The 553567-nt window shown below is 42.2% G+C and overlaps 2 protein-coding genes, 3 long non-coding RNA genes, 1 other non-coding gene and 2 pseudogenes across 10 annotated transcripts; 5 read left to right on the top strand and 3 right to left on the bottom strand.

Annotated features, from left to right (window-relative positions):
• Positions 1 to 70285: 70285 nt before the first annotated feature.
• LOC131273450 (uncharacterized) lies at positions 70286 to 163460 on the top strand. Of its 2 annotated transcripts, none has more exons than XR_009180671.1 (5): positions 70286 to 70523; positions 73502 to 73661; positions 91205 to 91288; positions 113701 to 113756; positions 163401 to 163460. It is a non-coding gene; the product is annotated as an uncharacterized lncRNA (long non-coding RNA). The 2 variants fall into 2 exon arrangements; XR_009180670.1 differs by lacking the exon at positions 163401 to 163460 and adding an exon at positions 135802 to 136197.
• LOC131273449 (ras-related protein Rab-18-like) lies at positions 130242 to 131172 on the bottom strand (annotated as a pseudogene).
• Positions 163461 to 259931: 96471 nt separating the features above from the next.
• On the top strand, positions 259932 to 299527 carry ESD (esterase D). The gene is given in 8 exon segments (XM_071208123.1): positions 259932 to 259998; positions 261025 to 261092; positions 266490 to 266690; positions 289755 to 289874; positions 292141 to 292191; positions 292193 to 292240; positions 293691 to 293858; positions 299379 to 299527. Coding segments are annotated over 8 exon segments (792 nt in total). The 3' UTR covers positions 299448 to 299527.
• Positions 299528 to 319327: 19800 nt separating this feature from the next.
• On the bottom strand, positions 319328 to 531475 carry LRCH1 (leucine rich repeats and calponin homology domain containing 1). 4 transcript variants are annotated; one of them, XM_058276670.2, is made up of 20 exons: positions 531002 to 531475; positions 420828 to 420972; positions 399526 to 399652; positions 389304 to 389409; positions 384752 to 384888; positions 383625 to 383752; positions 382339 to 382402; positions 378252 to 378357; positions 376076 to 376203; positions 374009 to 374076; positions 372242 to 372328; positions 365670 to 365759; positions 365530 to 365566; positions 359476 to 359529; positions 358525 to 358597; positions 355319 to 355423; positions 345942 to 346051; positions 342499 to 342636; positions 339095 to 339172; positions 319328 to 321623 (listed from the first exon to the last, which is right to left on the bottom strand). In XM_058276670.2, the coding sequence occupies exons 1-20, from the start codon at positions 531312 to 531314 to the stop codon at positions 321513 to 321515; spliced, it is 2205 nt and encodes a 734-aa protein (XP_058132653.1). In that variant the 5' UTR covers positions 531315 to 531475; the 3' UTR covers positions 319328 to 321512. The 4 variants fall into 4 exon arrangements, with proteins under 4 accessions (XP_058132653.1, XP_071064380.1, XP_058132654.1 ...); XM_071208279.1 differs by lacking the exon at positions 531002 to 531475 and adding an exon at positions 481597 to 481632; XM_058276671.2 differs by lacking the exon at positions 355319 to 355423 and having other exon boundaries at positions 531002 to 531399.
• Positions 412511 to 412645, top strand: LOC111759674 (small nucleolar RNA SNORA31; annotated as a pseudogene).
• On the bottom strand, positions 492124 to 492230 carry LOC111759673 (U6 spliceosomal RNA). The gene has a single exon (XR_002793581.2). It is a non-coding gene; the product is annotated as a U6 spliceosomal RNA (small nuclear RNA).
• A 4499-nt stretch (positions 531476 to 535974) lies between the features above and the next one.
• On the top strand, positions 535975 to 536505 carry LOC131273448 (uncharacterized). Its single transcript, XR_011645839.1, has 2 exons — positions 535975 to 536054; positions 536320 to 536505. It is a non-coding gene; the product is annotated as an uncharacterized lncRNA (long non-coding RNA).
• An 8092-nt stretch (positions 536506 to 544597) lies between these two features.
• LOC139436501 (uncharacterized) lies at positions 544598 to 550978 on the top strand. The gene is made up of 3 exons (XR_011645762.1): positions 544598 to 544874; positions 549725 to 549855; positions 550754 to 550978. It is a non-coding gene; the product is annotated as an uncharacterized lncRNA (long non-coding RNA).
• The last annotated feature ends 2589 nt before the right edge of the window (positions 550979 to 553567 follow it).

Genomic DNA, 553567 nt, shown 5'->3' with positions numbered 1-553567 from the left:
ATCCAGATGTGACAGCTTGAATTTGGTGAATCCCCCCCAAAATTTATATTTTTTAATTCACAGGGTGGTGAGACCTTTTGATTGCCTTTGACTTGGTTCTCACCCTGAATAGGTCACTTGATCAGTTCATTTTGATGGGACTCCATCAGTGAGGCATGACCCAGGTTTGGTTTCCCCCCTCTTCCTGGGCCTTACATAAATGGAGACACAGGGAGGAGACATAGAGAAACAAAGTCACCATTTTGTCGCTGCCATGGGAGAGAGGCCTCGAGGATCACTAGCAGCTGAAGCTGAAGCCTGAAGCCCCCAAGAGGCTGGGCTCATGGAGCAGCTCAAGGCTGAAGAGATGAGCCACATGCCTGGTACCCGCAGCCAAGCTCTGGGAAACGGTGAGCCTTGAGCGAAGGCAGGGACCAGGCAGAGATCTGCTGCTGTCTTGTCACTCCACATGGCAGGGCACCAGGGTCACCAGGAGCTGAATTTGGTGAGAAAGCATCTCTGATGGTGCCTTGATTTGGCTATTTCACAACCACAGAACTGTAGGATTTTGCCCTAATAAATGGGTTGTAAAAGCCAACCCCTTTCTGGTACTTTGCATTGGGAGCTCTCTGTCAAACCAAAACACCACATTATTCTGTTTCATTTCTGTTTGAGTTACCTTTTCTCCTTTTTAAATGGAAACATGATCTTATGGAGTAGATTCAATACTGAAGGCTTAAGTTTTAAAAATTAGATTCAAGTCATTTTTCCTTAAGAATTCAATGTTGAATGTATTTAGGCTTTCTGCTTTGTCAAGTGTTGATGAGAGTGTTAACTCTGTGTGTTTCTGTGTGTGTGTGTATGTACGTGTGTGTGCACAAGTGTGTACTTGCAGACTGAATACATTTTGCCAGCTGAGATAGCCATCCTTTATAAACCACAGGAAGGCGACTTTCCTGGAGCTCAGAAGGGAGTCATCTCTTTTCCACCTCCCTACCTGAAAAAGCCAGTGAATTATCTAAATAATCCAGAAAACCAGGTCCTTTTTGAAAGATGGGCATTTGAGCATAGTCTGGGAGATCATATATTTGTCTTGAACTAAAAAATACATGCGGTGAAATACATAAAACTTTTTGGCACTTCCTGAGAACTAAGATTTCCAAAAAAAAAGCCAGTGTTGTGATTTTTATGGAGCTGTATTTTTGCTTTGATTTATGGTTGATCAAACAGAAGAAAGAATGGTGGAAAGCAGTCCTTTTGTCTCTTGGCTCCAACAAGGGCATTACTTGAGACTGTTCTATGTACAAGTCTAAGAATAAAATGGTACTCTGGATAGACGCTCATGGAATCCGCTTTAGGTTTGCATTAAATTGGTAGTTTGGTAATGAAAGGAATGATTGTCTTGTGATTGTAACTCTTCTCTATCTGTTCTTTAGAAATTATCTTTCGGAACAACCGTGTTCTGCAAAGGCTTAAACTTTCCTCCATGATGAAAGGAGATAAGGTATGTAGGACATCATGAAGGTGATAAATGACAGTGAAGGGGGGACAGGAACCGTGGGGTCCAGCACAGGCAGGCAAGGATGACAGAGCAGGGGGGAGGGGGCCCTTCCTGGAAGGTCCATGTCTCCAAGGGTCAGAGGTGGGTCAGAGACGCAGGGGCACCTGGAGGGGAGGGCTGCGGGGGGCGGGGAAGGGTGAGCCTGCGGGAAGGTAAGGGTGCTGGGAGAGCAGCTGCCCTGGAGTGCAAGGTGCCTGAGGGAGGAGCCTCTGCTCTGCAGTGGGAGGAGCCCTGGCTGCCATCAGGTGCCTGGGAGCACCTGGCCTGGTCCCCAAGGCCTCTGCTCCCTGGGGTGGTCGCCGTCCTGGGCCACCCCAGCCCCTGGCAGCGCCGCAGCCATTTCCTAGCTGCAGAGGATGCCGTCCTGGGCTCCTGGCCCTGCACAGAGGCTGGTCCTCGTGGCCCGGGTGGTCGTGCAGCCCCGAAGAGCCGCTCGGCTCCTCCAGGAGGGCCCCTGCTCGGCCTCACCCAGCAGCGCCCCCTCGGGGCCTGGAGAGCTCAGTGCGCGTCTTTGGCTCTGCTACACCCTCTGGTGGCACCAGGCGGAGGCCCCCTCATGCCCTTCACCTTCTCCAAGGGAAGCTGGCAGAGTCCCCTGGGCTCCCAGGGCCCCCCAGCTTCTGGGCCCCGTGGGCGAGGAGGAAGGCGCCTTGGGAGCAGGAGGCTCCAGGCTCCAGGCCTGGGCCTGTGAGGAGCTGGAGAGCACCATGGAGTGTTGGGGTGAGCCCTGAGAGGACACACTGGCCCTCCTACAAAGTGAAACTGGTTCCACAAATCTGGTGTCCAGGAAATGGAGGTGTTTTCCTCGGGTGGAGGCAACTCCACAGATGAAAGCAACCAACTACATGTAATTGACTGGAAATGAGTTGTAGTAAGTCCTGCGGCCAGGATACAGCATCTGCGGCCTTCTTTTTTTTTTTTTTTTTAATTATTTATTTATTTTTAAAAATTACATTCAAAACAAATATGAGGTCCCATTTAACCCCACCACCCCCACCCCCCACTCCCCCCACAGCAACACTTGCTCCTATTATCGTGACACATCCATTGCAACTGGTAATAACATCTCTGAGCATCACTGCACCCCATAGTCAATGATCCACATCATAGCCCACACTCTCCCACATTCCATCCAGTGCACCCTGGGGGGGATCTACAATGTCCCGTAATTGTCCGTGAAACACCACCCAAGACAACTCAACGTCCCGAAACCAGCTCCACCTCTCATCTCTTCCTCCCATTCCCCAAACCCAGCAGCCACCATGGCTTCCCTTCCCACACCCATTCCACATTTTCTCTGTGGACATTGGATTAGTTGTGTCCATTGCACATCTATGACAAGTGGGGGCTTAGATTCCATATGGATACTGGATGCACTCCTCCTGCTTTCAGATGTAGACACTCTAGGCTCCATGGTGTGGTGGTTGACCTTCTTCAACTCCATGTTAGCTGAGTGGGGTAAGTCCAATAAATCAAAGTGTAGGAGCTGAAGTCTGTTGAGGCTCTGGGCCTGGGTGTCATATTATCAGTCCAGAGATTCAAATCCCCTATATATATCTTAAACCCCAACACCAACTACAATTCCTATAAAGTAGCATGGAAGTCTTGTGAAAAGAGGTCCCCTCTGAGTCCAATTCCATCACGCAGAAACACAGGCTCCAAAGAAGGGCCATCTGCCATGGCAGTGAACCCCATCTGCCATGACCATAGAACCCGTGGGTCTCTTTATCCCTCAAAAGAACCAATACCTGGGGTTGTATCTTCTTTGTCTGTCTCTCAGACTCTGCTCAGTTGTACACAAGGGCATTCCTTCTGACAACCTCCAGACTCTTTTTTAGAGACTCACAGCCTTATAATCTCATTTCTCCTTTCCATTTCCCCCTTACATTAGGTCAATTAGCATTTTGAAGTCATGTTATTATATGTAGACAGGGATATTCTGCTGATCCGTATTGAACCTTTAATTCAAGGTCATTTTCTGGTTGTATCTTCAGCTGGTATGTAGTAGTGGTGCCTCGGTGCCAGGGAGGCTCATCCCCGGGTGTCATGTCCCTCGCTGGGGGAATGCACTGCATCTACATGATGAATTTGGCTGTGAGAGTGGCCACATTTGAGTAACATGAAGGCTGTCAGGAGGAAACTCCCAGGCACAGTGCTACTCTAGGCCTTGTTCTTATTGCAGGTGTACAGGCTCAAAAGCATAGCCATTAGTATTAGGAGCCCACTGTTGGGCCCACCTTCCTTCCTGGTTCTTGCCATTGCACCTGGGGGACTGCCGCTGTTCCTCCAGGGTCCACGACAGTGACCCCCTGGCCAGGGGCCCGGTACCCCCCCAGCTGTTGTTTTTAATTGTTTCCACTATGAGTATATCTAGACATTACTATATACCCTGGGCATATGCCCTGTATAACTCCCTGTCAACCCTATATATCCTGTCAATAACATCCTATATCAGTATTCCTCCGCTGCCATTGTTGAACCACTCTGTGATCCAAAACTTCCTGTAAAATGAATCCCAACAAATTGTCAGCTTCACAAGAGCCTTAGATCACCAAAATTCATATATACAATATACAGTACTTCCCCAGATCCACCATAAAACCTTTTCCCTTCTCTGCGGCTTTCTTAACAGAGAAAATATGACACCAATTTATTGCAAACTGGCCAAAAGTTAAGGTACCCAAACTATGATTTTCTTTGAGGCTACAATTCTGTGGCAGCTCTCAGTACTTTTCCAGAACATGCTGACCCTGGTTTCCATATCACACACAAGGATCCAGGGCACGACATTTAACAGCTGGCTTTCTACTTTCAGCTAGCATCCTAAACCCAGGAAAGTGTGGATTTACACATACCACTGTAGTAATGCAAAGCTCATTAGAGCTTATTAGCAAGTTTCTTTTATGAATAAACATCAAAGTCAGAATTTGATGGCTGCTATAGAATATTCAGGAATATATCCTAATACTTTAAATTAGTTACAAATGCCCAAGAAGTCAGAGAAATAAGACCAAAGAACTTGTTAAAGGAGACTTTCTTAGTTTGTGATCCTTTCAGGGTGGAAATGTCAATTGGTGGTGCAGACATTACATAGTTAAAAAGGCCTAGCTCTCCTCAGTGAGTTTTAAAGTTTTCTGGGACATCCTGCTATGCAAATAAAGTTGCTTTATTCATGCTGGGAATCCAGGATGACTCCCTTGAGGAAGCAACATATGATTTACTTTATCATTATCACAAGTGTGATTGAAGAATTCAGATTAAATAAATGCTTAGGGAAACATCTAAATTAAAGCTATTAAACCTTGAATAATGAACATGATAACCTAAATTTATATTCTTTTCTTTTCTTGGTCCTCCACTTGCTCAATTCATTTGAAACTCTTGGCTTCATTTATTTTAATACTTGCATCCACAATTCCTATATGAACCTGTGTATAGAACAAAAGGCTTCATAAACTCATTTCAGACATTACATCTGACAATAAAAGCCTCCCAATTATAATACATTTGAAAATTATGTGTTAAAATGCATTAAAGTTATTTTGTATGCCTTCTTTTTCTACTTCCTTCAATAAACAAAGCAGGGCATTTCTATTGCCTATCTTTCCAGATAGACTGTGAGCCTCCCACTGACAGAGGCCAGATCTCCAGAACCTTGCAGTGTGTGAGACCTATACTAAGTGCTAAATAAATATTGAACAGGTCCAATTTTGAATAATCTGTTGTAATGAGGTGGAAGCAGTTGGTGACTGACTCTTGTTTTTTTTTTGGTAAGCAACATTTTAAGCATTATTAGTGGTTAAAAGTGGGAGTCTTTGAAATGACAAAGCCTGGTTTTGAATCCCAGTTTCTTCATGTAATACCTGTGCATCCTTTGGAAATCACTACATTTCTTTAAATTCCATTTTCCTTGTCTATAGAATAAACTGAGATTACATATGTCTAACATATAGGGACCATTCTATAATGGTGGCTAATATTATTACAAGAGACTATTCCAATGTTTTGTTTGTTTTTTAATCTGTTTAATTCACCTCTATCTGTGAAGTTTAATGTAAATAATTATAGTGGTATACAATACTGCTAAGCATGAAGAAGATAGATAATTGGCCCTTCCCACAAATACCCCAAGTCAGAAAGTAAAGAAGTTTTAACTAGTAACCTATTTATTTGTTGAAACTAAACTTTATAAATTACTACTAATCATTGATAATTAATTGGATAATTATGGCCTTATCAGTTCAGAAACTATATTTCCTTCTTTTTCAGTCAGTTTTTTAAATAAACGAAATAGTCTTTATGAATGTTTTTTTGTGGATTTTTAAATTGAAATACTAAGTTCCTGGTGTATCTTTTACATAGATTGAGATATTCGGTGTATGAGGTTTACTTGAATTGGTGTGTGTGAACCCATTACATTTGGGGATTGAACGAATAGGAGATCTAGTCTGTACTTCTAATGTTTCAGCTTCTGTAAATAAATTTAGTCATTTTAAATACTTCTCAGTTATTCTCTTTTCCTATATAGTGAAAGATATAGTTGTTAGGCCTCAGAGCAGGGCCTCTATGGATGAGCAGAGATGGCATGAAGAGAACTTTCACATGAGAGCTAGGCAAACCTACTTTTATTATGTCTGCAGAGGTAAGGAGCCAAGGCCAGTCCAAAGTGACTCAGACCCAACTCCCCATGCTGCAGTTTCTCTCTTGCTTAAATGCCTAAGTTACTACTTAACATTTGCTTTGATTATGCATTAGTTTTTCTGCTTATGGATGAACACACATTGCTGGTTATATAATTGCATGATTAGTATGTTCAGGAAATCATGCTTCCACATACATTGGGTGATCAAGAAAGGGGCAGATAACCCCACCCCATAATCCCACCCCTGGGTGGGAAATTTACTATGCGAATGAGCAAGTTGAAGTGAGGACAGCCAGGGGCTTCTTCTGTGCAGGCCCAGCCAACTGGTAAAAGCTGGTTTTCCTACTTCATTGCTTCAGCAGGATATTCTTGACCACCAAAAGTGGAATTTGGTAGAAAGAGAGGGTTACATCTCATTACCTTCTGATTTACATATAATTCTTTCCTTTGTATCCTGGCTGTTAGGAAATAAAAAGCATAACCTTGCAGAAAATTATCTAACAAGCCACTCCTGCACCCTGCTTCTCTAAATCAGCCCATGAGAACATGGCCTTGCAGGAGATTATCAAATGAACCACTCTGACCTGCCCCCCCCCCACTTCTGTGATCTAACAAACCACTCCTGCCCCCACTTCTGTAAATCAGCCCACAAAAGCATGAGCTTGCACCTACCTTCTGCTTCTGTAAACCCACTTGCAAAATTCCACCTAGCGACACATTAGTCAGTGAGCAAGAGCCATGCTAGTCCCACATGAAATCTTATATAAACCTATGAAAGCTGAAAGACAGGGCTCAGAATTTGGAGAGTGACTCTCCTCTGGGCCTGTGTGTTATAAGTCTGTTCCTCTGCTCATCTGAGGACCACTTAGATTTTCTGCCACTCAGAACTCCCGGCTTTGCTGCAACATTTGGTTCCCTGACTGGGAAACCCAACCACACTGGCCCTTTGAGCCTCTGGTTTGGGACTGGCAGGCATGGCTGGTGGAGATCTCCACATGAAGGAGGCAGCCCCACCTGTCCCCTTGATGGGGCCTCCTTCAGGGAAAGGATCCCTGTGGGCCATGTCCTCTGACCCAGCCTGACTCAGTGGAGGGGTGGGTTGAACAGCATGAGAAGATGCTGGAAAGGTAAGGCCCCAGGGCTCTGAGTCCCAGTCAGGCCCATCTCCAGACAGAAGTGGAGACTGATCACCTCCCAAAATCTCGAGATTCAAGATTCCAGGATAGGGCAGTTCCTTGGACGGGACTGTGGAACCTCTGAGTGATTGAGTGAATGACTGGGGACTGCAGAGGCCTCTGCTGATCCAGTCTGTGGCCCCATGGCCTGTGCTACGGAGCCCAAGTGGGTCCCAACCTACACTCAGCGGCTATGTAATCTGGCATAGTGGATAATCCAGATTCTACATGATGCCTTAGCTAAGGCGACGCGAAGTTCTCCTGAGAAGCACAGACAAGCGGGTATCTGAGTGGCCTTGTGAGGGGCCCCCCTCCTTTGTTTGACCTGCGACACCAGCTCAGGGATGGGATCATCATAATCCAAACTCACCATCTTAGATGGTATGTTAAAAAATTTCAAATAGGGCTTTCCCAGGAATTATGGTATGTCCCCCAGAACTCTCCGGACTCTGTGCAAAGTCAAGTGACCTAAGTTTAGTGTTAATTAGCCCTCAGGGAACCCTAGAGGTGGCCAAGTTTCATGCAGTTTGGCAGACAGTCACTGAAGCCCTGGCCACCCCGCTCAGTTCCCCTACTTCAATTCCTGGTTAGAAATTGCCCAAACCCTGCCCTCTGAGGTTTGATTCTGTGCTGGAAGGGTCAGAGCAGGGTCCTAGTAACACAAACAACCAGACTTTGAAAACCTGTTATTCTACAAAAATCTCCAGAAGGAAACCCACTCTTCCTGCTGTATAGTACAGCCATTCCAGAATATTTCCCTGCCCTGGAGCCTCCACAGGCAGATCTCCCAGAGAGGACTCCACCTTCAGGCCCCATGGCCCGTCAGCCCTGAGGGGGCTCCTGAGGTCCCTTTAGTGAGGAGACTTCAGTCAGTGCAGCCTGCGCTTCAGAAGCCCCTCCATGAAACACAGGGTCCACCCAGATCAGTGTAGATGGGACTGAACAACCCAGGAGGCCAATCCTGTTCCATCAGCCCTTCACACCTGCAGATCTCTTAAACTGGAAGCACCCACCCCTTCACATTTGGGAAAGCCTCAGGCTCTTATCCACCTCCTGGAGTCCGTTTTCCACACCCACCGCCCCACTTGGGGTGATTGCCTCCAACTCCTCCTAACCTGTTCAATATGGAGCAGAGATGCCAGATCCTCATGGAAGCCAGAAACTGGTTGTGAGAACAGGCCCCCACAACTGTCTTGAAACCAAAGGAATGGGCCCCAGAAGCAGCACCCCAAAGCTCAACCAGCCTGAAACTTTAACACAAATCAGGAACAGGCTGCCCTTCAGTGGTATCAAAAAGCCCTCCTCAGAGGGGTATGAGAAAGAGTGAGGCAGCCCACAAACACAGCCTACAAGGCCTCCATCACTCAACAGGCTGAAGAACCTCTGAGGGATTTTTATGAGCAACTCTGCAAAGCCTTCCAGATCTACACTCCCTTCAACCCAGAAGCCCCGGAAAGCCGGAGAATGGTCAGTGCAGCTCTCGTCACCCAGGAGGCATCAGACATCAAATGGAAACTTTGAAAGCTAAATGGGTTCACAGAAATAAACATCTCCCAGCTCCTCAATGTCTCAAATGGTATTCGTCAGTCGGGACAAAATTGCTGAAAGGGAAACAAAAAAGTGAATAAAACAGTAGGTCTCCCTGTTAACTGCAGCCTTAAAAAATCCAGACCCAACCCATCACAAAAGGCCACCCTGAAAAGGGAGGAATACTTCACCCTGAAACACTCCGCTGCTGCCAGTACCTCTTAATGGGACACTTATGGCCTGGGGCCACCTGATTTTCTTGTCTGAACTTAAAAAAATCCTTTTTTTCTGCCTGTGGGTGGCTCCCCAGAACCAATCCCTATTTGCTTTTGAATGGGAGAATCCCAAAACTCAACAAAAATGTTCAGTTAACTTGGACTCAACTCCCCCACCCCTTTTCCTGAATCCTGCCACTTTCCTGCAGACCAAAAGAAAAACTCCTGAGCAGGACTGTGCAGAAGTAACAAAAAAAGTGTATGCCAGCTGCCCCGACCTCCAGGACAGGTCACTTTCTTGCCCAGATCAAGCCCTATTCACAGACAGCAGCAGTTTTCTCAGAGATGGAAATAGGCTCGGATTTGCCAGCAACAAGTTTGGTATCTAAAGTGCATCATCTCAAAAAAGCACCAGAGGGAAACTGGCTACTCCCAGGTGGCCAAGTCTCCATCCTAAAGGGGACCGCCCACACCCTTGTTCAACAATACCGCCAGCTCACCCACCTGGGAAAAGCTGCTTTAAGAGCCCTGCTCAGAAAATATTACTACAGTGCCGGATGGCCTCGCCCTGCACCACCGTTAGTGGCCAATGCCAAACCTGCCTAAGAACAACCCCTCCCGAGGTCCCCAGGCCCCGTGGGCATCCAGCACACAGGAACTGCCCCTTTTAAAAACTTAGCAATGGACTTCACAGAAATAAAACCAAGTCGAGGGTATAGGTACTCATTAGTAATAATGTGTACCTTCTCGGGCTGGGTCAAGGCCTTTCCCACCACACTAAAAAAGCAAGAAAGTAGCTAAAGCTTTGCTCTGAAAAATAGTTTCATGGCCCAGAATACCCTTATCCATAAGCAGCAACAATGGCCTGGCTTTCATAGCAGCCATCACCCAAGAGCTAGCAAAATGTTACAAATTAAGTGAAAACTCCATACAGCATATAAGCCCCAGAGCTCAGGGAAAGTAAAACCCTAACTCTCAAAACCACCCTAGCCAAGTTTAGTTAAAAAAAAAAAAAGTCCTTCCCTGAGTAAATCTGCTCCCATTAGCACTCCTTAGAGTCAGAGGCTTCCCCAGGTCCTGGGGTTATTCACCTTTTGAAATTGTTTAAAGGACCACATCCAATTACTCAAACCTTGAAGGGAAATCTCAGACTCCTAGGAAAAACCGGCCAGGATTCCAGCAGTTAGGAAAAACCCTAGCCCAAATATACAAACCACCCTGTCTCAGGATCCAATCCCATTAAGCCACCCAGTACACCCACACTTTTTTGGAAATCTAGTTTGGTTTAAAAAAAAAAAACTAGAAAAAGGAGACTTTTCAGCCCACATGTTGCTTCTTAAAAAGAGATGGCACTTCAAGAGATGGAGGTTGTTTATTTCTGGTGGCATGGGGCTGAAAATTAATCATAAAAACATTTATATACACATTGGATATTCCGGATTTTGTGTGTGTGTGGGTTTTGTGTGGGTTTTGAAAAAATTATTCATTAAGTATTTATTGAGAATAACCTTGTCAGGCATTATTCTTTTGATTTTTTTTTGTTAAGCACTGATTGTTGTATTACATTTCAAAGATTTAGATTTTATACAATCTTAACATTCAAACATGAAGTGGAACACTGAGGTCCTGCTTTGCCTTTATCTTGGTTTCTTCTCAAGGATTTCTGATCGCTAGTTTGAAAGCATTTCCAATAGGCATGTATAACATGAATGCATTTCTACCCTTTAAAATGGCTTTGTGAATTTTATATCACTTTCTCAGATTTCTGGTTTTATAGCTCTTTGTAAAAAATCTCACTGGTTAATATTCAGATTCTAAATATTAGAAGATTTCAAAAATAAAAATGCTTCACAAACTATTTATGAATTCTTATATTTGAAGTGAAAGCAGAGTTGATCCTATTAAAACCAAATTCCCTTATGCATATTCCATAATGTAGTACTCTCAACAACTTAACTTGCTTCTGTAAATAAAATTCTAGAATAAATTTAGCATGTGATACCTATGAAAATGATGGCTTTCTCAGAAATTTCTGTTAGGTAGCAAATAAGTTAGATTTAGATATAGGAAATGGAAAATTATATTTTGGCATGTGGTAGGAAAATACTGTGTAGTTTGAAATTTTATCATAAACTTTTTATCATCTAATCCTAAAGAGATACTAACTTTTGAAACTAAAGATGACCCAAAGTGGTAAAATTTATTACAAATAAATGCTTAATAAATTTGCTTATGTCTTTCCACGTCATACCCTTTAGATTAAATGAAGATATTAGCAAGAGAAGTGTTGTAAACCTTTATTCCATGGAATCAGCAGAAGCCTTGGAATTACAAGATTCTGCACTGAAGTATGTTTACCTTTTAATGACAAAAACAGACTCCTCCTTTTTACATTGAAGCATTTGCGCTTTAAATTCCCCTGCTATCTTTTTTCCTCCCTTGTTCCTACAGTGGTCAGATTCAGCTGGAGACGTCGCCAGGGTGTGAGGTAAGGGTGCTCTCAGACTAGCCAGGGCCTGCCACAGAATTCTGGCTGCCACGTTCCCTGAAGATTCATGGGTGGTGGTGGTGGGTCATATGGAATGGCCTGTCCTTCTGGTGTCATTTTTATGTAAGGCTAAAACTTCTCTGAAAATAAAGTTTATTATTACTTAAAAAAAAGAAAAGAAAAGAATATATCAAAGAGAAACTACTGGCACTATCTGGGAACAGGGGAAGGGGGGTTTGGGTGGAGTTACATGAAGTAAAATTTGAGTGGCTGTGGAGAAGGCAGTTTTGACAGGAAGGTAGGGATGAACCTAGAGGGGCTTAAAAAGATGAACTTACCCTGGTCATAGGGAGGGAGGTTTGAGTGAGGAACACTCTTTAAGTCCCTTCTTGTCGAATGGGCTTAGAGTGGCCAATGTCGAGGCGGGATTGTACACAAGCCAAATTATATACCCTGAGGTGTCAGTCCGTGTGCAGTCTCACACTGGTAAGTCTCTGTGCTAAAGAAATAGGAGAAAAGGGGGCAATAAAGGTCAGAGCCTTGTCCCCTGAGAGTATGGGTTAGTTGTTGAGCAGAGTGACTTGCAATTGCTTTGGGTATCAGTCATTCCCAGCTCAAGGGTTTACCATGGGCCAGTTAATTGCCCTCATTTTCTGTTAATTGGGGTGAGAATAATAGCTGTTATAAAAATGGAACGAGATGATGCAGGAAGGGTCTTACCACACAGGACACACCATAAATGGTAGCTGTTATTGTTCTCCTGGTCTGTTATTGCTACGGGGGTGGTCTTAGACAGAATCTAGGCACCCTGCCTTTTGGTGGAGACGTTGCTGCATCACCCCATCATGGAACAGCAGAAAGCCTTTCGTGTGCAGGCTGCCCTGGGCCCACGTCATCAGCTCTCCATTCCAGACACTGCTGCTGCTGATTCTGCACGGGCACGTTTTATTTTTTAAGGACTTTATTTGGAAATCATTCTAAACTTATAAAAGATTGCCCCCCCCAAAAAAAAGCCATTTCAAGGAACATTCATATATTCCTTTTTTCTATTTTTGTTAAAGAGACTTAGATATGCAACTGTCGCATAAAAATGTATAGGATTCCCATATGCCCCGCTCCCCACCATCCATTTATTCTTTTACCCACATTTGCCTATTATTAACACGCACTGCATTTGTACTGCCATTTACTCCATCTCTACTTCCCCTTTCCCTCTCTTTTCTTCCCCTCCCTCCAATGCCCACAACACATACACACAGAGTTCTTTTTCTAAACCATTAAAGGGTATGCTTCTTACACCACAGCCCTTTACTCCTCACCATTTCAGTGTGGGTTTTTTACTAACAGGCATTTTATCTTAGAGAGCTACCTTTCAATATTAACTTCATACATCTACATTGATAAAATACTTTCATCTAATCTTCCTTCCATGAGGAAGGAAGGTCCTTCATAGCCTTGCCCCCTCCAGTGCTGGATCTAGTCTAGGGATTGGTGTTGCATTTATTGGGGGTGTAGCTACAGCCTCCTTTGATCTGGAACATACTACAAACTTTAACTTTTGTGACCTTGAAGTTTTGAAGGACACAGCCCCTGCTCTCCCCCACCCCCTTTCCAATAGAATGCTCCTCCTTTTATGTTCATCTGAGGTTTCCTGATGATTCATAATTAGATTGGGGTTCTGCACTCTTGGTTGGAAAATTGCCCCAGCCTGCCCCACCTGGAGGCCTGCCACACCCATCTACCCCTCCCTGGTGGTAGTAATTCCTTCACCTGGCCAAGGTGTGGCCCGATTTCCCCACTGGGTAATTACTGCTTTTTTAATCCTCCCTTGCAACTCATAAGTCTATGGGGGGATGTTTCTAGACCAAGGTTGTGTCCTGCTGCAGACACGCTTTTGACCTCACTAGACAGATGCCCACTGATGAGCATGGCATCAGGAGTCCCAGCAGGGCCCAGAGCCTCTAGGGGAAACAGTGTGTCCGCTCCATCTCAGTGTACAATTGGAGGATCATCCAGGATCTCCAGTGTCTTCCGCTGAAATGCAGGTTTTCCTGATCGTGAAACCTGCCACATATTGAGGCCTTACTGCAACCGGACAGGGTGTGAGGTGTTTGACATGTGTCATTGTTATTCCTTTCATTCCGCACATACTTACTGAGTACCTACCAAGGGACCCAAAGAACTAGCAGTGAACTAAGCCACGGTCTTGCCCTCAGGAGTTCTGGATCCAGATAAGGTATTAGGGAAAGGTGGGCATTATGAGGCACAATCTACAGGTGCAGGACCTGGAGCTGCCAGGAAGGCACGTACTGGCCCGGATGACTTAGGTGGTAAATGGCTGGGCCCTGCTTTTCCACTCTATCATATTGCCTCTGCATGATGTGGACTAGTGGTGATGTACTAAGCCTTGTCATATTTAGAAACCTAGTGGGACCCAAATAGACCAATCCTTTTCTGAACAACTAGTCTGAGCAGGGGTAGAGAGCATGTGTGTCCATGATGATGCATTTTGCCTCCCACCAGGAATGCAGATGGGGAATGTAAGGAACAGGGGTGGGTATATCCTGGACTAGGTACTGACTGACCCCAGGTCAAGTTTTGCCTTGGTCTAGTCTTCATCCCATCATTTAATCCAAGAAGCTCTATACTTGAGTGCTTTTTGTTGATGCCATGGAGCACTAGTCAGTTCCAATAGTTAGTAAGAACTTCTACTAAGGTTGGACATCTCAGTGGTTAGGAAAGAATATTTCAGTGTCACATTCTCTTAATATTTGTCCAAGATTGTCTTAATGTTGAACTTCCTCTCATTTTCCCATCAGCAAAGGTGAGCTGTTTCTCTGCAGTCAGTTCTAGATTTTCCCAGGGGATTTTTATTCTCTTTATTGATCTCCACTTTATTTTTCCTGTTCTTTGCTTTTCTCCCATTGTTTGACACAAGTACAGACACTTAGGGCTTCCCTTCTGAGCAGCGTCATGCACAGTGGCTGGCACAGAGCCAGTAGTCCCTGAGGGCTTACAGAAGGGAGAGAAAGAGAGGGGATCCGATGATAAGAAATGGACTTTGGGAAGGAGAATTTCAGTGTCCTGCCCATTCAGTGGAGAGAGCACTGGGTTTTCACTGATTGCTGAAGGTACTCCATCATTTAGGCACAATTTATATTCTATTCTTGTAATGCAGTTCCTTATGCTTATCTAAATTGAAACGCATCTGGAATGTTTCCACTTGCCCATAAAGCTTCATGGGATTTTCCCAAAGTTTGACTATTTGCCATCACTTTATTATGTGGAGAATCCTAGTGTCATCCCAAAGAAGGATATTTCAGTTCCAAGTAATGTATCAATCCTTAAGTCAGTTCGGTAACCACCCACCTCCCCCCTTTGTTTAAGCACCTGCTTGAAATGTCCTTGAACTTTCCCTCTCATAGAGTCTCAAAAAGAGATATACCTGTGTACCTGACTTCAGGAGATTGGGGGAAACACAAACCCTCTGGGAAAATACCTTGAGTCCATCTCTTAAGTATGTTTTGTGTTACGTTAATTAATTCAAGGTGTTTTTTCCCATCCTTTTTGGTTGGATGAGGAGTCCTCCTAGTAGAGTAAGAAATTCTTACTCCTTGTCTTCCTTCTAGGGCAAGACACCATCTTTGACTAGATGCGTGTTCACGATTTTAAAAAGGGAGGTTGGATTAGCTGGCTCTGGTGGGAAAAAGAAGTCACAAAGAGCAGGAAAAAGAAAAGGAAGTTGTGCCTTGGTAAGGCTGGAAATAACGATTATGCAGAACTTAAATATGTTTCTCATTTATGATCTGGTTATTTTCACATTGTCTCTTTCATCCCATTTGGGAAGAAAGCAAACCTTCCAGGATACTCTTAAGTCAACTAACCAGTATCTCTTGGTAACCTGGAGTGGCTTTAGCCTTGTTTTGGTGTAGAGGACTGGAATATGAAGGCAATAAAGTTGTCATCCTGAGTCTCTCTTAGGCACTTAGGTGGCTGAGGATGGGAAAAGGAGTTTACGGAGAGAGGAGTAAACTAGGCTGGTGGGGTGGGGTGGGCTTGGATTGGTAACCAGAGGCTGTGTTGAGCATGTGTGTAGGAAGCTGCACCATGTGTAATGGTGTGGGGCCCAGTTAGATACGGGGAGGCCAAGAGCATGAGGCCGTTTGCCATTGGCAGTGTTTTCTCTGACTTTATACTCACGTTTGATGACTTTCCACGCAAGTTTGGGTAGCCTTGGCATCCATTCAGGGAGAACTGCAAATGACCTTTCTGTATATAAATAATAGAGAATGAGCTGAAGGGTTAGGGGGAATGACAGGAAATAGGAGGGGAAGGCGTTGCTTATCGTGAGAACCAACCCAGAAGTCAAGTTCCTTGTTGGGAGTTCTAACAAAGCCACTTAACTGAATAGGGAAATTAAGGACATTTCCCCCCCTAAAAATATGTTCTGGTTTTGACATAAACCCAAAGCTAGAACATTATATATATATAAAATATTTATTTTATTTATTTCTCTCTCCTTTCCCACCCCCCACCCCCGTTTTCTGCTCTCTGTGTCCATTTGCTGTGTGTTCTTCTGCATGTACTTGCATTATTAGACAGCACTGAGAAACTGCATCTCTTTTTTGTTGTGTCATTTTGCTGCATCAGCTCTCCATGTGTGTGGCACCACTCCTGGGTGGGCTGCACTTTTTTCATGTGGAGTGGCTCTCCTTGTGTGGTGCACACCTTGCATGTGGGGCACCCCTACACAGAGTCGCCCCTGTGTGGCACAGCACTTCTTGTGTGTGGCAGCACTGCACATGGGCCAGCTCATCACACAGGTCAGGGGGCCCTGGGGATTGAACCCTGGACTCTCCATATGGTAGGTGGATGCTCTATCAGTTGACCCATGTCCACTTCCCTATTTTTAAGATTTTTAAGAATAGCATTCCTCAACAGTGAATTCAAGATAAGAATAGAGATTGGCATGAACTTGGTGGCATGTATGAAGATGTTTATATTAGCAATTACCAGCATTTTCATTAGGGTGGCTCTACGGGGTTCTTGATTATCATAAAAAAAAAAAAAAAAAAAAAAAAGGAGGTAGAGCATAGCAGTGTAGCTCAGTGGCTGAGTGCCTGCTTTTCATGTACGAGGTACCAGGTTCAGTCCCTGATATCTCCTAAAACATAAAATTAAGAAAAGAAGACAGAACATCATGAAATAAGCTAGCATTGTGCCCTGCAGGGCCCCTCATCTCTGTGCATCTCTCTCCCCTGGTTTTTCTGGTATGCTACGGGCTCAGGTGCCCCTTGAATAAGAATGGCTCCAGGCCCCAATCTCTACCCCCCAAAATTCAAATATGTATATCCAAAGGACTGCTGACCTTTTTCATCTCCAGGCCTCATACATTTCTCATTCTCTACATGGCTAAAGAGAAGCTATCAAATTCCTTAGTTAAAAAACAAACAAACAGGTGTTGTGGTCATATATGTACAGCATAACGTTTCCCATTTAGCCCCTTTCACGCATACAGTTCATTGGCCTTAATCCCACTCACACTGTGGTACTCTCAACCCCATCACCACCATCCATTCCCAAAATGTTTTCCTCAACCACCCAGAAACTCTGTACTCATCCCCACCCCACCCCGACCTTGTAGTCTACCTCCTGCCTCTATGAATTTGTGCATTCTAGTTATTTCCTATGACCGAGATCCTGCCATGTTTGCCCTTTTGTGCCTGGCTTCTTCTATTCAAAAAGGTTCATCCATGCCATCGCGTGAGTCAGGACTCCATTCCTTCCACAGCTGCGTAGTCTTCCATTGTGTGTAACACATTTTGTTTGTACACTCCTTCTCTTGAAGGACACTTGGGTTGCTTCCACCTTGTGGCTAGTATGAATATTGCTATGCATAGCTGCTGCAGGCCCCACTTTCAGGTCCTTGGGGTATATACCTAGGCCATATGTTAATTCTGTGCTTCTCAAAACAAACTTTCTACAGTGACTGCACCATTTTACATTCCCACCAAAAACGTTCGAGGATGTGTTTCTCAACATCCTCTCCAACACCTGTAACTTCCCATTGTTTAAAATAGTAACCATTCAGGTGGGTGTGACTTGGTATCGCATCTTGGTTTTGATTTGCATTTCCCTAATGGCCAGTCATGTTGAGCATCTTTTCATGTGCTTTTTTGCCATTTGTATATATTCTTTGGAGAAACATCCATTCACGTCCTGGGCCCATTTTTTCATGGAGTTGTCTTTTAGTTGTCAGCATCCTTCTGGAATTGCTCCCAAGTGTCTTCTGTGTGGGCCTCAGAGGTACCAGCACCCACTGAGTCACTCCTCTTGGAAACCAGAATGTCACCCATGGTCAATTCCAAGTTCTGCACATTTTAATTGAGCTTTTTTTTTTTCCTTGAAAACTTTCTTTCAACCATGATTGCCAAGGCAAATTGATGTTGAACTGACAGCATGTGATTTGCCCAGGTGATTTTGGGTTCAGGCAAAAGTTTTTATTAACAGCTCCCCGTGTGACTCTGTATTTGGGAACTGCTGGCTTGGACCCTTTCTAGAAGACTGTAATTAAAATGGGGTGGGGGCTGCATGTGGAAGAAGCCAATGGCAGCATGGCTGGTAACCACGCAGGTAAACAGACAAGCTGATGTCGACAGGTACTTTGTGCTGGGAGGTCCCTCACCTTAGTTTGTGTTCCAGTTCATATGTACTCTTCTAGGAATACAACTTTCATGGTTTAGGAAATGTGTGTATGCCTGACTTAACACACTCACTAGTTAATGTAGTGTAGGAAGGAAGAAAGATGCATTCTCACCACAGCAATTTTACAGTCCAGGGGAATATACCATGCTTTCTTTTTCTTCTTCTGTAAGGTGCAAAACGATGTCACATTGCAGAGTAACGGCAGTCAGTCAGTATTCTCCAAATGAGTTGAGTTTCCTGAAGGTTAATGGAACTGGAGGCCTTTCATAAAGCCTGAATTGGAGCATCTTTTACAGCAGGCGTTCTTAACCAGGGGTCTGTGAGATTGAAGTGAAATTCAAAAATACATTATTCTTGTGGGGACATGCTGGAGTGGGCAGGAAATATTTATTAAATAATACACAATACAGTGTGAACTTTTTAAGGGGTCCATGGTTTTCACCTGATTGGCAGAGCGGTCTGGAACAAAAACGGTTAAGAACCCCTGAGTTACAGAAAGAGATCATCTAAGACTGTGATTAATGAGTTAACTGAGTGTTGCAGATTCTCTGGGAACTCCACCTCACTTTCATTAGCTATCTTAGCCTTACTTCGCCCTAATTGTAATTAAATATTGTTCATGAGATATAAATATATTTGAAAAACCAAATAGGGGAACTTCTTTATAGACTGTCTGTGTCCGAAACTGAATGAAACCAGCTCAAATCAAACCACCTTTGGAATATCTTGTTATCCATAAACGATTCAGTGTGCTTTTCCTGTAGACATCTATTCAGTGAGTGTTGCTTCCTTGTTTCATTGCATTATGAGATTGTTCATCTGATATGCTCCATTTTGGATGTGCTGGGGAAGAAAAGGATTCCCAGTTTTCCATGACTAAAATATTTCTATAAAGAACAAATAAAAAATTGAGTGAATTCCCCCCAAACAATAGTCTTTTGATTGTACCATTTTAAAAAATTGCTGTATGAAGATGCATCTATTATTGTATATTTTAACCAGGCCCTCATGTCACAGCAGCAAATGCAAAAAGCCAGTGGCTTTATAATCGTCCTGGAACATAGAGATGCCTGCTGAGTTCTCTTCTGTTTTTTATTTTTTATTTATTTATTTTTTATTGACTTTGTAATAATATTACATTAAAAATATATATATATATATATGAGGTCCCATTCAACCCCATCACCCTCCCCACCTCTCCCCCCCCCCCCCCCAGCAACACTCATTCCCATCATCATGACACATCCATTGCATTTGGTAAGTACATCTTTGGGCACCTCTGCACCTCATGGTCAATGGTCCACATCATGGCCCATACTCTCCCCCATTCCATCCAGTGGGCCCTGTGAGGATTTACAATGTCCGGTGATTGCCCCTGAAGCACCATCCAGGGCAGCTCCATGTTCCAAAAACGCCTCCACCTCTCATCTCTTCCTGTCTTTCCCCATACCCATCAGCTACCCTGTCCACTTTTCCCAATCCAATGCCACCTTTTCTATGTGGACATTGGATTGGTTGTGTCCATTGCACCTCTATGTCAAGAGGAGGCTCAGATTCCACATGGATGCTGGATGCAATCCTCCCACTTTCAGTTGTACTCACTCTAGGCTCCATGGTGTGGTGGTTGTCCTTTGCCTTTCCTTCTAACACCACAGGTGAGAGAGGACTCACCTGAAGTGTCTCCTACCACTGAGAGCATCCCTCCCTTTGCCTGAAGCCTCCATCAGATAAACAGAACGCTCAGACAGTTTCATTAGCCTTTGAAAATGATCCATTGTCAGTGTGAATGTCCTTATTGATCCTGCAAGTATAATAAATCCTGACCTCAAAATCGGACCACCACCTGGGAAGCCCAAGCCTCAGAGCTTTGCTTCCAAGGAATCAGCTGATAAATCCATATTTTCAGTCACAGATGGCTTGCCTCCTTCCAAATCAGAGTAAAAGTAAAGTGGTGATGGGTGTGTGTAGAGTGGAGAAGAAATTATCTTTGGAGGTTTTTGATACCCAGGGATTATCTGTCAGTGATTCCATTGTCCCAAGGGTGCCTGGTGCTCTGCTGAGTCCATGATTAAGGGTGCCCCTAGGGGAGGAGCTCCTTCTCTCACAGCCTGCACTTGCTTCCTGAGGCTGGCAGGTTCTATGTATTTACTCTTCTAATAGGATGGTCATTTCAAGATTTCCCTGCATGGCCAGGAATCATAAAAAAAAAAAAATGCCTTTCTTGAAAGCATTCTGCTTCTATTACCTCCTTTCTTTTCAGTTGCTGTTAGTATATCACAGAAGTAAATTATAACAATGTGCAAAATATTGATTTTTTTTAAAAAGGGCTACAGCTAGAAATGTTCTTCTGATTTCCTTATTTATTTAAAGGTCTGGTGCTATATACCTTCTCTCAGGTCCTTCTTTGTTTTCATATATTTGATTCTTTGGGGTTTGGCACCCACTCACTACAGATGCTTTTAAGAAAATGATAGATGACTCAGACACTTCTAAGCAAAAACTAGCTCAGATGTTCTTAGGTTTATCCAGTAAAGCATTTTGGCAACAGCATAAGTTCTACATACGCATATTTTGGGAAAAAGGTGGGGAGGACACCCATAGAAAAAAGAACACAGATGATTCTTTTACACAGAGGAGCCTTTCATTTCTGAGCAGGCTGGCCAGGTGTAATGGTTTCCCAGCATTTCAGATGGACCGGGAGGCAAAGCCCTTTGACAAGTTGCTTGGGCTTGGCAAGGGTTAGTGGTGCTTTAGGGAGAGCAGAATGGTATGAGAAATAAGGCTCAAACGCTGGCCCCTCGCTGGCGCCTCGTGTGGAGCTCTGAGCATATGCCGCCTCTGAGCCGTGGGCACTGGGCTTCCCGTCCTCCCAGGCTCAGACCTGTGCCGGGGAAAATGGAGGCCAGTCGGGGCACGGCTCAGGTCTGCCTGCACGGAAAGCACCCGAGGACCCCCAGGGAAAAACGGCTTCCTCCTAAGCTTTGCAGTCAGTTCTACACAATCTTAAAATATTTTTATGTTAAGCAAATCAAATAAATTTTTTAGGAGGTACCAGGGATGAACTCAGGACCTCGTACATGGGAAGCAGGTGCTCAACCACTGGGCTCCATCTGCTCCCCAATGAGAGTTAGTTATCTTGTTTGTTTTCTTTTTAGGAGGACTGGGGGTCAAACCTGGAACCTCGTACATGGGAAGCTACAGCCGCTCCCCAGACAGTATTCCTTTGAAAGTGCAGCTTTGCACTTTAGCAATCAAGTTTTTAGTGACTTTTTAAATTCATTTTTTGGGCATCCAAGCTTACCTTGTCGAAGTTAGAGCTTACCCTCCACTTGTAATGTTAAATCATTTCAAGTTCTTTGTGGTGGTAAAAAAAAATTTTTTTAATGAATTATTTATCTTTTAGTAGCAGGAAACAAAAGTAATGCCCTCTCCAAGGTTTCTACCTTTTTATAATTTTGACTAGTCAATGAGGAAATCAGTTTTGAAAGTTCTCTTGCTTTGGTTGCTGTAAATAATAGTAATTGATCTTCAGGAACATTCAGCATATTTGAACTTTATAAAACAAGCATTACATATTAGGAATTTATTTCCATTTCATTTATTTGTTTAAAAATATTACAGTATGCAATTATCACATTTTCTAGGAAATAATGTATCTAGTAATCTTAACTGAAGGTCAGATGGTTAAAAAAGATAGAAACCCTTTTGACTGAGTAGATCTAGGAAAAAGCCAAGGAATTTTTATTTTAAAATTAAGTATGTGAATTTATGTGATTTGTGTGTTATGTATAAAAGAAAGCAGACTGCTCAAATCAGCAAGTTGGAATAAGAACTTAGATTCTTAAAGTCAGCTGATAGTTTTCTTCAAATTCTTTTGACTTCTGATTTTTTTTCCCTTAAAGAAAGATAATTGCATGTACCCAAATGTCATTCCTAGAACCATGTCCATTTATTTTACTGGTCCTGCCTTACGATTAAATGAAAAAAATATATAGCTATTTCCTAAACACATGAAATTGCATATTGCTATATGGCTATTTAATGAAAAAAAAGAGGAAAGTGCTTCATTTCATTAATGGCCCACTAGAGTGCTAGAAATTGACTGACCTCTATTGATTAATTGGGCTTGTTGTTAGACTATTACTAGGGTCCAAAATTAACCAAAATATATATTGACCAATATTCAAAGACATTATTGAGAAGTGTGTCAGAGATTGAGAAAAGATTTGGCTAGGTTCAATTATCAATAAAGCATGCCAGTAGAATTACAGGTGTCTTTAAAAAGAAATTTTACATTGCCTTGGGGGAAAAAAAATCACACCTGGTCAATACTGATCCTGTCATCGATGGTTGAGTTTCTAGAGAATAGATATATCCACACCTCTATTAAGCTTTTCCTGTGCAACCAGATTTTTTTGCGATTGTTTGCTAAGAGCATTAATTATTTGGAAGGCCTTTGCAAAAAATTACCTGATATGTCTTTTTCTTTTTTTCTGCATGACCTATGTCCTGCTGACATGTTTCATTAGAACTTTAAGTCTTTGGGCTTTCTGTTGAGATGAACGATATTAACAGCATGCAGAGTAAATGAGTGATAAGTACTAATGCTCAGTTTTTATCATTCTTTTTATTCCTTGCACCATCTCCTTCTGTATTGTACATTTGAAATGAACCCCATATCAATGAAATCTGCTTCACTTCCATACAACCCTTACACCATTTCGAAATGCTGCTGCCCCTTTGCTTTGTCCTGGTCCCTGTGCAACTCAATGTGGACTGGCTCTCCTGCTCTCCTGCAGACCCAGCCCTCACTCTTCCTCCTATCTCCTCCAACAAACTTACGCAGGCACAAACATGGGACAGTTCTAGCGACAGTGTTCCATCTGCAGGGGACAGTGACAATGGTAGGTGGCTATCTATGTATCTTTCAGTTTGCTCATTAGTAATCCAATGACTGTACTCAAATGTTCCTTTCCATGAAGCCAAAGATAGAGCATATGCAAGTGCATGCCTGATGTTGATATAGTGAGGGAGGTAGAGAAGTCAGAAAAATATGTGCCCATTGTTCTCATCATCTTGAACATTTTGAACGTTGGGGAGGACTTTAAAATATTTTTTCTCTACCTTTTCTGCTAGGGTTTTTGGTGTTTGTTTGCAAAACTTTGGGATGTGTGCATTTGAATTATCTCTGCTTGTTCCTGCATCTGAACCAAGTGCTTTTAGAGTTTGATCTTTTATGATCTATGCTTACCATATGAGATTTTTAAAGTAACTACAAGGTACCTCCACTGACCCCCGAGGTCACACTGAAAATAGTATTATAGAAATTTCTAAAATGAAGAGAATCACTTGCCTTCTCTGCTCCCTTATTTGCATGTTTTGACTGCTGATAACTCCATGAGTGTAAGTGCATCTTGAATAATATTGAACAATATAATTTGGCCTGAGGATCAAATGTATGAATAAAAATTGAGGACACTCAGCCAAGCTTGGTGGTATATCTTTTACTTTTGTGACCATAAATATCTTACCTTGCCTAAGAGAATGAAATAAAATAGTTATTTGGATCTACATAGAACGTATAACTGGATCTCCATTCTAGTTTAAAACTGGTTCTGATTTTAAACATTTTACTTTAAAATACAAAATGATAGTAGCGATGTTAAGTGGTTCTAAGGGTACGATTTATAGATAAGAGAAGTGAGATGTGAAGTATAACCACAATGCAAATGCAATAGGGAGATAGATTTTCTGGTAATGTTTATTTTTTTAAAAATCTAAGTGTGTCATGTCATGTGTTACACATGGGAAATATGTAGTTTTAAAAACTTGCAGTGATTTCTGGTCAAAATTGCTGATCCAGTTTCCTTACATAGAGGATAAGGTATACCCTGGAAGAGTCAGTTACAAATGAAATTTTAAAGTTTTGTATGCTTTTAAAATTTTTAATTGAAAATAAGTATGACAAAAAAACATAATGAAACAAAAACTCTTATATCTACCTATTTTAAATTCTGAAAGTTGAAGAGGGCTAAATGGAAACTTTCTGGATAAATGGCTTCTTTACTTAAAATTAAAAGAATGGGGGAAGAATTTTTTGTTTTTCAGAAAACATGGCTATTTATGAGTCTGATATGTGTTAAAGGAAATCAAGCCTGGAATGAAAGATTTATGCATGATTTGGTATTTCCTTAGGAATGATATCTGAAACTGAAGGACTTTAAAAAAAAAAAAACAACACTGGGAAAGAATAAGGCATCCGATACAGAACTAGAACACCAAATATTGTAGATGAACCAGATAAAACCTCCGTCTCTGCATAGCCTGGGCCACACTGAGCTATGCAGAGATGGAGAGGCAAGCCCAGGCTCGGGATTCTGGTGTCATCTCCTCTGCCACAGCTACATTCTTTTCATAGAATGAAAATTCTCAGTATTTACTGAGGATACTTATGTGCAAGGTATGAAGCTAGACTGCCTTCTTTTTAGTAAAATCCTAAGATATCCATAAAAAATGGTTATTGCCAAAATCCTTATAAAAATAAAGGAACCAAGGGAAATGGATGTGGCTCAAACAGTTGGGCTCCCATTAACCATATAGGAGGTCCAGGGTTCAATGCCCAGGGCCTCCTGGTGAAGGCGAGCTGGCCCACTTGGAGTGCCAGCCACCAAGGGAAATGCCCACCCTGCAGGAGTGACAGCTACCCCAGAGAGCTGGTACAGCAAGATGACGCAAGAAGAGACAGAGGAGACGAGAAGAAGATGTAGCAGAACAGGGAGCTGAGGTGGCACAAGAGAGTAATCACCCCTCTCCCACTCCGGAAGGTCTCAGGATCTGTTCTCAGAGCCACCTAATGAGAACACAAGCAGACACAAGAACACACAGCAAATGGACACAGGGAGGAGACAGTGTGTGTGGGGGGGTGTAGAAATAAATAAATCTTAAAAAAAAAAAAGAATAAAAGAACCTTGCAGTACTTATTTGATATGAGTGAAAGTTCCAGGAAGTCACATATTGCTTTTATGCTCTACCACAGTAATATAAAGGGATTGTTTTCAATACTGCTTGGCAGGGCCAGTCATGTCAGATGTTCAATGGTTGTCATTTTTCCTTATTTGCAATTTGACTATAATGCACCTCAGGCAACAGATGATTTTCTCTTCAGAAATGTACCTTACCAATATTCTCTAGGGGTTAAATTATGACTTGTGATTTAAATATATTTCCAGTACTTTTCTTTTTAATTAAAGGAGCTATACTCTGTATCCAGAACTGTGTGGGCTGATGTTCCAGAGGAACACAACCTCCTTTCTGTGCTGTTCTTAATGTTCCTTTTAGGTAGGGGATCCTATTTAGTGGCCTCTTGGCATTTCAAAGCTGATTACCACTTTGTTTTGTTTCCTCATGTTTGCTCCATTGTCCAAAGTCCATAGCTATCTCTTGACCTTTGTAAATGACTGGCATCATATTACCAACTCAGCCTAATAAGCTGGACTCGCTGTTATAGACCAGTGATATCAGCCAGACTCAGACTCTGAATAAAGTTCCAATTGAGAGCTTTATTAGCCATGCAGCAACTGTGTCACCCTACAAGAGAAGAGAGCAGCCCCGGGTTGCGGGGGAAGTTTACTTATATAGGCCTTTAGGTTCAGGGCAGGGGGCAATAGCTCAGCAAGCAAGTACACACAGAAGCAGATGTTTGCAGTTAATTAAGTGCTGGGGATTCTATCAGAAGAGACAAGCAGTTGGAGAGTTCTTGTTATTTACAAGGGTCTGGGTCAGGTTGGTCTTTTGGCAGGGGCTGATGAGATTTTCTACAGGAGGAGGCTCTGAGATAAGGTTTAAATTTGAGCAAGCTTGTTACAGAAGCGAGATGTATGTGGTTAGGGGGCTGTGGAATTTTCCTCTCAGGTGGGGGTGGTCACAGGCTCCTACTTCTCCACATTCCCTACTTCTCTTTTGGGAAGATTCAAACCCTTGAATTTGAGTACTCTCCATTGTCCTGCATAGGTAAGTTTTGGTATGTGGTGTTCAGGGTTAAGAGCTTAACGGTTTGCACTTGCTCTCAGATAAATCAAACTAAATGATTATGAGTGGGCCTCAGGTTAAGGGATCTGAAAGGGCAGTGATAAGGGTTGTAAGCCACAGGGACTGATTAAATAAACTTTCATACTAATTTTCAGTGGCTGACTGAGGCTTTTCTCATTTTTCTAATCATTTCTGGACTAAGTTTAAGCTTTCTTTAATGATGCTGGAGTGGTTAGCATAAAAGCAACAAGTTTCTCTTAAAGCTAAACAGAGGCCTCCTTGTTTGAGAAAGGAGCTGGTTCTGAAGGACTACCTTGGCTAAGGAATCAAGTAGCTCTTCCAAATGTGAAATTTGAAGTTCAAGGTTCTTGAGGTCCTGGGTAACTAGGGCTGACAATCTGCTGACATCAGAGTGACTTTTTACGAGAGCTGCTGCTTTTACCCTGGTCAACCCAGCAGTGCCCAGCCCAATTAGAAGGGGAACTAGGATTGAGGCCCTGTTGTACCAGTGGTGCTCAAGACTGAATGTTTCGAGATACTCTCCCCCAGTTTCTCCAGAGAAGGGCCACCATGCCTCAGTTTTTAACATTTCCCCCTTTTTGTTTTAGTCGAGGTGACTGTTTAGGTTGCCCTCCTTTTGAGAGTCTTACACATCATTGACTACCAACCAAGCTCTTCAACTTGGGAAAGTTACTGAAGTGCTTTTGCTAGCACCAGATTATTTGCATGTCCCATGGCTGTTACACTTTGCAATTTTCTTTGAAAGCACTATCTGGCACAGGTGAAAATCATGAGCATCAGAACAAATATGATGAGCTCTATTCCTAAAGCTGACAGGAAATGCTGACAGGATTTCTACTAATTGACTGGGTTAAATTTTGTAATCTGTGAAATCATATCTGAGAAAATATCCTTACTATTGGCTACATGAATTTGATTTTGAGACATTTCTAATATTTTTCTTTGTAATTCAATTATTTTCAGAGAGATATTACTTTTATGACCTAGCAAATGATTTTTAATATTTTTCCATTCTATATTGGATGAATTATAGGCAAGAGGAGTAATACAAAAGTTGTTTTCATTCCAATCACATTTCAATCCCCTTAACAAGTTTAAATTATACAATTGATCTCCAATATGCCAGACAGCTGATTCTAAATCATTAACCCAATTATCTAACTGCTCATCAATGTGCTCTTGGCTATGCCACAAAACACTAGCATTTTTATGCCAATCATGCATGTATTGTTGTTTATATTTTCATGTAAAGCTACCATAGCAGTAGCAGCAGCTGTAATGATTCCAATCAGTCCCAAAATGCTTATAATAAGCAGTCCAATAAAGTGTTTAGTCCATTTCAAGAATTCTTGTACCATATGTAGCAATAACTGACTTTCAGGAGATGATTGCCAAATCCACATCATTCTCACAGGTATCTGGGTGCCTTTTTATCTTCTGGCCATCACTATTGTTTTTCTATCCTGCAACACACTTTCTGGTAGACATGTATACAAGACACATTTTCATAAAGCAATGAGTCATTCTTAATAGTTACCTTACCAGTTATGAAAACAAATGGATCTCTAACACAGGCTTTAAGATGATATGTTTGATTAAGGGTCAAATACTGTTTTGTCTTATTTATATTTCCCAACCATTTGTAAGTAGGGGCAATTCTAAGAAATATTTTCCACAAATTCTTTTGTAGGATATGACTATGAGTAACATTAGCCCAAGGGGCCAGTATCCATTTTTCTTTGTAATGTTTACAAAACTTGTCACAATAGCATAAACAGAGGGCACACAGGCCCAAAGTCCATAGGCAGACACAAGCTGCAAGTTCACAGTTCCAGGATTTGTAAAGTTAATGTGATGCATGACAGCAATTGCCACAGGTCTCAGTGAAGTATTTTAACCTTGGGCCATATTTCCATTTTTCCCCTTTTTTGTTTTTGTAAAGTAAGGAATACAGCTTGGGGAGATTTTTGTTGTATTGCTCCCCAGAGGATTTGAATTGTGCATTTGGGGGCTCATTCTTCTCAAGAGCAGAAGGGATCTGATGTGACAGTCATTGGAGTAAGGTTGAAGGAAGTTATGGGGGATGTCTATGAGCTGTTGGCAAGTAACGGGCAGCCAGAACTGCTGGGCTAGGCACCACAGGGTTTGGTACTCATGATGTTTGCCTTTTCAGTGGAGCCACCTTGCCTTTTCTCAGGTTCTAGTGGTAGGGCCCTGGATCTTCACAAAGGCATCTGCGTTAACAGTCCTAAAAGGGATGTTAGTGGGGTGGGCAGGGACATGACAGACAGTTACCTGTTACTACTAGCAGGTATCTCAGATGTTTTTTCATAGATCTGAGGATGATTTATAACCATCCATTATTTCTGTCTTGCTTTCAGTATTTGCAATCTACCCCTGGATAGGGATGGCAGTCTTCAGAGTGACCAGACACTACTGGGTTAAATCTTTCACTTTTAGCAGGACCTCCTATGCTGCACACAATTGCTTTTTTATATTGTACTTTGGGCCTCCTTCCAGAATTGTGATTAAGACACAAGGGGTACTTGTGTAGATTTGTCTTTGCCACAAACTCCACCCAAAGCCAATATTGGTGCTTGCCACATCCAATTCATAGGCTAAGTTAACGTCCACAATTTACTTTCCTTTTATTATTATTTAAAGCAGCTTGCTGGTGGTTTTCCTACTTCTGTGAAGGACTTTTCTCAATTAATACAAACAATGGTTTTAATATTTGAGCTAAATGAGGGATGAAAGATTTTTAATATTTTAGCAATATTACAAATTCTATTAACATGAGAAAATATTGTACTTTATTAATTACAGCAGAAATTATAGTTTTATCTTACCCAACTAAACATTTAAAAATTTGGTAGAGCAGCAGGGACTTTGCAGCTTGTTCCAAATGTTTGCCTAGTTTAGGCTTTTAAGATACTATTGTCTCTGATGTTTCTTTTATTTCTGAAAAAAAGGATTCCTGGTTAATGTCATCAGTAGGGTTTCAGCTACTGATTTTTTCTACGCAGCCAGATTATTATCCCCATACCAGGAGAGATGGTTGGGCTATGCACATAGCCCTGAAAAGCACTGCAAAAGACCATTGTTGGGTTTTCCTCAGATAGAGGAATGCAGCTGGCTTGACCTGTCTAAGAAGACACTAAAGAAAGTCTTAGCAAGTTTTAAAACAAAGTGTTAGCAACACAGCTGGACATTAACTTCTTACAACAAACTAGCAGTGTTTGGGATTGCTGCATACTACAGTGTTGTTATTTTAATCTATGATAAGAGGTTGCTTCTGTGACATATATCTTTTTATAATAATTAAAACCATAATTAACCACATTGTACTTCTGTTTAATATTATGCTGAGATATTGGTAAATTTATACACTCTTAAGTATTCATAGGAACCTTTTACTCATACAACTTTAATTAACAGAAGTTAAAGAAAAAAAAACTGTTAATTTTATAACACTTTTAAACACCTTCCATTTGACTTATAACATATTAAATGAACTTAACTATTACTTTAATTTTTCTTTCAACGTAAAAGAATAGGTCTCTTGTAATTAGTTTGGAATAAAAGGCTACTTTTCAGGATTTGATTTTGAGAAAGCAGGTTTGAATATTATGTTCTTTTAAAAGAGATAAGACTTTTCCTTCTTGGAACACTGAGGAAATGATGTGGTTAAAGCACAAGAAGCTATTTTGATAAAACAGACTTTCTTTATACTGATTATTCAGGATAAAAACTTTTACCAAAACAGATTAATGACTTGAGAGACTTTGAGAAAGAACAAAATTTTAACTTTGCATTAGTATACTACTTGATACTAAACCTTTTAAAATTTTATAGATAGACCCATCAAATTTTATTTAACTTTAATCATAAAAATTTCTTTTCCATGAACCTTCTACACTTTCAGTATTCACCTAGGTTTTGTTGCACACTCTACTCTTTCCCAATAGTCAATCATTTTATCTTAGGACAAAATCATCTCCTGTTTCCTTAATAATAAAAACACATTCCATATAGCCCACATAGTAAGTTATCAGGCAAACTTCTTACAACATATAATACCATCAACACTAAACTAGCTTGTTAAAATAATGAACTTTACTTCAAATACTTAGTAGCATGCAATATCAGAAACAGTCTCCTAGAAGCAAGTTGTCAGGGGAGGCTGTCTGCTGCCAAGTTTTCCTGTTATAAAATAACCTTTTATTATTGTTGTTATTATTAATTCAGGTTTGTTTAATAATGACTTTTTGGAATTAGCCATTTAAACACTTTAATTTAAACAATGCTTCATTAAACTTCTTGTAATTATTTATAACCATATAGACTATAATTATATTATTTTAAGACAAATTTTACCTTCACAGAACACATTTACCTACTTAAACTTACCACAATACTTTCAACAACTTGCCACATGCATTTACGTTCCAAGAATTTATGAAAATTAGCCATCCTATTTTAGGACAAAACATGCTTTTTTGAAAAAAACTTATTGAATTTGAGTATGCATTCTCACAAACTTTTAACCTTCTTTAATCATTTATGTTTTACATCTTTCATTTTATCCTGTGAAGAGAAATAAACTATTCATTTCAATCTAGGCAGGAACAACTTTTTATGAAAAGATTTATAGTAATTTTGTTAAGCAAGACTTACAATTTTTATCATTGTAGAGATCTTATTAACATTTAAACTTATGTATTAATATAAGCGCTTATTTAATTTTTGGCCATTTGAATAGAGCTCTTTTAGAAATTTACTTATTAATTTATATCACCATCTGGAGGTATCATAATATACACGGACATTGAACAAACAGACAAACACAAAACAATTACTATACATTAATAGAAACATACAGTTTACAATTGAGTCATAATTCTTACTTTTTTGGTGTAGCTGCTTTTAAGTCTTTTGTTATATCACATCTTAGATTTTACTTTTAAAAATTTCTTCTGGAATCCATGTTGTCTGTAACATGCAAGTTTGTGCTTGGAAACATTTTTATTAGTTATCAGCAGTCAGTTAAGATAACTTGAGCAGCATAAATGTAGTTAAGCTCTTATTTAGCAGTTTAGACAGACTGTTAACACATTTTTGGATTACTACTCTGTAAGACTATACTGAGCACCTCAAGCTTTTGTTCTTGTTCCAATTTACTTTCTTTCATTTCAAATTTACTTATGGGCTTAGGAAATATAGTAATTTCATCTTTCTCTCCTTCTTCAGACTGTAAAGGATTTAAAGCTGCCGCTACCTGGTGGCATAAGGCCCATACTGATAATGGAATGAATTCCCTTTTTTCATATGCTCTTCGTAAAGTTTTCATTACACGTCTCCACTGTTTCAAATTTAAAACATTACACCCCTGAGGCTGAAACCAACCACAATACTTTTGTATTAAAGCAAACAATTCTATTAACTCACAACTTTCTACAGGCACCCCACTAGCTTTCAATAAAGTTTTTAACACTTGTAAATATGCTTCCACATGTCCCATTTGATTACCCATTACCCTGATGACTTCGCAGAAATGTTACTTACTTAATCTTGAAGACTCGAGTCACTCTGCTTTGGACATCTCACTTGACCCTCAACGAGATCTTTTCCATGGTTCCCGATACTGATTTGGAAGACTCTCTGACTTCTACAGGCCCCATGTTGGGCACCAGATGTTGGAGATTTGGACCCAAAGGATATTGGGAATGAAAGAAAGAAAGAGAGAGTGAAACAAAGAGAGAAAGAAAGAGAGAGCTGGGATCAGGGGGTCTGCGAGTAATGACTCCTCAGACAACTTTATTTTCTACATGTGGCATTATATATACTCCAGCTATCGAGGTAACAAGCAGTGTAAGTACACATTAACAAGACTCATGAATTAAAGAACTTATCTCAAAGTACAAAGATTTAGTATTCCTTTCAAACTATAAAGTGTGTTTGCTCATATTTCTCCCTGCCCTGGACAGCTCTATGCTGTTGACTCGAAAGGCTTAATTGCCGCATTCCTATTTTAAAAGCATAGCCATGGAAAGAGCACATCTCCCTTTGCAAGACCACCATGCCTCAGTTTCCAACACTGATGAATGGGTATCTAAAGTGTGGTATATTTATACAATGAAATATTATTCAGCCATGAAATGGAATAAAGTACTGATCCATGCTACATCATGGATGAACCTTCAAATCATTATGCTATGTGAAAGAAATAAGGTATAAGAGACCACAAATTGTAGGATTCTATTTACAAGAAATGTCCTGAATAGTTCTAGGCAAATCCATAGAGACAGATAATGGTTACCAGGGGCTGGAGAGGGGGTAATTGGGAGAGACTTTGATGGACTATGGGATTTCCTTTTGGGATGTTGAAAATGTTCTGGAATTAGATAGTGAAGATGGTTGTACAACATGGTGACTATACTAAAAATGATTAAATTCTACATGTAAGGAGTGAATAGTTTGGTATGTGAATTATATCTTAATAACAAAAATTATATATTTTCTCTAATTTATCCCAACACCTCTGTCATATACTTGCTTTTTTCTTGGTTATTAAAAAGTATTTAATCAAATTAATGCTTGCGTGTTGTGTTGTGGTAGGAGGATATTTCAGAATAACTTGCTTTGTTAAACAGCTGGAAATGGAAACATAATAGATATCATTTATTAAATTAGATCTGTCTTATGATTACTTTTACACATAACCTCTGTCAAACACTTATTTTTTCTTCTAGGTTATTTCAAAATTATTTTAATCAGATTAACACATGTATTAATAAGTTAAACAGTAGTATGTCATAGAAGGAAAAACAGCTGCCTCCTATCTGCCAACTTCTTCTATTTCAAATCCTGCTTCCCAGAGGACACCACTTTAAACTCTTAGCTGTTTCTTATTTTTGCTTCCATATTTCAAAACAACATGCTTTTTTATCACTATTTCTTGGATTTATTTTATTCATTACATATTCATCTCTTAGTATGGAAGATGAGGATTTGCCTTTCACAACTACCTCTATTTTCTTCCCCCTCCTCTAAATATAGACATATCATAATTTCTGGATATGCAATGTTCAGTTTCTACATTATTCTATGTAAATATTTTGCTAACTGTTCAATCAAGGAATGTATTCTAACTGTTTCCTTTCTTATACATCTTGTTATTTTTTTCTGTAGTCAATAATTACCTCATTATTTTCATTACTTGATTTTCTAATGTGCCTATAATCTTTCAAGTTTACTTATGACATTGACAAAATCATTAATCATTTGTGTGTTTTCCCTTTAGACTTCTCTTCTAGAATCCTACATCTTCCTATTCTTTTGTGGACTGGTGGTATTTCAGACCTTCTGTATAGCTGTCATCCAGGGACTTTCTTTTGTTGCTCTCCCCTTTTGAAACCCTATTTCCTATACTTGTATTTTGCTTTTTCTTTTGATTTCCCCTCAAGTATACTGGTGCAAAAATCTTCCAGTAGCTTCCTGAGAAAGAGTGCATGGGAGGTAAATCTTTTGAGATTTCCTTGTCTGAAAATATTTTTGATCCTCTCTCACAATTGATAAATACTCTGTTATGGTAGAGAATCCTAGATTGGTTATAATTTTCTATTAGGATTTTGAAGGCATATTTCACTGTTTTTAGCTTCCAGTGATTGAGAAATCCAGTGCCATTCTGATTTCCTCATTCTTCTTATATGTGTCATTTTTTTCTCTTGACACTTGAAGATTTTTCTTTTCATCCCTGATATTTTGAAATTTGCAATTGAAGTATTGTTATAGACCAGTGATATTGACCAGACTCAGACTTTGAATAAAGTTCCAGTTGATGGCTTTATTAGCTGCGTGGTGACTGTCTCATCCTACGCAGAGGAGAGAGCAGCCCCAAGTCTCAGGGAAGGGGTGGCTTTATAGCCTTTTAGGAAGGGGTGCGTTTGCGAGCAAGCAAGCAGGCACAGAAGCGGAACACTGCAGTTAGCTGAAGATAGCGTATCTATTTTTTTTCTTTTTTTAAAAGCCCCTTCTTGTGAGCATCCCCATGTTATTTATTGACCCTTTCCTTGGGGACAGTCCTAAGTTATTTATTGGCACTCTCCTTGGTGGCAGCCCTAAGTTATTTATTGGCACTCTCCTTGGAGACAGCCCTAAGTTACTTATTTATCTGAAGGCACTTGAAATTCCTGTTTCCTAATGTAGTTCTATTCCTATTTTCCCAATGTGGCCTTACCCTTACAGTATCTTACTATGTATCTTTCCATTCATTGTTCATGGCCCTTGGTGGGCCCTTTCAATTCAGACTCAGGCCTTCAGTTCTGAGCAACATTATTGGCTATATTTTTAAAATATTTTGTCCTCCATTTCTTCTTTCTTTTTGGCAGATTGGATTCTTGGACCCCAAACCTCTAATTGTCTAAACATTTCTCTCCTTTTTACTCATTTTATTGAAAAGACACTTTCTTTTTTTTTCCTTGTTTCTATTTTCTCGGTGCTTTCTTCATCTTTATTTTCCAATCATTCTTTTGGAGTTTTCAGTTTTGGAAAATAATTTTTCCCCATTTTTTTAAATTAAGGTGAGTTTGCACAAAGTAAAATCCACCCTTTTAAATATACAGCTCTGTGAGTTTTGGCAAATGTCATCAGTCATGTAACCACCACTACAATCAAAATATAAAGCAGTTCCATCACCCTCTTTTGTAGCTAACTTCCATATTCTGTCAACCACTCATGTTTTCTGTATTTCCTTTGCAAGACTGTTACATAAATGAAATCATGCAGTAATATAATCTTGTGAGTATGACCTCTTTTACTTAGCATAATGCATTTAAAATTCATCCACATTGTTGCATGTTTAATAGCTCAATCATTTGTCTTGCCAAATGGCATTCCATTATATAAATGTTTCATGGTATATTCATATACCCATTGCACAGATTAGGGAATTGGGTTGCTTCCGATTTTAGGCAATTATGAACAAAGATGTTACACATATTTCTGTATAGGTTTTTGTGTGAACATAGGTTTCATTTTATTTGGATAAAATACTTAGAAGTGGGCTTGCCCAGTCATATGATAAGTATATCTGTACTTTATAAGAAATTTTATTTTCTAAACTAACTTTATCAGTTTGCATCGCTGCCAGCAGTGTTTCATATTTCCAGTTGCCTTACATCCTTACCAGTGCTTGGTATTGTTGGGCTGTTAGTTTGTTTGTTTGATTGTTTGCCATTCTCATAGGTGTATAATGGTATCTAATTTGCATTTCCATATTGAGCATCTTTTCATGTGCTTATTTGCCACCTGTATCTCTTCTTCAGTAAAGTGTCTTTTCAAATTTTTGTGATTTTTTTCTTTTTATTATTTACTGAGTTTTTTTTTAGTTTCCAAAACAATTAAAATACATGCTTTATTTACCACTATGTACTTATTATTAATTTTAAAGATATTTAGGCTACATATATGTTCCATGAAAAAATATAGAGGATTCCCATACGCCCTGCTCCCCAAACCTAACATTTTCCCACATTAACAACATCCTTCGTTAGTGTCTACATTCACTGCAATTGATGAACACTTTTTGGAGCATTGCCACTAAGTGTGGATTAATGTTTTCATTGTAGTTTACATTCTCTCCCACTCAATTCTGTAGGTTATGGTAAGATATATAATGACCTTTATCTGTCATTGCAGTGTCACTCAGGACAATTCTCAAGTCCCCAAAATGCCCCCATATGACATCTGTTTTTCCTTCTCTCTGCCCTCAGAACCTCCAGTGGCCACTGCCTCCACATCAATGATATAATTTCTTCCATTGTTCGAATCACAATAAGTCTATAGTAGAACACCAGTTAGTCTACTTTAGTCCGTAGTTCATCCCCCAATCCTGAAGATTCTGGAATGGTGATGCCTCTACCTCTAATTGAGAGGAGACTATGATCCCTTAGGGCTGATGGATAGAACTCTCTTGCTTTCATCTGTAGACTCTCTTGGTTCCTTGGTGTGGTGGTTGTCCATCACCACCTCCTTTTTAGTTGTCCTGGGTGAGACCAATGAACTGGAGAGTAGGTGTTCCAACTCCGTTAAAATTCAGGGCAGAGCTGGCACAGGGACAACCCAAAGATTTAATTGTCTTAGATGTACACCCATCAACTCTAGTACTAATTATAGGTTCAAATAGAAGGGCAGAAGAGCCATGTGTAGGGAAACCACAACTGAGTGAAACTCTGTCACACAGGGGAGCATAGCACTGCCTATAGTATCTAGATGTCTCCAGAGTCCCTGGGAGCCCTGCTCTTTGGGGTAGTATTTTCCTTGGCAGTCAATGAGATCCTGCTGAGACGTGAATAATTGTAACCTCTGGAATGACCTCCCAACTCACTTTGAAGTCTCTTAGCCATATAAGCCATATATTGAGTTTTGAAAGTTCTTTATATATTCCAGGTGCCAATTGTTGAAAATATTTTCTCTGAGTCTGTGACTTATCTTTTCATTCTCTTAACATTGTCTTTTAAAGAGTTTAATAGTTCTAAGAATTATTAATTTTAATGGTTCAGTTCATTTAATTTTTCATGGATCATGCTTTTGGTGTTATATATCTAGGAAATTTTTGCCCAATCCAAAGTTACAGATTTGTTCCATTGCTGTGAGCCTTCTTCCCTTCATGCACCACGTTGGGCACCAGTTGCTGCAATCAGCTCAGTGACATGTTGGCTTGAAGGGAGGGCAAGACAGAACTAAAGAAATAAAGGACAGAGAGAAAGACACGAGAGGCGATAAAGATGGGACCAGGACACTCACAGCTTCTGGAACTGAGAGCCTCGACCCTAGTTTCTGCATCATCTTTATTAGTAACTCCAAAGCACCTGTTCTTCATCAGTATGGCAAAGTTCATCAGTATGGGGACAAATGCAACAAATAGGGAACAGGTAAGGCAGCTTCCCACAATAGTCATGTTTTCTTCTAGAATTGTTATACTTTAAAAATTTACATATAGGTCTACAATCCATTTGATTTCATTTTGTTTTGGTACAAGTTATGAGTCAGGGTTCATTTATTTTACAGATTGATCTCTACTTAACCCAGCACCATTAATTGATTTTGATTTCCTTTCTCTATTGGATTGCTTTTGCACCTTTGTGCAAAATAAATTTTTTTGTTTAAATATGAAACCCACACAATATATTTATATATTTATTTATTTTTGAAAATTGTCTCTTCCTTTGATCTATTCTTTTTCCAGTAGCAAGTCTGAAAACCAGATAGTATGAAAAAAACTGTCTTACTTTTTCAAAATTGTTTCATATATGCATTTTAGAATCAGTTTGTCAATTTCTATAGGATAGCCTATGATTTTGTTAGGAATTGCATTGAATTTGTAAAAAGGTTTAAGGAGAATTGATATCTCAACAATACAGTCTTCCAATCCATGAACATGATATGTCTCTTCATTTATTTAGATCTTGGATTACTTTCATTAATGTTTTGAAATTTTCAGCATGCAGATCTTGGAACTATTTGGTCCACTTTATACCTAAGTATTTCATGGTTTTTTGGGAGCTATTATAAACAATCCATTAAAATTTCAATTTCCAATTTTTTCATTGTTAGTATATCGAAGTATGATTGATTCTTGTTGGGTTTGGGGTAAGTCACCAAGAACTTACCAATAGTGAATACCAGGAGCCATGCTCTCTAATTCAAAGTTACCTCACTCACAGAACTCTCCGCACAGAGCACTTGTGTTAAAGTGCTCTGTCTTGCTGACTGGTCATTTATTCCCTTTATGCTCTTTTTACCAAAGAGATTGAGAGAGGTTAATACTGACTGGGAAGGGAATCACTGGTATCAACCCTGGATCCTGAGTTTGCTACCTTGTAAGAGGAAGGTGTCCATTATGATGATAATATCATCGCTAGGTGGGAAAGGAACCTTGTAGCCTGCATAAAAGAAGCCCATGGGGAAAAATCTGTTTAATTCAGGAAAGAGGACTAAAACCAAAATACATTGTAAAGTTTCTAGTTCATGCTGCAAAAACAGAAGCTTCTCAAAGTATGATGGCCATAGGCCAGTCACATTTCTGTGCCTGGCTTATCTGGTACTTCATATCATTGTCCAAATGCAGACCTCAGGTTCATCTGGAGTTCTTGCCCATGAAACACATTGCTTAGTTTAACGCTGATGAGGACAACAGAATGCCTTACCAGTAGGGATGGATTTTCCCATTCTTATAGGGGCATGACTAATTTATCTGAAATCTGGGATTTAGATATATCATACCTGTGCCTCACAGTATTATCTTACTTATCCTCAATAGTTGAAGAGTCCCAGCGTTTACATTCACCTATAAGGTGAAGCTACGAGCTTTTCTGCTTCCTTGCAGCTCTTGCAAAGCAAGAATAATTCCTAAGATGGTACCAAAGATGAAAGTTCTCCTTTCAGTGAATCTTTTATATTGGATGTGGATGGTGCTGAATTGATGATTAGATGAAAAAAGGGCTGTCCCCATTGTATTCTATTATTTTCAAAACAAGAATTAAGACCTTGAACTTAATTGGTGCTGCAACTTAACTTGCCCTTTATCCAACACAGGGCATATACCATGTACTGCTACTTTTCTCTGAGAACTCCCTAACTTTAAAGGTTTTCTTAATAATTTTTTGGCTTATGGACTTTGCGCTTGAAAGGAATAAGAAGTGAGAGCCTCCTTACAAATCTAGGAAGATATGAAAAAGCCTACAACCTATAACTTTTAAAATTTTATATAAATGTATATATTGCCCATTTAAATAATAAAGAGCACATAAAACTCAAATCAATGATGATGAAGATAGAGCTAAAATGACTAACAAGTCAAATGTGATGGTGTTAATATAAATCTATACCTGTCTTAAGGGTCATAGAACTAAACATATAAATATATTAAATGAGTGTATGCAAAAATTGCTAAAGTCTGAACAAAGTTTGTAGTGTAGTTAAATGCATTGGATAATATGAATTTCTTGGTTTTGATAATGTACTATAGTTATGTAAGTTGTTACCTTGGGAGAAGTGAGGGTGAGGAGTGCACAAAAGCATTTTTGCAACATCTTGTAAGTCTATAATTATTTCAAAATTAAAAAATTTTAAAAGTAAGAAAAAATTTCCAAGAAACCAATGAAGTTTTCCATGCCTTTTTAGTAATAAAATTAAGTCAGTTTAATATGGCATAACTATATATTGTCAAATGAATCTAAATATATGTTTTTCAATATTGCTAATGATAATAGCATCAAGCAGTGAGGAATCAGCCATTCCCACATGGGCCAATTTTTAAATGTGTATATAGGTACAGTGTTTCTGTAGTGCAAGTTTTCTATACACAGGAGAAGATTTAAAATGTATGTTCTTACAGTTTGAAAAATCCATTTATAAGACTTTATATTATGAGACTAAAAAATGTTTTAAAATGGGGAGCAGATATAGCTCAAGTGGTTGAGCACCTGCTTCCCATGTATGAAGTTCTTTGTTCAATCCCTGGTACCTACTAAAAATAAAATGTGTTTTAAAATATATAGGCTAGGTTCCATTTTTTCTTTTAATTTTTCTTTGAATAACTTATCTATGACCTATATTGCTCTCTCTAAACCACATTCACACTCATAATTCAGTGCTATTAATTACACTTACAATGTTCTGTATGTCTGTCAGGTCCAGCTTATTTATCATATTGTTCAAATTCTCTGTTTCCTTGTTGATCTTCTGATTGTGTTATCTATTGGTGTGAGTGGCGTGTTGAAGTCTCCAATGATTATTGTAGAGACGTCTGTTTCTCCTTTCAGTTTTACCAGAGTTTGCCTAATGTATCTTGGGGCACCCTGGTTAAAGGAACAGATATTTATGACTGTTACTCCTTCCTGGTGGAGTGTTCCTTTTATTGCTATAGAATGGCTTTCTGTATCTCTTATCACTTTTTTGCATTTAAAGCCTGTGTTGTCTGACACCAGTATAGCTACTACTCCTCTCTTTTGGTTACTGTTTGTGTGAAATATCTTTTTCCAACATGTCACGTGCAGTCTGTTTGCATCCTCAGGTCTAAGGTGAGTCTCCTGTAGACAGCATATGAATGGCTCATGTTTTCTTATCCATTTCATCAGCCTGTGCCTTTTGATTGGGAAGTTTAATCCATTAACATTCAGTGTTATTATTGTAAAGGCATTACTTACTTCATCCATTTTATCCTTTGGCTTTCATATGTCATATCTTATTTTTGTCTATCTTTTAAACTTTTTGGTTACCCTTTCTGATAATCTTCACTTCTACTCTCTCCTCCAATCCTCTCTGTCTTCTCTTTATTGGTTGCAGAACTCCCTTTAGTGTTTCCTGCAGGGCTGGATTCTTGTTTATGAACTTTCTTAGTTTCTGTTAATCTGTGAATATTTTAAGCTCACCATCATATATGAAAAACTGTTTTGCTGGATAAAGAATTCTTGGCTGGCAGTTTTTCTCTTTTAGTACCTTCATTATATCATATCACTGCCTTCTTTCCTCCATGGTCTCTGAAGAGAAATTCACACTAAGTCTTATTGGACAGCCTTTGTATGTGATGTTTTGCTTTTCCCTTGCTGCTTTCAGAATTTTTTCTTTATCTTTGGCATTTGGTATTCTGCATATTATGTTCTTGGGGTAGGTCTATTTGGGTCTATGCTAATTGGAGTATGCTATGCCTCCTGGGCATGTATATTCATGTCTTACATGAGACTTAGGAAATTTTCAGCTATTATTTCCTCAAATAATCTTTCTGCCCTTTTTCCATTCTTGTCTCCTTCTAGAACTCCCCTAACACGTATGTTGACTTCACGTTACCATTCAATTCTCTGAGCCCCTGATCAATTTTTTCACATTGTTTTCTCTCTTTGTCCTTCTCTCTCTTGATTTTCAATTGTTCATTCCTCTACATTGCTGACTCTTCTTCCATGATTTCAAGCCTGCTGTTTTGTGTGCCTCTGCTGTATTATTAATCTCACTTATTGTGTCTCATTCCCATAAGCTCTGTTGTTTTTCTGTCTAAGATTTCAAATTTTTCTTTGTGCTCACTCAGTTTCTTCTTGTTTTAATAAAATAAACTTTATTTGTAAAGAGCCTTTCCCTCTGGGCTTTCTCTCTCAGGCTCAGCTGCTCTGCTTCTTCCTTCTTTCACCTGGAGGCTGGTGTAGAGCTTGTCTCTCAGGGTTTCCTGTATCAGTTTCATCTCTCTTCCCAAGGTCAGCAGTAATGTATTAGGTAAAATGGTTCCTCTCTCCCTGGGGCTGTAGCTGTTTGAGCCTTCTCCTTTCTGTCACATGGCAGGACATGTGTGTGTCTTCTTGTGTGTCTGTCTGTGTCAGTGCCCGTTTATATCAGACCCATCAAGGAGGCAGAGACTCAACCTGAGTCACACCTTACTGATGTGGCCAAATCAAAAAGCCCTCAAATGAATCTTAACAGGTAATCTAATCAAAGGCCTCTTGACTGAATTTAATATAATAAAGAGGCATCACACCCTGAGGAATAGATTAGTTTACAAACATAATCTTTCCTTTTTGGGATTCATAAATAATCTTAAACTGCCACAGTAACTCTTAGTTACTATTAGGCTGAGTTTTAAATTTACAAGAGTAAGGTTCATAGTTACATGCATTAATATTGAGAGCTTGACATATTGGTCAGTTTTATTTTATTAGGCACTGCCTATGTGCTTGAGAGATTCTTGCCCCTCTATTTGAGAATAGAGCAGGACCGCCCAGGATTGGAGTTTAATATTTTGTTGTTTGTTGTGTGTGTTTCCACCCACTGAGAAAATACCCTAGGACAAGATGAACACATTCATGTACCATAGAAGCATACTCCAGGTGCATCTTTTCCCACACATCCCCCGCCCAGACACCCTGCAATTGTGACCCTCCCCTGCCATATTTGCCAAAAGAACATTCCCACAATTGTATTTTAAACCCCAGTCTTCCACCTCTCCAGAGTTCACCTGTTCCTTCTTCCAGCCCTCCGGTTTCATGGATAGTCCAACCAACCCTCCCCACCCTGCTAACCCTCATACGCTGGCCCCATCAACCCTACTCTTCTGTGCACCACCATTACCCCCATTCACTGCCAAACCACCCCCTTCCACCTTATCGTGGAATCTGTCCAGGTTGAGCATCAGCTCATCACTCTCTACTCCCTTTCTGTCTCCTGGTAACCTATCTTCCAGACTCTTATTTCTGTGAGTCTTTTCAAAATCCTTAGGTCATATCAGTGAGGCCATGCAATATTTGTGCTTTAATGACTGACTGACTTCACTCAACATAAGAACTTTGAGATTAATTCATGGAATTGAGTGTGCCAAAATATCATTCCTTCTAAAACCTGAGTAACATTCCGTTGTATGTATATTCCACATTTTGCTTACCCATTCTTCTATTTATTGAGGTCTTTGATTTCCTTTAACAATGTTGTGTAGATTTCTATGTACAAGTCCTTTGCATCCTAAGTTAAGTTTATTCCTAGATATTTGAATCTTTTAATTGCTATTGTAAAGGAAATTTTTCTTGATTTCCTTCTCAGATTGCTCATTTTTTTTGCATGTGGATCTTATGTCCTTCCATTTTACTGAATTTGTTTATCAAAAGCTGTAGAAGCTTTGTTGTAGTTTTTCAGGGCTTTCTACATATAGGACCATGTCATGTGCATGTTATCTACAAATAGTGAAAGTTTTACTTCCTCCTTTACGATTTGGATTCCTTTTATTCTTTTTCATGCCTAAGTTTTTGAATGATGCTTCTAAGACAATGTTAAATAAGAGCAGTGACAATGGGCATCCTTGTCTTGTTCCAGATCTTAGGGGGAAAGCCTTTAGCATTTCACCATTGAGTATGATATCAGCTTTGGGTTTTTCATCTATACCTTTTATCATGTTGAGGAAGTTTCCTTCTATTCCTGTCTTTCAAAGTGTTTTTATCAAGAAAGAATGCTGTATCTTGTCAAATAATTTTTTCTGCACCAGTGGAGATGATCATATGATTTTTTTCTTTTGATCTGTTAATGTGGTATATTACACAGATTGATTTTCTTATGTTGAACCATCGCTGCATACCTTGATCATGGCGTATAATTCATTTGATGTGTTGTTGCACACAAGTAGGAGTATTTCATTGAGGATTTTAGCATCTAGTTGATTAGAGAGATTGGTCTGTAGTTTTCTTTTCTTGTGGCATCTTTATGTGACTTTGGTATTAGGGATGTTGGCATCATGGAATGAGTCAGGTAATGTTCCTCCATGTGGCAGTTTGAGATTATTTATGAATCCTTAAAAAGAAAGATTATGTTTGTAAACTGGCCTGCTGCTCTTGGTGTGATAGTCTTTGTATTTAATTCAAAGGTTTTAAGTTTATGTAATAAAATCAATTTAGGGCCTTTGATTTGACTCAAGGTTGAGAGTTCCCTTCCCCTTGGTGGGCTGATATAAATAGACACTACTCAAGAAGACACACAGATAAAGGGAGAGCTCCATAGACATGACAGAGGAGAGAACTTTGATCCTGCAGCCCTGGGAAGAGGATGAGCCAATCACTTGATAGTTTGCACTTGAGCAGCTGAGAAAGCCCAGAAAGAAACAAGCCCTATGCCAGCCTGTAGCTAAAAGAGAGAAAGGTTGAACCCTCACAAGATAGCAACCATCTTGCTTCAACAAGACTTTGACTTGCTTCAACTGACTTTGGTGAGAAAGTAGTCTTGAGTTGGACTCTTTTGGGCCTTGTAGCTGTAGACTTTTACCCCAAATAAATACCCTTTATAAAAGCCAACAGATTTCTAATACCTTGCATCAGCATCCCTTTGGCTGACTAATACACTTCACTTCTATTTTTTGGAAGAGTTTATGCAGGATTGGTGTTAGTTCTTTCTGGGATGATTGGTAGAATTCACCTATGAAGGCATCTTGTCCTGGGCTCTTCTTGGTTGGGAGGTTTTTAATGACTAATTTGATCTCACTAGTTCTGATTGTTGAGTTCATCACTTTCTTTTTTGTTAATGTAGGTTGCTTGCGCATTTCTGGAAATTTGTCCATTTCATCTAAGTTATCCATCTTGTTGGCATACAGTTTTTCAAAGTATACTCTCATGATATTCTTTATTTCTGTGGGATCCGTGGTGATATCTCCTCTCTTGTTTTTTTATTTTATTAATATGTATCTTTCTTTTTTTCTTTGTTAGTCTAGCTAAGGGTTACTCAATTTTATTAATCTCAATTGAATGGCTTTTCGTTAATTCTAGTGGGTTTTTTTATTCTCAATTTCATTTAGTTCTGCTCTAATTTTTTTTTTAAAGATTTCTTTCCTTCTTTCTCTCTCCTTCCCCCCCCTCCCAACCCCAGTTGTCTGTTCTCTGTGTCTGTTTGCTGCGTAGTCTTCTTTGTCTGCTTCTGTTGTTGTCAGCAGCATGGGAATCTGTGCCTCTTTTTGTTGCATCATCTTGTTGTGTCAGCTCTCCGTGAGTGCAGCGCCATTCCTGGGCAGGCTGCACTTTCTTTCACACTGGGTGGCTCTCCTTACGGGGTGCACTCCATGCATGTGGGGCTCCCCTACATGGGGGACACCCCTGCGTGGCAGGGCACTCCTTGTGTGCATCAACACTGCGCATGGGCCAGCTCCACACGGGTCAAGGAGGCCCGGGGTTTGAATCTCGGACCTCCCATGTGGTAGACGGATGCCCTAACCACTGGGCCAAGTCCGCCACCTGCTCTAATCTTTATTTCCTTCTTTATGCTTACTTTGGAACTAGTTTGTTGTTCTTTTTCTAGTTCCTCTATGTGTGCACTTATGTCTTTGATTTTAGCACTTTCTTCCTTTTTAAAATAGGTACTTATGGCTATTGGTTTCCTTCTCAGCACTGCTACAGATGCATCCCTTAAGTTTTGATATATGTTCTCATTTTCATTCATTTCAAGGTAGTTACTGATTTCTTGTGCAAATTCCTCCTTGACTCATGGGTTATTTTAGAGTGTGTTTTTAGCTTAAATATATTTGTGCCTATTCTGGTTCTCTGCTGCTTATTAATTTCCAGCTTCATTCCATTGTGGTCAGAGAATTACTTAGTAAAATTTTAGTCTTTCCAAGTTCAGTGAGACTTGTTTTGTGACCTAGCATGTGGTTTATCCTGGAGAATGATCCATGTGCAATCGAGAAGAATGTATATCCCACTGTATTTGGGTGTAATGTTCTGTATATATCTGTTTGGTCTAGTTCCTGTAACATATTATTCAAGTTCTCTGTTTTTTTATTAGCCATCTGTTGAGATGTTCTGTCTAATGATGTTAATGGTGCATTAACGTACCACACTGTGTTTAGAGGCATCTGTTTCCCCTCTTAGTTTTTCCATTGTTTGACTCATGTATTTTGGGGAACCCTGGTTACGTGCATAAATATTCATGATTGTTCTTTCTTCTTGATAGATTTCCCCTTTTATTAATATAAAGTACCCTTCTTTGTCTCTTACAGTACTTCTGCATATAAGGTTTATTTTGTGTGATATTAGTATAGCTACTCTTGTCCTTTTTTGGTTATTGTTCACATGTAAAATCATTTGCCAACCTTCCACTTGCAATCTCCTGGCCTCACAGGGTCTAAGGTGAGTTTCTTTTAGTCAGCATATAGATAGGTAGTATTTCTTTATCCATTCTGTCAATCTTTTTTTTTTTTAATAAAGCAAAGATTTATTTTGCTATAAAACAACATTTCTGGGATGGTGCACCATCTAAGAATCCTCAGGATTGGGTAATGACTGATGGACTAGAGTAGACCTACTGGTACTCTACTAGAGACTTATTGTGATTCCAACAATGGAAGAACTTTTATCATTGATGTGGAGGCAGTGGCCACGGGCAATCTGAGCAGAGGGAGAGAGTAATAGGTGTAATATGAGGGCAATCCTGGGACATGGGAACTGCCCTGGATGATGCTGCAATGACAGACACAGGCCATTATATATCTTGTCATAACATATACTATTGTGTGGGAGAGGAATTAAAACTATTATCTATGAGTAGTGCTCCAAAATGTGTCCACTGAGTGCAGTGAGTGTGCCACAATGATGGAGGAGGTTGCTGGTGTGAGGAATGGGGTGGGAAGGGTGGGAGGCACACAGGAACCTCTTGTATTCTTTATTTTTCTTTTGTTTTTTTGTCTTTATTTTTTAATATTACATTAAAAATATGAGGTCCCCATATACCCTCCAACCCCCCATAACAACAACTTCCTCAATCATCATGAGACACCCACCGCACTTGGCAAACACATCTCTGAGCACCACTGCACCTCATGGTCAATGGTCCACATCATAGCCCACACTCTCCCACAGTCCACCCAGTGGGCCATGGGAGGACACACAATGTCTGGGAACTGTCCCCGCAGCAACACCCAGGACAACTCCAACCCCTGAAAATGCCCCCACACTCACATCTCCTCCTCCCACTCTCCACCCCCAGAAGCCACCATGGCCACTTTCTCCACACCAATGCCACATTCTCTTCGATTACTAATCACAATAGTTCATGAATAGAATATCAGCAAGATCACTCCAATCCATACTCCATTCCTCCATCCTGTGGGCCTCAGAATGAATGTGTCCACTCCACATCTATATCAAGAGGGGGCTTAGATTCCACATGGATGCTGGATGCAATTCTCCTGCTTTCAGTTGTAGGCCCTCTTGCAATCTGTATCTTCTGATTAGAGAGTTTAATCCATTAATGTTCAATGTTATTACTGTCAAGGCAGTACTTACATCAGCCATTTTTTCTTCAGGTTTATATATGTCATATTTTGTTTTTATTTCTCTTTTTATCCTTTTAGTTATTCTTACTAATAATCTTCCTTTTTACACTCTCCTCCACCTCTCTCTATCCTGTTTTTCCGTTTCAACCTGCAGAACTCTCTCTAGTATTTCTTAAAGGGGAGGACTCATGTTAACAAACTCTCTCAATTTCTGTTAATCTATAAATATTTTGAAATCTCCCCCACTTTTGAATGCCAGCTTTGCTGGATACAGAATTCTTGGTTGGCAGTTTTTCCTCTTAGCACCTTAACTATATCATACCACTGCTTTCTCATCTCTGTGGTTTCAGATGAGAAATCAACACTTAATCTTACCGAGCTTCCCTTAAATGTGATGGATCTCTTTTCTCTTGCTGCTTTCAGAATTCTCCCTTTGTCTTGAATGTTTGACAATTTGATAAGTATGTATCTTGGGGCAGACCTGTTAGAACATGTACTCTTTGGAGTGGGCTGCATTTCCTGGACATGTACATTGATGTCCTTCCTAAGAGGAAATTTTCAGCCATTATTTCGTCTAACACTCCTCCTGTCCCCTTTCTCTTCCTTCTCCCTCTGGGATGCCTATAATGCATATGTTTATGCATTTCATATTGTCATTCAATTCCTAAAATCTTACTATTTAAAAAAATCTATCTGTGTAATTTCAGGTGTTCTAGTAGGTTGGTGCAAAAGTAATTGCAGTTTTGCATTGTTGGAATTTCCCATTTGATATTGGCGTGCATTCCTAAATAAATGTGGTTATGTTATACCTCATTTTAATGTGCATTTCTTGCTTTATTTTTTTGCTAATGACTTATTACTTGTTATTTGTTTTATATTTATTTTAGACTATGAATGTGATGTTAGACAAAAAACAAATCTAAGCAATTATCTTATTTGAGTCAAAATGGGTTGTAAAACAGCAGATATAACTCACAACATCAACAAGGCATTCGGCCCAGGAACTGCTAACAAATGCACAGTGCAGTGGTGGTTCAAGAAGTTTTGCAAAGGAGACAAGAGCCTTGAAAATGAGGAGTGTAGTGGCCAGCCATCGGAAGTTGACAACAACCAATTGAGAGCAATCATTGAAGCCAATCCTCTTACAAGTACAGAAGAAGTTGCTGAAGAACTCAGTGTTGATGATTCTATGGTCATTTGACATTTGAAGAAATTGGAAAGGTGAAAAAGCTCAATAAGTGGGTTCCTCATGAGCTGACTGAAAATTTTAAAAATCGCCATTTTGAAGTGTTCTCTTCTCTGTTGTCTTCTCTTATTCTATACAACAACAGCAAACCATTTCTTGATTGGATTGTGACATGTGACAAAAAGTGGATTTTGTACAACTGGCGATGACCAGCTCAGTGGTTGGACTGAGAAGAAGCTCCAAAGCACTTCCCAAAGCCAGACTTCCACCACAAAAAGGTCATGGTCACTGGTGGTCTGCTGATGGTCTGATCTACTACAGCTTTCTGAATCCCAGCAAAACCATTACATCTGAGAAGTGTTGCTCAGCAAATTGATGGATTACACCAAAACTACAATGCCTGTAGCTGGCACTGGCCAAGAGAAAGGGCCCAATTATTCTCTATGACAAATGCCTGACCACATGTTGCACAAGCAACACTTCAAAAGTTGAATGAATTGGGCTACAAAGTTTTGCCTAATCTGACATATTCACCTGACCTCTTGCCGACCTACTATACCACTTTTCAAGCATCTTGACAACTTTTTGCAGGGAAAATGCTTCCATAACCAGTAGGATGCAGAAAATGCTTTCTAAGAGTTCTTCAAATCACAAAGCATGGATTTTTATGCTATAGGAATAAACAAACTCATTTCTCATTGGCAAAGATATGTTGATTATAATGGTTCCTATTTTAATTAATGAAGATGTGTTTGAGCCTAGTTATAATGATTTAAAATTCATGGCCTGAAACTGCAATTCCTCTTGCACCAGACTTCTTCAGCATCACTAATTCTTTCTTCTGCCTCTTCAAATCTGCTGGTTTGTGCTTCCTGGATACTTTTATTTTCTTGCATAGTGCCTTTTATCACTATCAGATCTGTTCTCTTTATGTATGGTTACAATTTCTTCAGTATGTATCCCCAGTGTCTTTTTTTTTTTAAGATTTATTTTTTATTTATTTCTCTCCCCCCCCTCCAGTTGTCTGTACTCTGTGTCCATTCGCTGTGTGTTCTTCCGCGTCCACTTCTATTCTTGTCAGCGATCCGGGAATCTGTGTTTCTTTTTGTTGTGTCATCTTGCTGCATCAGCTCTGTGTCTGTGTGGTGCCACTCCTGGGCAGGCTGGACTTTCTTTCACACTGGGCGGCTCTCCTTACGGGGTCTACTCCTTGAACGTGAGGCTCCCCTATGCGGGGGACACCCCTGCGTGTCATGGCACACCTTGCACACATCAGCACTGTGCGTGGGCCAGCTCCACATGGGTCAAGGAGGTCCTGGGTTTGAACTGTGGACCTCCCATATGGTAGGCAGATGCTCTATCCATTGAGCCAAGTCCACTTCCCCCCAGTGTCTTCTTAATATTCTTTATCTCTTCCTTCACTTCATTAAGTTAATTCATATTTGTTTGGACATCATTGATTAGTTGTCCTGTGTTCTGCATCTTCTGCTTTTTAGTTCATTCATTAGTCTGGGCCATGTCTTCTTTTTTAGTCTGGCTTGCAATTTTTTTGCTGGTGTCTAGACATCTGTTTATCCTGATGGTCTTATTCAGTTGGTTAGTTTCTCTTTCTACTCTAGGGTTATTTTATTTGGTTTTGTGCTGTGGGACCTCTTTGACAATTAAGTCTACTTATTCCATATCCTTGTAGTTGTATTTCCCCAAAGAAATATTAAGACCATAAAAAAGGAAAGAAAGAAGAAGAGAAAAAGAATCTTAAAAAGGATAGAAAAGGAACCATAAAAGAGCCAGGGAAAAAGTAATGAGTGACAAATCATAAGAAATAAAAAGGAATAAGAATAAAAGAGATGGAAGAAAAAAAAAGAAATGGGAAAAATAAAGACCAGGAAGATGAGAAGAGAAGAAAGAAAATGAAGACCAATTAAGAGAAAGTAGGATGAAAGAGAAGCAAAGGAAGAGGGGAAAAGGAAAGAAAGAAAAGCAATAAAGAAAATAAGGAGAAAAAAGAAAAAACAAAACAAAGGGAAAAAACAAAAACAAGAAACACGTCTTCCTTTCAGGCCACTAGAAATCATTTCGGTCTGCCAGTGCTCACCAATCAATTGCACTGTAGCCTGTCCTCTGCAAGTCCCCATATGTAGAGAAACAATTAGGAAAGAAGAAAAACAAAATAAAAAACCCCTGCAGTCTGAGTTCCCTGTCTTGACACAAACTTCCTCTCCCCCAGGGTGCCTGACAATCTACTGGATCGCTCTCTGGCTCCCTTCTCTTCTGGGCTTTTTGGGCAACTGACAGCCCAATATCTTCCTCTCCTCACTCTCCTTTTCCTCAGGTTGATTTGCGCATCTGAAGCTCACCTGATTCCTCTTCCAGCTACCCCCTCATCCAGACCTTTGGGTGCCTTTCATCTCACCCCCGCACTCACCCAGTTCCTCTTTCTCCCAGGGCGTGTAGGTGTGAGGGCCTGCCTGGTCAGCTACCCCTCCCCTCTTCCTGGAGCCCATTCAGAGTTGGCTGGCATCTTTCCTTTTTCTGGAACCAGCTGAGATCCAGTCTGCCTGCCCTATCTCCCCTCCCCCAACTCCTCTCTCCCCCTGAGCTGGCTGGATGCCAGTCCCCACACCTGTTTGCCCTGCAGCTCCCCCACCTCGATAACCTGCTGGGCACTGGTATGTACTCTTGGTCACCTGGTGGCTTTCCTCACTCTCAGGGCCCCCTGAGCACTGAGCTTCCAGCCAAATCCCTCCCTCAGCCTCCCTCTCCCTCTGAGATGGCTGGGTGCTGGCTTCCTGCTCTGTCTTCCATGTCTTCCCTCTCTCCTGGCCAGCTAGGTCTTCCCTTGCTGGCTGCCCTCTCCATTGCCCCTGTGGTCCTTTGGCCCACCTTCTGCCAGGTAATCCTGCCTGTTTTCCTGCAGTTTCTGGAGGAATGCAGCTGCTGTTCCCTTCTCTGCCATCTTGGATCTCCCCACTCGGTGTCTTCTTCTTTCTTTCTTTTTTTTTTTTAAGATTTATTTATTTATTTCTCTGCCCTTCCCCTCCCACCCCAGTTGTCTGCTCTCTGTGTCTATTTGCTGCATGTTCTTCCTTGTCTGCTTCTGTTGTTGTCAGCGGCATGGGAATCTGTGTTTCTTTTGTGTCATCTTGCTGCATCAGCTCTCCGTGTGTGTGCGGTGCCATTCCTGGGCAGGCTGCACTTTCTTTTGCACTGGGTGGCTCTCGCTATGGGGTGCTCTCCTTGCCCGTGGGGCTCCCCTGTGTGGGGGACACCCCTGTGTGGCATGGCACTCCTTGCACATATCAGCACTGCACGTGGGCCAGCTCCACACGGGTCAAGGAGGCCCAGGGTTTGAACCGCAGACCTCCCATGTGGTAGATGGACACCCTAACCACTGGGCCAAGTCCACTTCCCTCAGTGTCTTAATGTTTTTTATTTCTGTAGCCATGCTGTCCTTCCACTCAGTGATTTGATTTCAGGGGTTGTGTGAATCTCATTTATTAGCTGTTTTATATCCTGCATCTCATCTGGAGCTTTGATTTGTCCTTTTCCTGAGTCATAACTTCCTTTTACTTTGTATGGCTAGTAATTTTTTCTAGATGTCTAGGCATCCAATTCTTTTTAATATATATATATATATATTTATTTATTAAATTGTCTTTTTTAAAAGATACATAAATCACAAAAAATGTTACATTAAAAATATAAGAGGGTCCCACATACCTCCCTACTCCTCACACATCAACAGCCTTCCTCATCATTGTGGCACATTCATTGCTACATTTTGGAGCACTGCTGAACTGCGTGGATTATAGTTTACATTGTAGTTTACACTCTCCCCAGTCCATCCAGTGGATTATGGCAGGATACATAATGTCCAGCATCTGTCCCTGCAATATCATTTAGGACAACTCCAAGTCCCGAAAATAGGCATCTGATTCTGATGCTGCATTTATTCTGAAGTTAAGTTTCTCTCTTTTACCTAGGAATTTACTACAAAGTAGCTGTGTGCTGCCACTGTTCTTTAACTCTTGGTTCAACTTGTTCTAGATATTTAGGATCACCTCTGTTTAACTGCTCAAACTAGGGTTTGAGGACCCAGTAATGGGGTGCAGGCCAGTTTCCAAGGGCTGTGGAGACAGTGGCAGTACAGGTACCTGCCAGCCTCTTTTATTTATTATTTTTCTTTTTTTCATGCATTTTTGTGGTCTGGTCAGCAGGTGGCACTCTTTGCCAAATCACTCGACTCCAGGTGTTAGTGGGGAGTGCATTCAGAGTAATTCCTCAGATGGGTGGTCAGTGCAGAAGCAATGTCCTCAGAGCTGGCCAAGTCTCACAAACAAACTTTCTCAGAGGCTATTCTTCACCCCTGGTTCCCTCTGCCTCCTCAGCAACCAATCCAAGGCAGTAAGAAGGATATTTGAGAAGGCAAAGTATCTTTAGCTCCCTGCCAGCTCTCGGAGCAAACAGTGTCTCAACCCCACCCAGCCTGGAAGAATGGGACCTCGCCAATGCAGCAGACCAAGATCGCTGGCCAAAATCTGAATTTGCTGTCGATTGTGTCCCTGCCTCTCTCCTTTCTTGAGAAGAAGACCCCTGCAACCCCCTCAGTCCATAGCCAGTGCATTCCACTGCTGCAGTCTGCAGACTACAATTTGCTTCATAGGTGGGAGGTTGTGCACCTCCTACAGCTTTTGCAGCTCTAATCATGGGATTTTTCAGCCAGCTGAGACTCTTTCCTTTGCCCTTCTCTCTTCTGGGTGGTGTCTTGCCTTCTCATGGTGTACTGAGCCCCATGGCAGCCCTCCATACAGTCACCGTCTGTCCTCTGTTTTTTTCTCCCAGGCGAAGTGATCCCTCCATCTCTTTAACTTCCACCTTCCAGAAGAACATTCTTATGCAATTAACCACAATCTTCATCTGCCAGCGAAATCACTGTTATATAGTCCCTAGATTATCCTCTAGCTTCCTTTCAATTGGCATTTATGTCCATAGACTACCCCTTTCAGACACAATCTCATTTATAAATCAGCAATGTTTGTTATACTCCCTATAATGTGTTACCATCAACTCTATTCATTTCCACACTTTTATAATAAACCTTATAAAAATTTCTACATACATTATGCTTCAACTCCCATTCTCAACCTACTTTCTATATCCAAGTAACCTATACTCTAGAGTTTACATCCATGAGTTTACTCATCATATTTAGTTCATGTTAGTGAGACCATACAATATTTGTTCTTGTGTCTGGCTTATCTCACTCAACATAATATCCTCAGGTTCATCCATGTTGTCATATGCTTCCCAATTTCATTTCTTCTTACAGCTGGAAAGTATTCCATTGTATGTATATACCACATTTTGTTTATCCATTCACTGGTTAGTGGACATTTGGGTTGTTTCCATATTTAGCAGTTGTGAATAATGTTGCTATGAACCTTACTGTGCAAATGTCAGTTAGCATCCTTACTTTCAGTTCTTCTGAATATATTCCTAGTAACGGTGTTCCTGGGTCATACAGCAGTTCTATATTCAGCTTCTTGAGGTATCACCAGACGGCATCATTCTACATTGCCACTGACAGTGAAGGAGTATTCCCATTTCTCCATATCCTCTCCATCACTTGTAGTTTTCTGTTTTTTAAAAATGGTCATTTTATAGATCATGAAATTATATCTCATTGTAGTCTTGATTTGCATTTCCCTAATAACTAGTGATGCTGAACATTTTTTCCTATTTTTTGGCCATTTGTATTTCTTCTTTGGAGAAATGTCTGTTCAAGTATTTTGCCCATTTATTATTTGCATTGCTTGTCTTCTTATCATTGAGTTGTATGATCTCTTTATATAACATGGATATCAAACCCTTATATGTGGTTTCCAAATATTTTCTCCCATTGAGTAGGCTGCATTTTTACTTTCCTGACAAAATCTTTTGAAGAACAAGTGTGTTTAATTTTGAGGAGGTCCCATGTATCTACATTTTCTATTGTTGTTTGTGCTTTGGATGTAAGGTTTAAGAAACTACCACCTATCACAAGATTTTGAAGATGTTTTTTTATATTTTCTTCTAAGAGTTTTATGGTTATATTTTTTACCTTTGGGTCCTTGATCCATATTGGTTTAATTTTTGTATAAGATGTGGGATGGGGTCCGTCTTTCTTTTGGATATGGATATCCCATTCTTGCAGTATCATTTCTTGAATAGATTGTTCTGGCCTAGGTGGGTGGGCCTGACAGCCTTACCAAAAATCATTTGGCTGTAGATGTGAGGGTCTAATTCTTAGTTGTCAATTCAGTTCCCTTGGTCAATCTCTATCTTTATGTCAGTATGTGCTGTTTTTACCACTGTAGCTAGTAATATGATTTAAAGTCTGAAAGTGAGAGACTTCAAACTTTGTTCTCCTTTTTAATACATATTTGAATAATCAGGGCCCCTTACCCTTCAATAAACTTGATAATTGGCTTTACATTTCTCCAAAAAGGCTGTTGCAATTTTTATGGGAATTTCATTGAATCTGTAAATCATTAAGACATGATATTTAGTCTTCTAGTCCATGAACATGGAATGTCTTTCCATTTATTTAGGTCTTCTTTGGTTTCCTTTAGCAGTTGTTTTGTAGTTTTCTGAATACAGGTTCTTTACATACTTAAGTTCATTCCTAAATATTTGACATGAGGAGAGTTGATATATTCCTGGGGCATGACAGTTGAGGTTTATTGCTGGCCTTGCCAGCTGAATGCAAACTGTTTCTGGTGGTCCTTATTAACAGAAATTGAGAACAAAGCATTTGTGAGATCAGTAGATATATCCCAGGAACCAGAGGGATGTGTGCTGATTTGCTCAAGCAATGATACAGTATTTGCAACAGCAGCTGCAATTGGAGTCACCACCTGGTTAAGTTTACAGTAATTCACTGTCATCCTCCAAGAGTCTTCTGTTTTCTGCACAGGCAAAATAGAGTTGAACAAGGATGTGGCGGGAATCACTACTCCTGTATCCTTCAAGTCCTTGATGGTTGTACTGATCTCTACAATCCCTCTAGAAATCTGGTATTGCTTTTTTTTTTAAGATCTATCTATTTATCTATTTATTTATTTCCCCATGTGCCCCCTGTCCCCCCCCCCCCCATTGTCTGGTTTCTGTGTCCATTCGCTGTGTGTTCTTCTTTGTCTGCTTGCATTCTTGTCAGGGCACCAGGAATCTGTGTCTCTTTTTTGTTGCATCATCTTGCTGTGTCAGCTCTCTGTGTGTGCAGTGCCACTCCTGGCCAGGCTGCACTTTTTTTGCACAGGGCGGCTCTCCTTGAGAGGTGCAATCCTTGTGCATTGGGCTCCCCTACAGGGGGACACTCCTGCATGGCATGGCACTCCTTGTGCGCATCAGCACTGCGTATGGGCCAGCTCCACATGGGTCAAGGAGGCCCTGGGTTTGATCCCTGGGCATCCCATGTGGTAGACGGATGCTCTATCAGTTGAGCCAAATCCGCTTCCCTGGTATTGCTTTTGATTTACGATTTTTGCTAGGTAGAGGCAGTTCTAGTGTCTTCTCCTTGGACTTTCCTACAATAATTGCCCTCACTCCACACATCAAGGAACAACATTGGGATTCTGCCCGTTGCTGAGTATTTCTATTCTAATTATGCATTCTAGCACTGGGGAAATAATTACAGGATGGGTCCGGGGACCCACAGGATCCAGTGGAACCACTGTGAGACAGACCTGAGCTAAAACTCCTTTGATCACCTGACCACCATGAGCCCCTACTCTGACTGGTGGACCACAGTGGAGTTTTGGGTCTACTGGAAGTAATGTCACTTTTGAGCCAGTGTCTAATAATCCCCTAACATCTGCTTGTTTCCTTTTCTCCAGTGAATTGATACCCTGGTAAAAGGCTGTGGCTCTCTTTGGGGAAGCCTGGGAGGAAGATTAACAGTATAAAATTTTGGCAGTGTTTAACAAAACTATTCCCCAAGGGGACCTGGCCTATCCCTCATTCAAGGGGTGCTAGATCCTTAAACTGTCTCATTTCTAGGAATTGACTCTATGTTTCTTTAATTCAAGATAGGCTTTTGTTCAGTAGGCCTAGAGCCCTTCTGCTTATATAGATCAAGTAGGAATTTAGTAGACTGCCCATCTATTTTAGTTCTAGGAACCTCATGATCTATTAGTCAAAACCATAGATCTATGCAACTCAGACTTTTGATTGCTGCTTTGAGTCAGCTTTTCATTGTGGTAGCAACACCCACCTTGTCTTTGGTGATTTAGTGCTGCCACTTGGCTTCTGCTGGTCCAGGATCTGATCATCCCCATAGTTTTTAAGCATCCTAGTTCTATGGCAGCAGTTACCTTGGTAATATCTGTCCTACAGAGGAGCAACCACAGAGATCTTCAGGGAAGATGTAGTTAGACTAACAAATTTATTCCTAACAGTCCTGGTGAAAGGTGTGTCCTCTGGACATTCCTGGGGTAAGAGGGCAGGTCTTAGTAAATCCATTGTAACAGTCAAATCTCTCTAAGCCTTTAGATCTCCTCATCTACAGTATACCAGGGCAATTCTGGCATCCTGACCTCAGGCAGTGTCAGCGATTTTTCCATCTGTGTTGTAGCCAGCCACCTGAACAACCTGTTGGAACCCTTTCTAACCCTTTGAGCAAAAACACTGAATCCAAAACCTCTGCTTAGTGGGCCCACATCAATACATTCCACCTGATCCAACTTTATATTCCTTCCACCATCATCCTGTACTCTTAATATCCATTCTCACACATACTCCCCCAATGTCTGCCTATATAAATTGGAAAACTCATTCAGTTCTTTTGGAGTATAGTGTACTTCCTCACTTTGTACTTCACCTCTCAGGGCTTGTTTTGAAGGTCTGGAAGAAAAGAGGGGTGGTGGGTGTGTTGTAGTGAAGCATTAGAAGTGTCTTGCAAGCCAGTTGCCTTAGGGCATTCCATTACAGTTTCATCTGGTGAGATATGACTAATCTCTTCAGGTAGGGATTGATGGCAGACTCCTTGGGGCAGGCTGGAGGTTGGGTGGTTGTGTCCTTTGGCATGGTGGAGATTGAATGTTCCTCTCCTTAGGGTGGGAAGGAGGTTGCAACTCCTCGGGGAAGGCTGGAGGTTGGGTGATTGTCTCCCCAGGGTAGGGAGGAGGTCAGGTGGCTGTATCTTCAGGGCTGACAATTACAGGTATAGCTGGTAAAGTCTCAGCAGAATTTAAGGTTTCAATGTCCCCGCTGCCATCATCATCAATCCATGTCTCTATCCCAGTCCTCAAGATTCTACTCCTTTCCATCAATACCTTCACTTTAATAGCAGACACCCTGTAAGGTTTAGATTTCTTTTCCATTTTAACTCTGCTACTCCCACAATGAGACTCAGTCTGGTTTTCAGAGATCTCAAGTCTGCAACTTCACAAAACAAGATTTTCTTTCAGGGCACATATAGAAATTTTCACATCATTCATGTGCCATTTAAGTTGCAAATTTGAAGCTGTCAGCTCATCCTTTTCTTTTGTAGCTGTATCTAGTGACTTTAGGAATAACCAACCAAGATCATTGTGAGGCAGGTTAATATAGGGAAAGGGAAGACTTGGGCCACAGCTGAAGACCTGGTGGACAACACGGCTGGCAGACGATATGGCTGGCAGGCCACATAGCTGTGAGACCCTGCCCAGAAACCTCCCGATGGATCCTGTAAGACCCTGGCTGTGAGAATCCCATTTGGAATGAGAATCTTATTCAGGGTCAAGGGAAAGCCCTGGGTACCCTCAAAAGGCCTCAGCATTGGTTCCCTGAGGTGAAGCAATCATTTAGAATAGCAAACAGCTGGCCCCTTCCATCAACATTATGGAGGGGGAGGAAGAAAGACTTTTAAAAAGCCTGACCTAGGGCTTCATGCCCACAGTCCATGCCTCAGGCTGTGTACGTTTCTCATTTTCTTGTTTCTTAATAAACTCTTTACTTCCTTGCCTACCCTATGGTGTATCCTTAAATTCTTTTATGCAACATAAGCCAGGAACCCAGAAGCCCAGAACCCAGAGCCTTCCACTAACAATTGTACCTTTAACTTCACAAACCTCTGTTAAGGTGGTAAAACCACTCTCATCCAGAGCCTTGCCTCTTACAAGCATGGAAGTAGTCATATCAAGTGGTGATATGTATTTCTATTGCCAACTGATACCACAGACTGTCAGCGGCCTCTTGATTATTGGAAACAGAGTCATTAAGTCCCTTGAATCTAATCAAAGTAGAGAGCCAGTTGCAAAAATCTCATTGGGATCAGAAATCCCATTTTTAAGAATCTGTTTATCATCATCCTTTTGTTAGAAGAACCACTCCCAGTACAAAGCTGTATTAGAGATCTCCAGGGAAATAGAACTGACAGTGGATATCTATAAATAGTATGAGATTTTATAAAATTGTCTCACTGGACTGTGGAGATGCACAAGTTCAAATTCCATAGGGCAGATTGCAAAGCAGAGACTTTGATGAAGGTCCTGGATGAGTTCCCCAGGAGGTGCTGGCTGTCTAGAGCAGAAATGGGAATTCTCTCCCTGAATGCTGAAATTACTTCTCCTTTTAAGGCCTTCAAGTCTTTGGATGATATGTCATAAATTGATGACAGTCTCCTCAGTTGATTGTAGATGTAATCAGCCATATATGCAATCAACTCACTGATGGTTAATGTCCATGAAATGCACCTTCTTTTACAATGATCTTCATACTTGCTTGACCAAACAACTGGGGACCGTTACCTGGCCAAGGTGACTCATTAGCCTAACCATCACAGTGGTGTTTACTTCTTTTAATGTGTTTTTAGAATTGGTTGTCAAACATTCTGTTGAGGATTTCTGCATCTATATTCATTAGAGAAATTGGTCTGTGGCGGCGGACTTGGCCCAGTGGTTAGGGTGTCCGTCTACCACATGGGAGGTCCGCGGTTCAAACCCCGGGCCTCCTTGACCCATGTGGAGCTGGCCCATGTGCAGTGCTGATGCACGCAAGGAGTGCTGTGCCATGCAGGGGTGTCCCCCATGGAGGGGAACCCCCCAAACAAGGAGTGCACCCTGTAAGGAGAGCCGCCCAGTGCGAAAGAAAGTGCAGCCTGCCCAGGAATGGTGTCACACACATGGAGAGCTGACACAACAAGATGACACAACAAAAAGATACACACAGATTTCCGTGCCGCTGAAGACAACAGAAGCAGACAAAGAAGACGCAGCAAATAGACACAGAACAGACAACCAGGGTGGGAGGGGAGAGAAATAAATAAATAAATCTTTAAAAAAAAGAAATTGGTCTGTAATTTTCTTTTTTTGTGGTATCTTTATCAGGCTTTGGTAATAGGGTCATATCGACTCCACAGAATGAGTTTGGTAGTGTTCATTCCTGTCAGTTTTTTTTGGAAGAGCTTGAGCAAAATTGTTGTTCAGTCTTCTTTGCATGATTGGTAGTATTTACCCATGAAGCCATCTGGTCCTGGAATTTTCATTTTTGGAGGTTTTTGGCAACTGTTTCAATCTCATCATTTGTGCTTGGTTTGTTAAGGTGTTCTGTTTCTTCCAGGATCAGTGTCTGAGCTTTGTGTGTTTCTAGGAATCTGTCCATCTTCTCTACATTGTCTAGTTTGTTTACATACTGTTGACATCATCCTCTTATGGTCTTTTTTATTTCTGTGGCATCAGTGGTAATGTCCCCCCTCTCATTTGTGATTATATTTGTGTATTCTCTGTTGTTGTTGTTGTTTTTTTGTCACTCTAGCTAAGGGTTTGTCGATTTTATTGATCTTCTCAAAGAACCAGCTTTTGGTTTTGTTGATTCTCTCTACTGTTTTGTTTTGGTTTTTTTTGTTCTTGATTTAATTTATTTCTATTCTGATCTTTACTATTTCTTTCCTTCAGCTAGGTTTGGGATGTGTTTGCTGTTCTTTTTCACTTCCTCCAGGTGTGCAGTCAGATCTTCAATTTTATTTCTTTTTTCTTTTTTAATATAAGCATTGAGGGCTCTAAATTTCCCTCTCATCACAGCCTTTGTAGTGTCTCATAGGTTTTTTCTTTTAAAGACTTATTTTTCATTTTTCTCCCCTTCTCCCCCCTTGTCTATTTGCTGTGTGTTCTTCTGTGACCACTTCTATCCTTATCAGCAGCACCAGGAATCTGTGTTTCCTTTTGTTGCATCATCTTGTTGTATCAGCTCTCCGTGTATGCGGTGCCATTCTTGGGCAGACTGCACTTTCTTTCACGCTGGGCAGCTCTCCTTATGGGGTGCACTCCTTGCACATGGGGCTCCTCTCTGCAGGGGACACCCCTGTGTGGCATGGCACTCCTGCACCCTGCATCAGCACTGCACATGGGCCAGCACCACATGGGTCAAGGAGGCCCCGGGTTTGAACTATGGAACTCCCATGTGGTAGGCAGATGCTCTATCCATTGGGCCAAGTCCACTTTCCCCCATAGGTTTTGATATGTTATGTTCTCATTTTCACTCTTCTTAAGATATTTGCTGAATTCTCTTGCAATATCTTCTTTGGCCCACTGATTATTTAAACATTTGTTGTTGAATCTCCATGTATTTATGAATTTTCTCTTTTTTCTTCCATTATTGGTTTTCAGCTTCATTCCATTATGATCAGAGAAAGTATTTTATATAATTTCAGTCTTTTTAAATTTATTGAAACTTATTCTTGCAACCCAACCTATGGTCTATCTTGGGGAAGGATCCATGAGCACTTGGAAAGTTTTGGCGTGCAATACTCTATAGGTGTCCATTTGGCCTAGTTCATTTATCATATTTTTCATGTTTCTTTTTCTTTATTTATCCTTTGTCCATATGTTCTATCCAATACTGAGAGTGGTGTATTGAAGTCTCCATCTGTTATTGTAGAGACATTTATTTCTTCTAAGTTTTGCCAGTGTGTGCCTCATGGATCTTTGGGCACTAAGGTTAGGTGCATAAATATTTAGTATAGTTATTTCTTCTTGGTGAATTGCCCCTTTTAGTAATATATAATGACCTTCTTCACCCTTTACAACAATTTTGCATTTGAAATCTATTTTTTTTCTGACAGTAGTATTGTTACCTAACTCTTTTTTGATTACCATTGGCTTGGAATACCTTTTTCCAACCTTTTACTTTTAACCTGCTTGTGTCCTTATATCTGAGGTTTGGGTCTCTTGTGGACAACATATAAATAGCTCATATTTTTTAATTCATTCTATCATTCTATGTCTTTTTTTAAAAGATTGATTTTTATTTATTTCTCCCTACACCCTTGTTGTTTTTCACTTGCTGTGTCTGTTTGTCTTCTTGTTTCTTTAGGAGGCACTGGGAACTGAATCTGGGACCTCTGACATGGGAGGGAGGTGCCTAATTACTTGAGCCACCTCCACTCCCTTCTTTTTTTTTTTTAATATACCTTTTTTTATTTTTTAAAGGAAACTTAGATTACATAAATGTTACACAAAAAATATAGAGGATCCCCATATGCCTCATTCCCTCACTTTCCCATGTTTTCTCAAATCAACATTATTTGCCTCAATTGATGAACACATCTTGGAGCATTGCCACTAAGCAATGAATAAAGTTTACATTGCAGTTTACACTTTCTTCCACACAATGGCCTGTATCTGTCATTGTAGTGTCATTCAGGATAATTCCAGAGTCTCAAAAATGTCCCAAAACTACATCTATTTCCCCCTCTCCTTCCCCTCAGAACCTCCAGTGGCCACTGCCTCCACATCCAAGATAAAACTTCTTCCATTGCTAGGATCACAACAAGTCTACAGTAGAACAACTGTAAGTTTATTTTTTTTTGTTAAAGATTTATTTATTTAATTATTTCTCTCCCCTCTCCCGCCCCCGGTTGTCTGTTCTCTGTGTCTATTTGCTGTGTCTTCTTTGTCCGCTTCTGTTGTTGTCAGTGGCACAGGAATCTGTGTTCCTTTCTGTTGCATCATCTTGTTATTTCAGCTCTCCATGTGTGTGGCACCATTCCTGGACAGGCTGCACTTTCTTTCGCACCAGGCAACTCTCCTTTCAGTGCGCTCTCCTTGCACATGGGGCTCCCCTAGGTGGGGGACACCTCAGGGTGGCAGGGCACTCCTTGTGCGCATCAGCATTGTGCATGGGTCAGCTCCACATGGGTCAAGGTGGCCTGGAGTTTGAACCGCAGACCTCCCATGTGGTAGATGGATGCCCTAACCACTGGGCCAAGTCCACCGCCTAAGTTTACTTTAGAACATTGTTCACTCCCCAGTCTTGAGGATTCTGTGATGGTGATTCTGAGTCCACTGCTAACTGAGAGTGGGTTTAGGTCCCACAGGGCAGACAGCTGGGACTTTCTTGGTGCAGTTGCAGATTCTCTCTGTTTCTTGACTTGGTGGTTGTCAGTCATCATCTCCTTGTTAGTTGTCCCAGGTGAGTCCAAAAAACTGAAGAGTAGGTTTTGCAAACTGGCATATGGACAACCTAAAGATTTAAGTCTCTTGGACATACAACTATCAACTCTAATACTAACTAAAGGTTCAAATAGAGGGGCAGCAGAGTCATGTAGGGAAAACACAACCAAGTCCAACTCTATCATGCTGGGGAGCATAAATTCCAAAATAGGGCCCAGTGACAGGATGGCAAACTCCTGAGCTGCCTGCCCTACCTATAGTGTCTGGATGTCTTTGAAGTCTCTCAGCCATATAAACTCATTTGTCTTTCCCCTTTCCCCTTTTGGTCAATGTATTTTTCCAGTTGCATTGCTGGTTGGTTCTTGGTAGTAATCCCTCAGTGCCAAGGAAGCTCATTCCTGGGAGTCATGTTGCACAGTGGAGGAAGGTAATGCATTAACATGCTGAGTTTTGACTTAGAGAGAGGCCACATTTGAGTGATGTGGAGTCTCTCACAAGGGAATGCTTAGGCACCCTATAATAACTTTCAATTTCAAAAGTAAAGGTTCATAAGTACAGTCATCAATATCAGGGGCCCATCAGTGGTCCACCTTCCACAGTTGTCACTGCCTCTGTACTTAGGGCATTCTTGCTGTCTCATTAGAGAATGTGGCAGAGCTCTCCATGATGAGAATTTGATATTTCTTTGGTTATTGTGTGGATCTCCACCCATGGTGACAATGCCCCGTGAACATTGGAACATGTTCATGTGCCTTATTTTTAGGTCCCAGGTGAACCTCCTCCCATGGATACCCCAAGTGTGACACCCCACACCAATGATTTTCCCCTGCCACAGTTGTAACCCTTCTGTGATCCAAAACTTCTTCAAAATTGAAGCCAAAAAAATAACCAAATATGATTAATAAGAAAATGTTATACTAAAGATGGTTTTAGAAATAACAAAGTATGAAAATTTTTTAATAAAAGTTTGAAATAATATAAAAAAACAAATTTAAAAAAATTTTTAACATTGTTTTCATTAATATAAGATTTGTTGTCTTGTTTGCACAGTGACTATTGCTTCCATTTATTCAGCCAAAGTCTTGTTTTTTTCATTTTGTCTTCAAAGAACTTTTAGGTTATAGAAAAGTTACATGCAGAATATACTGAATGTCCTCTTATTTTCCCCTTTCCCCTTTCCCCAACTAATAACATTTTTCTTGTGGCTGGTACATTTGTTACAATTGATGTACAAAAATTGAAACATTGCTACTAACCATGGTCAATGATTTACATTGTGGTTTACATTTTGGACCGTACACTTTTATATATTTTGATGAAGTTTAACATGGTTTCTCTCCATCCTTTCTGGATCTTATACAACAATTCCATCACCCCCAAAATGTCCCATGTTCCATCTCTTCTATTCCTCCCTCCCTCTACCCTTAGGACCCATGGTAACCACCTAGATTAACTCTTTGAAGGATCAGAATCATAGTTACCTGCAGCAACATTGAGGACTTAACATACTGGCCTGTCCCCCCCTTCTAGCACTACCTATGCTCTCAAGAGACTCCCACCTATATGAGATCATTTCAGAAGTTCCCAGGGAGTATAACATCTTCCCACTCATTATGTGAGTCTCCATCGCCTGATACAACACTCTATGAGAAGGTGAACACTGCACAATCGCTAGAAGCGTGCCCTAGATACAACCTGTCCCATGTGCTCCCCACATCCAACACTTTAAACCTGTAACCCTCCGCTGCCATCTTTGACAAGAGAACATTCCCAGCATTGTAATTCCAGTCACATACCCACAAATCCCCATAGTTCATCTGTTCCCTCTCCCAACTCTCACCCCAGTTCCATGGACAGTCTAACCTACCCTCCCCCCACTACCCCCCTCACAGACCAGCATTGCCTAGCCCAGTAGCATCACTGCACCACTGTCATGCTCATCTACTGCACAACTAGTCTTCCACCTTATGGTAGGTTTTGCCCATATGGGCATTGACTCCCAACCTTCTTCCTTTCTGTCTCCTGTAAACCTGTCTTCCAAAATTTCATTCTCTGAGCCTGCTCAGTTTGCTTACTTCATATCAATGAGGTCATGTAATATTTGTCCTTCAGTGCCTGGCTTGGGTCATTCAACATAAAGTCTTCAAAAATCAATGATGTTCTCCGAGTCTACTCAATTTGCAAAATTCATATCAGAGAGGTCATGTAATATTTGTCCTTCAATGCCTGGATGGGTTGGATGGTCCATGGACCTGAGGGGAGGGTTGGGGGAGAGGGCGGGTGAACACTGGTGTTTGGTGGGTACGTGGTTGAAACTATAATGTTGAGAAAGCTCTTTTGGAAATATGACAAGGAAGGGTTACTGGTTCAGGGTGTTGGATGGGGGGAGCATTTGGGAAAGAGCACACCTGGGGCAGTCTTCTAGAGAATGTGCAAGTGATCATTTTGTCATAGTGTGTTATATCAATGGGAGGAGACCCATCCACATGTAAAAAGTTATTAATATGGGAATGGGGAAAATGGGGAGGATGTTGGACATATCAGAGTACCCCAGAGAGTGACGTAAAACTTCTTCAAAAACAAAATTAAAAATATATCTATATACTGGGAGAGAAATGGAAGAAAATGCCAATCGACACAGGACAAAAAATATTACAGTGATGAAAGGCAAAATGTCAAAAAAAATTTTTTTAAATATTTTTCATTATTTTTTTAATATCCCAAAATGTAAACTTTGTTTTAATTTTAGCTTTTCTAAATTATTATGTATTTTATTTCTGATGTTTAAACTTATCATTATTATTTCATTTTCCTATTAATTGTATGGTGATATTCTTGGCTTCATTTTTGAAGAAGTTTTGGATCACGGAAGGGTTGCAACTATGGCAGGGGAGGATCATTGGTGCAGGATGTCAGTGATGGGGGATACATGGGAGGAAGTTCATGTGGGCATATATAAGATATATAAATGTGTTCAAATGTTCATGGGGTATTGCCACTGTGAATAGAAATTCACACAACAACCTAAAGAATATTGAATTCCCATCCTGGGGAGCTCTGCCACATTCTCTAAGTGATCAGCATTAATCTCCTAAGTATAGGGGCAATGACTAGTGAAGAAGGATGGTCTATTGTTGGACCCTTGATATTGACTGCTATGCTTATCAACCTTGGCTCTTGAAATTGCAACATAGCCCAGTGTTGTAGGGTGCCTAAGAGTTGCCTCCTGAGATCCTCCATGTTGCTCAAATATGGTCTCTTTCTAAACCAAACTCAGCATTACCTTCCTCCCAGCATGGACATGACTCCCGGGGATGAGAGTCCCTGGCACCAAGGGATTACTACCAAGCACCAGCTGGTGATGCAACTAGAAAAAGACCTTGAATAAAAGGGGGAAATGGTAAAGACAAATGAGTTTATGTGGCTAAGAGACTTCAAAATGAGTTGGGAGGTCATCATAGGGGTCCCATGCACATCTCAGCAGGATCTCAGAGAGAGCCAAAGTAGATACAATCCCAGGTAGGGGTACTCCTGAGGTCTACAGAGACACCCAGGCCCTATGGTCATGGCAGATGACTCTAGAGTTTGGTGCCTTGCCAATGGGCCCTACGTTGGAATTTGTGCTCCTGAGTGTGATGGAATTGGACTAAGATGTGGCTTCTTTGCACATGCCTCTTCTGTCCCTTTTACTGAACATATGTTTGGTGCTGGGGTTGGTGTGTGCCCATTCTGTCAACCTGTGTCTTTCGACTGGAGAGTTTAATCCATTTAACTTTCAGTGTCATTATTGTAGAAGCAGTACTTACTTTAGCCATTTTGTCCCTTGGTTTTTATATGTCTTATCTTTTCTTGTTTATCTATTATTGCAACCACTTTTTCTGTATAGTGATCTTTTAATTTAAAAAGTTATTTTTTAATGAAGCTTTAGACTAAATGTTATATTGAAAATATAGGGGATTGCCATATATCCCACTTCCTCCCTCTCTCACACTTTTCCCCATTAACAACAAATTTTGTTAGTAGGATTCAGTTTAAAACATCCCCCTCCCCTTTTTTTCTGCAAGTCTCTTCTGCCTCCAGTTTCTTCCCCTGTTCCTGGGAGCTAGTTGGAGTCAATCTAGAAAATGGACCACTCCAGAAGTCCATTCAGCTTTAGGTGGTCCAGCCAACAGAAACTGGATTTTGTGAGTTGTTCTACCTCGGTCTCTCTTTTTGTACCCCCACCCCCCCTACAACTTTCTGTATGCAGCACAAATTAGCAGCTTGTATTCTGTCTGGGTCTCTCTGAACTGGGGTCCCTGTGCCTGGACATGTGCAGGGTTCTATTTTGCTGTCATGAGTGGCTCTGTATTCTGTGTCTGTGGCAGAGGGACCTGGCTGCTGCCTCTGTGAGACTTCCAAGGTATGTGGGACCCAGTGAGGGGGAGGGGAACAGACTGGCAGGTCTGGGATGGAAATTTCCTACCTGCATTTGTATTTTTCTTTTTATTCTATTCATTCTCTACCATCCTCCAAAGTTCTAAGCAAGTGGGATTTGTCCTTTATCAGATGATTCTGAGGATGACTTTTCCAGGGGCCGTCTTATGTCACCATGTTCCCTTTCACTTCTTGATGGTCTTTCTCTGGAGTCTTCTTTACCTACCAATAGCATGGCATTTCTATTGCAATAGGAAGGAGAAAAGTCATTAACTTCAGTATTTCTCTGTCAGTTATGTGTACTGAACATGATTTACTGGTTTGCCTCTTTTCTTTTCTAGGTCAGGAGTTATATTCTATTATATATTTCTTTTAGGAGTATCTGTAACAGTGCAGTAGAAACCCATGGGGCATGAAGCATGAATTGCTAATGGCAGGGTTGATTCTGAGTGAGAAAACTTGGAATTCTTTCTCATGTATAGGACTGACCTGTGTAGGAAAACAGACATGGGGAAGAGTTAAACTTCCAAGCTTACTTAATAATCTGGGTTTTCTCATTCACTTACCAAGCACCATCAACCAATCAGTCATGCTTTCCAAGAGCATTCTGCCTGTGACCAGTGTACACTGATAGCAAGACGAGTTGGACAGATTCTTTCTGGGTTCTTAGTTTGTTTAGCTCAGTTTCATCTTTGTTCAGCCATGTCAACAGATATCTCTTTGGAGTCCAGGAATGACATGTTTTTATATGGGCATGTCTTTTAAAAATTGCTCATATGTGGAAAACCTTTTGTATTCAGTTACTGTTTGTCTAAGAACCCTGTCTCTTTTTTATATCTTAGGTGTGAATTCTGTATATATATCCTCACATTCTGTATACTATATCCATTTTCTGGAGCACCTACTAGCTTTCATACAGACTGTTCTTAAGCTTTGTGGTTTCTGAACAAGTTTTATTTCATACAAGTATACTAATGTCAACTAATTACTATTCCAACTCTACCTGCCATTTTTGGTTACAGAGATAGTTTATGTAATCCATTTGATCATTTAACTTTACCTGCACTTTTCACTACTGAAGAATGATTTTTCATTAAAAAGAATTGGAAAAGTTTGGGAAAGCCAGTCAAAAGCAAAAATACTTTTATTATGACAGCAAACAAAAAGAAAAGAGCTTATTCTCAGTATTTTTTCTAGGAAGACTGGAGGAAATGTCCTCATGACACCAATTTTCCCTGTTGCATGAATTTTTGTGTTTTACTCTAAGACTGCATGAATATTATAAGGCCAAAATGCACTATTATATTTCAAATGCACTTTAGCTTGAATATCTGTTTCTTGATCATTTTTACTTGTCAGGTTTTTATTTTTTTGACAAAAGTCTAATGTACAATCAACTTTCAGGGAAAATTAATTAAATCAGGGTAAGTTTTAAAAGACATTTATTATGCTTTCAAGAATGACTCACTGTTATTAGCAGACATGGTCCCAACACATATTTATTAACATGGAAACACCTACAAAGAAGAGTGATTGATTAGATTGTGTCCTCTTCTCTCCCACCGCTCCTGTCACAGTTTCCAGAAATGTTGATGTTAACCTTTGACTCTGTTTGTCAATGTTACCTGCTCTTTCTTTTTATTTGATCTCAGTGGATTCTTTCCAACCAGTTACTTCTCTGTGTAGATTATTAAGGTTCAATTTTTTTCAGGAGAATTTTTTTTAATTATTTATTTATTTTTTTAAAATTACATTATGAAAAATATGATGTCCCATTCAACCCCACCGCCCCCGCCCCCCACTCCCCCCACAGCAACACTCTCTCCCATCATCATGACACATCCATTGCACCTGGTAAGTTCATCTCTGAGCATCACTGCACCCCATAGTCAATGGTCCACATCATAGCCCAAACTCTCTCACGTTCCATCCAATGGGCCCTGGGGGGATCTATAATGTCCCGTAATTGTCCGTGAAGCACTATCCAGGACAACTCCACATCCCGAAAACGCCTCCACATCTCATCTCTTCCTCCCGTTCCCCACATCCAGCAGCCACCATGGCTACCGTTCCCACACCCATTCCACATTTTCTCTGTGGACATTGGATTGGTTGTGTCCATTGCACACTTATGTCAAGTGAGGGCTTAGATTCAGGAGAATTTTAATACACTTTTCCTTTCTTTCCAATTTCTCAACTGGTTTATCTTGAGCATTAGGAAAAATATGTAAATGTACTTGAGAAATACCAGAAAGAATTTGCTCATAAAAACACTAGTTGCCATGGGGATGCTCACTGAACAGGCTCAAATGGCCCATTCAAATTCAGGGCCTGTATAGTCTCCCTGTCAAGGGTGAGCACCGGCATCTTTTGATGCACCTGTCATGGCTTTAGTGCTGTATATTCTCCTCAGCAAACACATTAGCTCACCCCTTAAGAAGCCCTGCTGCTTCCTAAGAGAATTCTACCCTAGAAGGACTTCCACCTTGCCCCTTAAGGTCCTCTTCACCATATACTTTTCTTCAAGTATGTGAAGCTACTGTTAACATTGGGCAACTTCTTCCCTCCCCTCTTTCAACACAACGTGCCCTCCATCTCTTCCTTTTCAGGAACACCCAGTTAAATAATCTTCCCAGGGAGAGCCTGGATAGGGCTGTAGAACAGGGCTGTAGAACAATGTAGAACATTGGTCTTGGGCCAAGGAACAAAAAAGCCATGCACAAGGCCTCTCTTTGGGAACTAAATATTGCTTCTTTGGGTGTTTTATATGAGAGCTGGGGTAGGATGAAGAGACTAGAGTAGAGCTAGGATAAGCCATACTATGTCCAACTTGTCCTTTCTCTAGGCCTGAAGAAAAACAGTATAGCAGGTGGCTCCTCTTGCTACTCTCCTTTCATGGTACCTCCACTGCCACATTTGCCTTCTTCTTTAATAGCTCCAACCCTTTTGATACTTTCTTTGTGAGTAGCTGCTATACTTGGCCCTTCAGTAGCTTAGACCTCAGTGACATGGATGAGTCCCCATTTGGGACTTTGGCTGCCTTCACTTCAGTAGGCTGTCAGAGGCTCAGGGCAAATCCCTGTTTCACTGAAACTTTTGTAGAACATGCCTGACTCACCCATAGTACGTGATTTGCAGGTGTCCCTGGAAAAGATCTACCATTGCTCCTCTAAACATGTGATTGATGAACAGTGAACACTGAGGACAAGATCCTGCCTATTGTCATAAAATCTGATTAGAGGGAGATACCAAGATCACTTTCCTCAAAGAATTTGCCTCACCAGACAACTTTCCTGCAGATGTTGCCTTCATGATTACAGAAAAGCTCATGCATACTTCCTCTGAGCTGTCCCACTGTTCTATGGTGCTCAGATTGACCTCAGAGAGGTAAGGAGTGGGTCAGGTTGTGTGTTGGTGGATCGTGAATAGGAATAATGGGATGTTTCCATTCCTTCCCACCAGCTGGGTCATTCCTTTTCTTCTTATCCCATACATTCTACCCCCAACCTTTTCCTCATTTGTTGTCTACCTTTTCCCCCAGGTACTAGGTGGCTGCCCCATAAACAATGAAGAATCTCCATGTTGTGGGCTTCCCATCTCCAAGTGCCCATCAGGGGGGGACCTTATTGTTGAGTTCAAATTTCATTTCCCAGACAGATTAACACCACATACACACAATAGATCCTTAAGCAGCTTCTACCCTATTTTCCCCTGACCACTGGAGGGTCTACCATAACCATTACTCCCCCACCCCCAATATGTACAAATAATATGCTGCACTGAACATTTTCTATTTTCTAAAATGTAAAATGGCACTCTCTTCAGGAAAGTATTCTGTCTTTCCTCATTCAGGACTGGGCTGTTTTGGAGTGAGGGTGGGGGAAATATGACCCAGACTGAAGGTCAATTTATATGTCCTGGGCTACAAATACTTGAAGATATGTAGAGATCTGTGGGAGGAGGGGCACCCAGCTTGCCTCAGTGGCAAACAGTGCGACAAGAGGTGATATCGCCTCTGCCCACTGGGCCTAGACAAGGTGACCACGCCTGACTAGGCCTTTGCTGCTAACAGCTAGCCAGCCTCCCCCTTCCCCACCCTCCCCCTTCCTATCTCCCGCCTAGCCCAGCTCTCACTTCCCCTCCCCCCTCCCTTAAACCTAATCTCTTAGTACGCTGTTTGCCCAGCAACAGCTTCAGCCTATCAAGAGTTAGCACATACTCTACTGGCCAATCACTAGCCCAATGCCAGAACATTGCCTTATATGGAAACAGCATTTGCCCTAGCCAATCAGAACCCGCCACACCACTCCCCAATCCTATAAATCTGCATCCCCTTCCACAATAGACCAGACTTGTGCCATCAGCCTGTCTCCACGACTCCTTCCTGGGTCGTGCGCCCTCCACACCTTCGGAGCCCCCGAGGGAAGCCTCAGCGGCCGTAGGAGGCTTTCTTCCCCACGCCAGGGACCCCTCTCGTCCCACAACAGGACCCCACTCGTCCCTTAACAGGGACCCCGCTCGTCCCACAATGGGACCCCACTCGTCCCTTAAAAGGGACCCCGCTCATCCCACAACGGGACCCCACTCGTCCCGCAACAGGGACCCCGCTCGTCCCATAACAGGGACCCCGTTTCATCCCTCAGAGATCCCTCATTCAAGCCTGGAATTGCATGTCCCTTCCCTCTCTCAGACTTGCTAAATCCTTCTCTCTGCTCTCCTTTTCCCCTGCCCTCCTCCTATTGGAGGCAAGAGACAGAAAGGAAAGATATTTCTTTACCGCCCCATTCCACTCTTGGTTCAGAGTATCAGGTTACTACACTCATATGCCCACAGATATGCCACTCATAGAGCAGCTTCTGCCCACTCTTGGGTTTGGCACTCATGAAAGGGTCATTGAGTATGAGACCATGTTTATTCAGGCTGGGAGGCAAACATGGTCCTGAGCAGCCTCTCCATGGCTCCTCTGCTCATATGTACCCAGAGCTGGAATTTCTGTAGTCCCTCCTGCTCTAAAGTATGATAGAGTAGAGGAAGGGAAGATGGTAGACTTCTATATTAAAGCCTACACTGAAAAGTGGAGAGCAGAATCCATTTCTTCAGCCTTTATCTGAGAGAAAAGAAGTGTCTTGGGGCAGGTGGGACCTATTCGCCACCAAGGGATTCAGGATCACAGGTTTCTCCTCTCAGCTCTGAAATCAGGGCCTGGCCACCACCAAATTCTAGTTTTTTCCCTTTGGGCTTTGTGAAGCTACTTTTGTTGTGGCCTTCCTAGAAGCTGAGTAGGGATTTCTGGTCCTGTTATGCCTGCATAGTAGTGGGAGAAGGGGAGCTCCTAGAGAGGAGGCCTTGTTGGCTTTTCTCACATTGACAAAGCACTCCTAAAATATGCACACACACACATCTACACACACACAAACATTGGTAATATTGTTAATTCAAAACCAAATTAAAAAATAGGCATCTGCATAGGTATAAATGAAGGAACTAGGAGAATGGCAGTGGGTAAGTGCCACAGTCAACTGCTTCATACATCTGGTCACCTTTTAGAAATTCAAAAAGGCATTTAAAAGAGCCAAAGCTAGCAAGCTTCTTTTTCCAAATCCAAACTTCTGAGATATCCTAAATTTATTCCCTAAACCTGTTACAGATGTAAGGCAACATGCTCCTATTGAAAAAAAAAAAAAACCACAAATATATTTTCAAAGAAAAAGTATCCTTGGTTATGAGAGACCTTGGGGCTTGTGGGGAGGATACTTCAGGCATGGTTGTTGATACTCACTTTTACAATTCTCATGGATGTCTGTCCATGTCGTTGACCTGCCTGTCCCTACGTGAACACCTCTGTCAGTGCAGCTTTGATGGCTTCATGACCTGGCACTCAGTACTTTTCCTTTGCATGAGGTAGGAGGGAGACCTGTAATTGTAGAAATACCCATTCATGGGCCCTTCCAGAGCTAACTTTCACCCTGTGAATGAAGTACATGCCCAGGTCTCAGTGTGTTCTCTAGGCTGGGCCTATATCTCTTCAGTGCACCTGAGCTTCAGTGTTCCTACTTCCCATAAAGACAGTTTCCATTTCTACCTGGCCTGGATTCTGCACAGAGCTTGACACTACTTTGCCTTTTTATAGGGAAACTCCAAGCCCATTGACCTTTTTCTTTTGGGGTTAAGTATCTGGAAAAAGCCCCTCATCATTTTACCTAAACTACCCTTTGGAGAATCCTCTCCATTCTGTGTCAGGAAAGGCATATTCTTGCTTACATGGGTGACTAGTAGTCCCTTTGCATGGTGGCTCCTCCCTCTGGCTTGGAAAGTCTCTAATTCTGCATCCATTTCTCGATGCTTTCCTCCTTTTTGTCTCCTAGAGTCCCCTCTCATCATGTGAAGCCAAATTCTTGTCCTAGATTTGCTATAGGGCTAGAAGGTTCAGGATCCAGGGTTCCTGCTTGCCCAGGCTGCTCCTCCTAGCCTCCACAGGGATGCACAGCACCCGAGAAGCTGCCGTCTACTCACTGAGAACACTTGGTGAGTGAATTGTGAGAAGTTAGAATCTAAATCTAAGTCTGTGGTCTTATTTTTCTGGGCCAACTCCAACTCCAACTTGAGGACATTTGGCTTTGGGATATTCTTTTGGTACAGCCCCCAAGCTAAAAATAATGTTTTTTACATTTTTAAAATAGATTTTTCAAAAAGGAATAATATGTGACATAGACTGTAGCCTGAAAAGCCTAAACTATTTACTATATTCTGTGAAGGCACAAAGACCAACTCTGAGGTGTTACTTCCAATTTGAACTTTAACTCACCAGCAAGCTTTACTTTAAAGCATGACTATTGTGAATCATGGTCAACTGGTGTTATTGGTAGTGGGGAACACTTCTTGGTCACTGGGACCCCTAGACTATTCAGATTCTGGTTTGCTTTTGAAAATTTCACAGCTGACTCTCAGGACATCTTCCAAATGTGGCTTTAGAGCTGAGGATTCCTTGACTTGACAGTCTAGATTCTGGCCCTCTAAGGAATTCCTAGATTGATTTGCAACTTCCTTTTCCCAAAGTGTATACCGAGCCCTTTCTTTGGTGACCTCTCCTCTGTAAGTGGCACTATTACTATTATGTGAATGGAATTTCTTGGGGGCACAACTCCTGCTCAATTCACTGGACTCATTGCTGCTGTTGTTGAACTTGTATTTTGCTCTGAGCTTCCTCTGTTTATCATCTGTGAAGTCCCCCTTTGCCAGATTTGGCCCATGATGCTGGGTGTGAGGAGCTGAAATGTTTGTCTACTATCCTGGGTCACAGGGGTCTCTGCAATCCCATGACTAATCCAAGAAGTCATAGGTCCCCTGGTCATCCTCTTCCATGGGTGAGAGGGCAGGGTGAGGATTATCCAGAGTGGGGACTGAATTGCTTGTCGTAATTTCCTTTAAGGAGCTTGAAGAGAGAAAGGCAGGCTGGAGAAGGGGTCCAGATTTGGCCTCTCTCAGCTTAAACAGATGTAGGAATTCAGTGACCTGGAGAGATAGGACCCACCTCCTCCTTTTGTTTTACTCCAACCTGAGTAATGTGGGCTTCTAGCCCCTGTTGAGGGTCTGGATCAAAGAAGGAGAGTTCCTAAGATGCATGTTTTTTCTGATCCCCTGTGGGTGCCACATTTCTCATTTACAAGAGGTAATAAAGAGTTAGTAGTGAGCGAGAGAGAACAACCATGTGACAGAGGCAGAGACTGAGCTATGTCACAAGTCAGGAATGCCATGGATTGCAGGGAAGCCACCGCCACCCAGACTTCAGAGCAAGCATGGCCCTGCTGACACATTGATTCAGACTTCTAGATTTTAGAACTGTGAGACAATAAATTTCTGTTGTTTTAAGCTACCCATTTTTGGGTACTTTATTATGACAACCCCAGGAAACTAAGATAGAAGGCATAGAAGCCAAGGGAGGCAATGGGGGAGCAGTATTTCCAGTCTTCCCAAATAGCTGGTCAACTTATGCCGTTGCTCAGTCACTCTCCTTTGAGCAGAAATCTTGGTACCACTGTAACCCAAAGCTTGTCCAGGTAGCAGCTGTGGGAGACAGGAGGTATAAGCTTCAGTCAGGAGCAGAATGGAACCAGAGCACCTGGCAGGTTGGCTGTCACCACATCCTGAATTGGCAATGTGCTTTTTGTCTCTCATCCTCAGGCTTTTTTCACATTCTCTTTCCTTTTGGTTCTCTCTTCCATGTTCCCCCAAACTGCATTAGGACTTAGAAATTGCATAGGCCATGCCTAGAATAATAAAGAAAAGAAAAGGAGATTAATTCACCTTTTCTGAAGAAAGAGCAGTTTCGATGCCATCTCAGTTCTTTTCTGACAAGTTCTCTATCCTGGGCAACCAGGTGACTTGGTTACAAGTGATCATGATAGCAGAAAAGGGTTCACATAGGTGGCTGAGTATAAAGTCTTTTCTTGGAAGATTTAGAAGGTTAGACTTTGAAAGACATAAGCATAGATAGAACAAATGGTCAATGACAATTGTGAGGTGAAAGCATATATAGTGCTTTATAATTTACAAAGTGCTTTCCCACACATTATCCCATGTGAACCTCCCAATGGTCCTGTGGCTAAATTGGCCAGTAGAGTAGTGATCTTTTGGAGGAATCTGAGCCTTAGGGAAATTAAGCAACCTGTTCAAACTCAAGACGGTTCTGTCCCCAAAACAAGCCAATCTTTGTTCCTCTACATCTTGCTTTGCCACCTAGTGGGCAAGACCCATGGCTCAGTACCATCCCATTTTCATCTTAATGGATGTGTAGAGCAAAGTATTGGAAGTGTCCCAAGTTCTGATTTCCTTCCTTCCGTGGGTCTCTTTGATGAGGGCTCTGTCTTCTGAGAGGGACTGGCTCTGGCGACTAATACCCTCAGAGATTGTGGATATGGGACTCCATGGGCAGGTGAGGTAAGGTTAATCCTTGGAGTAACTAGAGGTTTTGGTTGTTCCCCCTTTTGGCTCTCTTCTTGAGGTTCTTCACTGATACTGAAAGAAAGAATAAAGGTGGAAACTTAGCTCTCACTCTCACTATGCAAACTGCAGATAGTCATCATTCATCGGTAATGAGTCTTTCTATATTTGAATTAATGGAGTTCTGGGTTCTTTTCCTTTTATTCATATTTCAAATCAACAAAAATATTTTCTATTTTTCAGCTTTGAAAAACTCAAAGGCCTTTCTGTCATCTTTAACTGAATTTTTAGTCAATAGTCCTTTGCTGAGAAGGGCACAGACTTGCAGCCCTATAGGTGCCTGTCTGTGTACATTATTGGATGGGATTCTGCTTACTGAGGGCAGATCTCCAGCTCTAGCATCTGAACAGAGGCTTTCTGAGGGCCAGCATTGCTCTCCAGATCAGACTTAACACAAAGGAAAAGCTTGGCCCAAAGTCACCTGAGATGAGAAAGTGATCCGTGTGAGGGACTTTGACTATTGGATTCCCATGCTTGAGAATTTATCCCGGAGGGCTTTACCCCACTGGGGCAGATGGTCTGTGAGCTTCAGATAGAAACCCTACCCTGCCCAAACTGTTCCCCTTGAAACATGATCTTCTCTTCTTTCAGGAGACTCTGTCTCTGGTCTCTCTCTGTGTCTACACAATTGATTTCTTTTTTTTTTTAACATGAGATAACCAGGAAACTTTATTTTTTAAAAATATTTTTAATTGTATTTTTCTAAGATACATAGATTAAAAAAATGTTACATTAAAAAATATAATAGGTTCCCATATACCCCACACCCATCCCACCCCACTCCTCCCACATCAACAACCTCTTTCATCATTCTGGCACATTCATTGCATTTAGTGAATACATTTTGGAGCACTGCTGCATCACATGGATAATAGTGTACATTGTAGTTTACACTCTCCCCCAGTCCATTCAGTGGGTTATTGGCAGGATATATAATGTCCAGTATCTGTCCCTGCAATATCATTTAGGGTAACTCCATGTCCAGAAAATGCCCCCACATCACATCTCTTCTTCCCTCTCCCTGCCCTCAGCAACTACCGTGGCCACTTTCTCCACATCAATGCTACAGTTGTTTCCATTACTAGTCACAATAGTTCTATAGTAGAATACCAGTAAGTGCGCTCTAATCCATATTCTGTTCCTCCATTCTGTGGAAACTGAGATGGTGATGTTCACTCCATCTCTATATCAAGAGGGGGCTTAGATCCCACAATTGATTTTGAAAAGTGGGGAGAGGGAGAGGATCAAAAGAGAATCCATGTGTGCTGGGAGCTGGGCTCAGCCTGATTGATGTCTTTTACAAGTGTTGGTAAGGTTGTTTTCTCTGGAAGACAATAACTGAAGGAGAAGTCCCACCTCCCACAGGAAGTAGAATATTGAATCAGCTGCCCATGAGGGTGAGCTTAAGCTAAACACTGTTGCCTCCTTTGAAGTGCATTGCTACCTCAGGCAATTAGGCACTAAGAATGTGTTCTCTAGACTACAGTCTACGTCCCAAAGCTGTAGAACAATCACAAAAGGTTGTTTAGGGTGGATGTGGGGGCCCAAAGAGGAAGGTGATCCCCTAGTCCTTCCCGCTCTATCCTAGTCAGTCCCTCCACTCTTCTCAGGGCCTTCCAACTTCCCAACTCCATTCTATATCACATTTATCATATCATACATATAAGCAAAGTCTATTTATCCAAGCTATAAGCATAATATTAATTTTTTCCCCCTTTACCTCTTAGAAATCTGTGTGTGGTTCCACTGATTCATAGCCTTTGAAAGGTCTGGAATTCTCCAAGGAATTTTTGCTAATGCCAGGAATTTACATGATTAATCTGGCATTTTTCTCTTAGCATAATCCTTTTAAGGCTCATTCATATTCTTGCATGTATCAGTTGCCTGTTCCCTTTTATTTATAGTGGAACTACATTGTATTAATTACTTTAATATATTAAATATTCATTTACCAGTTGATGGACATTTGGGTTGTTTCCAGCTATTTGCAGTTATAAATAAAGCTACTATAAACATTCACTTAACAGGATTTTGTGTGTACATAGATATTTTAGTTTTCTATTGCTGTGGTTAGAAATGACCACAAATGTATTAGCTTAACACAAATTTATTATTTTATAGTTCTGTAGATCAGAAGTCTAAAGTGGGTGTTGCTGGACTAAAATCAAGGTGTTGGCAGGGTTGGTTGCCTTTCTGGAGGTTCTCAAGGAGATTATGCTTCCTTACCTTTTCCTGCTTTTTGAGGCTGCATGTGTTTCTTTGTTTGTGGCCCTGTCCAATCTTCAAAGCCTTCAGTCAAATCATAATGACCCCTACTACTGTTGTCACATTTTCTCTGACTCTGATTCTCTATTTACAGACCCCTGTGCTTACACTGAGCAAACCCAGATTGTACAGGATAATCTCCTTATTTTAAGATCAGCTAATTAGCAACATTAATTCTGTCTGCAACCTTAATTTCCTTTTGCCATCTGCCATATTCATAGGTTCTGGGGATTAGGATATAGAAATCTTTGGGGACCATTATTCTGTGCACAGCAATGGGTTTTCATTTGATTTACATAAGTTCCTAAGGGTGAGATTTCTGTACATGTGGTAAATGTATGTTTAAAATAATAATTGTTTTTCAGAGTGGCTGTACCATTTTTGCATTTCTGACAACAGAGAGTTCCTGTTGCTTTGTATTCTTGCCAGCGCTTGATATTGTCAATATTTTTACTTTTACTATTCTAATATATGTGGAGTGGAATCTCAATGTGGTTTTGAATTATATTTCCATAATAACAATGGTGTCGAGCATGTTTTGATGTGCATATCCACTAAACAAATCTCTTTTTTGTTGAAATACATGTTCAAATATTTTTGCCTATTTAAATATTTTTTCTTATTATTGAAATGTGAGTTATTTATATGTTCTTGATATCAGTGTTTTATCAGCTAAGAGTCTTGAAAATATTTTCTTCCAGTTTTTGTCTTGTGTTTTAATATTCTCAATTTGGTCTTTCAAAGAATAGAGGTTTTTCATTTTGATGAAGTCCACTTTTTCAAAAAATTTTAAAATGGTTTGTACTTTTTAATATCCTAGGTAAAAAGTTTTTACCTACCAGAGGGTCACAACTATTTTCTCCTATATTTGCTTTTAGGTTTTATTGTTTGAGAGTTATTTTTTTAATTTGGGGTAGGTATAGATTAAGTAATTTTTTTTCTTATGGATGTCCAATTTTCTACAGTCATTTTTTTTTTGAAGAGAAAAAATGTTGAATATCTATATATTGTATGTGTGGTCTGCATCAAAACTCTATTTTGTTTCATTGTTCATATGTCCTTTTGCCAACATGATACCCTGTTAATTACTGAAGGTTTATGGCAGAAGTTGGCAAATTGTGGTCCACTAGTCAAATTTAGCTTACTGCCTGTTTTTTTTTTTTTTGTATTGTCCATGAGCTAAGAGTGATTTTTACATTTTTTAAATTGTTGAAAAAAGTCAAAAGAAGAATAATATTTTGTGACACATGAGAATTATATGAAATTCATGTTTCAGTACACAAAGTTTTATTGGGCTACAGCCATGTGCATTTTTTATATGTATTGTATATATTATCTATGGCTGCTTTTATGCTGCAACAGATTTGATTTGTTGTGAGACAGACTGCTCTCATAGCTTTGCAGTGCTGCTCACCACTCTAAAATCTCAGTGTTGTAGTAACTTAACAGTGTTTTAAGTGCAATGCATGTCACCATGTCATGATAGTCTTTATTTTTTTTGAATAGTGCATACCCATCATACCAAGCCAAAAAAATAAGATAAAAGTAGATTTTAAATATCATGCTTTTAAGGCACAGTAGAGCATAGATCATTTTGTTTTTGAATTAGAGGGCACAGCATTGTGTTTATTATGTAATAACACCATAGCTGTGCTAAAAGATTACAGAATACATTGACATTAACAGATTATGTACTCATCAAATATTCCCAAATCACAGGAAAGTGATGGTCAGATAAATTAGAACATTTAAATGGAATATTTCAGCACAGCAGAATTTCTCCACAAAAATATAAAATAAAAATTAGGTTGCAACTGAATTTTCAAGTGGTTCATTTTAGTGAACAAAGAAAGCCATTTACTGATTGTAAGTTCATTAAATCATGGTGTTTGATTGCAGTAACAAAAAGAAGAGTTTCCAGGAAAAAATTAACTTTAAGACTTTTAGTCTTTGGTGAAAACAGTTGCTTTAAGAATTAAGGATATTGCGAGCAACAGCAATAGTTAATTGAAAAGCAAGGCAAATTATTTCAAATTCCTTGAGTCTTGATGAGTTAGTGGACACTACCAGTATCGTTCAGTTGTTTATTTGAGGAATTGATTGATTCCAAGTTTGAAGTGGCAGAAAAGTTCGATTCTATGAACAGATGAGAATATTTTCAAAGATTTTGAAAGTACAAATTCAGTACAAACTGAAGTGAAATCTGCTAAAATGTGTTATTAATACAGACAAATGTTGCAAAATATGTGGAGACCAGAAAAAGGCTTATTTGGAAAAATGTACATAGCGTGTGAAAATGGAAGGTGTTAAAACCCATGATTATTCATTATATCATTCTTCAGCAGGAACTTTATAGAAAATATTTGAATCTGCCATGTATAATTGAACCAGTGATATCAATACTGGTTCAATGAAGTTCACTTGTGTTGACTTAACCATCATTCATTCTGTGATTTTTTGTCAGAAACGAAAGCTGATTATACTGACTTGCAGAATAATCACACAATAATTCAATTTAGCACTGCTAAAGTTTTTGTGTAATTTTTTGAACTGAGGGCTAAAACTACCAGCTCAAACAGCACCTCTATGTGAAACTTATACTGTGATAATATTATTTTGATAACTAATGTTTTCTTTTAACCACAAGTAATGTCAAGCTGCTTTGTACATTTACTGTGCTGCCAAAAGTTAAAACAAAAGTGAGATCTCCATTCTCACACACATTTGTAGTAGATGTATTTCCCAAGTTCAAATTAAATTTCCAGCAGCATTTGGAGCTAAGTCTCCATTGCTGATGTGTCCTCGTTTTATTATCCAGCAGTCATCTCGTATGTTTCTCTCAAGGGCCTTTTATTTATTTTATTTTTTAAAAGATACTTAGATTACATAAATGTTACATAAAAAATATAGGGGATTCCCACATACCCTACTCTCCACACTCCCACACTTTCCCATATTAGCAACATTTATATGGTACATTCATTGCAATCCATGAACACATTTTGTAGCATTACCACTAAGCATGGATTACAGTTTACATTGAAGTTTACACTCTCTCCCACCCAATTCTGTAGGTTATGGCAAGATATCTGTCATTGCAGTGTCATTCAGGACAATTCCCAAGTCCCTAAAATTCCCCCATATTACACCTGTATTTCTCCCTCTTCCTGCCTTCAGAACCTCAGTGGCCACTGCCTCCACATCAGTAATATAAATTTCTTCCATTGCCAGAACCACAATGTGCCTATAGGAGAATACCAGTAAGTCTACTTTAGTTCCTATTTTGTTCCCCAATCCTGAGGATTCTGGGATGGTGTTGTCCATTCCATCTCTAATTGAGAGGGGCCTTTGATCCCAGGCAGCTGATGGATGGGACTCACTTGTTAGTGGTTGTAGACCCTCTCAGTTCCTTGGTGTGGTGGTTGTCCATCATCACCAACTTGCTAGTTGTCCTGCATGAGACCAGTGAACTGGACAGTAGGACATGGACAGCCCAAAGATTTAAGTCTCTTGGATGTATACCTACCAACTCTAATTGTAGGTTCAAATAGGACAGAAGAGCTATGTATAGGGAAACTGTAACTGAGTCCAACTCTGTCACACAGGGGAGCATAAATTCCAAAGTAGGGCCCACTGGCAAGGCACCAAACTACAAAGCTATCTACCCTGACTATAGTGTCTGGATGTCTCCAGAGTCCTCAGGAGCCCTGCTATTTGGAGTAGTATCTACTTTGGCAGTAAATGAGATCCTGCTGAGACATGCATAGGCATAACCTCTGGAATGACCTCCTAACTCACTTTGAAGTCTCGTAGCCAAAAAAACCTCATTTGTCTTTACCATTTCCCCCTTTTAGTCAAAGTCTTTTTTCCAGTTGTATTGCTAGTTGGTGCTTGGTAGTAATCCCTCAGTGCCAGGGAGGCTCATCCCAGGGAGGCATGTCCCATGCTGGAGGGGAAAGGTAATGTATTTATATGCTGAATTTGGCTTAGAGAGAGTCCACATTTGAGCAACAAGGAGGCTCTCAGGAGGTAACTTTTAAGTACCCTATAATACTAGGTTAAGTTTCAGTTTCAGGAATAAAGATTCATAAGCACAGTCATCAATATCAAGGGCCTATCAATGGACCATTCTCCTTCACTAGTCATTGCCCCTGTGCTCAGGGGATTCTTGCTGTTCCATTATAGAATGTGGCAGAACTCCCCAGGATGGGAATTCATTATTCTTTCAGTTATTGTGTGAATCTCTAGCTACTGACAATGCCCTATGAACATTTGAACACATTTATATGCCTTATATATATGCCCAGATGAGCTTCTTCCCATGTATCCCCCATTACTGACATCCTGCACCCTGACCCCCTTCTGCCACAGTTGTAACCCTTCTGTGATCCAAAACCTCTTCAAAAATGAAGCAATAAATAGCCAAATGCAATTAATAAGCAAATGAAACAATAATAGTTTTAAAAATAAGAAATAAAATACAAAAAAAATTGAAAAAGATAAAAATTTTAAAAATTGGGGATAATAAAAAATAATGAAAACATATTTAAAAAGTTTTTTTTTTGACATTTTGCCTTTCAGCACTGTAAGGTGTTGTCATGTATGCATTGTGACATTTTCTTCTGTTTATTCCCCTAGTGGCTTACTTTTTTTCATTTTTTCTTCAAAGAAGTTTTAGGTTATAGAAAAATCAAGCGTTGAGTACAGAGGACTCCCATATACCTAATATTCTTCCCCTTTTCCCCCTTCGTCTATTAATAACTTTGTATGTGTGGATGGTACATTTGTTACAACTGACATACAAATATTGAAACATAGCTACTAACCATGGTCAATGGTTTACATTAGGTTTACATTTTGGGCCATATGCTGTTATAAATTTTGATGAAATTTAACATGGCTTATACATCAGAGCAAGATCATGTAGAACAAACACTTCCATTGCCCCCCAAATGCCAGTTCCATCTATTCCACTCTTCTCTCCCCCTCCATTAAGGACTCATGGCAACCACCAGGCTTCCCTTCTTGAAGGACAAGATGCACTGTTTCTTGCAAAACACTGAGGGCTTGACATTACTGATCTGTCCTCTATTAGGCACCGCCCATGCTCTGGAGAGACTCCTGTTCCTCTATTTGAAGATGTAGCAGGCCTCCCCAGGATGGGAGTCTACCACCTTCTCACTCATTATATGGGTTTCCACCCACTGATATAATGCATATGACAAGATGAGCACTCACACACTCCCAAAGGGACTTTTAAATATGAATAATTGTAGTAACAAGAAAATGTGTGTTTAGCTCCTTTACCTGTGATATTTTAATGATGAGAGTCCCACAAGGAGAGGTAGGAGCTGGCTCTGAGGTCCTGTGTATGCATAGGTCCAAGTCTGCAAGCTTCCTTTCTACACACACCATGTTCTGGCCACCTACAGCCACCTAAGTTGTTACTGGTTAAATGCCATTTGGAGTGCTGGGGTCCAATCTCTAATCTTTAAGTGTAAGGACAGGTCTTGGCATAAGGGAGGTAGCTGGGAGCCACTTCCTTGCAGTATCAGCTGATTGATTTGTTCATTTTTCTCTGGAGATTGGTAGGTGAATTAATCAACTAATGCAATGAACTTCATTCAGCTGGAATGAGAGACTTCAAGCTTCATGGTGTAGTCTTAAAATCCTCCTTTTTTGACTTCCTTTACAGGGATGCAACAATGGGGTGGTGGCAAAACAGCCCTAGGTTGGAATTTAGGGAGGCTTCAGTTGAATCCCAGTGCTGCTATGGCTATATTCTATTGTTATTTCAGTAAAGTCTGTACTTCAATGTGAACTTCAGTTCCTTCTTACAATAAACAGATTGGATTTCACAATGCCAAGGGGAGGGCTTTCCCAGCAGTGGCATTTCTGAGTGTCCCTCTTCATAGTTGGCCCATGAATGAGTTGGAAGAATGGGAGAGAAAGGCACAGATATCACAAACTCATTGCTCCTGGGCTACACCTGGTCCATGGATTGTTTTGTTTAGCATCAGCAGCTTTATGTATTTCTTTTTTATTTTGAATATCTTTAGATGGTAAATGAGTGTTCCACTTTGACCCACTCTCATTCCCAATTTTCCTAGGTCTTTGGTCATTTGTCAGTATGATGCCATGCTAACACCTGTGGGCAGTTGAGTTTACAGTCTGTGCTGGTTGAATAATTTTCTATGGAGAGTCTCCTTAGCTCTACTTTTTAAAAAAGATTTATTTATTTTTATTTTATTTCTCTCCCCTTCCCTGTCCTGCACCCCCCAGTTGTCTGTTTTCTGTGTCCATTAACTGTGTGTTCTTCTGTGTCCATTTGTATTTTTGTCAGCAGCACACTGGGATTCTGTGTCTCTTTTTGTTGTGTCATCTTGCTGTGTCAGCTCTCTGTGTGTGCATCGCCACTCCTGGGCAGGCTGCAATTTTTTTTGCACTGGGCGGCTCTCCTTATAGGGTGCACTCCTTGTGTGTGGAGGACAGCCCTGCGTGGCAGGGCACCCATTGTGCACAACAGCACTGCACGTGGGCCAGCTTATCACACAGGTCAGGTGGCCCTGGGTTTGAACCCTGGACCTCCCATGTGGTAGGTGGATGCTCTATTGAGCCAAATCTGCTGCCCCTTAGCTCTACTTTTTAAAACAACTTTATTGAGATTTAATTGATGCACAAATTATAAACTATTAAAAATTGAGCTGCTATGAAAATTCACTTCCCAGTCTTTTATGGAATATGATTTTTGTTCCCTTAAGTAAATAACTAGGAGTGGAATGGCTGTATCATGTATATGTTTACCTCTTTAAGAAATTACCAAACTGCTAATTGTTTCATTGTTTTATATGCCAGTTCCAGTTTCTCTCCATCCTCACCAACACTTGTTACGGTCATTATTGGTGAAGATATTCTAAGAGTTTTATAGTGGTTTCTCTTGGTTCTAATTTGCATTTTTCTAAAGGTGAATGATGATGAGCATTTTTTCATTTGCTCCTTTGCCAATTGTAAATCTACACTGAAGTATCTGTTCAAATCTTTTGCCCATTTAAAAATATTGAGTTGTTTTCTTATCATTGAATTTTATTTTTTCTTGTTATTGAGAGTTCTTTATGTAATTATTAAATTATATAGATTTCTTTATATAATTATCAAATATCTGTATTCCAAAGATTTTTCTCCCCTGTCTGTGGCTTGTCTTTTCATTTCTTTACCAGTGTCTTTTGAGAAGTGTTTTATATTGATGAGGTCCAATTTATCAATTTATTCTTTTATAGATTGTGCTGTTGGGGTTGTACCTAAGAAATAAAAAAAAATTATGGAAGACTTATGCATAAATCTGACATAACCACTATCAAACTGTAGCTGAGAGAGTGCTCAGAGTTTAAATACACTGACCATTCTTCTTCATGCCCTTTGATCTCTCTGATCTGTAACTAAGGCCACAATGACTTTATCTTAGAAGTTAGAGTTTTTGATTTTGGATTTAATTCTATGATTCATTTTGAGTTCATTTTTGATGTAGATGACTTATGGATTGAAATTAATTTTCTTGTATATGGATATCCAATTGATTCAGCACCATTTATTGCAAAGACTATACTGAATTACTGAATTGCCTTTATACCTTTATACCTTTATACCTTTATCGAAACATCTATTGTCCATATATGCATGGATCTATTTTTTATTATTATTAGAGAAGTTATAAGCCTACAAAATAATCATGCATAATGTGCAGGATTTCCAATTTATCGCCCTTCCGCCTACACCTTAACGGTGTTATGGAACATGTTACAGATTATGAAAGAACATGATCAGACTGTTACTACTATGAACCACAGTGTACACCTGGTATATTTTTTCCATACACCCCCTATTATTAACACTATCTATTGGTATTGTTTATTTGTTATAGTTTGTGAGAGAACACTCTCATGTTTGTACTGTCAACCACAGTCCATCTTCCACCACATGGTTCACTGTGTTATACAGTTCATGTCTTGTATATTCTATCCAAGTTGAACACTCAGTGGCTCTCACTTTCATCACAGAGTTTTGCATCATTGCCTCAGTAAACCTTTGAATGTTTTCCTTAGTCCACAGAAAAAATCCCATATCCCCCATTATTGACCCATAGTGTTGATAGAGTACCTTCTTTGACATTGATGGAAGAATATTACAATATTGCTGTTAACTATAGTCCGTAAGTTGCATTAATTGTATTTTTCCCATGCAATGACTTGTACATTCTATCCAAAGTGTATGCTCAGTGGCTCTCACTTTCATCACAGAGTTGTGCAGTCATTGCCCCAGTAAACCTTTGAACATTTTCCTTAGTTCAAAAGAAAAAAAATCTGATACTCCTTCTTATTGATCCGTAGTGTTATAGTACCTTCTTTGACACTGATGCAAGAATATTACAGTATTGCTAACTACATTCCATAAGTTACATTCATTGTATTTTTCCCATGCTTCACTACATTTTTCACCACCTTGTAACAGTGGAGTCCATTTATTCTAGTTCATAGAAGAACATTCTTGTATTTGCATTATTAACCACAATCCTCATCCACCTCTGGGTTTACTAGGTTGTTCAGTCCCTAGATTTCTAAAAAACAAAGCCTACTGGGATATTGATTGGGATTGCAGTGAATGTACTTACATCATAAAATTATTGAGTCTTCCAACCCATGAACAAAATATTGGGCCATAAAACAAATCTCAATAAATTTAAATGGTATCAAGTCATATAAAGTATGTTTTCTCCCTACCATGGAATTAAATTGGAAATATATTTTCTTAAAGATTTATTTTTTATTTATTTCTCTCCCCTCCCCACCCCACCCTAGTTGTCCGTTCTCTGTGTCCATTTGCTGCGTGTTCTTCTTATTGTCCACTTCTGTTCTTGTCAGCGGCACGGGAATCTGTTTCTTTTTTTGTTGTTGCTTCATCTTGTTGTGTCAGCTCTCCATGTATGTGGTACCATTCCTGGGCAGACTGCACTTTCATTGGTGCTGGGTGGCTCTCCTTATGGGGCGCACTCCTTGCATGTAGGATTCCCCTACGTGGGGGGCACCCCTGCGTGGCATGGCACTCCTTGCACACATCAGCACTGGGCATGGGCCAGCTCCACACAGGTCAAGGAGGCTCAGAGTTTGAACCGCGGACCTCCCGTGTGGTGGGCAGACACCCTAGCCATTGGGCCAAGTCTGCTTCCCTAAATTGGAAATTAATAATATATATCTCTGGAAAATCCCCAAATATTTGGAAAGAAAATAAAACACTTCTATATAATCCATTGATCACAGATGAAATCAAATTCACAATTAGGAAGTATTTTGATTTGAATGAAATAAAAACAGAACATATCAGAATTTGCGGGATAAAATTTACCAAAAACACCATTTACAATAGTGTCAAAAAATTATGAACTACTTAGGGATAAATCTGACACAAGCACTGTCAAACTGTAGCTGAAAGAATGGATGAGTTTAAATACACTGACGATTCTCTTTCCTGCCCTCTAATCTATTATTGTGGCCTCCCGTTGGCTGAACCCAAATAGAGACCAAAGGTCAAGGAAGCTTTGATATAATCAATAAAGGTTATTCCCCACAGACACAAAGCAGGTGGAGAAGGGTGGGACATAGGTCCAGAGTGGCTAGTGGAGACTTCAGAACAATGATGAAGTTCTAAATTGCAAGCCCCAAATGTTCTATCAACACATCTCTGCAGATAACTTATATGCACATTGGCCACAAGTAAACAAGTACCTAATATATATATATATATATATATATATATATATATATATATATATATATAAAGATGGACATTTAGAGCCACCATTGGGAGGGTGTATGGCATATTGATAGCACCAATTTATATTATATGAGAAGAAACTTTGGCCTTTTAACCAATAGAGCTCAAATGAAGGCAAAATTGTGAATTTTTGTAAGTGGTTATTTCTTAGTTGTCACACATCCCATAGTATGTGTTATACAGAAACTTTCTTAACTCAAACTATCCTGTATCTGTCACTCATTTTTTATTTTAAGATTTTATTTTTATTTATTTCTCTCTCCCCCCTCCCCCCCCACAGTTGTGTGCTCTCTATGTCCATTTGCTGTGTATTCTGTGTCCGCTTGAATTCTTGTCAGTGGCACTGGGAATCTGTGTCTCTTTTTGTTGCATCATCTTGTTGCGTCAGCTCTCCATGTGTGTGGTGCCACTCCTGGGCAGGCTGGACTTCCTTTTGCATGGGGCAACTCTCCTTACGGGGCACACACCTTGCGTGTGGGGCTCCCCAATGTGGGGGACACCCCTGCATGGCAGGGCACTCCTTGCGTGCATCAGCACTGCACATGGGCCAGCTTACCACATGGGTCAGGAGGCCCGGGGTTTGAACCCTGGACCTCCCATGTGGTAGGTGGATGCTCTATCCTTTGAGCCAAGTCCACTTCCCTCATTTGACTTTATTACTTTCTTAACTCAGATACTACCCTGTATCTGTCACTCATTTGACTTTATTACTTAATACTCTGCCTGCCCCCAAAACACTATTTAGTAATATCTTGTTACCTCTTAGAAAAACAGCCACCATCTAAAAGCTCTCCTCTGTGTGCTTAGGTCTGACCTTAGGGTAACTAGCCTGACACAAATCAATGATCAGGTTTTATTCAGTTTTGTATCTCACAAAGTACTTTACAGAAATACTAAATATGAGTTTAATCTTTTTATTCCATGTTTTCAACTGTGACAGTTTTTTTACTCAGCATCAGAATATGTACCAACACATAGTAGCAAACAGATCTTTATTTCTTCCTTTTTGTGGTAATTTTTATATTGTAATTTGCCTACAGAAATTTAGTATGCTTCATCTACACTTTAAACACTTTCTTTCCATGTTTATTTTCATTTGTTTGGCATTAGTTTACATTTTTCTGGTTTACTCTACCAGGAGTATGAGTGTATTTTTAATTTACAATGAATACGTGATTGCTTCTTCCTAAACTTAGGAAAAGATACCTTGAGTAAATGGAATAATTTTATTCCTCCTGACAAATGACTATGGACTTTGACTATTTTAATCATATTTAACATTGGCCAGAAAACATTCAACCCTCTGGTCAGTCTCTCCAACTCATAGTGGAAGCCAAAAACTGGATGTAACCTTCTTCAGAATCAGGGTATGTAGGAAGCGTCCCTTCCCTTAGACGCAAACGAGAAAAGGATCTGGGGGACAGCGATTCTGGCCCTGGGGTCTTTGGACGTGCTCCGTCCCCTCCGCCGCCCGGCGTTGAGAATGGCGCGCTCCGGACCGCGCGCCTGCTGTTCCCCGCGTGCCAGCATCTCGGCGCCGCCAGGTGCTGTGTTGCTCGCCTTGCCCTGGGCGCGGAGTTCGTTTTCGGTCCGGACCGCTGTCCAGCGCCAGGTAAAGAGGGGGGGTGGGCGTGTCCGCGAGGGTGCCGGCTCGTCCTTTGCCGTCTAGCTGGGCTAACCCGGCTCTCATCCTCACCACGGGGTGAGGGCGAGACGTTGGAGGGCTCAGAGGGACAGCGACACCTGGGGTGGACGGGGAGGGCACAGGAAGGTTGGCCCGGTGCCCAGCGTGTGGGAGCAACTGGGCGACAGTGACGGCCAAGTAGCAGAAATCTTCTGTTAGCCAGGGATCGGCGAAGATTTCAGCTTTAACCGGCTTTGTTTTAGGAAATTAAAAATAAATAAAGAAGAATGAAAAGTAAAGGAAAAAAGCCATCATCCCGAAAGACAGGCGGAGAGCAAACTCCTACCAGGATCACGAGTAAAATTTGCCCCGGTTTAAGGAAAGTTTGATTCTAGTCACAAGTTCCTAGCCCTGCAGCGCTTGGCCGCCCCTCCCCGCCAGCCCCTCCGCCCCTCCAGCCGCTCGGCCCCAGCCCCTTCCTGGCGCGGCGTCGGGTGGGGCAGCCCCGCAGGCAGGTAGGGGAGAGGGGACCCCAGGAGTAGCTTCCGCTTTCACCCTGCCGGGCTCTCCCGGCCACAGCTCTGGAACCAGGCTGCGGCCTCGGAGTTGTGGGATTCGCGTTCTCATTGGTACTCCTGGGAGCTGTGACATTTACAGGTGACTGTGCCCTCAGCCCCAATCTCAGAATTAGCATTTATGCCCAAATTGCTCTAATTATCTTTTTCTTTTGTAAAACAGTATTTTTTTAAAATCCGTTTTCATTTCTCTGTCCTTGCCAAGAGTTTAGGGGCTTGTGGCACATTTCTGTCGGCCTCAGTGTAGATAGACGTGATGCTATTATCACTACCTTGGCGATGTACTTTGCCATGTCTTTTTATTCTCCAGTGACTTCCGGTTTTCTCGCAAGACATAAATCCCTACATTTCTGGGAAATGTAGAGGGGCACCTCTCTTCCCTCTCACTCCTTTGATTTATTCTACAGAATATTTCAGAATGGAAATATCATAACTCACTATGATGATGTAAAATTGGCTTGAAGTATGTTTTGTTTCACATTTTGGGTTCTTGTAGAAAATGAGAAACCGTTCCAAGTGCCCTGTACTTGAGCCAAACTTAAATTTTGTTGAACAAAGACCACAGTTCAACAAATAGAACAAAGAACAGTTCTATTTCTTGAACTAAAATATGAAGGGTGAACATAGAATGCATGTTATTGCACTTTATTGTAGATTTCATAAATTTGCTATTGTCAGACATGCTGTTTCATACCTAATAAGTTCTATGTATGACTTTCTAATTTAGGGGATATCATCTGTATTTAAAACACAATCATATGTACTTTTCCTTTTCTTAGATTAATTGTAGAATAAATTCGACTGCAAAACAACACTATGCAGAGATTAAGGAGGAACTTTTTGATGTGTTGCAGAAGCAATAAGTAAGTGATATGACTTAAAGTTGGTTAATGGAATAGGGATTATATGTATACTTTCTTTCATAATAAATATAAGCTGTATGCAAATGAGATTTTTAAAATGTACTAGGCAAACTTACACTTTAAAGAACTTGTTCTATGCCTGTAATTTCTTTTAAAAAATGCTTCTGTTTAGGCAGTGTGATAACTTGCATGTGCAGGTAGCTATAAACTTCTCCCCAGGGACAGCTGATAGCCTAACGGAGGGTTCAGTCCAGGGGCCAAGAGGTAGCGCTCTACTCAGGAAGCCATTCTCCAGAGGGGCCACTACAGGCCTTCTGTTTTCCACCCAAAACGTTGTTAATTCCCACGGTGGAGGTCAGAAATAGATTTTTATTTATTTTTTTAATTTCTCTCCCCTTCCCCCCCCCACCAGTTGTCTGCTCTCTATGTCCCTTCGCTGCATATTCTTCTGTGTCCACTTCTATCGTCAGTGGCACTGGGAATCTGTGTCTCTTTTTGTTGTGTCATCTTGTTGCATCAGCTATCTGTGTGTGGGACGCCACTCCTGGGCAGGCTGGACTTTCTTTCACACTGGGCGGCTGTCCTTATGGCGCACACTCCTTGTGCATGGGGCTCCCCTACACGGGGGACACCCCTGCGTGGGATGGCACTCCTTGCGTGCATCAGCACTGCACATGGGCCAGCTCCACACAGGTCAGGAGGCCCAGGGTTTGAACCGTGGACCTCCCTATGGTAGGAGGACGCTCTATCAGTTGAGCCAAGTCCGCTTCCCATAAATAGATTTTTATCAGTTAGATTAGTGGATGTTAGAATTGCATTACGATTCAAGATATGTGAATTGGCAGAAATATTTAAAAGACAGGCCCGTGCTTGCATTAACAGTGTGTAAGAATCTGAGGGAGGCCTGTAGCATATGAGCTTAGGGTATAACATACCTTTAGGGACGACACCACGTAGAACTTGAAAGGCTCCTTTCCTGGACCCTCAGCCCAGTCGAGGGATTTTGGTCACCCAAACTCCAACAAGCTGAGAGAATAGCATAATATTAATGTTATCTGTGTTTAGAGTTTTAAGCTATTGATTAAAGCCCAAAATTGGCTTGTGGAGGAGGGCTTCTGTTTAAAGAGATAAAGAAATACCATTTAATAATAGCATTTCCAAAAATGTGTTCTGCACACATTTACTCTGTGTGAAAGAAGTTCTGTGGTGAAATAAGTTTAGGAACCTCTGCATACTCTGGTTCTCTCTTGGAGGTTCAAAGTGCTTATCAGTGTACAAGTTCCATAGCAAAGAAATGTGTGTAACAAAAAATTTCTCAAACTTATTTAAACATTAGAAAGTCAGGTAAGTGTAGTGACTATAAGCATAGACTCAGTCAGACTGGACTCAAATCTCAGCTCTGTCTCTTCCAGACTCCTGCTGATGGGCAAGCTTTACTCACTCTTTCTGTGGCTCATTTCTCTCTTCTAGAAAATATACCTCATAGGATTAGTTGAGAATTAATGAATTAGTATATGTCACTCACTTAGACTAGCATCTGGCATATAAGTGCTATTATTATTGTTAACTCCTATTAATATCTCCTAAAACTAGTGTACAATTATATATGTTTGGGAAACGCTGGCTTAATGACACATTAAATATGACCCAAGGATACCATAAAAACGGGTCTGTTAATTTAAGATATGTCTGTAAAAACCATTTCCTGTGAAATTTATCTATTCATCACTGCAAACTTGAAGTTAACTAGGCATGTGTAATGTCTAAAAGTTCATTTGAAGAAAAATTTTCAGTGCTAAAAAATGTTTAAAAACCTTCTATATGGCAATGATGAAAAAGGGAAACTCCAAGTCTTTTTACTGTCACCAGGAAAACCTAGTAGGATGCCCCAAACTTACTTTTAGATCTTTCTGACAAGTGAGAGGGATGACCCAGTTGACAGAAAGTGAGTGATAAGATTAAAATATCTATTCATTCTAAAATTTCTACATTTATTCACTTAGTGTCATGACTTCATGACTATACAGCTGTTCTTAAGAATAATTTAAATGGAAAACTCTAAAATATTACAAAATCTTTCATAGGAGATAACAATTTCATGCTATTTTTTAGGAAAGATGAGAGATTGTAATACCACTACCAGATCACGTCAGTTCTCTATTTGCTATAAGACAGCTAATTCATGGTTTGTATCTCTATTGTGGTTGAGAGATGGTAGAGAGGAATAGATGCAGGGTGACTGAGTAAGAAACATGCAGCCTCCCAAAATTATAGCCTCTGGCACTGTGAGTCAGATGTCTGTGCCCGACTTTACTTGTTCATGTTTTCCAGGCTGATTAACTTGTGCTAAGCACTTCAGGAACCTGATACATTAGAGCTCAGTTTATTTATTCTAATCTGAAATATAATTGGAAGGTTGCAGAATGCTGATGATGGTTGCTTAGCACATCTCTTCCCAGAATAGGTATCTTCTTAGAAAACCAAATTAAGATTTGTTGATGAGGTTAGTCCGAAGGGTAGCTGCTCATGGGCAATACATGCCCCTTCTTCCTGTTCGACCTCATCCCAAGTGGTCCAGTATACCTCTGCCAGCCTGGCTGAAGCTCACAGTATATTGGCCAAAATGAAATCTTTGGGAGTTCTCTTCTTACTCTGTGTATCCTCTACCCCCTTTCATGGCGTTGTTACCTGCCCATCATTATTAGTTAGATCACAGGTGATCTAATGTTATATTTAGTCTCTTGCTGAGATCTGGGAGCCCCTCTGGTCCTTTGGGAAGATTTGAACAGACAATGATTCCATCTGTTACATTTTATAGACCATATATCATCAGTTACTTGTGCAGATGACTATTCTTATTCATTTTGTGTTGATTCTCCCAGTCTCAATTTCAGAGTATGGTATCTTCTGACCTGCCAACTGAGGGTGACCTCACAATAAGGATTTTTCTTTCCTACTGATGATCTTGGCATTTTTGCAAATGGACAGCATAGTTTTATATTACTTACCAAGAAAAATATTTCCAAGTAAAGCATTAGCCAGTCTTTTACAACCAGATATTCTCAGTTTACAGATTTAGAAATCAGATGTTACAAGAAGGCAAAGTTCTAAATACCTACCTACCTAAAAGTTTTGCCTCCTCCAGTATCAATAAAAGAAGTATAAAACTAGTCTGGAGGAAAAAATTTGCAGGGACAGATGGTTTTCTAATTGAAGATTTGCTATAAAATAGTTTTTCTTATTTCTACTAATTTCTGGGTGATTTTTTAGTCCCATCTCTAATCTAGCACCCTAAATATAATCTTACTCTGTTTCATGGAAGTACTTCTAAAAGGTTAGTAAACTAATTTTTAAATAAAATAGTATTTTAAATATAACTTTGGCACAGTTATATTAAAAGGAAATATGTAGTCTATTTTTTCAGAAAATTAATTACTTCATTAATCTAATAAAATATGTTGAGCAACTGCTACGTGCTAATGATAGAGAATTAAATAACAGGGACTAGGTCCGCGTTCTCTTAAAGTCTGTGTTCAGGCAGAGGAGATGTGGGGACAGAAAAGAAGCAAATTAGTAAATGAGAAGATAGCACTTAGTGAAAAGTTATGACAAAAATTAGACATGGTGGTCTAATAAGGAGTGAGCAAGGCCTACATGTTGAAGGTGAGAAAAGGTCTCTGAAGCAATGAAATTTTAAATGACATCTGATTAACAAGAGGCAAATGGCTATTAACTTTTTCTTTTATGTATTGGTAAATTTCTCGTTCATTAGGAGTCAGGCACATTTATACTACAGCTATCACTTCAGTGATATTCTTTTTTTAATACTGGAAATTTATTTTTTTGTTTTAGAACATTTCTTCACCATTTTCTTTATTTTACTTCTTAGGAGTCTGCACTTGCCTTTTCTTTTTTGTATGGTCTGTTTCTATTCTTTTCACTATTTCTGGGAGAGTTTTAAATTAAAAAATTTTATATAAAAGATAGATTTCATAACTTTACATAAAAAATATAGAGGATTCCCATATGCCCTGCTCCCCGCTCTTCCCCCATTTTCCCACATTAACAGCATTCTTCATTAGTGAGGTACATTCATTGCCATTGATGAACACATTTTGGAGCATTTCCACTAAGCATGGATTACAGTTTACATTGTAGTTTACACTCTCTCCCACCCAATTATGTAGGTTATGGAAAGATAAATAATGGCCTGTATTGTCATTGCAATGTCATTCAGGACAATTCCCAAGTCCCCAAAATGCCCCCGTATGGAGCGTTTTTCACTCTGATTTTCCAACTCTATTCACATGTATACAAACTGCTCTTTGTCCCATGAATTGATTCTTTATTTCAACAATTTTACTTTTACAATTAAGATTTCCTCTTAGATTTTAAAAAAGTGACTTTTTATTCAAACTTCTTTAATTAACTTCTTCCCTTATCCTTAAGTGTATTTCTCATTCTTATTTTAAAATCTTGGCCAGTGCCATCCAATAGTTCTGCTTCAGATGGTATACGTTGTTCAGTTCACTGTATTGCTTTTTCATTAATTGTACTCCGCTGGTCTCTGTTTTGGCCTGTGAATGATCTTGCAACTTTGGTAACTGGTACTGAGCAAAGGACTGAGGTTAGCTTAGAACAATTTCAGTATATGGCTGTTGTGTCAGCATAGTTGTCAATAATGCCCCTTTTCACTTTTAACATATCCTGGTTCAGGTGATGAATTATATAGTCTCCCTCCTTGAAGGATAGGACATAACCTTTGTCTTTTTCCATAAATTAAAGTGAGGGCATGAGTTGAGTTCCTGGAAGAGAGTGTGAGGAATCACAAAACACTGTGACCAGGCAACTCCCCTGGTCAGGAAAGGTAATATTTAAACTCCTGGGCAGAGCAGAATTGGAGGAGGTAGTCTCTCTGGGTCATAACCTGGGGCTTTGGAAATGGAGGGAATGGAGGAGTGAAGGCTCAAGTATGGCTCCTCAGCCCGATGCTGTTTCCATCAGCTACCCTAATTTTACTCCAGCAACACGTGGGTAGTGCTGCTGATTACTACTAGGAAGACAATGACAATGATGATCTAGCAATGCAAGAGTAATGCAAGAACAGAGCTTACTAGCCTTTCTCCCAATGAGCTTCTCAAGGCCCCCCAGAAAACTGAGGGTTAATGCGTGCAGAATTGGTAAAAATGATGTGTATTGATCTTTGGAAATGAATAGAAAAGATGAAAGCACAACATAATGTTTGTAACTAACACTGCTCCTGTATGACAGTGGTTGACAGGGAAAATCTAAGGTCATTAACCCTCAGGTTTCCATTCTTTAACCTCATTATATTTTCTGGTGAACCATATTCAAGTTATTAACTCTGTGAGGTTATACAATATATTTAATTAATAGTGCAATCATACTGTGTTTGTCCTTTTGTGTCTGGCTTGCTTTACTCAACAAAATGTCCTACAGGTTCATCCATGTTGCCATATGCTTTACAACTTCATTTCTTTTTCACAGCTGCATAATATTCCATTGTCTGTATACACAGTTCATTGACACAAGTTCTTTCCAACTTTTGACAATTGTGAATAGTGCCACTATGAACATCACTGTGCAGATGTCTGTTCATGTCGCTGCTCTCCGTTCTTCCAGCTAAATACCCAGTAGTGGTCTTGTCAGGTCACATGGCAAATCTTTATTCAACTTTAGGAACTGCCAGTTGTCCTCCACAGTGGCTATAGCAGTTTACATTTCCACCAATAGTGAATAAATGCCCCCAGGTGTCTTATTTTTTTCATACTGTCTTCAAAGAAGATTTAGGGTATAGAAAAGTGACATGAAGAATAGAGGGGATTCCCATATACCCAACCTCCTCCCCCTTTTCCTCTTTCCCTTATTAATAACATTTTACAGGTGGACGGTACATTTGTTCCAATTGATATACAAATATTGACACATCCTAACCATCGTTAATGATTTACATTATGGTTTACATTTTGGACCATACTCTTTTATAAATTTTGATGAAATTTTACATGACCTGTATCCATCTTTGCAAAATCATGTAGAACAATTCCATTGCCCCCAAAATGCCCCATGTTACATGTATTCTGTTTTTCCCACCCTCTCCCCTCAGGACCCATGGCAACCACCCAGCTTCACTCCTTGAAGAACAGGATTCATATTTACAAGCAACAACACTGAGGGCTTGACATACTGGTCTGTCCTCTCTATTAGGCACTGCCTATGCTCTCGAGAGTCTCCTGCCCCTCTATTTGAGAACATAGCAGGACTCCACAGAATGGGAGTCTAGCATCTTCCCACTCATTATGTGGGTCTCCACCCACTTATATACCACACTATGACAAGATAAATACACATTCCATAGAAACCTGCCCCAGATGCACCCTCTCCTGCATGCCCCACCCCACATTCAACACCCTCAACTAGTAACCCTCCCCTGCCATATTAGCAAAAAAAAAAAAGAATTCCCAATGTAGTTTCAACCACATACTCACAAATCCCTGGAGTTCAACCGCTCCCTCCCCTCACCCTATCCCCAGTGCCATGGACAGTCCAGCCAGCCCTTCCCACCCTCTCTGCCTCACAAACCAGTACTGCCCAACCCAGTAAAATCACTGCATCACTGTCATGCCCACCCACTGCACAACTGCACCTTCTACTTTATCATAGATTTTGCCCATATGGGCATTGACTCGCAACTTTCTTTTCCCTCTCTGTCTCCTGTAAATATATCTTCCAGACTCTAGCCCTGTGAGTTTGTTCAATTTGCTTAATTCATATCAGTGAGGTCATGTAATATTTGTTCTTCAATGCCTGGCTTGCTTCACTCAGTCTAAGGTCTTTAAGAAGCATCCATGTTATCCTGTGTGTTGACACTGCATTTCTTCTTACAGCTGAGTAATGTGCTTTTGCAGCTTTTGGCAATAGTGAGTAATGCCACTATGAACATTGGTGTTCATATATCTGTTCATGTCCCTGCTTTCAGTTCTTGTGGATATATACCCAGCAGTTGGATTTCTGGGTCATATGGCAGTTCTATAGTTAGCTTCCTGAGGCAATGCCAAGCTGTCCTCCGCAGTAGCTGCACCATTCTACATTCCCACCTGCAGTGGATTAGTGTTCCCATTGCTCCACATCTTCTCCAACACTTTCAGTCCTCTGTTTAATAGCCGCCAGGCTAATGGGTACAGTATCTCATTGTACTTTTGATTTGCCTTTCTTTAATAGCTAGTGATGTTGAACATCTTTTCATGTGCTTTTTAGCCATATGTATTTCTTCTTTGGAGAAGTGTCTATTCAAATTACTTGCCCATTTTTAAAATGGGTTGTCTTTTTATTTTCGAGGTGTAGGATTTCATTATATATGCTAGATATTAGGCCCCTATGGTTACCAAATGTTTTCTTCCATTGAGTAGGCTGCCAATTCACTCTCTTGACAAATTCCTTTGAGGTGCAAAAGTTTTAAATTTTGAGGCGGTCCCATTTATCTACTTTTTCTTTCATTGCTCATGCTTTGGTGTAAAGTTCATGATACCATTTCCTAATACAAGATCTTATGGATGCTTCCCTACATTATCTTCCAAAATCTTTATGGTCTTGCCTCTTATATTTAGGTCTTTGATCCAAGTCGAGTTAATTTTTATATAAGGTATGAGGTGGTTTCCTTTCTCATTCTTTTGGATATGGATATCCAGTTCCATAAGCAGCACTGGTTGAAGAGGCCATTCTCTCGCAGTTGAGTGGGCTTGGTGGCCTTGTTGAATGTCAGTTCACTGTATATATGAGGATCATTATCAGATTTCTCAATTATTTTCTGTTGGTCAGTATGTCTATCCTTGTGTGAATACTATACAATTTTTACCACTGTAGCTGTGTAGTATGTTTTATTTTTTTATAATATTTTTTGTCTTTTTTTTTAAAGATAGACCACACAAAATGTTACATGAAAAAATATAAGAGGTTCCCATTTTTCACACTCTTCACCCTCTCACCCCCACTCCTCCTACATCAACAACCTCTTTCATCAGTGTGGCACATTCATTGCATTTGATGAATACATTTTGGAGCACTACTCCACTGCATGGATTATAGTTGCCATTGTAATTTACTACAATGTAATTTACTCTCCCTGAGTCCATTCATTGGGTTATAGCAGGACATATAATGTCTTGCATCTGTCCCTGCAGTATCATTCAGGACAACTCCAAGTCCTGAAATTTCCCCTATACCACACCTCTTCTTCCTTCTCCCTGCCCTCAGCATCAGTGGCCATTGTCTGTACAATGATACAATTTATTCCATTGCTAGAATCACAATAATTCTATAGTAGAATACCAGCAAGTCCACTCTAATTCATATTTTGTTCCTCCATCCCAAGGACCCTGGGATGGTGATGTCCACTCCACCTCTAAATCGAGAGGGAGTTTAGATCCCACATGGCTGATGGATATGGTTCTCCTGCTTGCAGTTGTAGACTCTCTCAGTTCCCTGGTGTGGTGGTTGACAATGCTAATTTCCCTGTTAGCTGACCTGGGTAAGTCCAATGTACTGGAGCATAGGTGTTGCAACTCTGCTGAGGCACAGTGCCCAACTGGCACATGGAAAGTCCAGAGACTCAAGTCTCCTGAACATACACTAACCCCAGTGCCAACCACAGGATCATAAAAATGTCAGAAGAAGCATATGTAGAGAGGTCACATCTGAGTCCCAACTCTATCACACTCAGGAGCAGAAATTCCAAAGTAGGGCCCACTGGCCAGTCACTGAACTTCAAAGCCATCTGCCATGACTATGGAACCTGTGTGTTTCTGGAGCCCTCAGGAGCACCAGTACCTGGGGTTGTATCTACTTTGCCTGTCTCTGGGATCCTGCTGAGATGTGCATAAATGCAACCCCTCTGGTGACCTCCAAACTCATTTTGAAGTCTCTTGGCCATATAAATTCATTTGTCTTTACCATTTCCCCCTTTTATTCAAGGTCTTTTCCTAGTTGCATCACCAGCTGGTGATTGGTAGTAATCCCTTGGCTCCAGATCCCCGGGAGTCATGTCCCACACTGGGGGGAGGTAACACATTTACATGCTGAGTTTGGCTTAGAGAGTGGCCACATTTGAGCAACATGGAGGCTCTCAGGAGGTAACTTTTAGGCACCCTGCAGCTTTAGGCCTAGTTGAAATTTGAAGCACATAGGCTCATAGGCATAATCATTAGTATCAAGGGCCCATCATTGAACCATTCTTCTTCACTGGTCTTTTCCCTTATACTTGGGGGATTGCTGCTGTTCCATTGTGGAATGTGAAAGAGCTCTTACAGGTAGGAACTCAGCACTTCCTCAGTTGTGTGTAACTCTACCTACTATGACAATACCCAACGAATATTTGAACCTTTTTATATACCCTGTATACATGCCATGGAGAACTCCCTCTCAACTATGTGTCCCCCATCAATGACACCCCACACTAGTGCTCCTCCCCTGCTGTAGTTGAACCCCTTGGTGATCCAAAACTTCTTAAAAAATGAAGCCTAATATATTGCTATATTCAATTAGTAGGAAAATGACATAGTAATGATAGGTTTAAAGATTAGATACAGAATACATACTAATTTAGAAAAGGTAAAATAAAGTAAAAAATAAATTGGGGTATTAAAAATTAAAAAATATCATAAAACTTTGTTTTTGATGTTTTGCTTTTCATTGCTGTAGTAAGTTTTGCCTTGTATGACAGTTGCAAGGCAATGTCTTCCATTCCTTCCTAGGTGTCCAGATCCTTTTTTTTTTTTTTAATTTTTAATTTTGACTTCAAAAAAGTTTTAGATCACAGTAAAGTTACATATACATTAGAGGGGACTATCATATACCCAACATCAAACCCTTTTCCCCCTTCCCCAGCAATGATCTTTTTACATGTTCATGTTATGTTTGCTACAGCTGATGTATAGATATTGAAGCATAGCTACTAAACATGGTTCCATTTTTGTTTACATTATGGTTTATATTTTAAACTGTACACTTTTCTAAATTTTTAGTTACATTATGGTTTACATTATGGTTTACATTTTGGACTATACATTTTTATAAATTTTTGGTGAAATTTAATATGGCCTTTATCCATTATTGCATGATCTTGTGGAACACTTCCATTGCCCCCTAGCTACCCCCTCTTCTATCTATTCTATTCCTCCTTCCCCTTCCCCTCAGGGCCCACACTGACAACCAAACTTCACTGACTGAAGGACTAGATTCATTGATACTTGCAACAGTGCTGAGGTCCTGACACACTAGACTGTCCTCCCCAATTGGGAGCCACCAATGCTCTTGAGAGACACCCTTTCCTCTGTTTGAGAACATCAGGCCTCCCCAGGATTGGGGTACAACCCCTTCCTGCTCATTGTATGGGTCTCCACCCAATGATATAATTCACTATGACAAGATGAGCACTCACACACTCCCTAGAAGCCTGCCCCAGGTGCACTCTGTGCCAGGTGTCCCCCATCAAACACCTTAAACAAGTAACCCTTCCTTATTATATTTTCTAAAGAGTTTTCTCAATATTACAGTTTCAACCACCTACTTGACAATCTCCTATTTTCACTTGCTCCCCCAAAGTCTTCCCCCTAAATGCATGGACCATCTGACCCATCCTCCCAACCCTAGCCCCTCTCAAGCCTGCAAAGCCACACCCAATAGTATCCCAATGCCCCCTTCTTATCCCTTCCCTGCATCACTACACTTCCACTTTATCATAGACTTCGCTCATGTAGGCGTCAGCTCACAACCTTCCTCTCTGCACCCCAATTTCCTGTAAGCCTGTCATCCAGTCTCTAGCTCTCTGAAACAACTTGATTTGCTTAATTCATATCAGAGAGGTCATGTAGTATTTGTCCTTCAATGCCTGACCTGCTTCACTCAACATAAGGTCCTCAAGATTCATCCATGTTATGCCATGTTTTAGTACTGTATTCCTTCTCATTGCTGAGTAGTATTCCATTGTATGTATATACCACATTTTGTTTATCCATTCTTCTGTTGATGGGCATTTGGGTTGATTCCAACTTTTGGCAATAGTGAATAATGCCGCTATGAACAATGGTGTACATATATCAGTTCGTGTCTTTGTTTTCAGTTCTTCTGGGTATATACCCAGTAGTGGAATTGCTGGGTCATATGGCAAATCTATAGCTAGTTTTTTGAGAAACCACCAAACTGTCCACGAGAATGATTGGATTCCCATTCCTCCACATCCACTTATAGTCTTCGGTTTTGTTTTGTTTTGTTTTAGTGTTTTTGTTTGTTTGTTTGTTTATTTCTCTCCCCTTCCCACCCCCCCCCCCAAGTTGCCTGCTCTTTATGTCCATTTGCTGCTTGTTCTTCTGTGACAGCTTCTATCCTTATCAGCGGCACTGGGAATCTGTTTTTCTTTTTGTTGCGTCATCTTGTTGTGTCAGCTCTCTGTGTGTGCAGTGCCATTCTTGGTCAGGCTGCACTTTCTTTCATGCTGGACAGCTCTCCTTATGGGGCACACTCCTTGTGCATGGGGCTCCCCCATGCGGCGGACACCCCTGCATGGCATGGCACTCCTTGCGCACATCAGCACTGCGCATGAGCCAGCTCCGCAGGGGTCAAGGAGACCCGGGGTTTGAACTGCGAACCTCCCATGTGGTAGACAGACACCCTATCCATTGGGCCAAGTCCGTTTCCCAGTCTTCTGTTTTTTTAATAACCACCAGTCTAATAGGTGTAAAGATGGCATCTCATTGCAGTTTTGATTTGCATTTCCCTAATAGCTAGTGATGTTGAGCATCTTTTCATGTGTTTTTTAGCCATTTGTCTTTCTTCTTTGGAGAGGCATCTGTTCAAATCTCTTCCCCATTTTTTAAATTGGTTGTTTGTCTTTTTATTTTTGAGATATAGCATTTCTTTATATATGCTGGGTATTAGTCTCCTATCAGATATATGGTTACCAGATATTTTCTCCCAGTGGGTAGGCTGACTTTTCACTTTCTTGATAAACTCCTCTGAGGTGCAAAAGGCTTTAATTTTGAGGTGGTCCCATTTATCTATTTTTTCTTTTGCTGCTCACGTTTTGGGTATGAAGTTCATGAAACCCATTTCCTATTACAAGGTTCTGTAGTTCTTGGCTCTTATATTTAGGTCTTTGGTCCATCTTGAGTTGATTTTTGTATAAGGTGTGAAATGGTAATCCTCTCATTCTTTTCCATATAGATATTCAATTCTGCAAGCACCATTTGTTGAAGAGGCCATTCTCTTCCAGTTGAGTAGACTTGGTGGCCTTGTTGAGTATCAGATGACTGTATATGCAAGGATCTATATCAGAACTCTCGGTTTGGTTCCATTGGTCGGTATGTTTATCCTTGTGCCAATACCATGCTGTTTTGACCACTGTAGCTTTGTAGTATGTTTTAAAGTCAGGTAGTGTGACTCCTCCGATTTCATTTTTCTTTTTCAATGTCTTTGACCATTTTGGGCCCCTTGCCCTTCCAAATAAATTTCATAGTTAGCTTTTCCAAACCACTAAAAAGTGCTGCAGCAATTTTATTGGGATTGCATTGAATTTGCAAATCAGTTTGGGTAGGATAGACATTTTAATGATGTTTTGTCTTCCTCTCCATGAACAGGGAATATTCTTCCCTTTATTTAGGTCTCCTTTGATTTCCTTTAACAGTGCTGTGTTTTCTATGAGCAAGTCATGTAAATCTTTAGTTAAATTTATTCCTAGGTATTTGATTCTTTTGGTTGCTCTTGTAATTGGGATTTTAAAAAATTTCCTCTGCACATTGCTCATTATTGATGTACAGAAACATTATTGATTTTTGCACATTTATCCTCTAACCTGCCACTTTACTGAACTCATCCTTTCATAAGCTCTAGAAGCTTTGTTGTAGATTTCTCAGGGCTTTTGAGGTCATGACATGGTAAAATAGTGAAAGGTTATTCCTTCCTTTCCAATTTGGATGACTTTTATTTTCTTTTTTCTTGACTAAGTACTCAAACTATTTCTAACACATTGTTAAATAAGAGCAGTGACAGTGGACATCCTTCTGTTGTTCTGGATCTTAGAAGGAAAGCTTGTAGGATTTCACCATTGAATATGATGTTAGCTGTGTGTTTTTCATATATACCCTTAATTTTGTTGAGGAAGTTTCCTTCTATTGACTTTTCAAGTGTTTTTATCAGGAAACAGTGTTGTATTTTGTCGAATGCTTTTTGTGCAGGTTTTGAGATGATCATGCGATATTTTTTTCCTATCTGTTTATGTGGTGTATTAGATGGATTACTTTTTTTATGTGGAACTATCCTTGCATACCAGGGATGAAAAGCACTGGGTCATGGTGTATAGTTCATTTGATGTGTTGTTGAAAACAATTAAAAAGCATTGTGTTGAGGATTTTAGCATCTAGGTTCATTAAAGGGGTTGGCCTATTGTTTTCCTTTCTTGTGGCATCTTTGGCTTTGGAATTAGGGAGTTGTTGGCATCATAGAATAAGTTAGGCGATGTTCCCTCCACTTCTAATCTTTGGAAGAGTTTAAGCAGGATTGGTGTTTGTTCTTTCTGGAATGTGTGGTAGAATTCAGTTCGGAAGCCATCTAGTCCTGGATTCTTTGTTGGGAGGTTTTTGATGACTAACTCTATTTTGCTACTTGTCATTGGTCTGTTGAGTTCATCGATGTGGGCTGTTTGTTTCTTTCTAGGAATTTGTCCATTTCCTTTAAATTATCCATCTCATTGGCATACAGTTTTTCAGAGTATCCTCTTATGATACTCTTTGTTTCTCTGGGGTCTGTGGTGATATCCCTTTCCTTGTTTCTTATTTTATGTATTTGCATCTTCTCTCTTTTTTCTTTGTTAGTCTAGCTGAGGATTTGTCACCTTTATTAATCTTTTAATTTTTTTAAAACTTTTTTTAGTGCTTTCTTATTTTCAATTTCATTTAGCTCATGTAATCTTTATTTCCTTCTTTCTCCTTGCTTTGGGGTCAGTTTGTTCATTTTCTAATTCCTCCAGGTGTGCAGTTAGGTCTTTGATTTTAGCACTTCATTCTTTTTTAAAATGTAGACATCTATGGCTATAAATTTCACTCTCAGCACTGCTTTTCCTGCATCCCATAGGTTTTGATATGTTGTGTTGTCATTTTCATTCGTTTCAAGTTGTTACTGATTTGTTGTGTGATTTCCTCCTTGATCCACTGATTGTCTAAGAGTGTGTTTTTGACTACCATATTGTTGTGCCTAATCTAATTCTCTGCTCCTTACAGAGGTTGTCTGCCCCTTACTTCATTCCATTGTTGTATGAGAAATTATTTTGTATGATTTTAACCTTTCTGCATTTATTGAGAGTTGTTCTGTGGCTTAGCCTGTGGTCTGTCCTGGAGCATGATCCATGTGCATGCAAGTAGAATGTATATCCCTCTGTATTTGCATACAATATTCTCTATATGTCCATTAGCTCCCTATCCTCTAATGTATTATTCAAGGTCCCTGTTTCTTTTTTGATCCTCTCTTGAGATGTTCTGACTAATGGTGATCATGTTGTATTAAAGTCCCCCAATATAATTGTAGAGGCATCTATTTCACTATTTAGTTTTTCCAATGTTTGCCTCATGTATTTTGTGCCACCCTGGTTAGATGCATAAATGTTTATGATCTTTCTTCTTGATAGATTATCCCTTTTATTAGTATATATTGTCCTTCTTTGTCTCTATAGTTTTGCATTTAAAGTCTGTTTTGTCTGATATTAGTATAGCTAGTCCTGCCCTTTTCTAATTACTGTTTGAATATAAAATTCATTTCCAACCATTTACTTTCAATCTCCTTGCATCTCGTAGACAGCATATAGATGGGTCATATTTCCTAATCCATTCTGCCAGTCCGTGTCTCTTGATTGGAGAGTTTAATCCTTTAATATTCAGTGTTCTTAGTGTCAAGGAATTAGTTACATTAGCCATATTTTCTTCAGGTTTATGTGTGCCATATGTTGTTTTTATTTCTCTTTTTGGTTATTCTTATACTCCTCTCAATCTCTTTCTCTCTGTTTTCCTTCAACCTGCAGAAGCCCCTTTAGTATTTCTTGATGGGCAGGTTTCTTATTGAGAAACTCTCTTAATTTCTGTTCATCTGTGAATATTTTGATCACTCCCTCATTTTTGAATGTCAGCTTTGCTGGATGGAGAATTCTTGGCTGGAAGCTTTTTTTTTTGGTACCTAACTATGTCATCCTACTGCTTTCCTGCCTCCATGGTTTCAGATGATAAATCAGCACTTAATCTTATCAAGCTTCCCTTGTATGTGATGGATCTCTTTTCTCTTGCCACTTTCAGTATATTCTCTTTTTTTTTGAGCATTGGACAATTTGACAGGTATGTGTTTGGGTTAGGCCTGTAAGGATTTATACTGTTTGGGGTATACTGTGCTTCCTGGACATGTAGTCCATGTCCCTTAATAGAGTTGGGAACTTTCCCACCATTATTTCTTCTTTTTTATTTTTAAAGATTTTATTTTCATTTATTTCTCTCTCCTCTCCCCAGTCCAGTTTTCTGTTCTCTGTGTCTATTTGCTGCGTTTTCTTCTTTGGTCTGCTTCTGTTATTGTCAGCGGCACAGGAATCTGTGTTTCTTCTTGTTGTGTCATCTTGCTGTGTCAGCTCTCCTTGTGTGTGGTGCCATTCTTGGGCAGGCTGTGCTTTTTTCACACTGGGTGGCTCTCCTTATGGGGCACACTCCTTGCACGTGGGGCTCCCCTACACAGGGACACCCCTGCATCAGGGCACTCCTGTGTGTCAGGGCACTCCTTGCGTGCATCAGCACTGCACGTGGGCCAGCTCCACATGGGTCAAGGGGGCCTGGGGTTTGATCCGCGGACCTCCCATGTGGTAGACGGATGCCCTAACCACTGGGCCAAGTCTGCTTCCCCATTATTTCTTCTAATACTCCTTCTGCCCCATTTCCCTTCTCTTCTCCCTCTGGGATGCCTATAATGTGTATGTTTGAGCATTTTGTATTGTCATTCAAATCTCTAAGTCCCTGCTGGATTTTTTCCATCTTTTTATCTATCTGTTATATTGTCTGTCAGATATCAGCTGTACTGTCTTCCACATTGCTCTTTCCTCTGCCTGTTTAAATCTGCTATTATGTGCTTCCAGTGAATTTTTGATTTCTTGCATTATGCCATTCATCATCTTCATATCCATTATCTTCTTATGTATGTTTAGAATTTCTTCAGCATGTTCTCCCAGTATCTTCTTAATATCCTTTATCTCTTCCTTCATATCATTAAGCTGATTCATGATATGTTTGGACATCCTTGAATAGTTGGTCTACATCCTACATCTCCTCCTGCTTTTCAGTTTTTTTGTTAGACTGAGCCATGTCTTCCTCAGTATAGCTTGTAATTTTTTTGTTGGTGTCTGGGCATCTGTTTGTCTTAATGGGCTTATTTGGTTGGTTACCTCTCTTTCTACTCTAGGGTTTTATTTTGTTTCTTTGTGTGTGGAAAGGTTAGATTTTTTACTTGATTCCTCTTATTCTACGTCTTTGCATTTATTTGTGTTCCCTTGAAAAATATTAAGACCAGAATAAAGGAAAGAAATAAGAGAAAAAGAATAAGAGTAATAATAATACAAAAAAGATAGAAGAGGAAATGTGCAAGAGCTAGGAAACTTAGTAACATGGGTAAAAAAATTATTAAAAAATGCAAAGGAATAAGATTAAAGAGGTGGAATAGATAAAAATAAAACCAACAAAATAGAGAGAAAAAAATAGAATGAATTGAAAAGATGGACAGATAAAAAGGGAAGAAAAAAACAAAGAGACAAAAAAAAAAAAAAAACAGGGAAACAGACTTGGCCCATTGGTTAGGGTGTCTGTCTACCACATGGGAGGTCCGCAGTTCAAACCCCGGGCCTCCTTGACCCCTGTGGAGCTGACCCATGCACAGTGCTGATGCACGCAAGGAGTGCCCTGACATGCAGGGGTGTCCCCCGCGTAGGGGAGCCCCACGAACAAGGGGTGCGCCCATAAGGAGAGCCGGCCAGCGCAAAAGAAAGTACAGCCTGCCCAGGAATGGTGCCACCCACACTTCCCATATCACTGATGACAACAGAAGCAGACAAAAGAAACAAGACGCAGCAAAGAGACACAGAGAACAGACAACCAGGGAAGGGGGGTGGGAATTAAATAAATAAATAAATCTTAAAAAAAAAACAAAAAAAAAAACAAAACTGAAGACCAAACAAGAAGTGGTAGAATGGAAGAAAAGGAACAAAAGTCAGAAGATATAAAAATGAAGGAAAGAATAGAGAGAAAGTAGGGTGAAAAAATAAGTAAAAAACAAAAAAGGAAACAAAAGGAAAAGAACAATCAAGAAACAAAACAGAAACCAAGAACCCAGGAAAAACAGCCGTCCCTCTTGGGCCCCTAGGGACCTATCATTTAATCACCCTGCAGTCTGCCCTCCACATGTTATGTACCCAGTTTTAGTGAATAAAATAAAGAAAAAAGAAAAAAAATCCATAAAACCATAAAACAAAACAGTAGAAACTCAATATATAAATTCCCTACTGTAACATGCAAGCTGCATGCCTTACCTCTCCCTGGATCCCTTCCCTTAGGAGGTACTGGAACTGAAACTAACAACCTTCTACATGCAAGGTAGGAATTCCCTCAGTGAGCTCCATCAGTTCTTTAGACTAAAGAGGCTTTTGAAAGCTTATCTGACTCTTTTCTGCCCCCGTTTCCCTCAAGCAAGTTGGATTTCTAACAGTTTTGAGGGGCAAGTCTGGTTAGATGCCTGTTGCCATCCCCTCCCTGACCAGCTTCCTCTCTCCCAGGGTGGCTGGGTATGACAGCCTGCCTAAGCAGATTCCCCCTTCCCCATCCCCCAGGCCACCTCAGTGCTAGCTGGTGTCCTCCCTGAGATTCAGACTGGGCGTAGGTGGCCAAATCGACAGAAAGGAGACCACTCTTGACCCTTCACCATACCCCTCTTCTTCCCAGAGAATGCTCTCCTCCATTAGCTGGCTGGTGAGAACTAGGGGTTCCATGGAGGCTATTTTCCTTGTGGGTAGGGTTTACCTGCCTGCCATTTCCAGCCACAGGGTCAAGCAACTCACGATTTTCCCTTGGGCCCTTTGTCTCTTTGTTCAGCTCCCTCTTGAACAATGCCCTGCAGCCTCCTGCTCTGTGGATTCCTGAAACATCTCAATTAGGTAGGACTTTGCCCCCTTTGCTGTTTTTTTGCGAATGAGTGAACAGTGCTTACCTACATTGAAGCCATTTTCCCAAAACTCCCTCTTGTATTTCTTGTAGCATCAGTTTAGGTTGTTTATGTATTTCCAGGAATTTGTCCATTCCATCTAGGTTGTCTAATTTGTTGGCATACAGTTTCTCATAATATCTTCTAATGGTTCTTTTTATTTCTGTGGGAACATCATAACTTCCCCCTTTCATTACTGATTGTATTTATTTGCATCTTCTCTCTTTTTACTTTGTTATTCTAGCTAGACGTTTGTCAATTTTATTGATCATCTGAAAGCACCAGCTTTTGGTTTTATTTTCTCTATTGTTTTTTGTCCTCACTTTCATTTATTTCTGCTCTAATCTTTATTATTTCTTTCTTTCTGCTTGTTGTGGGAATGGTTTGCTGTTCTTTTTCTGGTTTCTCCCATTGTTCAGTTAGGTCTTTGATTTTAGCTCTTTCTTCTTTTTAAATATATGCATTTAGGGCTATAAATTTCCCACTCAACACTGCCTTCGCTGTATTCCCTAAGTTTTGATAAGTTATGTTCTTGTTTTCATTTGTCTCAATATATTTGCTAATTTCACATACAATTTTTCTTTGTCCCACTAATTGTTTAGGAGTATATTGCTCAGCCTCCACACATTTGTGAATTTTCCCTTTTTCTGTCTGTTATTGATTTCCTGTTTCATTCTATTATGATCTGAGAAGGTGCTTTGTATAGTTTCAATCTTTTTTATGTTTATTGAGACCTGCCTTGTGTCCTAACATGTGGTCTATCCTGGAGAAAGATCCATGAGCACTTGAGAAGAATGTATAACCTGCTGATTTGGGTTGCAATGTTAGGTCTATTTCATTTATCACATTGTTCAAGTTCTGTTTCCTTGTTGATCTTCTGCCTAGTTGCTCTATCTAATGACGTGAATGGTGTGGCAAATTCTCCCATTATTACTGTACAGATGTCTGTTACTCCCTTCAATTTTGCCAGAGTTTGCCTCAGGTATTTTGGGGCACCCTGGTTAGGTGCATAGACATTTGTGACTGTTATTTCTTCCTGGTGCTTTGTCCCTTTTATTAATATATAATAGCATTCATGATTTTTGCATTTAATGTCTGTTTTGTCCTATGTTAGTATAGTTACCCCTGCTCTTTTCTGGTTACTAGTCATGTGGAGAATCTTTCTTCACCCTTTCACTTTCAGCCAGTTTATATCCCTGGGTCTAAGGTGAGTCTCTTGTAAGAAGCATTTGGATGGCTCATGTTTTTTCATCCGTTCTGTCAGCCTATATCTTTTGATTGGGGTGTTTAATACATTTTCATTCAGTGATACTACTGTAAATGCATTATTTACTTCCGAAAATTTATTCTTTGTTTTTCATATGTCATGTCTTTTTACTCTTTTGGTTATCCTTTCTGCTATTCTTGCCTTCTACACTCTCCTCCAAACCTCCCTTTCCTGTCTTTTTTGTTTAGGCTCTAAGGCTCCCTTTAATATTTCCCACAAAGGCAGATTCTTTTTTTATGAACTCTCTTAGTTTCTGTTTTGTTGTGAATATTTTAAACATACCTTCGTATTGAAGGACAGATTTGCTGGATAAAGAATTCTCAGCTGGCAATTTTGGAAATTTGTATGAATCTCATTGATAAGTTGTCTCAAAATCTGTATTTTATCTACGGCATTGATATATTCCTTTGGTTGGAGCATTTCCATTTTCTTGATATAGACGGTAATTTTTTCCTGATGTCTAGGCAGCTGATTATGATGATGAGTTTTCTCAAATACTCAATTCCTCTCTCTTTCATACAGATTTAGTAGTGGGAGGCTGTGTGTTACTGCTGTTCTTTGATTCTTGGTTTCAACCTGTTGTGGGTCTTTAGGATTGTCCCTGTTGCTAAATCTGGGCCCTGGACCCAGTAATGTACACACGGTTTTGCTGTCAAGATTCCTTTCCTTTTCCCCTCTCTCTTTTCTGGAGGTATCTAGCCATCTCCTGTGTCCTAAACCCTAGGAAAAATTTTTTTCCCAGGTCATTTTTGCCTGTCCTCTATATATTTTTCTGGGAGAAGAGAAATGCCCATGTCTTTCTAGTCTACCAATCTTCCTGGAAGTCTCTGAAATGGGAATTTTTTTTTAACAAGTCAGTTTTATTGATACATATTTATAAACACAATTCATTCAAAGTGCACAATCAATGATATTTGGTATAATCACATAGTTTTGCATTCACCATTTCAATCATTATTAGAGCATTTTCATTATTTCAATAATAATAATAATAAGCAAAAACAAATAAGAAAATTCCTCACCTCTCAATCTCTCTATACTTCCCCCACTGTACATAGCTGCTGCTTGGCTAGTCTATCCAAAATGTATAATCAATGGCTTTTAGTATAATCACGATGTTGTATGTTCCCATCATCTCAAAACTTTTAGAATGATCTCATTACTCCAAAAAGAAAGACTCCACACCCCTTAGCATTCCTTCCTCAGACCTACATAACCACTCATCTCCTTACATCTTTATAAATTGTGTAAATGGAATCATACAATCTATAGTTATGCTGTGTTTGGTCTCCTTCACTTAGTATAATGGTTTTTGTGTGTGTGATATTGACATTTTTTACTATTAGCTTACATTTGTTCAGCTACAAAGAAAAATGGTCTTATATATGCAGTTCTACCCATATTCATATTTCACATAATATATTTGTATTTCACATAATATATTTAGTTCATGATAGGGCAGTCATACAGTATCTGTCCTTTTGTGCCTAGCTTGCTTCATTCACCATAATGTCCTCCAGGTTCATCCATGTTCTTGTATGTTTCATGACTTCATTTTTTATTGCTGCATAATATTCCATCATGTATATTCTCCACAATTTGTTTATCCATTCATCACTTGATGGACATCTGGGTTGTCTCCAACTTTTGGCTATTGTCAATAACTATGAATACTGAATATTGATGTGCAGATGTCTGTTTGTGTCACAGCTCTCAGTTCTTCTGGGTATATACCTAGCAGTGGTATTGCCAGGTCCCATGACAAGTCTATATTCAACTTCCTTAGGAACTGCCAAACAGTCTTCCACAGTGGCTATACCATTCTGCATTCCCACTAATAGTGAATAAACATTCCTATCTCTCTACATCCTCTCCAACATTTACAATTTTCTGACTTTATAATAGCAGCCAGTCTAATAGGTGTGATATGGTATCTCATTATCGTTTTGATTTGCATTTCCCTAATTGCAAGTAAAGTTGAACACTTTTTTATGTATATCTTTGCCATTTGTATTTCTTCTTTGGACAGTTGTCTTTTCAAGTCTTTTGCCCATTTTTAAATTGGGTAGCTTAGCTTTTTATTGCTCAGTTGTATGATCTCCATGTGTACCATGGATATTAAATCCTTATCAGATATGTGATTGCCAAATATTTTCTCCTAAGACATGGGGAATTTTAAACATGATTTATTAAGGTTGACTCATGTAAGGTGATTTTTGCATGTTTCTCATTTTAAAGATAAGGAAATTAAGATTAAAGAGGTGAAGTAAATTACCCAGATCAATTTTTTACATGGAGGGCAATCTTGATTTTTAAAATAATATACTCATATCTTTTTAAAAAATGAATTCATAAAAATGGGAAAAAAGATATGATGATGTGCTCTACTCTTAGTTCAGAAAATCTTGTAAACATAATTAGGTCATCCCTGACCTGTCTGTACTTGTTTCTCTCCTCCCAGTGGCCCCCTAAGGACTAGTCCTTGCCAGTGAAATTCTTATGGCTTGAGGATTTTCTTCTTTTTTCTGTATCCCTTCATCACCTATTAATTCTCATTTACCAATTTTTTTCAAACTGAAGGGAAGGAGGTTTAATCTATAAGGTTGCGTCTCCCCCGCTTCCTTCTCTGTCCTTCCAGTTTACATATACATGCACATGCCCACACACGAGCATGCGCACAAACCCACATCCCCAGATGCTGCCCAGGGGTCCTACTGCTGTGTCCCAAAGCTGTTTCTTAAGTTCGTGTCATGTCTCCTAAGGATTTTACTTCTCTTGTTCTAGGGTCAGTAAGAAAAATGAGACTGGTAGCCTTCCAAAATGTCTGACTTTATTCTTTGTGTATTTTTTTACTCTTTGGTAGAGTTATAGATGCTTCAACAGCCTCTTCAGTGCCTCAGTCAAGATTGACAACACGGGGTAAGTTGATGACTACTAAGTGTAGGGAAAGGTATGGTAAGTATCCATGCCAATCAATACCTTGTTTACGTGGCAGCCTGAATATAACTTTCTTTTTGCATCTAGATAGAAAAACTAAGAAAAACTCATAGGAAAAACTTCTGGTCTCTTTGTGACTGGTAGTTACTAGCCACCAAAATCCTTAGAAAGCTCTCAGAATGCCTGTGTTTCAGACTCTAGCAGAGTGGAACAAGGAAGAGAATGCTAATGGGTAGCAAGGAGGGTAGTAGCAATAGAACAGGAAACAGAGGAACTATTGGTCAAAAGGAGAGGAGCTAGTAGAGCCTGGGGCTGTCCTTCCCTGTCCAGGGCTCTGCCACCACCTGAGGCTCTGGTACGCCGATCCCTGCACCAGCCCTCGTATTTGATGGAGGCCCTGCCTCAGGAGTGCAGTCGTTTGAACCCTGCTTGAGGACCAGGAAAAGCGTCCATGCCACATGAAGAGAAAGGAGGTGACAGGGGCCTTGAGAAGCAGGCAGTTAGAAGGGGCAAGAAGGATGTGTACATTCAAACTGAAGTTGAATCTTCAGAAGGAAATGTAACCTCACAGTGGTGTTACATGTGACAAATAGATTCAGTAGTAAAGAACTGTACTGAATCTTGGTTCATTTGGCCTTTTTGCCAGACCTGTGACCTTCCTTACAACCATAAAAATCCTTGTTTCTAGAGAAAAAAATAAAATATCAGGGTCCAAATAACTTAGTTACAAATACCATTTTAGATTTCAACCAGTTTAGAAGAGTAGACCACTTTTACCTAATCTCAACATTGAGGTCAGTTGGTGTCTGTCTAATCATGAACATTTAGACATCTTTAGCACTGATCTGAATGAATTGACATCAGCAATTTGTGATGGATTATTTCTAAAATCTTCTATATATTCTGTATATAACTTTCTGTATCTTTTGATGAAGAAAGATAGTTAACGAAGGGTTTCCAAAACCTTAGAAAACTATCAGAAAGCCTGAAACTCTCCTGGAGTGGAACAAAAAAGAGAGAAAATTGTTTGGAATCAATTTGGGTAATAAAGTAGACAGGGAGCATAGGCACCCTTGGCAAAAAGAAAGGAAGTGAGAGTGGATGTAACTCAACCAATTGAGCACCTGCCTCCCACATGGGAGGTCCCAGGTTTGGTTCCCAGCGCCTCGTAAAGAAAACAAACAATGAGCAGAAAACAAGCAAAAGCAATGAGCAGACAGTGAACAAAAACAACAAACAGGTAATGAGCAAAACGACGAGCAAACAAGAAGGGGGAAGCCGATATGGCTCAGTGGTTGAGTGCTGGCCTCCTGCATACAAGGTCCCGTGTTCAACCCCCCAGTCCCGGTACCTTAAAAAAAGAAATAACAACAACACAAAACAAACAAATAAAAAATGAAAAAAAAAGGAGATAATAGATCCTGGATCTGAACTTTACCCCCCACACGCTGCATCTGAGGCTAATGCCCCAAAACCTTGACCCAGCCTTATTTGGATGTAGTCCCTAACTCAGGCATGCAGTTCTTTGAATAACATCTGAGGCAGTAATGACATCTACATTCATGAAGAGTAAGGAGGAGGCAGAGGTGTTTGTGTAACAGGAGATTAAAGGAACGAGAAAGATGGGTATCTACAACTGAAGCTAAACTTTGAAGTAAATTTATCTGCAAATGCTGTTACACTTAGGGGAGAGGTTAAGTAAAAAGGAACTGTAATTAAATCTTGATATTTTTGATAGAACTAAGTTTTCTTTACAAGCATATAGAACCTATTTCTAGGGAAAAATTGAATGACAGGTTCCAAATAATATATTTTGACATAATTTTTTAGTTCAACCACTATTTCAGTTGAAGAGTGATTGTAGCTAATAACAAAAAAAAGCTGTTTGAAATTATGTGGCATTTTAATACATTTCAATATATTTTTAACCCCCTATGGTGGATTGAATTGTGTAGCTAAGTTTGGACATGTTCGTGGTCTTGAGCCACATTCTGGTAGGAGTAGACCCTTTGTAATTAAGATGTTATTTCATTTGTAGTTCTGGGGCTTGTATTTAGGTCTTTGATCTAATTTGAGTTAATTGTTGTATATGATGAGAGATGGGGGTCCTCCGTTCTTTTGCTTATGGATATCCAGTTCTCCCAGCACCATTTGTTGAGATAATTGTTTCCCAATTTTGTGAACTTGGCGGTCTTGTAAAAATCAATTGGCTAGCGAAGTGGCTGTGGCTTAATCAATTGGGGTCCCGTCTGCCATATGGGAGGCCCTGAGTTCACATCCTGGGGCCTCCTTGCGAAGGCCTGCAAGCTCTGTGGAGCACCACCCTGCCCACCAGCACCATAGAGAGTCAACTCAACAAGGTGATGCAACAAAAGAGGGAGACTAGCAAGAACACAGAGGAGCACACAGTGAAAGGACACAGAGAGGAGACAGCAAGCAGGCCATAAGGGGGGAGGGGAAATTAAAAAAAATACACAGAAGAATGCACAGCAAATAGACACAGAGAGCAGACAGCATGCAAAAAGCCATGGCAGGGAAGGGGGGAGCATTAAAAATTCAATTGGTCATAGATATGGGGTTCCATTTCTGAACTCTCAATTCAATTTCATTGGTCAGTATATCTCATCTTGTGCCTTTTCTGTGCTATTTTGACCACTGCAGCTTTGTAATAAATTTTAAAGTCAGGCGGTGTGAGTCCTCCAACTTTGTTTCCTTTCAAGAAGGTTTTGTCTATTTGAGGCCCTTTTCACTTCCATAGAAATTTGATGATGGGATTTCAGTTTCTCAAAGAATGCTGTTGGAATTTCGATTAGGATTTCATTAAATCTGTAAATGGCTTTAGGTAGAATTAACCTTATCAAATTTGTCTTCCAATCTGTGGACATGGAATGTTTCCAATCTGTGGCCTTGGGAATGTCCTCCCACTTATTTAAGTTTTATTTGATTTGTTTTTAGCAAAGTTTTGTAGTTTTCCATGTATAGCCTTTACATTCTTGGTTAAATGCATTCTTAGATATTTGATTCTTTTAGATGCTATTGTATGTAAATAGAATCTTTCATTGATTCCCTCTTAAGATTATTTATTACTAGTGTATAGAAGCACTGATGGTATTTGCATGTTGATTTGTTCCTCACCCCTTTGTTGGATTCATTTATTATCTCTAGGAGCTTTATTGTGGATTTTTCAGGATTTTCTGTGGGGAAAGTTTTACTTCTTCCTTTCGAACTTGGATGCCGTTTATTTCTTTTTCTTTCCTAATTGCTCTGACTAGAATTTCTAATATTATGATGAATAACTATAACAGTAAGCATCTTTGTCTGGTTCCTGATCTTAGAGGGAAGCTTCCAGTATTTCAACATTGAGTATGATGTTAGTCGAGGACTTGTCATAAATGCCTTTTGTCATGTTGAGAAGATTCCTCCTAGTCCTTTTTTTTTTATTGTTTTTATCAAGGATTTTGTCAAATGCCTTTTCTGTGTAAAATGAGATTGCTCATATGATATTTTCCCCTTCATTTAAATGTGGTTTATTACATTGATTGAATTTCTTATTTTGAACCACCTTTGCATTCCTGGGATAAATCCCACTTGATCATGGTACATATTCCTTTTAATATGCTGTTGGTTTCTATTTTCTGGTATTTTATTGGGTATTTTTGCATCTATATTTATAAGGGAACTTCATCTATAGTTTTCTTTTCTTGTGATGTCTTTATCTGACTTTGGTATCAGACAAATATTAGCCTCATAGGATGAGTTTGGAAGAGTTCCCTCCTCTTTAACATTTGGCAGTGTTTGAGAAGAAATTAATCCTTCTTTGAGTGCTTGATAGAGTTCACCAGAGAAGCCATCTGGTCTTGGACTTTTCTTTTTTGGGAGGTTTTCCTTTTTATTACTGTTTCAGTCTCTTTCCTTGTTATATTGTTGAGACCTGTTTCTTTTTTGAAACAGTTTAGGCAAATTGTATGTTTCTAAGAATTTGTCCATTTCCTCTAAATTTATCTGATTTGTTGGTATATATTTGTTCATAGTATCCTCTTATAATCCTTTTGATTTCTGCCAGATCAGAAATTAATCTGAGGTCCACAGAGAAAATGTGGCATTGGTGTGGGAAGGGTGGCCATGGTGGCTGCTGGGTGCGGGGAATGGGAGGAAGAGATGAGATGGGGAGGCGTTTTCGGGACTTGGAGTTGTCCTGGGTGCTGCTTCACGGACAATTACAGGACATTGTAGATCCCCCCAGGGCCCACTGGATGGAACGTGGGAGAGTGTGGGCTATGATGTGGACCATTGACTATGAGGTGTACTGATGCCCAGAGATGTACTTACCAGGTGCAATGGATGTGTCATGATGATGGGAGAGAGTGTTGCTGTGGGGGAAGTGGGGGGTGGGGGCGGTGGGGTTGAATGGGACTTCATATTTTTTGAATGTAATATTTTTTAAAAAAAGAATAAAAAAATAAAATAAAATGAAATGCAATAAAAAAGAAATTAATCTGTAATGCCCCTTTTCATTTTGGATTTCATTATTCGCATACTAAATTATACTTCTGTCTGTGTAGCTAAATGTTTGTGTATTTTATTGATCTTTCCAAAGAACCAACGTTTGGTTTCATTAATTCTCTCAATTTGTTTCTTTCTTTATTATTTTATTTGTCTCAATTCTAACCTTTCTTGTTCCTTTCATTCTAGTAACTTTAGATTTGTGTTTTATTTTTCTAGTTCCTCTAGATGTAAAGTTAAGCTTATTTTCTTTTTTAATAGAGCATTCTTTTTTTTACATATTGGCGTTTATAGCTATATATTTTCTGCTGAACACTGCATTTGCTACATTCCATAACTTTTGGCATATTGTGTTTTCATTTTCATTCATCTCAAATTATTTCCAAATTTCCTCTGATTTCTTCTTTCATCCATTGATTAAGAGTGTTGTTTTTAGTGTGGTAAGAACTGCCAAGGCAATACAACAGAAATGGACTGGCTTTTACAATAGGGATTTATTAATTTAAAAACTTACAGTTCCAAGGCCATGAAAATGTCCAAATCAAGGTATGGTCAGAAGATGCCTTCTTCCTGAGGCTGCAGCTGTGAGCAATCAGGTGTATGATGGTTTCCACTCATCTCTCTGCTTTCAGCTTCTGGCTCAAGTGGCTTCCTCTCAGTTTCTGTGTTCTATTGATTTCAGCTTCTGGCTCGTAGGGCCTTCTTTCTCAGCTTCTGGGCATTTCTCACTGAGCTCCTGTATCTCTGCATGTTTCTCCCACTTACATAAAGGACTCCAGTAAGAGGATTAAGACCCACCCTGAGTCATGCCATCTAATTAAAGGCCCTTAACTGTGGTAATTTAATAAAAAAGTCCCACCTACACATAGGAATGGGTTAGCTATAATGACATGATTTTCTGGGCTCCACCTAGCTTCAAACTATCACAAGTGTCATGTTTAATTCCCATCTGTTAATGAATTTTCCAGTTTTCCTTCTGTTCTTGGTTTCTAGCTTCATTCCACTGTATTCAGAGAATATGTTTTATTGTATAATCCATCTCTTTCAATGTGTTGAGACTTGTTTTGTGGCATAGTATATGGTCTAACCTGGAGAGGGGTCTGTGTACATTGAAGAAGAATGCATATGCTGTTCTTTTTGGGTGGAATATTCTGTATATGTTTATTAGGTTTAGTTTATTTATAATTGTTTTAGATTCCTAGACTGCTCAAGAAAATACTATGAAGTATGAAGAAAATACTATGAAGCTTAAACAATGGTAATTTATTAGCTTATAGTTTTGAGGCTAAAAGAAAGTCCAATCTAGCATCCTCAAGGCAATGCTTCCTCTCCAAAGACTGTGGCATTCTGGGACAGGCTGTCAGCAATCCTTAGTTCTTAATTTGTCACATGGCAAGGCACACAGCATCATTGCCAGGTCTCTCCCTACTTTTCCATAATCCACTGATGTCTAGCTTATTGCTTCCTGTGGCTTTTTCTCTATCTGGCTTACTTTCATTCTGCTTATAAAAGACTCCAGTAATACAAGTAAGATCCACCCTGACTGAGGTGGACCACACCTTCTTAACTTAAGCAACCTCATGAATACGTCCAACTTACAATGAGTTCGTACCCACAGGAATGGATTAAATTTAAGAACATGTTTTCCTGGGGTACATGTAGCTTCAAACCACAACAATAGTATTGTTCATGTTCTCTCTTTCCTTACTGATCTTCTGTCTAGATGTTTACTCATTATTGAAAGTGGTTCATGGCAATATTCAGCTGTTATTTTATAAATTTTTCTCTTTGGTTTTGTCAGTGTTTGCTTCATGTAGTTTCAGTTCTGTGATTAGGTGCATATATGTTTGTAATTATATCTTCTTGATGGATTGACTTTATTCATATATAGTACCCTTTCACTTTCAACTCTTTGCTTCTTTGTATCTAAGATGAGTCTCTTGTAAAGAGTACATAGTTGCCTCATACTTTGTCATCCATTCTGCCACTCTTTGTTGTTTGATTGGAGGTATGGCAATTTGAAATTATTTTATGAATCTCAAAAATGTAAAGATTATATTTGTGAACTAATTCATTCCTGTGTGAGACCCTGTCAGTTGGACTACGTCAGTGGATCATGACTCAAGTTGAGTCTCCACCCTCTTGCTGGGTCTGATAAAAACAGACAGAGGAGAAGGAAGCCACCATATTTGATCCTGCCATGTGAAAGGACTTCCATTTTGTCTACATTTTAGCTGCAAAGAGAGAAGCCCCCAAGAGGCTCAAAGAGCTGAGGCTCAGGGAGAGATGAACCTTATGTCTGATAGATCGCGGCTGAATTTAGGAAGAAAGCAGAGCAGCCAAGTCTATTAGAGGAGGCCCGGAAAGAGACAAGCCCAATGCCTAGTTGCCAATAGCTGAGCTCCAGGAGATGACTGTAGATTCTGGTCAGAAGGCAGAGACCTTGGCAGATAGCAGTGGCCGTCTTGATTCACCACATGACAGCTGACTTTGGTGAGAAAGCACCTCTAATGGTGCCTTGATTTGGACATTTCATGGCCCCAAAACTGTAAGCTTTTACCCCAAATAAGTCCCCTTTATTAAAGCCAGTTCATTTCCGATACTTTGCATTGGCAGCCCTTTGGCAAACTAAGAGAGAGTTTAACCCATTTGCATTCAGAATAATTATTGAGAAGTCAGGACTTACATCAGCAATTGTTTCCTTTGTATCTTATACACCTTCATTTTTTTTTTTAAGATTTTTGTTTACTTATTTCTCCCCCCTCCCTCCATTGTCTGCTCTCATGTCCATTCACTGTGTGTTCTTCTGTGTCTGCTTATATTCTCATTAGGTGGCTCTGGGAACCAATCCTGGGACCTTCAGGAGTGGGAGAGAGGGGATCATTCTCTTGCACTACCTCAGCTCCCTGGTCTACTTCATCCCCCATCATCTCTCCTCTGTATCTCTTTTTGTTGCATCATCTTGCTGCATCAGTTCTTCACATGGGCCAGCACTCCACATGGGCCAGCACTCCCCGTGGGCCAGCTCTCCACGTGGGCTAGCTTGCCTTCACTAGGAGGCCCTGAGTATTGAATCCTGGACCTCCTATATGGTAGATGGGAGCCCAATTGCTTGAGCCATATCTGCTTCCCTCACCTACATTTTTGATGCTCATTTCCTCAATGTAGCTTTTTGCATAAAGTTGATCTTTTATAGTGAAACAGATTGATCCCCTTCTCATTTGCATGCCTGTATATATTTTAAATACTTACTTTTTGGTTACCATGGGTTTATATTTAGCATTCTAAATCCATAAAAACTTAGTTTGAAGTGATACCAATTTAACTTCAGTTATACACAATACTTCCCCTCCCCTCTCTTTTTGTTTTTCTTATCATATATTTCCTCTTTATGTTTTGCATGCCCAAAACAGAAATATACTTAATTTTTATGCAGTTGTATTCTAAATCTTTTAAGAACTAAAAATTAGAGTTGTATATTGAGAATAAACTAATACTAGTATATTTACCCATGTGTTTACCTTTCCTGGAGATATTTATTTTTCCTGGGCATATTTATTTTTCATACAGCTCCAAGCCATCATTGCTTTGAACCTGAAGAACTCCCTTTAGCATTTCTTATAGGGAAAGTCTTGTGGTGATTAACTCTCTCAGCTTTTGCTTATCTGGGAATGTCTTAAACTCTCCCTCATTTTTGAAGGAAAGGTTTGCTGATAGAATTCTTGACTGGCATTATCTCTGTTTCATCCCTTTAAATATGTCCTCCCTTTGCCTTCTCACCACCATGATTTCTGATGAGAAATTGTCATTTAATCTTTTTTTATATATGTACATTTATTTTTCCTCTCCCCCTCCCCTGCCTGCTGTTTTTGCTGTCTATCCATTCACTGTGTGATCTTCTGTATCTGTTTCTCTTTTTGTCTTTTCATCTTTCTTCTTTAGAATTCACCAGGACTCAATCTTGGAGACCTCTGATGTGGAGAGAGGTTCCCTGTCAATTGCACCATTTCAGTTCCTGGTCTCTGCTGCACTTCACCTTGACTCTCCCCTTTGTCTTTCTTTTGTTGCATCATCATCTTGCTCCATAACTCACTTGTGCAGGCACTGGTTCACCACGCAGGCAGGGCGCTTGGCTTGCTGCATGGTCACTCGGCTTGCCGGGCAGGCATTGGCTTGCGGGCCGTGGCTCACCACACGGGAACTTACATGGGCACTTGGATCACCACATGGGCACTTGCGTGGGCTCTTGACTCACCACGTGGGCACTCTGCTCAGCATGCAGGCGCATGGCTCACCATGTGGGCACTGGCTTGCCACATGGGCACTCGGCTCACTACATGGGCACTGGCTCTCAGTGCAGGCACACTTTCTCTTCTTTTTCACCAGGAGGCCCCAGAGATTGAACTCAGGTCCTCCTATAGGGTAGGCAGAGGCCCTGTCACTTGAGCCACACCCATTTCCCCATTTAATCTTATTGATGATCCCTTTATATGATTAGTCCCTTCTCTCGGTCTTTTCAGAAATGTCTCTTTATCTTTGGCATTTGACATTTTGATTACAATATGCCTTGAAGTGGATATATTTCGGTTTACCCTCACTGAAGTTCATTAGCTTCTTAGATGTGTATTCTCTTGCCTTTCATCAATCTTGGGAAGTTTTTGGTCATTACTTCTTCAAATATTCTTTCTTCCTCATTCTCTTCTCCTTCAGGGACTCCCATAATGTGTATGTTGATATGCTCCATGTTGTCCCACAGGTCACTTAGGCGCTGCTCACTTTTTTCATTCTTTTTTCTTTCTGCTTTTCAGACTGAAAATTTCAGTTATCCTACCATATGGTTTTCTGATTCTTCTGCTTTTTAAAATCTGCTCTTGAACCCCTCCACTTAATTTTCTATCTCCATTGTAGTTTTCATCCCCAAAAGTTCTGTTTGGTTCCTTTTTAAAATTTATAATTCCTCCTTTAGTTCATGCACTGACTTCTTCTTTTTTTAATATATTTTTAAATTTATTTTTAAAAAAATACTTAGATTATATAAAATGTTACGTAAAAAAATTATAAAGGTTTCCCATATGCCACACTCCCCACGTTTCCAACTTTTCCCAACATTACCGACTTCTTTCATTAGTGTGGTACATTCATTGCAATTGATGAACATATTTTGGAGCATTGCCACACAGCATGGATCATAGTTTACACTGTAGTTTACACTCCCTCCCACTCCATTCTGTAGGTTATGGCAGGACATATAATGTCCTGCATCCGTCTTTGTAATGTCATTCGGGACAACTCCAAGTCCTGAAAATGTCCCCATATTACACCTCTTTTTCCTTTCCCTGACTTCAGCACCCCCAGTGGCCACTGTCTCCACATCAATGATATAATTTCTTCCATTGCTGGAATCCCAATAAGTCTATAGTAGAAGACTAGTAAGTCCACTGTAGTCCATATTTTATTCCCCAATCCTGAGGATTCTGGGATGGTGATCCCTGCTCCACCTCTAATTGAGAGGGGGCCTTAATCCCATATGGCTGATGGATGGTTTTCTCCTGTCCACAGTTATAGATGCTCTTGACTCCCTGGCACAGTGGTTGTTCATCCTCACCTCCTTGTTAGTTGTCCTGGGTGAGTCCAATGAACTGGAGATCATACATTTCTTTTTTCTCTGACACTTGGGCTGCTTCCATCTTTTGACAATTGTGAATAATGCTACTATGAATATTGGTGTGAAAATATCTGAGTCCTGGCTTACAATTCTTTTGGGTATATACCTAGAAGGGGGATTGCTGGGCCATATGTTAATGCTATGCATAACATTCTGAAGAACAGCAAACTCTCTTCCACAGTGACTATACCATTTTGCATTCCCACCAGAAAACAATGAATGTTCTTATTTCTTCAAATCTTCCCATCACTAGTCATTTTCTGTGTTTTTTTTAAAAATAGCTCTTTTAGTTTCCTAGACTACTGAAGCAAATACCATGAAATGGTTTGACTTAAATGATGAGAATTTATTAGTTCATGATTTGAGGCAAAAAAATCCAAATCAAGGTATTATTAAGTAATGCTTTCTTCCTAAAGACCAGAATCCTGGAACTGTGTACTGGTAATCCTGGAATCATCTGTCACTTGGCAAGGTACATGGTGGTGTCCCCTGGGCCTTCCCTTCTCTTCTGGTTTTATTGATTTCAGCTCCTGGTTGCTCCCTTTGTGGTTTTCTCTTTCTCTCCTGCCCCTTCATTTTCATGATAAAGGACTCCAGTAGCAGGATTAAGACCCATCCTGATTGAGGTGGGTCACACCTTAACTGAAGTAGCCCCATCAAAAGGTTCTATTTACAATGGTTTCACACCTACAGGAACAGATTTACTTTAAGAACATGTTTTTCTATGGTACATACAGTTGCAAACCACCACACTAGCCTTCTAGTGAGTGTGAATGGTATATTGGTTATTAATACCATGCATTAATAAAATAATTTTAAACAGCACAGTCACTACACAGTTTTGCTAAATATGATAGAAGATAATAAAATCACAACTAATTTATCATTTTAGAATAGGTTTCCATTGGTCCTTAGCAGCATTTTTGGAAATTTTTTTCATTATTAGAGAAGTGATGGGTTTACAGAACAACCATGCATAAAATACAGCATTCTCATATACCACCCCACCACCAACATCTCGATTGATGTGGAACATTTGTTGCAATAGATGATAGCACATTTTTGTAATTGTACTGTTAATGAAAGCCCATGGTTTAACTTAGGATTCACTGTTTGTGTAATGTAGTTCCATGGATGTTTTAAAAAATGAATCTAACATTTTCCCTTTTAATTATACTCAGATACATATTTCAGTGCTGTTAATTGGGTTCACAATGTTGTGATAGCATCACCACCCATCTGTTACGAAAACATTTCCATCGTTTCAAATAGGAACCCTGTACATTTTAAGCCCTAACCTCCTATCCATATACTATCCCCTGGTGACTTATATTCTGGATTCTGGTTCTAAGAATGCTTACTCAAATTTTTTCAAATCAGTGAGATCATACAATAATTGTCCTTTTGTTTCCTTTTTTTGTGTCTGTGTCTGTCTCTCTGTCTCCATTTGTATCAGACCGAGCCAGAGGGCAGATACCCCAGCTGGACATGTCTCACTGATGTAGTCCAATCAAAAGCCCTAAAGTGAAATGATCAGATAATCTAATCAAAAGACCCTCAACTGAATTTAATGCAATCAAAGGATATCACACCCACAGGAATAGATTAGTTCAGAAACATAATCTTTCTTTTTTTTTTTGATTCATAAAATTATCTCAAACTGCATGCTACTCCTTTCAGCCACCATCAACTTATACATCAGCAGTGATCATTGTACTTATTATGTGTTACCATCAACTCTACCCATTTCCACACATTTACAATCAACCTTATTAATAATTCTAGCATACATTTAACATTAGCTCCACCCTCTCAACCCTCATTCTATCTCTAATCCTTTGTGCCTGGCTTATTTCACTGAACAGAATGTCCTCAAGGTTCATATATGTTGTCATATGCATCCTCACTTCATTTCTTCTTACAGTGGCAAAGTATTCCATTGTGTGTGTGTGTGTGTATGTATACACCACATTTTCTTTATCTAGTCATCAGTTGCTGAAAATCTGAGTTATTTCCATCTTTTAGCAATTGTGGATAATGCCACTATGAATACAAGTGTGCAAATATCTTTTAATGTCCCTGCTTCCATTTCTTCTGAATATATTCTTAGTGTATTTGTGGATCATATGGCAATTCTATACTTAGCTTCCTGAGAAACTACCAAACTGTCCTCCACAGAGGCTGCTCCTTTTTACATTCCCACCAACAGTGGAGCAGTGTTCCTTTCTCTCCACATTCTCGCCTGCACGTGTAGTTTTCTGTTTTTAAAATAATGGCCATTCTATGATATGTTACATGATATCTCATTCTACTTTGATCTGTATTTCCCTAATTGTTACTGATTTTGTTATCTTATCATGTGCTTTTTGGTCATTTGTATTTCCTCTTTATAAAAATGTCTGTTCAGATCTTTTGCCCATTTTTCGACTGGGTTGCTTGTCTTTTTTATTATTAAGTAGTATGATTTCTTTATATAACATATGAATCAAACTCTTTTTGGATATGTGATTTCCAAATATTTTCTCCCATTGAGTAGGCTGCCTTTTCACCTCCTTAATGATGTCCTCAGAAGCATGAACGTGTTTAATTTTCAGGAAGTCCCATTCATCTATGTTTACTTTCATTGCTCATGCCTTGGGTGTAAGGTTTAAGAAACTACCACCTACCACCATGTCTTGAAGATGTTTCCCTACATTTTCTTCTAGGGGTTTTATGGTTCTAGCTTTTTATATTTAGGTCTTTAATCAAGGTTGAGTAATTTTGTATAGATTGTCAGATAAGTGTCTTCTTTCTTTCGCCTATGGATGCTACTATTGTTTAATGGTTTTTTGTATCTATATTTATAAGGTATATTGGTGTGAATTTTTTTTCTTGTGGTATCTTTATCTGCCTTTTGTTTGAGGGTGATGTAGACTTTGTAAAATGAGTTCCATTAATGTCACCACTGATAATGCAGGACTTTCTTTTCTCATTTTGCTTTTTACTCTTTGTGTATCTTGTCCCTCGCTTCCAGCAATGCCTACTGTTATATTTATTTCATTTTTTGGGTGCTATATTGAGTGCCTTCTCATTTCTATCTGGATATATATTTTTCATGTATTTTCCTTATGATTACCATTCAGTGCAAATTTAACATCCTGACAATATATTTGGTTTGTACCACCTTAACTTCAATGACATGCACATATGATTTTCCTAATACCTCTGTGATGGATGCATTTATGTGTCAACTTGTCCAGGTAATGGTGCCTAGTTGTTTGGTCAAGCAAGCACTGGCTTGTTACTGTGAAGACATTTCATAGACATAAATCACCAAGGAATTGATTCATCTATGGCTAATTAAATCTACAATGAAATGAGGACATTACTGTCAACAATGAGAGGCTTCTCATCCAATCCCTTGAAGGCTTTATAAGAAGAAGTGATGATTTCAGCAGTCAGGAGATTTCCATCTCTGCCTCAGTCATCCAGCTTCTCCTGGGGAATACACTGAAAGCCTTCATTGAAGTTCCCAGCTTGCAACTTGCCATATGGAAGTTGGACTTGTGCACCCCCACAGTTTTTAAAAGCTCGTAGCATTTACAACGTCTCCTGTAAGTAGTTTCTCTTAAAAAACCATGGTATGTGTATGCACAGGGGACTTGAATCTCTGGACTGCCCATGTACCACCTGGGCCCTGAGCCTCAGCAGAGTTGCAACCCCTCCTCTCCAGTTTGTTGGACTTACCCAGGTCAGCTAACGGGGAGGTAAAGATGGTCAACCACCACACCAGGGAACCAAGAGTGCCTACAACTGGAAGCAGGAGAGTTGCATCCATCAGCCATGTGGAATCTAAGCCCCTCTTGATCTAGAGGTGGAGTGGACATCACCATGCCAGGGTCCACAGAATGGAGGAATAAAATATGGATTAGAGTGGACTTACTGATATTCTACTATAAAACTATTGTGATTAGTAATAGAAGAAACTGTATCATTGATGAGGAGAAAGTGACCACAGTAGTTGCTGAGGGCAGGGAGAGGGAAGAAGAGATGAGGGGGCATTTTGGGGACTTGGAGTTGTCCTAAATGATATTGCAGAGTCAGATGCTGGATGTTATATATCCTTCCATAACCCACTGAATGTCCTGGGGGAGAGAGTGAACTACAGGGTAAATTATTAATCATATGGTACAGTAGTGCTCTAAAATGTGTCGGCCAGGGAAACGGACTTGGCCCAGTGGTTAGGGCATCTGTCTACCACATGGGAGGTCCACGGTTCAAACCCTGGGCCTCCTTGACCCATGTGGAGCTGGCCCATGCGCAGTGCTGATGCACACAAGGAGTGCCCTGCCACACAGGGGTGTCCCCCGCATAGGGGAGCCCCACGTGCAAGGAGTGCGCCCTGTAAGGAGAGTCACCCAGCTCAAAAGAAAGTGCAGCCTGCCCAGGAATGGCACCGCCCACACTTCCCGTGCTGCTGACGACAACAGAAGCGGACAAAAAAACAAGACGCAGCAAATAGACACAGAGAACAGACAACCGGGGGAGGGGGGGAATTAAATAAATAAATAAATCTTTTTAAAAAAATGTGTTGGCCAAGTGCGATGAGTGTGGTACAATGATGGGCGAGGTTGTTGGTGTAGGAGGAGTGGGGTGGGGAAGTGGGGGGTATATGGGAACCTCTTATGATTTTATAATGTAAACTTTTTTGTGGTGTATGTATCTTCAAAAAAATACAATTTACAAAAATGATGGGGGTGGGGGTTAGGGTGTGTGTTATATGGGGACCTCATGTTTTTTGTTTTGTTTTTTACTGTGGAAAAGATTTATTAGTGTACCACTGGTTCTGATAAATTACTGGTTACTTATTACAGTAAATGATCAAGATTTTCATTCCAACAGTATTTTCCCACACATATCAGAATCTGGAAGCAATATTTCTTGCTCAAAATGTCATTTAGGGTGGCGGACTTGGCCCAGTGTTTAGGGCATTTGTCTATCACATGGGAGGTCCGCGGTTCAAATCCTGGGCCTCCTTGGCCCGTGTGCAGCTGGCCCATGTACACTGCTGATGCGTGCAAGGAGTGCCTGGCCATGCAGGGGTGTCCCCCACATAGGGGAGCCCCACACACAAGGAGTGCGCCCCATAAGGTGAGCTGCCCAGTGTGAAAGAAAGTGCAGCCTGCCCAGGAATGGTGCCACACACACGGAGAGCTGACACAACGAGGTGATGCAACAAAAAGAAACACAGATTCCCGTGCCGCTGACAACAACAGAAGTGGACAAAGAAGACACAGCAAATAGACACAGAGAACAGACAATGGGGGGGGGAGAGAAAGAAAGAAAGAAAGAAATCTTTTTTAAAAATGTCATTTAGTGTTTCTCTCCCACTCCTCAAAACACAGAAACAGGTTTTTGAATAACTAGCCATTTACAAAGTCATAAGATACAGGTCTTCATAAACATTAAACAAGTTACAGTTGAGGTACTTGGACAAATACTACCAACATTTATGAAGAAAAAGGTGGCAGTTTGAAAAGTGGTAAATATTACATGCGTTATGATAAACACACTATTCATGTCCTTCTAAAACCAAAATGGGGGGAAATCTTATTTCCATTCTGCCAAACACCGCCTAACCAGGCTGATCCAAGAGGCCACTCGCCCAAGCTACATACGACAGAAATAAAAACTCCAGGTTTACTCACTGAGGTAAACTAAAAAGTTAGACCAGGCTGCTTTAATGTACCAATGCTAGTTAGAAGCATTATCAAAAGAATAAAGATTTAATTATAAGTGGCCTGGGCTGCATACTGTAATGAGAATTTTGCTTAGTACTGAAAAAGAACCCGACAATGCACATCCTAGAAAAGCTGTGGAATCATGCTTTCCTGACAGAATTCACCAGTTTGATGGTACCTGTACACCTCCCAGTGTTTCTAAGAGTTCTACATACCAAGTAATTCTGTAACTGACAGGATACAAGCAAAAAGGAGACCAAAAGCAGACCTTGTATCAACATATACTAGATGGATAGATTTTTAAAAATTACATGATAAATGTAATTCATCAAATCAAATGTACTCATAAAGGAACACCTGTTTTATGTTATGTAAAAAACTGTTGACCGCAAATTGGGCATGCTTACATAACGTTTTACCTGGGAAAGCTGGTGAGTGGGATTTCTTACAAATATTTACTGCCATGATACAAAACAAATATGTGCGAACTGCAAGGTCCCTAAAGTAGCAGTTAAGAGTTTATATACAGAAAGATGTCACTATCTGATCAAATATGCAAGAGAAGAAATTTCCCAGAGTTTATAACACAGAACAGTAACCACCACAGGCACCTCCCCTTGGCCTTCTTCCCTGTGTGACAGTTTTACTCCTTTATTCTGGTTCTCACTTTCCCACAGTCCAGGGGTCTGAATGATCTTTTCAGCAAGTTCCTCGAAGGCACATTGGACACCATCACAGGTCTTTGCGCTTGCCTCTATGAATAACATGGAATGCTTTCATGCAAATTTCAGGCCTTTGGTTTTTGGGACGTGGAGTTGCCCTGGATGGTGCTTCAGGGACAATCACCGGACATTGTAAATCCTCCCAGGGCCCACTGGATGGAACGTGGGAGAGTATGGCCTATGATGTGGACCATTGACCATGAGGTGCAGAGATGCCCCGAGATGTACTTACCAAATGCAATGGATGTGTCATGATGATGGGAGTGAGTGTTGCTGACGGGGGGAGGAGTGGTGGGGTGGGGGTGGTGGGGTTGAATGGGACCTCATATTTTTTTAATGTAATATTTTTACAAAATGAATAAAATTTTTTAAAAAATTCAGGCCTTTATTTCTATCAGCTTCATGATTTTCCTTATCATTTTATTTCCAACTAGTATGTTTACTATGTCATTTCTTGTGCAGTATGTTTCCAATTCATTTAACCAATTGTCCAGTTTAACAAAGGTATCTCTTCTTGTAACATCATAAACTAATATAACACCCTGTGCACCTCTGTAATAACAGGGAGTGAATGTTCTGAACCATTCTTGACCAGCGGTATCCCATATGGCAAGTTTAGCCTTATTTCCATCCACTGAAATTGTTTTCACTTTAAAGTCAATGCCTATAGTTGCTGCAAGTTCTGGATCAAATGTATCATCTGTGAACCTCAAGGGCAGGCTGGACTTGCCCACCCCACTCTCGCCGATGATGAGGATCTTCAGGGTGGTCAGCACATCCTAGTCCATCCTGGCTGGCTCCGCTCCTAACCCAGCTGGCAGCCCTGGCCTGGCTCTCAACCCTGCCCCTGGTAGAGCTCCTCATGTTTTTTTAAAATGTAACTTTCTACATGATCTATTAACTTTAATTAAAAAAAAGGGTTAAAAAAAACAACAACAAAAAACCATGGCCAATAGATCTTTGGTACCAGGAGCAGTTATTAAGAAATAGAATCTTAAGGATAAGATATCTGAATTGCTTCTGGTGGTTTTGAAATTGATTCTCTACTCTGATTAGCTTCAGAAGCACTAATGACTATTTCCAATAATCAAGATGCGCTCTTGGTCCGTGGTGTGAGTTAGCAATAGAGATATGCAAAATATCACTACTGGATAACCCTACTCAAATGTTTATAAGAGGCAAGGCTCTGGGTGAGAGTGTTTTTGACACACCTTAGAGTTTTGTGGAGTTTTGTGGTATAACGATGTTGGCTGCTGTTCTTAAATATGCCGTGTGCAGTTATAAAAGAAAGGAATAAGCTTGAGGCTTCAAATTTGCAACTCAAGTACCACATGAAGTATGAGAAAGTTTCTATGTGTACTCTGAAGGAAAATCTTATTTTGTGTAGCCACAGACTTGAGATTTCTGAAGACAAGACTTGAAGTCTCATTGAACAAGTGACTGAATTACAATGTAAACTAAATTCCCAACCTTGCCCAGTGTCTGCTGTCAAAGCAAGGAATGAGATTCTAAAAATTGTAGTGGGGCTTATGGGTTGATAATGACTGAGGTGGGAACATTGAAACCTAGAATCTGCTGAGTCTTTGCCATATAAACCTGTAGTGGTCTTCCCTGAGGATACAGCCATCCAACCTCCAGCATGCCCTGAGGAAATAGCCATCCATCCTCCATCTGAAAAGGTTAACCAGAATGTACCTGGTAAACCTGTAATCACCTCCTCTGAGGAAACATCCCATATTCTCCTCTTTGAAGAGATTAATTCTTTTTACCAGATGAAACTGCCATGGAATGCCCTGAAGTAATTGGCTTGCAAGACACTTCTATTTCTTCTCTTATCCCCACTGCCACCACCCCTCCTTTCTTCCAGACCCATAACTAGACTGAAGTCCCAACAGGCTGCAAAATTGAGGTACAAAGTATGACCCATTAGAAGGTGTACTATCCTCCTAAAGAACTACATGAGTTTTCCAATTTATGTAAACAGGGCTAAAAGAAATATGTGTGGGAATGGGCATATATAGGATATATGTATTTTAAAGATACTTAGATTACATAAATGTTACATAAAAAATATAGGGGACTCCATATGACCCACTCCCTACACCTCCCACATTTTCCCACATTAACAACATCTTTCATTAATGTGATACATTCATTGCAATTGATGAATACATTTTGGAGCATTGCCACTAAACACGGATTATAGTTTACATTGTAGTTTACACTCTCTTCCACACAATTCTGTAGGTTATGGCAAGATGTGTAATGACCTTATCTGTCATTACAATGTCATTCATGATGATTCCCAAGTCCTGAAAATGTTCCTGTATTACACCTGTTTTTCCCTCTCCCTGCCTCAGAACCTCCAGGGGCCACAGCCTCCACATCAGTGATATAATTTCTTCCATTGGTAGAATCACAGTATGCCTGTAGTAGAATACCAGTAAGTCTGCTTTAATCCATAGTTCATTCCCCAGTCCTGAGGATTCTGGGATGGTGATGCCCACTCTACCTCTAACTAAGAGGGGGCTTTAATCCTAAGTGGCTGATGGATGAGACTGTCTTACTTGAAGTTGTAGACTCTCTCAGTTCCTTGGTATGGTGTTTGTCCATCATCTCCTCATTGTTAGTTGTCCTGGGTGAGTCCAATGAACTGGAGAGTAGGTGTTACAACTCAGTTGTGATTCCAGGACCAACTGAAACATGGGCAACCCAAAGATTTAAGTCTCTTGGACATACACCTACCAACTCTAGTACTAAGTATAGGTTCAAATAGAAGGAGAGAAGAGCCATGTGTAGGGAAACTACAATTGAGTCCAACTCTGTCAAGTTGTTGAGCATAAATTCCAAAGTAATGCTTACTGGCAGGGTGCCAAACTCCTGAGCTATCTGTCCTGACTGTAGTGTCCGAATGTCTCCAGAGTCCTTAGGAGTCCTACCTTTTGGTGTAGTATCTACTTTGCCTGCCAATGAGATCCTACTGGGACATGCATAAGTGTGACCTCTACAATGATCTCCTAACTTACTTTGAAGTCTCAGCCATATAAACTCATTTGTCTTTACCTTTTCCCCCTTTTGGCCAAGTTCTTTTCCAGTTGCATTGCAAGTTGGTGCTAGGGAAGCTCATCCCTTGAAGTCCTGTCCCATGCTGGGACATACAAATGCATAGAAATATTGCATTTATATGCTTAGTTTGGCTTAGAGGGAGGCCACATTTGAACAACATGGAGGCTCTCAGGAGGTAACTCTTAGGCATCCTATAATACAAGGCTAGGTGTCAAGGTCAAGTACACTGTTAATCTTTCTCCCAGCCTTCCCCAAATAGAGCTACAGTCTTTTACCTGGATAACCATGTATTGGGCAAAAGGAAATGATCATACATTTCAGGGATTATTAGACACTGGCTCAGACGTGATTTTAATTCCTGGAGACCCAAATGTCACGGTGGTCTACAGTCAAATAAGGGCTTATAGCGTTGAGGTGATCAATGGAATTTAAGCTCAGGTTGTCTTACAGTAGGTTCAGTGGGTCCCAGGATCCATTTTGTGACTTTTTCCCCCATGTTCAATAATGTCTAATTGGAATAGACATACTCAGCCTCTGGTAGAATCCCCACATTGGTTTGCTGACTTGTGGAGTGAGGAATATTTTGTCAGGAATGTCTAAGTGGAAGCTATAGAACTACCCCTACCTAGCAAAATAGTAAGTCAGAAGCAGTACTGTATTTCTGGAGAGCTTGCAGATGTTAGTGCCACCAATATCTGAAGGACACAGGGTAGGTGATTCCTATTACATCTCCTTTCAACTATCCTATTTGGCTTATGCAGAAATCAGATAGATCTTGGAGGATGACAGTGGATTATCATAAATTTAAACAGTAGGTGACTCCAATTGTAGCTTCTGTTCCAGATATGGTATCATTGCTTGAGTATATTAACACATGTCTGGTACCTGGGATGTACCTATTGATCTGGCAAATGCTTTTTCTCAATTGCTGTTAGTAAGGACCATCAGATACAGTTTACTTTCAGCTGGTAAGGCCAGAAATATACTTGCACTGTCCTACCTCAGGGATATGTCAGCTCTCTAGCCCTACATCATAATCTTGTCCTCAGGGACTTTGATCATCCCTCCCTCCTACATGACATCACACCGGTCCATTACATTGAGTATATCATGTTGATTGGACCTCATGAGCAAGAAGTAGCAACTATTCTAGACTTAATGGTAAGACTTTTGAATGTCAGAGGATGAGAGATAAATCCAACACCTCTGTGATATGTCTAGGTGTCCAGTGATGTGTGGCATGTTGAGATAGCTCTTCTGAGGTGAAGGATAAACTGCCGCATCTGGCTCCTCCCTATGATCATAAAAGAGGCACAATGCCTAGTTGGCCTCTTTGGATTTTGGAGACAATATAGTCCTCATTTGGGTGTGCTACTCTGGCCCATTTACTGAGTGACCAAAAAACCTGCTAGTTTTGAGTGGGGAGTAGGAACTAGAGAAGGCTCTATGACAGGTCCAAGCTCCTATGCAACCAGTTCTGCAACTTGGGCCATATGATCCAGCAGATGTGGTGGTACTGGGAATGTCAGTAGCTGGTAGATATGCTCTGTGGAGCCTTTGGAGTCCCCTATATGAGAATCATAATGCAGACCCATAGGATTTTGGAGCAAAGCCTTACCATCCTCTTGTCCTTATGAGAAACATCTTCTGACCTTCTGCTGGGCCTTAGTAGTGATTGAATGCTTAACCATGGGCCACCAGGTTACCATGAGACCTGTCATGAGTTGGTGTTGTCCATTCTACTAAGCCATAAAGTTGGGCATGCTCCGCAGCACTCCATCATAAAATGGAAGTGGTATACATGAGATAGCAGGTCCTGACGGCACAAGTATAAGTTACATAAGTCGTCAAAATGCCCATGGTCCCCACCCCTACCACAATACCTTCTCTTTCTCAGCTAAGAGCTGTCACCCCTTGGGGATTTCCTTTCAATCAATTGACTGAGGAAGAGAAAACCTGGACCTGGTTTACAGATGATTTTGTATAATATGTAGGTACCACTCGAAAGTGATGTCTGTTTCTGTGATGTCCCTGAAGGACAGTGGTGAGAGTAAATCTTTGCAGTGGGTGGAACTTCAAGCATGCACCTGGTTGTTCATTTTGCTTGGAAGGAGAAATGGCTAGAAGTGTGTGTGTGTACTGATTCATGGACTGTTGCTGTGGTAGTTTGAGATGATTTTATGAATTCCAAAAAGAGAAAGATTTTGTTTGTAAACTATTCTAGTCCTCTGGTTGCATTAAATTCAGCCAAGGGGCCTTTGATTAGATAACTTTATAAGATCAATTTAGGGCTTTTGATTGGGCTATATTAGTAAGGCATAACTTAGGTTGGATCTCTGCCTCCTTGCTAGGTCTGATACAAATGGACACACAGAGAAAGACTGAGGCAGATACAAGAAGAGAGCTCTGTCATTTTTGATCGTGCCATGTGATAGAAGGAAGGCTCAAACAGCTGTGGCCCTGGTGAAAGATGAGCCATTTGCCTGATAGCTCACAGCTGAAATTAGGAAGAGAGCAGAACAGGTGAGATTGATATAGGAAACCCGCAGGGACAAGCCCTATGTTAGATTGCAGCTGAAACTGGGAAGGAAGTGAAGCAAGCTGAGCCACAGAAAGGAAGCCTGAAGAGGAAGGAGAGACCAAGCAGAGATAACCTGACATTTTACTTCAACATGCGATAGCTGACTTGGATTAAAAAAACACCTCATATGGTGCCTTGAGGTAAACTTTTCATGGCCTTGGAACTGTAAGCTTTTACCCTAAATAAATCCCCATTTTAAAAGTCAACTTTGCATTGGCTCCCCTTTGGCACACTAAGGCAATTGCCAAGGGTTTGCCTGGATGGTCGGGGAATTGGAAGAACATAATTGGAAAATTGGTAACAGAGAGATCTGGGGAAGTTTTATGTGGATAGACTTTCTGTTTGGGCAAAAACATGAAGATATTTGTGTCCCACCTGAATGCTCAAAGCAGGTAACTTCAGCAGAGAAAGATTTTGATAACCAGGTGGATAAGATTACCCACTCTGTGGATACTAGTTGGCCTGTTTCCCCAGCCATTCCTAGGTGGAGGGATGGAGGTTATGCATGGGCTCAGCAACATTTACTTCCACTCACCAAGGCTGACCTGGCTATAGCCACCATTCCCCCAGTTGATCACCCTGCTACCTGATGGCAGCCTGATTACATTAGACCACTTCCATTAGGGAAGGGCAGCATTTTGTTCTAACTGGAATAGATACATACTCTAGATATGGGTTGGCATTTGCCTTCTTTATTTACAAAGCTTTTTGCCAAAATTAACATTCATGGACTTATAGAATACTTTGTTCACAATCATGATATTCCACACAGCATTCCTTCTGATTGAGGAACCCACTTCACAGCAAATGATGTGTGGAAATGGGTACATGCTCATGGAATTCACTAGTCTTACCATGTTCCCCATCATCCTGAAGCAGGTGAGTCAATAGAACAATGGAAGGGCCTTTGGAAACCCTATTACAGTGTCAACCAGCTGACAATACCTTGCAGGGCTGGGGCAATGTTCTCCAGGCGGCTGTGTGCTCTAAATTAGTGTCCACTCTATGGTGCTATTTCTCCCCTAGCCAGGATTCACAACTCCAGGAATCAAGGACAATGGATACATTAGTGGTATCACTCACTATTAACCCTAGTGATTCACAAGGAATATTTTTGCTTCTGGTCCCTGTAATCTTAAACTCTACTGGTGTACAGGTCTTAATTTCAGTAAGAAGAGTGCTTCCACAGGAGACAAAACACTGATTCCACTGAACTGGAAATTAAGACCATTACCTGGCCACTTTGAGCTCTTTATACCTCTGAATCATTAGGCAAAGAAGGAAATTACTGTACTGGCTTTGGTGATTAATCCCAACTATCAGGGGGAAATAAGACTGCAACTGGACAGTGGAGGTAAAGAAGGGTTTGCCTGGAATACAGGAGATCCCCTAGGGCATCTCTTCATATATACCATGCCCTATGATTAAAGTCAATGGAAAACTACAACAACCCAATCCAGGCAAGACTAACAATGGCCCAGAAACTTCAGGAATGAAGGTTTGGGTCATCCTACCAGGCAGAGAACCATGTGCATCTGAGGTGCTTGCAGAGGGTAAAAGGAATATGGAATGGGTAGTGGAAAAAGTTAATTATAAATACCAGTTGTAAGCACGTGACCAGTTACAGAAATGAGGACTGTAATAGTTATGAATATTTCTTCCTCATTTTGTTATGAGGATGTTTGCATATATACATAAAGCAAACATCTTTGTCTTCTTCCCTGTCTTATCTCCTTATTATATGACATATGGTATATTGTGTTCATGTCATAATATTTAAATTATAGAATATAAGATTTAAGAGTGAATATTTCCCATGGATTTGCATCCTATCCTGGGGAGAGTTCACACATGTCCAGTTGTATGAAGGGCAATTGAGTACTGTTAGGTGAAAATATGCCTATGATTTTTTATTTAGAAATTAAGTTTGATTTAAGGTGATGTGTATGGCTGCCAAGTCGACAAGGGTTGATTGTGATGGTTAAGTTCATGTGTACCTAGCTATTTGTCCAAGCAAACACTGGCCTGATTGTTACCATGAGGACATTTTGTGGACTCAAATCATCAGTATGTTGATTGCATCTATGGCTGATTACATCTACAATCAACTGAGGAGATTGCCTTCAACAGTGAGAGATGTCTCATCCAAAGGAGAAATCATGATTTCATTAGTCAGAAGAGAGAATTTCCATCTGCACTTTAGTCAGCCAGCATTCCTAGGAAATTCATTGAAAACCTTCATTGGTGTTCCCAGCTTTCAGCCTGCCCTATGGAATTTGGGCTTGCCCATCCCCACAGTCATACAAGACAATTCTTATGAAAATATCATAATAGTTAGATATCTCCTGTTGGTTCTTTTTTCCCTAGAGAACCTTGACTAATATAGGCTGTTTGATAAAATTCCCCTCTGAAGCCATATGTACCTGAACTTTCCTTTGTTGAAAGGATTTTTTTTTATCTCTTTACTAGTTATTGGTTTGTTGAGATCTTTTGTTTCTTCTTGAATTAGTGTAGATAGTTTGCATATTTCCAGAAACTTGTCCATTTCATTGATGTTATCTAACTTGTTTGTGTAACTTGTTTTTATAATCCTTTTTATTTGTGGACTCAGTAGTAATGTCCTGCTTTTCATTTCTGATTTTAGTTGTATCCTCTCTCTTCTTGTCATCATCAGTCTAGCTAAAGTTTTGTCAATTTTATTCATCTTTTCAAAGAACCATTCTATTGATTTTTATTCTCTATTTCATCTATCTTCACTACAGTGTTTGTATTTTGCCTTCTCTCACTTTGTTTTTAGTCACCTCTCTGTTTTCTAGTTCTACTGGTTTTGAGATTCCATTTATGATTTGAAATCTTTCTTCTTTTTAAATGTACCCGTTTAGATCTATAAATTTCCCACTCAGCACTGCCTTTGTGGTATCCTGTAAGGTTTGGTATGTTGCAGTTTTATTTTCCTTTGCCTCAAGGTATTTTCTAATTTCCATTGTGATTTCCTCTTTAACCCATTGATTTTTTTTTTAAAGATTTATTTATTTATTTAATTTCCCCCCCTCCCCTGGTTGTCTGTTCTTGGTGTCTGTTTGCGGCGTCTTGTTTCTTTGTCCGCTTCTGTTGTCGTCAGCGGCACGGGAAGTGTGGGCAGCGCCATTCCTGGGCAGGCTGCACTTTCTTTTTCACGCTGGGCAGCTCTCCTCACAGGCGCACTCCTTGCACGTGGGGCTCCCCCACGCGGGGGACACCCTTGCGTGGCACGGCACTCCTTGCGCGCATCAGCACTGCACATGGCCAGCTCCACACGGGTCAAGGAGGCCCGGGGTTTGAACTGCGGACCTCCCATATGGTAGACGGACGCCCTAACCAATGGGGCAAAGTCCGTTTCCCTAACCCATTGATTGTTGATGAGTATGTTTAATTTCCACATATTTGTGAATTTCCAGTTTCTCTATCTGTGACATTTTAAAGCTGGATGGACCCACAAAAGAATGTTCTTAAAATTAATTCATTTCTGTGGGTGTAACCTACTACAGCTGGGACATTTTGATTAGTTATTTCATTTGAGCATGGTGCATGGTGGATCTTAATCCTTTTACTGGAATCCTTTATAAATTGGGTGAATGTGGAGAGAAAAAGCTGGAAAAAAGACACTGAAGCAACATAACCTGGAGAGAATGGAGAGCCCAGCAGATACCACCATATGTCTTGTCATGTGTCATAGGGGACCAGAATTGCTGGCAGCTGTTCTTTGGGAAGAAAGCATTGCCTGATGATGCCTTGATTTGGACATTTTTCTCAGCCTCAGAAATATAACCTTGTGAACTAATAAATACCCACTGTAAAAACCAACCCATTTCAGGTATATTGCTTTCAGCAGCCTAGCAGACCTAAATGCCATTTGTTGTTGATTTCTAGCTTTATTCCATGTGGTCAGAGAAGATACATTGTATGACTTCAATATCTTTTAATTTACCATGACTTTTTTTGTGACCTAGCATATGGTATGTGCTGGAATATGATTCATGTGCATTTACGAAGAATGTATATCGTTCAAGTCTTGTATTTTCTTATTGATCTTCTATCTGATGTTCTATTCATTATTGAAAGAGACATGTTAAAGTTCCATATTATTAGTGTAGAGCTTTTGGTTTCTTGCTTCAAATCTATCATATTTGCTTCATGTATTTTGGGGCTATGTTGTTAGATTCATGTATACTTATAATTCATATGTCTTCTTGTTGAACTGACTCACTTATCAGTAGATATTGACCATCTTTGTCCCTCATAACACTTGTTAACTTAAAGTCTATTTTATGTGATATTAGTATAGCTACCCCAGCTCTCTTTATTACTACTTGTGGTATAGGTTTTTCTATCCCTTCACTCTCAGTGTACATATGTCTTTGGATTTAAGGTGAGTCTCTTCCTGACAGCATATACTTGGGTCATGCTTTGTTATCATTTCTGCCAATCTCTGCCTTTTGACTGGGTGTTTTAATCCATTTACATTTAAAATAAGTACTGATTATTCAGGACTATCTTCTGCCATTTTGCTAGTTAGTTTTGGAAGTCTTAGGCCCTTTTGGACCTTTAAGTCTTCTGTTAATGCCTACTTTTATATTTGTTTGATTTTTTGTGTTGTGCCATATTGAATGCCTTTTCATTTCTATCTGGGTATATTTTTCATATCTTTCCCTTGTGGTTACCATGGTGTGTTAGTAAGCCAAAGGGGTGCTGATGCAAAGTACCAGAAATCTGTTGGATTTTATAAAGGGTATTTATTTGGGGTAAAAGCTTACCATTACAGGGCCCTAAAGAGCTCAGTTCAAGGTTACTTTCTCACCAAAGTCAGTTGTCGTGTGTTAAAGCAAGATAGGAGGTCATCTGTGCCTGGTCTCTCAGGGTTTCCATTACTGGGTCTGGTAAGGGCTCATTTCTTTTTGAGCCTTCTCAGTTGCTCTGTTCTCTTCAGCTGCAAACTGTCAGGTTCATCTCTGGTCCCAGGCCTTTAGCTGTTTGAGCCTTCTCCTTTCTGTCACATAGCAGGACAGAAATGACCAAGTTCTCTCCTCCTCTGTGTATCTTCTTGTGTGAGTATCTGTTTATATAGGCCCACCAAGGGGGGAGGGACTCAACCTGAGTTCCCTAGTGAAGCGGTCAGATCAAAGCCCTAATCTTAACATAATTTAAACAAAGACATCTCAGCTGGATGTAATACAATCAAAGGGGATCACTTCCAGAGGAATAGATTAGTTTATAAACATAATCTCTAATTTTGGTGTTCATAAAAAATCTCAAACTGCCACACATGGGGTTAAATTTAACATCCTAAATATATATCAGTCATATTTGATGTGATACCAACTTGACTTCAATGGCATACATATACAGTTTTCCTGTTCTCCTTGTCCCCCCACCTTTTTTTGGTATTTGTTAACAATTATATCTTTGTACATTGTATGTCGAAAGCCACAGACTTATCATTGCTTTTTATGCATTTGCATTTTATCCCCTGTAGGAAGCAAGAAGTGGAGTTACATACCAAAAAATACAATATTATGCTACTGGCATTTATAATTACCCAAATGGTTACCTTTCCTCAAAGTCTTTATTTATTTATCCTGATTCAAACCACTGTCTAGTGTCCTTTGAACTCCCTTTAGCGTTGCTTTTAGGGCAGGTTTAGTGACGATAAAGTCCCTCAGTTTTTGTTTATCTAGGACTGTCTTAATCTCTCCCTCATTTTGGGAAGAAAGTCTCACTGGATATAAATTTCTTGTTTGGCAATCATTTCTTTTTCAGTACTTGAAGTATTTCAACCATTTATTCTTTCTGCCATGGTTTCTGATGAGAAATCAGTATTCAATCTAATTGGGATTCCCTTGTACATAACATGTTGCTGTTCTTTTGCAGCTTTTAGAACTCTCCTTGTCCTTTGCATTCTTCAGTTTAATCAGTATATGACAGGATGTGTTTTTCTTCATTTTTTAAAATCTTGTTTATTGTTATCTGGTCTTCTTGGATGCATATTTTCATGTCTTTCACTAAGGTTGGAAAGGTCTCTATCATTGTTTCTTTGCATATTCCCTGTGTCCCTTTCTCTCTTTCTTCTTGTGGAACTCCTAAAATGCATATATTGTTATACTTGATGGTGTTCCAGAAGTCTCTTAGGCTATTTTTACTCTTCTATAATTCATTCTTTCTTCTCCTCAGCCTTATTTCAGACTTATTGCAATTGTGTTGTCTTGGAGTTCACTGATTCTTTCTTCTGCCAGCTCCATTCTGTTGTTGAAACTCTCCTGGGAATTTCAACTCCAGTAGTTCCGTTTGGTTCCTTCTTGAAATTTTTGCTAATTAAATGCTGTGATCAGCAATTGGCCTGTACCCATCCCGGATCTTGGGGAGTGTGTAGGGTAGGGGCCTTCAAGCATTAGTTCTTAGCAATGGAACTCTAATGATTCTGAGGTTTCTTTCTTTTCTCTGTATCCCTTCATCAGCTATTATCTGAATCTACCTCCACATCCCTATTCTCTATGTGTCTATCTCATTTCCCAAATTGATTCCAGACTGATAGAGAAAAAGGAGAGGGGAAAAAGAGATTTACTCATCAATGCTACTTCTCCCTCCCTTCTTTCTCTCTCCTTCCCTTTCACGAACATGTGCACACACATGTAAACCCACCACACAGGCTGTCTCAGATATCCGACTGCTTTAACCAGAAGCTGTTTTTTTTTTTTATTTCCTGTCATGCATCCTCAGGATTTATCATGCTGTTACTTTTCATGCCTTGAAATTCCTATTAAAAAAGAGCATGATTTCCTTCCACATTTCCTGACTTTATTCTTATGCCTTTTTAAAAATATTCCTTGGCAGAGATAAGAATACTTTAACAGGCTTTCCGCTGTCCTCTGGAGAGAATGTCAAGAATAGGTGAGTTGATTATGACTGATCTGAGTGGGGAAACCTCATAAAGTATCCACAGAAATACAGAGTTTCCTTGATGAGCTGTAAGCTTCAGTAGATAACTTTCTTTTTTAAAAATTATGTGAAAAAGAAAGGAACAGTCCAAAGAGGGAAGTTTCTTTACCCCTAGTCTGTGACCCATAGTTACTAGCAGATAAATCAAAATGCCTTTTTATAAGACTCTATGCTAATGAAGTATGTTGTTAATGCAGGAAAGTGTGGGAGGGGGAGGGAGTGGGGCATATGGGAATCACATATTTTTTTATGTAAGATTTATGTAATATAAAGTCTCTTTAAAAAGAAAAGAAAAAAGAAGAGACTGTTATTGGAGTGGTCTAAGGAGGACAGGACCCTCTTTGGAAGTGCGGATGTTGGTAGCAGTGGACAGGAAACAGAGGCACCCTCAGCTAAAGCAAAAGAGTAATAGACCCTGGATCTGACTCTGATCCTCCAAGGCTCTGCCTCCATCTGTGGGTGGTGCCCCAATACCTAGCAGATCCTCATATTGTATGGAGCCCTTGCCTCAGCAATGCACTCATTTGAACCCTATGTTAGGGGCAGGATGGAGGTGAGGTGGTAGAAAAATTGACATATGGAAAATTGGAAGGGGCAAGAGGAATGGACATTTATATACTGGACTTGAATTTGAAATATATTTGTACATATGGGGATTAGGTGGATAATCAAGAAGTATATTTAATTCTTGTTTTTTACAAATCAATTTTCTTGATACATATTAATAAAGCATAAATCCATCCAAAGTGTGCAGTGAATGATATTTGGTATAATCACATAGTTGTGCATTCATCACTTCAATCATTTTTAGTGCATTTTCATTATTCCAGTAATTATAATAATAATAATAATAAAAATACAAAAACCAACCAAAAAAACTCTACCTCTCAATCTCTCTGTGCTTCCCTGCCGTGCATAGCTACTATTCTGTTTCCTTTACTCTAGTTTATTTGTATTCATATTTTGTAAAAACTGTCTTATGTATGCAGTATCACCTGTATTTGTATTTTACATAAGGTTTAACTATCTAATATAGTCCCATGTTACATTTTTAAAGTTTTCCTTCTAGTAATATACATGACCTTAGACTTTCCCTGTCAACCACTCTCATATAATAGCTCTGCTATTTACAAACACTGTGATGTGCTCTCACCATTTCCATTTATCTCCAAAGATTTACAAACTTTTAACCAGTTTGCACAGATTAACCCTCAGCTTTCCATTCTCTACCATCCATTTTCTGGTGATCTGTATTCTAATTATTGACTACATGAGTTTACATAATATATTCAGTTCATGATAGTGCACTAATACAGTGTTTGTCCTTTTGTGTGTGATTTGCTTACTGAACATAATGTACAGGTTCATCCATGTTTTCAGATGCTTTATGACTTCATTTTTTCTTACCACTGCATAATATACACCACAATTTGTTTATCCATTCCTTGGTTGATGGACATCTGGGTTGTTTCTAACTTTTGGCTATTATGACTAATGCCACTATGAACATTGATGTGTAGATGTCTGTGTCATTGCTCTCAGTTCCTCTGGGTATATACTCAGTAGTGGTATTGCTGGAATACAGATATATGGTAAATCTATATTCAACTTCTTTAGAAACTATGAAACAGTCCTCCACAGTGGCTATACCATTCTACATTCCCATGAACAGTGAATAAGACTTCTATCTCTCCACATCCTCTCCAACATTTATAGTTTTCTGGCTTTGTAATAATGGTCACTCTAATAGGTGTGAAATGATATCTCATTGTAGTTTTGATCTACATTTCCCTAATCACTAGTGATGTTGAACATTTTTTCATGTGTTTCTTCACCATTTGTATCTCTTCTTTGGACAATTGTCTTTTCAAGTCTTTTGCCAATTTTTTAATTGGGTATTTTGACTTTTTATTGTTGAAATATATGCTCTCCTTATATATAATGGATATTAAACCCTTATCAGATACATGATTGATGAATAAATTCTCCCAGTGAGTCATCTGCCTTTTTACCCATTGGACAAAGTCCTTTGAGGTGTGAAAGTGCTTAAACTTGAGGAGGTCCCACATACCTATTTTTTCTTTTATTGCTCATGCTTTGGGTGTAAGGTTTAAGAAACCACTGCCTAGCACAAGATCATGAAGATGTTTTCCTACATTTTCTTCTAGGCGTTTTATGGTTGTCACTTTTATATTTAGTTCCTTCATCTATTTTGAGTTAATTTTTGTATAAGGTGTGAAAGAGGGGTCCTCTTTCTTGCTTTTAGATATGGCTATTCAGTTCTCCCAGCACAATTTATTGAATAGACTGTTCTAGCCCAGCTGGGTGGGCTTAACAGCCTGGTCAAAAAACACTTGACTATAGATATGAAGATCTATTTCTGAGTTCTCTATTAGGTTCCATTGGTTAATTTGGTTTTATGCCAGTACCAAGCTGTTTTTTGTCTTCCTTCCCTTCCTTCCTTCCTTCCTTCCTTCCTTCCTTCCTTCCTTCCTTCCTTCCTTCCTTCCTTCCTTCCTTCCTTCCTTCCTTCCTTCCTCCCTCCCTCCCTCCCTCCCTCCACTGTAGCTAAGTAATAAGCTTTATAGTCAGGAAGTGAGAGTTCTCCCACTGTGTTCTTCTTTTTAAGATGTTTTTGGCTATTTGGGGCCCCATACCCTTCCAAATAAATTTGATAATTGGCTTTTCCATTTCTGAAAAAAAAAAAAAAAGGCTGTTGAGATTTTATTGGGATTGCTTTGAATCTGCAAATCAGTTTTGGTAGAATTGATATCTTCACAATATTTAGTCTTCGAATCAATGAACATGGACTGTCCTTCCATTTATTTAAGCCCTTGGTTTCTTTTAGCAATGTTTTGTCCTTTTCCTGAATATAGGTCCTTTATTAATATACTTGGTTAAGTTTATTCCTAAATATTAGATTGTTTTAGTTGCTATTATAAATTGAATTTTTTCTGATTTCCTCCTCAGATTGTACATTAGTAGCATATAGAAATGCTATTTTTGCATATTAATCTTATATCCTGCTACTTAGCTTGTTTTAATTTTAGTAGTTTTTTTGGTGTGGATTTTTCAGGATTTTCTAGATAATAAATCATATCATCAGTGAATAGTGCAAGTTTTACTTCTTTCTTTCTTATTTGGGTGCCTTTTCTTTCTTTATCTAGCTTAATTGCTCTAGCTAGAACTTCTAGCACAATATTGAATAACAGTAGTGACAGTGGGCATCCTTGTCTTCTTCCTGAAAGCCTTTAGTCTTTCACCCTTGAGTTCAGTGCAGCTGTGGGTTTTTCATATATGCACTTCATCGTATTTAGAAAGCTTCCTATCTTACTTTTTGAGTATTTTTATCAAGAAAGAGTGCTGTATTTTGTCAAATACCTCTTCTGTATCAATCTAAAGGATCATGTGATATTTCTTCTTCAATTTATCACTGTGGTTTATTACACTACTTGATTTTCTTGTGTTGAATCACCGTTGCATACCTGGGATAATAATCACTTGATCATGGTGTATAATTATTTTAATGTGCTTTTTGATTGTTTGCAAGTATTTTGTTGAAGATTTTTGCATCTGTGTTCATTAGAGGTATTGGTCTGTGATTTTCTTTTTTTTGTAGTATCTTTATCTGCTTATGGTATTAGGGTGATGTTGACTTCATGGAATGAGTTTGGTAGCATTCTTTCCTATTCAATTTTTTGAAAGAGCTTGAACAAGATTTGTACAGATCGTCTTTGAATGACTGGTGAAATTCACTTATAAAGCCATCTAGTTCCATGCTTTTCATCTTTGGGAGGTTTTTGGTGACTGTTTCAGTGTCTTTACTTTTGATTGGTTTGTTGAGGTCTTCTCTTTCTTCTAAAGTCAGTGTAGGTGGTTCATGTGTTTCTAGGAATTTGTCCATCTTATCCTCATTGTCTAGTTTTTTGGCATACAGTTGTTCATAGTATCCTCTTATGATCTCTGCTATTTTTGTGGAATTAGAGGTAATGTCCGCCCCCCCTCCCTTTGTGACTTTATTAATTTGCATCTTCTCTCTTTTTTTCTTTGTCAGATAGCTAAAGGTTTGTTGATTTTGTTGATCTTCTCAAAAAATTTTTTTTGTTTTTGTTGGTTCTATTGTTTCTTTCATCCTGATTTCATTTATATCTGCTCTGATATTTACTATTTCTTTCCTTTAGCTTTGTTTAGGATTAGTTTGCTTTTCTTTTTTTAGTTACTCCATGTGTACAGTTAGAGCTTAATTTTAGGTTTTCTTTTTTTACTGTATTTATTGGAGGCTATAAATTTCCCTGCTTTTTAAAATATATTTTTATTTATTTTTAGAGGAAACATAGATTATATAAAATCTTACATAACAAATATAGGGAATTCCCATATGCTCCACTCCCCACACCTCCCACTTTTCCCACATTAACAACTCCTTTCATTAGTGAGGTACATTCATTGCAATTGATGAACACATTTGAAGCATTGCCACACAGCATGGATTATAGTTTACATTGTAGTTTACACTCTCTCCTGCTCCTTCTGTATGTATGGCAGGATATATAATGTCCTGTATCTGTCTTTTCAGCTCTGCTTTTGCAGTGTCTCATGAGTTTTGATATGTTCTGTTCTCATTTTTATTCATCTCAAGATATATGCTGAATTGTCTTGCAGTTTCTTCTGTGATCTGCTGAATATTTAAGAATGTGTTGTTTAATCTCATTTAGTAATGAATTTTCCCTTTTTCCATCCATTATTGATCTCCAGCTTCATTCTGTTATGGTCAGAGAAAATGTTTTGTATAATTTCAGTCTTTTTAAATTTATTGAGACTTGTCTTATGACCCAACATATCATCTGTTTTGGGGAAGAATACATGAGTGCTTGAAAAGAATGTATATCCTGCTGTTTTGGGGTACAGTGCTCTATAGATAACTGTTAGGTCTAGTTCATTTATCATATTATTGAAGCTCTCTGTTTCTTTATCTTCTGTCCAGATGTTCTATCCAATACCAAGAGTGGTGTACTGAAGTCTCAAACTATTATTGCATAGACAATTATTTCTCCAAGTTTCCCAATGTGTGCCTCGTGTATCTTGGGACACTCAGGGTAGGTGCTTAAATATTTAGTATAGTTACTTCTTTGTGAATTATCCCTTTTTAAAATATATAATGACCTTCTTCATCCCTTATAACAGTTTTGCATTTAAAATCTATTTTAGGGGATTGAGGCAAGATGGTGTCAGCTTAAGGTGGGCACTCATTACCTCTCTTGTAAAAAATGGCTGAGAAAGGGCAAGATCCTGCCTGAGTGAGCTGTTTTAGGAATGCACCTATCAGGGGGCTTCAGGGCACTGAAATGGAGGGAACAGTATAGAGATTAGAAGCCCAAGGGAAAAGCCTGAGTTTCTCACCCTAGTGTCTGTAAATGGCAGGCAACTAAGCCCCACCCTCAAGGCAAAAACCCACTGCAAACCGCCTGACTCCTACCAGTCACCAAGCGGGAGGGAGTGTTCTCCAGGAGGAAGAGGGTTCTGGAGAAGGGTGGAGAGTGGTTCTTTTCTGTGGGTTTGGTTATTTGGACCCCCTTTGAACTTTAGGGAGCATACCAACTGGCAAGAGGTGGCCCTGGAAAGAAGGGGGGAGATGGATCTGCTGAGGCAGCCTTATTTACCTAGCTGACCTGGGAGAGAGGGACTTGGGTTGGAGAGGGCAGAGTCAAGCAATTTGATGCATCCTGGGCTGGAAACGATCAAAATCCCAACTCCCCTAGGGAGGTGGGCAGTAGGAAGCACTTAGTAACCTCCTAAGGGCCTATTTAAGGTTCCGTGGGAGGAGGGGGAGGTCTGGAAGAGGGTTTAGAGTCTTTTCTCTGTGGCAAGTTCAGATACCAGGGTTCCATTTGAATTTCTGGAGAGAACTCAACTTGACCAGAAGAGGTGAAGGGGGAAACCAATCACACAGGCTGTCATCTCCTGCTGCCCTGGGAGAGAAAGCACTAAGAATAGAAGGGGCAGGGACAGACAGGCTCCTAATTATCAGGAATCTACCCTACTGCAAAGAGTCAAAACTGCCCTTGGGAAAGCTACTGGATAGATCTCTAGTTCACAGAACCAATGAGAAAATTTACTTCAGTGGAGGAGTCTCCACTCTGAATATTCAAGGTCCCTGGTTCTATTCCTGGCTTCCTAAGAGTAGTGATCAGCTGGGTTATCAAACATCCAGCTGATACTTTAGGACAGGGAACACAGAAACAGCATTTTTTTGTCTTTATTTATTTTTTTAATATTACATTAAAAAAATATGAGGTCCCCATATATCCTCCACCCCTTACCCCCTCCTCCCCCCATAGCAACAATCTCCTCCATCATCATGAGACATTCATTGCATTTGGTGAATACATCTCTGAGCACAGCTGCACATCATGGTCAGTGGTCCACACCATAGCCCACACTATCCCACGTTCCACCCAGTGGGCCATGGGAGGACATACAACATCTGGTAACTGTCCCTGCAGCAATACCCAGGACAAATCCAATTCCCAAAAATGCCTCCACATCTCATCTCTTCCTCCCTTCTTCTTTTTGTTAGCTTCTCTTGGGTCTCTTATTTTTCTCAAAAAATGTTCCTTTCTTTACATTTAGTTTAGTTTAGTTACTAAAACCCAGTTCAAAACCTGCAGGTGGGCAGCTGCAGAGTAATTGATTGATGAACATTGGCAGCCTGAGAAGCTCCTCAGGGTCCTAAGAGGGAAGGCTATTTTTCCTAAATTTTTATTATTCACTTGAGTGTTTTGTTGTTGTTGTTGTTGTTGTTCCCCTCTTTGTTTCCTACCCTGTTTTCTTTATATAAATTAGGTGCTGCTGTCTGGTTTCTTGTTTGCTGTGTTTCCCCATCCTTTGTTTCCCCCCTTTTTTGTACACTACTTTTGTCTACCTATGCAATTTCTTTTCCTTCCTTCATCTTCCTATCTTCCGCCTTCTGTTTTTGTTCCTACATTCCACTTCTCATTGTTTAGTCTTTGGTTTTCCTTGTTTTTATTTCTGTCTCCTCTATTCACTGTTTTCTTTTTCAACTTTTTTTCTTATTGTCTTTCTTTTCTCTTTTCCTCTCTTATCATTCTGGCCTTTTTGTTCCTTCTAGATATTTTTCTCTATTTGCTTTTTCATTTCATTGTTTGTACCTGACTTTATTATTCTTATTCCTCTGCACTTCTTATATGAGTTAATTATTCATTCTCCTAGTTCTTATACAGTTCCTCTTCTACTTTTTACTATTATTATACTATCATCCTTTTTCTCTTCTTACCTATTTTCCTTTTCTGGCCCTATTTTTTCTTTCAAGGGAACATAGATAACAGCAAGGAAATAGAATAGAAGCAAGAAAGTTGTCAAAGAGAAAATTTACCACACACACAAAAAGAGCAAATAATAAAACCCTAGAGTAGAAGGAGAAACTAATCAACTGAATAAAACCATTAAGATAAAGAGATACCTAAATACCAACAAAAAATTATAAGCCATACTAAGAAACACGAAGACATAGCCCAGTCCATTGAATGAAATAAAAACCAGGAGGAGATGCAAAACATGGAACAACTAATCAGAGATGTCTGAGGAAATATCATGAACCAACTTAATGAATTGAAGAAAGAGATTAAGGATATTAAGATGACACTGAGATGACATACTAAAGAAATTGTAAACATACATAAAAAGATTAACGGATATGATGGTGATGAAAGGCACAATGCAAGACATCAAAAATACACTGGAAACCCTAACAGCAGATTTGAACAGGCAGAGGAGATAATTAGCAATTTGGAAGAGAGTACATCTGAAATCAAAACATATAGTAGAGCAGATACATGAAAAGATAGAAAAAATCCAGCAGTGACTTAGGGATCTGAATAACAACACAAAATGCTCAAACATATGCATTATAGGCATCCCAGAGGGAGAAGAGAAAGGAAAGGGGAAGCAGAAGTATTGGAGGAAATAATGGCTGAAAACTTCCCAGCCCTATTGAGGAAGATGGATGTACATGTCCAGGAAGCTCAGGATACCCTAAACAGTGTAAATCCCAACAGGCCTACTCCAAGACATATACTTGTCAAATTATCCAATGCTCAAGACAAAGAAAATACTGAAGGCAGCAAGAGAAGAGAGAACCATCATATACAAGGGAAGCTTGATATGATTAAGTGCTTATCTCTCATATGAAACCATGGAGGCAAGAAGACAATGTTAAGACATAGTTAAGCAGCTAAAAGAAAAAACCTCCATCCAAGAATTTTCTACCCAGCAAAACTAGCATTCAAAAATTATGGAGAATTCAAGATATTCATAGATAAACAGAAATTAAGAGAATATGCCAATAAGAAAACTGCCCATCAAGAAATACTAAAGGGAGTGCTGTAGGTTGAAAGGAAAAAACAGGAAAGAGAGAGTTGGAGGAGAGTGTAAGAAAGAAAAAAGAAAGAAAGAAAAACAATATATGACATACATAAAACAAAAGAAAATATGGCTAATGTAAGTAGTTCCTTGAGAGCAATAAGAAAGAGTGTTATTGGATTAAAATCACCAGTGAAGAGACACAGATTGGCAGAATGGATAAGGAAATATGACCCATCTATACGCTGCCTACAAGAAGCCTACCTTAGACCCAGGAATTCAAGGAAGCTGAAAGTGAATGGCTGGAAACCAATTTTACAAGCAAATAACAACCAAAAAAAAGAAGAAAAAAAAAAAAAGGTTGGGAGTAGCTATACTAATATTGGACAAAATAGACTTTAAATGCAAACCTATTTTAAGAGACAGAGATGGACACTACATATTAGTAAAAGGGGTAATCTTTCAAGGAGAAAGAACAATCATAAACATTTATGCACCTAACCAGGTGCCTCAAAATACATGAGACAAACACTGGAAAAACTAAATGGAGAAATAGATGCCTCTACTGTTATAGTAGGGAAATTTTATACTCCATTATCACCATTAGACAGAACATCTTGACAGAGAATCAATAAAGATACAAGGATGTTGAATAATGCATTAGAGGATCTGGACCTAATAGACATATAAAGAACACTGCACCCAAATACAGCGGGATAATACTTTCTTCTCCAGGGCACATGGATCATTCTCCAAGATAGACCACATGTTGATCCACAGAACAGCTCTCAATGAATTCAGGTATATTGAAATTATACAAGAAATTTCTCTGACCACAATGGAATGAAGCTGGAAATCAGTAAGGGCCAGAGAACCAGATTAGGCACTAAGATATGAAAGTTAAATGACACATTTGTAGACAGTGGGTCAAGAAGGGAATTACAAAAGAAATGAGTAACCACCTTGAAATGAATGAAAATGACAGCATATCATATCAAACCCAATGGGAGACAGCAAAACTGTACTGAGAGGGAAATTCATAGCCATAAATGCATGTATCAAAAAAGTAGAGCTAAAATCAAAGACCTGACTGCACACCTAGAGGAATTATAAAAAGAACAATAAACTAACCCCAAAGGAAGTAGAAAGAAGGAAATAACAAAAATTAGAGCAGAACTAAATGAAATAGGAAGTAAAAAAAATGCACCAGAAAAAATAAACATAACCAAAAGCTGGTTCTTTGAGAAGATCAATAAAACTGACAAACCCTTAGGTGGACTAATAAAGAAAAAAGAGAAGAAGATGCAAATACATAAAATAAGAAACAAGGAAGGGAATATCACCACTGACCCCACAGAAATAAAGAGTGTCATAAGAGGATACTTTGAAAAATTATATGCCAACAAGAAGGAATATCTAGAGGAAATGGACAAATTACCAGAAACACACAGGCAGCCTACATTGAGGAAAGAAGAAATTGATGAACTCAACAGACCAGTCACAAGTAATGAGAGTGACAGAGTCATCAAAAATTTCCCAACTAAGAAGAGCCCAGGACCAGATGGCCTCAGAGTTGAATTCTACCAAACATTCTGGACGTCAGTCCTGTTCAAACTCTTCCAAGAAACAGAAGTAGAAGGAACATTGCCTAGCTCATTCTATGATGCCAACATCACCCTAATAACAAAGCCAAACAAAGATGCCACAGGAAAGGAAAACTCTACACCAATCTCTCTAAGGAACCTCAATGCTAAAATACTCAACAGCACATCAAATGAATTATACACCATTACCAAGTGTGTTTTATTCCTGATATGCAAGGATGGTTCAACATAAGTATATCAATTGATGTAATAAACTACATAAATAGATCAAAAGAAAAAAATCACACGATCATCTCTATAGATGCAGAAAAGCATTGTACAAAATATAGCACCCTTTCCCAATAAAAATGCTGCAAAGGATAGGAATAGGAGGAAACTTAACACAGTAAAGGGTATATATGAAAAACTGACAACTAACAACATATACAATGGTGAAATCCTGAAAGCTTTCCCTCTAAGATTGGGAACAAGAGAAGGATGCCCACTATCACCTCTCCTATTTAACATTGTGTTAGAAGTACTTGCTTGAGTACTTAGGCAAGAAAATGATAAAAAAGGCATCCAAATTGGAAAGGAAGAAATAAAAATTTCACTATTTGCAGATGACATGATCCTATACATAGAAAGCCCTGAGAAATCTACAACAAAGCTTCTAGAGCTTATAAATGAGTTCAGTAAAGTCACAGGTAATAGATCAATGCACAAAAATCGAATTAGTAGCATTTCTCTACACCAATAAGGAGCAAACTGAGGAGGAATTCAAGAAAAAAATCCCATTTAAAATAGCAACTAAAAGAATCAAATACCTAGGAATAAATTTAAAGATGTAAATGATTTATACACAGAAAACTACATAACACTGTTAAAGGAAATCAAAGACTTAAATAAATGGCAGAATATTTCCTATTCATGAATGGGAAGTCTAAACATCATTAAGAAGTCTGTCCTACCCAAACTGATCTACAGATTTAACACAATCCCAATAACAATCAATACAGCGTATTTTACCAAATTGAAAAAACTAACTATGAAATTTATTTTGAAGGGCAAGAGGTCCTGAATAGCCAAAGTCATATTGAAAAAGAAAAATGAAGTTGGAGGAATCAGACTACCTGACTTTAACAGATACTACAAAGTTATAGCAGTGAAAACTGCATGGTATTGGCACAAGGATAGACATACTGATCAATGGAACTGAATTGAGAGTTCTGAAATAGATCCTTGTATGTACAGTCATCTGATATTCAAGAAGGCCACCAAGCCCCCTCAGCTGGAAGAGAATGGCCATTTCAACAAATGATGCTTGGAGAACTGGATATCCATATTCAAAAGAATGAGAGAAGGACACCAAGCCATACCTTATATAAAAATCAATTCAAGATGGACCAAAGATCTAAATATAAGAGCCTAGACCATAAAGACCTTGGAAGATAATGTAGGAAATCATTTACAGGACCTTGTAATAAGAAATGGTTTCATGAACTTCATATCCAAAGCACAAGCACTGAAAAAAAAAGATAAATGGGATTCCTCAAAAATTAAAATTATTTGAAACTCAAAGGGGTTTGTCAAGAAAATGAACAGACAGCCTATCAATGGGAGAAAATAGTTGGTTACCATATATCTGATAGGAATCTAATATCCAGCATATGTAAAGAAATCCTATATCTCAAAAATAAAAAGATGAACAACCCATTTAAGAAATGGGGAAATGATTTGAACAAATGCTTCTCCAAAGATGAAATACAAATAGCCAAAAAGCACATGAAGAGATGCTTAACATCACTAGCTATTAGGGAAATGCAAGTCAAAACTACAATGAGATATCATCTTATACCCTTTAGACTAACAGTCATTAAAAAACAGAGGACTACAAGTGTTGGAAAGGATGTGGAGGAATGGGAACCCTTATCCTCTTCTGGTGGGAATATAGAATGGTCTAGCCATTGTGGGGACAGTTTGGTGGTTCCTCAGGAAGCTAACTATAGAACTGCCATATGATTCAGCAATTCCACTGCTGGGTATATACCCAGAAGAATCGAAAGTAAGGATACGAACTGATATATGGACACCAATGTTTATTGTGGCATTATTCACTATTGCCAAAAGTTGGAATCAACCCAAATATGCATCAACAGAAGAATGGATAAACAAAATGTGGCATAACATGGGAGGTCCACGGTTCAAACTCTGGGCCTCCTTGACCCGTGTGGAGCTGGCCCATGCACAGTGCTGATGCGAGCAAGGAGTGTTGTGCCACACAGGGGTGTCCGATGTATAGGGGAGCCCCACATGCAAGGAGTACGTCCCATAAGGAGAGCCACCCAGAGCGAAAGAATATACAGCCTGCCCAGAAATGGTGCTGCACACATGGAAAGCTGACACAGCAAGATGATGCAACAAAAAGAAAAACACAGAGTCCCATGCCACTGACAACAACAGAAGTGGACAAAGAAAATGACGCAGCAAATAAACACAGAGAACAGACAACGGGGGGGGGGGAAGGGGAGAGAAATAACTAAATAAATCTTTTTTTAAAATGTGGTATATACATACAATGAAATATTACTCAGCTGTAGGAAGGAATACAGTAATAACATGGTATAACATGGATGAATCTTGAGGACCTTATGTTGAGTGTAGCAAGCCAAGCATTGAAGGACAAATATTAAAAGACCCCTCTGATATGAATAAAGCAAATCGAGCAGACTCGGAGAGCTAGGGTCTGGAAGATAGGTTTACATGAAGTAGAACGGTAGCATAAGTTTGTGAACCAGTGCTCATGTGGGTGAAATCTACAATAAGGTGGAAGTGAGTAGTTGTGCAGTGTAGGGATATGACACGGGTGTGGTGATCCTTTTGGGTTGAGTGGTACAAGTTTGATGGGGGTACGATGGGAAGGGTGGGTTGGATGGTTGATGGACCTGGAGTATTGTTGGGGGGGGATGTAGGTGAACACTGGGGATTGGTGGGTATGTGGTTGAAACTACAATGTTGGGAAAACTCTTTTGACAATGTGACAAGGAAGGGTTCCTGGTTTAGGGTATTACATGGGAGGGCATTTGGGACAGTCTTCTAGAGAATGTGTGAATGAACATTTTGTCATAGTGTGTTGTATCAGTGGATAGAGACCCACATAATCAGCCAGAAGGAGTTGAACTCCATCCTGGGGATGCCATATATGTTCTCAGAGGGGTGGGTGTCTCTCAAGAGCATGGGTGGTTCCTAATAGGGGTGGACAGACCAGTATGTTAAGCCCTCAGTGTTGTTACAAGTAACTATGAATCTTGTCCTTCAAGGTGTGAAGCTTGGTGGTCGCCGTGGGTCCCAAGGGGACAGGGAAGGAGGAATAGAGTAGATGGGATATGGGTATTTAGGGGACAATGGAAGTGTTCTGCATGATCTTGGAATGATGGATAGAGGCCATCTTGAGTTTCATAAAAAATTTAGGGAAGCGGATGTGGCTCAAGCAATTGGCCTCCCATCTGTCATATAGGAGGTCCAGGGTTCGATATCCAGGGTCTCTTGGTGAAGGCAAGCTGGCCCATGTGGCAAGATGGCCCTCATGGAGTGCTGGCCTGAATGGACTACTGCCCCTCACAGGAATGCTGCCCCACACAGGAGTGCTGCACTGTGTGGGAGTGCTGGACCATGCAGAGAGCTGGCACAGCAAAATGATGCAACAAAAAGAGACACAGAGGAGAGATAATAAGAGATGCAGCAGACTAGGGAGCTAAGGTGGCACAAGAGAATGATCACATCTCTCTCACTCTGGAAGGTTCTGGGATCAGTTCTCAGGGCTGCCCTAATGAAAATACAAGCAGACACAGAACACACAGCAAATGGACACAGAGAACAGACAATGGAGAGAGGAGGAGACATTTTTAAAAAATCTTTTTAAAAATTTTATAAAAGTGTATGGTCTAGTGTGTAGACCATAAGCTAAACCATTGACCATGGTTAGTGGCTGTGTTTCAAATGTACTATCCACTTATAAAAAGTTTATTGATACAGGAGGGGGAAAAGCAGGAGGATGTTGGGTATATGGGCATCCCCTGTGTTCTGTTTGTAACTTTACTGTGACCTAAACTGTCTTTGAAGACAAAATGAAAAAAAATGTAAGACCCTGAGGAAGCAATGAAAGAAAATGTCACTGTACATATTGGACAACAGATATTAAAGTGATGAAAGGCAAAAAATTAAAAAAAATTTTTAAATATTTCCATTAAATTTTTAATATCCCAATTTTTAAAGTTTAATTTTAGTTTTTCTGAATTATTATATAATTTATTTCTTTTTAAAAACCTATCATTATTTCATTTTCCTATTAATTATGGTTTGCTATATTCTTGGCTTCATTTTTGAAGAAGTTTTGAACTGCTTGGCCCAGCGGTTAGAGCGTCCGTCTACCATATGGGAGGTCTGCGGTTCAAACCCCGGGCCTCCTTGACCCGTGTGGAGCTGGCCATGCGCAGTGCTGATGCGCGCAAGGAGTGCCGTGCCATGCAAGGGTGTCCCCCGCGTGGGGGAGCCCCACGCGCAAGGAGTGTGCCCGTGAGGAATGCCGCCCAGCGTGAAAAGAAAGTGCAGCCTGCCCAGGAATGGCGCTGCCCACACTTCCCGTGCCGCTGACGACAACAGAAGCGGACAAAGAAACAAGACGCAGCAAATAGACACCAAGAACAGACAACCAGGGGAGGGGGGGGAAATTAAATAAATAAATAAATAAATCTTTAAAAAAAAAAAAAAAAGAAGGGTTACAGCTGTGGCAGAGGAGTATCGTTGTGGGGTGTCAGTGATAGGGAATACGTGGGAGGAAGTTCGCCTGGACATACATATAAGGTACATAAATGTGTTCTAGTGTTCATGGGCATTGTCACAGTGGGTGGAGATTCATATACTAGCCAAAAGAATACTAAATTCCCTATCCTGGGGAGCTCCACTACATTCTCTAATGAAACAGCAACAATCCCCCAAGTGCAGAGCAATGACTAGTGAAGGATGGTCCATTGGTGGCCCCTTGATATTGACGATCATGCTTAAGAGCCTTTGCTCTTAAAATTGCAACTTAGCCTAGTGCTATAGGGTGCTGAAGAGTTACCTCCTCACAGCTTCCATGTTACTCAAATATGGCATCTCGTAAAGCCAAACTCAGCATATAAATGCAATGGCTTCCCCACAGCATGGGACATGACTCCTGGGGATGAGCCTCCCTAGCACTGAGGGATTATTACCAAGCACCAATGAACAATGTAACTGGAAAAAGACCTTGAAAAAAGTGGGGGAAAGGTAAGGACAAATGTGTTTATATGCCTAAGAGACTTCAAAGTGAGTCGGGAGGTCATCCCAGAGGTAATGCTTATGCACGTCTCAGCAGTATCTCATAGGCTGCCAAAGTAGATACTACCCCAAATAGTGGGGCTCCTGAGGGCTCTGAAGACATCCAGGTCCTATGGTCATGGCAGATATCTCTGGAGTTTGTGCCTCACCAGTAGGCCCTACTTTGGAGTTTGTGCTCCCAAGGATGATAGAGTTGGACTCAGATGTGACTTGTCTACACATGCTTCTTCTGTCCCTTCTATTTGAACCTATAGTTAGTGCTGGAGTTGGTAGGTGTCCTTCCATGAGACTTGAATCTTTGTCCATGTGCCAGCTGGGACCTAATTCTCAGCAGAGTTGCAGTACCTACTCTGCAGTTCATTGGACTCATCCAGGACAGCTAACAAGGAGGGGAGGATGGGTAACCACCATACTGGAACTGGAGAGTCTGCAACTGCACACAAGAGAGTTCCATCCATTAGGCATATGGTATCAAGGCCCCCTCTCAATTAGAGGTGGAGTGGGCATCACCATCCCAGAATACTCGGGATTGGGGAATAAAATATGGACTAGAGTGGACTTAGTGGTATTCTACTATAGACTTACTGTGAGTCTACCAATGGAAGAAATTATATCATTGATGTGAAGACATTCATCACTGGAGGTGACAAAAGCAGGGAGAGGGAAAAAGAGATGTAATATGGGGGCATTTTGGGGACTTGGAATTGTCCTGAATGACATTTGAAATGACAGATACAGGCCATTACATATCCTGCCATAATCTACAGAATTGAGTGGGAGAGAGTGTAACTACAATGTAATGTAAACTATAATTCATCCTGAGTGGCAATGCTCAAAATGTGTTCATCAATTGCAATGAATTCACCACACTAAAGAAAGAAATTTCAATATGAGGAAGGGTGGGAGTTGTGGGGAGTGAGGCATATGGGAATCCCTGATATTTTATTGTGTAGCATTTTGTGTAATCTCTCTTTTTAAAAAAAATTTTAAAAATATGTTGTAAAAAAATCTATTTTGTCTGATATTAGTGTCACTGCTCCAGCTATTTTTTGGTTATTGTTTGTCTGGAATATATTTTTCCAACCTTTAGTTTTAGACAGGTTGTGTCCTTATGTCTGAGGGGAGTCTCTTGTAGACAACAAAAGATGGTGTGTTAGTCAGCCAAAGGGGTGCTGATGCAAAATACCAGAAATTGGTTGGTTTTTATAAAGGGTATTTATTTGGGGTAGGAGCTTGCAGACACCAGGCCATAAAGCATAAGTTACTTCCATCACCAAAGTTTGTTTTCATGTGTTGTAGCAAGAGGCTGCTGATATCTGTGAGGGTTCAGGTTTCTTGCATTTCTACCTTCCAGGGTCTTGCTTCTCTGGGTTCAGGGTTCCTCTCTTCCTGGGGTTCCAGCTTAAGGCTTCAGCATCAAACTCCAATATTAAAACTTCAATGTCAAAAACCTTCACCCCTGTCCTTTTATCTGTGAGATCCCACCCACTAAAGTGTGAGGATTCAACACCCTACTGGCACAAGAAGATTACATAATTACTTAATCAAGTAAACCTCTGAATCCAATATAATATAATAGGCCCAGAGAAAAAGATCAGTTTACAAACATAATCCAATATTTCTTTTTGGAATTCATCAATAAGATCAAACTGCTACAGATGGCTCATATTTTTTTATGCCATTCTATCAGTCTGTGTCTTTGATTGGGGAGTTCAACTCATTAACTGTCCATGTTATTACCATAAAGGCATTATTTACTTCATGGATTTTGTCCTTTGACTTTCCGTTGTTAAATCTTACTATTGTCTGTCTTGTTACACTTTAATTTACCCTTCCCAGTAATCTTCATTTCCACATGATTCCAAGTCTCTCACCCTTGTTTTTTTACTTTCAGGCTGCAGCACTCCCTTTACTATCTCTTGTAATTTTGTCTTTTGGTAACATACTTTATCAGGGTTTTTTTTCAAGTGAAGGCTTTGAACTCTCATTTTTGAAGGGCAGTTTTTCCAGATACAGAATTCTTGGTTGGCAGTTTTTCTAGTTCAATACTGTAAATACATAATACCAGTTACTTCTTACCTTCATGGTTTCGATGAGAGGTCGGCTGTTAATCTTTTTGAGGTTCCCTTGTCTATGATGCTTTGCTTTTCTCTTGCTGCTTTCAGAATTGCCTATTTATCTCTGATATTTGTCATTCTGAATAGTACATTTCTCAGTGTAGGTTTATTCAGTTTATTCTGTGCATTGTCCTTTGTGTATATTTATGTCTTCCATAAGGGTAGGGACATTTTCAGTCATTATTTTCTCAAAATTTTTTCTGCCCTCTTTCTATTCTCTTTTCCTTCTAGGACACTGATAATGCATGTTTGTGCATTTCATGTTGTCATTCAATTCCCTGAGACCCTGTTCCATTTTTTTCCATTCTCTCCTCTGTCTTTTCTCCTGTCTTTTCTAGTTCAGATGTTCTGTCTTTGAAATCAGTAACTCAGTCTTCAAATAATTCAAATCTGCCCTTCTGTGCCTCTGATTTATTTTATATCTCATCCATCATGTCTTTCATTCCCATAAGGTCCATTACCTTTCCTTCAAATTGCTGTTTATGCTTTCCCAGTATCTTCTTAATATACTTTATCTCTATAATCATGTTTTCTTTCAATTCTTTGAGTTAAGTGAGTTGTGTGATTATCATTGATTAATTGTCTTAAATCCTGTATCTCTTCAGGATATTTGGTTTGTTCCTTTGGCTGAGCCATCTCTTCCCATCTCCTGGTATGGCTCGTAATTTTTTGCTGATATCTAGGCATCTAAATATCTGCTGAATTTATTCTGACTGCCAATTTCTCTTTCTTCTCTATTGTTTTTTTTCAGATATATTATTTGATATTTGGTTCAACTGCTTATTAACATTTAAAATTTCCCAGCTTACATTATCAGAATTGGTCCAGGGACTGACTAATGGGGCACAGATTTTTTCCCAGGAGTTCAGGTACAGTGAGAAGCAAAAGTAGTTTTTCAATTTGGAATTTCCAGACTAGCCAGCAGATGGTGCTTCTCAGAACACCTTTCCATGGAGGTGTTTCAGTTCCTGTTTTCCTGTGTTTTGGTCTGGCCAGAGCCGAGATTCAGAGTGGGGTATACTGGCTGAAGTAGTTGAAGTAAAGCCCCCTGACACTCCTTCACTTTTCTCTTGTAACAGCTGACAGAGAGGAAGATGTCTGATCTCTTAGCAACAGCGAGCCATGGGTTTCACCCTAGCTTGGGACCTCAGGGGATGGAGGGGGGAGTCCTTCTCACTGTGGTCAGGGGTTTTTTGATAGTTCATATTTGTTCTTTCAGGTTTTTATCTCTCTGTCCCTCACTCCTGGGAGTTGTGTAGCATTTTCCTGGTCTGATGACCCCAAAAGTAGGTCCTTCAGACACCTTTTAGCTCTTTCTCCATTGTTTTTCTGGGATAAGTGTGCTGCTTGACTAGTCCAAGGTATTCTTACCAAAATTCCAATATTTAATTTGAGATCCATTATGCTTCTATGACAGGTAAAAGACTTCATTAGAAAAATTTATTTTTTACCTTATTTTTTTTTAATTATTATGTATTCTACTTCTAATCTTTAAACCTGTCATTACTATTCATTTTCCTACTAATTGAATTTGGCAATATATTAGGCTTCATTTTTTTAAAAGTTTTGGATCACAGAGGGATTCAACTGTGGCAGGGGAGGAGCACTGATGTGGTGTGTCATCAATGGGGATGCATCGGTGGGAGGGAGCTCTCCAGGGCATCTACTTACAATATATAAATATGTTTGAGTATTCGTTGGGTATTGTCGTAGTAGGTAAAATTCCACATGACAACTGAGGGAGTGCTGAGTTCCCAGCTGGGGGAGCTCTGTTGCATTCCCCAGTGGAACAGCAACAGTCCTCCAAGTGCAAGGGCAAAGGCAAGTGAAGAAGGATGGCCCAATGATGAGCCCTTGATACTGATGACTGTGCTTGTGAGCCTGTGTACTTGAAATTTCAAGTAGGCCTAGAGCTCCAGAGTGCCTAAGAGTTACCTCCTGAGAGCCTCCATGTTATATATGTATATATCAGGGAGGAATTATAGAGACACATTTTGTATTTTATAAATAAAAGTTTAAGAATGTTCCAAGGTAATTTAAAACCAGATTAAATCAAGTTTCCAAAAAAAGGTTGCGTTCCTACAGAGTGAAGTGAATTTAAAACAAAGTTTGCCTTCTAGTGCTATTGTCTGGGGGAATGAAATTCAGTCATAAAGAACTTTTTATTTTATTTCAGTTTGAATTTACTATGCATTTATTTCTTTCCTTTCCTTTTTTTAATTTTTATTTTTTAAAAGATACTTAGACTACCTAAGTGTTACAGGGAATGTATAGGGAATTCCAACATGTCCTGCTCCCCCACACCTTTCACATTTTCCCACATTTTAGCAACATCTTTCATTAGTGTGGCACATTCATTGCAATTTGATAAACACATTTTGGAGCATTGCCACTAAGCATGGATTACAGTGTGCATTGCAGATTACATACTCTCCCAATCAGTTCTGTAGTTACGGCAAGATATGTAACGACCTGTATCTGTTGTACTGTGTCATACAGGAAATTTCTCAAGTACTACAAATGCCCCCATATTACACCTGTTTTTCCCTCCCTTTACCCTGAGAATCTCCAGTGGCCACTACCTCCACCTCAGTGATGCTTCTTCCACTGCTAGAATCACACTAAGTCTGTCTGAGAATACTAGAAAGTCTACTTTCATCCCTAGTTTATTCCCCAAACCTGAGGATTCTGGGATGGTGGTACCCACTCCACCTTCAGAACTATTTTTAAATATTCACTCATTAGGGTTTTGGACAGATAGAAGAAATTCCTTACAACCAAAATACAGCCTGATTTCTCCAGGAAAATGAAAACTAGTATCTGAGGAAACAATCTTTTCATGAAATTTTCATGTTTCATTCTGTTTATTAACTATAGAGTATTTGTAACTACTTGAGCCAAAAAAAACCAATCTATGAGATCACCTGATGTTACCACGTACATTTTTCATCACTTAGTGCTGACCTGAATCAATTGAGAGTCTCTTCAGCGTCCTCTATAGAAGACAGCAATGAAAGGTGAGGTGTGTTTATTAACATAAGCTCATACATGTATACATGTATACATGTATACAGAGAGCGAGAGAGATTGAGGTCTGCAGAGTTCACTCCCAGAAGCATCCATGGCATTTCAGAGTTTCCTTGAAAGTGCCTACAAAGTCTTGCCACTGTGGGCTTCTGGGTCTAACTTTCCTTCCCTTTTTTGAGCCTAAATTGAAGTAGGAGGAACAGACCCTCAGAGGGAGACTTGTTGCTCCTAGTCCATTTGTGGCCGGTAATTACCAGGAGCACCAAGCCTTTAAAAAACTATGAGAATGTGTGTGTGAGACCACTGGAGTGGGCAAGGAAGAGAGAAAGCTCCTTGGAATACATGGAGAGGGAACAGAGGTGCCCTGGGCAGAAAGGAAAGGATCGCGTAGATCCTGGATCTGTCCTTCCCTTGTGCTGAGTTCTGCCACCTCTGAGGCTGGTGCCCCAATGCCTAGAGCCACCCTCATACCGCATGGAGTTCCTGCCTCAGGCTGCTGTGATTTAAGCCTTCTCTGAGATGCAGAATGGATATCCATGTTACATGAAAGGTAGGCAGGTGGTAGAGGGTGTTGGGGAGCAGGAAATTGGAAAAGAGGAATGGGCATATACCAATGGAAGTTGCATTTGGGGTAAATCCGTACGGTGTTATACATGGGGACTAATTATAAATCTGTTTTCATCAGCTACAACAAATGCTGCATATCAATGCAAGCTGTTAACAATAGCGTGGTATATGGGAATCCTCTATTTCATGCAAGATTGGTCTGTAAACACACACCTTCTCTAATAAAGCTAAAAAAATGGTTTTTGACATGTGATGGAAGAAAAAAAATTCATGCAAAATCAAGTAATTAATTTTTAAAAGTAGCCACAATATGATTATCAGCCTCACATTATTAATGATATGAGCAATTGGAGCTGTGCACAACTGCCACAAGCTGCCTCAGCAAGCAGCGGGAGCCCCTCGGGTAATGATGTGCATGAGCCCTACAGAGTTCCAGGCGCAGGTGTTAGCCTAACGCTGCAGACAATGTCGCTATCGCTGGGAACTGGTCCACATTAAAGCTTCCGGTCTTGTTTTAGTGATAGGTTTTCCTTTATAGGAACCAATTGCATATTTACATCTTAAAATATTTATATGAACTAGAAAAAGAAGAAACATCCCAAAGGAGGAAGAAAGTAGGGAATAACAAAGATTAGAGCAGAACAAAATGAAATTGAGAATTAATAGCAAAAAGAAAAAAAAAACAGCACTAGAAAAATTAGCCAAAAGCTGGTTCTTTGAGAAGATTAATAAAACTGATATTCTAGATGAACCAAAGAAAAATGAGAGAGGATGCAAATAAATAAAATAAAAACTAAGAAAGGGACTATCACCACTGATCCCACAGAATTAAAGAGTATCATTAAAGAGGATACTTTTAAAAACTGTATGCCAATAAGATGGATAACTTAGATGAAATGGACAAATTTCTAGAAACACACAAGCATCCTACACTGATGAAAGAGTAAATAGAAGAAATCAAGACACCAAAATTGAATTAGTCATAAAAAAACACCCCAAATCAGAAAAGCCCAGCACCAGTGACTTCCTGGGTGAATTCTACCATCCTTCCAGGAAAATCTAAAACTTACTCTGCTTAAACCCTTCCCAAAACTCGAAGTGGAGGAACATTACCTAGCTCATTCTTTGATGCCAAAATTACTCTAATACCAAAGCAACATAAAGACACCACAAGGGAAGACAACTACAGATCAATCTCTCTAATGAACTAAAATCCTAAAAAGACATTAATAATCCTATTCAACAACACATCAAACTACACGCCATGATCAAGTGGAATTTTAAAAAAGGTTGGTTTATTTATTTACTTGTTTTCCCCCTTCCCCTTCTCTCACCCCGCTGGGTTTTTCATTTGTTTCTTTGTTTTGTTTGTTTTTTGCTGTCTCTGTTGTCTTCTCTTCTTGTCTTTCTCCTCTAGGATTCTATCCTGGAGACCTCTGATGGGTAGGGGGGTTCCCTGTCAATTGCACCACCTCAGTTCCTGGTTTGTGTTGTGTTTCTCCTTGACTCTCCCCTTGTCTCTCTTTTGATCCATCATCATCTTCCTGCATGACTCATGTGTGCAGGGCACTGGCTCACCACGTGGGCACTCCTGTGGGCACTGGCTCACCATGCAGGCACTTGCTCTGGCACTGGCTTGCCACGTGGGCATGCTTTCACTTCCTTCTACCAGGAGGCCCCAGGGATCTGCCCCACATCCTCCCTTATAGTAGGTGGAAACTCTATCACTTGAGCCACTTCCGCTTCCCATGATCAAGTGGAATTTATCCCTAGTATGGAAGGGTGGTTTAACATAAGAAAATTAATCAAATTAATAGACCACAGTAACAGATCCATAGAAAAAACTACATGTTCATCTGTATTGTCACAGAAAAGGCATTCAACAAGGCACACCATCCTTTTTGGATAAAAAACACCTGGAATTATAGGAATAGAAGGAAACTTCTTAGACATGATGAAGGCTGTATATGAAAAACCCACAATTAACATCATACTCAAAGGTGAAATGAAAAGGACTTTTCCTCTAAGATCTGGAACAAAACTAGGACACCCACTGTCACTGCTCTCATTTAACATTTTTATTAGAAGTACTTGCAAGCATTTAGCCAAGAAAAAGAAATAAAAGTCATCCAAATTGGAAAAGAAATAAAGCTTTCACTATTTGCTGGTGACATGATACTGTATGTACAAAGCTGGAAAAAAAAAACTGCAACAAAGCTGTTAAAAGCTTGTAAACAAGTTTAGTACAGCGGCAGGATAGAAGAGCAAAACATAAAAATCAGTAGATTTTGTACACTAAAAATGTGCAATCTGAGGTACAGTCAAGAAAGAAATATCCACTTAAAATAACAGCTTAAAAGAATCAAGTAGCCACCAGTAAGCTTATAAATGCAAAGGCCTCGTACACAGCAATCGCCACAACAGCATGAAAGGAAGTCGGGGTGCACTGGGGGATGTGCTCAGGAGGGCTGGGAAAACCCCTTCCTCCAGGGTGGGGCTCTGGGCCTTCCCCCTGCAGGACAGGTGGGGAGGGGAGCTCTGGATGGGGCCCTGGCACCCTGGGGAGAAGGGGAGAAAGGGATCTCAGGGCCAGCCCTTGAGACCCCATCCCCCCACAGCCCATTCCTGGTTCTGTTTGCCCACCCAGTCCTCTCCACCCCATGATCATGGTCCCAAAAGGGAGGTGTGGGGAGCGGCCCACTCACCAGCCCAGGCAGGGGACTCAGCTGCACTAGGGCTGAGCAAGGCTTTCTTCCCCCCTATCGGGAGATTATCATCAGTGCGTGGGGACACCCACACATGGTTGTCAGAATAACACAGCACGAGGGAGCTGGGCAGGGGATGGGGAGACTGGGGGGCAGGACCCAGGAAGAGCCTCAGAAGCTGCTGTTGTCCAGAAGCTAAAAGAGGGGAGCTCAGACCAAGCCTCCAGGGGCTGCAGCTTGGGGCCCTTCCTGGGGGTGTTTGGGCTGCTCAAGGCTGTGGGGTGTTCTGTGCTTTGAAAGGCAGAGGGATGGCCGCTGTGGGGGTGAATGTTTCTCCTCTTCCAGCTCCAGAGCCAGACCTACAGCCAGGCCTGGAGCTGGACTTCCCTGCAGCACCACCGCTGCCACCAGCTCCAGCTCCAGGGGCAGCTTCTGGATTGAAGGTACCTCAGATTTCAGAGGCAGCTCCAGCAGCTGCTCAAGAGCTCGAGACTGAGGGGCATTGGCCCCCTCTAAACCAAGCCCTCCCTAAAGAGACGAGAGGGAGACCCTCTTCCAGTGAGGGAGCAGGGCCCAGCACGGACCTATCGGTAAGCTCAGGCCCTGCAAGCACCAAGGACACTGCTTCCTGGGATTTAGGAGAGAAGACACAGGAACTAGTGGGGGGGGGGAGGATTTGGGGGAGAAGTGGGAGGGCAACTGATTTCTGTATAAAAGTCAAAAGAAGTACTAACCACGTGGGTAGGGACATGATGAGTGTTTTAAACAGCAAGTTCTTGACCAGAATATTACATTAAATTCTATTTCTAGGACAGCCTGGAGTTGCAGTTTGGGTCTTCATTTCCTGTGTTAATTAAAGTGAGATACAGACTCTTTCCTCCTTCAATCAAGTCTGAGGGTCATCAGTTTTTTAACATGTGGCAAGTTCAAGGGCCATCCGTCCTTCTCTGGTGCTGGAGGACACACACAAGTCCCCTGCAGCAGAGCGAGGTGCATTTCACTACCATCAAACTGGGCGAGGAGCAAGACAGCCCATCAGAACCCCCGGGTGAGGGGTGAGGGCGTTCACTGGGCACAGCAACCACCTCTGAACAGTGGGTGTCTCTAAAACCCCATGTTCAAGGACCGTGTCCTGACGCATGGCAGTGCCTTCTTTCTGTTTGGAGAAAGAGGGAATCTGCCTGCTTCTCGTGCTGAGGTTTCTTTTCACCTCCGCTTAGGAACCCGCAGTCTTCATGGTGGGCTCTGGAGCCCATCAGCACCACGTGGGGGAAATGTACAATGAACGAGGCTTCCCACGGGGAGGGACAGGACCGGGGAAGCCTGATCGCTGGCACGTGGGCTGCGGGGGCAGGACTGTGCACGCTCAGCTCCCTCTGGAGTGAGGAGTCCTTAGGCTGCCTCCTCCTGGATCCTGACCCCCGACTCCGAATGATGGCCTGGTTGGGTGGACCCAGGGCAGACACTTGGGCACCTTCACGGCTCCAGCGGGGCCTCCTTTCATGGGCATCAGTGCTCCTGTGAACTGGCATTTGACTGGGGGGTGCAGGGACTGGAGTCCTGGTCTAGTGGGTGCAGTTTCTATGGGGTGAAAGAAAAATCTGGTAGGGGATGACAGTGACAATACAGTGCATGCAAATGAACATCACTGAATTGCATATTTGAAAAAAAATAAATGGGAAATATTAGGTTGTATGTATCTTTCCACAATAAAAATTTCAAACATAGAACTGCACAACACAAACAGAACCCTAAAGCAAACCATGGACTACACGTAACAGTATAGTTCTAGTAACATTGTTCCATCAGTTATAACAAAAACACAGCATTAAAGCAAAGAATAATACAGAAAACTGCCTGTGAGAAGGTTATATGGAACTCTGTAATTCAGTGTGATTTTCCTGAAAACCTTAAACTTCTCTAATAAAATATCTTTAAAAATAAAATATTATTAAGATACAAAGTAACAGGCAACATGAATTCAACAAGAAATGAATACTGTGGGGAAGTGGATGTGGCTCAAGCGATTGAGCTTCTACCTGCCATATGGGAGGGCCTGGGTTCCATCCCTGGGGCCTCCAGGTCAAAGAAAAAAAGCATGCCTGTGCAGCGAGCCAGTGTCCACGCGGTGAGCCAAGTATCCACGCGCTGAGCTGAGTTCCCGTGTGGAGCATCAAGTCCCCAGGCAGCAAGCCAATTCCTATGCAAGGAAGACATGAAGCAAGATGATGACACAGCAAAAGAGAAACAAGGGGAGAGACAAGGCAAGACACAACAGAAACCAGGAACTGAGGTCATGCATGTGACAGGGAACCTCTCTCCTCAGCAGAGCTCCCGAGGATGGGAATCCTAGAGGAGAAAAAAGAGAAGACAAAAAGAGAAATAAGTACAGAACATCACACAGCAAAGGGACACAGACAGCAAACACAGCAGGGCTGGGGGAGGCGGAAGGAAAATTTAAAAAAAGAATACTGTGGCCATGCCATTTGCTGCAGGTAAATCATTTGACACAATCCAATACCTTTTCATAATGAAATACAAAGAAACAGGGAAGCAAAACAAGGACTACGTAACTAGCGTCATTCTCGATGGTGAAAGACTGTGCGTTTGGGCAATAACATCAAGGCCCAATCCATGATGCTGCTTTTGCCCCTGCTATTCCTCACTGTCCAGGATGTCCTAGCCAGAGCATCAGGCAAGAAAAAGGAGGTAAAGGCATCCACATTGGAAAGGAAGAACAAAACTCTCTCTGTTTAGAAAGGACAGGATTTATATATAAAAATCCCTCTAGGACTCACAAATACTCTTACAGCTAATAATGCCAGAAAGTTTCACAAAAGTCTGTTGTATTTCTATAACATAGAAGCAAACAATCTGAAAAGAAAGTTATAATGCAATTTCTTTTACAGGAGCATCAGAAAGAATAAAATACTTAGGAAGAAATTTAACCAAGGAGGTACAAGATTTGTTACCTGAAAACTACAAACCACTGATGAGACACATTCAAGGAGGGGGACCTGGGAAGCCATTTTAGGAATTAACCTGAATGAAAACTTATGGATGAAGCTTCTGACTCGCTACAGACAGGGCAAGAGTTGTCCCATGGCCCCCGGAGCTTCCCAGGACAGTCCTGCACAATGAAGCACTTGTCCACATGGGACAGGGCAACCAGGCTTCAGGGTCCACAGGGAGGTCTTCTCCACTGGGTCTGAGGTTCAGTCGGGTCAAAATGATGGCTCAGTTGTCCTAAATGGTATTGCAGGGACAGATGCCGGACATTGTATATCCTGCCATAACCCACTGAATGGACTGGGGAGAGTGTAAACTACACGTGGGGCAGCAGTGCTCCAAACTGTATTCACCAAATGCAATGAGGGTGTCACATGATGAAAGAGGTTGTCGGGGTGGGAGGAGTGGGGTAAGGGAAATGGGGTACAGGGGAACCTCATACTTTTTGAACATAACTTTTTTATCATCTAAGTATCTTCAAAAAAAACAATTAAAAAATTGATGGGGTCGGGGAGTGAGGAAAAGGTATATGGGAACCTCTTATGTTTTTTAATGTAATGTTTTGTGTGGTCTCTTAACTTTAAAATAAGATAATTTAAAAAAAAACAAAACAAAAGGTCCTCAGGCACCTCTCCTGGCAGACAGGGTGCAGGAGAGGAACTGCTTGAGCTCACTGTTCAGCTGTGCACACGCGCCCCCTTCAGGCTACCAACAGAATCACAGAAATTAAAATTTTATATTATTCACTGCTATAAATTTGGAAGAAGGAAATGGAGCTAACTATCCAGTGCCTTGATGAGACTGCATGGAGATAACAAGAAGCAAAGTACAAGGTAAGTATACAAAAATAAATTGATTTATCCTCCCCTGCAGTGAACAATGAAATAAAAAACAAATGCTTTTATAGTTGTAAAAACACATAATAAATTCCTTTGCTCAAACCTAAGAAAATAAGTACGTATTTCTCTCTCATAACCTATTAAAAGCTTGCAAGAAGTAAAAAGTTAAATAAATGGAGAAATATTCCTGTTTCATGGTGGGTAGATGAGGGACGAAACGGGGTCCCTGTTATGGGATGAGCGGGGTCCCTGTTGTGGGATGAGTGGGGTCCCGTTGTGGGATGAGTAGGGTCCCTGTTAAGGGACGAGTGGGGTCCCGTTGTGTGACGAGCGGGGTCCCTGTTAAGGGATGATTGGGGTCCCATTGTGGGATGAGCGGTGTCCCTGTTAAGGGACGAGTGGGCTGCTGTTGTGGGATGAGCGGGGTCCCTGTTAAGGGACGAGTGGGGTGCTGTTGTGGGACGAGCGGGGTCCCTGTTAAAGGATGAGTGGGGTCCCGGTGTGGGACGAGAGGGGTCCCTGGTGTGGGGAAGACAGCCTCGTACGCCCGCTGAGGCTTCCCTCGGGGGCTCCAAAGGTGTGGAGGGTGCACGACCCAGGAAGGAGTCGCGGAGACAGGCTGATGGCACAAGTCTGGTCTATTGTGGAAGGGGATGCAGATTTATAGGATTGGGGAGTGGTGTGGCGGGTTCTGATTGGCTAGGGCAAATGCTGTTTCCATATAAGGCAATGTTCTGGCATTGGGCTAGTGATTGGCCAGTAGAGCATGTGCTAACTATTGATAGGCTGACACTGTTACTAAGCTGATAGGTGGTTGTAAGCTGTTGCTGGGCAAACAGCGTACTAAGAGATTAGGTTTAAGGGAGGGGGGAGGGGAAGTGAGAGCTGGGCTGGGCGGGAGATAGGAAGGGGGAGGGCCGTGCCGGCTAGCCGTTAGCAGCAAAGGCCTAGTCAGGCGTGGTCACCTTGTCTAGGCCCAGTGGGCAGAGGCGGTGTCACCTCTTGCCGCACTGTTTGCCACTGAGGCAAGCCAGGTGCCCCTCCTCCCACAGGTAGAGTCAATATTTTTAAGGTCTTATAGAAAATCATAGAAAGATATTTTGTATATATTTATGAACCTTTTCTACTCCTAGAAGAGCATGCAAAATGCTTAAGAAGGACAAAACTGAGCAGCCCATACTGCCTGGTTTCCAATTCTTATTATAAATCTACAATAATTGATAGAGTTTGATGTTGGTACACAGAAAAATGGGGAAAAAAGAGAGTTCATATGTAGATCCATTAAAATATGTTCAAGTGAACATAATCCTTTCAAAATATGGAAATGGAACAACTGGATGGCCATATGAAAATAAATAAAGACATAAACTTTACAGCTTACACACAAATTCTCCTAAAATAGTTTATATGTGAATGTTTAAGAAGCAAAATGAGGAAAACGACTTTGGCCCAGTGGTTAGGGCGTCCGTCTACCATATGGGAGGTCCGCGGTTCAAGCCCCGGGCCTCCTTGACCCCTGTGGAGCTGGCCATGCGCAGTGCTGATGCGCGCAAGGAGTGCCCTGCCACGCAGGGGTGTCCCCCGCATGGGGGAGCCCCACGAGCAAGGAGTGCGCCTGTGAGGAGAGCCACCCAGCGTGAAAAGAAAGTGCAGCCTGCCCAGGAATGGCACCGCCCACACTTCCCGTGCCGCTGACGACAACAGAAGCGGACAAAGAAACAAGACGCAGCAAACAGACACCAAGAACAGACAACCAGGGGAGGGGGGGAAAATAAATAAATAAATAAATCTTTAAAAAAAAAAAAAAAGAAGAAGCAAAATGATTTTTTAAAGAAAGTGAGTTTCCAACAGAAGTGCTGATGAGTTTTTATATGCAACATCTAAAAGTCATGAAAAGAAAAAATGGCAATGGGACTTCATCTGAAAAGTTAAAAGTTCTACTTTGTAGAAGACACTGCTAATTGAATGAAAGACCTCAATCCTGCACTGGGAATAAGTTTTGTAAGACACATATATTTTGTACCAAAATATACAAAAGCCCTACAGAGCTCAATAAAAAGAAAACAAACCACACAACTAAGAAATTGGAAAATGACTGAACAGACCCCTCACTAAATTAGGTATACAGTTGACAAATAAGCACACATAAAGACACTTATCATTTGTCATTATTGAAAAGTAACTTAAAACAACAATGAGAGATACTACCCACCCACTGGAATGGCTAACAGCCAAAGAACAGACAATCCAACTGCTAGCAATGATGTGGGACAACAGGAACTCTCATTCCTTGCTGGAGGGAATGCAAATGGTACAGCCACTTTGGAAGACATTTTAGCATGATTACTAAGGTCAACTTATCTCAGTATGTGACTCATTAATCACACTCCTAGGCATGTACTCAAGTTTGTTTGACAACTAATGTCCACACACACAAAAATCCAGCACTGATATATTTATAGCAACTTTTAGTTATAATAACTACAAGTTGGAGAAACCAAGATATCCTTCACTAGGTGAATGGATAACCAAACTGTGGTACAACTACGCCCATATAGTTACTCAGCAGTAAAAAGAAAAGTGTTATCCTGCCACAGAAGGACATGGATGCATCACAAATTCATATTGTTAAGAGAAAGAGGCTGCTCAGTTAGGATTACATAATGCATGACAAAGTCACGCCTGCTTGTTGATGGGGTATGATGTTAAGGGTCTCTTTGCACACAACAAAACTAGGTGCTCCAAAATCTGTGAAATTAAAAAATTCAGATATCTGCTGAACTGTCATTTTGTCTTCCTTTAAGATCTGAATTGCAGTGGGGAAAAGAAATGATATGAAGTAGTTACTCTCAAATCTCAGCATCACAAAATGAGTTAGGCCCTGGCCCAGCTGCTAGAGAGGTAAACAGACAGTTGAACAAACAGAAATATTCTTGCCATCTTGTCTCTTACATTATTGCAAGATAAAGAAATACAAAAAACACTGTGGCAACTGTTTTGAGTTTCTTCAAGTTTCCAGAGTTAGAACAATTTCAGGACTCTGGCTGGGCCTTTCTTAGTTGAGAAATGTGGGTCCATAGTTCAACATCCTGTACTTTAGTTATAGTACCAGAAGTTAGATGAACTTGGTAGGGGTTCTTTTTATTAATGAGGGTCTGTCACCTTGATGGAGCGCCACACCTTGCCAAAATGTTTCCCTCATTCCAAATAGGAATGCTGTCATTTTAAGTCTTTGCTTCTCATTCTATATACACACAGCAGGAATGAATACTCTACATTCTGATGCTATGAGATTATTTATTCTATATATTTCAAAAAAGTGAGACTACAATACTTGTCCTTTGTGTCTGGTTTATTTCACTCAATAGGATGTCTTCCAAGTTCATCCATATTGTCACACGTATCATGAATTCATTCCTTTGTACAGCTGAATAATATTCCATTGTATGTCTATTCTGTTATACATTTTATTTATCCATCCATTGAGGGAAACTTGTGGTGCTTCCATCATTTGGCAATTTTGAATAGTGCTGCTATGAACACCGGTGTTCAAATATCTTTTTGAGATGCTGCTTTCAATTCTTTGGGGTATATATCTAGTAGTCCAGTTGCCAGATCATTTGATAATTCTATGTTTTGCTTTCAGAGGAGCCATCAATCTGTCATCCATGGTGGCTACACCGTTTTGCATTGCCACATTCCTCCAACACTTTTACTTTCCATGTGGTTTAATAAAATAAGAGGTGGCCAAATCACGTGTAAGAAGGACGCTCCCTGGAGGCTCCCTGCTGACAGCAGTCCCAGGAAGCAAATGCTGAGATGGGAGGGCCACATGGGGAACGAGACTCGCTCACCAGTCACCTCAGGAGAGACCCCCATCCGGGAAGACTTGGATTAGAGGGGGACCAATGTCTCCACAGAAAATCCATGAAATTTTCAGAAACTGCCAGTCCCAACAGATTTCTCCCAAGATCCTCTGACGGTCATGCAGGTCAATTTGGTGAGACGCTGCAGAAGTCCAGTGCCCCTGCTTACCTTGAGGAAAGGGGAACCCATGCGGGGGGGGGGGAGCCTTCCTGTGATGCCTGTGGCAGGATCCTGCATCCCAAGGGCAGAAAGAAACACTTAGGAGAATGAGCCCACCAGGCTGTGGGTACAGGAGCCCTCTATTGGCATGGCGCCCACCATTGTGCCTGACATGCTCTGCAGGGGAGGGGTGAGGTCAGGGCACCGCTTGATCCTCTGGGCTTGCTGTAGGTTCAGGTGGGGCTCAGAGAGGCCAGAGCACAGGGGCTGGTCTCCTTTGCCTGACATCAGCCACATCCCTTTCATTAATGCACTTTCTATTTATACAAAGAGCAAAGCAAGAGAGCCCTGTTGCATAGAGCCTTGCTGGTCTCCCCCATGACAGCCCAATGACAGTCTTCCCTGTGACATCAGGACAGCTTCCCTGAGGACCCCAATACAGCCTCCTCTGGCTCTTCTTTCAGAGCTAAGCTCCTTAGAAACAGTCCCATGCAGTCCCTCTCCAGACCTATTCATCTCTATTTCAGCCCTCGGTGTGTCTGAACTTGCTGAACCCTAGCCAACCACTCCAGTGGAACAACTCTCCTATGGGTATTCCAATTACGTTCAAATTCTCACATGCAGAGGCCACTTTCTTTATCATGCTTGAACTTTCCTTCCTGATTTTTCAGCAGTTTTACAGATTTGATTATGTCTTCCCCTTCTGCTATCTTGGCTTCACCAGGCTTGGGCTTGGGGCTCCCTGCTAATTTTCTTTCATACACCTCAGTGTCCTCTTCCTCTGTTAGCTGTTTACATGTTGATGCTCCACAAGGTTCAATCTTCTTCTCACTTTCCTTCTCATCGGCCTAGTCTCATTGACCACATCCAAACCTATTGATTCAAGCGGGATGCCAAGGGCGCTTAACTTTTCATATCTAGCCCAGATCTCTCTCCTGAGCCCCACATGTGAATTTCTCACTTGTCTTTCATAAATCCCTCAAACTAAGGCTGTTACCCCACAGTTCTACACCATTTTCTTTTTCAGTATGAATGTCACCACCCCATGCCCAATTCTCTAAGCCAGAAACCAGATGATTTCCTTTATATTTCCCACTCTATCATTCTGAAATACAATTAGTCTGAAATTGTGTCAATACTACTTCCTAAATATATCTTCTCAATTCCACCCCACCTCCCCATTTCTCATTGTAGACTTAGTCCAGTATTTCATCACTGATAGCCGGGATTATTGTCACAAGCTTCCAAATATTTTCTCCACTTCCGGTCCAGCCTCCTTCAAACTTATCTTCTACACTGCAGCTAGGACATGATAAAATGCAAAATATTTCTTATCTAAAACCATTCAATTATTTATATAGTTTGCATAATAAAATTCAAATCCTTCCAGCATTTTAGAACAGAAATCTCCAAAATGGCCATGATCCACCTCTACGACTCATCTGTGAACCACCCTACAGAATTATCTTACACTAAAGGTCAGCATATTCTAAAGTGTTCCAAGGAGCACTTGTTCCAGATATTAATAAAATTCTGGTCTAATAAGTTTGTGAACACGGGGAAATGGACTTAAACACAGTGATGGGCAGGGAGTGTAAACTATAATGTAAACTCTAATATACTTTAGTGGCAATGCTCCAAAATGTGTTCATCAATTGTAATAAATATACCACACTAAGGGAGGATGTTGTTAATGTGGGGAAATGTGGAAAGGGTTGGGAGAGGAACATATCAGAATCCCCTCTATGTTTTTTTGTAACATTTATGTGGTCTAAGTATCTTTTTTTAAATTTAAAAGTATATTTAAAAAAAATAAACACAGTAATGGGCATTGGAGATATCCAAATAAGGAACAGAGTAGATACAGTTTGAGTAGTGAACTCGTTTTTCACTGAATAGCTACTAACATCTGAAGGCATTCAGTTTGGGAAATGTTACTGAAAGCATTTGGGAAAACCTAAAGTTCCAACAATATGCTCTACTCTCCTATTTCTTCACCTCTGCCTGGTGAGACATCCATTCATTCAGTCATTCATTTGTTCATACACTCCAAAACAATCACTGAAAATCAACTAGTATATGCTTTACATTCAGGGGGAGAATACACTCCTGGGGAGCCAAACTTTGTAAACATATGATTAAAACAGTCAGGATAAGTGCTCTGAATTTTGGAGCATAGTGTAAGGACCTGAGTATGGCAGGTCAATCGACAGCAAGCTTTCCCCCTCCTCCTTGACAGGGATATCCCTCAGATAGGTGTCAATGTTTTGTTTTTTTTTTTACTTTAGGTATTAAATCGAATCTTAGGTGTTAAATGAGCATATATTTACAGGTGTCATATCTTTCCCTTAGGTTGATCCTTTTATTGTTATGAAATCTCCCTCTCTGTTTGTAGAGGTATAGGTAAAGTATATGTACATGTCATGAAAGGTAAGTTGGTATCAAATGAAATATGATTTTATATATTCTGGATGTTGCATTTTAACCCCATGGAAAACACAGGAAAAGGAAATGACAATATATCCATATGGGAAAAGGAAGGCAATCAATGTGGTACAGTTCAAAACATCCAATACATATAATAGTAGGAAAAAAGGGTTGTGTTGAAAATGAATTGTTACCTTGGGACAAACTTTCTAGATAGAGTTAAGAAATTCATAATAATAATAATTTGAAAGAGTGACAGAGTAAACTAGGCTGATGGGACAGAAGTGATGGTGAGATTATCCCAGATAGATTTTTTCATTATGTACATGTACCTAATCAAGAAATCTAATATATTTTAATAAAATGCAGATTTCTGGTTCTCCACACCAAATCACTGATAAAAATATCTGGGTATAAGGTATAGAAAATAGTATTTTAAATATGTTTCCTACAAGATTTTCATGTATGATGAAGATTGAACCTTTCTGTTGGGAGACTGTAATGAATTCAATAATTGAAAGGTGCAGAATCCCTGACATAAGTCATATATATTGGCTTCTTCATTTTCCACTGACCACTAAAATATTACATACCTGGACCAGAGCTAACCTCCTGCCTCAATGTCTTTATCAAGTGATACTTCATAATTATAGTTTTGTTTTTTATTTACCAAGAAAGGGTTCTTATTTGCTTAAAAAAATATATTTTTTATTATTGTTCATTTTTATTCATTGTCTCTAATAACAGTTCTGTTATTTAATTATCCCTGTAAAAGCTACCACTTTCAGCATTCTTGCAAAAGGAAAACTGTTTCTTAAGAATGGAATGTTTTCTTCCCTGTGAAAAACAAATATGTAATTGCTTTGTAGCCTGAGAAACTATTGAACACAAATGAGGAAAGCAGGGCTGCCCTGATGGAAGGGGCTGAGGGTGAGAACTGTGTACTCTGTTTCCTCCATGACTCCTGCACTAATTTCCTAGCTGCTGTAATGGATTCCATGTAATGGGTTGGCTTACCAGCAGGGATTTACAGACTCAAGGTTTCAGAGGCTAGAAGGCGTGCTTCCTCCCAGAGTCAGTGCTTCTATCTCACCAGCAATCTTGGTGCTCCTTGGCTTTTCTGTCTTGTGCTGATGCATGTGGCTGCATCTTCTCCTTTCTCTTCTGGGCTCCCTTGCCTTCCAGCTTTAGGCTGCTCCCAGAGCTTCCTTTCCACATCCATTTGCTTTGCTTATAAGGACTTCAGCCACACTGGATTAAGGCCCATATATTCAAAGGTCCTATTGACAAAAGCGTTCACACCCACAGACCAGGGGTTGGAAGCTGAACATACCTTTTGTGGGGACATTATGCAATCCCCAACACCAATGATACCCTCTGACCACTCTCCTTTCCAATGGGACCCAGAAAGCAATCAAAAAATCATTAAGTGAAAAATCACTTTGGAAATCAGTATTTCAAATGTCCACAATTCTCACTTTGCTCTGAACACTAAGAAATTCAGTCAAATTTGATACAATTTGTATTAACTCTCTTTGTGAGAATGTTTACTTTTGCCTCCTTTATGGCTTTAACTTCTTTAGTGCTTAAGTTTCAAGAGAATTTCATAATTATTTCTATAAATATGTATTTGTGCATATACTAAAAAACCATTATGGAAAGATGGGGTACAAATAGTCCGAATACATAGTCATTACTGTTATCTTTATTGAAATCTTGTGAACTCAAATGGCTTCCATTACTTTACACTGGTTCTTCTGGGAAGATGGCAGACTAGCAAGACAGAGGACTCTTTTCTCTTCCAGAAAAATAGCTAGAGGACAGACAGCAATGGCCTGGAAAGAAACTTCTAGGGTTCAGGACCCACGGGGAAGGCTGGACACCACCCAGCAGAGAGAGGGGCAATGGAAAAGAACCATGGTGGCAAAACTGTGAGTACATGCTGCAGCTGCCAGGATCCACCCCACCATTTAGACACTTTGAATTCTCAGGCCTCAGGGCCACTGGCTACAAAGGGGGACCCACCTCCCAGAAGTGAGGAAAGAGCAACACAGCCTAAGGCTGGCTGCTTTTGCCTGACACCTTTGGTCTGCTGTGCCCTTGAGCTCCTGCAGGCTGGGCAGGGCCCTGCTATTGTTTGCCTGGGAGCCAGCAGGGGACTAAAGAGATCCAGGACTAAGGAGAGCTGAGGCTCTCAATTGCCCTCTCAATTGACCAGGGCAGACTGTTTGAATTAGGAGGCTCTTAGCCTCCAGGCAGGATCCTCTATCCCAGTGATCTGGCCTGGTGGATGCAAACACACTCAGACCAGGCTTTGAACTGAAGGGCTGACAAGGAGTGCCATCTGTTGGTGGACCAAGGAAAAGCATGCAGGGAACACAGTAAATAAGCAAGAGAGGCATTCTCTGGTCTTTACAGCCTCCCTCCCCAAGGCCCTAGGAAGCAGGTCTGCAACACATCACTCTGCTCAGGGCCCAGATCTGAGCAACTAACAGGAACAATCCTAAAGACCCAGAACAAGTTGAACCAAGAATCAAGGACACCAGAAACACACAGCCTCCTGTCACTAAACCCCTGTGAAAGGAAAGTGAGCATCTGAGTAAACTCACCATCCAAATCAGATGCCTAGACACCAGGGAAAAGTTACAAGTCATTCTGAGAAAAGAGAAGAAATGACCCAAGAAAAGGAATCTATCAAAGTCCCCAGAAGATACACAGGATTTCAAACAACTAACCAAGGAGATGCACACAAATTTCCAAAATCAAATTAATGCATTGAAAGATGATATGGATAAAAAGATAAAAGATATCAAGAAGACACCAAGTGGGCACAAAGAAGAAATTGGAAGCCTGAATAGAAAAGTAACAGAACTCATGGGAATGAAAGACACAATAGTGGGATAAAAAACAAATTAGAGGGCAGCGGTTGTAGCTCATGTGGTTGAGGATCTACTTCCCATGTACGAGGTCTCAGGTTTGATCCCTGGCACCTTCTAAAAACATACAAATGAAAAAATGAACTCTCACTGTGGAGCAGATGTAGCTCAGTGGTTGGGCATCTGCTTAGAATTCACAAGGTCCTGGGTTCAATTGCCAGTACCTCCTAAAGAGGAAACAAACAAAACAACAACAAAACATTAGAGGCATACAACAGCAAGTTTGAAATGATAGAAGAAACCATAAATGATGCAGAAGACAGAACAGCAGAAATGGAAGAGAGAAAAGAACAAAGAGAAAAGAATGTGAACATTTGAGCTAGGTCTCAGGGAGTTGAATGATAACAGAAAACACAACCACATGCATGTCATGTCAGTTCCAGAAGGGGAAGAGAAAGGAAAAGGGGCAGAAAGAGTATCTGAGGTAATAAGAGCTGAAAATTTCCCAACCCTCATGAAAGTAATGACCTTGCATGTCCAGGAAGCACAGTGTACCCCAATCAGAATAAATGTGAATAGACCTACTCCAATAGGTCTATTCAGATTCATAGTAGGTCTAACAGGACTTCTCCAACTGCCAAATGTGAACGATAAAGAGAAAATTCTGACAGCAGCCATGGAGAAGCAAACTACCACATACAATGGATGCCCAGAAAGAGTTATTGTGGATTTCTCATCAGAACTTGGAGAAGAGAAGACAATGGCATGATATAATTAGGATATTAAAAGAGAAAAACTGCCAGCTAAGAAATCTTTATCTAGCAAAACTGGCCTTCAAATATGAAGGTGCGTTTAAAATGCAAAGAAAACAGAAATTAGGAGAATTCATAACAATGATTCCATTTTGTAGGAAATATTAAAGGAAGCTTTACCACCTGACAGAAAAAGACAGGAGACAGAGGTTTGGAAGAGATTATAGAAGAAAGAATAGCAGAAAGGATAATCAAGAGAGCAAAAATACAGACAGAAATAAGACATGACATATGAAAACCAAAGAAGAAAATGATAGAAGCAAATAATGCATTTACCGTAATATCATTGAATGTGAATGGATTAAACTCCCCCATCAAAAGGTATAGGCTGGGAAGCAGACACGGCTCAACTGCTAGAGCATCTGTCTACCACATGGAGGGTCCAGGGTTCAATCCCCAGGGCCTCCTGACCTGTGCGGTAAGCTGGCCCACGTGCATTGTTGCTGCACTCAAGGAGTGCCCTGCCATGCATGGGTGCCCTGCATAGCAGTGCCCCACGTGTAAGGAGAGCACCCCACAAGGAGAGCCACCCCATGTGAAAAAAAAAGTGCAGCTCACCCAGGAGTGGCACTGCACACAGAGAGCTGACACAGCAAGATGACACAACAAAAATGAGACAGTTTTCCACTGCTGCCAGATAATGCAAGCAGACACAGAAGAACACACAGCAAATGGACACCTAGAGCAGAAATGGAGAGGGAAGGGGATAGAAATAAAATAAATCTTAAAAAAAAGATACAGGCTGACAGAATGGATGGAAAAACATGAGCCATCCATGTGCTGCCTACAAGAGACTCACCTTAGAACCAGGGATAAAAACTGCCTGAAAGTGAAATCTTTGAAAAAGATACTCCATGCTAACAGTAACCAAAAAAGATCATGTCCTCTACACAAGTAAAAGAAAAAACCTGCAAACTTTGATGAGCGATTCTGCAGTTCTTTGGGATTTGAGGGTTCTATGACAATGGAAAGAGGCCACTGTCTCTTGTGGTTTAGAAAAGCCTGACAGAAGAGAGAGAAGAGGCAGAAGGAGGAGGGGGAGGAGGAGGAGGAGGAACTGGAGGGAGGAGGGAGAAATGGGACATAAAGAATGGCAGCAAAGGTTCATGTGGTCAGAGAGGACCCTGCACAGGCACTAGTAGAACAGGGGAAGCTTAAGTGAGCTAGGAGAAAACCCTCTGACCAGGTTCTGGACTAGAGCAGAAAAGAAAAATGCTTTAATTTGTTCTAGTGATGAAGACTAGCAAGAGACTTGCTCAAATGCAAAATTCCTTTTTCCTCCTAATTCACTCTTGAGTATGTCTGTGTTGATAATACTTGTTTAACTTAATACCCTAGCTTTTAGCCATTTTTAGAACTAGAGAAACCTATTCCTTGAACAGGAACCAGTCAGGATTTTTGTGGCTCCTTTCCAACGTAGGCACACCTTCTCCTTTTGGATGGCATGGAACTCTACCATCAGCAGGTGACAACTCAGAATGGTGCAGGTGAGAGAGATAGTAGAAAGAAAGTGTTCCTTTCAAGCACCAAAGAGCATTATGATTGAGAGTTTCTTTTTCCTCCACTTCACATTATATTTTTTTGTTAGGTGAAAGTGACATAACATAAAATTAACAATTTTAACAGTACATTCTGTGGCATTTAGCACATTCACTATGTTGTGCATCAAATTTATCTAATTTCAGAACATTTTTATCCACTCCGAAGGAAACCTCATAGATCCAAAGGGAGTTCTTCCGCCTTCCCCACTCCCCTCAACCCCTGCCAGCCATTAATCACCGTTTTGTCTCTCTTTATTTGCATAGTATAGTGGGGGAGGGGGGCGTGGTAACCTCATTTTTTTAATGTAACATTTTTTGTGCTCAAGGTAGCTTAAAAAAAAGGCAAGTAAAACTTTTTTTCAAGTTTCCATTTATATGATAGTATTTTGACATTACAGGAATAATCTGTTTAGAGTGATTACACAAGTCCTGAAAGATGAGTTACTGACAGCTTGTCCCAAGTATTGCTCTAAAATATTCCAAGTGTTGATTCACTTATAATCATAGCATTTCATAGGTCTTAATTTCCCTTGAAGAGTTTCCACTTTAAAATCCTGTGTATCTTGGGAAACTACAATAATTCTGTTCATTTTAACTATTTTTATCATCTTGGGTCCTAGAATCATGACCTTTAGTTGAAAAGGAGCCAGTAACCATCTGTTTACAATGAGACGCCCCGTTCCCCCACCCAACGCACCCCCTGCTGCCCTTTATTGCGCTGCGCCCTGAGCTTCAGTCTTCTTTGATGTAGGAGAATATTGACCTCACAATAGGGGGCGCCTGCAGCTCTTCCCGGGAGGCGTCCCCACTCCTGGCCAGGGGGACCTGCGTGGCTGCCAGGCGCTAGCCGGATCTCGGGGGTGCGGAGACCCTCCTCCTGGAGGACGCAGGTAGGGGCCCCGAAGTCTAGTGGGACGGGAGCGCGCAGGAGCCCCGAGTGCGCGCGGGTCCGCCTCGGGCCGCGGCGGGGGCGGGGCTCCTGGCAAGGGCGTGGCCGGGCGTCAGCCCTGCTGCTGGCCGCGCAGCCGCATCCCCACCGCTCAGCCCCGCCCCTGGGCGTTCAAGCCGCCCCGAGGCCCCGCCCCCCGAGGCCCCGCCCCCCGAGGCCCCGCCCCCCGAGGCCTCGTTCGTGTCTGACCGTTGACCTGGTGCTGCGGCCGGCTGAGGCGCCGCGGGGCCCCCGGTGTGCGGTGTGCGGGGATCCCCGCGGGGGGCGCTTAGTGAGCGCCGGCCCGGAACCCTCAGGCGGAGCGCGCGGCCCCTCCTCAGACGCCCGTCTACGCCAGCTCGGAGCCCGGGACGTGTTTGGCGCCACCTGGCGGCGGCGGGGCGGGCGGCGGGGAGCGCCCGCGGGCCTGCGGGCGGGGCGGGGCGCGGGGCTGCTGGGCCGCCAGCAGCGCGGAAAAGCGGGCGAGCGGCCGTCCCCGCGCTGCGCTGAGGGCGCGCCCGGCCCGCGGCCGCCCAAGCTCCCACTCGCTGGACGGTTGTGCGCGGCGGCCCCGCAGGCCCTGCCCTCTGCGTGCGGTTTGTCGCCAGGGGCGTGGGGGCGCCCTTGGCGGGGGAGCGGGCGCGTGGGCGGGGGGCTCCGGGCTCGCATCAGTCTTTGGCATTTTTCCAGACACGGATAACTTGTTCATCTGTGACAGTTACTTGAGTGCAGTTACCTAGTTAGAGCTGCACCGCTGTTTACCATGTACCACCTCCTCTCATCCCAGCCCCGGGTGATAGGCGTTTGTATGTTTCTCCAGTTTTGGCGGCCGTGAACTTGCCCTGAACTTGCTGTGGGAATCATGGTACAGCAAGTCGTCTTGGATAGATACCGCGGAGTGGAACTAGCAACAATGATGTAAGTTTATATTTTTAAGAAACTGACAAAATGTTTCCCAAAGTGGTAGTACCTTTTGGCATTCTCACTAGCAATGTATGAGAACTCCGGGTTTTCCACATCTTCGTGAACAGTTGGTATTATCTTTCTTGATTTTAGCCATTTTACTATGTCTATATGATAAGTCATAGCAGATTTCATTTTGTATTTCCCTACTGGTGAAAGAATTGAATGTTTCTTCTCTGGTGAAAGTGTTATTTACATAGATTCCCATTTTTAAGTGCTGTTTGTCATTTTTTTTAACAAATCATTTTTATCGATACATATCAACAAAGCATACATACAGTTCACCGCACAATCAGTGGTGTTTGACACCATCACATAGTTGTGCATTCATCATCTCAATCTTATTAGAGCATTTTCTTAATTTCAATAATAATAAAAAGGTAAATCTATCTCTTCTCCATCTGTGCTTCCCCTACTGTTCACAGCTCCCCTTTTTGGCTATTCTTGCACAGATACTTTTATTCCCCCCTCTATAAAATCATTTATAGTTACATTTTATATAAATGGAATCATACAGTATGTTATGTAACATATTTAGTTCATAGCGATCCCGTATTTATTGTATTTGTCCTTTTGTGTCTGGTTTCCTTCACTCAACATAATGTCCTCCAGTTTCGTTGATGTTGTCAAATGTTTTAGGACTTTTTTTATTTTAAGATTAGTTTTTATTTATTACTCTCCCCTTCCCCACCCCACCCCAGTTGTCTGCTCTCTGTGTCCATTTTCTGTGTGTTCTTCTTGTGTCCACTGGTATTCTTATCAGTGACACCCAGAATCTGTGCCTCATTTTGTTGCGTCATCTTGTTTTGTCAGCTCTCCATGTGTGTGGCACCACTCCTGGGCAGGCTGCACTTCCTTTCACGCTGGGCGGCTCTCCATATGGGGCGCACTCCTTGCACATGGGGCTCCTCTATGCGGGGGACACCCCTGCGTGCCACAGCACTCCTTGGGAAAATCAGCACTGTGCGTGGGCCAGCTCATCACACAGATCAGGAGGCCCTGGGTTTGAACCTTGGACCTCCCATGTGGTAGGCAGACGCCCTATCTGTCTGGCCAAATCCGCTTGCCTATTTCTTCTTAAGTACTGGATAATATTCCATTGTGGGAATATACCACTGTTTGTTTATCTATTTGTCAGTTGATGGACACCTGGCTTCTTTCCAGCTTTTGACATCATGACTAGCACTGCTATGAACAGTGGTGTACAGATGTGTATTTGTATCACTGCTTTCAATTCTGGGTGTAGACCCAATAGTGATAGTGCTGGGTCACTGGCAAATCTATATTCAACTTCTTTTTTTAAAATATATATTTATTTATTTATTTATTTCCCCTCATCCCCACCCTGCCCCAGTTGTCTGTTCTCTATGTCTATTTGCTGCATCTTCTTCTTTGTCCGCTTCTGTTGTTGTCAGTGGCATGGGAATCTGTGTTTCTTTTTGTTGCGTCATCTTGTTGTGTCAGCTCTCTGTGTGTGCAGCACCATTCTTAAGCAGGCTGCACTTTCTTTTGCCCTGGGCAGCTCTCCTTATGGGGTGCACTCCTTGCATGTGGGGCTCCCCTATGCGGGGGACACCCCTGCGTGGCAGGGCACTCCTTGTGCGCATCAGCACTGCATGTGGGCCAGCTCCACACGGGTCGAGGAGGCCTGGGGTTTGAACTGCAGACCTTCCATGTGGTAGACGGATGCCCTAACCACTGGACCAAGTCCGCTTCCCTATATTCAGCTTCTTTAGGAACTGCCCAACAGTCCTCCACAGTGGCTGTACCATTCTGTATTTCCACCAATTATGAGTAAGAGTTCCTGTCTCTTCACATCCTCTCCAACATTTGTAGTTCTCTGACTTTTTAATAGTGGCCATTCTGGTTGGTGTAAAAAGATATCTCTTAGTTATGATTTGCATTTCCCTAATCATTACTCATATTGAACACTTTTTCATGTTTTTTCTTGCCATTTGTATTTCTTCTTTGGACAAATATCTATTCATGTCTTTTGCCCATTTTTTAATTGAGTCTTTTTTAATTTTTGAGTTGTAACGTCTCTTTACATATCATGGATATTAATCCGTTATTAGACATGTGATTTCCAAGTATTTCCTTCTGCTGAGGCAGCTGCCTTTACACCCTTTTGACAAAGTCCTGTGAGGTATACACATGTTTAATTTTGAGGAGGTCCCATTTATCTATTTTTTCTTTTGTTTCATGTGCTTTGGGTGTAAGGTCCAAGAAACCACCATGTAGCACAAGGTCTTTAAGATGTTTCCCTACACTTTCTTCAAGCAGTTTTTTTTTTTTTTAAGATTTGTTTATGTATTTCTCTCCCCTTCCCCCCCCCCCCACCCTGGTTGTCTGTTCTCCATGTGTATTTGCTGCATCTTCTTCTTTGTCCGCTTCTGTTGTTGTCAGTGGCTTGGGAATCTGTGTTTCTTTTTGTTACATCATCTTACTGTGTCAGCTCTCCGTGTGTGCAGTGCCACTCCTGAGCAGGCTGCACTTACTTTCGTGCTGGGCGGCTCTCCTTTCGGGGCACACTCCTTGAACATGGGGCTCCCCTACACAGGGGACACCCCTGCGTGGCACGGCACTCCTTGCGCACATCAGCACTCTGCATGGGCCAGCTCCACACGGGTCAAGGCGGCCCGAGTTTGAACTGCGGACCTCCCATATGGTAGACAGATGCCCTAACCACTGGGCCAAGTCTGCTTCCCTCTTCAAGCAGTTTTATGGTAGATATAAAAGTTTTACTTTTATATCTAGGTCTCTGATCCATTTTGAGTTGATTCTTGTATGGGATGTGAGATAGGGGTTCCATTCCATTCTTTTGGTTATAGATATCCAGGTCTCCCAGCACCATTTATTGAAGGGACTTTTTCCCCATTAACATGGACTTGGTAGGTGTCTGAAAAACTAGTTGACTGTGGAGGTGAGGGTTTATTTATGGACTCTAAATTCTATTATACTGATCAACAAGTCTCTCTTTATGCCGGGGCCTTGCTGTTTTGACCACTGTAGCTTTGTAATATGTTTCAAGGTCTGGCAGTGAAATTCCTCCCACGTTGCTCTTCTTTTTTAGAATGCTTTTGATTACTTGGGTGCCTTTTCCCTTCCAAATGAATTTGGTAATTGCCTTTTCTATTTCTGTCAATTAGGCTGTTGGAATTTTGATTGGCATTCCATTGAGTCTATAAATCAATTTAGGTTGGATTGATATCATCACGATATTTAGTCTTAGAGTACATGAACACGGAGTGTCATTCCATTTGTTTAGGTCATTTTAAATTTCTTTTGCCACTGTTTTGTAGTTTTCCACGTCTAGGTCCTGTACTTCTTTGACTAAGTTGTTCCCTACATATTGAGTCTTTTAATTGCTATTTTAAATGGAATCTTCCCCCTGATTTCTCCTCAGATTGTGTAATACTACTGTACAAGAACACTGATTTCTGCATGTGGATCTTGTATTCTGCCGCTTTGCTGAACTCATTTATTATCTCAAGTAGCTTTGTTGTAGACATTTCAGAATTTTCTAAATATAGGATCATGTCATCTGCTGGTAGTGCAAGTTTTATGTCCCCTTTTCCTATTTGGATGCCTTTAATTTTTTTTCTTCTCTAATTGCTCTAGCTAGAACCTGTAGTACAATGTTGAATAGCAGTGGTGATCGGGGGCATCCTTGTCTTGTTCCTGATCTTAGGTGGAAAGCTTTCAACCTTTCCCCAATGAGTACAATGTTGGCTGTGGGTTTTTCATATATGCCTTTTATCCTATTGTGGCATTTTCCTTCTATTCATACCTTTTGAAGTGTTTTTTACCAAGAAAGACTGCTGGGTCCTGTCAAGTGCCTTTTCTGTCTCTATTGTGATCATTATGTGTTTTTTCCCTTCAATTTTTTTTTAATGTGGTGTATTATGTTGATGGCTTTTTAATGTTGAGCTAGCCTTGCATACCAGGAACAAATCCCCCTTGGTCGTGATGTGTAAGTCTTCGATAATGCTGCTGGATTCAATTTGCCAATATTTTGTTGAGAATTTTTGCATCTCTGTGTTCATTGAAGAGATGAGTCTGTACTTTTCTTTCCATGTAGTGTCTTTATCTGACATTGGTGTTAGGGTGATGTTGGCTTCATAAAGGGAGTCGGTAATTTTCCCTCCTCTTCATCATGTTGGAAGAGTTTAAACAGGATTGTTGTTAATTCTTTTTGAAATGCTTGGTAGAATTCATCTCTGAAGTCATCTGGTCCTGAGCTTTTCCTTGTTGGGAGGTGTTTGATGATGAATTCAGTCTCTTTAAATGTGGTTGGTTTGTTAATTCTTGTATTTCTTGTAGCGTCAGTGTAGATTGGTTGCGCCTTTCTAGGAATTTGCCCATTTCTAGGTTGTCATTGTTGGCATACAGTTTCTCATAGTGTCGTCTTTGGATTCTTTTTATTTCTGTGAGGTCAGTCATTACTTCCCTCCTTGCATTTCTGATTGTATTTATTTACCTATTTTTCTCTTTTGTTAATCTTGCTAGCGATTTGTCAATTTTACTGACCTTCTCAAAGAACCATCTTTTGGTTTTGATTTTATCTATTTTTTGTTGTTGTTGTTCTCAATTTCATTTATTTCTGTTCTAATCTTTATTATTTCTTTCCTTCTGCTTGCTTTGAGGATTGGTTTGTTGTTCTTTTTCCATTTTCTCTAGGTGTTCAGTTAAGTCTTTGAGTTTAGCTCTTTCTACTTTTTTAACATAGGTGTTGAGGGCTATAAATTTCTCTCTCCAGACTGGCTTTGCTGTATCGGTTGCTGTTTCAGTAATTTGTGTTCTCATTTTCATTTGTCTACACATTTACTGATTTCACTTGCAATTTCTTCTTTGATCTACTGATCATTTAAGAGTGTGTTGTTTAGACTCCACAAGTTGCAAAGTTACCTTTTTCGTGTCTATTCTTGATTTCCAATTTTGTTCCATTATGCTCTAAGAAGGTGCTTTGTATAATTTCAGTCTTTTCATATGTATTGAGACCGGCAGTGTGCCCTACATGTGGTGTATCCTGGTGAAGGATCCATGGGCACCTGAGAAGAATGTATAACCTGCTGCGTTTGGATGCAGCATTCTGTGTGTCTGTTAAGTCTAACTCATTTATTCTTTAAGTTCTCTGTTTCCTCGTTGATCTTCTGTCCAGTTGTTCTGTCTCATAATGTGAGTGGTGCATTAGACTCTCCAGTGATTATTGTACAGATGCCTGTTTCTCCCTTCAGTTTTGACAGAGTTTGTCTTATGTATTTTGGGGCACCCTGATTAGGTGCATAAATATATCTTCCTGGTGGGTTGGCCTTTTTGTTAATATATAATGACCTTCTCTGACTCATAACTTTTTTTCACTTCAAGTTTGTTTTGTCCGATAATAGTATAGCTGTCCCTGCTCTTTTTTGGTTACTATTTGCATGGATTGTCTTTTTCCAACTTTTTACTTCTAGCTGGTTTGTATCCGTGAGTCAAAGGTGGGTCTTTTAAAAGCAGCATATGGATGGCTCATGTGTTTATTATCCATCCTGTCAATCTATATCTTTTGTTTGGTGTGTTTAATCCATTAACAATCGATGATAGGACTGTAAATGCATTGTTTACTTCCTACAATTTATTCTTTGCTTTTCATGTGTCATGTCATTTTGGTCTGTCTTTTTTCTCTTGGTTATCCTTTCTGCTCTTCTTTTTTCTCTACTCTCCTACAGGCTTTTCTCTTCTTTTTCTTTCAGGCTCTATGGCTTCCTTATTATTTTCTGCAATTTGGATTCTTTTTTACGAACTCTCTTAGTTTCTGTTAGTGGATATTTTATACTCACCTTCATATTTGGAGGACAGTTTTGCTGGGTGCAGAATTCTTGGCTGGCAGTTTTTTTCTTTCAGTCTCCTAATTGCATCATAACCACTGTCTTCTCGCCTGCATGGTTTCTGATGAGAAATCCACACTATTACTGGGCATCCCTTGTATGTGATGATTTGCTTCCCTTACTGCTTTCAGAAGTTTCTCTTTATCTTTGACATTTGACATTCTGAATAATATATGTTTTGGAGTATGTCTATTTGGATTTATTCTGATTAGGATAAGGTGGGCTTCTTAGACATGCAGGATCATTCCTTTTGTGAGCGTTGGGAAATTTTAACTATTCCCTTAAATACTCTTTCTAATCCTTTTCCCTTCTCTTCTCCTTCTGGAACTCCCATGACATGTATGTTGTTGTGTTTTCTGTTGTCATTCATCTTCCGGGCCTCTGCTCAATTTTTTTCTGCATTTTTCCTCCCTCTGTTCTTTTCTCTCTTCAATTTCAGCTGTTCTGTGTTTGGTATCACTTATACTTTCTTCTGTCCTTTCAAGTCTGCCTGAAATTGTTGTAGACCTTTCATGTGTTTTTGATGTCACCTATTGTGTCTTTCATTCCCATGAGCTCTGTTGCTTTTCTGTTCCATATTTCAAATTCTATTTTTGCTTGGTCAACGTCTTCTTGATGTCATTCATCCCTTTAGCCATATTGTCTTTCAACTCATGAATTTAGTTTTGGAAATTGGTATGCATCTCATTAATTAATTCTCTCAAATCCTGCATCTCTTCTGGGACTTTGATATATTCCTTTTCCTGGGCTATGTCTTCCATTTTCTTCTTCGGCTCATAAATGTTTGCTGATTCTAGGCACCTGATTAGTATGTAGTTTCCTCAGATGCTCAATTTCTTTGTCTTTTGTTGGGATTTAGTGGCAGGAGGCAGTGTGTTAGTGTTGCTCTTTGATTCTTGATTCAGCCTGGATCATTAGGGTTGTCCCTGTTAGTTGCTCAAAGGTGTGCTCTGCACCCAGTAATGGGTTGCAGACCTACTTCCTAGGGCCTTGGGAGGAAAGCTATAAAGGTCAGAAAATGCCTCGTTTATTTTTTATTTTCTCACATGTACTACCTAGTTCTGCCAGCAGATGACACTCTTTGGCAGTCCTCTCAGTTCAATGCCTGTTTAGAGTGTTTTTGCTGTAACACAGCCTGGATCAATCTGAAAGGGTCCTGCCTGGAGCCTAAGAGCCTTGTAATTTGAACTTTCTTATAAAAAAGTCTCTAGCCTTCTCTGGCAACCCCCTCCCATTTTCTGGGTAAGAAATAGTCCCACTCCCTTCTGCATCTTCAACAATTAGTCCCCGTTCATCGAGGAGATTGAGAGGGTCAGATTTCTTTACTCCCTTGCAGCCTCCTAAGGCAAGCAATGGCAAGGCCTCCCTGGCCTGGAAGGGCCCATGGGACACAACAGACCAAATTTGTGAGTCAAAACCCAAGTCAGCCTTAGATCTTGTCCCTCTGTTCCCTGTTTCCTGGGAAGGTCCATCCTCAACAATCAGTGCCAGCTATAAGAGAGGGAAATTGAGAATGTTGTATTTCTCCAGGCCTGTTTAGTGTCCCAAGGTAGACAACAGTGTGGTCCCACTCAGCCTGGAAGGGCTGGTGGGACACAGCAGACCAGAACTGTGGGTCAGAGGCTGTCAGCCTTAGGCACTGCCCCTCTCTCTCCCCTTCCCGGGGATGGTAAATCCCTGGATACCCCTTTGTAGTCAGCTCAGAGGCCTTTGTGTCCTTTTTAAATTTATTTTTAAAAGATCCCTAGATTACATAAAATGTTACATTAAAAATATGAGAGATTCCCATATGCCCTACTCCCTACACCTCCCACTGTTCCCAACATTACCAAATTCTTGCACTAGGTCGCTACATTCATTACAATTGATGAACAGATTTTGAAGCATTGCAACTAAGCATGGATTATAGTTTACATTGTAGTTTACACTCTCTCGCACTCAATTCCGTAGTTTATAGCAGAATATATAATGGCCTGCGTATTAATCAGGCAAAGGGGTACTGATGTAAAATACCAGAAATTGGTTGTTTTTTTAGCAAAGGGTATTTATTTGGGGTAGGAGCTTACAGATAGCAGACCATAAAGCATAAGTTACTTCCCTCACCAAAGTCTATTTTCACGTGTTGGAGCAAGATGGCTGCTGACATCTGCAAGGGTTCAGGCTTCCTGTGTTTCTTCCCTTGCAGGGTATTGCTTCTCTCTGGGTTCAGGGTTTCTTGCTTCCCAGGGCTCCAGCTTCAGCATCAAACTCCAACATCAAAACTACAACATTAAAAACCCTTAACTCTGTCCTTTGCCTTGCCTTTTATCTGTGTGTCCCTGCTCACCAAAGGGTGGGGACTCAATGCCCTTCTGGCACAAGTGTCTAACATAATTACCTAATCATGTAAACCTATAAATCCAACATAATTTAATATGCCCCCAAAAAAGATCAGTTTACATACATAATCCAATATTTCTTTTTGGAATTCATCCATAATATCAAACTGCTATAGCCTGTATCTGTCATTGCAGTGTCATTCGGGTCTATTCCAAGTCCTGAAAATGCCCCCACATTATACCTCTTTTTCCCTCTCCCTGATTTCAGCACCATCAGTGGCCAATGTCTCCACATTGATGAATAGTTTTTCCATTGATAGAACCACAGTAAGTCTATAGTAGAACACCAATAAGTACACACTAATCTATATTTTATTCCCCAATCCTGAGGATTCTGGAATGGTGATGCCTACTCTACCTGAGAGGCGACTTTGATCTCATTTGGCTAATAGATGAGACTTTCTTGCCTGCAGTTGTTGACTTTCTCAGTTCCTTGGTATGGTGGTTGTCCATCCTGACCTCCTTGTTAGTTGTCCTGGGCGAGGCCAATGAACTGGAGAGTAGGTGTTACACCTCCACTGAGGCTCAGGGCCCAGCTGACACATGAACCATCCAGAGATTCAAGTCTTTCGGATGTACACCTATCAATTCCAGCATCAACTATAGGTTCAAATAAAAGAGGTAGAAGAGGCATGTGTTGAGAAGTCACATTTGAGTCCAACTCTGTCACACTCAGGAGCACAAACTCTGAAGTAGGACCCAGTGGCCAGACATCAATCTCTGGAGCTATCTGCCCTGAACATAGGAGCTGGGTATCTCTGGATCCTTTAGGTGTCCCAGTATTTGTGGTAGCATCTGCTTTGGCAGTCTATGACATCCTGCAGAGACATTTTAAGTGTAAATCTCTGATGGCCTCCTGGCTTACTTTGAAGTCTCTTAGCCATATAAACTCATGTATCTTTACCTTTTCCCCCCTTTAGTTCAGTGTCCTTTTCTAGTTGCATCATCAGCTGGTGCTTGATAGTAATCCCTCAGTGTCAGGGAGTCTCATTCCTGGGAGTCATGTCCCACATTGGGGGAGAAGGTAATGCATTTATATGCTGAGTTTGGCTTAGGGAGAGGCCACATTTGAGTAACATGGAGGCTCTCAGGAAATAACTCTTAGGTATTCTACATCACTAGGCTAAGTTGCAAATTTAAGAGCAAAAAGTGCATAAGCATAGTCATCAATCTCTAGGGTATATCAATGGACCATCCTTTTTCACTAGTCCTTGCTCTTTGGGGGACTGTTGCTGTAGCATTAGAGAATGTGGCAGAGCTCCCAAGGATAGGACTTCAATATTCTTTCAGTTATTGTGTGAATCTCTACCCACTGTGGCAATGCCCATGAACATTTGAATATATTTATCTACCTTGTATATATCCCCTGGTGAACTTCTGCGACGGCTTGCTCGGTCGGTAGAGGTGGGGTCTGGCTGCGGACGAGGGGTCGGTCCAGCTCTGGACGAGGGGTCGGTCCCGCTTGGGACGAGGGTCGGTCCCACTTGGGACGAGGGGTCGGTCCGGCAGCAGACGAGGGATCAGTCTCACAAGGGGTTGCGCGGTTCGGCTGACGGGGTCGCCCGGCGAAGCTGGCGACGAAGGGGTCGCCCGGCGAAGCCGGCGACGAAGGGGTCGCCCGGAGAAGCAGGCGACGAACTGGGGACAAGGGAGGCCAGGCCCTTGTCGGGGGCTCTCAGGACTGGAGGGCGCACGGCAGAAGAACTACCGCGGAGACAAGGTAAACACGCAAGTCCACTTTACTGAGGGAGAGGCAACAGTTTTATAGGGGCTGGGGAAGGCTGATTGGTCGAAGCCACGCCCTGTTCTGATTGGTTGCCGGTGAAAGGTCAGTGGGCGGTACTGGACGGGGGAGGGGTGGTGGTTAGGGATTGGCTGTCGCTGTTGCTGGGGGAAGGGGCAGGGTTTAGGGATTGGTGGCTGCTGTTGCTGGGGTGGAGGGCAGACTTGAGTTTCCCGCCCACGCCTGGCTGTTGCTGCTGTCGGGGGAAGGGAAAAGGGCGGGCTGGATTTTTCCGCCCACACCTGGCTGTTGCTGCTGTCGGGGGAGGGGAAAAGGGCGGGCTGGATTTTTCCGCCCACACCTGGCTGTTGCTGTTGTCGGGGGAGGGGAAAAGGGCAGACTGGAATTTTCCGCCCTGCGCCTGCACAGGGAGAAAGAAGGCATCGTGTGGCGCCATCCGGGAGGAGGGGCGGCCGCGGAAGCATGGCTGCCGAGAAGGGGAGACCCGAGGGCACTCTGCGCCCATGCCGAGCTTCCTTCAGGGGTGGCGGTGAGTTCGACCAGCCACCCTATTATGGGGGCAGCGGCTTGGCCTACCGCGGCCGCTCCCCCGCCAGGCCAGCAAACCACGCTTCAGCCCGAGGGGTGACCGCATTTCCCCCTTCTTTTCAAATAAGGACCAGGATGGCAGCAGCAACAAGTAGCTGAGGCCCAAGAGGCAGTAAGCAATGAGGGAAGCGGGGCTGAAGAGGGAGGTGAGTATGCCGGGGATAAATGTACAATTTGGGGGGCAGTATCTTGCCGTTGCAAGCAAGGGTGGCCAATGTCCAATTCTTGTTGATCTCGGTGGCTATAAGGTCCATCTGCTTGTTAAAAGTCCAGGATGACAGCGCGTTACAGGTAGTTGATCTCTTCTTGGCGGCGAAGAGCGGTAGAGGCAGACTGTGTGATGGTCTGGAGGATCGCAGCGGTGAGGACAAGTCGCGTCAGGGCACCAGCGACGGTGGTGGCGGCAGCGTCGGGAGTGGTGGAGACGTAGGCGAGGACAATAAGAAGGCCAAAGTCTTCACGGGTGCGAGAGAGGCCGATGTTAATGGGGCGGGCCGACATGGGGCGGCCCAATCTGCAATGCAGTAGGGGTTCAAGCGAAAAAAGGAGGGGGGCGGGGGACAAGAAAGGACGCTTTGGATGGCTGAGAAGAGGAGTGAGGTCGAGACAGGAGGAAGCTCCGCAGAAGTATGGGGAGCTGTTAAAAGCAGAAACGTTATTAGATGCTAGAAAGCAGGCCGCAGGCCGGGGAAAGCAGGTTGCGGGCCGTTTCGCGGGGCTGGAGCTGCTTGAGAGCGATGGCGGCATGGGGGGCCGTGGTTACAATCTTCTGGGGTGGTAGTGGCTAGACAGATGGCGGAAAATATTATCAAGAAAGCAAAGGTTATGAGAAAGAAATAGAGTATTAAAGGCTGTGGGGGAAGTGAGAAGATCATTTAGAGGATAGGGTTGAGAATGGTATGTTTAAGACAGAAGCTTTGTGGTTTGTAGGAGACTGCTTTATAAACGAAGGAGAATGAGGGCAGTAAGTATAGTAACGATAGATAGGAAGATGACAGTGAGGAGGAGTCTTTGTTTAAGGTTTCAATCGTCCGGCGCAACAGTGGCTAGGCCGATAGCGAGGGGTGTTGCTAAGTAGACAATGGCTGCAAAGACAAAATCATCCTCTGTTTCCTTAAGAATAACTTTTCTTTAAATACTTAGTAGCATGCAATATTAGAAACCGTTTCCTAAAAGCAAGTTGGCAGGGGAGCTTGGTTGCTGTTAATCTTTCCTGTTATAAAATTACCTTTTATTATTATTATCATCAATTTAGTTTTATATATATATATTTAAGAATGACCTTTTGGAATTAGCCATTTAATACCTTAATGTAAACTATTGAAGATAAATTTTATCTTTACAGAACACATTCCCTTATGTAAAGTTATCACAATACCTTTTACACTTGCCGCATGCAAATTAAGTTTCAAGAGTTTATGAAAAATTAGCCATCTTACTTTAGGACAAAATACGTCTTTTTGCAAAACTTATTACATTTCCGTTAGCATTTTTACAAACTTTTAACCTTTTTAATATTCATATAAGTTTTACATTCTTTATATTATCCTGTGAAGAAAAATAAGTTATTCATTTTAATCTAGGCAAGAACAACTTTTTATGAAGACGTACAGTTAATTTTGTTAATTAAGACTTACAATTTTTTTTAACTGTAGATATCTTATTAACATTTAAACTTATGTATTAATATAATAAACTTAAGTATTAATATAAGCGCTTATTTAATTTTTGGCCATTTGAATAGAGCTCTTTTAAAGATTTCTAGTAATTTATATTTACCATCCGGAGGTATCACAATATACGTTGACATTGAACGAACAGACAGACAAACACAGAACAATTACAACACATTAACAGAAATATATAATTTATTTACAGTTGACTCATAATTCTTACTTTCTTGGTATAGCTGCTTTTAAATCTTTTTTTATATAGCATATCATAGATTATACCCTTCAAGATTTTTTCTGGACTTTATGTTGCCTGTAATAAGCCAGGAGGGAATCTTTTACCTTCCTGCTCCACAGCAAAAGTGACCCTATCTATAAGGCGAGTATAGGTGTCCGGGTCCCAAAGCTGACACGTGGTAAGCCACAGATTAAAGGGGAGAAGAAGGTCCCAATATACTTGAAGCTGTTTGAAAGAGATCTTACACCGGTGAGTGTCTAGGAGACCGGCGAGAGCCCGAACTTGTGGGGCTTGCTTAGCAGATAGGATGTTACCCATTGCTAATGGCCTTTTGGAGCCGATAAGAAAAGGGGCCCTTACCTTGAGAGCGCGGCGATGGGAGCCGAGGTGCGCGGTGAGACGAGGGGTCGGAGCCGGTGGGGCTCCAACGGTGGTCGCGGGCCAAGAGAAGGCCCCGACGAGGGGAGGGCGGGACGACGAGCAGTGGAGCAAGGCAAAGGGGAGCAAGCGTGAAGGGGAGGAGGCAGAGGTGAAGGCAGGGGTGGAGGTGCTCAGGCACGTGCTCCTGAGAGTTTTATTGGCGCCTCTTAATCATAGCGGGTCGGTATAAGCCCCCGACATGGAAGGAGAAAGCCATCCAGCGATTCTCCCAGACCGCCGTGGATCATATGAGGTCACCAAGGTTCAGGAGCAGCAATGCAGAGTGAAAAGATAGGGGTGAGAAGAGAGGAGAGCGTAGGGCTATGGTAGGGTTACTTCAGACGTGCAAGCGCGTGCTCCCGAGAAATCCAAGGCTCCTCTTAATCATAGCGGGTCGGTATAAGCCCCCGACATGGAAGGAGAAAGCCATCCAGCGATTCTCCCAGACCGCCGTGGATCGTATGAGGTAGCCAAGGCTCAGGTAGCAGCAATGTTGCACGAGAGAAGTCCCAAGGTGAGAAGAGAGGAGGGCGTAGGGCTGTGGTGGGATTACTTCAGACGTGCAAGCGCACGCTCCCGAGAAATCCAAGGCTCCTCTTAATCATAGCGGGTCGGTATAAGCCCCCGACATGGAAGGAGAAAGCCATCCAGCGATTCTCCCAGACCGCCGTGGATCATATGAGGTAGCCAAGGCTCAGGTAGCAGCAATGTTGCACGAGAGAAGTCCCATGGTGAGAAGGGGGGGGGGGCGCCAGGTTATGGAGTGAGGCTGTGGTGGAGTTGCCTTGCCCCACGTTGTGCTGTGGTGGGGTTGCTTTGCCCCACGTTGGGCGCCAACTGCGACGGCTTGCTCGGTCGGTAGAGGTGGGGTCTGGCTGCGGACGAGGGGTCGGTCCAGCTCTGGACGAGGGGTCGGTCCCGCTTGGGACGAGGGGTCGGTCCCACTTGGGACGAGGGGTCGGTCCGGCAGCAGACGAGGGATCAGTCTCACAAGGGGTTGCGCGGTTCGGCTGACGGGGTCGCCCGGCGAAGCTGGCGACGAAGGGGTCGCCCGGCGAAGCCGGCGACGAAGGGGTCGCCCGGAGAAGCAGGCGACGAACTGGGGACAAGGGAGGCCAGGCCCTTGTCGGGGGCTCTCAGGACTGGAGGGCGCACGGCAGAAGAACTACCGCGGAGACAAGGTAAACACGCAAGTCCACTTTACTGAGGGAGAGGCAACAGTTTTATAGGGGCTGGGGAAGGCTGATTGGTCGAAGCCACGCCCTGTTCTGATTGGTTGCCGGTGAAAGGTCAGTGGGCGGTACTGGACGGGGGAGGGGTGGTGGTTAGGGATTGGCTGTCGCTGTTGCTGGGGGAAGGGGCAGGGTTTAGGGATTGGTGGCTGCTGTTGCTGGGGTGGAGGGCAGACTTGAGTTTCCCGCCCACGCCTGGCTGTTGCTGCTGTCGGGGGAAGGGAAAAGGGCGGGCTGGATTTTTCCGCCCACACCTGGCTGTTGCTGCTGTCGGGGGAGGGGAAAAGGGCGGGCTGGATTTTTCCGCCCACACCTGGCTGTTGCTGTTGTCGGGGGAGGGGAAAAGGGCAGACTGGAATTTTCCGCCCTGCGCCTGCACAGGGAGAAAGAAGGCATCGTGTGGCGCCATCCGGGAGGAGGGGCGGCCGCGGAAGCATGGCTGCCGAGAAGGGGAGACCCGAGGGCACTCTGCGCCCATGCCGAGCTTCCTTCAGGGGTGGCGGTGAGTTCGACCAGCCACCCTATTATGGGGGCAGCGGCTTGGCCTACCGCGGCCGCTCCCCCGCCAGGCCAGCAAACCACGCTTCAGCCCGAGGGGTGACCGCAAACTTCCTCCCATGTATCCCCCATCACGGACACCCCACACCAATGGTCCTCCCCTACCATAGTTATAAGCCTTTTGTGATTTAAAACTTCTTCAAAAATGAAGCCAAGAATATTTTCAAATTTGCTTAATAGGAAAATGGAATAATAATGAAGGTTTAAATGTCAGAAATAAAATACATAATTAAGGAAACTAAAACTAAAATAAGGTTAAAAAAGGGGTATTTAAAAAATGAAAAATAGTTTAAAAATTAAGTTTTGCCTTTCATCACTGTAATATATGTTGTCCTATATGTAAACTTATATTTTCTTCCATTACTTCCCTAGTATTTTACCTTTTTCATTTTGTCTTTAAAGAAGTTTTAGGTCACAGTAAAGTCACATACAGAATCTAGGGGACTCCCATATACCCAACATCCCCCTGTTTATCCCCTTTCCTTGTTAAGAGCCTTTTTCACATGTGGATGGTACATTTGTTGCAACTGATGTACAAATATTAAAACATAGCGGCCAACTATGGTCAGTGGTTTCTATTATGGTTTACATTTTAGACCATATACCTTTATGCATTTTTGATGAAATTTAACATGGCCTATGTCCATCATTGCAAGATCAGACAGAACACTTCCTTTGCCCCCTAAATACCTACTCTTCCATTGATCCCTTTCCTCCCTCTCCCTTCCCTCAGGACTTACTGTGCCCACAAGGCTTCACTCCTTGAAGGACAAGATTTGTAATTCCTGCAGCAATGCTGATGGCTTGACACAGTAGTCTGTCCTCCCCTATTAGGAACCACCCATACTGTCCAGATTCACCCTCCCCTGTGTTTGAGAACATATCAAGACTCCCCTTTATGGGAGTTTAACTCCTTTCCACTCATTAGGTGGGTCTCCCACCACTGTTCCAACACACTATGACAAAATCATCACTTGCACCTTCTCTAGAAGACTGCCCCAGGTGTGCCCTGTCCCAAATGTACCTCCATCCAACACCCTAAACCAGTAGCCCTTCCTTGTCATATTGCCAAAAGAATTTTCTCAGCATTGTAGTTTCAACCACATACCTGCCAATCCCCAGTGTTCACCTGCTACTTCCCCCAACCCTTCCCCCCTTTTCATGGACCATCCAACCCATCCTCCCTACCCAAGCTCCCTGTCAAGCTTGCACCACCCAATCCGTTAGTATCCCTACACCCCTGTCATATCCCTTCACCGCACAACTACTCACACCTTATCATAGATTTCACCCCTATGGGCATTGGGTCACAATCTCCTCCCTTTCTATTTCCTGTAAACCTATCTTCCAGACTCCAGCTCCCTGAGTTGGCCCACTTAACTTAATTCTTATCCAAGAAGTCATGTAATATTTGTCCTTCAATGCCTGGCTTGCTTCATTCAACATAAGGCCCTTCAGATTCATTCATGTTATCCCATGTGTTGTACTGTGTTCCTTCTACAGTTGAATAATATTCCATTGTATGTATAGACTGCATTTTGATTATCCATTCATCTCTTCATGGGCATTTGGGTTGATTCCAGTTTTGGCAATAGTGAATAAAGCTGCTATGAACATTGTTGTGCATAAGCAGTTTTTGTCTTTGTTTTCAGTTTCTGGATATATACCCAGCAGTGGAAATGACTACAGTTAGTTTTTTGAGGAAATCCCAAACTGTCATCCACAATGGCCAGGCCATTCTACCTTCCCACCAGCAGTAGATGAGGGTGTCCATTACTCCGCATCCTCTCCAACACCTTAGTCCTCTGATTTCTTTAATGTCCACCCATCTGGTGGAAGTAAGATGGTATCTCATTGTAGTTTTGATTTGCTTTTCCCTAATAGCTAGTGATGTTGAGCATCTTTTCATATGCTTTTTAGCCTTTTGTATTGCTTCTTTGGAGAAGTGTTTGTTCAAATCACTTGTCCATTTTTAAAATGGGTTGTTTGTCTTTTTATTTTTGAGATATAGGATTTCTTTGCATATGCTGGATATTAGGCTCCTATCAGATATTTGGTTACCAAATACTTTCTACCATTGTTGAGGCTGTCTTTTCACTTTTGTCACAAACTCCTTTCCAGTGCAAATGGTTTTAATTTTGAGGAGGTCCCATTTATCTATTTTTTTCTTTTGCTTCTCATGCTTTGGGTTTGAAGTTCATGAAGACATTTCCTATTACAAGGTCTTATAGAAGCTTCCCTTCTTACCTTCCAAGGTCTTTATGGTCTTGCCTCTTATAATTAGATCTTTGATCCATCTTTAGTTAGTTTTTGTATAAGGTGTGAGATGGATATTCTTTTGGATATTCATATCCAGTGTCCCAGCACCATTTGTTGAAGACACCATTCTCTCCCAGTTGAGTGGGCTCAGTGGCTTTGCTGAGGATCAAATGACTGTATATGCCATGATCTATATCAGAACTCTCAGTTCAGTTCCATTAGTTATTAAGTCTGTTCTTGTGCCAGTACCATGCAGTTTTGACCACTGTAGCTTTGTAGTATGCTTTAAAGTCAGGTAGTGTGGTTCCTCCGAGTTCATTTTACTTTGTCAATATGTCTTTGAATATTCAGGGACTCTTGCCCTTCCAAATAAATTTCATAGTAAGTCTTTCCAATTCGTTAAAAAATGCTGTGTTGATTTTTATTGGGATTACATTAAATCTGTAGATTAGTTTGGGTAAGGTAGACATCTCAATGATATTTAGTGTTCTTATCCATGAGCAGGGAATATTCTTCCATATATTGAAGTCTTCTTTGATTTCCTTTAACAGTTCTTTGCAGTTGTCTGTGTATGTCATTTACTTCTTTAGTTAAATTATTCCTAGATATTTGATCTTTTTAGTTTCTTTTGTAAATGCTATTTTTTCCCTTGATTTCCTCATCAGATTGCTCATTATTGGTGTAGAGGAATGCTACTTATTTTTTTGCATTGTTCTTATAACCTTTGACTTTACTGAACTCATTTATAAGTTCTAGAAGCTTTGTTTCTGAGGGTTTTCTATGTATAGGATCATGTCATCTGTACATAGTGAAACTTTTACTTCTTCTTTTCCAATTTTGGTGCCTTTTACATCTTTTTCTGGCCTCAGTGCTCATGCAAGTACTTGTAACACAATGTTAAATAAGAGCAGTGACAGTGGACATCCTTCTCTTGTGTCCAATCTTAGATGGAAGCCTTTTAGGAGTTCACGGCTGTCTAGGATTTATCTGTGGGTTTTTCATAAATATCTTATATTATGTTGAGGAAGTTTCCCTCTATTCCTATCTTTTGGAGTGTTTTAATCAGGAAAGGGTGTGTTTTGTCAAATGTTTTTCCTGCATCTGTAGAGATGATCATGTGTTCTTTTTTTTTCCTTTGATCTCTTTAGGTGGTGTATTTTATTGATTGATTTTCTTATGTTTAATGCTCCTTGCTTACCCAGGATGAAACCCATTTAGTCATGGTGTGTCATTTGCTTGATGTGTTGTTCAATATGATTAGCAAGTATTTTGTTGAGGATTTTAGCATCTGGTTCATTAGAGATTGGTCTGCAATTTTCCTTTATTGTAGCATCTTTGGGTTTGGTATTAGGGTAATGTTGGCATTCTAGACTGAGGTAGGTGATGTTCCTTCTACTTCTATTTTCTGGAAGAGTTTAAACAGGATTGGTGTTAGTTCTTTCTGGAATGTTTGGTCGAATTCACATGTGAAACTGTCTGCTCCTGGGCTCTTCTTAGTTGGGAGGTTTTTGATGACTGATTCTATCTCTTTACCTGTGGGTTGGTCTATTGAGTTCATTTTTCTTCTTTCACCAGTGTAGGCTACTTGTGTGTTTCTAGGAATTTGCCCATTTCCTCTAAATGATTGTTTTTGGCATGTAATTTTTCAAAGTGTCCTCCTATGATACTTTATTTCTGTGGGGTCAGTGGTGATTTCCCTTTCCTCATTTCTTATTTTATGTATTTGCATCTTCCTTTTTTTTTTTTTTTCTTTGTTAGTGTAGCTAAGGGTTTGTCCATTTTATTGATCTCTAAGAACCATCTTTTGGTTTTATTTTTTCTAGTCCTTTCAAATTTTCAATTTCATTTAGTTCTGCACTAATCTTTGTTATTTCCTCCCTTGTACTTCCTTTGGGGTTAGCTTGTTGTTCTTTTTCTAGTTCCTCCAGGTATGTAGTTAGGTCTTTGATTTTAGCACTTTCTTTTTTTTATTTTTTCATTTTTATTTTTATTTTATTTTTTTGTATGTTACATAATTTACTGAAATTAAGCTGGAGCCAGATAGTTCTTCTTATTATATATAAAATTAATTCTACCACCACAACAAAAATACAACAGAGAGAAAACAATTGCCTATAGCCCACAGTATATTAGCTGTTTTGTGTTCTTCCTCTCATCTTTGTTAGCTTTATTGTTTCATGCTTTTTAAATTCAGAATTTTAAATTTTTATTAAAACAATAATGTACATGGTTAAGAAATCGTATGGTACTGATTGGCTCATAACTTAAAAACAGGTGTCTGCCTTACCCATAACTTTTGTACTTTCTTCTGGTAGTTGTTTCCATTTCTTTAAATATGTTTATACCACTGTTTTTTGGTCTGTCATCTTTAAATGTTATTTACTTTCTGCTATAACAAAGGAGAATTTACTTTTACTGCACCAGTCTTCCCTCCCCTATCTGATCCTTCCAATATAATAATTTCATTTTTAGTTAAATGGTGTTATATTATTATGACTAAGTAAATATTAAATGTAAAAGTAAGCAGTATGTTTTGATTACATTTAATTTCTTGTGTTGTATTTCTTTATCATATCTTCCTTTTGTTTTTCCTCCCCATCTGTGCCATTAGGTTAGTGTCTATTCTCTGGAACCCTTACTTCTGCTGTTATCTGCTCTCTTGTTTGTTGTCCTCTGTTTCCTGACTCCCACATCTTCTATTTTCTTGATTTCATCCCTCATTTTGTCCTAGCACATTCTTTTTTTTTTCAAATTCTACTCAATTTATTCATTTTTAAAAATATATTACATTTAAAACAATATGAGGTCCCCATTCACCCCCACTGCCCCCACCCCACCACTCCCCCCTCTTCTTTTTAATATCAGCATTTATGGCTGTGAATTTTCATCTCAGTACAGCTTTGCTGCATCCCATAGGTTATACTATGTTGTGTTATTTTTTCATTCATTTCAAGGTAGTTATTGATTTCTTTGCAAATTTCTCTTTGACCCACTGATTGTCTAAGAGTATATTGTTTAACTTCTATCTCTTTGTACCTAATCTGCTTCTCTGCCCTTGCTGATTTCCAGCTTCAGTCCATTGTGGTCAGATAAGTTACTTTGTGTACTTTCAATCTTTCCGAATTCATTGAGAGCTGTTCTGTGGCCTTGCATATGGTCTATCCTCGAGAATGTTCCATGTCCTCTCAGAAAGATTGTATATTGCACAGTATTTGTGTGTAATGTTATGTGTATGTCAATTAGGTCCAGATCCTCTAATGTATTATTTAGCGTCTTTGCTTCTTTATTGATTCTCATTGAGATATTCTGCCTAATGGTGATAATGGTGTATTAAAGTTCCCCAGAGCAATTATAGAGGCATATATATCCCCACTTAGTTATTTCCCTTGTTTGTCTGATGTATTTTGAGATTCCCTGGTTTGGTGCATAAATATTTATGATTGTTCTTTCTTCTCAATAGATTTCTCTTTTTTTTAATATATAGTGTCATTTTTTGGTCTCTTATAATAGTTTTGCATTTAAAGTGTATTTTGTGTGGTTTTAGTATAGTTACTCTCACCCTCTTCTGATTATTATTTGCATATAAAATTGTTTTCCATCCATTCACTTTCTGTCTCCTTGCATCCCTGGGTCCTTGGTGAGTTTATTGTAGGCAGCATATGGATGGTTCATATTTCCTTATCCATTCTGCCAATCTGTGTGTCTTCACTGAAGAGTTTAAGCCTTTAACATTCAATGTTATTACTGTCAGGGAATTGCTTATATTAGCCATATTTTTTTAGACTTATATATGCCATATGTTGTTTTTATTTCTTTTTATGTTTTTATTCTTATACTCTCGTCCACCTCTCTCCTTTTCCCTTTCATCCTTAAGAACTCCCTTTAGTATTTCTTTTTTTTTAAACATTTTTTATTTTCTTTCTCTCCCTTATCCCCCCAATCCCCCCATTGTCTGCTCTCTGTGTCCATTTTCTGCATGTTCTTCTTTGTCCACGTCTGTTGTTGTCAGTGGCATGGGAATCTGTCTTTCTTTTCGTTGCATCATCTTGTTGTGTCAGCTCTCCGTGTGTGTGGCACCATTCCTGGGCAGGCTGCACTTTCTTTTGCACTGGGTGGCTCTCCTTATGGGCACACTTCTTGTGCCTGGGACTCCCCTATGCGGGGGGCACCCCTGTGTGGGACAGCATTCATTGTGTGCATCACCACTGCACATGGGCCAGCTCCACACGGGTCAAGGAGGCCTGGGGTTTGAACCATGGACCTCCCATGTTGTAGACGGACACCCTATCCACTGGGCCAAGTCCACTTCCCTCCATTTAGTATTTCTTGAATGGCAGGTTTCTTATTGACAAATGCTCTTAATTTCTCATTATCTGTTAATATATTGAAGTCTCCTTCATTTTTTGAATGCCAGATTTGCTGGATAGAGAATTTTTGGCAGGAAGTTTTTTCTTTCAGCACCTTAACTCTGTCATACCACTGCCTTCTTGCCTGTATGGTTTCAGATGGGAAATCAGCACTTAATCTTTTTGAGCTTCCCTTGTATGTGATGGGTTTCTTTTCTCTTGCTACTTTCAGTTCTCTCTCTTTGTCATGAGCATTGGACAATTTGACAAGTATATGTCTTGGGTAGAGCTGTTCAGATTTATACTTTTTGGGTTGTGCTGTACTTCCTGGACATGTACATCCCTCTCCCTCAGTAGGGTTGGGAAGTTTTCAGCCATCATTTCCTCCAGCATTCCTTCTGTCCCGTTTTCCTTCTCTTTTCCCTCTGAGATGCCTACAGTGCGTATGCTTCTGCAATTCAAATCCTTCAGTCCCTGCTGGATTTTTTCAGTCTTTTCATCCTTCTGTTTTGCTATCTGATTTCAGATGTACTGCCTTCCTCATCATTGATTCTTTCCTCTGTCTGTTCACATCTGCTGTTCTGTTCTTTCAGTGTATTTTTGATTTCCTGCATTGTGCCATTAATCACCATCATATCCATTATCTTTCTATGTATGTATGTTTTCAAATTCTTCAGTATGTTCTCCCAGTGTCTTTTTTTTAAGATTTATTTTATTTGTTTTTCTCCCCTTTCTCCCCTCCCCACAGTTGTCTCCTCTCTGTGTCCATTTGCCATGTGTTCTTCTGTGTCTGCTTGTATTCTTGTTAGTGGCACCGGCAATCTGTGTCTTTTTGTTGCATCATCTTGCTGCATCGCCTCTGTGTGTGTGTGGTGCCACCCTGGGCATGCTGCACTTTTTCATGCTGGGCAACTCTCCTTTTGCATGGGGCTCCCCTACGCAGGGGACACCCCTGTGTGGCATGGCACTCATTGCACACATCAGCACTGTACCTGGGCCAGCTCATCCCATGGGTCAGGAGGCCCTGGGTTTAAAATTTGGACCTCCCATGTGGTAGGCAGACACTGTATCTGTTGAGCCAAATCTGCTTCCCCCTGTTTTTTTTTAATATCCTCAATTTCTTTCATTAAGTTGACTCATGATATTTGGACATCTTTGATTAGTTCCATGTTCTGTATTTCCTCCTTTTTTTCAATTTGTTCATTAGACTGGGCCATGTCTTCCTGTTTCTTAGTATGGTTCATAATTTTTTGTTGGTGTCTAGGCATCTGTTTATCTTGATGGGTTTATTCAGTAGGTTAACTTCTCTTTCTGTAGGGAGAAAAAAATCAGTAATTGTATAGAATTGGTATTTTATTTTGTTATTGTTTTTGCATGTTGTAAGTTTTCACTTTGACACTTCATTCCTCTTATTGTATTTCCTTGCCTGTGTTGTCTTGAAAAAAAATATGATCAGAGGAAAGGAAAGAAATAAGAAGAGGAAAAGAATAATAATAGCAGTAATAATAATACAAGGTAGAATAAGGGTCATACAAGACCTAGGAAAATATGTACTCCACATGAGTAAAAAAATCTTAAGAAGGACAAGGGAATAAGTTTTAAAAAGTGGAATCAAAAGAATGAAATGAGAAAAAATAGAGAAAAATAATGAATTAAAAACCTGGAATAGTGAGTAGAGAAGTGAAAAGAAAAGCAAAATGTAAAAAAATAACGAAAGGAAACAGAAAAACAGAATGTGAAAAAGAAATAAAAATTTTTAAAAAATTGACGACCAAGAGAAATAGGCAAGGTGTATGAAAAAGAACAGAAAACAGAAGATAGATAAATGAAGGCAAGAAAAGAAATTATGTAGGTAGAAAAAAAATCAGTAAATGTATAGAATTGGGGGGACAAAGAGAGGGGAAACACCACAAAAGAAACGAAACAGCAGCAGCAACAACAAAACAACTGAGGAAAAACAGCCTTCTCTTTGGGTCCCTAAGGAGCTTCTCAGGCTGCTGGTGTTCATCATTCACCCAGCAGCCTACCTTCTACAGGCAGTTGATGTACCCAGTTTTAGTGATTAAAATTTAAAAAGTTAAAATAAAGAAGGGGGACTTTTTTAAAGCAAAGAAATAACAAGTCCAAGAGCACTTAAATCAAAAAGAGTGCCAGTACATTCCTTGTCATAAACTACAAGCTGATGCCTGATAACCACTTGGGTCACACCTTTGACCAGGGGCCTTATACATGCAAGGCAGGACTCCCTCCACTCAGCTAAATTGTCTCCTTAGGTTAATGGGTCTTTAGAGAGCTAGGTGCCACCTTCCCCAGGTGTTTGTAGAATTCTGTACCTGCTAGAGTCCTGCTGATGAGGCGGTTGTGCCCAGCCCCTCTCTAGTCTAATGGCTTTCTCTCCTCAGCAGGGCATCTGGGGGCAACAGCCTGCCTGAGGGGATCCCATCTCCCCTCTCCCAGGCAGTTCTGGGTCTCTTCCAAGATTCCAAAGAGCCTGAGCTGCCCAAACTCACCACAAAGAAACCACTGTCCAGTATCTGCCAGACCCCTCTTCCTCCCAGGGAACACCCCCTCCCAGTCCCTTGGCAGTAGCAAGCCAGGGGCCGTGTGGCTACTTGCAGGGATTGTGGGGCATATGTGCGATTTCCAGCCACAGGTGTGAGCAACTCCTGGTTTTCTTCTTTATCTTTCCAGTACCTTCCAGATGACTCAGAGCACCTTCCTTTTCTATAAAAATCCAGAGTCCCTCCTTTAGATAGGTACCTGCCTTCTGGGTGCTTTTTTTGTAGGCATGTCAGTCTCTAGCTACCATCTTCATCCCTTTTCTGGCAGTCCTCAAGGTTGTTTTTTGGGGGAAAGTGGGCTTGGCCCAATGAATAGGCATCCACCTACCACATGGGAGGTCCACTGTTCAAACCCTGGGCCTCCTTGCCCCAGGTGGATCTGGCCAATGCGCAGTGCTGATGCATGCAGGGAGTGCTGTGCACTGCAGGGGTATTCCCTAAGTAGGGGAGCCCCATGTGGAGGGAGAATGCCTCATAAGGAGAGCCACCCAGCACGAAAGTACAGCCTGCGCAAGAATGGTGCTACACACAGGGAGAGCTGACACAACAAGATGACACAATAAAAAAGAAACAAATTCCTGATGCCACTGATAAGAATAGAAGAGGTCACAGAAGAGCACACAGCAAAGGACACAGAGAGCAGACAAATGGGGGTAATGGAGGGGAGAGAAATAAAAAAAATAAATCTTAAAAAAAAAGTTGTTTTTTGATGTTTGGTCCTCTAGAATATCCTCCCAGTTGTCTCTATTCCCTTGGGGAAAAATTGCTAAACCCATAGGAAAGGAAAGAGATAAGAATAATAATAGTAATAATAATGCAAAAAAAGGTAAAGAAGAACTGCATAAGAGCTAGGAAACTAAGGAATATATGTAAAACACCATAAAAAATATAAAGGAATAAGAATAAAAAGAGTTGGAATAGAAAAAATTAAACAAGAATAAAAATAGAAAAAAATAGGATGAATTAAAATGCCAAGCACATCAGAAGAAAGAAGAAGGAAAGAAAAAGGAAAGAGAAAAAGAAAAAAATGAAGACCAAACAAAAACTGGTGTAATGAAAGAAAAGCAACAGAACTCAGAAGGCAGAAAAACAAAAGGAAGAGAAATAAAATAGGTTGAAAAATAAGTTTAAAAAAAGGAACAAAGAATGGGAAAAGAAGAAAGAAAAGAAAAGAGTAACAAAGAAACCACCCCAGAAGAGCAGCCTTCCCTCTTAGGCCCCCAGAGACCTCATAGTCTGCTGGTGCTCATCAGTCACCTACAGCCTGCCTTCCACAGGTGATGCATCCAGTTTTACCAAGTAAAATAAAGGGAAAAGAAAAAATAGTCCAAGAAACCATTAAAAAACAATAGATCCTCAGCCTTCTGTCCCTATCATGAGGTGCTCACTGTGTGCCTACTCTCTCTGGATCCCTTCACTCAGGAGGTAACAGGGCTCCAACCAGGCACCTCCATGCAAGGCAGGGGCTTCCCCTTGTGCTGCAGCAACTCTACGAGCGAAGCTGGCTGTTGGAAGCTTGTCTGGCTCTTCCTGGCCCTGTTTCCCTTAAGAGTTGGACTTTCTAACAGCTTTCAGGGGCTGGGCTAGTTGGGTGCCCATCCCTGCCCCTCCTTGATCAAGTTCCTCTCTCCCAGGGTGGCTGGGTGTGACAGCCTGCCTGAACAGACTCCCCCTCCACTCTCCCCAGGGCCACCCCAGTGCTTGCTGCTGTCCTCCCCAAGATTCAAAGGGAGCTGAGGTTTCCAAACCCACAGAAGGGAAACCACTCCCCACCCTGCAGCAGACCCACTTCTTCCCAGGGAATGCTCCCTCCCCCTCAGCTGGCCTTTGAGGGCCAGTGGGTCCATGGAGGCTATTTGCCTTGAGGGTGGGGCTTGCCCACCACCTTTTCCAGCCACAGGGCTGAGCACCTCACAGTTTTCCCTTGGGCTCTTTATCTCTTTGTCCAGCTCCCTCCTGAATGATGCCTGCTGCCTCCTGCTCCTCGGATTGCCAATACAGCTCACTCAAGTTAGACCCCTGCCCCCTCTCTGCCATTTTTTTCAAGAGATGAGCAGTACCCACTTACATCGACACCATTTTCCAGATTAGTGCATCTACAAATTTTTGATCTGCTCAGTGAGTGAAAGGAAAACATGAGAATGATGTTTCCCCAAGTAGAGAAGATCAATAAAGGGCTAGAAAGTATAAATTTAGTGGAAATAGAAATTCTGGAGTTGAAAAGTAGAATGATATGAGAACTTCTCTAGAGGTGGTCAACAGGTGTTTCTCTGACTAAAGATCTAAATGACTCCCTCAGCAGCCTGGATTGTGCACCTTCCTATTTCAATCCTTCCTCTCCCAGATCATGTGCACTCCAGAAGATGTAGCAGTGAGACCTTCTAGTTTTCTTATTGATTTTACTGGTCACTAGTGATGTTGAATGAAATTTTATACCCTTGCTCATGCTTAATTCACTGCAGATCCTGTGATTTAGGGTACAAAGAGGAGGGGACTTGGTCAATTATTGTGTTTTCAGAGACCTCTACTTCCTTCTGAGAACCAAAAACTGCACCCAGCCTGAATGAAAATCCACCAATGGAGAAACAGCTCTGTACTCAGAGATATTCTGCATCCTGGCATGAGATTTACAGGAAAATATTGCCCTCCATTAACAGGGAGAATTATGACTCAAATTTCTGTGAACCCCAATATCCCTCAGATCATCCCACATATTCCTACCCAAGTCAACCAGATCTCAATGAAAGTCCTCCTCATGTTATATAAATTAGTCTATCCCAGCCTCACAAGGAAGAAAGGTGATTGTTTTCTCTATTAAAGACACTTATTGAAGCCATTTAAATTGGAGAATCGATTTTTCCATTTCTGTAAACAAAAATGGCTGCTGGGATTTTTATAACTATTATACTAAATCTGTAGTTCCCTGTGGGTAGTATTGATATTAGAACAATACAGTCTTATCATCGTTGAACAATGGATGTCTTGCCATATGTTTAGATCTTCTTTAGTTTCATTCAGTTATGTTTGCTAGTGTTCATGTGTTTTATCCTTTCATTAAATTCATTTTAGCTATTTTATTTGTTAGCAGCTAATTGAATGGACTATTTTTTTTTTTGCTGTGCTGTATAAATGAAACTGACTTTTGTGCATTTATCTCCTACTATGCAAGTTTGCTTAATGCCTTTATTGTTGCATTAGTACTGTGGCTTCTTTGGAGTTATGTATTTAAAGGAGTATGTCATCTATAGGGATAGCTTTCCTTCTTCCATTCCAATATGGATGACTTTATTTCTTTTTTTTATCCAATTGCTCTGGCTAGAACTTTTAGTACAATGTTGAAAATCAGTGATGAAAGTAAGTTAACTCATCTTGTTCACGAACTGTTGGGAAAGATTTTCAGTATTTCACTATTGAGTGTAATGTTAGCCGTGGATTTTTTAAATGTAGCTGTGAACAGAGTAGAATGACTTCCACAAATGACCATCCAGGTAGTGAGCAGCAGAAAGTCCCCAGATTAGAGGCATCCTGTGAGTGCATTTCTGAAATCCTGGAATGTGAGTTATAGGATACCTACATTTTTGTGGCTTTGAAGAACTTAATTCTCACTAATGTCCATATGTTCAAGGTTTAATAATAAGATCATGATAGACTATGCCTGAAATATTTTGATGTGTTGTCAAATTTTAAAAATGCAATAAACCCTATTAAATGAATTTTTCTTTCCTCAGGTTATTTATAAAATAGTATTTTAATTGGAGTAAGAACAAGTATTAGCCAGAATCCTTGAGCACCATGTGTGTATCTCATGATAGGTATCAAGCCATATGGTGGTAATATTGTAGTTCAGATATAAATGGCACTGAACCTATTTGATTACAAATCTAAAGCAATAAAAAATTTTCAAAATTTGCTGACTATGAACCACGATTGCTAACACAAAATATGTATACAAATAGATTGATTTAAAATTAACGAGAAAATAACTGTAGTCATAAAGTATAAGAAACTAAAAGCTAATGATTGTAGGAATACAATACATTAAATATACAAACACAAGATAATTCAAAAATGAAATATAGTGTAACTTATTGAAATAACATATACATATTGCTTTTGAATATATATAGGCTTTTATAGATCATTGATTTTGAAAATCTATAGACATATAGAGAAAGACTAGATTTTGGTAGTAATGTAGTAATGTTTCTCAAGAGAAGAGTACATGTAAAAGGAACATTCAGTAGTCAGATGGAGAAAGAAAATAGACAAGAAAAGGTGCAGTAGAGGTAATGAACTGAGTGAAGACCCTTCTTGGAAGAGTGGTGGAAGTATAGAATCTGAAAATATCAGGAAGAAAGCTTCCATACTTTAAAATATTTCATAAAACATATAGAAAGAGAAACAGAGCTGTATTGTTAGAAAGCTATTTTCAGTCTCACTTCTGTCTATAAAATTTTTAAGATCATATGGAAACCAAGAGAAAAAACATTGTTATTCTCAAGTATCAAAGTAATATAGGGAGAAAAGGAGTAGGTGCAGAGTAATCCACAACAAATGAATGAAAGCTCTTTGTCATGATCTATATTATGTACTGAAATATACTTTCTGAAAAGTAGAGAACAGGCATTAAGAAAATGAAATAATATATGATAAGATATCATAAATTTAAAAAACTCAAAAAGTGAATGAGAAGAAATAAAAATGGAAATGCAGCTCAAAATTGAAGTATAATCTCTAAGAAATAGTGTGACAAGATAATGCTTAAGTAGATAGAAAAAGTGAAAACCTGAAAGGGCTGAAAAATTAAATGGAGAATGTTCAAGATTAAAGAAAAACAGAAGTTGAGGAATGGTTCAGATGATCCACTAGCTGAACCCTGGGTGCCTGAAGCAGGAAGTGGATGGGGCCATCCCCAGTCTGGAGGCCTGGGGTGGGCCCTGAGGTCTGGGTGGGGCCTGCACATGGGCAGTGCTGGAAGCTGCCCCACCCCTCCCTCCCATGATGCTCAGCTCCAGGCCGCAGGCCTTGGCAGGTGGTGTCCAGGCCCCTTCAGCCTGGCCTTTGGTGATGGCTGTGGCTCCTCAGGTGCTATGTTGCCTTGAGCTCTGTACCCTGGGGCATTTGTGGGAGGTGTTAGTCCTGTTCACTGGGGAGGGTGCAGACCTGTGCTGAGCCTCATCCTTTAATACTGGGCCTCCTGCTCCTGGAGCCGGAGGTGGTGCATTCGTCTGGGTGGACCTGGGGGACTCCAGATCACTGATTTGTCAATTAAAGAAAGTCCATGAACTCGGTTTCCACAGAGCTGTTAAACAGATGGATGAGCTCCAGGATGACTGTGTGCTCCCCCTTGTTGAGGGCAGCCCTAGTTTGTGTCCGTTGTCCTGACTTTTCATGTCACCCCCTCTCACTGAGAGTATCCTGATATGACTTTGTGTTACATGGTCAGACTATTAGGTCTATTTTGGGCATTTCTTTAAGAAAGGTTGACTTAATGACTGAATAACTTAAGTTAAAAGAAAACTTGCAAAACATAGGGTGTACAATGAGACACAGGCATATATACTTGTGTCCGGATGGCTTATCCAGCAAGGAGGTGTGTGGAATTGGTAAGGGGGTGTCTGGGTGGCGGTAGAACTGAGGGAACGGGCTGGATGAGAGGGAGGCTTACCTTTCATTGTGTAGCTTTTTCAACATTTGATTTTTATTAAAATGAGTGTTTTTCCTACAAAATACACAATAATAAGATTCTGGGAAGGGACCATTATAGGCATTTGTCCTGTTATGTGAATTTTCCTTCTAGGAGACCTCTAGTCAGCTGGACAATCCCAGGCAATGGGACAAAATTTTGTTTTTCTGTTCATGAGAAGTACTGGTATGTGATTTCCATTCTTTTAATATCTTTTTCTGGTTTTGCCATTGGGGTAATGTTGGCCTCATCTAATGAGTTAGGAAGTGTTCCCTCTGCATTGTTTCTGAAAGAGATTGTGGGGATTTGGTTTCATTTTCCCTTAAATGTTTGGTAGAATTTGCTATTGAACTATCTGAACCAGGTCCCTTGTTTTTTGGAATGTTATTAATGATTCAAGTTTTTAATGGCTGTAGGGCTATTCTGATGATATATTCTTGTGTGAGTTTTGATAATTTGCATCTGTCAAGAACTTTTGAGTCATTACATCTAAGTTATCAAATTATTGGACATAAGGATATTCATAGTCTTGTTTGACTATCCTTTTAATGTCTGTGGAAGCAGTAGTGATGACCCCTCTTCCATTCCTGGTATTGGTAATTTTTATCTTCTTTATTTTATGTTTGGTTAGCCTAGCTAGAGATTTACCAGTTTGATTAACAAACTAAGAGTTAAGTTTGGGCGTATATTTTCATTTATGTGTCATTAATGTGCAGGAGTGCACTTGCTGGGCCATATGATAAGTTTATGTTTAGTTTTATAAGAAACTGCTAACACGTGACTGTACCATTCTACATTCCCTTATGCAATGTATGAGAGATTCAGTTTTTCTGCATTCTGACCAGCATTTGGTATTGTCACCTTATGTTTTAGTTGTTTTAATAGTGTGTAGTTACATATCATAATGTATAGTTTGTATTTCCCTAATGGCTAATTATATCCGGCATCTCTTCCTGTACTTATTTCCCATCCATTCATCTACTACGGTGAAATGTTTGAGCATATATAGTGCCCATTTTCTAATCGGATTGTTTTTTTTTTTTTAATTTTTTTATTTCCCCTCCACCCTTGTGGCTTGCTTGCTGTGTCCATTCTCTGCACACTCTTCTGTGTTTTTTTTTTTTTTGCTTGTCTCCCTCCGCTGTTGCGTGACCTGGCTGAGTCGGCTCTCTGAAGTGCCTGTGGGCCAGGCAGTGATCTGCAGCCTGTGGGCGAGACTGCCTTCACAAGGAAGCACTGAGATGCGAATCCAGGGCCTCCCATATGGTAGACGGGAGCCCAAGTGATTGAGCTACAGCCGCTTCCCAGGATCGTTTTATCGTGGTTGAATTTTGAGAATTTTGGAAATTCTTTTGATTTATTCTAGATATCTGTGTGTGTTTTTATGGTTTTGTTTTGGGTTTTTTTGGTATTAGGCCCAGGGGTTGAGCCCAGGACCTCATTAGTGGGAACCCAGTCCTCTACCACCAAGCCACATGGGCGACCCTGAGATTTTTTTGTTTACTTGTTTTTTGTTTTTGTTTATTTTAGCAAGTACTTGGATCTGAACCCAGAACCTTTTGTGGGAAGCAGGCACTCAACTGCTTGAGCCACATCCACTCCCAATATTGTAAATACCTGTTCCAGATATCAGTTTCAGATAGTCTAGGTATGTGTTCTTTCTTCATCATAGTTAAGTTTGCAAATATTATTCCCTGTCTGTAGTTTGCCTTTATAATTTCTTTTTTTCCAGATCTGTAGTTTTAAACTTTGGTGAAGAGCCATGTATCAGTTTTATTTTTTATGGATCTCATTCAATACACTCTGTCTTCAGAATCTGTTTCCATGTTTTCAGATATCAACTAGTTTTGGTGATATCCCAGTCTTTCTCTTGCCTAACATCACAACTCCATTGATACTTCTGCTTCAATGTCACAATTTAAAAAACATTTTGTTTTCATTATTTTTAAAGGAGCTTTAGTTGCCATAGATGTTCCATCAAAAATATAGGGGAGGGGGTGACGGACATTGCCCAGTGGTTAGGGCATCCATCTACCACATGGGAGGTCCACAGCTCAAACCCTGGGCCTTCTTGACACATGTGGAGTTGGCCCATGCACAGTGCTGATGTGCACAAGGAGTGCCATGCCACACAGGGGTGTCCCCCGCATAGGGGAACCCCACGCACAAGGAGTGCACCCCATAGGGAGAGCTGCCCAGCATGAAGGAAAGTGCAGCCTCCCCAGGAATGGTGCCACACACACGGAGAGCTGACACAACAAGATGATGCAACAAAAAGAAACACAGATTCCCAGTGCCGCTGACAACAACAGAAGTGGACAAAGAAGATGCAGCAAATAGACACAGAGAACAGACAACTGCGGTGGGGGGGGGAAGGGGAGAGAAATAAATAAATAAATAAATAAATAAATAAATAAATAAATAAATAAATCTTTTAAAAAATATATATGTATAGGGGGTTCCCATATACCCTGCTCCTTCCCCCTGACACACTTTTCACCATGAACATTATCCTTCATTAGTGTGGTCCATTTGTTTCATGGGATGAACACATATTGAAGCATTGCTGTTAAGTATGGTCTATAGTTTGCATTATGTTTCATACTTTGCACAGCACATTTTTATAAGTTTTGAGAAAATGTATAATGACTTGTATCTGTTATTGCAGTATCATGCAAAATTATTCCAGTGTTTGAAAGATGCCCCATGTAACACCTATTCTTCCTGCTCCCTCCCCTCAGAACCTCTTGTGTCCACTGTCTTTATATCAGTGTTACAAGTTCTTTCATTATTAGAATAATAATAGTCTACTTAATCCATTGTTGCTTTCCTCCTGTTTGTTCATTCCTCTAACTTTTGGAGTTGGGATGTGTCACTTTCTTACCCCACAGCAATACAGCAACAGCTACTTCAAATACGTGTGGAACCCGACCACCTGGTTTCCCTAACTGCTGCTGCTCTGTCTAATCCACCATATCACTTGCCTGGGCTACAGTGATAGCTCCCTAACTGGTCTGCCTTTTGACCTACTTGCCATTGTGGTCCATTCTTACCTAGCAGCCAGAGTGATCCTGTTAAAACCTAAGGCAAGCCTTGGTCCTTGTTTTTCTTTACTGAAGCCCCCATGCCTTCCCAGGTTACAGTAACATGCAAGAGTATTCTACTGGACTACAAGAACCTCCACAATGTGTGCCCCAAGTTTTAAAAGCAGTTTTATTGAGATATAGTTACATACCATATAATCTATGCAAAGTGTACTTTAGTATAATTACAGATGTCTGCATTTCTCACCGCAATCAAGTTTAGGACATTTTCATCTCTCCTAGAAGGAAAGCCCTATACTCCTTAGAAGGCACCTGTCAATCCCTCTATCATTCCCAGCCCTACACAACCACTATAAATTTCATCTCTATAAATTTATCTTTACATTTTATATTAATGAAATCATAGAATATGTGGTACTTTGCATCTAGTTTCTTTCACTCAGCATAATGCTTTCTTAAATTACTACAATTTTTTTAAATGATGGAAGTTGTATGTTTATAGAAAATCATGTAAAAAATACAATGTTCCCCTGTACCCTTCTACTGTTCACTCTTTGCATTAGTGTGTCAGCTTTGTGAGGCTTGATGAAAGAATATAAGATATTATGACAACTATAATCCTTAGTTTACATTAGGTGTATTTTTTCCATTTACCTTCCTATTATTAACAATGTGTAATAGTGTCACCCATTTGTTATAATTCATGAAAGAGCAATCTTATATTTGTTAACCTCAGTCCATCATCCATAACAGGTTCACTTAGTTAAACAATCCCATCTTTAGGCTTCTAGCTGTCCTTCTAGTAACGCACATGACCTTAAACAAATTCCCTCAACCACATTCACAAACATAGAATTCAGAGTAAGGTCCTACCATCACCACTCTCCATTCCCAAACATTTATAATCAACCTAAATAGAGATTCTGCACAATTTAAGTACCAGCTTTCCATTCTCTACCCCATTCTATCCCTTGGTAACTTATATTCTAGATTCTAAATCTGTGAGTTTGCTTCTTATCCTTAGTTCATATCAGTGAGGTCATACAATATTTGTCCTTTTGTGTCTGTCTTATTTTACCAAATGTAATGTCGTGATGGTTCATCCATGTTGACGCATGCATCAGGGCTTCATTCTTTCTTAGAGCTGAATAATATTCCATCGTATGTATTCACCACATTTTGTTTGTCCATTCATCTTCTGGTAGTCATTTGGCTTCTCCCTTTTCTTTATTGTGCTCTGAACATCGACATACAAATACCTGTCTGAATCGTTGCTTTCAATTCTTTTGGGTATATATGCAGAAGTGGGATTGCCAGTTCATTTGGTAATTTTAGTTTAACTTTTTTGAGTTACTGCCAAGCTGTTTTCCACAGCCAATGCACTATTTTATATTCCTACCAGCAGTGTACAAGGTTTCTTATTTCTATGCATCCTTCCCAGCACTTGCTATTTTCTAATTTTAAACATAATAGCCTTTTGAATGGGTGTGAAGGATAGCTCATCATGCTTTGATGTGCGTTTCCCTAATGGCTAATGGACTTGAGCATCTTTTCATATGCTTCTTTACCATTTGTATATCTTCTTTGTGGAAATGTCTATTTAAATGCTTTGCCCATTTTTAATGGGTTTATTGCCATGCCCACCTCCCTTGGAGGTCATGCAGTGATCAAGCTCTGTCTTCCTTCTCCACTTGTCACTGGCTATTTCCTTGATGTGGAAATAGCCCCTCGCCACTTGGCTGCTGCTTCCTCCTCCTTTGACCCCCAGCTCCAGTCTTGTCTTCTCTGACTTAGGTAACCTTTTTTTGTTTGTTTGTTTGAGGTACCAGGACTGGGCATTGAACCTGGGACCTTGTATGCAGGAAGCTGGCACTGAAGCACTGAGCCACATAGGCTCCCTTGACTTGGTTTATTCATTTGTTTGCTTGTTTGTTTTTAGGAGGCACCAGGAACCAAACCTGGGACATCCTATGTGGGCAGCAGGTTGAACTTCATCCACTCCCAGCATCTTTCTTACCTGCTCTGTTATCCTAACACTGACCCCTCTTCTTCAAGTTGTATTTGCTGATTCTTTATCTCTGACTCACTGGATTGTAAATCACTCCCATAAGGTTTACATTCATCTCTCCCTGCACTGTGCCTAACACAGAGTCACATAAACAGTCACCATGCACTCACTTTATTTAAGAGAGTGTAAAGAGTGGAGACGGTGTCTCTTTCCAGCATCTCTATGACGACCCTCCTGGCTGGGTAGGTGGTTTCAGACCATCACATTTGCAGCCCTTGGATGTCGTTGAGGCTCACCATGGGCTTTGAGGGCAGCCCAACTTGGATGGAATTGTGACTCTTGTGGAGTCATTTCCACAGTGGTTTACCTTAAGTCAGACTTCCCTGTACTTAGATCCTGACATGTACTTGGTGGGTCACTTTAGGAAAAATACTTTGAGATCTTTGTACCTATCCCTCATCTGTAAAATGGTGATAAAAACACATACCTAATTTTTAGACTTTGTTTTATAATTGAAATCTAATTTTAGCTTGCCTAACTCCCCAGATAATCTCCTTCCAGCCCTGTTCCCCAGAAAGGAGAGTGATGGACTCTGTGTCCCATGCTTTAAAAAAATTTTTTTTAATTTATTAAAGTATTCCACTCATACATAAGCATACATAGACACTAAGTGTATAATAATAGTTGTGAATTTACAAAACAAATATATATAACATCATACAGGACTCTCATACCTCACCCTATAACCAATGCCTTGAATTGTTAAACATTTTAAACTAATTCTTAAAGAGCATTGTCACAACATTACTACTAACCAAAGTATTTTCCCCCAATCCACCCTATTATTATCTTTATAAGTATGGTAACAATTGTGAAGTTAGAAAGCAAACATGTATAACATCATTCAGGGGTCCCATACATCAACCCTCCACCAATACCTTGCATTTTTGTGAGATGTTTCTTACAAATTATGAAAGATTATTGTCAAAATCTTATTGTCCTTATCTTACATTTGGTGTATTTTTCCCTCAACCCACTCTATTATTTTTCTTGAAGTATATTTTTATGGCAGAAGTTATAAACTTATAACACAATCATGTGTATGTACAGAATTCCCAAACAATACCCCTGTATCTGAACATTTGTTACAGACAAGATAATATCTGGTTGTTACCATGACCATAGTGTACATTTGGCACACATTTTCCATACTGCCCCATTATTAACACAGTACATCTTTGGCATAGATGCAATAATATCATATTATTACTGCTAACCAGAGTCCATGGGTCAATTCAGTTGTATTTTTCCCATGCTTCTCCACATTCCCACCACTTTACAGTAGTGATGTACATTTGCTTTAGCTAACAAAGGACACTCTTGCATCTGTACCATCAAATGCAGTTCTCATATACTTCTTGGTTTACCATACTATTCAGTTCCTAGATTTTTCTTTAGCATTCTGTCAATTGACATTTCATATCTGGACTACCATTTTCAGCCACATCCCCATTTATAAACTAGCTTTTACTCACTATGTGTTGCCATCCACTCTATACATTTCCACACTTTCACGGCAAAGCTAATTAAAACTTCTATGTACATTAACCATCAGTAGTCCACCTCAGTCCCCCCCTTATCTCCTTTAAGAATGTACCATGTACCACCAAGTCTTGAAGATACTTTCCTACAACTTCTTCTAGAAGTTTTATAATTCTTGCATTTGTTTTTAGGTTTTTGGTCCATTTTGAATTAATTTTTGGGTAAGGTGTGAGATAGGGGTCCTCTTTCCTTCTTATGACTATGGATATCGAGTTCTTTCAGCACTCTTAGTTGAATGGACTATTCTGCCTGAGCTATGTGGGATTGACAGGCTAGTCAAAAATGGCTTGACCATACATGTGAGGGTCTGTTTCTGAATCATCAAATTGATTCCATTGGTCTATGTGTCTGTCTTTATGGTGGTACCATGCTTTTTGTAAAGCACAATAGCTAGGAAGTATGATTTAAAGTCTGGAGGTGAGAGTTTGCTTTTACTTTTTAAGATGTTTCTGGCTATTCAGGATCCCTTACCCTTCCAAATAAATTTGATAATTGTGTTTTTAATTTTTAAAAAATCTGGTGGAATTTTCATCAGGCTTACATTGAATCTGTATATCAATTTGAGTAGAATTGACATCTTAATGATATTTAGTCTTCCAATGCATGAGCATGGAATATTCTTCCAGTTATTTACAACTTTCTAAACTTTTTTTAAACATTGAGTTACAGTTTTATGAATACAAGTGCCTTGCATCATTGGTTAAGGTTTTTCCTGACTTTTTGAGTTTTATCTGCCATATTTTATTTTCACCATTCTTTTCCTCTTTTAGTTACTTTTATTGATATAATCTTCATTTCTGGACTCCCTTTAAGGCCTCTCTCTCCTGTCTTTTCTTGTCAGGGTCTAGCATACCCTTTAGTATGTCTTGAAAATCTTGTCTCTTGGTTAGAAATTCTCTCAGTTTCTGTTTATCTGTGAATATTCTAATTTCACCCTCAGTTTTGAAAGACAGTCTTGCTGGATATAAGATCCTTGGCTGGAAGTTTTTCTCTTGTATCTTAAATATATCAGGCCACTGTTTTATTGCCTCCCTTGTTTCTGAAGGGAAATCAGCACTTAATCTTATTGGGTATCCTTTCTGTTATGCTTTGCTTTTCTTTTGTTGATCTCAGAATTCTCTTTGTCTTTGGCATCAGATATTCTGGTTAGTATGTGTCTCAGAGTTGGCTGATTTGGATTTTTTTGGGTGGGAGTACATTGTGCTTCTTGGACATGGATATCTATGTCCTTCAATAGGGTTGGGAAATTTTCTACCATTATTTCTTCAAATATTCCTTCTGCCCCTTTTCCCTTCTTTTCTCCTCTGGGTCAGCCATGACATGTATGTTTGCACATCTTTTGCTGTCATTTAGTTCCCTGATTCCTTGTTCAGTTTTTTCCATTCCTTATCTGTTCTTCTGTATGTTCACTTTCAGAGCCCATTTCTTTCAGCTTACCAATCCTTTCTTCTGCCTCCTCAAATCTGCTTTATATGATTCCAATGTTTTTAAATTTCATTGATTGCACCTTTCATTCTGAGATCTGCTAATTTGCTATGTATGCTTTCCAATTCTTCTTTGTGCTCCTCCAATGTCTTCTTAATATCCTTAATCTCTTTAGCCATCTCATTGAATTTATTAAGGAGGTTTGTTTGAACTTCTATGATTAGTTGTCTCTACTCCTTTCTGTTATTTGGAATGGTATCTTGTTCCTTTAGCTGGTCCATATCTTCCTGTTCCTTGGTGTGGATTATAATTTTTTGTTGTTGTCTTGGCATCTGGAGAGTAGGGCATTTATTCTGGGTGTAGGTTTTCTCTTTAGTTTATGGCTTGCTGGCCTTTCTCCTTTGCTGGTTGTGCAGTAGGAGCCAAGGATGTAGTTGGTGCTCTAAGCTGTAGGTGCTTAAGCTGCCCTCATTACCCAGGGACCTATGAATCTTCTCTCAACTTTCTCCTTTGCCAGGGGTAGGGACAGAATCACAGCTGTGTGGAATAATTCAAGTCATGCAGGCCTAGACTGTAACTGCCCAGAGAGACTGATGAAGCTTCACGCCCCTTTCACCCCTGCCTGGGCAGGGACAGAGCTGCAGGCATGGGCAGCAATCTATGCATTGCAGGTCCAAGAAGACCGCAGTTGTCCTGGTACACTTCTGGTTATTCAGTCCGTGTCAGCTAAAGGTTCCTGCAGTTACCTGGATAGGCTGGTGCAGAGCCCACCAGGTTCCTCCCTGCCAGAGGTGGGGCTGAAGCCTAGGATAGGACTGCAGGCTGATCTGGGTGCAAGAAACTGATCCCTATGTTCACCGAGACTTTCTGTCAGCCTGACTTCCCCTCATGCTGGGGGTGGGGTTAAAATGGTGGCCACCAGCCTCTTTCCAACTTGGACAGGTTCATCCTTTAGCTATTCTTAGGGTTAGACTCTAATCAGTAGCTGAAATCAGTGGCCAGCTCTTTTCCTCCCCTATTTTTGGGAAAATGGAGCTTCCATTTCTAGCCAGAGGGTAGCTCTTGGGGCTGCTTGTGCTGCTATAGTAGGATATTCACTGGCATGTCAACTTGGCTGGTAATTTCCCAAAGAGGCTAATGCAGGTCCCCTAGCTTCCTGCCTGCTGGAGGTGAGGCTGGGTCCTATGCTAGAGCTGCAATCTGATCTGGATGGAAAGGCGCTGAACCAGCACTGGGATTTTTATTCTGTCCTGCTTCTCCTTGTGCCTGGCATGGAGTTAAGATGGCAGTTCCCAGCCTCTTTCTGACTTGGTCAGGTTCAAACTTTAGCTGTTCTTCGGATTATATACTGTAGCCCTCTGAATGTACTCATCAGGAGCTGAAGTTGGTGCCCAACTACCTTTTCCTTCCCCATTTTTGGGAAGTGGAGCTTCCTATTTCAGCTGCAGAATAGCTCCCCAGGTGCCTTGTGCCTCCATTGGAGGATGGGCACCAGCCTCCAGGGCATGGGGTGCTCTGTTTCTGAATCTTCTCTGCAGATGGGCAGTCTCCTTCCTTCCATTCTTTCAAGGATGTTGCAGGATGCTCTTCTGGCTTCCTGGCGCACCCAAACAGGTGCTTTAGATAGTGCTGTGTGATTACTAACTGCCCTGTAGCAGGAGCTGACTCTAGGAGCTCCTTGCTCTGTCTCCATCTTTCTAGGGTTGTCCTTGAATTTTGGATATTTTTTATATAGGTCTAAAGTTTCCTTTTACATTTTTGTTGTTGTTTATGTTTCTTTGTTGAGAACTATCTTTTCTTTCATTCCAAGAGGATTTACCTTTCTCATTGAGCAGAGAGTGCTTTGTCACATAATTCCTTCTGTGGTTCATTTGGGACTGTATTGGCTGATTATTTTTTCCCCTGGAAAATAGATGAGATTTTTCTAGTTCTTTTTATGTTATGTTGTATAATTTGGGATGATATCTTGGTTGCATGTGCTTATTATATAGTTAGAGACTTCTGAAAGATTGTTTTAGCGAGTTGGTACTTTGCTATTCCATATGAATTTGAGGATCAACTTTTTCCATTTCTAAAAAAAGATTGCGGAGATTTTGGTAGGTATTACATTTAGTTATTTTTTCTTCATTTTTTTGTCTTTATTTTTTTTAATGTTACATTTTAAAAAATGAGGTTCTCATATACCCTCCATCCCCCTCACTCTAATTCTCCCCCTATAACAACCTCCTCCATCATCATGAGACATTCATTGCACTTGGTGAATACATCTGTAAGCACCGCTGCACCTCATGGTCAATGGTCCACACCATAGCCCACACTCTCCCACAATCTACCCAGTGGGCCATGGAAGGACATACAATGTCTTGTAACTGTCCCTGCAGCACCACCCAGGACAACTCCAACCCCTGAAAATGTGCCCACATCACATCTCTTCCCCCCACTCCCTGCCCCCAGTAGCCACCATGGCCACTTTCTCCACACCAATGTCACATTTTCTTCGATTACTAATATCAGTAAGTCCACTCTGATCCATACTCTATTCCTCCATCCTGTGGGTCTTAGAATGGTTGTGTCCACTGCACATCTATATCAAGAGGGGGCTTAGATTCCACATGGATGCTGGATGCAATTCTGCTTTCAGTTGTAGGCACTCTTGGCTCCCTGGTGTGGTGGTTGACCTTCTTCACCTCCATGATAGCTGAGTGGGGTAAGTCCAGTAAACCAGAGTGCAGGAGTTGCAAATCTATTGAGGCTCAGGGCCTGGCTATCCCATGGACAGTCCAGAGACTCAGGTCCCCTGGTATACACTAAACCCCAGCACCAACTACAGATCCGGTAAAAGTAACAAGAGAGGCTTGGGGACAAAGATCAGATCTGAGTCCAGCTCCATCACACAGAAACACAAACTCCAAAGTAGGGCCAACTGACATGTTGCTGAACTCCATCTGCCATGACCGTAGAAGCTGTTGGTCCCTGTAGCCCTCAGAAGAACCAATACCTGGGGTTGTATCTACTTTATCTGTCTCTGGGACTCTGCTGAGGTGTGCATAAGGGCGACCCCTCTGATGACCTCCCGGCTCCTTTTGGAGACTCATAGCCATATAAACTCATTTGTCCTTTCCATTTCCCCCTTTTATTCAGGTCAAAAAGCATTTTTAACTACTACTATTATATGTAGACTGAGATATTCTGCTGGTCCGAGTTGACCCTTTTATTGAAGGTCATTTTCTAGTTACATCATCAGCTGGTCCTTGGTAGTAATCCCTCGGCAGAAGAAGTTGCCTTGCCAGTTTGCATACAGGGCAACACTTACTGCAGTGATGGAAGGCAAAACATCAAAAATACAACTTTTTTTTTTTTTTAAAGATTTATTTATTAATTTCCCCTCCTCCCCTGGTTGTCTGTTCTCGGTGTCTATTTTGCTGCGTCTTGTTTCTTTGTCTGCTTCTGTTGTCATCAGTGGCCCGGGAAGTGTGGGCGGCGCCATTCCTGGGCAGGCTGCTCTTTCTTTTCACGCTGGGCGGCTTTCCTTACGGGCGCACTCCTTGCGCGTGGGGCTCCCCCACGCGGGGGACACCCTTGCGTGGCACGGCACTCCTTGCGCACATCAGCACTGCGCATGGCCAGCTCCACACGGAGTCAAGGAGGCCCGGGGCTTGAACCGCAGACCTCCCATATGGTAGACGGATGCCCTGACCACTGGGCCAAAGTCCGTTTCCCCAAAAATACAACTTTTGCATTTTAAAATTTTTGATACCCCAATTTATTTTTACCTGAAGTTTTCTAAATATCTATTCTATATCTAACCTTTAACCTCATCACTATATTCCATTTTACTATTAATGGAACCTGGCAATATATTGGGCTTCATTTTTGAAGAAGTTTTGGATCACAGAGAGGTTCAGCAATGGCAGGGGAGGAATACTGGTGTGGGATGTTGCTGACAGGGCACACATGGTTGGCAGGGAGTTCTCCAGGGCATATATCCAGGGTACATAAAAATGTCTGGATATTTTCATAGTGGTTACAATTAAAAACAACAACTGGGGGAGTGCTGAGTTCCTTGTCAGGGGAGCTCTATCACAGTCCCTAAAAGAACACCAACAATCCCCCAAGTGCAACAGCAAAGACCAAAAAAGAAGGAAGGTCCAACAATGAGCCCTTGATACTAATGACTACGCTTGTGAGCCTGTGCACCTGAAATAAGAGCAAGGCCTAGAGCTGCAGGGTGCCAACAGAGAGAGTTCCCTCCTGAGAGCCTCCGTGTTGCTCAAATGTGGCCAGTCTCGAAGCCAGACTCAGCATGTAAATGTGTTGCCTTCCCCACAGCGTGGGGATTGCGTTTAATCTGTAGATCACTTCAGATAGTACTGAAATGGTAACAATATTAAATCTGAAAGAAGGACATGGTATCTTGCAATTTATTTAGATGATCTTTAATTAAAATGAATTAGGTCATAATTTAGGTCAAATTAAATTAAATGCTTTGCAGTTTTCAGTGTATAGGTCATTCATCTCTTTATTTACATTCATTCTCAGGTATTCTTTTAGAGGCTATAGTGAATGGAATGTTTTAAAAGATATTTTTTATTTTTTCAAATGTACTTAGGTTACAGAAAATGTTACACAAAAAATATAAGGGATTTCCAAATGCCCCAGTCCACACACCTCCCACCCTTCCCCACATTAACAACTTCTTTAATTAATGTGGTACATTCATTGCAATTGATGAACACCTTTGGAGCATTGCCATGAAGCGTGGATTATAGTTTACATTCTTTCTACTCACTCGCTTTCAATTCTTTAGGATATATAGTGGCCTGTATCTGTTTTTGCAGTGTCAGTAAAGACAATTCCATGTTCCAAAAATGCCCCCATATTACACCTCTTTTTCCCTTTCTCTGCCTTCAGCACCCCCAGCAGCCACTGTCTCCACATCAATGATATAATTTCTTCCATTGCTGGAATACCAGTAAGTGTATAGTAGAATATTAGTAAGTCTACTCTCATCCATATTTTATTCCCCAATCCTGAGGATTCTGGGATGGGGATACCTACTCCATCTCTAATTGAGAGGAGGCTTCAATCCCATATGGCTGATGGATGGGATTCTCTTGCTTGCAGTTGTTGACTCTCTCAGTTCCTTGGTATGGTGGTTGTCCATCCCCACCTCCTTGTTAGTTATCCTGGGTGACACCAGTGAACTGCAGACTAGGTGTTGCAGCTACTGGAATTGATGTTTAATGCCCATTTCAGAGTGTTCTTTCCTGGAATGGAAAAACAAAACTGATTTTTTTAGTGTTTACCTTATACCCTACAACTTTTCTGATGTTATTTCCTCTAGTAGATTTCTTGTGGCTTTTTTGGGATTTTCAATAGGAAGGATCATATCATCTGAGAATAGTGGTAGTTTTTGATTTCTGATTTGAATGCCTTTCTCTTTTTTTGCCTAATAACCCTCACTAGAACTTCCAGTTTAATTTCGAATAGAAGTGGTAACAGTGGGCATCCTTGTCTTGTTCCTGGCCTCAGGTTTTATTCTTTCATTGCAAGCTTTCATTGTTTCTCACTTTGACTACGATGTTAGCTGTGAGTTTTTGTATTTGCTTGTTGTTTCATTCCTATTTTTCTGAGCAATTTTATTATGAAATCATGGTAGATTTCATTAGAAGCCTTCTCTGTGCTATTGAAGTGATCATAGATTTCCCCCACCGTTCTTTTAATGTGGTGTTACTATAGTGACTGATTTTCTTAGGTTGGCCCACCACTGCATTCTGGACATAAGTCACCCTTGGCCATGGGGTATAATCCTTATAATATATGTAGTTTGATTTGATTTCCAGTGTTTTGTTGGGAGTTTTTGCTTCTCTATTCATATGGAAGTTGTTTTTTGTTTTCTTTTGATGTGTCTCTCTGGTTTGGGTATCAGAACAATAGTAGCCTTATGGAATGAGTTAGGAAGAATTCCTACCTCTTCAGTTTTTTGGAAGAGTCTGGGAAGGATTGGCATTAATTCTTGTTTGAATGTTTGCTACAATTCTCCCTGAAGCCATCTGGACTTTGACCTTTCCTTGATGGGAGGTTTTTATTTATTCAATCTCTTTGCTTTCATAGGTCTCTTAAGATCTTTTATATCTTCTTGAGTCAGAGCAGTTTATTTTTATGTTTTAGGAATTTGTTCATGTCTTCTCGATTATCTAGTTTCTTGACATATAAATGTTCATAGTATTCTCTTATAACCCTTTTAATTTCTGCCAGATGAGTGTTAATGTTCCTACTTTCATTCCTTAAATAGTTATTTGCATCTTCTCTCATTTTCTTTGTCTGTCTGGATAAAGGTTTGTCAATTTTATTAATCTTTGCAAAGAACCAAATTTTGGTTTCATTGATCCTCTCAGTTGTTTTTCTGTGCTTTATCTCCCTTGTCTCTAGTCTTTATTATTTCCTTCCTCCTACTAATGTTGTTTAGTTTTCTCTTCTTTCCTCAAGATATGAGGAAAGGTAATTGATTAAATATCATTCTTCCTTAATGTAAGAATTTATAGTTATGTTTCCCAATGAGTAGTGCCTTGCTCCTTTGCAAAGTTTTTTGGACATTTAAAAAAAAATTTTCCCTAAGAATTTCCTGGTTTTCTTTGTAGGTGGATTTTGGTAAATTATTCCATTGGTTATTTTAAAATGGGTCATATAGTTTCTACTTAATTGTACAATTTCAGTTTTCTTTCTGTTGATTTTTATATAAATCCATTGGGGTAGGAAAGGATTTTGTGTGATTTCTGTCTTTTAATTTTTATTGTCTTGTGCCCTAATAGATAGATGGTCTAGCCTGGAAAATGATCCATGGACGCTTTAGAAGAATGTGTAATCTACTGTTGTTGAGTGGTGTTCTATATATGTTAGGTGCAGTTTGTTTATAGTATTGTTCACATCCTCAGTTTCCATTCTGAAGTTGTCTTGATGATTGACTCATTCTTTTTTTTTTAAAGATTTATTTTATTTCTCTCCCCTTCCCCTCCATTGTCTGTTCTCTGTGTCCATTAGCTGTGTGTTCTTTTGTGTCTGCTTGTATTCTTCTCAGTTGGCACCGGGAATCTGTGTCTCTTTTGGTTGCCTCATCTTGCTGCATCAGGTCTCCCTTGTGTGTGGTGGCACTCCTGGGTGCGCTGTGTTTTTCATGTGGGGTGGCGCTCCTTGAGGGGTGCACTCCTTGTGCATGGGGCACCCCTACATGAGGGACACCCCTGCATGGCATGTCACTCCTTGCCTGTGGCAGCACTGTGCATGGGCCAGCTTACCACGTGGGCCTGGAGGCCCTGGTTATGGAACCCTAACCTCCTATATAGTAGGCAGATGCTCTATCAGTTAAGGCACATCTGCTTCCCTGATTGATTCTTGAAACTGGTGTTTTGAAGTCTCCAACTATTATTATGTAACTATTTCTTCTTTCAGTTTTGCCAATGTTGTTTCATGTATTTTGTGGCTCTGTGCATTTATGTTGTTTGTTACTATACCTTCTGGTGGATTGACCCTTTTCTTAATATATAGTATCCTCCATTTTCTTTTGTTGTAATTTTGGACTACAAGGCTATTTTATTCTGATAGTAGTTTAGCCACCCTGCTCTCTTCTAGTTACTCTTAATATGTAATATTTTTTTCTTCTCAAAACTTTTAAACTATTTGTTTCTTTGGATCTAAAATGAGTGTCTTTAAAATAACATAGTTGTTTGAAGTATTTTTTAAATATATATTTTTACTTATTTCTCTCCCCTCCCACCCCAACCCCAGTTGTCTACTCTCTATGTTCATTCACTGTGTGTTCCCCTGTGTCTGCTTCTATTCTTGTCAGTGATACTGGGAATCTGTGTCTCTTTTGTTGTTGTTGTTGTTGCATCATCTTGCATCAGCTCTCAGTGTGTGCAGTGCCACTCCTGGGCAGGGTGGACTTTTTTTGGTGCTGGGTGTCTCTCCTTACAGGGTGCACTTCTTCCACATGGGGCTACCCTACACAGGGGACACCCCTGTGTGGCACGGCACTCCTTGCGTGCATCACACTGCACATGGGCCGGTTCCACGTAGGTCAAGGAGGCCCTGGGTTTGAACCTTGGACCTCCCACATGGTAGGTGGATGCTCTATCCATTGAGCCAAGTCCGCTTCTCTGAAGTATTTTTAAAATACATTCTGCCAATATGTGTATTTTGATGAGTGAGTTTAATCTATTTCTTTATTTTTTAAAAGATACTTAGATTACATAAATGATGTATAAAAAGCATAGGGGATTTCTGTATGCCCCATTCCCTACACCTCCTAAATTTTCCAACATTAACATCCTTCATCAGTGTGGTACTTTCGTTACAATTGATGAACATATTTTGGACCATTGCTTCTAATCATGGATTATAGTTTACATTGTAATTTATATTCTCTCCCACACACTTTTATAGTTATGGGAAGATATAGAATGGCCTGTATCTGTATTGCGATGTCATTTAGGGCAATTCCCAAGTCCCAAGAATGCCCCCATATTACATCTGTTTTTCCCTCTCCTTTCCCTCAGAACCTCTAATGGCTACTGCCTTCACATCAATGATATAAATCTTCCATTGCTAGAATCACAATAAGTCTATGGTAGGATACCAGTAAGTCTACTTTAGTCCATAGTTCATTCCCCCAGTGCTGAGGATTCTGGGATGGTGATGCCCATTCCACCTCTAATTGAGAGGGGGCTTTGCTCCCATAGATCGAGATGCATGAGAATATCTTGCTTACAGTTGTAGACTCTTTATGGTTCCTGGGATGGTTGTTGTGCCATCAACCCATCATTATTGTGCCATCATTTCCTAGTGAGTTGTACTGGGTGAGTCCAATGAACTGTTGAGATTCAAAGCCTAGCTGGGACATGGACAGTCCAAAGATTTAAGTCTCTTGAATGTACACCTAAAAATCTATTTATTTTGAAGCAAGTACTTTGAAAAGCAGGATTTATTTAGGCATTTTAAATTCATTTCTTATACATCCTGTACTTTTCCCCCTTATTTCCTCCATTCCTGCCTTCTTTTGTGTATAGTTGATCTTTTGCAGTGAAACAGTTTTTCCCCCATTCTTATTTCTTTTTCTGTATGTTTTTTAGATATTTTATTTGTAAGGTTATGTTGGAGTTTATATTTTTTTTTTTTTAAGATTTATTTATTTATTTTAAATTTAATTCCCCTCCCCTCCCCCAGTTGTCTGTTTTCTGTGTCTTTTTGCTGCGTCTTGTTTCTTGTTTCTTTGTCCGCTTCTGTTGTCGTCAGCGGCACGGGAAGTGTGGGCGGCGCCATTCTTGGGCAGGCTGTTCCCTCCTTCGCGCTGGGCAGCTCTCCTTATGGGTGCACTCCTTGCGCGTGGGGCTCCCCTACGCGGGGGACACCCTGTGTGGTGCGGCACTCCTTGCGCGCATCAGCACTGTGCATGGGCCAGCTCCACACGGGTCAAGGAGGCCCGGGGCTTGAACCGCGGGCCTCCCATGTGGTAGACGGACGCCCTAACCACTGGGCCAAAGTCCGTTTCCCTGGAGTTTATATTTAACATCACAAATTGATAGTAATCCTCTTTGAATTGACTTGAACTTACCTTCAGTTTCAAGAGTAATAATAAGAAACTAAAGGGAAGAAGATTTGGCCCAATAGTTAGGGCATCTGTCTATCATATGGGAGGTTCAAGGTTCAAATCCAGGGCCTCCTGACCTGTGTGATGAGCTGCCCTACACATAGTGCTGATACACGCAAGGAGTGTCATGCTATGCAGGGGTGTCTGCCGCATAGGGGAGCCCCATGGGCAAGAAGTGCACCCTGAAAGGAGAGCCATCCAGCGTGAAAAATGTGCATCCTGACCAGGAATGGTGCTACACACGGAGAGCTGATGTAGCAAGATGATGCAACAAAAAGAGACACAGATTCCAGGTGCTGCTGACAAGAATAAAAGCAGACACAGAACACACAGTGAATGGACACATAAAGCAGACAACTGGGGGAGGCGGTGAAGGGGAGAGAAATAAATTTAAAAAAATAAAAGAAACTAAAAGTTCATTATTAGATAAAATACTTTTAAACAAAATTAATTCAGAAATGAATTACATTTTAAGACATATAACTGAAAACACCTCCAAAACTAAATGATCCTGAAAATATATGTACATTTGAGGGTTATGACTAGATTTTGGCAAGATGATGGCAGTTGTTCCATTTTAGAAAAACAACTTAATATTGGGTTAAAAGGCAATAATCAGATGCAGAATGAAAAGGACTGGTACCACAGAGACAGAACAAAGGTGTATATTTAAGAGTGGGAGAAATATGGAACCAGGAAATACCCAGAATTAAGCTGCCATGTCTTTGTGCATTGTACAGAAACTACAGGAGAAACAGCTCTGTGAGGTTTGGAAAGCTGTTCTGAATCATAATACTGACTACAAATTCAAGGGGAAAAAATCATATAAAATGACCAATAGAAAAAATATGTCAATTGACATACAAAGGTAATAAAGGGCAAAAAAGGAATAAATGCAGAGTAACAGCACACAATGAAATGAAAAATCCTCCATTCAGTGTCCTTTAAGGTGTAGTTTTTCAAAAAACAAGGCGTTAGGCATTAAGAAAATGAAGCAAGATATGAAAAGACATCAGATAATAAAAATTGAAGGGACAGAAATGTGGAAAATATATGGAAAAAAAAAGGAAAAATCACTTCAAAATGTAATGCAAGCTAGAAGAAACACAGTGAATGATAATGCCTTATAAGAAATAGAAGTTGATGAGAGAAAAAATTATTCAAGAGAAAATAAAATTTTTTTAAAGTTTTGAGAAAAAGTGTCAAAAGCTAATGATAGGTACAGAAGAGCCAATACGTGAATAACTGGTGTGCATGAAAAGACAAAACCAAAGCAGAGACCTGAAATAAATTTAAAGGTATCATTTTTGTCTGTAAATAGAAGGAATGCTTTGAGCACTGAATGAGAATGAACATAATGACAATATATAGTCTAGTAGAATTGATGGGCTTTCCAGAAAAAGAAAAAATTGTTTGTGCATTTAGCACAATAGATAGAAAATTAGATCCTCATCAAGGTTTTTGAAGACAATACATTGTATCAGAAGAAAATGGAGCCATTAATTTTATACCCAACAAAGTTGATTTGCAAGTATAAAAGACAGGGAAGTCCAAGTTATACTGTTAGACCCTGAGTCATATTGTTCCCACATTCCCTTCCAGCTGAGTGAACAGAGTTCAGTAAAGGTAGTGTTTAGAAAGACATTGGCCTGAGGACAGATGCTAAGGTTTACATTTACACTTGTTCCACTATGACTAAATGGGGTTGTATGAGAGAGGGAGTGTCTTTGGTGAAAGCTGCTAGGGAGACAGACATAGGATAATTCAGGAAGTTCTAACTCTCTTTAGGGTGCTAGATAAATATTAAGAAAACTTGTAGGAGATAAATATTGTTTAATATAATGATACCTAATATTAAAAGTAAAGTCTCTTTCTAAACCTCCCTTTAAATCTGTCAAACTAAAAACCAGACTTTCACTAAATCAGCTGATTAAAGAATGGGTATAAGGGGTTGAGTACTGAGGTGTCCCCATTTCAGGGAATTATGCCTTTCAGTCTGCAAACACCAGCTCCTCTGAGGGTCTGAACAAAGGCCTTCAGTTCATGCATGGTCTTCGTAGCTGTTGATACTAAGATCTGGAACACAAACACAAGTTCCAGAATCTGGAAAGGCACAGAGAGTAATGGAAGAGGAAGCTGTATACGGTGACCCTACAGGCACCTACAGCCCTCTTGCCCAAATTAAGGAGCCATTGGCTGGATGGCCGAGCAACTTAGGTGCTTTTATGGAAAGTGTTTCTGTCCCCTGGGTAGAAGTTGTTAGGGCATCCTTTACCTCCTGTGCCTATTTTCACCAGCTAGTTCCTAGCTACACTTGCATGTTCACATAAAATGTTAATCGCAGTTACCTAGTGTTCCCCTCCGTTTTGCCAAATTTCCTGAAATACCAAAAAGATAGCTAGAAAAGCAGTGGATTCCATATGCACTTGTTTCCCTTCCCCTCTTCTTCTGACCTGCTCCACATTTCCTCTTCTTTCTCTTCATCTCTTTTTCTTCCCAAGTCTTGTTTTCTTGAATGAGTACAGAATAATTTCTGGAACCAGACTTGTTCTGGAACAGTGTTGACAGCTGGGGGAGGGAGGGAAGAAAACATTTATACATGTCCAAGTGACCCAGTACAGGAAAACTTGTGTGGCCTGAGGAAAGTTCACAGGGAGGGGGGTGGTAGAGTGTGGGGGACAGGGCTGACCTGTCTCACTGGAGCTGTGGGTGCTGAAAGGAGCAGGGAGCCCTGGGTCCTGTGGTCCAGAGACTCTGTGCTGGGCCTGGTTCATTCCAGGAGACCAGGTCAGCAGGTGTGTGAGAGCCAGTGTGTGGAAGAAGCCAGGCAGTAGCCCCTTCACACAAGTCCTCCAGAAAGCCTGCCAGGCCTTGGGAAGTACTGAGTGGCAGCTGGACAGCAATCCCTCTCAACTGAGAGCAAGTTCAGGTTTTATTCCTAATCCTTGGATTTGGGTTCTGGGTGTAGAGTGGAGGCTAGAAGTGTGTTCAAGGATATGCATCCCACTGCCCCTCTCCAGGACCCACACTCACACCCCCTCCCCTGCCCCCACATTCCCAAACACACCACTCAGACTTGCACATAGACAGTCCCCAGTCCCTGTACACAGAGTTCTTGCCACCTAAGGGAACACTGATGCTTGTAAAACCTAGTTCTTTACCTGGAAAATCTCTTTTTTTTAACCATACCCCAATCCTCATTTCTTCCAGGATATGGAAACAGAATGACTCTCCAGACAAAGCCAGGAAGAATGCTCTGATTTTCTTATGCAGATATTTCCTCAAGAGTGAGTGCTTCCAGAATATGTGCTGTTTTTGCTTCCACTTAGAGTCATTCCCAGTTACAGAAATGAAAACTCCATATTGGATCATGCTGTGTAGTGTTTGCTCAGGTACTTTGTTCCCTTGGTGCTTTAGAAGAACAGGTGGGAAAGGAAACAGTGGTCAAGTCAAAGGCCCTATAAGCCAGTGGAGGGACATCTGTGGCAGAGCACATGCTTTGCTTAAACATAAATCCCTCAAGTCTATTTCACTTTGCGATTACAAAATTCTTAATCAGTGGAGGAAAAAAAGTTGCTGAGGTCAAGACCCCTACCATGGAGTTTATAATCTGCTGCCTTTTGTGGATGCCCTTTTAAAGAAGGGGCCAGTTTGAAGAGGACCCCACTTGACACTTTCCCCTGCTAGAAAATTGTATATATCAAATATGTTATACATAATTAAATATCCTTATCTGAAGTCAGTGGAAAGAGGAAGAAACAAGAAAGGTAATATTTATATCCTAGACAAAGAATAGTGACCTCACCTCAGCATTAGATGGGCCACCTCATCATCTTGGTCTTTGGGAAGCTCCACTATCTTTTATTCCTTGGGAGCTCAGAGGTCACAGAGTATCTGTGAGCACATTGGTGTTTAACCATGAATTACTCAGGGAGTATTCTGGCCTTGGGCAGGAGGGTAGAGTAGAGTTTGTAGATTAACAAGTACAGTATGAGCTGCTGCTGGGCCACCCTTCTTACTGTAAGAAGAATAGCAAAGACAGTAGAAGAAAAGAATTGTAGTTAATGGCAACCTAAAGTAACTTGTAATAATCAGCCTACAAATGGTTCTAAAATTCAATGACAAGTTCCCATGGTGCCTTCCATTTGTTCTGTATCTCACCTAAATTTCCAAAATTGCCAGTGTTTTCTTGACATCTTCCAGATCATTTCAACCTCCATGGAGTCACAAATGCTGGCCCTGCAGATACCATATGTTCTATAGGAATTTCCCTAATGAACAATGACTTTGAATATCTTTTCTTGTGCTTATTGGTATTTGATATATCCTCTGGGAATCATCTGTTCAAGTCCTTTGCCCATTCTTAGTTGGGTTGTTTTTCTTTTTGTTGTGGAGTTGTAGGTGTTCTCTTATACATAGTGGCTATTTAAACCTATACTGGAAATAAGATTTGCAACTATTTCTGTAGGTTCTTTTCACTTTCTTGATAACGTCCTTTGAGTGACAAAACTTTTGACTTCTGATGAAGTTTACTTCTATTTTTTGTCATTGTTGCACATAGAATTCTGTACCTCAGTTTTTCCACCTGAGGAGGAGGATAGTAAATGAACCATGACATTTGTCTATGAATGACTTAATGTATATAAAATATGTAGTGTAGATGCTGGGGAAGGTTAATTAAAGGTCCAGTGTCTTGCCTGAGATCTCACAACTTAATATGACTCAGATCTGGATCCTCACCTGGGAGTGGAAACTCCAAGGGCAGTGCCCTATCCATGAAACACAGCTGCTTTGCCAGTAAATGACCACTTTATTTTAATCCTTGCTTAAATTTACGTGTCTGTCAGCAATGGTGTAGAGGGATGTGAGCCAGTGCCCTTATGGGGAAAACTGATGATAAGGTGGAAGGGTGTAGCTGTGCAGTGGATGGGCATGACAGTGGTACAGCGAGGCTATTGGGATGGGTGGTGCTGGTCTGCGAGGGGGTGGGGTGGGGGTGTGTTGCACTGTCCTGTCCATGGAACTGGGGCAAGGGTTGGAGGAGGGAACAGATGAACTCTGGGGGATTAGTTGTGTAGTGAATGGGTGTGACAGCAGTGCAGTGATGCTGTTGGGTTGGGTGGTGCTGGTTTGTGAGGGGTTGGAGAGGGGAGGGTGGGTTGAACTGTACATGGAACTGGGGAGAGGGTTGGGGGAGGGAGCAGGTGAACACATTGGCACTTGTGGGTATGTGGTTGAAATGACAACATTGAGAATGTTATTTTGGCAAATATGGAAGGGAGAGTTATTGGTTTAGGGTGTTGGAGGTGGGGAGCATGCAGGACAGGGCCCACCTGAGGCAGGCTTCTAGGGAGTGTGTGAGTGTTCATCCCATCGTAGTATGTGTTATCAGAGGGTGGAGACCCACATAATGAGAGGGAAGGGGTGGCCTCCTGGGGAGTCCTGCTGTGTTCTCAAATAGAGCAGCAGGAGTCTCTTGAGATTGTAGGCAGTGCTTAAATGGGAGGACAGGCTAGTATATGGAGCCCTCAGTGTTGTTGTAAGTAACTATGAATCTCGTTCTTGAAGGAGTGAAGCATGATGCTTGCCCAGGTCCCTAGGGGAGGTGAGAGAGAAATAAAATAGGTGGAACTTGGGGCATTTTTGGGGTGATGGAATTGTTCCACATGGTCTTACAGAGATGGCTACAGGCCTTGTTAAATGTCATCAAAATTTATAAAAGTGTAGGGTCCAAATTATAAACCATAATGTAAATCATTGACCAGGGTTAGTAGCAATGCTTCAATATTTGTACATCAACTGTAACAAATATACCATCCACATGTAAAATATTATTGATAGGGGAAACAGGAAAAGGGGGAGGATATTGAGTATATGGGAATACCCTATATTCTCCACATGGCTTTTCTATAACCTAAAGATTCTCTGAAGATAAAATGAAGAAAATAAGACACTAGGGGAATAAATGGAAGAAAATGTCACTGTACATACAAGACAACAGATCTTATAGTGATGGAAGGCATAATGAAAAAAATTTTTTTTCAATTTTTAAAAAATTTTTGTTATTTTTTAAACTATCATTTCATTTTCTTATTAATTGTGTTTGGTTATTTCATTGGCTTCATGTTTTGAAGAAATGTTGGATCTAAGAAAGACTCCAGCTGTGGCAGGGGAGGATCATTGGTGTGGGGTGACAATGATGGGGGATTCATGGGAAGAGGTTCACCTGGGGCATGTATGTGAGGCGTGTGGTCAGATGTTCATGGGCATTGTCACAGTGGGTGAAGAATCACACAATAACCAAGAGAACCTTAAATGTCCAGTTCTGCCACATTCCCTAATGGGACGGCAAGAATCCCCTGAGTATAGGGGCAGTGACTAGTAAAAGAGCATGGGCCATTGATGGGCCCTTGACATTGATGACTGTACTTATGAACCTTTACTTTTGAAATTGAAACCGAGCTTAGTGTTATAGGCTGCCTAAGAGTTACCTCCTGAGAGCCTCCCCGTTGCTCAAGTGTGGCCTCTCTAAGCCAAACTCAACATATAAATGCACTATCTTCCCCCTGGCATGGGACATAATGCCCAGGGATGAGGCTCCCTTACACCGAGGGATTACTGCCAAGCACCAAGTAGCAAAGAAACTGGAAAAAGACATTGACCAAAAGGGGGAAACAGTAAAGACAAATGAGTTTATATGGTTTAAGAGACTTCAAAGTGAGTGGGCAGATCATTCTAGAGGTTACACTTATGCAAGTCCTAGTAGGATCCGATTGCTACAGTAAATAAGTGCCTCAAATAGCTGGGTTCCTGAGAGCTCTGGAGACAGCCAGACACTATAGGCTAGGTTGATGTCTGAGGAGTTTGGCACCCCACCATTGGATCCTACTTTGGAATTTATGCTCCCCAGTGTGACCGAGTTGGACTCGGTTGCAGTTTCCAAACACATGGCTCTCCTGCCAATTGCATTTGAACCTATAGTTAGTAATAGAATTGATAGGTTTATGTCCAAGAGACTTATAGTTTTGGGCTTTCTGTGTGCCAGTTGGGCTCCAAAACCCAAGAGATTTGCAACACCTACTCTCCTGTTCATTGGACTCACCAAGGACATCTGACAAGGAGATGAGAATGGACAACAGCCATTCCAAAGAACAGACAGAGTCTGCAGCTACAAGAAGATAGTCCCTCCACCTGCCCCTTGGGCTCTAAGCCTCCTCTCAGTTAGAGACAGACTGGGCATCACCATTCCAGAATCCTCACAATCGGGGAATGAATGATGGACTACAGTAGACTTACTGTTATTCTGTTACAGACTTATTGTGATTCTAGTAATGGAAGAACTTTTATCATTGATGAGGAGGCAGTGGCCACCAGGGTTATGAGGGGAGGGAGAGGGAAAAATAGGTGTAATAAGGGACCTTTTCAGGACACTGGAATTATGCTTAATGATGTTGCAGTGTCAGGTTCAGGCCTTTATATGTCTTGTCATAACTTATAAAATTGTATGGGAGAGAATTTAAACTATAATGTAAACTATGATCCCCACTGAGTGGCAGTGTTCCAATATGTGGTCATCAATTGTAATGAATGTACCATGCTAATGAGGGGTGTTGTTATGTGGGCAAGTGTGGGAAGGGAAGGGAGTGGGGCATTTGGGAATTGGGAAAGGGAAAGGTTTTCCTGAGCCCTTTAACCTTCCCAGCGCCTTGGGCCTTCTCTTTGCCAGAGCTCTGAGTGAGGGGCTAGGTGTGGCAGATTAAAACAGTCATCTAGGCTGTGGAATTAAAAATCAGTTTGTCCTGTGCTTCCCCAATTTAAACCTTTCAATAGCCTTAAAATAAGGGTGGTTAATAATCCTATTAATGAATTTCAGAAAGCAAATGAAAAGTCCTTGAAAGCTATGGAAGATCTTTTCTAAATTATGATTGAAACAAATTAAACAATTGAAATATATTCCAGAACCTAGCATTCAGTATGCTTTTAAGATTACTCACAGTTTTAGAATTGTATTAAAGAGAAGTTTTAAACCTTATGTAAAGGAAGGAAAAAGAACATTCCTGGAATAAACTATAATGATTTCGATTTTATTTAACTTAGATGTAATCTCCCTACATTTATAGAATGCCAATTAAAGAAATATTACATTAAGTCTTTAAGACAATGAAATTCTAAATTCATGTTTAATGGAATTAAGTTAAACAGAGGAAATGTAGATCTGCCCTCTCTTTAATGAATAAAGTAAGCTTCATTGGCTGCTAATTGTAATTTTTTTTAAAAGATTTATTCCCCCACCTTTTTGTTTTTGCACTTGCATGTGCTTCCCATGTCTTTTCTTTAAGAGGCTCTGGGAACCGATCCCAGAACCTCCAATGTGGGAGAGAGGCATTCACTTTCACAAGCTGCCTCATCTCTCCAGTCTGCTGCATCTCTCAGTGTCTCTCCTCTGTGTCTCACTTTGTCGTGTCACCTTGCTGCACCAGCTGTGCGCAGCATGGGCTGTCAGCTCTCCATGTCAATGGACTTTCAGCTCTACAGTGCTCAGGCCAGTTTGCCTTTACCAGGAGGCCCTGGGAATTGAAGCTGGGGCCTCCTATATGGTAGATGGGAACCTGGTCACTTCAGCTACATATGCCTCCCTAATTGTAATTTAATAAGCTTATTTTAATGTGAAGTATCCAGTCCATGTGGTTGTGGTAAATTATATGGAGTTTGGAAAAGCATCTTCTAAACTGAAGCATTTAAGTGACTAATTCCAGGAAACCATTATTAATTAGAACTGTACATTGATATTAATAATAAAGGGTAACTTCATAGCAGGGAAACCTATCAGAGGCCACCTCAATCTGCATGTTAAAGTGGTGGTATGGAAAGATACTCTTGATTGCTTTGGGAACCCTTAGTTTTCATAAAATACTGGAGAAAGTAGTTTCTCCTATACTGCTAAAGTAAAATACCTGTTCATTTACATAACTTGGCAAAAGTAATATCATTTAATATGTTATAGAATATATTGGAGGTATTTAGAAAGTATGTAAAGATCAACAATATGGAAGTCTATCTCTTTTAAAATCTCTTGAGCATCCAAACCTGGCTGAAATACCCTGCATGTTGCCTGTCCATTTGAGTTGTTGGCCAAGTTGGTCACTGACCTCTACAAAATAAAGGTATCTTCCAGATCTCTGCTTATGCTCCTGAAGAGGATGAAGAGTACATTGCAGCTTCAGACTCCTGCAGCAGCCATCGATGGATTGCTAATGGCGAGATATACAATGGACATTGCCTCCATAGTGGCTCCATAGTGCCTTCATAGTGTCGAAGGGCACTGTGCCCCAGGCACGTGAAACACTGGAGCCTTCCCTTCCTAGTCTCTCTCTAAGATCAACTGTGCTGCAGCACGCTGGCTGTGTGAAGGACTCACCATGTGAAGCAACAATGATCAGAGTACTGTGAGTAGAACTTAAACACAATTGGCATTATGGCCTGCTCCCACGGGGAGATAACATATATGGTATTGCAAACCTGGAGCTTAGATCTATTAACTGCAGCTCAAAGAGGAGTTTGTGCATTGATTCATGCATTGATTAGTATGAAGTACTTACCTACATACTGATGAATATGATAATATCTCTTCAATTCTAGATCATATGCAGAAGGCTTTTGAGCATGTTAAAAATCTTGGTAAACATAATTCATTTTATAAGTAGGTAAGGAATGTAGCTATAAGATAAAGGAATGGCTCTCTTAAGTACCATCTTTATTTTCTTTGCCATGTGCTTGTCTTGCTGCCTATACTGTCTCTGTGAGTTTCTGTCTAGGGCAGTCCCTCTTCACACCTCTCCTAGCTGTCCTAAGCATAACCACTGCTTTAGGAACTGGGATTGAAGTTCATACTGAAACCTAGCAGGTCTCCTACAGTCTCTCCCTGGAGTTAACCAGCAGCATACAAGAATTCAAGGAAGAATGCTGTTTCCATCAAGTTTGGGAGGAAGCAGCCTCTGAAGGTACCTGTCCTTTCTCACTCTTGTGGTCTAGTATGTCATGACTGCACCCCTTTTTGGGTCTTTTTGCCACCATCTTCTTTATCTCCTTATTGGGACCATGGATTTTCAAAATTCAAATTAAGTTTATTTCTTATGGATCAATGCCTTATTAATCATGTGGGGATTTCATCCAGTTCCAACCAGGATGCAGACCCATTTTTCCTCAAACACAATAGAATAGCAAGAGAGGCTCATGCCCTGTCAGGCAGGGACTACTGCCCTAACCAGCAGGAAGCAAATACAGAAGAATGACCTTGGCCCCTCAGCACCCCTTTAAGAAAAACGGCATGAACTCTCTGAGGGCGAGTTGAGACAGTTGAGTACAGGGAAATGAGATGAGCCACAACATGGCCAACAGACAAGGCCTTGACCTTGACTTTCAGGTTCCAGTTGGGACTCTTTCCTGGGCTGAGGGGAGGCACTGCATATTCCAAAGAGTACTCAACTTTGGCTCCCATTATTGGTGGGATAACCAATAGCAGCTTGGGCCCTTCCCATTAGCATTAGTAAGGGGAGGGAAAATTAATAGCCTTGAAGATGACCACACAAGCCAGAACTCACTTTCTCTGCCTAGAGGAGCCGACACCAGTAATGGTGCTTATTTCCATCCTCTCCATTTCTCAGCAAGTTCTCTTCTTTCTCCCATTTCTAAATAAAATCTTTTTCCTGGCCTGACTGAAAAAGAAAGAAACAAAGAAAGAAAAAAGGGAGATTCCACAAAAGATGCTGCAGATGCAACTGTGAATAGGGTTTAGTGACTTCCACAAATGACAGTCCACATAGCAGCAGAATGTCCCCAGGGTACAGGAAGCCTGGATGTGCAATTCTGAAATCCCAGAATGTTACCCCATTAGTAGGAGACCAACATTTTCATGGTTTGAATCCACACAATTCCGAGTAATGTACAAGTTTTCAAGATGCTCAAAGTAAGAGAATCAAGGTGTCTTGTGGTGGGCAGGATTTTTATGTGTTGATGGAAAAATTTGAAATACCAGTGAACAAAATTACACCTATTCTTTCTTGCTAGAGGTTATTTCTAAAATAAAGTGTTTAAATACAGTATGCGCAAAACTTACTGATGAGTTTTTGGACCATGTGCTATACATAAGTTACTTTGGCAGATCTTTTGTGTGCCTGCTAATAGGAAAACCAATTGTTGATAAAATTGTAGGTCCTATTAAAATGACTCTGAACCTATAGGATTGGGAATCTATAGCACTAGAAATAACGTTTTTTAAAAAATCTAAAAACTGCCACCATGAAAACCAAATTAAAAGACTAAATAAAAAGGAAACTGAAATTCAAATGCCTCATATGAATGATAGGAGTCATTGAAAAGGCAGCATTAAAATACAATGAGAAATTAAAATTTAATTGTAGGAGTAAAATACTCATAAATATAAGCTTAAGTTCAGAAATAAAGTGTATTTGAAGGATATGTAATTGAAAACGCCTTTAAAGATAATTGATTCTGAAAATATATACACATTTAAAGGTAGTACCTAGACAAGATGGCAGTTGTTCCCTTCCAAAATAAGAGTTAAATAAGGGGCAATAATAATCAGATTGAGAAAGAAACTAGAGAAGGACAGGTGCAGTGGAGAAAAGGAGTATGAAGACCCATACCTAAGAGGATATGAAAAGATCTTGCTGGGGAAGGAGGAAAAGGGTTTGATGTTGACTATATGGGAGTCCCATCTATTGTATATGTGACCTTACTGTAATCTAAATTTTTTTGAGGACAAAATTAAAAATTAAAAATTAAAAAAAAAAGAGGGTGTAGGCACCAAGGAAAGAATGGAAGTGATTGCCTTGCCACTGTACATACAGGGCAACAGCTATTACAGTGATGAAAGGCAAAATATCAAAACCAAAGTTTTATGATATTTTTCAATTTTTAGTACCCCTGTTTTTTACTGTATTTCAGATTTTCTAAATTAATATGAATTTTGTTTCTAATCTTGAAACCTATTACTATTTCATTTTCGTACTGATCAAATTTGGCAATATATTATGCTTCATTTTTGAAGAAATTTTGAATCACAGTGGGGTTCAACTATGGCAGGGGAGGAACACTGGTGTGGGGTGTCATTGATGGGGGGCACATGGTTGGGAGAGAGTTCTCCTGGGCATGTATATACGCTATATAAAAATGTTTGGGTATTCGTTGGATATCATCATAGTAGGTAGAGTTACAAACAACAACTGAGGGAGTGCTGAGTTGCCAGCTTGGGGAGCTCTGTCACATTCCCCAGCAGAACAGCAACAGTCCCCCTAGTGCGCGGGCAAAGACCAATGAAGAAAGATGATCCGATGATGGGCCCTTGGTACTGATGACTATGTTTATGAGCCTCTGTGCTTGAAATTCCAACTAGGCCTAGAGCTGCAGGGTGCATAAGAGTTACTCCTCCTTGTTGCTCAAATGTGGCCTCTGTCTAAGCCAATCTCAGCATGCCCCCAGCATGGGACATGACTCCCGGGGTTGAGCCTTCCTTGCACCAAGGAATTACTCCCAAGCAGCAGCTAGTGATGCAACTAGAAAAACGCCTTGAATAAAAGGGGGAAATGGTAAAGACAAATGAGTTTCTATGGCTAAGAGACTTCAAAATGAGCCGGGAGGTCATGAGAGGGGTTGCACTTATGCACACCTCAGCAGGATCCCAGAGACAGCTAAAGTGGATAACAACCCCTGGTAGTGGTGCTCCTGAGGGCTACAGAGGCACACATGTTCTACGGTCATGGCAGATGGCTCTGGTGTTCAATGCCTTGCCAGTGGACCCTACTTTGGAATTTGTGCCCCTGAGCATGATGGAGTTGGACTCACATATGACCTCTCTACACATGCCTCATCTGTCACTTGTGCTGAACCTGGAGTTGGTATATACTCAGTAGACTTGAATGTCTGGGCAGTCCATGTGCCAGTTGGGCCCTGAGCCTCAGCGGAGTTGTGGCACCTTAATCTCCATTTCATTGGACTTACTCAGGTCAGCTAACAGGGAGGTGAGGATGGTGAACCACCACACCAGGGAACCGAGAGAGTCTACAACTGCAAGCAGGAGAATTGTATCCATCAGCTATGTGGGATCTAAGCCCCCTCTCGATTTAGAGGTGGAGTGGACATCACTATCCCAGGGTGCACAGGATGGTGGAATAAAATATGGATTAGAGTGGACTTACTGGTATTCTACTCTAGAACTGTTGTGACTCTAGCACTGGAAGGAACTATATCATTGATGTGGAGACAGTGTACAGGGGAGTTGCTGAGCACAGGGAGAGGAAGGAAGCAGTGTGATATGGGGGCATTTGCAGGACTTGGAGTTGTCCTGAATGATATTGCAGGGACAGATGCAGGACATTATATATCCTGCCATATCCCACTGAATGGACTGGGGGAAAGTGTAATCTTCAATGTCAACTATAATCCAGGCGGTATAGCAGTGCTCCAAGATGTATTCCCCAATGCAGTGAGTGTGTCCCTGATGAAAGAGGTTGTTGATGTGGGATGAGTGGGGTGTGGTGGGGTGTGGCATAATCAGAATGTCTTATTTTTTTAATTAATTAATTTATTTCTCTCCCCTTCTCCCCACCCCGGTTATCTGTGATCTGTGTCTATTTGCTGTGTCATCTTCTTTGTCCACTCTGTTGTCAGTGGCACAGTGAATCTGTGTTTCTTTTTATTGCATCATCTTGTTGTGTCAGCTCTCTGTGTGTGTAGCACCATTCCTGGGCAGGCTGCAGTTTCTTTCATGCTGGGCGGCTCTCCTTATGGGGTGCACTCCTTGCACGTGGTGCTCCCTTACTCGGAGGGCATCCCTGCATTTCAGGGCTCACCTTGCGTGCATCAGCACTATGTATGGGCCAGCTCCACATGGGTCAAGGAGGCCTGGGGTTTGAACTGCAGACCTCCCATGTGGTAGGCGGATGCCCTAACCACTGGGCAAGTCCGCCACCCACAGAACCTCTTATTGTTTTAAATTTTTAAATTTTTATTTGGGTTTTTTTTAAGATACATAGGTCACAATAAATATTACATTAAAATATATAAGTGTCTCCCATGTATGAGGGACCATAGATATGGTGAGAATCATTAGAAAGAAACTTCTGGTTGTAAAGGTGCACAATTCAAAATGAGTGGAGTAACTGTGAAGGTTAGGCTAATGTGTCAACTCGGCCAGGTAATTGTGCACAGTTGTTTGGCCAAGCAAACACTGAGCTAGTTGTAATACAAGGACATTTATGGACTTTAGTCACCAGTGAGTTTATTGCATAGATGGCCGATTGCATCTCCATCAGTCAAGGAGATTGTCATCAGCAATGAGTACTGCTTTATCCAGTCAGCTGAATGCCTTAAAAGGGAAAGTGACTCCAGCATTCCAGGACAATTTCCCAGCTCCTGTTTGGACAACCACTGTCTCCCAGACACTCATCAAGGACCGTCAGTGGGCTTTCATCAGAGCCCTTGCTTTGCAGCCTGCCTGTGGAACCTGGACTTGTGCATCCCCACGGTCATGTGAGAGACTCTTATAAAATCTCTTACTATTGACAGATATCTCCTATTGATTCTGTCTCCCTAGAGAACCCTGACTAATGGAGTAACCATGACTATCAAAAAGATGTCAGAATATTGAATTCTAATGTAGGCTCACAGGTATTTTCTATCTAAAATATGGTATGTGTACTCTCAGAAAATTGAATGTTAAGTAAATGATTATGTCTCAAAACTGGTCAGAATTATGTTGAAGGAATACATTTTATTCCACTATTTTCAGAAACAGAGAAACATTTTAAGAGAAAATACGTGTCCCAAAACTCCCAGAGCCATTTTTTCCACATTTTTATTATGTAGTGCATTAATCTCATGAAATGTTGAACTTGAGGAAAGTCCCCTACACCAGTTTTCCATGAAAACTCTGTAGGGAAGACAATATTCAAGAAACATTCTAATCAATGCTATCCCAGTCATACTTTTTTATTATTTAAGCAAAATATTTTAAAGCTGTAATATACTAATTTATGTTAAATTTTATTTCTGAAAGAATTATTTTTGTCATTTCTGTGTTTAGTTTTCATATCTAAGGGTGAAACTTTTGAAATGTTCTTTGATCTTATCTGCCACAGTGACTTTAGTTCATAGTTCTGTGATTCTTCTTAAATTTAAGTCTTCATGGTCCTACCATAACTATTTTTACCAAGATAACATAGAATGGTAGATCTAGTAACACGTGATCTGACTTCTACACTTTTAAAAATTGTGAATAATTTTAAGTGGATTTATTTTTTACTGAATTTATTTTGCATATTACAAATAGTCTGATTATTTTTGGTCACAGTTGGCACTTACAAGTATCTATAAGCTATTTGAATGATGGTTTCCCATGGTATAAGCTTTTACTCACATATAAATATATCTCTGGCTTTGGAGGAAGGTGTAAGTCAGGAACGGGACCAAAGAAAATGCCTGAGCAATTTAAACTACTGCTTGGTATCATTTTGAAGTGACTTTGTACAAATCTAGCCTCTAGTCTTGGAACATGGACCAGAGTTTCATAGAAACAAAAGAGATAAATCCTTTGCCTTTAGTAAGTTTTAATAAGGAAATTTCCTTGGGCACCAAGTACCTTTTAGTATATAATACTCACTGCTACTATAAATACCTGTTTTTATATCACACTGACACAACAATTTACTAAGAATAACTTATTTCCTAGTAAATGTTTTAAATACTTAATTGGGAAAAATGGTCTCTTAAAGGTCTCATATATCTTTTTTTTTACCCCATTAATATTGGATTTTTCTATGTAAATCTTTATGTGTATGTCTCAGATGTGCCTGGTTCATTTGATATCATTATAGGAGTGATGTGCATTTGTTTCTTTATACTTTAATTTTTACTCATGTTAGACATCTTGTGTCAAGGTACCCAAATCCACATACATAGGTCATAAAATATTTAAAAATATATAAATTCCTTCCAGTGAATGATATACACGTCAGTTGTGTGTTTATTTGTAACTCTTCATACAATATGGGTTGAATTCATCAATTTCTATTTGTGATTCTTTGCTTTTCTGATAGTTCAAGAGCATTCATTTTGGTATATTTTCATCTGAGCTCTGCAAGCACTTACCTCATTCAAAAGCAAGCCTCTCACATGTCTTGAGAAGCACTGGAGAGAAACCTGAATGAAAAGGAAGACATGATTATAAGTTTGGAATGCTGGGATAGTATTTAGAGCCTGGTCCTAAATTTATTGCATGACTGTGAGCAACTTTCAACATATAGGACAGCCAGACATTTTGCTGTTGCTTGTAAAATATTATATATAATTATGTAAGTGTGTGAAATGTAACGAGCTGAGTGAGGCAATAGGAGATAGGAAAATAAAGCTCTAGTGCTTTCTCTCCATACATCGAAAGGACATTGGGAAAGGAGGAATCAGGTTAGCTCTTAAATGGTGTGGGATGTAGTGACGTCACATGGAATCTATAGTCCATCTCTTGCAGTATCGGTGAAGACACTCCAGTTCTAATAGGAGAAATTGGGTTATACAGGCAGGCAGGATGGGGAGCTTCCCTCCTTCCCTGACTTCTGCATGTGCACAGGAGGAGGCAAGTGTCACCAGACAGTCTGCTGCAAAACAGGCAGCAGAGTACACAGCCAGGGCTGGAGAGCAGAGTGAGCACCTGTCAGTGTGCAGCCTTCTCAGGAGAGACGGGCTGCTGAGAGTTCAGGAATTCTTTCCAGGATTAGAAATGGAAAAAACCAGGTATTGGTGTTGTTTTGTCCTGTCACTAAGAAACTTTAAAAATTTTTACCTTGGGTGGTGGAACTTCTGCCTAGATGACAGTTATCAAATTTGGTATCCAAATTTGGATGGACAACCCCCATCCAAAAAAAAACCCCAATGACAGTATATACAACTTCAAGCAAGACAATTCCTTCTATCTGCTGAATAAGATCTAAACCCCTCTCATTCGTAAGCAGAGTGGACGTCATCCCCAATACCTCAAGACTGAGGGATACACAAAGTGGGGAGGGCAACCATGGACCACTGTCGATTTATTGCTATTGTAGTTATTAGCATGTGTAACTGAAGAACTTGTAAAATTGATATAAAATAGTAGTTACCAAAGGTCATGAGAGGAGGAGTAGGGAAGAATAGACAGAACATGAAATTGCTTTAAAGCTGAAGCAGTTTTGTTAGTGTGGGTGCAGTGTCTCTAAAGGAGCTCCCAGATAGCCTTTTGACCTGCACCCCATGGAGCCCCTGCCGTGGCAGCCACCTGTTTGCCATTTCCTTCCTGGTGGGAAAATGCTTAAACCTGGTAGGATGGCATGTGGGTTTGCCAGTCAGCCCCAGGATTGAGTGGGACAGGTTTTGGAATAAGGGCTAGGAAGAGACCTGGGTTAAGCATGCCTTTCATTAACTACTTAGAAAATGAAGTTTACCAGGACCTTTTAACATGTTCAGTATCCCTCTGCAGATGATCTAGAACAGAAATGTCTCATTATAATCGCTAGGCATATAGGTTCTGTGCTTAATACTAATTAATGCAGCAACTACTGCATACGTTTCTTTTTGAGTGGCCATTAATAGATCTAAGCTCCAGGTTTGCAATACCATCCATGTTCTCTCTCCATGGGAGGAGGCCATAGTGCCAATTGTGTTTAAGTTCTACTTATATGTCTCTGGTAATCATTGCTCCACTTGGTATGCCCTTCTTCCAGCCAGCATGTTGCAGCACCATTGACCCTAGAGAAGAGCTAGGAAGGCAGGCTCCAGTATTCCACCAGCCTGGTGCATGGTGCCCTTCAGCACCATGACACCGTGCCAGTCTGGAGGTGATATCATTGTACATCTCGCCATTTTGAGCCATCGTCAGCTGCAGCAAGAGTCTGAAACTCTCCCCCACTTTTCTCCATTAAGAAAATCTTTGATTAGTGTGGTACATTGGTTCCAGTTGTTGAACACATATTGAAGCATTGATACTGAGCATGAACTATAGTTTACATTCTGCTCAACACAACTTTATAGGTTATGACAAAATGTGTAGAAGGCTGTATCTGTCATTGCAGTGTTATGCAGGACAATTCCAGTGTCCTGAAAATGCACCCATGTTGAACCTATTCTTCTCTTTTCCTCCCCCTCAGGACCTCTGGTGGCCACTGCCTTTACAATGGTCAAAGTAATTTCCATTGCTAGAATAAAATAGCAATAAGTCTTTAATTGTCTACTACTAAGTCGACTTTAGTCCATTGTTCACTCCCCAATCTTGAGGATTTGGGGATGGTGATGCCCACTCTTGTTTCTAATTGATAGGGGCTTAGCTCCCATGGGGCAGATGGATGGAACCATCTTGCTTGCAGCTGCACACACTCTCTGTTCCTTGGGATGGGTGTTGTCCACCATCATCTCCTCGTTAGTTGTCCTGGGTGAGTCCAGTGAACCGGTGAGTAAGTGTTGCGACTCTGCTGACATTCAGGGCTCAGCCAGCACGTGAACAGACCAAAGATTTAAGTCTCTGGGACATGTATTTAAAAGTATAGTGCTAATTTTAGTTTTATACTTTCAAAGAAATGCTTTTAATTCTGAATTAGTGATATATTTTATTATGACACCCTTCTTTTGGTATGGTTGAAGGACTACACTTCTCTTATTCTATGTAATGTGATTTTTGTGGATGGTGTTTTGTTTTGTTTTGTTTTTTTGGATGCTGAGAATGAATTTAGAGGACTTGGAATTTTTCTATTGGAAAAATTGGGGTAGAAGAAATAAGTATCCCTTGTCTACAATATTGATCCTTGATATGATCCAGTAAATCTTTCTACATGCACTTGTAAGTTTTTGTTATCCATTTATCTATCTATACCTACATAATTCTTTTTGGTGAAAATATTCTGTAGTTCTAATGAACTATGAAGAGTCAAAACAGTGATTCAAAATCCAGTGTTTCTTCTTACTCTATCACATTGTTTCTCAAAGTGATTAGAAAGTCACAGACTTTCAAAGTCATAAAAAGCCCCTTCCTATGACATAGATTCTTCCTGAATCGTTGCTTTTTCTTGATTTCTGCAGCCCCATTGTTCAGATCCTCTTGGACCCTTATTTCTCCCTCCTTTACACTTCCTCCATATTCTCAGTTTACTATTAGTGGTCAAGGCTTTTTACTTTTGCTTTTTACCCTCTCCAGTCTTTTTCCCTTTGCAGATCCCTTATTTACCCACATTTACTTGTGCTTTTTATACAATTACCTGCAAATCTGTAACTTAAGCATTGGTTTTTCATCAATTTGTTTGAATCCAGCATCCACCTTTTTTCTTTGGTAGCTTTTACATGAATGTCCCCTCTTTGGGTCTGATGTAATGTGTCTAAAATGTAATTTCTTATCTTTCTGTGAATCCAGAGGCCCTTTTGGAACTGATCTTGACTCTCACCTGGGATTGGAAACTCATATGTCATCCTTCACCTTATCCCCACCTTAAAAAATGCAGCATTTACTTCAGTTCTGCAAATTCTGTCCTTTTTACAATTCTTAGTACCACTTCATTGCCCCGTGTATTAAGAGGTATTTATCTTTGCCTTCAAGATTTTTTTTATTAGAGAGGTTCTAGATTTCCAGAAAGATGCATAAAGTGTTCCCATTTCCTGCCCCCATTTTAAGCATTTTACATTAGTGTGGTACCTTTGTTACCATCAATGAGTAAATATTATTATCGTTGTACTATTTTTTATAACCTTATCTCAAATTCAGAAAAATATAACAGAAAAATGCAGCTCAACAAGTTATGGATACATTCCTCCTAAAAACTTCCATCTCATCTTTATCTGGTCTAATTGCAAATTCTAACTCAGTTGTTCCTGTAGTGTTCATAAAGATACAGAGATTAGTTAAATGTCATAATTATGCAATATTAATGAAAAAATAAGAGAAAAACTGCTTAGTCCTATTCATATTTCATAAAACCAAATTCCTGTCTTTTTTCTTTTTTTAGCCCTGAGCATTAATGTAGTATCAACCTTGCTTTTGGTAGAAAATCATCACAATGGTGTTAATTATAGTTCCAAATAATTTGTATTTTTCCATTGTATCAGCACATTCTTAACATGTAGTAGAAGCCCATTGCTCTATCTTACTAATCACAATCTCCTGCCAAAATCATTGTTCTACATTCCCAGTATTCTTCAGCTGTCCTCTAACTAACCTTAATTTTCCTAGACACTGTTTTTGGCCACATTCTCATTCATAAATCATCAGTGTTTGTTACATTCATTATAATGTGTTGCCATCAAGTTCAAGCATTCCCATATATGCATTTTACCTGAATAAGTATTCTATATACACCCAGCATCATCTTCCCCTTTTCATCCACATTCCATCTCCCACCTAACTTCATTTCATAGTCCCAACTTCATAAGTCTATTCATTGTATTTTGATCATGTTAGTGAGGCCATAAAGCATTTGCCCTGTTGTGTCTGGTGCCTTTCCTCAACCTAATATGCTCAGTGTTCATCCCATTGTCTTTGCTTCTGCAATTGATTTTTTCTTCTGAATAATATTCCACTGTATGAAAATACCAGATTTTGCTTATCAATTCATTGGTTTATGATTACTTAGGTTTTTCCATCTTTTAGCAATTATGAAGAATATAATTGTCCTATTAATTATAGTCCTGTTTCCTTTAGGGTTCACTGTATTGTGTAGTCCTATTGTTTACTTTTAATATTTATTTCTATCAATGTATATACCACCCCAAATTTCCCCTTCTATCCACATTTAGATATATAATACAGTGGTGTTAATTATATTCCCAATGTCGTGTTACCATCACCACTGTACATTACCAAAAGTAAGTGATCTTTTCACTTTCCAGTTTCTTCCAGTCTGTAATAGTTCTATTCAGTTTGGATAGAAAATGGTTCACTTCATAAATCAGTATGGAAGTAGGCAATAATGAAAGAATTGAGGTATCAAAAAGACTCAAGACTTGCAAAGCCAAGTGGCAAAGTGATATTATATTTCAGAGAAGCTTTTAAGAGTCATGTAGGAATTACCATTCTCTGCCATGAGGGGTCAGTGCCATGTGCACCTCCCATACACCACCACCATGCTGAGTAAGAAGGAGACCGAGCCCAGAGTGATGACTTGGAGAAGAAAGGGTAGAAGACTTGCTTTCTTCATGCACAGCTTCACTCTCTACTTGTAAAGACAGGAAAAAGGAGGTCTTCCAGTGAGTTTTCTGGCTTGTGGAAGGGAGACAGCTACAATAGAAAACCTGGGCAAAACTGAAAGCAAGAAATGAAAGTAGGATAAAAGCAATCTTTCCCTCAGCATTATAGATGCCAATAATGTACCTTCTTATGCTTTAAGCAACAGAACATTTTCAGAGAGAACCACGCTATCACTTGAGTTGTGGATCCCTTTGAGTCAGCTCGTGTAGAGTTATAGAAAAAGAATTGGATATTTCCAATGTAGATATTCTGAACTCTTTCAAAGTCAGATATCATTAAGGTTTTCAAACTAGAAATGTAGAAGGCACTGTGGCATTCTAGGTTATAATTTCTGATAAGGAACTAGGAAGAGCTAGAACCCACAGACACCCAAAGTTCTGTGGGATCCTCCATAATTTTGTGGCAAGTGTAGAGGGTTTCTGAGACCAGAAAGTGAGGAGAAAGCCCTGAGGATGACCACAGCCTGGACTGGCCCATTGCTTGGATGACCTCACAAGGAGCCATTGTGCGGGGCCTGCTGCCCCTATATAAGGCCCTGCAGCTGAGGCTCAGTGTCCGCTTACCCAGGAAGCTGTTTTTGGTGACCTGTGGACTAGGACTGCCCTTCGCTGGTTTATTTATCATTTGTGGATTCGTTTATTTTGTTTCTTATTTTTTCTTTTTGTCTTAGTTCTTTTCTCCCGATTTTGTTTTCTTTATTATTTACTTTTTTAAAAATTATTTTGCTTTTACCTTTTGCCTGTTTGTTGTTTTTTAATCTTTCCCTTTTATTTTACTCCTGTTTATTTTTTATTATCATATTTTTTATTTTCTTTTTTTTTTAGCATTTTATTTATTTATTTTTTTATTAGATCAGTTATTCAGGCTTTCCCATTGGAAAGTCTGCGTAGAGTCACCGGGTCTCCAGCCCAGCATAAACTCCAGTATGCTGCGGCCTCTCCCAGCCTTGAGGGCTAAGGAGGAGACCCACCTGAAGAATTATCAGTTCTCGAGATTACTAGGCAAAGGTGCCTTTTCCATGACTTTTCTAGCGCGGCATGTCCTCACCCGCCATGAGGTAGCCGTGAAAATCATATGCAAGAAGGACAGCCCCAGCAGCCTCCGCATGCGCTCCAGAGAGGTGAGCATAATGAAGAGCCTGCACCATCCCAACATCGTCCGGCTCTTTGAAGTCATTGACAGCCCGGAGAAGCTCTACCTCGTCATGGAATACGCCCGTGGAGGTGATCTCCTGCACTACCTGGTGGCCCATGGCCCTCTCTCAGAAGAGGAGGCCCGAGCAAAATTTCGCCAAGTCTTATCTGCTGTGCACTACTGTCACCAGAAGTGTATCTCGCACAGAGACTTGAAAGCAGAGAACCTCCTCTTGGATGCTGCTGGGAATGTGAAAGTTACGGATTTCGGGTTAAGTAACACCTTTGACATCAGCCAGCAGCTGGAAACCCTGTGCGGCACTCCCTGTTATACTGCCCCCGAAATATTTAAGGGGCACACGTACCTTGGGCCGGCCGTGGACGTCTGGAGCCTGGGGGTGATTCTCTACAACATGGTCAGCGGGAAGTTCCCTTTCTTTGCACAGAGCTCCAAGCTCCTGCAGGAGCGGGTGCTCAGCGGGGAGTTCCGCATCCCACACTACCTGTCTGTGGACTGCAGGAATCTCCTCCAAAAGTGCCTGACAGTGGATCCCTGTAGGAGGTCAAGCCTCCCAGACATAATGACTGACCCATGGGTCAATACGGGCTATGAGCACGCACAACTGAGGCCGTATGTGGAGCCCCTCCCAGCTCGCCAGGACCCCCACCGGATAGCAGCGATGGTAGCCATGGGCTACAAAGAGGAGGAGATACAGGCATCCTTGCAAGATGACAGACATGATGAAGTCATGGCCATATATCTTTTGCTGGGCCACAGCAGATGGGAGCAGGAGACCTCCACCAGCGCCCCGCAGACCCAGCCCCCTGCCAGGCCAGGAGTGGGAGAAGCCCACCTCTGTGCCCTCCCACCACAGCCTGCCCCCTGCCCTGGTCCACCCTGCAGCTCTCCTCCCCTGCAGAGGACCATCCTCAGTCAGGCCGTCATGGACAAGGGCCGGGAGAGCCAGCGCATGCCAGAGCCAGGAGCCTCCAAGACGTCGGCTTCCCCCACAGGGCCCCTGGCCCTGCCTCAGGTGCACCAGCAGCCCCGGATGGCCTGGGTGAGACCCAGCCAGGCCGCCAGGCCCTGCCCCAAGGAGTGTCATCAGGAGGGTCCCCTGCTTGGCCCTGCGGTCACCGCCTCCTCCCACGTGGGAAGCGGTAGGGAAGGAGGCTCTGAAGGAAGCACTTACCTGTCCGCTGTTGGCACGGGTGAAGCCATCCCCAGGGGAACACCCCAAGTCAGGGGTGAGCAGAAGAACTTGCCCTGCAGGGGGAGGCCTGCCTCCCCTCCCGCCAACAGGCAGGGCCAGCCGAGCATGTGGAGGCGATTCTGGACTTTCCTGTGCCTAGGGTGCGCCTGCAAGGAGCTGCACCAGGGGAGGGACAACCAAGTGGGCCCTCAGGGGGCTCTGCCGCGGTCACGGGACCCCAAGTGGAGGATGAAGGTCATGAGCTCCCTGGAGCTGCACGAGATAATGGGGGAGATCTGCCGGGTGCACGATGCACTTGGCTGCGAGTGGGACCTGATGGGGCCCCACGGGCTGCTGTGCGTGTGCGGCACGCCGGGCCAGGAGGACTTCCTCCAGTGGAGGGTGGAAGTGTGCAGGCTGCCACGGCGGGGGCTCCACGGGGTACAGGTCAAAAGGGTGTCTGGGAGTTCCAGGGCCTTTAGAGACATTGAGGCCAGACTCACAAAGCTGCTTCAGGTGTAAAGCACTCCCAGGCACCCTCTGGGAGAGCAGGCAAGGGGGGCAGGCCCTCGCTGCCCAGGCGACCACTGCCCACACCCCCAGGCAGAACCCCAGAGCTGCCTTGGGCCTGCTCCCCTCTCCTGTCCTTCTCCCAGGCTGGTGGTGAGGCCCAGGGGCTGCCCCTTGACGCCACATGTCCTGGGAGCTGGATAAAGCTCCTTAGTTACTGGTAATGTTCTGCATGCCGTGGAGGTGCTGGGGTCCTCCTCACTGGACCCCCACTGCGAGCTCGCCGTGGCCTCTGCACACCCCCATCCTGCCCTGTGTACACCCCCAGCCCCGTGTGACACACACCACAGCAGCATGTTTTGGCTGTTGAGGTCCCACTCGTGGCTGCTGGTGATTGTCTCCCGTATCTCCTCTGTGGGCTCCATGGGGCTCCTGGTCTCCATCCTCCATGGTAAGTCTACTGAGTGGACCTTGGTTTCTCCCCTCGGTATTTGCTGAGGTTCAATGACCTCCGGGCAAACCCGACCTGCTTATATCTTCATTTAACCTTGAACAGGTTCCCTTTGGGTGTGTTCTGGCCTGGCTGTTGCTAGAACAAGAAGCTGGGGACCCAATGCAGGGAAAATTTCCCTAGGTGCCTTGCTGTGGGAGCTGCCCTCTGTGGACAGAGCTCTCTTGGACTTAGCTTGGGAAGATGTTTTGTTTTTGGACTCCATCCAAGCTGCTGCTGTGGGGTGGTGAGGCCACCAGGCCGTGCTGCAGGGTTCCTGGTTCTTGGCCTCTCCATTTAGCATTTGAGGTGCCCAGTCCAGAGACCTGAGGGGCTGCAGGCAGCTGTGCTTGAGCTGTCTTTGATTCCTGGTCCTGGCGAATGAGTCTGGGAGATGGCAGTGAAATAAGAAGTCCATTGTGAACCTGAGAGTAAAAAGCACATGGAGATGCTCCCACCTCTGGTGAGGAGAAGCAGAGGCAGTGACCAAAATGGAAACCATGGGAAGAGTCCAGGCTGCTCTCCCTAGACTTACTGTGGAGGAAGAAGCTCATGCGCCACACGGAGCCTGAAAGGACAGTGGGGGAGATGAGCAGGTGTGGACACAGCAGCTATAGTTGGACCTGAACAACAGTTTCGGCTGCTGGGCATGAGCGCCACGTGTGCTGGAGGGCTTAGGGCATGGAGGACGGAGGTCTGCAGTGCTGGGCGGGTCTCACTGGGTCCACCTGCAGAGGAGATCCTCATCCACAAGGCCTTCCAAGCCTCGGCTCCTAAGATCCAGGGGCTTCAGCTTCCGAAGGTGAAGGGAGCCATCTGGGGGCCCAGAGGAGCGGCCTGCAGAGCCTCGCTGCCAGGGGGCCACTCGCCCCACCCACGCTGCTGCAGAGACTGGCCTGTGTCCCCTGGGGCCCTGCACCCCTCTCCTGCCTTCTCCATCTTCCTCTTTGTAGGAGAGTGGAGTTCATTCTGGAGAAATAAAGAGAAGTCAAATGAGAGCAGAGTCTGTTTACTCAAAGCTTGCCCAAGAAGAGGGTCGATACCATCTCTGGTTTGGGCAGAGACCCCCAGGTAGGCAGGAGCGTGGGAAGCATCACAGGGAGCAGCGAGAAGGCTCAGGGGGGCTCCCGATGCAGGCGGTGGGTGGTGAAGCTGGGGGCGGCCACCTGAGAGGCATCTTATGTGACTGTTTGGGGAACTCATTTGGCTTCCCCTGGTAGGTCCTTCTTTGGGAGAATGGGTGACTTCCGCAGGGTGAACACAGGGAGGCTGGGTGTCATTGGCAAAATTCCTCCCCTCTGGAGCCTGATGTTTACAGAGGTTTGGGGGTCTCTCAGTTCTTTCCCTGCCCAGAAATTCCCCCTCCCACCCTGTCCTCCACAGTGGTCCAAGGAAGTGGAGGAGGGGAAGATGCAGCACAGGGGGCTCCCTCTAAAGGACAGTAATATGCATAACAATAGAAAATAAAATTCCAAGGTCCCTTCTTCTCCAGCTCCAAGCAGGAAGTGGACACTGCATCCCTGGGGCCCTGCCCTGGGGACGGGATTCCCTGGCAGCCCTTGCAAAGCCCACATAGGCTTCTACCCTCCCCTCCCCCCTTCCCCTCAAGCCAACCATCCCGTGGCCTGTCCCTCACCTCAGGACCCTGGGACCCATGCCTGGGCATCTGTGCACCTGGTCTGGTGCAGATCTGAGCAGGAGGGGCTGGCAGCTGCTCTAGGATGCAGAGGTGAGGGTGGGGGGTGCTGGTGACCCCCTGCACCAAATGCTGTCCCGTTCCCCAGAGTCGGGCATGTTCTTCCCTAGCTGCTGTTGGGTCCTGTCCTCCAAAGAGCCTGTGCTCCCACCTCCCCCAGCCCTCCAGGTGGAAAGAGGGGCTGCCCCAGGCCTGGAGAGAGCAGGGGCTGCAGGCTGCTGGGGCCCCAGTCCCCAGGAGGCTGCCCCGGGGGTCCTCTCCCTGGTGAGGGGACACAGGCTTCTCCCCCCAGGAGAGCCTCTGCCCCACAGCACCCACCTGCTGCTGCTCTTCCCTCAGGGTGCCCTTGCTGTGATCCATGCAGCTCCTGCCACAGTGACTCCCCCCTCCCCACCTCCCTGGGCCACCCCTCTGCTTCCTGCCTTCCCTCATGGACAGTGAGGTCCTGCAGTGGCTGAAGGTTTACTTTTAGTTTTGAAGGTTTACTTTCCTTCTCGTGTATATGTGGGGCACAACCATGTTTGACAAAAACAAGATATACTTCTACTGCATGTGGAAAAATCATTTTTTAAGTTTAGTTAAGGCTGGTTCTATTCATTCCTTGAAAGTACACTTGGTTTGGCAAAAATTCAATGTTACTTGCAAAAGAAAGATCTTAAAAGTTAAGCAAATTTAATTTTTATTTATGTTTGTAAAGATTTATTTCTCCCCACCCCCTCGTTGTTTGCACTTGCCGTATGCTGTTTTTAGGAGGCACCGGGAACTGAACCCAGGACCGCTGATATGGGAGGGAGATGCGTAATCACTTAAGCCCCTGCGTGCCCTGCCCTGTTGTGTGTCTCATTATGTTTTTTCTTCTTGGTCTCTTGTGTCATTTTGTTGCGTCAGATCGCTGCCACTGCCCAACATACCAGCTCGCTGTCTTCTTTAGGATGCACTGGGAATCAAATCACAGACCTCCCATGAGGTAGGCAGGAGCTCAGTTGCCTGAGCCACATCTCTTCCCTTAACTAGATTTAAATATGAGGGCAAAGGAATAAGGAAAATTGTATATGGGATTACAAAATATTTTAGAAGCATAAAATTTAGGCTCCACTAGGAATCTGAGTCCAGTGCTCTTTCCTCAATACACAACATGTACACAATATTATCCTCTAAGGGTTCTAGAACATTAGATTCAACAGGATATGAACATTAATGTAAGAATTTTATGAAACACTTCCCAATAATCACTGAGAAATGAGCATTGACATTTACCTCTGTTTTCTCACATAACTTAAATGATGATAAAGTGATTAATTTAAAGGACTGAGCCACAAGGATGAACAGAGAGACAAGGAAAACAGAATAATAAAATAGTGAAAGTGAAGTGTGGACTTAGGACTAGGAACTTGTTGGCAAAAGTAGAGAACCCTAACCTGAGGCAGCAGCGGCAGAAGGACAGGCCCGCTCACTTATGCTCTGATCCCTGCAGCGCTCAGCACCGCAGACATCAGGGACCCTGTGGTGGAACAGGCAGGGAGAAAGGCAGGTCAGGAGAGGGGGAGTCTGGACAGAATGGTCTGCAGCCTGTAGCTCCTGCCCACTGCAGAAGACTGGGGTTTACTTTCCAGAGGTGCAGATTCAGGGACGCCCTGGACTAAGGACCATCGCCCCTGTGTGCAGTAAGATGCCACTTAAAACATGGGGCTGTGTGGAAGTCCACCTGTCAAACAGAGAGACTTCTAGTCCTGGACACTGCATTGTTTCCAAGAGCTGTTGATTAGAAATAATAGTGTTGAGCAAGCCCGTGAATGTAGGAGTTTTCTTTCTATTGGCTTATTTTCCCTACATATGCTCGCTCTAGTTTTTTGTAAACCTATTTAGTAAGAGAGTGATATCCAGATGTGACAGCTTGAATTTGGTGAATCCCCCCCAAAATTTATATTTTTTAATTCAAAAGGTGGTGAGACCTTTTGATTGCCTTTGACTTGGTTCTCACCCTGAATAGGTCACTTGATCAGTTCATTTTGATGGGACTCCATCAGTGAGGCATGACCCAGGTTTGGTTTCCCCCCTCTTCCTGGGCCTTACATAAATGGAGACACAGGGAGGAGACTTAGAGAAAGGAAGTCACCATTTTGCCACTGCCATGGAAGAGAGGCCTCGAGGATCACTAGCAGCTGAAGCTGAAGCCTGAAGCCCCCAAGAGGCTGGGCTCATGGAGCAGCTCAAGGCTGAAGAGATGAACCACATGCCTGGTACCCACAGCCAAGCTCTGGGAAATGGTGAGCCTTGAGCAAAGGCAGGGACCAGGCAGAGATCTGCTGCTGTCTTGTCACTCCACGTGGCCAGGCACCAGGGTCACCAGGAGCTGAATTTGGGGAGAAAGCATCTCTGATGGTGCCTTGATTTGGCTATTTCACAACCACAGAACTGTAGGATTTTGCCCTAATAAATGGGTTGTAAAAGCCAACCCCTTTCTGGTACTTTGCATTGGGAGCTCTCTGTCAAACTAAAACAGCACATTATTCTGTTTCATTTCTGTTTGAGTTACCTTTTCTCCTTTTTAAATGGAAACATGATTATGGAGTAGATTCAATATTGAAGGCTTAAGTTTTTAAAAATTAGATTCAAGTCATTTTTCCTTAAGAATTCAATGTTGAATGTATTTAGGCTTTCTGCTTTGTCAAGTGTTGATGACAGTGTTAACTCTGTGTGTTTCTGTGTGTGTGTGTATGTACGTGTGTGTGCACAAGTGTGTACTTGCAGACTGAATACATTTTGCCGGCTGTGATAGCCATCCTTTATAAACCACAGGAAGGCGACTTTCCTGGAGCTCAGAAGGGAGTCATCTCTTTTCCACCTCCTTACCTGAAAAAGCCAGTGAATTATCTAAATAATCCAGAAAACCAGGTCCTTTTTGAAAGATGGGCATTTGAGTATAGTCTGGGAGATCATATATTTGTATTGAACTAACAAATACATGTGGCGAAATACATAAAACTTTTTGGCACTTCCTGAGAACTAAGATTTCCAAAAAAAAGCCAGTGTTGTGATTTTTATGGAGCTGTATTTTTGCTTTGATTTATTGTTGATCAAACAGAAGAAAGAATGGTGGAAAGCAGAGTCCTTCTGTCTCTTGGCTCCAACAAGGGCATTACTTGAGACTGTTCTGTGTACAAGTCTAAGAATAAAATGGTACTCTGGATAGACGCTCATGGAATCCGCTTTAGGTTTGCATTAAATTGGTAGTTTGGTAATGAAAGGAATGATTGTCTTGTGATTGTAACTTTTCTCTATCTGCTCTTTAGAAATTATCTTTTGGAACAACCGTGTTCTGCAAAGGCTTAAACTTTCCTCCATGATGAAAGGAGATAAGGTATGTAGGACATCATGAGGGTGAAAAATGACAGTGAAGGGGGGACAGGAATCGTGGGGTCCAGCACAGGCAGGCAAGGATGACAGAGCAGGGAGGAGGGGGGCCCTTCCTGGGAGGTCCATGTCTCCAAGGGTCGGAGGTGGGTCAGAGATGCAGGGGCACCTGGAGGGGAGGGCTGTGGGGGGTGGGGAAGGGTGAGCCTGCGGGAAGGTAAGGGTGCTGGGAGAGCAGCTGCCCTGGAGCACAGGGTGCCTGAGGGAGGAGCCTCTGCTCTGCAGTGGGAGGAGCCCTGGCTGCCATCAGGTGCCTGGGAGCACCTGGGCTGGTCCCCAAGGCCTCTGCTCCCTGGGGTGGTCGCCATCCTGGGCCACCCCAGCTCCTGGCAGCGCCGCAGCCGTTTTCAGGCTGCAGAGGACGCCGTCCTGGGCTCCTCGTACTGCACAGAGGCCGATCCTTGTGGCCCGGGTGGTCGTGCAGCCCCGCAGAGCCACTCGGCCCCTCCAGGAGGGCCCTGCTTGGCCTCACCCAGCAGCGCCCCCTCGGGGCCTGGAGACCTTTGTCTTTGGGCTCTGCTGCACCCTCTGGTGGCACCAGGCATAGGCCCCCTCGTGCCCTTCACCTTCTCCAAGGGAAGCTGGCAGAGTCCCCTGGGCTCCCAGGGCCCCCCAGCTCCTGGGCCCCGCGGGCAAGGAGGAAGGTGCCTTGGGAGCAGGAGGCTCCAGGCCCCAGTCCTGGGCCTATGAGGAGCAGGAGAACACCATGGAGGGTTGGGGTGAGCCCTGAGAGGACACACTGGCCCCCCTACAAAGTGAAGCAGGTTCCACAAATCTGGTGTCCAGGAAATGGAGGTGTTTTCCTCGGTGGAGGCAACTCCACAGACGAAAGCAACCAACTACATGTAATTGACTGGAAATGAGTTGTAGTAAGTCCTTTGGCCAGGATACAGCATCTGCAGCTTTCTTAACAGAGAAAATATGACACCAATTTATTGCAAACTGGCCAAAAGTGAAGGTACCCAAACTACGATTTTCTTTGAGGCTACAATTCTGTGGCAGCTCTGAGTACTTTTCCAGAACATGCTGACACTGGTTTCCACATCACATGCAAGGATCCAGGGCACGACATTTAACAGCTGGCTTTCTACTTTCAGCTAGCATCCTAAACCCAGGAAAGTGTGGATTTACACATACCACTCTAGTAATGCAAAGCTCTTTAGAGCTTATTAGAAAGTTTCTTTTATGAATAAACATCAAAGTCAGAATTTGATGGCTGCTATAGAATATTCAGGAATATATCCTAATACTTTAAATTAGTTACAAATGCCCAAGAAGTCAGAGAAATAAGACCAAAGAACTTCTTAAAGGAGACTTTCTTAGTTTGTGATCCTTTCAGGGTGGAAATGTGAATTGGCGGTGCAGACATTACATAGTTAAAAAGGCCTAGCTCTCCTCAGTGAGTTTTGAAGTTTTCTGGGACATCCTGCTGTGCAAATAAAGTTGCTTTATTCATGCTGGGAATCCAGGATGACTCCCTTGAGGAAGCAACATATGATTTACTTTCTCATTATCACAAGTGTGATTGAAGAATTCAGATTAAATAAATGCTTAGGGAAACATCTAAATTAAAGCTATTAAACCTTGAATAATAAACATGGTAACCTAAATGTATATTCTCTTCTTTTCTTGGTCCTCCACTTGCTCAATCCATTTGAAACTCTTGGCTTCATTTATGTTAATATTTGCATCCACAATTCCTACATGAACCTGTGTATAGAGCAAAAGACTTCATAAACTCATTTCAGTCATTACATCTGACAATTAATAAAAGCCTCCCAATTATAATAGATTTGAAAATTATGTGTTAAAATGCATTGAAGTTATTTTGTATGCCTTCTTTTTCTACTTCCTTCAATAAACAAAGCAAAGCATTTCTATTGCCTGTCTTTCCAGATAGACTGTGAGCCTCCCAATGACAGAGGCCAGATCTCCAGAACCTTGAAGGGTGTGAGACGTATACTAAGTGCTAAATAAATGTCGAACAGGTCCAATTTTTAATAATCCGTTGTAATGAGGTGGAAGCAGTTGGTGACTGACCCTTGTTTTTTTTGGTAAGCAACATTTTAAGCATTATTAGTAGTTAAAAGTGGGAGTCTTTGAAATGACAAAGCCTGGTTTTGAATCCCAGTTTCTTCATGTAATACCTGTGCATCCTTCGGAAATCACTACGTTTCTCTAAATTCCATTTTCCTTGTCTATAGAATAAACTGAGATTACCTATGTCTAACATATAGGGACCATTCTGTAAATGGTGGCTAATATTATTACAAGAGACTATTCCTATGTTTTGTTTGTTTTTTAATCTGTTTAATTCACCTCTATCTGTGAAGTTTAATGTAAATAACTATAGTGGTATACAATACTGCTAAGCATGAAGAAGATAGATAATTGGCCCTTCCCACAAATACCCCAAGTCAGAAATTAAAGAAGTTTTAACTAGTAACCTATTTATTTGTTGAAACTAAACTTTGTAAGTTACTACTAATCATTGAGAATTAATTGGATAATTATGGCCTCATCAGTTCAGAACTATATTTCCTTCCTTTTCAGTCAGTTTTTTAAATAAATGAAATAGTCTTTATGAATGGTTTTTTGTGGATTTTTAAATTGAAATACTAAGTTCCTGGTGTATCTTTTACATCGATTGAGATATTCAGTGTATGAGGTTTACTTGAATTGGTGTGTGTGAACCCATTACATTTGGGGATTGAACGAATAGGCGATCTAGTCTGTACTTCTAATGTTTCAGCTTCTGTAAATGAATTTAGTCATTTTAAATACTTCTCAGTTATTCTCTTTTCCTATATAGTGAAAGATATAGTTGTTAGGCCTCAGAGCAGGGCCTCTGTGGATAAGCAGAGATGGAATGAAGAAAACTTTCACATGAGAGGTAGGCATACTTTTATTATGTCTGCAGAGGTAAGGAGCCAAGGCCAGTCCAAAGTGACTCAGACCCAACTCCCCATGCTGCAGTTTCTCTCTTGCTTAAATGCCTAAGTTACTACTTAACATTTGCTTTGATTATGCATTAGTTTTTCTGCTTATGAATGAACACACGTAGCTGGTTATATAATTGCATGATTAGTATGTTCAGGAAATCATGCTTCCACATACATTGGGTGATCAAGAAAGGGGCAGATAACCCCACCCCTGGGTGGGAAATTTGCTATGCGAATTAGCAAGTTGAAGTGAGGACAGCCAGGGGCTTCTGTGCAGGCCCAGCCAACTGGTAAAAGCTGGTTTTCCTACTTCATTGCTTCAGCAGGATATTCTTGACCACCAAAAGTGGAATTTGGTAGAAAGAGAGGGTTACATCTCATTACCTTCTGATTTACATATAATTCTTTCCTTTGTATCCTGGCTGTTAGGAAATAAAAAGCATAACCTTGCAGAAAATTATCTAACAAGCCACTCCTGCGCCCTGCTTCTCTAAATCAGCCCATGAGAACATGGCCTTGCAGGAGATTATCAAATGAACCACTCCTGCCTGCCCCCCACTTCTGTGATCTAACAAACCAGTCCTGCCCCCACTTCTGTAAATCAGCCCACAAAAGCATGACCTTGAACCTACCTTCTGCTTCTGTAACCCCACTTGCAAAATTACCCTAGCAACACATTAGTCAGTGAGTGAGAGCCATGCTAGTCCCACATAAAATCTTATATAAACCTATGAAAACTGAAAGACAGGGCTCAGAATTTGGAGAGTGACTGTCCTCTGGACCTGTGTGTTATAAGTCTGTTCCTCTGCTCATCTGAGGACCACTTGGGTTTTTCTGCCACTCAGAACTCCTGGCTTTGCTGCAACATTTGGTTCCCTGACTGGGAAACCCAACCACGCTGGCCCTTTGAGCCTCTGGTTTGGGACTGGTAAGCATGGCTGGTGGAGATCTCCACATGAAGGAGGCAGTGCCACCTGTCCTCTTGATGGGGCCTCCTTCGGGGAAAGGATCCCTGTGGAACATGTCCTCTGACCCAGCCTGACTCAGTGGAGGGGTGGGTTGAACAGCATAAGAAGATACTGGAAAGGTAAGGCCCCAGGGCTCTGAGTCCCAGTCAGGCCCATTTCCAGACAGAAGTGGAGACTGATCACCTCCCAAAATCTCGAGATTCAAGATTCCAGGATAGGGCAGTTCCTTGGGTGGGACTGTGGAACCTCTGAGTGATTGAGTGAATGACTGGGGACTGCAGAGGCCTCTGCTGATCCAGTCTGTGGCCCCATGGCCTGTACTATGGGGCCCAAGTAGGTCCCAACCTGCACTTAGCAGCTACGTCATCCGGCATAGTGGATAATCCAGACTCTACATGACGCCTTAGCTAAGGCGAGACGAAGTTCTCCTGAGAAACACGGACAAGCAGGCATCTGAGTGGCCTTGTGAGGGGCCCCCCTCATTTGTTGACCTGTGACACCAGCTCAGGGATGGGATCATCACAATCCAAACTCACCATCTTAGATGCTATATTAAAAATTTTCAAAAAGGGCTTTTCCAGGGATTATGGTATGTCCCCCAGAACTCTCTGGACTCTGTGCAAAGTCAAGTGGCCTAACTTTAGTGTTAATTAGCCCTCAGGGAACCCTAGAGGAGGCCAAGGTTCATGCAGTTTGGCAGACAGTCACTGAAGCCCCGGCCACCCCGCTCAGTTCCCCTACTTCAATTCCTGGTTAGAAATTGCCCAAACCCTGCCCTCTGAGGTACGATTCTGTGCTGGAAGGAAGGGTCAGAGCAGGGTCCTAGTAACACAAACAACCAGACTTTGAAAACCTGTTATTCTACAAAAATCTCCAGAAGGAAACCCACTCTTCCTGCTGTATAGTACAGCCATTCCAGAACATTTCCCTGCCCTGGAGCCTCCACAGGCAGATCTCCCAGAGAGGACTCCACCTTCAGGCCCCCAGGCCCGTCAGCCCTGAGGGGGCTCCTGAGGTCCCTTTGGTGAGGAGACTTCAGTCAGTGCAGCCTGCGCTTCAGAAGCCCCTCCATGAAACACAGGGTCCACCCAGATCAGTGCAGATGGGACTGAGCAACCCAGGAGGCCAATCCTGTTTCATCAGCTCTTCACACCTGCAGATCTCTTAAACTGGAAGCACCCACCCCTTCACAGTCGGAAAAGCCTCAGGCTCTTATCCACCTCCTGGAGTCCGTTTCCCACACCCACCGCCCCACTTGGGGTGATTGCCTCCAGCTCCTCCTAACCTGTTCAATATGGAGCAGAGATGCCAGATCCTCATGGAGGCCAGAAACTGGTTGTGAGAACAGACCCCACAACTGTCTTGAAACCAGAGGAATGGGCCCCAGAAGCAGCACCAAAAGCTCAGCCAGCCTGAAACTTTAACACAAATCAGGGACAGGCTGCCCTTCAGTGGTATCAAAAAGCCCTCCTCAGAGGGGTACGAGAAAGAGCGAGGCAGCCCACAAACACAGCCTACAAGGCCTCCATCACTGAACACACTGAAGAACCTCTGAGGGATTTTTATGAGCAACTCTGCAAAGCCTTCCGGATCTACACTCCCTTCAACCCAGAAGCCCTGGAAAGCCAGAGAATGGTCAGTGCAGGTCTTGTCACCCAGGAGGCATCAGACATCAAATGCAAACTTTGAAAGCTAAATGGGTTCACAGAAAGAAACATCTCCCAGCTCCTCAAAGTCTCAAATGGTATTCATCAGTCGGGACAAAATTGCTGAAAGGGAAGCAAAAAAGCGAATAAAACAGTAGGTCTCCCTGTTAACTGCAGCCTTAAAAAATCCAGACCCAACCCATCACAAAAGGCCACCCTGAAAAGGGAGGAATACTTCACCCTGAAACACTCCGCTGCTGCCAGTACCTCTTAATGGGACAGTTATGGCCTGGGGCCACCTGATTTTCTTGTCTGAACTTAAAAAAATCCTTTTTTTCTGCCTGTGGGTGGCTCCCCAGAACAATCCCTATTTGCTCTTGAATGGGAGAATCCCAAAACTCAACAAAAAAGTTCACTTAACTTGGACTCAACTCCCACAGGGCTTCTAAAACTCCCCCACTCCTTTTCCTGAATCCTGCCACTTTCCTGCCAACCAAAAGAAAAACTCCTGAACATGACTGTGCAGAAGTAACAAAAAAAAGTGTATGCCAGCTGCCCCAACCTCCAGGACAGGCCACTTTCTTGCCCAGATCAAACCCTATTCACAGACAGCAGCAGTTTTCTCAGAGATGGAAATAGGCTCGGATTTGCCAGCAACAACTTTGGTATCTAAAGTGCGTCTTCTCAAAAAAGCACCAGAGGGAAACTGGCTACCTCCAGATGGCTGATTCTTCATCCCAAAGGGGACCGCCCACACCCTTGTTCAACAATACTGCCAGCTCACCCACCTGCAAAAAGCTGCTTTAAGAGCCCTGCTCAGAAAATATTACTACAGTGCCGGATGGCCTCGCCCTGCACCACCGTGACCAATGCCAAACCTGCCTAAGAACAACCCCTCCCGAGGTCCCCAGGCCCCGTGGGCATCCAGCACACAGGAACTGCCCCTTTTAAAAACTTAGCAATGGACTTCACAGAAACAAAACCAAGTCGAGGGTATAGGTACTCATTAGTAATAATGTGCACCTTCTCGGGCTGGGTCAAGGCCTTTCCCACCACACTAAAAAAGCAAGAAAGTAGCTAAAGCTTTGCTCTGAAAAATAGTTTCATGGCCCAGAATACCCTTATCCATAAGCAGCAACAATGGCCTGGCTTTCATAGCAGCCATCACCCAAGAGCTAGCAAAATATTACAAATTAAGTGAAAACTCCATACAGCATATAAACCCCAGAGCTCAGGGAAAGTAAAATCCTAACTCTCAAAACCACCCTAGCCAAGTTTAGTTAAAAAAAAAAGCCTCCCCTGAGTAAATCTGCTCCCATTAGCACTCCTTAGAGTCAGAGGCTTCCCCAGGTCCTGGGGTTATTCACCTTTTGAAATTGTTTAAAGGACCACATCCAATTACTCAAACCTTCAAGGGAAATCTTGGACTCCTAGGAAAAACCAGCCAGGATTCTACCCTCCAGCAGTTAGGAAAAATCCTAGCCCAAATACACAAACCATCCTGTCTCAGTATCCGATCCCATTAAGCCAGTACACTCACACTTTTTTGGAAACCTAGTTTGGTTTAAAAAAAAAAAAAAAACTAGAAAAAGGAGACTTTCCAGCCCACCTGTTGCTTCTTAAAAAGAGATGGCACTTCAAGAGATGGAGGTTGTTTATTTCTGGTGGCATGGGGCTGAAAATTAATCATAAAAACATTTATATACACATTGGATATTCCAGATTTTGTGTGTGTGTGTGTTTTGTGTGGGTTTTGAAAAAATTTTTAAGTATTTATTGAGAATTACTTTGTCAGGCATTATTCTTTTGGTTTTATTTTTGTTAAGCACTGATTGTTGTATTACATTTCAAAGATTTAGATTTTATACAACCTTAACATTCAAACATGTAGTGAAATACTGAGGTCCTGTTTTGCCTTTATCTTGGTTTCTTCTCTCAAGGATTTCTGATCATTAGTTTGATAGCATTTCCAATAGTCATGTATAACATGAATGCATTTCTACCCTTTAAAATGGCTTTGTGATTTTTATATCACTTTCTGAGATTTGTGGTTTTATAGCTCTTTGTAAAAAATCTCACTGGTTAATATTCAGATTCTAAATATTAGAAAATTTCAAAAATAAAAATGCATCACAAATTATTTATGAATTCTTTTATTTGAAGTGAAAGCTTTAGGGTAAATCAGAGTTGATCCTATTAAAACCAAATCCCCTTATGCATATTCCATAATGTAGTACTCTCAACAACTTAACTTGCTTCTGTAAATAAAATTCTAGAATAAAATTTAGCATGTGATACCTATGAAAAGGATGGCTTTCTCAGAAATTTCTGTTAGGTAGCAAATATCTTAGATTTAGATATAGCAAATGGAAAATTATATTTTGGCATGTGGTAGGAAAATACTGTGTAGTTTGAAATTTTATCATAAACTTTCCATCATTTAATCCTAAAGAGATAATAACTTTTGAAACTAAAGATGACCCAAAGTGGTAGAATTTATTACAAATAAATGCTTAATAAAATTGCTTACGTCTTTCCACATCATACCCTTTAGATTAAGCAAAGATATTAGCAAGAGAAGTATTGTAAACCTTTATCCCATGGAATCAGCAGAAGCCTTAGAATTACAAGATTCTGCACTGAAGTACGTTTACCTTTTAATAACAAAACCAGTCTCCTCCTTTTTACATTGAAGCATTTGTGCTTTAAATTCCCCTGCTATCTTTTTTCCTCCCTTGTTCCTACAGTGGTCAGATTCAGCTGGAGACATCGCCAGGGTGTGAGGTAAGGGTGCTCTCAGACTAGCCAGGGCCTGCCACGGAATTCTGGCTGCCACGTTCCCTGAAGATTCATGGGTGGTGGTGGTGGGTCATATGGAATGGCCTGTCCTTCTGGTGTCATTTTTCTGTAAGGCTAAAACTTCTCTGAAAATAAAGTTTATTATTACTTAAAAAAAGAAAAGAAAAGAAAAGAATATATCAAAGAGAAACTACCAGAACTATCTGAGAACAGGGAAAGGGGGGTTTGGGAAAGTTACATGAAGTAAAATTTGAGTGGCTGTGGAGAAGGCAGTTTTGACAGGAAGGTAGGGATGAACCTAGAGGGGCTTAAAAAGATGAACTTACCCTGGTCATAGGGAGGGAGGTTTGAGTGAGGAACACTCTTTAAGTCCCTTCTTGTCGAATGGGCTTAGAGTGGCCAATGTCGAGGCGGGATTGTACACAAGCCAAATTATATACCCTGAGGTGTCAGTCCGTGTGCAGTCTCACACTGGTAAGTCTCTGTGCTAAAGAAATAGGAGAAAAGGGGGCAATAAAGGTCAGAGCCTTGTCCCCTGAGAGTATGGGTTAGTTGTTGAGCAGAGTGACTTGCAATTGCTTTGGGTATCAGTCATTCCCAGCTCAAGGGTTTACCATGGGCCAGTTAATTGCCCTCATTTTCTGTTAATTGGGGTGAGAATAATAGCTGTTATAAAAATGGAAGGAGATGATGCAGGAAGCGCCTTGTCACACAGGCCGCGCCATAAACGGTAGCTGTTATTGTTCTCCTGGTCTGTTATTGCTAGGGGGTGGTCTTAGACAGAATCTGGGCACCCCGCCTTTTGGTGGAGACGTTGCTGCATCACCCCATCATGGAACAGCAGAAAGCCTTTCATGTGCAGGCTGCCCTGGGCCCATGTCATCAGCTCTCCATTCCAGACACTGCTGCTGCTGATTCTGCACGGGCACATTTTATTTTTTAAGGACTTTATTTGGAAATCATTCTAAACTTATAAAAGATTGTCGTCCCCCCCCCCAGAAAGCCATTTCAAGGAACATTCATATATTCCTTTTTTCTATTTTTTTAAAAGAGACTTAGATTATGCAACTGTCACATAAAAATATACAGGATTCCCATATGCCCCACTCCCCACTATCCACTTATTCTTTTACCCACATTTGCCTATTATTAACATGCACTCCATTTGTACTGCCATTTACTCCATCTCTAATTCCCCCTTCCCTCTCTTTTCTTCCCCTCCCTCCAAAGCCCACAACACATATACACAGAGTTCTTTTTCTAAACCATTAGAGGGTATGCTTCTTATACCATGGCCTTTACTCCTCACCATTTCAGTGTGGGTTTTTTACTAACAGGCATTTTATCTTAGAGAGCTACCTTTCAATATTACCTTCATACATCTACATTGATAAAATACTTTCATCTAATCTTCCTTCCATGAGGAAGGAAGGTCCTTCATAGCCTTGCCCCCTCCAGTTCTGGATATAGTCTAGGCATTGGTGTTGCAATTATTGGGGGTGTAGCTACAGCCTCCTTTGATCTGGAACATTCTACAAACTTTAACTTTTGTGACCTTGAAATTTTGAAGCACACAGTCCCTGCTCTCCCCCACCCCCTTTCCATTAGAATGTTCCCTCATTTTACGTTCATCTGAGGTTTCCTGATGATTCATAATTAGATTGGGGTTCTGCACTCTTGGTTGGAAAACTGCCCCGGCATGCCCCAGCTGGAGGCCTGCCACACCCATCTACCCCTCCCTGGTGGTAGTAATTCCTTCACCTGGCCAAGGTGTGGCCCAATTTCCCCACTGGGTAATTACTGCTTTTTTAATCCTCCCTTGCAACTCATAAGTCTATGGGGGGATGTTTCCAGACCAAGGTAGTGTCCTGCTGAAGGCACACTTTTGACCTCACCAGACAGATGCCCACCCATGAGCATGGCATCAGGAGTCCCAGCAGGGCTCAGAGCCTCTAGGGGAAACAGTGTGTCCACTCCATCTCAGTGTACAATTGGAGGATCATCCAGGACCTCCAGTGTCTTCCGCTGAAATGCAGGTTTTCCTGATGGTGAAACCTGCCACATATTGAGGCCTTACTGCAACCGGACGGTGTGAGGTGTTTGACATGTGTCATTGTTACTCCTTTCATTCTGCACATACTTACTGAGTACATACTATGGCACCCAAAGAACTAGAAGTGAACTAAGCCAAGGCCCTACCCTCAGGAGTTCAGGATCCAGACAAGGTATTAGGGAAAGGTGGGCGTTATGAGGCACAATCTACAGGTGCAGGACCTGGAGCTGCCAGGAGGGCACGTGCTGGCCTGGATGACTTAGGCAGTAAATGGCTGGGCCCTGCTTTTCCACTCTATCATATTGCCTCTGCATGATGTGGACTAGTGGTGATGTACAAAGCCTTGTCATATTTAGAAACCTAGTGGGACCCGAATAGAACAATCCTTTTCTGAACAACTAGTCTCAGCAGGGGTAGAGAGCATGTGTGTTCATGATGATGCATTTTGCCTCCCACCAGGAATGCAGATGGGGAATGGAAGGAACAGGGGTGGGTATATCCTGGACTAGGTACTGACTGACCCCAGGTCAAGTTTTGCCTTGGTCTAGTCTTCATCCCATCCTTTAATCCAAGTAGCTCTATACTTGAGTGCTTTTTGTTGATGCCGTGGAGCACTAGTCAGTTCCAATAGTTATTAAGAACTTCTACTAAGGTTGGACATCTCAGTGGTTAGGAAAGAATATTTCAGTGTCACATTCTCTTAATATTTGTCCAAGATTGTTTTAATGTTGAACTTCCTCTCATTTTCCCATCAGCAAAGGTGAGCTGTTTCTCTGCAGTCAGTTCTAGATTTTCCCAGGGGATTTTTATTCTCTTTATTGATCTCCTCTTTATTTTTCCTGTTCTTTGCTTTTCTCCCATTGTTTTCTCCCATTGTCTCTTTATTGATCTCCTCTTTATTTTTCCTGTTCTTTGCTTTTCTCCCATTGTTTGACAGAATCACAGACACTTAGGGCTTCCCCTCTGAGCAGGGTCATGCACACAGCCAGCAGTCCCTGAGGGCTTATGGAAGGGAGAGAAAGAGAGGGGATCCAATGATAAGAAATGGACTTTGGGAAGGAGAATTTCAGTGTCCTGCCCATTCAGTGGAGAGAGCACTGGGTTTTCACTGATTGCTGAAGGTACTCCATCATTTAGGCACAATTTATATTCTATTCTTGTAATGCAGTTCCTTATGCTTATCTAAATTGAAATGTATCTGGAACGTTTCCACTTGCCCATAAAGCTTCATGGGATTTTCCCAAAGTTTGACTGTTTGCCATCATTTTATTATGTGGAGAATTCTAGTGTCATCCCAAAGAAGGATATTTCAGTTCCAAGTAATGTATCAATCCTTCAGTCAGTTTGGTCACCACCCCCTCCCCCCTTTGTTTAAGCACCTGCTTGAAATGTCCTTGAACTTTCCCTCTCATAGAGTCTCAAAAAGAGATATACCTGTGTACCTGACTTCAGGAGATTGGGGGAAACACAAACCCTCGGGGAAAATACCTTGAGTCCATCTCAAGTATAATGTTTTGTGTTATGTTAATTAATTCAAGGTGTTTTTTCCCATCCTTTTTGGTTGGATGAGGAGTCCTCCTACTAGAGTAAGAAATTCTTACTCCTTGTCTTTCTTCTAGGGCAAGTCACCATCTTTTACTAGATGTGTGTTCACGATTTTAAAAAGGGAGGTTGGATTAGCTGGCTCTGGTGGGAAAAGGAAGTCACAAAGAGCAGGAAAAAGAAAAGGAAGTTGTGCCTTGGTAAGGGTGGCAATAATGATTATGCAGAACTTAAATATGTTTCTCATTTATGATCTGGTTATTTTCACATTCTCTCTTTCATCCCATTTGGGAAGAGAGCAAACCTTCCAGGATACTCTTAAGTCAACTAACCAGTATCTCTTGGTAACCTAGAGTGGCTTCAGCCTTGTTTTGGTGTAGAGGACTGGAATTTGAAGGCAATAGAGTTGTCATCCTGAGTCTGTCTTAGGCACTTAGGTGGCTGAGGATGGGAAAAGGAGTTTATGGAGAGAGGAGGCTGGTGGGGTGGGCTTGGATTGGGAACTGGAGGCTGTGTTGAGCACGTGTGCAGGAAGCTGCACCGTGTGTAATGGTGTGGGGCCCAGTTAGATACAGGGAGGCCAAGAGCATGAGGCCGTTTGCCATTGGCAGTGCTTTCTCTGGCTTTATACTCACATTTGATGACTTTCCACAGCAAGTTTGGGTAGCCTTGGCATCCATTCAGGGAGAACTGCAAATGACCTTTCTGTATGTAAATAATAGAGAATGAGCTGAAGGGTTAGGGGGAATGACAGGAAATAGGAGGGGAAGGCGTTGCTTATCGTGAGAACCAACCCAGAAGTCAAGTTCCTTGTTGGGAGTTCTAACAAAGCCACTTAACTGAATAGGGAAATTAATGACATTTTCCACCCTAAACATATGTTCTGGTTTTGACATAAACCCAAAGCTAGAACGTAATATATAAAATATTTTATTTATTTCTCTCTCTCCCCCCCCCCCATTTTCTGCTCTTTGTGTCCATTTGCTGTGTGTTCTTCTGCATCCACTTGCATTATTAGGGAGCACTGAGAAACTGCATCTCTTTTTTGTTGTGTCATTTTGCTGCATCAGCTCTCCATGTGTGTGGCACCACTCCTGGGTGGGCTGCACTTTTTTCATGTGGGGTGGCTCTCCTTGTGGGGTGCACACCTTGCATGTGGGGCACCCCTACACAGAGGTACCCCTGTGTGGCACAGCACTTCTTGTGTGTGGCAGCACTGCACATGGGCCAGCTCATCACACAGGTCAGGGGGCCCTGGGGATTGAACCCTGGACTCTCCATATGGTAGGTGGATGCTCTATCAGTTGACCCGTGCCCACTTCCCTATTTTTAAGATTTTTAAGAATAACATTCCTCAACAGTGACTTCAAGGTAAGAATAGAGATTGGCATGAACTTGGTGGCATGTATGAAGATGTTTATATTAGCAATTACCAGCATTTTCATTAGGGTGGCTCTACAGGGTTCTTGATTATCATAAAAAATAAAAATAAAAAAGGAGGTAGAGCATAGCAGTGTAGCTCAGTGGCTGAGTGCCTGCTTTTCATGAATGAGGTACCAGGTTCAGTCCCTGATATCTCCTAAAAAATAAAATTAAGAAAAGAAGACAGAACATCATGAAATAAGCTAGCGTTGTGCCCTGCAGGGCCCCTCATCTCCGTGCATCTCTCTCCCCTGGTTTTCCTGGTATGCTATGGGCTCAGGTGCCCCTTGAATAAGAATGGCTCCAGGCCCCAATCTCTACCCCCCAAAATTCAAATATGTATATCCAAAGGACTGCTGACCTTTTTCATCTCCAGGTCTCATACATTTCTCATTCTCTACATGGCTAAAGAGAAGCTATCAAATTCCTTAGTTAAAAAACAAACAAACAGGTGTTGTGGTCATATATGTACAGCATAACATTTCCCATTTAGCCCCTTTCACACATACAGTTCATTGGCCTTAATCCCACTCACACTGTGGTACTCTCAACCCCATCACCACCATCCATTCCCAAAATGTTTTCCTCAACCACCCAGAAACTCTGTACTCATCCCCACCCCACCCCGACCTTGTAGTCTGCCTCCTGCCTCTATGAATTTGTGCATTCTAGTTATTTCCTATCACCGAGATCCTGCCACGTTTGCCCTTTTGTGCCTGGCTTCTTCTATTCAAAAAGGTTCATCCATGCCATCGCATCAGTCAGGACTCCATTCCTTCCACAGCTGCGTAGTCTTCTGTTGTGTGTAACACATTTTGTTTGTACACTCCTTCCCTTGAAGGACACTTGGGTTGCTTCCACCTTGTGGCTAGTATGAATATTGCTATGCATAGCTGCTGCAGGCCCCACTTTCAGGTCCTTGGGGTATATACCTAGGCCATATGTTAAATCAGTGCTTTCTGAGAACAGTCAAACTTTCTACAGTGACTGCACCATTTTACATTCCCACCAACAATGTTCGAGGATGTATTTCTCAACATCCTCTCCGACACCTGTAATTTCCCATTTTTTAAAATAATAACCATTCAGGTGGGTGTGACTTGGTATCGCATCTTGGTTTTGATTTGCATTTCCCTAATGGCCAGTCGTGTTGAGCATCTTTTCATGTGCTTTTTTGCCATTTGTATATATTCTTTGGAGAAACATCCATTCATGTCCTGGGCCCATTTTTTCATGGAGCTGTCTTTTAGTTGTCAGCATCCCTCTGGAATTGCTCCCAAGTGTCTTCTCTGTGGGTCTCAGAGGTACCAGCACCCACTGAGCCACTCCTCTTGGAAACCAGAATGTCACCCATGGTCAATTCCAAGCTCTGCCCATTTTAACTGAACTTTTTTTTTTCCTTGAAAACTTTCTTTGAACCATGATTGCCAAGGCAAATTGATGTTGAACTGACAGCATGTGATTTGCCCAGGTGATTTTGGGTTCAGGCAAAGGTTTTTATTAACAGCTCCCCGTGTGACTCTGTATTTGGGAACTGCTGGCTTGGACCCTTTCTAGAAGACTGTAATTAAAATGGGGTGGGGGCTGCATGTGGAAGAAGCCAATGGCAGCATGGCCGGTAACCACGCAGGTAAACAGACAAGCTGGTGTCGACAGGTACTTTGTGCTGGGAAGTCCCTCACCTTAGTTTGTGTTCCAGTTCATATGTACTCTTCTAGGAATACAACTTTCATGGTTTAGGAAATGTGTGTATGCCTGACTTAACACACTCACTAGTTAATGTAGTGTAGGAAGGAAGAAAGATGCATTCTCACCACAGCAATTTTACAGTCCAGGGGAATATACCATGCTTTCTTTTTCTTCTTCTGTAAGGTGCAAAACGATGTCACGTTGCAGAGTAACGGCAGTCAGTCAGTGTTCTCCAAATGAGGTGAGTTTCCTGAAGGTTAATGGAACTGGAGGCCTTTCATAAAGCCTGATTGGAGCATCTTTTACAGCAGGCGTTCTTAACCAGGGGTCTGTGAGCTTGAAGTGAAATTCAAAAATACATTATTCCTGTGGGGACATGCTGGAGTGGGCAGGAAATATTTATTAAATAATACACAATACAGTGTGGACTTATTAAGGGGTCCATGGTTTTCACCTGATTGGCAGAGGGGTCTGGAACAAAAACGGTTAAGAACCCCTGAGTTACAGAAAGAGATCGTCTAAGACTGTGCGATTAATGAGTTAACTGAGTGTTGCAGATTCTCTGGGAACTCCACCTCACTTTCATTAGCTATCTTAGCCTTACCTCACCCTAATTGTGATTAAAGATTACTTACAAGATATAAATATATTTAAAACCAAATAGGGGAACTTCTTTATAGACTGTCTGTGTCCTAAACTGAATGAAACCAGCTCAAATCAAACCACCTTTGGAATATCTTGTTATCCATAAACGATTCAGTGTGCTCTTCCTGTAGACATCTCATTTCATTGCTTCCTCATTTCATTGCATTATGAGATTCTTCATCTGATATGCTCCATTTTGGATGTGCTGGGGAAGAAAAGGATTCCCAGTTTTCCATGACTAAAATGTTTCTGTAAAGAACAAATAAAAAATTGAGTGAATTCCCCCCCCCCGCAAACAATATTCTTTTGATTGTACCATTTTTAAAAATTGCTGTATGAAGATGCATCTATTATCGTATATTTTAGCCAGGCCCTCATCTCACAGCAGCAAATGCAAAAAGCCAGTGGCTTTATAATCATCCTGGAACATAGAGATGCCTGCTGAGTTCTCTTCTGTTCTTTAAACTGCCTTTCCTTCTAACACCGCAGGTGAAAGAGGACTCGCCTGCAGTGTCTCCTACCACCGAGAGCATCACTCCCTTTGCCTGAAGCCTCCATCAGGTAAAAAGAATGCTCAGACAGTTTTGTTAGCCTTTGAAAATGATCCATTGTCAGCGTGAATGTCCTTATTGATCCTGCGAGTATAATAACTCCTGACCTCAAAATCGGACCACCACCTGGGAAGCCCAGGCTTCAGAGCTTTGCTTCCAAGGAATCAGCTGATAAATCCGTATTTTCAGTCACAGATGGCTTGCCTCCTTCCAAATCAGAGTAAAAGTAAATTGGTGATGGGTGTGTGTAGAGTGGAGAAGAAATGATCTTTGGAGGTTTTTGATACCCAGGGATTATCTGTCAGTGATTCCATTGCCCCAAGGGTGCCTGGTGCTCTGCTGAGTCCATGATTAAGGGTGCCCCTAGGGGAGGAGCTCCTTCTCTCACAGCCTGCACTTGCTTCCTGAGGCTGGCAGGTTCTATGTATTTACTCATCTAATAGGATGGTCATTTCAGGATTTCCCTGCATGGCCAGGAATCATTAAAAAAAAAAAAAAGCCTTTCTTGAAAGTATTCTGCTTATAGTACCTACTTTCTTTTCATTTACTATTATTTTATCACAGAGGTAAATTATAGCAATGTGCAAAATATTTATTGATTTTTTTTTAAGGGCTATAGCTAGAAATGTGGTTCTTCTCATTTTCCATTTATTTAAAGGTCTGGTTCTATGTACCTTCTTTCAGGTCCTTTGTTTTTGTATTTTTGATTCTATGGTGTTTAGCATCCACTCACTACAGTGCTTTTAAGAAAATGATAGAGGACTCAGACACTTCTAAGCAAAAGCTAACAAAGAACTCAGATGTTCTTGGGTTTTCCAGTAAAGCATTTCGGCAAAGCATAAGTTCTACATATGCATATTTTAGGAAAATGATGGGGAGGACACCTGTAGAATAAAGAACAAAGACAATCCTTTTACACAGGGGAGCCTTTCATTTCTGAGCAGGCTGGCCAGGTGTAATGGTTTCCCAGCATTTCAGATGGACCGGGAGGCAAAGCCCTTTGACGGAGACGCTTGGGCTTGGCAAGGGGTTAGTGGGTCCTTTAGGGAGAGCAGAATGGTATGAGAAATAAGGCTCAAACGCTGGCCCCTCGCTGGCCCCTTGTGCGGAGCTCTGAGCATATGCCGCCTCTGAGCCGTGGGCCCGGGGCTTCCCGTCCTCCCAGGCTCAGACCTGTGCCGGGGAAAATGGAGGCCAGTCGGGGCACGGCTCAGCTCTGCCTGCACGGAAAGCACCCGAGGACCCCCAGGGAAAAACGGCTTCCTCCTAAGCTTTGCAGTCAGTTCTGCACAATCTTAAAATATTTTTATGTTAAGAAAATCAAATAAATTTTTTAGGAGGTACCAGGGATGAACTCAGGACCTCGTACATGGGAAGCAGGTGCTCAACCACTGGGCTCCATCTGCTCCCCAATGAGAGGTAGTTATCTTGTTTGTTTTGTTTTTAGGAGGACTGGGGGTCAAACCTGGAACCTCATACATGGGAAGCTACAGCCGCTCCCCAGACAGTATTCTTTTGAAAGTGCAGCCTTGCACTTTAGCAATGACGTTGTTTTTAGTGACTTTTTAAATTCCTTTTTTGGGCATCCAAGCTCACCTTATCGAAGTTAGAGCTTACCTTCCACTTGTACTGTTAAATCATTTCAAGTTCTTTGGGGTGGTAAGAAAAAAATGTTTTAATGAATTATTTATCTTTTAGTAGCAGGAAACAAAAGTAATCCCCTCTCCAAGGTTCTACCTTTTTATAATTTTCACTAGTCAATGAGGAAATCGGTTTTGAAAGTTCTTTTGCTTTGGTTGCTGTAAATAATAGTAATTTATCTCCAGGGACATCCAGCATATTTGAACTTTATAAAACAAGCATTACATATTAGGAATTTATTTCCATTTCATTTATTTGTTTAAAAATATTACAGTATGCAATTATCACATTTTCTAGGAAATAATGTATCTAGTAATCTTAACTGAAGGTCAGATGGTTAAAAAAGATAGAAACCCTTTTGATTGAGTAGCTCTAGGAAAAAGCCAAGGAATTTTTATTTTAAAATTAAGTATGTGAACTTATGTGATTTGTGTGTTATATATAAAAGAAAGCAGACTGCTCAAATCAGCAAGTTGGAATAAAAATTTAGATTCTTAAAGTCAGCTGATAGTTTTCTTCAAATTCTTTTGACTTCTGATTTTTTTTCCCTTAAAGAAAGATAATTGCATGTACCCAAATGTCATTCCTAGAACCATGTCCATTTATTTTACTGGTTCTGCCTTACGATTAAATGAAAAAAATATATAGCTATTTCCTAAACATATGAAATTGCATATTGCTATATGGATATTTAATGAAAAAAAAAAAAGAGGAAAGTGCTTCATTTCATTAATGGCCCACTAGAGTGCTCAAAACTGACTGACCTCTATTGGTTAATTGGGCTTGTTGTTAGACTATTACTAGGGTCCAAAATTAACCAATGTATATATTGACCAATATTCAAAGACAATATTGAGAAGTGTGTCAGAGACTGAGAAAAGATTTGGCTAGGTTCAATTATCAATAAAGCGTGCCAATAGAATTACAGGTATCTTTAAAAAGAAATTTTACATTGCCTTGGGGGAAAAAAATCACACCTGGTCAATACTGATCCTGTCATCGATGGTTGAGTTTCTAGAGAATAGATATATCCACACCTCTATTAAGCTTTTCCTGTGCAACCAGATTTTTTGCGATTGTTTGCTAAGAGCATTAATTATTTGGAAGGCTTTTGCAAAAAATTACCTGGTACGTCTTTTGCTTTTTTTCTGCACGACCTATGGGTACTTGCGTCCTGCTGACATGTTTCATTAGAACTTTAAATCTTTGGGCTTTATGTTGAGATGAACGATATTAACAGCATGCAAAGTAAATGACTGATAAGTACTAACACTCAGTTTTTATCATTCTTTTTATTCCTTGCCCCATCTCCTTCTGTATTGTACATTTGAAATGAACCCCATATCAATGAAATCCGCTTCACTTTCTTACAACCCTTACGCCATTTGTGAAATGCTGCTGCCCCTTTGCTTTGTCCTGGTCCTTGTGCAACTCAATGTGGACTGGCTCTCACGCTCTCCTGCAGACCCAGCCCTCACTCTTCCTCCTATCTCCTCCAACAAACTTACACAGGCACAAACATGGGACAGCTCTAGCGACAGTGTTCCATCTGCAGGGGACAGTGACAATGGTAGGTGGCTATCTATGTATCTTTCAGTTTGCTTGTTAGTAAGCCAATAACTGTACTCAAATGTTCCTTTCCATGAAGCCAAAGATAGAGGATATGCAAGTGCACGCCTGATGTAGATATAGTGAGGGAGGCAGAGAAGTCAGAAAAGTATGTGCCCATTGTGCTCATCATCTTGAACATTTTGAATGTTGGGGAAGACTTTAAAATATTTTTTCTCTACCTTTTCTGCTAGGGTTTTTGGTGTTTGTTTGCAAAACTTTGGGATGTGTGCATTTGAATTATCTCTGCTTGTTCCTGCATCTGAACCAAGTGCTTTTAGAGTTTGATCTTTTATTATCTATGCTTACCATATGAGATTTTTAAAGTAACTTAAAGGTACCTCCCCTGACCCCCGAGTGTCACACTGAAAATAATGTTATAGAAATTTCTAAAATGAAGAGAATCACTTGCCTTCTCTGCTCCCTTATTTGCATGTTTTGACTCCTGACACCTCCATGAGTGTAAGTGCATCTTGAATAATATTGAACAATATAATCTGGCCTGAGGATCAAATGTATGAATAAAAATTGAGGACTCTCAGCCAAGCTTGGTGGTATATCTTTTACTTTTGTGACTGTAAATATCTTACCTTGCCTAAGAGAATGAAATAAAATAATTATTTGGATCTACATAGCACATATACCTGGATCTCCATTCTAGTTTAATACTGGTTCTGATTTTAAACATTTTACTTTAAAATACAAAATGATAGTAGTGATGTTAAGTGGTTCTAAGGGTATGATTTATAGAAAAGAGAAGTGAGATGTGAAGTATAACCACAATGCAAATGCAATAGGAAGATAGATTTTCTGGTAATGTTTATTTTTAAAAAGTCTAAATGTGTTGTGTGTTACACATGGAAAATATGTAGTTTTAAAAACTTGCAGTGATTTCTGGTCAAAATTGCTGATCTAGTTTCCTTACACAGAGGATAAGGTATACCCTGGAAGGGTCAGTTACAAATGAAATTTTAAAGTTTTGTATGCTTCTAAAGTTTTTAATTGAAAATAAGTATGACCAAAAAACATAATGAAACAAAAACTCTTATATCTACCTATCTTAAATTCTGAAAGTTGAAGAGGGCTAAATGGAAACTTTCTTGATAAACAGTTTCTTTACTTAGAAATTAAAAGAGAAGGGGAAGAATTTTTTTGTTTTTCAAAAAACATGGCTATTTATGGGTCTGATATGTGTTAAAGGAAATAAAGCCTGGAATGAAAGATTTATGCATGATTTGGTATTTCCTTAGGAATGATAACTGAAACTGAAGGACTTTAAAAAAAAAAAAACAACACTGGGAAAGAATAAGGCATCCAATACAGAACTAGAACACCGAATGTTGCAGATGAACCAGCTAAAATCTCCGTCTCTGCATAGCCTGGGCCACACTGAGCTACAAAGAGATGGAGAGGCAAGCCCAGGCTCCAGATTCTGGTGTCATCTCCTCTGCCACAGCTACATTCTTTTCATAGAATGAAAATTCTCAGTATTTACTGAGGATACCTGTGTGCAAGGTATGAAGCTAGACTGCCTTCTTTTCAGTAAAATCCTAAGATATACATAAAAAATGGTTATTGCCAAAATCCTTATAAAAATAAAAGAACCAAGGGAAATGGATGTGGCTCAAACAGTTGGGCTCCTGTTAACCATATAGGAGGTGCAGGGTTTGATGCCCAGGGCCTCCTGGTGAAGGCGAGCTGGCCCATGTGGTGAGCTGGCCACCATGGGGTGCCCACCCTGCAGGAGTGCCAGCCTCCACAGAGAGCTGGTGCAGCAAGATGATGCAACAAGAGACAGAGAAGACAAGAAGAAGACATGGCAGAACAGGGAGCTGAGGTGGCACAAGAGATTAATCACACCTCTCCCACTCCGGAAGGTCTCAGGATCGATTCTCAGAGCCACCTAATGAGAACACAAGCAGACACAAGAACACACAGCAAGTAGACACAGGGAGGAGACAGTGTGTGTGGGGGGGGTAGAAATAAATAAATCTTTAAAAAAATAAAAATAAAAGAACCTTGCAGTACTTATTTGATATGACTGAAAGTTTTAGGAAGTCACATATTGCTTTTATGCTCTACCACAGTAATATAAAGGGATTGTTTTCAATACTGCTTGGCAGGGCCAGTCATGTCAGATGTTCAATGGTTGTCATTTTTCCTTATTTGCAATTTGACTATAATGCACCTCAGGCAACAGATGATTTTCTGTTCAGAAATGTGCTTTACCAATATTCTCTAGGGGTTAAATTATGACTTGTGATTTAAATATATTTCCAGTACTTTTCTTTTTAATTAAAGGAGCTGTACTCTATATCTACAAGTGTGTGGGCTGATGTTCCAAGAGGAACAGAACCTCCTTTCTGTGCTGTTCTTAATGTTCCTTTTAGGTAGGGGATCCTATTTAGTGGCCTCTTGGCATTTCAAAGCTGATTACCACTTCGTTTTGTTTCCTCATGTTTGCTCCATTGTCCAAAGTCCATAGCTATCTCTCTTTTTTTTAAAGCAACAATTTTTTTAAAAAGATTTATTTATTTATTTAATTCCCTCCCCTCCCCCGGTTGTCTGTTCTCTGTGTCTATTTGCTGCATCTTGTTGTCTTGTTTCTTTGTCTGCTTCTATTGTCATCAGCAGTCTGGGAAGTGTGGGCGGCACCATTCCTGAGCAGGCTGCACTTTCTTTCACACTGGGCGGCTCTCCTTACGGGGCACACTCCTTGTGTGTGGGGCCCCCCTACGTGGGGGACACCCCTGCATGGCGTGGCACTCCTTGTGCGCTTCAGCACTGCGCATGGGCCAGCTCCATATGGGTCAAGGAGGCCCGGGGTTTGAACCGCTGACCTCCCATGTGGTAGACAGACGCCCTAACCACTGGGCCAAGTCCATTTCCCCCATAGCTATCTCTTGACCTTTGTAAATGACTGGCATCATATTACCAACTCAGCCTAGTAAGCTGGACTCGCTGTTATAGACCAGCGATATCGGCCAGATTCAGACTCTGAATAAAGTTCCAATTGAGAGCTTTATTAGCCGTGCAGCAACTGCCTCACCCTACACAGAGGAGAGAGCAGCCCTGGGTCACGGGGGAAGTTGGCTTATATAGGCCTTTAGGTTCAGGGCAGGGGGCAATAGCTCAGCAAGCAAGCACGCACAGAAGCAGGTGCTTCCAGTTAATTAAGTGCTGGGGATTCTATCAGGAGAGAAAAGCAGTTGGAGAGTTCTTGTTATTTACAAGGGTCTGGGTCAGGTTGGTCTTTTGGCAGGGGCTGACGAGACTTTCTACAGGAGGAGGCTCTGAGATAAGGTTTTACAGTTGAACAAGCTTGTTACAGAAGCAAGATATGGTTAGGGGGCTGTGGAATTTTCCTCTCTGGTGGGGGTGGTCACGCTCCTACTTCTCTTTTGGGGAGATTCAAACCCTTGGATTTGAGTACTCTCCATTGTTCTGCATAGGTAAGCTTTGGTTTGGGGTGTTCAGGATTAAGAGCTTAATGGTTTGCATTTGCTCTCAGATAAATCAAACTAAACGATTATGAGTGGGCCTCAGGTTAACAGCAATAATAGGAGGATTAAGGGATCCAAAAGGGCAGTGATAAGGGTTGTAAGCCACAGGGACTGATTAAGTAAACTTTCATACTAATTTTTGGTGGCTGACTGAGCCTTTTCTCATTTTTCTAATCATTTCTGGACTAAGTTTAAGCTTTCTTTAATGATGCCGGAGTGGTTAGCATAAAAGCAACAAGTTTCTCTTAAAGCTAAACAGAGGCCTCCTTGTTTGAGAAAGGAGCTGGTTCTGAAGGACTGCCTCAGCTAAGGAATCAAGTGGCTCTTCTAAATGTGAAATTTGATATTCAAGGTTCTTGAGGTCCTGGGTAACTAGGGCTGACAATCGGCTGACATCAGAGTGACTTTTTACAAGAGCTGCTGATCTTACCATGGTTGACCCAGCAATGCCCAGTCCAATTAGAAGGAGAACTAGGATTGGGGCCCTCTTGTACCGGTGGTGCTAAAGACTCAATGTTTTGAGATACTCTCTCCCAGTTTCTCCAGAGAAGGGCCACCATGCCTCAGTTTTTAACATTTCCCCTTTTTGTTTCAGTTGAGGTGACTGTGCCTGTCTTAGGTTGCCCTCCTTTTGAGAGTCTTACCCGTCATTGACTACCAGCCAAGCTCTTCAACTTCGGAAAGTTACTGAAGTGCCTTTGCTAGCACCAGATTATTCTCACGTCCCATGGCTGTTACGCTTTGCAATTTTTTTTGAAAGCACTGTCCAGCCCAGATTAAAATCATGAGCAACAGAACAAATATGATGAGCCCTATTCCTAAAGCTGACAGGAAATGCTGTGATTTCTACTAATTGGGTTAAATTTTGTAATATGTGAAATCATATCTGAGAAAATATCCTTACTATTGGCTACATGAATTTGATTTTGAGACATTTCTAATATTTTTCTTTGTAATTCAATTATTTTCAGAGAGATATTACTTTTATGACCTAACAAATGATTTTTAATATTTTTCCATTCTATATTGGATGAATTATAAGCAAGAGGAGTAATACAAATTTGTTTTCATTCCAATCACATTTCAATCCCTTAACAAGTTTAAATTATACAATTGATCTCCAATATGCAAAACAGCTGATTCTAAATCATTAACCTGATTATTTAACTGTTCATCAATGTGCTCTTGTCTATGCCACAAATCACTAGCATTTTTATGCCAATCATGCACGTATTGTTGTTGTATTTTCATATAAAGCTCCCATAGCAGTAGCAGCAACTGTAATGATTCCAGTCAGTCCCAAAATGCTTATAATAAGCAGTCCAATAAAGTGTTTAGTCCATTTCAAGAATTCTTGTACCATATGTAGCAATAACTGACTTTTCAGGAGATGATTGCCAAATCCGCATCATTCTCACAGGTATCCAGGTGCCTTTTTTTCTTCTGGCCATCGCTATTGTTTTTCTATCCTGCAACACACTTTCTGGTAGACATGTATACAAGACACATTTTCATAAAGCAATGAGTCATTCTTAATAGTTACCTTACCAGTTATGAAAACAAATGGATCTCTAACACAGGCTTTAAGATGATATGTTTGATTAAGGGTCAAATACTGTTTTGTCTTATTTATATTTCCCAACCATTCATAAGTAGGGGCAATTCTAAGAAATTTTTCCACAAATTATGACTATGAGTAACATTAGCCCGAGGGGCCAGTATCCATTTTTCTTTGTAATGTTAACAGTTCCTGCCACAATAGCATGAGGACAGGGCACACAGGCCCAAAGTCCACAGGCAGACACAAGCTGCAAGTTCACAGTTCCAGGATTTGTAAAGTTAATGTGATGCATGGCAGCAATTGCCACAGATCTCAGTGAAGTATTTTATCCTCTGGCCATATTTCCACTTTTCCCCCTTTTTTTGTAAAGTAAGGAATACAGTTCAGGTGTTTTTTTGTTGTGTTGCTCCCTGGCGGATTTGGAAAGTGCATCTGGGGGCTCATTCCTCTCAAGAGCAGAAGGGATCTGATGTGACAGTCATTGGAGTAAGCATGAAGGAAGTTATGGGGGATGTCTATGAGCTGTTGGCAAGTAACGGGCAGCCAGAACTGCTGGGCTAGGCACCACAGGGTTTGGTACTCATGATGTTTGCCTTTTCAGTGGAGCCACCTTGCCTTTTCTCAGGTTCTAGTGGTAGGGCCCTGGATCTTCACAAAGGCATCTGCGTTAACAGTCCTAAAAGGGATGTTAGTGGGGTGGGCAGGGACATGACAGACAGTTACCTGTTACTACTAGCAGGTATCTCAGATGTTTTTTCATAGATCTGAGGATGATTTAAAACTGTCCATTATTTCTGTCTTGCTTTTAGTATTTGCAGTCCACCCCTGGATAGGGATGGCAGTCTTCAGAGTGACCAGACCCTATTGGGTTAAGTCTTTCACTTTTCGCATGACCTCCTATGCTGCACACAATTGCTTTTTTATATTGTACTTTGGGCCTCCTTCCAGAATTGTGATTAAGACTCAAGGGATACTTGTGTAGATTTGCCTTTGCCACAAACTCCACCCAAAGCCAATATTGGTGCTCGCCACATCCAATTCATAGGCTAAGTTAATGTCCACAATCTACTTTCCTTTTATTATTATTTAAAGCAGCTTGCTGGAGGTTTTCCTACTTCTGTGAAGGACTTTTCTCAATTAATACATACAGTGGTTTTAATATTTGAGCTAAATGAGGGATGAAAGATTTTTAGTATTTGAACAATATTATAAATGTTATTAACATGAGAAAACATTGTACTTTATTAGTTACAGCAGAAAGTATAGTTTTATCTTACCCAACTAAACAACATTTAAGAATTTGATAGAGCAGCAGGGACTTTGCAACCTATCTCAATTGTTTGCTTAGCTCAGGCTCTTAAGAAAAGATACTATTGTCTCTGATGTTTCTTTTAATTTTGAAAAAAGGATTATTGGTTAGTAACATTATCAGTAGGGTTTTCGCCACAGATTTTTTCTACACAGCCAGATTATTATTACCATGCCAGGAGAGATGGTTGGGCTATGCACATAGCCCCAAAAAGCACTGCAAAAGTCTGTTGTTGGGTTGTCCATGGATAGAGAAATGCAGGCTGGCTTGACCTAAGAAAACACTAAAGAAAGCCTTAGCAAGTTTTAAAACAAAGTGATAGCAACACAGCTGGACATTAACTTTTTGCAACAAACTAGAAATGTTTGAACTGCTGCATACTATAGTGTTGTTATTTTATGATAAGAGGTTGTTTCCATGACACATACTTTTTTATAATAATTAAAACCATAATTAACCACATTGTACTTCTTTTTAATATTATGCTGAAATATTGGTAAATTTATACACTCTTAAGTATTCATTTTAACCTTTTACTCATACAACTTTAACTAACAGAGGGTTAAAGAGAAAACCTATTAGTTTCATAACACTTTTAAACAGCTTCCATTCAACTTATATTAAATGAACTCAACTATTTTTTTTTTTCAGGGCAAAAGAACAAATCTCTTGCAATTAGTTTGAAATAAAAAGCTACTTTTCAGGATTTGGTTTTTAGAACATTATGTTCCTTTAAAAGAGATAAGACCCTTTCTTCTTCAAACAGTGAGGAAATGATGAGGTTAAAGCACAAGAAGCTATTTTGATAAAACAGACTTTCTTTGTATATTGATTATTCAGGAAACTTTTACTAAAAGAGACTAATGACTTGAGAGGCTTGGAGAAAGAACAAAATTTTTAACTTTTCATCAGTATACTACTTGATACTAAACTTTTTAAGACTTTATAGACAGACCTATTAAGTCTTGGTATTAAACATGGTATTAAAACAGTGGAGCAGTATTCATTTTTTCCACACCTTCAGTTACCTACCCCTTGTCTCTTCTAATCTCTTCCTTACATGCTCATGAATTCATACACGCATAACAACATACACACATAGGTTCTGCTTTCATGCCCCTCTCTTGCGTTTCCTTTTTCTACTTAAGCAGACAGGGTAGCATTTTGCTATTGGTTAATGTTGTCTTATAGCTGCAAGTTAAAATTGTCCCTGAATTAAGTTAGGAGGTTCTTGAAATTTAGAGATAAGAAATTGAGGAAAGCCAGGACAGTTCTTCAATAGGCTCAGTTTCCTGAAGGCTTGATCCAGACTGCTCACTGGATTTATTATTTAAATATAACTTGAAAGAAAAAAATAGATAGGCAATGTAACCAGAGCTACTTTAATGACCCCCAATATTATTTTTTTTAAGATTTATTTTTTATTTATTTCTCTCCTCTCCTCCCTCATCCCTGTTGTCTGCTCTCTCTGTCCATTTGCTGTGTGCTCTTCTGTGTCTGCTTGCATTCTTGTCAGCAGCACCAGCAATCTGTGTCTTTGTTGTGTCATCTTGCTGCACCAGCTCTCCGTGTGTGCAGCACCACTCCTGGGCAGGTTGCACTTTTTTCACACTGGGCGGCTCTCCTTATGGGGCACCCTCCTTGCACATGGGGGTGCCCTACACAGGGGACACCCCTGCATGGCCTGGCACTCCTTGCACACAGCAGCACTGCACGTGGCCCAGCTCACTGCATGGGTCAGGAGGCCCTGGGTTTGAACCCTGGACCTCCCATGTGGTAGGCTGATGCTCTATCAGTTGAGACAATTCCATGTCCCCCAATATAATTATGCTGTCCTAACAAAGCCAGCAAAATAGGCAAGCTCCTCACTCTCTTGCTTGGTGGATTTATTATTACCCTAAATAATTCATTTTAAATTCTCAGATATTTCATCATAATACCAGAAAACTAGTAGCATTATAGTCATGGTTTCCAATGATTTTATGTACATTTAAAGTGGTCATTTACAAAACCAAAGTTCAAACGTGTGTCAACCTGTTGATTGCTTAACATTCATACAACAAACACCCAAGCATGCATTTTGTATTTTTAAGATGCACAAGGATTTAAACTGAAAAGTGGTGCCAGGAAATTAAGCCCCAATATCCTGATATTTCACACCAGGCTCTAAGGAGGCATGGAAACTTTAATGCAGTGCTGTTAAACAAAAGCTCACAGTTCATTCAACTTCCTGAGAGTTTTTTGTTCAGAATGAAATCTGCCAATAAAAACGTATTGAATATATTAAACATGCTGTATTAGATAAGATTACCCCCAGAAAAAGGCAAAGGAAAACCTCCAAAAGCAACAGATTTGTTTCAACAGAGTTGCAGCGCCCCCTGCTGGCTCACATGTGTAGTACCCCACTCTAACTGCATTCCTTGACTTTTTTGGTAAATTCCGTTGACTTCTTTTCTTTGGGACTGTGGATTATTTCTAGATTTTACATATTGATCTGTATCTTTCCGGTTGTTACTCTCAAATGGGAAGCTTTGTTTGGCTCTCTGGTGGAAAGTCATTTAGTGCAGTGTCCGGTTTCTTCCACCCTCCATTTGTCCAGCTTTGCTCATTCCCCAGCATCCAATCCATTGTAAGACTGTGATTTGGAAATAACTGTGCAATTATTTTATAACTTTGAAAAACTCTAAAACTCACTTTTCATATCTTTTTCATACTATTAAATTTTCCTAGCTTCCTCAACTCATAAATGCCAGTTTCCCAGTGGACCTTCAAAGGATGTCTATTTTTGGCCATTCCATGGGAGGCCATGGAGCTCTGATATGTGCCTTGAAGAATCCAGGAAAATACAAAGTAAGATTACCTCAGGTTCTAGGGATAAATATTTTTCTTGGATAATATACTAGGAACTTTCAAAGATTGAAATTAGGATTTATTTTTTTCAGTATCAGGACTGAAATTAGCATTAGGGATTTTGGGGGGTGGGCTATCGAACATAGCACAGTGTTTGCTACAGGATCAGAAGCATAATGAAATGTAGCTTATATTTTATTCTACTCTAACTATGGTGTTTTAAGACATTCTATTTTTTTTCTAGTGGTTATTCTTGATTAAAGTTATGGAAGTAGCCATCTTTTTTTTTATCAGAAATTCCTCTGTAAATTTGATTTTGATTTTTTGAGATATAGGGAGATATTTGCGATTTGTAAAAGGACAAAAGAATTCTTTGTCCTTAATACTTCTTATGAAAATTGAAATGTAATTTTATTGGAAAATGCCACTCTCCACCTTTCCCATTTATTTGAATTCATTTGAAGCTTCATAGCTTCGTTTTTTCTTTTAATGAGCCATGTCTGAATACCACCATGTGAAGAGTGTCCCACTGTACCAAGCACATGCAGTCAGCGTCAAGACAGGAAGTTTTGAAGCAATGATCATCTTAAGTTTGCTTTTGTCTTTAAAATCACAGGGCTATAAATGACCTCAAGATTTGTTTACTCTTTAATATCTCCTTCCCTTAGAAATGACTTTTTTCTTTATCATATCAGTTATGCCACTGAGAATAGAAATATTTCTCAGAGCAGTTTCTTGCTGTGATGGCAAATATTTTACCTTTCATAAGCTACTATAAAATTGAACTGGTCATGACATGATGGTGGATTTTTAAAATAAGGATTTTTTCCCTTTTTTTTTTTTTTTTTTGTACATAAGGCATTTAAAAATGAGCAAAGGATTTGAATAGAAATTTCCCCAAAGAAGATATATAAATAACCAGTAAGTATAAGATAGATGCTCAACATATTAACCATTAGGAAAATGAAGATAAAAAGCACAATGAGATACCACCTTACACCAACTAAGATGAGTACCATTAAACAAGAAAAACAAAATAACAAATGTAGGCAAAAATGTGGTAAAATTGGAGCTCTCTCTGTTGCATATGGGAGTGTAAAATGGTGAGGCTGCTGTGGAGAAGAGTTCTTCAGTTCTTCAGAAAATTAAGCATAGAATTACCATGTGACACAGCAATCCTGCTTCTAGGTATTTACCCAAAAGAATAGAAAGCAGGGCTTCATAGATATTTGTGCATCAATGTTCATAGAAGCATTATTCATAATAGCCAAAAGGTGGAAACAACTCAAGTGTGCACTGACACATGACTGGATACACAAAATGTTCTGTATACATGTGATGGAATATTACTGTCACAGAAAGGAAGAAAGTGATACATGTTTCAACATGGATGAACTTTGAGTACATTAAGCTGAGTGAAATAAGCTAAACACAAAAGGATAAATACTGTATGGTTCCACTTACATGAAATACCTAGAATAAGAAAATTCATAGAGACAAAGTAGATTAGAAGTTACCAGGGGATGGAAGGAGGGAAATGGGGAGTTATTGTGTAATGGGTACAGAGTTTCTGTCTGGGATGATGGAAAAGTGTTGATAATGGATGGTGGTGATAGTAGCATAAAACTGTGAAAGCAATTAGTGCCACTGAATTGTTCACTTAAAAATGGTCAAAATCGCAAATTTTATGTTACATGTTGCCACAAAAGTTATTTTAAAAGAGCAAAGCATTAAAGGGGAAAAGCTCTATTAGACATTGAACAGTTTTAAATATATACACTCTAAGCGCTCAAGCTGAGAGCCCTTCTTTGTACCGTAGCCACTGAAAAAAACATGGTGGAGCACAATTCTATTCAAAGCTATGGCATGCTTAAGGCCAGGGCTCAGCGCTTCCTGGGCACTGGTACAGGGAGCTACGCCTCAGGTTTAATGATGCGCTCCTAAGTAAGGCAGGCGTGAACTTTTTCATAATACACATCAATTTTTAATGGAATAAAGGGGTAAAAACTCTGAACATAAACTTCTGTTTGCACATTGATGAATTCTTTAGCACCTATTCTTTACTAGTTCTTTTAACAAAACACACAAAGGATATGACATTATGGAGTGCCCTACAATCTTAAGTCCACAATATATCAAAAGGAAAATATTCACAAGGGTTTTCATGGCAAATCACAGTTTTCAGGCAAGTTGAAAATGTCTTTTTATATTTGATTTAGAGGTAAATAACAAAATATTTGTTTTTAAATTTCCTTTGTTTCTGAAGTCTGTGTCAGCATTTGCTCCAATTTGCAACCCAGTGCTCTGTCCTTCGGGCAAAAAAAGCCTTTAGTGGATATTTGGGATCAGATGAAAGTAAATGGAAGGTAGGTATTGGATGTTTCTTATATATTAATACTCTTAAGTATTCAAATTTGTTAAAAAGTTACACACATCACAGACATATTCCACCAGAGGTTTAATATTTTGCAAATGAATGTATCGTGTACCTATTAAGCAGAAAATACTTGAGTGACACTTTGTCTTTATATCTGTTATACTTGTGTATTCAGAATCATTCACACATGTACTTCTATTGTTGAAAGTCTAACAAATTGAAGGATTAATCCTTTAGTCATTAGATCAGGGTTTTGTTTAGGCTTAGGTTTTTATTAAATTGGAAGAATCCTAAAAGCAGTTAGAATTGGGTACTTTGAGAACTGAGGATGCATTATATCCATGTTTTGAGTCTTCATGCGTAGAGTCTCTTCTGGGTTCTGAGATCTTTTGTCAAGAAGAAAAGACGCTTTCACATCCACCAAGGGTTTGTGGTCTCATGGACGAGTTGAGTAAAATACCAATCAATTGGGCTGGGTTGGAAGGTAGAGGCACAATTAAGCTAAAAAGGAATCTTATATAATTTATCCCCAAGAAGCAGTAGATTTTATGATCTTAATTATGCTGTGTTTAGGCTATTACTTAATTTACTACTGGAATAGAGAGACCATGCAGAATTATGAAATCATAGACTTAGGAACTAGGCAGACTTTATAGGTCACCTCCCTCCCTCCTTTAAGATTAAAGCAAGTAAGTCTTTTAAAAGGCATGATACTTAGCTGGGGGAGTCTTTTCATTTTTGTTAGTATTGGTCAAGGCATAAAACTTGTGGTAGTGAGTATATATGAGTGAACAAGAATAATTATATGTAGTTGGTAAAATATGATATAACAAGTGGCAGCTCCTCAGATAATAAGTAGGAGGATGCATTGATATGACTGAGATTATTCCAATCCGGTCTCTCTGAAAGCTAATGGAGAGGGTAGAGGTTTGGTGCTGTTCAATATACAGCAGAAGGAGGAGCTAAATGTACTTCTGTCTAGAATTATAACCAAAGAGAAGAGATAAAAAACAAAACAAAACAAAAAAAAAAAAACCTATCTGAAATGGAAAAAGATAATATAGTTAGAAGAAATAGTCAATTTGTAAAGAGATTTTGAAAGATATAAAAAAATAAAGTTTTTTTGGACTTAAGAGGAGATTAAAAACAATAAAGGTTTAGAAAAATTGATTCTACACTATTGATGCTTAGATAGAAGAGTCTTACCACTGGTCCAGGACTTCGTGATTTGAGAGGAGGCTAAAGTTGGGAACTGGATTTCTGAAGGCCTTGTAAATGAAAACCAGACAAGCCAGATTTTAAGCCAACTTAAAAGCACATTTCAGATTTAATCAGACTCTTAGGGCTGAAATGACTAAGTTTCTATTTGGTTCTAGTATAGCGCATTCTGTATAATACTTTTCTAGTCATTTTTTTCAGTGTCCCTGCTCTTTGTACAGGCTTATGATGCTACCCATCTTGTGAAGGCTGATCCAGGCTCTCAGCTGGACATACTAATTGATCAAGGAAAGGATGACCAGTTCCTTTCAGATGGACAGTTACTGCCTGATAACTTCATAGCTGCCTGCACAGAAAAGAAAATCCCTGTTGTTTTTAGATCGCAAGAGGCAAGTACTAAGAAACCAAATCTTATTTGATATAATGTAACTTCAGAAAAGTAAGACTCCTTAGTATTATCTATTTTAGAATTTAAAACTTCACCTGTAAAAAAATTTTTTTAATTAAAAAGTTAGCTGTAATTAGATAGTGTTTAATTATGTCGGGACACTTTTATAGCAGAACCCTTCTTAGCAAACTGATATATCAAAGACTAAATGATAGAAATAGGAATGCTTTTGAGAGTGAAAACTATAATTTCCTCAGGTCAAAAACTGGTAAATAACAAGAAGTTCAAGTGCTTAAATGGATCTTAATTTTCCAATATTACTAGATATATCTTTCTTTACACCCACAGCCATTGCTGCAGAAGGATAAAGAGGACAAGCCTCTGCCTTAATTACTCTTTGCTTCATATACACAAATTGTTGCTTGTCACACACACATGCATCTTATAATTTTTGACTTGTATGTTTATCTGTCCATTGTGATACTTTGTATTTCTGGTTGTTTAAGAATAATTACTGAATTTCAGGTGACTTGCAAATTTTCCTTGACTAAATACTTTTGGACTATCAACTACTCACCTATTTATGCTACTACACCTGTAATTTTAAAAATTCTGCTTTTATTCTTAAAAAATTATAAGATTTGGAACATAGTATTAACAAGAACTTTTATTTCAGGATGAAAAATGAACACTAAAAAGTTAGACTTGATTGTGATTTTTTAAAACATTCTTATTTGGTTGAAGGGACATGCATAAGCATCTAAATGAAGCTAGATCGGTGTGGTAATATGGTACATTACAGCTGGCAAAGTGTTTCCAAGCATTAGCTCAGTGTGTCCTTATGCAGCCCAGTGAGGACCCCTTCCCCTCCCCACTTGCCTGGATGAGGCAGCAGGCGCAGCTGTTTTTCTCAGCGCACACTGCTAGTATATGGTGGAACCAGGCTGGAGCCCAGTCATCTGAGTGTGAACACTGTCCTGCTGTCGTCTGGCTGTCCTCAGACAAGGCGACGTTGTGCCGCTGAGGAGTGTGGCATTAGAGCAAGCTCCAGGAGAGCTCGTGCCCAGGTCGCTGCTGTCTAACTTAGGCAGCAGAGCTGAGCAGCCCCCCTGCTCCTGGGGATGCTGTGAACAGGTGAACGTAGTGCGTGTCACATGGGAAGACGTCAACAACCACGGCTGCCTTATTGTCTCTCGGCATCCATCCTTAAGGAGTAGAAAGTTTTTAGATTTTTAAAAATATTTACCGTCATAATTACATATTTTAAAGATCAATAGCTATTCTTGAGAATTCAATACCAATTGATTATAAATACCGTAGTGCATTAACTATTAATTATAGCGATACGTAACATACCAAACCCATGGTTTTTTCCCAAATGACTTTACCTTCTTGGCATTAGCTGTGTTGGATGCCTCTTCTGCTTTCCCTGAGACTGTGCCAGGAAATTCTGTCATTACTATAGAAAAGTTTCAGCCTGCCAACAAAGACTCAAAATCTCTGGAGTTTGTTGTGAAAACAGCTTAGGAGTCAAGAACACTGGTGATATGCTTCTAGGGGGAAAAATTGACTTATTTATTTCTAAAATGCCCATATCCCAAGCAAGTAACATACTTAGTTGGCTTTACCTAACCAGGGGTCAAGACAAAACATCCAGTTCCTCTAAAAAATTAACAAGTACTGAAATCACCAGAGTCACCATCTTCAGGGCAGGCATAATTTCCCATTCACTTTCCTGCCAGGAAATTTGGATTAAGAGTGAACTACACAGTTGAAGCAGATTTTGTTTAGGTTTGAGGTAACTGAGTGGACCTCTTTGGGTGGTGACTGCAGTGGCTCCTTGCAGATTTTTAAGTCCACTTCCACTGACCTCAGACTATCTAAGGTCTGAGAGTTTTATCATCTGCTTTATTGTTTGATTATAAAAACAATATAACTTGATGCTCTATGTATTTATGAAATAGGACCTGTGAAAAAGAAAATAAGTTGAAAATATTAGGGTCCATATAAGTAATAGTGATCTGACAAGTAAAACAGCAAATCAATAAGACCCTGTGCGTGTTTACCCAGTTCCTGTCCTTTACTTCTTTGTCATGGTATTAAATGCTGACAGTTCATATTCATGCTCTGTCAGCTGTCAAAACAACAAAGGCTGTGGGAGAGGAAGCGTTATTGCATGGGGATATTTATTTGGTTTGTGACCTCCTATAATATGTCTTTTTCTGTTTTGGCTTCAGTAGCTCCAAATTGAAAAAGCACTAAGGCAGAATTTTGAGAGCTGGTATAGGAAGGATCAAGTCTGAGTCTGAAAAGGAACGACCCAGAGTGTCTTACTTTTAGTTTTTTGAAGGTGTATAGTCAGGAAACCATGTTAGTGCCTAAAATTCAGTTACCTGAGACAATTCCAGAAACTACATCCCCTTTTGGAGGTTATAGGAAGCAAGGCTCTCACCCCCTCCTCAAGTCACAGGCTGGCTTTGAAGAGTCAGCGGCTCTTTTTTTTTTTTAAAGACTTATTTTTTATTTCTTTCCCCTTCCACCCCCCCCCAGTTGTCTGCTCTCTGTGTCCATTTGTTGTGTGTTCTTCTGTGACTGCTTCTATCCTTATCAGTGGCACCGGGAATCTGTGTTTCTTTTTGTTGCATCATCTTGCTGTGTCAGCTCTCCGTGTGTGTCGCGCCATTCCTGGGCAGGCTGCATTTTCTTTCACACTGGGTGGCTCTCCTTACAGAGTACACTCCTTATGCGTGGGACTGACTCCCCTATGCAGGGGACACCCCTGCGTGGCACGGCACTCCTTGCGCACATCAGCACTGTATGTGGGACAGCTCCACACGGGTCAAGGAGGCCCAGGGTTTGAACTGGGGACGTCCCATGTGGTAGGCGGATGCCCTATCCACTGGCCAGGTCTGTTTCCCAAGTCAGAGGCTCTTTTGGCCTCTTTGCCTGCCCATTAGAGAAAATGTGACTGAGAACTCCAGAATTTCAGGGATGCTTCACTCTGCTTAGCCTGGTGACCCAGCACAGAGACTCTCAGTGTTTCTTAAAGAAGCAAGTCCAGACCCTTCAATAATCTTTTTCTCTTTACCCTAACAGACTTAATAACCTGGGGCGTCACATCTGAGCTTTTCTAGTTGGATCTGGAAACTGTAGAAAAACACTGCCCAGCATAGCTGCTAAAGCATAGCTGCGTTTTGAGAGTGGAGTGAAGAATAAGAGAATGTGTTCATTTATTTTTATACTCCAAGAGTCAGAGTCTTGCTACCAAAGATTTTTCTGTGTGAAGTGTGAGGTAGAGGAGGGAAAGACCTCTTCACGTGTCTTATAGGCAATTGCACAAGCTGTAACATAGCAGGTAATGCAATGAAAGATTAATAAACAGAACTTGGAACTAGTCCAAGGTGACACAGCTTCTCTCTAATTGTTTAACTTCAGCATCTTCTAGTTCTCAGAATGCCAATAGTTCACATGTATCCTGTTGCCTTCTTATTAACATTTTAGAAATTCCTCTTGGCCTTTCATGACAGGCATTTTCTATTTTCTCACAAAGTTGGATCTTGATTTCCTTTGGATTTTCAAATGAAATACACTGTTATATTGCAATATATCCCTGACAGCTCAGAGTTGTCACTCAGTTTTCCCTAGGACTTTTCTGATAAATGTGACAATAGTGATAATAATAGTAAAACAATGGCAGCTACTCAACATCTCCCTGAGACCATGCAAAGCTCTTAACACGTGAGACTAAGCATACATGTTCACATGAGAGCTTTTCTCATGCAAATACTTGAGGCATCAGTTTTCCTGCATCAGTGTCTGTTTTCAATCAGACCCATCTATTGGTGTGTGAAAAATGGCAGGTACTTCTTGGTACTGTATTTCACAAGTTTTGTGTCCTGAAAATCATGGGCCTGTTGAACCTCTTAACAAGTCAAGAATTACATGGGTGGGAAATGCTTTTCTTTAAGTTTCTTTCTTTATATAGGAAAGTATCCTTTAGCTCTAAATTTTCCTAATCAACTGCAACCCAAGTAAGATGATTTTTCTACTTGCCTGATCATTGAAAGATGTGAAACTAAATAATATCAAGGCTCAGCCTTACTCTTGACAACACTCTTGTCTGATTCGCTTCCATGGTTGAGCCTGGGAAACCAGAAGGCTGATTGCTCTCAAATGGCTTTGGTGCCTTTCTGTACTGCTGTTCCCAAGATAGGTATTGGATGCCTCTCTGGAAGTAAGAGACTGAGAACATTTATTAATTTATCAAACACCTTAGGAAATGGTCTTGTTTCCTGAAACCCAGGTGCTATTTTTATATTGCCTGTTTTTACATCTGAAGAACTTAGAGAAAAACCTCCTTGGCTCTATCTACCCCACCCACCCCCATCAGCGACCATTCGTTAGCTTAAGGTGAAAGTAAGAAAAGGCTTTCTTAGACTTTTTCTGTCTCAGTTATTTTCATCCACCTTGTATTCTAACTTTCGCTGGAGAGATTCATGCTCCCAGAAAGATTGCCTTGTGTTTAATACCCTTAGAAAGCTCTTTGGACCTTAACTTTTTTTCTTTTTCCTTTTGAAAACTCTTGTCTGTCTTGTACTCAGAGGAGGTGTCATAGTCACCCAGGGAAGGGATTACCTCTCTGCCTACTTATAGGATACATATAATTGATCAGACACTTGAGGTCTGTTTTAGCTCAGTTCTCTGTGTTTCTTGGGAGGGTGGGGAGTATAAACGAGCTTACCGACTTTTTACCAAATTTGTTATATTGCTAAGGGGTTCCAGGGGTTAATTAACTATTCCTTTCTCCTAAAATAAAAATGTGAGATGCTTTTACTAGATAGGAGTTAGAATTCTTGACATGGCTTACCATGCTTGTTTTTCGCTTCCCACACTATAATCTCCTCTATATTTAATGGTTTGGTGTAAATCTAGGGCATTTGAGCATCTTCATGTTATCTCTCTTGTTAATGTATGCTTATTTTGTATTTTAATAGTCACTATCCTACTGACACGAGTGTGCTTCTTTTGTGAATTGAAACGTCTTGTCCATGTTTCTAACTCTCTAAATCCTGTTTGATTCTTTCATTCCCTGTAGATGTGACCACATGTCTACTTTGAATATTTCTTTTCTTTGCATCCTAATGGCAGCATTTAAAATCAAGTTGGTGTAGAATTTTTTTTTTAGGTTTATTTTATTTATCTCTCCCCACCCCCTTGTTGTTTGCACTTGGTGTGTCTGTTCATCGTCTTTGTTTCTTTAGGAGGCACCGGGAACCGAACCTGGGACCTTCGATGTGGGAGGGAGGAGCCTAACCACTTAAGCCACCTCTGCTCCCTGCTTTGTTGTATCTCTCGTTATGTTTTTCCTCATACGATATTTGCCCTCTTGTGTCCAGCTTATTTCACTCAATATGTCTACTTAAAAGCAAACTAAGTGACACAAGAAACTTATTGAGTGTCCCTAATAGTAATGTTTTAAAATAGTAGATAAATTCTAATGCGCTCTGTCTTTGTCTTCCAGGGTTACGATCACATTGCAACCTTTATCACTGATCACATCAGACATCATGCAAAATACCTGAAGGCATGAAAAACTTCAGCTGGTCAAATCTCTTCAGAGTTATGAAAGTTGTAATAAACAGAATTGCAGGAATAAAAGGCTTAGTTCTATTCTATGGCTGAATCACTTTCTGGGGAAATATATGAAACCTACTTCTGATTTTTAAACTTATTTTACCAGAGTTGACATGGGAAACCCTTACTACTATACAGCTTTGTGGACGTCTTTTGGAAATCCTTGTTATTTTGACTTCAGGCCTAGGAATCTGAAAATAATCCCGTTCAGATCACAGGCGGATGTGCTGGGCAGGGGGTCCACGGCGCCGCCCAAGCGCCTCCCCCTGTGGATGCCAAGGCCGGGAGGCAGGGTCTGGCCTGTCCTGTTCAACATGGCGGCTCTGCTGCCAGCCAGGGCTCGGCTTCTCCTGGGTGTTTAATAACTTCATTAGTTGCTGACTCAAGAAGCAGACTCAGGAACGTTCAGTGAATTCCCCATCGTTCCGCAGCTGTTTTATGAGGAGCCAGATTTCCTAAACGAGTCCCATGATTCTTCTTAACTATTTAGAGGTTTGACATTGGTTTGGGGGTATGTTAAGCCTCTTAACAATTAAGGAAAGAGTCAAGTTGGAAATAGCTAGATAAGGAAATCTGTCAATCTCATGTTACCATAAACTCAAATACTTTCTCTTATCACATGCAAAAATTTAGCTTGGTGACACACCAAAAAAGTAATTAGTCTCTTTGTATATACCAAATTGTGTTCCTTTAAGAATTTAATAAAAAAATAAAAGCTTAATGGATAAACTTTTAGAACATGGTGATAGGTGAAGCCTGGTTGTTTCAAAAGTTTTTCTGTTAGCACAAAGGTACATTTTAAATATTCAGTGAGAATGCGTATTTAATATAATTATAGATAGTACTCAAAATTACAAATACTGAAAATTAGCACTATATTAAATATGAGTGATCAGGATTGAGCTCTGTGGTGAGCCTCGCAGACAACCTTCCACACAAGACGCTCCAGTCTAAGCAGCCGAGCGCCCTGTAATGAGGAAGCGCTTTTACCACGTGAGCTTTTTTCTCTTGTGGTAAATCCCTTTGTAAAGAAAAACACTTGTGTTACCCTAAGATCATTGTGTCCCTCAAAGTCAGCCAGAGGATCGTAACTAGTAGAGCTATATATTAAAAAGATAGAAGACAACACATGGCGTGACTGCCGGGGCTGGCTCGCGAGCCCGCAGGCCCAGGGCGGGCGGCTGGAAGGGGAAGGGCCCGCGGGCTGGAGCGGGCAGCGCCAGGGCTGGCGTCCGCGGCGGGATTTCTCCCAATGATGAAGCCTGTTACCAGGGCATTCTCTTACTCAGCCACACGACCACAAGCCTGAGCTACAGCTGCAAAAGCCCTTCACAGGGGCACCTGTATGAGCATCTTTCCCTAGACCTCCAGCTCCGAGGTTAGGCGTCTGGTTTGAGAACGTTCCTTTTTTAAGACAAGCCATTTAGAAGATAAATTTCCCTTTCAGCACTGCCGCTGCTGCGTCCCGTAAGTGATACTTACTAGCGTCCCTGTGAGTTCTTCTTTTACCTTTGGTTTAAGAGTCTGTTGTTTAGGGGAGTGGGTGTAGCCCAGTGGTTGAGTGCCTGCCTCCCATGTATGAGATCCTGGGTTCAATCCCTGGTGCCTCCTAAAAAAATAAAAAGAGCTGTTGTTTAATTTCTATGTGTTTGTAAATTTTCCAGTTTTCCCTGTTACTGATTTTTAGCTTCATTCCATGGGGCTGGAGATGATACATTATATGATTTCAAGTTTTATTTGAAACTTGTTTTGTGACCTAATATTTGGCCTTTCCTGGAGAATGTACTGTTTCTTAAAGTGATCTTTAAGAGAATTTTACAATCTGCTTAACATAACCCAGGAAATCTGTGTCAGTTTCATGGACTCTTTTTGTAACTGATTCTGTCAGGCAACTTCTAGAAGCATCCAAAGCCAGACTTGGGAAGCCCTAGCCAGGGCAGGAGAAAATGCCCTTTTGGTCTTGGGAGAGGAAATAAAAGGAATCTCTATCCTTGCAGTATCTGGCCTAAGCCCAAGATTCCAATCCAAAAGCATTACATTTCTAACTTCATTTTGTCTCTGGCACCAGGTGTCAGCCTCGTCACTGGTGTCACTTGCTGAACAAGTTCATTTTCTTGTGTAGTGTGTAAACAACAGAATCCCAGCATTTCCTTCCTGGCCTGGTAATGATGTACTCAGCCAGTTAAATAAGCACTGTTATCTCCTTGGATTTACGAGATGAATTCAGATACCATAAAAATGACACATATAGGTGGGAACAGGGTGAATCAAGAGTCGTTTCGTTCAATTTGTCAAGATACGCCAGGCATCCTGGTTTTGGTGTGTGTGTGTGTGTGTGTGTGTGTGTGTCTAACCCCTGTATTTAGATGGTAATATTGATCAGAGGCTGTTTATGTGGTGGATTGACGGCATATTGCCTTTTTGGTCATCCCTGGTGAAGTAGAACTATTTTTCTCAAAAGAATAAAACCCACTCCTTGTGGTTCTTTTCTGAAACAATTTCAGTCAAAACACTGCCACCCAGTGTTTTGATTAGGAGAAGCAAAATAGACCACCCACTTGAAAACAGTTTTCCAGTATATATAGCAAATAACATACTTTCGTAGTTATAAGCGCGTAAGTCCTGGAAGACTATAAAATAGTTCGTTTTGAGTGTAGAGCTGTCCGGTCCATATCTTGCTGCACAGCAGAGCAGCTATCCCAGCTAAGGGAACCATCGCTCTGGCTTTTGGAATGAATGGTGAGATGATCCTGCCCGCCCTCCCAGCCTGGGTTCCCGTCCGGCGCGCCACGGGAGCCGGGCTAAGGCTCTCGGCAGCGTGGTCGCTCCTCAGGGATCCTGCTCCTGCCTCGGCACCGCCGCGTCTCCAGACACGCCTGGGTCCCGCCGCTCGCCCCAGGAGTGAGTGCAGGTCCCTGCGCTGTGTCTCCCTGTCCTGCTGCCCCAGCCCCAACCGCTCAGGTCGGCCTGGGATTCGCCAGGACGTGTCAGACACCAGGTCCCGCGCCCGAGAGCCCGGGGACCTCGCACGGGCTTTCCAGACGCCCGGCGAGCTCACCTAAGGGGCGCAGGGAGGCGAGCCCCCCTCGCCTTGCCCTGCAGGGGTCCGGGCGCCCCGCCCCGCCTCTCCCAGCACTGCAGGCCTCCTGCGCTCTCGCACCCGCGGAGCAGGAAGTCCCGCAGGCGTCTAGCTGCTCACTGGAAGGCGCGTTGGAGAACGCGGTGGAATTCAGCGCTCACGTGCTGGGGAAGGCATCGGGCGTTCGTGTTAAACCCGAAGGCCGCGGGGGACACAGAGTGACCGTGCCCGGAAACGCGCCGCCACAGGCCACAGGCAGGCGGGTGGGAGAGGGGCAGAGGCCGCAGGGCTGCGGGGGCTGGCGCTGCGTAGGGGCTGCGGTGCAGCGCAGAGGCGGGCGCGGGGAGCGGCCTCGCGCCCCTTCAGCACCGACTCGCCGGCTCCTTCCAGGCGCCAGACGCGGCGGGGGCGGCGCCGCGGGAAGGGCCCGGGTCCTGCCGCCTCCCTGTCCACTGCTCGGAGGAGCCTCGAGGAGGGAAGCCAGGCAGGGCTGAGGTCCAGCGTGAGTGGGGCAGGGCTGTCTCGGGCCTGAACAGCAAGGGCGGGAGGGAGGCAGGCCAGGGAAGGAGGAGGGAAGAGGCGGGAGCTCAACCACCCAACCCCCACGGCCCCAGCCCAGAGGGGAGAAGACGTCCACTTTCCCAGCCAAAAGGTCATTTGACGGTTCCCTTCCCACGGCCTTCGTTTTCTCTGTAAATTAAGACACAAGCTGAGAGCAAACGGAAAAAATTTTGAGGCAACAGTTTGGAAGAACTGAAGCAGGAGGGAGGAAAAAAGGCAAATGGCAGGAAGTTACATTAATGTCTAAGCAGAGTCGTGTCCAGTTAAGCAATAACAGCGAGACGGGCCGTGGCTCAGCTCCCCACCCGCACGTCCGCCCCACGAGGGCGCGGAGCTTCCCGGGGCAGTGGCGCCCCTTCTCCCCCGCCTGCCCCGCCGGCCCCCGGGACAGGCAGAGACTGGCAGCGGGTGGCGCCGAGACGCACGCCCTGCTGAGGCTTCCCGCAGAGAGGAGCGGCCGCTGTCAGGGAGGGTCTCGCGCGCCAAGGACTGACTTCTATGGACTTGGCGTCTCTTCTCATCTGGACAGCCGCAGCCGTCTGCTTTTGTCACCTCTTCACTCAGCATCCTAGGCACCTGCCCGCTGCCGCGCGCGGGTCCTCAGCGGCTGGCTCCCGGAGCTGCTGCGGCGATCTGCCCCGCGTCCCGCACTCGCAAAGCACCGAGGCGCCTTCTCGCCGCCTCACAGCCAAGTGCGGGCGCGCTCGGCTCTGGGCTGCTTTTCTGTTTGTTTTTGTTGTTTGTGTTTTGTGTTGAAATGATCCAATTTTATTTGTCATTAAAAGCTATTTCTGTATTTTGATAGTAGAAACAATTCTGATGGGTAAACAAAACATGGTATAGCCATACAATGGAACATTATTCAGCCATAAAAAAGGAATGAAATTCTGATACAGGAAACAACATGGTGGGACCTTGAAGACATCAAGCTGGCTGAAACAAGCCAGACACAGAAGGACATATTGAATGCTCTCACTGATGGGAAATAGTTAGAATAAGCAAATTCATAGACAAAAACTAGAAAATAGGTTACCAGGGGCTGGGGTGCAGCTAGAGAATGGGGAGGTAATGCTTCAATTGTACAGTTTCTTTTGGGATGATGGAAAAGTTTTGGTAATGGGTGATGTAGCAATTGTGAAAGTAATTAACACCAAGTTGCATATTTGTATGTGGTTAAAAGGGAAACTTTTAAGTTGCATATATGTTATTAGAATAAATTGTTTATAAAAACCTATGGGACTCTACCACACAAACAGGGAACAATAATGTAAATCATGAGCTTAGTTAATAGTGCAATTATAATAATATTCTGTTATCATTTGTAACAAATGCACCACACTAAAGGAAGGTGTTAATATTGGGGGGGGGGGGTATGGAACCCTGTATTTTCTATATGACTTTTCTGTAAACCTGCTTCTAGAATAAAAAAGAAATGATACTGAGATAAACATTCCTATAAATTCATACTTGTTCCTATTTCTTAGTTTCCCATAAAAAAGTATTTCTAAATGTCAAGATACTTAGGTAAAACATATGCATGCATATTTTGATATATTGTGCCAAAAATTGCCTGTTGAAAATAGTATAATGATTTACAGTCTACTCAATAATACTTGGTGACATTGGCAACTTTTTGCCCTGTCTCCCTTTCCTGGCCATGCTAGAGAATTCCACTTGAACTTGACATGCCCAGAAAGTGAGAAATGGCAAGAACAACAGGTTGGCAGTCCAAATTCAAGAAGCCCACTTTTTTTTAAGATTTGGTTTATGTATCTCCCCCCTCCCCCCACCGCTGTTTGCACTCGCTGTCTGCTTGTCTTCTTTTTTTAGGAGGCACCAGGAACCGAACCCAGGACTTCCCAACCCCAATTGCTCGAGCCACCTCTGCTCCCCAGGCTTTTGGTCCTTGAAACTTTGCTGGATCTCAGAGCTCAGCAGTTCACTGAGAAAACATTTACTTGTTCGAAGTAGCCTCAGTAAATTAAATTAATACATTTTTGCATACATTCTGCTCTTTTGCCCAAGGAGTAGGTCGATTAAAAACCACTCGGATGCAGCTCCGTGGCTGAGCACCTGCTTCCCATGTACGAGGTCCTGGGTTCAATCCCTGGTGCCTCAAAACAACAATGAAACTTAAAAACCATTCATTAGAGACCAAGTTACAAAATTAATGCTTACAGGCTGTTTTCATTCTGGCAACAGATGGTTGTCATTATAAATATTTAGGGTTTTTTTCCCTCTCATTTACGAAAGTAATACCTGTTACAGTAATTCCCCTTAAGTAGAAAAAAGTTATGTGCTTTTTCTAGTCTTCTTTTAAAAAACAAACAGCACTTTTTATTGTAGCAATATATGTACAACTCAAAATGTTCTATTTTCACCACTTTCAAGTATACAACTCAGTGGCTTTAATTACAGTCACAATATTATGCTGCCATCCCCCACCATTTTATCCAATTTTTTTTCATCACCTCCAACAGAAACTCTGCAAGCAGTAAGCAGTAACTCCCATTCCTCACCCATCTCCACATCCCTGGTAACTGGTAATCCACTTTCTGGCTATGATTTTGCTTATTTTAGATATTTCATATAAGTGAAATCGTACCATATTTGTCCTCTTGTTTGTGGCTTATTTCACTCAACAGGTCTTCACGGCTCATCCGTGTTATCATATCAGAACTTGATTCCTCTTTTCAGCTGAGTACTATTCCACTGTATGTCTACACCACATTCTGTTTACCCACCCATCTGCAGATGGACAGTTGTGCTGCTTCCACCTCTTGGCTGCTGTGAAAAATGCTGCTGTGAACATAGGTGTATAAATGTCTGTTCAAGTCCCTGCTTCCAATGGAAGTGACAGGACATACAGTCATTCTATGTTCAGCTTTCTGAGGAAGCACCAGTGCCACAGTGCCACAGTGGCTCTAACATTTTACAATCCCTACAATGTACAATGCTTCCAACCTCCCTCGTCAGTGCTTGTTATTTTTTTTTTTTTATTTTTCATAATAGCCATCTCGTGGGTATGAAGTGGTACCTCCTTCAGGTATTATTTCACATTTCCCTGATGACCATTGATATTAATCATGCCTTCACATGGTCATTGGTCATTTATATATCTTCTTTGAGAAATGTCTTGCCAAGTTCTTTGCCCGTTTTTAACTGGGTGTTTTTTGGTGGTGGTGTTGAGTTACAGCAGTTCTTTTTTTTTTTTCCCTTTGGATATTTATGGACGTTTGATAAAAACATGATATATATATATTTTTTTTTATTTCTTATGCCAATGTTTGCTTATTAAGCTAGACAAAATTATCTATACTTTCTGGAAACCATTGAATTCCTTGAAAATTTATTTCAAGTTTGAGAATCCAGTATTTGGTTTTGATTTTTTTTTTCTGTTGGAGCCTCACTTTTTTTAAAATTTTATTTTATTTTTAATATTACATTCAAAAAATGAATCCCCATATAACCCCCATCCCCCTCACCCCACTCCTCCCCCCATAGCAACAATCTCCTCCATCATCATGAGACATTCATTGCATTTGGTGAATACATCTCTGAGCACTGCTGCACCTCATGGTCAATAGTCCACACCATAGCCCACACTCTCCCACAATCCACCCAGTGGGCCATGGGAGGACATACAATCTCTGATAACTGTCCCTGCAGCATCACCCAGGACAACTCCAAGTCCCCAAAACGCCTCCACATCTCATCTCTTTCTCCCATTCCCCACACCCAGCAGCCACCATGGCCACTTTCTCCACACCAATGCCACATTTTCTTCAATTACTAATCATAATAGTTCATGAATAGAATATCAGTAAGTCCACTCTAATCCTTACTCTATTCCTCCATCCTGTGGACCTTGGAATGGTTGTGTCCACTCCACATCTATATCAAGAGGGGCCATAGATTCCACATGGATGCTGGATGCAATCCTCCTGCTTTCAGTTGTAGGCACTCTTGGCTCCCTGGTGTGGTGGTTGACCTTCTTCAACTCCATGTTAGCTGAGTGGGGTAAGTCCAATAAACCAGAGTGTAGGAGCTGAAGTCTGTTGAGGCTCAGGGCCTGGCTATCACATGGTCAGTCCAGAGATTCAGATCCCCTGGGTATATATTAAACCCCAGCATCAACCACAGTTCTGGTAAAAGTAACAGGAGAGGCTTGTGAACAAAGATCACATCTGAGTCCAATTCCATCACACAGAGACACAAACTCCAAAGAAAGGCCAACCGACATGGCAGTGAACCCCATCTGCCATGACCATAGAACCTGTGGGTCTCTTTAGCCCTCAAAAGGACCAATACCTGGGGTTGTATCTACTTTATGTGTCTCTGGGACTCTGCTCAGGTGTTCATAAGGGCAATCCTTCTGACAACCTCCAGACTCTTTTTTAGAGACTCATAGCCATATAAACTAATTTATCCTTTCCATTTCCCCCTTGATTCAGGTCAAAAAGCATTTTTAACTCCTGGTATTATATGTAGACTGAGATATTCTGCTGGTCTGAGTTGACCCTTTTATTCAAGGTCATTTTCTAGTTACATCATCAGCTGGTACTTGGTAGTAATCCCTCAGTGCCAGGGAGGCTCATCCCCAGGAGTCGTGTCCCACACTGGGGGGAAGGAAACACATTTACATGCTGAGTTTGGCTTCGAGACTGGCCACATTTGAGCAACACAGAGGCTCTCAGGAGGTAACTTTTAGGCACCCTGCAGCTCTAGGCCTTGTTCTTATTTCAGGTGCACAGGTTCACAAGCATAGTCATTAGTATCAAGGGCTCATTGTTGGACCTTCCTTCTTTTTTGGTCTTTGCCATTGCACTTGGGGGATTGTTGCTGTTCCTTTAGGGACTGTGATAGAGCTCCCCTGGCTAGGAACTCAACACTCCCTCAGTTGTTGTTTTTAATTGTATCCACTATGAAAATATCCAAACATTTTTATGTACCCTGAATATATGCCCTGTGGAACTCCCTGCCAACCATGTGTCCCCTGTCAATAACATCCCCCACCAGTATTCCTTCAGTGCCATTGTTGAACCTCTCTGTGATCCAAAACTTCCTGAAAAGTGAAGCCCAGTGTATTGCCAGGTTCCATTAATAGTAAAATGGAATATAGCAATGAGTTTAAAGGTTAGATATAGAATACATATTGATTTGGAAAAATTAAGGTAAAAATAAATTGGGGTATCAAAAAATTTAAAAATGCAAAAGCTTTGTTTTTGATGTTTTATCTTCCATCACGGCAATAAGTGTTGCCCTGTATGCAAATTGGCAAGGCAACTACTTCCGTCTTTTCCTCAGTGTCTCCGTCCTATCTTTTTCTTTTCTTTTTTCTAATTATTAAGCTTATCTTCACAAGAGTTTTATTTTTTATTTTTATTTTTTTTAAAGATTTATTTATTTATTTAATTCCCCCCCCCCCCTTCCCTGGTTGTCTGTTCTTGGTGTCTATTTGCGGCGTCTTGTTTCTTTGTCCACTTCTGTTGTCATCAGCGGCACGGGAAGTGTGGGCGGTGCCATTCCTGGGCAGGCTGCTCTTTCTTTTCACGTTGGGCGGCTTTCCTCATGGGCGCACTCCTTGTGCGTGGGGCTCCCCCACGCGGGGGACACCCTTGCGTGGCACGGCACTCCTTGCGTGCATCAGCGCTGTGCATGGCCAGCTCCACACGGGTCAAGGAGGCCCGGGGTTTGAACCGCGGAGCTCCCATATGGTAGACGGACGCCCTAACCACTGGGCCAAAGTCCGTTTCCCCCACAAGAGTTTTAGATCACAGTAATCCATATATACAATATACATTACTCCCACATATCCAACATAAAACCTTTTCCCTTCACAGCAATAATCTTTTTACATATTCATACTATATTTACTGCAACTGATGTACAGATATTGAGACAATAGCTTTCAAACAAGATAATATTTGGGTTTACATTGTGGTTTATATTTTAGACTATACAATTTTCTAAATTTTTAGTTATCTTATGTTTTACAATATGATTTACATTTTAGCCTATCAGCCGCTATATATTTTTGGTGTAATTTTACATGTCTTATATACATCCTTGTGTACCCTTGTGGAACACTTCTATTGCCCACACAGTTACATTGGTTCCATCTTCAATAGCTCTTTCCCAATCCCCTTAGGGCCCACAATGACCATCAATCTTCATTGTTTGAAGGGCCATGTTGAGAGATACTTGAAACAGTGTTGAGGGCTTGACATGTTCAACTGCCCTAATGCACTGGGAGCCACCATTTCTCTTGAGAGATACAGTTACCTCTATTTGAGGGCATCAGTCCTCCCCAGGATGTGGGTATACCTTTACTCTCATTATATGGGTCTCTATCCAATGATATAACCCATTATGGCAAAATGAGCATTCACATATTCCCTAGGAGCCTGTCTTGCATCAGATTATCTCCTTTAGGCATCTTAAACAGGTAACTTTCCCTATTTTTGAAAAGGTTTTCTCAGCATTATACTTTCAACCAAATACCTGACAATCTCCTATGTTTGTATGTTGCCCCACCCTCCCTCCAATTTCTTGGGCAATATTACCCATCCTCCCATCTCCAGCCCCCCTCAAGCCTGTAAAGCCTCACCCAAAGGTAACCCTATGCCATTTTATCCCTTCCTTGTACAAATACTTACCTCCCATGTAGGTGTCAGCTTACATCCTTCCTCTAACCCCAATTTCCTGTAAGCCTATCATCTAGTCTCTAGCTCTCTGAGGCAGCTTGGTTTACTTATTTCATATCATTGAGGTCATGTAGTGTTTGTCCTTCAATGCCTGGGTTGCTTCACTCAACATAAGGTTCTCAAGATTCATCCATGTTATCGCATGTGTTTGTAGTGTATTTGTTCCTAAAGCCGAGTAGTATTCCATTGTGTGTATATACCACATTTTATTTATCTATTCATCTGTTGATGGGCATTTGGGTCGATTCCAACTTTTGGCAATGGTGAACAATGCTGCTATGAACAGTGCTGTGCATATATCGGTTTGTGTCCTTGTTTTCAGTTCTATTGGGTATATACCCAGCAGTGGAATTGCTGGGTCATATGGCAAATCTATGGTTAGTTTTTTGAGAAATCGCCAAACTGTCCTCCAGAATGGTTGGATCCTTCTGCATTCCCACCAGCAGTGGATGAGTGTTCCCCTTTCTTCACATCCTCTCCAGCATTTGTAGTCTTCTGTTTTTTTTCATAGCTGCCAATCTTATGGAAGTAAGATGGTATCTAATTGTAGTTTTGATTTGCATTTCCCTGATAGCTAGAGATTTGGAGCATTTTTTCATGTGCTTTTTAGCCATTCATATTTCTTCTTTGGAGAAGTGTCTGTTTACATCGTTTTCCCATTTTTAAAATGGGTTGTTTATCTTTTTATTTTCAAGATATAGGAGTTCTTTATATATGCTGGTTATAAGTCTCCTATTCGATATATGGTTACCAAATATTTTCTCCCATTGTGTAGGCTCTCTTTTCACTTTCTTGACAAACTCCTTTGAGGTGCAGAAGGCTTTAATTTTGAGGAAGTCCCATTTATCTATTTGTTCTTTTGCTGCTCGTGCTTTTGGTGTGAAGTTCATGAAGCCATTTCCTATGACAAGTTCTTGTATATGCTTCCCTACATTGCTTTCCAAAGTCTTTATGATCTTGGCTCTTATATTTAGGTTTTTGATCCATCTTGAGTTGATTTTTGTATAAGGTGTGAGATGGTAATCCTCTTTCATTCTTTTACATATGGATATCCAGTTCTCCAGGCACCATTTGTTGAATAGGCCACTCTATCCCAGCTGAGAGGGTTTGGTGGCTTTATTAAATATGATATGACTATATATATGAGGATCTATATCAGAACTCTCAATTCTGTTCCATTGGTCTGTGTGTCTCTCCTTGTGCCAACATCATGCTGTTTTCACCACCATAGCTTTGTAGTATGTTTTGAAGTCAGGTAGTGTGATTCCTCCAATTTCGCTTTTCTTTTTCAGTATGTCTTTGGCTATTCGGGGTCTCTTTCCTTTCCAAATAAATTTCATAGCTAGTTTTTCTAGTTCCTTAAAGAATGCTGTGTTGATTTTTATTGGGATTGCATTGAATGTGTAGATCACTTTTGGTAGGATAGACATCTTAATAATATTTAGTCTTCCTATCTATGAACAGGGAATATTCTTCCATTTATTTAGGTCTTCTTTGATTTCCTTGAACAGTCTTGTGTAGTTCTCAGTGTATACGTTTTTTACATCTTTAGTTAAACTTATTCCTAGGTATTTGATTTTTTTTTTTAAAGATTTATTTATTTATTTAATTCCCCCCCTCCCCCGGTTGTCTGCTCTCTGCGTGTACCTGCTGCGTCTTGTTTCTTTGTCCGCTTCTGTTGTCCTCAGCGGCACGGGAAGTGTGGGCGGTGCCATTCCTGGGCAGGCTGCACCCTCCTTCACGCTGGGCGGTTCTCCCTACGGGGCGCACTCCTTGCGCGTGGGGCTCCCCTACGCGGGGGACACCCCTGCGTGGCATGGCACTCCCTGCGCGCATCAGCACTGCACATGGGCCAGCTCCACACGGGTCAAGGAGGCCCGGGGTTCGAACTGTGGACCTCCCATGTGGTAGATGGACGCCCTAACCACTGGGCCAAGTCCGTTTCCCAAGTATTTGATTTTTTTATTCACTATTGTAAATGGTATTTGTTTCTTGATTTCCTCCTGAGCTTGTTCGTTATTGGTGTACAGAAATGTTGATTTTTGTGCATTGATCTTATAACCTGTGACTTTACTAAACTCATTTATGAGTTCTAGAAGCTTTGTTGTAGACCTCTCAGGGTTTTCTATGTATAGGATCATGTCATCTGCAAATAATGAAATTTTGACTTCTTCCTTTCCAATTTGGATGCCTTTTATATCTGGTTCTTGCCTCAGTGCTTGAGCAAGTACTTCTAAGACAATGTTAAATAGAAGGGGTGAGAGTGGGCATCCTTGTCTTGTTCCTGATCTTAGAGGGAAGGATTTTAGGATTTCACCATTGTAAATGATGTTGGCTGTGGGTTTTTCATATATACTCTTTATCATGTTCAAAAAATTTCCTTGTATTCCAATCTTTTGCAGTGTTTTTATCAAGAAAGGGTGCTGTATTTTGTCAAATGCTTTTTCTGCATCTATAGATATAATCATGTGATTTTTTTCCTTCAATCTGTTTATATGGTGTATTACATTGATTGATTTTCTTATGTTGAACCATCCTTGCATACCTGGAAGGAATCCCACTTGGCCATGGTGTATAATTCATTTAATGTGTTGTTGAATACGGTTAGCAAGTATTTTGTTGAGGATTTTTGCATCTAGGTTCATTAGAGAAATTGGTTTGTAATTTTCCTTTCTTGTGGTGTCTTTGTTTGGCTTTGGTACTAGGGTAATGTTGGCATCATAGAATGAGCTAGGTAATGTTCCTCCTGTTTTGATTTTTTGGAAGAGTTTCAGCAGGATTGGTGTTAATTCTCTCTGGAATGTTTTGTAGAATTCACCTGTGAAGCCATCTGGCCCTGGGCTCTTCTTAGTTGGGAGGTTTTTAATGACTGATTCTATCTCTTTACTCATGATTGGTTTGTTGAGATCATCAATTTCTTCTTCCACCAAGAACACAAGGCTTATGTGTTTCTAGGAATTTGTCCATTTCCTCTGAATTGTCATTTTTGTTGGAATATAGTTTTTCAAAGTATCCTCTTATGATAGTCTTTATGTCTGTGGGGTCAGTGGTGATATCTCCTTTCTCATTTCTTATTTTGTGTATTTGCATCTTCTCTCTTTTTTTCTTTGTTAGTCTAGCTAAGGGTTTGTCAATTTTATTGATATTCTCAAAGAACCAGCTCTTGGTTTTGTTTATCTTTTCAAGTGCTTTCTTATTTTCTATTTCATTTAGTTCTGCTCTGATCTTTGTTCTTTCTTTCTTCCTCCTTCCTGGGGTTACTTTGTTGTTTTTTAACTAATTCCTCCAAATATGCATTTAGTTCTTTAATTTTTGCTCTTTCTTCTTTTTTGATGTATGAATTTATGGCTATAAATTTCCCTCTCAGTACTGCTTTTGCTGCATCCCATAAGTTTTGGTATGTTGTGTTATCACTATCATTAATTTCAAGGTAGTTTTTTATTTCTTTTGAGATTTCCTCTTTGACCCACTTTTTTTCTAACTGTGTGCAGTTTAGTTTCCATATCTTGGTGAGAAATCTGGTCCTCTGGCCCTTGCAGATATCCAGCTTCACTCCACTGTGGTCAGAGATATTATTTTGTATGATTTTGATCTTTCTGAGTTCATTGAACCTTTCTTTGTGGCCTAGCATATGGTCTATCTTGGAGAATGATCCATGTGCACTTGAGAAAAATGTATATCCTGCTGTATTTGGGTGTAATGATCTGTATATGTCTATTAGATCCAGCTCCTCTAATATACTGTTCAAAATTTTTGTTTCTTTAGTGATTCTCTTTTGAGATGTTCTGACCAAAGTTGGTAGTGGTGTATTAAAATCTCCCACTATAATTGTAGAGGCATCTATTCTTTCACTTAGTTTTTCCAGTGTTTGCCTCACATATTTGGAGGTGCCCTTGTTAGGAGCATAAATATTTATGATTGTTTGTTCTTCTTGAGAGAATGTCCCTTTCACTAATATGTAGTATCCTTCTTTGTCTCTCACAATTGTTTCGCATTTAAAGTCTATTTTGTCTGATATTAATATAGCTACTTGTGCCTTTTTTTGGTTATTGTTTGCTTGTAAGATTGTTTTCCAACATTCACTTTCTTTTTTTTTTATTTAAAGATTTATTTATTTATTTCTCTCCCCTTTCTCTCCACCCCCCACCCCGGTTGTCTGCTTTCTGTGTCCATTCGCTGCATCTTCTTTGTCCGCCTCTGTTGTCAGCGGCACGGGAATCTGTTTCTTTTTGTTGTGTCATCTTGTTGTGTCAGCTCTCCGTGTGTGCGGTGCCATTCCTGGGCAGACTGCACTTTCTTTTGCACTGGGCAGCTCTCCTTACAGGGCGCACTCCTTGCACGTGGGACTCCCCTACGCGGGGGACAGCCCTGCATGGCAGGGCATTCCTTGCATGCATCAGCACTGCATATGGGTCAAGGAGGCCCGGGGTTTGAACCGCAGACCTCCCATGTGGTAGACAGATGCCCTAACCACTGGGCCAAGTCCGCCGCCCAACCATTCACTTTCAACCTCCATGAATCCCTGGGTCTAAGATGTGTTTCTTGTAGACAGCATATAGATGGGTCATATTTCCTTATCCAATCTCCCAGTCTGAGTCTTTTGATAGGTGAGTTTAATCCATTGACATTCAGTGTTATTGCTTTCAAGGAATTATTTATGTTAGCCATATTTTGTTTGGACTTGTGTTTGTCATATTTTGTTTGTTTTTTTTTTTCCTTCTCTTTTTGTCTTTTTTGTTGCTCTTATACTCTCCTCCAACTCTGCCTCTCCTGTTTTTTCCTTTCTTCCTGCAGAACTCCCTTTAGTACTTCTTGAAGGGCAGGGTTCTTGTTGGCATACTCTTCCAATTTCTGTTTATCTGTGAATATTTTGAACTCTCCATCATTTTTGAATGCTAGTTTAGCTGGGTAGAGTATTCTTGGTTGGAAATTTTTTTCTTTTAGTACCTTGACTATATCATACCACTGCCTTCTTGCCTCCATGGTTTCAGATGAGAAATCAGCACTTAATCTTATGGAGCTTCCCTTGTATGTGATGGTTTTCTTTTCTCTTGCTGCTTTTAGAATTTTCTCTTTGTCCTGAACATTGGATAATTTGACAAGTACATGTCTTGGGGTGGGCCTGTTGGGATTTATGGTGTTTGGGGTGCACTGTGCTTCCTGGACATGTACATCCATCTTTCTCAGTAGATTTGGGAAGTTTTCAGCCATTATTTCCTCCAACACCCCTTCTGTCCCCTTTCCCTTCTCTTCTCCTTCTGGGATGCCTATAATACGTATGTTTGTGCGTTTTGCATTGTTATTCAGGTCCCTAAGTCCTAGCTGGATTTTTTCTATCTTTTTATTGATCAGTTCTACTATCTGTTTGATTTCAGATGTACTGTCTTCCAAATCACTAATTCTTTCCTCTGCCTCTTCTAATCTGCTATTTGCTGAGTTTTTTTGATTTCTTGAACTGTGGTGTTCATCCCCATCATATCTGTTATCTTTTTGCATATTTCTGCAATTTCCTCTCCAAGTGTTTTCTTCATATTGTTAATCTCTTCCTTTACTTCATTAAGTTGGTCTCTAATATATGTTTTGAGATCTTTAATTACTTGTTCGATGTTCTGCTCCCCTTCCTGGTTTTTAGTTTGTTCACTGGATTCAGCCATGTTTTCCTGATTATTGGTTTGGTTTGTAGTTTTTTTGTTGCTGTCTGGTCATCATTTTATCTTGACGGGTTTAATCAGTTTCTTAGCTTCTTTGTCTACTCTTGGGGATTAATTAGTTGTTGTTCTTGCATAAGTGTTATGTCTTCTCTTTGTCACTTTGTTCTTCTTACTCTATTTTCTTTTTTTTTTTTTAAGATTTATTTATTTAATTCCCCCCCCCTCCCAGGTTGTATGTTCTCTGTGTCTATTTGCTGCGTCTTGTTTCTTTGTCCACTTCTGTTGTCTTCAGCGGCATGGGAAGTGTGGGCGGCGCCATTCCTGGGCAGGCTGCACTTTCTGTTGCGCTGGGCGGCTCTCCTTATGGGGCGCACTCCTTGCACGTGGGGCTCCCCTACGCGGGGGACACCCCTACACTGGGGACACCCCTGCGTGGCACGGCACTCCTTGTGCACATCAGCACTGCGCATGGGCCAGCTCCACATGGGTCAAGGAGGCCTGGGGTTTGAACTGCAGACCTCCCATGTGGTAGACGGATGCCCTAACCACTGGGCCAAGTCCATTTCCCTTACTCTATTTTCTTGTTACTGGTTAAGTTCACTTTGAAGGAAAATATTAGGGCCAGGAAAAGCAAAATGAGTAAGAAAAGAAAATGTGTAAAGTAGTATTGGTAATAAATGTTAACAGAGCAACAACATGAGATCTGGGAAAATGGATATTAGACTCGTGTAAGTTGTATAGAATTATAGCAGTAAGTAGAGTACCTATAATGAGACAGTCAACTGAATATGGGGAGGCATATAGTATGAATTAAAAAGCCAGTGTTTTCATGAGAAAGGGAAAGAGAAAACAAAGACATTAATATCAAGAGTGGATAAAAGAAAACAGAACAAAGGTATTAGAAATGAAAAGTCAGACAATTTGGGGGCCAAAGAAAGGGAGGTGGAATGTAAGAGAGACAGTAGATGATGGAGGATAGCAAGATGTGGGGGAAAGGGGATAGTGTAGGTGGCCAAAATCAATTCACACAGAAAAGAGGAAATGGATGATGATGAGGAAACACAGCAAATGTGAAGCGCTCCCTGCAGCACCTATCATATAAAGAAAATAAAGTAAAATAAGAAGAAAAAGAGAGAAAGGAAAAAAAAAGAAGAAAAAAGGGGGTGGGCAAAGAAAAGGGAGGGAAACAAGCAAGAAAAAGAAAAAGAGAAAAAAAACCCTAAATAAACAAAAAATGACCTTGGGGAATAAAATGGGAGAAAAGACCAGGAGATAATGCAATATTAGCAACCAAGACCAAAAAAAAAAAAAAGAAAAAGAAAAGAAAAAAGAAAAGAAAACACAAACGCTGAGGGCTAGGATAATCAAGGACCTCAGATGGACCTCAGGGCACGGTGATTTCAGGGATGGGAAGTCTGTGATACTGCAGACTCAAGAGGTGTGAGCCTCTGGGGTGTGGGCCACCAGGGTTTAGGGGACACAGACCTGGGAACCACACATCTGGTTAACAGGAGGCCTGGGAGCACTGCAACGCAACACAGCCTTCAGGGATCCCTGCAGCTGGGCACCAGCCCTAGGGCGAGGGGTCCCACCCACAAACTCTGATCTCTGTGTCAGAAACCCAAAATTCCACCTCTCACAAGAATCTCTTCTGTCACTGTCTCACCAAATCAACATCCAGACACCTCCTGTCCTGCAATCCCCCGAAACAGCCTGCTGGGGGCGCCACTGCACTACAAAGAATTCAGGGACCGCCGCGGACAGGCTGCCAGCCGTAGGTGGAAGGGTTCCTCCTAGAACTTCTGACCTCCGTGTCAGAAACCAAAAGTTCCACCTCTTGGAAGAATCTCTTCTGTCACTGTCTCACCAAATTGACATCCAGACACCTCCCACCCTGCAAGCCCCTGAAACAGCCCGCTCAGGGCTTGGGAACTCCCCAGCACAGCAAAGCCTCCAGGAATTGCTGCCGCCGGGCCACCATACCCAGGGGGAAGGGTACAACGCACAGCCCCAATCTCTGTGAAAGGGACCCAAAATTCTACCTCGTGGCAAGAATCTCCTCTGTCACCGTCCCACCAAATCAACATACAGACACCTCCTGCCCTGCAAACACCCAAAACAGCCCGGTCCAGCAGGACTCCAACCCTACTCAGCCACTTCTTTGCAGGAGAGATTATAAGGTGCGCTCATTCAGATGCCATCTTGCCCCACCTCCAGCAGTTCTTTATATATTCTGAACAATAAACCCTTACCACATACATGGCTAGCAATGATCACTGTGCCATTTTTTTGTTTTTTTAAAAATCTTTTTCTTGCTCTTTGATCTCACCATGGTCTGTCTTAGCCAGCATTTAAAAACTAGACCAAATGGATCAGTTTACCAGGTTTTATCACATGAATATGGTTATTTCGTATCTCCAAGCATTCTGAGTGTCGTCTGGGACCTTTTCTTTCTTTTTTCTTTCTTGACACTTCATTTGGGCCCCAGCTCTGCGGGGAAGCTCCTGTGTGCAGTGGAAAAGGGCACAGCCTGACATACTGTGACCGCAAATGAGTTACCCCAACACTCTGAGCCTCTCCTTATTCGTTTGCATCTTATGAAAAATGGTCAAAACCCAACTTGAATTGCTTCCATGAAAAAGTCCTAGCCTCTTGGATGACAACTGGGCCTGGGAAGGCAGAACCACCACAGCACCCTTCGCTGTCTTTTGTCCCTACTTCTCACAGCGCTTCCTCTGGCATTTTCCTAGGTTTTATGTCTTGTGTCTTCAGTCACCAGGAAAGAAGCAAAATCCTGGGGGATGAGACTTACTGGTCAATTTCGAGTAAGAAGCTGTTTCTGCACCATGAACAAGGGCCAGGTGGTGGCGTCCTTGTAAGAACCACAAAAACCTGGGGAACGAGGCAGGGGTAGATCCCAGAAGCCTGGGGTGCTGGGATGGCAATCCCACAGGGGCCCAACACAGCCCTTCTTTACTGGACTAGGAAAACAGTTTTTGAGAAAATCGATGTTAAGTTTGTTCATTCTTTAACTCTGTCTCCTCAGTCCCTGCTACGTGACAATTCCTCTTCTAGGTACTGGAGAATTGGCAAAGAAAACACAGATCTAAAAGAAAACACTGCTCTAATGCAGCATATGTTTCAGCTCTCAGCCCGCCCACAGTGGCCACTCACTAGCATTATTGGCCATCAAGGTGGGTCGGGACCAGGCAGCCGAGTGCACAGAGTAGAGCAGCTCGAAGCAGAAGCCTGTGCCATGTCCCAGGTCTGTGTGTGCTGTGTGGGATGGCGCAAGATGACAGAAACTGTCATTGCTTTCCACGCAGCCACTCTTTTTGCAAAGGGAGGCTGGAGGTGTGGGGGCTGGCCGGGGGCAGGACCAGATCCTGTGGCTTTTTGCAACATGTGCCAAGGAAGCCTAAGGCTTCCTCAGAGACACCCTAGAGTCGTCACCCCAGGGACTGACGGAGTGGGGCCCGGAATCTCTGCTGCCACCCCCAACTCACCAGAGCCCTTGGCTTTTAACTGCTCTATTTTGTGTGGTTCCAGGTAAGATTTAGTTTAGGGGGGAAATTATCCTAAGTATATACTTATATATATTTAGGATATATATATTTATAAATGACAGGTGTATGTATTTACATATTTTTCATTCTTCCGATATATAATCTCCTGATTTTACATATGTATATATACATAAAAACACATTCACACACATATGAACATGTGTGTGTGTAATTCCAGTAGATGATCAACACAATCTTTGCAATGACCATTTTTTTTCTTTTGCCACGAGAGTCAACCTTTGTATCAGATGGGTAAGTCAATCAGAAGATGGTTTGTACAAATTCAAAGTTTTAATGTCTGTTAAATAATAAAAGGGAAGATATTTGCACTATGTACATTCTGTTCAGTTATGGCACTATCCACTGGTCATGCACATTTTATTGCACATATAAACAGTGTACAAGGATTGTGAAGAGGTCTTAGGCATACAAGGACTGCATTTAAAAGAAAAAGTCATATTACAAAACAGACGCCATTTGTATTATACAGTCAACTTCAAGGAAATACTGAAAATTAACATCAAGAGACATTCTAACTTCAGGAAAAAAAACCTCTGAAAACAATGATTACAGAGCTTCATGTTGTTGTATATACAGGTAAAAAAAAATATTTCAGGACCCTGCCCTCTGAATGCTCGTCAGGTGCAGCAGTCTAAATTCCTATTTATATAATCACCCTTCGAATGATGCTTAAATTGTATACGCACTTTGTCCAAATCTCTTTTGTCTTTACATCATTATGCTATTTGACAAGACCGGTATTTGTGCAGTACAGGAAAGTATTAAAATACATTTTATGTTAGGTTAAAGTGCACAGTACATGTGACAGGAAACGACTGCCAGCTGCCAGCCCAGACGTCGGCCGTGAGCGCCCTCCAGCCTCCAGGGCGCGGCGTGGGGCTGGCGTTGTCGTGGGCACCACTCGCTGCCCCTCGCGTGGCTTCCAAACTGCGGGGCTGCTGCTCCTGAAAGCCTCACGGCGGCTCTGCAGGGGGGGAAAGACGCCCCCGCCTCCGCCCAAGGAAGCCTGGGGCGCTCTTGGGGCCCGCAGCTGCCTTCCCTCTCGGCTTCTCTCTGTTCTGTCTCCCCACGCCCCGCCTGGCCTTGGGCCTCCAGGCTCCACTTGACCTTCTCCCCGCCCGTGGCTGCCGCCTGGGTCCCCAGGGGGCCTGCCCAAGACCGTGAAGTATTTGCCAGCGACTCTGAAAGCCACCCGCTCCCTGACAACAAAATCCGCGCTTCTCCCTCTCAGAAGGCGTCCTCTTTTAAAACTGGACGTGTGGAAGAGCTGGCTTCCTGCCCCAGGTCCTCTGTGCCTTAAGTAATTTTGGATGGCTCAGCAGTCAGAGCTTCCCTCAGAAACCTTCTTGCTTAAACAACAAACTCTCGCACATCTCTCCTTTCCTCTCTGGCTTCCTCTACTGCCTTTGGTGCCAGACCAATGACCCTAGTCACAGTGCGAAATTCTACCTCGACACGTGCTTTCCATGGCTCCTTTGTGTTAAAAATGTGAATGTTTTGTGCATAGCAAAATAAGTATGAATCCAAAAAATAATTGTTCACATTTTAATTTCAAGTTTAATATGTCTTTTTTTTTTTTTTAAATCACAGCTATTTACAAATAACTTTGGGGTGCCCTCTTGATTTCAGTCAGTTGATTCTATCAGGGGACAACAGGGCTGCTGGAATGTAGGAAACTGGATGGAATGCAGAAATATAAAGACCAATGTTCCCCAAACCAAAGGGTAAATAATGCCTCCCCAGAACACAGTTCTTGTTACAGAAGCACCTGTTTTTTGCTTACGTTTTTTTCCCTTCAGAGTCATATACACCAGAAAACATGATTAATGAGACCTAGAGCTACCGCATACCAAAGAGGGTAGAAAATAACTCAATATTTATAATATTAAAATAAAGTGTTTAACCACAAAAAAGCAGTAATAAAATAGTTTCCTAATTTACAATTTGCATCCAAAGGATGAATAACTCACTAATAAATAATATTTATATAAATATTTTGTATGTTGAAAATAGATTTCTTTTTAAAAGGCAATGGTCTCAAGAAACTTCTTGAAAAATTTGGTGGTGAAAAACCTGATTGTGTTCCCCCGCCCCCCACCCCCCAAATAGAGCACGTGTTTGGTTTTAATAAAACGAATGCATCACGCAGCAGAACAGTTGTGCTTGGTGCTTTGGTGAGCGCGGAAGGGATGAAGGGCGTGGAAAAAGGCAGTGATGTCGCAGATGGAAGTTCTCAGCCAGCTGCTGTGCTGGGTCCAGGCGCAAGTCCCCGCAGGGCGGCTCTGACAGGGGCGAGCACTTCCCCCGGGCCCCCTGCCCTGAAGCCTCTGCGACACGGCTGGAGCCGGGGCGGCTGGCGGGCGAGACGGGGGGCGCAGGTCCTGGAGCAGAGCTCGCTCCCGCCCAGGGAAGAGGCTGGGCCCGGGGCGCGTGGCTTCATGTGAACAGGGCCTTTGTCACGGCCACGTCCAGCAGCGCCTGCACGGTGACGCCCACTTTGACCAGGCCTTTCTCCTCGAGAATGTGGTGGGGCAGACACAGCTTCTCCTACAAGGAAGCAGAACAAAACATGACGTTTCTGGGACTGGGTCTCAGTCATCAAATTTGGAGATATGATTTGGCCAGAGGGTGAGCTGGCTGGTTTTTACCTCCTTGCGAGTCAGATACAACTAGAGGTACTCAGCTCCCTAACCAACAGAGGAGGAACCTACCAGTCTGTGAAGAAACCACCCCCCTGACGGCCGGGCCTGAGCGCAACACCATCATCTGCCTGTTTCGTCATCTCACAGCGGGCTCCTTCCCTTGCTCTCTTCTCTTTGTTTGCAGACAATGATTTTTCACAACTGAGGATTGTTCTCGAAAGGCTCCTAATCACTTTGAAATCAGCAATAGATCTAAACACTTAAGAAATCTGTACAATGAATACCTGAGCTATATACAAAGTGAAAAACCACACACCAAGAACATATTGACTTACATTCTTATGAAGCAGAATTGCAATAGCTTATCACACAATTTAAAGTAACTCAAATTACTGCTTATATAGACCACCCAGTTATACTGACCATAAGCCACTGATTAACTTCATTTTATTTCCTGTGACCTCTGGCATAGATGTATGTTGATGGACTAATATCCTTTCATCACGGTTTATGAACAGCCTTGCAAATAAGCACATTTTGACCACAGTCTTCAACATCCTTAGACCTCTCTCTCTCTTTTTTTTGAGGTACCGGAGGCCAGGGATTGAACCCAGGACCTCATATATGGGAAGCCAGCGCTCAGCCACTGAGCCACATCAGCTTCTGTGAGTTGGTTTTTTAATTTGTTTTGCTTGCTGTTTGTTTTTTTCAGGAGGCACCAGGAACTGAACTTAGTACCTCCCATGTGGGAGGCAGGTACTCAACCACTCGAGCCACATCTGCTCCCCATATCCTCTTTTTAAGATTCTTTCATAAAACTGCTAAAGATGCAAATGTTCTGCTACTTTCTCCTGTTGTATTTTTGCTCTTAGGAAATGTTCAGCACTCACTATTCAAGGTACACAATCAACGTTAGTGATTTCTTGCATGTGGAATCTTTTTCCCTCAACAAAATAGTTTCTAAAATAACACGATGAAGTAATTTTACCTCTTTGTCACTGGCCCTGGCCTGCCATCATATAAGGCACTCACTCTCCTTCCATGGTGTGTCTGGCCAGGAAACGCCTCCCGGGCCAACACCCTGTCCTGTCTACTCGATGAGGTGTTCTCTGCAGCCTGATGACCGTGGAGCTTTCTTTTTCAGGAGGTCCCGGGGGTTGAGCCTGGGGCGCTGCACATGTGAAGCAGGCACTCAACCACTGAGCGGCACCCACTCCCTGTGCACCGGTCTTAAGGACAGCTCAGGTGGAGTGGAATCAGAGCACCGCACAGGGCTGCTTCCTCTCGTGGGACTCTCACTGCCTCTGGCAGGACTGTCCGTCCGTCTGCTCGTCAGACGCTCCTCAAGGGCCACCCCATGACGTCTCCAAGAACTTGTTCCACCGTCCCAACGTGTCCATGGGTCCCGCGCTCTCACCATCTCATGCCTGCTCTCCTCACATCACTCCACACGCGGTGAATTCGGCACCTTGGATTCTGACCACGGGCCTTCAGGAGGGCCATCTGTCAACCTAAGGCCGCTGGACTGTTGCCCTTATTTCATGTGGCTGCTGCTGTATCGAAATGGGATTATCCTGGGAACGGCATGTTTAGGTAGGATTGCGAGTTTATGCTGCTTGCAATTTATTAACCAAATGCCAACCCAAGAAAGGGGGACAGGTGGTGGTGCCTGAGTCCTGAGTTGTGAGATTGGTGGGTCTGGGTGGTCCTTCTTCACTGAGCCGTTTGGGAGGCAAACTAGGAATGGTTACCAATTACCATTAAGCCACCAGGTGTCGGCTGCTACTGGAAAAAATAGTTCACTTAATAACATAGGCAAAAGTCAATTACAAATGAATTAAAGAATCAAATGTTAAAAAAAAGACCAAAAAACCCACCCTGCCCAATTAAATATAGGTGAGCATTTTATTTCCTATGAATGGATGGAGAAGCTAAGAAAGCTGTATTAAAAGGGCACCAGGGAAAAGATAAGGATCTAGAAGTTTAAAGCCTCCCTGTGTCAAATAATACCTTAATTATATATAAAAAGATAAAAAAACAAAGTATAAAGAAAGTATTTGCACTGCAACAAATTACAAAGGCCTTTGGATAACGAATGAGCTCGATAAACCATTAAGAAAGAAACACTAAAATCAGCAGAACACTGGGCAAGGAGCATCAACCGGAATTCAAATACAAGTTTACCCCAAGACTTCATGGCTCATGTTTGGACAATGGCGCAAGACCTCCCATTCTTAAAATAAGGTTAGCCCTGAGTGTTCCTGAATTCCAGGACTAATATTTCCACAGAGCCCTATTCTCTGTGCATAACACGATGGGGCGTGCGCCAGTTTGGCGCCATTCCTGAATGGCGGCTCCAGCGGTCCGCACCGTTTAGGCTCCAAGCTGGAAGCCCTGGAAGGGAGGGCGCGGGGGGCGCAGAGCTCCAGAGCAACAGGGATGGGAAGTCCTGTGGACGTTTGGGTGTTTATAGGCTGCGTTAGCTCAAGGCCACCTCTCTCTCGGGTCCCTATTCTTCCAATAAGCACTCCTCACCTTTCTGGTCTGCTCGTTACCACATCAGGTGCCAACTCCAAGATTCTCCCGTCCCCCTTTACAGCTGGTCATGAGGGGTCAGTAGAAGGCATCAACAGGGACTGTCGTGTCCTCCCTGCCTTCGCTTTTCATCCAGGAACCCCCTACCCCGAAGAAGGCTGGAAGTGCCCTCAGAGTGTTTTATTATTATTATTACTTTTAGGAGGTGCTGGGGATTGAACCTGGGACCTCATACATGTGAAGTGCATGCTCAACCACTGAGGTGCACCTGCTCCCCTCACTGAGTGCTGATGAGTTTGGAGTGAACAAGTGTAAGCTAATGTAAAACCCTGGTAGTTCTGTTTTTTTTATCACAGGTCTGGAATAAAGATTCTGATGGGAACTGACTGGAGAAAGGTGGTTCTGGCTGAAAGGACAAGGAGGGGCAGTGAGGGGTGCCAGCGCTCGTCTTCCATCGACCTAGTCCAGCCACTGCAGAGGGAAGTGAGCTTAGAGCTGGGATGGGGATGGACTTGCCGTAGTTTTATGGTTGAACAAAAAATAAAAGAGAAGAGAAGGGCCTTTGAAGGACCAGCCAGCTGAGACAGCCATGCCAGAAGGCCACTTCTACCTAGCGGACTTAGAACAGAGACAACTGTACATTTACACTGACTTCAGATTCAATGAATTCAAATTGCAAAGTTACAGGATCCTCAAGGCTTTCACTGGGAAGGTGACAGCAGACTGTACCAGGACACCCCAAGCGTCTTTCATTGCATTTCTTTTTAAAGCACAGTGCCAAGTCACAGAGTAGTCTCTTCTGAGAAGTACACAAATAATGCTTCGGGACTGCCTCTGAGGAACTCCTGCTTCATGTCGCTTCTCCAGTGGGGGAATCAACCGGGCTCCCCCCCAGTTCCCCCCCAGCCTCTTCTGAACCATAGCAAGCAGGGCCAGACTGCAGGTCAGCGATCAAGACTAACTGCTCCCCTGGAAGACCTGGTGAGCACCTACTACGTGCCTTGCACCAGTGCTCTGAATCTGCAGTGATTCTTTCCTCATGACAACCCTGCAAGGTAGATACTTCTCCATTTTACAGTTGAGACACACTGAGACAGAGTTTAGGTAACTTTGTAAAGTCACACTGCTCGTGAGTAATGCGTCAGGACTCGGAACCCCACGCGGGTGCATCTAGGGCTGGGATCCGCGCAGCCGGCAGCTGCCTCCCACACCTTCCCTCCTTGATGGGCGAGCGCACTGATCTGTGCTGCGACACAGGAGGGCCCCTTGCCCTTGGAGGGCGATCCAAGCAGGAAGCCCATCAAGCTCACCATCGGGGGTATCGGGAGACCCCAGCCAGCTCAGGGAAGGGGTCCACCTGGCCCCTCAGCTCACCTGACTTCTTGTCCTGCAGCAGATGCCTCGGGGCGGGCTGAAAGGCCAGTCCTGCGTGCTCTCTCCTCTCTGTAGCTCCTTTCTTCCCCGACAGCCACCTGCCACGCCAACCTCCAGGCCAGCTACTAGACGGCGGCGCAGCCACTCAAGTCAGCACATGTGCTGTGCTCGCTGCTCCCAGACCAGAGAGCGCCGGCGCCAACCTGCCGGCCTTAAAGCAAAGGCGCCGGAGCCTTCTTTCCACACGGGAGCTTGACCTGTCAGCTCCGCCGCGGGAGCGCCTGCAGGGGCAACTTCTCCCCTGTAAGGTGGCCGCCACACCACCTCCTGGAGGCCTGCGGGGAGACGCCTGCCACTGCTCCCTGACTCCACCCGGGCGCCGCTGCTTCCTCGCCCCCCTCCCTGAGGAGCTGCTTCCCAGGACCCCTGCCCCGCCACCCCCACGCCCCGCCCGCCACCCCCCGCAGGCCTTCTAGTCCCGGCGCAAACGCCCCCTTCCCCGCGTTTCACAGCGCTGTGTGCCCGGCTGCCTTGTCACCCTCTATCCTCTTTACTCTCCTAAGGCTCCCCTAGATCAGGGGTCCACGAACTGCAGCCTCAGGCCGACCCAACCCACAGCATGCTTTAGTGCGTGAAGTTTCTTGGAACACCACCAGGAAACTCATTTACGGAGGGTCCAAGCTGCCCTGGCCCCACGAAGCCAGAGCAGAGGAGTGGTGACAGAGACCTTCCCCTGCAAAGCCTGACGTGTTCGCTGTCTGGTTCTTTATGGGAAGTCTGCCGGGCCCCGGTCTGGCACGTGAGCTCTTGGAGGGCATGTTTCGTGGCCCCAGGGGACCCCAGCGCCTAACCCAGGACCCTGCATGAACAAGTCTCATTACATATCCGATGAACGAACAAACGCATCTGAGAATGGAAAACCCAGCAGCTGGACCCTGAGAGTTTTAAAGAGAAAAATACACAGTCTGTAAGCAGGATTAATTATTGAGAATTTCAAAATCTAAAGCCTCATTTTTAAAAATATGTTTCCTGAAAGGGAAATTCTCAGAGGCCCAATCCACACTGTCCTGGCAAATGCCGGGTAGAGGGAGGGCCTGGGACTCCTGCACAGATGAAAGCACGACCCAGAGGTGCACCCAGCAGTGAGGGCGGGGGTGTCAGGCTGAGGACTGCTCAGCGTGGCGGCTTCCAGCCCTGTGCTGCTTCCCGGAGTGTCAAAATATCCCATATCTAAAAGGGGCCAAAATGTCATTTTCAAACAGGAAAAAAATATACATTTCCTGAAATAAAATCATCTGGAAATACTTGTCACCCAGCCCAAGCCTACTTTTGGGCTGTTGAAATTTTATTCCATCTTCTAGCACTTTTACCTATTGGTTACTCTTTGTTTTTATGATTTGTCCAAAGACCAGCATGGATTTTAAGAGTTAACCCAAGCCAAAAAGCACTATAGTTAATTTCTTACTCAAGAACAAAAGGCGTCAATATAGCAAGTGTCTTTTTATCTTCGTGCACTGCTGAAATGCCCGTTCAGCTGCCCTGCTTTTAAGTCCCGTGGGGCCCCTTTCTTCCCCACCCCCCATTTCTTAAGTGTCTAATGGCTGAGGTCCCCTTCTTAAGGCAAGTGCGATGCACAGGAACCATAAATAGAAGGAAATCAGTTACTTGTTACTGCAAAATTTGGAAATCGTTAGCATTGCGTGTAAAGTTGAACCCAAGTGATTATTTAAAAAAGAAAACCAAATAATACCTGGTCATTTTTATCAAGCATTGGAAGGAAATATTGAAAAGTGGTCTCTCCTGTGAGAAGGAGATTTAGTATCCACTTATAAGTCACACAACTAAGTCCCTGAACTCTTCTCAGCCTCCAAGAGGCCAGCCAGGAAGCCCGCGTCGGCCAGGAGGCCAGGCAGCACGCAGCCTATGACGAGGCCTGGGCACTGCAGGAGAGAGCCATGGAAAGCTTAACGCTGAGTAGAACTTGCCAGACTGGCAGTGGGTGGGATAGTTAATTCAAGCATGAATTTTACCTGAAGGTCCACATTAACTGTGTTCTGCTAGTTACCCTACTACCTGATGAAATGGTATCATCCAACCAATCCCAAGAGCAGCAGCCCATTGGGGTACAGAGATAAATTAATGATGAGAAAGATGAAAACACATCCCAGTAGTACTCCAGGTGCCCAAGTTGAAAGACGAACGTAGCTAGAGAACTATGTTGCACCAACCCTGAAAAATTAAGTCTCATTGTACGTGATGGTTCTACTTAGTTTTTATCGAGAGTATTTTCTTCTAGGTGGCCACCCATATGCATCCACTCTTCGTCCTTTCTGTCCTCCTGCCCTGCCCCCCAGAAAAGGAAAATACACCCTTCGGTGACCCATAAAGGGAGACCTTGAAGTTCCGCAGTCCTGGACATGACCAACCGGCTGGAAACGTGGGAGCTACTCTGGGTCCACATGAATAAATATATCGATGGGCCAATAAAAACTTGGAATGATCACCCAAAATGTGTTTATTAAGCAATGTATGGCTCAGGGTGCTTTGTAAGACATTTGTACAAAGAGATTTTACTGTGTTACAGATTTGAGAGTACAAGGTAGCACCAAGGGCAGTTCAATACATCTGTGGCATATTTATACACAAATGAGGTTAGGTAAGTTCCAGATACCATCAGTCAACGCAAAGTTAGAAGGAAAAAGCTCAATTCATTCAAGATATGATCACATAAAGGTGCCTACGGGGAAAGTGCATCTGATTTAGCAACACAGAATCTTTATACTCTTCTAACTACGTTGGTTTTCCACAGTCTCAATGGCCATGGACACATGGAAATATTCAGAGAAATGAAATTATCTCCCTAGTAGCCATGTAGGAGGACTGTTTGCATCTCAGTAAACTAGAAATTTATCTTGAGGAAGTTAACTCTGTCATCTTGACAATCTAAGAAACATCTGGTTACCCAAGGTTTAAGCTGACTAAATAGGGATAAGTATCTTCACCTAGGAGCTGGGCCTCACATTATAAAAAGACACCTCAGAATCCAGGAATATCTTGGCCTAGATAAGATTCTAATGTTTTCCTATTAATTACAATCTGGTCATGCTGCTCAAAAAACAGCAATACTTGATAATGTAAGCATTTAAACTTAGAAATAAAAGTGGTTTGCCAGTTAATACCATTAGGAACCGAAGGTGAAATGAAGTTTCTAGCCCTGGACAAACTACACTTTTCTAAAATAAGAGCCATCTTATCACTGACCTCTGTCACAGTAACCCAAGCCCCAGGATGGAGAATGTTCCATGACTCGTGGCTTTAATAGAAAATAAATAGTCAAGTCAATCACATTCTGCATCTGTAGTTATTACATGATGCAGCAAAAAAGCAAAACCAACCATTACATTATTTAAAAATAGAAGCCTCCTCCGGAAAATGCCTTTCTAAGAGTCTCAGGGTGGCCTAACAAGTATTAAGAAGCAAAAACATAGGGAAATCTATGTGCGAGCAGATCCTCCAGTGGCGCTCTAATGCAATGGCTGCTTGTCCAAAGCATCCCCCCACCCCCGCATGGCTGTGCTCAAGCAGCGGGTGGGGACGCTGGCAGCAACCCACCCCGGTGCCCCATAGCCCCCACTGCGGGAAACGGGGAACCCACCCGAATTCCCAGCAAAGCAGCCATTTTCCGCATGGCATTTTTCAGCTTGGGCAAGAGTGCAATTATTAAACGTTTTTCAGAGGCCCAACTGGGCCTCCTCTGCAAAGTGGCCCTTCAACAGCGCAGTTTCCCAGGCCTGAATTAGGATTTGAGGTAATCCTAATTACCTAATTAGGATTGAGGGGCCCAAGACAAAGACCTCCACCCGCTAAGCCCCTCCACCTCTTCTGGAAGCCCCTTGGCTGCGCCCAGGGCAGGGCAAGCCCATGCAGGAGAGGGTGCAGGGGACACCGGGCCCTGCTGCTGAGGCCATGGGGCGAGGGCCCACTTGGCTGTGACTCTCCTTTCGCAGCGAGCAGGAGAAGGTATGCAATGGCAACTGCGCTCTGTAAGGCGTGTGCTCTGGAAGACCGGATTCGTAAACGTCCGGCTTCCAGCTGGAGGGAGCACCGAGGAGATGGCGGGGCCGGGCACTGGCCAGGCAGAGCTCGCAGGGAGCGGGGCCCGGGACGGCAGGGCAGGGCGCGGGGGCGCATGCGGGTGTTAGGCGGACAGCGCGCTCCAGCAGTAAGTGACCAAAGCCAGCGCTAGACAGAGAACGTAGACCAGACAGAAGCCCAGCAGGTCCCTGGAGCGCAGGGCAGGAGCTGGTTGTGGGGGGTTCTCCCCGCGGGCCAGCAGGGTGTCAACAGTCTTTCGAACGTGACGGAACTCCAACTGCAGGATGTCATACGGAGAGCAGAGGTCAGCCTATCCCGGCAGCCGTCAGGACAGAAAGAGAGTGCAGACGATTAAAAAGACACCAGGACAGGGGAGAGAAGCATATTGTTTTGGTTACTAGCAAACAGCAGGGTTCTGTAAGCCCTCATCTCAGGCAGGTAACACCCTGCTCGCCATCAGGGCTTTGAATCCACTCCATCAGGAAAGGGGGCTCCCCAGCGTCCTTTCACGCAGACCGAAGAACTCCTTCGCCCAGAAACCTCATCTGGGGGAAGAGTGTGTCCTGCAGTCTGCACGTCCTGCTGGCCTGCCCAGCATCTTCACGTGGAAGTGGCCTCATGTGCTCACCGGAGGCCTGAAACCAAGGGCATTTCAATTGGGATGCGTAAGGCTTAACCTGACTAAAGGAAGACCCATCCACTTTCAAGTTTAACCCCCGCCTCCTCGCCATTCTCCTAATGCTTCTACTACCCTGGTCTTTGAAGACTGAGGGTAGAATATTTCTCTCCGAAACTTGATATAGAAACCTAGTTTATTTTTGTTTTAAGCATTGCTGTTAAGCTCTGGAGATGACACAGTCTAATTATGTCTCTACGTGTCAAAAACGTTAAATTTTCTATTTTTGCAACTCTACATAAACTGAGGTTTGGAGGAGGCTTCTTGGATGTGCAGTTAGAGTGGAAGTATATTATTCCAGTTGTGGGTTGTGATGTAAATTTCTTCACAAACACGAGTGGACCCTCGTGCTTTGTCTGCTTGGCAGTCACCATAGAAAAGGCACACCACTTACTTCATCAACTAAATGCAAAAGAAATGAAAGTGTTCGGTTCTCTGGGTTTGGCCTCAGGTTGCCTGTTGCTGTCAGGGAGCCAATGGTTCTCTGATACACTGAATTCCTGAATCAGAAATGACCTCAGCTTCAAGTGAATGGTGATGATAACTGAAATTTATGTCAGTAAGAGACGAGTGTGGCTTGTTTCCAAATGAAACAAGCATTGAAAATATTTATGACACATTTCATTATTTCATAAGTGCAACTTTATCTCCAAATTCAGCAAAGCATTTAAAATATATGCAATCTATATTTTATATAACGCTTTGCTACAGTATTGACCTATGGCCAAAACAAATGCAAATCAAAGAGCAACAGAAAGGGGATTCTAAGTTTGCCTTGCTTGTTCTTCCGAAGTCAACTTGGCACACTCAGGTAAGTGGGAATACTTGAATAAGATTAAAAACATTCCAACTTTACTTTGATTGATGAACATATAGATACTCCTCACAAAAGACTTTTTTTAGATACTAATAAAGCATGCTAAATCTATTCAGATAAATATTCAACGTCTTAGCTCTTTGGAGTTGGAGGAATCAACCCACCACTGTCAGAGTTTTCCCAACAAAACAGCTGCAGATAGACTGGACTTTGCTGGGAGGATGAGTGGGAGACTACTGGCAAGGATCCGCAGAGGAGGTGCATCTAGGACAAGATGCTTTCTACTGTGTTAAGAATTTTCTATTGCAGTGTTGGTACTCCACCAGCAAAATGTGAACAAAGCAGACATAACGGAAAACAAGGCATCCACAAGCGGAAGTGTGATTTTCACGAAGGTGGCATTCCCATACCAAAGGCACACCATGCCGCCATCTCCAGCAAGCATTTTTTAATGCACTTGCCAGCACCCTGAGGCTGAAGCCTGGCCTGCTCCCTGCAAAATCCCATCAGAAAATGAGCGTCAGGTCGTCTTCGACGCTTTCAGTGAGCTGATACAGTAGTACTCGCCTCATGCACGCGGCCGACAACGGACCCTTCTTCCCATTCGGAAAATATTTTCGTGATACCACAGATTCTGGGCTTAATTTGGATTCCAGTCGGTAGGCTCAGAGCCACAGTACATGGTGTGGGTTTAAATTAAATCTCTGTCTCTTAAAAAACCAGCGATGGCTCTAAGCCTGCCTGAACACCATGGAGCACGGCCGTGGCTCTGGGGCCGCCCGCCCCCACCGCCCACCAGCCGCAGGAGGAGCCGCTCCCAGCAAGCGCGCTGGAGCGCCCACCATCACTGAAGAGGCTGAGGGACGTCGGGGTCTTCTGACCCCCGAGTGTCCTAAATGCCCATTTTAATGACAGGGGCTTTGAGCTTCTTCCTTCTTTCTCAAAATTAAAATTGACTATAAAAGACTAGAAAATACTGAAGAGGCAAAACATCATGTACTTACAGAACGTTAGTCAAGGTATTGGTATTTGAAAAACAGTTAACAGAATCCCCAGAGGCAGTGCGTATGCCACTCCCACTATACTGACCACAGCCACAGTCTCGGGAGGTGTCAATGCTTGTTTAGGGTCAACAGCAGCGGCAGCGTCTGGGATCGATGTTAAACAGCTGCTCAGTTTCCCCAAATACGAGGGCCACAGAAATGCAGACAGACCAGGTGACCAGACAACCGTGGACCTCTGAGAGACAGGTTAAATTTCAAAGCTCCCTAGCTCACTGCAGTGTTGTGTGTAAAACAACAGTCTAAAAGCTGACCAGAACTAGGTGTAAGTTCTCTTTGGAACTTTAGAGTGTGTTCAGTTTATTTAAATATGGTTTTAATTCTCTAATACTTACAAAATACTTTTAAAAGTAGAATTCATCACAGCACAGGATCAGCTTGGAAAATTGAATGCTCTAATTTTTTAATGGCAAGGATTAATCTGTTGGTGGTGGTGGTGGTGGGATTTCCAGAGTATTCTCCAAATATTTGGGAGCTGACTGCCAACTTTATGGACTTACGGGAATACATTAACATCAGAAAGCCAACTGATCTAGAAGTATAATTTAAAACTATTTGAAGTAGTAACGGAAAACCTTTGTACCACTGATATATGGAGAGTGGTCACTGGAGGTTCTGAGGGAAGGGCGAGGGAAGAATAGGCAGGACGTGGGGCATTTTGGGGACATTGGGATTGTTTTGCATGATATTGCAATGATGGTTACAGGCCATTATATATTTTGCCAAAACCTATAAAATTGTATGGTGCAAAGTGTAAACCATTATGTAAACCACAGACCATCATTAGTAGCAATGCTTCATTATTTATCAATTGTAACAAATGTACCATACTAATGAAGATGTTAACAGGGGCAAATGTGAGAGAGGGAGAGGAGGAGGTATATGGGAAACTCCTACATTTTCAATGTAACTTTCCTGTAATCTAAAACTTGTTAAAAATAAAGTGAAAAATAAAATAAATAAGCTCCTTGCAGCTACTGCTTCTAAGATGCTCTATACTGGGTCACGCACGCACCAGGCTCTCAGGACTCTGACCAAGGGTGCCCCCACCCCAGGAGGCTCACAAGGATGAAAGGATGTTTACACAAGTAAGAAACACTTCAGGAGATTTGGGAGGGGTGTCTGATTATACGAGGCAGAATATGGCTAATTTTTATAAACTGAATTTAAAAAATCAATGTTAATAAAATAATAAACATGTTGGTCTGTATCTCTGGTTATTCAACCTCACAATGACCCGGTATGAGTGAAAATTAAGAGAAATCTCACAATGAGAATTCCATGCCCCTCAAAAGTGTACAATTTAAATTGACACTAAAGTATACTGATTTGGGGAGGAAAGAGATATACGTCTTAAAGAGTTAAGGAATTCATTTCTCCTATTGTCAAGATTACAAAAAACAAAACAAAACAAAAAGGTGGCCTCAATTTAGAGATCGCCTTTCAATAAAAAATTCCTGATCACGTACAGCTGTATAATTTCACACGCCCTCGCCACAGGCGTAAAGCAGGCAAGTTATTACCATGACTTTCAAAGAGAAAGTCTCATTTTAAAAAAAAAGGGAAGAGCAGGGCAGCTGTAGCTCAGTGGCTGAGCGCCTGCTGCACATGTACGAGGTCCAGGGTTCAATCCCTGGTGCCTCCTAGAACAAAACAGAACAAAAGTACAACAGGAAGGTACTGACCAGAAGAGACGCTCCACGCCGACTTCACGCGCAGGAACACAGGCCGCTAGACCCTGAGCGTCCGCGGGAAGTCACTGTTCACTCCGCGGGCAGGAGCAGAGGTGGAGGACGCCCGGGGCTCGCCGGGTGGGGGGCGACACCGATTCGCCTCCCGCCAGAACAGAGGCCGCAACGGCCACCACCCTCCCACTGCGACTAACCCCCTTCTCCATGATCTCTCGGGGGACAGCAAGGAAGACCAAGGGCCGGGGCTGGAGAACCCCGTGTGTTTCCTGTGCTGAGTCCCCCCCTCACCTCAAAACCATGAAACCGTGCAGGGAAGTCTCTTAAATAAGGACCTCGGCCCCTTACGGTGTTGGAGGCCAAGGCTACTTGTTTAACATTGAACAGAGATTTCCCTGGTGAGCCAAAGAAGCATGTTTCCTAATACTTCTTAAAGAGATTTTAGTAACATATAGACTACCTAAAATGCCCCCCTTTAGCCACATTCAGAAATACCTAATACTTTCGATGCCTCATAAATCAGAGATTTCTCCTGGCTTGAGAGTGGACTGGCGAGAGCCCTGAAGAGCCCTGCCCTCGGATCCGGGTGGGAAGCCCCAGTCGCCAACCACGAATCGCTCACGTGGAAGGGACAGTCCAGGACGGCCCTGGAGAAGGCAGAGGAAGCCGCAGGACGTTCACGCAGCCTCACGCCCCACGACCGAGGGCGGGTCAGGCTTTTGTCTTTGGGAGGTACTGGGGATTGAACCTGGGCCTTCGTACGTGCAAATCAGGTGCTCAGCTACTGGGCTACACCCGCCTGCCGCCCGGTGGCCCCGAGAATGTGGAAGGCCACCAAGGCCCACGGGGCTGCCTGTGTTCGAGGCCAACCCGACCCTCGCACCAGCGGTCAAGAAAGCTGCGCAGTCTGACCAGCAACACCTGCACACCACGAGGGCCCACGGATGTGCCAGGGCGACACCCCTACATCCCCGGCTTTCCAGGGCCCCCACCTGTGGTTCCGTGGCGATACACTGCAGCGGCGCAGACGGGCAGCAGCTGTGGAGCTGCAGGATCTGGCTGTGCTTCCACGGAGTATTGCAGCTCAAAGAAACCATGCTTAGGAGTAGAACGCTCCCCCCCAAAGGAAATCTTTTCTGCAAATCCAGTATATACCATTGCTAAAAAAGGAATTCCTGTGGATAAAGCCGGGGGAGGCAGGAATGAGCGGTGCCCCCACTGGCCCCCTCGCCTCCTGAGCAGCCCACTCTAAAGAAGACAGGGCTCCTCCCCCGGCCACGGTGACATCCACGGCCAAGAGAAGGAAGAGGAAGCCTCGGGGGGTTCACAAACAGCTTTACGCCCCCACGACCCGGGGGGCATCAGGGTTTTTTTAGGAGGTTCGGGGATTGAACCCAGGACCTTGGCCCCATGGAGCAGTTAGCTGAGGAGGGAACTTGTCACAAGCAGGCGACGTCCGTCTAGAAAGAGAAGAGGCTCTGGGCACTGACAGACCTGAGGGAGCCGCAGGCTCCGCTCCTTCCCAGGCTGCCAGCGCGCGATGCTCCTCCCTCCTGGGCCTCAGCCTCCTCACGGAAAAGACCGTTTTCCTCGACCCTCAACGGTGAGCACTCATGAGGACTCGTTTATGAAACAGCAAGGCCTCAGGCAATGCTAACTGCTGGAGAGGGACGGGTTTGCTTCCAGGCACAGGGGGCGAACCTCTGGAACCCGCCCCCAGAACGCCCGGCTTGCCCTCACTTCACTCACATCCTCTTCCCTCTCGCTCACTCACTTCCTTCCAGGGTAGCTGGGCCTGCTCCCCTCTTTTGTGCCTGGTTAGCCGGGGAATGGGTCCCAAGTGGAAAAACAACAAAGAAGAAACCTACGGCAGCAGGAAGGAACAGGACCTACCCCGAAACGACCACCTTAAGGCACAGGATCCCCTCCACACAATTTTATCCATTTCAGTTTTAAGGGCCTTTCCTTGGCATTCTAACCAACGAACCCCCACCCCACCCCAGAATCCCCCAAACCTCCTGGCTAGTCCACCTCCTGTCGCTCCACCAGACTTCTCCATAACCCAACTGTCAACTTCTGCTCTTGGTTCATCTCCTTTCGCCTGGTGGAACCTCCTGTTCCAAATCTGGTCCCAGCTCCTGGACTAAGAGCCAAAGAAGCAGCCCCAGCTTTCTACATACCTCACAAGGAACAGCCAGAGGCCTAGAGTTGCCTTGCCTGTCTGCATACTCGGATCTTCTGAGTGTAAGCACCTGCAATGCTGAATGCAGCCAGCACAAATGATCAAAATTCACAGCTCAGCCACACAACAACCACTGTCCCCTAAAACATACTGTAAAAACGAAAAACCGAGCTTAAAATACCATGTTGAACAGTTGTATTTTCGCAGTGAATTTAGGCACCATTTTGCCACATCCTGTGTGGACACATTGCCTGGATATACAACGAACGACAGAGTGGTTCTAGCTACTGAACCACACAGTAACATTTCTTGTGAAATGTGCCCAACTTGGGAAAAATAAACGGGACTGTGCTCCTAGAGACTTCTCAAGAAAATATAATAAACTGTAACAATCTGGACAATTTAAAAAATGCTTCCAGCCCATTGTATTCTTTTATATGCAATAATTTAAATCTACTCAGCTACTGCATTCCATCCATATGAATCTAACTAAATTATATAAACTGCCAACCCTGATTTTGGCTTGCAGTTTCAAGCTATGACTCTATTATAAGGAGCAACAAAATTAGACTTAGAGCTTTTGGGTTTTGTGTGTAGGAAGGATTCATTCTGAATAGAGAAGAAAGTAGGAAAAGCTTGCAAAATAAGGGGAATTAACTATATTCGTCACTGGGAAATCAATGAGTGTTTTGTTAACCCAAATACCGTTTGAAGAAAATAATAAGTAATCATCTAGATCCTCTACTTTTTAAGTGCCAGGCATTTCATAAATGTTTAATTGTAGGTGGAGAATGCTTGCAAGTAGATTTGTGATAAAATTCATCTTTTTAGTGTAAATCATCAATTGTAGTGTGCCACATACACATTCAAAACATCAACCCTCCTATGCAGAGAAAGAAGCATAAATATGTAAAGGGGAGGAGCTCTTTTGACCCCTAACTTAAATTGTATTCCTAGATGAAAACATTTCCCTATGCATTGTATAAATGAAAATGTCCTGCTTTGTGTATATAGAAAGATTTGCCAACTTCTTGGCAATTTCTGGTTTCCTACCAATATTCCTTCCTTAAACATATCTTATCAAAGAAGTTCAACTGCTAACCAACAGGCTTTTCCTCATAGTGATGTATTTAATTGTAACTCTGGCTGCTAGTTAAATGCAATTGGATTATCTATCAGGATGAGATATATACACACAACGCAAACTTGAAAATCACCTCCAACTTTAAAACCAATTTAAAAAAAAACCCTAAGTGATTTATTTCTTACTGAGCTTAATAAAATGGGATATTGGCAAAAAAAGGTCATTAGCTAGAATATTCGGAAACATGATAAATATTGCTCTGTATTTTGTTGGTAATTTAATTTCCCTTTCCCCACTTTAAAAGGAAATTATTACCAATCTTTACTCACAATAAGTGGTTTAGGGCATTTCCTTTTCGTTTTTTATCTGTAAGCCAAAAATTATTGATGAGTTTTAAAAAAATCACAGGAGATTAGTTCATTCACTCATCAGTGATTTCTGGTTTACATACAAATGATCTACCATCTGAAACACAGTATGACAGTTTTGATTCACACATGGGAAATCTTATTAGCCCACGACAGAACCAAATTATTAGATAAGGTCAGACTATAAGTATTTCCACATATATTCAAAGTCAAGAATATATATACAATATTAAATATATACAATATTAAAATATGCACAAACAATACACACAGATTAACTTGCAGAAAGCAGAACTGCTCAAACATATTTAGACTACTAAATAAAAATCACAGTATTTTAAAGACGAATTTGTAAGTTTCTCTTTTTTAAAAATTGATACAGTTCTGACTTAAGATGCCTTAACAATTCTTTCCATTTCTTCAAATAAGATTAAAAGCCTATCACTAACCCTCTATCCTGGATCCTACGACAAGCTAAGAAGAAGCAAAAGAGGAAAGGAAGGGAAGTAGGAAGAAAGAAAGGAAAGAGAGAGAAAGAAAGAGAGAAAGAAGAAGGGGGAGCCTTTTCCAATTTCATTAAATAACTCCTATTACTGATTAGAATTACTCTGAAATGTAATCTCTTCATATAGTCAAAAGCAGTACATCATGATAAAATTTTAGTTACTTTATCCCTGGGACATTAGTAAAAACAGAAGAAAATGATAAGAAATATAATTTCTGCCCATTTCTGTTTATCATAATGATGATGACCTTCTCTCCTTATATTGCCACCCCAATTTCTAAGAGCACTTGCTCATGGTGCCATTAAGAAATCATTTTACTTTACTAATAGTTAGGTCTTTGAAAAACTCCAAAGCCAGCCACAGAGAATTCTCTAAAGAGAACTCCAACTGGGACGACAGCAGACCAAAGGAGAAAATGTAAATGCAAAGAGTTCACAAACTATAAAGCAACATACAAACATTATTATTATTAATGGTAGTCATTAATAATAACAATAATGATAATATTTTCAATGTTGATACGTTTTGACCCACATAGTCAAAATGCAACCACAGTTAATGAAAATTTAAAAATTAGCAGTTAAGCTACAGATGTGCTTTGCTGAAGAGTTTAGGTAAAAGGAACCATCAGCTCCCAATATCCATGCTACCAAACCTAAAAGAAAGCTTGCTAGGGCCTCAGCAATTTCTGGTCTTGGAGTACAGAGAATCAAGGTGATGTCTTTTTTTTTTAAAATACAGAATTCCACATTTATTTAAATAAATTTCTCCTTTTTCCTCAAAACTGAATATACTACTTAAAGTCATTTTGATTGTTTTTGCAAGAGAAATTTAACCCAAACGTTTTCTAACTTATTCAATGTTATTCCTCAAGAACGGTTAGACTAAAAAGGATATACAAAGTTGTACATCTGTACAATGGCACAGATACATACATTAAATACATTGTTAAACTAAAGCCATTAATATTTGGACTAAGTTTGATGTTACCTCGGGGACTCCTAATTTTCGACAAGCTTCCAAAAAGTTTTCCACATTTCTTCTGCATTTGGCCATGCTGAGTTTGGGCTATAAATGCAAAGATGGAGAAATAATGTATTAGTACAAGAGAAACCACATTAATTACAGGTTACATTTTAAACTTCCTAAATGGCACAAGAAATACAAGTTTATTGGAGAAAAAGAAAACACACACATCAGTAAATAGAAGAAAATAAAAATGAGAAACCTCTGCCTAGAGATAATAACAATATTTTTGGATTCTTTATATGTACATAAAGAATATATATAGCATATATATATATACATAAAACTTTTTATGGCATCATACTGTTGTATAAAACCCACTAGGATTCACCTAAAAGGACACACAGACATCTTTCCCCATCAGTAACTGTATTTCTGTAGGAAGAGTTCAATTTACCAGGCCAATCAGTCTCCTTCCCACCAAAGTCACGGGTTTGATTCGAAAGAGGCAGCAGCAAAGTAAGCAACATGAATTTCGGGGGATATTCACAACTTTACCAAGAGCCTCTCAAAATCGAGTTGACCCTGGCAATGGATGACTTAGAAGGTGTGGGATGAGTGAGAGATACGTTTGGCTCACACCTTTTAATTTTTCCCTGGCAGGTTTTAAATGCTTTCCCACTACACTTCAATATTCCACTCTTAGCTCCCTTGAAAGGAGGCAAGGAGCTTCAGTGTCGCTCACTGTTTGGTGGACAAGCAAGGCTCTCTAAAGACTGACTGATACCTAACACACAGGGGCCAAGTGACTCTCACTCCATTTCATAGGGGCCCAGAGCAATCTTCAAGAAATCTAAATTTGCACAGCATTTGTTTAAAAAATGAAAAGAAAAAAATTCTCCTTCTCCCATACACATACATATTAAAAAAAAAAAAAAAGCCTGCTGCCAGGGAGAACAGTTTGGTTGGGAGGCTCAGCAAATACCTTTTCTTTGGCTACAGAGGAAAGCCTGTGCCAAAGGGGACCTTGAAAGGATGGGCAAGAAGTTGCTTGGGTGGTTTTGTCTCCCCCTGGCGTGTCTTAAGATAAGACCACTGCAGTAAGCCTCATGCAAACAGAAGGAAAAGGCATGGGCAAGGTGAAGTGGGGATACCAGAAGACAATACATAAGGTGAAAATACGCCATAGTTATTGAAACAGATGTTTATGAACCACATGGGGAAATATTTAGGTTATAATAATAAAGTATACACGAAGAACTCACAATTAAATGGAAAACAAAATGCCAAAATGTTAACAGTCATCTGAGTGATGGGATAACAGGATTTTTCTTTTGCTTTGCTGTTTTTTTTCCTCTGATAAGCCATTATTTCCCATTACTTTTTCAATTTTAAAAATTTCATTTACAGAAGAAAAAAGTGAAAATCAAAATATTTCTAAAAGAGTAGAGCCTATTTTCTAAAGAATTAATAAAGTACACAAATGTGCATTGATAAATGCTTCACTAGGTCATCTTACACTTTGGAAAATGATAACTGTACATTCAAATTGGGGGAAGAGGAGCCTAGAGTTTCTTCTCATGATTGGAAAAAATTACTACATGAGAATTTGTCACATAGCTCAGAGCAACTTCACAGCACGTTGTACTTCATTAAAAAAATACAAGTTTCATATTAGATTACAGAACAGAATTAACCGCCCTGCATAAGGCTCCTAGAGGCAGCAGATTCAAAAGCAAGAAAACTTTTTTCTTTTTACCAAATCAATTTTATTGATACATATTAATACAGCATAAACCCATCCAAAGTGTACAGAAAATTGACCTTTTTTCCAATGTTGTCTGAAGCAAAATAAAAGCAGTCTGGCATTTGAAAGGAAAATATGTTCCAAAGTATAGAACTAAGGACTGTATTTTCTGCATGATATTTCTATAAACCCACAACTGCTCTAAGTAAAAAAAAAAAAAAGATAAGGCAGAGAATAGGAAACCTGAGCATTGAAATGGGATCATCAGCTAACTTTTCCTGCTGCCAAGAAAACAGAAATTGGGACAAATAATGCAACTGGGAAATGTTCCTGGGAGGAGTACAGAGGGGCCTGCACGAGGCTTTCACCGGTCCACTGATAACACGATGCTGGGTGAACACTTTCCATTGAAACTAGGGGTTCTGAATTTTGAAACTCTGCTATATGTTCACCAATGATAAAAACGGCCTACATTTAGGGGTACTTTAACGTGTCAACCGCAATGTCGAGAGCTTCCTATGTATTGCCTCATTTCATCCTGACAGGTATATGCCCATTATGGAGAAGAGCAAATTACGTTAAAAAAGGGGTTAAGGAACTGGCACAGAGTTGTACATCATTAAAAGGAAATCTAGGGTTTAAATTGAAACAGTTTAACTTCGGAGCCTGCACTCTGAGGCCCTAAACTACTCTGCCTCTCCTAACAAATAGAAAACTGTGTGGATAAAAATTTTGTCTTCTTCTTCACATGCTAAACTTGACAGGTGCTTCGAAAACAAGCTGAGCTCTGACTCTTCCCCTGTCACCTGGGCTTCCTAAAGATGGCTCTGCGTCTCTCATGACCTCTCTCTTTTTTAAATTCTTTTTTTTTTTAACCTGTAGCGTCGATATAGTACCTCCTTTGTCTTTGCTACAAAAATATTACATTACTGTTAACTGCAGTTTATAAATTAAATTAATTCTATTTTCCCACCTATCACACCCTGTGATAGAGGAACGTTCTTGTATCTGTATCAGTAACCACAGTCACCCCCCCCACTAAAACCCTTACCACGTGTCTATGATACCTACAGACAGCAAGAGCACTCCGACGGGGGAGACAGGATTCTTAGGACACGGGAGCCCGCTTCAGTCTCACCTCTGCTCCCCCAGCATCTCCGATGAGTCCTGCACCCCGTGAGCGGTGGAGGACTGTGGAATTGATCTAACTGACCGACCTCTGGCTGCGTAAGTATTCAGTGATATTTAAGAGAATCCACATCTTTTCAGGGCTATCCAAAAATCTCAAATGATGAAACAAGGGCTCACATTTAGAACAGAAGCTCCAACCTTAACGGGCTATCTGAATAGGTTTCTTCTCACCATTCACACAACCCCATGTGAGAAACAGATCTTACCCTTCCTCAAGGTTTGAAGTTGGCACTTCAACCTTCAGGTTATTTTTAAAGTTATTTATTCTACCCAACTGAATTACTTCCTCTGTCATTTGCATGTTTATTTTAAGGTATCCTCACTCTCTGCAGTTGCCTCAGGCAGACCGTGTCTTTCCTGCACAGCTAGTTTGGGGCACCCCGGGCAGGATTTGAGCCGAGTTCCGATGAGCTCCCTGGAACCCTTAACCAGTGCTGTCCCAAAGGAGGCAGCTTCATGTAAAAGTTTCCCTCTGCGTCACGGGACTTACGACAGCTGGTGAGGGGACGTGGATGCTGGCGACGGAGCGCGGGCGGAGGTGGTTGACCAGATGGCAGAGCACGACCCCGTCCATGAGCGCTGCCCCCAGGTCCTCGTGCAGGCTGACCTTGAGCCTCGTCTCAATGCTCTGCGTGGAGGGAAGGAAGCTGTGTCAGGGGCGTTCTCGCACCCAGGCACCGGGGTAGAGGGTAATTACAGGTCGTCCTGAATTTAGACGCTCCTTTCATTACGGGGAAGCAGCATAAGAACACCTGGCAAAGGCTGAACATTCAACCTTTTAGAAAGATTTCAAGGCAGAACTGCCTCTACTTTAGAAATAATGTTTTTAAGTAGTAGAATGAAAGGAGTAACGAAAGGAAGAACTTCTTGGGCTCAATATTTCTTCAGCCCTAGCTAAGAAAATATGAAAAGGGAATGAATTGACATATGAAAACAAATCGACTGGTACATTCATTTAGATCACCAGTTCTTAACCAGGGGTCCGCGGATCAAGATTTCAGGGGGTCTGTGAGCTTGAATTGAAAATTAAACAACAACAACACCATTCTTCCTGGGACGTGTTGGTGCAGGTGTGATGTATTTATTGAATAATATACAGTATAGTGTGGACTTAGTATGATTTTTATTTTGATGTAGTGTGTTCTGAGTGCAGTGGATAATTGCCTGCAAAAAGGTTGGTAAGGATGGGGAGATGGTTTTATGACACCGTGGGATAACTCGAATTTCTAAATGTTTGCTGAAAATGACCAACTCAACAGATGTTGAGCCATGTAAGGTTATTAGGTATTGAAATTATTGGAAAGTTGTAAAACGTAATTTTAAGTAATCCTAAAATTTAGTTTAAAGACATGCTGATGTCGAGTGTCATGAAACTATATCTGCTATTACATTTTAAGAAACTATATCTGTGATTTTCACCTGACTGGCAAAGGGGTCCATGGAACAAAAAAGGGTAAGAACCCCTGATTCAGATCTACTTTGGTTTCTTCCATCGGCATTATGCAGCTTTCATATACAAGTACTATACATGTTTTGTTAGATTTACACCGAATCATTTTTGTTTGAGCAATTGAAAAATGGTATTGTATTTTAAATTTGGTATCCACATGTTCAATGTTCATATATAGAAATACAATTGATTTTTTACGTTTACCTTGTATCCTGCTACATTTGTGAACTTACTTATTAATCCTAGGAGGTTTTATTTATTTATTTTAAATTGATTCCTTGGGAGTTTCTGTGTAGGCAATCATGCCATTTCTATATAGGGAGAGTTTTATTCTTTCTTTCCTATTTGTATGCCTTTTATTTGCCTTTCTTGCCTTATTGCACTGGATACAACTCCCAGCACAAAGATGAATAAGAATGATGAGAGCAGAAATTCCTGCTTTTTTCCTGATCTTAGGGGAAAGCACTCAGTTTCTCACCATTAAATATGTAAGCTTTAGATGTTGTGTATTCCTTCTTTTTCAGGTTGAAAATGTTCCTATCGCTTTATTTCTGCCAGTTTTTAAAAAAAATCATGAATAAGTGTTGAATTTTATCAAGTACTTTTTCTTCATCAATTGATATGATCAAGTAATTTTTCTTCTTTAGCTTGTTGAGGTGGTAGATTACATTAATGGATTTTTAAATATCATATCAGCCTTGCATTCCTGGAATAAACCCTACTTGGTCATGGTGTATAACTGTTTTGATATATTACTCGATTCTATTTGCTAATATTTGGTTAAATATGACTTCCTATAAAGTAAACTGGGAAGTGTTACCTTATCTTCTATTTTCTGGAAGACCCTATGTTAATTCTTCTTTGACCATTTGGTAGAATTCACAGTGAAATCTTTAAGAACTAGAGACTTTTAGTTATCTATTTCAAATTGGATGGGTTGTGGTAGGTTATATTTTACAAGAAAGCAGTCCACTTCATCTAAGTTGTCAAATTTCTGCTCTTATCTTTATTATTTCCTTCCTTCCACTTACTTTGGAGTTATTTTACTTTTTTTTTTTTTTTTTAAGTTTCTGTGATGGGAGCTTAGATTATTGACTGAAATTCTCCTTCTTTTCTAACTATGCCATTAGTTCCTCCTCAGCACTACTTTGTGTCCTGTAATTTTTGCTATGTGTATTTCATGGTCATTCAGGTCAATGTATTTTTTTTTCCTTGATACATTCTCTTTGACCCATATATTAGTTATAAGTAGGTTGTTCAGTTTTCAAGTATTTGGAGATTCTCTGTTATCTTTGTTATTCATTTCCAGTTTGAGTCCAATGTGGTTGGATAACACATTCTGTATGGTTTCAATTCTTTTAAAATTTTTGAGGTTCTTTTTTTTTTTATGGCCTCAAAAACATGAGCCAGTCAATTCCCATTGTTAAAGCCAACTCATTGTATATTTGTTTTTGCTGATAAGAAACTAAAACACATAGGATTCATTGTTCATTTATAGACCTCACTGCTATCTGCAATGATGTATTTGCTTCCCTGCTACTTGCTATATCCTCTCAATAGTATACACACTTCATAAAAGTTGGGCCCCTTCATTCTCTCCTACATCTTGTCACCTAGTATACTCTGGCTCAAAGCAGCAGTCAACACATAAGTGATTGCGAAAACTGAAGATTTAGCATACTCTCTACCATCTCCAAAAAGTTTTCTTGCCCTTTTCTAGCTCACAGTGATCATACTTCCCTTTGAATGCAAAGAACTTACATAGCACTGTATAATGTGCTGTCTTTAATAACCACTACCAATGTCTTCTTCCTCAGCAGTCGATACTTGCACTGTTATTTGACCCTCTATATATTCATTTATTATCTTCTTAACTACATACAAAGACAGAGGGTAGTCTAGTACCACCCACCTGCCTTCCAGGAGCTGAGCTGGGATGTGAAACACAACAAGGAATACGCTAGTGATGGTCTCTGCCATCATATCACTGAAATTCCATTCGCGGAATCCTTCACAACACCCACTCCAAGAATTCACTCACCCTTGGTGGGAACTCAAATAGTGATTAAATGGCTGATTAACAGGCTCTTGGCCAATTTGCAGTACAAAGGAAGGATAACTGCAAACATTTTGAAAATAAATACAATCTTATCACTAAGTAAATAAATGGTAGTGCATTATTTTAAAGAATAAACAAACTGAAATTATACCAACTTTCAAAAATGTATTAAGTATTTCTACTTACAGTAACTCTCATACTCCTCATAAAACTATACTGGGTAGATTGGAACTAATTGCTTTTTAAAACTGAAAGTCAGGGATGTTAAGTCACTTGCCCAATTTCAGTCAGTCAGTATGTGACCTAGCTAGAAACTGCAACTAGGCCTGTAAGGAGTGCTTCAAAAATATTTTTTTTCTTTTAATATAGCATGCCGGTACAACTCTAAAAATCATTATTCACTTATAACACAGCTCTTAGGTACCTCCCGGAGTTGTTCCACCAATTCTTTTTCTTCTCTCATCTGTTCCATTTTCCTCCGAATTGTGAACTGTGGGTCTATTGATTCCAAATTTCTCTGAGGTCTTAGAAATACTGTGATATAAAGAAAAAAGAGAGCCTTTATGCATAGCCTTCTATAGGTTGCAATATGTGACTATTCATATTCAAATCAAACAGCTCATTTATACCAAATTATTGACTACTCCACAAAGAAATTCCTACTTGACATGGGAAGCTTGAATAGGGTAATCTAAAGGAGACTGTATTTTAAATTATATTGGTTTGTACAGACTAACAAGCTATACTTTTGGGTGACAATAACCTGATTCCAGGGAAGGATTTGGGTCACCATGGGAACCATCCCAGTCCATTTCTTCAACAGATATCCCTCCTCTCTTCATTTTTCCACAAATTTCATGCTTTAATTTACCTTCGAGGGTTCAAAAATCCTTTCATTAAATTCAGATTAACCAGTTCCCAACGTGAAGACCCTGGAATTGCTTTGCAAGTTAAAACTCAGCACAGGTCGATGTTCTCATTGGCTCATGTTTTTCTTGTACATCTGGGTTAAGAACTAAGTGACGCCGCACAGTAGGACACTTTTGAGTGTGGAGTGGAAAAATTCTGCCTTCTCCCATGTTGCTAAACAGTGTCCCCAAAAAGTTAGTGCTTTTAGAGATGAGCGCAGACTTCTTTGAGAAAGGCTGGCAAGATTAGGGGCAGTTCAAGAGATCATGGTTTGCTTCAGGTCCTTAAACCGACAACCTCCAAGAAGAGAAACCAATACCAGCTCTTCCTCTGAAAGGCACAAGAGGCCAAAACAGAAAACATTTTGCCTCTAAACTGCTCAAGGATAACATATTTTAAAGAGCAACAAAGAAGGCACAGAATATTTCATGTAAGGCAGAGTGATCGTAGTAAGGGTCTTTCTATTTTTTCTCTTAGTAGTGAGGTACGTTCATTGCAATTGATGAACCCATTTTGGAGCACTGCCATTAAGCGTGGATTAAAGTTTACATTGCAGTGTACCCTCTCTCCCACCCAGTTCTGTAGGTGTAGCAAGGGTCTTAAACCAATTTTTATTGTAATACAAGGCACAGGGCAGATTAAACTTGAGTTTTTACCTTCCTTGAGGTTTTAGCCTATTAAGACTTCAACTTTGCCTGCACATGAAGGTGGCAAAGGGCTGTCAGGGCCTTATTTAGGTCCCCCTGCCCCTTAAGACCTTAAGATTGCAGGGGGCAGGGGAGAGGGGACCAACGGGGGAAAGGAGGGGTTATTAAAGGAAATTTGGGGCAGAGAACTCCCATTTTAGAAATCAGCACCACACCAAAGGCTGCCTTGGCAAGCAGCAATTCTAACAGCATCAATCACCATTGTTTAAATACTGTTCAGTAAGAAAATTGTGCAAATTTCATTTTATCCTGACAACATTACCTAATGGGTAACTTTAGAGACTATTTCAATTTATCAGTTCTTAAAAAATAAATTATGGCTTACAAATATATTACTTTAAGGAAAAGGATCTGATTTCGCTCCATATGGGCAATTATCCTGTGTTCCCCCAACTGTGTCACTGTACTCTCCTTTTGTACTTTTGAACCAAACCACTTCAATAAACGACTGGTGCTCTGTTTCTCACATCTCAGTATTTTCTTTCTGAATCAGTTCTAGGATATTTGAATGAGCATTCTGAGGCCGTCTGGAAGATTAGAACTGACACATCTTAATAAAGCCCAGACGCAGAGTTAATACAAGTAAATGGAGAAGGAGAATGACTAAACGCACAAAACGCCTTGCAGGACCTCAGCGAGGAGCCAGCCCACCCGATGAAGTCACGGGAAAGAGTGCCAAAGGCATGTCACAGAAGGGCTGTCACCAAGGCGCACAAAGGCCAAAGCCCCCAGGAAGTGAGGCAAATTGTTTTAAATATAAACACACGGCCAGCACGGGAAGAGAGGGCAGCGAGACCCGGCAGGGGGAGACAAGCCGCTCACAGAGCACGCTGGGGAATGAGCAAAGCTGGACAAATGGAGCGTGGAAGAAACCGGAGACTGCACTAAACGACTTTACACCAGAGGGTCAAACAAAGCTTCCCATTTGAGAGTAACAACCGGAAAAGATATAGATCAAAATGTAAAATCTAGAAATAATCCACAGCCCCAAAGAAGTCAACGGAATTTACCAAAAAAGTCAAGGAATGCAGTTAGAGTTGGGTACTACATATGTGAGCCTGCAGGGGGCGCCGCAACTCTGTTGAAACAAATCTGTTGCTTTTGGAGGTTTTCTTTTCCTTTTCCTGCGGGTAATCTTATCTAATACAGCATGTTTAATATTTTCAATATGTTTTTATTGGCAGATTTCATTCTGAACACAAAATTATCAGGAAGTTAAATGAACTGTGAGCTTTTGTTTAACAGCTCTCCATTAAAGTTTCCATGCCTCCTTAGAGCCTGGTGTGAAATATCAGGATATTGGGGCTTAATTTCCTGGCACCACTTTTCAGTTTAAATCCTTGTGCATCTTAAAAATACAAAATGCATGCTTGGGTGTTTGTTGTATGAATGTTAAGTAATCAACAGGTTGACACACTTTTGAACTGTGGTTTTGCAAATGACCACTTTAAATGTACATAAATTCATTGGAAACCATGACTATAATGCTACTAGTTCTCTGGTAGTAATTATGATGAAATATCTGAGAATTTAAATTTAGGCTAATAATAAATCTTCTGAGCAAGAGAGTGAGCATCTTGTTCATTTTGCTGGCTTTGTTAGGACAGCATAATTACATTGGGGATCATTAAAGTAGCTCTGATTATATTGCCTATCTATTTTTTTCTTTCAAGTTATATTTAAATAATAAATCCAGTGAGCAGTCTGGATCAAGCCTTTAGGAAACTGAGCCTATTGAAGAATTGTCCTGGCTTTCCTTAATTTCTTATCTCTAAATTTTCAAGACCCTCCTAACTTAATTCAGGGACAATTTTAACTTGCAGCTACAAGACAACATTAACCAACAGCCCCACTGCGGCAGCTGGTTTTCAAATCAAATGCTACCCTGTCTGCTTAAGTAGAAAAAGGAACAGCAGAAGAGGGGCAAGAAAGCAGACTCAGTGTGATTCAGTGTGTGTGTGGTTATGCATGTGTGTATGAATGCATCAGCACGTAATGAGGAGATGAGACAAGCGGTAGCTAATTGAAGATGTAGAAAAAATGAGTACTGCTCCACTGTTTAATTACTATGTATCATATGAGTAATAGAGAACAGAAAAGGGGATTTGCTTATATTTGCAATTTACTTAGTGGAAGGGACAAACTTCTAAGCAAAAGACTGCAGGGAATGAGGAATAGTTCATGCAGAATATCAAATTCATCTTTGCAGGTACAGGTCAAATTCTACGGGTTTTCCCATTATCTCCACCTCTTCTTCCACTGTCTTCTGCATCCTCAAGCCGTCCCTACCCCCAAGCCCCAAGGGACCTCTGACTCCCATGAACTTATACAAGTCTGTATCTGTGTCTCTTTCACACCATTCACCACTCTGTCCTACGGTATGGATATGTTTCTCTCCATTATGTATCTGTAAGAGTTTCTTTCCAATTTGTAGCCTCGACTCCTGCCCCACAAAGCAGTGAGTTTGGGCAGGGTGAGAGTTTGTTGTATGCATAAATGAAACGACTGTTTCAAAAACTGCCACATTCCAAGACAGTTTGTTTGGACAGTATCTTTGCAGAGAAGATAATCTGGTTAACTCATCGCACACAATTTTCCTTTTATGAGAAATCTCTTCACAGTTAGTTTCCAGAGCTGAATGCATGAGACTCTGAAATAAAAGTCCCAAGAAAGCAAAAATGTTGCCTGCCTTTTTCAGAGCTTCGGCCATAGTAACAAGCACATACTAGGACACAACAGACATCCATTAGACGTTTGATGGGTCAAGGAACCATTTCTCTCCTTGTTTCTAAGAATATGTTTCCATTAAGCAAATAAAGTCTGCCGCTTTGAACATTCCTTGAAATGCTCTTTACCATTTATCTGTTTTATCAAATATAGTCTTCGTACAAAATTATTAGTCCTATGTGTTTTTATTTTTTTATTTTTAAAGATTTATTTATTTAGTGACCCCCCCCCCCCCATTATTTTGCATTCGCTATGCATTCATCTGTGTCTGCTTGTCTCCTCTTTGGGCGGCACTGAGAACTGATCCTGGGACTTCGGAGTAGGAGAGAGGGGCTCAATTTCTTGTGCCACCTTGCTGCTCCAGGTCTGCGCTCAGGTCAGCTTGCCTTTACCAGGAGGCCCTGGGAATCAAACCCTGGACCTCCCATAAGGTAGATGGGAGCCCAGTCACTTGAGCCACATCCTCTTCCCAGTCCTACGTTGTTAATCAGTATTTATTCCTGAAATGTAACTCAATGAGAAGAGATTTTTTTCTCCCTGAAAACGTGAGGTTTTGAAATGGAGTTATCATGTGGTCTCCTCAGAAGGCAAGAAACTGTACTGGATGTCATGCTTAAGATACTAAAATAAAGAGAGCTCAGAAAAAAATATCATGACCCTTAGATCCCGGCAAACATGAAATCTGACTAGTTCATTCATTCATTCCCTCTAGTGTCCCAAAATTAATCAGACCCAGTCCCTGCCCTAAAAATGCTCAAACATCACCTCTTGGGAAATTTACTTAAACTCAGTGGCTTTGATCCCTAACTGCTCATTCACATCACATAAAAAGCTTTTTAAAAAGTTACTGATCCTTTTATTCCAAGCCACACCAAATAAATGAGCATTTCTGAGTGTGGGGCCTGGGCAGCTTCAGGTTTACAACCACCCAGGTGATTCTAATACACAGCCAGGGTTGAGAACCACGGAAAAGCTCTCACACACTCTGTTTCCTCATTTTTTTTAACAGGAAAAAGAATACCTCTAGTGAAGGGTTGTCCTACAGAATTACAGAAAATGTCCGTACACTGGCCCAAGGGGGACATTTCAATTCATATTTGGAGATGAATCTTAAATAGTGTGAATCAGGACCTACCGATTCGTAGCAAATGGAAAAAAAGGGAAAATGACTCAAAAGAAGATGGTTAGGGTTTTAACCTTCAAAGAGAAGGAGAAAGGGAAAGACACAGGCCAGTAAGACGGCACAAAGGCAAGGGGCAAAGCAGAAGGTGCATTCCCTGTCCCCGTCCACCCCTGCGCACAGGCCTGCTCACACACGCCCCCATCCCATCTACCCCTGCGCTCAGGCCTGCTCACACGCCCCCGTCCCATCCACCCCTGCACACAGGCCTGCTCACACGCCCCCGTCCCCATCCAGCCCTGCACACAGGCCTGCACACACACCCCCATCCACCCCTGCGCACACGCCTGCACACACACCCCCATCCACCCCTGTGCACAGGCCTGCTCATACGCCCCCGTCCACCCCTGCGCACAGGCCTGCTCACACGTCCCCATCCACCCCTGCGCACAGGCCTGCTCACACGCCCCCATCCCATCCACCCCTGCGCACAGGCCTGCTCACACACCCCCATCCACCCCTGCGCTCAGGCCTGCTCACACGCCCCCGTCCCATCCACCCCTGCACACAGGCCTGCACACACACCCCCATCCACCCCTGCCCACAGGCCTGCACACACACCCCCATCCACCCCTGCGCACAGGCCTGCACACATACCCCATCCACCCCTGTGCACAGGCCTGCTCACACGCCCCCGTCCACCCCTGCGCACAGGCCTGCTCACACGCCCCCGTCCACCCCTGCGCACAGGCCTGCTCACACGTCCCCATCCCATCCACCCCTGCGCTCAGGCCTGCTCACACGCCCCCGTCCCCATCCAGCCCTGCGCAAAGGCCTGCGCACACGCCCCCGTCCACCCCTGCGCACAGGCCTGCTCACAAGTCCCCATCCACCCCTGCGTACAGGCCTGCTCACACACCCCCATCCCATCCACCCCTGCACTCAGGCCTGCTCACACGCCCCCGTCCCCATCCAGCCCTGCGCACAGGCCTGTGCACACGCCCCCGTCCACCCCTGCGCACAGGCCTGCTCACACGTCCCCATCCACCCCTGCGCACAGGCCTGCTCACACGCCCCCATCCCATCCACCCCTGCGCTCAGGCCTGCTCACACGCCCCCGTCCCCATCCACCCCTGCACACAGGCCTGCGCACTCGCCCCCGTCCACCCCTGCGCACAGGCCTGTGCACATACCCTTCCCCATCCATCCCTGCGCTCAGGCCTGCTCACACGCCCCGTCCCCATCCACCCCTGCACACAGGCCTACGCACACGCCCCCGTCCACCCCTGCGCACAGGCCTGCTCACACGCCCCCATCCCATCCACCCCTGCGCACAGGCCTGCACACACGCCCTTCCCCATCCACCCCTGCGCACAGGCCTGTGCACATACCCTTCCCCATCCACCCCTGCGCACAGGCCTGCTCACATGCGCCCATCCACCCCTGTGCACAGGCCTGCTCACACGCCCCCGTCCCCGTCATCCTTGGAGGCAGGACTTAGGATGGTGGGAAACTCCCAGGGCTGATTTTCCAGTTTTGCATCTATCACCTCGAAGAAGTTTCAGGTAAAACTTGGCTTTCGGAATGAGATATATTTGGAATAAGATATTGGAAAGAAGGGAAAGGAGAGGCAAATGTTAACAAAAAATAAGATAGTGTGCTAGGTATACAGAAACGCCAACTTTACCAACGCAAGTAGAAGATTAAAAAAATAAATGAAAGGCGAGCTCCAGCTTACTAGGCTGAGTTGGTAATACGATGCCAGTTATTTACAAAGGTCAAGTGATAGCTACTGACATTAAACAATGGAGAAAATATGAGGAAACAAAACTCAAGTGGTAATCAGCTTGGAAATGCTAAGAACGGCCACTAAATAGGGTCCCCTACCTGAAGGAACACATGAAAACAGCACAGAAAGGAGGCTGTGTTCCTTTTGGAACATTAGCTCACATATCTGTGGATACAGAATGCAGCTTCTTTAATTTAAATAAAAGTACTGGAAATATATTTACAGTACAAGCCGAAATTTAACCCCTAGAGAATATTGGTGAGGAACATTCCTGAACAGAAAATCATCTGTTGCCTGAGGCACATTATAGTCAAACAGCAAATAAGGAAAAATGACAGCCATTGAACATCTGACATGACTGGCCTTGCCACTCAGCATGGAAAACAATCCCTTTATATTATTGTGGTAGAGCATAAAAGCAATATGTGAACTCCTGGAACTTTCACTCATATCAAATAAGTACTGCAAGGTTCTTTTATTTTTTAAATATTTATTTATTTATGTCCTGTCTTCCCCCACATCTGCTCTCTGTGTCCATTTACTGTGTGTTCTTCTGTGTCTGCTTGCATTCTTGTTAGGCTCTGGGAACCAATCCTGGGACCTTGCAGAGTGGGAGAGAGGCGATTACTCTCTTGCGCCATCTCAGCTCCCTGTTCTGCTGCATCTTCTTGCTGTTTCCTCTCTGTGTCTCTTATTGCGTCATCTTGCTGCGCCGGCTCTCCACTGCGGCTGGCACTCCTGCACAGGGCAGCAGTCCCTCAGGGGCCGGCACTCCACGTGGGCCGTTCGGCACACGGGCCAGCTTGCCTTCACCAGGAGGTCCTGGGCATTGAACCCTGGACCTCCTCTACGGTTAACGGGAGCCCAACAGCTTGAGCCACATCTGTTTCCCATGGTTCTTTTATTTTTAAAAGGATTTTGGCAGTAACTATTTTCTATGGATATCTTAGGGTTTCACTGGAAAGAAGGCAGTCTAGCTTTGTAACTGGCACAGTAAATACTGAGGATACCATTTTACCATTTTATAGAATTTTCATTCTATGAAAGGAATGTAGCTGTGGCAGAGAGGAGATGACACCAGAATCTGGAGCCTGGGCTTGCCTCTCCAACTCTACGTAGCTCTGTGTGGCTCAGGCTATGCAGACACGGAGGTTTTAGCTGGTCCATCTGCAACAGTGGTGTTCTATTTCTGTATCGGATGCCTAATTCCTTCCCAGTGTGTGTGTTTTTTTTTAAAGTCCTTCAGTTTCAGATATCATTCCTAAGGAAATACCAAATCATGCATAAATCTTTCATTCCAGGCTTTATTTCCTTTAACCCACATCAGACCCATAAATAGCCATGTTTTTTGAAAAACAAAAAAATTCCTCCCCCTTTCTTTTTATTTTTAAAAAGCCGTTTATCAAGAAAGTTTCCATTTAGCCCTCTTCAACTTTCAGAATTTAAAATAGGATGATATAAGAGTTTTTGTTTCATTGTTTTTTGTCATACTTATTTTCAATTAAACACTTTAGAAGCGTATGAAATTTTAAAATTTCATTTGTAACTGACCCGTCCAGGCTATACATTATCCTTCTATATAAGGAAACTGGATCAGCAATTTTGACCAGAAATGACTGCAAGTTTTTAAAAATACACATTTTCCATGTGTAACATATGACACACTGAGATTTTTTTAAAAATAAGCATCACCAGAAAATCTATCTCCCTATTGCATTTGCACTGTGGTTATACTTCACATCTCACTTCTCTTATCTATAAATCGTATCCTTAGAACCACTTAACATCACTACTATCATTTTGTATTTTAAAGTAAAATGTTTAAAATCTGAAGCAGCATTAAACTAGAATGGAGATCCAGTTATATGTGCTATGTAGATCCAAATAATTATTTTATTTCATTCTCTTAGGCAAGGTAAGATATTTACGGTCACGAAAGTAAAAGATATACCACCAAGCTTAGCTGAGTGTCCTCAATTTTTTTCCATACATTTGACCCTCAGGCCAATTATATTGCTCAATATTATTTAAGATGCACTTACACTCATGGCACTCACGGAGGTATCCGGAGTCAAAACGTGCAAATAAGGGGAGCAGAGAAGGCAAGTGATCTTCATTTTAGAAATTTCTATAACATTATTTTCAGTGTGACACTCGGGGGTCAGAGGATGTACCTTTTAGTTACTTTTAAAATCTCATATGGTAAGCATAGATAATAAAAGATCACACTCTAAAAGCACTTGGTTCAGATGCAGGAACAAGCAGAGATAATCTAAATGTACACATCCCAAAGCTGTGCAAACAAACACCAAAAACCCTAGCAGAAAAGGTACAGAAAAAATATTTTAAAGTCCTCTCCAACGTTCAAAATGTTCCCGATGATGAGAACAATGGGCAAGTACTTTTCTGCCTTCTCCGCCTCCCTCACTATATCAACATCAGGCATGCACTTGCATATGCTCTATCTTCAGCTTCACAGAAAGGAATGTTCGAGTACAGTCATTGACTTATTAACGAGCAAATTGAAAGATACATAGATAGCCACCTACCATTGTCACTGTCCCCTGCAGATGGAACACTGTAGCTAGAGCTGTCCCATGTTTGTGCCTGCGTAAGTTTGTTGGAGGAGATAGGAGGAAGAGTGAGGGCTGGGTCTGCAGGAGAGCGTGAGAGCCAGTCCACATTGAGTTGCACAAGGACCAGGACAAAGCAAAGGGGCAGCAGCATTTCACAAATGGCATAAGGGTTGTATGGAAATGAAGTGGATTTCATTGATATGGGGTTCATTTCAAACGTACAATACAGAAGAATGGGAGATGGTGCAAGGAATAAAAAGAATGATAAAAACTGAGCATTAGTACTTATCAGTCATTTACTTTGCATGCAGTTAATATCGTTCATCTCAACAGAAAGCCCAAAGACTTAAAGTTCTAATGAAACATGTCAGCAGGAAGAAAGTACCCACAGATCGTGGAGATAAAAAGCAAAAGACCGACCAGGTAACTTTTTGCAAAGGCCTTCCAAATAATTAACGCTATTAGCATATACTAGTTGCAAAAAAAATTGGTTGCATAGGAAAAGCTTAATAGAGGTGTGGGTATATCTATTCTTTAGAAATTCAACCATCGATTATAGGATCAGTATTGACCTGGTGTGATTTTTTTCCCCCAAGGCGATGTAAAATTTCTCTATAAAGACACCTGTAATTCTACTGGCACACTTTATTGATAATTGAATCTAGCCAACTCTTTTCTCAATCTCTGACACACTTCTCAATATTGCCTTTGACTATTGGTCAATATAAGAACAATTTTGGACCATAGTAAAAGTCTCTTTAACAACAAAGCCAACTAACCAATAGAGGTCAGTCAATTCCAAGCACTCTTTTAGTGAGTCATTAATGAAATGAAGCACCTTCCTTTTTTTTTCATTAAATATCCATATAGCAATTTCATGTGTTTAGGAAATAGCTATATATAATTTTTTTGTTCAATCGTAAGGCAGGACCAGTAAAATAAATGGACGTGGTTCTAGGAACGACTGGGTACATGCAATTTATCTTTCTTTGAGGGAAAAAATCAAAAGGCAAAAGAATTTGAAAAAAAACTATCAGCTGACTTTAAGAATCTAAGTTCTTATTCCAACTTGCTGATTTGAGCAATCTGCTTTCTTTTATTTACAACACACAAATCACATAAATTCACAAACTTAATTTTAAAATAAAAATTCCTTGGCTTTTTTCCAGAGCTACTCAGTCAGAAGGGTTTCTATCTTTTTTAATCATCTGACCTTCAATTAAGATTACTAGATACATTATTTCTTAGAAAATGTGATAATTACATACTGTAATATTTTTTAACTAATAAATAAAATGGAAATAAACTTCCAATATGTAATACTTGTCTTATTAAATTCAAATATACTGGATGTTCCTGAAGATAAATTAGCATTATTTATAGCAAACAAAGCCAGAAAACTTTCAAAACTGATTTCCTCATTGACTAGTCAGCATTATAAAAAGGTAGAAAGCTTGGAGAGGGGACTACTTTTGTTTTCTGCTATTAAAAGATAAATAATTCATTAAAATTTATTTTTTTACCACCACAAAGAATGTGAAATGATTTAACAGAACAAGTGGAGGGTAACCTTAAACTTTGATAAGGTGAGCTTGTTGCCCAAAAAAGGAATTAAAACGTCACTAAAAACAACCTGACAGCTAAAGTGAAAAGCTGCATTTTCAAAAGAATACTGTTTTGGGGAGCGGATGTAACTTCCCATGTACGAGGTTCCAGGTTTGATCCCCAGCCCTCCTAAAAACAAAACAAACCAATCAGATGACCACCTCTCATTGGGGAGCAGATGGAGCCCAGTGGTTGAGCACCTGCTTCCCATGTACGAGGTCCTGGGTTCATCCCTGGTACCTCCTAAAAAAAATCTTGATTTGCTCAATGTAAAAACATTTTAAGATTGTGTAGAACTGACTTCAAAGCTTAGGAGAAAGCCATTTTTCCCTGGGGTCCTCGGGTGCTTTCTGTGCAGGCAGAGCTGAGCCGTGCCCCGACTGGCCTCCGTTTTCCCCGGCACGGGTCTGAGCCTGGGAGGACGGGAAGCCCCGGGCCCACGGCTCAGAGGCGGCATATGCTCAGAGCTCCACACAAGGGGCCAGCGAGGGGCCAGCGTTTGAGCCTTATTTCTCGTACCATTCTGCTCTCCCTAAAGGACCCACTAACCCCTTGCCAAGCCCAAGCGTCTCCGTCAAAGGGCTTTGCCTCCCGGTCCATCTGAAATGCTGGGAAACCATTACACCTGGCCAGCCTGCTCAGAAATGAAAGGCTCCCCTGTGTAAAAGGATTGTCTTTGTTCTTTATTCTACAGGTGTCCTCCCCATCATTTTCCTAAAATATGCATATGTAGAACTTATGCTTTGCCGAAATGCTTTACTGGAAAACCCAAGAACATCTGAGTTCTTTGTTAGCTTTTGCTTAGAAGTGTCTGAGTCCTCTATCATTTTCTTAAAAGCACTGTAGTGAGTGGATGCTAAACACCATAGAATCAAAAATACAAAAACAAAGGACCTGAAAGAAGGTACATAGAACCAGACCTTTAAATAAATGGAAAATGAGAAGAACCACATTTCTAGCTATAGCCCTTAAAAAAAAATCAATAAATATTTTGCACATTGCTATAATTTACTTCTGTGATATACTAATAGTAAATAAAAAGAAAGTAGGTCATATAAGCAGAACGCTTTCAAGAAAGGCTTTTTTTTTTTTTTTTTTAATGACCCTTGCCATGCAGAGAAACCTTCAAATGACCATCCTATTAGATGAGTAAATACATAGAACCTGCCAGGCTCAGGAAGCAAGTGCAGGCTGTGGGAGAAGGAGCTCCTCCCCTAGAGGCAGCCCTTAGTCGTGGACTCAGCAGAGCACCAGGCACCCTTGGGGCAACGGAATCACTGACAAATAACCCCTGGGTATCAAAAACCTCCAAGATCATTTCTTCTGCATTCTAACCACACCCATCACCACTTTATCTTACTCTGATTTGGAAGGAGGCAAGCCATCCGTGACTGAAAACACGGATTTATCAGCTGATTCCTTGGAAGCAAAGCTCCGAAGCCTGGGCTTCCCAGGTGGTGGTCCGATTTTGAGGTCAGGATTTATTATATCGCGGGGTCGATAAGGACATTCACACTGACAGTGGATCATTTTAAAAGGCTAACGAGAGAAAACTGTCTGAGTGTTCCATTTACCTGATCGAGGCTTCAGACCAAAGGGAGCGGTGCTCTCCGTGGTAGGAGACACTGCAGGCGAGTCCTCTCTCATCTGTAGTGTTAGAAGAAAAGGCAGTTTAAAAAACAGAAGAGAACTCAGTAGGCATCTCTATGTTCACGGACGATTATAAAGCCACCGGCTTTTTGAATTTGCTCTGTGAGATGAGGGCCTGGCTTAAAACATACAATAATAGATGCATCTTCACAAGGCACTTTTTAAAAATGGTACAATCAAAAGAATATTGTTTGGGGGGTGGAAATTCACTCAATTTTTAAAATTTGTTCTTTACAGAAACATTTTAGTCATGGAAAACTGGCAATCCTTTTCTTCCCCGGCACATCCAAAATGGGGCATATCAGATGAAGAATCTCATAATGCAATGAAATGAGGAAGCAACACTCAACTGAATAGATGTCTACAGGAAAAGCACACTGAATCATTTACGGATAACAAGATATTCCAAAGGTGGTTTGATTTGAGCTGGTTTCATTCAGTTTAGGACACAGACAGTCTATAAAGAGGTTCCCCTATTTGGTTTTTCAAATATATTTATTTACAATTAGGGCAAGGTAAGGATAAGATAGCTAATGAAAGTGAGGTGGAGTCCCCAGAGAATCTGCAACACTCAGTTAACTCATTAATCACACAGTCTTAGATGATCTCTTTCTGTAGGAGTTCTTAACCTTTTTTGTTCCAAGGATCCCTCTGTCAGCCAGGTGAAAACCACGGGCCCTTTGAAAAGTCCACACTATATTCTGTTTTATTTAATAAATATTTCACACTCACTTCAGCACATCCCCACAAGAATAATGTATTTTTGAATTTCACTTCAAGCTCACAGACCCCTGGTTAAGAACACCTGCTATAAAAGATGCTCCAATCAGGCTTTATGAAAGGCCTCCAGTTCCATTAACCTTCAGGAAACTCACCTCATTTGGGGAATACTGACTGCCGTTACTCTGCAACATGACATCGTTTTGCACCTTGAAGAAGAAGAAGAAGAAGAAAGCATGGTATATTCCACTGGACTGTGAAATCGCTGCAGTAAGAATGCATCTTTCTTCCTTCCTACACTAAATTAACTTATTGAGTGTGTTAAGTCAGTCATACATACATTTCCTAAAACCATGAAAGTTGTATTCCTAGAAGAGTACCTATGAACTGGAACACAAACTAAGGTGAGGGACCTCCCAGTGCAAAGTGCGTGTCAACATCAGCTTGTCTGTTTACCTGCGTGGTTACCAGCCACGCCGCCATTGGCTTCTCCCACCCCCAGCCCCTAACCCTATTTTTATTACACTCTTCTAGAAATGGTCCAAGCCAGCAGTTCCCAAATACACAGAATCACATGGGGAGCTATTAATAAAAACTTTTGCTTGAATCCAAAATCACATGCTGTCAGTTCAACATCAATTGGCCTTGGCAATCACGGTTCAAAGAAAGTTTTCAAGAAAAAAAAAAAAGCACAGTTAAAATGTGCAGGGCTTGGAATTGACCATGGGTGACATTCTGGTTTCCAAGAGGAGTGGCTCAGTGGGTGCTGGTACCTCTGAGACCCACAGAGAAGATACTTGGGAGCAATTCCAGAGGGATGCTGACAACTAAAAGACAACTCCATGAAAAAATGGGCCCAGGACGTGAATGGACGTTTCTCCAAAGAATATATCCAAATAGCAAAAAAAAAAAACCACACACACAAATAGACGCTCAACATGACTGGCCATTAGGGAAATGCAAATCAAAACCACAACGAGATACCATTGTGAATGGTTACTATTTAAAAAAATGGGAAATTACAGGTGTCGGAGAGGATGTTGAGAAATACATCCTGGAACGTTGTTGGTGGGAATGTAAGATGGTGCAGTCACTGTAGAAAGTTTGACTGTTCTGAGAAAGCACAGAATGACCAGATGGCCTAGGTATGTACCCCAAGGAACTGGTGACGGGGTGACGAGAGCACCACACTGTGAATGGGATTAAGGCCAATGAATTGTATGCGTGAAAGGGGCTAAAATGGGAAACGTTATGCTGTACATATATGACGACAAATGTTTGCTTTTTTTAAAATTAAGGAATTTGACAGCTTCAAGTTCAGCCATGTTGAGAATGGGAAATATATGAAGCCTGGAGATGAAAAAGGTCAGCAGTCCTTTGGATATACATATTTGAATCTTGGGAGGTAGGGGTTTGGGACCTGGAGCCATTCTTATTTAAGGGGCACCTGAGCCCGTAGCATACCAGGAAAACCAGGGGAGGGAGACGCACGGAGACAAGGGGCCCCGCAGGGCACAACACTAGCTTATTTCATGATGCTCTGCCTTCTTTTTCTAATTTTATTTTTCAGGATGTATCAGGGACTGAACCTGGAACCTCGTACATGCAAAGCACTCAGCCACTGAGCTACACTGCTATGCTCTACCTTCTTTTTTTATGATAATCAAGAACCCCGTAGAACCACCTTAATGAAAATGCTGGTAATTGCTAATATAAACATCTTCATGCATGCCACCAAATTCATTCCAATCTCTATTCTTATCTTGAATTCGCTGTTGAGGTACACTATTTTTAAAAATCTTAAAAATACATATATTCTCGGCTTTGACATAAACCCAAAGTTAGAACATATTTTAGGGGGGGAAAATGTCATTAATTTCCTTATTCAGTTAAGTGGCTTTGCTAGAACTTCCAACAAGTAACTTGACTCCTGGGTTGGTTTTCACCATAAGCAACGCCTTCCCCTCCTATTTCCTGTCATCTCCCTAACCTTCAGCTCATTCTCTATTATTTATTCATGGAAAGGTCATTTGCAATTCTCCCTGAATAGATGCTACGGCTACCCAAACTTGCTGGAAAGCCATCAAATGTGCGTGGAAAGCCATCAAATGTGCGTGGAAAGCCAGAGAAAGCACTGCCAATGGCAAACCGCCTCATGCTCTTGGCCTCCCCGTATCTAACTGGGCCCCACACCATTACACACGGTGCAGCTTCCTGCACACGTGCTCAACACAGCCTCCAGTTACCAATCCAAGCCCACCCCACCCCACCAGCCTAGTTTACTCCTCTCTCCGTAAACTCCTTTTCCCATCCTCAGCCACCTAAGTGCCTAAGACAGACTCAGGATGACAACTTTATTGCCTTCATATTCCAGTCCTCTACACCAGAACAAGGCTGAAGCCACTCCAGGTTACCAAGAGATGCTGGTTAGTTGACTTAAGAGAATCCTGGAAGGTTTGCTCTCTTCCCAAATGGGATGAAAGAGAGAATGTGAAAATAACCAAATGATAAATGAGAAACATATTTAAGTTCTGCATAATCGTTATCACCAGCCTTGCCAAGGCACAACTTCCTTTTCTTTTTCCTGCTCTTTGTGACTTCCTTTTCCCATCAGAGCCAGCTAGGCAGACCTCCCTTTTCTAGATTGCAAACACGCATCTAATCAAAGATGGCGAATTGTCCTAGGAGAAGACAAGGAGTAAGAATTTCTTACACCAGTAGGACTCCTCATCCAACAAAAAAGAAGGGGGTAAGACACCTTGAATTAATTAACATAACACAAAACATTACACATAAGAGATGGAGTCAAGGTATTTTCCCAGAGGGTTTGTGTTTCCCCCAATCTCCTGAAGTCAGGTACACAGGTATATCTCTTTTTGAGACTCTGTGAGAAGGAATGTTCAAGGACATTTCAAGCAGGTGCTTAAACAAAGGGGTGAGGGGGGCGGTGACCAAACTGACTGAAGGATTGATACATTGCTTGGAACTGAAATGTCCTTCTTTGGGATGACACTAGGATTCTCCACATAATAAAATGATGGCAAACAATCAACCTTCAGGAAAATCCCATGAAGGTTTCAGATGCAGTTCAATTTCACTAAGCATAAGGAACTGCATTATGAGAATATAATATAAATTGTGCCTAATTGATGGAGTGCCTTCAGCAATCAGTTAAAACCCAGTGGTCTCTCCACTGAAAGAGCAGGACATTGAAATTCTCCTTCCCAAAGTCCGTTCCTTATCATCGATCTCCTCTCCTTTCCCTCTCACCCTCCCTCCCTTCCATAAGCCCTCGGGACTGCTGGCTGTGTGCCGGCCACTGTGCATGACCCTACTCAGAGGGGAAGCCCTAAGTGTTTGTGCTTGCGTTAAGCAACTGGAGAAAAGAAAAGAACAGGAAAAAAAAAACAAAAAACAAAGAGGAGATCAATAAAGGGAATAAAAATCCCCTGGGAAAATCTAGAACCGACTGCAGAGAAACAGTTCACCTTTGCTGACAGGAAAATGAGAGGAAGCTCAACATTAAGACAAACTTGGACAGATATTGAGAGAATGTGACACTGAAATACTGTTTCCTAACCACTGAGATGCTCAACAGTAGTAGAAATTGTTAACAGCCTTTGGAATTGACTAATACTCCACGGCACCAAGAAAAAACACTCAAGTTTAGAGCTACTTGGATTAAATGATGGGAAGAAGACTAGACCAAGGCAAAACTTGACCTGGGGTCAGTCAGTACCTAGTCCAGGATATACCCACCCCTGTTCCTTCCATTCCCCATCTGCATTCCTGGTGGGAGGCAAAATGCATCATCATGGACACACATGCTCTCTACCCCTGCTGAGACTAGTTGTTCAGAAAAGGGTTGGTCTATTCGGGTCCCACTAGGTTTCTAAATATGACAAGGCTTAGTACATCACCACTAGTCCACATCATGCAGGGGCAATATGATAGAGTGGAAAAGCAGGGCCCAGCCATTTACCACCTAAGTCATCCGGGCCAGCACGTGCCCTCCTGGCAGCTCCAGGTCCTGCACCTGTAGATTGTGCCTCATAACGCCCACCTTTCCCTAATACCTTATCTGGATCCTGAACTCCTCAGGGCAGGACCTTGGCTTAGCTCACTTCTAGTTCTTTGGGTGCTGTGGTATGTACTCAGTAAGTATGTGCGGAATGAAAGGAGTAACAATGACATGTGTCAAACACCTCACACCCTGTCCGGGTGCAGTAAGGCCTCAATATGTGGCAGGTTTCACGATCAGGAAGACCTGCCTTTCAGCAGAAGACACTGGAGATCCTGGATGATCCTCCAGTTGTACACTGAGATGGAGCGGACATACTATTTCCCCTAGAGGCTCTGGGCCCTGCTGGGACTCCTGATGTCACGCTCATCGGTGCGCATCTGTCTGGTGAGGTCAAAAGCGTGTCTGCAGCAGGACACTACCTTGGTCTGGAACCATTCCCCCAGAGACTTGCGAGTTGCAAGGGAGGATTAAAAAAGCAGTAATTACCCAGTGGGGAAATTGGGCCACACCTTTCCCAGGTGAAGGAATTACTACCACCAGGGAGGGGTTGATGGGTGTGGCAGGCTTCCAGCTGGGGCACGCGGGGGCAGTTTTCCAACCAAGAGAGCAGAACCCCAATCTAATTATGAATCGTCAGGAAACCTCAGACGAACGTAAAATGAGGAACATTCTATTGGAAAGGGGGTGGGGAGAGCAGGGACTGTGTCCTTCAAAATTTCAAGGTCACAAAAGTTAAAGAAAGTTTGTAGTATGTTCCAGATCAAAGGAGGCTGTAGCTAACCCCCAATAGATGCAACACCAATCCCTAGACTAGATCCAGCACTGGAGGGGGCAAGGCTATGAAGGACCTTCCTTCCTTATGGAAGGAAGATTAGATGGAAGTATTTTATCAATGTAGATGTATGACGTTAATATTGAAAGGTATCTCTCTAAGATAAAATGCCTGTTAGTTAAAAAACCCACACTGAAATGGTGAGGAGTAAAGGTCTATGGTGTAAGAAGCATACCCTCTAATGGTTTAGAAAAAGAACTCTGTGTGTATGTGTTGTGGCGTTGGAGAGAGGGGAAGAGAAGTGAGGGAGGGAAGGGAGGGAAATAGAGAGAGATGGAGCAAATGGTAGTACAAATTAAAAAAATAGAAAAAAAGAATATATGAATGTTCCTTGAAATGGCTTTTTTTTGGGGGGGGGGGGACAATCTTTTATATGTTTAGAATGATTTCCAAATAAAGTCCTTAAAAAATAAAACGTGCCCGTGCAGAATCAGCAGCAGCAGTGTCTGGAATGGAGAGCTGATGACATGGGCCCAGGGCAGCCTGCACATGAAAGGCTTCCTGCTGCTCCACGATGGGGTGATGCAGCAACGTCTCCACCAAAAGGCGGGGTGCCCGGATTCTGTCTAAGACCACCCCCTAGCAATAACAGACCAGAAGAACAATAACAGCTGCCATTTATGGCATGGCCTGTGTGGCAAGACCCTTCCTGCATCATCTCGTTCCATTTTTATAAGAGCTATTATTCTCACCCTAATTAACAGAAAATGAGGGCAATTAACTGGTCCATGGTAAACCCTTGAGCTGGGAATGACTGATACCCAAAGCAATTGCAAGTCACACTGCTCTACAACTAACCCATACTCTCAGGGGACAAGACTCTGACCTTTATTGCCCCCTTTTCTCCTATTTCTTTAGCACAGAGACTTACCAGTGTGAGACTGCACACGGACTGACCCCTCAGGGTATGTAATTTGGCTTGTATACAATCCCGCCTCGACATTGGCCACTCTAAGCCCATTCGGTAAGAAGGGACTTAAAGAGTGTTTCTCACTCAAACCTCCCTCCCTATGACCAGGGTAAGTTCATCTTTTTAAGCCCCTCTAGGTTCATCCCTACCTTCCTGTCAAAACTGCCTTCTCCACAGCCACTCAAATTTTACTTCATGTAACTCCACCCAAACCCCCCTTCCCCTGTTCCCAGATAGTGCCAGTAGTTTCTCTTTGATATACTTTCTTTTCTTTTTTTTAAGAAATAATAAATTTTATTTTCAGAGAAGTTTTAGGCTTACAGAAAAACGACACCAGAAGGACAGGCCATTCCATACGACCCACCACCACCACCCATGAATCTTCAGGGAACGTGGCAGCCAGATGCCGTGGCAGGCCCTGGCTAGTCTGAGAGCACCCTTACCTCACACCCTGGCGACGTCTCCAGCTGAATCTGACCACTGTAGGAACAAGAGAAGAAAAAAGATAGAAGGGGAATTTAAAACACAAATGCGTCAATGTAAAAAGGAGAAATCTGTTTTTGTTATTAAAAGGTAAACATACTTCAGTGCAGAATCTTGTAATTCTAAGGCTTCTGCTGATTCCATGGGATAAAGGTTTACAACACTTCTCTTGCAAATATCTGTGCTTAATCTAAAGGGTATGAGGGGAAAAGATGTAAGCAAATTTATTAAGCATTTATTTGAATACATTCTAATGCTTTGGGTTATCTTTAGTTTTAAAAGTTAGTATCTCTTTATAATTAGATGATGAAAAGTTTATGAGAAAATTTCAAACTACATGGTATTTTCTTACCATATGCCAAAATATAATTTTCTATTTGCTTTATCTAAACCCAACTTATTTGCTACATAACAGAAATTTCAGAGAAACCCATCTTCTTCATTGGTATCATACTAAATTTTATTCTAGAAGTTTATTAATTGACAGAAGTTAAGTTGTTGAGAGTACTACATTACGGAATATGCATGAGGGAATTTGGTTTTAATAGGACAAACTCTGAGTTACACTAATGTTCTCACTTCAAATATAAGAATTCATAAACAATTTGTTGTGCATTTTTATTTTTGAAATTTTTAAATATTTAGTATCTGAACTTTAATCAGTGAGATTTTTTACAAAGACCTACAAAACCAGGAATCTCAGAAAGTCACATAAAAATCACAAAGTCACTTTAAAGAGTAGAAATGCATTAATGTTATACATGCCTACTGGAAACGCTATCAAACTAACAATCAGAAATCCTTGAGAGAAGAAACCAAGATAAAGGCAAAACAGGACATCAGTATTCCACAACATGTTTGAATGTTAAGGTTGTATAAAATCTAAATCTTTGAGGAAATATGATATGAATAAGTTAAAAGATTATTGCTGTGCAAGGGAAAAGGTTTTATGGTGGATCTGGGGAAATACTGTATATTGTATATATGAATTTCGGTGATCTAAGACTCTTCTGAAGCTGACATTATGTTGGGATTCACTTTACGGGAAGTTTTGGATCACAGAGTGGTTCAATAATGGCAGCGGAGGAATACTGATATGGGATGTTATTGACAGGATATATATGGTTGACAGGGAGTTATACAGGGCATATGCCCAGGGTATATGGTAATGTCTATATATACTCATAGTGGAAACAAAAACAACAGCTGGGGGGGTACTGGGCTCCTGGCCGGGGGGTCACTGTTGTGGGCCCTGGGAGAGCAGCGGCAATCCTCCAGGTGCAACGGCAAGAACCAGGAAGGAAGGAGGGCCCAACAGTGGGCTCGTGATACTAATGGTTACACTTTTGAGCCTATACACCTGCAATAAGAACAAGGCCTAGAGTAGCATTGTGCCTGGGGGTTTCCCCCTGACAGCCTGCATGTTACTCAAATGTGGCCACTCTCACAGCCAAACTCAGCGTGTAGATGCGATGCATTCCCCCCAGCGTGGGACATGACACCCGGGGATGAGCCTCCCTGGCACCGAGGGATCACTACCACATACCAGCTGAAGAAGCAACTAGAAAATGACCTTGAATTAAAGATTAAATGCGGAACAGCAGAATATACCTGTCTACATATAATGACATGACTTCGGGAAGCTGTTTGACCTAATGTAAGGGGGAAATGGAAAGGAGAAATGAGATTATAAGGCTGTGAGTCTCTAAAAAAGAGTCTGGAGGTTGTCAGAAGGAATACCCCTATGTACAACTGAACAGAGTCTAAGAGACAGATAAGGTAGATACAACCCCAGGTATTGGTTCTTTTGAGGGATAAAGAGACCCACGGGTTCTATGGTCATGGCAGAAGGGGTTCACTGCCATGACAGATAGCCCTTCTTTGGAGCTGGTGTTTCTGCGTGATGGAATTGGACTCAGAGGGGATCTCTTTTCACAAGACTTGCATGCTTTATTGGAATTGTAGTCGGTGCTGGGTTTAAGATATATGTAGGGGATTTGAATCTCTGGACTGATAATATGACACCCAGGCCCAGAGCCTCAAAAGACTTCAGCTCCTACACTTTGATTTATTGGACTTACTCCACTCAGCTAACATGGAGTTGAAGAAGGTCAACCACCACAACATGGAGCCTAGAGTGTCTACAACTGGAAACGGGAGGAGTGCATCCAGTACCCATATGGAATCTAAGCCCTCACTTGACATAGATGTGCAATGGACACAACCAATCCAATGTCCACAGAGAAAATGTGGAATGGGTGTGGGAACAGTAGCCATGGTGGCTGCTGGGTGTGGGGAACGGGAGGAAGAGATGAGATGTGGAGGCGTTTTCGGGACGTGGAGTTGTCCTGGATAGTGCTTCACGGACAATTACGGGACATTATAGATCCCCCCAGGGCCCACTGGATGGAACGTGAGAGAGTCTGGGCTATGATGTGGACCATTGACTATGGGGTGCAGTGATGCTCAGAGATGAACTTACCAGGTGCAATGGATGTGTCATGATGATGGGAGAGAGTGTTGCTGTGGGGGGAGTGGGGGGCGGGAGCGGTGGGGTTGAATGGGACCTCATATTTTTCATAATGTAATTTAAAAATAAATAAATAATTAATTAAAAAAATATTTTTAAAAAATCTAAATCTTTGAAATGTAATACAACAATTAGTGCTTAACGAAAACAAAAACAAAATCAAAAGAATAAAGCCTGACAGTGATTCTCAATAAATATTTAATGAATAATTTTTTAAAAACACACACACAAAAAAACTCACAAAAAATCTGGATCTAGGAAATAGGAGATAAAGGAGAAATCCAATGTGTATATAAACGCTTTTATGATTAATTTTCAGCCTCAAGACGCTAGAAAGAAACGACCTCAATCTCTTGAAGTGGCATCTCTTTTTAAGAAGCCAAAACAGGGCCCTTGGCTGATTACCACCACACTAGAGCACAAAACATAGAACAAAATTCGAATCATCTTGTCACAATAGCTATTCAGCATAAAGAAGGAGGATCTAAAGCAGCCAAACCAGTAGATTAATTTAGGGAGGAAATGAAGTCCCCATAAAGTTTACGACATAATTAAAATGTCATCCCTTAAAGATGCAAAAGAACCGTCCCTGGAAAGATGACGCGGGAATGCGGCATTGCACAGTGCCGCACACACCCTCCATTCCAAGTCGCTCCACATCCTTAGCAGCTCACTGACTCAGCATCCTAGGCTGGCCGGGAATCTAGAGGTGCTCACCTCAACCGGCTTCTCACGGAGGATGGCAACACCGGGGCCCAGAGCCGGAAGTGCCTTCCTTGCCTTCCTCCAGGCACCTGTATCTTACTTCTGGGCCCACAATGTGCCCAGTCCACCAGCTGAGGTCATTCTTTTTGCTTTTGTGCTCCTATGTTAATCAACCCTGCACTGATAAGAAATGCTTTTTGGAAAAGTGATACAAAACTTAAAAGAGAGAAATATTAAAACAATAGAAAGAAGGAGCCCAGCGGGGACCTTTTCTCTGTTGCTTCCACCAGGTCTATCCTGGACTCAGGTCCCTTCCCATCAACATGGTTAGCCCTGAGGACCTCATGGCCAGCTTCCACTACCGCAGCATACTACAAAAGTGACTTTCAGATCGATGTCTCTAAGCCCAGAACTCTCCCTCTAGCAGCTCAGTGAACACTGCCACATGGGCATCCTTAATTCTACGTAGCACGTGGAAAACTGAACATATAGCGCCTTCTGCCTCAAGCCTGCTGCCCTTCCTGGGGTCCCGTCTCATATACGATGCCAAGGGCTCAGGGCTATCACGTCACACCTTGGATGGTTCCTCCCATCCTTCTCACCACCCACTTTCAAACAATCGCCAAAGAACAAAAACTACCTGCCATGGAATATCTACAACACGTACAAGCATAGAAAAGAATAACTTAGAAATGACCACAGAAAAACATCTCGATGAATTTCTTCCAGTTTTAATTCTTTCTCAGTTTCTTAGAAAATTCGGACCTAATTCTCTCTAGATAATTGGGATTGTATTTTATGTATTTCTCTACTGCTTTTCTAAGTATATAATGGATACTTTATAATGAAACTTTTAAAATTTCATTGGGGGGGAGCAGATGTGGCTCAAGCAGTAGGGTGTCCATCTCCCACATGGGAGTTCCCAGGTTTGTTTCCTAAAGAAGACGTGCAAATCCAACGAGCTGACACAACGAGCAGATGAAACAAGCAGACACAACAATAACAAGCAGGTAGCACATGTGGCTCAAGCAGTTGGGCACCCATCTCCCACATGGGAAACCCTGGGTTTGGTTACCAGTGCTGCCTAAAGAAGACAACGAGCAGAAACAACGAGCAGACAGTGAGGAAACAGCAAGCAGACAATGAGCGGAAACAAGCAAACAGATGAGGGAGCCATCTCGGGTGGGGAAAATCACAAAAGATAAACAATAAAAAGGTATCCATTTAAAAAAAAACTTTATTGGTCACATTATATTCCATCTTATCAATTGTCATAATATGACCATGATTTCCAAATATTTGCTATAATAAATGTTGCCCCTTCCCCCCACTACCACCAGAATCTTTGTTCATATCTCTTTGTCCCTTAGGATTAATTCTTAGAAGTCATTCAAAAGGTCTTAATAGTTTTCAAACTTTGGCCACCTGCCACTAAACTGAAGAGCAGTTTTGCCAATTTACATTCCCACTAGGGGTTTATATATCATTTCATACCTTTACAAGCTTAACAGGGAGGTGCTATTAACCCCACCACATAGATGAGGAGGCTGAGTATAGAGAAGTTAGATAACTTACCCGAGTTAATTTATAGTAGAACTAAGAACAGTGTCATTCTGTTCTTTCCCCTAGCAGGCTGCATCCTGAGTGCTGAAAACGTCACCCACACCCACACCCACCCAAACCCTACCCTCTCACTAGCTGCCCTGGTTTAGGCTGTGAAATGCAGTTCTTTGAATACATCCTAATTAGGTGCCCACTGACCCAGGTCCTCAGGCAAACACTGGGAAGAATTCACAAGGTGAGCAACCACGTTTGTAATCGGTCATCGATTCCCAACGCATATAAAGGCCTCAGGTCCTTCACGTGGTATCCAAAGGCAACCCCTGCATGGCTTGATACCTGCTCTCTGGTGCCTCTCAATCCAGGCTGACATCAAAGCACCCTGGGGAACTTTTAAAAGGTGGAAATGGCTCCCCACACCCAGACTTCCCCAGGTAGCACCAGGGCATCTGTGCTTTGACGAGTCCCACAGGTGATCCTAAAGCTGACAACACAGATGTGCCTGAAATTTTCCAGGCTTGTCCCGCTCTTTTGGACCCCCTCGTGCCTCTGCCCAAGCTTTTCAGTCCAGCCACAACGTTCTCTTTGAAATGGCCTTCTCCCCTTTTCCATCTGGGGTCAGCACTAGCTTATCTTTTTTTTAAGATTTATTTATTTATTTCTCTCCCCCTGCCTTCCCCCAGGTTCCCGGTTGTCTGTTCTCTGTGTCTATTTGCTGCATCATCTTTGTCCGCCTCTGTGTGCCAGTTCTCTGTGTGTACGGCGCCATTCCCGGGCAGGCTGCACTTTCTTTCACGCTGGGCGGCTCTCCTTAGAGGGCACACTCCTTGTGTGTGGGGCTCCCCTATGCGGGGACACCCCTGCATGGCAGGGCACTCCTTGCGCACATCAGCACTGCACATGGGCCAGCTCCACATGGATCAAAGAGGCCCGGGGTGTGAACCGCGGACGTCCCATGTGGTAGACGGACACCCTAACCACTGGGCCAAGTCCGCAGCCCCAGCTTATCATTTTTTAAAATCTCCTTTTCAAGAACTTAGATCAATCACACTGATAAATCACTGCTGGAGGTAATCTCTAGCTATTAGAGTTTCAAGTTCTTAGGTGGCAAGAGCTGCATCTTGCTCATCTTTATATCCCCCAAGGAACAGGCTATAGACAGCCCCTGCTCAGAGTACCCAATTAATGTCGGCAGAATTGAAGCGCTTTTCAGATCAATTTCTGAAGATTTCTAGCCATCCTCAACCCATGCACATCACAATTCTGCCTAGACAGGGCCAGACGCCACTGGTGTGTACTCTCTCTGGCATGCTGGACCCACTGGCCGCTTTTCATCAATTCCCAGAGCCCAGCCGAGACTACTGTGGTGTGATTTCCATACTCATCATATTCTAAAACCATGTCATCTTCATAATTAAATTCCTAGGTCTCCTGAACAGTTTACCAGGGATAGGCTCTGGATCTCTTTCTCTAGCAATGAGAATTTATTGTACTTAGTTAATATATATTTGGCCCAACCAGAAATGAATATAGTAGTACCTGATTTACCAATTCTTTACTTTTAGAAATTCCTCCTTATGAAACCAGGGGTTGCTCACCTTAGCAACGCAAACTGTGCACTTTTATCAAATTTCTGTTTTCTAAAAATTACACCAAAAAGGGTTGGGAAGGGCAGAGTGATTTTCAGTCTGTCCAGAAGTTTGATTCTGGCTTTTGTTTCCTGAGCAAACAGGCAGTTAAAATAACCTTCCTTTGATTCTTTGAGGTTAGACTGACCCCAAAAGAGCCACAGAATATTTTTTAAAGAGATAACGTGCTTGATAAATGAGTATGCATCGTTTACACATGAAACCTGTGTCCAGAAAAGACGCACATACCTGCTGGAATCTTGCAGCAAATCTACTGCTGCTCTCAGCTGCTCAATCATGGCTATATTCATGTCCTGGTTTTTGGATGAACTTATCCTGCAACATGAAACCAAGCAGGAGAAAATGGATCACGACACCACAAACATCATCTGGGTTCTTAAGAGCAAACTTTTAAAAATCTACTTAACAGATAAAAAGTGATTTTGACAAATCCAGCATTATCACCAAGATGCCTCGGTACCTGGTAGGGTGCCAGAGGGATGGGAAGAGCCCTGGGTGGGGGAAGCCCCGCTCTGCCATAAAGGTGCTTGTGCAAAGTTCCTACGCCCGTGGCCTCGATCTGCTCGGGTGGGAGGTTCCCACGCACGCTGGCCTCAGCCCCGGGCGCAACGCTGCTCCGCTTCTGGACCTTTTCCACCTCTACTTCACCCAGGGAAAGCTCAGTTTCATCATTTTCACACAGCGTGGGGCCCAGTGTGGGACAGCGGTTCTTAGTCCAGACTCGAAAGGCAATAAAATCATTTGGAACTTAAAAAAAAATCTAAGTCAGATATCCCCCTGGGAGGTCTGACTGGGGCGTGAGCATTTGGATATTTTCTACAACATGATACTGATCTGTAGCCAGCAATGGGAGCAGTGGGTAAAAGATCGAGAATGGGATCCCAAAGCTTTATGCAGCTTGAGAATTCTTTCCCTGTAGTTCTGGGAGTCTATGATCAAGCCAGGCTGCCCGGACCTCACAGAAACAGATCTCAAGCACAGCTGGTAACACGAGACGTTTGGAAGGCACTGCAGCGATGTTTCTTAAGGCAAGACAGAGTGGGTCGTGTTGACCCCCTTTCCAGTACAAAATGTAAGCCAATGTCTTTGTATACGTGGAGAAACTTTTCAACAACACGGTAAATTCTCACTAAGGAGAGAAGAAAACCAAAAAACCTGCAAAGCACCCCGGAAGGTTAAGGCCTACATCCCAGACTGTGGAAAACAAAATCCTGGGAACCAAAAAGCTACTTGATCCTCACGGTCCAAACTCAATTTCCTTGGGAACTGCTCATCCTCTGATAAGATCATTCACAGCCTCTCCTGAATATCTTGCCAAGGAAGCCTCTAGAGGCAGCAGAGGACAAGGTGTATCGGGCTGGGGTGAGATGGCTTGGGTTCAAGTCCTGGCCCTACTTATTCACTTCATGATTCTAGAGCAAGATAACCAATCTCTCATTGCCTCTCTTATCATCTGTGGAATGTAGGGGGCAGTAACAGAATGTATCGCCCACGACTGTTGTGAAAATGACTTAAACCTGTGAGGTACTGAGGACGGGGGCCAGCACGTGGTATTTAATAAATGCTGGCTATTATAATTAATCAGCTGAGGCTAAGGCAGTGGAGGTATATGGTTTTCTCGGCTCAATAACCAGAAAACTTTGGGTCAAGACGGGGGAGCCAGCTCTACAGACGGCTGGAGATCCAGTCGTCGGCTTCTTCAGGCAAAGGGAAGGAATCTAGAATCTCCAGTCTAGAAATGCTCTCTAATTCCCCCGAATCACATTTTTATCCAAAGCCTCAAATCAGAACACACTGAAAGGCGAGGAAGAGGTTGTGACTTGGGACTGTATTTGCCCGACCCTGGGATGATAAGCATCTTGCCCATATCGTTAAGCAAGAATATGAGCTGGCGCAAAGGAAAGCAGATGGAGGCTCTAAGATGACAGCGCTGCTATTCTCTTTAAAAAGTGAAACTGACAGGGATGGTGGCTCCTAACAGCCCGCGGTACTCACAGCCCCTCCGCTGGCCAGTGTACGTCCTCTTCTATCCGTAGAAGTTCTTCACAGTCTTCTGTCCTACCCTGTGGACAGGAACACATGGGACTTCCGTGAACACGGGCTCTTCAACTGTCAGAATTGTGAGCTCAGAGACAGAAATTCAAGGCTCAGCTGGATTCCTTACTGCCCTCTTAGCCTCTCCATGGGTCTGTCCGTCACAGGTGAATGTGCTTTCTAGCTTTTTTGAGAGAAGGTGTGTGGGGGGGGGAGGTGTCGCTGGGAATAAAGAAAGTATCAAATGTTTAACAACAAGAAAAGCGGTCAAGGTGCATCTAACGGTTCCCATGTGTATGACATCTGCATTCACTGGCATGTCCTCCCACCCTCTCTCCCCAGAGACAAGGTAGAGGGAGTGTTTCCAGAGAGGTGTAGCCACACTTGGCTTGCCAACATGTTCCCATCCCCTTTCATCTCTGGCATCAAGAAGTGCTCTAACTCAACTGACAGCTAGAACGGAAGCCGCCCGCAGATGAGGGTACATTTCCCTGGCAAGGAAGACACCACGGACAAAAGGACTGTTTTCTCCGTGAAGGTTCTGGCACCTCATTAACTACTCGGGGACCAGCCAAGTCTGCAGATGCGTCACTACAGGCGAGTTTTCTTGAGGAAGTGGCTAGCTGCCCAACGCTGGCCTCTGACTAGAAAAGCACCGGGACATTTTCTATCTTGATTAGACTTTTGAGTGTAAATAAAGTCAACACATACATTTCTGTGCCAGTACCCAATGGGCACTTTAAATCTGTGGATGAACGCAGAATACCAGATATGACCAAAAAAAGAAAAACCAAACCAAAGTATGTTCTTATCTCTTCTTACTGGGCTTCAACTGCACTGGCCTTAGGTATTATCTTCTGATTTTCCATTTTATAGCCCAAAGTAGGCAATAGTATAAAGCACCTATTTTTCCAGTATGCAAAGTCAGGCTTATTGATTTTTTTCAAAGTTGGAAGGCTATAGTGCAAAAATACAAGATGGTAGTTCAGTAAAGATGAACCAAGCAGTGATCAGTTACCACTGACTGGAGGTATAGAGCACAGAGCTAAGACTTTGCTTCATCCTTCTTTGTAGCTTTTGTAATCACTGCAGTGGGTTTTCTACTCTCTTACGTCAGGTTCATTGCTTTTGGCTTGAGGGTTTAGGGGCTGCTGGAACACAGACAGCTTCTGGCTACAGGGAAAACTAAGCTGTGTTCCTCCCCATCCCTTCAGGATCATGCCCCGACACTCAGGTTCGGGCTGAATCCAGCCTCCGAGGCATAGTCCTCAGAAAATGAGGAGCCCTGGAGACCCCATTCTTGGTGAGAGTAGCACAGAGACCACCATCTCTTCACAAGCCACAGGGAACCCGAATTTCACCAAAACCATCATCCTCAGGATTCTTGGGTGCTACAACCTAGAATGACAAGGTCCAGTGGAAACCCCCCAAGGCATCTACTCATTTGGTGAAGCAGAGCCTTAGTCACCTGCTTTAGGAAAAGGCTCGTTTTCCTCTCTCATCGTTGCTGTTACTATGGCGAAGCTTCACCTGCCAACTTCGTAACTTCGCGGAACCTTTCAACACCTCAAAGCACAGACAAGCAGCTCAGGAAGAAGTGTTCAGAGTGACAGCTCCAGAAAGTCAGATTTCATTTCTAGGTTTAAAAATCCTTCATTTTTCTCTTTACGCTATGCATGTACTCCCAAGAAAATATTCACCTAGAATAAGCTGAAAAGTGTTTGTAAAATCATGTCTATTTTAGCATTTCTGAACGGTGATTTGCTAACTACAGATGTGCTGAGTAGTGGGAAATTGGGCAATTTAAAAGAAAATCACACACATATGCAGACAGGGAGACCTGTATGGCAAGGACCAGCTCCTAACGTCACAAAACGGGCAAGCCTGGCTTTGAGAAGAACTGACACAGGCTTGAGGAAGGTTCCAGGGAGCTGGACATTTAAGGTGATTGATTTGTAACTCTGGACTTGAATTCTCAGGTTCCAAAAAGAGGAAACCGAGCAAAACTCATGGTCCTCAAACACTTGCCTTCATGTAGCTCATAAATTCGGAACGGAGAACCTCTGTTCCATCAGTGAACTGGTCTCTTTCTTCTCCTGAGTTGTCACTGCCACCCAAAAGGGAAAGTTCTGGATGAAATTCCTGAAGAAACTCCCCTGTTAGGAAAATATAGAGGAAGGGAGAAAACATGTTTTCACAACAGGTGGGCAAAGCACAGATGATCCTCCAATATGTTATCTAACTGTTCCATCCCTCTCGCTTACCTCTTAAGGAGGTACAAGAATGACCCAAGTTTTCTCTTCCCTGTAGGATGTGAGGAAAAGATGAAAAAATAAGGGAGAAAAGGAAGAAAAGTAAAAGAAATGGAAAGCCCCCAACTCAAGTCAAGGCCTCTTTATGCTTTGATTCCTTATCAAAGAACTGAAATTCTCTCTTATTTTTTTTAAGTAACGGAGAAATGAAAGTTTAAAAGGGGGTTTTGTGCTATCAATAATATGTGACTACACAATTATTTCAAACTCAAAAATTTAACAAATATTTATTGAGCAACTACTAAATGCCAGGTAATGTGTTAAACATTTTAGGTACTTAAAAAAAAAAGAATTAGTCAAACACAACTCCCGTCCTTATGGAGAAAGCAAGGTCAAGGAAGAGTGTGGCAGGGGACCAAGAACCCAAAAGCCATAATAGCGAAGAAACAGGCCAGCGCACTCTCAGCACACACTGTAGACCAGCTGCCACTGGCCTAGATGGTGTGGGAGAAGCAAAGCAGCATCATGGTGATCTCGTCCCAATGGCCAAAGACTAAAAAGAACAAAAAGGGGCACCCACTGAGGCTCCTCTCCAACAGAAGCCCCACTTGCAGGACGGAGGGGAAAGCTTACTGCTCACCAATTATTGTATTCTTTTATTTGAATTATGTGCCTAAAACACCACTTCCTAAACTGCCTAATATTATAAAGCTTATCTGAATTAACATTGACAGTTATATTTTTATAGAGCATTGCATTTCTGCATGAAGTTAGACAGTGTGTGGTTTCATTTACTCTCTGGGAGACATAAATGCGACACTTGAATGCTAAATTCAAAAACAAAACAGAAGAAGTGAACACAAACAGCAAACCCTGGGCGTAGATAATTATAATAGCTGGTCTAAACGGCTCTCCTGGCACTAGTAAGAGCATCCCCAAGAGGGCGAGGGAAGTTAACTTGCCTATCAGTCCAGTTCTAGGTTCTTGGAATGGCACAAAATCATCTCTGCCACCCATCAGTAAAAACGGAATTTCGGTATTTTCTTTGAACATCATTGGGCAAAAAGCAGCCATCCAAATATTGCCATAATGTGACCTGATGAGTGCTTCTCACCAAGACGTATTCTTGGGGTACCGAAGGGGCAAGCAGTGTTAATAAGCACATTGTGATGGTTACTGAAGAACCCCAGAATTCAGAGCCACGAAGGCTGTGAGAGAGCCCCTAATCTAGTTATCTCGCTTTACAGGGGAGGAACCTAAGGTGCTTTTGACTTGCTCCAAGTCAGGTAGACTCCTGGGCACACGTCTCAGTGGCACTTCCCACCCTCGCTTGTGGTTAGATGTGCCATTAACAAAGCCTAGCTGGCGGCTGACGGGCACTCACTCCAGCCCCAGCCCCAAGCCACGGCAAGTCCGTCCTTCTGGCATGAAGCAGAAGGACAAGGGGACCATGGAAGTCCTGTGCTGAAATGGAGAAGTCACCAGATGAAAGGAGCTTTGGTCCTCATTCACAGCCTGGAGGGGAACTGCCTGCCAGTCAGTAACCCCCACTTTGACTTAATTTGGACAGAGATTTGGGGATTTTCTGTTACAGCAGCAAGAATTATCCTAACTCTACCATATGAGTGTTTTCTTTCAGAGAATAGGTTTAAAGAATCTGGTATAAATCTTCTGAATGAGATTAATTCTACTAACCAGCTGTGTGACCACTGGGAAGTTACTTAAACTCTCTGAACCTTGGTAGCCTCAACTCTAAAATGGAGATAATTAGAATATCCATCTCCGAGTTTTGAGCCTTCCCTGCGCTCACCCTCACAAATCAGCAAGCCTCACAAATTAGCACTGCTGAGGGCATAGGAAATGCTCGGTGAGCAGCAACTATTAGCATGGCCAGAAATGCGGCAAACTTAAACATAAAAACGAGCACTTTCTCCCATCTTTCATTCCTATACCTTGAATGGGGCTAAGGCGACGGCAGGAGTCCTCCTTGATGATCTGCTCTTCTTCCATGATATTCGACATTGGCACATTGAGGCTAACAGTGTCTTCATCAGAAGGCTAAAGAGGTAGAGAAGTGTTAACCATGTCGGTGTACAGAATGCCCTGTGATAAAGCAACACCCCGCGACTTCCACGAGCATTAGACTGAGAAAAAGAAGCCAGACGCCAAGAGGACAATTCTGCTGATATAAGTTCAAAAATGGGCAAAAGGAATCCATGGGGTTTGAGGTCTGCAATGTGGTTGCTGGAGGTGGGGGCAGGGCACCAGTGGGACTTTCGGGGGCGGAGGCTGGTAAAATCTGTTTCTTAACTAGGAACTGGTTTTACCGGCGGAGTTCATTTGTGAAAATTCATTGAGCTTACACTTAAAATGATTCTCCCTATGTATGCATGTTTAAAAAAAATAATATGTATAGATGTTACTGGGGCAACAGAAACAGCATAACATGTGATGTTTTAACCATTTTTAAGTGCACAACCCAGTGGCAATAATCAAATTTACAATGCTGTGCTACCAATACTTCCATCCATGACCACAATGCTTTTATCAGCCCAAACAGAAAAGGGAGCAATAATTACACGTTCCCCATCCCCCTCAGCTCCAATAACCTCTGCTTACTTTCTGTCAATGTGACTCTGCTTATTCTCATTATAACCTATCAGTGAGCGCACACGGTATTTGTCCTTTGTGTCTGGCTTTTTTTGCTCAACACGATTTCTTCAAGGTTCATCCATGTTGTCACATGTATCAGGACTGCACTCTGTTTTATGGACGATTAATATTCTACTGAGTGAATATCCCTCCTTTTGTTTATCCATTCATTTGTTGATGGACACTTGAGTTGTTTCCACTCTTCGGCTACTGTGAATAATGCTGCTCTGAACATTAAAAGTTTGAGCCCCTATTTTCAGTTCCTAACGGTGCATCTGTTTTGCGTGGAAATCTTATCAGGGACCATCATTTTCTAACCTAAGAGCCAGGGTGACAGAAAGGAATGTGTAATACCTGACAGAACAAAGGAGTAATTGTAAATACACTCCCCTATTAGGCTGAAGTCTAATTGATCATTTTAATTGGACTTTCAGATCTGGTGGCAAAGCTAATTTAACCAAAATGACATTAAGGTCGCATATGCCCAGTCACAAAAAGCAAGGAGCCCACCTCTGTAACAGCACCCCCTTTGTTTGCAGTGCACTGTCTGCAAAACGTTAGGCTGCAGTTTATTTCCCATATTTAAGGTGTGGAAGCTGCATTAAATATAGAGAAGGGTACTACTCAGAAGGAATACGTATTCCTGGCCTTTTCAGAAGAAATCTTTGATTTAGCAACCTGAGCTGATTCTCTCTGGGGCTCTCCCTTCCCATTTGAGCTAATGAAGTTTATTCAGAAAATCGATGATTTGTCACAAATGAAATATGGAGCCTCATTTATTTTCCCAGGCCTCCATTTAGCGTTGCTGTTCAGTTAAAACCCTTCCAAATCAGGAGCATCCCGGAACCTCCAGAGAACACATCTCAGGATTGTGGCTTGCTTGGAAACACTGCAGGATATTTCTTTCAGGGTACTTTCTTTGATTTTGTTTACTTTTTTGATACTAAACTTGTTTAGAAAATGGCAGGTGATAACTGTGTACCTCGTTCATTAAACAAATATCCTTCCTGCTTATTTATCTTGACGACGGTACATTTCTCAATGACAAATGCAAAATCAACAGCCAAAGAAAAGGAAGGGCTGTGACTCTTGAATCTCCCATGATGAGATTAAAGTGGGACGTGAGATCACCTGACCTGGGACAGTAATACATTTGCCAAAAAGTGAAAATAGAAAGCCAGGCAGGGTAATTCAGAAACTGCATCATCCTAAAGAATTAATTTCCTGGAGGTAGGGCTCAGGTAAGGAGGCTACAATGTGAGACAAGGAAAAGCCAAAGGGAAGCCTCCGGCGGTTTCTTCCGCCGTGTAGAATCTGTTCTGTACTCCCTTTCCCGTCCCCCCACTCCATCCTAAAAACTTAGCAAAATTCCAAAAATGTGCATCTAACGAAAAGGGAGGGAATAAATGCTTTCCTCCTTTTCGAATGAATGATGTGAGCATCCTACTTACACTAAGTGAGAACAAAAGGATAATGGATAATGAAGTCCTTTGTGTAATGTTTTATTAATGCACTTAATTATTCTTAGAAGATACATAAAGGATAAAACACAGGCTGTTTCAATTTAATAGAAAATAAGCTGTGGGTAATTTCTGAAACAATGGTCCATTTGAGGGGACTTATGACTTTTAATAAAGTTGAGGGGGATGAATTAAAATACAACTTATAAAGCACTGTGTTTGGTCCCTTCCCCCTCCCACTCTCTGGCAACCTAGTAAACTATAAATGAGAGTCATTTTCTTTTATCATCACTGATCTTGTTTTCCTGCTAACTAAGTCGTCTTCTGTTCTGTATTAGCAAGATTTTAAGGTGTCCTCATTTTTCAGTACACTTCTTTATAAAGCATTTTGTGGAAACCAAATTTAAATATCCTAGCTAGATATTAAAACTCAAAGCCCTGAGGAGAATTCGACACTCTTCTTAGGAGTGACACATAATTAAAACGTGGCTTCTTTAGATGGGCAATTGCTCCATTAATTACATCTGAAAAAAGTATCATAATGTTTCAAAACTCAGTAACTTAAAATACTCAGTAAATTCCTAACCCTTCAAGCTCCCTGGTTCAACATGCCACATTTAATAATATATTAGCATAAGATTTGGGGAATCCTTATAGATTATAAATGAGATACTAAATGTGTTCATGGAGAGCTATATATAACTGTGACAGAATCTCTAATGTGTAAGGTCTCTTCATTCACAAATAATCAAATGTTTACCCAATTACCTAAGTAAAACACAATCTAAGTAGTTCAGGAAAACAAATACTGCTATTGAAATTATGGCCACTGTGAACCCTGATGTTCACAGCAGCATTATTCATAGTTGCCAAAAGGTGGAAACAATCCAAGTGTCCATCATCCAATGAAAAGATAAATAAAATGTGGTACATACATACAACGGAATACTGTTCAGCCATAAAAAGGAGTGAAGTCCTGATTTTTGTGACAACTGGAGGAATACTGCAGACACCATGTTGACTGAAATAAGCCAGGCACAAAAGGACAACAAGGCAACTATTGGATGATCTCAGTAATTTGAAATAATTAGAATAAGTAAAATCATAGAGTTAGAATCTAGAATCTAGGTTACCAGGACAAGGGGTGAGGATAGGGATGGGAAGTTAAGGCTTAAAATGTACAGGGTTCTATTTGGAATGATGGAAATATATCGGCACTGAAATACATATCTGAATGTGATTAAAAAGGGAAATGTTAAATGATATATATGGTAACAGAATAAAAATTTTAAAAAATAAATCCATGGAATTCCACTATATAAACAGGGAACCCTCAGTTAAACCACGGACTTTAGTTAATAGTACAGTATAAAAATGTGCTACCATCAACTGTAATCAATGTTCCACACCAACGCAAAGAGGAAATAATGGGGTAGTATATGGGAGTCCTGTATTTTATCTATGACTGTTTGTAAACCTACAACTTCTCTAATAAAGAAAAAAAATTACGGCCACTCACAATGCACTTCCTGTGGGTAATTGCTAAAACGCACTGCATACTCTTATTCTTTAACATTCTGGCATGCAGATAACAACTTTTCCCTAAATTACTGTTATGGAAAAATAAACATATTTACAAATAAAAGGGCCCAAAGGCACGTGCATGCTATTTAGTTATCCCATAACATTTATTAAGCATGGAAGAATATTGTAGATAATGTGTGGTGGAGTGAGGCAAAAAAAAGATAGGGACTATACACTTGGGACAATTTCAAAATACTAAAGAGGCAGAAAAAGTAACAGCAGCAAATATTTGAAGGATTTGAATTGCAGATGAATTAAGGCCCTTTTCAGAAAAGAGTTCCACTAAGGCAGGCAGCTACATCTAGCACAGCAGCGGGGGAAACCCTCTGATCAACAGCTTTACCTCTGTGGCAGATAATCGCTTATCTCCATTATCACTTCCAACTCCAGAATCAGAATCCTTCTTGCTGGGATGGAGGTCATCAGTATTGAATCCATTCAGAAAAAATTAAAAGCACAAAGTTCACACCAAGATACATCAATTTATATATAATTTTTTTTTTCCTTTTTAAGGAGGTAGCAAGGATTGAACCCAGGACCTCGTACAGGGGAAGCAGGGGCTCAACCACTGAGCTACACCCCCTTAATTTACATTCTAATAATGACTTTGCTCTACCAACATGTATTATTAATCAGTCTGGTATTAAAGAATATTAAGATATGTGCCAAACGAGAATCAGATGCCTGTTCTACCTAAACAGAGTACAAAATACAATCTTTGTCTTCAGGGCTTCATGGATCTAGGCTCAGACCAGCAGCCTGCTCTTAAGTGTCAGGCTGTTTCTTTGAAACAGCTGTGACTTTTCTTGCTTTAATGACTCTAGCATATTAAGAAGAACTTTACCTCTTATGTTACTTTCAATAACTCTGTAAATTTCAGATGATTAAACAAATTTGCTAATATGTTATTAAAAATAAGAGGTATGTGAAAAATATTTATTTTAAGTATGTATAGGTAGTTCTTGGTGAGGCTGAGATTGTACGTCATTTTGTTCAGCAAAAAGTTAAGGAAAAGATTTCTGCCATGAAGACTTCTCCAAAAAAAGCCCATGTTTCTGTAAGTGTGCTCAGTGTGGGAACTTGATTCTCTGAAAACCAAGGCTCAATTTATACTACAAAAAGCCCAAGGACGTGTGAAAGGATTCTGACTCTTCCATTCTAAACAGGAAATGGGAAAAACTACACACAGTGTATTTTTAAAAGACAATAAAGAAACGAGGCCTACAGCTTTGTGTAACAATGTTTCAGAGACATAATAAAAATTAATAAGTAAAAAACGCATTCTGAGCATGACAGGACTGCTTTAAAGATAAGCAAAAAAATCCACATTTATAATAGGTAATAACTATAAGCACATAAATATACACTGTGTGTGTGTATAAATGCACACATACGGATACATACATGTTATACACACACTTATAATGAAGGCATTCAGGAAGTTGATCAGGAGAGGGAGAGATTTGAGAGATGCCAAAATGTTATCTACTGAGTCAGTTTTCTCTTTCTTGTTTCTGAAACTTAGTCATGCCTTTGAATTGACTGAGGGAAGCAAGCGAGTTTTCTGAAGGTCACCACATAGAGGGCCTTGACCTGACTCAGTTCCCTAGTGGTGGCAGTGGGACTCACCTGTCCTCCACGTGCTGGTGTAGACTGGGTCTCTCCATCGTGTGCAGGTAAAGGGAGTCGGCTGATTTAATCTGGCATGCTTGTATACTCAGATACTTGAAAATATGCACCTTGCCCTTTATGCAAATCTATGGGGAAATTAATAATGCACATTTATTTGTGAATGGCAAATCAAAATGTGAACACCAGACACCTGACTCTGCAAATTTTAATTTTTGCATTTTCATGTTAAGTACTACCATAAATAACACACACCAGAGTTGACCTCTGCAAAACATTTAAGAATTTCAGGAATCATTTTCTCTAAATCCTACTTTGTAAAGAAAACTATGTTGAATCAATTTCTAATTTTTCTTGCAATAAAATACAAAACTCTTAACAGAAACACATTTAAGTATAAATAGTATAAAAAGTACAAAAGTCAGACAGCTGACCTCACAGTGTTCCAATTATTAAAAAAAAAATACTAAGAATTATTTTCAAGAACAACAAAGAGCTTAAAAATAATTGTAGCTTTAAGAAGTTGTTAAATTATTTAAAAGAAGGTAGAGGGGAGCAGGTATAGCTCAGTGGTTGAGTGCATGCTTCCCATATATGAGGCCCTGGGTTCAAGCGCCAGAACCTCCTAAAAATATAAAAAATAAAAAACACACATTAGCATTCCTCAACTAATTAATTAAGCAACAGTGAAGAACACTTAAAATAAAGATGACAGAATTAAAAATATTTGTATGACAGATCTGAAATCAGACTTTGTTCACATATCATTTAATATCTGAGCTTGAATCCCATCTCTAGATAACCAATAATCACATTTTCAAAGGTTTGAAATCCGTTTTCCAGCTACCATTAAAATAAGTAATATATTCCTTTGTAAGATATACTGTACATTCTGTGGAAAAGTTTCAAATTCTGTCCAAGGGATTAAAAAAACATGGGGTGATCAGAACTGTGAGCCAAAAACTGACAAATAGCTTTGAGGCAGGTTTAATCTTTCTAAAGACTGTAATTGCTCCTGATCATGTCTAATATCATACAGCCAAATACCGAAAGCCCAGCTCTGCTAATAGTTGCTTACGCTCTATTGACAGCAATCCTGGCAATGACTAGAGGGCAAAGCGTCTCACCTGTGCCGGAGGAGACTGCAAAGGATTATTCTCAAGCAGTAATACTTGCAGCTGCTTCATCTCTCTAAAACAAATTGGAATCACCAGCACTTTATTGCAGGAAAAGTCAAACTTTACCAAGGGAAGATCTACTAGTTCTAAAAGAATAGGAAAAATAAAATAAAATAAAACCTCAGAAAGCAACAATATTAAATGACTACACATCAAAAAACAATTTTCTGCTTCTCAAGGAAAAATATCATTTAGCATACTCAAAAGCAAGTTGTGCATTAGGAACACATGGTATGTGATTATAATATTGTACTCAAGGAGGGAAATCTTTCACTGGGAACACAACGATTTTAAATTGTTGCTAGTTCTGATAAGAGCTGGAAAACACTTTACATTTATAATACCTTTTGTTTTAAAAGGCTTTTTTATTTAAAGCAAAAGAATCACGTAAGTCGTATCACACAGGACATGTTTATATTATAACTTCAAACAGTACTTGCTAGCATATAAATAATATTAGAGAATATTTGTATCTATTCAATATATCTGGGCTGGCATAATCTCAGAACTAGTCACAATAAATATGTTAGTGATTTTTTAACTGCATTTTTAAAAGCAAACACCATCTAACTCATAATTTTCTGATGGGCCCTGTAATTCTGATTTGATGAGGCTTTACTCAACCGCTTTTCAAAAGTCTTCCATTGCTCCACAAACAAGACAGAGCTTTATATTTAGCTTAAAATCCCCACCCAGTGGCACAGTAAATGCTCAGTAATTTTAGGCATTCAAACCGACGCTGGCAGCTGCTAGAAAGAAAGTCAAATATATTCCCTAGAGCAGAAAGGCTGAGCAATGCCAGACAGCTCGGGAGACACTGGACAAACCGCTAAGATCTCTGTTTGAAAGGCTAAAGAGGATCCACTTTCAGAATGGGGACCTCCCTCACCACTCCTGTGATGAGAGTAGCTCAGGGGGTAAAACAGGTGCTTTGTAAAAGAAGCTCAAGAATATTACTGAGTCATAAAAAGGAGCGAAGTCCTGGTACATGCAGCAGCATCGATGAACCCTGAAGACACGCTGAATGGAAAGAAGCAAGACACAAAACGACAAATATTGTAGCTCCTATACATGAACTACCTAGAATAAGCAAATTTACAGGGACTGAAAGTAAAGAAAATGACACAAGGGGCTGGAGGGAGGGGGGAAAAGGGAAGTTAGTGCTTACCGAGTGAGAGTTTCTATTTGGGGTAATGAAAAAGTCACAATACTGTGACTATAATTAATATCACTGCATTGTATACTGGAAAACAGTTAAAATGAGAAATGCTGTGTTGTATATAGGCTACCAAGATTAAAAAAATAATAAAGATAAAAAACTCAGGGAATTTCAAAGTGGAGGAATGACAAGAACTGGGCAAAGAGGAGGAATTAAAGGGAGTAAATGGGGTTAAGAAATAACACTCCTCCACTGCTTGAGGGTTTTCACTTTACTGCCTAAAATTTCACAACAAAGATTCATGTCTTCACCAGTATCTTCTGAGTTCAAGGTGCTCTGGGAGCTTAAGGGACTTTCCTTCTCCCATACCATAGTGAATTACTTTGTAATAAAAGGGAGGAAAATGGGACTGAAATACTAGAAGGGAGCCAAGGAGAAGTGCATCCAACTTTGGGTCCAAATTTGGGTCCATGACAGGCGGGCTATGGAAGAGAAATCCAGGAAATGTATTTAAGGGGAAAAAAAACCAACCCCCTGTGCCTGAAGCTAAGGAATCTGTCTTTTAAAAGCCGCCCCAAGTAGCTCACTGCTCAAGCTGTCTCCAGCACCCGAGGAAAAGGATGGTTGCCTCAGACCAAACTCGTCACCCTGGCTGCTTTGATTAAAGGGTTTTGGGTAGCAGGAGTTGGAAGAGAGAAGGAAGTGAAAAGGGAAAGGGAAAGTAAGAAACAGCTTTCCCCAATTCCCTTTCTCTTCACAGTTTGTTTCTAAAACAAGGGTAAGAGTAAGAGAGGTTATGTTCAGCCATAAAGGGGGGCGACGCGCTGAGGCAATGCTGACACACGGGTGATCCTGGAGGACCTTAAGCTGAGGGAAGAGGCAGGTCCCTGGTGACACAAAGGAGATTAGTGGTCATCTAGGGCTTCCGGGAGAGGGGAGGGAATGGGGTGACTGCTGATGGGTATGGGGTTTTCTGAGGGGTAAGGGGAATGTTCTAGAATTGACGGTGCTGGTGTTTGCACAAAGCCATGAATATGCAAAAATAAAAACCCAACACATTGAATTGTGCCCTTTAGGTGAAAAAAATGGTATGTGATTCATGTCAATAAAGCTGTGAACAAAAAAAAATTTTAAAGTTAAAAAAAGGCAATATAAGAGGGTTTCCTCGTTGCTGTAACCCCTGGCAACAGGACCCAATCCCTGAGGCGTTTAACATCACACACTAATGTCCAGAGCTGTCAGCAACATCTAATAGAATTTGGATCTTCAGCAATTCTTTGCCACTTAAAGTGAAGACTTTAAGAAAGTCTTAAAGTCTTAAAGAAGACTTAAAGAAAGTCCAGAGGGCTAAGTTTGAAGAAAACAGAGGGGGTAGGAAGGGAATTACAGGTAAACAAAATCAGGAATGGTTTTTAAATGACTATTTCCTTTCCTTTTAGTTTCAGTTACCATCCGTGCTTAGGAAAATGGGAAACTGACAGTTTTCCAACAAGAAGATGGTGGAGAAAATGATAACCCTGCACTTCCTGTCCAGAAAAGGTCAAAAGAACCGGAGCAGGAAAAGGGAGTCTTCATTGTGCAGACGGACTTTGACCCCCCATCCATTTGGTCCAAGGAAGAACAAAATAGGGTCTCTTCATCGCAGTGGGTGTAGTAAAACTACAGTCCTAGTAAACTATATGGGTAGTTAGGGCACAAACGACTTTTTTCTCCTCAAATTGAAAGCATATGCAGAGGGGTACTCAAAGTGAAAAGACTTGTAAGGAAATGTGGAAAGTCTTAAAATTCACCCCAAAATATTATCAATGCTCTTTTGTTAACAGAGCTCTCCCGAGTAAAGCAAAAAGAAACCTGATATTCAGGAATTATTTTTTAAAAAGAGAGATTTTAAGTAAACGAAAGTTTTCGCTTTGAGTGTATTTTAAAATACTCAAACTAAGAAAACATAATTATGGAAAGTACAGAAATTTGTAATTGATGCTTTTAGGAAAGATATTTATAAGGCAAGAGAATGAGGCACACAAGAAAGAATAACATAAAATCTGCAGGTATACACTCTTTTCACACTTTTCTAGACTGTCACAGGCAACCGTAAAATGATCCTTTCTTCTGAAAGGAGAGTTCAACTGTCTGTGATGATTTCACAATGATTAACATGGGCCCTTCAGTTAAAACAAAAGTTTTCTTTGATGCTATGAAAGAATAAATGCGTATACATTGGTTCTTCATATGAATTTTCCTTTGTACTTGCACAAACCAGAAAAAAACAATTTCACACATTCAAAAATGAGCAGGCACCATGGCAAAATTAAAAATAGTATTTTTAGACCCAGTCACCTCCAGTAATAAAGTAATAAATCTTGACATTGAGATATTTTCTCCTTTGATGTCTTTAAAATGCGAACGGTGAATGACTGTGTGGACTTCCCATTTGTAAGGCACATAACAGTTGATGAAGTTCTTTACCTTTCGTGAGTTCCATTTTTTTTGCTTTGACTAATGAAGTGTTTCAAGCCAGAGATTAAGATGCCGGAACAAAATAATAAAAAATCAGGCAGTTCTCAAATGGCTGCACGAATGTCAGATTAATCACACGTGGACTGTTTCCAACTGTCTGTTTTACCTCTGAGGTGTACTTTTAAATAGACATTTAAAATCTAGTGTTCTTAAATGAAAATAATGGATATCAGTACAATCCATGAAAACACTCGAGGAAGCATTCGGTATTCCACTGCTCATCAACACATGCCTGATCCAGCTCCAAATAAGAATCCCAAAATTTCAAATTCACACGGACACCATGCACCAGGCTGCGTTGCCAAGCCCTCCACGGCACAAGATTCCCGAGTAGACTATATTCTTTGACTGGAACTCCGACACGGCGTTAACGGAGGGACATACTCTCGCCAATGGCCTGGGAGCCCTGGCTGTGCTGGGGGCAGCTGCAACCGCCAGGGCCTCCGGGGGGCCCGGCCTTGGTCCCGGCTGGCTGTGGGGAGACGCGCCTCCGCGCTGGGGCTCTGGAGCCCTCCTTGAAGCTGGCCTTCCAGGAATTCAGCAATGCCTCCCTGAGGTGTGGCTCCGGGTCCAGAACGTGACGGGCTCACCCCCAGACAGGTCACGCCTGGCTTCGCAGAACCGGATGACTGTTGATGCACCCCGACTGAAATTTACAGCTCGAACAGAACGCTCCTGTTACCCGCCTGTGAACTTCAAGTTACCATTCCAATTAGCAGGCAATATACCAACATGAGCAGAACCCCCTCTTCACAAAAGTAAGCAGACAATAAGAGGAAAAGTCTCCATTTTATTCATTTTTCCCCTCCCCGCTTTCTCTTTTACCTTGTGGTAAAACTTTCAGGTAGTTTCTTCTGACGTTGAGCTCCCGGAGTGATTTCAGCTGGCCGATCTGAAGGGGCAAAGCTGTGATCTCGTTACAGCTGACGTCCTGCATCAAAAGCAGAGAGAGAAAACATAAACGACTTTCCCCCAGGAAATCGGGCATTTCATGTGGGATCTCCCGATGGCATTTAAATATCAGGGCAACTGCAGAGGTGCCCTTTTATACGGCTCTTCGCTTCCTCACCCAGAGAATGAAAACAAAGCTCTACGTGCTAACACATACTTTGAGGAAAGGAAAGGAGAAAAGAAAATGCTACTTGCATTTTAGTAGCTACTCCACCAGCCTCTGGCCTGTACTTTAATGTGCTAAAATTTCATTTAATTCTTGCAATGAACCCATGAGGCAGGATCACTGGCCTAATATTTACAGGCTCGGAGCAGTTAAGTCAGCGGCCCAAGCGTGCAAGCACCGGAGTTTAACACTGGGATCTTCTTACTTTCCCATTGTTAAGATGGTGCCAGCCAGCGCCCTGGAAGTACCCAGAGATGCCAATCTATCCCATATTACAAACCTCACATCTTAAGGTGGAAAAACGATGACTCTTAACACACTGTCTGGATGCACCATTTATTTAGAATGGAGTTCTTAGCTGGGGATGGAAAAGCTGACCACTTTCCCAAGCCTTGTCCAAGCAAGGCTCTGTGCGTCAAGGGTTGTGCCTCGGCTTGGGAAGGCGAATGCTCCACTCTTCCTCGTCTGGGAACCCCTCTTCACACGCGCATGACGGAGGCCGTGGAACGCGTTCCCTTCCGGATCCTTCTTTTCTTCCCTTACCCGTCTCTTCTTCTGGCCTCCTGTGTGTGTGCCCTGCTTTCCTGCCCCATCGCCCACAGCAGCTCTCAGCTGGACACGGCCTCCTGGCTGGCTTCCACACAGCCACCTCCTCCTCGGGTCTGTCCTTCGCAGTGCAAATCTCATTGTGTCGCTCCCCAGCTTGCACATCTGCCGGTGGACCCCCGGGAATTATGGGATAAAGGCCAGGCTCCCCAGCAAGGCCCAGCGTCCCCGATCCGGCCTGTCCGTTTCTCCAGCACCACCCTGCAGCCTACACCAAGCTGTGTAATTGCCGCTTGCAGTTCCCAAGGGTGTGAAGAGCTGGCTCGGGTTCCCAAAACTCGTCTGTGCTCTTTCCGTGCTGGAGCTGCCGTTCCTCGATATCATCCTCTTGGCCCACCTACTCATGCTTCAAGACTCCATTCCAATGCGCCCTCCTCTCTGAACCTTGGCAAGGCTCCCCCTGCCTCCGATCCAACCTGCAGGGTGAGCTGACGGCTTTCTCCTTTGTGGTCCTGGGATGTATCAGTGCCTGGAACCTTTGACCGTGTGCGTTTGTGGGCACGTTTACCTTCTTCTAGCACCCGAGAGCAGCACGGGGACGGGACTGCCATGTCCTCAGTCACCCGACCGTCTCGGTGCTCAGCAGGCTGCCAAGTGGACAGTCAGCGCTCGACAACGGGCGGGAGGCGTTTCTGAAACCCACTGATGCTGCCACCCCACGATGCTGAGGCTCGCTCTGCAGTTCACGGCTGCACCCCAGGACGCTCCAGCTTCCCTGCCGAAAGGCAGCCGGTCCACCCGGTCTGCGCAGGACCACGGCTCCCTCGGGGCCATTAGTGCTCCGGGGGAGGGAACGCGTCACCCCAGAACCCACAAAAGACCCCCTTTCCACCGCGAAGGCTCCGTACCAGACCAGAGCCCCGAGGAGCGCAGCCGACGGCACCCTGGAGCATCACCGCACCGGAAACCACCCGGTGACCTGAGGCTGCCCCGGGGCGGGCCCTCACCAAGACCCCTGCTCCTGGGAACCACGGTGGGGGGGGGGGGGGGGAGGCTGCTGCACGCGGCTGGTCTCCCCTCAGCCCCGAGGGAGGCAGGGCGCGCGAGGCGCCCAGCGGCCTCCCCTCCAGCCGGCGTGGCCACCGAGCACCCGACCTGGAGGAGCCACACGGAATCTTCAGGGCTCAGAGAAAAAAAACCCACACGCACATCCTCGGAGACCCAAGGGTCCGAGGAAGTCACTTCAGAACGAGGGGGTGGCAGAAGTGTGGCCCCTCGGCAGTCAGGGCCGGGCTCAGCCTCGCTGCCCCCACAGCCACCGCTGAGGAGAGGAAGGTGGACACCGCCCTCCCCGGTGACTGCGGCGGGGGCCCATGCAGAAGTCAGAGGCAAACCCTCTCCACGGAAGCGTTCCAGTTCTTGGCCTTAAGCTAAGTTACCAGTAAGTTACCCTTCCCTTCGCTTTCAAAGGACTCCTGCGAATGGCGCGCAGTCCTAGGAGCTGAGGAACTCACCCCTTCAGACTCACTGCCCCCAGCAATAACGGGGGGGGGCGGAGGGGGGGGGCGGAGGGGGGGGGGCGGAGGGGGGGGGGGCGGAGGGAAAGAATTACCAGGAATTTATGTTCCATCTCTAGAGGGGATTTACATTACTGACACCTGATGTAAGTTTTCATAAGTCTTGTGAGTGACAGCATGAGAAAAAAATCTTCTAGATTGTGGAATCATGGATTTTCGGTATGAAACCTGACGGTTCAGAAGTTTCAAGGAATTTTATTTTTAAAAAACTTTCTTTAAAAATAAAGGCAGGGGAGCAGATGTAGCTATGTGGTTGAGCACCTGTTTCTCTTGTACAAGGTCCTGGGATTAATCCCCAGTACCTCCTAAAAAAATTTTTTTTTAAAGATTCATTTTTATTTCTCTTCCCTTCCCCCCCACCCCGGGTGTCTGTTCTGTGTCTATTTGCTGCGTCTTCTTTGTCCACTTCCGTTGTCGTCAGCGGCATGGGAATCTGTGTCTCTTTTTGTTGCGTCATCTTGCTGTGTCAGCTTTCCGTGTGCGCGGCACCATTCCTGGGCCGGCTGCACTTTCTTTCGCGCTGGGTGGCTCTCCTTACGGGGCGCACTCCTTGCGCATGGGGCTCCCCTGCTTGGGGGACACCCCTGCGTGGCAGGGCACTCCTTGCGCGCATCAGCACTGCGCATGGGCCAGCTCCACACGGGTCAAGGAGGCCCGGGGTTTGAACCGCGGACCTCCCATGTGGTAGACAGACACCCTGACCACTGGACCAAGTCCGCTTCCCCTAAAGTTTTTTAAAAATTAAAAAAATAAACGTAAATGAGAGAGGGAAGAAAAAGGCAGCAGATATATTTAGGGAGCATATCCGTGGCATGAAATCTCCTGAGATGAAATTCAACTGTACCCATGTTTGGGGGTGTGTTTTCAGTGTTTTTCGCTTTGCTCTTTGCTAAGAGCTAACCCACTTATTAGCCATGAAATTAAGGTATACAGTTTTCCCCAATTTTTCAACATATACTTCTAACATAATGTCTTTCTTAAAGAAAATTAAACACGCCCCGTTATATTTATTTACCCATAGTGAAAACAGTTACCTAATTTACTATTTTTATTTTTAAAAGAACTTCACAAAATGATAAAAACAAGTTGTTTTTTCTTCTGACTTACAGGGTAGGACATCTGTAGACAATTAGAAACACAAAGTCCAATAGTCCATTCACATTTTGAAGGACGTATGGTGAAGGTCAAATTATTTTAATAGTCCTCTTGCCCTGTTGTAAATTACTTCTTATCCTGACAAAATAATAGGGGACAATGCCCAGACAGATCTGACATATAAATGAGATCGAGACTTTTCACGATTATACAAACTACTCTGCTTTCTCCCTATCATTGAGCATTGCCAAATCTAAAAGAGGTTGTCTGTTTCAACCCAAAAATAGGCTGTTAATTATGTCTTAATGAGCTGGGGAAGAAGGATGAGGAAATAAAGGTTAATAGTCTTGGTGTTTGGGGAATACTTCAGTTTTGAAAATGTAAAAGCAGTAATTCTAGAATGGTCTAGTTCTCTAGAAAGTACCTGTCCAAATTAAGCCTAAGCTAAGGTATATGGCTCCTTTTGAAGTTCATTTAAAGGAAATAAGATTTAGGGAAATACATTTTCAAAGTAAATTTTACTCATGTCTCATATTTCAGCACTGAGTGAGAACTGACCAGGTTATAAATTCCAGATTGTGTTTAGTCGCTTCTGAAATGCTCAGATGAATTCCTTATGACTTTTCTATTAGCCCTAAACTATGTCTTGGAGAATAATTATTCTAAGCTTCAGTGAAATCAAATTATACACTTCGTGTTATAGTATTACAAATATACATATAAGTCAAAAAAGAATCATATAAGCATCTGTCCTAAATATTGACTTATTCTTTTAGATATAGAACTCAATCTAATTAAGATAATGTAAATACTCAAGCTCAAGTTTTTGCTATGGCCCAGCCAGTCCCATTCTGTCATTTAGATTAAAAACAAAATCGATAGGGAATGCTGTGCTTAAAATATACTTATCCTCTACTATTTCCATCATCCTTTTAAGTAACACAAAGAAAAATTTTAAAAGTGGAGATTCTTACTTTATCATAGCCCTCCTAGACAAAAAAAAGAAGTCTCTGGGAGTGTTAAACGCATGTCGGTGGTTTGTAATATCTTGTTCCTAAGCCCTAGTGACTCATGTACCTTCAGAATGTAAAAATGACAATTATTTAAAATATCCAAGGAGGTTCAGGAATAATTGTTAAGTAATGCTTTCCGCCAGCAAACCATATTTTTAAAAAGACAAAAACGTTTTTAAAGGGTGCTCTCTACTAAAGACCAACATAAATACTGTATATTAAAATGATCCTAGAAGAGTTCTAGCTGCAGAATTACATGTGGCATACGCACAAACTAACTGCTCTGATGCAGACTTCCCAAAAACTTAGTGTGGTGATACCATTTCTTATGTCAGATTTTTGTAATAGAGCTGGCTCTTAAGTTAACTGAAGGAAATGCAAACTTTCTCACAGGAAATGCAAGCTATTAACATCTCAGCATCCCATCAGGTGACGATGACCTTTTTTGGAAATGTCATTTTTTATTAAGCATTGTGTAACTTTAGGTAAATAGCTTACTCTCTCTGTGCTTATGTAAAAAGAAGATAAATAATTTTAGGTTCCTTCTAGTATCAGGGATATCCATTTGCCATGTCAGCAATAACAAAGAGACTTTGCCTGAAAGACAGACACATAACTGACAAAGGAGTGATGTCAATTTTCGTATAATAAAAGGCCTCAATGTCTATGGTCATAACATTAAAAATATACAGCAATATGTTCATTTAAACTGGAAACATTTACAAGCGACCCCTGAACCTTTTCCAATGTAAAACTCTAATTCCTCCCCTGCGCCCTTCCCCCACCACACACATCAAAACACCTTCCACCTGAAGCCTGCTCCATTTCCTAAGGAAGGCAGACTGGAAGCCAGCGCAAGTGGCCTTGAAGAAGCTATGGTTTTCCAGAAACCAGAGAGGCACGAGGCATCTCCAGACACAGAGCTGGAAGAGAGAGAATGGCAGACACTTGAATTTATGTCTCCATTATACCCACCCTCAGGGCTTGGAATGCTAACAGTAAAAATAATGAAGAAGGGATTTTCCTCAGCCGTTGCTCAATACATCATATGTATTGAATCCTCGAATTCAAACTCTCCTTATAAATGCATATTTCAGGAAAAGAGAATTAAACATGGTATGTCTTATTAGGGCCAGGAAATGGACCTTCCAATCAGTAATTACTTGAATCAGGCCTTGTGTGCTTTTTGGCTGAAAAAGCAAGGTTCTCAATCAATGGCACTGTGTTTACGCCAGCACATCTGCTTACACACAGGACCAGAGAGAGGACTCCTCCATCTCTGGCAAACGTCCCTAAAAGGAGCTCAGTTTTATTATGCTCTTAATGCGTTTGCCTCCACACCTGTCTATTGTTAATTACATGTGGCATCCATACATCTCTTCCCAATTATTTTCTATACTGCATCCTTCAGGCATGATTTGATAGTAAAAGAACCATGATTACATTACATTAAAAAAAATTTTAGGAGGTACCAGGGATTGAACCCAGGACCTCGTATACAAGAAGCACATGCTGAACCACTGAGTTTTACCCACTCCACCATTAACGTGTGTTTTTTAAAAAATCAATTTTATTGATACATATTAATAAAGCATACAATTCCTCCAAGGTGTACAATCAATGGAATATGCTATAATCACAGAGTTGTGCAGTCATCACTTCAATCATTATTAGTAACAAGAAAATTGCTCACCCCTCAATCTCTCTCTGTTTCCCCCTCTGTACTTTCACATTGTTTTAATGAGTCAATAATCAGTCAACTCAAGAGGAGTTCCTTAGCCCTCCTGCTGGCAGAAACATCCAGGTCATGGAGGCCCATTTGTGCCAAGCCCTTTTTGTGTAATAGTCTCCCCTCTGCTGTCAGCTGTTCATGTCCTGAAATTTTAGTGGGAAACCACTGCAAATCGAACCAGGACACACAAAAGAAAGAAGTCACAGCCCTCTCCAAGAGGAGCTTCCAATCTACCTGAGGACACAGGTGTGAGAGTATGAGCTCTGAAGTCAGCCAAACCTGGTTTTGTCCAACTCCACCACCACTTGAACCCCCTGGCTTTGCAGAAGCAATTCTGTCACTCAAACTTGTCTGTAAAATTGTAGCTATGACACCTATCTTACTGGGTTATTTGAGAGATTCTATGAAATCATGCATGTCATGCACCTAGTAGAGTGTGTGGCACATAATAGGTGTTCAGATTCTATTAGAGCTTTACCTCTTCCCCTTGTAGGACACACAGATACACAAACACAGACACAGAAACTTGGAAAGCAACGTATACATACAGCAATAGCTCTTGGGAGTAACTCAAAGAGGTGAAGGTCATTGCCACCAGAAATGACCTAAAGGGGCCAGCTGCATAGAGCTGAGATTCCAGAAATTCTCCTGCACCTGCCATGATATGGAACTAAAGCCTGGCCTCTCCTGTTGACTCAAGAGGACGGTTCAGAACTGCTTCCTCCACGGCTTCCCCATGAGTCAACAAATAGCCTCTTTCGGTATATCCTGCTTGATCTCAAATGGCTGGCCCAGTGGAAGACATTGGGAATGCCTTATGTCCTAAGGCTCCTGGATGACTGTGATGTATTAAAAAGGTAAGATATTGCTTTCAACTCAAAGTGCTCTCAAAACTTAGAAAGGACAGCCGCTTTCGTGCCCACGGCCACGGCTGTGTGTTTTTACAGTGGACGTTGACTCTGAAATGCTCAGACACTTATGAAAGAGAACTAACAGCTCAATTTCAGATACTGTGGTCTGAAGTGAAAATCAAATAATTACGTCTTCCAAAAGAGTTGACAAAAAAATGCTCAAAGCCCGATGAGCTGGGAGGTTTTATCTGTGCTTGGGCGGCTTTCGGTGGTCCGCGTGCTCGAGAGGCCCACATCCTCACCCAATGCCGTTACCATGTTACTGCAAAACCCAAGCTCCCGGCGCCACGTGAGGACTACCTCAGGCTCTCCACGGCCCAGTCCCCGACTGGCAGCTAAAAATAACCGGGCATGGTTACCGAGAGTAACAGCACTATTTTAAGCAAAAAGAATGCATGGAAAATACCCTTTTTATAGCCTCTGGCCCTAAGCCAGGCCAGTCACCCCTTGCGGTTAAATAGTGGTAACTTGTTAAATTTTCACCAACTGCAGAAATAAAATGCTTTTTACAAATACCATGCTTGCTCATGAGCAGGGGACACAGGGTGGACTGAATGCAGGCCACAGACTGGTCGGCCCCTCGTCACAGTGCCTATGAGCGCGTGAAGTGTGTCCAGTCCAAACTGTCGTGTGCTGTGAGCGTAATACACACAGGATTTCAAAGACTTCGTACAAAAAAAAAGGGGGGGATAATATTGGGTAAGAAAAAATATATCATTAAAATTAATTACACTTGATTCTTTCCACTTTTTAAAGAATGTGGCTATGTTTAAAATTGTCTTTGTTGCTTTTATTTCTCCTGGCCAGCGGGTGGGCATTCCACTTTAAGTTTACAACTTAGCTACTCCAGGAGCCCTTTCAGGCCTTGCTCACTGTCTCTCTGCCTTGGGTTTCTTCATTTGTAAGATGTGAAAAGGTTGGACTAGACGCCTTGTAAAAAACCCCACGGCCTCAAATATTCTAGGCCAGAGGAAGCAGCACTTACTGCTAGTGGACAAAAGCACAAGGACTGGGTGACAACGGTGCCGAGCCTAAGACGCAGAGCACCCTCGGGAGAGCTGGGTTCAGGACGGGGTGCCTGGGAAAGCTCGGGGTGCCCCTGGGATCACACAGGAGCACGGCATCCTGGAGCTGGAGACAGGCTGTTTGGCTTCTGACACCTGCCAGCTCTGCAGCCAACGAGGGTTATCTGGGGAACCCCTGGTCTGGTGTGGGGTACTCCAGGCTTGGGCACGTGTGCCACCTCCTAACGAGGAGCAGCAGCACAGCTGATGGGGGGCAGGCTGGGACAGAAACACAGGCTGGCCACCAGACGACTGACCTCATCGGTGCACCTCCCATGGAGTAGGAACCCAAGAGGTGTGGAAAAAATCAACTTCTTATTTGTATTGTGTTTGCCAGACTGAATCCAAAGACTGTGTGGTTTCTCAGACCCCCTGAAAGAAGCATATAACTACTGATTGCAGAGCTAAGTATGGAGTGCCTGCCTTGGGGACTGCTAACTCAGACTTGGGGGGCAGGGGAAAGCTTGGAGGAGGAAGTGCTATCCAACTGGGCTGAGAACTGACCAAGAAAAGAGCAGAAGAAGAGACAGTCCTGCAACATCTCTCCCCTTCCAAACTTTCCTAACCCCAAGCCTTAATCAATTGTTCCCCACTTCGTGAGCGTACTTGGATCAGAGACCTTTGGGGGTGTCTGCTAAGTTAACATCCATCTTCTCTCAGAACCGCTGTCCTCAGCAGCCGTGTTGGGCAACGTGGATGAAGACACTGGACTCAGGCCTGACTCCAAGCCAGGCTTAGAGATGACAGGGGCCACTGTAGCATCTGTCAGCTGGGACGACATTTAAACTTGGGCCAGGCCACCTCGACCATTGCACGGAGAAGCAGAGAAAGCTGAGCCACAAAACAAACTGCTGCCTCTGTTCTTGCCAGCTTTCCAGGGTTTTGTTCTGGTCTCTCGTGAGGCCTGATGAAATTTCCTGATACTGAGCATGGTGAGACAGACCTCTGCACCCTTACAATCAATCTCTACTTTGGTGTAAGCTGGTTTTAATGGGTTTCAGTTATTCCTCTCAAATAAATCCTGAAGAAGACACTTTCATACTTGAATGTCTTCATACAGCAATGACCTGTTTCCACACTAAAGTCAAAGTTGGTAAAGGTGACAAACGTGCTGTCACCCTCCTAGCCAGTTCCCATGGCAGACATGACTAACCGATCACAGCACTCTCCATCCGGGGCCCAGAGTCCCTCTTGCCACAGTGTCCCAGGCGGTCCCTAAGAAACTGACTGGAGTTGGCACAGAAGAGAAACCGCTTTGCCTTCAATGCCCTAGACTGGACTCTACTTGAAGGCAGGCCCTTTGCATCGCCGTAATCCCAGCACTGAGCTCTGGGCCTGACACAGTCAGTGCTGAAGAAAGATTTGCTTGGTGAACAAATGTGACTATGATGTGTTAGCATGATGCTGATCGTTGCCTCCTCAGACCCATCTTAGCTCAAGAGAGCCTGGAAAGAATCTGTTCTCTCCCAGTTCAGAAAGGACGAGGAATTAGGTTAAAAGTGGAAGCCCTGAAGGCTGAAGTACTCAGCCTCAGGCACACCTGACACCCATCTCTGCCCATTTCTAACTTGTTCTTCCTTTAATCCCAGGGCTTTGGTCACACTTCAAGGTTACATCCACTTGGGGCAATGCTTTCTAAAGTCCTTACAAAATCAGAGGCATCTGCTCCTCCGCTCTCCTGACTTCATAACGTGTGGCCAACTGGCTTATTTGTAGCTTACTTTTGTCAGTTTATCCATAATTTATCAAAAACATATATCACCTGAAAAAAATAATCTCCTTACAGTAAGATAACCTGTGAACTATTTCAGGCCTACCTCTGTCTTGGCAAAAACAATGCTGTTACCCGCCCTGCTTAACACCCTCGTCAAGAACTGCCCTCCAACAACTAACGCTCCTCCTGGGCCAACCGTAGCACAGAATCATTCTCTCTATATTGCGACCTGACCAGTAAACAAACAAAAAATAACATCTTGAGAGTCAGGAACATACCAATTCCATTAACTGTTTGAGCTGACCTATCTCTTCAGGCAGCGATCCAAGTTTGTTGTTACTTGCGATTAAGACTTTGAGAGGCAGACCACACAGGTAGGCAGGCAGGGCCGACAGCTGATTTCGACTGCAAAGACAATACAACAAAAACACACGTGAAAATACAGGCCGCTTCACGCAGAGTGAGTATGCTTTTTTTTTTACAAGGAAGGGGAAAGGAGTGATCTGAGAAAATGTTTTACAAATACGAAAGTCCAATGAGTTTTCTATGTATCTAACAAGTCAAATCACAAGTGTACATATATATATAAAAGCAAATATACCTGTATATTTTTAAAGGGCATAGGAACATAAAATGGTGCAGCTGCTGTGGAAAACAGTTTGGCAGTTCTTCAAGAACCTAAATGTAGGGGCTTCCTTGGATCAAGATGGCCAGGGAGGACACTTTGGGGCTCCATCCCCCTATGGAAGCGTTGAACAACCAGCAAGAACTGGTAGAAAGTTCTTTCTCAGAACTCCAGAAAACAAAAGACTACAATGGGGCAAGCACCAAATCAAGAAAAAAGCCACTTAAAAGTGGTTAGAGGTAAGCGGATGTGGCTCAAACGGTTGAGCTCCCACCTACCACATGGGAGGTCCGGGGTTTGGTTCCTGGTGCATCCTGAAGAAGACAAGCAAGACAGTGAGCTGGTTGGCACAGCTAATGCAACAACATGATGTAACAAGAAACACAAGGAGGAAAACATAATGAGAGCTACAAGAAAGCAGGGAGTGGAGGTGGCTAAAGTGCTTAGATTCCTCCCTTCCACATGGGAGGTCCTGGGTTTGGTTTCCAGTACCTCCTGAAAAGGAAGATGAGCACATAACGAACAAACACACAAGCAACGAGGGGGGATGAAATAAAATAAATCTTAAAAAAAAAAAAAAAAAAAAAAGTGGTTAGGATCTCAAGTTGCCCTGGCTGCTCAGGCTCCCAGGGCAGAAACCTGGTCCCGATTCCGAACGGAGCAGAGTAATCATGCACACACGGGCGAACACGTATCTCTGGCCCAGTTTTTCTGGTGGAGGCCTGAGGGTCTTGCTGTGCTAGACGTTGCCCTGAGCTCTTCTACAGAAAGCTGTCGGAGAGCAGTCAACTCACACTGCCTGGAGCAAGGGACCGCTGGCTGTAGGCCACAGTAACACTGAAATTGTTTCCTACAGGAGAGGGGACATGCATATTCCTGTAAGCGGGGGAATTCCTGGGGCCTCCAGACTCAGGAAGGTCCCATGCTTTGGCCTGGGGCTATTCTCCTAACTCATTGTACAGGTAAGCCCTGAAGGAGAGCAGGCTCACAGGGCAATCCGCAAAAACTGGGAAAGGTATTTTCTTTATTTCTTTCTTGTTTTTATTGAGAGTTCCTGGCGTTCAAGAAAAGCTCTGTCATGAAACTAGCTGGATACAAGCGTAAGGAACAGATGCCTCAGAGTCTAAATTACAGTGATAACACATTAAAATATCAAAATGTTCGTGTTTCAACAAAAGATTACAAAACATACAAACAGGAAGTGATGCCCAAGTAATGGAGACGATTAAAGCATTAGGAGCCATCAATGAGAAGGATCAGTTCTGGGACATTCCAGACAAAGGTTTTATAAAATGGTCCTAGGGAAACGGACTTGGCCCAGTGGTTAGGGCGTCCGTCTACCACATGGGAGGTCCGCAGTTCAAACCCCGGGCCTCCTTGACCCGTGTGGAGCTGGCCCATGCACAGTGCTGATGCGCGCAAGGAGTGCCCTGCCACGCAGGGGTGTCCCCTATGTAGGGGAGCCCCACGTGCAAGGAGTGCGCCCCGTAAGGAGAGCCACCCAGTGCGGAAGAAAGTGCAGCCTGCCCAGGAATGGTGCTGCCCACACTTCCCGTGCCGCTGACAACAGAAGCGGACAAAGAAACAAGATGCAGCAAATAGACACAGAGAACAGACAACGGGGGGGGGGGGGATTAAATAAATAAATCTTTAAAAAAAAAAAAAGGTCCTAAATACATTCAAAGAGCGCAAGGAAAACACGGGCAAAGAAAGAAAGGAAATCAGGAAAATAATAGATGAACAAGAAGAGAACATCAATAAAGAAATTTAAATTTAAAAAAGGAACCACACAGAACTAAAGACCACACTGCCAGAAATTTTAATTCCCTAGAGGGGTTCAGCAGCAGACTGGAGCTGGCAGAAGACAGAATCAGTGAACTAGAAGATAAGACAAATAAAATCATCCAGTCTGAGAAGCAGGAAGAAGAAAGGAGGAAGAAAAGTGAAGAGAGTCTGAGGAGCCTGTGGGACACCATCAAGACAGAAAGGGGAAAGGAGAACATTCAAAGAAATATTGGCTAAAACCTTCCCAAATGTACCAAAAGACATGAATATACACATCCAAGATGCTCAATGAACTCCACCAGGATAAACCCAAGGAGACTCACTCCGTGCCATGTTATAATCAATATCAAAGATAAAGAGAGAGCTCTGAAAGCCAGGAGACAGAAGCAATGTGTCATATACAAGGGAGCCTCAATAAGACTAAGTGCTAATTTCTCATCTCATAGAGGAAAGAGGGCAGTGGGAAGACATATTTAACATCCTGAAAACAAAAAATAAAATTGCTAATCAAGAATTCAGTATCCTGCAAAACAGTCTTTCAAAAATGAGGGCGGAATTAAGACCTTCTCAGATAAACAAAAGCTGGAAGACTGCATCACCACTAAAGCAGCCCAATGAGAAACGCTAAAGAGAGTTCTTATGGGTTGAAAGCAAAAGACACTAGACAACTGAATGAAACCACATCAAGAAATAAAGATGAGGAAGCAGACTTGGCCCAATGAATAGGGCGTCCTGCCTACCACATGGGAGGTCCACGGTTCAAAACCCGGGCCTCCTTGACCCGTGTGGAGCTGGCCCATGCGCAGTGCTGATGCGCGCAAGGAGTGCCCTGCCACATGGGTGTCTCCCGTGTAGGGGAGCCCCATGCGCAAGGAGCATGCCCCGTAAGGAGAGCCACCCAGTGCGAAAATGCAGCCTGCCCAGGAATGGCACTGCACACACGGAAAGCTGACACGACAAGATGACTCAACAAAAAGAGACACAGATTCCCGGTGCCAATGATGAGGATAGAAGGGGTCACAGAAGAATACACAGCAAATGGACACAGAGAGCAGACAACTGTGGGGAGGAGGGGAGAGGAGAGAAAAAAATAAATCTTTAAAAAAAAAGTATTTAAAAAAAATTTAAACCTCATGGTAACAACAGTGAAAATATCAGGGAATAAGCAAACTTATAGGGTCAGAAAGTAGAGTTCAGGTTATCAGGGTGTGGAGAGGGAGGGGCAATGAGAGTTAATGCAAAATAAGTGTAAGGTTTCTGTTTGGAGTGAAGAGAAAGTTCTAGTAAAGGATGGTAGTAGGCGTCCTGCAATATTGGGAATGGGATTAATCCCACTGAACAGTGTGCTTGAGAGATACTGGGATGGGAAGATTTACGTTTTAAATCTCTACAATTTTTTTAAAAATGAGAAACTAAAGACATAATCACACTTAAATGCAATGCATGATACTGCATGGGATCTAAGAAAGAAGGAGTAAAGGCTCAAAGGTACATTACAGGGACATAAATAAATTTGATATAAAGCTTTAATGTCAAATTTCTTGAACTTGATAACTACACTTAAAGTGATTATGTAAGTGAATACCCTTGTTTGTAGAAAATATACATTGAAGTATTATGTGTCAAGGAGTGTGGCATGTACAACCTGCTCTCAGATGTTCAGAAAGCACACAGAGAGAGAGAGAGAAAGAATGAAAGAGACTGACGAGAGAGTGATACAGCCAAAGTGGCAAACTATCAAAATTGGTGGATCTGGGTATCTGGGGAAGTTGGGTAGGCTTGAGTTCTCTGTAGGAGGTTTGCACTATTTTTGCAACTGTACTGTAAGTTTGAAATTATTTGAAAATGAAAAGTTTAAAAAAAAAAAAAGTTAAACATAGAATGACCATATGATCCATCAATCTCATTTCTACATAAATGCCCAAAAGAATTGAAAGCAGGAACTCAGATACTTACACACCAATGTTCACAGCAGCATTATCCACAACAGCCAAAAGGTGGAAGCCACCCAAGTATCCATCAATGGGCAAAGAGATAAACAAAATATGGTCCATATGCATGATGGAATATTATTCATGAAAGGAAAGAAGTCCAGATACATGTGGCAACAGGGGTGAACCCTAAAGACATCATGTTGAGTGAAATAAGCCCAACCTGAAAGGACAAATATTGTTTGAGAAATATCTAGAACTAGCAAATTCAGAGACAGAAAGTAGATTAGGGAAGCGAATGTGGCTCAAGTGATAGAGCTTCCACCTACCATATGGGAGGACCTGGGTTTGATCCCTGAGGCCTCCTGGTGAAAAAGAAGTAAAAGAAAGCACGCCCGCATGGCAAGCCAGTGCCCGCATGAGTGCCTGCATGGTGAGCCAGTGCCTTCTTGCCCGCGTGATGAGCCAGTGCCCATGCAAATGAGTCATGCAGCGAGATGATGATGCATCAAAAGAGAGACAAGGGGAGAGTCAAGACTAAGCACAGCAGAAATCAGGAATTGAGGTGGTTTAATTGACAGGGAACCTTTCTCCCCATCAGAGGTCTCTAGGATTGAATCCTAGAGGAGAGAAAATGAGAAGACAACACAGATAGCAAAAACAGCAGGGCAGGAGGAGAGGAAGGGGGGAAAATAAATAAGTCTTTAAAAAAAGAAAGTAGATTAGAGGTGACCAGGAGCTTGGGAGAAGCGGAATGGGGATTTCCTGCTTAATGGGTCCAGAGTTTCCATTTGGGGTGATGAAAGAATGTTGGTAATGGACGGAGGTGACGGTAGCACATTGTCAATATAATTGATGCCACAGAATTGTGCACTTAAAAATGGTTAAGGGAAGTGGACTTGGCACAGTGGTTAGGGGGTCCGTCTACCACATGGGAGGTCCGCGGTTCAAACCCCGGGCCTCCTTGACCCCCTTGTGCAGCTGGCCCATGTGCAGTGCTGATGCGCGCAAGGAGTTCCCTGCCACGCAGGGGTGTCCCCTGCAGAGGGGAGCCCCACGCACAAGGAGTGCGCCCCGTAAGGAGAGCCACCCAGAGCGAAAGAAAGTGCAGCCTGCCCAGGAATGGTGCTGCCCACACAGAGAGCTGACGCAGCAAGATGACACAACAAAAAGAAACACAGATTCCCGTGCCGCTGATAAGGACAGAAGCAGACACAGAAGAACACACAGAGAATGGACACAGAGAGCAGACACTGGGGGGGCGGGGGGGGAGGGGAAAGGGGAGAGAAAGAAATAAAAAATAAATCTTAAAAAAAAAAAAGGTTAAAATGGCAAATGTTATTTTTTATAAATGTTACTAAATTTTTAAAATTTAAACAAAGGCATAGATAATTCTGAGGGAAACACTTTTCCCAACACAAGCAATCCCGTCACCCATCAAACCCCTCCAGAAGCTGAGCCCTTGGCCAGCCGAGGGGAGACTGACAGCACAAGTTTGCACCACCAGTGGTGACGAGAAGCTGGTGACAAATGCTCCCTTCCTGGCAACATGAGCAGGCAGCTCAGTGAGAACCAAAGCATCGTTTTATCCACCTTAGCAGGGCGGGAAACTCATTCTGCTGCAACTCACAAAACCACCCGGCTGATTTCCAAAGCTGTGGTCTCCATCGCCATGTGTTAAAGCAAGAGCCACTAGGGTGAAAGCCTGGCTCCGTGTGTGCACGAGGGCTAATTAAAAAAAGGAAGACAAGTTGGCCTTCCAACAAAATAAAGCTGGAGACTAGGAGGAGTTTAGCTTCACACCTCCGCCGCTGCTCTGCCCAGAAATTTCTTTTACCTTTTACTTTTATTGGTAACTTTCTATTACCAATTTAGTTTACTAAGTGCAAGAAGATATCAGATAAATGAAACCCATGTACAACCCTTATTCTTTTGTCAACCATTTATTTCAACCCCTCCCCCTTTTTCTCCTCCCACCTCGAGATGGCTCCTTCATCTGTCTGCTCATTGTCTCTGCTTGTTGTGTCTGCCCACTGTCTGCTCATTTTCTTTTTAGAAGCACTGGGAACCAAGCCAGGGACCTCCCATGTGGGAGGCGAGTGCCCTACCGTTTGAACTACATCCACTCCCTGCTCATTCTGTCTGCTCATTGCATCAGCTTGTCTTCTTTAGGCGGCACTGAGAACCAAACCTGGAACCCCCCATGTGGAAGGCGGGTGACCATCTGCTGGAGCCAATCACACTCCCCACTCCTCCCCCCTTTTCCCCACTGCTATCAAGTAAGAAGACAGGTGGTTTTCAGTTTCCCTGACTTTCTTTCCCCATCATTCTGCTGATGAACCAATGAGCAGTGAAATATCTCATCATCTGTATATCAAGGAAATGCAACAATTTAAAACTTCTGTGTTTATGTGCAAACAAGCATAAAGCTTCAGAGGAATTTGCGTCCCTGTGTGCGTGTATTTATGGGGATGCATAGATTCATACATGTTAGGGGAAGGAACTCACAGATAGACTGGAAACACACCAGAAATTTATCAGGGGTCATTTTTGGGATGAGGTACAAGAGACTTTTACTTTATTATATTTTGCTGCATTTTCCAAATGCCAAGAAGTGTATATTACCTTTATAATCAGGAAAACATGCCTTAAGGAAAGAATAAACCTGGTCTGACAGCAGGTTACATGGGCACTTCTATTTGTGAAAATCACTGAAAGGGATACTTACCCTCTGAGCACTTTCTGTATATGCATTACATTTTGGTTAAAAATTCTCCTCCCCCAAATATGAGGGGGCTGGAATCTGGTTTACCAGGGAATCTGCCTGACGGGCTCAGAAAGGGCAGGTGTCGTGCTGTGGAAAGAACCTTTCCCACCTGGACAGGCCCCTGCCATCCCTAACCTCCTCCCTGCAGAGGCGCCCAGGCCTGGAACTGGGCTTCAGCTGGAAAGTCATGGCCACATCTTCCCTGCGTGGCCCAGATGTACAGGGGAAGTTATTTCCAGAATGGGCAGGAGGACGAGAGGGTCCAGCAGAGACGGGGGGGCACATGGGCGTCAGCAGCCTCCAGGCACTGGAGGATCCCCGAGGGCACGCTCTCCTGGCTCTGCAGGTAGGGCAAGGGGGACCTAACTTTCACCCTCTCCGGTCTCTCGCCTCCTACTCCACCTTCCACCATCCTCTCTCACCCACAGGTGCCCCGTGGGGCTGTTCTGTCTGGATGAGGGGCCCCTCCTGCTACTCCATGGAGAGAACTTTCTTTCCATCCCCAATAAAAGGCCCCTCAGTCACTACCTTTGGAAAAGAGGACTCAGTTTATTAAAAGGCAACATACCTGACTCATCAGGTAAACAGTCTGAAATGAAATTTATGGGCATAAAATATTTACCAACATGTACTTTCATAAGGTGAGGATCAGTAATTAAACATGTTAACGAGGGATCTTTATATTTGAGATGATATTTTAAACTTACCTTTGAGGAGGCAATCATGGAAACAAAGATGAGTATTTCTGAAAATTTCTATGTTCCCTTTACTGCAGGATTAATAAATATAGTTAAGACTCCTTTCCAAAAAAAAAACCAAAATTAGGGGAGCAGATGTAGCTCAGTGGTTGAGTGCCTGCTTCAGCAGACATATGAGGTCCTGGGTTCAATCTCTAGTACCTCCTAAAAAAAAATAAGCCTCCTTTCCAGAGATTCTTTGCTTGGAAACTCAGAGTTAAACTATTTCCAGTGTCACTCCCATAATGCGCCCTCTAACCAAATGAGCAGATTCTGAACGAGGAGAGTCATTTATTATACCATTTTAAGCAAAGCAAAGAAGAAGATTGGGCTCAATCAGATGCTTGAGTATTTGAGCACCCGTGGGATTATTCTCATTGAAATTCTTCCAGGGAGTGCCCTACTTGAAAATAAAACTTGAGCCTGCACAGTCTCTGATGGGGATGAATGCTTCCTTGGCTGACAGGCCCTGATTGAAGGGCCCATCTCCTTTCTGTACCCCAAGCACTCCTCTATTTGCACTGCCGTCAATCACCTGGCGCTTCACGACTTGGCCACGCCAAGAATTTAAACATAATGCAGCAAGCTGTGGACCTGGGGCACAATTCTTCCAGGCCACCCCTCGCTTCCGCCAGCCTCTGCTTCACATGTGTTATCACAGGATGTTCCTGTATTACTTGTAATTTCCCCAATAGAAAAGGGAAATACACATGCACACAAAAACCCATTAACTCTCCAGCAAATATTTATAAAACAGAGGAGAAACGGCATTCCCGTAATCCTCTCCCCACTGAAGACCACATCAGCAGTCTTAGCTTTTTGAAACCACTCATCTGGCAGCAATTTTTTTTCTCAAGCAAGTAAGTGCCTGGGGCCTCAAGACACTCTTCTGCCCCGCCTGCACTAGAAGCAGGTCCTTTGTGGGAAAAAAAGTTTAAAAATAAGGCTAGATAACACCTGATTGGTTTAAAAAGAAGGCCATAGCCTATCGATAAGACCAGAGGCATTTCTCTTTCAATGTAGCTGATTGGTCACATCTAAAAGCAAAATTAAAAAAGAAAAAAAAGACACTATATTCTTACAGGTGATCACTATGTAATAGCGGGCAACGTGTTTTTGTGGGTTTGTTTTATTTTTAATCCCCTGGAATGTCTCTCTTTTTTAAGACGTATGGTATCACTTAATAGTTGGGACAAAGAACTCACTTAACAGAAAATAATTCATAGAAAGATTTCTGTAACAGATTCACCGCCTTGACTGGGAGCTTGGTGTTACCCACTGTGGAAACAGAAGACCTGGGTTCAAATCCCAGCTTTGCCATGAATCTCCTGTAAGACTTTAGGCAAGTCAAGTTCATCTCTCTGGTTTTGTCATCCACAAAATACAGAAAATAATATAATACCTACCTAATACGAAATATAAGATTACAGATGCAAAAGCACTTAGCCCGACACTAAATTCATACATAAAGATCAAACCACACCCAACCAATAATGTAGTGAAGCAGTAGAAAGGTGACCAAAAAAAAAAGGGGAGACAAAAACAAACATGTGACCTAAAACTTCATGTATGCTAAGCCTGACCTCATTTATTTTTTCTTTCTTAGTTGTGAAACTTCAGCTACTTTTAAAAAAGGGTTCTATTCACTGAAACCATAACGCCAATTAAAAAAGAAAGATGATGATCCAGAGGCTTGCCAAACTAGAAAGAGGCCAAAACAAACCAAGTATCTACTTCCGATCTGGATAACCAAGACTAGAATATACAATCACCCGAGTGACCTTTTCCCCCCTATCTTCTCTAAAACACCAGGGTTCTGCAATTCACTGTCTCTGGTCGCCAGCTCTATGTATTACTTGGTTTTCAAGCGCAGCAGAAGTAATGCTGTGACATCTGCATGAAGGCCACGTCCCAGGCGTGCACCGGGAGGCCACCAAGAAAGCCGGACGGGCTTCAGGCTGTGAACACTGCAGCTAGCCCACAGCACCTCTGCCAGGCAAGCAAGACTACTGTCTGTCCTGGCAGTTGACCTAGAGTAAATAGCAGTTATTTTACTTTAGCCAAGTAAGCTTCCTTTTTCACAGGATCCCTGATCTAATTCTGTGTTTGTTATTTTATGCATACCCTGATTGCCTCTCATTTAAGGCAACTTGTTTTGTTTTGCATGGGATGCCTGGCTGTAAATTGTCCTCACACACACACACACACACACACACACACACACACACACACGGATGCTCACAATATCCAGGGAGAACCATTTCCTTTTTCCTGCTGGTTCCATTCTGAAAAATCCACCAAGGCAAAAATGTCTCACCCTTGTTTCCCCTAATGTCTGAGTACTTCCTCTTCATCACCAACCCTCATTATAGGTCTAAAACAATTCACCACCACCACAAAAGCTTGGCTTTGGGTTGCCTGAGTGATATTCTGGTCAAATGCTAAAATCGAATAGGGACTATTTTGATGTTCAGTTGTACAACTAACAATATTAGCTTACATGATTTTTTTTTAAAGATTTATTTTTTAATTTATTTCTCTTCCCCCCCCCAGTTGTCTGCTCTCTGTGTCCATTCTCTGTGTGTTCTTCTGTGTCTGCCTCTATTCTTGTCAGCGGCCTGGGAATCTGTGTTCCCTTTCTTGCTGCGTCATCTTGCTGCCACTCCTGGGCAGGCTGGACTTCCCTTCCCGCTGGGCGGCTCTCCTTACGGGGTGCACTCCTTGCACGTGGGGCTGCCCTATGCGGGGAACACCCCTGCGTGGCACGGCACTCCCCGTGCATCAGCACTGCGCATGGGCCAGCTCCACACGGGCTGAGGAGGCCCTGGGTTTGAACCATAGACCTCCCATGTGGTAGGTGGATGCTCCATCCGTTGAGCCGAGTCCACTTCCCTTACATGATTTTTAAGACAAAAACACTTGTGAGATTATGGGTGTGCAGCAAATCTGAGTGTCCCAATTAAATCTAACTTTGAAAGCCATTATGCTACCCAAAACTTGAGTTTAACAATCATTTGAAATTTTTAAATGTTTCAAAACTAGAAACACCGAACCACCATTTCAGATGAATCCCGAACCAGTTCTTAAACTCTGAACCAATCAGTTTCACACCTACTCACATCAGAGCAATGTCTTGGGAAGGTAAAGCACTGATTTTACAAAAGAGAACTACTAGAAAAGCAAGAACAGTAACTCAGACTTCAGGCAAACTGCTGCATTTTTGCTGTGCATACCTGTACCATATTTGGACTACTGCAACAGAACTGGTTTCCCACAGTAAAAGCCTCTTAGTCTCTTCTTATATAAATAAACCATTGCTTAAAATATTCTTTTTTTTTTTTTTTTTACATCTCGAATGGTCAGCAAGCACTACTACGACTGTCTATAGTGATAGTTCAAAGTACGGGTATTGATAACTTGCTCTCTTTCTTCCAAGAATGTTTCAATTCTAAAATGACATGGTCTATATTGTGTTCTACAAGCCATTACTTTAAATTTCCTCTGCAATATTTATTATGCCCTTCCTTCTAAAATGGTGCTGAGTGTTCAGAATCAAGGAAGTTTTGGATATCCCAACACAGCTAAATATCCAATACCAACAGGAATATTGATTTGCCAAGCCTTCAGAGGAAACAACATAGGTTTGAAGTTTTAAATATTAAGATCCTTATAATGTCCTGAAAAATACCACTATGCAAAATATTGCTCCAGGCATACAGGAAAACCATTCCTAACTGGCCAGGAAAGAGATTCACTGGAGCTGGAGGCAATCCTCCTTCTTTTTAGAGCTATCTTCCAGGGAGACAGGATTCAAGCTTCCTGTTTCCAGAAAGGCATGCCAACATTACCGACATTCTCATCCACTCCCATCCCACCAAAGTCAGGAAAAAATATATTTTTATTTAAACATTTTTTCCCCACAAAATAAAGAAAGGGGTGGTGGTGTATGTTGGAGATCTCTGTATGGGGTTTGCATTATTTTGGCAACTGGACTATAAAAGTAAATTATTGCAAAATAAAAAGTTCATTTAAGGGGGAGGGCATTGATTCCATCTTAAATGAGCACAAGCTGCTCAGGATCTATTTTATTTTTTTACCTAGGGCCACCAAATAAATTTTAAAAAAACTTATAGTGAAAATGAAGATGAATATTATTATTTATCATTTGAGGAAGTGTACCTCTCCGTCTATCTTAGGAATATTTGAATATATAGTACAGATTGACATGCACGAACATGAGTCTACGTATGACCTCTTTCTCCTACTTATCCTTCTAAGGAAGTAAGCCTCCACAGAACTTCTATCACGTAACTTGATGGCCAATAATAACTCAGTTCTTTAACGGCTCTGATATTTTTATACATCAATAGCATTTATCAATATATGCAGTAAAAATCCACTTACTTTATTCAAATACTAGATCTTTTGTCATTCTTTTAAATCTATATTGCAGTTAGTGTGACAGCACATCATGCCACAAAACTTGATTTAACAACTTAATGAACTTGTCTTGGAAACCTATTATACATAAGGCACTGTGCTGGGCACTTAAGACGAGTAAAGGGTTTTTTGACTGTCTTTTTTGTACAAAATGAATACTCACATCTTGGTCCCCTTTGGGAACTTTTGGTCTTATGTATCTTTTTCCACCCTTTATTTTCTACGTTTCAAAGTAAGTTGTTTCCAATAGAATTTAGGTAAGTTTTTTTGAAAAAGTTATTCTGATCACTTCTCTCTTGTAATAAGTGACTTTAATCCGTGTACTTTGTTGTGATTGCTTATATAGGTGCATTTATTTTTTCCTTCTTATTTTAAATGTTGTTTACCAAGATTGTCTTTGCTTTTTTCTGGCCTTTTTTTACACATCTTTGACGTTTTATTTTCTCTGAATTTTGCTGTCCTCCATTTTGGTAGCTGGTCATTACATTTCGCTTTTTTGTTTTATTTTAGGAGGTAGCAGGGATTGAACCCAGGACCTCATATATGCGAAGCAGGTGCCCAACCACTGAGCTACCCCGCTCCCCGCATTTCTATATTTTGAACATTTACCCATAAATTGCTAACATGAATAGCTGACTTATAAAGGACAAAGTTCTCAAAGCAAAATACATGACTACTATTTCCCCCCAAATGACAAAGTTCACAGAAGTTTTAATTCCAAGCACTCCTCTTTAAACTTATATATTGTTATTCTTTATACATTTTAGTTCTGTGGTGTCTTCTGTCTTGATTTTAGTCAAATCATGTTGACTTGTACTAACCTACATATAAGGCAGATTCTTTGCTTACTAATGCTTTTTGTATCTTCTTTCAGGGTTTACTTAAGCATTTTGCCAGAGAGAGGTACAATTCTGAACTTAGCTCTAAATATTTGGCCTAGAACTTGACCTTAGAATACATACATTAAAAACTGATGGAATGCATCTCTTACAGCCCTGGAGCAGTTCATGTCTGCTGCTAAAAGGTTTCCACTACAGATGCAAGAAAAAGAAGGTCCTCATGCTTTCTGTCTGGCTGGTTGTGGCAGCCAAGATTGAATGGGGGAATCCAGGAAATTCTAAAAAATGGGGAAGGGAAAATAATCTTTGCAACTTAGAAATGAACTTGTAAACAACAAGTAAAAATAAAAATTGATGGCATTGTAGGGAAAACCCAACATATCCACACACATCTTTTTTTGCTAAATACATCTCTCTTAGTAACTTGGTTATGTATCAGGTTGACATAAAATGTGTTAGAGTAGACTGAAGCACAAAATTAAAGTTATATTTTATTGGTTTACATAGAACCTGGCATGCAACACCTAGAGAGCACATATTCTTTATATGGAATATATAAAAAACCAATTATACATAGGCCATGAATCAAATCTCAAACAAGCTACAGAATCAATATCAAACAGAAAATGTTTTTGGAATGCAATTAAATTAAATTAAACATCAATTTTAAAAGTTAACTTAAACTACTCTATAGAAATTTGAAACTCTTAGGATAAAGAAGGTGATTTAGGGGTGATTAAAAAACACAACATAAAACTTTCAGGAGTCAGCTATAGCACTATGTACAGGGAAATCCATGGCCTTAAGTGCGCCAATAAGAAAAGAAAAAGGACTTTAAATTAAATTAATTAGCTAAATATCCAAAATTATAGAAGTCAGAGTAAACCTGTAGGAAAACAAAAGGGAGGAAATATGATAAATAAGAACTGAAATTAATGAAATAGGAAATAAAGAACCAATACAGTTGGTCAATAAAATCAAAAGCTGATTTAAAACACATATACAAACAAGTTAAAAAATGAATAAAGGGAGAAAAGGCACAAATTTATAGGATCGAGAGCCAACTATAGAAACAGTAGAAACTGTAAGAATCACAAAGATGAAAGCTTGAAGGCTTAGACCAGCTTCCTGGAAAATTCCAGACTAACTGTGTTCATGATAACGAAACTGCTTTAAGGCACATGGAATGCAATGGAGCTTAGTTTAAACAAGATAAGGGTCTAAGTGCTTAGCAAACTATGAGAGCCATAAAAATACATCTCACTAGTTTCTATTAGTGTGACCTAGAGATAAATCGGTTTCCTATTTCCCACCTAAAGTAAAAGGTTGATGAAGGGCCCAGAAATGAAAGGGTGATGTTTAGCTATTAAGAAGTGATGAGGGGGAAGTGGACTTGGCCCAGTGGTTAGGGCAATGCCTACCAAATGGGAGGTCTGCGGTTCAAACCCCGGGCCTCCATGACCCGTGTGGAGCTGGCCCACGCGCAGCACTGATGCGCGCAAGGAGTGCCCTGGCACGTAGGGGTGTCCCCGCATAGGGGAGCCCCACATGCAAGGAGTGCACCCCGTAAGGAGAGCCGCCCAGCACAAAAGAAAGTGCAGCCTGCCCAGGAATGGTGCTGCACACATGTAGAGCTGACACAGCAAGATGACGCAACAAAAAGAAACACAGATTCCCGTGCTGCTGACAACAACAGAAGCAGACAAAGAAGACGACGCAGCAAATAGACACAGAGAACAGACAACCGGGGCGGCGAGAGGGGGCATCTGCACCTCCTGTCACATGGGTATATTCTTTTTTTCTTCCCTTTTTCTCAGCTACAACACTTGTCATAAGACTTGATAAACTTCAATGCTCTTAGAGAGAATATGTTGTTAATAGATGAAATGGCAGTGTTTTAAAGGGCTTTTATCTGCCTAGTCAGAAAAATAAATATAATTTGCAGCTACTTCTTTTTGGGTTTATAGAATATGCTTTGGAAACTACTATAAACAGGAAATCTACACCATGAACTAGGAGTACATATTTACCCCGTTTTCAGAGAGCACACAGATCTTAAAAATTCTATGTTCAGAAGCAGAACTGAAAACAAAACCAGTAAATTCTGACCGTGTTCTAGTTATCAAAGCCATAATGTCCCTTTTGTGTCTCTGTTTTTTTCTTTTTTTCCTCAAGACAAACACTGTTCTAAAACAGCCTCAGTGGTCAGGTGATGTGTATAATGGAAAAATCCTCTTTGGAAGTCTTGCCAAGTATGGGCTATCCTAAAAGGAATGGAATCTGATAAGAAATATCCAATTATAAACTCATTCATGCTTAATAAAACCCAAAAATTAACAATGCAAAGGACATAATTTTATAGGCAAAATAATTTATAAATGTATTAAAAATTATTCAAGGGCCAGTGACTATGGATTCTTCCTTTAATACAAATGAGCAGTCAGTCTGCTAGAAAAGGCAGGATTTAAACCATACACGGTTGGTCCTGCAAATGGGCTGGAGGACCCCAAGGACTCCTCCAAATCTAGCCTTCCATGAAACGTATTTTCAAATTTTAAGATAACACTTCCAAATTCCAACATGGTTCACTATGTCCTGGTATATTCCTATGATCTGGCATTTCACAAAGTACAACCTAGTTACAGGATACCAGTTCAGACATGTGTGTATTCATATTGTCCTTTTTAATTAGATAAAGATCTTTGTAAAAGGATGTGGGATACAAGTTTCGTGTTCAACTGAACAAAATTCCTCCCATTTTTCCCAGCAAGGCCATCATCTTAGTTTCTACAGAGAAGAAACATTATCTTGCAATAGAGACATTCTTCAGAAAGGTCTGTGCAAGAAGAGGGTGCATTTCTTGGGGATACAATTAAAAATTTGGGGGAACAATGAAAATTGGTTTTTAGTTCATGAAAAAAACAATAAACAAGACCTGTGATATTTCTAAGGCCACCCTAGGGTGCAGTACGCGCCCTCCCCCATTCCCTGAAATAGAGAGCTATATTCTGAGATCAAAGATTATTTCTCGGAATGACCCCAGGAATGTGGTGAGACAGGTTAACGACCATCAGGAAGCTGGCTCTTTCTGCACATTGTTTAGCAGCCAAAAAGGATGCCAGGCTCCACAAAAAGGAGCCAAAACAGATTCCTTTTACGGAGTGATAACATTTTGTTCAAGAACTTCCTTCTTCTTTACAGGCAGTGCCTCATAATTCACTCCTAGTAGGTTGGGAGAGATAGGGGTTTCTAAGGAATAAATCAGATCCTGGCTTGTTACGTGTCACCTTCAGAAAGTAAAACCACGCACCAAGAGTTCTGGAAGCAATATGATCAGATGCCGTACAGAACTTTCATTTTTTGGCAGTGTCTGTCCTTGAACCTCTGAGATGAAGCTTGTAAACTAAGGTCTTAAGATCCATGACAGTGAGTCTGCAAACGGTTCACCTCTATGGTTGGCAAAGGTTTTGCTACTCTGGGTTATTCTGTTTCCCTAAAGTAGATTTTCTGCACCAGTCTCATCAACAACCTCTTCAACAACTTAAAAATAGATTTTAAATTTTGTGAGGCTTTCCTGTGTAACTCAGGTTCAAAGTGTTTGTTCCTACATAGGAATAAGTCTTGCTTCATCATTTTTATTGGTCTTGGCCACAGTTTCAGTAACAGGAAGAAACACAGTGGCATATATGCTAAACACATAACCTTTTGTTGTGAACACCAAGAAGCAAAGATTAAAAGCTCAGATCCTTCAAACATGGGCTACATAAACAGCAGTAAATTAACATTTTTCACAAATGTGACATTTCTATCATGTGAGAAAATGTGGAAAGCATTTAAGTGTTGTTTTTTTTTTTTAAGATTTATTTATTTATTTATTTCTCTCCCCTTCCCTCCCCCTACCCTGGCTGTCTGTTCTCTGTGTCTATTTGCTGCATCTTCTTTGTCCGCTTCTGTTGTTGTCAGCAGCACGGGAATCTGTGTTTCTTTTTGTTACATCATCTTGCTGTGTCAGCTCTCCGTGTGTGCAGCGCCATTCCTGGGCAGGCTGCACTTCCTTTCACGCTGGGTGGCTCTCCTTACAGGGCGCACTCCTTGCATGTGGGGCTCCCCTGCACGGGGGACACCCCTGCGTGGCAGGCACTCCTTGCGCACATCAGCACTGCGCATGGGCCAGCTCCACACGGGTCAAGGAGGCCCGGGGTTTGAACAGTGGACCTCCCATGTGGCAGACGGACGCCCTAACCACTGGACCAAGTCCACTGCCAATTTAAGTGTTTTTTAACTGCATTTACAATGATTTTTTCCCCCCTCTTGGGCTAATTCAACCCATTTCTTAATTAAGACAGGAGTGGGATTGCTGGCACCAAGCAGCCATTTGGCATTTGAAGATAACATCTCTGAGGTACACTGTCAGTTAAGAAACCAGGTAGCAGCAATATAACCACCTCCACCACCATCACCACCATCATCACCTCTATCATCACCTCCACAACAACCTCCACCACCACCACCTCCACCTCCTCTACCTCCACCACCACCTCCACCACCACCACCACCTCTATCGCTGCCACCATCAGTGTCACCAACACTACACCATCACTAACACTACCACCATCACCACTTCCACCTCCACAACCACCACCATCACTACTACCACCAGTGTCACCACCGCTACCACCAGCACTACCCCTACCACCATCATGACCGCCATCACCACCTCTACCACCATCATCACCATCAGGATCTCCACCAAGTATTTACTGACTTTCACTCTGGTGAATATATAGTATACTCTCAGAGAGAATAATCAATTTAGAATATTTCCCATAAATTCAAGGTAGCTCTCCTATTGTGGAATTTATAAAATTAGTCATTTCTACATGTGACTGTTTAAATGAGAGAAAAAAATTCTAAAAATACAGTAAGACTTTTTTAAGTATAAAAATATGAAATCTGTGAAAATTTGAAAAGCAGTCTTCTTTTCACTATTTTATATAACAAGTCTTTTCTTCTGGTTAGTACAGAAAGAAGGAAAAATCCTAAGTACCTTAAAAAAATAAAGGGTGTCCAGGTACGTACTTAGCAGATCTGATGAAGTAATGACAAATCATCTTTGTCCCTTTGTTAAAGCTGCTTCAGAAGAGGCTAAATATGACAGAGCCTATCCTAAGTGTGGGCTCAAATTCGTCTTTTTAAAATTTTCTGAAATTCAAATTGACTTCCTTCATAACCTAAATTGGTAATATGGTTATGAATATAAGCTTATTTCTTTGGCACAATATCCTGTTTATAAGTATTACAGAGAGAAAAACAATTGCAGTGAAGGAGGCTCACTAGTTCTACCACAAGTCTGCTGCATCCTGAACCTCTGCATTTTACGTTAAGAGATCGGCGGCCTCTCCCCAAAGGTCACAAGTCAACAGGAGTCCACATGCCGCTTCACCCCACCCATGAAGAAATACGTTTTATTTTGTTGACTTGATTTTCATGAGGAATAAAAAAGACACAAAAGGCCGTAATACCCAACCCCAGCTGCTGTGAAGGGGACATCGTATTTTGTTCAAGAACAAGTGCAATAGTCTGAATTCCTCCTGGTTACCAGCTTGGAAGGTTGTTCGAGGACAGAAGCAGCTCACACAAACACTATCTGTGTGGAGGATATTGCTCCACAAGATTTACGGTATAACTGGATGGTTTACAATGTAATTAGGGGGGTGTATGGGGACCTCATATTTTTTGAATGTAATATTTTTTTAAAAAGACAAAAGAAAACACCCCAATATAATTAGATGCCACTGAGATTTTCATAATATCACTATATATTTGCACATATTAGATGTGAGAGTCATCTACTATTTCACAAGCCTATGAATAAATATTTTAGGCAGAAGCTATGTAACATTCTACCTCAAATTACTCCCAAACTGAGAAATAACTCAGTTTCAAGGATCCAAGTAGTAGAAGACAGATTTGAACTAAAGCCGTTGATTAATCACGAGTTAAATTCCTCATAACTGAATAACACAAAGTGACCATTCTCTTGATCACTTTAAGGTTTGCCCTGCATTACAGTTTAATGTTTACACATTTATATTCATAAATTAAATCTGATAAGACACCTCAAAAACAACTATATATGGCTGTCCAAGAATTTAGAGGACACACATTTTTCATATACCCTTATACAATATCTCCAGGATTCAGAGACAGATACATACTTTTTCTCCATTTAATTATCAAATTCCATCAAAGAGTACAGGATTCAATGCAAAAGAATAGGTCTTAAAAATGTGGTAGTATTAAAAGTAGGAGATATGAGCAAAGAACAATGAAGTAAAAATGACCTGTATACAAACGGCAGAAAAAAGAAATGTAAACCAAAATTCCAACAATTACAGATAGAAAATGAAGTCTAAAACAGATGCCTAATGGTACCTTTTGTCTCTTTCTCCTTCTGTTACCTAGGATTACATCACAAAACTCTGTTTAGCAATTTCAACAATCACCAATTCCCATGACTTCTCTGTCCTTGCCTTAAAGAATCCCAAGATCCACACTCCAATATGTTCTTTCTACTCACCTGAAGATAGAAATATGATTCTACTCTCAAGCACGTGCACACCAAAAGCAATTTTACTAATGCTTTTGAAATATAACATGAATTTTAAGGTCCGATTATTCAATGTTTGTAAAATTATATGCTCTGCATTATCTTAGAGGAAACATGTAATCTATACCCAAAGTTTCTCAGTGCATGTGGACCTAATATAACAATGCAAAGTTAAATCTACTGTGCTTGTTGCATGCAAGACAGCCAGGGGTGAAAAAGGCAGAGCAAAATTAGGTAAGGAAGCAAATAAGCAGACCAACTGTACATGTTCTTGAACATCTCCCTTCTGTGGGCTGGGATTAGAGTGGGCAGATTCTTAGGGAGATATTTAACCAAAATTTATAAACCATACAGTAGTGCTCTACCAGACAATTCCAAAGTAATTAAAGTTCTACTGTGGCACAAACAGCTAGGATTGTTCTGCATGAAAATTCAAACCGGTCAGATGGATAAGAAACCTGCAGAAATGAAGATTCAATACATAAGTCCACAGCTGTAACCTACATCTTATTTACCAAGAAGACAAGACCATTTAGAAACAAGCCTGGGGGATTTCTTCCATCCCCAAAAAGAAGACAAGCAATCCTATGGGAACAAAATGGAAACCCATTCTTCTCTGCAAAGAAGGCAGAAGGCCCACAACTCTCGGTGGCTGTCTAAAACAAAACTCAAAAACAACTGACATTATTATCTACCAGAAGTTGCTGCAATACCTGGTTCCCTGGGAATTTTGATCTTTAAAGATTCAGTGCTTTTGTTACACAGCACAAACCTTGCTCATCAGCTGCTACCCTTTGCACACCAAGACAAGGCAACCGACATGAGTAGAACTCAGACTTGAACTTTTGGACCTCACTTTACAGTAGAAAAAGATTTGATGAAACAGCCCCCCCCCCAACATCCCAGGTGTGCGCCGAGGATTCGGGCACCAGACACTGGGCAAAGGAAACAGCAGTCACATACATATAGAAAAACTGAGGCCTTAAAATAACGGCCTTTCTTAATGTCAGGGCTATGCAGGGCATTAGTATGTTACTCCGGGTGGTACATAGTCAGAGAGCCAACGCAGAGCTCCAAACCATCCTCAGGAAGCTCTGTCTTAAGTTAATGGGCTAGAAAGATGGCAAACTTTCTGTCTGGCTGAAGTTGCTCAGTGCTCCTCTTTAAATTCCTCAGGGGGCTTAAAGGGCACAGGCTTGGTCAGCACCAGGGAACTAAATCCAATGGGACAAATAACTCCCAAAGACCAGCAAGGCTTTCTTTTTCTTGTCCCTGACTTGTCCCAACCCCGAATTCTTTTGTTTCCTTTACCCTTTCTCCTCTGGAATCTACATCGATACTTGAAGACATCAGTCCAACAACTTGACCAGCCTCAGACAAAGGGTATAAAAAGTACAATATAAATCATTACAAAAAATCCCAAACAGGGAAGCAGCTATGGCTCAAGCAATTGGAGCTCCCGTTGACCATATGGAGGTCCCGGGTTCGATCCTCAGGATCTCCCAGTAAAAAAAGAAAAGAGGCATCCCAGACCTGCGTGGCGCAGAGAGGCACAGGCCCCTGCATGGCGAAGCAGCGCACCAAAGAGACGGTGACCCAACCAGATAGGGGGAAAAAAATTCCAAACACCTCGTCATATTGACATTTGGGGCAGTCTAGCACCAAGAATGATATTATGCTACTGTTGAGATATCACAAAAGTTATTTCTTAAATGATCTTTATGTGCTTTATTTCAAAGGGTACCAGGAATTGCAAAGAGAAAAAGAAAACTGATAGAAATGAAAACATCGTTATTTTGCATTTTCTTCTCGTCAAATACGAATACAGCTTTTCTGGTTCACCTACCTCAGGTTTAAGTACGTCAGCATCTGCAGATTAACGATGGCCTCAGGAATGACTCTGATACAATTATGATACAGATTAAGAATTTCCAGTGATACAAAATGGCACAATTCCATTGGAACTTCAACCAGTCTGTTTTTAGATAAATCTACAAGAAAAAGAGAAAACATTTTGTTACTACATCTTTGATGTGTCAGTATACACTTCTCAACCAACAATACTTTTTTTCTTGGGATGTTTTTAAAATAAACATTATAATCTAAATTTAGAGCAATATTATCAGTTTTGGGTCTTCTGTTGGTACAGTATTCTGACTTTCATTTCCTAGCATATTAGCCACATCTGAGGGTTCTTTTTTTTTAAGGAAGTACCGGAGACTGAACCTGGGACCCTGTACATGGGAAGCAGGCGCTCAACCACTGAGCTACATCCACTCCCCAATGAGAGTTAGTTTTTTCATTTGTTCATTTGTTTTTAGGAGGTACTGGAGATTGAACTCCAGACCTCATACATGGGAAAAAGGCACTTTACTCAACCACTTGAGCTACATCTGCTCCCCTCCAAAGATTCTTGCAATATGGAAAAACAAAACTCCTGCTCAGTTTTCACTCTCTATGTTAATTTGTAAATCCAGACCAGTACAAGAGGAACTGAAACCATTTTTACATTTTACCCTACCTGAAAATGATTGCAAACTCTTTCTCCCGTTTTGCATTCATAACATATATTGTCTCTCCAACCAGGATATAAATTCTTTTGCATTTTGTATCCTCCTCAAATAAACACATAGTGGACCCTAAACCAATATTATTTTATTCACTACGAATTGCTACATCTCAATAATGTGCGAGACTGAAATAAATTGTCTTTGTGCCTGACCCACCTCTAGTCCTTTAAAGACAAAACTAGGACACGCACAGCAAAGTCAAGGGTAGTGTTTTCAATGGTGCTTTACTCAAGGTCAACATTGAGGATGGCTTCCAGTATCACCACCCCACAATTAATTTACGGAGTAATCCTTAACATCTAAATCTGGGAATGGTACACCTGCCTTGCCAAATATCACAAAACACTGAATTTAAGAAATGAGCTACCACTTTTGAAAATGACTCAAAATATATAATACTTAAGGAACCATTCCCTGACCAAAACCAAATAAACAAAAAACAAAGAAAAACTTCAGCAAGTCCATACCGTAGATGAAAGAGAAATTGTTAAAGAGCTACTCTCTCCCTGTTTCTCCAATAAATTAAAAACAAATAAAACCAAGCCTAGATGGCTACAGAGATTAATCCTAATAGACTTTTAATGGATAATTCTGATATATAATATAATCTAAAACATAAAAAGAGGAGGCAAATTTCCAAATTCTTATTTAAAAAGTAGGGTGTACTATCAATACCATTACCTAATAAAGAAGGTATGCAAAAGAGAAAGTACTAAATAGAGAGATTATTAAAAGAATATTGGCAAAAAAAAGAATATTAGCAAATAGAATTGGGCACAACACAGAAAGATTAAATACTGTCAACTGGGGTTTATTCTAGGAATATAAGGATCTTTCTTACATTATTAAAACAAGGCCCCATATATAAATGGATCCAAAGTGAAACAGAATGTCTATCTCCATGGATACTTAAAGGTACTTGATAAAGTACTACATTTATTCTTCAAAAAAAAACCCAAAACTTTATTGAGACATACTCTATAAATCATAAAATATATCTATTTCAAGGACAATTCAATGATTTCTTGCAACTTTACCAAGTGTTACAAAAACCATAGCTATAAATCAGCTTTACATTTATGTTCATTCTTTATTATTATTACTATTATCAGAGAAGTTATAGATTTATAGAAAAATCATGCAGAAAATACAAAGTTCCCATATACCTCCTCTATTATTATCCCCTTGCATAGTGTGGTACATGTTTTGCAACTGATTTTTAAAAATCATTAGAACTGTCGTCCATGGTTTATATCAGGGTTCCCCATTTGTGCTGTACAGTCCAATGGGTTGTTTGCCTTTTTTTTAAGGAGATACCAGGGATGAACCTAGGACCTCATACATGTGAAGCAGGCACTCAATCACTGAGCTACACTTCCTCCCCTCTGGGTTTTTTTAAATTTTATTTTATTCTAATAACATACACAATCTCAAATTCTCCCCTTTTAGATAGACATTTTCTTACATAGTTTACATTTACATCAAAAAAATATATAAATGTATATACTGTATACACACAGACACATACACATATATATGAGAGAGAGAGAATGCTTTTTTTTATTGCTAAATCATAAACAACTAGAAATATCACCATTCAAGACAGGAGAAGAGAGTATCTACTACTGTTACCAGACCACTTTATCAGCCAATGACATGAGATAAGGAAAAGAAAGAAGAACCAAAATTGGAAAGGAGAAGATAGAATCAGCATTATTCACAGACCAGAAGATTGTATGCCTGGAAAATACAAATGTATCAACAGGAAAACCATTACAAATGACATAAGAAATTATTAAATTCATGGGGTAGAAAAGTAATATACTGAAGCAATAGCTTTCTCGCATAACACCCACAAACTAGCAAAAAGTTACAATAGGAGAGACCTAATTCATGATAACAAAGGGGTAAAATATCTAGAAAATCTTCAGAAATATGCAGTTTATATGAAGAAGCCTTTAAAAATGCTAGTTAACAACACAAAAGAAAAGTTGAACCAATGAAAAGGAATTCCATGGTTTTAAATAGGCAGACTCAACATCAAAAGGTGTCACAATTCTCTCAAGGTATACCTATATAATTCAATGCGCTCCCAACTGAAAATAACCTTCCAAAAAAAGAGTTATTTCTGAAGGAAAAAAAAGTTATAAGGGCCTAGCTCTCCCAGAGGTTAAAAGCACATTGTAAGGGAAGTGGATGTCGCTCAGGTGACAGGGCCTCTGCCTACCACACGGGAGGACCCAGGTTCGATCCCTGGGGCCTCCTGGTGAAAAAGAAGAAGAGATAGTGTGCCTGTGCGGCAAGCCAGTGCCCGTGCGGCAAGCCAGTGCCCGCCCAAGTGAGACATGCAGCAAGATGATGACACAACAAAAGAGAAACAAAGGGAAAAGTCAAGGTGAAGCGCAGCAGAAACCAGGAACTGAGGTGGTGCAACTGACAGGGAAACCTCTCTCCCAATCAGAGGTCCCCAGGATCGAATCCTGGTGAATCCTAGAGGAGAAAGATGAGAAGAGAAGACAAAAAGAGAAACAGATACAGAAGATCACACAGTGAATGGACGCAGACAGCAAAAAAACAGCAGGGTGGGGGAGGGGGAGGGGAGAAAAAATAAATAAATAAATTGGAAGGGGGGAAAAAAGCACATAGGGTCCTGTGGTACCCAAATATGGGCAGATGGAAAGTAAGAAGAAAAAATGGCAATGATAGGAAGCAGACTGTATTAGTCAGCCAAAGGGGTGATGATGCAAAATACCAGAAATCAGTTGGTTTTTATAAGGGGTATTTATTTGGGGTAGGAGCTTACAGATACCAGGCCATAAGCGTAAGTTACTTCCCTCCCCAAAGTCTATTTCCATGTGTTGGAGCAAGATGGTTGCTAACCTCTGCGAGGGTTCAGGCTTCCTGGGTGCCTCTCTTCCCAGGGCTTATTTCTCTTTCCTCTGTGTGCTTACTTCCTGAGACTTCAGCATCAAACTCCAACATCAAAACTCAACATTAGAAACCCCCAACTCTGTCCTTTACCATGCCTTTTATCTGAGTCCCCACCCACCAAGGGGCGGGGACTCAATGCCCTACTGGCACAAGAGGTTTACTTGATTACTCTGAATCCAATGTAATTTAATAAGCCCAGAGGAAAATCCCAGTTTACAAACATAATCCAATATTTCTTTTTGGAATTCATCAATAATATCAAACTGCTACATAGACCAAAGACATACTATGCATATGGAAATCAAGGATGCAATAAATGCGGCATTTCAAATCAGTTGGGAAAAGATTATAGGTCATTAAATGGCTTGAGAAAACAGGATCGCCATCCTAAAACAAACAAAAGGATGACTATCTGCCACATACCTTTTATTTCAATAAATTTTAGATGAATCAAATGATTAATTGTGACAAATAAAGCCGTAACAGCACTAGAAGAACACATGAGAAATTTGCATCCATGATGTTAGAACGGGGAAGGCTTTCCCATGAATGGCATGAAGCAAGGCTGATAAACCTGATGAATAAAGACAAAACGTGTGGCATGCTGAAACAAACAAGAACTCCCACCATAAGCATCAAATGACAATCAAGGAATGGGGGGGAGGGGGTGGCATGTGAAGCCCTACCATTCATAAATACAATATACTGGTTTTTATACATATAAAGAGTTTCTATAGTCAATAAACTTGAAAACTCACTACCAAAAAAAAAAAAAAAAAAAGGAATCTGAACAGATAGCTCACAGAAAAAGAAATACACATGGCTGACCATATGAAAAAGTGATCGGATTCACTCAAATTACAATTATACAAGGAATAGAATTTTTCACCTATTAGCCTTGGTAATATCAAAAAGTTTGATAAACATATTGTACTGCTGAGGCCGTGGCTATGTAAGCAAAGAACATTTTGGCAATGTCTATCAAAATTACAAAGGTACATACACTTCAGTCTAACAGATATACTCATATCTATGACCATGTCATATCATGCAGCATTGTTAGAAATAGCAAAAGACAGAAAGGAATTTAAACATCTGTCAGTACAGGGTTGTATGAATATTAAAATGCTATTAATACTATAATAATATTAATAAATCAAATTAGTAAAATCAGTATAATATTCATTACATGGCATGTAATGGAATATTCAGCATTATATTCCATAATGGAATATTAACACTATGCAGCCATTTAAGTAAATGAGGCAGCTCTACCTGTGCTGATCTGGAACAATCTCCAAGATAGACTGTATATATATATGCAAGTCAGTTACAAAACAGTGCATAGAATATTTGTGCTTTCTAAGGCATATCTTTACATAAATGTTTAAAGATTATTTCTAGAAGGCTACACAAGAAACTGGTAAAAGTGGCTGTTTCTAGGAAGGCATCTACGAGTAGGAGGACAGGAATGGGACGGAGGTTGCCCACTGGAGATCCTTTTCTATCTTTGGAAGTTTAAATGAATATATACATACATTGACTATATATACAGACACATACACATTATTATTTTCTTTAACGAGGAACCCTTCCTTCCTTTAACAATTCTAGTCTTCCTCTGCATAAGAATTTCGTTTCATGTGAAAAGAGTGAAAAGGCCAGGCCAACTGTGAAGGCACACGTATTAAATCAAGGGAACTACTGAGACAAGCTTCCTTTCATTTATGCTCAAAAGCTAAACAGAAAAAAAAAAATCCAGAAATCTCATGGGTTCTTTCTGCCTGGAACCTTTACTAGACAGGGTGATGATCTTCATGTGCTGTTACAATGCTGGAAATTTGCCCAGAAAACTTTTAGGTGGTGTTGCCTTCAGAATTAATTCTAATAAAATTCCACTGAGATTCCAATTTATACTCAAATCTTTACCTTTCCTAAGAAATGCTATAACTTAAATGGGAAAGATATAGATTATACACGGGTAGAGTTTCAACAACTATAATGATGATGTTTTTTTTAGTTTTAGTGTCACTAATGCTATTTTAAATTAGCTTTTAAATTTATCTTATAATTTCTTTCTCCTACCATGGCATTTTCCACAAAATTGAAGACAGAGCACTTTTTATAATAGAATATACCGATTCTACAATGAAATGACAAATTTTTTTAAAAGGATGTGCCAATATTATATTTTATAACTTGTTGTATTTGTTACTACTGATATGATGAAACAAAAATACTTGTATTCCGAATAATTTTGACTTAAAATATTTGAGTTCTGAATATTTTGGACTTATTCATAAAAATCTTAGATCTAAAAAGAACATTAGAACATATACTCCAGTTTTACCTGTTAAGAAAGAGAGACCTAGAAAATAGAGTAACTTTCTCAAATACTTTTTTTTTTTTTTAAAGATTTATTTTTATTTATTTAATTCCCCTCCCCTCCCTCGGTTGTCTCTTTTCTGTGTCTTTTTGCTGCATCTTGTTTCTTTGTCCGCTTCTGTTGTCATCAGCGGCACGGGAAGTGTGGGAGGCGCCATTCCTCGGCAGGCTGCTCCCTCTTTCGCGCTGGGTGGCTCTCCTTATGGGTGCACTCCTTGCGCGTGGGGCTCCCTACGCAGGGGACACCCCTGTGTAGCACGGCACTCCTTGCGCACATCAGCACTGCGCACGGGCCAGCTCCACACAGGTCAAGGAGGCCCGGGGCTTGAACCGCGGACCTCCCATGTGGTAGACAGACGCCCTAACCACTGGGCCAAAGTCCATTTCCCTCAAATACTTTCTGGTGTTTATACAGAACTGGTCCCTTGCCTCTTAGGTTGGAGTGCTATCATTTTTGATGACTCAGTATTTTTTTCCCCTGTTTTTAAGTTTATTTCTGCGCTGCAAAGATTATTTCTCCTTCCCCATGTTTTCCGGATGCCCTGATTCCCCCATTCAATCTTGGCTGCCACAACAAAACAGAAAGCACAAGGACCTTCTTTTCCTTGCATCTGTAGTGCCACTATCTCTTATAAGGTTTGTAGTTATTCAATATTTCTAAAAACAAATTGGAAGTGGATGTGGCTCAAGCAATTGGGCTCCCATCTACCATATAGGAGGTCCAGGGTTCAATGCCCGGGGCCTCCTGGTGAAGGCGAGCTGGCCCATGCAGAGTACTGCCCCAAACAGAAGTGCTGCCCCCCACAAGAGTGCTGGCCCACGCAGAAAGCTGGCGCAGCAAGATGACGCAACAAAAAGAGACACAGAGGAGAGAGAATAAGAGACGCAGCAGATCAGGGAGCTGATCGCCTCTCTCCCACTCTGGAAGGTCCCAGGATCAGTTCCCAGAGCTGCCTAATGAGAATACAAGCAGACACAGAGGAACACAAAGCGAATGGGCACGGAGAGCAGACAATGGGAAGGGGGGGTAGGTACATAAATAAATAAGTAAATAATTTTAAAAAATCAACAACAACAACAAAAAACAACTACTAAAAAGCTAATACTAATTAAGGGCCAAACTTTCTAATAACATCATCATTAACAACTTACATTTCTATTACATGCTAGAGAAATGTTCTAATTACTATTGTGAGCCTGGTATTTTCACTGATACTTACAAATAGATTTTATTTGCTCTCTTCCCTTCTTACATTCTCCTCCACAATCTCCAGACTTGATGGGGAAGTTAAGCATTTTTCCTTCCTCATATTTCCTCTCTGGCAATCTGACTACACACTGTGCTATTCTATATGTGCTTTTTCAGGAATCTGTTTGGAAAGGAGTCAAGCTATACCTGATCAATCAAGCTAATCGGCATCAGCAATGTTCCTTGCCTTGCCCAAGCCTCTATTGCTAGCCAGATGAACAGACTTCCATGCTCACCGACTTGGTGAGACTTTACCTAGGAAATGTGCCCTCCTGTAACCCTGGGTTTATATTACAGTCTCTACATTAATTGAGAAAAAACTGAATTATAAAATCTACACATAGCTAGATTCTACCATGCCTGCAAACAACAGTATCCTAAAATCAGCAATGTTCAAATGAAAACAACTCTGAAAAATAACCCAGAAAGACCAAGGGTTTCCTTTCTTATTTGTTTAGGTTAATTACCCATACACTGATCATCTGTAACCATCACCATATAGTAAGTACATGTTGTCCAAAGAAACAAAAAACACAGACTTACATTCGAGGAGTTTACGATTTGAAAGGTAAGATGAGGCAAACCCAGAATTAACTATAAGTCAACTGTGCTTAAAATTTTTTAAAAAGGTACAAATAAAGAGCTGGGGATTGAGTGGAAGATGAAATCTAGTCAGATACATTATTGATGGCGACATCTGCCATCCACTGGGTATTTCCGAGGTGCCAGATCCCGTCCCTGCAGTTCTGTATCTGAACAAATTTATATGTCACGTTTTTCACTGTTGGTCATTGGATCATCCAATGAAAATCGTGAAGCAGTATTATGTCAACTTCAGGATGAGGAAACCAAAGCTCAGAAAGCCTATGTGCCTTGCCCAAAGCTGCACAGGTAAGTACTTTGACTTCAACCTGAGAAGTGTGTCTAAGGCTACAGCCTGACTGAGATCACACAAAACCACCTGTCTCCACAGAATAATGCTGTGACCACTGTAGTGTCACTGCATTTTTATTTGTCTAAAATTCAACCAAAACAAAGTAAACATGGGCTGTGGTGTGAACCCAGAGGATGAGAAAGTTATAAACATCATGTACAAACAGGAAAATACTAAAAAAACAAGGTCAGTGGATTGGCGTAAGTCTGGAAGAGGTTCCAGGAAGCTTGGTGAGTAGAAACGCCGGGTCCTGCTAATTACACAAGCACGAGTGCTGCTGAATGGGTTTTCAAACACATAATTGACTTTTCCTACTGCCTCTGAGTAATGAATTCTTAACTCTTACTGAAGAGAGAAAGGGGTGCAAAAGATGGGCCAGTTTTTGCTCTCCTATGTTTTACTGAGGCTAATGTGAAAATCATCTTGTATCTTTGGACACACAGGATCCACTGTGGGAAGGAGATTCTTAAGGAAAGGGGGGGCTCTGGTTTGGATTAAAAGTGTATTTTTTAAATTTCCAACAAATCAACTTTATTGATACATATTAGTGAAGCATAAATCCATCCAAAGTGTACAATCAAGGGTATTTGGTATAACCACATAGTTGTACATTCATCACTTCAATAATTATTAGCATGTTTTCATTATACCAATATTAATAAAAAAACAAAAAACAGACCAAAAAAAACCACTGACACCCCTCAGTCTCTCTGTTTCCCCTACTGTACCTAGCTGCTATTGTTTCCATCTCTCTATTTTGTTTTTATAGCTTGTAAAAAGTCTCATATATGCAATATCACCCATATTCATATTTTATATGAGGTTTCACTATGTTATACAGCCCCAAGTTACAATTTTTAGCTTTCCTTCTAGTAATATACACCCTTAGAGTCTAAGGCTTAGATTTTTTCCTCTCAACCACATACCCATATAACAGCTTTGCTAGTTATAAACACCATGATGTGCTTTCATTCTTTCTACTCATTTCCAAAGATTTACAAACAACCTTGGAGTAAATGATTTTTGGGAGCAGCGGTGGCTCAAGTAATTAGGCACCTCCCTCCCACGTGGGAGGCCCTAGGTTCGGTTCCCAGTGCCTCCTAAAAAGACTAGTGGAGAGCAAGCACAAACAATGAGTGGGGGAGAAATAAATGAAAAAAAAAAACTTAAAAAAAAAAAAAGGTTTTTACTTTGATCATCCTGAGTGGATGATCAATAATGACCAACAGTGAAAAACGTGACATACAAATTTGTTCAATAATTTTTCCTTTTACATGAAAGCAAAGAAATACAACAAGATCTAGTCCCTATTTAAAAAGAAAAAGAAAAAAATAACAAGAAATCCAGGTCGTCACTGTAATGAGAGCGCCTGAGAAAGAAGCTCCCTAACGCCTTGGAAAGGGCAGATCCTGCGGCCAGCAGGCAAAACCCGGACATGGCTTTCTGTTAACGACTGCAGACAGTGCGAGGGAGAAATGAAGTTTCTCCAACTCAGGAAAGACTGGAAAAATAAGCAAGCACTCACAGATAAGAGGCGTGCGTGAAGAAGATAGCTATATCTTTATTCTGAACAACAACCAAACCAGGCTGGAGCAACTGGGTCAGGTGCTCTGAAAAGACAGGTCAGGGCTGACAGAATGAATTTGTTTTATTTGTTATCGTTGTTGTGGACTGCTTTAATTCTATGATCATATATAGAGGGATCAGTTAATCGGAATATGAGCTATTTTCCTAAGTTGGCACACTGGAATCATTTGGAAAGCTTTTTAAAAATCCTGGTGCTCAGAGTTCATGGGCAGAATTTTTTTTAGGAGGTATGAGGGATTGAACCCGGGACCTCCTATGTGCAAAGCAGGTGCTCAACCACTGAGCTACGCCCACTCTACTTCATGGCCAGAAATTTTAGGGTGTGACTTAGACACAAGGTTTCTTTAGCTGTCTGGGTGATTCTAATGTGCCCTCAAAAGAACCACAAGTCTAGGGAAAGTGTAAGTGAATAGAATACCCAACTTCGCTCCCTCTTTCCTAGGTAAACCAAGCCTAACCTACCGGCAGTGCTCTCCTAGGGACAGGTGGTGGTGCCCCGGAGGGCGTCCGGTTTGGACAGAGCTAGTACTTTACCCCAGATCGTGATTTGGGAAGGAAAAGCTCACTCAATCCACAGTTAACCATTGCTAAATGAGATTCTTACATGCAGATCTTCAACTAGTCTTTTTTTTTTTTTTTCAGGTTAATTTCCCAGTGGCATTTTATTTTAGACTATATATTATCTCATAAAGCAACCACCCAAACAATCAGACAACATCTTTGTCTTCTTCAATTATATACAATTATATACAATTGTCCTCTTATAACACATCTTCCAGGAAACTTATTCTATGACAATCTTTCACAATAAAATGTACTACTTCTGACTTTCCTTTGCTCTGAGTAGATTGAATACTACCTTGCTCACCTTTAATATATTTGTTTGAAATAGAAAAATCATTAAACCTGCTCTGGTTGTGAGTTAAACAATGAATGATGCTGGAGTTTCCCAATATCTTTGCATGAATGAAAACTCTGTATCAACTAGTCTTTGATACAATCAAAAATCTCACCTGTGATGCAGCTGTGCATCTTCTCCATGGGCCATGATCATTGAATATTAGGGATTTTTTCCCCTTATTTGATCCTCACCACAACCAAGTGAGGCAAATGCTGCTATTATTCCCTGTTAGGTGCAAACATCAGACCCAGAGAGGGTAGGTAACTTGCCTGGGGACACAGAGCCAAGAAAGTGGCAGAGCCAAGAAGTGACCCAAATCAGTGGGACCCCAAAGTCCTTCTCTGAACCATTATCAATTCTGCCTCGCCAGACGCCACACAGAGATGAGTTTTTACTAGGGTAAGTCCTTATAGTAAGAAAAAAGCAAAACAAAACAGACCCATTTCAGGGGTCTGGCCAGGTGGGCACTAAAGACCCCACAGCTCTGTACCTTAGTACAGACTGACATTTTCTCAAGAAAAGCAGGCATCATCAGCGCCTTTGCCTGCCCCAGCCCGGGTCCCGCCCTTACTGGCTGGACAGCCGCCCTGGAGCTGCAGTGGGGGCTGGTACAGCCGAGCGCAGACACAGCGGGCGGCCAGCAGGACCCCAGAACCGCCGCCCCGCAGCCCTCTCTTAATTGCTGCAGTGACGCGAAAGTCAGGCCAGCCAGAAATAAAACAATAAGCCTGGCTACTGCCAACACAAGCTTTGCAAAGCCCTAAAATAAAGTAGCCAAATGAATTAAAAATAAGCAGGGTAGGGCAGAAAAACAGCCAATGGCATCTTGCATGCCTCCCTGCCATCTGAGGCACGACGTTGTTTTTGTATAAAAAAGGCGAGCAGTGCCTCCCGAGGAGCCGGATGAGGCCAGCTCTCCAGCAAAAACATCCTGCGTGATCCGCAGCCCGAACCACCAAGTTGGAGCGCTGACCCTCCAGGACAGCTGGGACCTCGTCTGCAACCTCTTGCTTTGTGATAAGAGAAAAACCCAATTTTGGAAGTCAAAATAATGCCCAGAGCCAGCAAGCCCAAACTATATATATGGGCTGAAAGATACACGTTATCGTGGGAATTTAACTTTAGAATACCAGCACTAATCAGGGTGATTTCATAATTTGGGTGAAAGATGTATCCCTCACCTGTAAAACGAAACCCCTGGCCCACCACCAACTGCACAGGACCTGCTATTTTCCTAATTCAGGGGAGGCATGCCCTGTCCCTGGTCGTCCCCATCTTCTTGCTTGGTCCCTCCTGGGACCCCTGCCTGGCTCAGACACAGCCCTCGGGTGAAGGGGTGGTTCGGGACCCCCACCGGGGGCTCGTTGTAACAAGGGCTGTCCAGCTGGTTGGCAGGGTGCCCGCCCCGTGGCCCTCTACAGCCCAGGGTATCTGAGTTTATGGCCAACAAGCAGGTGCCTGGAGTTCGCCATTTCTCCCACGCCCAAGGCGCCTGCTGGGCTCTCTGGGCAAGCCACATCCTTCTCACCCAGGAAAGGCGACCTCTAGAAGAACTCAGCTCACCCTGCTGTCCATCCTGAACGTCCTCCACTTCTCCATCACGCCCTCGTGTCTGCCTGCCCCTCACCCTCCTCTGCTCTCGGAGCACATGCAGCCTGATTCCAGGCGCTCCCGGGACCCCTGCACCTGTACTTGTGTAAGGGGGGGCTGCTCCAGGCAACCTCACAGGCTGACTCATCCCAACTTGGGTGGAAATAATCACCAAATTCCTAAGTCTTGAGTGTCAACCAAGTGCTCAGGCTGCAGAAGAGACTGGGGGGTGGGGGGCAATCACAGCAATCAATCAATGCGATAAACAATTCTTCAATACTGACCACCTCCTTAAAATTTCAACAGGATTCCCCCTTAACTCTGTTTTCTTTTTCTTAGCACTTAGATAACTTTGTAACATGGCACAGAATTTATTCATGATTACACTTGTTCATTTTCTCTCCCCCCACCCTAAATTCCACGAAGGCTGGGATCTTTGTACTGTTCACTGGTATACAGTAAGAACTCAATAAATATCTGGATGAACTGAATGAATGTGTAGGAAGCAGGTCCTTAGGTCAGGCAGCTTGAGTGGAAAGCCTTCATCTGAGCTCAGCCTTCTCTGTGCCTTCCTTTCTTTGCCTGTAAAATGGGTATAACAATAATGGTACTAGGTCACTTTGAATTACTGCATGAATTAAACGAGATGATACATCTAAACCGCACCTGGTGCAGTGAAGGGCTCTGTGAGTGGTATCTATCATTACGTTGTCTGTTCCTGAGTTCTGCAAGACACCATCAAGAAATGAGGCCGGTTGGCTTAAAATCTAACTGATACATGAAGAACACTCCATGCAAATGCCTGGGATAACAGTCCATCTCAGAGGAAAGAACAGAAAAAAGTCTGTAAATGAGTGAAAGATCTTGGTCAGTTTGGAGGCTTCCTTTCTACTAATGGAGGAGGAAGTAAGACTGACATTAATTTGTGTAACTACCAAAGCAGCAAATAACATCAGATTAGATTCTTGGTCCAGTCATTTCATTACCAATTGATACCCATGAATCTGAGTAACAAAGAGGGAATTAGTAGAGGTGACCTTTTATTGAACAAAGTGCAATTCTTGAGATGTTGACAGCCAAAATTAATTTCTTTATTGCACTTCTCCTTTCTAAACACTACCCAAAATTAGGAATTATCATTTTATAAAACCGGCCTAGATGTGGAGAAAGCAAGCACACATTTTACTTAAAGGACCTCCAAAATAACTCACTCAGAGACCTGTGCTCTTACCTTACAGTTCTTACAAACATGATTAAATGTTCCAGCCCACAGGTTTTAGAAGCAACAAATAAATGGAAAAGGGAAGCAACTGTAAAAAAGCACACACACTTTTAAAAATTTAAACGTTTTAAGTATCTTTTTTAAATTTTAATTTTAGAGGTCTATTAATAGGTCCCATGACAGCAAAATAGATTTGGACACAAAAGTAATGACAACCCTGAGCCATCCAGCAAAAGGTAATATGTATTTGAGAGTTAAATGGTGTTTAAAATGTACTGTTTAGAAAAGCATGGCAGTGTGTAGCTAATTCTTCAATGTTTATATGTAAAAATCACCTAAAATGAAAATATTTTCAGTCATTGCACCTGCATGGTAATGGTTCCCTAAAGGTTGTTTAGCTGAGATTTCATTACATACCCAATCATTTTCTATTTGCCTGAAGAGCGTTTTGGCTCTGAGATGGAAGAAAATAGCCCATCCATAGTGATCATCTTTAAATATCCACACCTTAAAGGACAGATAATAATTTTCTCATATACTATGGATGCTTTAAAAAATGGTCACAAAATTGAAACATCTTCCTGGAACTTAAAATTTCCCAGAATACCAGAAACTACTACCCCTACAGGATTGGATGTCTCAGTGAAGGGGACAGCCTCGGGACTCACACCAGGACAAAACACACCACACATCTCCAACAAGAGCATGACCACGCCACGCCCGTGTTCAGCACTCCAAATCAACTCCCCTGACCTGGCAGTTTTCTCTGCGCCACCTCAAAGCACCTAAACCATTTCTCAACTGAACTGTCCCCTCACTCAACGCAGTGCCAATCACATGTGCTTAATACCCATTTGGACCTAATAAACGCTGCGAAGGACTGAGATCATGTGTACAAAGAGCAAGCAGTGCCCAGAACTCAACAAATTACAACTGAAAAAAAGAAATTTAATTAGGACATCGTCCCTGTTCTAAGAACTTCAGTGTGGAGGGGAAGAGAGACGCAACTTTATTCCCTCAGTGAACTTCTGAGCGAGGTGTGGGCAGGGGAACACGGCAAGAACCCAGTTCTGGGGAGACTGGAAGGCTGCCTGGCAGGAACAGCACGGCCTGAGCTTGGGGCTCTGCTGGGACAGGCCTCCTGACACCCCGGGGGAAGGGGAAGGGGGAGTGTGTGGGGCCAGGCCCTAGCAGAAGAGGCTAAGGGCACTTCCTGCGGTGGTGCCAGGTGGGGACAGGAGTCTTCAGGTTCTCTGGGGTGTGGGAGGCAGCATCTTGAGGCTCTGCAGATGAAAGGGTGCTTCAGTGCATCACAAATCATACGCTTTTGACTTGTAATGAATCCCTTGTCTTTCAGTACTGTTGGCTGGCTGATGGCTGCATCTCACCAACCTGTTCAAATACAGTCTCTGTCCCAAGGGAACTAGATGAAGACTAGTTATTAGTGGTTAAGTGATCTGGTGGTTGCTGCAGCATTGGGAAATTTGGAGAACCCAAAGAAAGTGAGTTCCCATGTTCTAACTCCCAAGGGATCTAAGGGTCTTGACCAATGTGGTGACTGTACCAGCACTGAGTATATATTCCAAAGACGCATTCCAGAACTGGGGAAATAACCACAGGATGGGTTTTGGGACCCACTCGATTCTCTGTGAATGGTCCTGAGCTAAACACCACTGATCATCTGACCTCTTAAGACCTTACTCTGGCTGCTAGGTCACAGTGATGATTTGGGTCTCCAGGAATTCGTACAGTTCAGAGCCAGGGTCTAATAATCTCCCAAAAATCTGATCATTTCCTTTTCTCCATTACACAGGTGCCCGAGTTAAAGGCTGTGTAGGAAGGTCCTTTCCCAAGGGTTTCTGGGTCTGGAAACTGGGTCAAGCCTGGGAAGTGACTGAGGAGCCAAATTCCCTGGTTTTGTGACTCAGTTGTACTTCTGTCGCTTGACCTTTTCTATTTATGCAAATCAAGTTAGAACTGAGTAGACTACCCATCTATCTCACTTGTAGGTACCCATGATCAATGCGCCAACACCACAGACCCTTCTGATTACAGCTTTGCGTCTGCTGTCCATCACAGTAGCCTCCTTCACCTCATCTTAGCCCCTGCCACCTGGGGGGCCAATTATCCCACTGTGATTCCTGACTTAGAGAAAGGAGACCACAGAGGATGCTGGGCTCCTTCCCCTCCCTCACACGTTCACTTCTCACTGTCGTGGTGAAAGGTGTGTCCTTTGGACCATGCTGGGATCCAAACCTTACCATACAGTTTTGAGATCAGAGGAAGGGAGTGGACTTTATGTAAATGGAAGGAGTCATACTGAGAAGCAAAACTCAGACAACAGGCTCAGCCTTGCTCCCATTGGTGTTCGAGTGTTATTCCAGGCATCCCATCAAGAATGAAACAATGCACCGTTGTGAGTTGATGATTACATAAATACTGAAACTTTCAACCAAAGAGAAACGGTATTTGCTGGGAATAAAGTCCTTTCTAATCAAAATGACAAAACATAAAGTTCCTCCAGGACTTTTACTTTTGTTGGAAGCTTTTGAAATTAAATATACTCTTAAATAGTCTATTCAACTTCAGTTAACCATAATCCTCAAGTAATTAGATTTTCATTATATTCTTAAAAATAAAATAAAATAAAAACGTTGAGAAAGTTAATATAATCTCCCAGAAGAGGAGGGTCAGACAAAAACTGAAAAGGAATAGGTTTTTTATAGGTTTCACAGCACTTCAATTATATTACTGATTTGGTCTCTCCCATACAAGGCAAAGCAAATAGTATAATTTATTTTTATAATTTTGTAAATAATCTTGGACAAGAGACCATTTAAGTTCTTTAATTATTAGGGATTAAATTACTGGCCCTGTAAAAGACTATCTATGTGCATGAAAATGTATAAGTACATTTTAGAAGAGTTCCAAGACAAAAAATTAAAACAGAAAGGATGCCTTTTATCTGGAGTAAATTAAAGTTCCACCAAACAGATAAGCCATTATTACTTAAGGTTTCCAAATACTTGGGCTAAACATAAAACAGAGTGAGGGTAATGGCCCTTATTTTGAAGTGGAAGCCATGCAAAATTCAAAATTTATGCCATGTGATATTAATTACATTGGTACTTGATTAATCTCAAATAAGGCAAAAATTGGAAGTGATCCACAAGTTCTGTGCCAGTTTCAATGTACTACCAAAGAAGTCATTACCGTAAACTTTACCAGACAGCTCAAACATGTATAACAAGTGAAATTTTTTAAGTAGATAAAACTCAGGGAAATTTAAAGCTACTGTCATGTTTAAACTTAATCTAACAATAAGAAAATTAATTTTATACATGAGTCTATTTGAAAATTCACAGTAATTTTCTTATACATAATGAAAGCATTATTTTTACTATTAATTACATTTTGTTTGTATAAAAATGTTCTGTGCAGCCTCAATGAAGATTTCATTCCTATGTCCTTCTTTGAAAATAGGCTCATTGTTTGGGGTAATTTTAAATTCAATTTTACTTTTGTGATGAAACAAGAACTTGAAATTTCAAATGAAGCCTATAATGTTTTGTGGGTTTTTTTGTTTTGTTTTAGGAGGTACTGGGGATTGAAGCCAGGACCTTATACATGGGAAGCAGATGCTCAACCACTGAGCTACATCCTCTCCCTGGAGTCTATAGTTTCGTGGCTTACCTTTTAAAAGGCTCGTACTAGATACCATGGTTGAGAAGAGACTGTAAAGAAACATGGACAGAAGGAGGCAGGCACGTGAGGAGGCTACTGCAACGTGGTAAACAAGAGTCAGATTCCAGTTCAATCTTTTGAGTAGAGCCAATCAACTCTGCTGATCAGATGTGGGCTTATGAGTCCAAGAGTGGTCAAACGTGACTCTACATTTTGGCCTCAGGACTGGAAGAATGGAACTGTCATCCTGAGAGGCAGAAGCCGGCGGGCAGGTTCGTAGGGAAGATCAAGCTCTCCTTCTGGACAAGTGAATGTTCCGATGCCTACTGGGTCCTCGGGCGAGGAGGGGAAGGAGTCTGGGGCTCCCAGAACAAGTCTGCACTGGAGAGACAACTGTTGGGAGTTGTCGGAGTATAAATGGCACTTGAAGATAGAATAACCATGTAAAGTTCACCAAGAGACTGGGTGAAGATGGAGAGGAAGGGCCGAGGACTGATCCCAGGGGCCTTCCATCACAGAGGTGGGGAAACACGGTCTAAAGGGAATAGGGAAACATGGGAAAGCGCAATGTCCTGAAACCCAAGGGAAGAAAGGCTCCCGGAGGAGCAAGCGGATCCACTGTGCCCAGTGCTGCTGCTGGGTCTAAAAGACAAAGACTGGGAAGATAATGTTGGATTCCGCAACGTGGAGGCCAAAGATGACCTGGAGAAGAGCACTGAAGTGGAAAGGAGAAGCGAAGGCCTGAGAGAAGTGGTCCAAGAGAGAAGAGGAGCAGAGGAACTGATTACAATGAGTTCAAACAAATATTTCAAGGTCCCTTGTGGTAAAGTGGAACAGAGAAAATGGAGTGGAAGCTGGAGGGGGACAGGGTGTCAGGAGAAGAAACATCAGCATGTTTGTATGCTGATGGGAATCCATAGGTAGAAAGGGGGAAACTGATGAGATGAAAGAGAAGACAAATGAGAGTGATAAGGAGAGAGTTGTAGATGGTACCTTGTGCTCAAGTGGAGGCGCTGGCCTTACACAGGTATGTGGATAATCCATCTCCAGGGACGGAGGTGAGACTGGGATTTGGGCACATACGCAGCCGCTGAGAAGGTACATGGTGGGCGTGTGCAGAAGTTCCCTTGCAACTGTCTGCAATTCTCAATTAGCTGAGAGTAAGGGATGGAGAAGACGATGTCAAAGGTTTAAAGAGAGAATAAAATATGACAGTCACATAAGAGAGGGGAGAGTGACTGCACCAGGGAAATGTGTGATGGCTGGAGACACTGAAGGTCCACTGAAGTTTCAGGGCATGAAAGGAAAGTGAGCCCCCTGGGGATGGCTGCATTGTGTGCAGATGACAAAAGAAAGGTTCATGATTCACTGTGTTCATTTGGTCAGGTTTAACCTGTGGCTCAGTGCCTCTGCCTATCAAAAAGCTCAGTCTGGAGATGATAAAAAATGTTTCTTATATATTGCAGCTCTGGTCCCAGAGCACTTATCTAACTGGGAAGGACCAAGAAAAGTCAACACCTGTAAGCCTGCTCAACACTGAGTCATGGACGCTGGAGAGTCACTCCCAAGGGGTACCTTCCTGTCCAGGGGAAAACCATCCACACATTCATTCATTCATCCAGTTATGAGCCAGACATACCATGCTAGATATTGTATAGATTGACACGCGTAAGACTCAATCAAAAACCTCGAGTAGCTCAGAGTCTAACAGGAACAAGTAAACAAAAGAAACATGCAATAAATTAGATCTTCAGTTGTCAGCAATGGTTAAATATCAATTCTGCCTGGAAAGTTTGAGAAACGCTTCAAAAAGGGATTAACTTCTAAACTGAGTCTCTGGACAAATGACTGAGAGATTGCCAGGGGGAAGTGGATAAGTGGATAATTCACTCCAGATTAGCAGACTCAACCTGAATGAAGAATGGAGGGTTGTGGTAGCTCTTGCAGGAACCTGTATTGGCTTGATGGCTGGGGCACATGTAGTAGGTGTTCAGCAGTGACCCATCGAGCCCGTTGTTAAAGTATTTACAAAAATCCATGTGAGACACAAGGGGGGCCTGAATTAAGGCAGAAGCAATTGATACGCAAAGTAGGTGCTTTAGTTTGCCAAAGGGCTGCCAATGTAAAGTACCAGAAATGTGTTGGCTTTTATAAAGGGTGTTTGTTTGGGGTAAAAGCTTATAGTTCCAAGGCCGTGAAAAGTCCAACTCAAAGCACCATAAGAGGTGCTTTCTTCCCCAACTCAGCTGCCATCATTGTAGCAAGATGGCAGGTGACCTCTGCCTGGTCTCTGCCTTCTCCTCTGGGCTGTACCATCTCCTGGAGCTCAGCTGAGGGTAACCAGGCATAGGGCTTGTCTATCTTTTCTCTCAGGGTCAGCTGCTCTGCTTTCTTCCGGATTTCAGCTGCAAGCTATCAGGCAAATGACTCATTTATCCCTGGGGCCTCAGCTGCCTGAGCCTTGCCTTTCTGTCACATGGCAGGAATAAAAATGGCAGTATTTCTCTTTTCCTGTGTGTCTCTGTTTTTTATCAAAACCTAGCAAGAGGGCAGAGACTCAACCTAAGTCCTGCCTCACTGAAGCAGCCCAATCGAAAGCCCTAAAGCAATCTCATGGAGAAATCTAATCAAAGCCCCTTCAGTGAAACTCAATGCAATCAAAGGGTATCATATTCAGAGGAAGAGATTAGTTTACAAACATAATATTTCTCTTTTGGGGATTCATAAAATAATCTCAGCTGCCACAGTAGGGAATGGACACTATAGGCATTTAGGAGGTAGAAATAGTAGAGCTAAGTGATCAGTTAAATAAAAAGTGAGGGAAAAGGAAGAGCTGAGGGTATCTTGGGCTTTGGCTTGGGTGGATGTCTGGCAAGTGTGTCACTCACTCAACAGGAATGCATGAAAAGAAAGAGATTGGCAGAGGGGGGTGATGGTGGAAGAGGAGAGTAAGCACGAGTTCAGCTTTTGACACACTGGTTTACGACGCCTACGTGGCAACAGAGTACAATGGTCTGTTGACACTGGAATGTGGGTCTGGAACCCACAAGACAGGTCTTGGCTAAAATGCAGACTTGGAAGACCCCCAACATGGCTATGCATGATGTCACCCCGGAAAAATGTGAAAAATGAGGAGAGAAAATGAGCCAGAAAGGAACCTTCTAGGTGCTATCATCACAGCCTTTCTCTTTCTCATCTCAATTTCATGAAAGCCTTGGCTTGGCTCCATGGCTCAAGGGCTATAGCAAGACCTGGAATTCAGACACGCTAGACCAAAATCCAGTACTATTTCCACTACAGCACATGACCCCATGTGCTTAACTGCACAATTCAATGTTAGATGGCATCACACTGACACCCTGACCAAGCGCATGTAATCCAATGGCAGTACTTCAGCGCTACATTATCATTCCTCTTTTAGCAACCAAATGTGATCTGTGCTTTAGAAATGAGTATTCTTTCAGTTACAATGAGAGTTTCTATCGATTTCCCAGACAATGAAAATATTTTAGGGTAAACTACCAAGGCAATTGAGAAGTTTGACTCCTTCCAGAAATACTTCCTTGGGCAGTATTTTTTCTCATAGTCCAAAAATATGAAACAAAGAGAGAACTGTCTACAAAGTGCCTGGTTTTCCAATTTTTAAAGTTCACATTTAGCTAGGGCAGCACTGATAATAAAGACATTTTTGTGATGATAACTGAACATAGTATATTCCATTGTGGGAACATGAATTTTATGGCTAGAAATAGTTCATATCAGATGATTTTTTAACTCTTTTTTTTACAGATCTGGGTGGAAGTGTCTTGCTGAACTAAAAAGTAATAAGATTGTTAACATTAAAATAAAAACTATTTCACATTATGATTTACTAGACACTATAATGGAGAGTTTAAACAATCTAATATATTAAACAGGTATATTATTTTCAAAACAAATTACTTCCAGAAGATTTAAATGTAAACAAATGCTAATTCTCTGGAGCCTTCATTTTCCTCTTTCATCTTGGTCACACCATTATCCAGACAGAGTCTGTGAATAACAAATAATTAATCACATTTTTTAAAAGCAAGAGTTTTATCAAATCACTAATTTTTCAGAGTTAGTGTTTACAGAACATATGCAGAAGTCAACCCTCTCCAGTTCTCTTGCATGTGCTTTGAATTTGAAGACTAAATATGTTTATCTTTTCATTATTAATTGCTTCACACACAATTTAGAATCCAAATCTGTTAGGAAGTGTTCTCTTTTCCTCCTGAACTTCCAACTGCATTAGTCCCATGCCATAGCAAACACAAAAATGATGCAAAACTATCCAGTGTTTGCCATGAGAATTCCCTTGGTCTTCACCCTGATTCTGGGGGAAGTGACACAGCATATGCATTCCAAAAGGCAGAACCAGGCTGCACTGCCTCCTAACTAGCAAATGAAGGCCAGTGTATTAGTCAGCCAAAAGGGTGCTGATGCAAAAGACCAGAAATCTGTTGACTTTCATAGAAGGAATTTATTTGGGGTAGAAGCCTACTGTTACCAGGACATAAAGCATAAGTTACTTCCCTCACCAAAGTCTTTTGCCATGTGTTGGAGGTAATGGCTGCCAACCCTCTCTTCTCAGGGCTTGCTTCTGTTTCCTCACAGCCAAGCTTCTTTGTGTGCTTACTTCCCAGAGATCCTGCTCAAGACTCCAGCATCAAAACTCTAACAGCAAAACTCCAACTCTGTCCTTTGCCATGTCTTTTATCTGTGAGTCCTCATCTACCAAGGGGCAGGGACTCAACACTCTACTGATGTGGCCCAATCAAAGTCCTAATCATAATTTAATCACTTCCAGGTTCAGATCCGTTTACAAACATAATCCAGTACCTATTTTTGGAATTCATGAACCACATCAATCTGCTACAGCCCACCAGACTATAAATTCACAGATCCGCCATGGGCACTGGCCCTTGTTGAGTGCTTACTATGTCCTGGGTACACTAAGTGTTTTCTATGCATTAAGTCACACAATCTCATAACAACTCAATGGGGCTGCTATGCCCACTTGCAGATGAAGAAACTGAGATGCAGAGAGGGACAATAATTTGACAGCTATAAAATAGAAAGGCTGGGATTCAACCCAAGGAATCTGGCTTTGGAGCACATGGTACTACCTAACAGCCTTCCAAAAAGCGCTGTTTTATGGATAAAGGCAGACCTTTTTCGTTATCATAAAATTAACCTTCGTGACATCTCAACAGGCTCTCATGGCTTGCTGGAAAATACAGCGTGCATGGGCAAGTCCAAATACAAGGCTGGAAGCCACCTACTAAGCCTAAAGTGGCAACACTTATGTTTTCTCGTGGGAAAGAGACAGGCCCTATCAGTAAGGATTTCAGAGAAGACTCCATGCCAGCTGCACTTAAGTCCCCACTTTTGGAGTCTGTAGTTTAGGGAGAAATGTTTGTTTGGAAAGGAGGCAGGAAAGCATCGTTCATGTTTTAAGAAACCACACGCATACAGCCGAGAACAAACAAAATTACAGTACTCAAAAATATCTCAGAGTTGAAAGCTTGCAGAAAGCCTCAAATCTTTACTGCAGATCTAAAATAGAGCTGAGAGAGAGGACAGAGCTGGCAGAATCCAATCCTGAGGTCTCCTGGTGGCCTTCAGACCAAAGACTCCCAGCTCTGGGGAGCACACTCCCCACCAGAAGGCAGAACTAGAAGGGTGTCAGGGCGGGACTGCAGATAACTAAAGAGAAAGCCAGACCTCCCCCAAACCAGAACCTCCAGAGTGAAGTTGAAATGCCTCAGGTAGATGACAATGTGACTGCCCAATTTGTTTGTTTTACTGTCTTTCACATATTTAATGAGTTCATTCTTTCTCACCATTGTTCTGGGTATCACTTTAACTGCATTTCTGAAGGAAGGAAAATCAAAATACACCTCCCCCCATGCATTCAAAACCTCGGATGCAGAGTATAATATAATTTCCATTTCACAAACAATGCAGTCCTTTCCCAGTCCCAATTTCTCAATGCACACAAAAGCTTGGCAGAGAACAGCTGCGTCAGAAACAGAACTTCCTGCAAGGTAGAACTCTCATCAAACTGTAGAACTTCAAAAGGGAAGTAAATGCACCTTGGATTCTTATAATAAATTAAGAAACACATGCCTTCCAATGCATTTGACCCTGGTTTACGAAAGCCTTAAATTTACCTTTGTTAAAACTAAATATTCACTATCATTTCTTGATCAGTTTCGTTGTGGAGCTATTAATAATGATAACCTATAATCGACTGCCATTGGTAGGAAGAGAACAGTATTCTGCCCCATCCATCTGGTGTCCACACCCACCAGTTATGCCCCAGGGACCCAAATCTTAGACAAGTGCTGATACCTTCCTGATAGCCATTATCATCAATTTTCAATGAGCACTCATTGGTTGGGGGGCAAGAATATGGGGGAGGGGAGGAGTAATCAGCTGCCAGTGGGGCCAGTATTAATCCCAATATCCAAAAGGTGGAAGCTACCCAAGTGTCAATCAATGGATATACAAGATGTGCTATATATACATACACAATATATTATTATTCTGCCATAAAAAAGAATGAAGTTCTGAAACATGCTACCACATGGATGGATCTTGACGACATTATGTTGAGTGAAAAAAGCCAGACATAAAAGGACAAATGTTCCGTAAACTTGGATGAAATAACCGAAATATGCAAATTAACAGAGACAGAAAGTAGACTACAGAGTGGAGGTTGGGTGGGGTATTTCTGCTTAGAGTGATAGAAAAGTTTTGGTAATGGATGGTGATGATGATAGCACCACATTGTAAATATAATTAACACCACTGAATTATCTACTTGGAAGTTGTTAAAATGTTGTATATATGCTACCACAATAGTTAAAAACTGCTATTATAACAAGGTTAGTTTAAATATCTTACATGGGTAATTAACATACTTGGAGTTGCTAGATTAAGCCCACAATAATATTTTCACATCAATAATATCCCAAGGGCATTCTAAAGGTATCAATGGTATTTTCCTTTTTTCATCATCCTAGGTGAAACAGACTGCACCATAGGTATCAAGAGCTGAATGCTACCTCTGCAGGGAATCCCCCGACCCCACCCCACTTCCCACGTGTCGTAGGACATTCTCCAGACAGAATCCCTCCACCACACTCACTGATTCCCTCATGCTGCAAGGCTTGCCAACTCCGTGTATCCTCTCAAATCCCCAGCAAACTCAAACCACCATTTTAAGAGGCATTCATGTTCTCTCGCCAAGCTAAAAATGATAGAGGGCAAGTGTATCCAACTGGAAATGTAGGTTTAGCAGTTGCAACAGTTCAAGTCTTCATTCATTAGCAGGGATGGGTTAGGAACAGGGAGACTGAGTCGCTGCCAAAGCACTGTCATCCTGAAACAAAGTGGAATGGGTCCTGGTGGTTCTCAAAGTGCTTTCCTTAATAAGCCATGGAACACATCCATTCTCAAACTCCACGCCAGTCAAATCAACCGCCAGAGGACCAAAATGAATGAAGGAGATGCCTACTGCGGCATGTTGGATTTTTTCCAAAAAAATTATAATCTTATGTAAATTCGGTTCTGCCGAAAATTTATTAGAAGAGTTATTCTTTGAGTCAAATGGGAAGAAGACAGGGCAAGAGGAGGGCCGAGGGGGTGATCAGACTGGCATAATCACTAACGGAAACTGATGGGCTTAATTAAATACTTCCCTGGAGGAAAGTGCTGACTGAAAAAACAAGTGACCTTCTGAGGATGGTTGGGCTTACAAAGGAAGCTAGAGATAGGACAATTTGTCTGACTGGTCCTGAAACGCTAACATTTTATAGACATTTTACATATATTTGTGGCTTTCCTTATCCTGAAAAATATTTGTTTTCTCCATCTTTACTTTAAAGACTCTACTCAGTCTGCACATTCTAACTACATGCATTATCTTTCACCAAAAGTGTACACTATGATTATCAGAGCCCAGAAATTGCTCCCAACCTGAGGAAGGATTGCATTTAAACATAACAGATGAGAGGGCCTCAGCTCATGCAGAATTTGCAGTCCTTCACCAGCTGCTCTCCTTGGAAGTGAAATGTAAAAGCTCATTCTGAAACCTCTTGCCCAATTACAGTGGATACAAATGACAGACCAGCATCTCTTAACTATACTAAGTGCTTCCAGCACTGCTTATTCTGGGACTCCAGCCAGTGGGATAAGCTGTTAGACCACAGCTCTCTCCAAATGCTGTTTTCCCTAAAGGCTTCAGCTCACCATACAGGATACTCCATAACAATCCAGTTGCTTTACTGAAATTAGTAACTGCGAAATTTTTAGAATATCATCAGCAATGTAAAAAGTTCCTGACAGAAATGTCAGCTTTACCATAATGCTCTTCAATGTTGCTGAAAAGTGAAGTTATTCAAATTAGAAAGTTAATGCTTTCATTGCTTAATTCTCAGTGCAAATTAGTTTCAATACATAAGCTATCAAAAAAATGGAATTTCTATTTCCCTTTCATTTTATAAGTTCTCTGGGGGTTATGTTTATATATTAACAGTGCCCCTTGAATATTATCCAAAATCAGCCTTGAATAGTAGTAATCATACAAAATCTTTTAGGACTAAACTTTCATGGAGGTCTGAAGAGTGAGGAAGCTTTACTGACACTGGAAATACAACCCACTAAGAAAAATTCTGCAAGTTAATGCCTGCTGCTAGAGATTTGCACTGATTTTTAATGAGCTTCTGCAGGCAAAACACTTGCAGATGCTTGTCTGTTAGGAAAGATGCAAATCACACCCACCCAAGCTGAAATGAATTAAAATCTCTTTAATAGCCTAGACTGCACAACAGTAGGTTATGTTTCATTTCCTTCGTAGGGGTCCAATGTCACTGACCAAGTTAATGGCACACTCTACTAACCAAGAATCTGGTTGGCCAACTAGAATTCAATCAACTCAGCAGATACAGGATACACCCTGCCTCAGAAAAACCACAGAAACAGCAGTGTATTTATCTGGATTTCAGTTTTTAAAAATTCTTTATTATATAAAAGTTTCATCACAGGGATGCTTTAAATAGCAACTTCTGTTTGCACATTTGATGTAACTCAATTTACTCAGGACTGATTTACACAAAGCCTTGCATAAACAGTTCTACTGCATAAAGCAGAATAATGTAATATGTTTTATGTTTGGAGTCCAATGTCTGAAATGTGCATGTAAGATGCATCTTAACCACCTTTTAAATCCCTCTACCACCTAAATGCACAAGAGGGACTGCAGAATCAGTTTGAGAAAGCAGACTTTTCAAAACATTCTCACCCACTTGATGAGTTTTCTATTTTATCATCATAATAGTGTACAAAAATATTTTGTTTTTAATCATCCTTACTGATGACAAGATGGTAGTAAGTCAACTCTATTATTTGCTTACTTTACTGGGCTTTATGTAACTTTATGATATCAAGGGTATTCACTCAATTGTGAATTCATTCAATTGTAGATACTGTAAAATACTGTAAAGTTCTGATATTTCCTTTTCTTCTGAGAAACTTTATCTGAGCCATGGGAAATAAGCAACTTCAGTCCGGACATTGCTCACCCAGACTTTGTCAAGAGCTAACTAGTTGCGGGGAGTGGATATAGCTCAGTGGTTGAGAGCATGCTTCTCACATACGAGGTTCTGGGTTCAAGCCCCAGGACCTCTTTAAAAAAAAAAAAAGCTAACTACTTCCTTACCCCAGCTTCACCCCTCTTCTAATGCCACTGGAAGGTCCATATTAGGATGCAGATGGAAACCTGTGACTTCCCCGCTCGGTGATCTCTTCTGCTTCCTCCTGCCCCCAGATGCAAGGCTTTAGGCAGTCAAGGATGCCGAGAACCAACTCCCGGACGGGTCAGCCCTGTCGCCATTCCTTCGACACCCGCGCGTGGCATTCCTAGTCAGTTCCAAACCCTCGACGCCAGCACGGCCCTGGCCACCCTGGGCTAGGCGGCAGCAGAAACCCCCCTGGGCCCTGCAGACCGCCTCCCTCAGCAAGTAAACGGCGCCCTGAGGACGGGCGGAGGAAGGGCCGCCGCGGGGGCCTCGGGCAGGCCCGGGTGAGCGGGGCGAGGTGGCTGCCCGGACACACTGCCCGCAGGAAGGCCCCAGCCTCCTCCGTGCTGAGGGGCAAAGCGCCGAGAGGGCTATCTGCGGGGAGTGTGCGTGCGGAGGGTGACCCCCAGCCCGCTCGGCGCCCGCGAGGCCTCGAGCAACACCATGCACAGGAAGGGCGCCGCGGCTTCCACGGCCGTGCGCGGGCGCGAGGGCGGGCGCGAGGGCGGGCGCGAGGGCGGGCGCGAGGGCGGGCGCGAGGGCGGGCGCGAGGGCGGGCGCGAGGGCGGGCGCGAGGGCGGGCGCGAGGGCGGGCGCGAGGGCGGGCGCGAGGGCGGGCGCGGGCGCGAGGGCGGGCGCGGGCGCGAGGGCGAGGGCGGGCGCGAGGGCGAGGGCGGGCGCGAGGGCGAGGGCGGGCGCGAGGGCGAGGGCGGGCGCGAGGGCGAGGGCGGGCGCGAGGGCGGGCGCGAGGGCGGGCGCGGGCGCGAGGGCGAGGGCGGGCGCGAGGGCGAGGGCGGGCGCGAGGGCGGGCGCGGGCGCGGGCGCGAGGGCGGGCGCTCGGCACGTTTCCGCCCCTCACGCAAAGGAGCTCCTTAGCTGTGAGTAATTACTCACTCAGTGTCTCCAGGAAACAGAAAAGTAAGGAGTGCTAATTTAGTACAGGAGTAACCGAACTTTAAATGCTAAGCGCGGAAATGCCCGACTCCACAGGCAAAATTCTCCAAAAATAATGCGGCGCACAGATTTCGGTGGCAGAACTCAGCATCACACTAGAAAAGGACGGCAGAGCACAGAAAGGCCACCCCACCTACGCACGGTTCCATTTTCTGGTTAATAACCCACCGAGGCTTTGGCAGTGATTCCCACAGTATCCTTTGCGCTCCATGTCCGTTTCTGCTGAAGAAAACCATCGACTCTTATGCTACACTACGTTTTTCCATTTTTTTTGGTCAGGAAATAACTGAGTGTGACTGCATTACAACACAGAGCAGTGCGCAGAGCACGCACTCGCTGGTGTAAAACAAGAGGAACGGAACATTCTGTTTGTTTGTATATACTTAAGGGTATGCAAGAAATGAAAAACAATGATTGACTCTGGAGAGATAAAACGGGTGGTTGGGGCGATTAACTGGGAAGCCGTTTGCACTCTGTACCTCTGCATACCTGTCAAAGTTTGAAGCATGTAAATGTATTACTGGGTCAAAATATCTTCATAACCAACACCAGATTTATTCACATGATCTCCAAACATAATTTAAGCGATTACTGACCCAAAAGGAAATTAAATATATACTCTTACCCTTGAACATATATTTAATCCAAGAGTAAAAGTAATAGGTGAAATGCAATTCTGGCATTTTGGAACATGCGTCACTGGAAGTATAAATAGAAAAAAGACGAAATACGTGGGTGTAGAATTTAGGAAATATTTCACATAAGGAATCTATTTTAGCTAAAATTTTGAACACATGATATCCACAACTCACAATTTACTCCTTTTTCTAAAGGAAAAGCAGTAGTAAAAAGTCACAATCTAACAGTCTCTTCATCCAAATTTTCATTTTTCTTCCTTCTTGACTTCAAACACTGAGCTTTGTATGTGATTTCTTGCTAAGAATAAAATAACTCTGAGGATGACTTCTGTACTGAAGTATCTTCTCCTTACAAAACTGTTACCATCTCCTCGACACTGCCCTACAAACGCTAGCCCTCACTTTGAGCCTGTACTGCTGAAAAATTCATTCCTTAACGGATATCCTGGAAATAGTTGGTTGCTGCTTTAAACCCAGCTTCTAAAACTAAAAGAAGTCAGGAAAACATCTTTTCAAGGGGAAACAACACGAGGCTAAGTCCGAAGTTCCCAAGCACCAACCATATAATAGTTATTTCACCTGAGGGAAGTTTGAAATTCCCCTGCCCCTATGCCCAAGAAAAGCCCACAAAGGGCAAATTCCTCAAAATAAGCTCGGGGGAGAGAAAGGCAGGAGTTCTATGTGCTACTAACTACATTACAGAATTCAACTCCCGGCCATCTCACAGGTAAAACAAAACAATACTAGAAAATTCACAACTCTATGAGAAAAAAATCTTATAAGTTTCTCAGGGTGCACAAGTTAGTTACTATCACTGTTGTTTTAACTAAACCCCCCCCCCCCGGAAGCGGACTTGGCCCAGCGGTTAGGGCATCCGCCTACCACATGGGAGGTTCGTGGTTCAAACCCCCGGCCTCCTTGACCTGTGTGGAGCTGGCCCACGCGCAGTGCTGATGCGCACAGGGAGTGCGCGTGTCCCTGGTGTAGGGGAGCCCCACACGCAAGGAGTGCGCCCCGTAAGTGAGAGCCGCCCAGCACAAAACAAAGTGCAGCCTGCCCAGGAATGGCACCACACACACGGAGAGCTGGCACAAGATGACACAACAAAAAGAGACACAGAGTCCCCGTGCCGCTGATAAGGATAGATCTAAGCGGTCACAGAGGAACACACAGAGAATGGACACAGAGAGCAGACAACTGGGGGGTGGGGGTAAGGGGAGAGAAATAAATAAAAAATAAATCTTTAAAAAAATAAATAAACTAAACCCCACTGGACTACCAGAACTCGGCATCTGAGTTCCTCGGCATCATCTCCACAGAAAGTGCAGAAAATGGTTTTGTATTTCCACATTTTTGCAGCAACTTTTCTGCAAAAGTTGCTGCAAAACACAAAAGAATCATTTTCCCGGATACCAGTTTACTTAAAACTGAATTAGGAGAAAAAAAATTGGATTCACTCTAATTTCATGTATATAAACCCTTGTATGAAAACTTACACAACACATTGCAGAAGTCACTTATCAGGCTATAAAGCTTCTTGGAAATTGGGGCTGTTGTCTTATTTACCTTTGTGTCCGATTACTTAGCTCAAAAACATTTGCGAATGAGACTAGGAAACAACATTCTATCAAAATAAAATAAATTTCTGAAGGTTAACTATATCTAAGACAGACCACTTAACCATAAAGGTCTGGTCTGTCTTGTTTTTCTCTTTTTAAGAGGCACCAGGGATTGAACTTGGGACCTTGTACATGGGAAGCAGGTGCTCAACCACTGAGCTACACCTGTTCCCCTGCGTTTTTTAAATAGCAGAAGTGGGGCAGGCAAGGACCAATGACAACCAAAACTCTCTATACACAGCAAAGTGGGGACTGAAGTCACGACTGGCCCTGAGAAACCCCTGCTCTTGGTCACAGGGAGAGTTCTCTCATTCTCCCTGAGTAGCACCCAGGAATGTACAGCTGGGATGATGCTCTATGAGCTCCTACTTCAGATATTCAGGCTCCAGCTCAGAAAAACAGTGCCAGAAAAGACCACACAGAGGAGCCCATCCTTATTTTACAGAAGAAAAAAGGGGAGGCTCTGACAAATGAAGGGAGGTTTCCACACAGCTAGAAAGTGAGTGGTCAGAATGACAACCCAGCTTCTCCAGAACCCTGGTCCAAAGTTTTGCCTACTCCCTGCACTCCTCTGCCTGAAATGAAAGGCGCACTTCCCGACAATTCCCAGCCAACATGTCCAAGTATAAACAACCAAAAATACATGTGCAAACAGCCAAAAGACCACCCAGACAACTGTCTACCTGACTCAGGCGGCCACCATTTTGAACCCTGGGTTATGGCATCCTTGAAGGGCTCACAAAGAAAGAATTTCAGGTCAGTTACCTTCACACAGAAGTAAGTTTTACTCTGGGGCATTTGTTTAGAAATGATGACTCACTCCTGTTTTTCAGTACCGTACAACTTAAAAGTTCTCTGGGAAGAATCTGTTACACTTCTGCTTTCATTTTTAGAAACTCAATGAGGAATGGATAAACATCAGCCTACAACGCCACTTGGCACTTCCATTTCAACACTGTTATTTTTACAGTGCGGGTTTGCAGTCAAGGACTGGGGTGAGGGGTACTGGTTAAGGGCAGAGGCTCGGTCATTTGTCAGATGGCGGGTCTGTTTTAAGTTTATTTTGATAGCAAATAAATTATTTTTATGGCACCACAGCAGAAAAACCTAGTTTATAGGACTCTGCTTCTGGCTTCTTTTTTTTTTTTTTTGCCACTCACTTTCAAGTTTTATTTTAGAAGTTGGTCTTGTGCCCAGGTAGACTCATCTGGGAAGAGAAAGTACTTAATATTGGGGCAGAGGGCCTTGTATTGTTCCACTTCACTAAATAAAGCCATTTTCTTATCTGCAAAACCGAAACTCACTCCAGGATATTTTTCTTTTCCCAGTACACAGATTCTTCTGCCAAAGGCATTACCGCAATTTAATTTAAAAAGTCTCACGTTTACATTTCCCAAGAAACTATTTAATTACTCTAGAAGTTAAAAAATAATGGAACGATTCAAATTGTTTACAAGCAATAGCTACAAGAGTTGCCTTACATCTTGAAATTTAAAGTGCTGTGTGACCCACCAAAGGGGCTGAAATGAGGAGGACAGAGGAGAGGAAACAGGAGGGAAGACGTTCCATGTGCACCTCATCCCGGGGCTTCTGTATGTTAACACTCAAGACATAAAGCTTCCTGGGAAATTCTTCCATCAAACCACTAATGTTGATAACTCACTTCTAATATCCACAAAGTTGGGCAGAGTTGGGCATGTCTGTATATGTCAGAAATACTTGGAGCGAATGTGCTTAAAGTCCCTCTTAGTCTTTGGAAACAATAAAGCAAAAGCAGTTCCCAATACATATCCACCTATGGCCTTGATGCGGGAATGGAAGGGAGTAAATACCTGGGATTTAAAACAACAACAACAACAACAAGCAAGAATTGCTACAGGGAAGTGGAGGTGGCTCAAGTGATAAGGCCTCTGCCTACCGCGTGGGAGGACCTGGGTTCTATCCCTGGGACCCCCTAGTGAAAAAGAAGAGAAAGCAAGCCTGTGTGGTGAGCCAGTGCCCACATGGTGAGCCAAGTGCCCGTGTGGGTGCCTGCATGGTGAGCCATGGTGAGCAAGTGAGTCACACAGCAAGATGATGACACAACAAAGATGAAGGGGAGAGTCAAACTGAAGCGCAGCAGAGACCAGGAACTGAGGTGGTGCAATTAACAGTGAACCTCTCTCCATATTAGAGGTCCCCAGGATCAAATCCCTCTGACTCCTAGAAGAGAAAGATGAGAAGACAAAAAAGAGAAATTGATAAAGAAGATAACACAACAAATGGACACAGACAGCAAAAAAACAGCAGGTTGGTGGTGGGGGAAAAGAAATCTTAAAAAAAAAAAGAATTGGTACAGTTGTATATTAAGCCACTTAGCCATCAAAGAAGTGTTTTTAAAGGATAAGAACTAAATTTTCAGTAGCAATAATTGATTCATTGCTTTGCAATGAGTTCACCAGTGTGGACACAACAAACCGGGGACAGCCCTAAAAAGAAGAGCACCCTCACAAATTTATAAGGAGGCATGGCTATGGCGTGGCATCAGAGTCCCAGATGCTCAGATGTCACACTGCCTGGTAAAACCCTCGAGGACTAAATAAGGGCAAAGGGTCTACCTCACTGGTGACAGCAACAAAGCTGGCTCTCACTTCTGAGAAACTCACTGAAGACATGCAGACCTGCTCTAAAGCTTCCTGAAGTGCAGTGTAGGTACTGGGACTAAAACTACGGCCTCTGAAACCCAGTCCCTCTGCAGCTGTTTCTAACTCTGGTTGTACAGATGTCTCCCAACTGATAATATCTTCAAATGACTATCATCTCTTGAATGTATTTTAACAGGATCAGCGATCGCCCTCATAAGTGGCATTCCATATGTCACTTTTCCTAAGCCTTTTCCAGTTGATTCTGTAAATGGTGCACAACTAAATGCCCTCCAGTGTGGGGTGGCACAAATGATGTCAGATGAACATGCATGTGAAAAGACATTGTGTTACCTCTTGGGAGGAAGATCTGGAGTGAAGAAATATAAAATCAGTGGCCATATTTTCCCCCCATATTAAAACACACATACATGGGATAATATACATGAAAAAGGCCAATAAATCAGTGCTACCCTAGGAAATCTACCTTTAAACAAAATAATGCGCCAAACTACAATCAAGTGTTAAAATACAAGATTTAAACATTTAACTTCTACAGATGTTCAAATGGAGAGATCATTTTGGATTATCATTTTGAACTCTCTTCTAAGTGAATCTGTACCAGAATTAAAAGTAAAGTCTAAGAAGTAAGTTCCCATTCGTTCTTCTTATCCCATGACCTCCCCCACTTTATTCTTTTTTTTTTTATTTTTAATTTTTAAAGCAGCTTTAGATTACAAAACATTACATCAAAAATACATAGGATTACCATATACCTCACCCCCTCCCTCTTCCACACTTTTCCCCATTAACAACAGCTTTCTTAGTGTGGTACATTTGTTACAATTGATAAACACATACTGAAGTATTTCTACTAACCATGTTCTATAGTTTACATTATGGTTTACACTTTGTACAGCACAATTTTATAGGTTTTGACAAAATGTATAATGGCCTGTATCTATCATTGCAATGTCATGCAGGGCAATTCCAAAGTCCCAAAAACGCACCCATGTTGCACCTATTCTTCCTTTCCCTCCCCTCAGAACCCTGGAGGTCAACCGCTGGTGACCACTGTCTTTATATCAATGTTACAAGTTCTTCCACTACTAAAATAATAAGTCTAATTTAGTCCATGGTTGCATTCACCCCTTATGTTTGTTCATTCCTCAATCTTGAGGAATTTGGGTTGGTGATGCTCACTCTGTTTACAATTGAGAGAGGGTTTAGATGACACGGAGCAAATGGGTAGAACTGTCTTGTCTGCTGTTATAGATACTCTGTTTTTTGGGAATGGGCGTTGTCCATCATCATCCTTTTGGTTAGTTGTCCTAGAGTAAGTGTTGGCTACAACTCTGCTGAGATTCAGGGCCCAACTGGCATATGAATAGCCAGAAGACTTATGTCTCTGGGACACATATCTAATTACAGGTGCTAATTACAGGTTCAAATAAAAGGGGCATAAGAACCATGTGAAGGAAAATTATAAATGAGTCCAATTCCAATTCGTTGGGGGGATAGTTTATCATATATTCCAAGGTAAGGCCCATTGACAGGGTGCTGAATCCCTGGGGTTGTCTGCCCTGCCTATAGCGTCCAGATGTCTCTAGACTCCTCAAGGAGCCCCACAGCTTCAGGCACTGTTTACTGTGACCATCAGTGAGTTCCTCCTAAAACGTGCATAAAAGTAACCTCTGGAATGAGCCTCCAGACTTATTTTGAAATCTCTTAGCCACAAAAACTCATTTGTATTTAACATTTCCCCCTTTTGGTCTAGGTCTTTTTCCAAATGCACCACTAGCTGGAGCTTAATAATAATCCCTTGGTACCAGGGAGGCTCATCCCCAGGAGTAATGTCCCATGCTGGGGAGAAGATAGTGAGTTTATATGCTGAGTCTGGCTTAAAGAAGGGCCACATTAGAGCAACAAGGAGGCTTTCAGGAGGTAACTCTTAGACAATAGACATTACTAGGATAAGTTTCAATTTCACAAGAACAAGTGTCATAAGTACAAGCATCAATATCTAGGGCCTGGGGTATTGGTCTGTCCTCCTTCGCTAGGCATTGACCATGTACTCTAGGGATTCTTGCCATTCTGTGCAGGACTCCCTAGGATGGAAAGGCAGTATTCTTTCAGTTATTGTGTGGGTCTCCACCCACCAAGACAACACCCCACTGAGACCACTTGAACATATTCACATTCCATCAAGGCATGCCCTTCCCCACATATCCCCACCACCACTGACACTCCACACTAGAAATCCTCCCTGCCATAGTTGCGATGCTTCTGCAACCCAAAACCTCCCAAAAAACAAAGCCAAAATAATAATATAATAAATACAATATAAAAAATATAGATAAAATTTAAAAAATTTTTTGCATTGGGTCTTTCATTCCCATAAGATGTTATCTCTTTATGTACAGTGACAACTTCTTCTGTATGTTCCCCCAGTGTCTAATTGTTTCCACTTTATTTTCAAAGATGCTTTAAGTAACAGAAAATACAGGTATTCCTATATACCTCACCCCCTCCCATTCTCACATTTTCCCCTATTAATAACATCTTACATAAGTATGGTACATTCAATATGAATAAATATTGAACCATTGCCACTAACCATGGCCAATGGTACATTATGATTCACACTTTGTACAATACACTTTTACAGGTTCTAACAAAATGCATAATGGCCTGTATCCGTCCTTGCAACATCATGCAGAACAATTCTGATGCCCTAAAAATGCCCCATGAGCCATCCATTCTTTCCTCTCCCTCCCCTCGGAAGCAATGGTAACCATGAGGTTGCAATTTTTGAAGAATAAGGTGCACAGTTACATGCATTAATATTGAAGGCTTGACATATTGGTCCGCCTTCTTTTATTAGGCACTGCCTATGTTCTCAAGAAACTTTTGCCCCTCTGCTTGAGAACTGAGCTGGACTCCCAGGATGGAAGTTTAGTCTAAATGTTGGGCATGAAAAAGAGGGAAAAAAGGGAAACTAGTCCCTGGGCTTCTAGGCAGTGACAGGTCGTGAAAAGCACTCTTCTCCTTTCTCCACAAGTCTTCCTTCTAGAAGGACACTTATTTAAAAGTTCCAGAGTCCCTTTCCCAGACTGTCAAACCCTAGGTGGTGGTAGGTATGTCTGACAGGGCGGGACTAAACCACCTCTCTCCACCTCTGGATTATTTCCCACCCATCCTCGTAATGTGCAAACTTCTACCCCACCCCACCCCTGGGCTGGATGGGGTCTTCCTCTCCCCACAGATTCTTAAAGCTCCCTGAACTTCAGCTTGGGTGGACTTGCCAAAGATTGCAATTAGAGATTTTTTTAAATTACCTGATTAATGTCTGTCACCCCCTAGACTGCGACAGCCTTGTCTATGGTGTTGTCTATGGTGTAAGTACAACTCCTAGCACTGAAACCTCTACCCGACAGAGGTTCAACAAAAAGTCTTCTGGATTGAGTTGATTAATTCACTATTTGGTTAATGAATCTAAGGTCACTTTTCTTCTGAAGTTCTAACACTCTCCATGAGACCTTCCTTAACACTTTCACCTTCAAATAAAAAGATCAGAAGCTGCATGTGTATTATAAAAGGGTACAAAGAAAATGTCACCCATTTTTATCAAAATACAGGTTTTAGTCTTAGAAATTATGTAATCGAATAGCAAAAGACATCAGAGTCAAAAGGTTTGCAAGCTTGAAGAAAAGGGAAGTCTGGGGTCCTATCAGCAAACTACCGCTCTCTAGAGAAGAGGGACACACACGCCTTGTCTGAAGCAACAACCCTACAACTCTATTACCCAGAAGTCTGAGGACAACGTCAGGAAATTTAAAGGCATGTGGGTTTCATGCTTCTTGTCTCATGCCCAAATGTGGAATGTGTGACAATGAGTCCGAGCCAGGCAGACAGTAGAGAATCCAAATCTGATCTTAAATTGTGACGACAAGTTAAAGGACACAACTGTGAAGACAAAGAGATTTTATCACATACCACATATCACATATCCGTATCACAGTGTATGGAAATTCCTAGAACTTCAATTTCTATAAAGTACCTTGGGAAGATAATTGCCAATTACATGGAAAAATTAATCTAATTTAAGAAAACTCAAGAGCATTACATAAAATCGATCCAAGTTTAGGAAGCTCACATTATTAACTCTATTAGCAAGAGATTGACAAAAGTCATGATATTTTAATGGTATCTGTTTACAACTCAATTGTGCCATCCTAAAAAAGACAAAAGAGGGAGGAGGGAGAATATATAAGGGACACTCAAAGCTCTCCAATCTGTAGACTTAGGAAGATAACTTGGCTTACCTTCCTGAAGAAGCATGGATATTAAAAAAGCTTGTTCATCCAATATCTATTATGAAAACACCATACAGCATGCTACTAAGCACTTACTTACTTTTTCCAGAAAGTATTCCAGATCTGTCTTATGGTGTTTTCCTCACAGTGAGTGGAAATAAAAGTCCAAGTTACCCCAAATGGCACAGGGCTCCGTCAGTGGAAAATATGACCAACAACAGAAAACACAATGTTTAAGTCTCTTTTTCATTCCAAAAAAGCAAATCACATTACTAAAGGGAGCAGCATCTTCCCTCTCTCTGTCTGCAACACATCTGGAGGAGACAGAAGCCCAAGTCCTCCCTTCTCTTCTGCCCTGTGACCAGGGCTCGTGCAAGGTATGAGGAAACAAACCTGGACACAGACTATGAGAACGTCCAAGGCGCCCCAAGTGCTGGAAGCTTTGGCCAGATGTCCCTGACATCTGCTCTCCTCTCCAGGGATCACGAAGTGCCTCCCAGTCTTACCGGCCTCCAGCTTTATCTCAGAGTGATCCCTCACCTTGAAACTCGGGCTGTAGAATGGGCATCTCCTCAGAAGTCAGGACAAGCCCTGGGCCCTCTCCTTTCACTGCCCTGCCAGTCCAGAGCCCTCATAAAGTCTCTTCAAAAGAGATCAGTAACTGTTCGGGGTATTAGGAATGAACAGGTACCCTGAAGCTGATGTTCTCCTCCACCTCCACACGGCAGCCCCTCAGCCCTCTCACCCACCCCTCACTTACTTGGGAGCCCCTCACCCGGAGAGTAGGCCACAGATGACAACTGTTCCCCTAGGATGTCTGGGGCCCTGAGATTTTACATTATGCTTTACATGATACCAATAAAAGTGGTTAACAGGCCAAGAGTCATTTTTAAAGTATGTGGAAACCATATAGATTTTTTTTTAAAGCAGGGGGGAGTGGTGGAGTTTTTTGGACAGAAAATGTCTAGTGCTGACAAAGTAAATGAAGAGAGTCCTTGTCTCAATTCCTGGACGACAATGGCTCTGTCTTCCTTTCCTTAAGCATCTTTTCAGAGTCTGGGGCAGCATCAAATAGGTTCTGTCCGTAAAAGGGCCTGAAAGAGGCATTCTTTCTCTCAACTATTTCCACTAGGTACAGGCAGAGGAGTGTGGGTGTGTGCAGGTGTGAGCATGAGTGTGACGGCTCTTCTTTCGATCACTTGAGAATATATGAAAATCAAAACCTCTAGCAACAAAGAGAACTAGAAAATTCCCAACACTTGGAAATTAGACAACACGTTTCTAAGTAAGTGTCAAAAAAAGATGTCTTGAGAAATTTCAAAATATTTTAAACTAAATGAAAATGAAAACACAACTTACCAAATTTGCAGGAGGCAGAAAAAGCAGTGCTTAGAGGGAAATGTCTAGCATTGAATGTATATATTAGAAAAGAAGATCTATAATCAGTACTCTGAGCTTCCACCTTAGGACACTTGAAAAAGAGCAAATTAAACCCAAAGTAAGGAAGAAAAAATTAAACAGTAAAAATTAGGGCAGAAATCAATGAAACTGAAAATGAGAAAACAATAGGGAATATCAATGAAACCAAAAGCCGGTTCTTTGAAAAGGATCAATAAAATTAATAAATGTCTAGCCAGGCTAACCAAGAAAAAATGAGAGAAGATACAAATCACTAATAATGTCCCATGGACATTAAAAGGATAATAGGGGAAGCAGACTTGGCCCAGTGGTTAGGGTGTCCGTCTACCACATGGGAGGTCCGCGGTTCAAATCCCGGACCTCCTTGACCCGTGTGGAGCTGGCCCATGCACAGTGCTGATGCCATGCAGGGCTCCCCGCACAAAGGGGAGCGCCACGTGCAAGGAGTGCGCCCCATAAGGAGAGCCGCCCTGCACGAAAGAAAGTGCAACCTGCCCAGGAATGGCGCCGCAGACACGGAGAACTGACACAACAAGATGACGCAACAAAAAGAAACATAGATTCCCGTGCCGCTGACAAAAACAGAAGCGGACAAAGAAGCTGACAAAGAAGACGCAGCAAATAGACACAGAGAACAGACAACCAGGGTGGGGATGAAGGGGAGAGAAATAAATAAATAAATCTTTAGGGAAACAGACTTTGGCCCAGTGGTTAGGGCGTCCGTCTACCATATGGGAGGTCCATGGTTCAAACCCCGGGCCTCCTTGACCCGTGTGGAGCTGGCCAGGCGCAGTGCTGATGCGCGCAAGGAGTGCCGTGTCACGCAAGGGTGTCCCCCGCGTGGGGGAGCCCCACGCGCAAGGAGTGCTCCCGTGAGGAAAGCCGCCCAGCGTGAAAAGAAAGAGCAGCCTGCCCAGAAATGGCACCACCCACACTTCCCGTGCCGCTAACGACAACGGAAGCAGACAAACGGAAGCGGACAAAGAAACAAGACGCAGCAAATAGACACCAAGAACAGACAACCAGGGGAGGGGGGGACATTAAATAAATAAATAAATCTTTTTTTAAAAAAAAAATAAATAAATAAATCTTTAAAAAAAATTTAAAAGGATAAAGGAATATCATGAACAATTCTATGACCACAAATTTGATAACTTTAGATGACATGGACAAACTCCTTGAAAGATACCATCGACCAAAACTTACACAAGTGAAAATAAGATATTCTGATAGGCCCATATCTATTAAAGAAATTGAATCAAAAACAGAAAGTACTGGTTTCAGTGGTGAATTGTACCAAACATTTAAAGAAGAAACAATACCAGTTCTCTACATTCTTTCCCAGGGAACAAAAGTGGAAGGCACATTTGCTAACTCACTCTATGAAGCATTACCCTAATACCAAAACCAAACAAACACATTACACAATAGGAAAGTTAAACACCGAGACCTCTTGTAAACATAGATACAGATATCCACAAGAAAATCTTAGCAAATCGAATCCAACCATCTACAGAAAGAATTATACATCACAACCAAGTGGGATTTATTCCAGGTGTGCAAGGTTGGTTCAACATCCAACACTCTTTTAAGCTGGCATCATGTGAGACTCCCTTCTCTTCATTCAGGTCCAAGTACCTGGGACACTCACAGTTCAACCATACATTTCTTTGATATGAGACTCAACACCTTTTCATTATATAACCTTGTTTATCCTAAGCCACCTTCCTCTGCCTCAGTCACTCCTGACAGCCAGAGGAGCCCTTTAGCCCCAGAGATGCTGAGGAAGGCCTGCCTAAGGTAATGCCTTATAACACCTTACATACATACCGACAGGCATTAACAGGTGTCACGTACGGCTGCTCCTCACATTTCCTGCAGTTGTTGGATGCAGAATTAGAAAGAAAAATCTGAAATGTGCAACAGCAAATGAGAAACCAAGAGAGATGCCACTGAACGAACCTTTGCCTCTGGACCCTATGAAGTGCACAGCAAGCACCAGAGCTATGCCTGGGAGAGAAAGAACAGGTGCACGGGAGGGAAAGAAGAAAAAGTGCTAAGTGCTATGCAGGAAGTATAAAAAAGGTGCAATGGAGCCTGAGCAACAGGAGGTGGTCCAGGGTGGCTGTTCAGACAAAGCCTCAGGAAAGGAGGCACCGGGCTTGGGTGAAATCATCGGCCGAATTTCACTCCAGAACCTTTCCAGTTAGAGGAGAGAGAAGGGATAACGTCCGGGGGCAGGAGAGTCTTCACTCAGAATCTATTTCCTGATCACTTCTGCACATTGTTCTCCAAATAAAATACCCTGGTTTCTAATTATTTTAAAAATCCAGTCTTTGTTTAGGAAAAAAAAATTCAGAATTACAGAAAAGTCCAAAAATAAAGTAAAAATCCACCCCGAGTCCTCCCACACACAAGAGGAACCATGCTTTCCAGACACGTCTAATACAGCCATCCAACAGGTCTGGGCCAGTGATTTTTCGGTTCCTCACAAATTAAATGTAACAAAGTGAAACTGGGCAAGGGAAGAACACTATTATAAATACCACCACCGAAGCAGCAAAGAGTGACAACTGACAATGAGGAAGGATACACAAAAGCTATCAAACCAAATCCACCAAAGCCTGTCACACTGGAGTCTTAGGAGAGCAAAGGACGTCCCCGGGGAAAACTGTGAACGACCGATGCTCACAAGACAGTGCTGACAGTGACGCAAGGGAAGGCTGAACTAGGCTCGACATAGTCAAGCAAAGATTTCAGAAGTAAAGTGCTTTTAGAATGACTCCCACGAAAATCATTAGCGTTTGGGCACCTAAAGGAATATTTCTATTACCTGAAAAGTTAAACCATCCTGAACTCTTTTTCCTCCAGCAACTGGGGATAAGCTCTGCTCTTAACGTCAGAAAAATGGGGACCTACTCCCAGCTCTATCACTAATTCACTGTGTGACTTTAAGGAAGTCACTTCACATCTCTGGGCTCTCTTTCTGTAATGAGGGAAAGTGTTGAACTAGATGATTTCCAGGATTCCTAGCAGCTCTGATATTTTATAAATGAATTGTCACTACAGAACCAAAAATGTAAATTCCCATCACATATTTCATCCATCATCACAAATTATAGCTTTGCTTTTGCCTCATAACCAAAAATGCAACATTTTTAGACAGCAAGGAAAACTGAAAGGAAAAAGAAAATCCAAAGATCAAGCCTCTTCAAATCACTCCTGGAGGAATTTAACTCATGATGAAATACCCAACTTCCCCTCTTAGCAAGATGTTTAAAAATCCCAGTCAAGAATGCCCCCTGAAAAATATTTATAGGCCCATGACAAGAAAATGTGATTTTTTTTTTAAGGAGGTACCAAAGATGGAACCCGGGACCTCCTACATGGGAGGCAGGTGCTCGACCACTGAGTCACACCCACTCCCCTGATCATTTCTTTCAAGGAGAAGTTATTGCGTGGTTGTCCTCAAGACACACACAAAGTGAAGCCTCCAAACAGGAAACACTCTACAGTCTCTGTGCCTCTGCACCTCATACAAGTATGTTTTCAAAGTGGATACGGATGGTCGAGATGCAGTAGGCGGCTGTAAAATAAATCTGCTACCTAAAGTATCCTGGAAAGAACATATTATTGTTCAAGAGTCAGGAAGCTTTGAAGACCAGCCTAGGAAAATACTGACCCAAGATGTGCCCTCCAAATCAGTCCTGCTCTATTTGTTTACAAAGGACTCAAAGATAATTCCACAATACGCGTGACAACGTTAACCCAACTTGCCTTAGAGAAATGTTTTAAAACCTGGATAGTTACTTTTTGGAAAGGTTGGTAGAGATATTTCAGTGTGCTCCCCGGTGCTGCTGTGCTAAGAAAGCAGATGTCTCCTGGGCTGCTTCTCCAAATGGAGAGATGTCTGAGCCAATTTCTTGAGGAAATATCAACACGCCGTTAATTCCTGTCACTGAGCCAGACGTTCCCCTCATCCCTCGAAAGGTTTGGCTCATTAGACCTCAGGTTATACCAAATATTACTGACAACACGCTCTTGTGCACCTTTTACTCTTACCAAAGCATTAGGACTGAAAGGACTTGTGCGTTGCTCGCTTCTTTTTTTAAAAGGAGGCACTCGCGGTTGAACCCGGGACGTGTGAGAGGCAGGCACTTAACCACTGAGCTATACCCACTTAATTCTGTTAACTCTTTAAAATGGTCCGTGGGTTGCCTGGCCCCTTGGGGTAAGGGTTACACATTCTGTGGACAACATTATGATGAGCTGAATGACGGCACATAATGACACGGGCTCTGAGCCCATCTAGCTCAAAGCCCTTCTCAGTCTGCTGGTAGATGTCATTCCTCAGGTAATAACAGCCCGAGGCGTACACCTGGCTCTAGGACACAGGTTGAGCACAGAACCAGACCCGAGTTCCGCCGGCTCTGCCCCAGCTACTCTGGGGCTGGGGTACAAGGCTTGCTAATTTAAACCACACGATCACTAAGCAAACTTTTCCAGGGGACTGGCCCGCTGCGTTCCCTTCGGAATTAAGCCGGCCCTTAGCCGGGAGCCAGCGCCATCCCCAGCCGACTGCAATGGCAGGCCCCTCCCCCCCCCACCTGAGTCTCTGAGACCTCCTCTGGCCACATCCAGGTCCATCCCCTCTGCCCCCACCCCAGGTAGATTACCAGATCAAATACTGGGCACCCAGTTAAATCTGGATTTCAGATAAAAACGAGTAATTTTATTGTAAACATATCAATTATTGCATGGGACGTACTTATATACTAAATTACTCATTTATCTGAAATTCAAATTTAACCAAGTGTATTTTTATTTGCTAAAATCTGGCAACCCTACACCCAATTATTTATGTATTCCTCCAAAGTATCCTATAATTTAGGGAGAAAAATTAATTCCAGTCAGCCAAACAATTTGGGGGTGGGGGATCAACAAGGTGATTTTTAAAAAGGAAAATTCAACAAGAGCAGGAGCAAATGATTTTAGAGAATGCTGTACTATCAAAATAAAATCTGAGTGTCACTGAAATGAAAGGGATTTCCATCATTATTTGAAAGGAACAAACAAAAAAGAGACAGGACATAACCTCTTTTTCTAGCACTTTGACTATTAAAGCATTGGATTAAAAGAGGAAAGGTAGATTACCAAGTGTTTTGAAATACATATCTAAAAGTCAACAATGCTTAAAATCTTTTCTGACACAACTCAGTTATTTATGATAGATGCAATTTTCAAGCTTCCACATCCTTGTCCACAATTTTCCACTTAGTTACTTGCTATAGTGACACATATAGAACCTCTTTAAATTCTTTTCTGTACACATATAGATCCTCCCCAAATTCTTTTCTGTTTTACACTGAACACCTGTGCAGATGTTGTAGAATTTGAGAGAGGTTCAATTATTTGCATATAGAGAGGCCAGGACTCAGGAATGATTTTGAGAAGGAAAAATGGTTAATTGACGGCCAGCCGGACTCGGGAGCTTTCTGTTTCAATCCCGAGCCCAGAACAAGATTTTTGAATCCCTTTTATACAGAGAGGAAAGACCAAATGGTCCCTTTGTTTCAGTTCTCAATAGGCTTCAATTAGCATATATATCTTTCACATCTTAGGTGTGAAAGCTTGGACTTCAGACATTCTAGATAAGCTTTTAGCATATTTGGTTTGCATTTCCCCTAAATACTTAAAGTTTATAGACCTTGCATTCTTAAACTGTTTCCTGGGACTGGAGTCGTTGCCATTGTTACCAAGGGCAGGACTGCAGCCTCTTACCGTCACACCCACAAGTCAGAGAGCTTAGGTTATCTCTGAAGAGTCAAAGAGCCTCCCACCCATAGCCCACATCATTTTCCCCCTTTTCCAAAGTTTAACTTGCTAAGCTTTGGCATAATTATTGTTGGAGCTATGAGGTGGATGGCTGTTTGTTGTTTTGATTGATTATTTATCAATCTTTAGTGTAGCGTCCAGGACTGTTTTTAGAAGTTTAGAAGTTTCCATTCTGGACAGCAGAATCTTGGGGCGGGGGCTTCCTGCAGTCATCCTGCCGCCACCGGCGCTCACATGGATTTCCAGTCAGGTTCCAGATCCATCTATTAATTTTACTTTTACCCTTAAAGAGTTTACACCTTTAATTTAAAAGGGGTGCTGAAGGGAGACGGATCTCTTTTCTGTAACTGCTTCCTGCTGGCCATGGACTGTAGTCATTGCCTAATAAGGTGTAAAACTCTTATTTTAACTAGAGGAAGATGGATCTGGCATTCTGTACGAAGTTGGATGAAGTCTTCATATGGTTAATAAGATGTTCATTCTGAAAGAAACAAACTTAATCAAAAATTTGGAATACCCGTTTCTAAAAGAGTGGACACGGACCACAGAAGCAGACCAGGTCAAGTGATTAGAAAGATGGCACTCCTTCTTAAAAGCTGGTGGGAACAGCATATATATTCTTTAAGTTATTTATCTTTAGAGAGAAATTGCAACAGACACTTAGTTTTGTCTGAAGACACATTCCAAGCTGTTCAATGATTTGCACTCATTCACTCCATCAGATGCTCCTGGTGAACTGGCACTCCTTGGGCAACTGGTTTCACTCAGGATTAGAACACTAAGTTAGAAATTCTCTTAGTTTTCAGCTGTGGGAGTGATGAGAACTACAGAATAAAGGTTTTTTACACCTTGATTTTAATTGCACAATTTCTAGCAATTTTGACTTGTTCAATAGGTGACTCACCATCAGCAAGCAAGCCTCACCCTTGCTACACAGTAGAGTACAGCAGAATATAGAAAGTTGACTGAGCCTGGATGAGACTGCAACCTTATTCTATAGACATGTTATTAACTGTTTAGAAAATGAATTCACTAGGAATTTAACATGTCCAATATACTCTCGCACTTGATCCAAAATAGAAAAGATAACGTTATAATTATTAGGCATATATTTAGTACAGGATAAGAGTACAGCACTTAATATTAACTAATGTATTACTTAATGCATAAGGATTCAGAGTTGCAATTATTAGTTTTAAGTTTCAGGTTTGTAATACTTTACATGTTATCTCTCCATGAGAGCAGGCCATAATGCCAATTGTGTTTAAGTTTTACTTACAGTATCCTGGTATCATGGCTCCACTTAGCATGTTCTTCATGCAGTGAGCAAGTGGCAGCATCATTGATCCTACAGAGATTTTCCAGTATTCTACTGGCCTGGTGCATAGTGCTCTCTGACACTATAGAACAGTGCTAGTCTGGAGGCGATGTCCATTGTACACTTGGCTGTACCGAGTCATCATTGGCTGCTGCAGGAGCTTGAAACTGCAACATAGTTTCCATCGACTTCAGGAGCACAACCAGAGGCTGATATAGCAAATATTTTTAATTGAGGGGTCAGTGACCAGCCTAGCCAATAACTCACATGGAGAGGCAAAATGCAATGTATACAAGGCCTGGTTTGAATGCACAAAAGAGTTTGCTAATGTTAAAGTTTATTCCTTGTTTTTATATATATATTTTAAACAATTTAATGCAACACATCATATATCAAATGACTGTTTACTTACACAATTTTACCATGAAGATAACAGTAGGTACTTTACTTTAGTAATAGAGGGAAAAAAATTATTTTTCATTGTTAAAATGAAAACAGAATATTTCCAATAGAATCAAGATAACTTTTTATTACCATTTACTTAAATATGTACTTTGCAGTGGCCTTCAGACAGGTTTTTTTGTTGTTGTTGTTGTTTTCAATCTGTATATTTTATTTCATTCAGAGAAAATATCAATATATATAAGATGAAGTAATTGTAGAGTGAATACAAACATACTCATCACTTTATCTCAAATTGTGCTATGATCATTTTGCTTTCTTGCTTAATCATATACCTGCTCACATATGCATTATTCTTTTCATCCATCCAAGCATTTATTTTTAATTTCTTTGCATTTCAAGTAAGTTGCATTCGTCAACTCTGTTCATGCCTAAACACTTCTGTATTAATAGAATTAATTGAAATTAATTTTGTATTTTTCATTTTAGATATTTACAAGCAGTTAAATCCTTGAAAGTTAATTTTACATATCTAACGGTTTTGAGAAGCATAGCTATCCTATAACCCCATCCCCAAGAAAATAAATAATATTCCCATCATAGTCCCTCAAATTTTCCTCGTAAATAGTCACATTGCTCTCCTTATTAAGACAAAAGTACTTGTCTACTTATTTATCCATTTATATGACCAGGATTAATCTTTCTTGTCCTATACATTTGAAAAACTATATCAGGTAATAGTCCTTCCCTTGTTTTTTTTTTCCAATAAAGTTATTTCTGCTACCAATACCAATCTAAGTTTTTAGTTAACAATGACTTCTAGAACTAGAACTATTTAAACATTTTCAGTTTGGAAGATGTTTTACAAACTCTTTATAATTGACTATAACCACATTGACTAGCCACCTCATGTTTAAATAAATTTATTAAATTACAATTACCAACCAAAGAAATTTACTCTATTTATTTGAGAGCATATCTACAATCTTTTTCCTTTAGCCTAATTTCACCAATGTGAACTTACAATTTTCATTACTCTAAAGATTTCGTATATATAAATGTTAATTTAGTTTATAAATTAACTATGGGAGATTACACTCAAGTTAAATAAAATTGAAACTATTATAGTTTATGCAAGGAATGTTCTCTTTTTCCCTTACAGGAAGCTAAAAACTTCTTTTCTTTGTTTAAGTTATGAAAATGAATAATTTAAAAGCATACTGACTACCAGGTTTTAAAACACATTACACAATTACTTAATTTGTTTAATTATAATCCAGGAAAGATTTCTCCATAGTTCTTATGGACTTTTCTTTACTTACTGAAATTTGTTAATAGAGCCACTAATTACCTTTATTTTGTTGGAAAGAGATCTTCTGGAAGAAAATAAGGCTCACCATATTGTGGAGAAGAAAAGAATTTATTCTCAATCTTGCAAGAAGGGGCGCAGAGCCAGATATGGCTGGCGCCCCGAACAAAGAAAAATGACACAATTTATACCCCTAAGCCTAGCACGCAAGCTCTTCCTCTGTTTCTCCATAGATTGGATACTTCAGAAGTTACAGCTTATTTGAGAAGATCTAACTTTCCCTCACAAAAGTTTGTGATTTAACTGCTTCCTCCATCACATTCCAACCATTTTAGCTTTTACTTGCTCCCCTTTGTCAAATAAGGAATAGAATTTAGTGCTGAAAGGGCACCAATTTAGCTCCTTCCTGGGCATCCTTCCACTGCCCATAGGACTGGCCTAAGCTGGTCTCTTCCACTGCGTCCAGCCCAGGAGTGGGAGACTAAGGCAGCAGGCCGCCAGGTTATACCAATCAACATTTTTTTTTCTTTATGTGAAAACTAACCTAATCTTTGTTTTTTTACATTTTATGGCTGACAAAAGGTTTAAACTGGGAAATTACTGGGCAAACTGATTCTTAATTCCCTAGCCTAGTAGATAGGTTTAATCTGCCCCACCTAGTCTTGCCTTTAAAGCTCTTGCAAAGAGGAGGCCCTTTCCCAATTGTTTCTATAATCAGATTTCTATATGACTTTTTCATCCTGCTTAGTTTAATTTGGGCTTTAAGAATATTTATTTACATATATAACTGCATATTTAATTTTTAACAATTTGAATAGAGCTCTTTTAAGAATTTTCATTTGTTAATTTGATATTATTATCCTGATGTATGAAGACATACACTGAGCAAATGGGCAGACACAAAGAGTTAGACACAGAAACAAAACTCATTGATATTACTTATAATTTGCATTATTTTATATACTGTTTAGCTTAATTTGGGATCCAGAAATATATATTACTTATATAACTGCATATTTAACCTCAACAATTTGAGTAAATAGGCAGACATGAATAGTTTGACACAAAAACATAACTTTAGTTACTTTAAAACTTCTAATTTTTACAAAACAAGTGTGATTGCAAAACGTTTCAAAGACTCCTGAAACTTTTCTTAATTTGCACTATGACTGTGCAGTTTTACACAAGAATTTTCTTTCTTAATTAATGGATTGTAACTAAAATGTTCTCAATGCTTTAGCACTATTTTTTTTGTTTCAGAACTTTATATTTTACTTTGAATTTAGCAGAATTTTGGATAAGCAACAAGATTAATTTTAGATATATTTACTGAGGCTATTTGAAGCCTCAGGGAGACAGACTGGTTACTTTCATGAATTACCACTCTTAGGAACACTGACCGTCAGGGCAGGAGACTTCTCCCCCTCCACCCCCCTTTTTGATTTTGGAGATAATAAAACTCCAGTGGTCATTTAACCTTATTCCATCAGGCAGCAATTTATTTAGTTTACACTTGAATTCATGAGAGAAAGGGTTACTAATATACCAGGACAGGAGACAGTGATGTCCCTGCTCTTCTCTGGCCTGTAGGGGCAGAAGCTATTATGATATAACCATAGGCAAAGGCAAGGGGTGAGGTTAGGCTTGAAGTAACCATAAACAAAGGAAAGGTTAGTTTAGAATTTACACTTAAATAATAGTTTCAGGCTAAATTCACCCAGCTATAATTTCGGTTATTATCTTTTCACTGTTTTATAATATAAATGCACTTATAAATGATTTTAACTTAGTTACAGTTTTTATTAATTTTTTTTTAAAAACCCGTTAATTTTTTTAACACTTTTAAACACCTTTCATTCGACTTATAACATATTAAATGAACTTAACCATTACTTTAATTTTTCTTTTAAGGTAAAAGAATAAAGCTCTTGCAGTTAGTTTGAAATAAAAAGCTACTTTTCAGGATTTGATTTCTTTTAATGTTCTTTTAAAAGAGGTAAGACTCTTCTTCAAACACTGAGGAAATGATGAGGTTAAAGCACAAGAAGTTATTTTGATAAAACGGATTTTCTTTGTATACTGATTTTACTCAATTTTAATCACAAAAATTTTCCTTCCACAAACCTTCTACACTTTCAGTATTCATTCAGGTTTTGTCCCACACTCTAGTCTTTCCAATAATCAATCATTTTATCTTAGGACAAAATCATCTTCTGTTTCCTTAACAATAAAAACACATTCCATATATCCCACATACTAAGTTACCAGGCAAACTTCTTACAACATATAATTGCCATTAATACTAAAAAAGCTTGTTAAAATAATGAACTTTTCTTCACTTTAAATACTTAGTAGCATGTAATACCAGAAACAGTTTTTTTGGAAGCAAGTTGGCAGGGGAGGCTGACTGCGGAAGAAAAGTTTTCTTGTTATAAAATTACCTTTTATTATTATTATCAATTCAGTTTTTGTTTAATAATGACTTTCTGCAATTAGCCATTTAAATACCTTAATTTAAACAATGCTTTGTTAAACTTTTATAATTATTTATACCTTTAAGATAAATTTTACCTTCACAGAACACATTCTCTTAGTTACTACAATACCTTCTAAGAACCTGGGCAGAATGCAAACGTATTTTGGCTTTGACACCCTATGGAGGGAACTTTACTGCATTTATTCTGATTCTGCTTTTCACCCCCTTCACTTCCCCCCTTCCAGGCAGTTGGGTGCACAACAATCAAACAGGAATGCGGCTTATGAATAGAAGGTGTGGACTCACTGGAAAGGGGCAATCCGCTCCCCCCCTTTCCAGCTTTCAGCCAAAATGGGCAGACAGAACCTACTCAAATTCGGCAACTCTCCCAGGGACCCAGCCACCCTGACTGGGGCAGCCCCAACAAACTTGGGTGCGTGGCGCGTACACAGATGGCCTCCAAGCCCCGGCAAAGGGCCAGACCAGAGACAAGACAGCGGAGCATGCACAAACATCTAGACTCCGCAAACATCCAGACTCCTCAGTTTTGCCCCATAATCATTTCACCCCCTTGCCAATGGCAAGGGTGGGCTCCAGCTCAACTGAAATTCTACTTTACATAACCACACAACTCCAACACTAGCATTGAGCTGACAAAGACAGAAGCACAAAGGTCACTAATCTGAACCACAAGTTCTATATGTATTTTTTCATCATGGCTGCCCCCACAGCCATCACAAACCTTAGAACACTTAATATTTGGTATAAAGCAAATTCATTCACAATTTAGCACTATAACAAAAGATTTCGGCTAGACTTTTTCCACTGTTTAACTTTACACCCAGACCAAGCTCCACTAGAAAAGCCGATCCATTTTCCTGTAACCAAGTTTTTTGTTTTTTTATTAATCCAGACCAATTTCCAGGACGTTAGGACTCGAACCTATAAACAGTCCTTCCTATTAAAATCAAGCCTCCACTCCTTTAGTGGATATAAGACTAGTACCAGATTCTAACATGCAGTTAGACAAACCCAAAACACTGGGGCTTTTCCCTGGTTTTTCTCCTTTTCCTAGGTCTAGAGAGAACGGCTTCCCCCCAGTTTTCCTGGGGCTACTAGGGTTCTCTCAGGAGGTGATCAGCCTCCCCCCTTCCTAGCAATTAAAGCTAGGGCTTTCCAGACTGTGCTCACCCGGGGAGTCTTACCTTCTTCCGTGTTAAGAGTTCTTTTTTGTTCCCAGAATCTTTCTCTTCAGACCTTCCATTGCCCTCGACTTTTGTCAGGAAGATTCTGGTGGAGCCCACATCTTTTCTGGATTAAGCTTAATCCAGGGGCGCCCAGATTTGGGGTTCACCCGAGTCCTCTCGGCTTCCTCGGGGATTTGGAAGGGGCAGCAAAATGCTACCATCTCTGGCCTTCATGTGCAGTCCCATCTGGGTCGCCAAAAATGTTGTAGAATTTGAGAGAGGTTCAATTATTTGCATATAGAGAGGCCAGGATTCAGGAATGATTTTGAGAAGGAAAAATGGTTTATTGACGGCCGGCCGGACTCGGGAGCTTTCTGTTTCAATCCCGAGCCCAGAACAAGATTTCTGAATCCCTTTTATACAGAGAGGAAAGACCAAATGGTCCCTTTGTTTCAGTTCTCAATAGGCTTCAATTAGCATATATATCTTTCACATCTTAGGTAAGCTTTTAGCGTGGACTTCAGACATTCTAGATAAGCTTTAAGCATATTTTGTTTGCATTTCCCCTAAATACTTAAAGTTTACAGACCTTGCATTCTTAAACTGTTTCCTGGGACTGGAGTAGTTGCCATTGTTACCAAGGGCAGGACTGCAGCCTCTTACCGTCACACCCACAAGTCAGAGAGCTTAGGTTATCTCTGAAGAGACAAAGAGCCTCCCACCCATAGCCCACATCACAGACACCAGCTTTGGAAACTCTTAACCCATTTGGGCTATGTAAGGAGGGCAGCTGATAAACAGAGAATGGGGCTGACCCTGGAGTCGGGGTCAGGAGGAAAACCGTATGGTTTCGCGGTAGCACTCCCAGGTTTAAGCTACAGGCCCTACCAAAAATGAGCCAGGAGGTCATCAGAGGGGTCGCCCTTATGCACACCTCAGCAGAGTCCCAGAGACAGATAAAGTAGGTACAACTCCGGGTATTGGTTCTTCTGAGGGCTACAGAGACCCACAGGTTCTATGGTCATGGCAGATGGAGTTCAGTGCCATCTCAGTTGGCCCTACTTTGGAGTTTGTGTTTCTGTGTGATGGAGCTGGACTCAAATGTGATCTTTTTTCACAAGCCTCTCCTGTTACTTTTACCAGAACTGTAGTTGGTGCTGGGGTTTAATATATACCCAGGGGACTGAATCTCTGGACTGACCTGAGCCTCAACAGACTTCAGCTCCTACACTCTGGTTTACTGGACTTACCCGACTCAGCTAACATGGAGGTGAAGAAGGTCAACCACCACACCAGGGAGCCAAGAGTGCCTACAACTGAAAGCAGGAGAATTGCATCCAGCATTCATGTGGAATCTAAGGCCCCTCTTGATATAGATGTGGAGTGGACACAACCATTCTAAGGTCCAGAGGATGGAGGAATAGAGTATGGATTAGAGTGGACTTACTGATATTCTATTCATGAACTACTGTGATTAGTAATCGAAGAAAATGTGGCATTGGTGTGGAGAAAGTGGCCATGGTGGCTGCTGGGTGTGGGGAATGGGAGGAAGAGATGTGATGTGGGGGCGTTTTCGGGGCTTGGAGTTGTCCTGGGTGGTGCTGCAGGGACAGTTACCAGACACTGTATGTCCTCCCATGCCCCACTGGGTGGACTGGGGGAGAGTGTGGGCTATGGTGTGGACCACTGACCATGAGGTGCAGCGGTGCTCAGAGATGTATTCACCAAATGCAATGAATGTCTCATGATGATGGAGGAGGTTGTTGTTATGGAGGGAGGAGTGTGATGAGGGGGGTGGGGGGTATATGGGGACCTCATATTTTTTTTAATGTAATATTAAAAAAATAAAGACAGAAAAAAAGAAAAAAAAATTGAACCATCTGGACACTGTCCCTCCCCCTGTTGAACGCACACAATGGGTCTTCTTCCTAGATCATGGAAACTGTAAAAGGTACTCAGCGTCTCACCCAGAGGAACGAAGGAACATAAAAGAGCCAGAGAAGGCAGGCATTTTCTTATAAAAATAGAGCTCTTTATTCGGCAAGAAAGCACCTATTTAAGGAAAACTAGCTGAGCAATGACTATCAAGGAACAACTCCATGAGGAGGCAAAATTTCAACCAGGTTTCAAATAGGCTTGAGGCTACAGGGGAATCAAAAACAATGCCCTTTAAGAAATAATGAAGGGAAACAGACCTGGCCCAGCGGTTAGGGCGTCCATCTACCACATGGGAGGTCTGCGGTTCAAACCCCGGGCCTCCTTGACCCGTGTGGAGCTGGCCCATGCGCAGTGCTGATGCGCGCAAGGAGTGCCCTGCCACGCAGGGGTGTCCCCCGCGTGGGGGAGCCCCACGCGCAAGGAGTGCGCCCGTAAGGAGAGCCGCCCAGCGCCAAAGAAAGAGCAGCCTGCCCAGGAATGGCGCCGCCCACACTTCCCATGCGGCTGAGGACAACAGAAGCGGACAAAGAAACAAGACGCAGCGATCAGACACAGACAACAGACAACTGGGGGGGGGGGGGGAATTAAATAAATAAATCTTTAAAAAAAAAAAATAAAGATGGGCACTTACTGGGTGCTACCCATTGTCCTAAGAGCTTTGCATAAATTCATCTCATCCAATCCTCACCACACCCCTACGAGTTTTAAAAAAAAAACACCCCTCCTTATCTGTTTAATCTCACCGGAAGATAGGCTCCACAAAATTAGGTAACTTGCTGAAGGCCGCAGAGGAGGAATTCAGACTATCAGAAACCCATGCCTTTAATCACGAGTGGATTCTCTGTCCCAGATTAAATGACTCATGTTCTGCGTGGCAATTGTGACACTACCACTAGCACTGGAGGTGGAGGCCCGAACTGCTCCTGGAAACCCACTTGCTCCCCTTTGCCCTCAGTTCCATACAATGAAGCCAGGTCACCTCCAAATACTCTCCATGTCCAAAACTCCAAGCTCCCTTTAATCTGCACCCAAAATTCCCCAGGGTCAGCTACACATGGACTCTTTCTGACACCCGTGACGTTTAGAGAGATTAAGGAGCTCGCTTTCTCAAGACCACGCAGCTAGCACAGACTCCTCTCCTGATCTTCCGAATCCACTCCTGGACAGTCATCGAGAAACGGTAGCTGGACCCACCACGCTGATTCAAGACGATGTGGCCCGGCTGTAGACACGAAAGCATAAAAGCACCCAGGCGACAAACCCTGCTCTCACCCACTACCCATTAATTCTTAGGTTTGCAAAATGAGCTCTTTCCTTCCAGTAAAAAACAAAATTGGCTGAAAACTCAGTAGCTGGACTGCCTGAGAGGCAGCATGGTGAAGAATCCGGCTTCCAAAGAGAGCCCTGGCCCTCGTCCCTGCTGCTGGGGGGATAACCTCTACATTCCCGGAATTCCCCAGGGGGTGGGGAGGGCTGGGCCACACCAGAGTCCAACGCTGGGATCAGGGAACAGGGCTTGGAACCACTCATCAGCCAGACGCGGGGCGGGAGCTGCCGGAGCCTGAGTTCTACCGCCTGGACACGGCCCCATCCGTCACCTGCTAATGAAACCCTCACCTACCACAACGGGCCTCGGGCTCCGTGGACGTCCCGGACCCCCAGCCCTCGCCCTCAGCGTCTCTCCTTGGGGCTCTTTCTTATTCGGAACCTTTCTGCTATAATAAAACTGAAATCTAAGCCCAGTGCCTTCTGCGTTCTGTAAGGGGTTCTAGTGGATTACAGAGCCTGAGGGGCTTGTGGGAAACCCTGAGTTTGTAACCAGTTTGGTCAGAAGTGCAGGTGGTCTGGGAATCCCCAGGTTGGTGGCTGGTGGCTGAAGGGCGGGCAGGCGTGGGCCCTTACCTGTGAACTCGCCCTAACCCCAGGTAAGTGGAGCCAGAAGTCCACGGCACTGCCTTATGCAGGCCTCAGTGCCCCGGTGGGAGACCCGCCAATCCACTGCCGACCCTCAAAAAGCAACCTCGTCTTATACCATCTTCACGGGGTAGGAAAAACGACACAAAACAAGGCTGGACTGGGCAGGAATTAGGGAGCCGGCCACCTAAACAGTGCATGGAATCCAATTAGCCTTACTAATCTGCGACTTAATTCATTTAGGATTTTATGAGACTTCAGATGGCGCCAAGTCCCACATGGATTTGAAAGGATTTGATAAGAAAATTTAGAGAGAAGGAGACACTGAGCCAACCTTAGAGAACAAGCCATTTAACACTTTATTTTTATTTTATTTTTTAGGAGGTACCAGGGATTGAGCGCAGGACCTCATACATGGGAAGCAGGTGCTCAACCACTGGACTACATCCACTCCCCAGTGAGAGCTGTTTTTTTCATCTGTTCCTTTTGTTTTTAGGGGTACCGGCGATTGAACCCAGGACCTTGTACATGGGAAGCAGGTGTTCAACCACTTAAGCTACATCCACTCCCCTGTTTAACCCTTTTGAAAGCATCTTTCCCTATAATAAATGCGATCATCACTAATCGTTCTCCCTTAATCAAATTGTGCAATCTTGCTTTTTTCTTAATTTAGGGAATCTTTTCACCCCACATGCTGTAGGCTTAAGGTTTTACCTACAGGCGGTCGACACCCCCCAACAATTTACCCCTAGGACCATTCTGTACCATCTTACATCTCTTCCCGTAAGTGTCTGCTTTCTGTAGGGAGAAAGAAAAACCCCTGGAAGAAAGGAGAAGAGGAAGAACAAGACTCAACCAGATCTGTGCTGTGAGGAATCAAAAGATGAACAAGTGGTGTAAGGAATCAAACCTAACAAGATGCATCTGCCATGCTGGTGATACTTTGCTGTCCTAGGCGAGGACCAGCCTGTGGGAACAAGCAAATGCCCTGAAGGCTGAAGGTGGGCTGCAGGAAAGTTTCTGGGTCTTCCTTCAAGAACACGGCCCCAAGTCTAAAGCTGTTTCTCCAGAACATGCGACCTGCTCTGCCCGAGCCCCACCTCCCAAGGAGCAGCTGCCTGTGCTAGCACAGGCCATACACCAGCACAGGTGACAAACCAGCACAGGTGACACAGGTGCTGATTGACTCCTGAGGCAAGAGGCCATCAATCATAACGCAGAAAAGCTGGCCCCCGTGGCTGAAGAACGCGAGCCACCAAGTTCCACGGGGCCAGCATGCAGTGGTTTTCCAAAGGTAAATGAAATATTCTGCTGGTCACAGAATCAATTCAGCAACCAGCACATTATTTAAATGTGATAGAAAACAGAAACATATATCCTTTGTGAGAACTGAACAAACATTCTTTGCAACAAATACTTTAGGTTCAGCTCTGTGTGTGTAAAACTGGTAAGGATATAAGACATTTCTTACAGGTCATGGTTTAAAAAGCTTGGACAAGACTGTGCTGGGTTCAGTAGTAAACTCAATTTTGGGTAATAGCAAAAGGGAGTGTCAACAGGGACCAGGACCCAAGTAAAAGCAAACAAAAGTGAATAAAAATAAATGCTTCCTTTGAAGGGCTTACCACACAGTCCGCAAACTTGATCCCCAACTCTTATTCTTGGCTTGAAATAATCCAACTATCTGAGAAAAATACGATGGCAAAACACCTGAAAGATTTCAAATGCAGGTGTTGGGAAGGCACATACCAAAAAAACAAATAACATCAAGTTTTGAAAGACAGGAAGCCACATTCCCAAACCTGAAAGAAATTATGAGAAGAAAAATATTTATGGTACTACATTAAAAAGTCTGGGAAGATAGACTAGGATCTTTATTTTAAAAGGCCTGACTGATTTACCTAACTTATCTTTTGAATCTACTCATTCCTTATTTTAAATATTTAAATTGAATATTTTTTTATTATTTTTTAAAATAGAGTTAAGAAAGAAGGGCTTATACATTTAAATGTTTCCAATCACCTCGTGTATCTCCATTACAAAGTACAGATTAACTGACTTGGATTTCACTGATTCATTTATGAAAAATTAATTGAGCACCCACTGTGTGGCAACCACAGTTCTAAGGTAATATAAGACAAATTTGTTCTGATTTATTTTTTATTTTTTTGCAGATAGAGTAGGTATTTTTGTTTGTTATTTTACAGATAAAGAAATACATTTACTCCACAATTATTGTCTGAGTATCTTCTAAATTCATTCTATTGTGCTCAACATAACAGAAGATAAAATAACATAATTTGTAAAGGGAAATTGTTTTTTGATAAGATATAAAAAGACAAAGCCAAATACAAAAAATGTACAATATGATTCAAAAGATGACAAAAGCTACTTATGATGAACTAACTATTCTGAAGGATTCAGGGATACTTCTTAAAGCAGGTGCCATCTAGAACTATATGCCTGGAAGGCGGCTTAGAATTTGTAGAATCGTAAAGAATGTTAACTCTTTGGCTTACAACTGCAAACTCACATAACCTTAAAATGTAACCGAATTTGGCATTGATCTAGTTCTGATTTATTTTTAACCTATATAATAGAGAGCCTAGAAATGTGGAAGAAGTATTTCTAAAGTAAAACTATCACAGATGCCCAAAATTTCCTATCAGGCTGGTCTAACAGTTCTTTGGCACATTAATTTATTTCAAAATATCACGCTCAGCTGAGCCCTGGGGTTTTGAACAATGTAGCATGTGTTACAGTGGCTCTGCAAGCAGAGAACTGTGCGGTCTCGCGGAAGCTCAAGGCCAGGTTTCGCAGCAGCAAGCCCTTCCTTCCCTTACAGAGAAGCCCATCACGGAAGTTCTGACTCTTTAATTCATTGTCTAAACCAAACAGGCTCAGTAAACCATTTCCTCAAAACACAGAACAGGGTTGTTTTATTTTTGTCCTTTTTAAAAAAGGATTATTAACTGGTAAAACTCCAGAAAGAAAAAGTTTGAGGGAGTGTAGAAAGATGGATGATGTTTGGCCTGGGATTTTTGTCATTGGATTTCTTTTTTTTAAGCCTGTAAAAGTTCATCCTGAAATCTGATTTTTTTCCCCCTGGAGCCTGTAGAATATCACCCCTTCAGATGCACAAGTTTCTACAAATCTGCCACAGTCTCTTTGCCCCTGGACAAGCGGGTTCCTATTTTTAGACTGATTCTTGACTGAACTGGGGCACCCCCGCCGCCTCTGGCGGTGGAATCCACCCCCGGGCTGCTCAGCAGAGGCCATTTTTACAAACACGGAAGGAGTGTGGCTTCTTGAAGCTGTGGAGGAGAGAGTACAAGGCATGACGGTTTGCTTAAAAAATGCCTCAGAAACTGTGGCGTCTTAAACTCGGTTGTCAGTTTACTAGAATTGCTGTTCTGAACTGATAAAGACATCCACATCCAATTTTGTAGGGACAACTATAAAATAATACCAAGGACTATTTCCCCCAAAGGTTCTCAGAAACCTGGTAGCGTGGTTCATGTTCCAGCTATGCTCTTACAAATTTAGGGGAAACTGAGATGGAAGAATAATTTTGATATATTAGTAGACTGGGGAACTTCCCCAGACCTAAACTTATTTTTTATTTTTATTCAGGCCTATTCAGGGCTTAAAAGGTCATTTGAAAATTCAAGTGTTCTGAGCTACCTACACTGTCTGCTGCAGCAGTGGACATGCGCCCTCGCTCCCCCAAATCCAGCAGGCTCCCCCACTGGGCAAACTGTCCATGGCTACGGACCCTGCGGCTGGACCAGCACCAGCTCTCACCTTCTGCCACAACATCAGTGTGACGTGGATCCAATCGCCAGCCGCTGGCCTACCCACGCCAGGCTTTCCCACGGTCTGGTCTCCAGAAGGAACTTCCTCAAAACCATTCCCTTTGTCTATTCATGTCCTTTAAAGTCTCATCTGAATGTAACTTCAAGTCAGAATTCACTCACATTCTTCCACACTGTAACAAAGATAGCTCTGTCCCAAGATCTCTGCTTCATTTCCATAAACATGCTTACCCTCACACTCAAGATTTTAAAAATGCCCAGTTTTTTCCTACTTGCTTTTTATGGTATCGGCGACTGTTTTACATTGTAAATATTAAAGCACATGGCTGACACAATGCAAGCATGTTCATTAAGATCACAGTATTTTAGGTCTAGAGGGGAAGTTCACAATTCACTAGCCCAACACTCTCTGTTCATAAAAATTATAAACACTCAAGATGTTTTTCCAGGGAGGGAATCATTTGTTATTGTGTCTCAACAACCTTCCGTACCACACGTCCAATTCTCAGCTCTACCTTCTCTACTGGCATAGACTAAAACAGGAAGGAGTTCTCTAAAACTTCTGCTTTTAAAAAATCTGAAAAGCTGGTTACTTTTTTCTAAAGTCATTTTGACATCCCAACTGAAAAAGGTCTTAAACAATAAAGTTATGACTTCCCATGTATAATTTTAAAGACATGTTTGCCCATTCTTATAATTACTCTTCTACCTTTAACATCCATTTCTTACCTACACTATTCAAAGAAAAAACAATACTGCACAGTGCTTTGGATTTCATTTGGTTGATGTGACCCTGTGCCTGCCTCCAGCACAAGTGCGCATCTGAGTCAGCTCTCATGTGCCTGAGGCCTTTCCTGTTCTTTGTGTTTCTACCAGTGAATTCCTGCCAGGTGCACACGCACCAGAAACGTAGAATTATGACACGGGAACTCAGGCTGAGTCACAGCCGGAATCATCTTCTTTTGAATCCACAATTGAAAACAAACAAGGGATCAGTTCAATGAAAAACCGTAGCAATTATAAATATATATGCACCTAACAGCAGAACTCCGAAATAAATTATTGGCAGATCTGAAGGGATAAACAGATCTTTCTACATTAATAGTAAGAGACTTCAATACACCACTTTTAGTAATAGACAGGACATCTAGATAGAAGATCAATAAGGAAACAGAGGAAGCAGACTTGGCCCAGGGGATAGGACGTCCGTCTACCACATGGGAGGTCCGCGGTTCAAACCCCGGGCCTCCTTGACCCGTGTGGAGCTGGCCCATGCACAGTGCTGATGCGCACAAGGAGTGCCCTGCCACGCAGGAGTGTCCCCCGCGTAGGGGAGCCCCACGCACAAGGAGTACGCCCCCTAAGGAGAGCCACCCAGCGCAAAAGAAAGTGCAGCCTGCCCAGGAATGGCGCCACACACACGGAGAGCTACACAACAAGATGAAGCAACAAACAGATTCCCGATGCCGCTGATAAGGATAGAAGCAGTCACAGAAGAACACACAGCGAATGGATACAGAGAGCAGACAACTGGGGGGAGAGGGGGACAAGGGGAGAGAAATAAATTTAAAAAAAATTTTTTAATCTAAAAAAAAATTTGCTTTAAAAATAAAAATAAGGAAACAGAAGACTTGAATGATACTCTAAACCAATGACACCCAAAAGACATAGACAATACTTCACCCAACAGCAGATTACACATTCTTCTCGAGTGCACGGGGATCATTCTCCAGGACACAGGCAGTTTGGTCACAAAACAAGTCTCAATAAATTCAAAAATACTGAACTCACACAACATATATTCTCTAACCACAATGGAATGAAGTCAGAAATTAGAGGGACAACTGGAAAATTCACAAATACATGAATTTAACCAACATGCTCTTAAACACAAATGGTCAAAGAGGAAATCAAAGAGAAATAAGAAGAAAACTGGGAAACAGATATGGCTCAAAAGACTGAGCTTCCACCTACCACACAGGAGGTCCCAGGTTCCTGATGCCTCCTAAAGAAGACAAGCAAGACAGCAAGCTGATGCAACAAGATGACACGAGACAACAAAGCAGGGAGTGCAGGTGGCTCAAGTGATCAGGCACCTCCCTCCCACATGGGAGAGTCAGGTTCGGTGTCTGGTACCTAAAAGGAAGACGAGCACACAATGGCCAAAGCAAGTGCAAGCAACAAGGTGGTGGGGAAAAATAAATAAGTTAAATTAATCTTTAAAAAAAAAAAAAGAAAATATCTGAGGCAAATGAAGAGAAAAACACAACATACCAAAACTTACGGGATGGGACAAAGTCATGAAAACAACAACCTGCAGAATGGGAGAAAAGATTTGGAAATCATATATCCAATAAGTCTTTATTATTCAGAATATATAAAGAAATCCTATGATTCAACAACAAAAAGACAAACAACCCATTGAAAAAATGGGCAAAAGACTTGGATATTTATTTCTCCAATGAAGATACACAAATGGCCAAAAAGTACATGAAAAGATGCTCAACATCATTAACCAATGGGAAAATGCAAATCAAAACCACAATGAGGTATCATTTCATACACACTAGAATGGCTACTATTAAAAAAATAAATAACAAGCCTTGGAAAGAATGTAGAGAAATAGGAACACTTGTCCATTGTTGGTGGGAATGTAAAATGGTGCAGGTATGGAAGACAGTTTGGTGGTTCCTTGGAAAGTTAAGTATAAAACTACCATATGACCTGGCAATCCCACTTCTAGGTACATACCCAAAAGAATGAAAGCACAGGATTCGAACAATTATTTGCACGCTAATGTTCATAGAGACATTATTCACAATTGTCAAAAGATGGAAGCAAAGTATCCATCCATTGATGAATGGATAAACAAAATGCAGTGAATATATACATGAAATATTACTCAGCCATAAAAAAGGAATGAAGTTCTGATACTTTCAACAGCATGGATGAACCTTGAAGACATTGGGTTGAGTAAAATAAACCAGACACGTAGGGACAAATACTCTGTGATCTAACTGATATAAAATAATTAGAATAAGCAAATTCAAAGAGTCAGAAACTAGAATACAGGTTAGCAGGGGATGGTGTGAGGATAAGGAATGAGGAGTTAATGCTTAATTGGTATAGAATTTCCATTTGGGGAGATAGGTAAGTTTTGGCAATTGAAGGTATGATGGTAGCACAACATTGTGAATGTAATTAACAGCACTGAATTATATATTTGAATGTGGTTAAGAGGAGAACTTTTACCTTGTATACATGCTACTAGAAAAAAATATTTTAAATAATCAAACTTAGGCTTTTACATCACAGAAAGTGAGCCTTCCTGTAAATAGTGGACTATACAGTTTGTACTATAATTATTATTACTAACAGTATATTTAGGAGGTACCAGGGATTGAACCTGGAACCTTGTACATGGAAAGCGGGTGCTCTATCACTGAGCTAGACCTGATTGCCTATTATTTTTTAAATGTGCTTTCATAGTGTAACACATGTACCACATTAATACAAGGTATTAATAATAGGGGGGAAGACAGAAACTGGAGTTTATGCATGATTTTTCTATAAACCTACAACTTCTCTTTAAAAAAAAAAAACCCAAACACAGGACTTTACAGCACAAACAGTAAAACCTAATGTATGCTATGAACTATAGCATATAGCACAATTATATCTTTTCTTTTTTAAATTTTTTTAAATTTTTCAATTTTTTATTCTTTATCTCTTTGTTCTTTTTTGTTTTAGTTTTTTATTCTTTTTAAGTAGTATAATTATAATAACATTCTTTCATAAATTGAAACAAAGATACCATATTAATGCAAAGTCTTAATAACAGGAAAATGTGTGTGATGCAGGGTATAAAAGGAACTCTGTTTTCTACATGACTTTTCTGTAAACCTACAACTACTGTAATATTTTTTTTAAAAACACAAGACATATAAAATTCCATTTTAAACAAACAGTGGGTGGAAGACTAAAGTGCAGATGCTGCGTTGGCACCAGCTGGACAGGCTCAAGGGGAACAGACGTCAGGGATCGAGCTAGGACAGGAACCAAGGTTAGCCTAGACCCATCCCAAGTCCTCACGAAAATGCTGACATCAACATAAAGTTGGACCACAGCTAGTTTCCAATGTTTTGAGTTTGAAAATGGAAAGCAACAACCTGGAGAAGAGTCCAAAAATGATACTGAGATGCAAAGCCAATCTGTCACACCAGTGGAAGGAAGTCAGCGTATTACAACCTTAGGGCAGCTTTAAATCAGCGTCAGCAAGAAAGCAACGCTCTCTTCTCACAGCTGGCCCTGAGCTTTCTTTGCGTTCCCCTGAGAAAGAAAATATGTGACCTGCTATTATGTTCATCCAAGCCTGCCATAAAGGAATACAGTACTGACGGGGCAGGGGGCGATGAGACAACAGCAGTGCAAAATTAAACCTAAAATGAGCAGGGGAGAAGCCAACCTAGGAATGAGCTTCTTGAAGTCGGTAATGAAAGACTCTCTGAAAACCAGAGTAAGGTGGGATAAAACCCAGAGTCCAAAAAGCTAAAGGTGTGATACTGAAAACAATGTGTGACAAAATCTACCTGTGAAGCTTTATCTAATAAACATAAAATAATGGGGCTTTGCTAAGTTCCACTCTTATTATCTGATCTTACTGCAGTCTTATCATTTCAGAGATAGATATGTGTTTTATATTTAGAAGGAGTAACTATGCACCCAGAAGGACTGGCGATTTTCTTCTTTCTCTTGCAGCCAGGTAATTTGGTGATTTTATTTACCAGAACTAAATGAAATGGTTGCCTATGAAGACCTGCCTCCTGCCCCTGAAGAGGCAACTGGGTTTGCTGCAGTCCCCCAGGGATTGTAAATTGGAGTTTTTATTTCTCCAGGGAGATGAAACTCATTTATTTTGCAAGGATCCATTCACTGAATTTTTCTTTGACTCAGTAGCACTCCCACAATCTCTATTATTTTAGTGACTTTTGTGTTGTTGCTGTTTTGAGGAACCTAGAACCTTTTTTGTGGGAAGCTGGTGTTCAACCACCGGCCACATCAGCTTCCCTGAGCTGGTGTTTTGTTTGTTTTTCTTGTTGTTCATTTTTGTTTTTTCAGGAGGCACTAGGAACTGAACCCGGGACTCCCATGTGGAAGAAGGTGCTCAACTACTTGAGCCACATCTGCTCCCAAAGTAGTGACTTTCTTAAATATATCGTCAGCAAAAAGAAATTTACTATAGCCTACATTTACTTTCCTTAATTGATAAAGATTCAATTTCCACTTTTTCCCTGAAATCAGAAGGAAATTCAGTGCCAAACAGTAAAAATCTATTAATAGATGAGAAATGAACAAAAGATAATGGATTTCTGGATTTACTTTCTGATGGACACTTGCTGGGGTTTAAATCCTGACCCTACTGGCTGTGTGATCTGAGGCAAGTTACTTAACCAGTCTGTGCCTCAGTGAAGATAATACTAGTCAGTACCTCACAGGATGGGTGTGAGAATGAAATGAGCTAACATACACAAAGCACTTAAAACTGTTCCTGGGAAGCAGATGTGGCTCAACTGATAGAGCGTCTGTCTACCATATGGAGGGTCCAGGGTTCAATCCCCAGGGCCTCCTGACCAGTGTGGTAAGCTGGCCCACGCACAGGAGTGCCCTGCCACACAGAGGCGCCCCGCATAGGGGAGCCCCACGCATAAGGAGTGCATCTCGCAAGGAGAGCCTACCCGCATCAAAAAAGCTCAGCCTGCCCAGGAGTGGCACCACATGTAAGGAGAGTTGACGCAGCAAGATGACACAACAAAAAAGAGATACAGATTCCCAGTCCGCCGGATAATGCAAGCAGACGCAGAAGAACACATAGTGAATGGACACAGAGAGCAGAAAACTGGAGGGGGGGGTGGGGAAGAGGAGAGAAATAAATTTTTTTTTTAAATCTTAAAAAAAAACAAAACTGTTCCTGCCACATGGTAAAATGCTACCTAAGGTTTAGCTGTTGTTAATTACATAACCATGATCTCAAATCCTGCATCACCTCAATTATAATATTTAATCTAAAGCGCTACCTTTAAAATTTACCAGATCAAAATTAAAATTAGCTATCAATTATAACAAATGTTCCACGATGATGCAACATGTCAGTGGTGGGGTGCTGTATGGGAATTTTATGCATGTTTGTTCTGTAAACTCACCATTTCTTGAACCAAAAAAAATTAAAATGCGCTTTTGTGGGAACACAGTAAAAACATGTAACAAAAATCCAATGTCTATTTTGCATCACTATTTATGGGCCATCCTCACCAAAACTACCACAATGGGCCAAGAGGAAATCAGAAGAAATGAGTTTTAAATTCAGTAGATATGTAATTGAAGACTCTTTTAAAAAATAAAAAAAAGTGGAAAAAAATAAAAATTTAAAAATTTAAAATTTAAAATAAAAATAAAGTCAGGAGAGCAGGAGAAGCTGACAGAGCTGGGTAGTGACATAAGGATCCACAAGGGGAAAACCCCAACATTCTCCCTGGACTGGATCGGTCACCATCTCAGGGCCTCCCCATCCACAAACAGACAACGTCCACATTGTGGTTCAGGCAGAGCGGCCGGGACTGGCCGGGGACACGGCAAAGGCACAGGCTCGGCCGCTGGGTCATGAGGCAGCCACCAGCCCTTCGGCCCAACCCACTGAGCAAATGAACGATGGACGACAACTCAGACTCCTTAGTTTGCCATGCGCGGCCATCTGGGATCTGACCCTGTCCTACCTTTTTTGACACTTTATGCTCCCAGTGGTCCTGATAATGCCAACCACCTGCCCTGCGGACCTCACTTTAGAATCGGATTGGGGAAGAGGAACGACAAAATCGAATGTGAGGGAGCACATGGAACTCAGTGGTTGAGTGCCTGCTTTGTACATACAAAGTTCAATCCCCAGGACACCCCAAAAAATAAATTAATAAAAAAAGAATAATCAAATTAGTGGTGTATACTAATTAAAAGGGCAGAAAAGGCAAAATGCCACTTGTAGCATACTTGCTAAGTGCTTAACCCGCTTTACCAATGTAATCTCATTTTATAGACAGTCAGCACAAATTAACGTGGCCTTAGGTATCCTGGGTGTTAGTCTGCTCACAATGATGCTTTACCAAAGTCACTTTGGTTTCTCCCAGCTCTGAAATTCAACGATTCTCTCTGCTGGCCTTTTCATTTCTGCATCTGTATTCTCCACCATGACCTAAACAGCTTCCAAGCCTGGGGGTATGCAGATTTATGTAGTCCACTCAGTTTTTAGAAGGACCCAAAAACACTCCCAAGGAAAAATAAACAGGTTTTTTTCAGGTCTTGCTGAAAAATATTTAAAAATACGTTAATAAACTTCCATAGTGAATAATAAGTACTGAACATTGCCTAATATTTTTTGGGGACTTGAAGCCTGAACTCCTTTAGGGTTCTGAGAATAAATACAGAATCAGGAATTCAGAAGAGGATGACATAACTTTCAGTTTGAAGGGAAACAGGGAGGGCCATGTTAGGAAACAGGCTGGGTTTCAAAAGACCACGAGGGTTTGAGCTGGTAGAGACGGGGTAAACGGGGAGACAGGGAATGCAGGGCAATGAGTGGGTTTTAGAAAGAAAAATCCCACAAACTTAAGAGAGCCATAAATCCAAAAATGTGGTCAGCAAGTCAGGTGGTTCGCATTTTCAGAACCAATGGGAGCATGAGATGTTGAAAAACGTAGGACAGGGCCAGATCACAAAGGGTCTCGCATGACAAACTAAGGAGTCTAAGTTTTAGCCCATAAGCCATGGGAAATCACTAAATGTTCTTCAACCCAAAGAACAGAGATTGAGAAGAGGAATGACATAATTGAATCGATGGTTTTTAATGATGAAACTGGCAAAGCAAAGTACCACTTGTAGCATACTTGCTAAATGTGTAACCTGTTTTACCAATGTAACTTTATTTTCCAGATGAGTCAGCACCAACTCCAACCTTCTATCATGACTGCCCTCGAGAACCAGGGCAGGCCTTGCCCCATGTGTGGCACTTAGTAAGTGCTCAGTAAATGTTAGTTCTCTCGTCTCTTGCCCATGCCTATTCTGGGTGGAAAGGGGAAATTCAGAAGCTAATGAGATGGAAAGATGCAGTGGTAATATCACCGGGGCATCGTCACAAGCATTCCATTTTCAGGAGCCACAGGAGTAATCGGTGGATCCAGTCTCCTCATTGCCTACAAACCATGGCGCATTCTGAATCAGGAATGCTCCAGCTGTTACCAATTTACCTTTACTGAATCTCCAATTTACCTTTACTGAATCTCCTTAGGAAGGATTTTATATGAGCAGATGGTCACCTGTTACAAGGTTTCTCCAAACATTGCAAATTCCTAGTTTTGGGGTTTTTTTGGGGGAGGAGGGGGTGGGTTATTTTGGGTTTTTGCCTGCCAGGCACAGCCTTATGAGGTACAACTGACAACAGAAGAAAAGCTGGGGACATTTGTTTGTTTGTTTCTTTGGTTTTCCTTTTTTCTTTTTTTTAAACTGCCTAAACTAGTCCTACAGAAAGTACCACGCTACATTAGAAAATCTGCCTTACTAGTTTCCCCAGGAAGGAAAAAATACCTTCTACCCTTTTCATAAGTGTTTCTTTAGTTTTGATTTTAGAAAAATATTAAGCCTTTATTTTGAGGTAAAAATAAAAACTAATTTCATACTAAAAAAAAAAAATTTAGCAATTCAAAGTCAAAAGACCGGCATTTTCCATTACTGCGAGGCGTCAATATGATGGCAGACTTTAAAAATCCACCCAACGGTGCACACCAGGTGTAAGATTTGCAGTGCCTTAGCATTACATTGCTACATTCAAAACCGCGGCTAAGGAGGCAGCCAGCTCTGCTCGGTGGGAAGTTCTGCCTATTCTGATAGTGTTAAAACAGGACTGTATCACGTGATTCAGATATCACATGAGACTTAGGAAGCCTTGAAAACCAGTTCAAGCTGGACTCCGTGGCAGACACTTAAATTGACAACAGAAGACAGAGCTCAGTTCTCCAGTTGTAAACAGTTTCTCCTTGATCTTGATCTAATGAAATGATTTGAAGATGCAAATATTATTAGAGAAGGATGAGAACTATGAAAGAGGAGAGCCAGGTTCCAGTCCCTTTTCTTCTTCCGTTACTCAAAACCCCATTTTTGAGGGCCTGTTTTCAAAACAGTTTTCCCAATCAGCTGGGGTTAATATCTTCTTGGCCTGAGGTTTGAGCTGACGGCTTTCTGGGCCCCTTCCAAGCCTACGAACTCTAATGAGGTCTGCTGGACCTAGAGCTCTCCAAAGCGACGTGTGTGGCCTTCACTAGCTTCGGGAACCGAGTGCCAGGCTGCAGCTCTGGCAGAATCGGTGGCACTTGAAGGTGAATGCTGAAAACTGCCTTTCCTATTTATCAGCTCTGCCTTCACAGTCACTTTTCTTTTCCTTCAAATTGGATGCCTTTTCAGAAGAGACTCACAATGAGGTCATCATAAACCTACTGGAATCATTTTTCCATGCCAACAAATGAGATATTAACAAATGTTTCTTTTTCAAAGGGAGGAACTAGTTTAGCATGAAAATGAGTAACACATATATGTGATTATCAACAGCTCCTAAAGGACATATTTTCATACGAAGGCCGTGTTTTTTATACACAAACATTATTTCAGCATTTGGCATGGAACCAAAGCAACTCATTGCCATTTATAGCCAAGTTTAGGCCAAGTAACAGGGCACCCAAAAAAGTATACTTGCTCGACATTTTAAGGCCGTAGAGCTGATAGGAATGACGGTGCAGGAAGGATCCTGCCACACTAACCCACCGGGCTCTGAGAAAGTGAATGGAGAGCGACATGTTTCCAGGGGTTCTAGCTGCCTGAACACTTACAGGAAAAACCACCATGGAAAGTGAAGTTCAGAGAAGACACCTACTAAATCCTCAAAGGAGGACCCAAAAGATAAAATAGAAGAACATCCACCAATAGGCGGACCTACCTTCTCACTTCACTTGAGGGTATTTGAAGACTAGAGGTGAGCAAAAGGAGCTAAACTAAGGAAGGAGAGAAGGTGAATCCACTAATACTAGAGAAAGTGTCTACCCACCTGTATTAGTCAGCCAAAGCGGTGCTGATGCAAAGGACCAGAAATGTGTTGGCTTTTATAAAGGGTATTTATTTGGGGTGAAAGCTTACAGTTACCAGGCCATAGAGCATAAGTTACTTGCCTCACAAAGTCTGCTGCCACATGTTGGAGCAAGATGGTGGCCGGGCTCTGCCAGGGTGCAGCCTCACTCTTCCTCCTAAGGCTCCGTGGTCCCAGCTTCTTCCAGTGTCCGCTGTAGCCTGGGATAAGTCTTGTCTCTCTCCTGGGGCTTGTTTCTCTCCCGGCTCAGCTGCTCTACTCTCTCCCTCCACAAGTCAGCTGTAGACTATCAGGTGATCAGCTTGTCTCTTCCCGGGGCCTCTGCCGTTTCTAATGGGGCCTTCTCTCTTTCCTCACGTATCTGCTTCTCTGTGTATTTACTTCCCGGGGCTCCAGCATTGAACTCCAACTAATTCCTCTGCTGTGTTGTTTTCTCTGTGAGTCCCCACCCACCAAGGGGGTGGGAACACCACATCCTACCGAAGTGACCCAATCTGAGCCTTAATCATTATTTAATCAAGTAAAAGTGAAACCTCTGAATCCAATACAATCCAATATGCCCAGAGGAACAGACCAACCTACACACATAATTATCTATTTTTGGAATTCATAAATAATACCAAACTACTACATTACCTAACAGAGACAATTAAACCATTCATCCAGAAGCTCCTTTCCCCATCCAATTTAAGAAGAAAGTATTAAATGTTAAGAAATTGGCCTGCTATAAAACATTATAGTGTTGGACCTCAAGAAGTTACAGAACGAGAGTGGAGGTGGGTCAAGTGGTTGAGCACTTGCTTCCTACAAAGGATGTCCCAGGTTCGGTTCCTGGTGCCTCCTAAAAACAAACAAACAAACAAAAAAACCAACTCAAGGGAGCCAATGTGGCTCAGTGGTTGAGCACTGGCTTCCCACATAGGCAGTCCCAGGTTCAATTACCAGCCTCGAAAAAAAAAGAAGTTACAGAAAAAGCATCGTTGTCCCTGCTGTCATGAGCTTATAGGCTAGTGGCAAAAGAGAGAATTACCCCTGTAGAAGTTCTTTTGGAGACACTCTCAGAACTACGGAAGTCCACAGAAGAGGTGGAATGGACAGGGCTGCAGACGTGGTCAACTTTTATTAAAATAAGGACAAGCCTCTGATCAGAAGCTGACAAATATGACCTTCCAATAAAGCGATTATCCTTCTCCACTTTTCTCAATACCATAGAGAGGCCTGGGGATTAACAAAAACTGTTCTGAAAAGACAATACTGTCTTTCTTAGTTCCCTCTACCCCACCCCACCCCCCGAAAAAACGTTTAAAAAAGTAGTAACCGCCAAACTTTGGATCTAACTTCCAGCTGACAGGAAACACAGGGGCAAACAAAAACTAAATGACCCCAAAGGACAGAGGGAGACAAATGCTAAAAGGGAGACATTCTGCAAAGCAGGTGGCCTGGACTCCTTAAAAAGTCAATTCATAGAGAGAAAGAAATGTGAGAGAACTGTTCTCTAGGCTGTAGAATAAATGCAAAAAAGACTTTAGGGCTATCCCACAAAAGGCAATGTGCGAACAACTAAGTGGATCTAAGTTCTGAGGGAAAAAATAACAGTCATAAGAGACATATGGAGGCAATTGGGGAAATGTGAATATGGACTAGATCTCATTTTTCCATTGGAAAATTATTTTAATTTTCTTATTTTGAAATGTGGTTATATCAGAGAATGTCTTTATTTTTAGAAGACAGAAGTTTAAGAATTTAGGGGGTAGGGAGCAGATGGAGCTGGAACGGTTTGATCCCCATACCTCGTAAAAACAAAACAAACAAATGAAAAAACCACCTCTGGGGAGCCCATGTGGCTTGGTGGTTGAGCACCAGCTTTCCACACATGAGGCCCCAGGTTCAATCCCTGGTACCTCCCAGAAACAAAACAAACAGCAAACAAAAAGCCAATTGGGGGAGCTGATGTAGCCCGGTGGTTGAGCACAGCTTCCCACGTATAAGGTCCAGGGTCCAATCTCCAGTCTCATTACCTCAAAAAAAAAAAAAAAATTTACGGGGTAAGCATCACCATGTTTGTTTACCCCAATGTACTTTATTCAATTTTTAAAAAATACATATACTCACATACACATAAACACATAAAATAAATACAGACAATGTTAATCATTATATCTAGGTAATAGACCTATGGGTGATCAATTGTACTGCTGTTTCAACTTTTCTACATTTAAAATTTCAGATAACAGAAAGTTGGGAAGAAAAATAAACACTACCAAGATCTTACACCTGCAAAAAGAAGGGAAGCACACCTACAAGGAAATTATTTTTTCTTTAAAAAAAAAAAAGACCATTTCACAAATTTGCATGTCATCCTTGCGCAGGAGCCATGCTAATCTTCTCTGTATCGTTCCAATTTTAGTATATGTGCTGCCGAAGCAAGCACTACAAGGAAATTTAAAAGACTGAACAAGGGAAGTTATGTATTATTTATCCTGGACCAAGCAATGACATTTAATCACACTAATAGGTTACTTATTTATCTCTGAAAATTGGTACCACTTTCGGTATCTGAGATTTGTAAGGATTGTCTACTGTAATCTATCCCAGATTTACTATGTAAATAAAAAATATTTTATGACTGCAGGTGGTAGGGAAACTGTACGGTTCTGCATTTCATGCTTTAGTGCACAGCTTGTAAATATAAATGACTCCACCATCAGTCAGGAAAGATCAAATAGCTCAGCATTTACAAATCTATCAGAGACATATGACTGGCTCTACCCCAAGGCAGAAATGCAGCCTAGAGTTTGTACAGTCCTCCAACTTTCTTATGTTAAATTATATTTAAACAGCTCCATCATGCTAATGGTCATGGGCCTACTATCCCTTGACTACTCTGATGCCAAAAAAGAAAAATCATAAGAACCATTTCAGCAATTCAGAAGAAGAAGCAGAGACAGCGTCCGTTTCATACACTGCGTAAGCATTTTCATGGCCTCTCATGGCTCTTCTAGCCCGTGCAAAATTGATCATTTCAAGTCCAGATGTAACAAGGCAGATGCGTTTCAACGTTTCACCAACAAAACCAGTAAGCATTTCATAAAATTCATCTCTGAAAGTTGGTTATAAAACAACAGCAACAACAAGCTTCTCTGAATCTCTCTAATTCCTACTATTTATAACTGCCAAAGAAAGCATTTACTGAAAGACCCCACTCACAAACTGGGGAGAAGCTAATTGGGGTTGAGCAAACAGTTCCTCTCCAGCACCACAAAACACACCAAGACCCTCTTTCACTTTCTCCTGAGCCTTCTTCTACAAGGTCTTTCTCATATGGTGAGGTTATCAGAAGTGTCCTGTCTAATCGGCCTTAATCTATCAGTGCCAAAGATCAGTTCACTTAATCAGCTCTACCGATTATATTCACACATTCTATCCACATTCTCTCTATCTATCAGGCCCTTGCTGAACGCGTAAGGCAGTGTTTTATTTCAAGGAATTTGCCACTCCATTGGCTAAAGAAAACGTCCGACACAATTAGAGTCAGGAATGAGATGGTGCCTAAGGCCGCTTTTCTCTTGTCTAGAACCAAAGTTTATGGAAATAAGAAGCTTCACTTCGAGCCTAAGGGCGCTGCTGTTGGAACATCTATAATTCAAGTAACCTGAACTGGTCAAGGGAGGTCTATGAGCTGTTTGATCCCTGGCAAAACATACAGTCCCTCAGGAGTCAGAGCTAGAAGCCACCACTGAAATCGTTTCATGGCCAACTCCCCATTTTTCTGATAAAGAAGTCACTGTCTCCTCCACTGAGGTTGAGTCAAATTCCCGGGCAAAATGAGCCCTATCTATACAAAATGTCTGAATCATTTCTACTTCGGGAGATCCAATACCAGGGAAGGCTGGATATCAAAAAAATACCAAAGCGCATCCGACGACTCCATCCTGACCTCTAACACTTACTGTCAGACTTACAGTGTAAGTCCCTAACCCAGGGAGGGAACTCAACAAAAATAGACTCAATGGGAAAAAAAAACCAACAAATGGATTTTCCCCCAGCCTCGCCATGGCTGCCAACCACGTGATGGACAACCTTGCTCCCGCATGGGTCATAGAGTCATAGGTTGTTGACCTCCTGGGCAAGTACAATGCCAAATTCAGTAAAATACACCTTCTCTGGGGTCACATTTTGATCTTTCTGATCTTTCTCCCTGCCTGTCATCCTTTCTTCCTCTCTCTCTTTTTACAACCAGTTTTGTGGATCCTGTGAGGGAGACTTTTTCTAGATGCTAGACTGGCAATAAACATCCTGATGCTGGGATGTGCGGAAAAAAAATCCCAGAGGGTTTTAAGGGTTTAAAACCCAATATGTCTGGCACTATCGTGATTAGTAATGGAAGTAAATGTAGCATTGATGCGGAGAAAGTGGCCACGGTGGCTGCTGAGGGTGGGGAGTGGGAAGAAGAGATGCAATGTGGGGGCATTTTCAGGACTTGGAGTTGTCCTGGGTGGTACTGCAGGGACAGTTACTGGACATTGTATGTCCTCCCTTGGCCCACTGGGTGGACTCGGGGAGAGGGTAAACTATAACGTGGACCATTGACCATGAGGTGCAGTGGTGCTCAGAGATGTATTCACCAGGTGCAATGAATGTCCCATGATGATGGAGGAGGTTGTTATGGGAGGAGTAGGATGAGGGGAGTGGGGGGTATATGGGGACCTCTTATTTTTTTAATGTAACATTAAAAAAAAATAAAGCCAAAAAAAAGGTAAAAAAAAAAACAAAACAAAAAACCCAATATGGGAAGTAAAATAATTAAAAGCGCTATAATTTTCCAATACTGGTCTGGTTCATGAAGCATCACAAAGCAGAGAACACTGAAAAATGGATACCTGCGAACTACCACCAGACCTGAATGTATAGGTTAGATTTTTAAATTTTGAAGAAGAGAAAAAACACATCCACAAGGCATAAACCGCAGTCTTTGTGGTTTGTTTCTTCAGCTGGAAAGGATTTCTTAGTACTGCAGTTACATTTATCATACCAATGTCTTAAGAAAAAATAGCATCCATTCACATCCTCAGCAAATCTAGTCATTACCAAAAAGAGAGAGAAATGCAACCTAAAGAATGAAAATTACTTGAGTGAGCACTACATGTGAGAAAAGCAGAAAACGAATTTCTGATTAGTCATTTCTAAAAGTTTTACAGGTTAAGGAAGTTATAGAAACTACGAACAACACAAATGCTAAGTGTGTTCTTATAAGCAACAGAGATGTAAGTGCCAAAATTCTTTTTAAAAATCTTAAGTAGATTCAAAATGTTTTGAAATATATGTCAGAAATGCTACCAAGTTGTTTCCATTCACTTCCAAAACCTCATTAATCATGAGAGAAAAAGACAGCTGTTCACTTTTAAAGCTGGAAATGTTTCCATGTACCTATGACAAATGCAGTTCTTTTCAAGATTTACTTCTTCGCAATGCCACTGTTACCCCATAAATTTCCCTTTACTGTTCACAGTAGTGAAGCAAACTGAGGATTCTCCGATATCTCAATCACTTAGTAATAAGGAAGGAACTTACACTGCAGACCAAAGTATACTTCCTGCATCAGTTGCCAAAGGACACAGAAAATCCCATCAGTATTTTACATATAGCTCCATCTCAGGGAGATCCTAACAACTGGCGCATTTTAAAACATTATGGAGAAGAGAAAGGGCACAGGGTTTGAAACATGGCGGATGATGTGGACCAGCAACTACCAACCAATGCAGCAGAGGAGCCCCTGGATCTCACCAGGCTCAGCCTGGATGAGCGAATTTACGTGAAAATGAGGAATGACTGAGAGCTCCGAGGCAGGTTACATGCTTATGATCAGCTTTTAAATATGACACTAAAAGAAGTCTGCGTAAATTTTGTTATTAAGAAATAACCAAGGATTCTTCATGATTTGTAGATAACACGCAAGTTCTTAAGCTAAATAGCATTTTTTTATTTTTTGCAACCTTTCAAGAGATGCAGAACTCTTTTTCAGGAATTGGTTTGCTCCATTATTTTTTACAAACAATTTCTGATTTTTTTTCCTTAAAATTTAAAATCTGACTTTGCCTTTTTAAAAAAACAACATTATGAATACCTTTTCACAAAGATGGCACCAAAAGTGAAGAAGGAAGCCCCTGCCCCTCCCGAAATCGAAGGCATAGCAAAGGCTTTGAAAGCCAAGAAGCAGTACTGAAAGGTGTGTATAGACGCAAAAAATAAAGATCTGCAAGTCCCCCGTGTACCAGGGGCCCAAGATGCTGCCAGCGTCTAAGGAGACGACCCAAAAAGCACTCCCAGGAGAAACAAGCTTGACCACTGGGCCATCATCAAGCTCCCGCTGACCACTGAGTCAGCTGTGAAGAAGATGGAAGATGACTCACTTGTGTTCACTGTGGATATCCAGGCCAATAGGCACCAGACCAAACAGGTTTGAAGCAGCTCTATGATATTGACATGGTCAAGGTCAACACCCAGATCGGGCCTGATGGAGAGAAGAAAGCATATGCTTGACCTGCTCCTGACTATGATGCTCTGGGTATTGCCAACAAAACTGGGATCATCTAAGCTTGAGTTCAGCTGGCTAACTCTAAATATAAATATTTTGACCATTAAAAAAAAAATTATGGGGGAGCAGATATGGCTCAAGCAGTTGGGTGCCCATACCCCATATGGGACATCCTGGGTTCGGTTTTTGTTTGTTTTTTTTTTATTTCCGCTCTCCTGCCGTGTCAGCTCGTATTCTCAGTGGCACAGGACATCTGTGTCTCTTTTTAGGTTGTGTCATCTTGCTGCATCAGCTCTCCATGTGTGCAGCACCTCTCCTGGGTGGGCTGCGCTTTTCTCGCACGGAATAGCTCAATGTGGGGCGCACTCCTTGGACATGGGGCTCCCCTACACAGGAGATACCCCTGCGTGGCACATCACTCCTTGTGCACGGCAGCACTGTGTGTGGGCCAGCTCACCACACGAGTCAGGAGGCCCTGGGTTTGAACCCTGGACCTCCCATATGGTAGGCGGATGCTCTATCAGTTGAGCCACGTCTGCTTCCCTGGGTTCTGTTCTTGGTACCTCCTACAGAAGACGAGCACACAATGTGTGGCCATAATGAGCACAGGCAACAAGCAGACACAATGAGCAGAGATAACGAGCAGACAACAAGCAGACAAACAAGGTAATCATCTGGGGAAGGAACAAAATTTTTAAAAAAAACATTATGGGGAAGCAGCTGTGGCCCAATCAGTGGGGCTCCCATCTGCCACAAACCCAGGGCCTCCTTGTGAAGGCAGGCTCGCCTACAAGCACTGCCCAGCCCACCAGTGCCGCGGAGAGCCAGCTCAACAAGGTAATGCAACAAAAAGGGAGAAAAGCAAAAATGCAGAAGAACACATAGCAAATGGACACAGAGAGCAGGACAGCAAGCAAAAAGCTGCGGGGGTGGGGAGCGGAATTTAAAAAAAAATAAGTCACTCCTGCTAAAAAAAAACATTATGAATAGATTTCATGCGGGGACTGACTATAAAATTGTCATCAATCCAAAAAGCCATATTAAAATTGGTGGTGGTGGCGGGGCAGAGTTTAAGTTTGGAGTACTCAGGAAGAAATCAAAGGGACAAAACACACTAGAGCACAGTTTCAAAATCCAACAAAACAAAAAGAAAAAAAAAGAAAAAATCCAACAAGAGAAAGCGCATCCTCCTCCCCCGGCGAGGGGACACTGCATCACTGCAGGAAAGAAAACTGTTGGCATCCCTGCAAGGTCAGCACCACAAGCCATGCGGCTGGCGCTGCCATCGCTGAACACCAGCAAAACAGCTCATATTCTAGTGCCTTGAGCAGCACTTCTCAAACTTGAACATGCACCCAAATTGTCAGGGAAGCGTGTCGAAACAGCGACTGATTCAGGAGGTCTGCGGCGACCCAAGCCTGCATTTCTAACCAGCTGCCGGGGAGGCCCACACACCTTGGACGGCAAGCTCTGACGTTGTGTGGATAACGGGGTTAACGACACAGGGAGAAGCAATGAGGTGTGAGAGTCAAACATGTCAGGCTCTAAGGCAGTTTGAGATTATTTTATGAATCCCGAAAAGAGTGAGTGTATGTCTGTAAATCAATCTATTCCTCCGGGTATACCCCTTGATTGTATTCAATTCAGTCGGTGGGCCTTTGATTCCGTTACCTGTTAAGACTGCTTTGGACTTTTGATTTGACTTCGTCCCCCGGCATGACTCAGGTTGAGTCGCGCCTCTTGGTGGGTTTGATATAAATGGACACTCACGCAGACAGACAGACACAGGAAGAGAGAGCTCTGTCATTTTTATCTTGCCATGTGACAGAAAGGAGAAGGCTCAAACCGCTAAAGCCCTGGGGAGAGAGGAACCATCCTGCCTGATAGCTCACAGCTGAAGAGAGCCCAGACTGACACAGGAAGCCCTGGAGATGAGCCATGCCAGCCTGCAGCCGAGACCGGGAGGAAGCTGGGCCCAGGAGCCCCAGGAGGGAGAGCAAGGCCAGGAGGGGAGGCCTGGCGGACGTGGTGCCCATCTTGCTTCAGCACACGGTGGCGGACCCTGCTGAGAAAGCTCCTCTCAGGGCACCTCGAGGTGGACCTTCCATGGCCTTGGAACTGTAAGCTCTTACCCCAAACAAATGCCCTGGATAAAAGCCAACAGGCGTCAGGTACTTGACATCGGCAGCACTTTGGCTGATACTGGCTCCCAGATATGAGAACCACCCCAGTGGTGAATGGAACAGACTATGATTTAAGTGTTTTAATTATCCTGAGGTCCCTGCTACATGTTCCATCCTACGGCCTGGAGTCTCAGAGTTACATATATTCTGGATAAACTATAAAGAGGTTGATGTTTACAAAACCTGTAAGTTTTCTCAACCTCACGTGTTCCTACAATTTTCTATGTCTTTTTTTTCTTTTCTAGAATAAACATTTCTTCAATCGTTCCTCAAATAACAGGGTTTGGGATTCTTTCACTATTTCAGTTGCTCTATTCAGAAAATCATTGCATCCATCTCCCTCTCCTGATGACTAGTAAAAAGCTACTAAATAAAAGTGGAAACGTTGAATGTTGACTATCAAGCACCATGCTTTACATGGATTATATCGCATGGATTTGTGGGTCGGCTGTTTGACAAGCACTATGTTTTACATGGATTATCCCCTGCAGATCCGCCAGCCTCGCCATGTCACCCGCATTTTGCAGAACAGGCAGAAGGGGCCCATGGCTACATCTCTAAGAAAAACTGAGAAAATATCCCAGGAGAAATGAAAACGTGATATGCAAAAATAACAATAATTATATTTCTGACCTTACCAAGTTTTAATCTAAGTGACAAAAAAAAAATTGCCTTAGTTGAACCAGTAAGCAAACAATAAAAGTACAAACGATCACATCTAAAAGTTAACAGTAAAGGATGTGAATCCAGTCAGGTCAAATCAATCATTAAAGTGTTTTCTAATAACTGGCAGGGAAACCTAGGGGGTTAGTGATTCTCAATTGCCAAGGACCTAAAAACTAGAAGTTGGCACACGCTGCCGGGAGCTGGAAGTCACCTCGGGAGCTGCTCACAGAGCGGCTCCTGAGGCAGGAACCTTCCATGCCACATCACAGGAGGCCAGGAGGGCCTCGCTACGGGAAGGGGGACAAACTTACCTCGATGCAGCCTCCAGGGCACTGACTTCATTTGGCAAAGGACGGGACCTTGATACAACGAGCTTCATCATCTTTAATTTGGCAAACATACTCGCTGGCTATATTTCTTTTCATTATTTTTTAAAATATTTATTTTATTTATTTATTGCCCTCCCCTCGCGTTGTTTGCGGTTGCTGTCTGCTCTCTGTGTCCATTTGCTGTGTGCTCTCTGTGTTGGCTCATCTTCTCTTTAGGAGGCGTTGAGAACTGAACCTGGACGCCCCACATGGAAGAGAAGTGCTTGATACCTGAGCCACCTCAGCTCCCTGGGGTGCTATGTCTCTCATGGTCTTTCCTCTTTGTATATCTTTTGTTGCATCAGCTCACCACACCTGCCTGCTGCGCCAGCTCACCTGCTCCAGGGGGCATAGGAACCAAACCCGGGACCTCCCATGTGGTAGGTGGAAGCTTGAGCCACATCCTCTTCCCCCTTTTTTTTTTTTAGATTTATTGTGTTTATTTCCCCCCACCCCCTCATTGTCTGCATTTGCCCTGTCCATTTGTTGTGTGCTGGTCTTCTCTTTCTAGGAGGCGCCAGGAACTGAACCTGGGACCCCGCATGTGGAAAAGCGGTGCCTAATCGCCTGAGCCACCTCTGTTCCCTTGGCTATATTTCTTTAGCATACAAGAAAAGAGCAGAATATCTGCAGTTTCACTGTCCCTGATCAAATGTAGAAACGAGATTACGGAAAATGTCACCAGGAACCTTACAAAAAAGGGAAGCTAGGATTGATTTGTTTTGATAGCTGTCAAAATCAACCACTGAATGTTAGCATTGATAAACTCCTCTTAAAAGACACAAGGTTTCCAGTCATATGAAATTAAGCCCTTGGAGAAAGGGTGGCAGAATATCCCTTGAGGCTGCAGCATATAGAAACAGGATGGCATGTGGCTTGGATCAAAGTGGATCCTTGAGAACCCATCTTTGAGAAATGCATTATGTCCCTGTCTCCACACTTGTCTACGTGGAACTGTCTTTTGTTTTCTTACTGCGAGAACACGTCCTTGTGGGGGAAGGTGTAAGAAGAGCTGGAGTCAGAGCCTTTATTCCCAAGTGGAATCACCTTCACGAGGTGCTTGGAACACTCACTGCCTAGTTCACCAAGCGGCAGTATGCTCCTTCCCAGGCCAGACACCCAAAGGCTCTCGAAAGCGGACAGAGAGGGTCTCCTCTTGTTCTCTGCCACTGGGAAGATGAAATGGCAAAAAAGAAGACAACAGTTGGGAAACGGACTTTGGCCCAGTGGTTAGGGCGTCCGTCTACCACATGGGAGGTCCGCGGTTCAAACCCCGGGCCTCCTTGACCCGTGTGGAGCTGGCCATGCGCAGTGCTGATGCGCGCAAGGAGTGCCGTGCCACGCAAGGGTGTCCCCCGCGTAGGGGAGCCCGACGCGCAAGGAGTGCCCTGCCACGCAGGGGTGTCCCCCGCGTGGGGGAGCCTCACAAGCAAGGAGTGCGCCCGTGAGGAAAGCCGCCCAGCGTGAAAAGAAAGAGCAGCCTGCCCAGGAGTGGCGCCGCCCACACTTCCCGTGCCGCTGACGACAACAGAAGCGGACAAAGAAACAAGACGCAGCAAATAGACACCAAGAACAGACAACCAGGGGAGGGGGGGGGGGAATTAAATAAATAAATCTTTAAAAAAAAAAAAAAAAAAAAAAAGAAGACAACAGTTGTTTTCCCATTGGTGGAAAAGCCCGATAACAACGGTCTCCTTTGTATCTTATAATGCAGTCAGATTTTTCCAATTACAGGGTTCCATTTTAAATCATTTTTAAAAATTATTTTGGATGATATAAAGGAAGGGCAACCAAATATGGAAAGGAGGAGAGAACAAAAAGAAGAACTATTCTATACTGGCTTCATAAAGCAGGAAGGGTAAATGGAATTATCCGTGGTACCAAACCACTTCTGGTTTAGATTTTTTGTCCCACCCTTCTTTGGGAACAGTAAAGATATATAATGGAGTCAAACTGTTGGGTTCAATCCTGAAAGGACTGCTTCTTAACTGAACAATTACTTATCCTTCTTGTGCCCCAGATTCCTCATATGGGGATGCTAACAACAGCACCGCGCCTTACCGGGTTCTTGTGAGACTCTGATGAAATCATGAATTTAAAGTGTTTGGAACCATGCCTGGGACAACCAACGTTAGCTCTTCTCCTACTGAAGCCGTCTCTTCCAATCAGCATCTCTGAATCTGCTGTGCCTCCACTCGCTCCTTTATTCCGACTCTCAGGGATTTTGTCTGGTTCTGTTTTTTGGAATTTATTTCCATTCTTGGCCTTCCCACACTGCCTCCCCTTACACCTTTTCCTAAGGCGGCTCAGGGCACCATCAAGGCTACACTCCATTTAGCACAGAGGTTTGGGGAGCAGAGCTCCCCGCTGGGTGGGCCTCAGCAATCAATGAGATGAAAGAAAAGCTGAGCCCAAGGAGCGAACAGAGACCGACCGCTGGGAGATTCCCAATGTCAGGATGGAGTTGACAAGTAACCCACTTTCTGGGACAACAGTGACATACAGTCTGTGTTTTATTTCATTAACCAAAGCAGGGCTAGATACATCACTGACACAGTGTAAAATTTTACCCAGGGTTCTTAAAAGCACTCCCATATCTGAAAAGTCATTAAAATATGACTCACCATTAATAAGGGCAATAAAAATAACGACAAAAGTAACGGAGGTTAGAGGTCAGCTCTAGGACATCCGCTCCACTGTCCTAGAGCTTTACTAGAAATGACGCAGCACTGACTATTTTGCAATTTCTACCGTCCCTCTTTGTGCCCTAGTCCTCAAGGGTAAAAAGATCGTTGTCCCAAAAGCTGTCCCTTCCAATAGCAACGCACTGCATTTCGGCTTTTCCATCGTGGTCCCCTCCAAGTTAGAAACATCTCCTAGATACAAGAGCCTACTTCACTGTGTCACAGCTAAGCCGCTTCGCCTTGCAGGATCAAGAGTGGCTAAAAGGATTGTGCAGTGCAAAGTGTAAACCATAACGTCAACTACAGACCATGCTTAGTGCAGTGCTTCAATATGTGTTCATCAACTCTAACAACCATACCACACTAATGAAAGATGTTGTTAATGGGGGAAAGTGGGGGGAAGGGGTAAGTGGGAATCCCCCATATTTTTGATGTAGCATTTATGTAATCCAAAGCTCCTTTGCAAATAAAGGAAAAATAAATAAAAATTTTTAAAGAGTGGCAAAAAGGCAAGGGACTTTCCTTTTGGTCTCCTCAGAAATGATCCTGCAAAATGTGAATGAGCAGGTGGTTTACCAATCTGATATATTTGTCCCAGGTCAGAAAAGTAAAAAAGTGGTGTCCCCAAATCCAATGTTAGTGTCCCTGGAGTAGAAAGCTGTGTACAGCTTTCTGGCACTACAAGAAGACAGGAGTGTTAGCACAATATTATAAGGTAATTAATGCCACTGAATTGGACACCTAAAAATGGTTAAAAAGGTAAATTTTAAGTTATATATATATTACAATAATTTTTTAATGACATGCATTTATTTCATGCTTCTCAATTTTGTCATTGCTGTGTCAACTTGTTCGGTAAGAGGCAAAATGCAAATTAAACTTTGCATGATTTCACATCCTCATCTAACAACACAGGATTCTAGTGAGGAGGCAGAGAAAAAGGCCCTCTACAAAAAAGTAAAATGACTGAAGCTTTGGAAAACTATTATTTACTATTTTAGAACTTTCAGTACAGGCTGTCATCAGGTTAGCATCTGACGGCAGGGAGTGGTACAGTTAAGTTTTAAAACTCCTTCACTGAAAATCATTCTATAAAAGTTTTCTCAGGGCTAGTTCACTGTCAAACAAGAAATGTCTGGGGCAGACTTAATTTTAAAAAACAACTTGAGGCTGTGGGAGGGAGGCCTGGGAGAGAAACCAATACCATAGCGAGGCCTTGGGCTAGAAACTCAGAACAAATGTTCCTGCCAAGAGGCTTCCAGTCGAGGGCTTCCTTTGCACATGCTACTTGTCGCAGGGCTTCCCTCCTTCCAGAAGCGTGTCCTTAGCCTGGCTTTCAGGAAAGCCACGGGCCAGCCTTCTCAAATTGCTCTGGAGCCTGGGAAGTTAACCGTGTTACAAAGCTGAGATTCTTCGACCCCGGCATGTCAGGATTTGAAATTTTTTATTGCCAGGGGACGAACAATTTTGATAGATGTTTCTGAAACCAGATCTTTTTTTCAAACTGACAATTATTTGCCTGTTGACATAGCTCAGAGACATCTTGAACAAAGTACCAACTGCCTTCTGACGAGTTTACAGAAAAATGAAATTCTAGAACGTATGAACAAGGTAGTGAAAAGGTCACTTAGGAAAGAAACTGCAGATGGTTATTTGCTTTTGCTGGAATTAGTGAGGTGGGTTATTACCTCTGTATTGTGCAACATTATCGAATCAGTGGTGACAACCGAACAAAACCTACTCCCTGCTTAACTCAGCCAAAGAAGGGATTAATATAGGGGAAAATTATCTTTTTTTCACTAGCTACAAAGTGGGTATATATGGAGAGAGGAAAAAAAACATTCCCAAGGGGAAAAAACACACAGGCAAAAAGATATCAATCCACCAAATATTTAATATTTTATTCCATCAAGTTCTAAGGAGTCAAAGGGATGGTCCACATTTCATGGTGATTGATATTTCCCTGATGAGTTAAAAGAGAACCTTGCTGATTGCTGATGAGGTTTTTTTTTTTTAGTATTTTTTTGGTTTTGGTTTTAGTTTCTTAGTGAACACTGGTGGGTGCTTACAGTCAGAGCGAGTTAAACCATGTCCTGCACCATACCAGGTGGCAATCCATTCTGGAAGCTTCTGGCCACGGTCAAGAGCTGCGGTTTAGCACACGGCCACCCCCTGCGCCTCCAAGGAAACTCGACCAGGGTTTCAAAAGGAGCATCCTTCAACATACTCTGCTTTTATTCCAAGCCCTGCACAGGAACTGCTGGAAAGGCACCTCTTTCCCCGAGGCCTTGGGGCGCACTGGAGCCCCGGGACCTGGCCCTCCCTGCACACACCAGGGTGGACCATCCCGTTCTTTGTCGAGGGAGGGCATTTTCTCAGCCTCGGGTTCTCGGCAGAGGGGGGAGGCTGCAGTCTGGCTCCCCGGATGAAAAGCCTCAGGTAAAGAACGCTAATGCCTGTCCCGCTCATCGAGCTCCCAGAAGGGCTTTCCTCTGCTTTCTGGCCCACGCCCTTGTGCATCCACAATTTTAGCATCTGAAAGCACCGTTCAGACTTCCAAATCCAAGCGGGGTGGTCTTCCCTGCAGCAGCTCACAGAAACCATCACAGCCGCACTCACAGATGTGTCAAGATCAGCACATTATTTCTGGAGAGGCCAAGGGAGTTGAAAAACAGGGACAGGCTATTGCAAAGGAGAAGAGCACGGACTTTGCAGCCCAAGCATTGCTTTTTACCATGCAGAAATTGCAACTCAGAATGTATCGGATTGTTCATCAGACGAGACAAAGACTCTTTCACGGTCTGTACATTACCAGGCTCCAGCCCTGGTATTTTCCTCTGCATTTTAACGAGCTCCTCCAGCTGGTGTTAGTGTGTTATCTTTCTGCCTCTGCGCTGCACTAAAAGCTGGCAGTGTTTGCACAAGGTGGCACCCGTGTCCCGGAGCTGTCAGGGAAGCAGAGCCATTGTCTGCTCAGGAAGCTTCCAAGGCCGCGCAGAGTGGAGCGTTACCACGTGGGCGATTCAAAGCACACATCCTCTCGGCTCTTCTAAATTAAACCCACGCGGGTGCTGTTCCGTGTGGTTTTTAACACTAACCCCAGCCGGGAGATTTTGCAATGAAGACTTCCTTCCCACACCTCCTGCATCTCATGCCAGAAGACGCTGCGCAGATACCACACGTGTTAGGATGGATCAAATAAAGACTCGTGCTCTTTCTCTTCCCACCTGGGGCAGAGACAGAACCTCTAGAATCTCGAAGCAAAGCTGAAGGGGGTTCCTCCTCCAGGGGCTACGCCCCAGGGGCAGAGCGGACCCGGGCTCACAACCCCTGTTCTCACTGACCACCTGTAAGTGCCAGCAGGCCGGGGGTGGGCACAACTCCTCCGTGCGGCTACTGATATCAGCCCAAGACTGGTGGTTTCCTTCTCCTTTTCTTTTCCCTTCCTTCCTTTCTTTCTGCTGCTTCTCCATTGTTTGTGCTTTATACTTGCCAGGAAGCAGTTCACTAGTGATAAAGAAACTGGGCAGAATGCAATACATTCACTCACTCGACCCCAATGCCTGCTGCCAGGCTGCCATCTCTCAGAATCCATTCTTCTTGTTGATCCAGTCTGTCAACTCTTAAGGAGTACTGCTGTGGGCAGAATGATGGCTCTTAAGATCCCCACCCCCTGTGGAAGCGCCCTGTCCAACCCTCCTCCCCGTGAGTGTGGGTGGGAACTGTGAACGTGATGGGAGATGGCTCCCCTGACTGTGCATGTACACGGCAAAAGGAATTCTGCAAGTATAATTTATGACTCAAAGACCTGACTCTAAGGGAAACCGATCTGGCTCAATTGATAGAGCATCCGCCTACCACATGGGAGGTCCAGGGTTCAAACCCAGGGCCTCCTGACCCGTGTGATGCGCTGGCCCACACGCAGGGCTGATGTGCACAAGGAGTGCCGTGCCACACAGGGGAGTCCCCCGCATAGGCGAGCCCCACACGCAAGGAGTGAGCCCCGTAAGGAGAGCCACCCTGCTCAAAAAGAGTGCAGCCTGCCCCGGAGTGGCACCGTACACACAGAGAGCTGACATGGCAAGATGATGCAACAAAAAAGAGACACAGATTCCCAGTGCCGATGACAAGAATCCAAGTGGATACAGAAGAACACACAGCAAATGGACACAGGGAGCAGACAACTGGGGGTGGGGGAGAAGGGGAGAGAAATAAATTTTAAAAAATGAATCTTTAAAAACAAAAAGAATTGACTCTGAGTTCATCAAGAGGGAGAGGACCTGGGTGGGACTGGCCTCATCAGGTGGGTGCTTTAAAAGAGGGACCAGCAGCTCCTTAAGCTACTGCCTGCAAGAAGCAAGCTGCCCTGAGTTCTACAGCTGCAAGGCCTGATCGCCCCTGAGATCCCCGTGGCTAGGAAGAGGACTCCAAGCCTGGGCAGGCAGCTCTGCCAACTGAGGTAGAAACAGACTTTCAATCTGAGGGCCCAGGCAAACTGCCAACGCCAAAAAAAAAAAAAAGCAGCCAAAAAAAACCAGAGGACTCCTAGCCTCAGATACACCAGCCCCGTCAGACGCCTTGGCAGCAGCCTTCCTGGGCCTTAAGCAGAGGATTCAACCACGCTGGGTGCAGGCTCCAACCCTGGGAGACCGTGAAGGAGAACCTGCATGTTGTGTGAAGCCACGACGTTCATGGTGATTTCTTAGGAGAAGACAGAAAACAAACACCCGACGTGGGCCGGGCAGGCCCTGCTGGATGCCGGAGAGGCAGCTAGACCCCTCTAAAAGGTCCAGAGGGGGGACAGACAAATCAAAGACAGGTACTCAGGGGAGTACAGTACAAGGGGGAGCCTGTGGTCCAAGGGCAGGTGGAACGTTCCGCCAGCCTGGAGAGAGGAGACTTCAGTTCCAGCTGGGAGGGCCTGAGAACATCTCCAGAGATGAAGCACGGCTTCTCGAATGTGTCCAGGGCGCCTCCACCGACCACATTTAAAACTCAGACCTCTGATGGCAACAGCTCTGCTCTGTGACCCACTGAGACAGCCCTCCCGGGCACCCCTCTAACTACACACAGGCCATCAGCTCTGCCCTGTGACCCACTGAGACAGCCCTCCCAGGCACCCCTCTAACCACACACCGACCATCAGCTCTGCTCTGTGACCTGTTGAGACAGCCTCCCGGGCACCCCTCTAACCACACACCGACCATCGGCTCTGCTCTGTGACCTGTTGAGACAGCCCTTCCGGGCACCCCTCTAACTACACACGGGTCATCAGCTCTGCCCTGTGACCCACTGAGACAGCCTCCCGGGCACCCCTCTAACTACACACGGGTCATCAGCTCTGCCCTGTGACCCACTGAGACAGCCCTCCCAGGCACCCCTCTAACTACACACGGGTCATCAGCTCTGCTCTGTGACCTGTTGAGACAGCCTCCCGGGCACCCCTCTAACCACACACCGACCATCGGCTCTGCTCTGTGACCTGTTGAGACAGCCCTCCCAGGCACCCCTCTAACTACACACGGGTCATCAGCTCTGCTCTGTGACCTGTTGAGACAGCCTCCCGGGCACCCCTCTAACCACACACCGACCATCAGCTCTGCCCTGTGACCTGTTGAGACAGCCCTCCCGGGGTACCCCTCTAACCACACACCGACCATCAGCGTAAGGAAAGCAGTCGTTTCTTTTGAGCTCAGCAGCAAGTGACAACTTCAGTCTGGACCCCCTTTACCATTTAAATCCTTTCACTGGGGAACATGAACAATTTTACACAGATAACCTGGATTCTCGGGGCGGGGGGGGGCTGCAAAAAGGGAGAGCTGTATTACAGTACGCTGCCACGCGTGGGCACGTCACTGAAAGTGCCCTGCAGATCCTTCCGGCTCAGGCTCTGGCAAAGCCAGCCCAGAGTTCCACAAACACAGGCTCATGGCAAATGTCTGACCCAGCTGCTCTCCCCTGGTCGCCAGCATGCTCCAGGCTGCCACTCTCTTTGGCCATCATCAGCTTAAGGAACGCCAACTAACTGCAATGTTTGTCCAGACAGAACACAGGGAGGTAAATCCACTGCCCAAAATAAAACGGCATTCCGAGTTTCAAGAGGCGAGGAGCAGGGACTTTCGGATGATGAGCTCGCTCGTATCATCCCTGCCAAGGCTTTCCTCCTTCACAGCTGTTAATCACATTCACTTCCCAACACATCTTTCTGACTATTTCACCAGGGACATGAGTCAAGAGCTCCGGGGCCTGCTTCAGGCTCTCGTCTCAGCCAGGAAGAGCTCTTGTGTGCATTTCAGGAAAATTTTTAGGACAGAGAAAGAAAATGTGATGTCCCTAAATATGAACTGCGCAATAGCTTCTGTATCATTCAGTTCCATTTAAACAGCTCCCGTGAGCACCTATTCGCCTCCAGCTGTTTTCCCGACACCGTGCAGCAATGAAGAAGCCTTCCCGCCAACTAGTCAACACAAGAAGCTCAAACACACAAGCCCTGTGCGGGGCTGTGAAACCTCTGTCTCAGGATCTTCACAAGTGTGAATGAGACCACACACACCCGCAGGCACACACACACACGCTGAGCTTTCAGCTGTGCAGACTCACGCTGCCGAGCAACATCTCCTCCAACTTGGAGGGAAAACCTTTGCGTGCAAAACCCACGAAGGAGAAAGTCTTCCGAAGGCCAGTTCCACCTCCAGAGTCACGCCACAGCGAGCTCTCCATTTAGCTAACCATGGACGCGTCCTGTGGTTCTGTAAACCTAAGCCACACAACAGGTTCTCTTCAGCATAGCTGAGCCTAAGCTTCGCTCTGAAAACAAGCACTCATCTGAAGCGGGGAATACGAATCTTGGCACTGGAGCTGACGGGACCAGCACAGCATTCTTTCAGCAGTTCCGTGGAGTACTAACAAGGTGGGCCAGCAAACCGAAACAAGAGTGGATCCAGCAGGGAGTTCTGCCCAATCAAGGAAGGGGGTTCTAATCCATCAGACATATTTTGGGTTTTTTTTCTTTTTTCTTTTCATTTCTTTCATCACTCCTTGGCTAAAAGAACCTGTTACTTGCACATTTAAAGAATGCACTTGTCATTACTTAATGTAAACCTCATCCAAAGGCTAAGACTAGCAAAATCTGTATACAACTGCTGCCGAAAAGAAGTTTGCTGGCTGAGTTTATCCAAGCACGCAAGGGAAAGATAAAAAAAAAACTAGTATGTATCTCATATACCAAAAACTAATTCCAGACAACCAAAATTAAGTGAATGTTTTGTAATTGGTTTTACGTTGCAAGGGTTGACTTCTTAAAACCTTTTAAATCATTAAAGTTTGTTTACCCTTCCTTTTAAATAATTCAGAACTTGCACATTATTATGTGTTTGAAGATAGGGAACTCTTGAGATAGGAATGCTTTAAAAAGCAGCAAGAAAAACCCATTTCCCACGTCCAAGTCTTCAAAAGGATGTAGGGCAAAAGGCATCCCTGTGTATAAATCAACCACACAACATACCCTGAAGATGTTTCTTCTCCGCTGATCCTGCAATCCGAAATAGTCCAACCTTGTTCTTCCCGGTCATGTCACTTATCCCCATTTGTCACTGTATTTCTAGATTTCTCCTCCACTAGACTAAACGGCAGCTCCACGATGGCAGGCACCAGGTTTTGTTCACCACTGTACATGAAGCAACTAGCACGATGCCTGTCATTCATTCATTCTCCCATGCCCATATCTAGATATTGATTTATTAACTAAGATTTCCTGAGCTCCCACTCTATGACAGAGAGGACAGTGCACAAGAGGAAAAGAAAAGCCAGGTCTCTTCTGCATTTGATGACAGAAGGGAAGAATCAAGAAGCAGACAAATAATCAAATAACAAGTAACACCAGCTGACATCGACCCAGTGTTTCTTCTACGCAGGACACTGTTCTGTGCTCTTTCCACTTAAAACCCCCAAAGGTCCTCTGAGGCAGGTACTATTATCATTTCTATTACAGGTGAGGAAACCAGAGCAGAGAGAGATTACAGAGCCTGCCCCAGGCCACTGGACCTGCAGGTGGAAATGCCCGAATTCCAGGGCTGACCATGGGAGGAGGTGAGCTCCTGCACAGCTTACAAAGACCAGATCATCAATATTTGCTGAATGACCAAAGGAATAAAATAACGCAGCGCTTCTTAGTTTATGGAATATGAGGCAGGAATGCAGAACTTTAGAAAGCCTTTGAAAGTCTCTGCAATGTTTCACTATGTTCTTTTACCGTCGGCCAGAACGTTGCCTTCTGGCTCTACCCTCCGCATTACCCCACAAATTGAGAAAATGAGGTTGAGCTTTGTTTCTTCCACTGATGAAACAAAAACAACAGTTATATTTTTTTCAAACTATGTCATCGTCTGTTAAGCATCTCCACTCTAAGGAATTCATACTGGAAAGATCACCCTGCTTGCTCTCCAGCAAGCATCCTTCACCCCCCCTCCCCTTTTATCTTCCTCCAAGAGCTAAGACACGACACCCTATCCATATCACAGGCTGGGACGCCAATTAAAGCCACAGCACTTAGAGATGTGCTGCAGGGAGTCCCAGGAAGGCTCAGGTCAGATGATGAACATCACTGGTGCGGGGTCCACAGACTCCAAGGACCTGCAGGTGTTTCTAAGGCAGCCTTCAAAGAGCAGCCAACTCCCTCCTGGTGGGGACCATTTGGGATGGGGGTACAAGGAGAAAGAGGGGTGCAGAAGTGGCCTCGCCCCCCTGCTGCTGTGCTGAGCAGGAAGACAGCTGTAACAGCAAAGAGCCATGTTCCCAGAGCAGTGATGGAGACAGATCGCAGGACTGGGAGCAGCGAGAAGACCCCTCCCCTCCAAAAATAGCGCCCCCTTCATGGGCACCGCAATTCTAAAACCAGCTATGACCAGCACACGTGCACACTGGAGCCAAGCGCTGGGCACTTAGAATCATTTTAATCATCACAGCAACCCCATGAGGTAAGTCAACGTTCCCTTCGCTTTACAGATAAGAAATAAGAGGCTCTGATGAGTGCACGACTTGCCCCAAGTCACCCGAATGCTTAGGGACCGAGCCAGGAGCTGAACTTGATCTGTTGGACTCCAAGAACTCAAGCTCTTTCATCCATTACACTTTTAAACCTCATCGGTGGTCACAGCAAGAAAGGGTTAGGAGCCAGCGAGCAAAGCCATGGTCCTTGGAGCACTCGGCCACTTCGTGCCAGGAGACCTTGCACATTATGTGCAATTCTACAATGCTGTGCAGCTCTTGGGAATGATATCCCCAGCCCTCTCTGAGAAAGCCCCCTCTGCACAGCTAGTATTTCTCCTGTTGCCAAGAACACAGAAGGGACATGTGGATGACAAGAGTGGGTGCCCATCACTCAGCAGTCCACGCTCAAATCTCTTCTGGCACTGACGCTAATGTGCATCACGGCGGATATTGCCGACAACTGTTCTCTTGGCACAGAGCAGACTCAATACGTGCTTACACAAAGGACAGCAGAGGACATATTCCAAGACCCAGGAACTGCCCCAAGGCAGTTTGTCCTTTCACCACCACGGGCTCCCGCACTAACTCTGACAGCCATGAGGCACAAGATGTGGTGGACAATTTCCATTAGGTGGGTTTTCACCAACAAAACTTAAGTTTCTGTAATATATTTTTAGAACATAAAGGAGTTCTTTTGTTCACTTGGGACTTTTTTAGTGATTAATTATCCTTTGAAGGATGAGCCCTAGGATGAATCTGAGTGGTCCACAAGTCCACAAATGAAAGAGGCCAGGGAAACCAGCCATTAGCGTTTTGTTTTGTTTTTGAGGTACCAGAGCCTGGGATTTAACCCGGCACCTCATCTGTGGGAAGCCAGCGCTCAATCACTGAGCCACATCAGTTCCCCTGAGTTGGTTTCTTTGTCTGTTTGCTTGTTTTTGTTGTTGTTGTTTTCAGGAGGCACCGGGAACCAAACCCGGGACCTCCCGTGTGGGAAGCAGGCACCCAACCCTTCAAGCCACATCCGCTCCCCAGCCATCAGCGTTTGATTCATTTCCCGAGAAGGGCAATTAGAGAGAGGAGCGGTAGGCAGACTGAAGAAGGCTAACCACACAGCCAAGTGGAAAATTTTCACAGTCTAAGTTATTCTCTCTCATCTTCTAAATGCAGACACTCCTCTCCTGCTACACCAAAAGTCCCCAAGAGTTCACCAAAAGCCCTGTGGTTGCCATGCTGTTCAAGAATCTATCCCACCTGCCCCTTCTGAAAATCCACCCTGCCTTGGTACTTGATACTATTCTTCCCTATTGGCATAGGAGGTATATGCTTGTGCTTCTAACAGAATAAAAGATGCCTTTGTTTTCCTATTCAGTCAATAACTACTTGAAAAATGTCACCATGATCCAGCATTGTACTAGCCCCTGCAGAGAACACAAAATAGAGAAGCAATTCCTCATGTAGAGAGAAGGGCAGAAAAACCGTTTCATTTAATTTTGACCTTTCCACTTATCATCAGCTCTGTAACCTTGAGCAAATGATTTAAACTGAGCTTCTGTCTGGGGGAGACTATGATATCTAATTCTTAGCATTAGAGTGAGGATCTATATGTTAATAATATATGTTATAGTATTATATATTGTATTTAGATATATGCTGAACCACCTCTTCTACAATTGAAAAGACACAGTAAATATCATTTCCTTTCTTTTCTATTCCCTTCAAGGAATTTGAGAGGAGTCAGTAAAGAGTGAGACATGACCACTCACATCCAAATGGATCTGAATCCCAGTTTCTCCACTTAGTCGCTGTGGAACTTTGGGTATTTCTCCCTGTGCCACGATTTTCTAGTCTGCCAAATGGGGGAAAAACTTGTACTTGCCTCATAAGATTGTTCGGAGGATCCAATGAGAGAAGCCATGTAAAGCGTATAGTGTAAGACTTGGCTCAATAAATATAGCTGCTATTGTTATTATTAATTGAAGAGAAAAGGTAGGACATCAAGGAACAATTAAGGATCAATTCAATCACTTGAAATTGTCAGTTACAGCCTGTGGCAGTTTGGAGCTTTTGTGGACCCCAGAAAATCCTATTTTTAAGGCTACTCCAGGGGAGCAGAGTGGTTGAGCACCTGCTTCCCATGCACAAAGTTCTGGGCTCAATCCCTGCACCTCCTAAAAACAAAACAAACAAAAAGCTAATCCATTCCTGGGTATGTAAACCTATTGTAGGTTGGATCTTTTGATTAAATTACTTAAGGGTCTTCGATTAGACTGCATGACAGGGTGGGTCTTAATCCTCTTACTGGAGTCCTTCAGAAAGAAGCCGCAGCCACAGGCACAGGAAAAAAACTGCAGAGACAGAAGCCTCCAGAACTGAAATCACTGAACCCAGGAGTGAGAAAAGCCACAGATGGAGCAGCCCAAACCCGAAAGCAAGGAGGTGCAGAGGGGAGGGATGAGCAGACCCCACCAGGTCCCCGACTGCCCACAGCTGCGGCTCGGGGGGACCACAGCTCCTGATGGTGCCTGGCCACCTTCACAGCCTCAGAACGGTAAGCGTTTAACCCAATAAACCCCATTATAAAAGCCAACTCATTTCTGGTGTATTGCTTTGGCAGCCCAAGCACCTAAAGCTCAGAAAAGATGGAAGCAAGCGGGTGAGAGGGAGGCTAGAGCTTGAGCAGCACAGAAGAAAGAGGCAGGAGTTGAAACTGTGAGATCCTGAGGGACTGGAGAACTTGTTTTTTGTTTCCTGTTGTATTTCACTTGGTACACGCAGAGAGGAAAGACAAGGTACAAGGTGCAAAGGGGAGACGGAGGCACTTAGCCTGGAACAAATGGGGACATTAAGGAAAAGGGAGGCCAGCCTGGAACGCAGAAGCCCTGGGCACAGCCATGCAGGGGTGTGGAGAGCGTGAAGCTCAGTGGCTGAGCGTGTGCTTCACCTCTCTGAGGTCCTGGGTTCAATTCCCAGTACCTCCTAAAAAAAATAAAGCCAAGTAAGCGGGAACAGGCTGGCATCGGATTCCAGAGGGAGGAAGCAGCCCTCGGAGGCGCGGGATTCAGGAAGTTTAGGGGTGACACACCTCATGGGCTGTGCTGCCAGAGCTGGGTCCCGCTGCTCCAGAACACAGCCAGCGAGGTAAGTGCAGGGCTCTACTGCCCCCAAGGAGGATGATTCCCTAGAACAAGAGCGCATTCGGGGGGGAAAGGCCGCGGCCTCAAGTCAGACGACCTGGGTTCCGACCGGGGCTCCTCCGCTTTCGACCAGGGGATCCCAGGCAAGCAGCTCAGCTATGGGCCTCAGTCTTCGCAGGCAAGGACATTTAAGGTTAAGCGCGACCTAGTCTCGTAGACCGAGGGGAGAGACGAGGGGCTCTCTGCACCAGGTTTTAGTTTGCTAGAAGCTGCAGGGAGCAATAGCCGAGAAATGGGCTGGCTTTCAGAGTGGGAATTTATTAGGTTAAAAGCTTACAGTTCCGAGGCTGAGAAAATGTCCAAATCAAGGCACCACCGGGGAGGCTGCCTCAAGGAAGGCGGCCGCCGGCAAGCCTGGGCTCCTCCGGCAGATGTCAAGGCTCCTGGCGCATGCTTCTCTTCCGGCTCTCGAAGCTCCGGCGTCTGGCTGTTCGTCCGTGGCCCTCTCTCCCGGGTCCCCCCGGAGCGCCTGCATTCCTGCCCCCTCCATCGCGGTGGTTCTCTCTCTGTGTGGCTCTGCTTTCAGTCCTCCCATTATAAAGGACCCCAGCAAGAGGCCCGAGGCCCACCCCAGGCCGCACCTCACCGCAGCAACCCAATCAAAGCCCCCTCCCCAGCTGAATCCAACCCAATCAGAGGGGCCCGCCCCCGCAGGAACGGGCTAGCACCAGAACAGGATCTTTTCCGGGGCCCACACAAAGCTTCAAACTGTCACATACCCGCTGGGTGAACAGTGCTTTTTAGGCCTTGGACTTCATTAGCTGCTGTCATCACAGTACCTCTAGAAAACTTGCTTCAGAATCAGTTTTTTTCTCTCCTTAAAATATAATGCCACGTATTAGGAATAGAATTAGAATGTTATATGAGGAAGGCGATATGAGATAGAGACACCGTTATAAGTTGTTTCAAACAAAGAACCTGTTCACTAAAAGAGGAATATAAATCTTTTAATAGTTGGCATTGATTTGGTCATGAAGTCCCAGTTATTCTGGGTTTTTCTTTGTGTTTTTTTTTTAAAGATTTACTTTACTTATTTATTCCCCTCCTCTCTGCCCCACTCCTTGTTTGTGCTGTCTGCACCTCTTCTCTTTAGGAGGTATCGGGGACTGAACCTGGGACCTTCCATGAGGGAGGGGAGGCGCTCAGTCACCTGAGCCACCTCAGCTCCCTGGTTTGTTGTCTCCTATTATCTTTCCTCTTTGTGTCTCTTTTGTTGCATCATCTCGTTGCATCAGCTCGCTGCACCTGCCCGCCGTGCCGGCTCGCCTTCTCCAGGAGGCACCAGGAACTAAACCCGGGACCTCCCATGTGGTAGGCGGAAGCCCAATTGCTTCAGCCACACCTACTCCCTTATTCTGTGTTTTAAAACAGCTTGTCAATCAGGCCACAGCAGCATGCAGAGGGCTAAAAAGCTATCAGAAATATTTTATTTTCTAAAGTTGGCTAGTGAGTACATAGGCTTTAAAAAAAAACTTTATTTCAACTTCAAAAAATCAAAGAACAGACAAAAGGCAGTTTAACAATTAGGGAAACATAACCTCAAAAAATCCTCTCCAGGTACATTTATCTGATTTAATCCTAAAAACAAACTCAATTGTTTCTCCATTGTTCTAAAAGGTGAATAAATGAGCACAGATTAGTCAAATGACATGACCAAGGTCTCCTTGCTAATGAAGAAAATGAAAGGAAAAAAAAGGCTTGATCAAATTCACATCTCATAAAACTAAATCCCACATTCTTTTTTCTTACACTGATATACTACCTTCTTTACCTTTGACATAGGTTTTTTCAAAAAAATCAGCTTCAAGATATAATTTACCTACAATGAAATGCACTCATTTTAAGTGTAGCATTTTGACAAATGTATACCCCTGTTTCCATTACAATCAAAGTCTAGAATATTTCTATCACCCCTTTGGCCTCTCCCCAGCAATCCTAAGGAATGCTTTTTATGTATGCTGTGTTTTATAATAAAAAAGCAATGCTGTACTTTGCCTGCTTAAATTAACAAATGCCAAAGACCTTGCTGAGACAGCGTGCGCATGGAAGTTTTGTGAGGGTTTCTTGGCAGAAGAGTTGAGAAACCCACCAGACACTAATTCCTGGAAAGGGAACCAGCCCCGACAAAGCCCCGGCCAGCTCAGCCTGGGACTCAGGTCTGACAGTCACCGGCGGGGGACCCGGGCAGCCCACCTCACGTGCCTCCGGGTGCACCTGCTCTGTGTAAGGAACGGCGCCCACAGCCCCTTCTGCACAGGGCAAGGTGCGCAGGACCGCACCGTCCCAGGCGAACGGGGGCTCAGGCTCGCACTCCTGATGAGCATCCCCTATCAGAGGCTCCTGGGGCGTCCGCGGGGAGCAGCCCTCGCACGAGACCATGCACGGTGGGGCTGCCTAAGACGAGGAGGATCTACAAGGCGAGTGCTGAGCCAGAAAATCCCTTTATAGAGGCCTCACCTGCCTGACGACGTGCTTGGCCAGGGGCTGCTGTCACTCGCCTGCCTAAGGGGCAGGTGTTAAAGGAAATTTCCTATTGAGAGACTGGAGGCTTCATTAACATACCGATTCCCAGGAATCAGACCCGGTGTCCCATCTCTTTTCTCCTTACAGCACAAGGGAGGGGGCAAGAGATGGGGGGATGCAACAGCCAGTCGTCACCGCTGTCCACTGAATTTTATTAAACGGATTAGACTTAGGCACATCAACACTCATAAAGTTGCAGCATGGCACAATATAGATGCAAGAAGACATTAATTGCAAATATCGAAACAAACCACAGCTAAGGGTTATGACAAGACCGTGGCCACTGGAATGCCTGTATATAAAATTAACTTTGATTTACCCAGGCTTTCTAGAGACCAGAAAGAAATACATAATTGCCTTAAATTGCATGCAGAGATTATCATGCCCACCTCCCAGGGAGCTGAACAAAGATAGGTCTATTTGCCTTCTATGGCACAGATTACTTATATCAGATCCCATTTGCACAGACACACAAAAAATCTCTATATTTAGCCATAATCTTTCAATGCCTTGATCTTTAATTCCTAAGATTATAAAAGCAACTAATTAATGTACTGAGGAATTTTTATTTAAAGTGAAATGCATTTTTAGAAAACAAAGCAATGATTCTTATTACTTAATGTAAGCACGTGTACTCCAAAGAGAAGGTTCTCAAAAGTAACCTACTTGGCCTCTCACCCAATGGCTATTCTTTCATTTCTCAAGGAAAGGAATAAAATCCAATAAATTTCACATGAACTGCTCAATTAGGTAATCTAGTATAAAGTCTCTCAAGAAAAGTATATACCAAAATCAAAAACTTAAATGTGTATCTATGTTGTTGTTTTTTTATAATAGACATCTTGGAGAACTTTTTTAAAAGCTAACAGTTGTTACTTGTTAGAAAATGGAGTCGACTAAACTGGGCCTTACAAAAGGTAAAGATTAGCACTTGGGGAGCAGACGTCGCTCAAGTGGTTGAACACCTGTTTCCCATGTACAAGGTCCTGGGTTCGATCCCCAGTACCTCCTAAAAACAAACGAAAAAAACAACTCTCATTGGGGAGTGGATGTAGCTCAAGTGGTTAAGCACCTGCTTCCCATGTACGAGGTCCCACAATCAGCAGTACCTCCTAAAAAAAAAACAGATTAGGCCTAGATTTCCTGGGGCCTCTGCATTCATTTTCAAATTAGTGGGAGGAAAAACCTTATCGGTCGGAATCTCTGTGTGGCCCCCAAGTCCAACCAGCTGGATCCTCTAGCTTCATCACACCTGCAAAATCTCCTTGCTCCAATTCTAAATACCCAGGGACACTGAGCCCAGGAGACTGCCGCGCCTCTCCAGCAAGAGGGCTGGGCATTTTCTGCTCAGGCAAATGAGCTCAGTGTTGAACAAACAAATCTGGTCCAACTGCAGTTCTGTCTTTCCTGATCTGCAAAGGCAGTCAGATTACTTACCTGATAAGTTCCCTTATCAGGAAGAGTGATGCCACCTTACTTGCAAGGCTGCTGTAAGGAGTAAATGAGAAAGCAGATCTGCCCCTGCTTTAATGAATATTAATTCCTCTCCTTTTCTACCAGGTCTTTCTTGAAGTTAACTTTTTTTTATTTTTTTATTTATTTCTCTCACTATCTCCCAAAGATCCCCAGTTGCCTGCTCTCTGTGTCCCTTTGCTGTGTGTTCTTCTGTAACCGCTTCTATCCTTATCAGCGGCACCGGGAATCTGTGTTTCTTTCTGTTGCATCATCTTGCTGTGTCAGCTCTCCGTGTGGGTGGCGCCATTCCTGGGCAGGCTGCACTTTCTTTCACCCTGGGCGGCTCTCCTTACGGGCGCACTCCTTGCGTGTGGGGCTCCCCTACACGGGGACACCCCTGCGTGGCAGGGCACTCCTTGCGCACATCAGCACTGCGCATGAGCCAGCTACACACGGGTCAAGGAGGCCCGGGGTTTGAACCGCGGACCTCCCATGAGGTAGACGGACGCCCTAACCACTGGGCCAAGTCAGATTCCCTGAGGTTAACTTTTGATTAAAGTTCGAAAGAAAAGCTGGATGCCAAAGAAGGAGAAAAGAAAACAAACATTTAAATCTGTGTATCTGCTCTGAAATCCTTGTCTCCTTTCAGCATTTTCTCACATCTTACAGAGGAAGACTTTGCTATACATCTTCAAGCAGTTGCCAAGAACATAAAAGGATCCCCAAATGCCAAGAGCATAAAAAGGTGACCGGCTTTCTCTTTCTCCTTCTGCTTCGGCTTCTTCATCTTCATCATCCCTCTCTCTGTTTTTCAGAGAGCTGCGAGCTGTACTCCGTACCTCCTCAAGTCCCCCACCTCGCCCTCCTCCCCACCCCTCCAATCCTGTGGCCCAAGCAAGCCTGGGCTCAGGCAGGGCCTGATACATCCTGCAGCACAGCCAGACCATCCCCCGCGTCCTCCGTGAGAAGGCTAAGCTCCTTCTGCTCTGCAGGCTTGATCCCCTCAGGAGCCCTGTTGGCCTGGTAAAACCAAGTCAGACCTGAAAACACTGTTAAATTGAAGAATGAATGGAAATAGCACGGAAATATCGAAAACATGGACTCCAGGCCTGGCTCTCCCCCTTACTAGCCAGGTAGCCCAAAGAAAATCATTCACCACCTCGCCCGGCCTCAGCTTCCTCACGGGTGGGTACTAAGCCACGCCTGCTCCGCCATCCCCCAGAGACCCCACAACAATGTGCGCAGGGCGCGCACGCCTACCCAAGCTCTCTGATAGTAAGGTGGGGCTACTAACACCACAACGCTTCTGGGAATTTAAACTGGTCAACATCCACCTTGTAACCTGTATTCTAGTTTCTCACTCTATGGATCTGCTTATTCTAATTATTTCAAATCCATGAGATCACACAATATTTGTCCTCTTGTGTCTGGTCAGGGGCTGGGGAGGGGAGAGGAAATGGGGAATTACAGCTTACTTGGTACAGAATTTTTGTTGGGGATGGAGAAGTTTTGGTAATGGAGAATGGTAACGGTAGCACGGCATGGTGAATGTAATTACCATCGCTGAGTTATGTTTTCAAATGTGATTAAAGGAGGAAATTTTAGGTGACAGTATGTTACTAAAATAAATTTAAAAAAATATTTATTCTCTTTTCTAAAGAAAACAGTCTAATAATAATATGGCAAACGTGAACACAAGGCATTAACTAGGCACTTTAGATACATATCTTAATTAATCTCATAATAATCCAATGATTAGTATCCCCTTTTATGATGAGGAAACTGAGGCACAGGGAAATTCAGTACTAGCCATGTCCTGGTGAAGGCAGGACTAAGACCCTGAAATGGTGCGCTCCCAGCCACTGTGCTAACTACACACTGACAATGTGCAAGTATTCATTGTGCTCTAAGAGAACACTCCACATCACACAGGGCCTCAAGGAAGCAAGCTAGCCTCTACGGATCACTGCGCAGGCACGCGCTCAGCGCCCCAAGCACTGGACGTGATCTCACTAACCGCCACAGCCCTGAGGGGTGGAGAGTACATCTGACTCTTTTTTTGAGGTACCAGGAGCTGGGGATTGAACCCAGGACCTTGAATGTGAGGAGCTGGTGCTCAACCACTGACCCACACTGGTTCCCCTGAGGTAATTTTTCGTTCGTTTTGCTCGGGGTTTGTGTTTCTTTTTGGAGACACTGGGAACCAAACCTGGGACCTCCCGTGTAGGAAGCAGGTGCTCAACTACTTAAGCCACATCCGTTCCCCTATTGGGTTTTAACAAATCACAAATCTGAGGATGGGAGAGAACTAGTAAGTTGTCCCAAATCAAAATCAGTGCGTTAAGGAGATGATTTATATAATACGAATGTTAGAAGCCGAAGTGTTTAGAGCCCATCCCCATCTCCCTTGGGAGGGCATCTCCCCGGCCTGGCGGAATCCCACGCGGACCCCCGGGAGCCCCTCCCGCCAGCACTGGCTGCCGCGGCCTGAGGTCTCCCCCCACGGAACAGGCCGTGCTTAGTGAGACACGAAAGGGCCTGTGGCAACTGGATTCCCAGGACCCAACAGGGACCCTGGACGTGCCCCGTCTCACAGCCTGGAGGGCCACAAAGTCCATTCGTCAGTCCCCGATTTACAACCTGGGGGACATTTTTGCATGCAAGTCATGATGGCTTGTCCTCCTGCCAGCCACAGCGAAAAATGCAGCCCCCAGCCCCTGGCGAGAGGGGGACACCGACGCAGGGCCAGAACGGCCCGAGAGGAGAGCACTGTCCCCAGAGGCAGGTGCTGCCCAGCCGGCTGCCGGCACCCCCAGGATTCAGGTCGGAGCTGAGGGTGCATTTCCCCAACATGGCCGCAGAAGGACCAAACCATGGCTTCCTAAAATCGCTTCCACGTGAAAACGTCCTCCAAGCTCTAAAACACGGACCGATGAACTCGGCAGACCTCCAGGTGGTGAGATGGGGATGCGTCAAACGTGCCTCTTTAGTCCTGGGAATCCAATTGGCATGGGGCCCTTGCGTGTACCCCAAGCTACAGGCAGCAAAATCCCCAACTCACATCTATCTGCAACCTCACTGTTAGTTCTGTACCTTAAGTCTCCCCCGCTTTGGACCAGCACGTGTTTTTAAAAGTTGCACAGCTTTGGGCCTGGGCCATGTCTGATCTGGGTGCTCTCACATGGGAAACTCTACAGAGCGAGGAAGATTTCACTCCAGCCCACGGAAGCCACAGAAACAGCCCTCCAATGTGAGACTGTGTGGGCCTCGCTCTTCGGCTCTGGACCCACCACCCTGCTGTGCAACTTTGCACAAATTACTTACCCTCTCTGGGCCTCAATGGACTCATCTATTAAATGAAAGAGCAGGGGTTTCTAGATTCCTATAGTCCCTCTTCAGGCCACCTTTCGAGAAGGGACTTCGGAGACAGATGAATCTGAACCAGGTGTGGGAGGCTGGGTGAAACCTAGATAACAGGAGTTTCACCTAGGGGTTACTGAGCCCCTGCCATGGTTAAAGCAGAACACTTAGCAAAAGTTAAGGCACTGGGAGCAATATGTGCCACAGGAAAGCACAAGACAGTTAGCTGCTGTTGTTGCAACGACTGTCCTCACCACAACTCTAGTAAGTAGATACAATTATTACCCGACTTTACAGGTGAGGAAACTGAGGCTCGGCAATTAAGTTACCTGGCCAAAGTGACCCTACTTTGCAAGGGGCAAAACCAAGATCTGGAACCAGGTTTCTGAGGCTTGAGAAACTGGGCTTTTAGACACTAAATTAAACTGATGGACGAGAGAAGAGCCTTGGCTCAGAGCTGTAAGTCTTGACCTAAATACAGCACTTGTTCATGAGAATACTACACTTGTAAATAATGTCACATATATCACCTCTTCAGCCCTCCCCCAATTTTGCAAAGTAATAGGACACGGTCTCTATTTTTTTAATCATCTACAACTTCTTACACCTGATAAAGCTGATCCAAAAAATGCCAATCAGTTTTACTTCATTTGCTCACTTCAAGCAATATTTGGTACAATAAAAGCCATGCCCAACTCCTTCAGAATTCACTGTAACCCATTTAACTTGTGGTTGTGCCACTGCCGATGAAGCGCTGTGGATGAAAAGTGACCTAACCACAGTTTTTGCTATTTCTGAGGGAGAAAAGGATTGGCTCTAGGGACCCTCCAACCACCAAAAAAACCAAGATTCTAAATTTATGAGCGATGGAGGGAGGCCCAGACAAGCTGGAGTTATCCACGTGACAGCGTCAATGGGCTCACAGCAGGCACGGCCTCGGCCACGAGCCGGGCTCTGGGTGCAAAAAGGTGCATGGGACGGCTGGTGCCTGGGCTTGTGGGGGGCCGGCGCTCCGGCACCCGGCGCAGGTGCATGGCCAGTTTCCCCAGGCCAGGGCCAGTGGCAGGCTGCAGCAGGTGTGAGGGGGCCACGCTGAGCCGTGAAAGACGAGGTAGGAGAAAACCAGGTAAGGGGGCAGCAGGCCAGCAAAGGGTGCCAGAGCAGGTGATGGCATCGCGGTAGGTTCAAGACGACGAATCAGCAGTGCAGAGGGGGGCGGGTGCAGCTCAGTGGCTGAGCTCCTGCTTCTCATGGCCGAGGTCCTGGGTTCAAGCCCCGGTACCTCCTGAAAAAAGAAAACCGCAGAGACTACGAATGGGCCTTGGGTAGGAGGGGGAAGATGGAACAGTTCATGGATGCTTATCCAGCACTTTCTGCACTGGGTGTGGAGGGCACACAAAGATAAGGAAAAGCTGTCCCTGTCTAGCCAGACCTCACAAGCCTACAAAGGGAGAAAAAAAAAAAAAAAGAACTGACACATGGGAAAAGTACCCAGAGAGAAAGGCAGTCAAACAGCAATGTCAGGAGGAAGTAATGCAAAAAGCGGCCTCCAGGCCAAGATTTGCAAGGAGAGGTGGTTGGGAGGTGCTTGCCGGGAGCAGGCTTGGGGAAGCGATGAGTGTGGGGTGAGGGGAAACTGAGAGCGCAGCGAGGAGGGGGGGCTGGAAGAGCGGCTGGGAGAGCAAAACGCGGCAAGCCAGGGGACGTTCCAAGGCAGGCAGGCTTTGAACACGCGACAGCTGCCAGCAGAAGTGAGGAGCTGGCTCAGACATGTGAATGCTTTTCCCAGTGCAGCGTGGAGTCAACATCGAAAACACGAAGGCGCAGGAGAGCGGTACGCCGTGGGCAAAGCTGCAGGTGCCGCAGGAAGTCGGCTGTCAAGGGCAAAGCCTCGCAGGAGCCCGAGGATTAGGAGAAGGCTGGGGCCTCCTCCTGCCCACGTGGGGAGCAGTGAGGAGGGAATGCCAGGCCCCTGGAGGGCCCCCGGCCCGGGGCATCTCACGCCTACCCTGGGTGCCCGCTGGCCAAGGCGGCCGAGGAAAACAGCTCACAGCGAGAGAGGGCCTGGACTGGATAACCCTGCCCCCAAGACTGAAGAATGCCTGTGGGGCTGCAGGTACCGTACGGCTGAGCTGGCTCAGCCAACACATTGTATCACACAGGCATGATGACTTCCCATCCCGCGGAAAAATGAAAAGCGTTATGCAAATCGAGCAGACCGTTCTTCTCTGATCAGTTGTGCTTTTTTTGTTTTTTTTTTTTTGTATTTTGTTTTGCCCCAATTTTTGCCTCCTCTATTGCCACAGAAGGAGGATATGGCTGGGAAAAACTAGGAACATACACAGCCATCTACCAAGGCATTTCCTTCCACTGCTCTGCAGGAGTAAGAGAGGGAAGCCAAACTCTCACAGTCCATCAACCTTCTGTTCACGTAAACAATCTTGCTTTATTTTTGAATTACTTTGTGGCAACAGATGGTTTCCAAATGTACTACTTCTTACTACAGTCTATGGCAGCAATAGCACTGAACTCTTAAACTAAGATGAAAAAACACAAACACTAGGCTCTCTGTAGACCTAGTTTTCCTAAACTGACATTCACTTGGAATTCTGACCTTTCTCTCTCTCTTTCTTTTTTAAAGCATTCACATCACACACATACCTATCTGAAATATAACATGTGAAAAAAATTCAGGTGCAGAAAAACTTCCAAGCAACAAAAGGATAACAGCAGTAACAAAAGCCTCCAGGCTTCCTATGATTTGTGCATAAATGTGGCCATCGGTTGTGTCAGTATGGTTGGGCTTTATGGGATAGATTATAATTTTATAACTTGAAATTACCACTGCAATTAACACCAAAATACCCTAATTCCAACAACTGACACAATCATTCAATGAGTTCGAAAACTGGTAGAATTCCGGCCTCTGTGCCAATTTCCCCCCAATGTCTGTCTCTGTAAGGCCGAAGTCCAATTTTCCAAAAAGCTAACCAAATTCTGGAAAGTAGCCTCACAAACAGGTTTTTGTGAGGCTTAGACAAAAGCTCAAGTTATGTTGCCTGACTAATGAACCCATAAACACCTTCAGCAGAATTAATAGCATTCTTTTGCCATTTTAATGACCAAATCTCCAGAAAAGCACGCTTGATACAGCATCTGGGGGGTTGTTGGTTAGGGGGAGATATTAAGAGACAGAAAATGTTGCCAGCCTAAACATAAAAAGTCTTTATACAAATGAAAAAGAGAAAAAAATAGAAAAGTACACACAGAAGAGGGAAACAACTTAGGTTTAAACTAACAATGATGTCATCGTCACAGGACAGAAAAAGTCTGTACACACCAAAGGACAGCAAGAGAAAAAAGAAACTGACTTCCAAATTGCCAAATTGATCAACGTCAACATGGATTTCAAAAGGGATCTAACCTTTAAATGCCCACACCAAGGAATGATTCAACCACAGCATTAAAAATTTAAGTTTGGCACATGTAATACGGAAACATTCTTAGTCAATGCTTTATATAAAAAATGTGTAATGGTAGGATGTGGCAGATTTTGACCAGTATCATACACCCACCAAACATCAGATAAGATATTGCGGTGACCAACAAACCATCCCAGGAGAATCATTTCAGTAATGAAGGTTAAACTCTGGGCTGTACCTTTATACACTGGCACTGCTCCCAAATTCCCAGGGGTTTCAGGGCCTATAACTGAATGCTATTATTTCTAGGAACAGAATTAGGATGTTGCTGCCTTCTCAATAAAACAGCCTATACTGACAGCAGTAAGAACATCATGTATGTTTTGGGAGATCATTTTTACCATACCCGAGGCATGTGAAATCACACCTAGACAGGGTTCAGAAACAAGTCTACATGTAGTACTCTTGGTTGTTCTTAAAGCTTTTAATAAAACTCCCGTATACCTTAACCAAGGAAGAAACTAATCAACAGAAGAAAGAAATACTAATAGTTTGTGAGTGGAGGCATTTGGGGACACAGGTTATGAATAAAGACATTTATAGGGCAGCAACGACAACAGTAAACGACAGTGGCAGCAGTCACTAATGGAATTAATTCAACAGCAGAAAAATAATTTGAAACTAGATCTACCTGTAAAAGAACCTATGTTTTAAGAAAACACATGTGATTTTTAGTTTCATCATATTTATAGTGAAAATATTTTAGGGCCAAATTTATGGGACAGGTGATATTTTTGAGAACAAAGAGATGTGTTTCTCAACTCCTATATGCATCCTAATAACTAAAGAATGCTAGTATGCCAAGACTAGGGGTCTCTAGGAGGGGAGGAGGGTGGGGGAAGTCGGCCTTTAGCAGATAAGGCTGCCCACAAATCTCAGAGAACCTTCTCTAAATCTCTGCAGATACTCAGACAGGCACAGGGCCTTCGTCCTGCAGGCTGACAATTCCCAGACCATAGCCATTTCCAGCGTCCTGAGTCAAGGGTCACAGGAGCCCTGGATTCTCTGAAGGTGGGAGGTGGGGGGCACGACCAGAGCGCCGGGCTTGAAAGCCCTCTCTGATCCTCGTATTTGCAGGTTCTCAGACTGCCATGTTCTCACGGGCTCATCTTGGAAACATCTTGGAACCATCTTTCCAGCCACAGGCTGTAGGATGTAGTTTTCCATCCTACAAAACCTGGCCCACATCTTACCTCTGCTTATAAGACTCCTTCCTAAGCAGTTTAAGTGAAATGATCTTTTTCCCTTGAACTCCACAGACAATGTTTAGGAAGGCTTTTGATAAATTCCCCTTGACCGCCTTGTGGCGGGGGGGTTCCTGGGTTCGCATTCCCGACTTGTAAGTCCCCTGCACTCCACACACAAAGGTGCTCGTGGAGTATTCTTTATGCCCCACTTCTGTACTCCTGCCTGGACAACCTCTTCGATTTCCATGGAGCCTTTCCTGTTAACAGCCAACTCAGAGAGATACGGGCAAGGATGCCAACACTCCCTCTCTCCTGACCAGATAGCTTTCAACAAGCATCCACACTTCAAATCTAAGGGCTTCCTTTTTCTTTTCCAGACCCCCCTGCAATCAGCCTCATGCACACCCTTTCTTTTCCCGCTCCTCATTCCAATCCCTTTATTTCAGCCATACCAACAGCCTTGTGAATGTCTTTATCCAAAATGACATTATTTAATACATCGGCACTAGAAAAAAGTCGGCTTTACTCATGTACAAATTTGTGCATGTGTTTCTTTTTTATGGGGCCTGATTTTATGCTTTCATTTCTATTAGTAATCACCATTTGTGCTCTTGTTGTAATAAGCCACCTCAAGCCATCTTTAATACAGGGTAGCATGGATCTTTATAAAATACAGATATTATGACTATAACTCTTCCCACTCACCCTACAACATCAACTTCTTACTTTGTCTCCCAGTTTCCTGCTTCCCACCCTTTCTAACCAGAAAGAAAACTCTTTTTTTTCCCTAAGATTTCTTTTTTATTTTTATTTATTTCTCCCCACCCCCTTGTTTACACTTGCTGTATCTGTTCATCTTCCTTGTTTCTTTTTAGGAGGCACCGGGAGCTGAACCTGGGACCTCTGATGTGGGAGGGAGGTGCCTAATTGCTTGAGTCACCTCTGCTCTCCCTGCTTTATTGTATCTCTCATTGTGTTTTTCCTCCCCATGTTTCTGTTGCATCATTTTGCTGCATCAGCTCACTGTGCCTGCCTGTCAGCTCACTGTCTTTTTAAGGAGGCACCAGGAACCTCTGCTCCCTGCTTCATTGCGTCTCTCATTATGTTTTTTTCTTCTTGTGTCTCTTGTTGTATCAGCTTGCTGCACCTGCCGGTCGTGCCAAGTTGCTGTCTTTTTTAGGAGGCACCGGGACACGAACCAGTGACCTCTCATGTGGTAGGCAGGAGCCCAGTTGCTTGAGACATCTGCTTTCCAGAAAACCACTTAAGAACAAGAATTCTCTTCCCTTCACTGCTGCATCCCTCATTGCCTAGAACAGCGACCAGCACTTAGCAGGTACTCACTAGACACTTACTCAATGAATGCTAATTTAAGGAAACTCCTCCAAAAAGCCTCCCTGATTCTGTACCTTCCACCCTTCTACTCTTTTTAAGACGAAAATGGTCAAGAACATGAACAATGAAGTCAGAATATAATCTTGTATTACTCAACTTCTCTTGCTCTCAATTTCCACTTCCATAAAATAAAGATCTGAACAGACTTCTTATAAAGACTGAGATAAGAGAGCATCAACCAAGTGCTAATCATGGCACTATAGTCACACTGTCACTGCAGCTACCACACTGTGTGCATCAGCCTTTCTTTCTTTTACAAACCTGTTAAAGTCTAGAACCTGACAACAAAGCTCAGTTTGCCTCAAAACGAGTAATTTAATTGGCCCAAAGCGAGGAACCCTCAGTTTTTACCTAAGTATAAAGCATATATGTGGGAGGAACAGAGTTCAGACACTGACTGAGCAGCTTGAGGCTTTTATGTTTCTTTTCCATCCTGGTTTCCAACTGTTCCCATTAGCTACATTGCCCAAGAGTGCAGCTCTGCAGAGATGGCCACGTAACGAAAGTGCCTGCGTTATATAACTTAACAGCAAGAAAAAGTTTTCTATGTCCTTCCCTGTCTTGCAAAATTTATGATCTTTAAAGATCTTCAAATGCCACCCTAATTTGAAAAGAGTCTGAAAACTAAATATTAGCCCACGAGAAACCACTATCTTTATTGCATATGTTGCTACTCATACTCTAAACTCCACTAAACTCTTTATATGTAGGAAATGTCTCAACGCTGTGCAAACTGGAGGTCATGTTAACACTGGTTTTATTTTGCTTCTTGCTCTTCCAAATAAAGAACTGTGCTCAAGTAAACATTTCTTGAACACAATAGATGGGGTTTACATCTAGCCTCTGACCTGAGGCAAGTATCTTCTGCAGGAGCAAGTCTTTAACACAAGTCCCCTGTCATGTAAAATAACTGGCTTTACTGAATATTCTTTATCTTTATTGGATTGACAGAAGGGGCTACAAATCTAGTGATACCCCTCCTCCAGTAATATTCCATTTTGGGGTGAAGAAAGAACATTAAGCCTGACTTTTAAGTAGTCTGAATATTCTGAGCATTAAGCATGTACAAGTGAGACTCCTCACTAGAATCCCGCAAAACACGACCTTCATGGAGGGCGAGCAGAGAGGAGAACAGAAGCATTTTTAAGTATTCACATGGTATGGTCTTAACTTAAAGAGGTGGACGGGGCTTTTAATAGCACTGGTGTTCTGGGGAGTGGAAGCGGCTCAAGTGGTTGAGTGCCTGCTTCCCACATGGGAGGTTCTGGGTTCGGTTCCCAGTGCCTCCTGATAAAACAAACATATAAAACAAACATGCAAAACAAACACAAAATCACCTCAGGGGAGCCCATGTGGCTCAGTGGTTGAGCACCAGCATGTGGTTCAGGGTTCAATCCCCAGCCCCGCGGTAGGCAACCCCTTCCCCACCCCACCCCCAAAAAAAGCACTGGTCTTCTCAAGAAAAGTCCACTCAGCAGACCCGCTAGGCTGACTTTGGGGGAAAAAACTCTAACTTTGGAAATAAATGTCAGCATAACTGAAGGAGAGGAACCACTTTGAAGCCCCTTCTAACTGAAGGACAAACTCAGATTATTGTTGGTCACGCCAGCCCTATTTTCTGCTTCCTATCCAAACCTTCCATATTTCATGGTACATTCTACAGTAGCAGGGAAGTCGAGCTTAATAATAATGACTTTTTTTAAGTTAGTGATTCATGCAATTCTTGGAATAACTTCCACTTGAGAAGATGTGGTTAAGAGGTTCTATCAAGAGACTCCCCAGCTGTTGACAGCTCAACTCTGGAAACTCCCTCCTCCTTGCCCCATTCCTGGCTATCCTTAAATCCAAATTACAAAGTTTAACGACCCTAGAGTGGCTTGTTTGCCTCCAGTGAACTCAGAGCTCTGTCTAAATATTCATTAGGACTCCAGATAAATGTTTACTGAATGGGGGGGGGGGGGCGGGAAGGACATAGGCACTGGACACCTGTCCTTCAAAAGTCAACTGCTCGCTCTCTTGCCCCACCCCCTTAAGCCCTTACAAGATGAACCAGGGAGGACTTGAGCTTAAAGTTATCCAGGAGGTTAGACATTTGGCCTGGGGAGAAGGGGGGGCGGGCACTGACAGCCGGGAAGTCTGGGGCGTGGCTCCAAAATGCGGCGCCCACTGTCCCGGGAAGGGCTGGGCGCTCGCAGAGCTACAAACCCTCCCCTGGGAGCCAAAAGGTACGTTCGGAAACCAAGTCAATTCCGAACGCATCCCAAGGCCAGGATCGCATTCCACCGCCCTCCATCCGGTTTAGAGATCCCGCTCCCGTAACTCCCGACTACCAAAGAGAAAACAGACGTCTCGGAAATATGTCAACACATGACACAACTTGAAAGAGTTGGCTGCTCACTGGCGCGAGTTACAACTTGCCGGGCTCACGCAGGAAAACCGGCTCCTCTTAATTGCTCTCTCGTAACATGCCATGCGGTCCCTTCCAGGGCCCCCGCAAAGATCGGGTTACTGAGAAGTTAGGTAGCCTCGGTGGTGGGGACAAAACTGTGTGGGCGGCGAGGCACAGGCGGGGGGACTCGCCAGCGGCTGCCGACTCGGCTTGGTGACCCTCCCGGCGGCTCCTTGCTCGCACAGGCGCAGGAAGAGGAAGCCGCGGCACCTCCTCGCGGTTGGCACCGAGTTGCCCAGAGGCCGGGTGGCGGGGCCCAGGGGGGCTCGCGGCACCGCGCCGATGCCATCTCAGGTCTCCCCAGGGCGCAGTCACCTTTGTCTGCGCTTCCCCCCCACCGCCGGATGGGCGACGCCTCGATGCAAAGAGGGCTGGCCCGGGTCGGAGGCCCGACGCCGCTGCTGGGCCCAGGAGGCAGGCGCGGCCGCCCGCAGCCTCCCACTTCCACGAGGCGCACGCACCCGGCGCGCCCGCCAGTCCCGGCCCCGCGGCCACTTGCCCCAGGCGGCCCTTGCAGCCTGGGGAACCCGGCGAAGCCCGCGGTGGGCGGTGGCCCGGAGCACCCCGGTTCCCCGGAGCCGCGCCGGGGCCCTCCTCCCCCGCACCCACGCGGGACCCTGGCCGCGAACGGCACGGGCCGAGGCGCCCACCCCGAGGCCACCTCTCAGCGCCGCCGCCGCGCCGGCGAGGGCCAGGCAGTCACCGTCCCGCGCCCTCGGCCTCGTCTCACCTGCCTGCACCGTGTCCGACAGGTCGTGGCCGGGCGCCGCGCTGCGGGGGAATTCCTTCAGTTTCCTGGCACTGAGGTTCAAGCCCCCGGAGTTGGCCGCCTCCTCCAGCGCGCGCTCCAGACCCCGGTTCAAGGGCAGGTTGAAGCCGCCGCCTCCGCCGGCCCCCGCGCCGCCGCTGGCTCCGGCCGCCCCCGGGTGCTGAAGGTGGTGGTGGGGGTGGGGATGGTGGTGGTGGGGGTGGTGAACTGGGTGCAGAGCGGCCCCCGGCAGCGCAGGGACGAAAGGCTGGGGTTCGCTTCCCGGCGTCGCCATCTTCTCCCGGGGCCCCCCGGCCCGCCCCGCCGCGCCTGCGGGGCGGGTCACCGCTCTGCCCCCGGGAGGGGGAGATGGCAGCTGCGCCTGGGGCCCGGCAGTGCCCCGCCGACGGACGCGGGGCGGCGGGCAGCGGGGCGCCGGCAGCGCGCGGAGCAGGGCGCGGGCCGGCGGCGGCGCCTCGGTCCTGGTTTCCTGTCCCCGGGAGCGCGCGCACGGCGGCGGCGGCAGCGCGCATGTGCCTCCCCCGCCCCGCGCCCCCGCGCGCCGCGCGCCGCCCGCTCCTCCGCCTCCGCCCCCGCCTCCCGCCTGCGGGACGCCGCGCTCGGCTGCGCGGGAGGGGTCGCTCGGGGCCTGCGGGCCTGCGAGGGCCTCACTGGCCCCGGGGCGCCGAGCCCCCTCGGGGTGTCCTTCTGGTGGCCCCGGACCCGCGGTTTGGGGCGCTCTGCGCAGACGGCGGCGAGAAAATGGATGGGATTTGGACTACGAGGAGGCCGGGGGCGTGGATCTCAGGGCTAGCCGTTATTCTGGTTTTTTGACCCTGCTTTTCCGTAGGGCCGGGCTGGGGGTCCCAAGAGACCCCCCGTCATTTAGAAGATGTCGTAGTAAACAGGGGCCCCTCAGGCGCCTACAGGAAAGCAGGCGCTGGGCCAGGTCGTCTGCTTAAACGATCCCACCACCCTAGGAACCCCACGACGGAGAAATTTACCCCCCATAGAAGGAGGTGAGAAACTCGCCCGGGTCACCCATGCGGGCAGGGTTAAGCCTTCGGACTGGGGGGCTGCCCCCCTCCCCTCTTCCCGGGGGAGCAGCTGAGCGCCCAGCGACCACTGACAGACACTGAAGACACGGGCGAGAAGGACTTTCTAAAAGGGGGGTGATCGTTCTGGTGGCCCGCGTGCATTGCCACCCTGGCCGCTGGCTGAGTCCGGGGGTCGGGTTTACAAAGCCAGTGACCCGGCAGGAGCCCGCGCCTGGGAACCGTCCTTCGCTGCCTTCCCTCCTCGCCCCTGCCGGGTCTGGAACTGGCGTGTCTGCTCAGGCAGGCCAGCTGGAAAATCGATCAAGTCCCACTCTTCCCTGCTCCAACTTTACTGTATGCCTAAGGCTTGATCGTCGCCCTAAGCGACTGGGCTGGGGATCCAGCACGAAAATAATAACCCCTGACGTAGGGGAGCCGGTCTTTTCAGTGGTGACGCAGAAATGGGATGACCTGTGCAACAGGCTGGGACTTGTGACTGCACGGACTCGGCGCTGAAGCGTTTCCTTGCTCAGTGTCACTTGCCTGAACTGAATGCAGAGCCGCCCTGCGCCCCTACGGAATTCTTGGCTGAGGGTAAAATTTTCTAATCAGCTCGGAAGAGACAAGCGCCACCTGCTGGTATCTGTTCCCCCAAACCCCCTTTTTCACCAACCCCTTCACCCCATCGCAATCCTTCCCGGCTTCTAAAAACCAGGCTTCAAAAATAATCATAATCATAATAACAGATGAAAGTATACGTAAATAAGAAAAATGTGCCTACCTTCTCCCCTTTCCTTACTGGTCTTTCCCCAAAACGGGAGTGAAAGACAGTGAGACACACAAAATTTCAAGGGACAATCATCAGCTAAAGCCAGGTGGTGGGTTGTCTGTGATCAGCATGCAGTCTAGGGGTGAGCACATCTTCTGGCCTCCTGAACGGAAAGTTTAGTTCAGACCAAGAATTTTGATGATGCATCAAATATAGCTTTTTAATGATTTTTTACTTTTGTTTTAAGACGACTAATTGCTTTTTAGAGTAAATAATGGGAATATGAGTTCAGCATTTGCTTTTTAACAAATGATCAGTCCTTATGTTAGGTTGACCTAGTCCTAGTTTGCTTTTCCCTCTACAGATTGCCAGAAGTGTAAACTCTTTGAGGAAGGAACCTATTCATCTTTGCAACTCCCTCCCCATTTCCCAGAATCCAGGAGAGTACTTTGAGCATAATGAGTACTATGAATGAATATTAGTCATGAACCTTAGTAATGATGAATGGATCCTCAGAGAATATTCATGATAATGAATATTCATTAGCACAATGGATATTAATAGTGAATTAAGCATAGCACAAAAAAGTCCACGGGTTTAACAGGTCGCCATTTGCTGATACATCTTTAAAGTTTCAAAAGATGTCCCTGAATAAAGGACATTTTTCTCAAAGTGGGGGAGTACTTGATCCCCAAAGTGATCTTGATTATTCCTAAATATTCAGGAACCTTGAGCTCTGTGTCCTTGCTGACTTGCTTCAGTGTGGTGCATCTTTGTTCTGCCCAATGCTCTTCTGCTTCTTCTGAAAACAGCACCCCTCTTGGTCCCCTGGGAGCAGCTGTGCTGTTTCACCCATATACTTGTTCACTCTTCATCCAGAAAGGGTCTTCTGGCCAAATGATGGAGCATCCAGAAGAGCCTGTGTTCTAATGATAGCATCGAAGTGCTCCTGATTCTCATCTTTGGTTTCTGTAAGGTATGGTATATTTCTAATACATTCTGCTTTTTGCCTAAGTCCATGTGATTTGGCATTCCAACAATGCAATCAGAAGTTCTAATTAATATATTCAGTTTACCACAGTCTAGGGTTTACTCCCCCTTGCTTTGCAGTTTATCCTTACTTTTGGATAGTCCAGAGATGGCAGCAGATTTCTTTCCATTTTTTGGCTGTAATACCTTCCAATCATTCCATGAAGTGACAGAATTGAAATGACTTAGAAAAGGTGGGAAATAGGAATATTTTAGCTTAAAATATCTGCTTTAGGAGAAAACCTACCAATTTGATCAGCAAATGAAAACGTTTAGTACTCTTTAAAATTCTCCTTTTACTGCAAGAAAATATCAGATCTTAAAACCTTCTGCTTGTATGACCAAGCTCTTTTGTTCTTGCTTGACAAAATGAGGCTGTGGATGAACTTATAAGAACTAAACTTACTGTGAATGGAAGACAGGTTTGCCATGCCACTTTTGGTGGAAATACAAAGGCTCTGCAGAAGGGATGGGTCAGGTCAGCTATATATGACCTCCACTGTCCTGACTGTCCCCTCCAGCTACAGCTAATTGCACAAAGGGGACTCACTCAAAGTCCACTCATCCATAGGCCAATAAGTTCACCCATAATACTCTACTGAAAGTCCGAGGTGAAAAAAGAAGTCCACAGTTAAATAACAATGGACGTTTGACCCCAAAGGCAGCTAGAGACAGGACTTCTTACATTTTCTCCCTTATTATCCCCAAACCTCTCTGCCTCTTTCCTAAAGAGGAGTAAAAATATCCCCTGTTTAATGCCACCTGTCTGTTTGCTTCTTCTGTGTGTTCTCAGCACCAAAATATTTGCTTTGTACAGTATCTGCAAATATTTAACAGTAAATAGTAATCTGTAAACCATCAGCATATGTTGTATATTTGTCATTAGTTTTTAAGTATATCAAGGGCAGAGATTGGGCCTTATTTTTTTTTAATTGACCCCCCCCCCCGCCACACACACACACACACACACACACACACACACACACACACACGGCTTCCTCGTCTGTCTGCTCGTTGTCTGTTCTTTAGGGGGCACTGGGAACCAAACCCCGGACCTCCCATGTGAGAGGGGGGCCCAACTGCTTGAGCCACATGGGCTTCCCGAGGCCTTCTTTTTTTAATCCAGTGCCTACCGCATTCAATAAACAATGTTGCCTGAAATGAATTTATGTCTTGAGGCAACAACCAACATGAATTTCTCTGAAGATAATAAATAATACTATCTGGACATGTTAAGGAGATTTTTTTCTAGTGTCCCAATACACTAATCTGTGAACCAGTAGGTTAGGGACAAAGTGACTCTGGCAAAATGAAAAAAATTAGGACGATGTCCTGAGTTTTCCATAAAGCTAAATATATTCAATTTAAAGAATTACATGTGAAGCAGATTAGTACAGTGAAGAGGAGGCGGCTGGCCCACAGATCACGTGGCCGACGTTCTAGAAACCTCCAGAAAAGAAGGCTGCCGGAAAGGCCCTGTGAGACCCAGGCCATGAGGTCCCATCTGGAAAAACCGAGATCCCGTTTGACCCACAAGGTCCCATTGTGTCAGGGGAAAGCCCTGTATACCCTCAAAAGGCCATTCCATTGGCCCCCTTTAAACTGACAGGTGGGGCAACCAATCAGAGCAGCAAGCAGCCGGGGCCTGCCCCCAACATTATGAGTGGGGAGGAGGAAAGACTCTAAAAAGGCCTGGCCTGGGCCCCAGGGGGGCCTCTCAGTCCCCAGCACACCAGTGGTCCACGCCACGGACCCTGTGCTTCCCTCCTTTTCTCGTTTCTTAATAAACTCTTTACTCCCTTGTCTACACTATGGTGTGTCCTTCAGTTCCTTTCTGCAACATAGCCAGGAACCTGGAAACCCAGAACCCAGAGCCATCTGCTAACACATGCAGTAGTGACTCTGTGCCTTATATATATATATATTTTTTTTTTTTTTTTCTGGTGGAAAAGAAAGAAACAATGGCAATAGTAAATTCTAGTCTTTACTAATATCCTTAATTGGGGAAGAAAAAAAAAAGATTCCGAGAGTCAGTTCCCAAATTTATTTTATTTTGTTTATGTTATCTGTGAAATCAAAAAGCCTGGGAACTTACCTGCCTAGGCTGTTGTTTTCTTAACAGCGAGTTGGTCATACTTGACGCCAGTCACCTGCCTTCCAGCATTTTCTCAAGCTTTGCTTGCACCAACTGGAATGAGAGGTAATGCGGGTCTATCTCTGGGAGAGGGTGTGCTTTGTCCGGCTCCCCTCCTCCGCCCCCTTTCTGTATTTTTATTGCTCGCCTTTGGATTTTGAAGTATTTCACGGCCGACCATCGTCCAGCCCCAGCTCTTTTACACCCTCCCCCTCAAGCCCCCTCCGACCGCTCGTTCTCACGCCTCAGGAGGAAAGTGAAGCAGTCCCCACCCCGCAGGCCAGGCGCCGCTCTGCCCCTTCTGCCTGTCAGTTGTTCTCTCCTCCACCAGAGCCAGGCCCGAGCTCCGAACACAAGTCTTCCTTTAAGCCCGCTGTTCCCCGCAGCTCCTACCAAACCAAGACAGGATCCTGAAAGACCCTGAATTCCCCACCCTTCCTTGGATGATAATAGCAGTCTGTTCACTTTTCATAAATACGTTTGCTCTTGTAATAAAATACCAACTTTGTGTAAATTTTACTGTCTTTAGAACATAATTTATTTTTAAATTATGAGATATTATTAACACAGTATTACCGATGTGCAGCAGAGACAACATTCTCCACTAGTGAGTGTGAGAGATAATACCATTTTGAAAGAATCGCTGAGGAAAATACAGCTCAGGTGAGGAGCTGACGGTAAGGAAAAGAATATCTTTGGCTTGATGCAGTTACTCACTCCTTAAGTAAGCTGCAAGGAAAAGAATGTTGGTAAGACCTGAATCTCTGGTTCCTGTTAGTAGGTTCTTAAGAGGCTAGCAGGGGACAAGTCCCTGGAGAATGACTGAAAAGTTCAGCGACAGGACTCTGGGTTATAAAGAAATACATTTCTAAGTAACTGATTTTTCAAAGGTGTGAATGTAAATTTTACATCATAGGTTGAACAGGACTATTTCAGGGGAATATTTCACTATACCGGGTTACTGGTTGATGACATAATATATATTATATTATTGGTTTGTAATATGATGAATAGGTGAACTATTCAGGGGAACCAATTTTTAGTTTATAAAGAAATTGTTGAACTTGTCTGGATAAACCAAAGCAGCATTAGCCAGCAGGTGTTTCTTAGAAACTTGGTCCTTTAGGCTGTTCATAGGTGCATAAAGGGTCAGTTCCATTGTAATATGGTTGGGGAATGTAGTGTTAACAGAAAAGTTTCAGAAGTTATTTTACTATGGGAGCTTTTAATATGCTAATGTGCATTGTGAATATGCAAGAAGGAGAGATGGTCTATAAGCAGCTATTCTTCAATATAGTTGACCGATAAATCTTGCTTACAGTGCTGTTTGCAATGGACCACACTGAGAAACCCCAGACCAGGGTAATCTCTCTAACTGATGTTATCTATAATATGGCACAGTTTAACAGATCAGTATTTACCTCCAAATCAATATTTAAAATGATGCCGGGTGTCACTAAGGTAGCACCCCCTCTGCACACACCCTTATTTGCTGTCCATTAGGTGGACATGAAAAAACTGAAAAAAAAATCTTCCTGTTTATATGTAAACTACTTTGCATCTAATGAAAACAGTAATTTATACGTTCCCCAAAGGCAGGTTTCAAGTCTCTTGATTTCATTTCTGGGACTGTCATGAGTGCCTCCTCGGATGCGGAAAGACTCCGTGAGTGGCTGTGGTACCTGGACTTAGGAAGTTGGCTCTGACTACAAAGGCATTAAGCCTCCCACGCCCCGATGCCGGCGTGTTCGTGGGCTCAGCGTTCACACTCGGCATGTTGAGAACCTCAAGCTGATTCTCGGGTCATCCCAGTGTATCATTTCAAGACGGGTCATAGCTGGACTTAGGAAATAAGGCTGGACAGTGACGCAGTAGAGCAGAAGCAAAGGCACCTGGACATCTCGTCCTTATCTCCTGGCCAGTCGGGTCGACAAGATCACAGCCCTCCACAGCCTCGAGGCCAAAGCAGGGAGGACTTGTTCACGTTCTGGTTGGTGTAGAGTTAGTGGGGATGGGTGAATGACGACGAGGTTCGCCCCGATGAGGGTGAAGAGTGCTGGGACCCCTGACAGTCGCCGCAGGAGATGGCGGGGTCTGCTGGGCTGGTCACAGCCACCAGAAGCCCTGGACACACTACGAGGAGTAAAGATAGATCCCGGCCTGATTGAAGCACGTCACTAGCCAGTGCCGAGGGAGTGGACAGTTCTGGGAGAAAGGTCTGGTGGGCAAGCAGGACCCCAATCCAACAGGCTGGGATTTAAGACAGGGCCGTGATTTTTCTCTCCGGGTTCAGAAGAAGCCACAGAGTCCTTCCATCTATCTTGAATTCCATCCTTTTCATCTCTTTCCCCTCCCTAGGTGTCATGCCTTCAACTGCTCACCCCTTCCCCACCGTTCCTTCCTCTTCCTGAATTCTCTGAATTCTCTTTCCCATCCACAACCACCGCTGGGCCCAGTGATGAGCTGTGGTGCAATCAGGAGGCACTTACACAGAAAGGCTATGTCTGGAAGGATGTCCAAGAAACTGGCGATGGTGACTGTGGATGGGAAAGAGAACCGGAAAATGGGATGGGAGAGAGCTTTATCTCTCTCCCCGTACTTTTTGTTCAGTACCTTATGCCTCTATTACTTTTTTTAGCAAGTAATTAATTGCAATTTTTAATAACTTAAGTCAGGACATCGAGCATGGAGCAATACTGGTGGGCCTCCAGGAAGATGTGAATGGCCAAGAGCTCTGCAATATGAATTGGAAGTGAAGAAGCAAGCCAGAATATTGTGACAGGGGCCTGGGGTGAGCTAAGGGTGCTAGAGTTAGGTGAGGCAAAGGGAAAGCAGAAGAAGTATCTGGAAGGTGAAACCAGCTACAACATTCAGACAGACATCTACTGAGCTACTTCTTTTTTTTTTTTTAAGATTTATTTTTTATTTCTCTCCCCTACCCGCCCCCCACACCCCCGGGTGTCTGCTCTCTGTGTCCATTTGCTGTGTGTTGTTCTGTGTCCGCTTGTATTCTTGTCAGCAGAACCCGGAATCTGTGTCATCTTGCTGTGTCAGCTCTCCGTGTGTGCAGCGCCATTCCTGGGCAGGCTGCACTTTTTATGCGCTGGGCGGCTCTCCTTATGGGGCACACTCCTTGCACGTGGGGCTCCCCAATACAGGGAACACCCCTGTGTGGCACAGCACTCCTTGTGTGCATCAGTGCTGCGTGTGGGCCAGCTCACCACACAGGTCAGGAGGGTCTGGATTTGAACCTTGGACCTCCCATGTGGTAGGTGGACGCCCTATTCCTTGGGAGGAATCCGCTTCCCGGCTGAGCTACCTCTGGATCCCAGGCAATATTGGAACAGGAGGGGCCATGAACAAAGCACCATCTCTGCCCTGTGGTTACAGCAAATGCAGAGAAAGCCGAGGTCTTTCAGTTTCAGGACAGCTTATGGACATCCAGCCTGCATAGGGGAGATAAAGGCAAAGGAGTAGAAAGAGCGGTTTAAGCTACTTATTCCATGGATTTGGGGAGCAGGGAGAAGGAAAAAGATCCAGAGCTCACTAAAAGAGACAAAGAGTGGACAGAACTGGCTTAATTTTTAAGAGAGGGAAGGTTGGATATTTGAAAGAAGAAAAAAACACGTGGGGAAGATATGAAAGAGTCCAGGCAGAGGAAAGGAAGGAGGGGAAGGAGTGGACAAGTGATGGCATGACATCCAGGGAGGGGTGGACATGAAAACGGTGGAACCCAAGGTAGATGGAGGAACTCAGTGGCTTCCTCTGAGCCCAGAAAGAAGAATCAGGAGGCCCACTAAGAGCAGCTACATGTCACAGGTCAGGCACTCTGGCAACTCTCTGCAGAAGGGTCAAGAATTTAAATACACATCATTTGCTATCATTGGAAGTTGGAAGCGGGAAGGGAGATTTATGAACTATATACCCAAATGAGAAACCACAGAGCAGGTGACCCCATTGTCATCAGAAACATTTGATCCTCTGCTTTCAGCTCTAACTAGCACCTTGATCTCTGGCTCAGATCTTGATGTTGCCCACAAGCAATGTTTTGCCTCTCAGAAGTCTTCTATTTGCTGTGATCCTTCTATGACTGCAAAATCATTCATGCCTGAAAACACAGAGCTTCGTGTCTAAGAAAGGAAGATAAGCCGGCACCTCGTAAAAAGCCAAGTCTCTCTGCAGCTAGGGCTGTACCAGGAAGTTTGGACACAACCTATCATGGCCTGCCCCAGGGAAGCCTCAGGAATCTCTTCCAACCTTCCCAGTCTGCTGATTGGGAAACTGAAAAAAAGGGAGCAAGGCGAATGACCCGGCGTCACGCAGCTGGCCGGTGCGGGTGGTCGACGAGAGCTCAGCGTCCACTTCCCAGCCAGCGTGTTCTCCTTGCCCTCGTGAGAACACAGGTCCCTGGCACTGCCGCTGCCTGCCACATTTGGGGGTCTGCTCCCTCTCTCAAAGTGGCCCCTTTGCTCTCTGTCTGAGTGTGTCTTTATTAAAGGACCTCATCTTTGAGAAGCACAGAGAGATTGTGAGGTGACTATTAAAGGGCAGAGCTTTTTTGGTCTGCTGTTTATTATTATTATAATTATTATTGGAATAATGAAAATGTTCTAATAATGACTGAAGTAATGAACACACAACTATGTGACTATACCAAATACCATTGATTGTACCCTTTGGATGGATTGGGCACTTTAGATGGATTGTTTGCTTTATTAACCTGTATCAATAAAATTGATATATTTTTTAAAAAAGGACCTCATCTAGGGTGCTGGTTCAGAGGCTGATGGAGACGGGCTGCGGGGTCCTGGACTGGAGGTTCTGGGCTGGTGACTGGTCTCTGAGACAAGACGGCTGTGAACCTGGGGCTGACTGAGGGCCAGATGTGAGTACCCAAGGCCAGGCAAAATGCAAGCTCATGAGTTGGCTGATGTCCACTCCACATAGTGAGCTCCAGGGTCCTTCTGCCATGGTCAGAAAGGCTGGCTTCCCTCTGCCTCTAGAGCAGTGGTTATAAAATCTGGGGGGGGGGGGGGCAGGTCACCAGCCCTTGAGGTGCTTTGGCATGGGATGTATCCTTTCCCCAGAAAAAAAAAAAAGCACTTTCAGTACTACACAGACAATTTCATATACAATTTCAAAGATATAAGAGGTCCTCCAAAGGTTGGTCATGCTTCACCTAATCAACTCCAACTCTGAACAAAGCTTCCCTAGGGAAAAAAAAATCTCAAGAGAAGTAGTCAGTGCCATGGCACTAGTTCAAAAAATACACGTTTTAATATGTTCAGCAACTGTTTCTTCTCCTGAACCTCTAAGGTTTCCTTTGGGCGTGGAGGGAGTTGTGTGACATAAGCAGGGGTTAGAGATTAGTTGAGATGATGGTGACTGCAGGGAGATTGGTCCCTGCTGCCCCCTGGCCCCGTTCTAAACACTCGAACTCCTGTTCGGGCTTCCGCTGCCACACACCAGTGTTGGCCCCGCGCAGCCTCCCCTGCTCGCCTCCCACGCCCAGGTTAGATAATGGGTACGTGCCATCTGGCTAATGTCAGGGCGCCATATGTCAGCAGCAGGACGTGGGCACAGACCTGCCCTCATGAACAGCATGGCAGCCCAGGGTGTGGCTCACTCCCCCACCACACAGGCCATCTCCTTTACAGGAGCCTGCAAATGGGACACAAACGCCTGGGGCTCCTCCCACGCCCGGCTGAGCTCCTGATGAACAGCGTAAACATGCTTGGGTAACGTTGGGATTGTCCCAGCACCTTCCATTTACCTAGCAACTCAGAGCAGCGCAGGTGTTTGACACGTAGGCACAGATATTAGAGAATTAAACAACCCCTTAACTCCTTCAAGACTGAGAACCAACAAGAAAGGGCTTTGTTACTAGTGAGTGCACTGGATGCTTCCAGTCCACTTTCAGCCAACACCATCCCCAAAGAGTGTTGGAGATGTGGACCCAAAGGGTATCAGGAAAGAAAGAAAGAAAGAGAAAAAGGGGAAGGAACGCACGAGAGAGCTGGGATCAGGGGGTCTGCAAGTAATAACGCCTCAGACAACTTTGTTGGTTACAAGGGACTCTCTATATATCCCAGTGTACGTGACAAGAAGCAGGCATACGTAGCCTATGTGCCAATAAGCATAAACACATAGCAGCAACACGTATTAACTATCAGCATTACCCATAGTCTAAGGAATTTTAAAAAATCTTATCTCAAGGTACAAAGTCTAAGTGTTCTATTCAGTACAAAAGGTATGTGCTCATCTTCCAGCCTTTAACAGCTTCATCCTATTTGCCGGGAGCTCTTAATTACCGCATTCTTTAGGGTGCAAGCATAGCCATGGAGACAGCACTAGCATGGAGACAGCACGTCTCTCCTTGAGAGGCCACTGTGCCTCAGTTTCCAACAAAAGAGTACAGATTGCTTGGGTCCCTCAGTGAATTGTGGCACTTGGGAAGTCTGATGTTGGAAAACCGTGCTAGGTACCTGCAACAGGCTGTTTTGAGTTTTAAGTGACTCACATGTAAATGTGACTGCTTATTGTGTCACTTTATGTTATGCTTGAAAGGCCAAGGGATGGTCTAGGCTTAAAGTTTTCTTAAAAATGAGGCTGCACCGGAGTAGATATGGCTCAAGCAGTTGAGTGCCCGCCTCCTGGTTCAGTTCCCAGTGCCTCCTGAAGAAAACAAACAACAATCAGACAATGAGCAAAAAACCCACACAAACAACCAGCAGACAACAGAGTAAAACATCAAGCAAAAACAAACGAGCAAAACCAAACGAGCAGAGAGAGGATGTGGTTCAAGCAGTTTCCAAAATGGGAGGTCCTAGGTTCAGTTCCTGGTGCCTCCAAAAGAAAAAAACGACAAGGAGTGCAGACAATGAGCAAAAACAACAAGCAGACGATGAGCAAAACCAAACGAGCAAACAATGAGCAGACAGACAAGGGAGCCAACGCAAGGGAGCCACGTGGCTCAGTGGTTGAGCATGAGCTTCCCACAGGAGGCCCCAGTACATGAAAAAAAAAAAAATGAGGCCACTAACCAAGGTCTGTAGTTTACATTATGGTTTACACAGTTTACACTTTGTAACCTACAAGGCTTCAATAATTGTTCATCAATTGTAATAAATACACCACACTCATGTAAGATGCTAGGGGAAAATGTGAGAGGGGGATGGGCGGGGTATATGGGAATCCCCTGTATTTTTGATGTAAGTTTTCTGCAATCTGAACCTTTTAAAAATAAAGTTAAAAAAAAAGTTACCACCTTTGAAAAAAAACAGAAACCAGGCTGTTATTTGCTTCTCACCTCAAACTTCCTTTGTGACTTAAAAAATAATTCGAATGCAAATGAGAAAGTCTAAATGCAGGACTCTTAATAAGTGACTGTTTACTTAGTCATGAACTACTGAATTAAGTAGGCAAACAAATATGTGTCCAGCATCTATTAGCCAAGCCCTGCCTAACTTGAGTGAGTTGAGAGAAACACCCAGAGGGCTTTCACACAGGAAAGGGGTCACATGTACCACTGCCACATGGCCTCGTCTGGTTAGTGAGAACAGCAGTGAAAATCTGGTATTAACTTGAAATTTATTTCTGCAAGTGGTAATTTAAATGCATATTTGTGGCTTGACCTAACCCCTTCATGAAAATGATTTTTCCTTAAAAGATAGACCAATAGGCTTTTAGAAACTGCATGATTTCATAAGCCTGGAGTAGTTCAGTAAAATAATTCGGGCTATATTCCTTTCTAAATGTCTTTCTGTGACTCAGGTACGATGCTTTGTAAATTATAAAATCCTATATTAAAAAATTAGTTACTGCTTTGTGCTGGCTGTGCACTCTTGAACCAGATCTTGAAAGTCTCGGCCTTCTTTTCCTTAGTTGTAAAATGGATATAAAATCAGAATCTTCCCTTCAAGACTAGATGTGGGGATACGGGGTGCTAGCAGAGGCCTGGCAGCACTGAGAGGCGTCAGTGTGCCCCAAACGTCGGTATGGTAGCTTAAATGTGAATTACTTTTATCAGTAAAGAGTTGCCCTGAGACACCCGGCACCCCCACACCCTGCCACCATCCTCCCAATAGTCCCCCGATCCTTCCCCCCAGACTCCTCACACCTCTTCACGATCCAGCAACGAAAGGGTTAGTGACAGCCCCCCAGGGACCTCAGCCAGCCTCCTGTTTTCAGCTTCACTCCTGCTACCTAGACAGTAGTTAGCCTCAAGGACAGGTAACTATTCTTATTAGTATAACGATTCCTACTAGCTAGACACCACACTTTAAGCGCAGGTTTTTTGTTATGTGGTGGTGTTTTTGTTTTTGTTTTTTTTGTTGATAGCCTATGACCACCCGCCAGTCTAAAAGAGAGATTTTTCTTCAACTACAGAAAAAAAAAAAAGACTATACCCAGAATGAATGCTTTTTACGCCAGCTTATGGTCTGGGCTCAAAAGTGCATGCTGCGAAAATTTAGCTGAAGGATGATACAGAGCCAGGCTGCCATCTGATGTAATCTTGCTACGTGATTGCTATATCCTGAGCATGGCACTAAAGAGTTATTGGGCAATCGCCGGAAATGAGAACCTTGTTGATCAACTGACACAAGTAAGCGGCACTCTCATATCGATGCCTGTTCTTGTTAGAGAGAAACCAGATGCCAGCTATCAGCAAGAAATAATCAGAAGAGGCTGGGCAGAGCTGGCGATGTCCAAGAAAAAAATGAAGCGGGAGGGAGGGCCGTTAACTGGGGGATCTGATGATCAGAGCTAGATTATCCAAGAGGCATGACCCTGCTTTTCCTTTAAGAACGGCGTGTTTGGCTGATGTTTTTGAATCTGCACAACTGCCTGAGCGCCCTTTCACGTCTGTGCTTACTCCAGGAAGAGGTAAGGGGAAGTGACCAGGGGCCCGCATTGTCAGCAGAACAATGGGACAATTTTACAAGACCGTCCATGCCAGGAATCCTTTCTCATTCCCAAAAATTAGGTGAAAGGAGACTCCCTTTGGTTAGACTGGCAGACAACAATCCAAGAGAATCAACTCCACCCTCATAGGACAGCAGCTCTAGAACTTAGGGGAGGACCCCACCCATGAGGATCCTCAAGGGCCGCTCCCCCCAGGAGCCCCATTCGCAGCTGCAGATGGTTACTTGGCATGTTCTCGCTGTATCCAGACAGCTGTCGCCAAACGCTGTTAGGCAAAGCCGTCTAGCTTCCCCTGACCCCCACCCTCAGACCTGCTCTCCGAAGCCCATAAAAGAGCGCTGCAAACAGGCCTTTTCAGAAACACAATCTTTTTTCTTTTTTTGCAGACCCTGGCAGTTTCTGCCCTGGGGTGGAAGAAGTATAGGTAACAAACAATTTTTCCTGTTAGCTATAAGTATGGAATCGGACAGAGGGACACACAGAGGCACAGATGTCCCGTGAAACCGACAACACCAGCAAACTATCGCGTTCCTGCAGAGTGCCCCACCTGCCGCCGACCACGCGTGCCCCCTGCTCCGCTCCCACCCACCTCCCTGGTTTTTGTGGGACTGCTTAAGAAAAGCTGGCCGGGGAGACCCTGTTACATCCCGGCCCATTCCGTGTCTGTCCGTATTCGTTTTGGTTTGTTTCCTCCTTCTGAACTGCCAGCATCGCCCACCCTTTTCTGGTAGGTCTGTTGACTAGGTCTCTGGCGGAAAGGGCTTTGGTCTAACTAATATGATTCCACACAGGGAGTAATTCAGCAGAAGCATTGTCTGCCACACCTCTGTGGCTCTCTGTGCAGATCAGGTGGGGTGCATGTGTGTGTGTTCACACAGCTTACCGAAGGTGGGCCTCGGCTAAAGTCAAAAGCTCAAAAATGTACAGAAAAATCATGTCTGTGACTTCATTTTTAAATGTCCTTGCTCAGCTCACCACGGTATTTCAGTTGTATTATAGTCCAGTTCTTCTCGTCAATATAAAATCTATAGCAATCATTTCAACTCTATTCTGCAAATTGTATAAGAAAAAAAAAAGTTAGAATTAACAATTAAAAAAATAAAATAAAGTTTTTCTGGCATGCAGTTAGCCCACTGTTAGAGGGAGGCTGGGAGTTACCCTCTCAGCCACACCTGCCAACTCACATAGCACACATGACTGGCGATTTGTGGGCAACTGTTGCTCTACCATCACATTGTTTTAAACACATTTTTTTAATGGCTTGCAGTCTGCACTTGAGTAGTGTTTGTTTAGTTTACTTTGGTATAGCCCTTTATATATATTGTTAATTGTTCACAGTACACATTTAATGATGGTTCAGTAATTTCAAAAGAAAAAAACTACCTTAAAGACTAATTAATAAATTAAATGAAACAAAACCCATACAGCTCCCCTTACCCCCAAAAGCTAGAACTGTGAGTTGTATTTATATTGAAACTTTGTGTTTTAAAATAGCAATAGAAACCTATTGTTTTATTTTAGCAGGCCCCTGCTAAATTAGCAATCCACAGTTCTTTAGTTTTTTTCTAAATATAAATTGGGAATGTATGGTTAATAAACCTTTTAAAAAGGCATATTCAGGGAAGCGGACTTGGGCCAATGGTTAGGGCGTCCGTCTACCACATGGGAGGTGCGCGATTCAAACCCTGGACCTCCTTGACCCGTGTGGAGCTGGCCCATGCGCAGTGCTGATGCGCGCAAGGAGTGCCCTGCCATGGAGGGGTGTCCCCGCGTAGGGGAGCCCCACGCACAAGAAGTGCGCCCCATAAGGAGAGCCACCCAGTGCAAAGGAAAGTGCAGCCTGCCCAGGAATGGCGCTGCACACACGGAGAGCTGACACAACAAGATGACACAACCGAAAGAAACACAGATTCCCGGTGCTGCTGATAAGGATAGAAGCAGTCACAAAAGAACACACAGCGAATGGACACAGAGAGCAGACAACTGGGGGAGAGGGGAAGGGGAGAGAAATAAAAATAAATAAATCTTTAAAAAAAAAATAAAAAGGCATATTCTTCTATAGTAAGAATTGACATTTAAATCTATCAATAAAAGTATTTGACAGGACATTAAATAACTGTAGTTACCTGTTGTTTCAAGTTGAGATCTCTAACCCCATATTTTACATTCATAGTTTTGGTGTTTTTTTTGATTATTTATTTTCCCCCTTCCCCTCCTCCCGCCCTGCTGTTTTTTGCTGTCTGTCTTGTCTTCTCTTCTCATTTTCTCTCCTCCAGGATTCACCAGGATTCAATCCTGGAGACCTCTGATGGGGAGAGAGGTTCCCAGTCAATTGTGCCACCTCAGTTCCTGTTTCTGCTGCGCTTCACCTTGACTCTCCCCTTGTCTCTCTTTTGATGAGTCATCTTCTTACTGCATGACTCACTTGCGGGGGCACTGGCTCACCACACAGGCACTTGCACGGGTACTGGCTTGTCACATGGGCATGCCTTCCCTTCTTCTTTTTCACCAGGAGGCCCCAGGGATCAAACCCAGGTCCTCACACATGGTAGGTGGAAGCTCTCTCACTTGAGCCACATCCACTTCCCCATAGCATTATCGAGGTAGTTAAAATACTGAAAATGGACCCCAGGCTTCTGGGCTCTGCATATGAATGTGAAAGGTGGATTCTTTTTTGAACCCACTTTATCCAAAATAATTCAAGTTTGTTTGCTGTTGTTGTTTTGAGATAAGAATTAACGGGAAACGGACTTTGGCCCAGTGGTTAGGGCGTCCGTCTACCATATGGGAGGTCTGCGGTTCAAACCCCGGGCCTCCTTGACCCGTGTGGAGCTGGCCATGCGCAGTGCTGATGCGCGCAAGGAGTGCCATGCCACGCAAGGGTGTCCCCCGCGTAGGGGAGCCCCACGCGCAAGGAGTGCGCCCGTGAGGAAAGCCGCCCAGCGTGAAAAGAAAGAGCAGCCTGCCCAGGAATGGCGCCGCCCACACTTCCCGTGCCGCTGACGACAACAGAAGCAGACAAAGAAACAAGACGCAGCAAATAGACACCAAGAACAGACAACCGGGGGGGGGGGGCGGAATTAAATAAATACATAAAATCTTTAAAAAAAAAAAAAAAGAATTACCAAGCCCAATTAGCAGCCTTCTCTAAAGCAGAAGTGAGGTTGGTCTCAGAACACAATTTTCTTGCTTGAAAACTGCCATGATTAAGTTTTACTTACCTGCGTGTTTTTTGTTTGGTTTCATCTCCCAGTCCAATGAAGCCACATCCTACCCTATGTACTCTATGTAAATGTCTTTCTTTTAAGGATTCACCCTGGCAGAAGCCACCCACCCGTACCACCCACTGGCCCATCCAGATGGGCTGTTGCTGGGTTGAGCTCCTTTCCTTACTACCAAAAGCCTCTGGCTAGACAGGTGCCTGCCCACATCTTTTTAATAACCTGTGTTCAAAGCATTTTATGGCAGTCACACACCTGCCCTGCAGGTTCCCTTCTTTTCAAGTGCTATCTTAAAAAAAAACAAAAAAGAAAAGCACACCAACAGAAACACCTTACTCACTTTTCAACTGGAAAGCTTCCCTTCACTAAATCTCCCTCTCCCACAGAGAAGAGCACAATGTATACAGTTTACTACTATAAATGTATATATATTTTTCCTTTTTAAATGTATTCCCCAAAACTCTTTATCCCAAAATTGCCCTTGCAGTAAGGACTGTCATTTTTGTTTTCACTCATTACCGGGATAGAGAAATGTCCCTAGGGCATTTCTGGGAACAATTCAAGGAAAGTGTTTCCTGAAATTTAGTGGTCAGTACCTCTGCCTGCTTAGACTGACTGGCTGGATTCAAATATTGCTGCTATGGCTTGCCTGCCACAAGACAGAGCAAAGTGCTGCTCTAGCACAACCTGAGAACTCCCGGGGCCTCAACCCACTCCAAAATAAACCCACAGAACTCGATCATGCTTTGTGGTTATGTGGAAAAATGTCCTTATTTTGTAGAGATGCATCCTGATGTCTGGAACTTAATTTCATATTATTCAACAACAATAAAAAATACATCATAAATAATTATTTTATATAAATCACTATATATGGTATAAGTAGACATACATACATGTATGTCACCATGCACACCGTTACACGTCTGTGAGTAGCCCAATATTAAGAACTGCTGCATCCAAGTGGTAGATATCTTGGTTTTCATTGTAATATTTTCCAATTTAAAGTATTAAAAATTATTTAAATTTTTCCCTAATAAAATGTTGAGGGGAAAAAGAAAATCATTTTGTGAAGTTTCCAAAATATTTCAATGAAGTTTTTACTTGAACTGCATTAAACCTGTAAGTTAATTTGGCCATAATTGACATGCTTATAAAATTTAGTGTTTCTTTCCAAGAAAATGCTGTTTCTCCATTTATTCGAGCCATCTTTTATATCTCTCAACAAGTTGCTTTTACTTTTATTTCTGTTACTTTTGGAAGTCACTATATTTAAGTTTGACAGCAACAAAAAAATTAAGGTATGTAATATACTACATACTTTTGTAACATACAAAAACTGTGTTTTTGTGTAATAATTAATCACTGCACTTGAGAGGATGGACCTAAAGGAGAACTCAGAGGTCTGCTTTGTGATTAAAGTGCTGCAATTTAAGTTGCCCACAGTCTCTTGCAACCAGAAGTGCCTTATGTGTTTGATGGGATGAGGAAAAGGAATGCCTAAAGCCCACACGACCTCAGCCTCCCAAGGACACATTTTCTCAGGACATTGGGTGTCGTGTCATTACAGTCACCGACTGACTCTTCCAGGTCTCTCAAGTTCTCGGTGTGTGTTTGGGTTTGAAGGGAGCTGATGGTGCCCATCTTCTCTGGACTCTGAAGGGATTCGACAGGCCCAAGAAGCCAGTGGTGACTGCAATATGATCTCGGTTTCATTTCAGGTAAAGCCATTGGCTTGGAGAATGTGGCCTGACCCAGGGCTGGACTTCAGCTGACGTATCCGCCAGCCCTGAGCTGCGTAGCTGAGGGCTCAGGACTTCCCTCGGAGGGTGGGGAAACCTCTCTGAGGAGTTTCCTGGAGAAGAGGAGGAAGTGGGGAGGAGCCTCTGGCAGACAAGAGAAAGGGAAAGAGGCCACATGCCTGAGGCTTGACCTTAGCCGCAGTCCTACCATTCCCCTTGATCCTTCCCCCTCGAGGGAGGGACAAGCACGAGGGGAAACTTTCCTCCGCAGAACTTCTCCAAGAGGGCGGAAGGGTGGGACTAAGTTCTTCAGCTTCTTTTGGAGACGCCAGGAGTTTCTGTTCTATAAGTCAAGGTGGAGAACACTGGATAAGAAAAGAAAGAAATCTATTTATACTGTGAATTATATTTCACACACTTTCCTCCTTGACTGGTGGTCACTAGCAGATGCACCGTGTACCTCCACAAGAAGGAATTCTCATGGGAGGTGAAGATTTCTCTGTGAACAGTGTAGGAAGACAGTGGAACTGAGATTAAATCAAGCATCTTTGATGGATCTGACCCATTCAGAGGGTTAACCCAGTCTCTATGTTAAAAGCTGCCTACTAAAGTTAACATGTGAAATATAAGGATTCAGAAAACCCTGGGGGCGAGCTTGAGATTTCCCTCTGATAATCAACCTGGAATGCTCTCTGGCTATTTTGTTTACCCCAGATTTCGGCTGAAATGTAATTAAATGGGTAATCATTGTGATGAAATCCAGGCAAGTGAAATGACTGTAAAACAGAAAGGGTTGTGAACCTGCAAAAGCATGAGAAAAGCCAAACAGATTTTTTTTCTCTTGAAAATTTCCCATTTCTTTCTATTTTTATTTCAGGAGGAGGAGAGATGTATATGGGGGAACACTTTTACCCAGCATGCTAGATTTAGTCTATGGAACAACACAACTATGAAAATAAAGTACTAATTTTTTAAAACCCCTGATTAAGCCTCGGATGAAATGAATCAACAGAATCAACCCCAGTTTTGCAAGAGTCTGAAAGAACAAGTATTGAGAAGTTGAATCAGTTAGGGACTTGAAATATTCAGCCATGAAAGGGCTTAGTCACATGCAAAACATTGAATGATTTTTTTTAAAATAAAGATTTAAGCTAATATTTGTATCCATTACGGCTTTATTGTGGCAAGTGACAGAAAACTGTATCCAAATTGACTCCCATAAAGGGAAATAGCAGTGGTAGATGGTTTGAATTTCAGCCCAGCTCCATACTGGAATTCCAACAATGACATCAGAATCACTCTTCTTGTTCTCTCCAGTTTCTCAATTTTGCTTTCTGTGGGTTGATCCATTCTTACATAAGTCTTTTCCATAATGGTTCTCATCTGCAGGGAAAAGTAGGATGCTTCTCACCTGAAGGAGAAGTTTTGAAAATTTCATCTTATGTCAATAGTTCTGGTTGGGTCACCTAACCATCCCTGTAGATGGCTGTAATAGGGTTCTTCGGGAGAGAGAACCGACAGGAGATGTATATGTATATGTGTATGTGTATGTGTATGTGCACGTGTATGGTCTGTGTATGGTCTGTGTATGGTATGTGTATATGTATATGTTATGCAAATATTATGGGTGGTAATTGGCTTATGCAACTGTGGGGATTGGCAAGTCCACATTCTGCAGTGCAGGCCACAAACTGGGCACTCCAATGAAGGTTTTTGATGAATTTCCCAAGAGAAGCTGGCTGGCTGAAGGAGAGATGGAAAGTCTTCCTTCTGATTACTGAAATCCTCAGTCTTTCCTTTAAGGCAGGGGTTCTTAACCTTTTTTGTTCCATGGACCCCTTTGCGAATCAGGTGAAAACCACCTCTTCTCAGAATGTAGTGGCAGATAATTTTATGACCCTCAACTAGCATCATGTCTAACAACTGCCATAATTTCAAAGCATGGATGAGTGTGATTTTTCAAGATATAACAACTGTAATGTGATCTGAAATGACTACTACTGTAATTTATTGCATACATTCATAAGTGAAGGAAATGCTAGATTTCAGTTAGAGGTCAGAGAAAATAATGATAGTAAGTTGATTTTTTTCAATTTAAGCTCATGGACTCCCTGAAATCTTTCCATGGACCCTTTGGGGGTCTGTGGACCCCTGGTTAAGAACCCCTACTGTAAGGTCTTCAACCGATTAGAGAAGACTTCTCTCCTTGCTGACCTTCATTGACCACAGATGTAATCACCCAGAGACACAATCAACTAATGATTTAAATCCATGAAATATCCTCACAGTAACCGTCAGGCCAGTGCTTGCTTGATCAAATAAATGGACACCATCACCTAGTCAAGCTGACATGTGAACTTGGTATCACAGTGACCCAGCAACTGTGAATCTGTTTGGAGATACATGGGTTCTGAGCATCTTGCATGTCTTGCTGAGTAAAAATACCACAGCTCAACTATAGCTTGCTTGGGGGATGGGGGGTGTGGGGGGGTAGGATTGCCTTGTCTGTTGCTTGAAACAATGTTCTCTGCTGGCTCAAAATGTGCTGCGGGGAGCGGATGTAACTCAGTGGTTGAGCACCTGCTTCCCATGTACGTGGTCCCAGGTTCAATCCCTGGTACTTCCTGAAAAAAGAAAAGTGCTGGGCCCTTGACGCTGAATATCTCTCTTCTAACCCAACCTATATGTTCTGGTGTCACCTGGACCTCCCTGTCCCTCAGTGGGATTGGAGCTTTGAGAACCGGCACAAATAGGCTGACACTCTGACTACCGATTTTGCTGTAATAATTTTTGTGTGTCTCTGTCAAGGGGTCATAGGTCCCTTGACTGGCATCCACGAAATTGTGGCAGGCTAATTTATGTTGTCAGTAGGGTAAAGGCTCAGCCCTTTCATGGTTCTTGACAGATGTACTGGTTGACTTAAACTTGGATCACCTAGATGGACTGACCTCCACCTCAAAGGCATAAACTGAGAAGGGGAAGAGGGGGTCGCCCAGAGGAAGATCCTGGGCAGGTACTAGAACAGCAGGAAGCAAGAGTGGGAACTGTGCCAATCGGCCATGTCCCGCGAGCACCCTGCCTCCAGCTCCCGCCCTATTTAAGATGCGGTGTTTCTTCATCCATCGACCACTTGGGCACCTCCCCCTTAGGTAGGTCGACTGTGCCCGGGACCTCCTGAAGGCTAACAGAATTCTTTAAGACCCAGAGACGGGCGGGGGATCCCGTGGCTGCCACAACCGTCGAGGAGAAGAGCTTGAAGTGATAAGGGACAAAACTTAATTTCTTTCTTTCATTCTATGGAAGGACTTTGAAAATTCTACTTTTAAACACAAACCACACGAATAGAAACGACACTAAAAGAAAAAAAATTCACCCAACCCGTCTTCCTCTTTCAGGGAAGCAAATCAGTTTCCTTTAAGCCCCTTTCTAGTTTTTTCATATGCACACAAATTCTTTTACAAAATTACAGCGGGAAAATACAATTTATTCTTAATATTCTTCATTGAACCTCATGCTTTTGGCATTTCCCCATGATGCTTTTATTGATCATTTCCATTTTAGTTGGTGCAAAAATGTAATGTCAAAATATGAGTCGTTATATCTAACTAGCCATTCCCTTCTAATTGAGTATTTCCATTATTTTTCATTTTTCACTGAAGTAATATAAGTATATATCATTTGTATAACGTTA

Source organism: Dasypus novemcinctus, chromosome 15, assembly GCF_030445035.2.
Source record: "Dasypus novemcinctus isolate mDasNov1 chromosome 15, mDasNov1.1.hap2, whole genome shotgun sequence".
NCBI lineage: Eukaryota > Metazoa > Chordata > Mammalia > Cingulata > Dasypodidae > Dasypus > Dasypus novemcinctus.
The sequence above is the reverse complement of the archived record's forward strand: the minus strand, read 5'-3'. Positions and strand labels throughout refer to the sequence as shown.

Coding starts and splice junctions, on each gene's coding strand:
- LRCH1 (XM_058276670.2), bottom strand. CDS start 531,314: ATGGCGACGCCGGGAAGCGAACCCCAGCCTTTCGTCCCTGCGCTGCCG. Junction 383,753..384,751: donor TGCAGTCTCCTCCGGCACAG/GTGAGACGCTTT, acceptor ATTTCCCCATAG/ATTTGCATAAAGGGCAAGGT. Junction 346,052..355,318: donor TGCAGGGGACAGTGACAATG/GTAGGTGGCTAT, acceptor TTTATATCACAG/TATTTCTAAGACCTCAGAGA.